Source organism: Marmota flaviventris, chromosome 3 (assembly GCF_047511675.1).
Source record: "Marmota flaviventris isolate mMarFla1 chromosome 3, mMarFla1.hap1, whole genome shotgun sequence".
Lineage (NCBI taxonomy): Eukaryota > Metazoa > Chordata > Mammalia > Rodentia > Sciuridae > Marmota > Marmota flaviventris.
In genome coordinates, this window is record NC_092500.1 from 2,847,929 (window position 1) to 3,286,889 (window position 438,961).

The 438,961-nt window shown below is 51.9% G+C and overlaps 1 protein-coding gene and 1 long non-coding RNA gene across 7 annotated transcripts; both read right to left on the reverse strand.

The window, feature by feature from the left end:
- Positions 1-16,973: 16,973 nt before the first annotated feature.
- On the reverse strand, positions 16,974-24,701 carry LOC139704974 (uncharacterized). The gene is made up of 3 exons (XR_011706902.1): positions 24,572-24,701; positions 22,222-22,353; positions 16,974-17,053 (listed from the first exon to the last, which is right to left on the reverse strand). It is a non-coding gene; the product is annotated as an uncharacterized lncRNA (long non-coding RNA).
- Positions 24,702-109,825: 85,124 nt separating this feature from the next.
- On the reverse strand, positions 109,826-425,654 carry Tbc1d22a (TBC1 domain family member 22A). Of its 6 annotated transcripts, none has more exons than XM_027954560.2 (13): positions 425,442-425,654; positions 402,168-402,224; positions 400,883-401,223; positions 397,461-397,637; positions 321,874-321,944; positions 313,057-313,185; positions 309,921-309,983; positions 294,932-295,046; positions 257,287-257,393; positions 233,465-233,540; positions 201,025-201,152; positions 147,085-147,180; positions 109,826-110,392 (listed from the first exon to the last, which is right to left on the reverse strand). In XM_027954560.2, exons 1-13 carry the CDS (start codon positions 425,501-425,503, stop codon positions 110,264-110,266), a joined length of 1,551 nt encoding a protein of 516 aa, XP_027810361.1. In that variant the 5' UTR covers positions 425,504-425,654; the 3' UTR covers positions 109,826-110,263. The 6 variants fall into 6 exon arrangements, with proteins under 6 accessions (XP_027810361.1, XP_027810360.1, XP_027810362.1 ...); XM_027954559.2 differs by having other exon boundaries at positions 257,287-257,396; XM_027954561.2 differs by lacking the exon at positions 147,085-147,180 and having other exon boundaries at positions 257,287-257,396.
- Positions 425,655-438,961: the final 13,307 nt, after the last annotated feature.

The window sequence follows — 438,961 nt, forward strand, 5'->3', positions numbered from 1 at the left end:
ACAGGCTCACAGAGCTGTTGGGAGAGTAAAGGTCAGGAGCGCGGGAAGCACTCAGAATCCAAACAGCGTGGGCACGGGGGAACCCCCCTGCCGACCTGCGTTGCGTCTCTCGTGGCAGTCTTGACCTCGGGTTGCGTGTGCAGGGAAGTCGAGCTGTCCCACGTTTGTATGACCGTGACTTCACAGTGACCTGAGGCAGCTGGGCCTGAAGGCCCCCAGTGGAACCCACCCGGCCTTCCCTGAAGGGCAGCATTATCTCCAGCATCATCACAAGTTGGCATCTCTTTCGATGGGTGTCCAGATATCACGCCTCACCGGGCCCCCACTGGCCGAAGCCAACAAGATCCCTGGTGACAGCGGAGGCAGGCGGAAGTCGTCTGGGGGCCCTGATCCTGGGAAGCCGAGGGGTGCACCCACAGGGGGAGGAACAGCAGATACGTAGGGGAAAATGGTCACCCGGTACAACCCTGTGGGTGGCACCACCATCGATTCCCCTCCCAGCAGGAAGGCAGGAAGTTATCCTACAGGACCTTAGCACAGGGCCAAGGACTCGAGGGAATGCTGTTCCCGGCACTGTTCGCGCTGTCCAAAGACTGGGAATGCCACAAGTGCCCCCAGGTAGGACGGGTAGGCTCGGTTATGATCCATGTCCCCAAAGGCACCAAGATAAAGCATCGAGTCGCTCAGTCCATTCCACGTGTCACATTTGTCTGAAAAGCAGACTCTTGTATAAAAATGAAATCAACCCTTTATCAATGAGCCTGCTCTCTCCCTCGGTAGGGAGGAGGGACGGCGGTGGGAAGAGGGAGGCAGAAGGAGCAAAGCCCACAAGGACAGACGGACCAGGAGCCACTGGCTGCCCTGGCCCTGGTGGCCAGGTGCTCTGCAGGCCAGGCCTTCCCCCCGCCCCCCGCCCAGGCTCAAACCCACACACTCGCGCCCGAAACCTGGAGAAGCCGACGGAGGACCCAGGGGAACAAGGGGTGCTTATGCCTGGCCCTGCCCCATGTTCCAGAGACAGGCCAGCAGGAGGACAGCTCACACACTGCCGGTGGCTGCTGCCTACTGCTGTCCTGTCACCCAGGCGGGCAGCCCCGTGGCCACTAGAGAGGAAGCACACAGGAAGAGTAAAGGTCAGGAGCTTTGGAAGCACTCGGAATCCAGACTCTGCCTGGCCGAGCCGACTCAGGACCACTTTCTGAAAAGAAGGATGTGGTCCCATTTTATATCCACGTTAGAAATATCGAGAGATGGTTCCTCGTCCAGGTGAGAATCCAGTCATCCAGGCAGCCTCGCGTTGCAGGGGACAGGAGAAATGGGCACCGAGTTCTCAACAGCCATTTGGACGGAGGAGTCAGCACCGTGGGGGTTCACAGCACCTCTGGGAATCGGAGCAGAAGACCATCATCACCAAAACACTGGCGGGGGGGGGGGGGGGCTCTTGCCCCTCCCAGAGTTATTCTAACAACAAAAAGCAGAAGAAAACTAAATTTCCAAAAATCGCCCAACGCGCCGTCTCACGGTTCTCGGTCATCACGCGTTTTGGTTACGCAGGCTCCAGCAGCGTGAAAACACTCGCAGAACAAAGTGGAACAAAGCAGGTCACCAACAGCCCTGTGTGCTCTGAGCACAGTCTGTGCCAGTCACCGGAGCCCCGGGGCCGGGGCAGCACCCAGGGAGGTGCCCTGCTTCTGGGGAAGCTGGCCACGGGTCCCTGCAGCTCTCCACACAGCAGACCGGTCCCAGGGAGCAGGGGCCTGCAGCCCCTGGATGTGGGATGCGCCCCGCCACCCAGCAAGGCAGCACTGCACCCTGCTGCAGCCCAGGAAACCCACTGGCAGCAGGCGTCGCAGGCAAAACTCCCTCAACTATTGAGTGTCGGCCCAGGACTTGAAGCCAGGTCTGCTGGGCTCTGAACCGTCTCTCCACCACCCCACGCAGGGTCTCAGCAGCTCCCAGCCCCCATGGGTCTCCAGCCGTGAGTAGCACCTGCTGACCGCTGTTTTCAGATCCATCTGATCTCCATCCTATTCCAGGTCGGGATTTGACGAGATTCCGATGCCTTGCCAGGTCCGTTTGTATTGCCTGAAGACATTTCCTCACGGATCCAAGAGCCCCACCCCCATGGTGGGTCCAGCCTGGCTTCTGAGCGACTCCGATTTATTTTCGCGTGGCACACTGACCACAGGACAAGTCTGGTGGCACAGCCTGGGCCAAGATGTGCCACAGAAGGAGGGGCCAGCGGGCTGCGCAGGGAGGGCCCGGCAGGCTCCCCCTCAGGGAAACGATGCCCAGAACATCGTTCTGGGGAAGGAGGGGACACAGAGAGCCCCCCACTCTTGTCCCGGCTGCCTCTCTGCTCACTCTTTCCTCCCACGAAGGACTGGACAAGTCCAGGGGCAGAAGAGCAGCACCGGCCTCCTCCACAGACCCTCGGGCTCCTTCTCAGCGTGCAGTGGCGGCTGCAGCGCCGTCTTAGTCTGCTTCCTGCTGCTGTGACAGAAAAGCCACCAATTGGGCAATTCATGGAGTAATTTATTCCTCACGATTCTGGAGGCCGGGAAGGTCCATCCTGAGCGCCAGCCTCTGGCAAGGTCCTTCCTGCTAGTCGTCTCTGTGGCGGACGGCATCTAGTGTGGCCCAGAGCAGGAGGGAGAGAGCTCACTGCTGGATGACCACCCACAGCAACCCACCCACTTCCTCACGGCTGCCCCAGTCCCTTCCCCGGGAGAAGCCCTCGTGACCTCATTGCCTGTCATAGGCCCCAGCTCCTAAGTCACCATGCTCTTACATGTCAATGTGAATGTGAAGGGGACCTCCAAGAACCCCTCTCCACCAGAGGTGGAGGGTGTCCACCCCTTAATCTGGGCTGGACTCAGACTTGCATTTTTCTGATAGAATGCGGTGGAAATGAGGACACGGTTCCTGTTCTGAGCCTGCCCCTCGGGAGGCTGTGTTCTCTTGGAACCTGCCTCCCACGGGGACAGCAAGGCTGGGGCAGCTGAGGAGAGGCCCCATGCTCTGACAGCCACAGACCCGGACTAGAGCTGCCTACCTAAGGCTAAACCCCAATACTCGTATGAGCATAACGGTGGGGACACTCAGAAATGTGCCTGGCATCTGGCAGCCCACGCTGGCTCCTCGGGGAGGCTGGCCCCCTTCCCCGTCCCTCCCTCTCCTTCTGCAGTGCCCACCTGCAGGGCGAGGGTCTTGGGGTTTTCACAGTCTCATCCTTCCCTAGAGGGCAGGCCGGGGCCTCAAGCTCATCTGCCCTCCAGCAACCACCAGGGATAGGGCCCAAGACCCAAAAGTGGCCGAGGGGAGACAGCAGCCCTGACTGAGCCTCTGGCCCAGGCTTCGTGGTCCAGCCCAGGTGGTGGAGCAGGCCTTGGGCTGGGGCGGGGCTCCCACCAGCTGTGAAATGACACGTCCCACCTGGCTGGTGCTTCTGAGTCACCTCCCCAAAGCCGAGGCGTGAGGGCAGGAGAGGCTGCCAAGCACTCTCAGAACCCGGGCTCGACCCCTTCAGAGACGGAGTCCCGCCACAGGTGCCGGGGTCTGACACTCAGGCGATGTTCAGGGGAGAGCGTGGGGACGCATGTCCAAGGGCCACGGCTGGAGAGCAGGGCTGGGCAGCTGTGAAAGAGCAGGGCCAGGCCGAGGCGGGAGCTTCCTGGCTGGGCCCCTGCAGGGCTGTCGGGACGGGGACGGGGGACAGACATACAGGGGCTGGTGAAATCACTTCCAATCATCCGAGGACAGTGAAGGTACAAGAGAGCTTCACTTCAGTGTGAAATCCTTACTTTCAAGTCTCACACTGAAAAAGCCTTCATTTTCAAGTTGAATGTGGGATTTGTTGAAAAATAATCGAGAGCATCTTCCTCCCAGGACTTCTCTTTAAAGCCGATCAATAAATCACTCGGATGCGTTAACATAGATTAACCAACGCAGCGAGCCAAGCCGGGTGAGCTCCGAAGCCCAAGGAGGAACCCGAGGTCTGCAGTCCCAAGGTCTGGGGTGACCGGAGGCTGGTTGCTGCAGCAGCCTGAGTCAAGGGGAATGTGTGACACCCACCTCAGGACCGCCGCTTTCCGGAGAGTTCCTTCCTGCAGACCTCTGCTCCTCAGCCTGCGCTTGGAGTGAGGAGGAGGCAGGGGGGGAGGGAAGGACAGGGAGGGAAGGAGACAGCAAGGTGCCCAGCAGGGCGGCCACTCCAGGATGGTCTTCCAGAGTCTGCTGGGCTCCCTCGGCAACAGAGAAGGGCACAGGGCCACCAGACAGCTGCATCCTGTCCTCAGGCTCCAGCTCCACAGGTCCCATCAGAGGACCCACACACTCCATCACACACACTCACACACTCACACACACACTCACAATGCTCACATGCTCTCATACACACAGAGCACCATGCACACACATACGCACACACAGCCAGACACCCACACAATCTGACACACATTCACATGCACTCACACACACGCATACACACTCACAATGCTCATTCACACGTACTCACACACACATGAGAGTACCACACACAAATACGCACACACAGCCAGACACCCACACACTCTAACTCATACTCACACAGACTCACACACACGCGCACACACACACACACACACAATGCTCACACTCTCACACACTGACACGCACTCACACGCACATACTCACACACACACAACCCAGCCCGTGCACCCCTGAGGCCTCAGTGGCTCTGCTCAACCTGCCCCTGAAGAACGGGCTTGGACCTGCAGAGCAGCCATGAACACAGGACCAAGACGCTGACTCGAGGCCCTAGGACTGGGCTGAGGACCAGGCTCGCCAGGCTGGATGGACTTCAGTCAGACAGCAGACTGAACCGTCCCCATGGAAGTTCTTTTCTCCAAGCCCAGGCCCAGGGAAACATCTAGGAGGAGCCTGGGAACACCAGCTTCAGTGCCGTCCCACCACATGACCACCAGCCACCAAACCAGGCAGGTCCCAGCAGAAGAGACCGGGGTGCGGGCACAAGTGTCTGAGCCCGGGGCAGGCGGCCTGTTGAGCAACCCCAGCCCTGGCGCCCCACTCTAGATGAGAGAAAGGCAAGCAGGTGCCCCACCATCCTCCTCTGCTGCGGGGACTCGGAGTTCAAGGTGAAGGGAGCACAGACGGCCCCCGAGGGAAGCAGCCGCCTGACCCACCGCTCCACAGCTGACCAAGGGCGTCCTGACGGCTGCGTCAGACCACGGGGAGCGTGGTGATCACAGTAGAACCGGCAGAAAGCAAAATGTGCCATTTGGACCACCCCAAGGGCACGTTCCTGTGGCAGTAAGTCCATCCACCTGGCTGTGCAGCCGTCCCAGCACCCCTCACGGAGCTTTGTCTTCCCAAACTTGAACTCGGCCCCATGGAACACAGACCCCCTCCCCTGCCCAGCCCCGGCACCCCCACTCCACCTCCCACCTCCATGAACACGGCTGCTCTAGGGACCTGGGGCTGGTGGACTCACGTCATCAGCACAGTGTCCTCAAGGCCAGCCACATTGAGGCCTCTGCCAGAACTTCCCTCCTTTTAACGGCTGCATAGTGATCCACTACAGATAGACCACACTTTGTCACGGACACACCGTGGCCTCCTTCTCTAGGCGATTGTTGATACTGCTGCTTTAGACGTGGTGCAGAAATGCCTGCTGACAATCTGCCTCCAATCCTCTGCACGTGCCATTGGCCGACTTCACGCTCTGCTCGACAAGGAGGCCCAGATGGCAGGTTGAGCATTATTTTCGGGTACATTTGTGTCTCTGGATGAGACTGGCATGGGAACCTGTGGGTGGGGAAGGACGGAGGGCCCTTCCCACTCTGCAGCATCACCCAATCTGCAGCCTTCAGGAACAGAGTGGGGAGGGTGAATTGGCCTCCGCCTGCAGAGCCTGGGCCCTGAGTGGAGCACACCTGGGCCAGGAGCTCCACCTTCAGCCTCCCCAGGCCCAGCCCCAGCCCCGCCCACTCTCCTGGGTCTCCCACCTGCAAACAGAGAAGGTAGAGGTCCTCAGCCTCCGTTACGTGTGAGCTGACTCCTTACCATGGACCTCATTCCAGAACCTCCACCTACACAGACACTCACACTCACACACACACACACTCACACTCACACACACTCACACTCACTCACACTCACTCACACTCTCACACACTCTCACACACACACCCACACACTCTCACACACTCTCACACACACTCACACACACTCACACACACTCACACACACACTCTCACACACACACACTCACACTCACACACACTCACACACACACTCTCACACACACTCACACACACACTCACACTCACACTCACACACTCACACACACACTCTCACACACACTCACACACTCACACTCACACACACTCTCACACACACTCTCACACACTCACACTCACACACTCTCACACACACTCACACACACACTCACACACACTCACACACACACTCACACACACTCACACACACACACTCACACACTCACACACACTCACACACACACTCTCACACACACTCACACACACTCACACTCACACTCACACACACACTCACACACACTCTCACACACACTCACACACACACTCACACACACTCACACACTCTCACACACACTCACACACACACTCACACTCACACACACACTCACACACACTCACACACACACTCTCACACACTCACACACACTCACACTCACACTCACACTCACACACACTCACACACACACACACCCTAGGAGGCCGTTTCTCTAGAAACCCTGACAGGGCACACATGTTACCTACGTAATGCTGTGTGTGCCAGGTGCCATCTCCACACCCGTCCACTGGGGAAACTCTTCGCCTCCCCGGGGAACCTGAGAGGAAACCTGTGTCCCCTGCAGACAAGGGATGAAGCAGACAGAGGTCAAGGAGCACACCAAGGTCAACGGTGCGAAGGTGAGCCCCGGAAGGTGACCCCGGCACCATCATCTGTCCACAGCCCTAAGCAGGCCTGGTGACATCATATGGCTTAAACACCATCTCCTTGGATCCCCTGGAGTGGGTGGGGAGAAACCATGCCCCAAACAGCCAGGTTGGGGTCACCCGTTGGCAACGCCCAGGACCAACATGGGGGACCCAGCCCACCCTGTGGCACAGGCTGACCCTCGCCAGGCAGGTGACCACCGACGCTGGAAACTGAAATGGGTACTTGAGTCATCCTGAGGAACAGCCCTCGGAAGCCCCCCAGCTGCAAATCAGAAGCGGTGCTACCAGAGAATCAGGCTGAGTCCCCCGGCCCGCGTTGAAGACTGACCCCTGGGACACACCCGCAGGAGAGCAGAGAGCTTTATTAAAGGTTAGAACAGGCAGAGAGAGAAAGGGACAGAGGCCCTGGGCAGAGGCAGAGGAGGGGCCCAAGGTAGTGCCAGGAGTGGCGTGTCCCGCCCCCTTTACACATTTTAGATCCCCCCACCCCGCCCCGGCCTCTTCCTGCTCTGGCCTACTGTGACCAGAGGGTGGGCCCAGGCGGAAAGGCGTCGTCCAGGAGCAGAGGTGGGGAAGGAGAGGCCCAGTGGTGCTCATTAACAAGCCCTGGCAGAAGGACGGTCCCCTGGAGGCTGGTAGCCTTGGCAACAGACGAGGAGGGTGTCCTGAGGGCATTAGCTCTGTCTCCAGCAGCTGCTGACCGAGTCCTGGCCCACCCTGTGGCCTTCTGAACTTGACCTCTGCCCTTGCAGCCTTCCCACTCCCAGAGCTCAGGAGCCTCAGCCCCTCTCCACGGCCTCCACCCACTCGGTTTTCCCTGAGACGTCACAGACTCTGTCTCTTTTCTTTCCAAGTGACGTGTCCTGTGCTGATTCCCTCTGCCTGTTTCTCCATTGCTGGGAACTTTGACTCAGTATCGGTGGAGACACTTCACTCTAGTACCAACACCGCCAACTTCCTGACCCGTCTCTGCCCTGTCCCCAGTCAGGACGGGGTCGCCCCTCCCCGTGCATGCTCCTCCCGGTCGGTCCTCTTGGCTCAGCCCATCCCGGCTCTTCACCCCGACCCCCTGCCCTGGGAGGCTGATGCTGGGGGTCACTGTGGGCAACAAATAACTGGGTCTGATCCGAAAGACGGGCCGATTCAGGAGGAAGGAAGATAAAATGCTAACGTCTCCAGAGCCCTTGCCCCTCCTCCTCCACCTGTTGCCAAGGCTACGGGCTCCAGGGAACCCTTCTCCCACAGAGAGCTGTGGGAGTAGTTAATGCTCCTTTCCTGCCCATTTGGGCAGCACAGAGGGCACCCCCGGAAGGCTTCTTTCCCAGATTCTACTTCCTTGGACGCCCAACTCTGGGGCCCCTTCAATTTGGACAAGTCTGTCTCTGTTCTAGCCTTTAAATAAAACTGGCTTTCTACGTTGGCCTCGGCGTTTAGTCTCAGGTGTTCAGTCTTCATCATCTGGGGAAACAGGACTCGGCCCGGACTCTCGTCACCAGCATCACCGTCTCCCTGCCTCCTGGCACCCGCAGGACCTGTTCCTTCCTCCTGTCCAGACCCCCAGGTTCCCAGGACAGTGTGCACTTATTTGCTCAGTGAATAACTATGGGCACCTGCCCAGAGACAGGTGCCGCAGTCTGGCTGGGCACAAAATAACCGGGACGTCACGAGCCACTTGTAGGTTCAAACAGGAACTACTTTATTGCCCGAACCCCACAGGAACTCTCTAGAACTCCACGGAAAACCCGCAAGAACCAACGGGAACTCCGCAAGAACTCAAAAGTAGCAGGCACCCGAGGCAGCAGGAGCCGCCCCACTGCCGGACAGCAGAGGTCCACATACACAGCTGAATACACAGCTTGCCCCAATCCAGGATCACCCAGTTACAGCAATCAGTCACCATCCCAGAGCCCTGAGCTCTCCAGGGATGCACCGTCACTCAGAGTAAAAGAACATCTGGGGTGGAGTGAGCCTTCTCGCCTCCAGCCACCAGGAACCATCCAAACACACAAAACAACCGCTCAGTGTGCTGCAGCCAAGGGCCACGCAGGGCAGATCCCGAGACCCAGGGAGGAGATGGGGCCGAGTCAAAACCACCCGGCTCTCCAGGACAGGGTGGCTGTGCTGATGGGTGGGGACAGGGTCTGGGGGCTGCACAGGCACTCAGACCCTCCCATGAGGACAGGGAGCACAGATCTCCCCAGTGGAAGTTCTACCAGTGTCAGTGGAGAAAGCCTTACAGCTACACCAGCTCTTCCAAAGGAAAGAGAGAAAGGGATATTTCCAAGTTGTGTGTAGGGCTGTGGCTCCTCTGATGCCTTTGACAAAAGAAAATGGAAGGCAAGAAAATCCTATAAAACGAAGTTAAATAAACACTTTCTCAGATAACTAAAAACTGGGAGAATCTGTTGCCAGGAGACCTGTCCTGAAAACAATTATAAAAAGTTCTTTAGGTAAAATAATGATACCAGGAAAAGACAGTTCACAAGGGAATGAAGAACAGCAAAATGGTAAATATGCAAATAGAATCAAAAAACCTTTTTCTGATTTTTAAACTTTCTTTTGAAAACTTACTCTACAGCAAAAATACATATTTGTAGACTGATAACAGACGTAGAGGTAAAATACATAGCACGACTTGCACAACAGAGAGAGAAGGAGGCAAATGCATAAACTGCAAACTCCAAGGCAACCACCAAGTATTGAAAACAAATGTCACAGGCAGAATGCCAATAATGCAGGTAAAGTAGAATCATAAAGAAAAATCCAAAATAAGGCAGGAAGAGAGAGAATCAGTGGGACAAATAAGAAGCAGGGTAGATTTAAACCAACCATGTTGATACTCACATTAAGTGTAAATGCCATTTAGGACGTGATTCATCCACAACAATCTTCTTTGAATTTAAAGTCATGTAATGTAAAATGATTAAAATTAAAAGGATGGAAAATGTATGCCATGAGCAACACCAAGCATCAGTGTGATTTTTAGCAGGGATAAGAGGACCGTCCCTGATGATGAGTGGGTCAGTCCCATAAGTGGGAACAAACCTAAAATCAGAGCTTCAAAGTGCACAGAGCAAAAACTGACAGACCTGTCATCACTGGAGGCCGCAGGACTCTTCACACAGTGATTGTCACAACTGTGGGCACAGCACCAGTGAGCACAGAGAAGACGCAGTTAAACACTGTCATCAACCAGGTGACAGTGGACCTGGGTGACACTCACAGAACCCTCCACCAAGGGCAGGAGAAGCACCTTCTGTCCAAACACACAGAGAGGCCTCAGCAGGACACAGCACACACTGGGCTGCACACCTCCAAACGCCTTAAAGAAATCAAAATGGCATTAAAACACAAATTTCACAAAAACAATTAAATTGGAAATCAATACAAAGAGACTTGGGGAAATCTCTCAAATATTTTAAAATTAAGCAAGATACATCCATATAATCCTTGGGTCAAAGGCGAAATCCCAAAAGATATTGGAAAATGAATTTTGCAGAATTTAAAAAAAAAAAAAAGGAAATTATCCAAATTGGGATGCAGTTAATGCCCTACACAGAGGAAAATTCAGGGCTGTCAATGTTGTTATTGGAAAATTTAAGAGGTTCAAAATTGGTGAGCTTATGTTTCACTTTAAGATGTTAGAGAAAAAGAATGTTAAATATAAAGTAATTAGAAAGAAAGTATAAAGTTTGCAGCAGAAATAAAGTAGACAAAAAAGGAAGATAGAGAAAATCAATAAAATCAAAAAGAAAAATGGAAAATCAATAAAACCAAAATCTGAGATAGATGCAGTCTATCTCAGCGGATGTAGACCACAGAGAGAAGACCCAGCCGCTGGGTCGGGAAGGAAGGATGCCCCATCACTACAGATCGCCACTGTCAGGAGACTCACATGGAAGAGTAGGAAAAACTATGCCAATAAATCCTTCTGCTTTGATGAAATCGACAAACTCCTTGACCCACTCAAGCTACAAAAACTGACTAAAAAAGAAATGGAAAATCTGAACTGCCCTAGAACTATTATAGAAATTAAATCACAATGAAATATCTTGCCACAAAGATCACTCTAAGCTCAGGCAGCCTCACTGAAAAATTTGTTTTACACATTAGGAAAAAGTAAAACCAATTCTCCTGGATTCCTTTCTAGTTGGAGAGAAAAACTACATCTCAATTCATTTTGAAAATCCAGCCTTAACCATTGCTAAAACCTGGCAGACACATCTAACCTGAGTAAAATGTCACACAGTGTCTACAACTATTGAAACACCACATGGCACCCCATCCACATGTACAATTTCTATTTTTATGTATCAATCAAAAATACATTTAAACGTTTTTAAACTTCATAAAGACATTATTTGATATGTACCAACCAATATTTTCCATGAATATAGATGCAAAAACCTTTAGCAAAATCTTAGCAAGTCAAATTCATCAATATGTTAAAATTGGATTCCAGGAATATAAGATTAATTTAACATTTAAAGAGGAAGGTATTCAGTATGTTAATGGGATACAGGGAAAACTCCGCCCTTCTCAACAGATGTAGAAAACCCTATAACACCGTTTAACACCCGTTTCAGATACAATTTTCTGCAAAGTAGGAAGAGAAAAGAACTCCACCAAATAATACAGAGCCTCTGCCAAAAACATGCTGCTGACACAGTGTCAGTGATAAGAACCTACATCCTGGGAGCAAATCTTTACCCCTCCCACATCAGATAGAGCACTAACCTCTAGGGTTTAAAAAGAACTCAAAAAGCTTAAAAAAATAAAAATAATAATAAAAAAATAACCCAATTGATAAATGGGCCAAGGAACTGAACAGACACTCCTCAGAAGAGGACATACAATCAATCAACAAATATATGAAAAATGTTCATCATCGCTAGCAATTACAGAAATGCAAATCAAAACTACTCTAAGGTTTCATCTCACTCCAGTCAGAATGGCAGCTGTTAAGAATTCAAACAACAATAAGTGTTGGCGAGGATGTGGGGAAAAGGCCACTCATACATTGCTGGTGGGACTGCAAATTGGTGCAGCCAACATGGAAAGCAGTATGGAGATTCCTTGAAAATCTGGGAATGGAACCACCATTTGACCCAGCTATCCCACACCTCAGTCTACACCCAAAGGACTTAAAAACAGCCTACTACAGGGACACAGCCACATCCATGTTTATAGCAGCACAATTCACAATAGCTAACCTGTGGAACCAACCTAGATGCCCTTCAGTAGATGAGTGAATAAAAAAAAATGTGGTGTATATACACAATGGAATATTACTCAGCAATAAAAGAGAATAAAATCATGGCATTTGCAGGTAAATGGATGGCGTTAGAGAGGATAATGCTAAGTGAAGTTAGCCAATCCCAAAAACCAAATGCCGAATGTTTTCTCTGATGTAAGGAGGCTGATTCATAGTGGGGTAGGGAGAGGAGCATGGGAAGAATAGAGGAACTCTAGATAGGGCAGAGGGGTGGGAGGGGAAGGGAGGGGGCATGGGGTTCTTAATGATGGTGGAATGTGATGGACATGATTATCCAAATATGAAGACACGAATTGGTGTGAATATACTTTGTGTACAACCAGAGATAGGAAAAATTGTGCTCTATATGTTTAATAAGAATCATAATGCATTCGGCTGTCCTACGTAAATAAAACATAATAATTAAAAAAAAAAAAAAGGAGCACAGACGCCATCCCCGGAGGAGACCAAGGCTAGCCACCTCCATCGCTCCAGCTCAACGTGGGCTGCGGGTCTGGCCGCTGCCCGCAGGTGAGGGACAAAGAAGGAAGGATCCAGGCTGCCAAACCAACTACCCTCCCTCAGACCCCAGCTCCTGCTGCTGGGAGGCGCTCCAGGGTGTGTGCGACGGCGCCAGGGACCGCAGGGAAGAGTAGGCGCCCGCGTGGCAGCGGCGCTCCTGGTGTGCATCTACGCAGACGGGTGCCTCGGTGCGCGGTGCATGGCAGCCACGTTCAGGGCCAGCCTCAGCGCAGCTCGGAGGGCTCCCAGGTGAGCGACGGGCACAGGGGTGCGAACCCACAAGGGAGGGCTGCTCCCCCAGGGGCACAGCAGGCGGCGGGCAGGCAGCGGGCAGGCAGCAGGCAGGCAGCGGCACGCGGGGCCCAGATGCCCCAGGGAAGGATCCAGATTTAGCACCTGCCACCCGCTCCCCAAACACAGAAGTCTAGACAGAGTGGCCCTCCAGTGCCAGCGAGCAGGTGGGGACTGCGCAGGGCTGAGGTCAGCACAGAGACTGGCCCGAGGGCGGGGGACGTTCGGGTGATGGAGACACTCTACATTCTGCTGGTGGTGGCCGCACTCAGAGACGGCTGTCAAAACCCATCCACCGCACCTCAGAAAGGATGGCGTTGCTGTGTGTATAGTAACCCTTAAGGGAGTGGCTTTCAGAGTGACCGAAAGAAGATATGAGAAAGCACAGGAAGAGATGCTCAGCCTCACTGGGCCCAGAGAGTACGTGTCAGAGTGACAAAGAACATCAGTCCACACACACTTAGGAGGCCAGACCCAGGGGGCCAGACCCAGGAGGCTGACAGCACAGTTGGGGGTATCCCGACCCCGTGGTGGTGTGAGACTTCCTAACCTTTCCTTACGAAGCTCAGCAAAACCAGGACTAGGGTGTCCATTTCCAGATCTGTATCCAAGGAAATGAAGACGCACATCCCCACAAAGCCTTTCCCAGAGTGTTTACGCAGCGTCATTCCTAATTGCCGAAAGCTAAAAACGACCCAATACCCATCAACAGGCGGATAAAGAATCACCCGCCTGTATTCACAGCAGCAGAAGCCAGCCGCGAAAGGGTCTGACGAGGAGCACGGGGCACACAGGTCGTGCCCAGCAGAAGCCAGACGCCATGGGGCAGGTGGCACCGGATTCCATTTGTGCAGAACAAAGACCCACCAGCCATCATCTCGGCAAGGAGGATGACGCAACTGCCCAGAAGGAGGCCTCTGGGGACATTCCTGGACTGAGATCCTGCTACTGTGCGTGTGGCATGTGTCAGAACTCGCTGGTCTGTATTCTGCATCCTGTTTAATTTATTGTATGCAAATTGTATCTCAGGGATAAAGGACCAGGAAAAATGACAATCTGAAAATGTGAGGAAGAAATAAATCTAACAAAATGTAAGACGTTTTTATTCAGGAAACCATAAAACATTATTGAGAAATGTGGAAACTCTCAGAAATGGAGAACGCACGCTTGCTTGGGTTGCAGGGCACAACGGTGCACGGATGTTGTCCCTCCACCCTGAAGGACTCTGCACAGCACCAACCAAAATCCCCCCAAAACTTCCTGTGGAAGTTGGCATGCTGGTTCTGAATTTTATGTGGAAACTCAAAAGGCAAGAAGAAACGAGACCCTGTTGACCAGTCAGAGAGGCAGGGGGGTTCCTCTGCCTGCCGCCCACCACTGACCACACAGCCCAGGAGCAAAGTCAGGGCAGGGCTTACCGCCACGGAAGGGAAGGGAGCCAGACGCAGACCCAGCGTGGGCACTCCTGCTCTGCAAAATAACCGGGAGATGAGGCTCTGCGTCCATCGGTCACAGGCACGGGAAATCAAATGACCCCAATCTCCCTCAGACACAAAAATTAACTCCAGACTGAAATCCCAGCGAAAGTCAAAACACTTAAGAAAGCCTTTAAAAGATGTAGAGAACATCTTTGTGACCTTTGGATAGGAAAAGATCTTCCAACAAGATTGAAAATGCAATAACCATAAAGGAGAAGTTGGATACATTTGGCCACATAAAATCTAAGCATTTCTGTTTGTCCAAAAACACCAGCCAGAGAGCCAAGAGGCAAAACAAGCATTCGCAGGAAATATTTGCAGCACATATAACCGACAAAGACCCCATATATAATATAAAGAAGGCACTCCTGCAAGTTCAGGAGGAAAGTGCGTCGGACACTTGAGCAAGGACATCCTGAAGCACATCAGCCCCCAGCCCGGACCTGCAGGTCACCAGGAAAGCACAAGTTAGACCTTCAGAGGGGAGTCACAACAAACCCCTCAAAAGAGCTGACTGCCAAGACCGGGGGACGCTCACACAGCACCTCTACAGGGAACCATCGGGAAGAGTTCGGGATGTCCCAGAAAGTCAAGGGCGTACTTCGTACTCCATCGCCAACAAGTGTGCTCCCAGGTTTCCATTTAGAGGGAAAATCTGCAGGAACATGGCAAAACCCAAATGTTCTTCAACAGCAAAACAGATAAATAAATCTTGATACACAGCAATGAAAAGCAGCGCATTCCAGATGCACACAGCATAATGGATCCATCTTCAAAACAGCGCGTTGAGTCAAACAAGCCAAACGCAAATATACGGACCGCTTCGTTTCATCTACATAAATATTTAGGTCGTGCAAAACGGAGCCGTAGTATTTAAGGATACCGACCCATGTGGCAATGCTATGACATGCTATAAAACAAAATCAGCTCCATAATCAGGAAGCGACTGCAATAAAAAGGTGGGGTACATAGAACACGGCCCTCCGCCTCTGCAGGCCTGCATCTGTGGACGGAGCCAAACTCCCCTCCAGATGCTTGGGGGGAAAATCCTGCTCTTCTTGAACATCACACAGACAGTATTTTTCTCGTCATTGTTCCCTAAACGGTACCTTACACCTTCGGTCCACACTGCGATTCCCGACGGCATTCCCAGGGTGTCGGACTTGCTCTAGAGAAGCCGACGTAGGCAGTAGGACCGCCCCACCCCACAGCCACAGGCTGTGCCACAGACTTCAGCACCCACCGGCCTGGCATCTGCAGGGGTCCCCAAATCAAGTTTCCCTTGTGTTTTCTTTGGTGGCAGAAGGGGAGGCAGGCCAGGGGTGGTCCTGGTGGCCGGCCGGGAGTAGAAGGCAGGCCCCAGCTGGAGACCCTTCAAGGTCAAGGGAGGCTTCTTTCCTGGGAGGGGACTTGTGTAGCCCACCTGCAGCTCCCTCTCATGCTCCAGCCGAGCAAGAAGACAGAGAGCCAGGAGGCGGGAGGGAGGCAGGGGAGTCGCCCTGGAGGAATGGAAGCCAGGGCACACAGTGGACTTAGGCCAGCTCAGGTGACTTCGGCAAGCTGGGGTGGACTTAGCTGGATCTTAGTTTCTGGGCAGTTTGTCAGAATATGGGTTCAGGGCAGAAGCTGATAAGCACCGGGAGGGGAGGGGTTTCCTGCCTGGTCCCTTCCCCTTTCTAAGGGTAAGGAGGAAGCAGCCACGGGCTCCACCCTACCAGGGCTTTTGGAGCACTGAGGCTTCTCCACACCCTGGGGCAGGCCCAAGAGCAGGTCTCCCAGGCCCACCCCAGCCGTCTGGGAAGCCCTGCCCAGAGCTACCAGGGCAGTCGAGGTTCCCCAAGCCTGGGAGACCATGAGCGCCAACAGCGCCCACCAGGGTCTAGAGGAGACCACCTGTGCTGGCGGCATCGCGTCCCTGAGGAGAGGCGTATGAAGGAACAGCGTCCCTGTCACCAAAGGGAACCTGGACCCCCTCCCAAGAGTGAAACGCTAGTGGCCAGGCTCAGATGGAGATGTGCAGACAGTGCGGCTGCAGGGAGGGAAAGAAGGAAGGATTTATTCTGAAAACTCCAAGTTCAAGTTCTCATATGCAAAATACGCCTACAGATCTGAAATGGTGAAATCAGGGAACTCGGTAAACACCAGCTGCTCTGCACCCAGCTGTCTTCAGCTTGCTCAGAGAAACAGGGTCAGACGCCCAGCACCGCTCCTCACAGCCGAGCACCCGCCACCCCAGGAGCGCTGGGCTTCGGCACTGCGTCCACAGAGCTCCCGCTTTGCAAATGTCCTGAGACAGTCACTGGCTTCAGAAAGAGCTGACTTCCCGGACATCTTTGAGCGCCAAGATGAACTTATTCGAAAATTGCAAGAAACACAAGAAAATATGAAGATGTTTAATGATAAAGTTTATGGACTCAAAGCAAAAATGTCATCTTTGGAAAAAATACAATACAGCTCATGATGGTGTTCAGTGGGGGTTCTCATTCGAATCCTAGGAAGAGTTATGAACGTTCTGGAAGCACCATCTGTGGACGGCAAGGAAAACGTCATCGTTATTTTGAAATATTTGATATAAAAAGTTCAATTAAATTCAAAATCCATTTTCATCATCACAAAAAATTTCAACATTATATTTGTTAATGAAAGGAAAGGATGAGTCGTACCCTGGGAGACTGAGGGCCTCCAAGTTCAACTCCGAGAGACTCGGCTGTCTCAATTCGGGTCCGTGGTAGGAGAGATTCTGCCACGGCCATCAGGGGTCTAGGGCCACTTGTCCCAGCCACTTGCTGGAGTTTCCTAACAGCCATGGGGGTGGGGAGGTCTACCCAGAAATTCCCTGGGGCCATTTCAAATGCCTCCAGCCCCAGCACTGTCCCCAGGGAAGACAGGACACAGCAGCGACCGCTGTGTCCCAAGGCCCATTCCAGGGACCCTGAGCCTCCTGAGCCCTGAGGAGACCTGGAGCACCCCACAGAGGGCGTCCCCTGTGTGTCTCTGGTGGTGTCTCGTGGAGCCCAGGGGTCTCACCTTCGCCACTAGTGCTTAGGGCCCCCCTGCAGGCGGGGAAGCTGAGGCCCCGAGAGTCGGCCTCACAGTGAGGGCTGGGGCTGGGTAGCCTCGAGTTAGTGTGATTGCTGAGCCCCCAGGGTGGGGCCAGTCTGGGCCATGACCTGCCGTGCCAGGCCCTCAGCCCCACCCTGCTGCCCGCAGCACCTCGACATCCATCGGGCGGGAGGCCACGGCTTTTGCAGGAGCAGCTGAGGGTCAGGCAGGGCCAGCAACGTGCCTGCGTCACAGCAAAGCAGACGTCTGGCCTGGGAAGGGAGCTGGGGAGCCCGGGCCACACGCCCAGCTCTGGCACACAGCCACCGACTCCTGAGGCCTCAGCAGAGCGAGGGAGGCAGCCATCACCAAGCCCAGGCTCAGAGAGGGCGGGCCCATCGCACAGCCAGCATGCCCCCAGGGAGCTGGGACAGACGCAGTGACAACACAGTGCGGCAAGGGCTGCAGCGCCCAGGGGACACGGGGCCCGACCCTGGGGAAGAGACGCTTGATGGGCAGCCACGGAGCAACCAGGTGTGGCCGGGTCATCGGTCAGCCTTGCTGCCTGACAAATGGGTGCAGAACCCAGACACCTCCAGCCAGAGACCCCGGTCCCCACACCCTGGGTCCTCAGGCCCCGCAGCCCGGCTGACCAGGCTGGCTCAGTAGGACAGTTCTGCAGCAGCAGCAGGTGTCCAGGCTGGGTCTTCGTGAGGGCCGGGGGCAGGGTGCTCCCTGAGGGCGCCTCCTGGGCCCAGGCTGAGGGCACAGAGCCCACCCTGCTGTGGAGTAATGAGCAGAGGGGCCAGGGCAAGCTGGACCTTCAGAATGCAGGTGCCAGGGCCCCCATTCCCGGGGTGGGAGGAGGGGCAGGGACTGGGAAGAGATTCCCAGCATGTTCCAGAGTGTTCCAGAGACAAGAGGAAAGAGGAGGGCAGGAGGAAGTGAGCCCCCTGGAGAGCCAGGCCTTCGGGGGGCTCCCAGTCCACAGCAGGGAGAGTTTGGAAGGAGGATTTGGGGGCACAGGGACCAACGGCTTGTTCCATGTGGTCTTGGGGCCAGAGAGAGCCAAAGGCAGAAAGAGCCCGGCTGCTCCCCGTGAGCCTTGTCCCCCTGCCACCTTGGGCTGCAAGGACAGGACAGGGGCCTCCCCCTGAGCCCTGGTCTCCAGGAGAACACGGGCAGTGGCCTTGCTGACAACTGAGAAGCCCGCGGTCTCTCCTCTCACCCCTAGATGCCCAGCGGTGGAGCGACGCAGAGCAGGGCTCCACGCGCAGCCTCACTGGGTCTCCGGGCAGACCCCACCCCCAGCTCGGTGTCTCCAGCACACCTATCACGGCACCAGACGGTAATTAACTCCCCAAACCTCCAGAGGAGGCCAGTCTCCTCTGATTCTCGTCAAATCCCCTTAATTATGAGCTTGCAATTGGCCTGCTCACCGACTCGGCCAGGGAGGTGGCCGGCTTCTGCTGCTCCAGGTGAAAATAAGTGAAATGAGCCCAGGGTGTCCAAAAAGAAGTGGGCTTCGTGAAACAGACTCTTGCTCAGAGATCAACGAGGGCCTGAGCCCGGCTCCGGGTGGAGCCCCTGACCACCAGGCCCCGCCCACCCCCTGACCCACTCCCGGGAGATCCTACCCCTGGCACCACCCCCACGGGAGCACCAAGGGCCGCAGAGCCCTGCGCCTCACCTGGGCCTGGCAGCTCCCCGGGGATGAAGTGGAAACTCTCAGAGGGGTGGCCCTGTGACTGGCTCCCCCTGTCACACCCGGCCCAGTGCTTTGTCCATGTGAAGACTGGCCTTTTGGAGGACCCGAGGCCAGAGGCAGCAGAAGCAAGCTGGATTCCTGCTCCCACCACCAGGAGGCCCAAACAGCCCAGCCAGGGTCAGCCAGGCCTGGCCCAGACCAAGGGCTGATAATGGTGGCCTCTCTGAGGTAGGAAGGGGAGGCTGGTGTCCACACAGGCCAGCGGGTGCAGAAGCCACTCACTCGGCCTCTCACCATGGAGTGGGCTCAGGACCCCACCCAGGCCTGGACACCCAGCAGCTCCCTGTAACTGGAGGGTCCGTCATGAGAGCTGGTGCTCAGTGAAGCTGGTGCCCAGGCAGTGTCCCCGCCAGGCCACCTGTGCTCACCTCCACTCCAAGAAGTGCCAGGAATAGCGGCCCAAAGCCCACCCTAGAAGGACCCCAGCCATGCCCCAAGTGACCCCAGGGCTCTCGGGCCCAGAGCGAGGCTGCCTCTCCACAGGACAGGGGTCCTTCTGATCTGGCCCCACTCTACCTTCCATACCATGGAAACCCTCCTGGACTCACCACTGCTTTTGGCACCCCAGGCACACACAGCCTGCTCCCCGCCAACCCCGCCAGCTCCCGCCAAGCTCCCAACAAGCACCCGCCCACCTCTAGCAGCCAGCCCCAAGCGCCCCTCCCCACGTCCTTCCCTGACGACCACTGGCCATTGCCAATGCCCTGCCATGTCCCCAGAGGATGTCAGTGCTGCTCAGGGTCTCAAGTCGGAGCTCCGAGCCTCAGTGTCCCCACCTCTAACATGGACGTGAGTTTGGAACCTTCCTCGCTGCACTGTCACAGGATAAAGGCCATCTTGGGAGGGACGGTGCTCGTGTACATGCTGCAGGTGATGAAGGACAGGCAGGACGGGCCCTCAGAGGCTGTGCAGCCCCCACAGGGGGGCCAGGGCCCAGGCAGCCCCGCTCTGCCAAACCAGTGCCCCGCGCCGGGTTTTCCACCTTCCACCTGGACACTCTGAGCTGCCTGGATGCAGCCTCCCAGCCGGTCCCTGTGAGATAATTAGCCCGTGGCCCGCAATCTCTGCATTTTGAAATTCATCCTGAACTCTCGCAACCCGCTGGGCTTCATTTCAAATGCCCGTGCTCCTCCGTCTTCCAAGCTGCCTTCATTAATTCTCACACCAGCCCGGGCACAGCGCCCGCCTCTCCTCCCAGGGCCGCCGCCGCTCAGCCCTGCAAATTGATCGGTGCCCCCTCCTCCCCGGTGTTTGCACAACGGGAGATGGCCCATGTGTCCACGACCCAACGATTCCTCCTTTCCCGTCAATTTGCAGAAAGCTCGGCTCTGCGGCGGAGGAAGGTGAGGTGGGATTAATTGGCAGAGCTGAAGAGGACCGTCTTGCCCCAGAGTGGGCGAGAGGCCGCGGACACGTCGCCGTTTAATTGGTTACATGTGACCCCATCCTCTTTTTTTTTACTTAATTCTAACTTTTAACATTTGAAGCCGCATCAATATTAATTACTGCTGACTGTCTCTGAGTCACCTCTCACCCGGGAAAGGCCACGTCCATTTCTCAAAGGGAGGAAGATAGACTTGCTGAGCGCCAGGGCCGGGAGCGACCTTGGAGCGCCCGACAGTCTGCAGGTGTAGCCTCGTCCCCACAGTGGGATTCGAGCCTCAGCCTCCACCAGGCACCACGGTGCCATCTCCTGTCCCACGTCTATCGTCACCTCTTCATTTCAAAGGGAGGAGGGACAAAGCCACCCGTTTTGTCCTCGATCCTCTGGCGTTTCTCAGGGGCTCTGGAAGGATCATTTCTTGACTCTCCCGAGGGGCGGAGTCCAGGACTGCCACAGGGGATAGCCCACCCTCGGGCTGCTCCTGAAGGAGGTGCTGAATTGGCTCCTGGACCCTGGAGCCGTCTGGGCGGGGCACCGGGAGAGGAGTCCTGCTCCACCGCAGCTCACCATGGGTCAGGACCCCACCCAGACCCTGGACACCCAGCTGCTCCCTCTAACTGGAGAGTCCACCATGAGAGCTGGTGCCCAGGCAGTGTCCCCGCCAGGCCACCTGTGCCCACCTCCACTCGCCCACCATCAGGCACAGGCACTGAAGACCCCGTTGACTCTCAAGGCCCAGAGGAGCCCGTGTGCTCATGAGTGGGACAGGGCCCCTGCAGCCACTACCTACAGGGACTGCACTGCCACCTCGCAGGGTGCCCCCAGGTCCCTCTGACTCATGCGCCTCTGTGGGCACAATACAGAGAGACACAGAAAAGACCCTGAAGTATGGCTGAAGCGCAGGCGTAGAGCCACGGGCACCGCAGCCTGGGGACTTCCAGGCCACGGCAAAGCCTGGCCCAGTCCCCATCTTCAAGTACACGGGCAGGCAGGGTCCTCACTCCCCAGAGCCACTGGGGACTGAGCCAAAAGGAAGAGCTTTGCTGAAGGTTGGGGCTGCAGGAAGGAGACAGGGGAGGGGCCGTGTGGGCCCCGAGGCTCCAGGAGGGACCCCCAGCCAGAGCATTCACCCACCTCCCCAGGACCACCGCAGGAACTAGCCGCTCTCTCACCCAGGGCATGACACTGCGTCCCACCCTGCACCCAGACCCCTGCATGTGACCTTATTTGGAAAGAGGGTCATGGCCGTGACGTCATTAGTTGAGATCAGGCCACCATGGAGTAGGTGGGCTCAACGTCCAGGGTGCCTGGTGCCCTTACAGGAGAGACTGAGGCTCAGCCAGAGTCAGAACGTGGTGACAGAGGAGGCCGTGGTGATGCAGCCACAAGCCACAGAGCCTCGAGACGGCCACCAGCTGGAAACCGAGAGGAAGGCCCAGGCCAGGGGCTCCCCCAGCCCTCGGGGAGGGGCACACAGCCCCATCGCACTTTGAAGTCACCTCCAGAGCAAGGGGAAGGCCATCTACAGTTTTCAGCCACAGACTGGGGTTTGACAGCATCCTGAGAAAATTAATATAGTGTCCACGGTAGGAGCTCTGCTGACCACAGGAACAGCTCATGTGAAGTCCATCCTGAGGATAAGCAAACAGAGGACGGAGGTCGACAGGCTGCCCGGCGTGACCAGCTAGCAAGCAGCCTGACCAGACCTGGAACCCAAGCTACCAGCCCTGCTCTGTCCCACACCCCAGCCGGGGCCTCCACGCCATCTGGGGGCGGAGGGCACCATCACACGGCCAGAGGCCCCATGCCCGTGCTCAGGTCACAACGCAGAGGCTCCTCAGGCCCAGAGACACGCTGGGCAAGAGAGCCGTTGGCTGTTCCCAGACAGGCAGGAGGGTCGGGATGGGGTCACCCAGGGTCACCCAGACCAAGTACCTACGAGAGCCAGGCCACTGGTGACACAGGACTGACCCGGCCGTGGGACCAGGGCCTCTGGCCAGACGTGGGAGCCTGATCCACAGCGGGCTCCTCGGCACCTGCCTCAGGTTTCAGGCCTGAGTCTTCCAGAAACTTCCCTCCCTGGCTACCAAACGCGGTCCTTGGAGCCGCCTGCTCTAATTGCGGGCAGCGATCACTCCCACAGTTTCAGGGCCAACAGCTGGGCTAAGTGGCCGTCCCCAAAAGCCATTTCCTGCCTGGCTGGGTACAGAATGTTCTTTTCCTCTAAGTAAAATAAACAGGTCTGAACTCATCGGGCTTTTCTGTTTGCCTCCTCTGAAGCCTTCTAGCTCCTGGGTTTTTATACAACCAAGATTTATCGTGTCGATTCTCCCCAGCGCGGAGTCCCACGATAATGTTAATAGATGGCTAGTTTTGTCGATAAATCCCTCCGGCAGGGGAGAGGAATATCTATTTCAGATGAGTTCTCCAGAGCTGAATCCAGGCTCCGGGCGGTGAGGGCACTCAGGCCGGACGTCTGCACTCCACAGGCAAGGGCACTTCCGCAGAGCCTGGCCCAGGCCCACCCCCGCACCCGCTACCCAGGCACCAAGGCCCACGCTGGGGCAGAGGCGGCCCGGGCACATGCCCCAAGGTGGTGGATCAGAAGGCCGCTCCCAAGTCAGGGGCCGGAGGCCAGAGGGCACTCAGTCCCCAGCCGCTGGGTGAAGGGTCAGTCCTGTGGCCTCTCCTCCGTCCTCACGTCCCCACAGCCCAGGCCACCAGGCATGCTCTCAGGAACAGCACTGACCACACCCTCCCCGATGCTGGAGGCCATGGGGCTGTCCTTGCACCCAACCCCCCTGGGGCCGCTGTGTCCCCTTGGCCTCCGGCTTCCCCCGTCCGTCAGCCCCGAGGCCAAGCACTCGTCCTGGAGACTGCTCTCCCTGAGCCACAGCCCGGGAGCAGGGACAGCCCAGGTCTCCTGTCTAAAGCAACAGGTCGGACAGGGAGCCCTGGCCACCTCTCTCCAGTCCTAGCATCTCCCCTGCTGAGGACACCTGCTGAGGACACCTGGGTTCCTGAGCCTGGCCCAGGGGCCGTCTGCCCAGCATGTTCACGGTCTTCTGTTCCTTGAGGGCCGACCTCACACCATGCAGCCATCCCTGCCGGGAAGACGGCAGCAAAACTGCTGTCCCCAGGGCCTCGTGGGGACATGTGCCCCAGCCAGCCCTGGCCAGCTGTCGGCACCTGGGTTTTGTCCAGCCAGGGGGGCCCCCTGTGCTCTGCCCCTTGCCTGCCTGGCCGCTCCCTGGACAGGGCTGCCACAGAGTCCGGGGAAGGAGGCAGAGAAAAGCAGTCACGGCATCTTTTCTTTGAGAAAAAATAAACCATTGCATCAAAATTCTTTGCTCAGTATGACTCAGGGGGGAGAGACAGGAACACAGAGGTCACCCTGAAAGGGAACCTCTGCTGGCCAGGCCCTGGGCAAGGCCCTCGCAGCCACGCTCACTCTGTGATCCTGCGGCACCCCGGGAAGTGGTTCCCAGCATGGACCGCGCTCGACAGTGCAGCCCAGGGGCAGAGGAGACGGAGCCCCCACGCCCGCCAGGTCCCACCCAGCGCTGGTGCCAGGTGAGTAAAGACGGGGACAGAACGGAGCCAGTGACCCCAGGAGCAGCGCGGCTGGCGCGTCCCCTCCACACTCCAGTCGGGGTTCAGCCCCGAGTGGGCACTGGGTCCACCAGCACCAACAGAATCTGCAGCCCTGGACACGGCACCGAGTCCCTCGGAACCTTACTCTTTCCCCTGGATCTGGGTGGCGCCGCCATCACACGCTCCGCACGGCCTCCCCCAGTTCCCGTTCTGCTCGGCGTCACTTGGCAAGCTCGTCTGTAAGGAAGGACTCACTCTGACAGCTGGGACGGGCCCTCGGGAAGATGGCCGCTGGCCTTCCTCAGGGAGCTGGAGCCGGACTCCCCGTGATCAGTAATGAGAGTTCATGGGCCCGCAGCGCCTGGCGAGGGCCTCGGCAGCTGTGTTCACCCGTCCTTCTGCGTCACCATCAACATCTGGCAGCCTGCTCCTCCTCATCCTGGACGGTGAGGCCCGGGCCACCCTGTGGACACAGCTTGCTTCCCTCACCTCCTGACCCCAGGCCCTGCCTCCCACCCGCCCCACCCGCCCAGCCTCCCCAGGGCGCCCGGACTCCTGGGGCCCGGTCACTCCCTCTCCTGAGTGGCACCTGCCTCCCCACTGACCCCAAGCTCTGTCAGCAGAGTCCTCCGGGAACGAGCCAGGAAACACGGTCAGCAGCTGCGAAGCCCGCTAGCCTGGCTGGGGGAGAAGGGGCTTGTGGGGGGATGCAGGAAGGGTCACCGGGGCAAAGCAAGCCTGGGCAGCCCAGGGGAGGAGGACCAGAGCTGCCCTGGGGCTGGGCAGCAGGGCACCCACTTCCCTGTGGTCACTGCCACCACAGAGCCCAGCACAGTTGTCCTGCCTCTCCACACTCCCTGGAGGTGCTGGCTGACCTGGCTCGCAGCCCAGGCCACCCTGGTCAGGAAGGTACACAAGCACAGGGCAGGGGTAGGTGAGAAGTCGGACAGACAGACAGAACAACAACGGTTAGTCAGGGGTACACCCAGAATCCTGATCCTAGTCAGCTGCTCCCAGGCCTGGGTTCTTCCCATGTGGTGGGGGGATTGAGAGATAGTGGAGGGTGGATGGATGCATGGATGGATGGACGGACTGACTGGGGAACAGGTTGTGTCTTAGTCCACTTTCTGTTGCTATAACAAAATGCCTGAGGCTAGGTACTGTATAAAGAAAAGAGCTCACACTTTCAAAGGAGACTGAAAATCCAAGATCAGGTAGCCCTACCAGTTTGGTCTCTGGCGAGGGCTTCATGGTGGACAGCATCCTGCTGGCAGGAGCACCTCTGAAAGGCATCCTGGGTGAGACAGGAAGCCAGAGAGACTCAGAGTTCAGGCCCGAGGGTTCTAAAATCCACTCTCTCAGGAACTAGCCAGGGTCCCACCCCCCCAGTGACCTATCACCTTCCATAGGCCCCTCCTCTCAGAGTCCCCCCATCCCTCCCGACCGCCCCACGGGGGACCAGGTCTCCAGCTGGTGAACCATATCCATACCAGTGCAGGCTGACTGCGGGAGGGAGGGAAGGCCCTGAGCCGCCGGTGGGAAGGGGCACCGGTGAGACCCTGGGTGAGTGGTGGGCAGCGCTGAGCTACTGGGCCTGATGCCCTTGTGGACCTGGGAGCCTGGCCACGCGGCCAAGCGAGGACCTGCCGGGGCAGGGGCCTGGCCAAGGGCGGTGCCGGGGGCCAGCTGCACTCCCTGCTCACCAGCTCTCCCAGGCGTAGCTGGGCGCCAGCACACAGAGCAGCACCCCAGACCCTCGGCTTCTGGTTGGAGAACCCAGGCCTGAGCGGGGAGGAAGCACCCCGCTCCCCCGCCTCGCACTCCCCTGCCCGGGGGGCAGGAGTGGGCGCCCACGGCCGGGCAGGGAGCAGATCAGACCTCCAAGGCCGGGGCATCCGCTGGCTACAGAGAAGGCCCAGCTGGAGGGAGCTGGGTGAAGCCGGGGTCTCTGCAGAACAAGCCCAGGCCAGCGGGAGGCCAGAGCCCCGGTCCCCGGCCCACCTGCTGCAGCCCAGCTGCCTCGTCACCTGCAGTGGGCTGGGTGTTCCAAAGGTGTGAACCCAGACACCCAGAGCCCTGGGGGTGCCAGGGGTGACCGCCAGGGTGTGGTTCCAGCTGCCCTGCTGACGGGGTCACGGTGCCTGTCTGAGCCCCGGGGACTCTCTCTAATGGGGTGGTTCATCGCTGCCCTGCAGGACCCCGGAATCATGGGAGGGTGCAGGTCCCAGGGGGCAGAGTCCTGTCCCCACCGCTGCAGGCCTCGCCCATCTCCCCTCCCTTTCCTGTACCCACTGGGCACCTTCTGCGCATTGTCCCCTGCCGGGACGCCTGCCCACAGTGTGGCTGGTGAAAACCCTCTCTCACAAAGCCCTCCCCGAAGCCACTCTGCCCGGACCCCCCACCCCCCCACCTGCCTGCAGCGCCCCTCGCGCTCCCACAGAGGCCCTGGAGCACGTTCCCGGGATCACAGATCATCACCCGGGCCCAGCACCCGCAGCCTGCAGAGCCCAGCCCTGGGGTTCCTCACACACACCCCGCAGGGTCCAGCAGGGGCTAGTGGGTCCAGCGTGGGGTCTTGCCTCCCCCTCAGGACAGGGAGCTCTGGGCTAAAGCAGCCTGGGGCCTGGGGACCCAGGGGCCAGGGGCATGGTCCTCAGGTACCCACAGGTTCCTCAGGCCAGAGGACCAGCGGGGAGGCTCAGCCTCCAGCCTGAGCCTGGGAAGGTCACAGACCCCACACACTGAGGGGACCTTCTCTACAGGCTCGTCCCTCTGATGGATGGGCTGCCGGTGACAGGGGAGACAAATGCTCCCCGTGACTATTCCTTGGGGGCCTGCGGATGCTGAGACAGGCTCCATCCATTACGCGCCTCCGGAGCAGAGATGGAGGGGACCACTTCCCCCTCCTCTTCCTTTCTCATCCATCATCCCCTAAATGCCACCATATCTGCTCTTTGCCAGCCACGCGTGGGGCTGCCCCGGGGGCCCGAGGGGAGCCCCGCCATCCAGCCAACCCACTCCTTCCCTGACAGGTCTCCACGCCCCGGGAAGGACCCCGTCCACCCCAGGCCCTGCTCTCGCAGGAGAATTTGCCGCAGTCTGGCTGGGCACAAATCAGGAGCCACTCAAGCAGGAACAAACTTTATTTCCGAACTCCACCAGCACACTCCACACACGCTCCCCGGGAACCTCTCCCGAACGCCACACACGCGGCTCCTCCAGGCACACCCCTCACCAACTGGAAATCCCTCCTCCGGACCTTCCCCAACCAACTGCAAACCCTCCAGGAATCCCCACGAGAACTCCAAAGCAGCGGGCGCCCGAGGCAGCAAGAGCCGCCCCATGGCCCGACAGTAAAGGTCAAATATACAATATCATCAATCCAGCATCACAGCAATTATATACAGCTTAACTCAAATCATCTCAATGGTTCGCTGGCGTCACCTTTCAAACATTCCCTCTGGCAAATGCCAGGTGTCATACCAACCGGGCTGTAGATCTCAACATCTCCCCCGCCCTGTTTAATTAAACACCAAGCATGTGGTTTAGGGACCATGCCTGTCTTAGGTTGTCCAATACCACATATGGTCCTCAAGGCGTCAGCCTCCTGTCTTAGGTTGGTACCATTGCAATTGGATCATACCCGTCACTGACTACCGGTCCAGCATACAGCCATACTTGCGGATAGGCCTTGCACCAGTGGGGGGATGAGGTTCTTTGCCTCACCTCTGTTGGCCCCCAAATTTGGCCTTTGCACCAGGGAGGGGGTGAGGTTCTTTGCCTCACCTCTGTTGGCGCCCAAATTTGGCCTTGGTGCCAGTGGGGGGGGGTGAGGTTCTTTGCCTCACCTCTGTTGGTGTGGAAACACACAAACAGATCCCCAACTCCAGACAATCACTGGGTCAGGACCTTTCCATTGTCCTGTTGGAATATCCTTCCAAAGTACCTTGGGCTTATGCACATTTTTTGGACACATATGCCTTTCTGCAGCACTAAGCCCTGATGAATCCAAATTTTAAAAGTTTAGAGTAAAAAGGGTTATTTTAAGTTTATCTTTGGGGGATATATACCCCTTTCCAATTCCCTCTTTTTGCTTTAATAAGTACGTTTTAATAGTTTGATGAGCTCTTTCAACTATGCCTTGTCCCTGTGGATTGTATGGGATTCCTGTTATATGAGTAATGCCAAATGATGAGCAAAATTGTTTAAAAGAGGTAGAAGTATAACCAGGGGCATTATCTGTTTTTAACTGTTTTGGAACGCCCACAGTGGCAAAATTTTGTAAGCAATGAGCTATAACATCTTTAGTTTTTTCTCCGGCATGAAGGGAGCCCATCAAAAATCCGGAAGAAGTATCAACTGTAACATGCAAATATTTTAATTTTCCAAATTCTGGCAAGGGTGTGACGTCCATCTGCCAAATATGGTTAGGTATCAGTCCTCTAGGATGGACTCCAAGATTAACTTATGGTAAAAAGGTCACACAATTTTGACATTGTTTTATTATTTGTCTAGCTTGTTCCTTAGTTATTTTAAAACACTTTTGTAAACTATTAGCATTGACATGGAACCTTTTATGAATGTTTGTAGCTTCTTCTAGTGTAGAGAAAATATGTATGTCATGTGTAGTTCTATCTGCTAAATCATTACCCAAACTAAGGGCTCCAGGCAATCCCGTATGTGCCCTGATATGTCCTATAAAGAATGGATCTTTTCTGTCCCAGATTAGACTTTGTATAGTGGAAAGCAAAGAGAAAACAGTAGAGGAAGGGGAAATCCTACCAGCAACTTGAAGGGATACTATAGCATTAACTATATACCGACTATCAGAAAATAAATTAAATACAGAATCTTTAAACATCACAAAAGCTTATAAAACTGCATTAAGCTCTACCTTTTGAGCTGATTGTTTGGGTACTAAAAATGTAAAAGTTTGATCAGGTGTAACTACTGCAGCTGTACCATTATTTGACCCATCAGTGAATATATTTGGAGCATTCATGATAGGGGTTTTTCTTGTCATTTTTGGAAAAACTACAGGATGCGAAGACCAAAAAGACAACAAAGGATTAGATGGTAAGTGGTTATCAAATGAAACATTAGATTTGCACATGATTATTGCCCAAGTATTTAACTCATTAGCTAACTCATCAATTTGATCCATAGAGTATGGAGTAATGATTTTATTGGGAGAAATTCCAAACATTCCCTTCACTGCTTTTATTCCTTTGAGTATCAATTGTCCTACAGCCTCAGGATACCTAGTAAGAATAGTGTTAGGAGAATAAGATAAATGTATCCACAATAATGGACCTTCTTGCCAAAATACTCCTGTAGGAATATTTTTTGTTGGTAGTACAATAAATAATAAAGGCAAACATATCAATTGTATCCAAATGCATATTTTCCATATATGTTTCAATGATTTTTAATGCCTTTCTTGCTTCAGACATTAATATTCGGGGTGAATTTGGATCTGATGGACCTTTTAGGATATCAAATAAAGGTCCCAACTCTCCTGTTGGTATGCCTAGATAAGGCCTTATCCAATTTATGTCTCCTAATAACTTTTGAAAGTCGTTAAGTGATTTGAGTTGATCTACTCGTATTTGAATTTTTGGTGGACGGACCATGGTTGAGAATAATAGAACTCCTAAATAATTAATTGGAAAATTTAATTGTACTTTATCTATTGCTATCTCTAGATTATAATTTTTTAATAAGTTTGTAAGTGTGGCATAACATTCTAGCAATGTGTTTTTATCTTTGTGTGCTAACAATACATCATCCATATAGTGAAATATTTGTAGTTCAGGATTTTGATTTCTAAGTGGCTGGATTGCTTTGTTAACATAAATTTGACACATAGTTGGGCTGTTAGCCATCCCTTGAGGGAGTACTTTCCATTCATATCTCTGATCAGGACCTTCATGATTCAGTGCAGGGATAGTAAATGCAAAACGTGGACTATCCTCAGGATGAATTGGAATTGAAAAAAAAACAATCTTTAATATCTATAGCTAAAACATACCAGATTTTTGGCAAAGCAGACAATTGGGGAATCCCCGATTGAGCAGGTCCCATAATAACCATCTCATTATTAATGGCTCTTAAATCTTGCAATAATCTCCATTTACCAGATTTCTTTTTGATGACAAAAATGGGAGTATTATGGGGAGATACGGAAGGTTGTCTATGTCCCTCTGCTAATTGTTGTTCGACCAGGTCATGGGCTGCTTGTATCTTTTCTTTAGTCAGGGGCCACTGAGGAACCCATACTGGTCTTTCTGATTTCCAAGTAATTTTTATTGTCTCAGTGACCCCTTCTGAAAACCCAATCCATGTCTATCTGTTTCTTGATCTATTTGTATTGGTGCTGCTATACCTTGTTCTTGTTCTCCTAATCTTTTTCCTTCCCTAAAACCTTGTCTAGCCATAATAGCCAAATAGCATTTGAATTGATGTTATTTGTTAATGTCAAACCTAATTGATCTAGGACATCTCGTCCCCATAAATTTATAGGAAGATGATCCAATACATATGGCTGTATAGTTCCTTCACATCCTTTAGGATCCTTCCAATCTAATACCATCGCACTTCTATGGGGATTAGTTGCCACTCCTAGGCCTCGAAGGGTTTGAGTGGCCTGTTGTAATGGCCAATGTTTCGGCCATTCTTGACGAGAGATGATGCTAAGGTCTGCACCTGTATCCAGTAGCCAATTAAGTTCATGTCCTTGAATATTTAGTTTTAGCATTGGGTGAGAGTCTAAATTTAAAGACAGCATAGCCCAATCTACACCTGTGGAGCCTAATCCCCTGGAACCTCTTTATATAGTACGGCTGGAAAATTTATCATGCAGGCTGGTATTATTAGTAACTGTGCTATTCTATCTCCTGGAGAAATTACTGATAAACCCTTTGGAGAACTGGCTATAATTTTTATTTCACCTTCATAATCGGGATCAATTACCCCAGGACTTATCATAAGTCCTTTTAGCATAGAAGAACTGCATCCCAATAATAAGCCTACTGTTCCTTGGGGAAGAGGTCCTTTTACCCCTGTGGGAATGATTTGAACTCCCATCTCTGGAGTTAGTGCTGCTCTGGCGGAGGCACAGATGTCCAACCCTGGGCTCCCTCTGGTTTGTCTGATGAGGGGTCTAATGGATAATGTGTCCTGGGCACTACCCTGATGGTGTTGCTGGGTTCCTCCTGTGCTCCGTATATTTGTGGTCATGGGCCCTGGAGCATTGGGCCCCCCTGATTGTTTTTTGGCAATGGAGCCCGATGCTTTTCTCCATGATATCGTGGGTAAACACCTGGTCCTTGTCTGTTTTTTGATAACGGAGTACCCCCTATGGTGGTTTGAGAACAGCATTCATTAGCCCAATGTCTCCCTCTACGGCATCGTGGGCAAATACCTGGTATTCTATCCCTTTGATACCTAGTTTTGTTAAACCCTCCTCCTATGGGGCAACTCCTTTTAAAATGTCCTGTTTGTTCACAATTGTAGCATGTTCTTGGCCTGGCATCTAAAGCCTGTTGTACTGCAGCTGCCAAGACTTGCCCTTGTTCATTAATGTCTCTGGCATCTAAAGCCTGATGTACTGCATCTGCCAAGACTTGCCCTTGTTCATTAATGTCTCTACATAATTTAATATATGTGTTTAAATCTCCATGTTTCCATGGTCTAATGACCTCTCTGCACCAACGATTTGCTTGTTCAAAGGCTAGCTGTTTAATTAATGGCATTGCTTGCTCTGTATTCCCCAAAACTCTGGTAGCTGTTTGAATAAGCCTATCTACAGATTCAGCATAAGGTTCATTAGCTCCTTGTATTACCTTAGATAATTAACCTTGTAAACCTCCATGTCCTTGTAAAGTCTTCCATGCCCTAACTGCATCTGCAGCAATTTGTGAGTATATAGCAGGATCATATGCAATTTGTTGCAGCTGACCTTCATAAGGTCCTCTTCCTAACAACATATCTAGATTTCTCGGAGGATAACCAGCTGCTGCATTTCGCCTAGCTGTCTCTGTGCAAAATTCCTCATTGGCAACCTTCCATAACAGGTATTGTCCTCCATTTAGCACAGCTTTACACATACTAGTCCAATCTGCTGGCGTCATATCAAGTTGGTAATGGATTCGACCAAGCTTATAGTAAAGGGTGCTTGAGGACTATAGGTTGTTACAGCCTCTTTTAGCTGCTTCACTGTTTTGAAATCTAAACCATGGTGATTTCACTGCCCTTCTGCCTCCTCAAATACGGGACATGCTAATCTTTGAGGTCCTGTCTCAGGATCCCATCTATCAACTACGGGGGTTGAGGGCCACTCAGCATATGTTGTCTCCATAGGTGGAGCTGTTGGTTGGACACTTACGCCCTCTGGTGATAGAAAGGTGTTAGTAGCAACCTCCCATTGTAACTTCTCTCTGGATAGCCCCTCCTTCTCTAAACATTTTTTCCCTGTCTGACTAACTCGAGAGGCTTCCTCTTTTACTTCATTTAAAATGTCTTCTCCTAGACTAGGCAAACAAGATTGTACCAATGTCCATAATGGTAATGTGCCAACTGGCAGAGTTCCTGGGCTTTCCTTTTGTATCTTTTTTAAATCTTCACCATGATGGTTCCATTGTGATATATTTAACCACCCCTCTTTAATGAACCATGGGCTACACCTTTGTATCGTCTTAACGTATGCCCTAACTGTTCTTGATTGTACAGAGATGCTTCCTTCCTCTAGCACTTTACTTAACGCCCTTTCGGTTTGGTTCTTATTAATTTTTAATTCCATATTTCCGTGACAAAGATACCCCTCACTAAGATAATGCAAAACAAAACCGAGACAAAATGGAACAAAAAATCATTATATCAGCCTTTCTATCCTCCTGAAATGTCCATCCGTCCTTTCTCCCTATCTGTTCCTCAGACGCAAATAGTTTTTCCTCAGATGTGAGCGGTTTTTCTTCCATCCCACCCATCTCCAGGGACTGGCAACTTACAACAAAAGCGAAACAAAAGGAAAGAAGAATCTTGAAATGGTTACCCATCCTCTAGCACTGCCCTCAGGAGCGAGCAGTTTACCTTGTCACTTACCCTCAGGCGTTTCCCGCACGGGTCACCAAATGCTGCAGTCTGGCTGGGCACAAATCAGGAGCCACTCAAGCAGGAACAAACTTTATTTCCGAACTCCACCAGCACACTCCACACGCTCCCCGGGAACCTCTCCCGAACGCCACACACGTGGCTCCTCCAGGCACACCCCTCACCAACCGGAAATCCCTCCTCCGGACCTTCCCCAACCAACGCAAACCCTCCAGGAATCCCCACAAGAACTCCAAAGCAGCGGGCGCCCGAGGCAGCAAGAGCCGCCCCATGGCCCGACAGTAAAGGTCAAATATACAATACCATCAATCCAGCATCACAGCAATTACATACAGCTTAACTCAAATCATCTCAATGGTTCGCTGGCGTCTCCTTTCAAACATTCCCTCTGGCAAATGCCAGGCATCATACCGACCAGGCCGTGGCTCCCAACAAGAATCGCCGTGGAGGAGCGCAGCGGGCAGCGCTGCCCTGGTCACTCGCTTCCTGATCTCAGTGCCGGGTTCACAGGTAAAACCCCGACAGAACGTCCCGCAGAGCTCAGCGTCCACACTGGAGAAGCAGCACAGCCGTGGCCAGGCTCTCAGGGCCAGAAGTGGGGAAGGCCTTGCTGGGTCCATGTGAAGGCCAGGGGCCTGGAGGGCAGAGGGCGCTGGGCAGGCATGGTCAAGGCCGTCGCCGACTCTCCTGGTAACAAGAAGAGAAGAGAAAGGGGAAGACAGACAGGAGAGGGGAGGAGGGATGGCCGCGGGGGGGGGGGGGGGGGGGCGGTGGAAGGACAGGACGAGGGCCGTCAGCGGGCCCAGGCAGGGCTGCCTCCCTCCCCAGGGGCTGGGCCCCAACTGCTGCCAGTCCAGCAGGTCCCCAGGTCCTGCCATCCCAGGGCTCAGAGCGGACGTGATGTGCCCTGCAGTGTGATTTGAAGGGCCCTGGAGACCCCTCCCCACTGAAACAATGACCCCTCCGTCACTCCGGCACAAGGTCCCTCCTTCCCTCCTGGGGGTCTGTGGTCCCTGGGACCTCAGAGAAGCTGCCCAGTCACCTAGCAGAGCCCCCTGCTGCATGTCCACTCTGCCTCCTGTAGCACACTCACGGGGGATGGGCACGGGCACCCTGTCCACCCCACACCATCGGCCGGCCTTGTCCTCTGAGCTGGGAACCCACAGACCCACCAGACAGGGCTCGGCCTGGTCATGTGGTCTGGGGAGAGCAGAGGTCACGTGAACTCCTGCAGGTCGGTGGTCGGACTGCGGTCAGGCCCGAGCTGTCCCAGCGAGCAGAGGGGCTCTGCCTACGAGGGAAGGGCTGCCTCCCACAGCAAGGCGTCTGCGGATGGGCTGTCCAGGAAGGAGTGGGGACCCAAGCCAGCTGCCACCGCCCATGTGCCGGAGACCGGCAGGCCCTCAGGCATGTCCCCAGGAGGCAGAGGCCCAAGTCCGCCCCCGGGAAGTTCAGGCAGAGGGAGGGAGGGAGGCAGTCCCTTGGCCTCAGAGACCATCTGGTCAACAGCATCCCGATGCTCAGAGTGCTCAGCCAAGGTCCCCGGGGCAGCGTGGGGACAGGGATCCCCAGTACAGGTCAGCCCACTACCTGTTGGCAAGCTGCCCTCCAAAGGGCCACTCCTCCCTCGATCATGACCCCAGAGGCCAGGGCCCCTGCCCAGAGCACGTCCACTCCAGGCAGAGAACCAGCCAACTGCTCTCTCCAGGGGTTGGAGGGATGCCCCAGTCTCCCCGAGGCCCGTGACCTCTTTGTCACCTCCCCAGCTACGTGCTTCCTGCCAGGGATTCTGCTGGGTGGGGTCACAGACAGCCCTCCCATCAAGGGCTCGGGCTTGGAGTGTCCCTTCTCAGGCTTCCAGCCGCAGCCCCCCAGGCCCGACGTCAGAATGAGACCCCTGATGGCACCGCCTGGCTGTGTGGGGAAAGGCCCTGCCTGTCCCCAGCTGAGCAGGCCTTGGAGGGGCAGGAAGGAGAGTGTGTCCAAGCTGACAGGACGACAGCTGCCCATGGTCACAAGAGAGGCCCTGGACACTGGCAAGGTGACAAGGTGATCGAGGGCCCCAGATGGGAAAGGGGCAGGTCAGCCTCAGAGAATCCACTCCACCCGCCCAGTGACGGCCCCGCAGCCACCGGCCCGCGGTGGGCACCCCTCTCCAGGAAGCGGGTCTGAGTCCACCTGGAAGTCCTGGATGAGACAGGCCAGGAGCCACCGTGGGGGTGAGCCTCGGGCCCATGACGGGCCTCGTGGAGCCAGCAGGACGCGGGGAGCCCAGCGGGACGCAGGTTCTGGTCTCTGCTGTCAGGGGACAGTGGGGTCAGGGGCTTTCAGGTGGAGCTCTGGAGTTCTGAGAAGGGGGACGGACGGGGACAACTGGAAGCCTCCACCCAGGGGGCGGCTCTGCTCTCTCTGAGCCCCGGACCACACCACGCCCAGGAGGTGCGGCCAAGGCCCTGGGAGCCCGGGAGCCCGGCAGGCCCAGCAGGGGGACCTGCCCACCACCCCTCCCCACCCCAGCTCTGCCTCTGGGCTGTCCTAGAGTGGCCACCAGCTGGGAACCCCAGGCTCCACTCACAGAGGACACAAGTTAAACGGGGACTCTCTGGGTTACGATCAAGGTGCCACAGGGCTGCGCCCTCTGGGGGCCTGGGGAGAACGAGGCTGCAGGTGACAGCAGCTAATCCCCACACTGGGGGGTTCTGGGGGGCAGGGCCGCCCGTGGTTAGGGGCGTGAGCGCCGGGATCAGCCCAAGCGGGAGTTCACACACCCCGAGTGACGAATGATTGACAGGCCACGAACAGCCCTGCAGCAGACCCCAGGGTCCCGGGGAGAGGGCGGCACAGCTGTGGGCAGACCCCACCACACGGCCTGCTCTGGGCTTCTGATGACCCTCCCTCTTCCTGAGAGTACCTCTGCCTGGTGCCCGGTGCCTGGTGCCTGGTCCCCGTGGAGAGGACACGCCCCCACCATGACCCTGGGCCAGACCATGTGGCACCCTTTGTCCTATGAATGTGAAGGAAAGTGACAGGCGTCACCCCCAGCAGCAGCTCCAGGGACACTGGTCCACCCACCTCCGCCACCTCGCCGTCAGGGCCCAGCGTGGTGAGGAACAAGGGGCACATGGAGCAGACCCACAGCAGGAGGGCCTCAGCCTTGGGTTCAGAAGCCATTGAGACCCGGGGTGTCTGCAGCACAGCCATCCAGGAGCCAGCGCAGGCAGCCAGCGCCCACACAGGACGCTCCGGACCAGGCTGGGCACAGCTGCCTCCGCGGAGGAGACAGGGAGGCCTCGCTGGCTGGAGTCCTGCGGACGCTCGTCTTGACAACGTTTGCCCAGAAACAACCACTTGTGAGTGGGTCTCTGAGGACAGGGATGATGAGTCTGGGAACGTCCCACCCAAGCTATGGCTGCGAGGCCCTGGTGGCCACCAGGGAAACACGAGAGGCAGCCAGCTCCTCGGTCAGTGTCCCTCTGCACAGGAGGCTGGCCCAGGGGATGGACAGTAGGCAGAGCCCACCCTACACAGGGCAGGGGCACACGTAGGAGCTCACCTCCTGTGAGTGGGAGCAGACCCAGCTGGAACGGGGCCCCCCAGGGCCAGGCCCTGACCTGTCCATCCAGCACGGGCTCCTGGCTCTGCTCACTGCGGATGCCCTCAGTCCCTGCCACTCCCTCAGCCACTCAGCTGTGGTTCTCTGTCCACTTTCCCAGCCTAGCAATCGCTCATGTTCTCCCAGTTACTCAGGAGTCGCCCACCGTGACACAGCACAGCCGGAAGGGCTTCCGGATAAACTGACCGTTTCTAAGAACTGCCCAGAGCCCCAGACTCCAGCCCCTGGGGTCCCAGGGGCCGAGGGCCGGTGCAGCCCCCAAGGGAGCATGACAGGCGCATCTCTCCTCCCTCAGGCCAAGTCTCCCGCCCTCCCTGACCCGGTGGGAGTAGCGTTAAATGCTGTTTTATCAACTTTCCCTCGGAGCGGATCTCCCTGATCCAGGAGCTAATTGTATTGACATTAACCTGTTTGAACAGGGCTAACGTGTCAATAAATCATTTTTTAGTAGCTCCTCTTATTACAGCACTTTGTTAATGTATTGCACTTGGAGTGACGAATAGCCTGAGAAATCACAGCTTTCTGTAATGCACTTTGTCTTTTAAGACTTTTCTTCCCTCCTCCTAGTTCAGAGGCTTCTCAAGTTGATTTAGAGGTGAATTAAGACGAAGGCCAGCCGGGTGCTTTGCGTTGGCCATAATCTTCTGTCCCCTTCCGGGGCTCGGCCACTTGCCTGAACCCCCACCGCTACACAGGGCAAGAATTTGAATAATTGCAGTTTCTACATGAGAGCCATCTGGGACATGGATGATCAGGGACTTATGAGAAGGGCTTGAAGCTCAGTATCATGAAGAACAGATTTTACTCAGGTGTTTGAAAATATCCAATCCATAGATGGGTGTAAAGAAATTAAAATCCCAAAACTTTCAGCTAAGACGTTGCCAAAATCGAGCTCTGAGCTTACTGGCAGCCAGAGCAAAAAGAGAAATGCTTTCTGTATTTCATTTGTGTTGGAATGACAAGGGAAGCAGGCTCTGGGGGCAAAGCTCTTTCAGGGTTCTGAATTCTCAGAAGATCCGTGGCTCTGGGTGAGGCAGAGCACTCACAGATGGACGTCAGAGCAACACCCTACCTCCCCCCACCAGGCCCGGGAGCAGCCACAGCCACAGTTCCTGGTGATCCGATGGTCACAGCCTCCCACAAGCCCCGTGTCTTCCCACTTTTCTTGATATTCTCTCTTCGAAAAAATCCCCCTTTCCCTAAATAAGCCACATGAAGAAACATCTCCAAACTGCCTCGGAAGCCCTGCTCAGAGGGGCCAGTCCCACTGCAGGCCAGCACTCCTGGGACCGCAGTCCCCGTGCCTCCCGCCCAGGCCAAGGCAGCTCCAACGGCCTGGGACCCAGGATCTGGGTGTGTGGCAGAGCCCAGTGTGGGCAGGCTCTGCCGGCCACCACCCCTCCAAGTGCCTGCACCCGTGGGACCCAGGCTGGGGACGGGAGGGACCCTCCTCGGGCAGATTGGACAGGACACACCCTCACCCGGAGCTCTGAGCTTACTGGCAGCCAGGAGGAACAGGAACAGGAGGAACAGGAGGCAGCCTCTTTGTTTACCTGGTGAAAGGTGGCCGGCGTGGACTCTGGGTGGACCTGGTTGTTGGAGTGCTGCGTCAGGACAGCGTTTACCTTGACGACGGGGCGCTGAGGCTGCTCAGGTTGGGGTGCGTGGCCACCTCTCTGTATGGCCATTTTGCTGCCCAGGTCGAGGCTGGGTTGTCTGCCCAGGTGGCGAGGACCCCCGAACCCAAGCAGCCGACAGGTGAGCCGGAGACTGGCCTGGGCTGTGTGGCCCTGAGCGGGAGCCATGCCGCTCCTGGGCCAAGGCCTGTTAAAGCCCTGCTTCTCCCCTGCAGGGAGCTAAGGAGGCGCATCCCTCGGGCTCCCATTCACGGCTTTGGCCCAGGGAGAATAATCCATCCTGTTGATCCCTGATTGACTTCAGGTGGCTGCGACACCAGACACCGCCGCGGCCCCTTAATGAGCGATTTCTTCACGCAACCTGGTCCCAGCCGCGCTTGGAAGAAAAGAAGGAAGTCACAGCCACGGGGAGAGGAGAGCGGGAAGAGCTGCGCTGATTGGCGCAGGCGACCGGCGGCCCTGCGAGGGGGCCCAGGAGCCTGAGCGGGACCTCCTTGTCCCCAAGACACTCGGGGAGGGGCCGCGGGCAAGAGGATCCTGCACTGTGAGGAGGGACGGGCAGTTGGACAACCGGCCTGGCCTGGCCAGGGCAGGCAGCAGAGAATTAGAGCAGAGTCTGAGGCCACGAGAGCGCCCGGTTGTGATCTGCGTAAGCGGCCGGGGAAGGCCTCCCGAGGAGGTGCTGCTGGGATTGCCCTAGAGGGGAGGAAGGCTCCTGCCAACTTGACAGAACTGGCAGAGAACCCCCAAGATTTAAAGTTACAGCAAGAACCGGCCAGGGCCCCTTCGACTGCAGGGTTCACAGGCAAGCTAGACTGAACCCCAAAACTAGACAACGAAAGCAGGATTTGCGAGCTCATGTCTCTGGGATACTGAAGACGTGGGTTGGCTTCAGGAACAGCTGAATCCAGCAGTTTGTCAGAAATCTGCCTCCATCCTCCATCTCCTGACTCCCCTTCCCCTTCCCACAGTGACGTCAGCCACTGAAGCTCCCAACCTGCCTCTCCTACTCAGGAGACCCCACGACCCTTGTCCACTCGGGTTTAGAAGGTGGAGGACGCATTTCACTCCTTCCCAGCCCTCCACCAAAGCAGCAGTAAGACTGTGTGGAGGCCCAGGAGGGCCAGGAAGAGGACACCACCGCACGGCGCTGGGAACCGCAAAGCAACGCTGAGCGGCCCTTGCTCCCGCGCCTGAGGCAGCTCCAGACCTGCAGCTTGAAACCCCCAGATCCACCCACCGACAGTTTGGGCCAGAAACCGAGAAGCAGGCAGCTGTGGGACCAGGTGAGGTGACAGGTGACGAACCAGGGGGACCGGGTGGAGATGGAGTGGGAAATCACAAAATGCCCCTCCCCACCCGAGGCCACGGGCCGCCTCCCCATCCTGGCAGAGGTGGCTTTGTTCTCTGGGGAGGTCAGTGGACCCGCTCGGCGCTGGGCCCTGAAGGAGGGCGGAGCTCGGGGTCCCCAAGGCTGCGTCCTTCGCTGCTCCCAGACAGGAGCCTGGGGAACCGAACAGGGGTACCAGCCAGCCCGGGGAGCCCAAGGCTTCTGCAGCCCAGTCCCCCTTGGCCACCCGAGGCCCAGCGCAGGCTTACCCTGCCGGCCCTGCCCAAGCCAAGAGCCTCCGGCTGGCTTTTCCCGGCACCCAGTGACCAGCAGCGGGCATCTGTCCCCAGCTTAGAGCACACGAATCAGACCCCAGACAACCAGCCGAGCTCCGCAGGGAGGGACAGGGAATCCAATAAGCCCCGAGTCTTGAGAGAGAGGACGGCACGTCCAGGAAGAAAGCCCGCGTCCCGGGAAAACGGGGGAGGGGCCTTTGAGAAAGCAGTTTCCAGGAGGGAGAGGGACAGCTGACCAACCAAAGGCCAGCAGGTGCCCAGCCCCGCAGGTGAGAGCAGCCAAGGCCCTCGCGGGGAGGGCGGAGCCCAGGGCTTGAGGAGGATCCCGCAGCCTCCCAGATGGGGGAACCAAAGAAACGGGTCACGGAGACTCAGAAGCAAAAGCACTCGGACGTCTCGGCGACAGCCCTGAAGTCTAGAGCATGGGAAGGGACACTTCCCAGAGCCCAGGGAAGATGAATCCCAGCTGGGCCCTCCGCCTGGGAGAGCTGTCAATCAAGTGCAGCCTGGGAGAGCTGTCAATCAAGTGCCGTGGATGATGATCTAGGGACAGAGGGCCTCAGAGTCCAACTCCCACGCTGCTCTCCAACCCGCTCCTGGTGGGGCAGCAGGAGAGACCAGGCTGGGACGGGGCGCGGCCCCCCAGGACGGCGGCACAGCAGGCTGGAGTGGCCAGAGCCACAGCCGTGGCCCTGGAGGCACCCCGCTGACATCACGGGATGTCACTTCACCCACACACAGGAAGCCCAGGCGCCACACCCAGCTGTGAGGGGGGAGGGAGCCCTGATTCCCCTCCCCCCCTGCTCCCACAGGAGTCCTGCGGTGTCCTGCTGGGACCGCACTCACAATCAGGACCCCGACACTCAGGGCCACCGCAGCACTTCCGGATGCAGGACGTGGGGCACCCGGGTGGCCCGCCGGTCTTGCCCACGGTCTGCCCCGAGGCTGTGGCCCTGTCTCCCGGGTCTCTCCCCTGCCCTTCCTTCCCCGAGCCCCACTGGTCCCGGGTCCTTCTTGCCACCACCCACACACCTGCCTGGATGGTGACAGCAAAGGAAGGGCTGGGACAGTCAGGTCCCCTCTGAGGAGCGGGCCCTGCGCTGCCCTGGCGCGTTGGGTCTGGGTTTGCAGACTGTCCTGGTCAGCCTTTCGCTGCTGTGACTGAAGGATCTGACCAGCACACTGTAGGGGGGAAAGGTCTATTCGAGGGGTCGCGGTTTCAGAGGTCTTAGTCCAGAGAAGGCCGGCTCCAGTCCTCGGGGCTCGAGGTGAGGCTGGACATCATGGCGGGAGAGGGTGGCGGAGGACAGCAGCTCACATCACGGTGCTCAGGAAGCAGAGACTCCAGCGCCAGGTGCAAAATATCACCCCACAGCCACGCCCCCAGTGACCACTTCTTCCAGCCACAGCCCCTGCCTCCAGAGACCACCCAGGTCATCCCACCAGGGGTCAGTTCACTGATTGGGTTGAGACTCTCACAATCCAATCATTTCTCCTCTGAACCTTCCTGCATGTCTCCCACGTGAGCTTTTGGGGGACACCAGACCATAACACAGAGACACACCCCAAAAGAACCACCCAGTGCAGTGCCCCCCCCCCCATGCCATCAGGAACTCAGCCCTGGCCCTACAAGGTTGGGCCTAAACACACAGGGCAGAGCTTCCCCACCTGACCTTGAAACCCGGTGCCAAGGTGAGGGCACATCAGCAGGTCCTCACAGGCAGACCCCACCCTGGAGGAACAGGGGTTTGGAAGGAGGAAGCCCTGGGGAAGTTCTGGGCAGGTCAGTTCTGCAGAGGCGAAGCCCACACACCCCTGTCCCTGCTCCCCTCCCATCCCCTGCTTCTCCCCAGTGCCAGTGCCCGTGCTGAGGGCCCTCGGGTGGGGGGCACAGGGACCCAAGCCCACGAGGCTGAGAAACCCCACCAGGCTGGAGCCCTCCCACCCTCAGGCTGGGGTCCGTGTGGAAGTCGTCGCAGCACAAAGGGGCGCAACCCCCACCTGCTCACCGCGGGTCTTGAACCAGCTAAGGAAGCACCACGGAAATCGGACCTGAGCCACATGGTTCTTTACCAAGAAATTTAAATGATTTGTGATTTTTTTTCTGTGCTAATGATAATGTGAAATACGCAACTGCATTGCAATGATTAAACACCATAAAAATTTTCAAAGAGACGTGGCTAATTTCCAGGTCAATATACTCCTCTAAGAATTTCATTGACGATCCGGCTGCGACGGCTTCGGCAGACAGAGCCTCCCCGAGCGGGAGTTAAGTTTTGAAAACTGAGCCCTACGATGGCTGCCGAGAGGGTGTCCAATTTGTCATTACTGTCAATAAAAGGCAACTATGTGAAAATTTTAATTATAAGAACATAATTAGCGATACTGCAAAATGAAGGCAAGAAAAATAAATCTTATAGGATGTGCATACGTTCATTTATAAATCATGCATATTTTTGTTTTATCATTCATCCAAGTGTTCCTGGTCCATCAACAGAACACCCAGGCAATCAGCATTCAATTCAGTTTGCTTTGATATTTTGCCAGTGTTATCAGAAAATAACCCATAATTTTTTAGCCATGTTTCCCCGTCTTGTTGTGATGAAGGTGTGTTTGTCAAGGCAGGAGGCTGGGACATTACTTAACAGTTCGTTAACTTGATTTATCATTTGTAAATGGTTAGCCCTGCAGCCCTGGGCCTGCGGTTACGCGCTGCCCTGAGCCCCCACCTTAGCATGGGCCCAGGCGGGGGCAGGAAGGAGGGAGGTAGAATTAGGAAGGGGCGTGAAGGTTCCAGAAAATTCCATTCCCACGCCGAGTGTGGGTGTTGGCCTTGTTCCTTCTGTAGACTGTTCTATATTTCCCATCCTTGTGAATGAGTGGTGCAGAGGACAGTAACCATAACGTAAAATGAAAGTACAGCTGGAAAAGAGCCTCTGTTCACCCAGAGAGGCCGGGAGGCCTGGGCGGGGGTGCAGGGAGCCCACTGGCCCGGATCGCTCTGCTCTGGGCCGCCTGCTGCTGTTGTCTGCAGTCTCCAGACGGGGGTAGGAGGTCATCAGCTCTGCTGGAATGAAATCCTGTGGACAGTTTCCTTACCAGAATTTTTTTTGGGGGGTGGTGCCAGGGATTGAACTGGGGGCACTTAACCACTAAGCCACATCCCCAGCCCTGTTTTTATTTTTTATTTTGATACAGGTCTCATTAAGTTGCTTGGGGCCTCACTAAGTTGAGGCTGGCTTGAACTTACAACCTTCCTGCCTCAGCCTCCAGAGTCGCTGGGATTACTGGCAGGTGCCCCATACCCAGCATCTTACCAGAATTGTTAATAACATGTTTTATACTGATTCGAAACACAACACTGGCCCATTCTGAAAAACTTGGAAACTAAGAACAAAAAGCAAGTGTGTGTCTCAGCACCAGAGAAAACTGCTACAGAAACGTTGGCATATTTCAGTCTCCTACGAAACTCGTCTTTCAATCTATAGTTTTCCATGATTGAGATCAGCCTCCAAATGCAGCTTTTAAACCTGGTTTCCTCGTGCAGTGTGCTGGGTGCTTCCTCGGTGTGATTACAAACGCCCGGTGAGCATCTGTGGCCACATGACGTGCTCAGTTGTCTCCTGATTAGGGAACACTGGGGCGGTTCTACTTTCTCACTGTCACAATCACAAATCTTGCCGTGATGAAGGCAGGACTCTGAGCCTGGTGTCAGCTCCGACTCACTTCTGAGGCTGGGCATCTAGAACGGCGGGGGCGAGTGCGAGGATTCCAGACGTGGCCACTGAAGACGCACACACATCACTTGCCTTTCATTAATTACTGAGTGATAAAAGCCACTTGGACAGACTGGAAGTTGCCTCCCAGGATTGCAAACCTTGCCCCGATGATCTCAAGCGACTCAGCCTCTCAGTGCCTCAAGTTTGTCATCTGCAACAGCCGTGGCACAGCCCCAGGGGTCGTGAAGATGTAAAACAGGGTAGGCACACCTGCTGAGGCCTGGCACAATAAGGGATGACCGACACTAGGGCTTTTCAAAGCGCCTCTTTCCAAAATATTTCACAGAAAAAATAAAAAGCTCCAGGGCAGACTCTGATTGGCCAGTCCCAGAGTCACGTGTCCATCTCTGAGCCAATCACTGTGCTTTCTGGCTGCCTGCCCGGCGTCAGGTGCTCCCCTCTGAGCCAGTTCTGGGCATCGCTCGTCCTGAGCTGCAGACGCGCCTGGGCCCAGCCCGACCTGGACTGTAGGAGGGTGGAGTTGTAGGTCCCCAGGACAGCAGCTCTGTTCCAGAAGCAGGTGAGCAGCTCAACCAGCAGGAGCAGCAGATGCGTCCTGGGCTGCCTTCTGGGAACGAGTTGGGGTCCCCGAGAAGTCCCGGGGACCAGGTGGACGTGGAGGATGACCCCTGCAGTGTGGGTCTGTGGGCAGGAGGAACCAGCAAAGCAGAGCAAGGGTGGGGGCAGGCGGCCCCTCGGTGGCTGCCCAGGAAGGGGCAGGGCCTCATGTCAAGGAGGCGGAGGCCCTCCCAGACCCTGAGGTTACTGGCAGACCTGGGAAGGGGGAGCGCGGCCCCTGAGGAGGCCAGGGCGCCCTGCCCGTGGAATGCCAGGCCTCCGTAGGGAGTCATGGGCACAGCCCGGCTCGCAGGACGCGAATTTGCTGTCCACCTCCAGCCCAGAGCCCTCCAAAGCCCACTCCCTGAGCCCTTCAGAGACAAGCCACGCTGGGCACATGCATGAGAGCCCATGTGCCCGGTCACAGGGAGCGTGCAGGGGACACTAGTTCATCCTCCACCGTGCAGCAGTGACTGGGACCTTTGAAAGGAGACCGAGGACTGTCGGGGGACAAGTGGGCCCTGGTGGGTCGGGGAGCAGAGAGTCACCCAGTGGAGAGGGCGTGGCTGTGAGGACCACCGGGTCTGCTGAGCAGCACCATCCACACCAGGCTGGGCCAGCTCGGCAAAGCCAGGTCCCTGTCCCCAGCATTGGCTAGAACTGCTGGTGGCCTTGGGGTTCCCAGGCCAGAGCTAAGGAGCAGCTGGAGGCGTCATCCTTGGGAAGCTGATGGACTTGTGTGGCTGGGGACGGTGCTGGCACCTGGTCAAGGCTCTACAGGGGCCTCTGTGCTGAGTCCTGCAGCTCCACAGCCAAAGTCCCAGGCCACACAGGGAGGAGCCTGGGCCACAGAGGGGGGAGCCTGGGCCACAGAGGGTGGAGCCTGGGCCACACAGGGAGGAGCCTGGGCCACACAGGGAGGAGCCTGGGCCACACAGGGAGGAGCCTGGGCCACAGAGGGTGGAGCCTGGGCCACACAGGGAGGAGCCTGGGCCACACAGGGAGGAGCCTGGGCCACAGAGGGGGGAGCCTGGGCCACAGAGAGGGGAGCCTGGGCCACAGAGGGAGGAGCCTGGGCCACAGGGGGAGGAGCCTGGGCCACACAGGGAGGAGCCTGGGCCACACAGGGAGGAGCCTGGGCCACACAGGGAGGAGCCTGGGCCACAGAGGGTGGAGCCTGGGCCACACAGGGAGGAGCCTGGGCCACAGAGGGAGGAGCCTGGGCCACAGAGAGGGGAGCCTGGGCCACAGAGGGGGGAGCCTGGGCCACACAGGGAGGAGCCTGGGCCACAGAGGGAGGAGCCTGGGCCACAGAGGGAGGAGCCTGGGCCACACAGGGAGGAGCCTGGGCCACAGAAGGAGGAGCCTGGGCCACAGAGGGAGGAGCCTGGGCCACAGAGGGAGGAGCCTGGGCCACACAGGGAGGAGCCTGGGCCACACAGGGAGGAGCCTGGGCCACACAGGGAGGAGCCTGGGCCACAGAGGGAGGAGCCTGGGCCACACAGGGAGGAGCCTGGGCCACACAGGGAGGAGCCTGGGCCACACAGGGAGGAGCCTGGGCCTGTGGAGGAGGGTCCTCGCCAGCCCTAGGAACCCACCTCCGCACTCCTCCGTCAGGCCTCTGGCTGCTCCACGGTCACTCCTCAGGTCACTGGGGGATGCCCTAGGGTTAGTGATCTGTGGAGTGACCCCCACCTATGACACGGGGACCCTGAGGCCCTGTGACGCTGACCTCCCCGGGGCTCCATCCAGGAGGAGGGTCCTCCTGCAGTCGCCAGGCCTCTTCCCTTGCTTTCAGGGCCCTGTGGACCCTCGTGCCACCCAGTCGGGCATGACTGCACGGTGGTTCTCCTTGGGGACAGTGTTCTGCCGCCTGAGGAGAGCGGGAGCTGGCACTGCCCCTCCAGGCCTGGCCTGGCAGAGCTGCAGACAGAGGGCGGGGACCTGCCTGCTCTGCCCATTCGGGGCAGCCCCCAGAGTCTGATTAAAATGCAACTTTCAGACAGAAGGGTGTGCGTCAAGGAGGGGAGGGGCGGGCTCTGCAGCTTTTATAGGTGGCAGCCGCCCCCTGGGACGGTCCTGGTGGGGCGGAGGCCACACGCCAGGAGAGGCCCAGCTGCTGCCACATGGCCAGCAGCCACGCCGTCCCACTAGAGAAGGGGCCGGAGCGCAGGCATCTCCCCAGGTCCCCTCTGTGTCCAGCTCCGGGGGCAGCCCCGGTGGGAGGCAGGCATTCACCAGGCAGCGAGATGAAGATGAATCCCCTGCTGGACCCCCGAGCGCCAACTGCAGGCCAGCCTGGCCTCCGCAGTGGACACGCAACAGTGGGCAAAGCAGACCCTGCCCTGCAGGCAGCGGGTGACCCCCAGACAGCACAGGAGGAGAGGGGATCTGAGGAAGTCAAGGAGGGCTTCCCGGAGACAGTGAGCCTGGCCTCGAAGAACAAGCAGTTTACAGGTAAAGAGAGAGGAAGGGGACCCAGGCACAGGGACACACGCTCTCCACACCTCCCGCAGGCATGTTGGGCCCCGTTTGGTCAGGAAACAGGAGAGCGAGCTGCCCACACAGAACAGGCTCCTCTGAGACTCCCACAGCAGCACAGCAGGACAGCCGGGGGCGGGCCGCCAGGGAGGTCCCAGCGCCCTGAGGAAGGCCAGCCCTGACTGGGCCCTGTCCCCGCCCCACGTCACACAGTCACGGAGTGACCTCTTCTGTACCATCAAAATCAAACAGGCGCCAACTGGACTCTCAACCCCTCACGTCAACCAGGATCAAAGGCGTCTTCAGAGCTGCCTCGCCCCTCAGCCAGCTGCAGTCTGTGGGCGGACAAGATCCACACCGACCCTAACAAGAGGGACGGCAGGGGGGCTGGAGGCAGCTGCGGGGCGCTCACTCTGTGAGGCAGACTGTCCCTGCTGGTGTGCACCGCCCCTCCCACTGGGTGACATCTCTGATGAGGGGCTTGGCCAATGAGTGGCAGTGGCAGGTCCTGCTTCCTGAAGAGGACTTAAGGCCACAGCAGGCTATTTTTTTCCATCTGCTTTGACAGCAACCATGTCCAGAGAGTGGCCACCCCACTGCCTGGGTCCCACAGTGAGGAGCTGGAGACACTCGGGAAGAAGGTGTCATGTGAGCAAGGGCTTTGGGGGTGCTTGTTACTGCAGCAGAACTTAGCCTTTGCTGACTAACAGCCAGAAGCCAGGGCTCAGAGGGTTGAGGGACCTGCCCAAGATCACCTCAGGAGTTGGTGGCAGAGCCAACACTGGAATCCATGTCTCCCAACTTTGCCCCTTTCTGCTTCTGCAGGTGACTTCCCAACAGCAAACAGTGGGACTGCCGAGATGCCCCCATTCTGCAAGGAGCCTTCATGCAGGCCGACGTCTCTGACCTCTTGATAAAGGACCAGTGACATAAGGGGCAGAATCTACTTACCCATCAATGTCCTTAAGTCAGGCACTGGACCGAGTGCTTAGAGGCAGGAGAGCCCCACACTTTGTTGAACAGGTGAGATGATGGGGTTCACGTTACGTCATTCCAACATAATCCAGCCATTCTTTTTCACATGTGCACAGTGTCCCACAGTGGTGGCACCTGTGTGCACCCATCCCCCCGTCAGCACGGAGCAGTCACTTGAGGACTTTGGAATGACAAACAGCGCTGCACTTCCTGGCCTTTACATGGCCGTAGACTTCATCAGAGACCCCGGGATAGACATGCGCGTCCAGCTCGGGCGGAAACCCAACATCTGCATCCATGTGACGATGTCCGTCTCACCACAGGGAAGGGCAGCTCTCTCCAGCACTGTTCCCAGTCCTGGATGCTGGCAGGGTTGGAAGCACTCGACCCAGGGGCTAGGACCTGGGCTCTTAGCCACTGGCGAGGGCACCTCTTCACGTAACTCTCAGCCGTCTGTCGTCTTCTGAGGAGCTGGTGCCCCTAGCGGGCTCTTCCTCCTGGTGGGGCAGTTCATCCTGTCCTTGGCCTTTACTCCACCACACCTTGAGCTCTGGAGCATGAGGTCTGTCCCTCAGCTCTCACAGGGCCGGTAGGGCGTCCACCCTGTGGGGGAGGCCTCGCTCTGCACTGGACTCAGAGGGAGGGGGAGTGAAGCGGCGACTTACTGAACATGTACTATGTGCCTGGCACGTGCTTGTCCATCTGCCATGGGGCCTGCTTCAACCCTCACCAGAGCTACTCCAGAACCCGCAGGCCCTAGTGGGCACGTGCCCAAAGGAAAGGAGATCCGTATGTGGAAGAGATCAACCCAAGGGGCCGCTGACCCTTGCCTCAACACCAGCACTGTCCCACAGAGGGGCCTCCATCTGGGTCCCAGAGTGAGGAGCTGAAGCCACTTGTGACTAATGTGTGTACGAACAGAAAATGGTCTATTTCACAAGGAACATTATTCAGCTCTTAAAAAGATGAAATCCGGCCTCTTGCAGCAACGTGGGCCAGCCTGGAAGGCTCCGTGCTAAGGAAAGGCCCGGGAGGCCGAGGCTGGGCACGAAGGAGCTGCTCTGGCAGAGTAGGGAGGCTGGGGGCCAGGACAGGAGGGCGGGGCTCAGCGATGGTGCAAAGTGACAGTAGCGGGGGTTGGGCTCCTGGTGGGGTCTAGAGCAGGGAGTGACAGAGCCCACGGTGACTCATGATCTAGTCCCCGGCAGTTCTTGGAGTCTTCACTGCTCTCACCACAGACGTTAGAAGGGGTGGAGATGCTGGCCACCCTGACGCGGCCGATCCGTAGTCCACACCCATCAGACTCCCACACCCCACAGTGACCGCGTCAATTAAAAATAAGAGTTAAAAATGCCCAAGTCTCAAGAGCTCCAAAATCCGAGAGATTCGTCAAAGTTCACTGGGCAACAGGCCTGCTGCGCGTCTCAGGAGACACAGTGGCCTTTGTTGACGTCCTTGGTTTGAATAGTCATGCTCTGCTGCTAAAATAAATTTGACTTGGGCATTTACCCTGGACCCACTGGCAAGGTTGGTCACTGTAATGCACCCTGGGTCACCTTTCCCAAATCATTCAGCTGAGAGAAAACAAGGAGAACAGGAATGGGGCGGAGCCATTAGTACCCTAGTGAAACAAACCACCCCCAACTCAGTGGGCGTTAGCAATCAGCACTGGCTTCCCAGGGCTCTGCCGGGGGCTGGGTGTCCCCTGAGATCAGCCAGGCTGCCACAGCACCTGCAGGTCCACTGGGCTTCTCCAGCCAGGGCTGGGCTCAGCAGGGAGGTTCTTCTTCAAGTGGCCAGGGTCGGGGTAGCCAGGCGGTTCATGCCACCTCCTCCTGATTCTCCACCAGGGAGGGCTGCTCTGAGGTGACCTCAGAGACCGGACGAGGGCCAGCAGGCCCGAGGAGGTCCTCAGTGTGGGCCTGGCACACTGTCTTCTGTAAACTTACCTCTCACTAGGCTGAGCAAGCCACCTGGACGAGGACCCAGCCAAGGTGGGGAGAGAGCTGGCCTGGCGGGCGAGGGCACAGGGAAGATGAGAAAGGGAGGTGGGGTTCAAGTTTCTGCAGGAGATGCGCATGTTTGGGGTACCCACTGTGTGCCACTTACAAGCACTACCTCAAGGAATCTGATAATCAGCCTTCAAATCTGCATTATTGTCCCACCGTAGAGATCAGAAACTAAGACTCTCGGAAGTAGCCTGGCCAAGGTCAGCTCGTGAATGAGTGGCTGGACATGGGCCAGGCTGCTTCTAGCACCTTCCACACCCCACCTGCCCTCATGCTGGCCTGGGAGGCTGGGCAGGTGGGGACCAGGGTCAAGGCCCTCCCACTCTGGCTGGTCTTCATCTGTGAACAGGAAGCTGCCTGGGCCTCAAGGCGCCTGGAGGCTCTGAGGGTCTGGGTCCTAGGGTGCAGGATGGTTGACCCAGCAGTTTCAGTGACACTGAATGAACCTGGACAAGTCACACACAGAGGCCTGCTGACTGTCTGCCTTGGCTCTAGCCACACAGTCTGCAGCCACAGAAGCTCTGGGCTTGAGAGGACTTTCAGGGTCATCAAGACCAGTGGCTTCCAAACATTTTTTACTACGACTCTGATGTACTGCACAATAGTCCCCAAAGGTATCCACATCTTAGTCCCCAAAACCTGTGTGTTGCATTCTGTGGGAAAGGGACTTCACATCAGTGACAAAGGCTTCAGACCTTGTGCTGGAGTGGGGCTCCTGGATCACACCAGTGGCCAAGGAAGTGCAAGGTCCTTATGGGAGAGTGCAGGAGGTCAGAGGGGACAGAATGTGCTTCGTCGCTTGCTTCAAAGATGGAGTGGCCATGAGCTGGGAAACACGATGCCCTCTAAGAGCTGGAAAGGCAGGGACATGGCTGCCCCAGCGCCCAGACAGGATGCAGCCCTGCTGGCCCTTGGGAGGACCCTTCAGACTCCTGACCTCTGGGACTGAAAGATAGTAAATCTGTGTTGTTCTAAGTCACTGAATCTGTGTGTTTACAGCAGTCACAGGAAACTAACACAATGAAATTCAGTACAAAATACACTTTGTCTCACAACCCAGTGTAACCCCCCCCACACCCCCCACACACAAAGAGACCTACTTCCACTGTAGTCCACTCTAACGGAACACCACAGACTCGGTGGCTTGTAAACAACTGAATGTCCCTCACAGTTCTGGAGTCTGGAAGTCCAAGGTGGAGGAGCCAGTGACTTAGGGTGGGGAGAGGACCACTTCCTGGTTCACAGAGAGCTCTCTTGTAGGTGTGTCCTCACACGATGGTCAGTGCACTCAAACCCTCTGGCTCTCCTTTAAGGGGCATTAATCCCCTTCATGAGGCCCCACCCTCCTGACCTAAACACCTCCCAAGGGTCCCTCCCAGTGCCATCACTTTAGAGCTGGGGTTTCAACACACACGTCGGGGGGAGACACACTGAGTTGTGGCACACGCACACAGACACACACGTGCACCTACACATATCCATACAGATGGAATGAAAGTTCCACCTAAAAACACTGTGAGAGGCATATTCTCACAATGTATATTCAGTTTCATTAAAAAATAAATGGTCAACCTGATTGTGACTGGATTGATTTCACCACCCCAACCTGCAGTTTAAAATGCTGTAGTGCGCTGGGGAGACCGCTGGCCGCCTCTAACCTCCCAGCTCAGAGAACGGTTGCTCTGGGAAACTTCAAACCCTGATTTCCTCCACCGGCACCACGGATCAGTCCTCTCCAGCCTCCTTTGTCCCTCGCTGTGACTGTGAGCTCTTCTCCTTAAGAAAACATCCTTGACTTCTCTCTTCTCTAAAGACGTCACCCCTTACACCAAGAAGAGCATTCCTGTAGGTGTTAACAGACACACCTGCCACCTGCTTCAGGCGGGGTACAAAGCATCCAAGTGAAACAGATCAAGTCACCAGGATTCCCCTGGTTTATTCAAAAGAGGTTTCAGGGGCAGAGGCTGAGTTAGGGCTCTAAGAATGGGCGGAACTACTCTGTTCCAGGTGAGGGGAAGAATTTCCAAGTTGCACCAGAAGGAAGCCAGGAAGGGAGGCCACAGTGAGCAAGATGGCCGACACTGTCACTCTGCTATGGGATGGCTCCCACACTGGCCAAACCTTTAAATCCTCCACAAAACACTTGAGTGTGGGGAAGTTTCTGGAAACTGGGGAAGGACTTGGACTTGGTGCCCAAACTACCTCTGGTAGTTTCACTGAGATGTGGCTGGCTCAGGGCGGGGGCAAGATGAAATGCCTCCTCTGCAGGCCTCCAGGGTCTGGGTTTGGCTCTGTCCTCTCCAGAGCAGGAATGGCGCTCGCAGGATGTGCCCGGGCCACACTCCTTCAACGCCTCGCCTTCAATGCCCACAGGTGGGCACGAGGGCAGGGTGGGCTGGGCGGCTCTTGCACCCTCTGCTTGCCCAGGGCCCTGGGGAAGTGTGGGCAAGTTCCCTGGTCGCTGAGGACAGGGGCTGGGCTGTGCAGGGCATTTCTGCCCATGTATCCACCATCCCCTCCTCCATTCTCGCGCCATCCCCTCTCCCTGCACTTCGCTGTCCCCAGCGCAGCTGGTAGAGTCCTATCAAAGTCACCTGCTCATTCAGCTCTGCCAGGTCTGAGATCTGCTGCTCCAGGTGAATGTGAGGGGGCGGTGCACATCTCACCAGCGTCCGAGTGGCCAAGATGGAAGGAGGGTCTGAGCATCGCCCAGCACCAGCTGCTGGAGCCTGCTCAGGAGGCATCAGGGGACAGCCATGAGCAAGAGGACAGTCCCCCTGTTCCCCAGGATGACCAAGCTGGGGAGCCAGTGGGGAGGGCAGAGCAGAGAGCCTGGGAGGCGGGGAGCACAGCCATGTGACTCCAGCCCCTGAGCAGGACCTCCGGGTGCCACTGGACACTGATGCTGGAGGGCACTGGCCCAGGTGGCTTCTGTCTGTGAGCTGCAGCTACAAGGCCAGTGGTCATGCAGAGCCTCAGCCCCTTCCTCGCACGACTACAGAGTCAGGGCGACACAGGAGGAGGGGTCCCCTGCAATCCCCCAGGGGCTGCCTGGGGACAAGGATGAATCAAAAGGGCCCTGCCCCAGAGAGCTCAGCCCAGAGTGGAGGGACTGGACACTGCACTAGGGTCCAAGAAATGAGTGGGGAGGCCCCCAGAGGGGCCTCTGGAAGACCAACAGCACAGGCAGAGGCTGGGAGAGAGGATGGCCGTGAGCCGAGGCCAGCGACTTGTCCCCTGCCCCTGGGCAGCATGGGCAGGAGAGGCCCTCGCTGCCCAGGGTGAGCTGTGAGCCAACAGGAGCCTTGGGGGTTCTGGGCAGGGAGAAGGAGCAGCTCCCACGTGCTCTGGGACTCCTCAGAATCAACAAGAAGAGAACGGTCTTCACTAAGAAGGAGGAGGACACCAGCAGAAGCAAGGGCCAGGTGGCTTCCACCCCAGCTAGACGAGAAGGTGGCGGGTCTGGTGACACCCAGGGCCACATGGGACTCGGAACAGCAGCCATCTGCCAGCGGGAGTCTTGAGGGCATGGTCTTGGGCAGCAGGTGGGCTGATCCGGGACACGAGGGCACGCAGGGTCACACGGCACCGGTACACTCAGGGTGTGTCCTAAGCCACAGGTGCCAGATGGTCACAGTCTCCAGAGATCCAGCAGGAAACCCATCATCAGCCCAAGTGTCCATTGACAGGGAAGGGCATCTGTGCCCCTGTTATCACACCGGGATCAGCGAGGGCGGAAATGCACGCACCAGCATGTCCCTCGGGCCAGCGCTCAGAGCAGCTGCAGGCTCCCCCCACGGAGCCCAGCACTGCAGATGCGTCCAGGGCACCCAGAGCAGGTGGCCACAGACCAGTGCACAAATGTGGCCCAACCTCAGAGCCAAGGGAGGGGCACTGAGGACTTGGGGCAGGAGAGACAGGTGGGGGGGAGGGAAACCTGGGGCTGCAGAGGGGACCACACGCCCCTGAGGTTGTGGCCAGCAAAGGGCTCGCTCCGTCCTCCACAGATGGCTTATTAATATCATATTGAATCTCTCAATATTTAACTACAAGCAACAAAGAAAAAGAAATACTGTTTAAATAACAGAAAATCGGAGGCAATAGAGAAGGAACAAAGGACTTTAGCTACATTAGTAAAACTGTAGTCATAATATTTTTAAAAGATTTGATAGCACCAAAAGATTCAAGAAAACACCAAAAGACTCCAGCAATTCCACTCACCCGGCCTTGGACGCGGTGCTCAACTCCTGGGCCCCGTGGCCTTATTACACGGCAGAGAGGCCTTGGGGACACTACGGTGATTCAAACTGTGTGTACATAGATTAAATATTTTATATACACATACATATTTATAGAATTTAAATTATATATGCATTTATTGACCAATAAATTGGTTTTATTATGTTGGTGGCCCTAAAATCGTTTTATTCAAAAGCCATTTAAAAAAATGAATTTTTAATAGAAAAATGAAAACACAGCATATCTATGTCCATAAAAGCAAAATTTCAAAATTCTTCATATGATGTGTGAACATTAAAAATGAGAAGCAGACAAATGTTCTTGGTGCGCGTTTGCTACTGCCACCATGTCCTCCAGGCAGGCATCTGGATTCGGCGTCGGGGCAGTTCCAGAATACGACATTGTACATCATTTTAAGGTTCTCATGAAGTGCAGCAGCCCCCTCCGTGCACTTTGGGATTTCAAATCTCTGGCTGTTGACACTCCAGCTGACCCGTCTCCACAGGGCATGGCATTTTAATTTAGAAACACCTCTCCACAGGGGCCAAGGCACCCGGTGAGCTCAGGCTGACAGGTGAGCGGGGAGCACTTGGGTTCTGGAAGGACTTCCCTGGGAGGAGGATGCACCACAGGAGCACTGTCACAGCCCTGCTCAGGGTGCCTGCGGTCAGCTTGTGCCAAGCTCGTCACCTCCACTCATGACTCCTCCAACTGCCGCATCACACTCGGCTGTGAAGGTCCAGGGCTTCCCCCCGCCTCCCAGGGCACCCGCACGTCACCCCAGGAACAGCTGGAGTGCATTCAGAGACTCCCCTGGGAGCAGGGACCTGGGCTCAGCCCGTGACGCCTCCTTCCTCACCTCCAAGGGACGAACCTCCGTGTCCCTCTGTTTCTCAGCTTTGTTTCCAATCTTCACAATTTGCTAAAAACGTTGATAACTGACATTTGTGGATTCTACTCATTGACGGCTTCGATTAAAGATTCCCACCTGGTCTCGCACAACTGCTTCCAAAACCCAAAGGCTTGGTTTACAGAAAGTTGAGCGCCATTATTGGATACTTGAATGGATTTACCAAGTAACTGTTCACGGGCTCAAATATTCATGAAATCTAGTTGATGTTAAGAAAAATGAGGTGGAGTGAGTGCTGACACTCTCGGAAAGAACAAAACCTGTAGGATTCTCATTTTTTACACCGACTTCATCACTAATTTCTTGACTATGAGTTCTTCTGCGCACACACAGGAGTTGGAAGTTCTGACCATGCTGGCTTCGCTGGGCAGGTTCCTACAGTGTGTTCAAATGGACCATCAGCAACCCACGTACCCTTCTGCACTTGCTCTGGAAAGAATGTTGCTTTTAACCAAGGCACTAGCTTTGCTGAAATTTGTTTTCCTAAGGAAACTACAAGAAAAGATGATTCAGTCTTCATGCAGAGCTTTCCAAATGAATTTACAGTGACGTTTTTGCTTTCCCAGCAACAGAAGAGCCCCAACCTTCATCCCAGCAATTAGAGGGAGGTAATCAAGCTAGTGTCGAATAACTGGTTTTCTCTTCCAAGCGCCTGTGACAATGACACAGCACTGTGCAGCTCAGCTGTTCCCAGAGCTCTCCTACTGGGCCCACTTGTCCAGGGCAGTCAGCACATTTCCACGAGGGGTGAGATACTCGGAATTGGGACCAGCAAGGGTGATTCTCAGGCCCTGTCCTGGACCTGAGAGGACCCCCGTGGCCCACAGCCATGGCCAAGTGCAGCTCCTGCGGCCCGCGAGCCCGCACAGGTCCCAGGGTGCTGAAAGGTGGGGTAACGGCTTCCCCTGCAGGTCTCCCTCCGCGGTCCCGCACTGCATGTGGCTCAACTCCCCCACCACGGAAAGTCAGGGCTCACTGGACGTGCGTCTTGTCCCTCGGGCTCAGTGCTGCAGGGAGGGCTCACTGCAGGCTCCCGACACGTGTGCCCCACAGGGCAGGGGCAGAGAGCCGCAGGGTGCCCAGCCTGCAGCACACCGCTGCAGCCAGGGCGTGGCACCCTCCCAGGGCTCTGGGCCAAGGGTGCCCTCTCTGCCCACAGACACTATGGGCACAGCCCATCGGCTCCAGGATTCCTGCTGTGACATCATGCCTCAAAAGGCCAGCGCACAGTAGCCACAGCTGGCCTCCCAGTGGCCACCAGGGCGGCAGGGCCCCAGCTGCCCATGGCTGTTGCCGGCTGGGTTCCTGGAAGCAGACCTGGGACAGGCGTCTCGGTGGACAGCTGGGGAAGGGAGGGGAGGCAGCAGGAGCCGCCAAGGAGACACCAACCGTGACGGGCCTGACGCCCAGCCAGCCAGGGGGCGCTGAAGCGGGCCCTTGACCCCCGTGATGACCAGGCCTTTGTACACCGCCTAGCGCAGGCTGCCCTCTGCAGCTGGGCAGACCCTGAAGCGTGTCCAGCAGGAGAGTCCCCTCCGGGACAGTACTGCCCATGTCCTCCTTGCACTCTGGCTGGGGCACTGCCTGCTCGGTCAGGAGCCCTGGCAGGTGGTCATCAGGAGGGGTGACAGCTGTGCTCCACCCGACAGGGTCAGGAGAAGAGGGCTCTGGGGTGGGCTCTGGTCTCTGCACCCTGTCACACCTCTGCAGGCCCATGACACCCGCCCTCTTCAGGACTTGAGCTGGCAGAGGCTATTTTGAGTTGAGCCAGGTGCCCCCACCGTGGGACAGGACAGGCCCCAGGGCTCTCCTCTGGCACTATTGGCACCATGTCCAAGGGGGGCTAGGCTGAGTAGCTCCCCCAGAATTCACGTCCACTGGCACCTCAGAATGTGGCCTTGCTTGGAGATGGGGACCCTGCAGATGTGCCTAGTTCTGATGCGGTCACACTGACACTCAGGGAGGCCCTGAGTGTCAAGCCAGAGTCCTGAGAAGTCAGGTGAAGACCCAGGGCACCTCAAAGACAGGGAGGAGGCAGAGGTGGCACTGCAGGCCAAGGACACCACAGGCTGTGGGTCAGCAGCTGGGGCTGGACGGACGGCAGGAAGGAGCTCGTGCGGAGCCTCCGGAGGGAGCGGGCACCTTGAGCTTGCAGAACCGTGGGGGGCAGCTTCCATGGAGTCAAGCCCTCAGCCTGTGTCCTTTGTCCCAGCCGCCCTGGGACATTATAGCAGAGATGCAGTGACACTGCAGGTGACCCTAGGCCCTGCGGGGGACCCTAGGCCTGCAGCAAGCACCTGTACATAAGGAAGATCACAGGCAGGGAGCCGGGGCAGGCATGGGCCCTGGGGACAGCCGGGGCCCAGCGCTGCTTGGGTTTCCCGAGTGGGGCTCCCTGGTCCCCCTGTGGGAGGCACCGAGGGCGAGCTTCAGTGTGGTGTGGACAGAGGCCAGAGCTCCAGCTGCAGCGTGGAGCTGGATGTGCAGTCAGCCTTGTGACGTGGGCCCACCAGGAGGGGCAGGGAGCCTCCCCAGTGGACACATGTCCACCCTGCCCAGTCCTCAGCCCTCCCAGATCCCTGTCACTCTGTCCCCCTCCGAGGGAAGCCCCGGAGATGGCAATCTGAGAAGCTCCTCCCCTTCACGTTGGGGAGGAGTCAGAAGGTCCACTGGGGAAGACCCCAGCAGGTCAGGGAGGGGACCGAGCCCGGGGATGCAGGCCAGCCGCCGTGCACAGCCGTCCCTGGAGACCTGCTGCAGGCTCCAGGGCTGCCACCCACACCTAGGGACCCACGTCCTGTGGGCCTGGCATGGAGCGCTCCTGCCCGGAAGTCACCGTGCCTGGGCTGCAGGACGACTCCAGAGCTGCCAGGCCGCGAGCGCTCGCCAGCTGACCCGCGAGGGGCCTGGCGAGGTGTCCGGGGAGGAGCGGGGCTTCTCTTCTCCTCAGCCCTGGGTCAGTCCTCCCAGCTGCGTCGCGTTGGGAGTTGAGTTTCCGCTGTCTTCTCCCTCCTCTTGAGCAAAACGGAGCAGGTGATGCTGCAGGAAACCTGGGGAGTTGGGGATTAAAGATCAGGTGCCCCGATTGCCTGGCGCCTCATAAAGAGCAATCGCTCAACAAACACCATGGCCTCCCTCGCGTCTGCGGAGAGGACGGCAGCGGGGGCTGGCCATCCTGGGCGCTCACTGTCTGCAACATCCTGATTTTACTTTCTTCTTTTCTTCAGTTGTAGGTGGACACAAGACCTTTATTTCATTTGTTTATTTTTAGGTGCTGCCAGGGATCGAACCCAGTGCCTAGGCACGCGCTCGGCCACTGAGCCCCAGCCCCGGCCCCGACGAGACTCTCAACACTTACCCACGTATTTCTCTCTGTTGGCGCGGGGAGGCTTGTCCACAGAACACAGCTTTTCAAAGTCCACCTTCCTTGAGACATAGAGTGGCCACGTGGAGACGCGGTGTGGTCACCCAGCCCTGGGCTGCGTGTGAGGACGTGACCTGGGGGTCGGCCTCTCACAGGGTCACGTCCACGGTCGGGCGTGAGCTCCTCCCTTGCTTCTTTACAAAGCCGTGATGAACTCCCCGGAACCGTCGTCGCTGGGCCGCCCGCCACCCTGGGCAGCCCTGGACCTCCCCCAGGTCTCTGTGCCTCTGCACCCACCCTCCAACCTGCCTCGGCCCCTCCTCCCGCCTTCCCAGGCTCCCGGGACCCGCCCTCCCCTCCTCCCCTGGGCCACCAGCTTCCCAGCGTCCACTCTCCGCAGGTGAGAGCAGTGGTGTCCGTCTTTCTGCCCGGCTCTCTCGGCCTCCTCTTCCCCGCAGGTCGCCACACACAACGGGCTCCACCTCCTGCGCCCACCCTCCACCCGCCAGCCAGGGGCAGAGGTCCTCCGTGGGCGGCTGTGGTGACAGTGCTGCCGTGATCGTGGGCGCGGGGTCCCTCTGGCTGCGCCCAGAGGTGGGTGTGGGCCACAGGGAGGTTCTGCTTCAGGCTCTGTGGGGACCGTCCTGTCCCCACAGTGGTGCTGACTGCATCTCCACCAGCAGTGAGTGGCCTCCCTCAGTGTGCTCCAGCGTCTGCTCTCGTCTTTCTGAGGAGGGTGACGTCACATCTCGCTCTAGCTTCAACCTGCCTTTTCCTGTGGCCGCCGGGGGTCGGCTCTGTGTGAGGACCCGTGGGGAGGGTTTGCTGTGGCTCCATTCCCGGGGCTTCCTGTCCGTGGTCAGCTGTGTCGGCCCTCGCCTCAGGGCCTGTGTGAAAGACAGAAGGGGAGGACAGCGGCCCCCGGTCCCCCGGAACACGCACTTGGTGTCCTCTGCCTCCACGGTCCCACCTCCCAAAGGCCACCAGATCCCCAGGGCCACCGCTGGGGACCAAGCCTGCCACAGCGGGGCCTTTGGGGACACTCCAGACACACACTACAGCAGGTCGCTGTTGAATACTTTGTCCTACACTTGGCCATTTGTACAGTGTTGGGGGAGTCTGTTGGGACCATTTGCCTGTTTTTTACTCAGACGACTTGGGCCTTTGTTGTTGAAGGGGTTTGGGGTTTCCGGGTGTTTGCCCCTCGTTGGGTGACCAGCTCTGCCGTCGGCCAGGTCTCTCTCGCTCCGTGGCTTCCGTGCTGGGCAGAGGCCTTTGAGCTGGGGGCGTCCCGTCTGCCCTCCTGCTCCCCTGGCCGTGACTTGGTCTTCTCAGAAGCCCCTGCTGCGCCACGTCCTGAGGGGCTTCTCCTCTGCTTTCCTCTCCTGGACTTGAACCCATGACATCTTCACAGAACAGAAAAAAACAATCCTAAAATGCAGACGGACTGACCCAGAGGCCAAAGTGACCTCCAGCAGGAAGAGGAGAGGCTTTGCCCGGCCTCGGAGCTCAGCTCGGAGTACGGTGACCAAGGCCACACGGTACAACTAAACGCCAGCCCCAGGCCAGCGGACAGAGCAGGAGGCCAGAACACGCAGGCGTCCACGCCTCTGACCTTCAGCACGGGGCCAGAGCACGCGCTGGAGGAGGTCAGTGCCCAGCAAGGGGAGACAGAACTGGACCTCTGTGTGGAGAAGGGAGCGACCCCCTCAGCCCGCCAGCCACCCAGGATGGATCAAGACCCAGGTGAGACCTCTCACCGCACAGCGTTTAAGCCCCTTGCTGGCGTGGGCCAACAGTGACGCCACACACCTGCGGACACCACGTCCCCTGCACAGATGAGGCCGCCTGGGGTGCAGGTCCCTCGCTGGCGGCAGGACAGAGCCAGGGTTCCCTCCCCGGGCCCCACTGTGCACTGTGTCACTGTCCTCGGAGGGCTGCTGCCGGGGCCGGTGGAGGGCAGGAGACTGAGGCCCCGGCTGCTGTGGAACCCCCCTGGGCCTGGCTGCAGGCCTGGGTCCTGAGGGCGTGTGCCCCAAAGCACAAGAGGGGCCAGTCCGCCACGGAGGCCTTGGTAGCCGAGACCTGAACCGAGTTCACCTGCCTGTGCCCACCCCACCGATGCGCACGGCCGTCGGGTCCGAGTCCGCAGGGCTGTAGCCTGTGGCCTGACCCCCGCGGGTGGCTGAACAACCCAGGGCCAGGTGGGTGCCCCTCCTGCAGGAAGCCCTCCCACCACCCCCTCCCCAGGCACCCCTGGGCCCCACCCGATCTGACGGGAGCTGGGTGCCAGCCAAGGAGAGCAGTTAGGCATGGCTCTGCCCCCGGGGAGTCCCAGCTAGGGCACAGACACACACAAGGACCCTGCCACGGGGGCCAGATGGCACAGAGCTGGACGCCAAATCCAGGGGAGCCTCAGAGAAGGAGCCACTGGGGGAGCTGGAGGGTGGGGAGGTAAAGGACAGGGAGGAGCAGAGAGGGGAGGAAGGGGGCCGGGGGACGGGAATGGGAGGGGCACTGAGCATCGGCCGAGCTGCACCCGCTGGTGGCCGTCTCAGAGGGCACAGCAGGGCTTGGCCATCCCCTCCCTCATGAACTCACCAGGACAGCAACACCCAGGGGCCCAGATGCTGTCTGAGGTGCAGAAGCCCCCAGGGCCAGCGAACGTCCCCACCCACCCAGAGCCTGCCCTCCACCCGGGCGAGAATGCAAGTCTGTTCAGAGCCCGTGTAGACGCCCCGTGATGCCGGGAGGAGGATCCGACTCCGCTTCAGAGCATGACCCTGACAGGCCACCGTCGCCGACTTAGCTGGAGTGGAGGCCCGGGAGGGAGTGCCCCGTGAGCCGCCCCTGGCCAGGCAGAGCTCCTGCAGTGCATTGCCCAGCCCACCCCCTGGTCACAGGCGGGGAAATGGCTCAAAGGGGGAAGCTCCATCCAGAGCCAAAGGTTCCACAGGAACCAGGGCCCTGCTCAGGACAGCTGGCCACACCCCACCCCCGAGCTGCAGTCCTCCTGGGCACTGCCTGAAGGGCCACAGGTGCTTGAGGCCCACGGGGCTCTCTGCCCGGGCCGCCCTGGCCAGCTCCGCAGGCTCTCAGCTCCGCCCGCTCCCAGATCCTGGAGCTGGAGGGGGGCTGTTTGTGTGAGGGAAGCCCCCCCTCCCTCAGTCGGGGGTCACGTTTTGAAGTTTAAACAACCATGCTTTCTCTACACGCCTTTGTTGTCCAAGAAGATGGCTATCCATTCACGGGGCATTAATGATCTCTTAATATGGAGAGACGAGAGAGGAAGCCAGATTGTGAAAGAACACACATTTTTATTCAAATAAATTACATAGATTTTTCGATTAAAATGCGCCACTTACAATGGACATGCAGTCACAGCCCTTTCTGGGCATCTGCTTCCAACTCCCTCCTTCATCGCGGCACAGAACAAAGGGTCTATTCAGAGCGCAGGCCGCTTGCAGGCCCAGGATGGGGCTCACGTGGCCCGTCTGCCCCCTGGAAAACATTTCTGCAGAAATAAATCAGACTCCAGGGCTGGTGCCAGAGGAAGACGCACTGCCCGCTCCAGCCCTGACTCCCCAGCACCTTCTCCCTGGGGCCCAGGGACATTGTCGTCCACTCTGCCGGGGCCTCCTGCCTCTTGCCACTGCCTGCACCCAGCAGAAGGTTGAGCCGAGCCCCAGCTTCCCCTCCTGCAGGGACCTGGCCCTGCATCTACTCCACCAGAAAGCAGTGTCCCTCCTAGTGTCCTCCCATCCCATCCCCTGTCACGATGGCTGTGAAGCTGGCCACGACCCCATCTTCCCCGCGCGGATCACCAAGTCCAACCAGAACCGGAGGCCTCTGGCACCGGCTGCCTGCCCGCCCTGGGGTGCCCCTCTGAGCCCGGTCTTCTCATCTGTGCAGCGGAGCTGGCGCAGACTGCTGTGCTCTCCTGACGTGGGACCACGAAGTCAGACTGTGTCGTCACCACACTTGTGACAGTGTTAGGAGGTGACAACGTCGGGCCAGACGTGGTGCAGGCTGCCTGGAGACCTGGCTTCCCACGTGGAATGGTGCTAAGGTGCCATCAACCCACTTCACCAGAGACACTAGGGGCCAGGAGAATTCCTGGTTTCACAAGACAATGCCGTAAGCACCACAGAGCCGGCACCCAGTCCACCCCACACCGGGAAGTGTCCTGAGGCCTCTGGGTGGGGACCATCTCACTCCCTTCTGCAGCCACCATGCCCTGAGGTCTGGGGGGCTCTGGCTCAGCCACACTCCCCTGCTCAGATCTGAGACCAGAACCCAGTCTGGCAACCTCAAAAGAAGTGACTGTTCCACAGGGCTGTGGATGCCTGTCAGAGATGGGGCAGGGGCTGGACCCCAGGGGCTGGACCCCAGGGACTCAGAGGGAGCCGTGAGCCACAGCCTGAGGTCCACTCACCACAGTGGGAACAGAGCTAAGGCCATCCTGAAGAAGGTTCCCCAACCCTCTGCACCACCACGACCTGGCAGCACGTGTCCTGGAAGGCCACCTCCTACAGATGTCCCAGCCCCAGTCCCCAGCCATGGAGGAAGTGCTCCCGCCAAGGTGACCTCCTCTCCTAGGTGACCTCCTTCTAAGGGATCTTCTCTTCCCAGGTGATCTCCTCCCAGGGGACCTCTTCCTCCTAAGGGTCTTCTCCTCCTAAGTGATCTCCTTCTTCAGGTGACGTGCTCCTCGGGTGGCCTTCTCCTGGGTGAACTCCCTCTTCCTCCTAAGTGGTCTTCTCCTCCTAGGTGACCTCCTCCTCCTCCCAGGTGACCTCCTCCTTTCAGGTGACGTCCCCCCAGATCACCCAGGACTGCCTCACGTGCAGGATCCCAGGCCTGACTGTGCCGACCCCCTCATCTGGGCCTGGCCCTCCGCAGGGTCCCAGCCTCCATGTTCCTCTGACAACGTCTGAAAACTCCCTCAGGGAATCCCGGGGCCAAACCTGTTGCTTTGGCGGTTTCTCCCTGGGTCTGTAGGTGAGTGTCCGTTCCGAGGGCATGACCATTTGCCCTTGTCCACGGGCATCCTGAGGCTCACACGGGGCCCATTCCTCCAGAGGCTTGGGGTTGGTTCTGATCCAGGGTCACAGTGTCCCCGGAGTCTGGGCGCAGCTCGACCCCCCGCTGGCTCACTCTCAAACTGCAGCTGGTAGGGGCACAGCCCTCGCCCTGCTGCCCGCTCGCTGGGACTCCAGGTCAACATCCACCAACGTCAGCTGCCTTCTTTGCCCCAATTCTCCTTCAGAAATGCACCAAAAATTAGGTTAGAAGTAGATTTCTCTTCTACCACGGATGTCAACCTAGGTGACCTCCCTCCTCCTAAATGACCTCCCTCCTCCCAGGTGACATCCTCCCAGCAGAAAGTGACTCACCATAAGAGCAAGAAAATAGCATATCAACCACATCACATTGGTCAGCCTTCAAAGAGGCGTAGAGCAAAGGAGTCTCAAGGAACCCAATTCTGGGTAGAGAGCAGCCCTCCCAGGTGAGAAGACGCCCGGCTGTCATCATACCTGGCTGGTTACCAGGCTGGGAGGCGGGTGTGTCTCGGTCAGATCTTCATCACTGTCACAAGATACCTGATAGAACCAACTTGTGGGGAGAGAAGGGCTGTTCGTCTCAGAGTTTCGGACGTTAGGTCCATGCTCGGTGACCCCATAGCTCTGGGCCTGGGACACGGCAGAACTGGTGTGGGCATGTGGTGGAGCAGAAGGAGCCGGGGTCCACGGTCCTCGTGAGGACAGTACCCACAGGGGCCTCAGTCCCTCTCGCTAGGCCCCACTTTGGAGACCCCACCCCCTCCCACAGCACACTCTGGGACCTCCCAGTGGCCTCCTCCTCCTCGTGGCTCTCAACTCGGGGCCTCTGGGTGCGGTCCCCGCTCGCTGGGACTGCAGTCCACCTCCCCAGAGCTCGGCTGCCTCCTTTGCCCTAATTCTCCTTCGGGTGATAGCTCCCATTCTTCAGAAACTGGACCTTGGGGAACATTCAACATCCAAACTGTAGCAGGGAACAAGGGAGCTTGCCGCGGCAGAGAGGCTTCAAGGTCACAGAGAATCCAGCCAAAAGGTTAACGGTGGGCCCGAGTGACAGCTGGATCTGAGGAAGCCAGGACATAACAAGACCCCTGACCAGGCCTCCTAGGAGGCCCTGGGAGAGGCTGGGAGCACAGAGGGATCCTAAAGTCTCATGACGTTTAGATCCAGATTCCAGGACCCTCCCGAGGTCAGGGGGTGGGGGTGGGGGACTTCATTCTCAAAACAGCAGAACCCACAAGTGAACTAAAGTCAAGGAAAACCGCAGCCGAATCCCCAGGGAGCTCAACTCCTGGTGAGACTCAGACCATCCGCCTCCACGAGGACCAGAGGACTGGAGCTGGGGTGGAGGCCAGGGAGACCGCTCTCATCATGGACTCCCGAGGCTCGCCTCCTGCCCCCACCTGCCCTCAACACCACGGAGGACAACCTCAACTAAAATTGCTTGAGGCAGTGACCCCAGCCCAGACAGAATTTTGGTTAAAAATGTGAGAAACAGGGCTGGGTTGTGGCTCCACGGTAGAGCACTCGCCTGTCACGTGCAAGGCCCTGGGTTCCATCCTCAGCACCACATAAAAACAAATGAAATCCAGGTATTGTGTCCCACTGCAACTAAAAAATGAACATTTTTTTATAATGTGAGAAACAATCAGGAAAACAGATACTAATGGCAGAAACATGTGACCCAGATGTTTGAATTAGCACACAACCACCAAAAATTTGTATTGTAAATTTGTTAACTAATTTAGAGTGAAATGTGGTCAAAATGGGAGAGGAGAATTTGGGCAGCAAAAAGGGATTCCACATGGAAGCCCTACATTTCATGGACAGTAAAAATGGGATTACAAACTAAAAAACATCATCAGTGAGACACAGGATTCATTGAATGGATGAGATGGCAGAGTGTCAGGAAGCCCCAGCAGGGGACCCAGAGGAAACCCCACCTTGGCACCAGCTGGTCAAACTAATGGAACCAGAGATAAAAAGAACATTGGTAAAGCAGGACGAGGAGGAGGAGAAGGAGGAGCAGGAGAGGGGAGGAGAGGGGGGAGGAGGGGGAGGGAGGAGGAAGAGGAAGAAGAGGAGAATGGGAAGGAGAGGGGAGGAGAGGGGCAGGGGAGGGGGAGGGAAGAGGAGGAGGAGAGGGAGGAGGAGGAGGAGAAGGAGAGGGGAGGAGAGGGGGCAGGAGGGGAAGGGAGGAGGAGGGGAGAGGGGGAGGAGGAGGGGGGAGGGGGAGAAGGAGGGGGAGGAGGGGGGAGGAGGAGGAGGAGGAGGGGGAGGGAGGGGGAGGAGGGGGGAGGGGAGAAGGAGGGGGAGGGAGGGGAGGAGTAAGGGAGGAGGAAGAGGGGGAGGAGGGAGGAGGAGGAGGGGGAGAAAGGGGGAGGAGGGGGGAGGAGGAGGAGGAGGAGGGGGAGGGACATGGAGGAGGAGGAGTGGGAGGGACGTGGAGGAAGGGGAGGGAGGGGGAGGGGAGGAGGAGTGGGAGAGGGGGAGGAGGGGAGGAGGAGGAGGAGGAGGGGGAGGAGGAGGGGAGGAGGAGGAGGAGGGGTGAGGGGAGGGGAGGAGGAGGAGGGGAGGAGGAGGAGTTTGGGAGAGGAGGAGGGGGAGGAGGAAGAGGGGAGGATGAGGGGGAGGAGGAAGGGGGGTTGGAGGGGGGAGGAGGAGGAGTAGGGGAGGAGGAGGAGGAGGGGAGGAGGAGGGGGAGAAGGAGGAGGAGGGGAGGAGGGACGTGGAGGAGGAGGAGGGTAGGGAGGGGGAGGGGAGGAGGAGTGGGAGAGGGGAGGAGTTGAGGAGTAGGAGAGGAGGAGGAGGGGGAGGAGGAGGAGGAGGGGCAAGGGGAGGAAGAGGAGGAGGGGGAGGAAGGGGAGGAAGCGGAGGAGGGGGAGGGGGGAGGAGGAGGAGGAGGAGAAGTAACTCACACTAGTTTCATGAAAAGGTACAAGAGTGATGGCTGACTTCTCAGCAGAAACAGTGGAAGTGAGAAGACAATGAGTGACACTTTCAAAATACTGAAAGAAAAAAGTTATGAACCAAAAATTCCAAGTCAGTCAAAACCGTCATTTAATGTTGAAACAAAACAAAGATATGATAAAACAGACAAAGGTTGCGAGCGTGGGTTGGCAGGAGCAGGAGGCCTGTGAAGAAGGACACCCACTCCGTTCTGCAGAGGACAAGGTGTCACGGCTTTGCCACCTCTGTCGTGGATTCCCGTGGAAGGACCCGTGGCTCCTTCCCCAAGTGTCCTCAGGAGGACTGGAGATCTCCATACAGAGCCTGGAGGTGGGTGCAGCGTCAGAGGCTGCGGGCGGCAGGAGGGCAGGTACCCAGAGCCCAGCAGGGCCCACGCTGCGGAGGCTCCAAGGCCTGCTTCTAAAGCCTGCCCAGCCTCAGTCCTTTCCCTGTAGACCTGGCACGTCCCTCCTGGGAGTCCTTCTCCTCGACCACGTAAGATGGCACTGTGGACAGCTGGTGGCCTCTCCACTCAGGGTCCAGGCACACGGAAACATTGGTGCTGGGCTTCACAGCACTGTGGGGCTCACCAGCTCACTGGGGTTCAGACACGTGATCCATCTGTCACCCTAAGCAAGTGACTGGCCCCTGCTAGTGACCACACCTGGAACAGGAGCTGAGGAGGGTGAACCTGTGCCTGGAGCATGGAAAGGCGACCTGACCCTGTCCAGAGGCTGGATGTGGCTCCGGGTCAACAGCAGCTCTTGGCTCTCGATGGGAAACTTGACCTCAGCTTCCTCGTGGCTGGAACACGAGGGGAAACGTGAGCCGAGATGCGTCCCTATGACCCCTCGCAGAAAAGCAGCGTCCCCTGTCAGTGCCTGGCCTGGAACTCAGACACCTAAGATTGTCATAGGACCCTGAGACATACCATGGACCCCGACCTTAACACAGCCAAAGGCCACAGTGTAACCTGTGCCTCCTTTGGTGACCACCACCGCACAGGTACATTCCCCAGGGTTCCAGGGAGCTGCCCGCACACACCCTGGGGTTTGTGGGCACCTGGGTGGTTCACCCCACCCCGCCTCACACCCACCCCCACGTCCTGGTGCTCCCTCCTGTCCGGGGCACGCCCAGCCCTGGGCCTGGGATAATTCTCTTCCTTAGAGAAAATGGATTTACATTTAATTGCTGCTTGAAAGAGAAGGTTGGGGGGCATCTGGCGGGGAGGGCAGAACAAAAGGGAGAGCAAAGGACTGATCAATGGTTTCGATTTAAGGAGGCTGCAGTAAAATGGTTAGAAGACAGAGCTATGTGCCTCCCGAAAATGTGGCAATAAATAAGGGAAATCACCCAGAACAAATAGCACCAGCTGTTTAGATGGACCGAGCAGCCAGGAGACGTGAAGGATGGCGCCGGAGCTGAAAACGGAAGGGCACGTGCCTGGCTCCCAGGAGGAACCGGGGTGCTCTGTGGAGGGAGCACCAAGGACCTCCTGAGCCCTCAGCCCGAGCTGCCCTGGGAGGACCAGGGACCAGGGACCAGGGACCTTGGGGGAAATCCCCAGCCTCACTGTGGTGTGGACGCATCTCCAAGGCCTCATTTATCCATTCGACAAAGGTTCAGGGGGTCTTTGCCTGTGCTGAGGTCAGGTATGCACCAGACGGGGCCCCACCCGCCGGGGGAGCCGGTACTCGATGACCTCACACAGGGAGACACCCAGAGACGATGTGCTGGGAGCCCATGAGCCTCAAAGAGAATCCTGAGAACACGGCCCTTGAGTCACATTCGCAGGTGAAGGATGAACATCCTCCAATGGCCAACAGGCCACGGGAGGAGGCGTGGCCCTGCCGAGTGTGCTGGCCGCAGGGTGAAGGGTGCACATGTGGAGGCGGAGCTGGGGGTGGTCGGCTCCATTCAGAAAGCTTTGTCCTCATGCCAAGATTCAAAGAACCCTCCTCCCTTCACCTCCTGTGGTCCTCGAGGACGGTGAGGAACCTGCCCAGAACAGGTAACTGGCTGCCCCCAGCATCGGACTCCGAAAGATGCTGCCCTGTGACCAATCTGGGTTCCCAAGCTGGACACCACCTAGATGACCACCAGGTCACTGAGATTTGAGTAGGTCCTCCAGAACCAGTGGGTGGGGTTTGCAGAATGACCACCAGTTCCCCACCTGGGCCCAGGAGTGTTTCACAAAATGTTGTCCTCCCAGTGGACACTTGAGTGGGGGGACAGAGTCTTGCCTTCTCCCAGACTGTCACCAGAGGGAAAGGTCTGCCTCTGTCTGCCGCTGTATTGTGTATTGTGTGGCAGCATGGCTTTCCCACCCCTAAAGTGGGGATGATGATGATGACGTCTCTACTAGACTTCTGTGAGAATTAAATGAATCCATTTAGGTCACATGTTTAGAATAGTATTTAGCAAGAAGTAAGCAAAATTTCATCATCACCATCATTATCACTGTCACCATCACCATCATTGTCACCATCACCACCATTATCACCATCATCACCACCATCACCATCACCCTCATCACCATCATCACCATCAGTATCACTGTCACCATCAACATCATTGTCATCATCACCACCAACATCATCACCCTCATCACCATCATCACCATCATTATCACTGTCACCATTACTGTCACATCATTGTCACCATCACCATCACCATCATCACCGTCATCACCCTCAGCACCACTACTGTTATCCTGGGTTGTTTTCACTGTTCTTTTCCCCCTTTGAGTGAGCGTATTGCACTAGGTACTTCAAAGGGATCCTTCTGTGCTAGAATTGAGTGATGCTTCTCTCAACCCCCGTCACACGTTTCTGCTGCCAAATGACTGCGGCAATGCAAAATTATGAGAGGCCATTTGTCTCATTGGTGTAATTGACCCAAACGGCCCTAATGAACTCAATGCCTTTCCACCCGCCCTCGGGAGGGAAGGGGCCGCCTCATCTCTGCTCATCCCTGACTCAATGGCCTTTTCTGGGCAAAGTGTCACTTGGAGGAAAGCGGTGACACATATCTCATTGGCAATATGCATTTGGGGCTTCCCAGCAACGTTTATGTCTATAAAACCGAAGGCAATTCTGGTGCCCGCCATGCCGGCCCTGCTAGCAAGCACGGATGTTGCCATGGTAACCACCAGAGCCAGGTGTTCAGGCTGTGCCAGGTGCATCTTCTGAACACGCTGAGGACTTGGGACACTCACTGCCAGGCCCTGACCAAAGCACCACCGCGTCTTATCTGCAGCTTGGCAGCCACCTCCTGTGTGGCTGCTGGGCCCCTGTTTGCCTCCTGCAGCCATCCTCCACACTGCCAATGTCCCAGTTAGACGGCCACTCCTGTATTAGAGACTTCAGACTCCCCCGCCACCAGGGGAAACCCAAACTGCTAGTCCTGAAACACCGTGATCCTCGAGATCTCGCTCCCAGCCTCTGCCTCTGCAGACTTCCTGTCAGCCTCCTGGGCCCTTGCATGTCCTGCCGCAGCCATGCTGACAGTGAGTGTGTGCACGCTTCCTCTGATCGGGGGCCCGCCCCTCCCCTTGCCCCACACAGACCAGCAGTCAGTCATTTCTTAGGTCCCAGCTTACACCAGGTCCCTTCTTCCAGGAAGCCTTCCTGATTCCCTAGCAGACCCACCTTCCATTGGGCCCCCACTACCACTGTATTTTGCTAATACATCTGTTTAGGTCTCCAAAAGTAGTATCTGAAAGACTCAAGGAGAACCACCATCATGGGTGGTGCTAAACTTTGGACTTTGCATCTGGGAATTGAGGCCCCGTGTGTGCGAGGCAGTGCTGTCAGGTTGACCCACACCTCCAGCCTATTGTTTTGATCTTAAGTGTCCCTGGAAGACCTGTGTGTTAGAGACGTGGTCCCCAGTCGTGGCGCTAGGGGTGAAAACTTCAAAAGGTGGAGCTTAGTGGAGGTCTTGAGGTCATGGGAACCCAAGACCCTTCTCTAAATTCCTGGATTTGTGGGCGGATACATCAATAGCCAAGTAATGGGTAGACATATTGGTGAATTTTTAAAACTCAACTGAGAATGTGTTTTCTAGCAAATAAATTGAGCCTGTTTACTTATTCATGGCCTAAATGGATGTGTTTGGTCTTCTAAACCTCTGCTTTATGCTTTGGGGGGTTTGTGTTGATTTCTTGTGTTCCTTTTTTCTTAAAAAAAAATTGGTTTGTAAGAGTGTGAATACGGTCACGTGAAGGTTTCATTCTTAACCAGTGATGTTGAAAGTACAAATCCTGAGGTCCAGTCACGCCGCGGCCAGTCTTTATGACCCTGAAAGGGGTCCTCGGTCTCGGGTCTCTGTAGGTGGAAGACAGAAGTGAACCGCTGTCTGGGGCTCCTCCTTTTCAGGAGAAGGGTGAAGTCCACCCCACTCTGCTCTGCCGCCCCCCCCAGCAGGGACAGTGGAGAGGTCCAGGCAGGACCAGTGCCCTCAGGGAGGACCAAGGCCCAGGGCCACCTCCCGGGAAGCAGCTGGGGGGGCGCCAACACCTCGGGCTCCCTCTTGACCCAGCCTCCAAACGTGCCTGCCCTGGCGGGAGCAGCTCCAGAGATCCATCCTGGCAGAGGCTGCTGCAGCCTGAGGCCCGGCTCCGGGTCGATGGCTTTGCTATAGCCACCACCCCTTCAGACGGCAGTGCGTGCTGAGCCGCTGAAGGCGCTCTTTCTCGCTGGTGAAGCAGAGGCTTGCCAGGTGTGGCTGTGCCTGCCGGGTGCTCAGTCCCTGCCGAGGAAGACCCTGTCTGAGGGAGGCCCCTGTGCAGCCCACCTGCTCCTGCTGGGGGGCTGACTCCTGCTCACACACGGTGCCATCTAGGCCACAGCCACCCTGGAGGCGGGGACAGCGAGCCCACTCCATAGGTGACAGACACAGAGACACACTCACCCCAAATGGACAGCAGTGAGATGGCAGGGAGCCCACTGCCCCAAGGAGTGACTCCCAGTCCCCTCTTTCCCGTGTCCCGGGGCAGCTCCTCAGTGTCCCTTCACCCCCACCAGCCCCAGGCTCTCCTGGCGCCGCCGCACCGCGGCCCCTCTACCCCACTGGGCTCCGTGGCTCAGCCCTGGCTGACGGCTCCTGGGCCTGCCTCAACTGGCCTGCCTGCGCCCAGCACTGCCCGCCCAAGGTGCCTCTCCCTCCTAGAGGGAGGATGCTGCCACCCGGACACCCAAAGGTCAAAGGCACCAGCCTCCAGGTGACGTCCAGGCTTTGCCGCCTCCAGCTGGGGTCTGGGGACAGACGCCACAGCGGCCCGGAACCTGCTTCCCAGGTAGTGGTCCAGCACTCACACCTCCCAGGGTGTCAGGAGGATCACTGAGGGACAGTCCTAGCACGCAGCTGGCACAGGCTGGCATTTGGGAGGTGGTTGATGGTCCAGCCCCAGTCCCTCTGGGCAGTAGGTCGGGCTCCAGAGGGTCCCTCATCTCTCCAGGCAACTTTAATCTCCCAGTTGGGCTTCCGAGTCCTCAAAGGCAAAGACAGGCCTTCCCATCAGAGGGCAGCCGCGGGCGGGCCAGAGCCCAGGACAGCGTGGGAAAGGAGGAAGGGCCGAGGGCCAGGCCAGGGCTGGGACAGGCCGGAGGTGGTGGCTGGGCGGGGGAAGGTGGGTGGGTATCACAGTGTTCACCAAAGCCAGGGCAGGGGGCTTCAACGGGAGCACGTGACCCAGAGCGTAAAGCGCGGGAGACCTGGGTCGGAAGGGCTGCCACCAGGGGGGACCTCACAGGAGCAGCAGGGCAAGGGCACACGACAAGATGGCCACCCAGGCTCCAGGGGCCCCAGTGTCCCAGCTCTTGGCCGTCTCGGTGACAGGACGCTCCCTCCTCCCAGCTCAGCCTTCCTGTCTCAGACGTCACCACCCAGTTCCTGGGGTTTCTTTTCCCTTGTGCAAACCTCTCCTCTCCACCGTCTTGTTTGGCAACAATGTTCTAGTCTTTAAACACTTTCCAAATTTTTGCATTTTATAAGACTTATTCCAGAACCTAATGACACCCGTCCTGACATTGACATTTGTGCATAACATAGCTTTCTTGGACTTCAGGAGGAGTCCGTGGCTTACAAAGATCAGAAGACGCATTCTCAACACCCCTCTGCACCATCGATGTGTAAGAATGAGAAAAAAATAAGGGGGAGGAGACGCCCGGTGACGGGGCCACTCCTCGGCTGTGGGGTGTGTGTCGGCCCCGCCGTGGTCGGCAGCAGAGCGTTCACAGATGGCACCATGGAATCAGCTGGGCAGCGGCGCCGGAGACCAGCCATTCAGAGTTCCAAGAAAGAGGAGTGGGGCATTTGAAACTCAGGGGGATGAAAGCTGTGAACAAAGTCATCTGTGGGAGCTCTTCAAGGTAGAAATGGAAAAGCCACTGAGCATCTTGCAGAGCTGGCCGGAGGCCCCAGCGGCAGACGCACGCGCAACAGGGCAGGTGGATGCAGCCGGGTGACCACTGGGTGAGGGCCAGCAAAGGGGGTCCCAGCGGCGCTGCTTCCCCACCACAGGGCGACTCTCCGTGGACTGCCTGCAACCAAGACCAGGTCAACACGTGGCCACAGATGCTGCTCACGCCCCACAGAGGGGACGCCAGGCAGGGTAGGGGGACCAGGCAGAGCTGGGGGGGAGGCCAGGCAGGGCTGGGGGCCAGGCAGGGTGGGGAGGACAGGCAGGGCGGGGGGCCAGGCAGGATGGGGGGGCCAGGCAGGGCAGGGAGGACAGGCAGGGTGAGGGGGGCCAGGCAGGGCTGGGGGGGAGGACAGGCAGGGCGGGGTGGGGGGAGGACAGGCAGGGCTGGGGGGAGGACAGGCAGGGCGGGGTGGGGGGAGGACAGGCAGGGCTGGGGGGGAGGACAGGCAGGGCGGGGGGCCAGGCAGGATGGGGGGGCCAGGCAGGGCAGGGAGGACAGGCAGGGTGAGGGGGGCCAGGCAGGGCTGGGGGGGGAGGACAGGCAGGGCGGGGTGGGGGGAGGACAGGCAGGGCTGGGGGGGAGGACAGGCAGGGCGGGGTGGGGGGAGGACAGGCAGGGCTGGGGGGGAGGACAGGCAGGGCGGGGTGGGGGGAGGACAGGCAGGGCTGGGGGGGAGGACAGGCAGGGCGGGGGGCCAGGCAGGATGGGGGGGCCAGGCAGGGCAGGGAGGACAGGCAGGGTGAGGGGGGCCAGGCAGGGCTGGGGGGGGAGGACAGGCAGGGCGGGGTGGGGGGAGGACAGGCAGGGCTGGGGGGGAGGACAGGCAGGGCGGGGTGGGGGGAGGACAGGCAGGGCTGGGGGGGAGGACAGGCAGGGCGGGGGGCCAGGCAGGATGGGGGGGCCAGGCAGGGCAGGGAGGACAGGCAGGGCTGGGGGGGAGGACAGGCAGGGTTGGGGGCCAGGCAGGGTGGGGAGGCCAGGCAGGGCGGGGGGGCCAGGCAGGGCTGTGCCCTCGAGGTCTCTCTGTGAGGTGGGGACAGTACAGGAGGTGCCGCTCCTGAAATGGCTCCTCTGCCTCCTCAGGTGCCATGGACACCTGCACTGATGTCACACTGAGGTCATGAAAGCGCTGGTGGGTAGAGCCGGCCCTGTCCACAGCAGGACCGTGGCCAGGCTGCACCAGAGGACAGAAAACCAGCCCTTGAGGAGCAGAAGAGCTCTGCCTCCTCAGGAGGCGGACGTCGGGGGCGCTCTGGGCCTCCTCCTGGAAGGCCGCGGGGACACGGGGAGCCCTTGGTGGCTCTCAGCTCTTCAGACCTGGTACGGGGCCGGTGTTTCCTTTATCAGAATCCAACACAGCCTGCCTGCCGCCTCGAGGGAAATAGCCAACGGCAGTTGTTTCTAATAATAAAATTCGAGTTTCTTGTGAGAATTAGAATTTTGGGAAAATCGTGGCCACCATTGTGTAGCAGTTTCTCAGTCCTTAAAGATCATTCTGATGAGGTCTGCGGATGGTGACAGACGCAAGATGTTTCACAGTTAGGCAGCTTTTTAAAATTAAACATGTACTAATCACAAGGCCCAGTAATTGCACTCGTACTTATCTACCCAAGAGAGACAAAGAAAACATGTTCAACCCAAAACTTGTACATAAACATTCACAGTGTCGTTATTTTTAATAGCCCTAAAGGAGAAATAATTCAAATGGATGAGCAGAATGTGGTACTGCTACGCCACGGAATCCAACTCACCAGTAAAGATGTGTCAAACAATGTGGCTGAACCTGAGTACATTCCTACCACCAGGCACAGTGGCGCAGACCTGTGACCCCTGGGACCCAGAAGGCTGAGGTAGGAGGATCACAAGTTCAAGGCCAGCCTGGGCAGCTTAGCAAGGCCCTCAACAACTAGTGAGACCCTGTCCTCAAAGTAAAAAATTCAAAAGGCTGGGATGTGGCTCAGTGGTAAAGCACCCTGGGTGCAACCTCTAGTGCCAAAAAAACAAACAAAAAAAGAGATTTTGGTAAGTAAAAGAAGCCCATCCCAGAAGACCACCTCTTTTCTTTCTTCCCCTGGTTTTATGGTTCCACTGTGGCACACAGTGGTGGAACTGCGGTTACACACACACTCACGCACACAATGTGAGCGCTTCTTCTGGCCAGTATCACACCTGCATTTCCCTGGCTCCCCTCCATCCCACCCCCCGGGTCCCCCTCCTCTGCTCTCCTGATCACTGACCAATTTTCATGAGATTCCCCACCTTTTAATTTTTCCTTTTTCCCCTCTAGCTTGCCCATATGAGAGAAAACTCATGGACCTTCACCTTCTAAGTTGAGCTTATTCCACTTAAGATCATGGTCTCTGCTTCCACCCATTTTTCTGCAAATGACATGATCTCCTTCTTCTTTATGGCCCGATTAGGCTCCATTGTGCACACGGACCACATTTCCTTCATCCATTCACCCACTGATGGACACCTAGGCTGGTCCACAGTTTGGCTGTTGTGAATTGGGCTGCTGTAAACACGGTGTGCCCGTGTCACCAGGGTACACTGACTTCAGTTCCTCAGAGTAGATACCAAGAGGCTCTATGCTGACTTCCATGTGGTTGTGTTGATTTACAACCCCACCAACCGTGCAGAAGTGCCCCTTTCTCACCACGTCCCCTCCGGCATTTATTATCATCTGTATTCTTGATAACTGCCATTGGGTTGTTTTGTTCTGTCTGGTTTTGTTTTGGGGTGCTGGGGATTGGACCCAGGGCCCTGCGCATGCAAGGCAAGCACTCCACCAACTGAGCTGTGTCCCCCACCCATAACTGACGGAGTGAGGTGAAATCTTAGTGTGGTTTTAATTTGCATGTCCCTAGTTGTGAAAAATCTTGGACATCTTTTCATATATTTGTTGACCACTTTTATTTCTTAACAAGTGTCTGTTTAGTTTATTTGTCCATTTATTAATTGGGATATGGGGGGAGTTGGGGTTAAGGCTTTTGAGTTCTTTATATTCTGGATATTAATCCTCCATCAGAAGAGAAGCAGGCAGAGATGTCGCCCATTCAGTGGGTCCCCGATTCACAATCCTAATTGTTTCCTTTGCTGTGCAGAAGCTGATTGATTTGATGTTGTCACGTTCATTAACTCTTGGCACTATTTCCTCATTAATGGTTCTAAATTTTGTCAAAGGCTTTCTCTGCATCTGTCAAGATGATTAAGTGATTTCTGTCCTTAATATTATTTACGTGGTGAGTTATATTTTATGATCTGCACATATTAAACCATCCTTGCATCCCTGAAATAAAACCAATGTGGTCATGATGTCTAATCTTAATATGTTGTTGAATATGATTTATTTATATTTAATTAAGGATTTTTGCATCTAAATTTATCAGGGATGTTTATCTGTAGTTTTCTTTCCTTGATTTACCCTTATCTGTTTGGGTACAAGTGAGATATTGGCTTCATAGAATGAATTTGTAAGGGTTCCACTCCTAACTATTTAATAAAATAATTTGAGGAGAATTGGCACTGGTTCTTCTTGAAAGTTCTGGTAGAATTCAGCTGAGAATCCATCTGGCTCTGGGTTTTGGGTTGTTGTTGTTGAAAGGCTTTTGATTTCTGTCTGTCTCATCACCAGTTATCAGTCTGTTTCAGTTTTCTATGTCCTATTGATTTGATTATGGTGGTCCTATGTATCTAGAAATCCATTTATTCCAATTTTCCAATTTATTGGCATGTAAGTTTTCAAATTTCTTTGTGATATGCTGGATTTCTATGATGTCTGTGGTGATTTCTGCTTTTTTCATCTCTAATTTTATTAATTTGGGTCTTCTCTCTTTTTCTTTTGGTTAGTTTGACTAAAAGTTTATCAATCTTCCTTATCTTTTCCAAGAACCAACTCTTCATTTCATTGATTCTTTGCATTTTTTATTCCCAATTTTATTTGACTGGTTCTATCTTAATTATTTCCATTCTTCTACTGGTTTGGGAATTAATTTGTTCTTTTTCAAAGGACTTGAGACATATCATTATGTTGTTTGGGGTGGGTCTTTCTGATTTTCTTATGTAGACAATTACAGTTATAAACTTTCTTTATAGAATTGCCTTCATAATGTCCCAGAAGTTATGGTATATTGTATCTCCATTCTTGTTTGTGTCTAAAATTTTTAAATTTCTCCCCTAATTTCTTCTATCTCTCATAATCCCAAATTTTATTATTCGATCTCCATGAGTTTTTATAGTTTTTTCAGGGTTTTTGGTGTTGATTTCTAGTTTCATTCCTTTATGATCTGATAAATGCAAGAAATTGTATCAATTATTTTGTATTCACTAAGAGTTACTTCATGGCATAAAATATTTTCTGTTTTGGAGAAGTTTCCATAAGCCACTGGGGGGGGGGAAGTACATTCAGCTGTTGTTGGATGAAATATTTTATAGATGTCTGCTAAGTCCATTTGATGTATAATATTTTTCAGGTACGAGGAGTCTTTACTGAGTTTACGTCTAGATGACCTATTGTTTATGAAATATCAGATAAAGAATTCAAAATAATGTTGATAGAGGTGTGTTGAAATCACTCCATGATATTGTAGTGCAGTCTGAGTCTTTGAGTCTTTGAGTAACGACTGTTCTATGTTATGAGGTTCTCCCGTGTTTAGGGCTTAAATATTTACTGTCATTATATCTTCTTGTTGGATTGCTTCCTTTATCAATATGAAATGGTCTTCTTCTGATTAATTTTGGCTTGAAGTTTGCTTTGTCAGATATAAAAATAGCTACTTCTGCTTGTTTTGAGGCTCTGTTTGCATGGTATGTCAATTTCCATTTTTTCACTTTCACCCTGTGGCTCAGCCTGTAAAAGTGAATCTCTTGTGAACAACATACAGTTGGGTCTTGTGTTTAATCCATTCTGGTAGCCTATGTCTTTTAATTGGAGAGTTGAGACCATTTACATTCCATGTTATTATAGAGAAATGTTTATTAACTCCTGCCATTTTGATTTATATCTAATGTTTAGTTTCATCCTGTTTTTCATTTGCTTAGATACTCTCCAAATGATATTTGTTTGTGAGCTCTAGGGTTTGTTTGTTGGTTGGTTGGTTTTTTATTTCTTCTGGGTGGAGTATTTCTTTAAATACTTTCTATAGTAGCAGCAAAGTAGCTATGAATTCTTTCCGTTTCTGCTTATCTAAGAAGGTTTTATTTCTTCTTAAATTCTGAAGGATAGCTTTGCTGTAGGTATCAATCTTAGTTGACAATTATTTTCTTTCAGGACTTGGGAACATATCATCTGAGCCCTCCTGACTTTTAGAATTTGTAATAAGAAATCATAAGTAATTCTGATTGGTTTGTTTCTAACTGTAACCTGATGTTTTTCTCTTGAGGTTTTTAAAATTCTACCATGTGCTGTATTAGGTATTTTAATCATACTGTGTCCTAGAGAGGTTCCTCTTTGATCTTGTCTATTTGGGGTTCTGAATGCATTGTACATCTCTATTCCCTTATCGAATTTCTCATTCATATCAAGTACTGACTTCCTTAGTTCATTCAATTGTTTTTCTATTCTCTTGAAATTTATTGATCATTTTTGTAATCATTATTTTGAATTCTTTATCTGATATTTCATAAACTCTGATATCTTTGGAGTTGGTTGCTTGTGAATTATGAACTTGATGAGGTGTTGTCTTACCTTGATTTTTCATAGTTTTTGTATTCCTGTGTTAAGTTTTATGCTTCAGTTGAAATGACTTTCCCTTCCACTCTCATGTGGGGACCTTTTTAGGGCATAGCTTTCTCTTCCTAATGTGTTCTACAGTGACCTAGACTGAGAATCCCTCACAGGTATGGTGCCCACAGGCTCTGTGTTAATTCTGTTTTTGCTGTACAGGTGGAGGTTTGTGAGTGAGCCCTGAGTGCTCACCTCTAGCCATCTCTACCTGGGGTCTTAGTCTGGGTTTTATTCCTTATATTCTTTTATTAAAGAACAGCTGAAATTTGAGTGCTATTAATTTGTTTGTGGAGCAGGGTGAGCCATCTTTGGGCTGAGTTTTGTTCAGCCACAGAGTTTCTACCATGTGGACTTCTCTTCCCTATGGTTTCCCTGCACCTCACAGAGAAGGAGGAAAATAACAGTATAAACAACTGAAGCAACAATAAAAAGCATTAAAATCCATCCCTGGTGCCTGCTGTCATGTCTGCACACTAATTGCCACAAAAACAGGAATGGTGGAGTCAGCTACTGCCAACTGCAAAAACAATAAATAACCAGGAACTAGATCTGGCGTTAAAGTACACAGCAGGTGCCAACTATGTCATCCACAGCACTGAGAGCTGGAACAGCAGAAATGGCGGGGGCAGGAGTCATAATAACCAAATAGTTCTAAAAGATGGTGAGAATACAGGTCAGTGAAAGAAAACAAAATGTGGTAGGAAGGTATAAGAGAGTCCAGAATGTTCAAAAGGTGAACAGAGAGAATCCGGAGGAGATGCAGGAAGCGATGGCTTAAGAAAGGAGGGAAAAGTACAAGGTGATGGGGGAAGGAAAGAACAGGAGGATCTGGCTGTTGGCAGGAGAAGAAGAGAAAAAGAAAGAGCAAACACAGAACAAAGAGCCAAAAACCAGACCCTCTGAACACAAGGCAAGGAAGATAATCATCACTTTAAAAGGCTAAAAAATGAGGAAAAGAAACAAATATGTGCCTGTAGACATGTCCATGACGGTCACGTGTGCTGTGACCTCCAGTGAGCACCCAAGAACCCGGGGGCGGGGAGCTTCTAGATGGAAAATGGAGGAGTGTCTCACGGAGGGTCCCAACAGTCGATGAGAACGACGGTCACTGCCGGGGCCCAGCTGTCCTTTCCATCTCGGCTCCATGCCAGGAGAGCAAGGCCTGCGGCTGTTCCCCCTTCTTCCCCTTTCCTCTCCTTGTGCCGGTCACCAAGCTGCCAGCGGCGGTGGCCTGAGACCGAGGCTGGTTGCAGTGGCCCCGCTCCCTTCTCACGGGCAGGAGCAGGAGGAGTTGAAGCTGGAGTTTTGTCTGCACAGACCAGACCGATGCGCTCTGGGCTGGGGCTCCGCCGAGCAGAGCGGGGTTCCTGTCTATCGGGTTTGCTGGGTGGCGTCTGCTCTGGGGACAGCAGGGCTACACCCCCCCGGGGGCCTAGCCGTCTCCATTCTCTGCTGAGGGTCTGGATCTCCTGAACCTCCAAGAATTCTCCCCAGGGCAGGGAGCCAAGGAGCACGGCCTTCGTGGCTCAGAGTGACTCAGAGTCCCCACCCGCCTCAGCGGGTCACGTGGGCCACCAAGCTGAGTGACCTGTGCTTCCTCCTAGCTCTGCCTCAAACCCTCTGGCACAGTCTTCTCTGTGCTGGGCTCAGCCGTGTTCTGTGGGCACACCTGGGCCACCCTGCAGGCACGGACCGGGACAGTGTGGTGACGTGTGCTGTGACCTCCTCAGGATGGCTCTGCCTGGTCTCCAGGGCCAGCTGAGGACACAGGGCGCTTCTCAGACACCAGCTTGCCGCGCAGCTCAGTTCAGGCTGCTTTTCCTATCTGCAGGTTTCCTGTTGCGTTTCTCTCTGTGTCATCGTCCACTCTGTGGTGAACGGGTGCCGCTGTCCCCAGTGTGGCCCCATGCACTCCTGTCCTTTGTTCAGTGTACCCAGATTTCTGAGTCCCTAAGAGTCTCTGAGTGTCCAACACGGAATCTCAGTGAATCCCCTTTGACCCCTCGGTGAAGGCAGAGCTCCTGCTGCTGAGTCCTGAGCGGCTGGAAGGCCGCTTCCTCTAATCCGCCACCGTCCACCTCTTCCCAGGTGGGATTTTTTAAAATTGTGGTAAAAACAACATATCACACACCGTCTCACCATTTTTAAGCACAAGGTCTATTGCTGTGAGTATGTTCAGATGGTTGGAAATAGACCCCCAGTCGTCCACCCTGCCAAGACCCTGTTAGGCACCTTGATCCCACTCCTCCTGCAGGCCTGGCAGCCCCCATTCTTCTTCCTGTGTCTGTGAATTTAACCTCTTCATGTCCCTCTTCTAGTGCAACCAGGCCACATTTCTGCATTTTTTTTTTTTTGCAGTAGGTTAGTCTCTAATTATAGTGACCTCAAGATTCATCCATGTAGCATGTGACAGGATTTCCTTCTCTTTTTGGGGGGGAGCGGGTAGCAGGGATTGTACCCAGAGTTGCTTAACCACAAAGTCACGTCCCCAGCCCTCATGTGTGTTGTATTTTGAGACAGGGTCTCACTACTTTCTTAGGGCCTTGCTAAGTTGATGAGGCTAGCCTCAAACTATGGATCCTCCAGCCTCAGCCTCCTGAGTCACTGGGATTACAGGTGTGACCATTGGGACCCCTGGATTTCCTTCCTTTTAAAGATGGAAACATGTTCTACTGTGTCCACAAATACGTTTGGTCCATCCACTGACCCGTTGATGAATGGCTAGGCTGCTCCTCCTCTTGGCTGGTGTGAATACTGCCGCCCTGAACATGGGTACAGATATCTGTTCCAGACCCTGGGTTCGGTTCCCCTGGCCTGCACCCAGGAAGGGGCTGGCTACTGACCGTGGTGCTGCTGTTCAGGTGTGGATGAACCCACGTGCCATCTGGCAGCGTGGCACGCTCCCCGCCCCCCCCAACAACACACGCGGCTGCAACGTCTCCCCCCCTCCAACACGGTGGCTGTCAGCACCAGCCTTCCTGTGGTGGGAGGAGGCACCCTGGGGTTCTGACCTCCGCCTCCCTGGTGACCACTGGCCTGGAGCACTTCCCAGGAGCCTGCCGGCCATTCCTACTGTGTCTTTGGAGAAACATCTATTCAGGTCCCTTGTCAATTTTTAGAATTAGGCGATCTGCTCCTTTTGCTGAGCCGCAGGAGCGCTTTCCGCGTTCGGGATCTCAGCCCTCATCAGACGTGCAATTCACAAGTATCCCCCCACCCACAGTCCGGCTCCACTCAGCTAACTGTGTCCTCTGGCTGGTGGCGGGGGTGGGGCGGGGGGTGTGAAAGCAGGAGAGAGTCTCTTCCTATTCTTGTCTCGCTGCTTGTGCTGTTGGTGTCACCTCCAAGAAATCACCGCCAAGCCCCGCGTCTTGAAGCCCTTCCCTGGTTTCTCTGGTGTCCCAGAGTTTGGGTCTTACATTGGAAGCTCTGACCGTTCTGGACGTGATTGTTGTAGGTGGAACAAGAAGGATCCTCCTGCGTTCTTTGTCATGTGACTCCCCCCCTTCCCAGTACCATCTGTGGACGAGGCTGTCCTTCCCCGGGTGGCCTTGGCCACTGTGGAAGGACATTTGCCCGTACACACGGGCACTTATCCTGAGTCCCACAGTGGGGACTGCTGTAGCTTTGAAGCATGTTTTACTTCAGAGCAAGAGAGTCTTACGACTTTGTTCTTTCACAAAACTGTTTTGGCTACTCAGGGTCTCTGGAGAGTCCACATGAATGGACAATTTTGAATGAATTGTTCTATTTCTGAAAAAATAATGCCATCGAGGTATGTGTGTGTGTGTGTGTGTGTGTGAGAGAGAGAGAGAGAGAGAGAGAGATCGGGGTTGAACAGGGCCTTCCACATGCTCAGCAGGAACTGAGTGACATCCCCAGTTGTTGTTTTTTTTTTTATTATTTGTTTGTTTTGAGAAAAGATCTTGCAAATTTCCCAGGCTGGCCTCAGACTCACCATCCTCCTGCCTCAGCCTCCCTAGTCTCTGGGACTGGAGGCCTGCACTACTGCACCTGGCTCACGCTGGTACTTTAATAGGGTTGTGTTGAAGCTGTAGACTCTTTAGGCAGCACGGACATCTAGATAATATTGAGCCTTCAGTCCGCGAAGCGGGATATCTCCCATCCTTTCAGCAACATCTTGTAGCTCTCAGCAGGTGAGCCGTTTTCCTCCTTGGTTAGGTTTAGGAAATGTAGACACTATTTGGAAGTCTGCATAAACTGAGGGTTAGTTTCCAAATGACCAATACATTATGTTACAGAATCCTACAGGGATAAAAGATCCTTTTAAAATGCAAAACAACAAATAGATTTTAACGTAACCAAGTGCAGAAAGTTAATTGATATAGTTTCAGATTCCACAATGCAACCAACCTTTAAAAATAAACACTACTTGTCAAAGAAAAATGCCCATAATTATCTGAAAAGACTTCTAAAATGCTCTTTCCTTTTCCAAACACACATCTGTGTTAAGCTGGGTTTTCTCCAAAATTCAAACAGCACCGTGCCGCAGGTCGAGGACAGAGACACAGGACAGAGGTGGTCGTTGGAGCCAGCCTCTAGCAGATGGGCTGAAGTGCAGTGCCCTCCGCCTGCGAAGTCTGTCTCTGTTTTGGAGATAGAGTTGTTCTTCATAAAATACATTGCCTAGTTAAATACATAATGAGTTTATTATCATAACTTTAAATGGCCTATCATTAAAATGGAATGACCCATTTTCAGAATCTTGCAGTTTTTGTTTCCAATATGGTCTCACTGGGCATAATCCCCACTAGCAAACCTGCTTGGGATCCTCCATGACTTTTAAGAGTGTGAGGGAGACCAAGACTTTTCAGAACTGGTGGTCTAAAGCCAATGGAAAATGATCATGAATAACCTGTAGATGTGCACTTTAAAACCACGCCATCTCCAAAGTAGATCCTTTTAAATGGTGAATGGCAGATTTCATGTTATGTGACTTTACCTTCATAAAGATGGAACCACCCAGGTGAAAAACATACATTCCAAATTACCAAACGCGCGCAGAACGAAACAGACTGTGAAAGACTTTTAGCTTTTGAGCAGAAATCACACTAAAACGTGACGGAATGAAACCGCACCCTTATTAACATGCCTTCATACTGAGACTCCCGTGGGCTCAGCTTACCTGTTAAGAGAAAATGACTGAGAAATCATTGGTGGACACCAACAAGTGAGAGCCCTAGAGAGTCGCCCACCGGCGGTGCCATGGCGCCAGGTTCCCCTGCCGCGGGCTGGGGCTCTCCTCAAAGGAGGTGCTCCTCACTCCCACGAAGAAAAGGAAACGGTGCCAAGATCAGATCCCAAACCAAGACCTGAGAAACCACAGGTAGAGAAATGTACCCAGAACAGGTGATTCAGAGAGGCTGGGTCCAGGTAAAGCTACGGGGTCTCAGTTTTAAAATCTTAACACAAGGCGAAGTTGGCTCCAGCCCCCGACGCACTAACCGTGTCACCACAGAGACCACACAACGGGGAAGACGTCGTCCGTGATGAAGGCCTTTCCTCTGCAGTGTCCACGCTCCAAACAACAAATCCTCGACATTCCATGAAAAATATCCACTGGCTGCTTGAGAATCCAGATGAGTCGATTCTACAGTCCCATGATGAGGATCAGGGATGACTAGCTCTACCCAACGAAAAAGACGTCAAGACCATAACAATTTTTAAATTGTGGCACAGGTGCATCCACACACCTTGTCAGTGTCGTGGGGGTAGAAATTCCAAGTGTGCAGAAATCTACTACATGGTAAAGGGGGAACGTCTAACTGATAATGGAGAAGATGAATATCCAAGAAATGGTGTCTGGGAAAAAGTTGAATCTCACTTTAATCTTGCAGAAAAATGTTTTCCAGGTGGATCAATGATTTAATGTGAAAAACAGACCATAAAAGTACTAGGGGGAAAAAGAGAATTATTTAAATCTCTAGATGGCCAGACCTTCTGAGTATATGAAAACACACACACACCAAAAAAACCTTGAAATTTTTGACTACATAACTGTTTTTTAAGTCTGCACTACAAAAAACACACAAAGTTGAAAGACATGAAAGAGCAGGAAGATACCCAGAAGGCACTAGTTACTTAAATATATAAAGAGCTTCTATAATTCAATAAGGTCAACAGACAGAAAGAAAAAAGGGTTATGAACCAACAATTCACATAAATGGAAAAATATTTCTTAAACATTTGAAGAAACGGCTTAGCTCTAGTCAGAGTAAAGAAATTGTGAACTAAAACTAAAATAAGATCCTCTTTTTTCAAACTACCAGATTGACAAAGATCAAAATATTTGTCAGTTGCCAAGTTGATGAAGATGTGATAAAAATTGGCTCTGTATCTGGCTGAGAGCAGGGACTCTGAGGCCAGCACTTCTGCACTGGGCTTCAGTGTCCTCGCCTGACGGACTCGGGTCCACGGCCCCCTCTCTCCACCCCTCCGCTTCCCCCTGTGTAGAAGCTGTTCTGAGGACTGAGCTGAAAGGTGATAGGTGCCCAGAACAGACATGTCCTGTGTGATGTCAAACAAAATGGTTGAGCATTGTTGCTGACAGGCGTGTAAATTGGCACAAAATCTGGGTAGAGAAAAGCTGATGTGTTAAAATTAGAGACGCACAGTCCCCGCTCAGCAGTTCACTTCCAGACCCTTGTGCCACGGGTGCTCTTGAACACGCGAGATGCACGTGAGACACAGTCATCCCAGCAGAGTTAGACTGTGACAGGCTGGAGACCTGGCATCCCGCGGGGCTGTTCATCACCCACAGACCACAGAAAACCTGATGGAGAAACGGGCGGGGACAGGCCGAGGCTCCTGGTTAGAAAATCAGGAAAGTCGCCCGCACTTGACTCGAACGCAGGGCCTGCTGCTGCTTTTGTTTTATGTAAGAGAATAGATACATTTCTGGAAACTGTAGTTCAAAATGTAAGGGGAAACATGGAAAGGCCTACATTATAATAGCTCTATGTTTAGTCTCAGGTTATGTAATAAGTTTTGAACCAAATGAAATGGGACAATTTCCTGGGAAAGCAAAAATCATAAAAAAAAAAAAAAAACTCTAGAAAGTCTCAATGTATAAAAATAATGTGAGGAATTTTAAAAAACCTCTACGTTCTCCCAGGCTCAGCTGGTGTCAAGCCACAGATCCTCCAGAGCCAGATAAATAGCTCCAGACCACTAAAGCAGATCCCTCATTGGTTTGATCACAACATTAACCTTGAGTCAAACCGAGACATCCGAGAGGACCACAGGCCAACCTCGCGCACCGTGGACCAGCCAGGCCTCTCCTCATGGGACCAGGGCAGGACTCTGGGGGCTGGGCGACGCGGGGACACTGCAGGAGCAAGGCTGCCGGAAGCAGGGCCCACACCCGGGAAAGTGCCAGGGCACAGGGACAGGTGCCTGAGGACCGTGAGGGACTCCAGACTGGCCCAGGGGTCACAAGCGCTGCCCCAGGAAGTGACAGCCCCACCCAAAGACGGAGTGGAGGCGTCAGCGAGAGGAGAAGGTGTGGGCGCCAGGCAGAGAGGGACAGGCGAGGAGCTCTGCCACGAGAGCTGAGTGTCGGCCACCAGGGACGCTGTGACAAAGGGCTGGCTCACGTTCTGAAGCCACAGGCCGCTGTCTGGCTCCACCTCTGCCGCCGTCACCCCTGCCTTCCCCCGCCTGTCCGTCCAGGTCGCCCTTTCTCAGCAAGCATGGTCACGGACCAGCGCCTCAGCTGGACTTCACCAGCAAACAGCCGGTGGCCAAAGAAGGCCGCGTCCTCAGGTGTTGGGGCTTGTGACTTAGCATGCATTTAGAGGGGACACAATTCAGCCATAACAGAGGGGACAGGGCAGATCTGCAGAGCCCCAGCTCAGGCTGCTAAGGAGGGCTGTGGGTGTGCACGTGTGTGCGCCTGTGTGTTGGGTGTGCACTTGTGCGTCACAGAGGCGTGTGTTTGTGGGTGCGTGTGCACATGGGTGTGGGGTGTTTGTGAGAACCCAGGTGTGGTGTGTGCATGGCAGAAGGTCGGATCTGACTTCCTGGCAACTGCTGGCGCACGCAGAGGTGGAGGGCAGGGCAGCAGACCTCACGGTGGAGCGTCACTGCGCCCACCTGGAGGTGCCCCGGCAGGTCTGCACACGGCACAGAGGCTTGGAGGAGCCGTGTTGCTCGAGAGCCAACCCTGGGCCCCGGGGTACGACAGGGTGTCACTGGGGCACTGGGTGGAGACTGGAGTGGGGAGAGGGGAGGAAGGGCTGGCAGGGCCTGGGGACGCCAAGGTGATCCAGGTGGGCGAGGGGCCAGGTCTGCACAGGGGGGTGGAGACACACAAGGCAGGAGGAGGACAGGGAGGGCCTGGGCAGCAGAAGAGGTCCCAGCACTGGACAGTGCCGTGTTCCTGGGGCTTTGGAGACACCAGGTCACTGAGGACAGTGGAGAGACAGTCTCTAAGGAGAGACTGTGTGGACAGAGCAGGTCTGTGGTGTCAGGGGTGGAGTCAGGGTCGGGGCCATGGGGACACGTAGGAGCAGACTGAGGACAGCAGGTCAAAGATGTGACAGTGGAGGAAGAACTAACAGCGGTGCCAAGAAGGAGAAGCCTCCCGTGCGAGGGGACGGAGGGCAGGGACACACCACCTAGGTAGGGCAGGCGCAGGAGGTTCTAGAACAGGCAACCTCTGCGTCTACCCTCATGCCAAGGTCGGAAAAGGACCTCTTCAGGCCTTCCTGCCCTGTGGGCACCAGACGGCAAGTGCTACAAGACAGAGAAAGTCCCCTGGCACAGGACCCTGGGAAAGTGACCCCACACACATCTATGTCCAGTGAGAGGCGTCAGAGGCACCCAGGAAGGGCAGGGCAAGCCGAGGACCCGTCCACCTCCACGGATACGCCCCACATTCTGGGGTCTTAGCATGAGAGGGCCTGGTAGGGAAATCGGTGGGAAGGAAGAGAAACAGTGTCACTCAGAAAACCAGGGGAGGGCTCAGGGACCACACGCCTGAGGGCAGCTGGCGACCTGGCTGGATTCTAAGTGAACAGTGAAAGTCCAGCTTCCCATGGAACAGCGATGGCCAGTCAGTGCCCACAGGAGCTCAGGAATAGGAAAAGGGAAAAGTCCACTCCAGACGGCAGTGGACAACTAAGCCTGTAAGACCTGGAAATGACTGCGACAGAAAATGCCAGCACATGTGTGAGCAAAATCACAAGCCTTCCTAGAAAATAGGGAAGCTTACAGGAAAATGCACTCTCCTGATGGGAAGTCTGAACACCGTAAGTTCCGGAATTCTCCCCAAATATATCAAGTATTTGTCCAATCCCAGGGGAAGATCAGATTTGAAACAGCAAAATGTCACAGTACTGTGACATGTACCCCGACGTGCCAGCACAAAACAGCTACTGGGAGATTTCTTGGAATGGAAGGGGTGCACAGGACCCCGTCCCCACCAGCTATCCGCACCCTCGTTGGAGGCAACGGCCCCAGACACTGTGGTGCAGTCAGGACCATGGGCACGAGGAGCCACGACCTGCAGACCTGGAGCAGGCCTGAGCGCACCTACGGATTCAGCCCACAAAGGAAGAAACACCAAGACGGTTTCAGGAGGTGAGAAAATGTCCTCAAAGGGAAGTCTGGCAATGCGGGGGGAGGGGGAACAGCGCACCCTGGAAATCAGGGAGTCCGCGGGCAGCAGACGGCTCTTCAACAAAGAGGCCTTGTTGAGGGAGGGAAGAAGAGTGCTCCAGGAACATTCCAGATCACAGGCAGGAAAGGCCTCTGCCACACCTTTCCACCACCATGTTCCGCCTTGTGTCAGTTGGCTTTTCACACCGTGACCAAAATACCCTACGATTCAGTGGGTGAGAAAGAAGACTGTTTGGCTCTGGTTTCAGAGGTCCACTCCATGGTCGGCCGTCTCCACTGCTCTGGCCTGAGGGCGTGGTGTAGGAAGCTGTCAGCTCATGGCCACCAGGAAGCAGAGAGAGCTGAGTGCAAGGAGCCAGAGTAACATAATCCCAAGGGCATAACCCCAGTGGCCTACTTCCCCCAGCTGCCTCACCTGCCTCGTTACCACCAATTATCAATCCGTCAAATGGATTAATCCACCTATGAGGTCATGGCTCTCACCACCACCTAAAGCCCTGCCTCTGAACCTGGCTGCACTGGGGACCACGCTTCCCACACATGAGCTTTTGGTTCAAACTGAACATTAAAGGTCCAGACCACAATAGGCCTCAACTCGTGGGCTTAGCTCTCCTTGCTCCATCCCCGCCTAAGTCAGTTACGAGTATAGACATCAGCACCTGCCCTGGGAAGCAGGGTGAGCTAGTGAGTCGGAAATTCTGGGACTATTCTGAAATGAGCAACACAGTTAGACGGACTGATGCAGAACCAAGGGTGCCCTGGGAAGCCTGAGAAGATGCTGCCCTGGACCTGGAATGTTCCCACAGCCTCGTGGGTTGGAGGTTGGTCCCCCTGCAGCCACGTCCAGAGGTTGGACTTTGAGGAAATTGTTGGATCCTCAGGGTGCTAGCTTCACCAGTGGATCAATCCACTTGGTGGATTAATCATTTGAGTGGACTACTAGGATGAGGTGGAAGCTGTAGGCTGTTGGGGCGTGACTGGAGGAATTAGGTCAGGGGTCTGCCCATGGGACTATACCTTGTCCCCAGCCCTTGTCCCTCTCTCTCCTTCTTGGCAGCCATGAGCTGAGCAGCCTCCCTCTGCCACACCTTTCCACCATGATGCTCTGCCTCACTCAGACTCAAAGCAATGGAGTTGGGGGACCATGGACTGAATAACCATCTCCCCTTTGGTCAGGAAGCCCCTGAAGATGCAGGTTCAGACTCCCCAACAGGCAATTCCCAGGACCCAACGAGCTGTTGGATAAACGCTGTGGAAGAACGTGCCGTGGGACTTGAGAGGCAGGCAGAGGGTGGCGGGAGCCTGGCTGTGGCTTCACAGCCAGGGAGGACATTCAGCAACCAGGGCAGAGGTCGGCCACGTCTCTCGCCAGGTTCTGTGAAGTTCGCTGTCACCCAGCCAGGCCCACTGCTGCCACTGGAGGGAGGACTGAGTGGCTGTGACAGGGTAGATGGCCACAGCTGCAGGTAGCTGCCCCACGGCACTACACAGAGACAGTCGCCCAACCCAGGTTAAAGAGAAAAGTGCCCGCCACTTCCTCGTCGGGTGAAAGTGCTCTTAGCTGTGGAGAGGGGTTCCCCCAATAGCTCATCCAAAGACCCTGCTGGTCAGCTACTCCACAGCAAAACAGGATCAACACAGGGGATGCAGAGATCCCAAACTTCTAACTAGCATCCACAGAGAGATGCGAAGGGACATTTCATCCATAAATACAAACTGGCCACAGTTTTTTAAATGGAGGATTAAAGAACAGGAAGCAGATCTTCGATATTGAAAACACGGTACTGAAATAGTAGGAGCTGGGAATGACCTGACTGACCCAGGCAGGTGGATCTCACGGAGCCATCAATGAGGAACGAAGACAATGGAGTCAGGAGTGCTGGGGAGAGACCCACCGACAGGTTCTGGAGAAGTGATATCATTCCAGGGGACCAAGGGGAGTGGAGGAAAGACGGAATTAAAGAACCAAGAGAAGAAAATCTCCTCTGAGAGGAAGTGGGTGTGAGCCTTGCAGTCAGGGTGTCCTGACCAGGATCAGGGGAAATGGATGCACTCCTACATGAGCTCTGGAGAACTTCTGACTCAAGCATCAGAACGTCCTTCAAGCTTCCAGAGTAAAGACATCTTTAAAAGTAGGTTGCTTAAAAAAAAAAAAGGATACAAGTCCCACTTCCGTGGGTCATTCTGGTCCAGACAAAGTGCCTGGAGACACCTGTGTGCACTTGCTAAGGGGCCCTGAGGAAGCAGGACTTCAGAACAGATTCTGTCCCCAAAGTGCAGAGCCCGGGGGTGGGGGCAAAGGGATGTGGACCAGGAAGAACGCTGGATGTGTCTCTTTTAGTGAATAAAAAAAATAACCCTGGGGTACAATTCAGTGGAATGAAGAAAAAATAAGAAAAGGGATGGAATTGGCATAAAAAACAATGGTGAGAAAATAGATCATTAAAAGTTACAGTTAAGTCCAAGTAATTACTGAGAAAATGAGCTTTAATGCCGTTGTTAGGAAATAATTCCCCAAATAGACAAGACATAATGTTCTTAAAGTAATTGACATAATGTGGAAGAAAGTTAGTAATATTCTGGAACAAAAATTCCAAATGATTGCAATAAAATTGTGCCAAATGTCTTGTCATGTTCAGTGGTAATTTGTGGGTACTGAGCGATTCTTGAAGTTGACGGGGTACGTGCTTTAATATTTTATGGGTTAGGACTATTTTGGTCGCATGTACAGAGACCCACATCAACCCAGCGTAGGCAAAACTGTGCGTATGTTGAAAGGTGCTGCGATGGCTCCCAGAGCCCAGGGAGACCACTGGGAGCAGGGGCTCAGGACCAAGGCCATCTCTGTTCTCGCCCATCCTCTGCCCCGTGTCCCCCACTCTGAGTATATCGGCTTCCTCTGCTTCTGAGGTCACCTGTGCAGGACCACCCTGGACAGGTTCCCTTCTTCTCCCTGTTGACCCTTCCTGCTCAGTCCAGCTCTGAAACCTCACAGAAAGACTCTGATTGGCAGAGCCTGGCCAAGTGCCCGCCCCAGAATCACCTGCTGGAGATGGGCAGAATGGTGGTGTTCAACAGTGGAGGCTGACGCACAGTGTGGGCCAAGAGGCACGTGGTGCTGGGCCAGCCACCCCGGGTGCCTCCAGAGGAAATGGAGTCAGCACACGAGAGACACCCGCTCGCCTGTGTCCACTACAGCACTGTTCCCAACAGCCAAGACCCAGAAGCAGCCAAGGTGTCCACTGACCGAGGAGTGGATAAAGAAAATGAGGCCCATACACAAGGGCTACCATTCAGCTATAAAATTACCGAATCCTGCCATTTGCAGCATCGTGACAGAGCCTGGAGGACGTGGTGCTGAGTGAAATACTCCAGGCACAGAGGACCACCACAGGACCTCTCACTTGGGGATGTTTAAAACGTGGGTCTCAGTGGGAGAGAGCAGAATGGGCATCAGCAGAGGCTCAGCAAGGTTGGGGAGAGGGAGAGGGCGGTTGGATGACAGTACCCGGCAGACAGGAGCAAGTCCCCGGCTCCGCAGCACAGGGGCGAGCAGGTGCCCGGGACCTGACGGACATTTCCCGAAGAGCTGGAAGAGAGGCCTGAAGACAAGAAGTGAGGAGATGGGAGGCGGTCAACCTGACCTGACCAGTACCTTCCCCACACACGTACTGAAATGCCGTGCTGCGGCCCGTAATAGGTGCAATTCTGTGTTGATTAAAAAGAAAAAAAGTGAAGTTTAAAAACAAAGAAAAATTTTAAGGAAAGGAAATGTGTGCTGAGGTCTTCAGCCCATCAGAACCATGGCAGTCCACGCTGGGCTGCCCTGACCATGATGGGCCAGGTGCTTCTGAGTGGGCTTCTCAAATCTCTCCTCCGCTGGCTTGGGTTCTCTCCCCCTCCTCCTCTGCCTTTTCAGAGTCAGTGCCTTGCTGTGCTGCTCGCGGACCTCCTCCTGCCGCAGCTCCCAAGCAGCTGGGCCCCAGGGCTCACCACCGGGCAGGCGCCCTGCGTTTCCCGCAGGCCCTCACAGTCTGCTTGCAAAGCCATCGGCCCAGGGTGGGAGGGCCTCTGGGACACTCGCTTCCGCAGCAGCCCAGCCGAGGGCCTGCCCCCTCGCCTGGTGGCACGTGTGGCTGTACCCAGAACACGGTGCTAGCAGATGAGGTCCGGAGTCAAAGGCATGAAACAAGAGGCAGAGGGCAGCCAAAGAGTCAGCTCCAGATCCATGTGGCCATGTGGGTCGTGGGCAGCACAGAGGCCACTTCCTGCCACAGCAGAAAGCTGGGGTCTGAGAAGTGAGGGCCAAGAGTGATGTGAGGAGCCCTTGCCTTAGGCACCTGGAACCTTTGCTCACTTGTCCCCAAGCCCTCTGCCCCGTGTGTCAGCGTGTGGGGACCAGCTCTCGTCCACCTCCCCCTCTCACACCTGACGCCCCAGCTGGAAGCCCCACCCACACCCTGACGCCCTGCCTCCAGGCCTCGCGGCTCCTCCTCCAGGAAGCCTTCACCCACCACGTCACCCACGACTGGTGCCCAGCTCCAGAGGCCCCTCCCCAAGGTCACCTCCTTGATGCCCTCTCTTCCCCGGCCCCCCGCCCTCTGCGTGTGCAGATCCCACACACCTGAGGCAGCCCTTACGCCGTGTCCATGTCCCCCTCTCCTGACCATGAGCCAGGGATAGACAGCAGCCCCTGGCGCCTCCCAGGCCTGCCAGGAGGATGCTGACCACACTCCAGGAGGCAAGGACAGGGCAGCTGCAGGGGCCACTGAGGGAGAGCCACTCGCCAGCCTCATCCCTGGCTCAGAAATCGAACCTGAGGACGGCTGTTGACTGCCTGGTGGGGCTGCGTGTCCAGCCTTGGGCACTGCACTGCTGAAGGCTAATGCAAGAGGACTCTGGAGAGGTAGGGCTGGGCGGCCTCATGATGGCTCAGGACCAGGGAGGCCCAGCTCATCCCATAGCTGGACACACACCCCAAGGCCCTTGGAAGCACGGCTCCTGAAATGGCCTCAGCGGGGCCTGGTGACATGGCCTGGCGTTTCCCTGGGTTGTGGAGGCCCTTGTGCCTCATCCCAGCCTGCGATGACAGGGTGCACATGGCTCTTCCAAGGAACTGCTAGGTGTGGCCTCAGTGCCAGGCAGGCACAGGGCAGCCTCATCCTGCCTGTGGGCAGGGGATGGCACCCCAAGTGTCCCCTAGGAAGACCCTGATCACATAAAGCCATTGCCCTCAGCACAGCACTGCGAACAATGGGCCACTCTGATGACGCAAGACAAGGGGACAGGAAGGTCTGCCCGTGGCCCAGGGTGCTGTGAGGGGAGCTCAGTCCAGCGCAGGACGCCAGCGCCCAGGGAACAGCCAGGCCTGGCGCGGTGGGAGACCGACGAGTCCGGCACGGGCTCCACACCTTGGACTGTGCCCCATTCCTACATGCCAACCACGGTGCCCATCTCCCAGAGGGGGAGGGAGCTCCCGGAAGGCTGCCAGCGCCCCAGGCCACAGCCCAGGCCACGGCCCCGTCCATGGGAGCTGCGGCCCCCTGCCGGAGGCTCAGGCTCGCTGTCAGGAGGCTGCCACTCGGCCCGTGGGGCCCTCCCTGAGCAGATGGTCCCAGAGCGGAGCAGGGCCTGCCAACAGCCATGCACGGGGCGGCCACTCTGTCCTGTGGCCCCAGGGCCTTTCCGACCCACCCACTCCTCACTACTGCAGGTCACCCTTCACCCACGGACACCACTGCAGAGACCTGTCCCTGCCCAGGGAGGGTTCCCTCGATGACATCTAGACCTTGGGCACACTGACACGTCCAGATATGCCCACACCACAGCTGGCTGGGGGCCAGAGTGCCCTTCTCAGGAAAGGATAGGGCATATCTTTCTTCCAGAAGGGAGGACCCAGGGGACAGCCCCAGCAGGGAGCGGGGAGGCTGTCCTGGAGAAGGAGGAGACCCAGGCAGGAAGGAAGGGGCAGACCACATGGGGTCTGGCAGGGAGTGGAGGGGAGAGGTCAGTGGCCTATTCCTGCCCCCATCCCAGTGCCAAGCAGGGTCTCCTAAGAGGGCCTTGAGGGGTGCACGGGGAAGGGGAGACGGGGAACATTTGCGGACGTTGAGGTTTAATGACAGAACACAAGCTTTCCTGGTGTTAAATGACCACCAGACCCCTGGCCCTTGGTCAGAGAGTCCCGTCCCAGGCCACGACACCACTGGGCAGGGCGCTTTTGTGGCAGTGGGGCTGCCCTTGGAAGGACAGCAGCTAATGTGGGCTGTGTGGACTCCGCTGTTTCCAACTAAATTCAGACAAACTGGACAGGGGTCAAAGTGATCCCGAGAAAAGGGAAACTACAGAGAAAAGGCACACTGCGGCAAGGCCGGGAGGCGGGGGCACCCCGATCCTCAGGGGCCCAGGAGCAGAATCCTCATGGCCAGGAGTCCACAGGGCCAGGCAGACCCGCGGGACACGGCCCCACCCAGCTGCGGTGTCCCTCCGTGGGCCCCTGGGCTGACACAATGTGAGTCCAGAGACAGGACAGCGCCAGCACCTCACGTCCAGCGTCCCAGCTGTGCGCCCACCCGTGGAAACCACGGAAGAGCCACATCCTAAATCCTCCTTTGAGATTGTGTGTCCAAAGGCCCAAACCTCGGCCCTGGGGAGAAGGCCTGGCTCCTGTGGAGGCCACAGAGACAGAGGAGGCTGCAACTGTGGGTGAACACTTCATCCTCGGAAAGCTGCGTCCTGTCACCAAGCAGAGGAAGGCAGACATGCCCAGACCGCAGGACAACAAACGGAGAAGGCGGGGGAGTCCTGGCGCTCTGCAGTTAGAGGACAGCCACAGAAGCTTCGCAGGCCTCACAGAGCATGGCCACTCTTGCCTGGCCCTGCCACCAATGGGCAGGCTGGCCCAATGGGCTCTGGTTTTGTCCTCAGAGGCAACACGCTGATCCCCCAGGAGGCAGGAGGCTGTTCCCACTCGTGGCTCAGCAGCGTCTTTCATAAGTCACCCACAAGTCCCTTTGGAGTAAGGGGGCGGTTCCCCTAGTGCAGGAGAGACGAGGGACGGGGAGGCCACACCTTGATGACAGTGCTGGACCTTGGCAGTGTGTGCGGGGCAGTGTGCCTGTGCCTCACGGGGTGGCCCACAGAACTCCCATCTGTACCCTTGAGAAACGCGCGGAAATGACCTCTAGCCTGTGAAATCGTTCCCGCGCAACGTCTCGGGGCTTGAACTCCTTTGTAGAGCTGGGGGTGACGGATGACGGATGGTGGGGGACAGAGAATACCTATGAGTCCCCGATGGGATTCACAGGTGACATCCTAGAGGAAGACGGGACATTTATCTGCCATGGCCCTACACATGCTTGGGCAGGTGGTGGTCATGTGGGATGGTCACATGTGGACCTTGCTGCGGGCTCCAGCGTCCTCACCACATGTGTAGTGGGCACTACAGTCGCATCCAGAACTGGCCAAGCCTGGAACCTGACCTTCCACTCGCTCCGTCTCAGAAGAGAGAAGCACGGACCCGAGAGCCTGCTCAGGAGAAAGAGGTGCCCAGCCCTGCCTTCCCATCCACACCAGGAGGGCCCCGAGGACGGGGGAGACCCAGGCTCAGGGGCACTAGCAGCATCACCCAGGAAATGTGCCCAGCCCACCCCCAGGAACCTGGTCAATGCAAAGGGGAGGAGCGTAGGAGGGGCTCCTGGCCTCCAGGGTTGCAGCCAAGCTGGACGTGTGTCCCTTCCAGGAAGGTGCCCAGCGGGCTCCAGGGAGCTGAGGGGAGAGGAGTGAGCGTCGCTCCCTGGGGGATGGCACGGTGGGAAGCCCAGAGCAAATGCACCCGTGGACTTTGAGCTGCTACCTCCAAAGCAGAGGCCAGTTACCCACTCACAGAAAGCCTTGGTGGGCAGCGCACATGAGGTGCCATGGGAAGGGAGGGGAACAAAGGCCATCAGGTTGATTCCAGTGACCTGGGTCAAGAGGAGGGCCAGGCACCTCTTGGAGGGGGCACCTGGGAATTCAGGGCCCAGAGACTCAGGGTCCTGGGGCTCTCAGGTGTCAGCAAGGGTCCACAGGAGACCACAGCTCTCCTCCCCTTCCTGCAACCTGTGGCGCTGGAGCCGAGCGCCAGGCCCGCCTTTCCAACCCAGAGGGGAGCAGCCTGCGCCTCACCCAGCCCCTAGGTGTACGGCCTCAGCTCCCTGGTGGAGCAGCTGCTGCCCGCGGTGGGAGGCCCGGGCCTCAGCACAACTCCCCTGCCTGGAAGCAGGATGGAGCCGGCGCCTTCTCCCAGCCGAGCAGATATTTATGGTTTGTTAATGTTACTGCGAACCCCTCTCTGATGGAGCCGCTCGGGTTGTATAAATTAATGACCTCAGGTGGAGCACCAGGACCATCACTCGGGCCCCGCCAGAACTGCTGCTCGTCAGCAGAAACACTGTCACCGCCGCCTCGCTGGGGAAATAACTCACTGGCTGGTGGGGGGAGCGAACCTCAGGCTGCCTGCACTGTCCCCGAAGCCCTGTGCTGTTCCGGCCCCTGCACAGGCCGGGCTCAAAGAGGGGCACTCAGCTACCGAGTGCTCAGGAGAGTATCCCAAACCTCCCAGTCACCCCACAGGTCCTGAGGAAGTCCCACCTGCTCCTTCTCTGAGACACCTAAGTTCAGGGTCTCCGGTCTTGGGACACCAGGGCTAGATCCAATCTACTCTTCCAGAACTTTCTCCTTCCTGACCACCTCACATTCCCTCACCCTGGGTTCAGACTGGAGCTACAGCCAGTACCTCCTTCACTTTTGTTCTTTTCTTTTCACAATGTTCCCCTCTACCCAACGCACTCCTGTTCATCCTTCAGTGCCCAGCTGCAATGACCCCTTCTATGTGCAGACCTTGACCCAAGTGCCCATGTGCAGGGCCATGCCCATCACACTGGCTCATGCTCGCTGTAGCAGGCCTGGGCACAGGGTATGCAGGAGCGTGAACGAATCCATCTCCCTGCTCAAGAGACCTGGGGAAGCTGTGGCTCAGGAACCAAGGGTGGACTCCACCCAGCCCTGCACCCCCTCTGCACCGAGTCATGGGCCCCTTTGGAGCAGGGGGGTGAGTGGTGTGGAGCAGGAAGGGGGAAGCTGGCCTTCCAGAGTGACTGTCACACCCAGAAACTCCAGTTCATGCCTCCATAAGGTCACTGATAAATTATCACATATTACATTTTAGGTTGATAAGCAAATCTTATCATCAAAGTGTAATGGCACTGTAAAAGACAGCGTGTCCCTTTGTCCCATCCTTTAGTTCACACTGACACCTCATTCCAGCTCCTATGACGTAGGGAAGAAAAATTTTAACTTGGAAAATCAACGGGAATCTCCCAGGAGCCACCACTTCCAAGCTCTGCCCTCCCCTGAGCCCTGTGACCACCTGGGGCCAGGGTCAGCTCCCCCATAAGGTGGTGCCTTCTGCCCCCTATACCACCCCTGAAGTGCCCTGAGGGTTGGCCCCAGAGGATCCCACCAGGTCCCACCAGCCCACTCCCACCTGCCTATCTGGGAGCCCTGGGCAGTGCTGGGCACCTGGCCTTGAGTGTGGTGGGATGCTCTCCCTCCACCTTCAAGACAGATATGCTAGTGGCCCAGGGCTACTGCAAGCAGAGGTGAGGGGTTTGCCGTGTGCGGGAGCCTCGACAGGGTTCAGACATCACTGCACCCAGACTTGCACCGTGAGCCTCATTTCCTCGTCTGTAAAGTAGGTGTTGTGTGGAGCAGAGGCGCTAGCACGAGGCAGTGAGCCGCGGGGACCCTGCACGGCCTTGATCCCTGGAAAGACCTAACCTGATGTCCAGACAGCCATGCCAGACCGGGAAGCTCAGCTCAGGGGCTAGGGACATGTTGCGAGGACCCAGAGGACCTGGAGGGCTGAAGCTCAGTGACAACACTCTGCAGCAGCAGGACCCTGGGGACAGCTTGGGAGACATGCCTGCCTCCTCCCCTTTCCTTATTGTCCGACTCTTCGATGGTCTCTGCTGCTCTTATTATGGAGAAGCACAGGTAGATCCACAAGCGCAGGTATGCTCCAGGAGAAGCGCAAATCTCACCCATCTCGGTGCTTCTCAGCCCGCCAGGCTCAGGTGACAGCGCCCTGCCCCTCCTCGGAGACAGCTCTGCGGGGCCCAGGCCCCTGAAAGTCAGTGATGGATGTGTTTTTGATATCTTCTAAATTGCCTCTAATTTGGAAATTGTGCTCCTTAAACAGCTCAATTTAAAGTTGTGATTTTTAAGGTTGATCATTTTTCCCTCTTTCTACCACTATTAGCAGAATGCCAGAAACATTTCTAGCAAATTATTTGAAATTGGAATAAAAGCAGTAAATGGTCTCCAGGGGTCTGTGAGAGAGAACAGGGAGGGCCTGGAGTGGTGGTGAGGGAGACGCAGTGTGCCAGCCAGGCCACCACGCCCACCGGCTGTGCCCCGCCCACCCCACCTCTCCCCTCGCCCGCCAGGCCCACCCCACCACCTCCTTCCTTCATTCCCCTTGATGCCAAGCCAAGCTCACTGGACCTGGACCCTTGGCCATCCCTCTTCACAGACCTGAGTGTGCCTACTCAAGTGTGACCCAGAAGGCACCTCAGGCTGCAGCTCCCCCCCTTGTCACCACAGAACTTCAGGACCCCGAGTCCCACTGATGTCTCTCTGGGAAGCCTGTCCTGGCTGGGGTGGCCTCACTGCAATGTGCTTGTGCTGCTGGTCCCAGCTCCCAAGGCAAGCCAGCAGGGGCTGCATGGCCAGGGCTGGAGCCGGGTCCCTGCCAGGAGGAGGGCAGCTGGCTGCAGTGCATCCCTTAACCCAGGAGGAGGGCGGGGACAGGGCGGGTGCAGGTCCAGAGGAGAGCGGCAGGCTCGCCGGGCAGCAGGGGCCCAGGCAGGGAGCACCCTGCAGAGTGGACTTTAAGGACAGAGAATTGCCAAATAGAGACATTCTGGGCAGAAGGAGCAGAGGGGGCTAAGGCAGAGGTGGGGACAGCTGCTATGGCCTGACAACTAGAAAGCAGGAGCCGTGCTACAGAGGAACCTACAGGAGAGGGTGGCACAATGCTCAGAGGCCTCGGGGGCTTGGCAAAGGCAGAGGTTCTGTGGATGGGGTCCCTGCAGGTGAGACAGGTCCTGCAAGCCCAGATCTCCATGTTCATCTGGGACCCCTGGGGAATGACTGTTGGGTGCAGCTCAGGCCTAGCACAAGTGGCCACCCAGAAGGCACTGGGGGACAAGGACAACGGGGGCAGGCTCACATGGCACAATGCCACCCGCTGACCCCACCCTCAAGCAGCACTGGGGGAGACCTGAGACAGGCTGAGTGGGGACACTGGGCCCTGGGAGGTGGTGCCCATTCAGGAGCAGAGGGAGGGGCGTGCATGCACCAGAGAGCAGCAGACCCGGACCCTTCCTCCTCCAGATGCTGATGGGCAGAGACAAGCACACAGCCCAGGCCTCAAAGGGGGTGAGCCTGGACGGAGGAAGCAGAGCAAGGCCAAGCACCCTCAGGGAACGTGTGGGGACAGAACTGGTGTCCACTCAGCCTGGACACTGCAGGGGTAGGTCCCTGAGGACTCTGCTTGTTCCCTGGGTCCTCCTCGCTCTCCCTGTCCTTCCCCTGCCGGCCCCTTCCTCCCCACCCTCTCTCTGGAGTGCACAGCGGTCACCTCTGGACTTAGAGAATTAAATTTCTGGAGGACTGAGAACTTACCTTGGTTTCCAAGGCAACACGAGAACAATTCACGCTTCCCAGCCAAACCCAAGACAAGCCCAGCTTTCCTCTACGTTATGGGTGGCCAATTATTTTTAATAGCCGGGTCAGCAGGAGCTGTCCCTGGGTCCCCTGTTCTCATAGCAATCCCAGATGGGGGCTGCAAGGGCAGTGGTCACTAAGAGGCTTTAGGAGGTGCTGACCTGGAAAGGGGAGAGGAGATGCCCTTCCACCACTGTCGCCAGGAGGACGAGGTCTGATGCTGAGATGGGTCTCACTGGACAGATAACAGAGTGCAGGGCTGAGCAGGGCAGGCGGTCAGGGGGCGTGCTGCAGAATGCTGCTCAGGAGGGAGCACAAGGCCCAGAAGGCACGAGGCCATGGGCGGCTTAGCTGGACACAGAGGTTCTCCAGATCTGTGGCATGGGAGAGCCTGGTGGGAAGGGTGTGGGCTCTGACCTGGAGCAGTGTCCTCACTGCTCCTTGGCCTCTAGAGGGGAATCCTAACGCCACACACAGGACATCGCCACTCCACGAGTCAGGGCCTGGGAGACAACAGCTGCTCAACAAAGGCCTGCAGTCAATGACCAACAAACCACCCTCCCTGCCCCCAGGCTAGCCCCTCCCCTCCTACTGGCAAAATATCTGCTCCCAATGGATCACTGAGGCAAAAGCTGGCCAAGCATCCCTGGGCTTTAGCCTCGACAAAATGGGGACCATGTGAGGTGCCCCAGGGTCACCATGTGACAGAACAGCACTGGACTGAAGAGCAGAGCTCAGCCCAGGTCAACCCGGGCTCCCTCCATCCCAACACAGGGCCCTCGGCCAAGTTGTTGGCTTCTTGGGCTTTACTCGTTCAGCAAGGACCAGCCACCTGCCTGGCCCTGTTCCTGAAGCTGGGGACAGGAGCACGTAAGATGCAGCCTGCTTCTTATGTCTGTGTGTCGGGGGGCGGGCAGCTTGGTGGGAGAAGGCCATAAACTAAAAAAATGTGTCCATGACTGTGTTCTGCAGAAAGGAAAACCAGGTGAGAGGGAGGGGTGCGGGTTGCCTGGGAGGGTAGGGTGGGCACCTCCCCAGGACCAGGCCCTCCCTCCTCAAGCTGGCTGCTCTTCTGAGCTGAGCCCAGCTGCCCAGGGTGGGTGTGGCCCTCTGACACATGTCCGTCCCCACGTCAGAGACAGACGGCCAAGGAGATGTGAGCTCAGGAACACAGTGGCAGAGGAGGGTCTGCCTCCACCTCCCCACCTCTCCCAGAACAGCCCTCGGACATCGGCCCTCCACAGCCACAGCTGAAGGCTCCAGGGTGGGACTGGCTTTTTAATTTTGAAAATTACAGAAAAGAAGATGAATAATTTAACACACACCCTCATATCCACAGCCCAGGATTAACTCCTGTTAACATCTGGGTGCAACTGAATCACCATGTAATAAGAAATAAGATATTTATATAGATGTAAGTCAAGCAAATACCATTAAAAGACATACAGATATACAAATATGCACATCATGTTCATTAACATGTAAATGCAACACAATTGCATCAATGTCTAAAAACAAATGTGGCTGGTGCCCACTGGTCCCCACCACTGCCTCCCACGATCGATCGATCGCTCTGGAGGGACAAGCATCCTCCAGCTCCCTGCCTTTGTTCACACCTCCACAAGGATGCACGTGGGCAGCTGGGTGTGCTCTGGCCTCTGCAGGGAGGGCGGGGAGCCCCACCGGGTGCCCACCCACGCCCTGCAGTGTAAGCGAGTCTCTAGACGCTTGGTGGCTCCTCTGAGCCTCTCATCTTCTGCAAAGGGGACAGGAATAGCGCCTCCCTGCTGGGCAGGCACTAGGGGCTGAGATGGCCGTGGTGAGATCCCCAGAGACACCTGGCCAGGGTGCACCTGCCCCCAGGGCCGGCTGGCTGAGCACTGCTCTCGAACCCTGTGCAGGCTTCCCTTTTCCTCAGCGCCGTCAGGCCTCTCGCATCCCACAGGAGCCCCTGCAGTTCCTGTGGCCCCATCCCACCACCTTGCCATTCCACTCCACAGTGCTCTCCCAGGAACGGTCCAGCCTGCTGCCAGTCCCCTGCCTCCGTCCTGCAGCACGCACCCTGCAGAGTGACTCACATGCGAGATTTGGGGGCTCAGACTTGCTTGATTTGCTTCTCTGTGGGGCTTCAAGGTGGCTCTGGGGTGCATGCCTATCTGGCCCTCTGAGGGAAGAGTTCCTGCATCCCTCCTGCCCCTGCCCCTGCCCCGTGGCCTCCTGGCTGAGGTGCATGCCCACTGCACTCCCTGTGAGATCCCTGTTGCCCGCCGCAGCCAGGCTCACCTGGCCTCCTGAGCTTCTCAGTCCCAGTTCTCCTCAGCAGGCTTCCTGGCGGGTGGCTTGTGACGTGTATGCTGGACTGCCTCTGCCTCTGTCTGAGATGTCATATTCTGTTGACAAGCCCCGCCCCCACTTCTTTTTGTTTTAAAATAGAATCCACCCCAGTCAGGGTCACTAAGCCCCGAGCCGTGCCGGGACACAGGTCCTAATGAACTGGAAAGTCTATGCTGGAGGACTGCTCCCCGGAGCTCCCATCCAGCCCCAAAGGGCAGGTGGCGGCCCGGCGGCCCTCCCACCCGCCGGCTTCACCTGCCTGACAACATAGGCAGAGGCTGCACCACAGCCCCGTGACAGCCAGCCTGGGAGCCTTGTAGATAGATGCTCAGCCTACAGACTTGATGGGAAAAATGAAGAGAACCAAAAGGGCAGCAACCCCCCACTCCCCGCCCAGGCTGGGCAAGGGCCAAGGTCGCAGGGGACATGGGGGTCTCCCCTGGTGTTGCATGGCGTGGGTTAGACAAGTGCACTGTGGCAGCCATCGCGCGTCCTTGGTGCTCTGTCTGTCCTGCCCATCCCAGCCCCTGGCAACCGCTGGTCTTTGACTACCGTTTTGCTTTTTCCAGAATGTCACTTAGGGAATCCCAAGTGGAGCCCTCCAGACTGCCCTCTCTCGCTCAGCAACATGCCTGTGACTTTCCTCTGTGCCTGTTGGTGGCTTCATGGCCATCTCCTCTTAATGCTGAAAAGGATTCCCACGCATGGCTGTGCCACCGTTTGTTTACCCACTTACCGCAGGTCGGCTGGTGGTGTCCGAGCGGGGGCCATTGTGAATAAACATTAATCGGCAGGCTTCTGTGGGTTCAGAAGCCTTCAGATCAGCTGGGTCGAGTATCCAGGAGCAGGACGGAGCCCCCTAAACCTGGGAGAAGCTCCAAGCCGTCTCCCAGGGTGGCCGCACCATGTGCCTGCTGCTCCGCGTCCCCGCCAGTGCTCGGGCGCTCAGTATCCTGGACCTGTCACCCTAACAAGGCGTAGGGCATCTCACTGCTGCTCCAATTACCATTCTCCAAAGACACCTGTCACCGAGCAGCTCTTGATGTGCTCCTTCCCCATCCCTACAACCACTTCCATGAGGTGTCTGTTCGGGTCTCATGCCCATTTTTAAATGGGGCTTCTCGTTTTCTTACTGTTGGGATTGAACGTTCTTGGTATAGTTTACGTAGCGGTTCTCTATTGCTCAAGCCTTTTGCAGTTATTTCCTCCCAGTCCTTGGCTACTTCTTGTTTTCTTGCTGCTTTGGTTTTTATGATCTCTGCATTATCTGTAGTTTTGCCTTCCTCTTTTTAATTTTTTCCCCTTGGGAACTGTCTGTTGTTCAGCAAACATAGTTATCTGACTCCAGCTGTAGATGGGTGCTGGTTCTGAGCGCCAGAGGCAGCCAACCTGAGGAACGGGCCCAGTTTCCTGCCCACCTGAGGGTTACGCTGCTGGTCTTTTCCATTATTTGTGTTTCCTTTACAATCCAATGGCATCTGTTTCTGTATCGTTATTTGAATCAAATCATCTTATTTTTTAACCTATTCCTCAGGGGTCCACCGCTTTCTGCAGAAGCCCTGATGCGGCTACACTTGTGGACAGGCCAGCACTTCCTGGTGGCTCGGGGGTTTGCTCACCTGTGCACGCTGTGCCACACCTAGGCAGGCCACGCCAGGGAGGTTCTCTGAGCATCAGAAGCACTTTCCCTGTCCTGGCTGATGCTTTTCAAGTGGGGTTTGGAGGATGCGTGTGTTTTCAGTCACACTGTCTTCTGGTCAGAGTCCCTTATATTTCTTTTCCTTCAAAAATCTTTTGTTGTGTCTCTTTTCAACAGTATGCCCTATTTTATTGGTTTTCAAAACTATATAACGTACTCTTTTGAACAGGTAATCAACATTTCCTATGTGACCATACTTTTCCTTGCTCTTTTCTACTTCCTGTCCTCTCAGTTTTGACCATTCTCTTCTCTTGGCAGTAATACACCGTTTCTGTCATTTAAAAAGTCATCTTTAAATTATTGTATCATTTCTTAAACTTCTACTAAGACTTTCCACAGTGAACCAGAGGAGTAGGTCTTCCTCTCTCTGTGAGCCACTATGGGCTGGAGACAGGGGTAAGTTATCTGGTAGCAGTGACTGAAAAATTCCACTTCCAAAAATCCATAAGAGAAAGTATTCAAATGTAGCTATTTGTCACAGTCACATTTGCAACAGTAAAAAAAAAAATCCACTTGATGCATAAGGGAATAAATAAATTATGCTAATCCATGCAGCTGAATATCATGCAGTCATTAAAATCATGTTTTTGAGGAATTTTAATGATAGAAGGAGATGCGTCTGATGTTAACATAACAAGGTGTCCTGCAAGATTTCTGTCTGGGCTACAGCAAGAGGAAAGGAGGAAGGAGAGGTGATGCCTCAAGGTGGCTGCAAGAGGCCAGGCGTGCGTCTGAGCAGGAGGAGGGCGGAGAACCAACCTGCCCACAGATTGACCAAGTCCAACCACTGCAAGTGCTGGAGAGGCGAGAGGCCCCCAGATCCTACCCTGCTGTTGGAACCTGACCAGGAGAAACTGCTTTGCCAGAGGGTCTCCATCCCCGAGTACGGCGGGTCCCTCCACATGGTTCGGCAGTCCCACTTCTGGTTGAAGAGTAACCAGACCCTGGCACATGCCTGCCTGCAGGAGATGTGCACACCAATGTTCAGAGCAGCATTATTTAGTTGCCACAACCAGAAACAGCCTGTGTCCTCTGACAGCAAAATGCATAAACCATCCCACACTCACATGATGCAGAACCTCGCAGCAATCGCAAAGAAAATACAATGTCACAAGAAGGGTTGGGCAGAAAAGGTGTTCATGAAACAGCTTGTGCTGTGCGATTCCCCTGGCACTACATTTAAAGGCAGGAAACACTGAATGTGGTTGGAAGTCAGGCTGGTGCTTTGGGGAAAAGAGCAGGGACTATGCGATCTGAGGTGTTCTATGTCTTATGTGGGGGTGTGCCTTGGGATAATCCACAAAGTGCTGAATCTGAGTCATGTTCTCTTCTGATATATTTGCAACAACAAATTTTTGGGGAAAAAAAACACACCTAAAGGAGGGTATATTGGATTTTTATTGCTACATAACAAATGATCACAAACACAGTCCTGGACCTCACAGTTGCTAATTGATGGAGCTGGACATCTTGTCATGTGTTTTTCCCGTTTAACTGTTAATATTGTGAACATGCTATTCATCACTTGGTTTTGTTTTGTTGTTGTTGTTGTTTTGTAAACCGCCTATTTTCTGTGCCCATTTTTATTCATTTCCAATAGCTGTACCTACTAAGGAATTCAAAGGTCTCACCTCAGTTGCAAATGTCTGTCCAGACCGTTGTTTACCATGAACCTCTGTTTATGGAGGTTCTCTGGTGTCCTTGCAGTTGCTCCCATAGTGCACCTACAGATATTTATTGGCAATGTTATACACTGTTTGTGCCACTGGCATCATGTTTAGAGAGCCTTTGCCATGCCCAGTTATAATTGTTGCCTACTTTGACGATTTTGGGGGGGACTTAGATTTTATACTTAAATCACTTTGTATAGAATTTACTAGGGGGTGTGATTAATTTTCCCTAAAACAATAACCAGTGTACGTGCACAGGTTCACTGCTGGGCTCTCCCTTCTGTCCCATGAGGCGATGTGGGACTCTTGTGTCATGTTGTGTGGTACCCTGCTATTTAAACTGCAACAGCTCTCTAGTACAGTTTGGAATCAGGCAGTGTGACCTTTCCGGCTCTGTTCTTTTGTTCATGACTGCCTTGACTACCTGGGGTTTTCTGTTCTGCATGAATTTTGGGATTTTTTTTCTATCTCAATGAAAAACAAAATTGGCATTTTGATTGTGTTGATTCTACAGATCACTTTGAGTGGAATGGATATCTTAACAATTGTCATTTGTCCAATCCATGAACATGGGATGTCTTTCCATTTATTTTTTTCTTCTTCAATTTCTTTCAGCAATGCTTTATAGTTTTCAGTTAACAGATCCTTTACCTCTTTGGTTAGATCTATTGCAATTTTATTTTTGCAGCTGGTGTAAATGGGATCGTTTTCTTAATTTCTTTTTCAATAGTTTGTTGTTAGTGTATGGAAAATGTTACTGATTTTTCAGTATGATTTTGTATTCTATGACTGAATTCATTTGTCAGTTTTAATTCTGTGTGTGTGTGTAGTTTGTATAACCTGTCATGTTGTTGGCAAACAGGGACAATTTAACTTCTGCCTTCCCCATGTGGATGCCTTTCAAGTTTTCTCTTGCTTGATTGCTCTAGAGAGAACTTGCAGTGCCACGTCAAGTACAGTGGTCAAAGTGGGCATCCTGACCTGTTCCTGGCCTCAGAGAAAAGGGGTCCAACTTTCCACGCTGAGCACACTTTTGGCTGTGGGCGTCTCCCAGGGCCTTTGCTGCGCTGAGGTACATTCATTCAATAGAATGTACTTTGATTCAATTTTTCATCATATAGTGAATTTCGTCAAATGACATGTCCATTGATCAGTGGGGTGCACATTCACTGACATGCCTGTGGTGGATCAGCCTCACATCCCAGGAAGAGATCCTGCTTGATCACGAGCCTTTGAATGTGCTGTGCATTTGTCTTGCTTGTATTTTGTTGAGGATTTTTGCATTTTTGCTCATCAAGGATACTGGCTTGTGATTTATTCTCTTGTAATGTCCTTATCCAGTTTTGGTATCAGGGTAATTTAAAATTGGCCTGGTTAAAAAAAAAAAAGCTTGGAAGCCGCCTTCCCTCTTCTTTGACTTTTTGGAAGAGTTTGAGGATTGGTGTTAGTGTTAGTTCTTTTTGGCAGAATTCAGCGGTGAAGCCACCTAGTTCTGGACTTTCCTTTGATGGGAGACTTTCTAATCAGCCTTAATTGCCAGTGGCCTGGACTTGGAGGTTCAGTCATGTACTCACTCTGCCATCTCTTGCTGAGGACCTCCCAACCAGGGGCTGCAGGATGGGTCTGAAGAGGCCTCCAAGCTGAATAGGGCAGATCTGAGCAAATGGCCCTCTGGGGCTCAGTGCTTCCCTGGAGGGAGTCCAGAGCTGGGGATGAGAGGGCAGCCTGTGTGGGCAGCAGAGGCCCGAGGGAAGGGTACACCTCAGTTGCCTGCCTCAAGGAAGCTCCCCTGAACCCCAGGCTGAGAGCAGACCTGCTGGGGCGAGGGACTGGCACACAGCTGCAGCCCAGGGTGGGCGGCACTGGAGGCTTGACTCTGAGCAGCCTGAGATGGCCTTTCTGCAGCTCGGCCCCATGTCCTAAAGGGAGTCGGTCTGCTCAGCTCAATCAACTTGCACACAAGCCCTCTACCCATCGTCCTTTCTGTAACCCATATCACTCAGACACCTTAGGACTCTCCCCTCCCAACAAGGCTGCCCTGGCCAGGGTCTGGCTGCCCCAGGGTTACCTCTGGCTCTTCACAAACAACAGCAGAGCCAGCAGGCCAGGTCTCATCTGTGGGTCAGTCTCTGTTCTGTAGACCACGTGGGCCCCACCGAGTCTAGGCCTGTGGCCCACCCTCAGCTTGGCCCACTTGGTCACAGGGTGAAGGAGTAAGAAATCACCAGCCCATCCATGAGGGCAGGACCACAGCCCATGCCCAGGCAGCAAGCAGCAAGAGATGGCAGAAAGCCAAGTGCTTCTGTGGGAGGATCCCAAATGTGGGGGTGCAGACATGGGTACCCAGAGAGGCATGGGGGCCTCAAGGACTCCTAAGAAGCCGGGGTTCATCAGGGCTGTTTCAATGATGCGGAGAGGGGCAGGGTGTGTGTGTATGCCTAGGGAGTTCCAAGGTTGGGAGGAATGGCCAGATCCTGTAGTGCCCACTAGCAGACCTTTCACAAAGCCCAAGGGGCTGGCCTGGACCCTGACACTGTACCAGCTCCTGTCCCCCAGCAGTGCAGAGAGTCCTGCTACACCACCTTTCAAGTGTTCGTTCCTCTCCCAAGGCCTCATGGGTGTCACTGAGTTCACAGAGCTAATGGGCCCAACACGGGTCCTGGCATCAAAGCATAGTGCTAGGTCAGGGCCCCTACTGGAAAAGTGAGTCCTCAAATCCCAGGCTGTGCTATAGGCTGAGCTTGGCATCTTTATTCCTTGTTTCAAGCACAGCACATTCCAGACACCCTGGAACAGTTCAGGACACCTGCTCAGCATCAGGACTATCAGCAGGCCCCTCACACCCAGCATTTGCATACATGAAATACAGACAGGACAGAATTTGACTTCAAGGACCCTTCCCCTTTGAAAAATAACCTGCCACGAAAGGCAGGTTTGTGTGTGTGTGTGTGCCCAGCTTTCTGGTTGTGCAGAGCTCTCTGTGCTACAGAAGGGGAAAGTGCAGGGTGGGTTCTGGCTGAGTAAGATGGGCTCCCCACAGCCACAGGGATGGTTCTTCCTGTAACTGGACAGCCCTCCCCTGCCCCTGCAAGAGGAGCAGGTAGAAGAGGCCCCTTGAAGGTGGCCTGGGAGGACCCTGATCCTGTGGAAATGGCCTCCATCAGGTCCAGGACTAACTGGCCCCTCTGCACAGTACTGTGTGCTAATTTCCAAGATGATTTTAACAGAAGCAAGAAGACACGCACATCACACGTCTGGATTCCCACAGCCTCTAGGCAGTGGCCAGGCACATAGGCAGGGGCACTGCTGCCCCTAAAGGAGGGACAGATCTGAGAAGCAAGCAATCATGGGTTGCTGAGGGTAGGGCCCTGTCCTGGCTCAGGGTGAGGGAGGCTGAGGTTGCCTCCTCCCCGTGGCTCAGTGCCCCAGGGGGTGTCCTTGTCACCTGGAGGATGTGTGGAGGCAAGTCCTGAGAGCGTGGTGCAGAGCCCAGGAGCGGTCAGCACAGCGAGCAGTCAAGCCCACTCACGGCAGACCAGGGCTGCTGGGAGCCGAGGAGACCCTGAGAAGCTCCGCCCACTAAGCCCAGGCAGCTTGGAAGAGCGCCCCACGCAAGGCCTGGGTTACAGGCCAGTTTGTCCAGCTCTGAGAAGAGACCCCACCCCCAGGGGCTACTGGACAGGGACATCACAGGATCAGGTACGGGGGGCAGGGGGCGGCATCTCTTTTGAAGATTAAACACGAAAAGTAAGGCAATTGAGAGAGGCCTCACTCTGCCCCATGGCCTCCCTGGGATCCAATGCCTGACATCAGCTTCTAGCCAAGCTCAAACCAAGAAAGGAAACACCCCAGGGTGAGGGGCTGCAGCCCAGACACGGCTGGCTGTCAGAGGCTCTGTGCACGCAGAGATCCAGCGGACGCAAGGTCCTGCTCAGCATCTTGTCCATATTTTATTCTCTTTCACTCAACAGAATAGAACTTTTGCATCATGAAGCAGGTCTGAGATGGCTGCCCCTTCCTCCGCCTGGCTCCTGGACAGCAGGCCTGAGAGGGTGCCTCTTGGCTGCCAGGTTAGGGTTCCAGGGTGGACGTTTGGCAAGGACACTCCAGGGACAGGGTGAGGGGGACTCCTGACCCATCTTTGGCCCCTAAAGCTGGGACCCTCCCTTAGCTCTCTTTGGTATCTCATAAAACTGGGGCTGCCCCACCCCTCAGCCCTAGACGCCTGGGCCCACCCTGGCAAGTCGCCTGTAGGAGGGGTGCTCCCCAAGGCAGTGCTTGGCCAGCGCCCGCTCAAAGGGGCCTTCAGCTGGCCGGGCAAGGAGAGGACGCTGCCCGCACAGTGAGGCCACAGTCACTGGCGCCAGGCTCACTTCTTGTAGTGATTGGGGGCATCTGCAAAGACGAACTTGAGGCGGTAGGCCTCAGCCAGCAGTAGGCTGATGTCCTCGTCACCCCAGCGGGCGGTGGGCAGGTTCTGGAGGAAGAGAAGCAGCTCCTGTGGGGAGAGAAACAGGCAGGTCAGAGGAGGGCGGCAGGGGCTGCAGGTCAGGGCCCGAGCAAGGGCAGCCACCAGTGGCTGCGAGGTGGGCACAGGGAACTGCAGAAGCCTCCCATCCACACCCACCCTCCACGCCAGCAGTCCTCTCCTGCTCACTCGCAGCTTGTCCTGCAAGGGGCTGCTGAGCTGCACCTGCCCACTCTTCATACAGCGGGCCACCGACCTAATCCCACAATGTCCCAGGGAGGCAGACATCGGCACGCCCAGGGCCACACTGTGTTCCAGAGGCCCGGGGGCAGGTGAGCGTCTGAGAGGTACCGCTCAGGCAGAACTGAAGCACACATGCGCAGGGACCACAGGGTGGAGCCAGGAGCATGACAGGACCACCCGGCCCTCCCCTCCACAGCTGCCCTGTGCAAAAGAAAGTGAATCAGGTGTGTGGAGGCACCGGGTGTCAGCAAGGCCAGCTGCATCCCCAGGTCCAGCTGAGCCGCTTAGACAGTGCCACCTCTGAGCCCTGCTAGCTCCTCTGTGCAGACAGGGACCACATGTACGGGCCACAGTAGCACCTCAGCACCAGGCACGCACATGCCGGGCACACACATGGGCACTCGCGGGGCACACACGGGGTACACACCTGGGCACACACATCAGACACATGGGCACCCACACGGGCACACTGCACACTCAGCAGGGCCTGTCACTGCCCCTCATTTGGTCCTTCTGGCTTCCGGGAAGCAGGAGCTCTGCTCTGAGTCCCCCATATCGGAGCCCCTTCTGCTAGCCTCACACTCCAGGCCAGCAGTGAGCCATGTCTCAGCCTGGACAAGCTGTGGAGATAGTTACACAACCACAGGACACAAAGGAAATGTCTCCAGAGCTCGGAGTTTAGAGGCCAGGATGCAGACACTGGTGACAGACACGGTGACCTCCTAACCGGAACTGTGGCAGAGACTCAGCCCACCCCCACCGTGCACCCACAGCACAGCCCCTTCTGCAGCCCAAAGCCCACATCCAGAGCATCTGTGACCTCACTAAGGACATGCTGGATTTCAAGGGACTGTGATACCTAGTGTGGCTTGGCAGGAGTGGGGCTCCGAGGGCTGTGTAGCCAGGACAGCTTCCTGGACTGGGGTCTCAAAAGAGGTCCAGGCCAGGCGGACTTCCAGAGGGAGGTACTCAACTGTCTGATGGCCCTGCTGAACCCGGTCCTACAGAGTGACCACTTGAGGCCCTCAGGGGCCACCTGCTCCTCCCCAGCCCATCCAGAAGCAGGAAGGAAGTGAGGAAGGCAGTGAGGCGCCAGGGTGCTGGCACAGCCCCTTCCCAGCTCCTGGCAGGTGACAAATGACAAAGGGGGCAGCTGGCTCAGGCTGCCAACACCATCTGTCAATAAAAGGTTCAGCCCAGTGAGGCTCATGCCCAACCTGAGGTAGCCTCTGGGACCCTGCAAGGTTGGCACAAGGCAGGTGCTGCAGCCACTGGCTGACCCGGAAGTGCACTCCCTCCCTTCTGTGTGGTCCCCATCAACGGCATGTGCCCCTAACCCTTGTTCTCCTTTAGAAGTGAGGCTGGCGCTATCTCCTCATGGGCAAGATCAAGACAAGCCGAGCTGTCCTGGTGCAGGGGCCTGGCACAGTCCCAGCTGCCCTTGTGACCAGCCACCACTGGCCCCACCCTGGGTGAAGTAGGGCCCTGGCTATCCCTGAGCAGTCACACACCATGAGGACTATGTGCTAGGACGCTCTTCTAATTGTCGTTTTGCTATGGCTGGGTGCCAATTCCCCCCATTTCCTTTGCATTTTGGATACTTTCTATGGGCCTTTAAATTGAATTCACAGAGCAAATTTCACCGGCAATATGTCCTCAGGGACACATCAACATCAATCTGCTGTCTTTCACCATTAGATGCAACTTACACGGATGCCAATCCGATTCCGAGCAGGTCATAAATAAATACCTTTGGTTTTATTTTTAATCCACTTCGCTCCGTATTATCATGACCTCGCTACTCGCAAGGTGAGAAGTAGTGCCCTCCCATCACGGCGGCTTACCCACTCCACTGCACACTCAATTTCAGAATCTAATTTAGTCCCCCAGGTTCGCTGGATGGAGGGAGAATAGAAACGCCCGGTTCCTCACGGCCTGTGATGCTAAGGAAGGAAAAATCTATCCAGGTGACCTTTACAGCAGGCAGAGAACACAGACAAACACATCCTTAAATACAGATCTCTTTTAAAAGGCTTGTCTTATTTATGCGCCAAGCAGCAGCACCTCCAATCTGGGTAACATGGCACATTTATTAGCCCTGCGCTATTCTGCATTACCCACCTCATGCAGGTAGCGGGTCCATAACTCACAGAGCCACTGCCTGTGCATGTGACGAGGGTGCAGCTCGCCTGGACCACCCCGCACTGCGTGGCCAGGGACAGGACTGCAGGGAATCCTCTAGGGGCCTGGTCCAAAGACTGCAGGTGGCACTTTCCCGTCAATTCTTCTCCATAATCAACACCGACCCCCTTGGTGGCTGTCAATGTTCAGGGAAGGCTTTGCTCCCACCTGTGATGCTGAAGGAAAACAAGGCAGGCCAGCCTGCAGCCGCTTCCCAGCCTCTGTGTCCGAGGGACTTGGTAAAGAGCAAATGATGTTCACGGCTTCGGCTCTTTGCTGCCAAAAGGATTTTATTTTTCCAGAGTCAAACTCGTCACAGCGCCATCTACACCATGTGATCACCTCGGCACACAGGCCCTTTCAGGAAGGACAACGTGGTGACGCGGGTTCTGTAATCACGGGCAGTGGCAGGATGGGCAGAGATCACAGATGAGACACCAGTGGGCACCACCCAAGCCCCAGCTCCACACCAGACAGCTCCTCACAGACACGGCCCCCATGAGCTCACCTGTTGCAGAGGACACGCTTCCTCCACTGTATCGGCAGGCCCCTGTGTCCCTATGCCGCCCAAGTGGCATGAGGCACTCAGTGGAGGTCAGCGAACATCACAGAAAGGTGAACATCGTGCCCCAGGAACCACCAAGGGCCAACTGGGCACCCACTGGCTGGTGCACAAGGACCAGGATGCAAACCCACCCTGCACAAGCCACACGCCCTGGGCAGGTCTCTCACTGGCTGTGCCTCAGTTACCTGTAAAAGGGGCGACGAGAGCCCCCCTTGGGCTGCGCATTGGGGCTCCTATCGTGAAATCAGCACGTGACCACTAGTGATGGATGAGCCACCGTGGCAGGAGCCATGGCAGCCGCAAGCTTCCAACCAACTACTGTCCACAGAGGATGCCGAGCCACCCAGCAAACAGGCTTACCATGAAATCACGGTCTCACGGAGCAGAGCACTGAGGAGGCAGGGACAGCATCCTGCTCTCCCACAGAAGCGCCTGGTCATGGCAGGGAGGAGGCAAATGTCTGGGGGAGGAGACGCCATTACAGGTGGTGACTGGGCTGGGGCTGCCACACTGCCCATGCACCCACCCTGCACCTGTAACTCCTGGGAGGATACACTAAGAGATGTGGAGGACAGTGTCCTTTAACCCCTTTGGACTAGACCTTCAAATTCCAACCTCAGACGCTAAATAAGCCATATTAACTTTAAAATATTCCCGAATAACTGACTTGGGCATCAATTGCTGAGCACATAAAACAAGAGGCCCACCCTCATCCTCCCCGCCCAGCGCGGGGATAACCCATGCCAGCTATCAGGGCAGGGTGTGCATGGCCCAGGGGCACAGGATCAGTCCATGGGAGGCCTGATACCCCCACAGCCTGTGATGTGCCTTTGTGTGCAACAACCCCCACAACCCTTCCGTGTGGATGACTGACCTGGGCCACCTGGAGGGGGACACTGCCCACTAGGCCTATAGGTCTAGGCACATGACCCTTCCTACACTGAAGTTAAAAGGTCCCCTTCCTGTAAAAACTATGACCATGTGGCCCTGGGCCTAGAGGAAGCTGACCTTCTCACTGAAGGAGAGGTGTTCTAAGGACACCCAGTCACCATGACTGAGACCTGCTGGGACTCCAGGTAAGACACATGGGAACAGCAACAGAAAAGGGGATCAGAGGGTAGAGATTCAGTCCCTGGGGCATGCCCAGGCCTCATTGTGGTTGAGTGCAGGAGGCCAAAGGCCAGTGCCAGTCCTCAGGTGGGACCTAGGCAGGGCCCAGCACTGCACCTTCCAGAGGGACCCCACATGTGAGGGCTGAACAGACACCACTCCAAGCTTTGGCAGCTATGAGACCCTCCAGGGACAGGTACTGGCACAACACAGAGCTACCGGACAGCCAGCCGTGCCGGTCACAAAGGGGCTTCCAGTGCCACAGCCTGCCAGGCTCCGCACAGGCTCTCAGGCACAGGAAGCAACCCTGGCTCTGCTCCCCAGAGAGCACCTGTGGACAGGAGCATGCCATGGACACCGCAGCACGCTGCCTCTCCCGTGGCCACACAGACCCACAGGCCTGCACCTGCACAAAACACTTGAAATCACCAAGAGCTGAAGGGTAGTTGAGCATCATGGCTGAGGGAGCGTGGGGATTTTCTTTCATGAGCCCACCTTCTGATCTTTTAAAAGTACACACACATCTGTTCATTAGAAGTGATTCAAGAGAGAAGCAGAGGGCCCGCGCTGAGTCAGAGGTGGCCTGGCTCTCGTGCGGCCAGGGGTGTCCAGCCCAGGAAACTCCTGCAATAGTCTCCGCCCAGTCACGGGGCACTAACAGTGGAACAGAGAGGAAGTCGTGGCATGGGAGTCGCTGCTGGGCAGGTGGACTGGCTCCACTCCAGCCCAGCCCCATCCTTCAGCAAACAGGGTGCAAGGCCCAGGCCCTCTGTGCCAGACCTTCTTCATACAGAGTGTGGGTTTGCGACTCACTGGGTGGCCGCTCAGGTGGAGGCCATCTGTGTCCAGCACATGGTGTAGCAGTTAGGCAGCGCTGCCTGCAGGAGAAATCGACAGGAAGAACAGACAATTCCTAGTGCTTGAGGCAAAACCAAGTGTGGGGCTGGCTGGCCACAGGGTGCTCGGCCTCCAGGTCTCTGGCCATGGCCATGGGGGCTGGTGAGCATCTCCAACAGGCGGGGGAAGAGATGAGATGCAGGGTCCGTGCAGCCCCACCCGATGTTGAACATTTAATGTGAATGAAAGAGGGTGGAGATTCTCTTCAGTGACTTTATGTCGACTATAGGGTCAGATGATGGCACTGGATGTGCTGGGTCCAAGCAAGTATTTTGTTGGAGTCAATTACACCTGCTTTTCGTTTTGTTTCCGCATTTCTAAGTGGCTCCCGTGATACTCTGCACTTTCAAAGTGATGCTGCTCTCAGTGACGCTGACACGCACAGCCTGCACGCCCCGGTCCTTGTGCAGGGGGAAAGCCCGCAGGCGCCCGGACAGGGAAGGGCCAGGCAGCAGAGGCCCCGCTGGCCATCCCGCTCCTTGCACACAGCAGAAAACACCCAGAGGTCTGCTCAAAGGCCACTCGAGTCAGATTACAAATCGCCTGCACCCAGGGATAAATCAGCTAACCATGACGGGCGTCAGGGCTCCTTGCTTGTGGGCAGGCATGAGCTTAATTCACTCTGCGCCCTATGCCCTGCGCCCCGCACCCCTGTGCAGCCCCCACAGGTAGGCTGCACAGGTCTCCTGTGTTCCTCTGAGGTGGCCACTTGACAGGGGGGGTGGAGTCTCCAGCTCCAGGACCCTTCCCTGGGACTCAGTAACCAGCAGAGCAACCTCAGTGCCCAGGACGCATGTCTTGTGCCATGAACAGCATCTTACGGGAGGAGCTGTGGCACCCCTTACCTTAGACTGGGCCAGGATCCACCGAGGCCAGCAGTCCTGAGGCCACTTCCTGTACCCCTCCCTCCTGTCCCTCTGGGTTCCCCGCAGGAGTCAAGAGTGTAACTCTGACAGTTGATTTCTTTGACAATCCAGTTATTAGTTTGAAACCTTGTCAAGTTCTGGACCAAACCAGGGCTAAAAATAGCAACACAGTGACAGGCAGCCAGGGCTGGATAGCACAGCCAGAGCTGGCCATCCCGTGGGCTGACGGCCCTTGGAGGGTGAAAACAGGTGACCTCTCGACAGAGCAGTCTTCCCATGAGGGCCTGATGGCACAAGGACACGCTGTCCTTGTGATTAATTTTGTATTTTTGCCAAAAGAAGACCTTTGGAGCTCAAAACCAGCTCGGCACGCAGCGGCCCACAAGCTGGCGCGGCTGAGGGCCTTTGATCAACACAGTGCTGCCGATCCTCGCTCTGCGATTAGCGTCTGTTTCATCCTGAGCAGGCGGCCTGCGTTGTGGACCCAGGCCAGGGATGCTGTGGCCATGTTGTCCCCAGGCACCAATCAGGAGGGTGGTGAGGCTGCAGGGAAGGAGAGCTCGGCGCTTATCTATAAAGTAGCAGGCTCTGCAGCCCTGGCACCTGAACCTGGGCACATGGCTCACACAGTAGCCACCACTCCCCAGGCTGAACCAGACACGCTGGCCACACTGCCTGCAGGCAGCGCAGGGGCAGGACCAGGCTTCCCAAGGGCTCAGGGGGGTCAGCCCCACACCCTGCTGGACCTGTGTAGGGACCTACAGCATCTGTCCTGGGAGCCTCACCTGGCAGCCTGTGGCCTCACTCGGGTCCTCCCACGACCTAGGGGCCCCTGCACCACCCTCTGGTGGACCTGGAACCCTGGCCCTGCAGCCACTCCTCTCTGGCTCACCTTCATCACTCTGGCCACCTTTCCCGGCCTCCTTGGCAGCCCCGCCCTGTGAGGCCCCGGGTGCTGAGGTACCCAGGCCCTCCCTTCTCCTCTGTACCTCTGGGACACTGCTGGTGTCCCCACTTCCACATCTCCGCCCAGCAACCAGCTCCCCAAACCCCAGCCCTGCATGTCCTGTGGCTGCCTCTGGCCTGCGTCCTACCCATGGCCTCGTCTGAGGCATCTCAAACTGAACGTGCGCCCCCTCAGTGACTCCTCCCTCAGCCGTCCCTGCAGTGCCGGGCACCACTGTGGTGGGGGAATGGCACTGAGGCGCCCACCCACATCCAGCCCCCGTGGCCCCTGCCAGTGCATCTCCACATGCACCTCCACCTGGTCACACTGCCTTCCCACACTCACACAGCCCCAGCCCATGTCATCCTGCAGGACGACCCTGCCGTCCCACTGGCCTTCCTGCTCCCACCCTACCCCAGCCCCAGTGACCCACAGCCCGCACAAGCAGGGACGCTCTTCCTTCTTGAGGCACAAGTGCAGGCACGTGGCTCTGCTTTCTAAAAAGTTCTGAGGGCTCCTGCTGCACGAGGAATGGGCCCCACAGTGCACTGACGCGCTGACCGTCCTCTGCCACTCCGCCCTTGTTAGGAATTAAGTTAGGGCTGGGGGCGCAGCTCATGGCAGAGCACTTAGCCAGCAAGCCTGAGGCCCTGGCTTTAATGCTCAGCACCCCCAGAACAAAAGCAAACAAACTCAGGGGTAGTTCCTCTCTCCTGCCTCAGGCCTGGGAAGCTTCTGTTGGCGTTCGCAGGAACAATTCTGGTTCCCGCAGGTCTGCAACGCGACTCAGAGAATCTACTCCCAGCCACCCAGCTCAGGCAAGCTCCCGGCTCAGCACCCAGATGCTCTGTGACTGCCCCGGGAGGTCTCCTTCCTTCAGGCGACAATGGAAAGCAAGTCACGGATTATAAATCAGATAAATGCACACTGAGCTGCTGGAACAGACTCATCTGCAGAGCATAACAGACCCAGGAGTGGTGACAGCACCACCCGTGACACCCAGCACACACAAGAGCTTGTCAGCTTCTCAGATAAACAGAAAGGCCACCAGTCAAGAGGGAAGGCTGCCAGGAGGCACCAGCCAGGAAATGGCCCTCGGGGTACTGGGCAGGTGTCACAAGTCATGTGGATCCGTAAGGACTCGAGGGAACTGCGGCCTTGTGGCTGAAGAGCTGGGGTGATAGCAGAGATGGAAGCCCTAACAAAAGACAGACTCTTCTGAACTGGAAGCTGTAAAGCCTGGGATTAAGGAGCTCAAGGACTCTCAGGAGCAGGCAGGGGCACACAGGGAGCCTCCCAGGGCCCCTCGCCCTCCTGGTGACTTGGGCAGCACTGGCCGTCCCCTGCCTGTGACTACTCTCCACTTCCCCACTGCAAGCTGCTCTGTGGGCAGGTGCCCTCTGCCTGGTAGCTCCAGGACCGGAGCAGTGCAGGGCAGTTGTGGGCAGGGTCGTGAGTTTAGAGGGGTGCCTCTGCACGTGACAACTGAATGCTGCAGCTGAGGACACCTGGAGAGACGAAGCCAGTTTAAGATAAGGACGTCCAGAAACAGTTCCGAGGGCCACTTGGCAGGGCCTGAGTGGGAACTGAGAGCAGCTCTTGGCTGGCAGAGAGCACTGGGGTGGCTGGAGAAGAGTGCCCAGAGGGAACACTGGTCAGTAAGACCAAGCAGGCCTGGGGCACCACCTGCTCCCACCAGCCATGTGCCCCTCTGTTCCCACGGCACCTTCTCCCCGCCCTCCTAACGTGCTCACACTCACTCATGTCCATGCACACCTGCCTGCAGATGCACCTTCCGGTCCAGCCTCCTGGCCAGCAGCTGACTGGGAGAAACTTCTGAGGAACCCAACTGAGGTACCAATGACCGCTGATCTCAGAATGCGGCAGAGCACTCAACAGAAGAGACACCTCCTGAGTACAAAGGGACAATGGACAGAACAGCAGCTTCCTGTCAAAGTAGGAGCAGGCAAGGGCCAACCTGTCGTGGCTCAAGGAATCCTAAAGTGGGGCTGCCACCCAGTTTGTAGGAAGACCCAGACCCACAGCTGTAATATGCACCTCTGTACCATGTGGCACACCTGTGGCAGGAACTACTGTCACCACCATGGTACTGTTAGGAAGCCGGGTCCCAGCAGGGTCACTACTGACCAGGGTCACTACTGGCCAAAAAGCCTAACAATCAAGGAGCAGGAACAGAGCCGCAGGCTGTGGTGACTCTGCACAGATCAACACACTGAGACACCCAGCACAGGCCCTTTCCCAGTGCAGGGCCTGAGGACAGAGCCAGCTAAGAAGTGACACTGCTCTCCACTTCTGCAAGTGCCTGAGGTCCACAATGACCACTCGACAGGCCTATGTGGGGTCTATGCCCCTCACTCACTCGGGTCCTCCTTAATCACAGGGCAGGAGGGGTCCTCCTAGGTGAGAAAGGCCACCTTTGACCATGGAGGCTTGAAAAGACCTTTAGAAGTACCACCTCCCAGAATCTCCCCAAAGCTCCAAGGAAGACCTGGGTGGCCAGCTCTGCTTGTTGTGGACCTCAGAGGCCCTCGTCCCACTGAGGTGGAGCCCCCACCCCTCAGAAGGGCCACGAGAGAGTGCCAGGGGGCAGCTGCTGGTCTGGGGTGCCACCTTTGTCCCAGTGACTCTAAAGACAGGCTTCCAAAAACGCATCTCATCTGCCCTCCCACTCCATGCACAGGCCCTGCTCTCTCCGCCCCAGAGAGGACAACTGTGGGTCTGTTGCTGCGTGCCTCCTGAGACGGGGGCCACATCCCAGTGGTCCATGTGAGGGCACAGAGGGGATCGACACACAGAGGGGCCAGAGATGGGGTGAAGAGCCACAGCGCCCTTTAACTTAGAGAAGACCAGCCACTGTAAGTAAGCTCCAGGATCAGGAAACCCAGCTAGGAGGTCATTAAGTCCTCAAAAAAGCAAACCTCTGAAAGCCCAAGAGCCACTGTAGCCACACAGACTTCCTGAGCTGCTTCCGTTCAGTGTTGCCCCTTCTGGAATCTTCCTCCTGCACTCTCCACCATGGACATCAGCCTGTGAGCTCCTGGGGCAGGGCTGGCCAGCTCCACTGTGCCTCCTTCGCTACCCAGCCCACCAGGGTGGCAGGGCAGCCCCGGGCCGACCACACGCTGCTGAGCCAGCCTGACCCATGTGGGTGGGCAACGCTCCTGAAGAAGGGACACTGAGGCCCAGTGCGGGGATGAATGTCGCGAGGAGTTTTGCTAAATGTCTAATTAAGTTCCTAATTTTAGAACTTTTGGAAAATCATCTGAGGAAACAACAGAAGCTGCAGGCCATGCCGCTGAGCAGATGTCTGCTCACACAGACTGCACTGATGAGGCCTGGGCCATGGCAGACCACCCTAGGCTCCAGAACCTTCTAGGTTTCCTGTCACAAGGGCATGTTCCCCACCAGGCCACCAACAGGTCACTGGACAGGGCTACCAACATCAGCCCTGCCTGCAGCTTCCCCAGAGAGAGGGGTCCCTAGTGCCTGGTGACCTCAAGTTCTCAGGCAACTGGACAAGTAGTGGACACTGACCCTGGGCTGGCCAGGGACAAGTGAGACCTTCAGTCCTCTGCCTCACTCCCCTGCTGGCTGCCCAAGAACCTGAACCAAAGCTGCACAGGAAGCTGCAACTGGCCAGGGTGACAGCGGGAGGGGTGGTGCTGGGTCAGGGACTAGTTCCTGCAGCACCAGAGGCTGGCTGCGAAGCACGGCAGGCAGAGGAGCCTCAGGGAGGTCCTGGAGGGAGGGCTCCGCACAGCCAGCTCCAGGTCCCGGGTTTCCTCCAGGCCCCCAGGCCCAGGACATGGTACTCACCTGGGATGAGCTCCCTGGGGCCCAGCTCCAGCAGAGCCTGGAGCTACTGAGGGGCAGCTGTCTCCCAGCCAGGACCACCACTGCCTCAAGCATCTTCCTGTTGAGAATTTCTGTTTTTTAACCCTACTGCTCTCTTCTCATGCCAGATGGTCTCCCTTCCTGCCCGTGTTTGTTTTAAATGTCTCCTCAATTGTTCTATGAAGGTCCCCTGGTTGGGAGCTCCCTTTCCACAGCAGGTATGCAGCAGATGATAGTCACATGGGGACAGGAGTTTGTCTTCAGGGAGGAGCCTCCTGAGAGACTCCCACTTCCCAAGGGTGAGGAGGCTCCCAGGGCTGGTGTTGGTCTGTTTCTGTGAAGACACTTGGTGTTTCACTGTTTTCCTTTCTGGCTTTGACACTGGTCCCCTGCCTGCTGGAAGCCTCCCCTGGGATCAAGGTCCTTCAGGTCCTCTTTCCCGGCATAGCCCAAGGAGGAAGTAGGGGCTTTCCTGGCCCTTTCAGGATTGGCGGAGTGGGGGAGGGACCTGGCTCACACAAGCTCCTTGGACACTTGCTCTCCTCTCTCAATCAGCCCAGCCTGGTCCTTAGGCTGAGAGCCAAGTCCCCGTCATCATGGACCAGACCCCAGTGCAGCCTGCCCCTGCCGCTGGGTGGCATTCTTGTTCATGGCCCTGGCCCAACTCCCTGCCAGCAGGTTTGGAGCTGGCCAGGCTGTCTGTGCCTGCAGCTCAGGCCATCCCCACAATTAAGGAGAAGCATGGAGTCCGGCACGGCCATCCTGCGCAGTGTAGCTGCTGACAGCAGAGAACACTCGTGGTGCTTGAAGACAGACTGGAAGGCAGCATGTGTGGCACAGCCTTGCAAGGCCTCTCTGAGGACACCGTGTGACCTGGGGACCTAAATCAACACTGGGAGCTGGTGCTGAGGGTGCGCACACTGCAGGCCAGCAGTTCCAGGGTCCCCTGACAGGTGGTGCAACACCCAGGAAGGCTGGGGGAAGACAAGCGCTGGCTGGAGGCTCCCAGACACAGCACTGACAGGCGACCCGACAGGGCTTAGAACAAAGCACTCTGGGGGTGGTTTCACCCCGGCCATTGTTTGCAACTGGCAGCTCCTGGTTATAATAAAAGCAGGTGGATCACCAGCTGGACTCAGGGAGCCTGCTCATCTGCTCCACAGGCCTGAGCCCCACCCATCAGGTACAGTGGCTACTGGAGTCCTGGCTGCTGGGCCCGTCCCTCCGACTGGGCCTCCAACCAGCTGCTCCCCTGGCTCACCTCAGTGGTTTTCCTCTCACAGACACTCACTCTTTCAACTGGTTTGCCCCTGTCACTCAGCTCAGGGCACAGTCAGGCAGGGTGACTTTAATAGGTGCCTGGGGTTCGTGGTGTCCTCTAAATGAAAAAATGAATGAGTAAATGTGTGCCCTCCCAACAGCCATCATGGGCCTCCAAGCTCCATGGCCTTACCCAGCACTCAGCCTGTAGCCAGAGCCCCCTGTGCAGCTGGGGACAGCAGTGGAAACAAGAACCATAGAAAGACCCCCCCCCCCCAGCTCCGCACCCCCACAAGCGAGGACACCTCCTGTTCCCAGGGGGCAAAGCCCTCCTGGCCAGATGTAAAATGGGCCAATGAGTCATGGCCCAAGTATCAGAAGAAACATCTCACAGCCGTTCCTCAGTGCAGTCCAAATCAATTCCTGGGTAATCCGATTTGGTTCTCTCTCAATGATAGTAGAAAGACAGAGGTGTGGCTGCCTTAGGGGGAGATTAAGAGGGGCTACTGGTGGGGGACACATTAAAGACAACAGCTAACTGTGCTGTAATGGCCTGGCCCAAAGAAGCCCTGGGCCTGGGCTTGTGTGTCTGCAGGAATGAGTCTTATGGATTTTTCCTAATGTCACTTAAGCACCATTCATCAATCCTACCTAGCAACTGTAATCAAAAGGCTTCGACTTGATTGCAGGAATCTGCTCTGGGAGGACGGCTAATCGATCCTTCTTGCTAGTCTACCCCATGGATGAGTGAGCCACCAAGCCATAAGTAACATCAGAATGTCTGGACACCTGGGGAAGAGTCACACCATGCAAGAGCGTCTCAAAGCCCTCTGGGAAGCTCCCTGCTGGGCCACCTGGTGTAAGCTGGCTGCTCTTCTGGGGCCCAGTAGCTGTCACCCTGTCCTGAGGCTGTGGCAGGTCCCAAGGGTGGGACTGGTAGCTTCTAGGGGTAAAGTAGAGGAGGCCTCACTCTTCTTCACCCAGTGCCTCAGTCTGTGCCAAAAATGAGGCCCTTTCCCAAGGGAGATGGACCCATGGGCTCCAAACACAGTGCCTCTGGAGAGGAGCCATGGGAAGGCAATGAATGTCCAGTTCCACAGAGGGCCTTGGGCAGCCCAAGTGCACAGCTCCACGGTGTCAAAAGCAGAGTGGAAGGCCTGGTTTAGGAGCTGGGTGGATGCCGGGCACTGGTCTTCTCTAAAGAAGCCAAGGGCCTCGGTATCTGAGAAACCCTGGCCAGGAGGAAGTAGCCCCTATCTCTACACACCCAGAATGCCATGAGGCCATCCACCCAGGACCTCTGTGAAGAGGAGTGCACAGGGAAGGGCTGATTCACCAGGTGGCTTGGCATCACCCACAGCAGGGGCAGAAGACGGGTGCAGCCAGGACTGAGAGCACAAGAGGGAAGGCTGCTCATGGACTGTGCACTCCTGGGAGTTCCCAGGCCTTCCCTGTCGGTGCAGGGGAGGGGGGCTGCTCCAGACCTCATCCCCGGGCCCACAGAGTCCCTCCTGTGTCTCTGACAGGGCTCCAGGGACCAATCCTTCTCAATAGCTCAGCTGGCCCTTGCTGCACATGCAGGTCCACTGGGTGCCTGCCAGAGAGCACGGGGCCACAGGGGACAGTAGGCTGGCCCACCTGCTGGGAGACGCTCTCATCCCTGGGCTCAGCATCCTCACTGGTAGGCTGCCATTCCTCGGAAGATGTGGGGCATGGACCGTGATGCTTCAGATGCAAGCCTACTCCCGGACACTGGCCAAGAATAACTAACCAACCCCTGCTGCAGGGCTTCTTACCACCTTTCCAGTAAAACCCAGGCTGAAAGTCCTCTGCTGGTGGGACACTTCCCTTTTGTTTTGAGGAATGTTAAAGAGTCACTGCCAATACTTCACACAAGAGATTCATGGACTTGGAAGGGCCAAAGCTGCTTTTAGGGCTCTGCTCCACCAAGGCAGAGAGGGTTGGCGATGGGGGCAGGTGGCTCCATCCTGATCCATCTAGATGGTTCCCTTCCCTTGGGAGAGAGTCAGAGCTTCTAGGGGAAAAAGTCTCCTCAGGGCCAAGGCTTGGGTAGGGCAGCATCCTTGCCAATACCATCCATCCACCCACCCATTCATCTATCCACCCAACACTGGGGAGTTGTGTGGCTCTCAACATCTCCACGGTGCAGTCACCCTCAGGGCCTGTGCATTACCCTTGGCCCTCGCCACCAGTGAGTCCCCGAGGACAAAGGTTAAAACATCATAGTGCCTGGCTGAGAGCAGCAGGATAATGTCCAAATGAATGATGAATGATGGGTGGTAGACGAGTGCGTGTATCAGTGGGAGGGTAGATAGGTAGATGGATGGATGGGTAGATGGATGGTTGGGTATATATGGATGGTTGGATGGGGGGTGAATAGGTGAATGGGTGGGTAGATGGGTAGATGGATGGTGGGTGAGTGGGTGGATACATAGGTGAATGGATGGATGGATAGATGGATGGTAGATGGGTAGATGAGTAGGTAGATGGATGCATAGATGGAAGGATGGGTAAATATATGAATGGCTAGGTGGGTGGGTGGTGGGTGGATGGATGGTGGGTGGGTGGATGGGAAGATGAGTAGATAGGTAAACGGGTAAATGAATAGGTACATGGGTGGGTAGACGAGAAGGTAGATAGCTAGGCATGAGGGTGGCTGGGTGGGGATGGGCCTTCAAACAGGCTCATGGTGCTAATCTTCCCACTGGGAACCTGGAGGACAGCCAATGCCATGAGGCCTCCAGGGCCCAGTGGTGGCAGATACAGGCGCATACTCCCCATCCAGAAGAAGTCTGAGCACACAGGAGGCTAATGTTGCTTATGATCCATTAGCACCATGACTGCCAAAACCAATGCATAAAAAGCCAAATATATTCCATGCCAGATCACCATTTGGAAGAACAGTTTCAGTCACAACTCAAAATATTATCCAGCTAAGCTCTATTTTGGAACTAGTGGAATTTGCTATAGGAAACTGTAGTCTTTAAGGTATTAGCCAAGCCACTTCCTTCCTCCCTCCCTGTATGGCTCCCTTATTCTCTCCTCTTCTTTCTTCCTCCTAGGAAAAAAGCTACCCCCGGAAGCAGGTATTAGTAAAAATTTCATATCCTGTAAAATGGTGGTGCCCTACTTCAGAATGGGGTGCTAGGAGGGTTTCCCCAGGCATTTAGAGGAGTTGGGCTACCCTGGGTTCAGCTCGCCAAGCCTCATGCTAGCTGTGGCCAAGTCATGGTGCCTGGACCTCCTTCTTGGTGGGTGGGCATGAGGGAAGGCGAGTAGGGTAGACAGAAGATTAAAGGCAGATACCCACTGGAGCACGGGAGCTCCCTGGAGACAGTGGAGCGGTGTCAGGATGGCTGGGGGTAAGCTGTGTGCTCTGGGGCCTGAGAAAGGAGGGTGGAGCAATCTGCTCAAGGAAGATGACGTGGAACACCAGCACTGCCCTGAAGGCAAGGGGTCCCGGGCCAAGACCCAGGTCTCCTTCAGTTCCAGAGCTAGATCCAAGCACGCTGTGACTGGGGCTGGGGCGCCGAGTTGTCACTTCACAGACAAGCCCCAGAAGCATGGGGAGCCTTTTGGGGAAGGTGGGGGCAAGGCTGGGCTCCCCCACAGGCCCTGCTGGTGGCCAAGCAGAATAGCTTCCGGGTGAACAAGCCCTGTTTCCTGAAACGGGCTCTATGGCAACACTCTGCACCCCGAGGAGCTCCATCTAAAATAAGTAGAGCAAACTGAGCCGCCCCAGGGAGAATGGAGAGATTCAGCGCATACATTCAGAGTGGTGAGACCTTTTCAATTGATTTCTAAACACATACAGCTCAATTTCTACTCAGAATTATGTCCACAGCGCCAAACGAGGAGGAACTGCTTTAAAATTGCTGGGCTTCATTTTGGACGTCACTGCCGTTCCTAGCGACCGTCTCCAAAGTGACAGATAATGATTATAAAAGATGTTAATGTGACGGGGAGTGCAGACAGAATCACAGATTGGTATTTAGAGTGAGATTCTGATCAAGAGTGATAATGTGAGAGGAGACGTCACATCACTTGACGCCATGACAGGTTCACAGGCTGGTTTTCATGTACTGGCAGGAATTAGGTTTTATCACAATAGGATTATTTGAAGACATAAAACATGGCCCTGAGAACGGGACTTCTGCAGCGACTCTGAATACAAATATGCACCTTAGGAAGGCAGGATGGGTGTGGGGATGCTGGCAGGCCAACCTCCTCTGAGCCAGGAGGCCAGCCTCCTAAATGGCAGGGGAGGTGGGGCTCCTGTAGATCCGGGCTGGCCCCTGGGAGAGGGGAGGACTGTGCTCCACAGACAAGGGGGCAGTGGGCCCCCGCATGGGGAGTGCAGCACATAATTCTGAGCAGAAGTTGAGCTGCACGTATTTAGAAATCAATTGAAAAGATCTCATCACTCAGCTCTGACTGTGTGTGCCCGATTTATCCATTCTTCCTGGGGAGGCTCAGTTTGCTCCACTGATTTTTAGATGGAGCTCAACGCTATAAAAAGTGCTCCATGGAGAGCAGGGCTTGTGGGCCCCGCCACGGGGCCCTCCCCTGCAGCTCACCACCCAGAACAAGGATCCCAGTGCCAGCCCCACGGGGTGGGGGGGCTCTCCATAGCTCACGTTTGGGTAAACTCCTGGCTCAAGGTCCATACCCTGAGCAGGACAGGGGAAGGCGTGACCACACTGGTGCTTATGGCCTGGTACCTGTGGACTGAGCCGGTGGCATCCTCCAAGGTGTTAGCCTTGGCAAACTTTGCCCCAGATGCTCAATGACATGGGACCATTCTTAAGAAGCATCAGGCCTTTGTACGTGAGCCTTATGGTGACAGACAAGTATAAACGAAGCAACCAGACATGTTAAGTCAACTTCTGGCAAAGGCTCAGCAAAGGTCTCTCAAGGGCGTTGGCCGAGCGGGGCCCACATCTAGGTGAGGCCATCAGGTGGAATGGCTGGAAGCCCAGCAGCTGCCAAGCTGTGCTGGGAGCGTCTGAAGGACCAGATGCTATGGTCCCCAAGCTCGTTTCCCCAAGATTGACCTGTTCAGGTCTAACCTGCAATCATGGCATTGATGGGGCCTGAGGTCATGAGGGAGGGCCCTTCACGAATGGCATTAGGGCCTCTATAAAGGAGGCCTGAGAGAGACCCCTATCCCTTCTGCCTAGTTAGGACCCAGCCCCGCATTGCACCTATTTGTGACTTGCTGTGGCTTCTGGCCTCAGCACAGGGAGCGACAGGTGCTCCCTGTTTATTGGCCACCCAGTCTAGACCCAGTCCCCAGCATCTGGAAGCCCACAGGTATCACTGAACACCCTGAGGACAAAGCAACAAGGATCTCCCGGGTCGTGCCTCCACCCCAACCTGCCCCCCAGCTCCTATGGAAGGAAGCAGCAGGTGACTCGGCAGGGCCAGAAAACACAGTGCATTCAGCTTCTCCAGGAACCTGCTGTTGGCCAGTCCCAAGCTGCCAGTGACCACTGTCCACTGCCTCGCCTGCTCCCCCAGAGGCCGAGCGTGCTGTAGAACAGGGACTGGTGTCCTCAGCTGGGAGTACACAGCAGCCAGGCTTAGGCAGTCACCTGACCAGCAGGGCAAGGACCCAAGACATAGCTGAAGCGCTTCCCCTGGGTACCCACCAGGACCAGGGCTAATGCATGGAATTTCAGGGGCACTAGGAACCCCTACTGGATGGCAGTCGTGACACTAAGGACAACAGTCCACGCAGCAGCTGTGTTTCCAGGGTACTTATCTATCACAGGGGAAACAATCTGGCCTAGTCCAGGGCGGCTGTCAGTGGCAGGACCAGACCCCAGCTGGGAGAGGTGAACCTGGTGGTTACTCCTCTGAGTCTGGGCTCTACCCACTGTAAGACCTCCCTTCCCCACCTGCCACGCCACTTCAGGCAGGCTGGTGACCACGCTTCCATGTCTCTCTCTTCCCCACTGAGAGAGCTCAGGGGCTCTCAGGAATATGCAGTGGTCCCAGGACCCGGGCCTGAATGGGGTCCTGCATGGCTGTTACCTTTGCTCACTGGTCCTGTGACTGTGGCAGGGAAGCCCCCAAGGGGAGACAGAGGCCCAGCTCCAGGACACTGAGGGGCACAGCATGCAGCTGTGTGCAGAGACATCTCAGCACCCCAATGCCAGGGTCCCCGGAGCCCAGAGAGCTGCCCCATGAGGAAAGGATGCCCTTGGCCCCCTGCTGAGGGGCAGTGACGGGATACCCAGGCTCCGTAGTGGCCAACCCAGGCCCAGATGTCCCTAGTCTCTAGTGTCCAGCCTGACTGGACCCTGCCACCCCTGCCAGCCATGCTGAGAATCAGACACACTAAATAAGAGAAGAGCAAATATTTTTTCTTTGCAGGAGGAATTAAAAGATCAATGCAACTTCTTCTGTGTGCTTTATCTCAAAAAACAAACACCCCACAGTTGAATTGAGAAATCCTGTCACGTTTGCCCTGAGAATCCTCAAAGTGATCACAGTAACAAAGGAATGCACAGGCCCTGGGCTTCGCGGAGGGGAAGGGGTTCCTAGGACAGCCCAAGTTCTCCTTAAGCTCTCTCACGCCACCTCGTCGTTACTGTCTTATTCTTTTGTGCCAGCACACGGGTGGGGACTCAGAAAGGACCTGTGGCCTACTGTGTTTAGTTCTTGCTCCACTGCTCTGGGTAGGGCTGCGACACAGGCCAGCAGGGCACCTGTGGGCTATGGCGGCCAAGGGCCTGGGCACTGGCAGCTCCCACCACTGAGGGCCCGAGTGTGCCAGAGTCAGAGCACCTTCCACAGAGGCCACTCTTGCTCTGGAGGTCCAGGGCCCTGGGGTCACCCGGGACGAGGGTCCCCAAGGCTCTGGTCTGAAGAGGTGTGTTCACAGCCTGATGTCTCAGGTCTCCCTGCCACAGCAGAGCAGTGAGGCTGGGAAAGCTCCAACCTCACCCTGTTAATCAACAGAAACTGAGGACCACCCCCCTCACCTTCCCCATTTCCTGGTTCTCGTCAGAGCTGAGCTGGGTGAGAAGCATGGCCCAAGGAGGCGGGCAGTGGGACCACCAGGCTACGGGGAGTAGAAAAGGCAGGAGCCAAGGCCCAGCGGCCAGATCCACGAGGGGTGTGGAGCCTGGGGGGACCAGGGCCCCAGACCTCCTGGCAGCTAAGAGGGGAGGGTGGAGCAGTGGGAGAGGAGGCCCAGGAACTTGGTGGAAGGACCTCAGCCCTGCATGTCACCGAGCCCCACTTCCCTCTGTAAGTACAGATCGGGGACTCCAAAGGCACTCACTACCTTTTCCACCACCCTCACCCAGTCTGCCAGCTTGCACTGGGCAGTTAGTGTGGCCTCCTAAATTGCTTCCCTGCCAATCTACTCAGCCAGAGCGGCTGCCCCATGGGAGCCCAGGACAGGCGTGGGACAGGGCCGGTGTTTGGTGACGTGCCCCAGCAGAGGAATCAAGCACGCACTGCCCCTCCAGCCACCAGTCCCTTTCTGAGTTGCCACTCCTGCCACCACCTAAGCCCTGCTCTGGGCACTGGGAGATCTCAGAGAGAAAGGTCCAATCTCCGAGCGCCAGGCTCAGCCTTCACCCTACCTCCTCCTTGGCCCGCGAGAGTGGCTCTGTGCCTGCCCACCTCATCCTAGACGCCGCCCCCCCCCACACCCCTGGTTTCCAGCCCTCACAGCCTCCGTGCCCTCTGCCAGGGACATGTCTTTGGGTGGAAGCCAGCCTGTGTGGCCAGAGCCCACCCTTCCCCAGCCCCAAGGCCACCTGCATGCGCTTCTACCCTGTCCAATCTTGCTGTCCTCCCTGTCAGAACCAAGGCTTCCCGAGCACCTGCCCTTCAGCCGTCCTACCACCAGGTCCTCAATCCCTGGTGACACCTGGCACATGCACTCCGTATGCCCACTACATGTAGAGCCAGGGAGGGGGAAATGAAATGGATCCAATTTGAGGGGCACTGGGACATCAGGATGACAGAAAGAAGTGCCCGGCCCAGCCCTGGCCCACCACAGGTACTCAGAGGAGGTAGTGCCAGGAAGGTGGCCCTAGATGGCTTCCTTCACCCTCCCAGGTTGGGGGTAGGAGGCTGAACCTCACAGGGTCTGGTAACCATGGGGAGAAGGTGGGGATGATCCCCACAACACGGGCTCAGGGAATGTGCAGCAAAGCCACAGGCCATGGCCCTTCCTCGGGTGGGGGTCAGGGTTGGGGTCGGGATCAGGCCATGAACGTAGTGGCCTGATTGCTGAGGCCAGTGTGGGTGCATGGGGTGAAGGGCAGTGTGGCTGGAAGGGAACAGGGTAGACAGCAATGGGTTCCCGGCACCAGCCTCCCCTCTGGGCTGCATGTCCTGCCCAGCACACAGCACCATGATCTCGGAGTGGAGTTGCTCCACTGTCACCTCAGAAACTCAGGACACTGTCACATGAGCAGAAAGGACACTAGCTGCACAGCACAAGGGGGCTCTCCGTGAAGAAAACCAGGAGCTGAGTGATCCAGCTAGTCCAAAGCTCAGGGACACGGCCTCCTGCAGCAGCCTCCTCCTGGCCAGAGGTGAGCACACATCAGGTACGCTCCACCTCAGCCTCCTGGGGCCGACTGCGAAGCCTGCGGGCTGGTGGCGACCCTCTACGCTTTGCTGTGAAAGACTTGCAGGTCGGCCCCGCTGAGGTGGTTTGGGCAGGAGGCCTGCGAAGAGCATGTTCCTGTAGACCACGTGGGCTAGTGCCACTACTGCCCTGTGCTAGACTTGTGGGGCAGCCACAAAGGGCTGAGAGATGGGACCTGGGACAGCTGCGAGGGGAACATTTTATTTTATTTTACTGTTCTGGGGATTTAACTCAGGGACACTTAACCATTGAGCCACATCCCCAGCCCTTTTTTGTATTTTATTTAGAGACAGGGTCTCACTGAGTTGCTTAGGGCCACAACAAGTTGCTAAGGCTGCTTTGAACTTGCAATCCTCCTGCCTCAGCCTCTGGAGCCGCTGAATTACAGGCGAGTGCCACCGTGCTCGGCTGAGGGGAACATTTTAATAAGGCCCAAGATGTAATCACATTTCTTCAGGGAATGAACAGATGAGCTTCCCTAAGTTTATCTGCCTCAGATAGCAAACCCCATTAATGAGATAATAAGCGCTTTTCAATTAATGATTTGAGTGGTGGATGTAATTTTTTCTTTAATGGCAAGATTAATTCAGAAGCAGAAATGAGCAAAGTGGGGGGGAAATGCTGGCAAGTTCTTCTGCCCCCCCCCCCCCAATTCACCTGCAGGCAGGTTCTGCAGGAAGCTTGGGCCAGGCCCCCAGGACAGCTGGAGCAGACCCAGGGGAAGGCACTAAGTCCTGGGGTCCAGGTACCACCCTCTTCTCAGGGAAAAGAAATTCTCTGAAGAAATGGCAGTAGAAAGGGAAGTCTCCTTAGCCTGAGGATACCACCCAGGGAAGGGCAGGCACCTGACATGAACACACAGGGGTGACCTCACAGTGCAGCCAGTCCTGGGCTGGCTCCCTGCAAAGCCAAGGACAGGCACACGAACCAGAGGACCAACCCCGTCCTGTCCCCTGCCAACCAGCAGGCACGCTACGCTGCTGCAGGTGGAGTCCCCGACACCAAGGGGCCTGCCATGTGGCTGCAGGACAGGGAAGTGTGTCCTAGAAAGCCACTGCTAACCAGCCACTGGCCACCAGTTCTGCAGCTCTGCTGCCAGCTGGAGTCACGGCTCGCAGTCAAGGAGGGACCAGGGGGCCCCACACGCCTCTGTCACCCATTGACATCACAGGAATCCTTGTTTGTGCAGGTATAGTCTGTGATATTCGTGGTGTTTGCACAACAACAAAACCGCCTGTGGGTGGGGACCCGTCATGAAGCAGTGACAGCAGTGTCTGGAACGTCAGAGTCATCTAGGCATGGAACCCAAAGCCAGGCCCCGGCAGCCGGGTCACAGCCAGGCGGGCCTCCTACCACCCCATTCCGTCCTTGCCCCAACACCATGCCCAAAGCATGGCAGGACACAGCTGCGCCACTGGACGCCTGCCTGCTCGTGAGGCCGCAGCAGGGTCTCCGCCATTCTACTCTGAGGTTACTACCTGCGGATGATCTGGCCAGGACTCCTCCTGCGCAGGTGGGAACGTGACAGTGTGACCCACCCTGACTTGCACCCGTGCTCCAGGGCCATCCGTCAAGGAGGCACAGGCAGCTGAACCCCACATGAGCGTTCCTAAACACGTCACCAAGAACGCGAGTCTCCACTTCCCAGCACCCTCCTTCCACGTCTCCAGAGCCCACGGAGCTTCCCGAGGTCGGAGTGGCCCTGCCGCAAGCTCACACTACACTGGGCTGAACTCCCTGAAGGAACGTGAGTTCAAGGCCTTGGGTGAAACTGAACCACGATCATCAGTCCAAGTTGACATTAAGATGCCACTGAGGTCCTGGGTTCCACACTCCGAGGCGCTCCGTGTCCCTTCAGACCGCACAGAACTTGGGTCCAACTGAGGGTGGAGTTGAGCCTCACATCCTCCTGCTGCCCGTGGTGGGAGCAGCAAAGAGGAGGAAGGCCACCTGGTGGGAGAGGAGCTAGAGACAGAGGAGCGGCTGCCCTGTACCCAGAAGGCAGCGAGCCCCATCCTGCGGCGAGCAGGGTCCCGCGCTCAGGAAACTCCCTGCCACCACATGGCAGGTGGGCTGGAGGGGGGCTGGAGGGAGGCTGGAGGGAGGCTGGGGGGAGGCTGGAGAGGGGGCTGGGGGGAGGCTGGAGGGAGGCAGGAGGGAGGCAGGAGGAGCAGGTCCTTTGACAGAACAGGGATGGTGTTAGCTGCTCGGTGGGGTAGCCTTCCAGGCAGAGGAGGGACAAGGCTGGGGCTACCACGCCACCAACCTGCTGTGGGGGACATGCCGGGAGTGTGCAGGCCCCACTCTGGCCTCTACCCAGGCCGTAGAAGGGCTAGGGCAGAGCTGTCTCACAACTTGTTAGTGGCCCTTTAGAATGTCAGTGCAGAAGGGCTTGGAAGCTTCTAGAACCCATGCCACTGTGGTGACTCCTTACTGCCCTTTATAAAGACTGCAGCAGAGGGCCACAGGGAGGTGGTGCAGGGCAGAGAGGGGACATCCAGGCCATAGTGTCTTCTGCCATAGTGTCTGCCTCCCCTGGGGCCAGAGAAATGGAGCCTCAGGCTGTGGACCGAGACCTCTGAGACCATGAGCTACACGTAAGCTTTTCCTCCCCTGACGGTTCTTGTCTGGTCTTTTGTCACAGCAGTGGAAAAGCTGCCTAAAGCAGGCAGGATGGTGAAGACACCTCAGCATGGTGACTCTGGGCAAGGGGACAGGACTGCAGCAGGGGACAGGAATGTAGACAGGGAGGGACAGGAAGTCAGATGGCACCCTCTCCCTCAGAAGAACAGCAAAGGCTGGGAAAGAGCAGAGCAGCAGCACCTTGCAAGCCTGCCAGTCCCCTTCACCCTCGGGAGAGGCGGGCATCAGTCCAGACATACGGAAGCCCCCTTCCCTTGAGGGGCCAGGGCTGTGTCTGACCAGAGGAGGAAGAAGCAAGAGATGAGCAGTGGTCACTCAGGCAGTGGGGGTGGCAAACGGCCACAGGGTCATGGAGGGCAGGTTGTGAAGGACGCAGGGGTCATGTGCCTACAGTGCACGACTTCCAGCATGAGGACAATGACATGCGCAGGAGAGCCACACCAGGCCCATGGCACGCGAACAGCTCCAGGGAAGGACCATGTCACAGCGATCCTGAGCACGTGCCCGCCGTGGGTGCTGAGAACCTACGTTCTCACCTTCCCTCTCCCGCTGTGGAAATTCACCACCTGAGGCTGAAAAACTCGGCAATGGCTACTCGGAAAAACAGAGACAAATACAAAAACGGAACAGAGACGTGAATGGCTGCCAGCCGTGGGCAGGGCTGGGAAGAGGGTGGGACGCTGTCCTTGAAAAACGTGACACACATGCAGCTTGGACAGCGTGGGCACTGGGCATGCTTAAAGTGTGGGCGTGGGACACAGGTCTCTGGGAACAGCCCGCCCCTTCTCCTAGCTCTGTGATCTTGAGGAAATGCTGTGTGAGGGAAGCCACCAGGTTGGCAGACCTTGGCATCTCCGTAGGCCAGCAAAGGTCGTGAAACCAAAGGTCAATGGCCTCTCAACCATGCTGTCATTCGAGAAAAATCACAATGGCACCGCACCCGCTTCCTAGCAGGCACGTTGAGACCACTTGGTGGTGGGCCTAGCAGCTCCAGCAAGACCAGGCCACTGCCTAAGAGATGGTGGCATTCGCTGTGGCACAGTCAAGACAAAAAAGAGAGGGGAACAAATGACCCTGAGACCTGGATGCACAGTGAACAGGTACACAGATGCCAGCCCAGCCCAATCAGGCAGGTGGCCAGCACAGAGGTCCTCAGGCGGGGCGACCTTGGGCTCACTGGGCCCCCAGTCACACAGCCTCAACCGATATGTGAACACTGGGGTTTGGATGGCCTCTGAAGGTGGGCAACACCCTGAAGGCCTTGAGCACAGAGTGGACATCACCTCAAGCCCTGGGGGTCTGAGGTGACTGCTAGGGTGCCAGCATGGCCCCAGGCCACACAGGCTGAAGTCTCAGCTGCTTGTCCTCAGAGGAAGTGGCATTCATCTCAGAGGGATGACTGAATACACAGGTGTGTCTGCAACCCCAGGCAGATGCCACTTGTTTCAAACCTGCCCTTTGAGTCAGTTGTTAAAGGTAAAGTGAGCAAGCTCATCTGGAATCAATGAGGCACCCACAGCACTCCCTGGAAGTCACCACTCAGGAAGGCAGGGCAAGCACGTCCTCCCTACTGCAGGGTTCTGCATCAGGGTGGGCAGGACCCCGGGACTGGCTGAGTGGACCAGTTCCTCTTGCCTCCCCCAGCTACCTTGCTGAGTCTCTAAGGGGACATCTCTGGAGGAAGCAGTGAGGACCAGAGGGAAGTGTGGAGAGGAGGACCAGAGGGAGGGACGGGCCGGGGGTGAGGACTGTGTCCATGCCTCAGGGGCTCCTGCAGGCTGGGCAGGAGCGGCTTAGGGGCCTAGGTGAAGACTGGGCCCAAGAGAAGGAGCGCCAGGCACTCTCCATGAGAACAGGCACCTGGACGCTCTTTGGCAAGCCTGGGTCTGAGGACAGTGTGCTCTCTGTGCCCAGAGCCTCCTGCCACTTGGAAAACACTCACTGTTCAGACAAGGACCCTGAAGCAGAGGTCCGCTCTCCCTGCTCACTAGGGCAGAGACAGCGGCTGGCCAAGCACGAAAGCAAATGCCACTGGACAGGAACTCTGCTTGCAGTAACAGAAGCACAAGGGTCATTGTGCCAAAGGAAATCCAAACACTCCTAGATGAGGCAAAGCAGTTTTCTTCAGGACTATTTAGGCAAGAATTCCCCATTTGCAAATAGAGAAAGGGTTTGTTTTTCAGAGATTAAAAAAACAGTCAATTCTTTCCTGCCTTGCTTCCTAAGAGATTCCAACGTTGTGTGCAGGCACGACGTGAGTACATGTCTGTGTGCATAAGCAAGAGCACAGTGTGCCTGTGTACTGTGTGTGCCCAAGTGCATGTGTGTGCGTGTCCCTGTGAGCCTGTGTGTGAAAAACCATCAGCTCAGGCGCCTGCCCTGTCTGGTGGAGAGGTACAGAGACATTCCGGAATGCCTCTCCTCACTGTCCCACCCCTCCTGGGGACAATGACCCCCCACCCCAGTCTAGGCAGGGCAAAGGGCCTTTGCCTCCGTGCCCCTGCCTAGAGTCAAGGGCCCCTGGGCTGCCCTACTGGAAAGGGGCTCCACTAGTGGGACTCCACATCTCCTGCACCCCTTCAGCTGGGAGAACACTGCCGGCCTTGACCACAGCCACACCACTGCAGCCCAGAGCATCTTCACAGAACTTCCACCTCTCAAGTGACCCCTCCCTGCCGCCCTCACAGATGGCACCAAACCCCTCCTAGGAGGCTCTGTCTCCTCAGTTGGCCACTCTGGCCCTCGTTCTAGGGAATACCACGGCTCTCCTGGCCTCCTGCATCCTCCCTCCTACATGGTCCTGGGCCCTGGTAACACAATGCTCTGCAGGGCAGGTGGGGTATGGAGGAGCAGAGGCCCTGTGGGAAGGGCCTAGGTGGCTTGCACAGGGTCTGCTGCCCACTGCCCGATGGGCACCCACAAGGCTGGATATGCTCTCCTGTGCTGTTCTGCCCAAGGGAAGCGCTGCTGTCTGCCCCCTTGCCTCCCTGTAAATTCCTTCCTCCTGACCCTCAGCACCATACCCCATCTCACTCTTGCCACTGGCCCCGCCTGTCCCCGCCTGACCCCTCTGGCAGACCAAGGCCAACTTGGCTGCTCCACAGGATCTGGACCTCCAGTTAGCCCGCCTGCTCTGTGGTGAAGTCCCCACCACCCACTGCAGCTCCCCACAAGGACTCCTTCCAGCTGTGAGTGCATCTGCCACCAACCTACTACGTGCAGACACCATGGAGAGTGTCCTCCCCCCGGGCTTCCCAAAGCCACCCAGCATGGGAGGCCAGGTCTGGGCCCCTGGAGGCCTGCTCCACAGCCCTGCTGCGCCTCCCAGTGGCGTGGACCATGCTGCAACGCAGTCGCCTCCAGTGGCCCAGAGGCAGAGTCCACTGAGAGACTTGGTTTCCACTCACCCAATGTTGTCTTAAAACATATGGAAATGGTAGGAAGGAGGCAACTGATCTTTGCTTTGGCATTTCATGACATTTGCTGCTTCAAGTGAACATTGGGTGAAACAAACCCACGCAAGCCAGATGGAAGGACACGCCGAATCAGGGCCATCTGCCAACCAGCAGGCAGGACGATGTCCCCAAAATAAGTAACTGGGCCCGGGGTGTATGTAACTCAGGACAGCGGTGGACATTCCCGGAGGAAGCTGGACTTCCAAGCAAAGCATACAGAGACACAAGCCTGTCAGGACCACGGGCAGGAAGGCCACCTGCCAGTTGGCACACAGCACAACGCTAGGGAGAGGTCTGGCTGGAGGACGTGCAGTCAAGGTCACAGGGGCCAGAGACACCAGGGACTTCAGGATAAGGGTCTTGAGTGGCCTCTAACAGAAGTCCATGCTGCCCCAAGCAGGAGGAGGAAACAACATCCAGAAAGCATCCAGGTTCTCTGGCTTCATGCCTGACTGAAGGCTGGGGAGGCCAGGGGAGGCCGAGGCCCTCCCACCACCAGCCTTCCTGAGGACAGAAGAGCAGGGGATGCCCTTCGGCTTCCGAGTAGGGTTGGAGCTGGTGGACCTAAGGAGACATTATTCCAGGGAAAAGAAACTCCAGATAGACGCCCCCCCTCCCCAAGTAGGTGCTGTCTCCTACCCCTCCTCCAGGTGTAATTCCAGAGCAGAAAGTGACCTTGAGAACAACCTTCCTACGCAGCCTGGGAATTCCAAGCAGGCAGGGAAGCAGGGCCCGTGGCCACCTGGGCACCATCATATGAGGCCAGGGGCAGGTGAGAAGAAGGGCCACTCGCGCCTCCCTGCACACCCTCCGCGCACAGAAGCTCAGCTGGGTGTCTGTAAAGCCTGGGGCCGGGGTTCTTGCTGTCTTCCGGTTCTTTGTGCCTACAGACGTCTGAGACTCTGCTGTCTTTCCTAGTTGTTTCTTTACCAGAGATCCCTGAAGTCTGAGACCAGGGCATTTGGCTTCCACAGTGCTTAGAATGCATTCTGGGAGCAAACTGCCATGTTCTTCGGGAGGAGTGCTCCTGATTTGGACAGGCTGTCCCCAGCACCTTCCTGAACACCTACCTGGGCCTCTGGTCACTGTAAGCCACCTTTTAGTGTGAGTTTACCAGCCACAGAAGTAACATCACTTCTAGTTCCAGTCAGTGGAGGTGACTGTGGCTAGGCGTGTCCAGCACAGACTCTTATTCCTGCTCCATTCAGAGCGAAGCCTCAGAGGAGACGGAAGACAGGATCCCAGTGCTGTCCGTGTGTCTGTCGTGAGTTCACTAGCTTGGGCTCTTCCTCCGTGCCCCATGGCTGTGTGCAGCACGGCTGGACCAGAGCCTGGGAAGCGGGTGCCTTTGCACAAACATCAACTCTGGTGCCGCCTGCTCCTGTTCTGAAGAACCCAGGCACCCTGTGCGAGGACAGCCAGCGGGCTCCACTTGGACCTCCTCATGATAAAAAAGCAGGCACCTCCTGATCTGGACAGGCTGACCCAGGCACTCCCCAGGTGCTAGTGGCTATGGGTCTGAGATAGTCTTCAGTGTGCTAGAAGACTTTCTCTTATTTCTATTTAATTAAGAGTAGTTTTTCTTCCTACGACACTCAGGAAAAGCTACTGGGTCTCCTCAGATATGCCGGGGCCTGTGCCTGGGTGGACTGACAGTGTGCAGAATGCTCAGCACAGCAGGCAGGGCTTGGCTGTCACCCTGCACTCACCCCTGCTGTGAGTGGGAGTGGGTGGTGAGGGCGTGCCTCGTGCCAGCCCGCCCGGCTGCTCAGGGGGATGCCGTTGATGGTAAACAGCAGCATTTCTCCTGGGATCTGGGTTTCCAGTTAGAGGGGGATAACGCTGGACCAGCCCCACCACAAACCTGGGTCTCTAGGCTTCAGTGGGCTTTCCTGGTGTGGCGCCTCGCGGCTGCTGCAGGGAGAGCTTCCTTCCCGTGGCCCCTCAGGAGGAGCCTGAGGAGCCTGCCCCTGCTCCCCACACCACCTGCAGGCTTTCCCTCTGGACCTGGCAGTGTCACAGTGACAAGTCTTGGCCATTGAGACTTGTGAGTCCTAAGAAGCCCAGGCGGTGATGGTGGGACCCCAACACAGGAGATTTGCCAACACCAACCAATTCAAAATTCCTAGTGTAAAAAGATTTTATGGAGTATTTTTTAGTTAATATATTGATTAATTAAATTTGTTGGCATATCATTAAGAATAATTTTATTTATACTGCAATAAAAATTAGATCCTAATTTTTAATCTGATTTGTATGTGTGTCTTCTTTCATATTAGCAATAGCTCTGTTCAATGCATGTTTATATGTGCACCTTCCTGGGCATGGCATGATGGGGGCAGAGGTACCCAGTGAGCAGGGCCTGGAGTCTCCCTGAGCAGTGCTCCTGACGTTCATGTACACACGTGACCCTACTGGGCACACACAAGGCTTTAGAGCGTACCTGACGTACGCACGCACACGTGACTCTAGGCTACAGTCCAAACCGGGTTTTAGTCAGTTTGCATGACTGTGGCCAAAGCACCTGGACAACCCAGAGGAGGCACCGTGTATTCTGGTTCAAGTTTCAGAGGTTCAGGCCTTGGCTGGCTGCCTCCACAGCCTCGGGCTTAAGGTGAGGCAGAATGTGAACTGGGAAGGTGGGGCGCTACACCAGGAAGCAGAGAGAGAGGCTCCCCTCACCTGGGACAAAATATAAACCCCCGAGGCTCCCGCAGGGGCCACCCCCTCTAGCCACACCCACCTGCCTACAGTTATCCCCCAGTGGATCCATATGGGTGGATCCACCCTCTGACGAAGTTACAACTCTGAGTCTCGTCCTTTCACCTCTGAACATTCCTGCACCGTCTCACACATGGGCCTTTGGGGACACCTCCTACCTCCCATAACAGCCCCCACATTCTTATGGGAACAACTAACTGCCTTACGAGTCCTGAGGCGGGGCCTCTGGGAGCAGGTCAGGCCTCTTGCACAGCAGGCGTGACCTGGCCACTCTGCAGTCTACCTGCATGCCACGTGAGCCCCCAGCAACCAGGCACCACCCTAGAAGGAGAAGGCAGTGTCGCCAGACCCCTCTCCCCCTCTCCCCCTCTCCCCAGCCTCTAGAGCTCGAGACAAGAACGCCTGCTGCTTATGAATCACCCAGCAACAGAAGCAGACGAAGGCCCCCCACACTGAAGGAGAGACAGGTGGACAGACACAGCCACTGCCCCAAAGTCACCAATACCAACATGGAGATAGGCCGCGGGCCCCAGCTGCCTTGCTCTGTGAGGTGGAGTGCCAGGTTCCATTTCTTTGAGATTGTGGACGAAGCCACTGGAAGCACACCTGCTGGCATTCAAGGTAGTAAGGCTTTGGCAATATTGGAATTTATTCCCAAATTAGGGGTCCAACAGGCTGTTGAACCTTTTTAAATCTTATCTTCAGGCAGTTTTAGCATTTTATATTCTCCCCAAATACAAAAACTTCTCTTTCCTGGCACAGAGGATGGCGCCCGTGCCCCACTGCTGGGCTCGGCCTCTGCAGCCCTTTCTTATGCCCCTTTCTTATGCCCCGGCTGCGCCTGGCGCTCTGCTCTCGGCCTCCGCCCAGCCCACGTCTTCACTCAATTCCTTTGTCAGCTTGACTAGAGCATGGCTTTATTTTTCTCCTTTAACTTTCTGAGTTAAAGGCTTAGCTTGTTTCTTTAAAAGATGTTTTTAGATAATAAAAGCACTGTGGCTTTGAATGTGATTATGGGATCCGCACTGGCCACGCCACTTATGTTTAATTATCTTTCTGTGACCACAGGATCGTTTTCCTCTCAACCCGTGCCATCCTGAAGAGGGTTCTTTCTTCAGCAGCCGAGGTCTGACCACCTACTGTCCATCTCACTGCTGTCTGGTGTAAAGGACGCTCAGGGCACACAGCTAGCTTGCTTCTTGACTGCTTTCTGATTTTGAAAGATCTAGGGCTTCAGTTAGACAACCAATTTCTGAGTGCCACAAGGGCCCTCAGAAAAAGACGTGCTCTGTAGCACCTGCCTCTGCAGGCTCAGCACCCCTGGCACCAGGCTCAGCACCCCCGGCACCTGCCTCAGACCCAGCAACGCCCTCCGTCCCCCACACAGTGCAGGCTCCTCCCACTTCTGTCAGTCACACACGGCTTAAATCCAGGTCTACCAGGAAAGTACACAGACCCTAGTTCCAAAAATGGCATGGCCCAGGGCCGCCACCTAGCCCCAGAGCAGACGGCATGGTCCCCTGCCTGACCACTGGCCCGGAGGCACTGCTGTGGCCTCTGTACCATGCCACGTTCTCGGGATGTGCACCCGGCTGCTGCTATGGCACAGAGTGAGCATCTCCTCCTCTGCACCCAAGAAGGTGCCATCTGGCTTCCTCACAGCCCAGTGTCCCTGCCCCTCTGCCTGTCCTTTTACTTGTGGCTAGAGGGCTCCTGCTAGTCTGGCTGTTAGCTGACCCTCTGGCTCTGTAGCTCCTTCGGTCAGTTCCGATCCTACCTCCTCCCAACAGCTATTCCTCAGCCTCAGTCACCGCTTCCCACTTCCCTCCCCTGGACTGTGTCCTGGGTCCTCTTTCCAAGGCACCTCCCTGGTCACCCCTCCCACTGCTGAGCCTGACGCTCCCCACCCTGGTGGTAGGGTCTGCTCTCCCCTCCTGCCCAGGGCCTCTCCCCACCCACCACCCAGCACTCCCCATGCTGGGCACCAAATGACTTCCCTCTGTAGTACAGGCACTTGCCAGGTCTACTCTGCGAGGGAAATGCCATCCTGCGCTCTCTTTGGTCCTCTGCCCAACTGGCTCCCAGCACCTTGACCTGCTCCTTCTATTCCCTGGTAACTGCACCAGGTGCCCATAACAAAGCGTTGTGCTGACCCTGAGGAGCAGTCCTTCACTTTTGTCCCTGGAGTCCAGCTGGCCCCGCCCTCGAGGCAGAAATGGCACAGGGAGTTCACTGAATGAACAAGAAAAATCCACAGGCCGTAAGGACAGGCTGTGAGGACAGGCCCTGAGGATGCAGAAAGCAAACCAGATGGGGCTGGGTATGGTCGAAGCCCTCACCTGTTCTTATCTGGTTTCCCTGCCAGGTGGCGACAGATGCCACAGACCCCCACCTGAGACTCAAAGAAGGAGAAGAGGGGGCTCCTGGGCCAAGCCCTGCAGACCACACCTGTGGGGCTACTTCCTGTACACCCAGGAGCTCGCACCTGGACGTGGGGCCCATGGCCAGGCAGAGCTCAACAGAAACTTGTGTCCAGAACCAGGGCCTTGCCCCCGCCGCCTCCTTCACAGGCCTACGGGGTAGGCATTTCCCATGGACACAGAGAGGCTGTCTCCAAATGAGGCAGGGCCCAGCCACCCTTCAATCAGGTGTGCACAGACGCTCAGGTACAGGGCTCCTGGGAGAAGCCCAAGGTTTCAGGACATGCCGTACCCTGCCCACAGAAGTTACCCGAGCACAACTCCGCAAAGGGCCCCTTCAATCTTGTCAAATGCCACTGTCTTTAGACCAAAACCAAACATGCCAGGTCCTTGCACATGCAGAGTATTCCCAACCTCACAGTGCCCCTCCGGACCCAGGCACTTCTGGGCCAGTTCTGGTAGCTAGCAGGGCAAGACGGAGCCTGCCTGGGTGCGTCTCTCATCAAGAGCACAGCCATGGAGTGGCTCCAGTGGGAACTGCTAGCAGGGAGGGCTGCCAGGGAGGAGAACCACAGCAGGTGGCCAGAAAGGGCTGCAGCGGGTCCCCAGTGAAGCCAGAGCAGGAGGCTGAGACCCCTGGAGATGAGGTGGGCATGACGCAAAGGTTCTAGGGTGAATCATTTTCAAACTTTCTAAGAGTCAGAAAAGCCAGCATTTAAGCTTAACGTACACCCCACAGGGGTCAAAGCCAGCACACAATGGCCTCGCAAGAAATATGCCTGTGTCCTGCTTAGGGCTTGTGCTGCAGTGACGGAGCCCTTTCTCTGAGCACAGGGACATGTAGCAGCCGGCAATTTGCAGGCTTACAGGGAGGTGTGTAGGCCCAAACTGGCCAGAAGAACCAGCAGGCCCCAACGGATGGCACGGGCCTTGGAGGTCTCACCACACAAGGACGGTGGAGAGTGCCCAGCAGACCCCAGGGACACTAGAAACTCCACACAAAGGATCTCCTTTCACCCCAAGGACCCTACAAGATCTGATTGGGAAAAGTAGCCAGGAGGGCGGAGCCCAAGCTGTGGGAAGTGAGGGTGGAACCCAGCAGCCCCTCAGCAAGAGACGCCAGCTTGACGGCCACTCTGCAGTTTGTGTGCTTGGTGGGTGGACACCCAGAGGGAGTGCCCAGGGCTACTCAGTCAGAGCCAGGCTGCAGAAACAGATGCCAAGGTAGGTAAGCGCCCGCGGGAAAGCCTTCCCAAGGACAGGCAGCTCTGGCAGGGACAGAGTGCAACCACCGAACCCCAGTGCCGGGGGAGAAGGCTCCTCCTCTCCAGAGGGTACCCCTGCCCAGGGACCAGCAGACCACCTAGCCCGAGTCCCTGCCCTAAGACACTCGCCCAATGGCCCCGAGTAGCCCCTCCACATTCACAGAATGGCTATAACCATCCAGAATTCCAGCTGCAACAGTCTCAAAAGCTAAGGGGCACCGGAAGGGGTGGCACCTCAGCCCTCACCCTCCCTCCTCAACCCCATGCCTGGCCTACCATCTAGTACCAACAGAGCCCCAGGAATACCACCCTCAGAATAAGATTCCTCCTATGACAATGTCTTAAAACAACCCAGGATTTCCCAATGGGCAAATCACAATGCCACAGGTTGAGTGCTTTGAGACATCTGTAATGAAGATTCTCTTGCTGGAGACTTCACGTCCTGGGTCTCACCCACCCAGCCTGCCCTCCACAGCGTACCACGTTTCCTGAAATGTCATGATCATAAATGCCAATTCCCCCATGCTCACCAGGACTCCTTGGGTTCTTGCTTCAATTTGTATTTCCTCTTCCTATCTCCTTTCCTGTTTAGTTCAACTCTCCACAGCACATGCTGGGTTCACATGGTGCTCTCTATCCACTCCCCGTGATACCCAAGCACCAGTCTGTTCTGAGCTTAGAGGGGGAAACTTCATCCCGTGGCTCCTGTGCCAGGCCCTGCCAGGCCCACCAGGCTGCAGGGCTGCGCAGGCTCTGGTCTGTGCTCTGGTGGTCACCACACCTATGCCTGATTCTGGGCAGCATCCCCCACCCTGCTTTAGACTCAGGGTGAGCAAACGAAGCTCAGAGGAGGAGGGCTGGACATTCGCACCAGCTGCCCTGAGTGCCTCTGACCAGCACAGCACTGTCTGCGGCCCAACAGCAAGCAGACTGCACTTCTGAAGTGTGATGGAAAGGGCAGCTGGCAACAGCAGCCACCCTGCCCTTCAGAGCCTCAGATGGGCTGTCCATGGCCCCTTGTGCCCAGAGGCTGTTCCTACATTTGGCCCTCCACCATGAGGGGCTCTCATGATGAATTTGGCCCCCAGGGCACATATATAACACGTCTCTGCAAGAATAAAGAATAAGCAAGAACAAAGGTGCCTGGAAATGCCCACGGCCAGTGTGCACCTGGTTTGCCTTGAGCCACCTTGTGGGATGGGCCAGAGCAGCACTGGCCCTGCTGGGGAGCAACCAGAGAACCTAACCTCTCACTCTTCACTAGAACGAGAACATCATTCCAGGCTGCGGCACGTCTCACACACGTGCAGCCCAGGGCCAGTCCAGAGTGGGCTCCAGAGGCTCTGGGTGCCGCAGCACGCAGCCCGGCTCCAGACAGTGCACCGCAGGCGTCTCCTACCATCCCCAACCCCAGTGTGGTCAGTCCCTCGAGGTGGCTTCTGGGAATGCTATTTCCCACCTGGTGAAGCCACACACTGATGGCAGGAACACTAAGTGGCCAGGTCAGTCCTGAACCCTGACTCTTGGGGGCAGGAGGCAACTGGATCTGGAACAAGTTCTCCAGGAGACCTCTGGGAGCCAGCTGGGGCACAGGAATGCACGTCTCCCACACTGGCCACGGTCACACTGAGAGCAGCCACTGTGCCCAGGGAGGCTGGGCCCCTCGCCCTTCAATAAGCAGGCCAGCTGGTCAGTGGCCTTCACAGGCAGCCCTGCTCGCCAGTACCCCTGGAGATCAGAGTGCTTTCTGCAGGAGAAGGAAGCAGTGGGCATATGAGGAGACGGGGGTACATTACCAGCATTTATTCTGCCTTCTTTGGTGGCAGGGAAGTCACAGCCTCTCTTAGGCTTCTGGGCTCTGGAGTGTAGAGATAGGAGAGGAGCAGGTGGCCCAGAGGCCCTGACCCAGCAGCCCTGCACACCCGATGCGGCAGGCATGCTGGCCTGTGCGCGCGTTCACACCTCTACGTGCTGGAGGCCGCATGGGGCAACGCAGGAGCAGTGGCTGGCTGAGGCTGGCTCCAGTGCCCCCAGTGACACAACTGAGCCCACGCTAACAAGAGGGAAGCAGCTGGGCTGGAGATAACCTTACTCCTCCTCCCCCCAGGGAGCATTTGGGACTCGTGGGCAGGCTGGGCCCGATCTGCCTGGCTGGGGCCCTGTTGGCAACTTCTGGCCCCACAGAGGCCTCGCCTGTCTAGCCCCTCCTGGCGTCTGGCCTAGAAGCAGGAGGCAGTGCAGGGGAATGTCCATGACTCACCACAGCCCTCAGAGGGCAGCGGGCGGCAGGGATGCTTGGAGCTGTCTCACAAGCACAGGGCTGCAGAACAAGCAGGCCAGGAAGCTGTCTCAAGTCACCATAGTGGGGCAAGAGGACTGTGGGGTAACCTAGCCTGTCCTACCACCTATGAGATGGGGGGCTCAGAGTGAGGTGGAGAGTGAACCTGGCACATCAGTGTGGGGTTCAGTCCCAATACTGGCAGTGTCCTCTTTGCTGCACCCCTGGTCCCACCCCTGTCCAGGATACGGGCACTGGGCCTGCTCTGGGTAGGTAATGGGCAGACTTCTGTCTATACCTCAGGTATTGGTGGCTGTCAACCCCCAGTGGCCAACCACCCCCATGCTTTTTGGACCACCATTTAGAAGAGTTATTGGGGGTGCACCAGGGGCTGGGGACTCAGTCCATGTGACATGCCCTGGGTGGGGCACAGTGCCTGGCAGATGCACAGTGTTATGGTCTGGATATGAGGTGTCCCCCAAAAGCTCACGTGGGAGACATGCAAGAAGGTTCAGAGGAGAAATGATTGGATTGTGAGAGTCTTAACCCAATCAGTAAATTAATCCCGGATGGGATGACCTGGGTGGTCTCTGGAGGCAGGGGCTGTGGCTGGAAGAAGTGGTCACTGGGGGCGTGGCTGTGGGGTGATATTTTGCACCTGGCGCTGGAGTCTCTCTGCTTCCTGAGCACCGTGATGTGAGCTGCTGTCCTCCGCCACCCTCTCCCGCCATGATGTCCAGCCTCACCTCGAGCCCCGAGGACTGGAGCCGGCCTTCTCTGGACTAAGACCTCTGAAACCGCGACCCCGCGAATAGACCTTTCCCCCCTACAGTGTGCTGGTCAGATCCTTCAGTCACAGCAGCGAAAAAGCTGAATGAGACACATGCTCAACGAATCCCCTGATAAGTGGGTTAGAGTACAGCTCTCCTGCTAAATCACAAAGGAGCTGGCTCAGAGAGACTCAGACCTGTCCCAAGGTGCACAGCTACCAGGAGGTCTGGCCCGACAGAAACCCAGGCACTTGGCTTCTCATCAGGCACCACCCCTTAGGCACCACAGTCCAGGCACAGTGAGGAGAGTTCTTCCAGGGTCACACTGCCACCGTCCAGGGTCACACTGCTGAGGGCATGTGCTGGCTCTGTGGGGGCTTATTACACTCTTTACAACTCAGGGAGCTGGCGAGTTTACCTGCCATGGCCCGCACTGTGCCACCAACTCTGTGCCCTCCCCAGAACGAGCTTCCCGGCAGCAGGAGGCCAGCGGGGACATGACCAGCACTCCTCACGGCTCCTCCACAGATCACCCCAGAACCAAAACTAATAAAACTCTCTCCCTGCAGAAAATCAAACGTGGGCACTTCTAAAAAAATGTTTACTTACTTGAAAATCTCTTTCTTCTAGTATTTCTTTCCTCCATCTCACGAGAAAAGCAGCACAAACGTACAAGTGGAAATGAGAAAAGCCCTCGGGTTCAGACTAAAAGAAAAAACAAGCGGGAGAGAGATTTAATGTGTGAGCCATCAGCCCAGCCGCGGCACTGTCTTCGTGATGGGGCTCATCCAGTCAGGTTCAAGGAAAACCAAAGTGGGCGTCAACCTGCTCACTTTTACTTAATGACTTAATTTCAAAATTTGTGACTCATTAAAATAAATACCATTTTCTCTTTACGTACCAGCAGCCTGATAAATAGGATGGGACGAGCAGACCAGGCTGTAGGCAACGTCAGAAACAGCTGCTCATCTTCTCCCAGCACAGATGACAGCCAGCGAGGATCAAAGGCACACCCAGCCAGCGCTCACTCCAACCAGGCGCGGAATCCGCTCCTGCGACGACTGAGAGGAAGGCATCTTCCATCTCACGGAGGAAACCAGCCGAGAAGCTGAGAAGCTGGCCAGGTGGGCCCGGGGATTTGCAGGGCAAGCACACCAAGAGCCTGGCCCAGGGCCTGGTTCTACTGGGTGCTAACAGAGCAAGGAGCTGGGATAAGGCTGGGCCAGGAGGGTGCCTCACACCCCCTCTCTGTGCCAGGCCCACCCTCCCCTCTGCCTTCTTTCTCTACTCGCCTCCTGAAACCAGGACCACTGGCCTCCTGGAGACCCACCCAGAGCCCCAGCTGCCCTCCCAGCAGGATGCCCCCATCCCTTACCCAGTGCTACCACAAAGTGCCCTCTGCTGACTGCTGAGGCTGGGGTGCCCGAGACACCAGTCCCCAGGGTGCCGCCGTCACCATTCTGCCATGCCACCTGGTTCCTACACAAATGTTCTCACCAGTTCATTAAGTTAATATAAACAAAACACATGGCACTTAAGATGGGGACATGCTTTGGAACAAGATAGGGGATAGAAAATAGCAGGTGTCTGTGTGCGTTTGGGGGCTGTGATTCCAACATGGTGGTCAGACACTTAGGTGAAGACCAGAGAGGGTAAGTCCTACAGACGCGGGGCAGGGTGTTCCAGGTAGATGTAACAAAGACCCTGGGGCCAGAGATCACCTGAGACTCCAGAAACCAACAGGGCACAGGGCGCAGGTGTGAAGCAGAAGCTGAGGCTGGCTGGGAAGGGAGACTAGGCTAGGTTCCCCAGGACTCTGGCCACTGCCTGCTCCTGGGAGCCTGGGAGCTCTGGGCAGGGCAAGGATCCCACTGGGTCTCCCACTGGGAACAGACAGGGCAGAGGGCAGGGTGAGGAAAGGCACAGTCAAGGGATGGGTAGAGGCATGGCCATTAAGAAACCGACTGGTGTTAGAGATGTGGGCCAAGCAGGGCAAGAGGCTTGTGGGAAGAGGTCAGACTCCAGATGTGGGCTGAAGGCTGAGCCAACAGGAGGCATGTATGGGTGCAAGGGAAAGAGGATCAAGGACAACACTCCCTGAGATGAAGAAACGTTGCGGGAGTTTGCAGGCAGCAATTGGTTGAGAAGGTCATGACTTCTTCTGTGACATGCCAAGTTCAAGATACCTGCTGGATCTATAAGTGGAGGTGCCTAGGACATGAGTGAGACTGGCCACTGGTCCTGGCCAGAAATAAATGCTGATGACTAAAAGTCCTAAGGAGTAGCCAGGGAGCAAAGGGACAGTCGATGGAGTGGTCCATGCTGCAGAAGGGCTGATGAGGATGGACACTGGGAGGTGACGTGGAGGTGAGTGACGTGGAGGTGGTGGGAGGCAGGAGAGCTGACCAGTGTTGGCCACTAAGGCAGGAGTGGAGTGTTTGCCTCTCGGCGCACTGAACAGACACACTGGGCAACACTCCTGCCTCCACTTCCTGATCCTGGAAGGAGCCGGAAGCCGCTCTCCACAGACAGTGCATTCCCAGGACTTTGTAGGTCAGAAAGCCCCCTCCCATTCCTCACTCCCTAGAGCTCATGGGACAGTTACGGAACAGGGTCCAGTGACTCCCAGCAACCTGTGCTCCTACCACAGTATCCTGCTCTCCTCCAAGCTGTGCCCACCTCGTCTGCCTGCAAGAACCTGACTTGGGCTCAGTGTGCGGCGCTTTCATGACTAGGCCCAGCGTGCTGCGCACCACGCAGGAGTCCTATGTTCCTATGTGCAAGACTGGCCTCCACTTGCATTTCCGAGGCTGTTCTCAGGTTGAAGAGCAGGGTAAGCCTGCCTTCCTCTTCCATTCCTGGGCAGGCACAGTCTGCACGGACATGGGTCCTCTGAGTGCTGGCTGGATGCTCCGGCAAAACAGGCAGGGCCTGCTGCTTTGTGGAAAGTCTTTCACTCCTGATTTCATTTCTCATTTTTACTGGATGTTTTCTAGTGCATTACACTTACAGACAGTGGGGCTCATCCTGACGTGATTGTACACGGAATCTACACACGGAAGCCACTCAGCCAGCACCTCCTTATTCCTCCCCTCGCCCTGCCCCCTCCCCATCATCTACTCTCCGGGTATTACCTCAATTTATCTGTTTCCTATAATTATAAAACAATTCAGACTTTCTCAGAGCTGGGGGCAAATTTATTTTTTCCAGGAATTTGTCATCCAAATTTTCAATTTTTTTCATAAAAATCTATTTTTCTTTAAATCCCCTGCTTCATTTGCAACATCATCCTACTTGCAATTCTTAATACCACTTTTTTGTGCCAAAGTACTTTCTTCCTCATAGTTATTAATCACCTAGAGGTTTGACTTCATCAGTCTTTTAAAATAATCAACTTTTGATTCTGAGGAGCAGCTTCAGTTTTTCATTAGTTTTTGCTGCTATCTTTATTGTTTCTTTGCTGCTACTGATTTTCTCTTTTCTTTATTATGGATACTTTAAACACACAAAAGTGAGTCGTTTCTGTTGTTTTATCAGTTCTTGTTCTTAGAACATTAGTGTTTGCCTTTCCTTGTGGTGTAAATGGCAAACAAGCCCGCCTTTTTGCTTTTTTTTTTTTTTGTACTAGGGATGGAACCCGCCGGGGCCTTCACATGTGCTCTATCCTCAGCTCTTTCTTAAGTTTTGAGACGGGTTTTGCTTGGCTACAGGGGGTGGGCTTGGTTCACCCCTCCTGCCTCAGCCTCCTTGTGGTGGGACCGCAGGCCTCCGCCTCCTTCTGAGGTCCCCCTGGGGCTGCCCTCCACGGTCTCCAGGAGTCCAGTCTGCCTGACCTCTAGGGAGGTTCTGAACTCTGTGACTGCCTTGTTGGGACCACAGCTTACTCTACCACTGTGTTTTTACAAATCTACACACAGAATCAGCTGGTTCTGTTTTGTCCTTCAGCTTCGGCTGGGTGGGGGTTTGTAACTTTGAGTGGTTCTGTCCCTTCAGGGGGATGAGCCTGGGTTTCTGGAGTAGAATGTGACTGAGTTCACAAACGCCCAGGAGGGAGCATCTTTGGAGACCAAGAACACAAACCCTGGCGCCCAGGTCCTGGCTGTCACTTACTGTCACCTGTGACACCATGCCTGGCCTGTGTCTCAGTTTCCTCATTTGTAATATTGAGAAGATTAAACAGACAGTGAAAGCACTCAGGATAATGCCTGGGACACAGCAGTGGCCCACACCTGCCTGCTGCCCCCTGGGTGTGTCACAGTGTGCATTCTGGGATTCGTGGAGACATTCCAACAGCCTTTTGTTCAACCAGCCAGCACCAAGGCATCAGAGCAGGTTCACAGAGTTAAACTCTCCTGTGAATCCTCACTGGTTCTTCAACTGCTTTGATCCATCAGTAACTGAGAGGCGGGTCAGAGACACTCTACTCACCTATGTGGAAGCTATGTCACTGGGTACATACACATGCAACACTATTTTACCTTCCTGGTGTTCTGAACAACACCAATGTCAATAAATATGACCACCTTTATCTCAAACAACACTTCTGCTTTGAAGTCTTTGGGGTGTGGGGGACACCGAGCAGGTGTCTAGTGTGACCGAAATTACATATAAGTTTTTGTTGGCTAACTTGTTTTAAACAGATTTACTGAAGTGTGGCATACAACAAACTTCACACATTTAGAGTCTATAAGTGACAAGTTTTGCCATATGTAAAAGACTATCACAACTGAGATGGTTAGTGTCTCCCTCACCAGAAGAGTGACCCGTGCTCCTATCTCACGGCACCACTGCCTTTTAGATGAAGGAGGAACTCCCTCCTGGGATGGAATGTCTGGGCATCCTGGCTTCCGCTGTGTCCCGCCAGCCTCCCGCCCTCTCATGCTGCCATATGCCAGCTCCTTTCCAGCCACCACTGGCCCTGATAGGGCTGCGGCCCCACAGGGAAGAGCCCCTGAGCTTCTGGGCCAGCCAAGTCCCCTCTCTGCCCTCAGTGGCTGTCCTGCCACTTCTGTCCAAGGGCCCTGGCAGTCTCTGCTGCTGTATCCATGACTCCCTCAGTGTCACTGTCAATGGTCTCATGTCCAATCTCCCACTGGTCTCTGTGACCCCTCCTTTGCAATCCCTGCCCCAAGTCCAATGGCAGGATTAGAGATGGAATAAAATCACATGCTTCCCCAAATCCACTCATTCACAGCCTGCGTCTGGGGACTGGCAGGCAGCAGTAATGGATGCTGGACAGGGAGAACCTGAACACATCTAAAGAAACACGTTTTTCCTTTTAAATATTGAAGGTGACTTGAATAGCACAAAGACCCTTAAGGCCCCGGGGAGCCAGCCCTAAGAAACACAAGAGCAGTAACGAGCATCTCAGACTCTGAGAGGGAAAGGTCTCCAGGGCACCAGGTGTTCCACAACCCTTCTCTGCAGAATCCAGCTTCCACTCTTGGTTTGCTTAGCAGCCTTTTGTTTAACCAGCCAGTGCCCAGGCCAGCCCCGGGCCAGCCCTCTGCCAACCTCGCTGGATGCAGCTGGGCCTTAGATTCTTTAGCCCACAGATGCCATGGGGAGGGGGGATTGAGTTTAAGTGGATTATTTGTCTTCAGTGGCTTAGGAAGTTACATTCTAATAGCAATTTGATAAAGAAAAAAAAAAAATCCCAGCATAGATGGAAAGGGGGCTTCTGCTTTAATGGAGCTCAACTCAGACAATTCATGTCATATCCCAGGCAAGATATATGAACAGGGGGCAGGGGGTGGGCAGCAGCTATATACCAAAGGCCAGTCCTTGCCACCCTACTCAGCCCAGGGCCTGTGATCGCTCAGGACAAGTCAACTCACTTCCAAGTCCCGCCAGAGCCCTTCTCTCCCCTAGAATAGGCTTTGACTCTGTGAGGCCCCTGGGGGCTGCCGGAAGGACACTGTCAAGCCCAGTTCCAACCTGCAGAAAAGCACAGCCCAGGGCCACTCCAGCACAGCACCCAGCTGGGAGGGCAGGCTCTGGGAAGCTCTGGACCTGGCAGGCCTTCTGCTCCTGGCTCCCTGCTCCTTTGGAAGCACCCCCATGCCAGCAGGCCTGACCTGCAAATCAACTTCTTCCCGGTTCCCAAGACTCCAGACTAGATGGGGAGGGCAAGGAGGGAGCCAGAGAGCTGGAAAGGCCACTTAGAAAAACTCTCTGGCTGACCTGGGGTCTGTCAAGCAGGGCAAGTTCCCAGCCGATGTGGGGAGCAGGGCGAGCTTCCTCCTCCAAGCTCCGGACAAGCTTTGAGCTCATCACCTGCAAAACCGAACCCTCTCCCTTCTTCCAGCAGAAATCCAAGGAGACCCAATGGGAAAACACCATCCCGTACGTAGAACTTTCCAGATTGGGGTGGGGTGCTCAGCTGCTTCACCAGCTGGTTTTCAGGACATCACTGGAGAAAGGATGGCTGCGGGACCGCAGTGGTCACGGTGCAGCAAACTGGGCAGTACAGAGCTGCCACGGTCCAGGCTTCTCTGGCCCTGGGGTCGGCCCCCAGGAAAGGTCAGCCCTCAGTTACCCTCAGGGCATTCAAGGCTCATCCTGACTAATCAGCTCTCCCAAGCTGCCCCAGGGCACCGCCATCTGCACCCATAGCTGGAAAAGCCCCAAGGACACGGCCAAACCCCAAAGTCTAAGGGCTTCAGAACCAGGCTTGCCCCTATCCTGGAGGACCCTGGTCCTATCACCCTTTCCCTAGGGACTCTGGCCACCTCATTCCACAGGCCAGGACTGGAGCATTTGGGCCCTGAGGCCCGAAGGCTCCCCTGGGCTGGCACTGGGCAGAGGTGTGGAGAGGAGAGTAAAGGCCAGGCCTAGTCAGGACCGGGCAGACAGGCTCTGGAGGCCCAGGGTCCACCAGCCCAAGGGAGGCAATCCCCCATGCCTGTCCTCTGCCCTGGTTTTGGCCTGCAGGCTGCGGGGGTGGGGCGCAGCTCCAGGCTCCCTGCTCTGCCAGGCTGCAGAGGAAGCAACTCCTCAGCCAGCAGTTCGAGAGCATCTTCTTCAAGACAGTGATGGGTGATGAATGTGGTTCTGATTAATACAACAAAAGAGAACATTTTGGCAAGTTTTGTTCCAGGTTATTTCAGAACCACCCTGCCTTAGTCACTAATTAAGAAAAAGCAGCTCAGACAGACTCCGTGACAGTAAGTCTGCTGGGCCAGACCGCATCACAAGGCCCAGGCACTCCCGAGAGCACTGGCCAAATCCGGGTGATGTTTTCTGAGCTTCGGGAAAGAAGACAAATAGGACTCTTTTAAGCAGATCCTGGCAGGCTCATACGCTGTCTTACAGAAGCCCAGAGCTAATTTAGCTAATGCTCCTGCTGTCTACCCAGAGACGAAGCCATCATCCTGCACCCGCCTTGAAGAGGTCTGCTCTGGCAGAGGCACAGCAACGTGCAAATCAGGGAAGGGCGCCGGCTCCGAGGCTGGAGCATAGGGGGCACACAGGCCAGCCAAGGCCAGCCTACAACAGCAGGGAGGGGCCAGGAGTGAGCCTCGGAGCCACCAGCTGGGTTCCAGCCCCTCTGCTGTGTGGTCCCACCCACCATCCTTCTGCTGCCCTCCATCCCAGGGCTTGCGCCCCTGCCCCCTCAGCCCCAAGCGTCCCCTCCAGCTCCGCAGCGCTCACTGTCCTCTTGATTCACAGCCCATTCCAAATGCCCCGCGGGAAAGGCCCTGGGGTGGGGGTCTCAAGTTGCTTCTTCCTACAGATGAGAACACAGGTGCAGAGCCCATGGTGGCTCACGGGGTCCCACTTCAGGTCTCTGTGAAGGCAGACCCCGGGGTGCAGTGCACAACTGAGCCACTTGAGCAGTTGCCCTGGAGCAGAGACCCACAGGACAACTTGCCGTCTTGCGTCCGTCTTCCCATTTCTATGAAGCAGAGGTGATGCTGCATCTTGCTCCTCTGCCCTGCTCGGGGTCACTCTACTACCACACTCTCGTCCCCTCCGCTGCCTCCCTGCCTCCTCCACCCATGGACCTCTGCGCTGTCCTGCTCCTCCAACACCTCCCAATACCCTCAGAAATGAGACCATGAGACCTGGTGCAGTCCCTTCCCTCTCTGCAAGGCTCTTCTTCCCAGCCGTCCTCTGAAGTCCCAAGAGGCCAGGGCCACACCCTGCACAGTACCAAGCAGGCATCAGGACTCCTGACTTCCTGAGGGCTCAACTTTCTCCTCTGCATCCACCTGGGCACTGTAACTCCCTGAGAGAGGAGCAGGAATTTGCTTTAGAACATTCTTACCTGCTGGTAAGAATTTTCAGGTAGAATAAAATAGCCAAGAGACAGATTCACAATGTAAGTGTATTTATAAGATTTTCCTTTAAAAGACAGTTCCTATAATTCTAGTAACATGTTCTCCTTAAATTTGAGTTTTTCTGTACTTTTCAACCTCACAGGGGTATTACTGGAAAGTAGAAACCACACATTCAAAGTGCACAATGGGGTGTTTTGAGCACATGTGTGTGGTAAGCAGGCCCCACAGTCAAGTTCATTAGAACCTCCACACCTCACATAGTTACCTGCATGTGTGACCAAAACACCTAAGATTCATGAAATTCATCTTAGCAATTTCCACCCTACCACACAGAATTTTAACTACAGTCCCAGGGCTGTCCCATCTCTAGAGCTTAGTCACCCTGTGTAAACAAAACTTTGTCCCCCTCGACTAACATCTCTCCATCCCCTAATCCACAGCCCCCGACAACCACCATGCCAAAAGTTCTGTGAGTTCAACTCGGATTTCCACATATAAGTGAAACCCTGCAGTAACGGTCCTCTGTGCCTGGCTTATTTCACCTGGTACAATATCCTCCAGATTCATCCATGTTGTGGCCAATGACAGAATTTCATTCTTTTTTAAGGTCAATTAATATTCATACCTAAACATCATATATCATAAATACTGCATAATGCATATATTGTTAGATATTACATAATTAATATAGATGAGTACTTATCACATTTCTCCATGCATTTACACATCAACAGGCACGTAGGTTTTGTATGTATCTCAGCTCTCATAAATAATGTCACAGTGAACAAGGGAGTGCAGGTACCTCTTATAGATATTGAATCCACTTCTCTCAGAGATTGCTAGATCATGCGGCAGTTCTAATTTTTAATTTTTGAGAAACAACCTACAGACTGTTTTTCATAATAGCTGTGCCAGTTTACACTTGCCCCAACAGTGTACAAGCAGAAAAGCCACTTTAACACACCCCACACTGCAGCACAGGGAGACGTGCACAAAGCACACTGAGCACTGTGTGTAACTGCAAAATAGTCGGGAGCAACATGAATGCCTTTCAACAGGAGAATGGATAAAGTACAGCAGGTTCAGACAGTATAACTAACAGTGTGCAGATAAACGAAACACAGCTCTAGTCATCAACTGAATATGAAAAATATAAAGTTGAATTAAATAAAGCATTGCAAAAGAGAATATTTAAGTATGATGTAATTTTTAAAAAGTTTTAGAATGTGGATCCATTATGATACTACATTTGCTTATGGATATGTATATGGCAAATACACTAATCCATGTTTAAAAATAATATAAACCAAATTCAACATATTTATCTCTGAAGAGGAAAGAAAAGCTTTCAATGGTATATGTAAAATTTAATTTCTAAATAAGAAATAAACCAAAGACCTGAAGCAACACTGATAAAAGTTTTCAGACGTGCCAGTGCTGGGTAGTCAGTAGGCAGGTTCTCATTACATTGTTATCTACACTTTTCTGTGTACTTAAAATTTTTCATAATTAACAGAAAAGACAAAGGACTAATTTGAAATGGTCTTTTCTAGTCACCATCAGATCTTCCATTTGAAGGGCCCACTAATCTATGTGGTCCAGGCTCTCGGGCCACAGGACAAGGCTCCAGAGCAGGGCAGGTCCACCTGCCCCCTGATATCATGAGAGCTGGCCGCCATGCCCTCAGGCCAGCCCTGCCCAGCCCTTCTGCCTGGCACCCAGCATGGTGGGCAGACATTCCTCCTTCAGTTCTGTACCGGGGGACTGTGGGTCTGCCCTCTGAGGAACTGCCAGCATCTGTCGGGTTTTTGAGAGAAGCACAAAAGAATGACCATCCGGGGAAAGAGCTATTCCTCCCCTTCAGTGACTGGCCAACCCTAAGGCCTCACGGCACACTGGGTTCTGCAGTGGACCTAGTTTTCCCTATGACAAAGCACAAATTAAAAATGACCACAGATTTACTAAACGCAAGTCACTTACATATGACATGTGCTCTGTAAAAACAGGACATCAGCAAAGAAACAAGTTTCCTTCTATTTTTTATGGTAGAGAAATTATGGTAAAAGGAACAATTTTTAATTACATCATTAAATTTCCCAAATAAATTTTGGCACCTACAATAAAAAAAACCAAGACGAACTGCCTTGTGGCATTGGATTTCCCCGTGTATATGTATTTATGTAGATGGATTCAAGTGACGGGAATTGTTTCTTATCCTTTGCTCAGATTCAAGAACATTGACTTCAGCTGTGCAAGCAAAATCTTTGCTTGATTTTCTCTGAAATATTCACCACCAGGCCATTGCATGATACAATTACCCACCAGTAATGCAGAGCACGGTGCTTTTACAATTCACACCAACGTGCCCACGGCTGGGCATGGGCTAGTAATGAGGACTGTAAATCACATGTCATTACGCAGCCAGATTCCAAAGCCTAAGTGGGCCTGGTGCTCATCCAGCCAGCATCAAAGTGACTGATCTATTATCTCTGTGCCCATCTAGATTATCTTCTGCCAGACAGTTATTGGCATGTGTCCATCCATGTCTGAGAACATCCCAGCTGGTTAAATGACAAAGGTCACATCCAATAAAATTCAGTGAGTCACAGGGCTGACTCTGGCCTCTGCAGCCTTGGGAAGAGAACGGGAAAGAAGACGGCTGCCGAGGTCTGCCGCCTGCTCCCAGGGTTCTCTGCCTACTGCTCTCAAAGCATCACCACTGCCCAACTGAAGCCAGTCTCTTAAAACCACATGGCCCAAGAGAAAAAACATGAAATTATGAAATAATTTTTTAAATTCTTAATGGATATTTATTATTCAGTTAATGTATCAGTCAGAGTTCTCCGAAGAAATAGGATAGGACATACAGGTGTGCGTGCATGTGTGCATGGGTGTACATGTGCATGTGTACAAGACAGACAGAGTGAGACTGGTCTTGAGGAAGTGGAGGCTTGGTGAGAACGAAATCTGGTGGAACAGGCTGTAGGCTAGAGCCCCGGAAGAGCAGCGGTCGAGTTCCACAGCAGACTCCCTTTTTCTTCTGAAGGCGAGTCTCTGGCCTACACAGGCCGTGAGTGACAGGATAAGGCCTACCTACACTAAGGAGGGCCATGTGCTTTGTGCAAAGTCCCTGGTTTCATTGTTCATCTTATCCCCAAAACACCCTCATCAAAACTTCCAGAATAATGTTTACTCAAATACCTGGGCACGGTGGCAAAACTGCGTTGACATGATGATGCACCATCACAGTTGATGGCTCAGATCAAGGTCCCTCTGCCATTCCAAAGAACACTGTCTGCAATGCTTGTTTTTAGATCCTTTAAATATCCAATTAATTAATAAGAAATCAACACTGCCTGAGAAGCTACAAATCCCTATGGCTCTAAAATGGGAAGTGGCCCCCAAGTTCCTCCAGTGGACACTCTGGGAGCCCGGAGAATCTGAAGTAAGGGCTCCGCCAGGCCTCTCTGTACACCTGCTCTGGGATCTACTTCTGGCCCTGCCAGGAAAGGCTGACCCTGAAATGCAAAAAAGCCATTTTTTGCATGGACTCAACCATGAAGGGTGATCTTCATTTACATGTCAGTTTCCACAGGGGTCTCAGGACAGCTGTGTGGTCCCCCAGGCAGGCAATCCAAGCCAACCGCCTGTGGCCCAGCAAGGATCCCAGGGCTGTCACCAAGACGCATGGCGGAGGCAGCTCCTATCACAAGTGCACATCACATGGCCACACTGCCTCCAAATGCCTGTCTCCTTTGCAGATGAAACCAGAGATGCCCTTAACGCTGCTCAGTCGCAACCTTCACGCGCCGAGCAAGCTCTGCTGGACTACGGGCCAGCACAGGTGCCGGGAGAGGGAGCAATCTGCTGAGCTCAGCTCAGTTGCCCTTGTGACACACCCTCCCTGTCCCTAAGCTGCACATCACCCACCCATGACTGGCACGTCTAAAAGACACTGCACCACCCCTGGGCCTCTGGGCAGTGTGAGAGGTACTTTCACTGCCCTGTCAAAACTAATAAACCTATTTTTAAAAATTCTGCCAAGGACACTCCTGGCAAGTTCAAAGGGAAAAGATCTTGCTGTGGGCCCTGATTATTTTTCCTTTGAAGCAAGAATGACACCACACCAATTAAAGACTCAAAGCCTCGGTTCCCCCGTGGAGGCAACTCAGCTGAAAGGGCAGCAGGTCAGGGAGGGGGCAGGCAAGCTGCTGCTCTGGGGGAAGGGCTGCGGCGCCTCAGGCAGCCCTCCTGGGAGGCCTACAGGTAGGCGCCACAGTGGGCCACCCGCCTACTCCCTCCCAGGACAGTTCCTGCCCTCCTGGCAGGGAAGCTGCCCCACCTGTCGCTGTGTCTGTGAGGTTGCCAGGACGCTCAAGGCTGCTGCAGTGCCCCGTGCTGCTCCCACGCTGGGCTCTGGGGCTGTGTCTCCCCAGGGCGCAGCAGGACACAAATGCACAGCACACCCTTATTTGTTGGCCTCTCCAGGACTCCTGAGGGACCCTTCTCTGGGCCCTGCTCCTGTGTCCATGCAATGCCTCACCCAGACCTGGCACCCAGTCAAGCCCTTCTGCTCCTGTGGGAAGGGCAGCTGCTGTAGCCAGACAGGCTGGGCCACGGCTCCTACCCTGACCGCCCCCCTACAGAGCAGCACCCTCCTTCCAGTATCAGTCCCAGAAAGAATCAGAGGTGAGGCTGTGCAAGCTCTCAGCAGAAGGTCCTGCACATAAAGCAGGTGGTTGAAGGAAGGTGAAGTGATGATGTGCCCATGCTTCACAGGAGCACCCATCTGAAAATTGTCCCCGACGCACAGATCAGCCCAAGTGAACTTCAGTCTCCTCCACCAGGAAATGGCAGAGCTGAGCTGAAGAGACTAGGCCCCGGGGTCTGCGCTGCCAGGCGCCACTCTGCAAAGGCTACAGCAGCCTGCCAAGCACCTGGACCACTGCAAAGAGCCGCAGGGAGTCCACTGCCCCCAGGACGCCTTCCAGATCCCTGCGCTGCTCACTCCCATGCACCGCCGCCTGCCTCTGGCATGGCATCTGCAAATGATCCCTGCAGAAACCACCAAGGTGGTTGCCAAGGGAGCAGAGGCTTCTAGCTGCTGGCACCAGGTGAGCTTCTCAGGTAGTGTCCACCCAGAGAGGGGACAGAGCCACTCATTCCTTAAACAAAACAACAAAGGGCATTTGCCTGGGCCAGCGTGTTGGGTTTTCAACATCACTGACTGGGATCTCCCAAAGTTATTCAGCTACAGAACATGTGGGAGGGACAGCAGTGGCAGAAATAAACAGACACGCCACCCTGGAAAGACGCCGAGATAGAAAAACCCAAGCATCTCAAACGCTCACTGACTGCAAGCTTCTTGGGACAGGGGCTGAGCCTCCTGTGGCTGGAGTCCTCCACACCTGGCTCTGTGCGTGGAGGCTGGCAGGGTGACCAGATGTCTTTTGTACAGCACACCCTTATTTGTTGGCCTCTTGGAGGCCCCGACCACCCTTGGAGCCTCTTGGGGGTGTGCCCAGGAATCTTCGCTTTTCACAAGCTCCTTGGAGGGTACTCTCAGGAGGCAAAGTTGGAGAGCTACTTGCTGGCCTAAGCTCCAGAAGTGAGGCCCTGACCACCCTCCTCCTGGGTCCCTCTGGGTGCAGCGCAGCACTTCTACAAACAGCAGGGAATCAAAAATGACAAAGGTCACGAGACAGTGAATTCATTAATGCGCTGCCAAAGTTCCAAGTGATGTCCACAACTGGTGCTTCACACTGACTGTCCTGACTGCTAAGACTCACTGAGGACTGAGCGTTGAGGGCCTCAGACCACCAGCCTCAAACACTCTGACCTGTCCCCTTATAAATTAGGCTGTTAATGGGACTTGTATGGCTTCGAAACCAATTTGAACAAAAGGAATCCACGTTCACCTAATAGTCATTCTCTGGGGAATTCCCAGATTTAGAGAAAATAGAACAACAGCGAGCAGAATTTCTTATGAGCTAAATTTACACTGTGCTGTAGCCCAATACCTGGAACAAGAGGACTTAGAACACTCAGCCTGCCCGTGGGCTCCAGGTCCTGTCCCCCGACTGCTGTGACCACCACATATTGTGTAGGCCTCGCTCCTTCCAAAACACTCCTCAAGCGGGCTTCCGGGCACGAGTGTTCGTACCTGCCTATGGCGTCCAGTTTAGACCTCTTAGAACCCCCAGTGCAGACAGCACAGGAGGAAGACGCCCACACCCACCCAGCATCCTGAAGGACTGACGTCTGGCTGAAGCAGTTTCGTTCATTACCACGTTGCCCTCTGCCCACATGCTGCTGCATCGTTCTGCAGCAAACCCAGCATCACCTCACACACAGAGACTGCTTCATCTAGAGCTAAAGATGCTTCCCAGGCACGCCAGCACACGACCACGATCCCATCTAAAAGGTCAACCATGCTCCCTTCAGACGATCTAGGGTGCCTCCGAATCGAAACTGCTCCCCATTGCCCCATCTAGCTCAGGCTCCAGGTGAAGCACACACCGCAGTCACCTCTCAGGCCTTTCCGTGTCCCGGCCTCCCTTTCCCCTTGTTTCCTGTTTGGTTTTTGTAGAGAACTGGTCTTTTGCCTTGAAGGAGGTTTGCACTCCAAGCTGGCTGCCATCCTTGCCACAGTGAGTTCCACCTGCTTCCCGGTTTCTGGCACTTGCTGGAAACTGGTTCTGGATTTGGGCTGGTCAGATTCAGATTGACTGGTGTGTATCTGAGACTAATGCTTTCATAGGACGGAGTTCTCCATATTTCACTATGTTAGGAGGCAGGACATCTATGATCTCCTTGTGAGGCTATGATGGATTGGTGGGTCCAGCTGTTGCCAGGCAGGGCCATCCATTAAAACACCAGGCCCAGGTGTTGCCAGCAGGGCCACCCACTTCGAGGTTCCCTCTGCTGGCTCCCACCCTGTCTGGGAGCACTGCCCCACCCATTCCTTCCTTCCTTAGAGCAACACAGCACGCACTCATTCTCTCTGCGTTTACAACTGCATTTTTTCTCAAAGGAGTTACATGTCTTCAAAATCCAGCTATCTAATGCAAGGAAAGCAAAAGGCTGCCAGAGTCTTTCCTTTCATTCATCAGTTGGTGCTTTAGCAACCTTCCAAGGTGGACGAGTAAGGGTTTTACTACCCATGGCTCAGGATGCAGTGGCTGGCTGGTGTCAACCTGTGCCAGCCCTGTCCACGAGGCCCAATCCTTCCAAGGGAAGCTCGATGCTAAACTGCTGTGGATGGTTTTCCTGAATTTCTGACTGTGCCTGTGGTTTTCTTCTGGTTTTGAGTTGAAATAAGGCAAGCATAACATATGTATTAAGGAAGGGTCTTTAATCTGCATTATGTTGCTGAAATCCACTCACATTGCTCCACGTGGCTACAGACTACTGCTCTTACTTTTCCTTGCTTCAACCATGCCCCATGACTTATCTGTCCATGCTACCTCTGTCCACACTACCTAGGACTAAAGAACTGTATTCAATTCCAACTGCTATTCATTCACATGGCTGCAAGTGGTGTCCAGAGTGGACCAGGGCAGTGCTGAGGACATGTCGGCATGGAGTGAACACCTGTGTCATAGGGAACGACCTGCCCAGCTTTCCCAATCAAAGCTCAGCTCCTTTCCAAAGCTGATGCACAGATTTACACTCCCACCCCTCTGCCTCCCTAAAATGTGGTGGTAGTTTGCTTTTCACTCTGATGCAGTGTCCTTCCTTACCTGCAGACACACTCGGAGTTCCTTGCAGTCCACCAAGCATCCCCCGCAGGGGCCTTGGGGCCAATGGCTTTGTTCAGAGGGTCTCCTCTGAGCCTCACTATCTGGGAAAAACTTGGCATCTTATCTGTCTCGAGTACTTGGAAGGGTCTCAAACATGGAAGCTCAAGTTCACTGGATTTGAAAAATATGACGTCAGGGTTCCACTAACTGGGTTTTCGCTTTGATTCCCCCCCCCACCCCCCCCACCCCGGGCATCTAAGGATTTCCAGCCAACACTTTAAAGGATTTTTATTACCTTTTTGTTTTTTGATGTATAATTTAAAATAGAGTGAAGTGTGCTGTTTGATGAGTCTGGTCAGAAGAACACCAGGGCAATCCACATCCCTATCCTGCCAGGGGCTCCTGCCACCACTGCGGGGGGCGCGGCTCCTGCTCTGACTCCACCACAGGGCACTGGGCCTGCGGTTCCCGAGTGCCACGCGCATGAAGTGTGCAGCGCGCTTCCCACTGTGCTCTGCTCTGCTCTGCTCTGCTCTGGGGGGTCGACATGCTGCTCTGGGATTCCCCATGTGGTTTCTAAGCAGTGCTGCAGTTTGCCCACCCATCCTTCTGCTGTTAAAGACGTTTCTGAGTGCCAGCTGACACAGATGATGCAGCCCGACTCTGTGTGTGTGTGTGTGTGTGTAAACATTCATTTCCTGTTTGAGTACCAAGGCAAGGAGCTGTGAAGCCACAGAGGAGTGAGGTCCTGTCCTCGGGAACAGCCAGTTTTCCAATGTAGTGGCACCACCTAAGGCTGTGCCTGGATTCTGGCGAACACTCGGTGCTGCCCTCTTATCAGTCATCCTGACAGGCATGTGGCTGCACTGAGGTCCACTCTGAACCTCCTGCTGGGGAGCACACTGGGCACTTTCTCAAGAGCTCCCCAGCCACTTACCGCCTGGGGCTGGGAAGCATTAACCTGGACCCAGTTTTGAATGGGGCACTGAACCATAGGAGGCTTCATATGGCCTGGCGGTCCCTGGTCACAGAGGTACTATGATCCTCTCCCCCTGTGAGTCTCCTGCTTATTCTGGAGTCACTTTGCCTCATTATTCCATTATCACCCTTCTGCTGATACCACTCTTGTTCTGGCAGCTCCACAGAAAGCCTTGACATCAGAAGGTCATGTTCTCCAGTTGATGTCCTTCACAAAATGTCATCTCCACATAAATTTTGGAATAAATTTGCCAGTTTCTACAAAACGGCGCCTCACCGCTGATCAGGTCTGCTTCAACCTCTCCCAGCCACGGTCCCGACACCTTCCTGGAGTAGCCTCAGTTAAATTTCTCCCTACGTAATTTTATGGTTTTTGAAGTTATTAATGGTATTAGTTTCTAGTGTTCATTGCTAATATGCAGAAATACCACTGAGTTTGGTGTATTAACCTTGGATCCTGCATTGTTGTTGGTTTTTTTGTGGGGTGGGGCTTCTTTAAGATTTTCTAACTGGGCAATCAACTAGACAGGTTAACTTTCCCCTTATTTTATTTCATTCTCATGCCCAATTGCCCGAGTATGCCTTCCAGGACAGCCCGAGTCCAGGTGAGGAGAGTGAACATTCCCACCTCCTCCTCACCTTGGAGGAAGCGGTGACAACACCACCACTGTGACGCAGGTTGGAAGGCTTCCGGGTGATGTTTCAACCGTGGAACTGCTGTCTATCCTTGTTTACTGAGAGTTTTTATCATGGGTGGGGACTGAATCTTGTCAAATTCCTTTTCCGCATCTATTGATGTGATAGCCTGGTTTTCTCCTTCGCTCTATTAATGTGGTCAATTATACTGATTGATTTTTTAATGCTAACTCAACCTGTGTGGGGTAAATCCAGCTTGTGGCAATGTTCTGTCGTTTTACATGTTAGTTGATTCAAGTTGCTAATGTTTTCAAGGATTTTTGCAGCAGATATTGGTTTCTAATTGTCCTACAATGTCCTGTCTCCTTTTGGGATCTGAACTATGGAGACTCCTAGAAAGAGCTGGAAAATGTCCCTTCCTCCTGTGTGTCCTGAAGGAGATGTGTAGCGGAGGTGTTCCTCCTCAGAGTCTGAGTGCTCCAGGACAGTCCCTGGGCCCGCGGCTGCGTTTGTCAGAGGTTCTTAACGAGGAGTCTCTTTTCAGACGTGCTGCTCCTCGGGCAGGGTCGCCTGCTGCATCCTTCATGCCACCTGCCATCTCATCAAGTTGTTTAGTCTGCTCTTATGAAGCTGCTAATGATATTATCTTTTTAATTTCTGCAGGATGTCTAGAGATGTCCCTTTTGTGTGTGGTGTTAGGACCCCATGGACAGACACACACATTTTCATTTTCGCTCACCAGCCTAGGCTGGAGTTCTTGAGGATTATTAATCTTTTGATCTTACTGATTTCCTCTATTGCTTGCCCAGGTTCTATTTTACTGGTTCTACCCACTTCATTTTTATTTTCTTCCTTCTACTTCCTTGAAGTTGAATTGCCTTCCCTCATCCCCATTGTCTGAAGGCAGAGACTAAAATTACTGATCTTAAATATTTTTTTCCTTCCCACAGATGGGCTTTTAAAGGCATGCCCTCGCTCTCCAGGCACTGCCCTAGCTGCACCTCACAAACTCAAGTGTGCTGTATTTTATTATCCAATCAGTTAAAGATATTAGCTGTATTTCTGATTTCCAACTTAATTATGTTATGGTTCAATAACACATTCTGTATGAATTCAACCCTTCAAATTTTTATTTATGGTCCAGAAAATAGACAACCTTGGTGGCTGATCACTGTGCACTCCGAATGTTAACAGATATTTGCCACTGATGAATGTATTATTTTATAAATGTTGACAATATCGAGGAAGCTATATAATAATTTCATTTAAATCGTATGTATCTTTACTGATTTTTTTTTTTTTTTTTTTTTTTTTTTTTGTCTATTCAACCCAGTAATGTCTGAGACTGAAAAATAAAAATCTCTAGTTTGGTTTGACTATGATTTCTCCACTCCTTTCAAGCCTGCCCATCACTGTGTGTGTGTCACATCACTGAAGTGTTCACATTCAGGTAGTCATGTCTTCTGGGTCAACAGAACCTTTTTCATTAAAAATAGTCCTTATTCCATGCTGGTAGAAAGGCAAAATGTGTCCTGAACTCTCTTCCATCTGATACTGACGCAGCGAGCCCTCCTTTGATTGGTATTTGCATGGTACATCTCTCCTCTATCCTTTTCTCTACCCAGGTCACTATATGTAAAGAGGTCACTAATAAACACCAGAGAGTTGGGTCCTTCTAGCTCACTCAGTCTGATAATCTCTGTTATTCAACTGAAGAGTTTAGCCGTTCACATTTAACATCACTGAATGTGATCGGACTTAGTCTATCATGTTCCTTTCGGTTTCTGATGATCACGTCCTGTGTTCTGTCTCCCCTACACTTTCTGCCTTCTTTTGGATTAAAACAATATTTTGCAGTACTCCATTTTATCTTATATTACAACTATGTGTTATTTTGCTAGTGGTCATTCCAGGGTTTATAAATAGTATCTCTTTGACTGACCTCAGTTTATCTTTAAAGTCATAGTTATATTACGCCACTCCACATAAAAGAACTTTATAAAAGCATACTTCCACTTACCCCATCCTTTCCCTTGAGATATCATAAAAATGTTTATAAATATTTTTCTAGGATTTTTACTTGTTTTTAACGGAAAGTTGCCTATTTCATTAACATTCTAGGATGAAACTACAGTCTTTCTTTATGACAATGGCTGCTCACCCCTCACCTGCCCACTCAGCAGTAACAGGCCCAAGCCAAAGCAAGTCCTGCTCTCCTGTCTGTGTGGTAAGGAGTCTGCAGGGTCTCTGCACAGCTGCACGCACACTCCCCAGCAGCAGTCATCCACGCTCCTGCAAGCCCCTGCAGCCCCAATCCCCTCTACCCTGCTCAGCAGCTCCAGAGGGGAAGGCAAGCCCAAGGAGCACTCAACCACAAGGAAGACTGCGAGAGAAGACTCTCGACTAGAACTGATTAACCCGAAGAGGCTGCCTGTGAGGAGGATGGTCACTTCACCAAGGTGTTTCAGTGAAAGCCAAATGATCAACAAAAGGGGACGTGACCAAAAGGAGCCTTCCCTGGGAGGGAACCACAAGGCAGCTCCAAACTCCCAGGATAGCCACCGCAGAGAGCTGCGCACCACAACTGTGCCGCACGCCATCTCCCTGTCTGTTGGCCTCTCTGCATGACAATCCCAGGGTGAGTCATGATGTTTCTCAGCAGGGAAGCTGGAGCATGGGGCACGTGCACTCTCCCCAGCTCTCCAGGGAGGGCCCACACTAGGACACACCAGTGTGATCTTCATTCTTTGTTTACACTTATCTTAAAAGCGAAAGTCTCACAGTATGTATTAAAATATTCTCACGTCCCTCTGGGAAGGGCTTGGAGAGAGAGAGAGTACAAACACCATGGGCAGAGGAGAGGGGAGCAGGCTTGTGGCCAGGAGTGCAGGCTTCTCCCCTGGGCACTGCCCTGTACCTCTGCACAGCAGCCCACTCATCTGAACAGGTGGGAAACAGCCCCGTGCTCATGCTCTGTCCCCCTCAGGGGTGGCTGGAAGAATAAAAAACCACCCCCGTGGACAGTCCAGGAATAGAGCAGAGCCCCACAGCACTGCTGTGACAGGCAGCCATTCAGGGCAGAATTCCCTAAGATAGAAGGGACACTGGGCAGGGCAAGGTACGGCTCAGACAACCATTTCCAGGAAACAGTGCCAACAGGGGCAGCAGAAGAGGCCCAAGTGGTGCCCGGAGCACGTGCCATGGGCCAGGCCAGGCACACACCTGCTTTTACTGTCCACAGTCACAGCACACGGGTTTCTCCTCCTCACTTTAAAGAAACTTTGAAGATGGGTAGACTTGGGCACTAAGCCACACTGCCAGCTACTCTCCTACAGAACCATCTCTGACCCCTCCTAAGAAGCTGTCTAGTGCTCAATGCGCTTCTGCCAGCACCGTCTTCAGGCTCGGGGGTGCAGCTGCCGTGTTGCCTATCCAGCTCCCCCAACAGAGTGTGAGCTCCTTGCCCACACAGAGAAGGAGCACCCCCAAGAGTCCAAGAACAGCATCACCAGGCGTAGAGCTGGGCTGAGCAGGCCATGGAGCCCCCGCAGATCAGAGGCACAACTGCCATCACTGTCACATTCATTTATTTTGTATTAATCTCGTTCTGGTACTCGTGTCATTTCTTCCTCTCACAGAAGCACCCACTTCTCAGATGACTCTACAACCTGTTCTTTCCAAACCAGACTTTTACCACAGACCCCTGGACTGACCCAAAACATTCCTAAAAGGGAAATCCAAACTGCTCGCCATGTCACCTCCCTCATCCTGAAGCAGCCAGAGCGGTCATCATCCGTTTCCTCTACAGCAGTAAGGGTTCCCTTATCAGAGGGGGGAAAAGATAGCTGATTATCAAAGAAAGGGAAATGGATAGATACCACTCCCCATGGATCACCCTGTTGCTAACAGCCTCAGGGGAGGGGAGGACGGCCCACTGTGGCTCTCCTCCTGCCTTTGGCCATTAGGCCAGAAAAGAAAGGAAACCTAGACTCTATAAACGGGCAGGACACCCCCACTCCCTTGGGCACCAGCTCTGGACCCCCTGATCTCCAGAGGAGTGTGTCTGTCTGTCTCTGTTCTCTTAGATGAGACTTATTTTCTTGGAAGGAAAAAAAAAAAAAAGAGCAACAGTAGCCAAAGAGCACCCCCTGCAACAGGCAGGAGGGCTCTCCACAAGGCCCTGGGGAGGACCAAGCCATAGCAACCAGGCCACAGATGGCAGGCAAGCTATCCTTCATACCTTAGCCATAGGGACCACACCCAAGATCCAGACTCTGAGTCCCTAGGAGAAGTCCCCATCCACCAGGGACAGAGAAAGAAATGTCTAGGCAGAGGAGATGACATGTGTCCATGGAACCCAAATGGTGGACTGGGGCATGGCTAACAGAACAATGGGACCAAGTGTGCCGGCTTCCCTCACAAACTTACACCTTCTTTTTTGAAGAGAATCTGAATTTTTAGCTAGGCCAATGGGCCAATGGCCTCAGGAGTAAGTGGCCACATGTCCACTCTCCTCTGCAGCCAGGTATGGTCGTGTGATTCAGTTCTCCCACAAGATGTAAGTAGAGGTATGTGTGCAATGTTCAGGAAGAATCCTTCAGGGAGGGGACATGATATCCTTCACCAACTCCTCCTTCCTGCTGGCTGGGACAGTGACATGATACACAGAAGACTAGCTGCCCTTTTGTTCTGAGGTGGCACATTAAAACAGCCCAGCGGCAGGCCTGGGACTGGGGCTCAGCGGTAGAGCACTCGCCTGTCATGTGCGAGGCCCTGGGTCCGATCCTCAGCACCACATAGAAATAAATAAATAAAGGTACCGTGTCCAACTACGACTAAAAAATAAATATTAAAAAAAAAAAAAAAAAAGCAGAGCAGAGCAGCAAGACACTGTCTCTGAGTGCCATGGCCACTCACCTGCACACGGCAGCTTGGGAGAGGGAGATGTTTTTCTACTTTGTTCAAGCTGGTTTTTTAAAATTTTTTTCACTTGTCATATGTAGCCAAAATAACTGAATTGACACATACAGGGAGAGCAAGAATACAGCTGCAGGAGGAGCGGGACAGAAAGTGGGAGGAGGGCAGGTGAAAGAGGCCAGGAGCCCAGCCAGTCCTCATGGTTTTCCAGCATGCACCCACGTATGCTTTTAAATTTTCAGATGCAGAGGATTTCCTGTTGTTAGGTATTTCCTGTTGTATTACTGGCTACTGTTTTAAATGCGCCAAGGTGAAAAATCAGTATTAACTGATTGAGACTTGTTTTGTGGACTGGAAGGTCTTCAATTTGTGCAGTTTACACTACTCTCTAGCCTCAGGTGCAGGGTCTACCTTTAACCATTCAATTAAGCTTGTTTATTATACTGCTCTGGACTTCCATGCCTTCTAATTTAGTGGTGGACTTTAAAGCTACTGTGATTATAAATGTGTCTGTCTAGGTTGGTAATTCTGGTAACAGCTGCTTTACACATTGTAAGGCCAGGTTTCTTAGGTGAATCTATGTTCAGAACCATTATATATCTCTAGAAACATTCTTTCTATCATCATGTAGAGATTTCCAACACTCTAATACTCTTTGCTTTGAAAGCCATTTTGTCTGCCATCTATACAGACACGGCAACCTTCCTTAGTTGGGATCTTCTAATTATGAAATTTAAAGTCCTCTAGGCCCTTGTGAGTTCAAACCCTGGCGCAGGTCAACAGCACCTCCCTCCTACCTTGCCTGCTTTCCCTTGGCTTCTGGTGACTACTCTGCTTTCCTGAATTGGAGTCTGCCTGAGCACTCTACGGCTCTTGTGGGTCTTCCAGGATGGTAACACCCCATACCTAAAGCCCCCCACTCATCCCCAGAAGTGACCCAGCGATGCATCTCCAGCTCCAAGCTGAGCACGCTGGCTCTTCACTGCTCCCTTGGTTTGGTCTGATTTATCTGGGGGCGGGGGCTCACTCAAAGTTGAGATCAGCAACACAATGCATAGGCTAGATGAGCTAGATGGCCAGGACCCCTCACACCACAGGGAGGCCTCTAGGCATTATCTGGTGGGCAATGGGGGTGCCAGGAACGTAGCAGAACAGCTTCCAGATGGTGAAGCTTCTGGCCCTCAAGGACAAACAGCACTGTGACAGCACCATTCACAGGCCCTTGAGAAGTCACCTCAAAGAGCACACTAATGGAGTCCACCGTGCAAGGAGGGATGGGTGCTGGACACATTGTGGGCATCGATTTTTCTAAAACCTACACACGAAAGTGAATTATTCAGTTGAGTGGATGTAGCTTAGGAACAATGACAGACACATTTCACACATAAGCCTATTTTTCTCCAGAGAAAAGACCTAGGAGTTGCCTGGGAAGGGTTAAGACTTGGAATTAATGAAGTGCCTGCTTCCAGCATCTCCCAAGTTGTCATAGAGACACATCCAATTGGAAATCATTGACAATGGCCACAGCTTTCCCCTAAGTCCCCCTGACAGAGGTGGTCACACACAGTAAGGAGGAAATGGGGGAGTCCATGGGGTCTCAGGGCTCTTCTTGGCTAGTTGCTGGGCAGGTCTCCTATGCAGTGCAGGCCTAAGAGGCCAGGCAAGGTCTTCGACCTCTGCACTGTGCTGCTTGGAATGAGACCCACAGTCAGTATCAAATCTGAATCACGTTCTCTCAGTATTATGTGCTCTGAAAACCTAACATGGAAGAATGTCTTTGAGGCCTACCAAGGAACACAGGGCAGTCTGCCTCTGCACCAGGTGGACCCAGACTGCTCCAAGACTAGAGTGCCTGTGTCACCAATGCCTGCCCCATGGTCTAGTCTAGGTGGCCAGGTCTGGGGAGATTGTGCACTCTGAGGAAACCTGGCCTTACAAACACCAAGGACTCAGATGTCCCAGGCCCGGATACCTGAGTCCTTGTGGTTTGGGGGTTTTGACCCACAGTCTCAGGCTGTTCGCGGCCATGCTCCAGAGCTCTCTGGAAGACATGCAGAGATGGCAGAGGAGGCCTGCGTGAGTAGGGCACTGGCTTCCCCTAGGACCGCTCTGCTATAAACTGTGGGATGTGGTCTCTCTTACTCCTGCAGGACTGTCACGTTCTGAGTAGGCATGCTACAGAATGAACCCCAGAAAGGCATGGTGTTACCGTGTTAATAAAAACGCCAACAGCATAGAATAGACTTGGTACTTCAATAACTTGAATAAAAATAGCTGCTTTCCACAGCCTGCAACAACATTCGGGGATGTGGTTTCCTCAGAGTGCACAATCTCCCCATTTCCTGCTGAGTTTTCTGGGTCACACATATTTCTTCACCAAGTCTATACTTCCGCTTCAATAGTTAGAAGAGTCTTTCAGTATCATTTTTCCTGGAATAATTTGTTATCCATCATTTTTATGGAAGCATTAAATTTTAAGAGAGAATTGAGAGGGATAGAAAATCTCCTACATATTCCAGCCCCAAAAGAAAGCCTTTAATAAATTTAGAACTTCTCAGTTTTACATTCAAATCAAACCCAAGAACCAAAAGGTTGTCTGGAGCTGTCCATTCTTCACCTGGGAGTGTGGGGCCAGCTGCCCACCCTGTCTGCAACTGGGCAATGGCTCAGGAGGCCCTCCCCACTGTCAGGGAAGGCAGGTCTAGTGGCCCAGACAGTGGATGCATTGCCAAGAGGCCAGCCTCAATGGCTGGAGGACAGGGCCTCCCTGTCCTCCACTAAACACCTGGCAGGTGTCACGAGTGCTCCCTGTTAAATCAGGCTGGAGTGCCAGGACACACGGCACCCCCCGAGCTCACAGCAATGCCAGCATTGTCCCTGCCCTCAAGAACCTCTTGGTCTAGATAAAGGCAGGCCCAAGACGGTGGCACTGTGAAACCACAGGAGCTGACATTTGAAGGCCCAGGGCGAGGAGCTGCCCCAGGAATGCAACCATGGTATCCACAGGGCTGCTTGATTGTCTTCCTGGGCCCACCAGTTCCAGCCACAGGGAGGGCCAGCCCCCCACCGCTGGAAGCCAAGGAGGTTGTGACAAGAATACCCCAGGCTCCTTGTGAGAATCACAGTTCCTGGTGGGGAGCACAGTGAAGGAGGTAGAGGGGCCCAAAGGAGAAGCCGCCGCCTGGCCAGGGCAGCCTGAGCTGTAATCCCAGTGCCACACCAGCCAGCCAGGAAGGCATCCCCCAACCCACAGCCCTGGACCCCACAAGGGCAGCCTCTAGGCCGGGCCTCTGCTTTGGTGGGCCATCTGCAGGCACACTTTTCTGATCACGCTCAGACAGACCAAGGGAACAGAGGCCTGCTCCCAGCAGGAAGCCAGGCATGTAATTTGCAATACAAAAAGGCAGCCAGTCTCAGGAGAGGCTGCCACAGAGCCCATAGAGCAGCACACACTTTATCATGGCAACCAGGATGACGTACAGTGAGCAATGGCTCCTCTACTTCAAGAATGAGAAGATTGATGTCTGCATCAGATTGACTCTCTGGACTCAGAAATTCAAATGAGGAAATAACTTTTATTTATTAGGACTGGCTTGTTCTTTTCCTCTTTCCCAGAACTTCAACAAACCACAGCTATAAAGCATTAGCAAGTGTTTCTGGATTGATAGATCAAATCACAGGATGATTAATGGATGGCGGATCATTTGAAAGGAAAGAATGGAAAAGGTAGGGTTGATCCTTCCCTCCGCCCCTGAGCTACAGCTTCCCTTTCTAACTAGGACAGTAGAAGCCAGAAGTGTGGTGCAGCCTGCCCAGGAGCTGGCCAGCCAGGGACAGCACAAGCTCAGTCTAGTGTCCCAGGCAGAGAGTAGAAGGGGGCCACAGCCTAGGGCAACCTGCTGCCACCTGTCTCAAGCCTGGGAGCTGCGAGCCTTACTCCCTGGGCCCCAGCAGCACTGATCAGAAAAGGAGCTGTCTGTGGTGCTTCTAGTGCAGTTCCTGGGTGCGGAGCACATAAGCAGCTGCACGTACACGTGGCTCCCAATGAGGGGGATTATTATGGGTTTTACTATGTCCTTCAACTGTTTGGGAGATTAGTCACTAAAGAGATCTTTTAAGTTGCTCATTTTTTAAAAAAGGCCTAAGCATGGAGTTCAAATAGTTACATACAGGTCTGTCACTTTAACATCAGCCCCTTAGGAAGTGTTTATAATCCTGACTCCCAGAATCCACTCAGGCCATCTTAAGTGGATAACTCAGAACAGACATGGTGAGGTCAGCTCTGGCTCCCAGCTGCTGGGACGGTGACGTGGAATCAGCGCTTCCGCATCACACAGACTGCACCAGCAGCTGCTTGTGGTCGCAGGACACACTGAGAGGCTACAGCAGTGGGACAGTCTCCCTCAAGGGCAGCACTGCCAGAACCCTGGGTCAACTAGGGGCGACCGCGCATCTCTCCTGGACCCGGCTTTCCAAGTTCATTTTCAGGATCAGATTTGTAATAAAGACACACGTGAACCTGTAGGTTCTTAGCTGAAACTCTTTCAGTTTGAAATGCCCAAAGTTTCACTTGGGTAAGTTGGTCAAATTAACTCCTCTAAAAACTTGCTTTTGCAACTTTTGTTGTATTACTGGATTTTGCAATAGGAGTTATTTTAACAATGTATAATATAATTAGCCACTTAATGTTATTAAGAAAATTTATGAGCCTTTATGAGTTGAAAAACTGCACCAAATGGTATTTATTAACTATCTGGGACTAAAAATAGGGTCCTATTGCCTTGGTGAACCACGTTTAAAAAAATGTATAGTCACAAATAATATGTCTAATTATGTATTAAACTAATTCTTGCCTTCACCTTTGGATTTCTAAACTCCTTACCTCATGTATCATTTTAATTATTTTCCAGTTCATTCCCAAGGAAACTGGCTGATGGGGAATTAATTAATGGGTCCAATAACGAGGCTGCGGTATTGTTCACCACAACCTGCACCCAGACTCATTTGCATGTCTCCTTTTATTCTAAACAATAGCACTGCTGAGATTTCGGCATGAAATTGTGAGCTCATTAAAGAGGACACAATCATATCCATTTCTACAGATATTCATCAATTATCACACTTTACTGCAACAGGAACCCATGAATAGAGATTCCACTAGAGCTCCTGGCCCCAGGGTTTTGGGCATCCCTCAGGCACCTGAACACCACACATCCAATGGACAAGATGGGATCATCTGAGGCCCCGCAAAGGTCTTTTCCAAAAAGCAGCTGGCTGCATGTCACAGTAAGGTCTCAGCCACTCGGGATGAGCTGCCTCCACCATCTGATGCCTATACTCAATGCAGCCACAGGACACACTGCAGAGAAGAACGACAGCTTCCTTTGGTGACATCTGCTCCCCTGATGCCAATAGTAGAGTGCACACTTGCTCTGTCCTCAGTCATGTGGCAGAAGTGGTAGGCCACACAGTGGCCAGCAGAGCCCTGGTCAAGGGTCCTGCCAGAGCAAGCACCCACATGCCTGCCCATAAGGGCCTCCCCTGACAACCAACCCAGGTGCCCAGAAGCCTGACTGTTGCCAGGCAGCTTGCCCATTCCCCAACTGATCCTGCTTCTTGCTGTCACTAGCTAGGTGTCAGGTGACTCCTCCCTGGCGCTCACTCAACTGAAGGCTCTTCCAAGGTAAGGAACCATGCTCTTTTAATGTTCCACATGTAGCACGAGGACAAGCTGCGTCCAAAGGTCCAAACAGGTGCATAAGGCATCCAGCATAAATACAGACCCATGTCAGCAAGACCAGCAGATAAGGGTCTGCATTCCTAGTCAAATCCAGGAGAGGAGAGCCTTGGGGAGCCACTCACTGGTCAAGTCTGAGCAAGGTCCAGCTGTGAGAGTGCATGCATGCCCAGACTCAATCTGCCTCTTTCAGGTTACTACTTAAGTGACTGTGGTCCCTTTCCAGGGCTTTGGCATCCGGCCTGGAGTCTTTGCCTGGGTCCTGAAGTGCACACAGAACCCGGCCCCTACATGGCCAGCCCTGGGGCAGAGGCCTCCAGCACTCTGAGGTGGCGGACCCTCTGCACCAGCTGTGCACTGCTGCCCAGAATTCACTGTGACTCACAGAGGCACTTGCTCTTTGGAGAAGGAAGACCTCAGCTACCCTTCTGGGTGTAGGTGTGGTCTCTGTCTGTCCTGGTTTCCCTCGTGGGCAGCCATCTCTTAATGACTAGCATAAATAAAGGAGAGGACAAGATTTGTGAATATGATTCAAGGCTTTAAAAAAAAAAAAAGGTTTTCTTCTGCCTTGAAAGTCCTAGAAAAAGAGACAGTCATTAGACTGAAGTTTTCAGGAGGTTTAGAGTCAGGCAAAGCAAGCCAGGAACATGGACACCTGCTGGCAGGAGAGCCTATGGGAATCACGCTTTTTGATTAATAGTGCCAATCCCAATTCAAGAATTGGTTTGCAATTACCTATGCAGACAGAGCACTACAGCTAGATTCAAAAACAAAAACAAAAAACACCCAGATGAACCATGAAGTGAGCCAGACTGAGGGCAGAGGCTCTGGTGCATGCAGAGGTCAAGCACAGCCTGCCAAAGGCCAAGAAGTAACACCTGTCCCCCTGCTGGGATTCACAGGGTGGACAAGCTTCAAAGCAGCCACTGCCCTGGCAAGGCCAGCTCTCGGAGATGCCAACTACCAGTTCACACATAACTGTGTGGCAGAGATGATTAACGCTCTGCCCAAATCTACTCTACCCTTCCATGGCAATACCTGGAGGTTGGGCACGCGCTGGATGGCATGCTCCAGACTCCTCTGTAGGTGAGTCAGGCATCAACAGGCTGATCACTCACCAGGACCATGAATGGAGGGATGTAGCCACCTTTGCAGCTTCTCTCTGTCCAGTCCCCAACTTGCTCCTCCTGGTCCCTGGGCCTCCAGGTCCCAGCACACCATAAGCACTCCAAGGGACTCCACCTGGGGTGCCACATCCCTGCCTGCTACTGTCCAGCTAAGGACTCCAGAGGCACCACACCTTCCTAATGGTTGTCCAGTGTCTTTGCCATTGTTCTTGTGAATTCTGCATGCTTTTTCTTTGAGAAAGGACCATGAGTTTTCATAGGTATCTTGGTTTACTGAGGTGTCAATGGCTTAGTTCCCAAAATGTTCTTGGCATGCCACAATGGGAAATCTGATGACATCAACTACCTTCCTGGACTGTCCTCAAACAGCTGGGTCCTTGCTGAGGGCCTGCTCGCTGCAAGCCTCTGTCACCTCCAATAACACAGTGCACGATGGCTCACAGGGGCTCACTCTTCCTGGATCTGAAAGTCCAGCTGGCCCAGGGATGCGTCCAAGGTCCTCAGAATGTCTGCCCCTGTGAGATTCAGATTTCCTCCAAGTCTGCATGCCTACTAGCCCCCCACACAGCCAACAGCATGGGCTGGCCAAGGAATTCTAAACAGGCATTGGAAAGTGGCCAAGGAGACTGAGTTTCCTCACTTAAGAACCTAAAGTTATTTGCTCAGAATCAACAACCAAACACTAAAAACCAGCTGCCTCTTGGCACCAGAAAATGAAAGGGCAGGACGGGTCACAAAAGGCCTGGGTGCTGTGCAGGAAACTGACTCCTGGCAGCACCCTCGTGGTGACACCCTCACTGCCCTCCCTTGCCAGGTGGAGTCAGAGGAAGGGCAGAGGCAGGGACCAGGTGCTCTCCTAACTCGCAGCTCCTCAGACACAGCAATCCTGAGGCTGTGACACAGACCTCCTTCAGCAAATCCACCCAGCCACTCAATGCTCAGCTGGGTGACCTGGGGACATCTCCAGGGAGAGCCACAGAATAAGGCCTCTGAATCTTATTTCTAGACCCCCCCACCCCAGGAGGGACCCAGGTCCAGGAAGCCAGTGCGTCAGAAGGCGCCTGAGGAGGTCCATGTGCCGCTCTGTTAAGGGAGCCCACACGCACCTGAGCAGAGAGCACCTGCACTGTCGCAGCTCTGAGCCGGAAGCCACACTTTTCAGTGGTGTCAGTGCGGAGCAAACCAGACTCGAGAATAGCCAAACGCACAACTGCGGTTCCTCTCACTTAAAAAGCACAGATACCTCCTTTAGAAGCTGCCTCTGTGTGATGTTGGGAAAATTAATTTCATGTACATTTTTCAAAAAGACACTGTCGACTGCAGAGAAGAAATTAGGGCTTTTAGAGTTAACACTTATTCTTGTGAAATTTAATTAAAAGCAGCACAGCCCTGACCTCTAACAGCCTGCAGTCCTGAGAGTGACAGTGTATCAGGGGACACCTCGAGTTCCAGCTTGAGTTCCTGAGCACCTGGACACTCTTGTCCATTTGAAATTCCCTGTTGGGCTTTGTGGTGAAAGCAGTGGTAACTCCAGAGCCCTGCAAGCCCTGCAGAGGAAAGGGGACTGCACAGAGTGCTGCCCACTCCAGGACAGGTTGGCTTTGTTAGTGACAGTAACAAGGGCTTGCCCTAAAAATGTACTACCATTCCTGTACTTAAATAAAACACCATCAAAATGAATCAGACTGAAACATTTAATCCTCCCAATGTTAGCCATAATGAGCCAAACACCTCATTCTGCACAGGTGTTAACAGGGACTTCGGTTTTCCCAATTCTGTGTTTATTAAAGCACAGAGGTTCCTGTTGACAAACCTGGCCAGCAGGAGATAAGAGGCCACAGGCCCAGAAGCCCAGAGCCCAGCAGCACTCTGGGCCTGCTACCTGGGGCTGGGAGGCCAGCCTGGCCCCAACAAAGGGGCCATCTGCGGCAACCAACCTGTGTCCCTGCAGAGTTATATGCAGGGACACCTGTTTATGTGACCTTATTGGGAAACAGGCTCTTCGCAGGTGTACTGAGATGAAGCCATTCTGGACTGGGGTGGGCGCTACTCCAACCACTGATATCGTCGTAAAAGGAGATAAATCTAGATACAGACATTCAAGGGGACAAGGCCACATGCCACAGAAGCCAGGCATGGAGGGATGCTCCCATAAGCCACAGAGCCTGGAACAGATTCTCTATGGAGCCTCTGGAAGGCATCAGCCCTGTCCACACCTGGCTGCAGCCTTCTGGCTCTGGGCTATGAGAGAGTCAAAGTCTGCTGTTTCCATTGGTGTACTTGCCACAACGCAGCCCAGGAGACTGACCCATTGTGCATAACCACCCCTAACTTTGACTCCATCCTGGGGCATGGCTAGGAGGACTGCAAACCTGACTTCAGGACCATGCTCCTAGATATCCCTAGGCCTCAGGAAGTTTGGCACACAGGCCATGACACTGGTGCCCTAGAGCACAACCGCAGGTGGTCTGTTCCTGGCGCCCCCAGGGGGCTGTCCTCTCCTCTCTCAGATGAGTCCTCACTTCCATGCCCACAGGGCTCTGGGCCACCGTGAGCCTCCTTTACACTTCCACACACCCAGGGCTCCAAGACACAGTGGGCCTCCCTTACACCTCCCAGGAGCATTCTGCAGGCTGCCTCAGCCAAAAGCCCAGGGTCGGAGCCATTAGAAACTCATCATATGGAAGAGACTTCTCAAACCCAGACATTTGGGTCACCAGGAAGAGAGCAGAGCCCAGTGTGATATACACCCTGGGGGATCCTCACCAGCTCACAAGCTGGCACTATGATAAGCACTGCTTTATAGCCGGAACCCAGCAGGCAGAGAAGGCAAATCACTCAACCAAGACCAAAACCTTGGGAGGCATATGTGGCCACAAGGCTGCCCCTGACCATCCAAAGGAGATGTGATGCCCATGGTGCTGGCTCTGATGAGGTGAACACAACTGCCCCATCAGACATGGAGGAAAGCAAGGCTCACATGAGGTCCGGCCACTCTATCAGTAAGGTAGAGAAGTCAGGCTGAGCCAGGCTACGGGGATGGCTACCCCATCACTATTTCCGACATCACACTGTCTTTAGCCAGTGCCTAATGGAACTGAATCCAGAGAAAGGAGAAGATGGGAAATCTGAATAATGAGAAACTTCTGGCCGCTGGAGTCACTCTGGGCCAGGACAAAGCTGGCCGCAGGTCAAGTGCAGGATGGGGGCCTCAGCTCTGCCTCATGCCCTCCTCCCAGAGGAGGCCTCCCTCTGATCACAAAGCACTCGCCAGCTGAATGCTGAAAGGCCCACTGGAGCTGATTAAATTGCATTTGCATATGTATTCACATTCTTCAATATCCAAGGAATAAAAACTTGCAATACTTTTTTAATACCTTAGACTGAATTCATATTTAGGTATTTCTTTGTGTGCAGCTGCTTGCTTTGTTAACCATGATGAAACAGAGAGATGCTCTTTGGAAAGGGAGCTTCTGCTTCTTATGCAGATTACTCGGCCCGTGTTTGGGCCTGGACTCAGATAGGCAGCTAAGGGCCAGCACTGACCACGGTCACTGCAGCTCAGGTACAAGCTTGCTCAGACCCAGACTCCTAGGTACAAATTTCCCAGCCTCCAAAAAGGCCAGCTGCCGAATGTGAGGAGATCAAGGAGCAAATCCTGCTCCTCAGGGACTCTCAGAGGCTGCCATACCTGGCAAAGATGGGGTACTCAGATAGATGTGTGACCTGGACCAAACAGGACCAGTGAAGCAAGTTCACGAACTGGAAGGGAAACTCGGGTCTGCTTATCTCAAACTGATAATTCACTTTTACCCATCCTAAGGTGAACTCTCCCTTTAATGACGTCAGGTGGCCCACACATCCCTTGGGTTCACGTGGGAGGCCTTGGGACACAGCACTCTCAGGTGCTGCTGGATGTGGTGGCTCCTCCTATCATCTGCATCCACCACATCTTTATGTGGGGTACTGGTGACAAGAGTGTGTGGAATAGGCGGCAGAATCAAGGGACACACAAAGGCCCAATAACCACAAGGTCCAGAGCCCACATGGACACAGCAGGGCGCCTAGGAGGCAGCACAGAACGCTTCTCACAAAAGGTCCCATGGTGGCAGAAGCACCAGCCAAGGAAGTTGCAGGGAACATCAGCAGATCACAGCCTCTAGGGAACTCTGCAGGAAGGATCTTTCACTGGTTGATCCTGTGGTCATCAAGCTTTCTGGACAGGTTGTTGAGAGCCACAGCCGAAGGGGCCCCAGCAAACTTCCAGCTGCCAGCAATCCAGCTGCCGGCTGATGATTGGCTCACAGCGGCCCCAGCAACATTCTATAACCAGAATGACAGTGTTATTATAAGCCACTAAATACAGGGTGTTTTGTTTCACGGAAAATAACCTAATCCAGATAGGATGCGAGAGCTGCCTGACTGGGAGATCCTGGTGAGGTGAGTAGTGGCCAAGCGCAGCCACGTCAAGCAGAGAAGGAAGATCGTCTCTAAGACACACTACACAGCCCCAGTCCTGCTGTCAATCACAATCCAGAAAACTATAATCTCAGATGCCATAATCCTGAATGCCAAACCACAAAAGATCAAAATCCCTGAAGTCCAAAATCCCCAAAATCATAATCCCCAAAGATCAAAATCCAAAATGTTGAAATTCTGAAATCTAAAAATCCTAAAATCTGCAATTCCCACGGGGAAGAAAGCTGGGAAAAGGTCTGGCAATGCAACCAGGCAGCAATGCAAACTTCAGACTATAAAGGCCTCATTTGCTGGGCTGAGGGGCAGCTCAATGGTAGGGCATTTGCTGGGCATGTGCAAGACCCTGGGTTTGCTCCCCACTACCAAAAAAAAAAAAAAAATTAAAGCTATGATTTGTCTGTAGTGGCAGTCTTTCTAGCTGCTAAAATTCCATAATGGAATCTAATGAATTAGGGCTGCATCTGCCTTTCCATGAGAGCAAAGGTACTGATGAGCTGGAAAATACTTACTGCATAGTGGGATAAGAAGACAGGCATTTGGTCACCAGTGCGGTTTCTGCCAAATCCACAGTCTGCATGAGTGCATGCCAAATGGATTCCTGCACGCCCAGGACAACACAGAAACGTGACACAGAAGAGAGGACAATGTAATCAGGAGCGCTCCCGCTGGTGCACACTGAGTCACAGAAGGCCTTCAAAGACAGCAGAACCACGTAGAAAATGGATGTGAGCACGCTCTTGGAAGATAGGCACACAGCTGTTCATGGTGACACAAGGACAGGTCAATCGGCCAGCTCCCAGGACCATCTCAGGGCACATGCCCACAATCTGCCCCGTAATACACTTGCTCATGCGCCAAATTGTGTTTTTAGCTTCTTCTAGTTTTCTCTCTTTGTAATCCCCTCCCCCACTACTTTAAATTGGCAGGATTATTCTTTACAACCCACTTACTATCCATTGTTCTTCATCTATACATCATTTCCAATAAAATGCATAAATTGTGTGAAGATGCAGGAGAGTTCTGATTCATTTTATGCCTTTTTTTGGCGTTACTGGTAGGAGGGAGAACCTATGGTGTGGGGGGGTGCTCAGTGGAGGGAGGTGGGTCTCTGGGTGTGCCCTTGAAGGGGAGACTGGGCCACAGCCCATCCTCTTCTCCTCTTGTACATGCCATCTGCCATGAGGTCAGCAGCTGCTTCTGCCACAAACTCCCACCACGCTGTGCTGTCTCCTCACAGGGTCAGAAATAACAGCCCAACCGGCCATGGGCTGAACCTCCACAACAGAACCTTCTTTCTGAGTCACTTCCCTCCAGTGTCCCGTCATGGTGGAAGTGCCTACCAGCACATCGGCATCACAGTGGGGACTCTGGTCAGGACGAAGCCTGTGCACAAATGCTAGCGTCTTCTCAGTGAATGAAGAGATCCTTTCTGTACATCTGCATTTGTGAAAGCTGGGTTTCTCGAGATCGAGGCTCCCTGGGTGACAGCACCTGTGGTAGTCTCATGGGTCTCATCAAGAGCCTCAGGCCTCTGCTATGGTACTTCAGAAGACTGCAGTAATGAAGTCAGGTGTCCCCATCTGCCAACCTGTGACACGGGTTCACACATTTCACTTTGGGACCCATTTCTGTTCTCCCCCTGCCCTTTTTTTCTTTGCGTGCTGGCGAAGCCAGGGTCTCACCAGTGCGAGGCAAGCCCTCTGCCAGCAAGCTACGCCGAGCCCTGCCTATTTGTTCATGATTAAGTTCATCTGCTCAGAGCTTTGTACGCAAGTGACTGTCCACCTGAGTGTCTACGCTTGCAAAAAGATGTTGTCATTCCCTATTTTATTGTGTAAAGTGCCTGTGGAATCATGTTTTTATGTTTTTCAAATAACTCCCCTTTAAAAACAAAAATAAATGTCTTTTAAATTTTTAAATTATTTTTTCCAAAATTATATTTTTGGGATTTTAGACTTTTGGGATTTTGATCTTTCAGGGTCTCAACTTTGGGGATTATAGTGATAAGAACTGCGTCTTTTGGGATTATGGGCCAAACCCACTGGGTCTGGGCAGAAGGGTGAAGGGAGCCAGGTAGGAGGGGGCAGGGAGAAGGTACTGCAGTGCCTGGGGGTGGCGCACTGCGGGGAGCCTGGGGGAGGCAGGAGGTGGAGCAGTGCCTCTGTTCAGGTGGGAGGGAGAGGCAGGCTAAGGGCCAGCCCTGGCTGAGGTCTGGTGGCTGGGAGCTGTGAGTGCCTGGACTCCACCCCAGGGGTCCTGATCCAGCAGGCACTAGTGACACCAGTGTCCAGCCCCAGTGGAACACAATAGGTGGAGGACGAGGCTGGGCCTTCAGGCTGAGGGCTCTGATGCCTTCTGGGGGCTGTCACAAGGGCCACACAGCAGGGGTGGCCTAGGGCAGGTGAAGGGCCTTGAGAAGGCCCTAGGAGATCTCAGTGGCCTATCCTCGCCCATGCATAAGGGTGTTGAGGGACTGCCAACCTTTCCCGCTCCTGTCTGTCTCACATGGTCATCTGTGTCTCCAGCAACAGGAAGCACTAAGGCACCTGAGGTGGGGCCACCATGAACTGTGCTGGGAACAAAACAGAAAGAAACATGGAGGTGGGCCAGAACAAAAGAAGGACCCACACACACGGGACCTGGTGGCTGCGGAAGGCTGTGACTCAGGTGCACGGCAGCAGGACACCCCCAGGGCAGTGGTCCTCAGGCCTGAGTGGGTGTCTCAATCCCCCAGAGACCTGAAGCACAGGAATGGGGCTACCCAGAGCTCTGATCAGCTGGCCAAAGGCTCGAGGGTGGACCTTGTCACATTGTCTGACCTCAAGGTCGAGAGGAAATGTCTAATGATTCTGAGGAAAGGGCCTTAACAAGGCAGTGCCCTTAGTAGGAAAAGGCATCATGACCACGCAAATGCACAAGTCCCAAGACACGCAAGGAGTGACAGAGACAAAGAGAGTGCACCATGGGCTCAACCTGAACAAGATCCCAGGAAAGATCAAACCAAAGGCCAACAGATGGATTTCATCTTTGTTGAAAGGCTCCACAGGGAGGTACCATCCTCCTGCCTCAGTTCAGGGCTTCTGCAAGAGGTACAGGTGTGCAGAGCACCCTCTGAGTGCCCTGGGGCTGAGGGCAGTGGACAGAGCCCCCTAAAGGACTCCCAGGAACTCGCAGGCCATGGGCAAGGCAGCACCAGAGTAGGAGAGAGGGAAGGGGAGGGAGCAGAGGGGAGGAGGAGGGAGCAGGAAGGAGGCCCTGCATACCTGAACATCTTGGGGAGCTAGGGCCCTCTACCCTCGGTCCCCATCAGGCAGCTTCTGAGTGCCACCCAGAGGGCAAGTCCCCAGGTGGCATGAGAAGACCAGAAGCATGCCTTTTAGGGGCCCAGATGGCCAGAATCCAGGGGCTGTCTAAACGATCATGAGTGACATTTTGGGGGATGCAAATATATTTTCAGTGGGAAAGACAAGGCCTCTGGCAGCAAAATATAAATGGCAACCTGCTTCTGTGCCTGCCAGTGGGACGGAGGGGCGCGATGCTGGCAAGGCAGAGGCAGGACACCTCCCAAGGCCTCTGGCAGGCGGGAGAGCTGATTTCCACCAGATCACCTGCCCCTTTCTGACAGCATTTACCTGGAAGGTAGTTTGGCAATCGTTTTTCTATGAAACCATCACCAACTTTTCCCAAAAAAAGGAAGTCAGAAGCCCTGAACAGTGGCAGCAGAAGCTGCGGTGGCCTGCAACACTTGTGGGAAAAAAGGGAAGCTGGCCTCCAGCGTCTTGGTGCTAATGGTAAGTGGAGCTGACAGCGCATACACATGCAGCGACCATCAAAGCATCCACTGCCACACTCCTATCCAAACGAGGCTCCGTCCAGAATCTCCAAGCCCTCAGAGCCCACGTAGATGGGAGGACTGGGGCTTCCTGCCAGTCCCCTGGGGCTCAGGCAGCTCCACGATGCTCCCAGAAGACTGGTGCACCCGGAGCAGACAGCCCCTCCTATAGCTCGTCATTAACGAAATGCACCAACAACACAGCGCCCATTGCATGGCTGAAATCACATACCCACTAAGTCACAGAGGGTCCTCCAGACATGTCTTTAAAAATATTAAGCTCCCACCTGGTGCCATAAAGTACTGATGCCAGAAGAACGTGCAGGCTTGGCAGCTAAGGCCCTTCAGACCAGAAGGCACACGGGGCTCTGTCAGAGCTAGCAGAGAGTGGCCGCCTTCCATTCAAATTACGACACCAAGAGAAAAGACACCTTTGGTTCTTAGGCCTCAGGCAGCAAGGGTCTAGCCAATCTGTGACTGCCGACACATTCTTCAAAGCACATTGCCATCAAATCCCTCAATTACACAAGCATCTTGAGGTGACGGACACAGATGTGCCAACATTGGAGGTGGAAACACTCAGAGCTCAGCATTCAGGAGAAAATCTGAAAAACGTTATATGCCATTTGAATGATTCCAACAGAGAGCAGATGCGAAGCGACGATTTCTCACTGCTGAAGCTGAGCGTGTGCCTGTGTGGTGCGAGGCTGGGGGGACTCCACCTGGGAAGGGCCTGCTTGCTTCACCTTCCATTTCCTACTGAGCCCTCCCCACCACCCCATGCACAGCAGCAAGAAAGTGCTCAGTGCCCCAGTCACACTCACACAAGTGCACAAAGGGTACTTGCTCCCACTGGAAAGGGCCCAGGGGCAGCCCTGTGGGTGGCCACAATCCAAGTCCTGGTTCTGCCTTGCACCTGGGTGAGCACCTCTGGATGGAGAACCTAACCTGTCCTCCATCTCTTCCTCTGTAAGGGGGCTGCACATGGCTGTTACAGGGTGGTGGTGGAGAGAGAGTATGGGAAGACAGGCCTGGCATCTGCACATGATCACCCTGCCTGAAACGCCAGGCCTTGCTCTGAGCAGCCCCGCCCAGGAGGCCCAGGGCCCAGCAAGCCCCATTTGCTCCACACACTGTCCGGTTTCCTCTGGTCTGTTAAAAATGTGCACTGTGGTCCCAGGCAGAGGGTCACATCCTCTGGATCCCTGGGCAGCACTCAGAGGGACAGTGCCAGCTGCTAAGGGGCTGGAGGGTCCTTCAGTCTCTGGTAACCGCAGGGCCAACAGGAAATGAGGCTCTCATTAGGAGCACCACTGTCCTCCTCGCTTTTGTACAGGGAAAGGGGCTTCGCAAAAGGTCTGGCCTGTAGAGGGTTCTCGGCAGGTGAGTGAGGGAGGTGGTCAGGAACCCCCTGTCAACTGCGTGTGCACCTCCTCACTCAGCTGGCCATGGCAGGACCAGCCCCTGCAGCCCAACACTGCTGAAGAGGTGGGTCCATGGTCTGAAGGAGAGAGGCAGGTGGGCTGCAGGGGACCCCAGGCCAGGGACCAGCACAAGGATGATGGGCTTTGGGGTTCAAGGAGACAGGAGGGAAACTGCAGTGTGGGGCCAGACAGGAGCCAGGGCCTCATGGGCCCAAGGTAGGCTCTGGTCATCCTCAAGAGAAATGGAAGCACCTGAGGCCAGCCTCAATGGATGCAGGGCTGGCTAGCAGCAAGAAGGCTGACAAAGAGGCAAGGCAGCAGGGGACCAAGAGCAATGGAAACGGCCTCTGAGAGAGGACCTGGTAGCAGACGACACAGGCCGTGAGTGGAAGGCTCCTGCCTCACACCTGGGGGTCAGGAAGCCTGTGGTCTCACTGGCTGGAGACAGCAGGTGTACTCTGAAGGCTGCCGCCCAGGGCCCCACCACCAACCAGATCAGCTACCAGATCAAACTTCAAAGCCAACTCGAACTTAAACATGTTCTCAGTCACTGACAAGCACCCAGCCAGGGAAGATGCTTTAACGGCAAGGAGGATTGTAGGCAAGCAGTCCCAAGGGCACGCAGCAATGCTGAAGGAAGGTATCGGTCTACACAGCTGCCAGTGTAGACCATCTCCCCCCTCAGGCCCACCAGCCCCTTGAGTTCTCCCCAAGATGCTTCTCAGCCATAGACACCTGATCAGTCTCCTCAAACAGGCCAACAGCCAGAGCCACGCCTGTGTACACAGGAAGTACAGTGCAGCAAAGAAGCATGCCACGGGACGCAGTCCCTCAGGCCCCTTCCTCCTCACGTAATCCAGGGGCAAGGAAGCACTAAGGGGTCACCCATCTATTTCCAGGGCCTGAGCGCTCGGAACCAGCTATGGCTGAGTCCATGTTACACTGTCAGCAAGACAACACTGGGGGTGGCCACCTTACTCTCCCAGCCCCTGCCCAGGCAGGACTTCTACACAGCCTCTCCCAGGATCTGACATGGCCAGGCCATTGTGCCCCACCTCCTGGTAGCCCCAACCTGTCTTGTGCCTCTCTGGTGGCCCTTCAGCAAGAGTGGCGTCTCTCCCTCCCCATACTCCCTAGTTACACCTCAGCCCTCCATTACCCCAGATCTCCCATTACAGAGCTTTTCAAAATGTTGAAAAGATATATATCCCATCAGAGATATTTAATCAAAGTTCTCCTTCAGCCATGCCAGAGACTAAACCCAGAGCCTTGCGTGTGCCAGTCAGCGACATCCACAGCCCCCTAGTCCTTCATATCATCATTGACACTGGTGTGTGCTGCTGCAGTCACACATAATTTCCTCCTGTCCAGCCATCCTCTGTCCCTCTATCTAGCCAGCAGTCATGCTGCCAGACACCCTGGTGCAATCACCCCTCCAAGTAGCAGCTCTGGGATGGCTGCCAGAACACTCCTGTAACCCCTCTGCCCCAAGCTCACAATGCAGATGAAGTTGCGGGGTCCCTGGCCATCAGCAGAGGGTGCACAGGGACAGCCCTGGCACCTGCCGCCACCTGTTGGGAATGTCCCTGCACAGAGCCTAGCTGCCTTCAGAGACCTGCTCACCATCTCCATGTCACAGGTGAGCAGGATGAGGCTAAGCTCGGGGTATCTGCTGACAGCCACCCAGCTGCCCAGGCACAGTCAGGCAGTGGCCACACTGAGGTCTGAGCTGCAAGCCACTGCCATGCTTCAAGAAAGGTAAGGCTTGGACAGCGGAAAGACGTGGCCTCAACCTGAGAGCCCAGCAGCTACACGTGCACCCCAGGCCATGGACAGCCTGAAGGATTCCTGCAGGAGGCGGCAGGGGAGGAGGGGCTCAGAAGAAACTGGAGGAGTCCTGGCCCTTGCCAGACACCTCCTGTGCGTGAGCAGCTGTCAGTCTGGTCCCTCGCAACAGTCCTCATCAGCAATCTCCCAGGCGCCTGCCGCTGGCCCTGCTACTTGACTTCAATCAGAGGCAAAGCGCCTTTCTTCTGTTATCACATCAGCAAGGGGGAAATGAATGCCCAGGATGCAACGGGCCTGCCGAGGAAGTCAAGCCATACCAACGGAATAGCAATGAGCAGCGGCTGGAAAGGTGCTCGGCCGCACCAGCAGATGAGAACGGTGAGGTGCTCACAGAGCAGGTGCTAAGAGGCAGATCTGTGAGGTATAAATAATGTAGCCAAGGACATACCGTGCAGAGCGGCAGACTGGCCGGGGGCTGTGCCAACAATGGCGAGGAGCATCCTGTGCAGTTGGGGGTTCAGCAGGAGGGAGAAGAGAAGCCCACCATGGCTCTAGGCCACGTCAGCTCTGCTGGCGTGGCAGCCCACCTGGCCCAACACTGCAGGCAAGACTGCAGCCAGCCACACAGTGCCCTTCTCTTGCTGCAGCACAGCCTCCCGGACCTGTGGGTGTCTGCTCCTCTCCTCTCAGCCCAGTTGCTGCAGGTCCTGGGAATCAGCTGCTCCCCAGGAGTTCTGTGGAGCTGCAGCTGCTTGTAACCTCGGTGCTCACTCAAGTCCTAGAACTTCCAGCCAGGTGCCCAGGACAAGTCACCACCTCTCTGGGTTTCAGTTTCCTCTTCCTAAAATGGAGAATTCTGAGCTTCGTGGGAAGAGCTGCCCCTGGTGGGGCTTCCTCTGTGTCCTCTGCCTCTCCTGACAGCTGGGACGTGGCTCCTGGACCTCCCACAGCACTGAACACTCTGGAACACGTGGTAAGCTGGTGTGCCTGGGGCACAGAGGGCTACGGAGATGGCAGCAGAGCTGGGCATGCTGTTCCTCAGCCATGGCAAGCTTTCTCTGAGGCCATGACCTCACCCTGACCACTCTCCCTCTCCCCTGCAGAGGCCACCCTCCTGCCCTGCAAGTGGCAGCTCACCCTGGCTAAATCCCCAGCAGCCTGTCAAACTGCAGCCCTATGCAGGAGGGTGACACACTACCTAACAGTCATCTGAGGACCTCTGAGTGCTCCTGACAGGCCCCGAAACTGCGCCTGCTGGGCCTTTCCCAAGAATGGGCATCCAGGGCAGAGGGCGGGAGGGCCGTGCGTGCCCAGGGTCTGCCTCAGGAGAGGGAAGCAAGGCTGATGCTGAGTCTAGTCAGTGTGCTGGGAACTGGCTTCTGCCATCAGGAGCAAATAAACCCCAGCTCACCTGCAAGAGGGTAAGGAGGGCACCTGGCCAGACCCTCTGTGGAAACAGATCACTAGGAGCAAGATAAGTCAAAGGAGGCCCAGGGTGACACTCGGGTCCCTTCCCAGGGCCACAAGCGACACATGGGAAATAGCCAAGCCTCAGGCAGAGGGCAGACACTGTTCTAAGGAACTCTGGGATCAGTCAAGCTGCCAACATCAAGTCATGGAGAGAGACACAGTAAGCCAACCACTCACAGCAGAGGCAGGGCAGCCACGAGGCACAGGGAGGCCAGCCAACAGCCCAGCCAGGCAGGGACACATAGGCTCAAGAGTCACACCAGACCCAACGACTACACGCAGGAGGCTCAGCCATGCAGCACTGATGCACTAAACAGAGGGTGACCTGGCTCACGCTGTGGGAGGTCTGGTGTCACCCAGCTGAGGAGCAGGTGTCTCAACTGGATGAGCATTTGGGCAGAGGAAAGTGCAAGCGGCCACTCAGAGAAGGGCATGAGCCTGTGACCACCACAGGGTGCACAGCTATCCTGCACAAGTTTGTTACAAATACTGCCTACCTGTATGTCACTGGGCAACTCACCTCCCTCCTCTGGGTGGCCCTTGGGGTCCTCCCTATACACAGCTGACCTAAGTGGGCCCACTTGTTAGGCTTGTCTCATTCTAAATAGGTCAAGTCAATCCTACTCACTTCCCACACCTCATCATGAGGGTCCCCACGTCCTCGTGGGCAACTCCAGGGTCACCCACTCTGCCTACCCCTCCGAAAGGACCAAGAGGAGCTTCCTGCAGTGTACCGGGGGCAGCAGAGGTCACAGGCCAAGAACACCCTAATCAAGAGGGAACGCGGGTTGCTGGCCTGACCTCTGCACCACTGAGTCACTCAGTATTTCCTGAGGGACTTGGGTATTGCAGTGAATGCAGACTGCTCTAAGCCAACGTTCAGAGCAACACGAGACCACGATCCACACGCCCTGAAGGCAGCTGGCATATCTGCCACCGGAGCCCCACGAGCATGCTCCCAGCACACTAGAGGGCCTGCTGCGTCGGCCCTGACCGAGGGGACAGGAGCACGTTGGATACATTCCCCCAGGAAACGGGGCTTCTTCTTCTCTCATCTCTTCTGCAACGTGCTCTGGTGGTTCAATAAAGAACACAAGGCCTCATGCAGCGAGCAGGAGGGATGGCCTGTTGGCAGCTCAGCACAGCAGGCAGGTGGTTTGAACCCACAGGGTTCACGGGGCCACTCCTCGACAATGGGTCCAGAGGCTTTCCCAGGAGACGCAGGGTAATGCTAGGAAGTTTCAATGCTCAAACAGTGACAGGAAGCTGATGGCTGGCCCAGGCACTGTGGTAATGTCACAGAGCCTGGTCACAGTCAGGAAGAAGGGCTGAGCATTCAAGGCAGCGCAGTGTATGTGGCACAGAGGAGCCAGGCTGAGCGCTGGTCGCCTCCTCCTGGTCATTAACAAAAGGTCACAGGAAATTGGACTAGAAACCTTGAGAATTCCCTGTGCTGGGGACACATGAGGCCAAGGTCCTGGACGCAACTCTTAGGTTAACTTTTACTTCTTGATTTTATTCCAGAGCACATAAAGAAGGAGATAATTACCAGCCTATACTACACCGTAGGAGGGCCTATAAACCAAGGACCTAATGCTGCGCCCTGCATCAGGCCGTGATGCCCATCAGAGCAGAGCAGGAGCTTGCCCACCCCTGTGGAGGGTTCCCATTGCCAACTCTGATCCCAGTAACAGTGACCCCCACAAAATCCTGGCACCAGGAGACAGCAGGCTCTCTCCCCCAACGTGCCCTGCACATGGTGTCTGTCTTTAGGTCGAGCTTTAAGTCACCATGAGAGGAGAAGCAGATGCCATAGGAGCTGGGGAGGGTGGCGGAGAGGCCAAGTCCCTGGAGCACATTAGTCCTGTGCTCCACACAGGTCCCTGTGCTCCATTAGTCTGTCTGCCCCCTCTTCGAGGCTGGCAGTTGCCCTTAGGAAGAACTTGGATGCCAAGACCAGTCCGGCATTTGCCGTTTTCTCCTTGTCCTTTGCCAGGTAAGGAGACTAGGTAACCATGACACTGGCTGAGATGAGTAAGCACCATATCTGCAGGGGACAAAGTGACTGGAGGTGCTGGGACCAGCTCCCCCTTTCTGGCCCAGGGAGACACAGTGCTCCACTTCTGACCTATCACGGCTGCTAGCCCCCCACAGGCTACATCTGCACAGTGGTTAAAGCCAGCAGAGAGCCAATGCCACCCACCTTTCCCAATGTCACATGAAACAACTCGGCTGAGCTGACCTCAGAAGTGCTCAGGATGGTGTGGACACCTGCTGAGGTCACACAGGCCCTGAAGCCACCTTATACATGAGAAGAGTCCAAATGCCCCTTCTTGGCAACAGAACCTCCTGGGCCTCCTCCTCTGGCTGCGTTGGGGAGCCAGCCACGGAGGAATCACAGGACAGTCCGGGAGCAGGACTAGGTGCTGAGGGCAGGTGGGAGGCGGCCACGCCTGAGCTGGACCCTGTGTGGTTTTAGCCCATTACAGTTTCGTCTTCCAGGCTGAAAGTCATCTCCTTTCATTTAAGATCGGGTGGAGATGCCTTCCTTTTGCTCCTGGCCAACTTTCCAAGAGAAAGCCAAAGCCAGTGCCAAACAGTGGGGAGCAGGTGACCCTGGCACAACCTGAGTACAGCCCTGACCAACAGCCAGGCAAACTGTGTCCTGGAGAAATCCTCCCGGGGTGGGGGGCAAAGTAGGGTCAGAGGAGAGCAGCTAAGGGCAGCACCGCCCAGCAAAGACAAGGAGCAGAGGCAGAGGGCGCAGCCCCAGGGCACCATGAGGCCTGGGGGATAAGAGTGTGCCCGCTGGCATGCCAGCCTGAAGCGCCACGGCCTCGGAGGACCCTGCATCCACAGGAGGGACTGCCAACTCCCTTGCCCTGTTCGCTCTCGAAGCCCTGTGAAGCTGCCGGCCCCTCCTCTGATCACCAGCAGTGGCTCCTCCTATGTCCTGTCTGGCCCAGAGCATCTCTGCATCCATCCCAGCACCAAGTCCGTGCTGAGCAGGGGGCTCTAGAAGGCAAGCAGCCCACGTCCCCCTCGGCCCCTGGCACGCCGCCCCATGCTGGTGACCAGCTAGACTCTTCAGGACTAGGAATTAAACACCGGCACAAAGGCAGACTTCAACAACTTTCCTAACCATGCTGGATTCTTATTAAACACACAACCTTAGTTAGCATTCTCTGTATGTCCACTTCTAATACTGTCGGAAATCTTTCCAAGCCATGCGTTTTTAAGGAGTGGGTAGAAGAGCTTCCTGCAGGAAGGGAAATGCCCTGCCCCTCCTCTGCCCATTCCCACACTGAGGTGGAGCTGAGGTCAGGAGAAACACACGACCTCCCGTGCTGGGAGCCAGCCCTCCTCCGGGGCTCCAGTCAACAGCCCTGGTTTTATTTAACCTTTTGTCCAAAGGTCTAAAGACGTCAGACAAGTTGCCTAAGATCGTACTGAAGATAAAATATTCACCAATACATCATCTTAAAGCCTAGAAAAATGGAACATAGCTAGCAAACTCCATGTGACCCTGATGGGGCCACCAGCCTCCATGCCTCCTGTTCCTGCGGAACAAGCCCCCGGGACAGCCAGCAGAGCAGTGGAGCTCAGGTCCTGAGATCCTCAAAATAGGAGGCAGCGGCTGCTGCTCTAGCTGGAACTAGGGCTCGGGCAAGGCACTGGCTTTAGGGGCCGCGTCCAAGGAAGCCGTGGCACTGGTGTGTGGATACTTTCCCGCCATATCTGCTCTTTCTGTCCCACGCCCAGGGGACTTTCAGGAATTCTTCTCAGTGGTGGTGCCAGAGGTTGAACCAGGGGTGCCTGATGACAGAGCCATCCAAGCCCTTTTTATTTTTCATTCTGAGATAGGGTCTAAGTTGCCCAGGCTGGGCTTGGACTTGTGGTCCTCCTGCCTCAGCCTCCCAAGCTGCTAGGATCACAAACATGTGCCACTGCAACCAGCTAAAAAAACTTATCCTACCTTAGAAAATGCCATCATCATGAAACCCAACTCCAGAATTGTCTGAGAATTCTTGTCTCCTTTAAGCAAGCATTCACCCGAGGAAACCACCATCAATCGACTACAAGGTGCCACTCAGCACCTTGGAATGCAGCTACCGGGAAGAACCGGATGTCTGGGAAGACACCTGCCCTCTGGCTAGCCTGACCCCATCCAGGGAAGTCCAAGGTAGCCAGATCTTCCAGGTGACTGAGAACCTAGAGGAGGCTGCCACTCACCCATCACCCTTCCCACACAAGGAACTACTCTGTCTGGCCCACTACGAGGCAGTTGCAGTTTCTAATCACTCTTCAAATAACTTCTAGAAAAAAAGGTTTTGTCTGTTAAAAATTTAAAATCACAGCATGCTACAGTTTGAATCTGGGGAGTCCCCCACAGGCCCATGGGTTAAGGTCTAGTCCCCAGCGTGGCACTGCTGTGGGCAGTAGAGCTTGGTGGGAAGTCTTCATGTGTGCGGGGGCACCACCCTCCAAGGGACACTGGGGACCCCAGCCCCATCCTCTTCTCTTTAACTTCCTGGCTCTGAGGTGCAGAGCTTGGTTGGCTCCATCACGTCCTCTCACATGACATGCCGACTCACCACAGGGCTAACAGCAGCAGGGCCAATGGCCGGGGGCTGAGACCTCCAAAACAAGCCAAAATAAACCTTCCTCTTTATAAGCCGAGTACCTCAGCAACTTGTCAAGCAATGCAAACCCGACCAACACAGAAACCAAAGTGTTTCAAAGACAGCTCAAAGGCTCCTCTGCAAAGAGCTCCAGGGTGGCCCCACATCAGGACGACGGGAGTTGAGAGGGCACAGCCTCCACCTGCACAGTCTTTCTTCAATAGGACACACAGGGACCAGACCTCTGGGCCCTCACACACTTGCCCAAAGGTGCTGGGGTGAGCCAGAGCTGCAGAGGGAAGAAAACGCCTCCTCTGTAGTTCCCAAGCCCAGAAGGAGCTCTGCTAAAACCCAACGCGATGGGAGGATGAGGAAAGGCGGGCTCACAGTCCCACCCACGCTCCAGATGCTCTTTACACACCTCTCCAAACCCCAGGCACGGATGCACTGCCACTCCAAGTGCGGGTGCACCCTCTCCGGCTCCTCCCTGCAAACTTATCAGCAGTGAGTCAAGTCCTGCTGCATACTCTCATTTCTAAATCCCAGCCTCTGACAGTGATGTATGCCTGCTTCCCGCAGGAGGGCAGGCATGAAGAGCTCACGCCCTCAAATCCTAATGGGCTTATGAAAAAGTATGTTGTAAGAAGACCTGCTTCTCTGGGTTTATTAGATTAACCCAATCCATCAGTTCCCATGCAATCAGCACTGTGCTGCCAGGGGAAGGCCCAGAAGAGCCCGACAGCTGTCACCTAGGCACAGCAGGCAGAGAGTCCAGCAGGTCCTGGGCTCAAAGCCTATCTCCTGCTCTGACACCCAAATGACCCAACACAGCCACACCCAGGCCTGCCTCACGAGGACAGGCTGTGCCCATTTGCTTCTAGGCACCTTGGTATGCACTTCTCACCTGCTGCAAACCACCCTGCAGTCACTTCTTGGGTGGGCTCTGTGCCCAGCACGTGCTGACCTCTGGAGTATACCCCTGGCCCACCCTTCCACTACACCTCCTCCTGCTCAGCTGCCACCCAGCTACCATGCCTCCCCAGCACCCCAGGCAGGGTCCTCCTATGCCCTAGTGCCACCTGTCTCCAGCAGCACACAGGGCTACAACTATGTCCCCATCTACTCTGTTTTAGTCAGCTTTTTTAAAACTGTGACCAAAAGACCTGACAAGAACAAATATTTGGTGCTCATGGTTTCCGAGATCTCAAGTCCACAGACAGCCAACTCCACAGATCTGGGCCCAGGTGAGGCAGCATGTCATGCTGGAAGGGTGGGGAGGAACACAGCAGCTCAAGACATGGCAACAAGGAAGCAGAGGTCGCCCCACTCACCAGGGACACATATAAACACCAAAGCCACCAGGTGTGGTGGAGCACACCTGTAATCCCGGCGGCTCTGGAGGCTGAGACAGGAGGATTGCAAGTTCAAAGCCAGACTCAGCAACGGTGAGGTGCAAAGCAACTCAGTGAGACCCTGTCTCTAAATAAAATACAAAATAGGGCTGGGGATGTGGCTCGGTGGTTGAGTGCCCCTGAGTTCAATCCCCAGTATCAAAAAAAAAAAAAAAAAAGACACCAAAGGTCACCCCCAGTGACCCATCTCCTCCAGCCACACCCTACTGCCTATAGTTACCTCCCAGTTAATCCATATCAGTGTATTAACCACTAATTAGGCAATACCTCTCAAATCTAATCATCTCACCCCTAGAGTTTCCCTGAATTGTCTCCCACATGAGTTTTGGGGAGGACACCTCACATCTAAACCAGGACATCCTCCCAGGAGAGAGCAGGATACTTTCTGAGGCACAGTCAGGGGGTCCGGGACCCTCAGTCTCCCACAGAGCAGAAGGATGGCTGCTGGTAACAGTGGGGGGCGGATGTCATCAGCACGTGTGCCTCTTCTGAGCTCCATAAAGGGTTATCAGAACTGACCTGCATTTCCCATAACAATGTAAATGGAATTTCATGGCCTGATACTGACAGGTTGGGCCCATGTCGAAAAGAAGGTGCCCACTCACCACCTTGACCTCTGCCAAAAGAAGTTTTCATTTAAAAGTATTAATGGAGCCTACACTGTGCTCACAGGGTGCTGAGGACTGAGAGCAGTGCCCCAGCTCAGGGACCTGTCCAACCGAACCTCACAGCCCACATCTCATAGCCCAACAGCACCCACGCTTCCACTTCCTGCCTCAACTATGACCCAGAAGAAGCCACAACCAGGCCAAATGCCCTTGGGATGCACGCACAGGTGAGAAGCTTCCCCTTCCCCCTTCTACCGTGGGCAACTGTAAATGCTACTTAAACCACTGGTGATGATAAAACCTAGCATGTAACTACCAACTGCTGCAGGAGTCACGTAAACTCAGTGGCATAAGCAATGAAGACCTGGGTGTTTCTGGGAGTCAGCAATTGGAGCACAGCGGTGGACTCTGGTTCTGGGTCTCTCAGGCTATAATCAGGGTATCAGCAGGGATTCACCTCAAGGCTGGAGCTGGGGAAGCTCCATCTCACAGCTCGCTCACATGTCTGAGAGTGGCCTCAGGCCCTCAATGGCTGGTGGGTGGGAAGACCACTCCTCACCCTATGGGCCTCTCCCTGGAGCAGCTCACTAAAGAGTTAGGAGAAGAGTGAACGGGGAGGAGTCATCCATCAGGTCCAGCCCACACCACGGAGAGGGGCTGGCTGCTCCAGAAGCTTCCCAACACACCTAGGACTCATCTCCAGTCCTGCACACATCCTCTGAGGCCATCTTCAAGATACGAGGAGCACACGGAGTCTGGCCCACATCAGAGTGTCAGATGGACAAGGCTGCGGCAGAGCCCCATCCAGTCATCCTGTTTCTTCATGACTACTTAACCTTGGCCTTGATGTGGACTCAGGGCCACTCTCATGCAGGTTTCCTTGGTTTTCCCCTCATGTTCTTTTTCTGTCCCAGAACACCTTCCAGGGTCCCACACGACCTGCAATCATCATTTCTCCTTGGGCTCCTCTGGCCTGTGACAATTCCTCAAACTGCCCTTGGATGAACCTGACAGTTTTGAGGACTGCTGGCCAGCTATGTTCTAGAATATAACTCCCGGGGAGTTGTCCAGTGATTCCCTCTGGGCTGGTCTAGGGCTTTGGGGAGGAGAGGTCTCAGGGAGCAGTGTCCTTCTCCTCCGTCCCTGGCTGTGCAGCTGAAGGCATCTCCACTGCCGCATTCCTTTCCCCTATCTGTACTGAGCTCTCTGGGCAAGGTCACTCTGCACAGCACAAATCAAGAGGGGAAGTATCTACCTCCGCACCTATCTGCTCCCAGTTTATCAGTTTATTCAACCAGGGGTCACTTTCACTGTGGATTCGTGAATACTTTGTTTATATAGTTTATACTTGGGGTGACAGTGCAATTCTACTTTATTTACTTTGTTATGATTCTTCTGCTCTGCCACTGGGCCCCCTGGATGCCCGTTCACAGTGGATGGTTGAGCAGTTCTGTGCTCCCTGGCCCTACAAGGTGTTCCAAGCTGCTCCCCAAGGACCGGTCGCTTCTCCAGGGAGCCTGGGTTCTTTTGCTGGAGAACAGTATCAAAAGCCTATATCTGGGTGATGTGAGTTATCTCCCTAAAGCTCACATGTGAGGTGGTGCAAGGTAATTTATAGGTGAAATGATTGGGTTATGAGAGCCTTAACCTAACCAGTGCATTAACTCCCTGATAAGGATTAACTGTTAGGTGACTGTAGGCAGGTGGGGAGTGGCTGGAGGAAGGGGGTTCCTGAGGGTGTGTCTTTGGGGCTCATATCTTGTCCTTGTTGATCTGAGTTCTCTCTCTGCTTCCGGGTGGCCCTGTACTGGCCTTTCCTCCTCTGCACCCTTCTGCCAGGATATTCTGCCCCACCTCAGGCACAGAACAATGGAGTCGGCTGTCTGTGGATGGAGACCTCTGAAATATGGGCCCCAAGTTAACTTTTTCTTCTCTGTGTGTCCTTGTCAGGTATTTTGGTCACAACGGTGAAACAGCTGATTAAAACACTAGGAAAGGGTGTGTTCACTGCTACTTAGGTTTGGTGGCTTCTAGACCCTCAGCTGGCAGAGCAAGGAACAAAGGGGAACACTGAGCCCTGCATGCCTATTGGTGTCCACGGCCACTCCCTCATGTGACGGCCTATACCTGTGGGGAGGGAACATGAGCTCACATGACGCTGAGCTCTGATCACACCATGTGCATGGCCCTGACACATGAATTACTATAGGACAGGCCAACATGAGGATCCTTGACACCTGCTGCTCCCTCGGCCCAGGGTTTCCACTCCCTAGATATCTACCTGGCTCCCTCCCTCCCACTGGAACATGCACCAGGAGGCTGCCCAGTTCCCCAACCCAGTGGCAGTTCCCACGCCCTCTGTCCTGGATGCAGCCCTCCCACCACCACAGCCCCAGTCCCCACCACAGGAAACTGCAAGAGCGGCCAGCCGTGCTCCTGCCTCCAGGCCCTGCCTCTCCCAGCTGCCCTCAACTTCACAGCCTGGCTTTCCTCTGGCTCTGCACTCACAATGACTCTGCACCCTGCCTCCTTCCTTCTCCACACACGATCCCCTGCTCCCTGACCTTGGTCAGCAGTGTCCACAGGGTCATTCCACTACACATCTGCTCTCCTCCCACAAGGAGTATTCTGTGAGGATAGACTTCTCTGTCTTGTTCCTGTGCCCCAGGCCCAGCTCAGTGCTGGCACACAGGACACACTCAATGCCTATTTCTGGTACAGGTTTATGTAGAGGGAGGAACGAGGCTGGTGGCCACCACCCAAGACGGGCATCACACAAGCTGTGCATTTCTCGCTGGGGCTGTTCAGGGCCTGTCCTCCTGGCCAGGTCTTATTGGCCCACCTCTCAGCAGTTAAGGAGGCTCCTCTCACTCTGTTCCCCTAGTCCTGACCTTTAAAACAACAAGTTTATTTCGGAATTAACTAGAGTCAAAAAGAACACCTGCCAGTCAATATGCTGCTCCTCTGCAGACAGCAGTGCAGACCAGCTGCTGCGCTGTTGGAGTCACACCATCAGGGACAGTAACAGACACCATTCCCCCCTGCAGGGTACTTCCTTTCATGGCTGCTCTCTGGGACAAAAGAGTGAGGGCCACATGCTGGGATAGTCCCAGGTAGAAGGTTTCTCAGCTCTGATGCTAAGGAGAAGCTGGGGCATTCCTGACCTCTATGCACACTGATCCCAGGAAACAGGAGCTCTCAAAGGAGGCCATTCCACTCCACTGGCACCCAGAAGGTCACCATGTCAGCCAGCTCAAGGCCGTCCTCCCTCCATCCTGGCCATCCCACACAGTGGACACAAGCAAGCACCCCAAGCCAACACCTAGGCACTGGACCACAGTGAGGGCAGAAGAGAACTGAGCTGAGAGTGTCTGTGGGAAGCATGCCCAAGGCCTCCTGGGAGGCCTGCTGGCCAGCAGGGTTGCCAGCAGCAGGACCTGCGCTCAGAGTCCCCCGGAACAAGTACAGCTTTGTCCACAAGTACCCAGCACAACAGGCTCCCGTGGCTCAATGTGAAGCTCCATTCCATCAGGCTCTGCACCCCACACCTCCCCGAGTTCACTCCCTTTAAAACAAGCCCCCTTGCCTGCCCACGGGCATGTGCCCACTGCCTTAGAAAACACCCTCTGGGGCAGGGAGCCGGCATCATGTAAACCAGGAAAACAAGAGCGCCTGGCTGAGCTGGTGAGAGAAAGAAGCAGTTCACCCCACAACGCAGTCCAACCAGGGGAAGGAGCGAAAGGAACAACCTAAGGTCCCCTTCCCTGTGGAGGGCATGGCTGGAGGGGCCTCCGGCGAAGCTGCATCTGGCCTTTATGCAGCACCCCAGGGCTCTCAGGGACTCGGGCTCTTGGGGAGCTGGGGTCCTGGCCTACCCACAGCCACCACACCCATGCAGAGCCCCAGGGGAACGGGGCCTTCTCCGCTTATGTCCCCTTGGTGTCTTTCCATGCTTGTGATGACACTCCCCATTCATGTCAGACCACTTCTAGTTGGGATCCTGGGACAGGGTAGGGACTCAACAATAACCGTTCTTTGATATGTGTCCCGAGAGAATTTTAAGCTACCTCGTCAGGGGTTAAAGAGTTACTGAAAGCCATCATGGCCAGCCAACAAACACCCCAGCTTAGGGCAGAGTTATCACTCAGCTGGCCTCCCATGATTGCGATGTATCTTCATTGCCAAAAGATGCTATACAATTTCATGGTTACTTGGTCCTGTAAAATAGAAATACCCCCAATTTTTAAGAGATGAAAAGGTTTACGACTAGGTACTATCAGTTCATGAGTCCATGGGACAAATGAGTCAATTCATGACAAAATTTAATTTGAGGAAAATTAACTCAATGCAGAGGCCATAATCGTGCTCAAAGTTTTAATACCTACTAGGTGTCTCAGGGAAGTAGCAGAGGATGTGGGCGAGCTGATCCAGCTCCTGGTTCTTCAAGAAACAACTGAGTCACTATCATTTGTCGGTGATGGGGATGGCATTATAAGGAACTCTGCTTAAAGAGGGACCTGGGCTTGAATCGCCCAACCAACCACAGAAATGCAGAGCCTTTGCAATTCACAAGAAGTAAGGTTGTGTTTCCTAGAACCCTAAATGGCGGACAACAGCCCTAGACTGATGGCTGCTTTGGCTCAACAGCCCCAGGTAAGGTTGGAGGCACCCACTAGGGTTACTCATCAGAAATTCTGGCACTGCAAATGCCTAGAAGGGCAAAGCTACCCTGCAGAAATACTCTCTGCCACACACATCCATGTGCCAGGTTTCATTTCTGGATTCCAACCCATGTCTACTGCCTCATAAACACCTGTTCTCTGAAGCCCCTCTCCCAGACACCCCAACACCCACCCCCAGATGCCCCTGTGCACAGCCCAGCACACAACCCATGAAGGGTAAGTTCACAGCACAACCGCCTGCCTCCTCAAGCTGAGCACGCATACCAGCAGCAGGCTGGTTCCCAGCTCCCAGCCCAACATGATGGCGCCTACAGTCTGCACCAATGGTGAGCGATGGCACCCAACCCTGCAGCGGGTACGGCTTCAGCAGACAAGGCGAGCAAGCATAAAGGTGTGAGAACAAGCAACACACACAAGGGAGAGGAGACCCATCCCAGAGAGCACAATCCCCTAGAAAAACAATTTTCACCAAAGCAGGTAAAGAGCAGAAAATGTCATATTGTGCCAATCTGCCTAGGACTTTCTGGGTCTCCACCATATGTCACTGAGAACACACAGTGCACATCCTGGGTGAGAGCAGGACTCTGTGCTCCCAGGATTCAGCTCAAGGTGACTTGCTGGTGAGTATTGGGGTCACTGTCACCAAGTGGTCAAAGTAAAACCCAGTGACAAGTGGCTCAATGTGAAGTCCTTTTCCCTGTTCTACACCTGGTCAAAGAGCAGGAACACCAACAATCACCTCCTTCAAGACTCTTTCAGTTGAGAGGACCCTTAAGGTCAAATGCAGGGCTCATGCGGGCGGCGAGGGCTCACCTGGTACGTGTCCCACAAGCGCACGGTGCAGCGCAGGGGCACCTCCCGCATCAGCAGGTTGTTCATCCAGCGGAAGGCGAACTGCAGGTACCGCACCTCGTGCTGCTCCAGGTGCCGGTGCACTTGCTCTGCACAGAACAAACACAGGCCCCGAGGCCGTCAGGGGAGCCCTCTGCAGGCCACAACAGCTGCCATCTGACCCCCAAGGCCCTGTCCCTGAACCCCGTTCGGTCAACCAGCACATCCCCAGCAACAGCTCACACTGCACAAGCCTTCCCAGCCCACCCTTCTTGGGGGGATGGAGGATGGTGGCTGGGGGGTGGGGGGGTAGTGACAGGGATGGTGAAGACACCTGTGACCTGGGCAGACCTGAGTCCAGCACACAAGGGAAGCCTGCACATCTGGAGAGCCCACAAGTAGGCCCTCTTTCCCCAACCCGACAGCCCTGCCAGACCCAGGCTGCTGTCCAGGGTGACAGGGCTTCAAGAGTGCAGGACACTGGCCAACCTTCACCCTCCTCAGGTAAAATGCTCCTCTGTACCTAGGCCCACTGACATGTCCTTGGACATGGCCAGGTGGCTTCTGGATTCTAGTCTGGGGCACTCCTGAAGATAGCAGGGCCTCTGAAAGCAAAGTGTCGCCAAGCAGCGTCCCCAGAGCCAAGCCAGTTCAGCCACATGATCCTCCCTCTCACCAGGCCAAGCCTGAGACCCCGACGTCCTGCCCCAGCCCCTCTGAGAGCCACCATCCCCCTGACATGCTCCCAGGTCCACACACTGTCACCCTCCTCCCCAACTGCTGCCATCCTCAGCTGACCAGAGCCAGGGCAGCGGGACACCTGGTCAGGGGCTGTGCTACAGCTGGATGTGGTCTGTATCCACAGGGCTCCTGTGCTGGAGGTGAGGTCCTGGGCGTGGATCTCTCCCTCTCACAAGAGTTCCCAAGCTGGGATCACAGGCACGTGTCTGGCTGTGCTTTATTAAGAGATCTGGGCACACCCAGGCCAACATAAAAGACAGACTTCCGGGTTTCTACAAATGACTTCTCGGAGCCGAGCTGATGCCAGTGCTGTCCTTGAACTCCAGAAATGTGAGCTAAATAAAACTCTTTTCCTTATGATTGTCACGCCTCCAATATTTCACCGTAGTAATAAAAAACAGACTGATACAGGTAGGTGCGGAGAAGAGAAGGTGGTGGGAGGCTGGCTAGGCAGAAAGGATCCAGTGTTCAGGATCAATGCAAATGAGACAGGGAGAGACCACAGAAGGGGCCAACGAGAGGAGCAACAAGTCCTCTGAGCTCCTGCAGCAGCCCGGGAGCAAGGTGCTGGGGGCTGCACCAGCCGTGATACCCCAGAGGAGAGCATCAAGGAGGCTCCCTGGCCCAGGCCAACGGGGGGCCCAGAAGTACCCATATGCCCACCACGTACTGCCTCTGCAAGAACAAAGTTAGGGACCGAGAGATTCCAGGCCCAGCAGAGGGCCAGTCATGGACTGGTCAGGGAGCAGGTGGAATGGAGGCCAGGCAACAGGGCAGCTTACAGGGTGCAGTTCCTACTCATTTCCTACAGACAGGGTGGGATTCTTTTCTGTTGGTTTGTTTTTGTTTTTGTTTGGGTGATTGAACCAACCCAATAATGCCCTATGACTGAACTACATTATCAGTCCTTTTTTATTTTATTCTGAAATGGAATCTCACCAAGTTGCTGAGGCTAGCCTTGAACTTGTGATCCTCCAGCCTCAACCTCCTGAGTAGCTGGGATCATAGGCATGCCCTGGTTTGGCTTTAAGAGATCTAGAACACTTCCATGCAAACATGACAGATGACCCTGCGTGTTTCTATATAAGCAATTTTTTTTTAAAGAATATAAAGGGGCTAGGGAGTGTAGCTCAAAGGTATAGCACTTGCCTAGCATAGATGAGGCCCTGGATCCCCAGCACTGCCGAAAATATATTTATAAAAATTGTTTCTAGTTGAAATTATCTGCAGCTATAAAATGAACCTGAGCCCCCAAGGTGGCTCCTTGTCTAGCCCTGACCTTTGTCCATTCCCCAAGGATACAGCCCTCTAGAACTGACAGCCTCACCACAGCCCGGTGCACTGACGTGGGGCACAACAGCCCATGTGAAATTCAACTCTGACAATATCTGGAAACCAGCAGTTTGGAGACCAAGAGAACTTTCTGAACAAGGTCTTTTACTCAGACGACAGGAATGGGAAAGAACAGGCAGTTGGCTACTTGGGGAGGAACAGGCCACAGTGACAGGGACAGCTTCCCAGAGGAAACCGGGGCCTGGAGCCAGCAGGGATGATGGGGGGATTCAAAGTGGCATGCAGGGGTGTGGTGAAAGCACTGCTCCTGGGGCTCCCAGGGCTGGTGTGCCCAAGAGGTGGGCACTCCCATTCTGCAGCTCTGCCTTCCTGGGTCCTGTCTCCACTCAGCTGCTGTCACATACACACCTTTGGACAGACTGCCTTGCAGGTAAGGACTGAAGTCCCCTGGTCAGGGTGGGAGGCATACGGCCTTGCAGGGAGCTGTGGAGGGGAGCCTGGTGCAGAATGGCAGGGGACCACGCCCTGGCTGGTGTGCACTCCTTACCAATCCATCTTCACCGGGGAGGGCTAGGAGCAGGCCCATTTCTTGCCCTGATGCCTTTGAGGCTGCAAGTAGAGCATGGAGGCTTGATTTTCACTGTTTCATAAGGTTACTTCAATGACAGATGTTCCAGAAACACATTTAATTTTTCAGGGTTGTTTCTGGCCAGTTTGTCTTAGAAAGGTGCCGCCTGCCTCTGGGCGTGCGTCAGAGCTGTTTATTTTCCAGTTCTGGAGATGTCAACCTTCTCTGTGATGGGCCCGAGTGTGCAGCAGAGTGCCTGCCAGGCTTGGGGAACTGTGACTCCTGCCCGAGTCCTGTGACTCTTGAGAGAGGCTGGTGCAGGTGTCACATAGCTCTTGGTGGGCAGGCCTGGCTCAGTCTCCAAGAGATTCCCCACCTCCAGAAAGTCTCTATTTACTGGGTAAGACCTGACAGTGTCGTTCACCTGAGCCCTGTGCATGTGGAAGGGGTGCAGGTGAGTGCTTGCTTTAAGGCCTCTCTTATAAATTGGACTTGATTTCTCCCTAGCAGACCACGGTGTCTATGTGCAGGTAGAGAGAAAGAATGCATGAGAACCTATATCCCAAAGGTAGAATGCCAGAGGGCTGCTTAACACTGGTAGAAACTGCCTTGAGCTGCGCTAGTAAAAGTGGAGTCAGTGCAGGGTCCAGATTATTAAACACGCCTGTCACAACACTCTTTGACATAGTCAGGTCCTGCCATGGCAGTGGTGGCATGGTTAGTGGAGTGGCTGCTGACTTCTGCACTGCTCATCCGTAGGAGGCTGAAGAGCCGTCCGCCCATTCCCAGCCTTCCTCTGGTGATGATGAATTGGCAAGGAGTGCACGCCAGCCAGGGCACAGAGACCTACATACTGCACAATCTCCCTCACACAGCTCCCTGCAGGGTCACATGCCTCATACCCTGACCAGGGGACCCTTGGCCCTCACCTGCAAGGCAACCTGTCCAAAGTTGTGCATATGGCAGCACAGAGTGGAGACAGGACCCAGAACTACCCCCTCCAACAGTGGAACAGCCCCAACCTTGGGCCTCTGGGAACCAGCACCTAGACGTGGTCATCACCCTCCACAGAGCAAAGCCCAGTCGGCATGTGCAAGAGCGCCAGCCAAGGAGGGAAACCCAAACCCAGTGATGACCCGGGAGGACACAGCCAGGCCCTGGGGAAAGGAAGGCTCTCCACTCTTCAGCTCTCCCAGCAGAGATCCACTGGGCCCCACACCCAGGCAGCCTCTCAGGGCAGGCACAGGGAATGCAAGGCCTGCTTCCTGCCCTGGAGCTAGACACCACAGAGGCAGGGAGGACAAGAGAGTCGAGCCTCCGAGCTGTCTCCTTGACCAGACTCCCCCAGTACGAGCACCCAGTACCTGGCCTGCCCTCTCTCCTGAAAGGAGCTGAAAGGCTAGTGCCACGCCCATCGGGAACCTGAGTGAGGTGCAGCAAGGGGCACGGGCAGCGCAGCACAAGGCCAGGCTAGGACATACGACAGAACGCCCGTCCTAGAATGAGCTGCAGAGCGTCCTTGTTCACAGGCAGGGGCCCATTTTCCACTGGTTGCGAGCTTCTCTGGAAGCAGGTAAGGAAGAGTGACAAAGTGGACCAGCCCCATCTCCAGCCACCTTCTAATGTGCATAATGAATGTCTGGCAGGGCTGCCTCCTGTTTTGAACAGGGTGAAAAATGGACTGCTGAACTCCAGGCTTGACTTTCAATTTATATACATCAGAGCTGCGAATGTATATGCTGAAAAGATTCGTTTTTTTCCATTTTATAAGTAATTGTGAGCAGATGCTCTTTCACTGATAAAGGTAATTTGGTTAGCAATAGTTCTGAAACTGAAATTTCCATTTCACTGGAAATAAGGGTGTTGTATAATGAATGAGCAGGCAGATGTAATTACTGTCATCTTTCAAACTGAAAAGACGTCCCCACAATGCCCTGTGTGCCAGGGCAAGGTGTGCTGGGAAATCACCAGGAAGGGCCCGGTCCCATCAGAGCAGAAGAGGGGACCTTGGTGTCTGCTGAGCACCTTCCGTAGTGATGTCGACAGCAGACCTACAGATGAATCCTATGAAAACATCTCTTCTTGATTGAAAGAGCACTCTGTCCCAGGATTTATGCTAAAAAGGAAAAGACACGATCCCATCGACCTGGCATTAAAACCACTGCTGACGCAGAATCAGACACCACTCAGATTTATCCGCCCAAAGACCAGGCATAGCCACACACATTTAAGATACCCGAGAAACCTTCAGCCTCTGCAGGAGCAGAGAACCGAGTGCACCACACTTGCACTGGGCCAGGTATAAGCCCAGAATAATAGGCTTTCAATTGAGGGCACAACTTCTCCAGTAAGTTTTAAAAGACAAAAAGAAAAGAACAAGAGCCGGCTGGGGGGCAGTGAACACAGGGCCTCCTCCAACCCAGAGCCTCCTGGTCTGAGCTACCCCACCCCTCACAGCAGGTGTGGTACAGGTCAGCCTTCCACAGCTGAGAAAAGGCTGCCTCACCTGCCAGCTGGAGGACCCAGGGCCCTGAAGTGGCAAAGGCGGGCAGGATGAGAAACTAAAGTCTGGGCCACTTCACAGGGCACCCATCCCTACCCTGCTCTCCAGACTGAACCAGGAAACCACAGAGGCACACTGGAGCCCAGTCTAGGAATCCATGCTGGAGTGCTGAGTCAGCAGCCACCTCCTGTCAAGCCACCTGGTGAGCCTCCTCTCAGTCAGCACTCTTGGGACACCCCGCAGCCTGAGGCCCAGCAGTGCCTTTGTAGCTACCTGAGGACTCTGCTTCACAGCCATCAGTGAGTCAAACAACGGTGGGCTGAGGTGGGGAACACTCCAGGCCAAATGGTCTACAAGAGCAAGACAGGGGGCCCGACCTGGCTGTGCCAGGACCCCAGGCGGCAGGCTGCAGCTGCTGGCTCTCCAACCTCCCACACAGAGGGAGCACCTGCTACTGCAGGCCAGGCCAGGAGGCAGAGCAACCAAGGAAGGGGCACTGTGCCCCACGGACCAGAGGCTGATGGGTCAAGTCTAACAAGACTCACGGTGGCGTCTGGGCCAGTCGTGAAGGATGGCCACACTTGATGACGCTCCTGGAGTGTCACTTTGGCTCAGGAAACCGCACCTCCACTAAACCACCTGACCCATAATGCCCAAAGGAGGTCTTTCTCGTCATGAACACACACCGCTGCACTTCATAACGCTCACACAACCTCTTGTGAAAATAAGAAAATAATTTTTTTTCCTCAGGAATTTTAATGGAAATCAATAGGAAAGGAGATTTATTTAGAAAACTTAACACCATTTCAGGAATGTGCTGATGATGCAAAGACAGAACTCCCAACCCGCTTGCCCTCACTCCTGCAGCAAGAGCCCAGGAAGCCAGCTGACCCCACAGTGCTGGAAGGTGCAGAGACACTTCCACACCACAGGAGCAAGTACTGCATCTGTCACTGCAGCCCAGGAGGTATTCTGAGGACCCAGGAGCAGCTGCCGGAGGTGTGTCCATGACCCTGCACAATGTAGACATGCCTCTGCTTGACCCCAGGCCCAGGGACACCAACTACACAAGCAGCTCCTTGGTGCACAACTACGACCTTGACTGGCCTCAGTCACAGGAGGGTGTCTGCCCACTAGAGGGAGCAAGCCTGGCTGGAGTCCTGGAAAGTGGAGGGGAGCTGGAGATGGAACTCAGCCACACCCACCGCGCACTGTCCTGCCCACACCACAGAACCACGCCCCCCCCACCCTCCAGAACTGAGTGTGGAGCTCTGTGAAGCCTCCCGGCTGGCCAACATTGTGACAGGATGGGAAAGAGCTCGACGTCCCCAGGACCCTTCCAGACTCTGTCCCATGGACCTGCTCATTTGTCTGGTGATCCAGACCTGCCCCTTTAAAATAAAGCAGCATCCATGAGTACAATGCATTCCTGAGCTCTGTGAGCCTTTCCAACCGACCATCCAACCCCAGGGCTCTGAGATATGCCAGGTTTATCGCCAGTCACTCAGAAGTGTGGGTGACCTGGAGTCCCAGAGTGGTGCCAGAGGTGAGGGCAGTCTTGTGGTAACCTGAGTCCTGACATGGGGAGTCTGATGTTCAATCTAGGCAAGTAACATCAGGATCACACGGTGGTCACCAAGTGGGCACACCCAGAATGTTCCTGCCATCATTAAATGGCCCTGAGGTCTAAGGTCCTGACAGATGACAGGGGAGAAGCCACACTGTAAATGGATTCTTCCACAACAACTTCTCCAAGGCTCATTTTGACATGGGGTCATGCCACATGGCCGCTGCCCTCTTCATGCTCAACACAAGCTCGGGGCGAAGGTGGGGCAGACCCAAAAGGCATGGTCAGCTGCTCATGGCAGGCAAGACTGACGCAGCCAGGTAGCCCACGGAAGAGGCCACAGGGCATCCAAACCTAGGCCTTGCAGGACAGGGACGTCACCACTCACTCTGAAAGCCTCAGGAAACATGAGCTCAGCATAGAACTAACCCTCCTGGCAAGTTGTGGAGATCGGTGTGCGTCTGACATCACGGTACACAACCTTCTCATCTCTAGAGAGGAATCCAGGTAGATTTTTGACAGTACTATAATCTAAAATACAAGTTCCTCTGAAGCTACACGGAACTGAAGCAGTGAGGTATGGAATCATGATCACTTCACAGATGTGCCATGAACTTCTTGACAAAACCCTCCCGGAGAGGCCTGTTTTCATGAGGAAGCAGAGACAAATCTCATTTAGAAAAGAATGCAGATGCCAGGGCTGCTGGCGGGTGCCCAAAGCTCACGGGTGACTGGCTGTGCTCCAAGCACCATGGCAAAGACGACCCACTGTGGACATCTGCAGTCCACGCTGCCTGGACAGAGTGTGGGGCAGACCATGGGTGAGCTGGAGGAGAGGCTGCAAGGGGCTGGGCCTCGGTGCTGACGGAGCTCTTAAAGAGGATGGTCCTGGGAAAGACAAGAGCATCTGAAGAGATTCCTAACTGGATGATGAAGTCCAATTTATTTTTCGAAAATCACCTTTAATGTTCCCTGATTTTAGTGCCAGTCTAAGAAATCTTAAGTACCTAAGCCAAGCTCACAAAGACTTCCTATGTTTTTCTTACAAATTTATGACTTTAGATTTACATTACAGATCTTCGGTTCGTTTTGAGGTAATTTTTAACATGGTACAATATACAAATCCAAATTCCTTTGACCTACCAACATTGAATGGCAACTGCACAGTCTGTCATGTTCATATGAAGACAACATATAGAACTGCACTTCTCCCGAGCCTGCTGGATGTCACTGTCGCTCTATTTCTGAACATTCCTCCATCTCACTGACCTGTCAATGCCAAGGGCACACAGTTGTGAACTTCACGACTCTGATAAGGGGGCGGGGGGACTAATCCTCCAATGTTGTTCAGCCTCTTCACTGTTGTTTAACTATTCTAGGGACCTAGTGCTTGTGCACTTTAAAATTTTAAAATCAGCTTTAGATTTCTGTACAAAAACATGCTGGATTGTTAACTGGGATTGAGCCGAATGTGTGATCAGCTTAGGGGAAACATATTTAATGATCTTGAGCTTTCCAATCTGCAGACATCATCAGGTCATCTCTGATTTCTCAGCAATGTTTAATAACTTTCAGTGTATGGGCCTACATCATCTTTGGTCATACTTACCACAAATTCTTCACATTTTATGCTATTATAGATGGCACTGCTCATTTAACCTCAATTTCTAATTTCTCACTGGTAATATATAGAAACACAATTTATTTTTACATATCGATGATCCTCTATCCTGAAACCTTGCTAAGCTCTCATTTCTAGTAGGGTTTTGTAGATGCCATCAGATTTTCAAAAAAGATGCTCATGTGATCTGCAAATGAACCCACTCTTCCTTCTCGCCCTTCAGTCTGGATGCCATGTACGCTTGTCTGTTTTCATTTCTTTGTTTTCATGGCACAGGACTGGCTGGGATCCCCAGCACGCCTACTGAATGGCAGTGGGGAGGAGCATGGAGCCCTGTTCCTAATCTCAGGGGAGTGTGTCAGATGCACATCACTTTGTATGAGTTGGGCGGCAGGTTTGGCAGATGCCCCCATCAAGCTTAGGAAGTTCTGTTCTATTCCTGGTTTACTGAGAGCTTTTATTAGGAATGGGTGTTGAATTTTGTCAAAAGCTTTCTTTCTATATATACTGAGATGATTTTTGTGGGTTTGTTCTTTTTAATATGTTAATGTAATGAACTCCACTGATTGCTTTTTCAACAGTTAAATCAACCTTGCAGTCTGGGATAAACCACATGTCACAATGATATATTATTCACTTTACAAACTGTTGAATTTGATTTGCTAAAAAATTTCTGTTCAGGATTTTTACATCTATGTTCATGAAGGATAACAGTCTGTAGTTCTCTTTCTTGAAATGCCTTTGGTTTGCGTAACTGAAAAATGCTGGTCTTATAGAATGTTCTGGAAAGTATGCCCTTCTGTTTATTTTTAAATACTTCATGTATGGTTAGTATTGTTTGTTAAATGTGAGGTAACCCATGCCAAGAGCTTTCTTTGTAGGAAGGTTTTTAATTACTAATTTAATTTCTTTTAAAAATATGGGAATATTCAGATTATCTCTCTTCTTGGCCAACTTGGGTTTGTGTATTTTGAAAAATACACCTATTTCTTTAGATTATCAAATAAATGGGCAAAATATTTTGAATAACAGTCCCCTATCCTCTTAATATTGATTTAATTTATAATGATGTTAACTCTCTCAGTCTTAATCTTGGTAATTTGTGTCTTTTCCCATTTTTTCCTGATCAGTCTGACTACAGATTTATTGAATTTTATTTAATTAAAAAAAAAAAAAACTTGGTTTTATTCTCTCTCCCCTCTTAAGAAGCCAAAATCACTGATTTGACGACACCTTTGGTTTCTCAAATACACTCAGTACCATCAATTCCACATTATTGCTTTATTTGCATTTCACAAATTCTAAAATGCATTTCTCTTGTCCTTTAAAACACTAATTTCCTTCTTATTTTTTTCCTGTGATCAATGGGCTACTTAAAAGTATGTTAGTTTAGAATTACTTGGATATCTAGATAACTTGCTGATTCCTAATTTATTTCTACTGTGCTCAGAGAACAGATCTCCTATTTCTTGAATCCTTTAGATTCAAATATGGTAAAATATTTGGTCAATCTTGGAAAATGTTCTGTGTACAAAAATAATTACAAAGGAGCATACATGCTTAGAATTTTCCACAAAAGTCAACTAAATCAAGCTTGCTGGAAGTGCTCTTCAGGTTCCTGTACCCTTGCTGATTCTCTATTTGTTCCGTTGCTTATTGAAAAGAAGCTGAAAACTCCAACTAGAACTGTGGGTCCATCTCTGGTGGGAGCTTCACTAGGTCCTGCTCTGAGTGCTCTGAAGCTCCTCCGTCAGCACAGTTCACACTCAGGGTTGCTACTGCCCTCTGGTTAACCCTTTACCACGTGAAACAACACTTTTTCTATAATAATTTTTGTTCTGAAATCTACTCTGACATTACTCTAGCTTTACTCAGATAGGTGTTAGCAAGGAATAACTTTGCCCATCATTTGACTATCAAATTATTTGTGCCTTTATATTTAAAATGCATGAAGAACATAGTTGGGCCTGGCTTTGTAAGTCAATCTGACGAGACCTGCCTTTTGACTGGAGCTTACTCGTCCACCTGTCACACACTTAGTCACTTGGCAGAAGGAGCCTATGTGTTTGCATCTGGGCGCCACTCATCGCATCTGCTCCCGTCTCTGCCCTCCTGAAGGCGAGCGTCCTGGAAGACTCCACTTGGCCTCTGTTGGCTCTTGGCCTGCTGCTTGGTGGCTCCAGGGTTGGCAGCAGTGTCCCCCCACACACACACCATGCCCGCCATCAGCAGTGTCCCTCCAAGCACACCAGGAACCGGCAGTGCACTCCCCTCCAGCCTGCACCTGTGCTGCTGTCGGCTTCACTCAATCGTCTTAAAAACCCACAACAGAGCTGTTACTGTGTTATTTTTGCTTTGACCTTCCAATTATTTTTAAAAGAGATTTAAACAATAAGAAAGAGTATTTGAAAGTACTGCTGTGGCCGCAGGTTTGGGGGCTCTTGGTCTTTGTGCACAGACCCGAGTTTTCCCTGGGGTCAGCCTCCTGCTAACTCCAAGTTTCCCACTGGATTTCCGCTGGATGGACACCCTGGCCTCCTGTGGCTTCTTCTAGCTTCCTTAAGTCTACAGACGCATTTCTTTCACCCGCGTCTCTGAAGACACACTTGCTTGCTAACAAGCTCAGGTTTTCTCCTATAGCAGTTCACAGAGCTGCTCCACTGTCGCCTGAACCAGCCTGAACCGTCTGTGACAAGGAACCTGCTGCCAACCTTTTCTCCTCTGGTGCCCTCCGACCTTCCCGTCACTGGTGCCTTGAAGCAGCTTGATCACGACAGGCAGAGTTCTTCACACTGCAGGCCTGGCACTCATTCATGTTCTTGGTTCTATAAATTTATAGTTTCACCAATTTTCTCTAAAAAGTGAATGTCTCTCCCAGTGTTTTTTCTGTTTTTCCCTACAGGGGATACCAATTGCACACATGTGAGCCGCTTGAACTGCCCCGCAGTCTACAGACAGTGATCTTGTTGTTTTATCCTTTTTCTCTTTTATTTTGAATGGCTTTTATCGTGTGCCTGCAGGTTCGTGGATCTTTTCTTCTACAAAGTCTAATCTGCTGGTAATCCCATACAGTGTGTTTCTCATCTCTTTCATTGTAGTTTTATCGCTGTAAGTTCAATTTGGATCATTCTGACATCCTCCATGTCGACTTCACATGTTCACTGCTTCTCTAGATTTTGAACATACGAGATACAATTATAATAAGTGCTTTACTGTCTCTGTCTAACAAGTCTCACACCACGCCATTCCCAAGCCAGTCATGATTGAGGCTTTTTGTTATAATTTTCTGTACCTTTGCATGCCTGACAATGACTTTGGAAGGTAAATACTGTGGATTTTTCCTTGCTGGGTACTCAATATTTTTGTATTACTATAAATATTTTTTAACTTTTCACTAAGATGCAGTTAAGTCACGTGAAAATAATTTAATCATGTGGGGTCCTGCTTTCAAGCTCTGGGGCAGAGAGACATTTAGGTTTTCATATCCTAGTGATGAGCAAAGCTTTCTAAGTTCTCTAACCAATACCCACGACTTATAAAGTGTCCCCTGACCTTCAGGAAAGATGTGCTCCCCACCTGTGAGGGTCTCAGGGCTTGGCCCTGGTCAACTCAAATGGGTCTTCCCCACCTTGAGTGTGGATCAGTGCTCAGCTTGACCCTTGCAAAGACCTGCAGAGCACCTGAGCTGCTCTCCTCCATCAGCCTCTTCCCACAGACCCCAGGCCCTTGGCCTCCCCAGATGCCCAGCTCTGCTAAACAGGGTTCTTGCTCCTCCTGCCACAGGTGCTCTCCAGGCATTGACCTTGGCCACCACAGAGTTCACCTGAACTGTTCCTCTTTCAGGGGTCACTCTGCATCAGGCCTCAGATCTCAAAGACTAGGGTTCCACAGTTTCAGTGTTTTGGCTGAAACAGAGTGAATCTGGAACCTGAATATACCACCAACACCTTGGAAGTGCGGGCTCTCCCCAAACCAGAGCCTTCCCTGCTTAGGGAAGCTTACAATCAAGGCCAACAGGAAGCAGGCACAATTCCCAACACCTGCAGCTCATTTCCCTGATCAGGTCTAAATGAACTGCAGGCTCTAATTGTTGTTGTTGTTGTTGTTGTTGTTACTATGATAAATCATGATGGATACTATTCTCTGAGCAGTATGGGAGCAACATGGACAGGAGAATGCTGAAGTCTGGGGGGGAGCAGGGCACTCCACTGCTGGATGGAACCCAGAGCTGGATGGAAAGAGAAAAAGGGCTCTGTGCTATTATCCGTCCCTTGCACACCATGGTCCTCTGTTGCTTGTTACCACTTACCACACACATGGCAGCTGAAAACAACATGAAGGCCTTTCCTCGGTCTCTGCAGGCCCAGTCCAGGTGGGGCCAAGCTGGTTCCTCTGCCTGGTGCTGCACAAAGCTGCAGGTGAGGCTGAGTTCTCATATGGAGGACTGACTAGGGAACACTGGTTTCCACTCTCATTCCAGCTATGGGCAGAGTCCACCTCCCTGAAGCTGCATGGCAGAGGCCCCACTCCTCATGCTGGAGACTGAAGGCCACCCACAGGTCCTGGCCACGTGGGCCTCTCCAACTGACTGCTTATTTCAGGAGCGAGAGGAACCTATCCCATCCCAGCTTGCTAAGCCAGGGTTACTGGGTGTAATTACGGGAATGACACCCCACACCCACTCCTGAACTACACAGAGGCAGCCCACCAGGGGGTCTGCCCACCATGTTCCCTCGCTGCGTTTGGTGTGACAGCAGCAAAGCCTCACCCCTTTGCCTCGGTCTCCCTTTTACAGTGTGACCAGACAGAGAAAGAGGGCCCATGAACCAAGGAGTCCAGCCTGGAAACCAGGGAGAGCTGCCATCACAAAAGGAACAAGGACACTCTGCCTCCCTGACAGTGCTTCACCAACAGGTTTCCCTTTAGCAAACGAGAAAGGACACAGAAACAACTCCTAGCTGAATGGGCACACACGACTGAGAAGCCTTGACCACCTCACTGGGGTAAGAAAGCCCTGCCAGGCTCAGCATCGCACTCCTGTAAGAGGCCTAGGAGGCTGAGGCAGGAGGATCGTGAGTTCAAAGCCAGCCTCAGCAAAAGAAAGGCACTAAGCAACTCAGTGAGACCCTGTCTCTAAATAAAATGCAAAATAGGGCTGGGGATGTGACTCAGTGGTCGAGTGCCCCTGAGTTCAATCCCCGGTACCCCCTACCCCCCACAAAGAAAGAAAGTTCTTATATAGCCCAAGTCAACAATGAGCTAAAGGAGGGGGCTCTCCACAATTAGCCATAAAACTTAAAACAATGCATAAATTTTAAGTTGCTGCTCTGCATAGCACAATGATCTCATGCCCTCTTGCTCTTTGTCCAGTGTATCCATTTATACATATAAATTATGCTAATTTATAAATCAACTCTCCCATAAGTCTCATGTAGAGATAAAAGTACAGTGTATATAAGATTCAGTAACATCCAGTTTCAGGAACTGACTGAAGGGATCTACTGCAGAAAAGGAGGGACTTCGCATAACACAATATTCCACACATTCCTGACACAACCCTAATGACATCCTGTACCACTTATAAACCTTCCACGACTCTCCACAAAGGAAGACTCCTAAGGAAGACAGCCTGGGTACTACCTGCCATCTTCCCCAGCATCAGTAGTGAGCTGGCAAATGTTTAACAACCAGCACTCAGGAAAGAGGCCATGACTTGTAGCATTTGCAGATTTCTGTGGGACAAATACCCTCCGATGCTTCACAGTGATTTAATGTCACCAAAGATGATGACCCTGAAGGCAAAAGTCGGGAAGAAGTGCACACCACTGGCTCCACACACAGCCCGCACTGTTCCTCCCTCATAACCCAGGGTCAATCCCTGCACTAGGTGGTGAGCGGCAGGGACACAGAGTCCAGGTGGAATCACGAGGGCAATCCACAGGGCTGTCACCGGCCACAGTCCTTCAGCGCTCCTGCACCACCAGCCTGAAACCCCACAGGGCTGGATGTTATCTCATGAGCAGGTGCCCTACGAGATGGTGCTGAGACAGAGGAGGGAAAGAAGGATGGGTTCCGAGCGTGCCACCTCCTGGATGCTGCAGACACAACACAGACAGCAGCCCTGAGGATGGTGTCCGCGCACATGCTGCCTGTGCAATTGCGCTCCATTGATCTGCTCTCCCTCAGCACAGTCACCACCGGAGCCACTGCCAGTGATGAGTGGCGACACTGGGGGCAATGCAGGTCAAGTTCAGATCCCTTTAGAGCCCAGGCCTAACATCCCTGGTGTCCACCTGGGACTCAGCAGCCTGTGCCAAGTGGCCACTCACTCTTCACTGGCAGTGACTTATCCACACAAATATGTACCAGGTCCACAGGAGAAGGGGAGCTGGACAGGCAGATGGACCGTTCCAGGAGGTAGTAGAGAAGGACCAAAGGAAAAAGAGGCAGCGTACGCTACAAGTGGTCTAGTGACGCCGTTTCCACGGATTCAATTAAATGAACAGACCTGGACTCTGCATGCACTGACTGGAGTCACTGTAAGAAACGATCTGAAACATTGGACAGAGAAGTCTCAAGGCCGTGTGTGGAGGCTCCCCACAGACCCAACTGGTGTCACTCACCTGCTCTGTCACACCTCCTCCGGGACCAGAACTGACCATCAGCACCCACTGTCTGCAGTGGGATGTGCAAGCCGCGAGAGCTAGGCCCTCCTGCCAGCTATCTTAGTGGCCGAGGCCCCAACCACCATGCCCGTCAGACACCTGCCCTATCCCTGGAGAGTGACAAGTAAATGACAGGGACCCTGAGATGTAAATGCCACCTCTGCCCACAACAGACCAGAGCCCCTGGAAGGTGACTTCACCAAGAGAAGGTTCTGTTTCAGGGTCTACAAGAGGCCCCAAGTTGCTGAGCATCCAGAGGGGCTGCAGAGGGCCTGCAGTCAGGGGCGGCTGCAGCGCCAGCACCAGGCCACAGGATACCCAGCTTTCAGACTCTTTGTGAACAAACAGAAGGTGCCTTAATTTTAGAGTTACCCAAAGAAAATAACTTCAAGGAACGTTTTACTCCTCGTTGTCACAGTCATAGACCTGGGAGGCCCCTTGCCCTGCTCAGGCAGGAAAGAGGATTCCCTGCTACTTCAGCACCTTCCCAGGGCACAGGAAGTTCTTTCCCAAGGTGCCTGTCACTGAGTGCAAACAGCAGTGAGATCTGACTCCTTGTCTGTCATAGGAAGCTTGTGTGTCCCAACTCCACTGGCTCTGCACCCAGACACCCCAGGAGACACCCCCAGAAACTGAGCACAGCCAAGTGGCAGTGCCAGACAGCTGTGTGCCTCTCAGAAGATGAGAGCCTGCCCAGACTCCAGCACCAGGGCTCCTCAGCCCCAAATGTGGCCGAGCGCCACTCCTCATCCCTTCAACCGACAGGGCTGGGGGGTCTCGCCTGTCCTCACTCACGGACCCCATCCCCTCAGGCATCCCCACACCCCTTGCCTCACGGGACCTCACAGGAGCTGCTCTGCCATCCCCCTTAGTAGAAAATGGCCTTGGAAGGTGACCTGCCTATTCCAAGTCAGGGGAGACTCAAGCCTTGGAAGGCAGTACGCTGTGTGACCTGTTCTGAACAGGAACCCCACATTCAGACAGGGTGGTCCTGGAGGGAAGAAGTGCCTCCTCACAGCAGAAGGGCAGCTGCTGAGGACTCTGCAACCAGCAGTGCCACGGACCCTCCAGGAGAAACCAGCCTGGACAAGGGTCTGCTGCATACAGGTCTGTGGGGGACAGCAGGCTTTGCCTCAGAGTTTCCCACAGGACAATCACTGACACAGACACGGGGAGGCCAGAAAGGCCTCCTTCCAGTGACCCCAGGAGCCTCAGCAGGGGCTGGCAGGTGGGACATGTTCTCCTGCTGGCCAGCCAGCCTCCCACACTGGGCCACCTGCATCCCATCACCAGGAGGCAGCAGACAGACCCAAGTTAAGTGAGGCTCTGAAGAACACCCCTGGGGGTCACTTCTAATATGTCTGTATCGTGAAGCGCACAAGAGGCTGGGGCCCTGCTGCCGGCCAAGCCCAGGCAGCCTGCTGCAGGGCAGCCCTGGGACCACAGGGAAATCAGGCCAAGTCCACAGACCATCAGTTCCTTGCCTGTGGATAGATAGGTCCTGGTCATGGTGACAGTGCGCTGGTGCCACAGAGCACACTTCACCACACCCCTTCTCAGGACTTGTGGCCCCTTCTCCGCCACACCAGCAAGGCCCCCACACCCCAAGCGCTCTCTGCAGGCCAGGAGGCCAGTGCCAGGCCATGCCCTCTAGTCCCCTGTAGGCTGATCCAGTGCGCACCATGCTCTACCCCATCTAGAAACAAGCTACACAATCCATTTCCCATCCCCATCCCAGCCTCCTCTGGTGACACAAGCCTTTCTGGGTGCTCACGGGCCTCTTGGAGTAAAGAAAACCAAAAACAAAGCCCTCTTCTTTGTCCTACCTAAGAGCACAGTGTCCCAGGCTCCCACAGCTCAGGTCCTGCTCACTGCTGTTTTCTTGCACAGACTGCTACTCGGAGGCAGCTGAGACCCCAGGTACCGCCACAGGGATAGTGAAGGTGAAGTCAGCAGAACCGGTGAATCCAGAGGTGAGAACAGCCCAGATCAGGAGTGGGAAGAGAGGGCAGCGTGAGCCACACTCTGCACCATGGTCTGCAGGACAGCAGACAAGGTGGCCAGAGGCTGGCCCTGCAATGCCATGGTTCAGGCCACTCTGATGGCAAGGAGACCTCCTCTAGGCTTCCACAGGAGCAAATCCTAAGAAGAACCTCTTGGAATCCAAGTGGCTGCACCTGGGGGCAGAGCAGCCCCAGGGCAAGCAGCTGTGTGGGGGACAGAGAACCCTGGGGGGTGAGGGCGGCCAACGAACAAAGGACGGGAACTTGGACACTCCTGGATCCACGGAGGGGCTGTTCCCACTGTGCTCATGGAGATGCCCCAGGACAGCAGAGTTCCGGAACCCAGCAGAAAGGTGTGTCCCAGCAAAGCAGCCAGGCACTCTGAACATTCACTGCCCTTTCTGGCGCATCCCTGGTAGGAGGGCATGGTGGGGCTCCTCAGTCATCTCTGAGACAGACTGCAGCAGGAGCGCACTCAGAACACACAAGGGAGCATCCTGGGGTCAGCTGCTGAGGGAGCCTGAGCAGCTCCAAGACAGATGGGCCAGCCACAGGCCACCACAGTACAAGAGGGCAAACTAGGCAAGAGCATCAAGCATGTGCCCACCCACCAGAATGCCCACACCCACATCAGGTCTGGGCTGCTCTACAGGCCAGCAGGCACTAGGAGCCTGCCAGCAGCCCACCCAGGGCTCTCAGGGACAAGACGGTGCACATGCAGGACTTGAGGGCACTGTGCCCAGTATGAAAGTTCCTACATTCTAGCAACCCAGAGAAACCCTGTAGCAGTTGGAAGGGCTAGGCACATGGGTGGCAGCTAGAGACGGGGTCTCAGAAAAAAGTGGCTTTTCTGGAACCTCAAATGCAACCCTTTGCTGCTCTGCCAACACAAGGGGACACGTGAGTTTGGAGAGGACAGCAGAGAGGATTCAGGCAGCAGGAAGCAAAGCCTGCTGCTCCCCAGACAGGAAAGAGGAGGACGGTGGCATGGCTTGCTCGGGGCTTGGTCTGGCGGCCAGGCTACAAGGGCGGCATAAGGAGAAGAACCCAACATGCTGCAGAGGCCAGGCTGCTCCCAGCAACAGGGCTCTTGTTTTCCTGCCTGGCTAAGGCCACCCAAGCATGTCAGCATGGCCAGAGCTGCCGGGTTTCCTTTCACTGTAAGCCTTTCTATCTGGCGAGTCCTTTGCTTCTCGGACACATACCCCTGGTTGTCCTGCTGCTTCAGTCAGTGGGCAGATGACAGCAAAACATTCCACATCAATGGCACATGGTAAACTGTCCAACCACAATGACCCCACACATGGACACAAGACAGGATGCAGTTCCTTCCGAAGCTCTGTCTTCATACCCAGACACTGGGAGAGCAAAGGACAAGATCACCCTGCAGATTACAGATCCAAGCTGAGCTGCAAGGATCCTGGAAATCACAATCAGGAGGGCAGCACCAGAGTAACACGGGGTGGGACTGGGTGCTCTCCACATCTGCAATTCAAACATTTAAAGGGAGCTGAAGGCATTCCTTGTTCTGGAAATGCCCTGTGTAAATCAGGTGAGGAGAGCACCTCAGGCCCCGGAGCCAGCCACCCCGAGTGGCCCTTCCAGGCTTCCTGGGCACCAGAAACTGCAGCCTGACTCAAAGTCACCAGGCTCATGCACCCCGTGTCCAGTCACAGACTGTCACTTGCTGGGGACACATGGCACATGACTCAAACAGCAGCTCTGTGTCCACACCTCATCTCAACCTGAGACAACCCATGGGCCCATCTGTTCCCATGGACATAGCACCATGGATGCCAGAACCAAGCTAATGAGCGACGACACAAGTGCCCCTGAGCCTGCATTCCTCCTGCTTCCTGCCAGCTGTGTGCACACCAGGCTACTCTCACATGTCCTCAGCACAGAGCCTAGGCCACCCATGCAATGTGGAGCGAGAGGGCAGTTCTCTGCTTATGGCTGGAGTATGCTACAAGGAGGGTCATCGAGAGGCTCCTTAGCAGAGCTCAGAAGGGGGAAGGGGACCATGCAGCAGCAGGTAGTGGGATCTGACAGCCCTCAGCCCCACACATGCAAGCCCTCACCAACAGAGTCATATAGGAGCCCTGGATGAGAGGTTCAAATCCCTCCTGCGGCTTCCTCATGTGTACTCAGGCAAGTCTCAGCCAGTCATCACTTTTGACCTCAAAGTCACTGTGAGGATAACATATGGCAAAGGATATGAGTGACTCAGTCGAACATGGGAATGTGCGCAAGCTCATGCAGCAGTGTGCTCGGTGGGACCTGCACCCTTCCCAGGCACCCACATTTGGCTGGGTACAAGAACTGACTCCTGATAAATATATGAAGGGTGTCCACTATTCAGTGGAGACCACCAAGGTTCTCTGTCTGGGGCAGGATGGCTTAGGAAGTCATCAAAGGGATGAATGGTGTCATCCCAGCTCACTGATCCTTTCTATCCCCCTTAATAAACTCTGCAAGTCTGTGCTATCCAGACCCTACTGGCCTTCAGAACCACCAGGGGTGGTTTCCAGAATCCCTAGGCCTCAGGGAGGCAGTTCAGGGCTGCAAGCCCCTCGGTATGGTGAACTTCATGTCAGAACTGCAGCTCATCTTTGGAGGGCAGCAGTGCCCAGAACAGGAGCACAGGTGTCTGTTGCATGGTACTGGCTCAGGTCAAAGGCAGAGTCAGGCTGTGGCTTCACCAGGCTCAGGGTCCTAAAGGTCCTGGGCCCAACCCCACAGTACCCCTTAGTGCAGATCTGGCCAAGGCAGGTTATATGAAAACAGCACCTTTATTTGTCACAGTCCCAGTAGGATAAGGTCCAGGGGGCAGTGGTGGAAGGGAGGGTGTCCTTCTGGCCTCATCAGGGCCTGTTTATGGGGCGGCTCTGGGCCTTTCTCCTCACAGACTCCTAGGGCCTCAGGCCTGGCTGGAGAAGGTCAGGATCCAGGGAGGTCTCCCGTCTCTGCACCTACACCATCTCCTCCCGCCCCAGCACTATCATGCTTCCAGTCTGGATCTTGCTGCAGCATTGGACAGAATGTCCTGCCCCATGTCTGGCTGCAGCCCCTGCCCCAGCGCCTTCCTGTCACACCCCAAGGATCTTGGCAAAGAAGACCCGAGCACAGTGGAGAGGGAGGGCCAAACCTCGCAGTGATGAGGATGCATGGCTGCAACACAGGACTGGAACGTGAAGCCCAGAGTGCGGGCCAGCCCCACACGCTGAGGGCCACCAGACCTGCAGCTGAGGACATAAGGAACCCGGGGACTACCACAGGTGAACCTCTGAACAGGGGACAAAGTTGAGAAGATGTGGCCTCCAGTGCGTGGGACCAAAGCTTTTCCTAAAGAACCAATGGTGGTGAGATGGGAAGGTGAAGGACCTACGCAACAGTGGACTGCCTTTACCTGGACTACGCTGGCTGGGACATGCCCACCTGCAGGCACTACCTCCTGTGCGGTACTTCTCATGGTGAGGAAGGTAAAATGCTCACACCTTCTCTGCAACTCGGAGCCATGAGCAGAAACAATGTGGGAATCATTCCAAAATCAGACCACGGCCTCCATTAACAGAGACTATCTATCAAGGAGGATCACTCAATCTGGAAGCCTTCACTTACAGTTCAGCTACCTAGGCTCAGCTTGGAAATAAAGCCAAGTGCCACTGACAGCACGGAGGATCACAAATGTTCATCATCAAGAAGAGGAGGCTCAGCAAAGGAAACAATCAACCATGTGAGAGAGATCCCATGGAGGGGGAGAACATCTTTACCACACACACATCAGACAAAGCACTAATCTCCAGGATAGATAAAGAACTCAAAAAACTTAAAACCCAAAAAATAAATAACCCAATTAATAAATGGGCTAAAGAACTAAACACACTTCTCAGAAAAAAATATATAACTGGTCAACAAATATATGAAAAAATGTTCAACTTCTCTAGTAATTAGAGAAATGCAAATTAAAACTCTAAAATTTCATCTCACTCCAGTCAGAATGGCAATTATCAGGAATACAAGCAATAGTAAGTGTAGGAAAAGACACTCTGCTGGTGGCATTGCAAACTGGTGTGACCACTATGGAAAACAGTATAGAGATTCCTGAGAAAACTTTGAATGGAACCACCATTTGACCCAGCTAACCCACTCCTTGGTCTATACCCAAAGGACTTAAAATTAGCATACTACAGTGATACAGCCACATCAATGTTCACAGCAGCTCAATTCATAATAGCTAAACTATGGAACTAACCTAGACATCCTTTGACAGATGAATGGATAAAGAAACTATAGTATATGTACATAATGGAATATTACTCAGCTTTAAAAGAGAATAAAATCATGGCATTTGAAGGTAATGGATGGAGTTGGAGAATACCGTGCTAGGTGAAGTAAGTAAGCTGATAAGTGGATGCTGATCCATCATGGGGAAGGAGGCGTGGGGAGAATGGAGGAACTCCGATTGGGCAAAGGGAGGGAGGAGACGGGTGGAAGGGGAGGGGACATGGGGGCAGGAATGATGGTGGAATGAGACAAACACATTACCTTAGGTACGTGTATGACTGCAATACATGGTGCTACTCTACATTGTGTACAACCAGAGAAATGAAAAGCTGTACTCCATTTGTGTACAATGAATCAAAATGCATTCTGCTGTCATGTATAACTAATTAGAACAAATTTTAAAAATTTTCCCTATCTTGAATATAGTGGCATATTTCGACCTTAATGATTATTGAATAAATGACACATACTGCAAAATAAAAAATAAAAAATGAAGAAGAGGAGGAGGCTGAGTACTGAACCACCCAGCCTTGCATGTTTCAATTCAGAACACTCAGGTGGCCACAGGCCACGCTTGAGCACCAAGGGTAAGATGGCAATTGTGGTTCTGCCAACCCACTCCTGGCACCTCTCAGGGTTCCAGGGAGTTAAGTGTGGGGCAGTGATACCCAGTGGCCAGAGCCTGTGGGGCGAGCACTTCCCCTGCTGCACTCCCTGCAGGGCGTTGGCCAAGAGGGAAGCAGGGAGCCCGCTGGCCCCCAGTGCACTGTGACCAACGCCCTACACTTGCCAAAGGCCATGAAGTGAGCCCTGTGGGTGACTGATGGTTGCAGGCTGCCACTCTTCTAAGACTGCTGAGTGCAGGCTGGAGAAAGACCTCTTGGCATGACTGGCAGCATCCTGTCTTCTACTATAGGGCAGAATGCCCCTAGCAGTCACAGACCAATACCCATCAGCACAAGGTCTTAAAAATGTGTGATCCTTCTCTCCTGCAAAGGATTTAAGTGCGAGCTGACCTGAAGGCCACTTGCCCCAAGATCCTCCTGGGACACTGTCAGCCCAAAAGCAGGATAAAAGCTGTTCCTTGGCTTTTTAAAAAAGAATCCCTCTCACTTGCTCTAGAGGAACCACTGAAAATTAGCTTAACTGGGCTTCACTGGGAGGCATGAGAAAGAGCAGCAGGGAAATGCGATAGGGGTGAGGCCCAGGAAGGAGCCACAGACTTGTCCAGGCCCCACTGGGCATGGAGATGTGGCCTGATTCCCAGGTCCTAAGACAACAGCATGGGACCTGAAAATAAGGAACCAGGACGGGAATTTGCAGCAAAAGCTGGTGGAGCAGCAGGCAGGGAAAAAGCTCTGGCACTGGGTGGACCCCAGGCCCTCAGAGGTTGTCAGGCCAGCATCCCATAATCCTGTGGCTGTGTCATCTCCAAGTCAAGACTTAAGAGCCCATGTGGCTCAGAGGGACAGCAGTGCCTCCTTCAGTGTCTCTAACAACTCTGAGGTATGGGAAATATTCCAAGACTGTCTCTCTAGATCAAGGCTCAGCAAGCAGGAGACAGTCTCTATACTCAGAATGACATGTTTAGGGGCAGAAGTCAACAGATCAAGGGGCCACGGGAAGTGGGGCTGAAGAGGGACACAAACCATAAGATAAGACAATCTTCAGACACCATTATGGTTTATATTTGGAAAGTCCCCCAAAGTCTCAAGTACTCAGAGGCAGGGCTTTGGGAAGTGATTAGCTTGTGAGGGTTCCGACCTGATCAACAGATTAATCCATTTGGTGGAATAATCCATTGATAGCTGGTGAACTTCAGGGAGGAGGGACCTCATTGGAGGAAGCAGAAGGGCAGAGGCATAACCAGGTAGGATCCTCACCCACAGCCTTCCTGGGCCTCCCACGTAGGGGAAAGGGCTGGGGAGCACTCCCACGTTCAGACCATCCCAGGATGGACAGTGCTGGGCGCATCATGGAGATCATCTAGGTTACAGGGAAATGAAACCAGAGAGGCAGGACTCTTGAAGTGGGAACAGCACAGAACCACCTGATGGGCTTCATGAAAAGCCACCAGGGTGCACACAAAGACCTGAGAACAGCCTGATGGATGCTGGCTACTGTACCCATCATCCCCAGCAACAGCACAGCAACCCAAGTTCAGATGCAGGGGTGGACCTGCACGTACACCACATTTATTCTGAATACATGGAACCCAGGAACATATTCCTTATATATCATTTTGTGGGTTACACTGCTAAACTTCCTCTATTTCTTTGATTTTTTTTGTACCATAGAATGTACCCTTCTTCCCAAAGATGCAATAAGATGTCCGTTTAGATTTTCGATTGAGAGTGCATTATATCAACTTTACTTGAGGTGCTATGACATCCCATGCCACAGTGAGTGCTCATCTGGGTGCCACAGGCCTCAGACTATAGAGGGTCCGTTGAGCCAGGATTGCCATTTAATGAACACCAGTAGGCAGTCATCAGTCATAGCAGGGAATAGCCACATCCAATGGGGAAGGCCACAGGCAGATGGGCCTGGGGACAAGGCTGTGACGAAAGGAGCCCAGGATGTGGGCATTCAGCCCGAGCTGGCACAGGGGGCTTCCCAGAACATCAGCTGGGCTCCTTCCCAACAGGTCCTCAATTACATGTGTGCTTTGCCAATCATCATACTCAACTGTCTCAAATGAAATGCCACTATGGCTTCCAATGTTAGACCAGCCACCCTGGGGCCCAGTGAGGCTGCGTGCTGCGTGCTGCGTGCTGCGGGGAGGCGGCCACGCTGAGCGCTCCACCAGCCCAGGCTGCTGATGGACGCTCTGCTCTCCAACAGCTTACCTTGTAGGAGTAATAAAAATATTTTCACTTAGGCAGTAATAAAGCTGAATCTAGTTTACTAGCTATAACTGAATTCTATGTTGAAAGAATAAGTCAATTTTAACCTCACAATGTAGTCATGACAGCTTTCAGAAAAATTTCATTAAAATCACATTTAACCTGAATTAAAAGCCCAAGAAAGGGAAATTGTACAAGTAGATAAAGCCATTTTAGACACAGAGGTAAGAGTATTCTCCAGTAACAAATTCCGGAATTTTCTTCCTTGAGGGAGAAAGTATAAAATGTTAATAATAATGGCCACTGCGGTCCTTGGTCCCTAGGTTTGGCCAGGCATCCCTGCAGCTCAGAGAGGAGCCAGACCAGGGACCCCCGCAGCTCAACAAGGTCCCGCCTCGAATGAACCCCCACAACTCCCCCACAGCTGGCTGCCTGCCGTGGTTAGGCAACAAAGGGGGCCACGCCTGCACGAGGCTTAGAACACACCATCAGCACTGTCACCGGTCATGTGTACTGACTTGCCACTTCCCACTAGGCTAGCACACACATTAAGTGAAAACTTTTCTCCTTTTTTACAAAAATGCAAAAGTCAACAAAGCAAATCTATTGCAAATAAAATATGAACTTGAAAAAAAAAATGGAGATGCACCAGGCGGGCTACCCAGAGCCCAGGCTGTGACTGCCCCCTGCGAGCAGTGGACAAGGCAGGCCAGCGGTGCTCAAGGGCCATTCCAGTGAGGCCACACAGGCTCCACCCTCTCCTTTCCTGCTCTAGTCCTCAGACTACTTGTACTTACACTAAAATAAACAAGTAAAGCATCGTTATTTCTCTGAAATTCTAATTTAACTGGGCACTCTGCTTCATTTGCTAAGTCTGATATCCTGAACCCTTAGAGGCTGTGGGGATGCAACGATCAGGCAGGCAGGGAACATTACCCCTATTTTTCCTTAAGGCTTCAAGCACAAGCACAGTCTGAATAAGAAAAGTGAGAAAGTATATTCCTGCAGGTCCGTTCCCAGGGAGCCCAGGCGTCAGCTTCAATGCCATGGTAGAAACACCTTGGGGTGGGGGTGGGGGTGGGGGCTGTCACACCTACTGATGACCTTAGTTCAGACTGGTCATCTGGACAGCTGCTCCAGCCACCCCACCCACCACCACCAGGGCCTCTCAGCCTTGAGTGCCCTCGGAACAGCTTGAGGCAGCGCCACTAGAACTGGGCTCCGGGAGCACCATCCCAGCCCACCCCCTCCCTGAAGCCACCCCCACAGTCCCTGAGCCACCAAAAATAGTGCCCCAGGTTCCTCCATGGAGCCAGGGTCGCCCCCAGTGGGATCACTCTCAGGTGTGAAGCAGTACTCTAACTCATTTTAATCTTCTGAACAAGAAAACAAGAATGGACATGACCTGACACACCTGCTGAAGCCAAATGCTTTCAAATATTTTTTTAAATACTGAATTAAGTTCTCCTTGGTTTCACTCATCAAAACATGTGGCGAATACTTCATCTATGTAGACCTCATCAGTGCCACAAAAAATGCAAGGCCCTGAACACAGGTGGGGCTCCCAGGGTGGGCAGTGGCCCGGTCTTCCACACGGGGGCTCCAACTGCGCCATCAGCAAAGCCAGGCCTGGAAGCCAGTTCTTCTCTGGTTGTTCTACCTCAAGGACAAGAGGGATCACATGACCCAGGAGGTTCAGATTAGACATAATAGACATGATGACCACAAAATGTGTAGATACTTCATGAGGATTTCCTGCAAAAATGTAAAATTTCACATTCAAATATACATAAGCATTCCAGATGTCACCAGGAGGGGAAAATCTCATCATGTGCTTTACAAGTTGTGATTCTCCCAGTCAGCTGGAGTGTGGTTGGAGAGTTAACATGTATTTATCATTGCAGCAATGAATTACTAAGTAATCAGTGAAAAGTGTTGATTCTATGCAAAAAAAAAAATCCTTTAATAACCAGAGAACAGACTGACAGTTGATACAAACATTGTAGGCAGGTAACCTTAGAATGAACATCATATCTTCTCTGAGCTACAACTGCTGTCACAATTTAAATGACAGGGAGAGTGGGACAGAGCAGACGATACTCTAATTCTGCCTTCCATGGCGCTGTTGGACACATGCCCTGCCATAACATACAACAAAGCAAACTTTAAGACACATTTAATTTTTAATCATTAAATTCCACTTAGTCATGAGCCTTGATTCAGGAATTTTTCAGAAAAATTATTCTTCCTGAACAAGCATTAGGCCCTTAGAATTTCCCTACTTACATATTTGAAAAGATTATAAAAATGAATCAAATTTTGTATAAACTCCAGATTTATGCTGCTGTCTCTGAAGTCTTTTCTATGATGGTGACCACAGTGCTCACCAGCAGCACCCACCAACATTGGCCTCCTATGGAGGCACTTCTCTGTCCCCCACCTCACTGTCATGATGGGATTCAGGCTGGCCAATGACACCCAAATGGGCATCATGTGCCAGTCTCTGTGGGAAACACCTCCCTCCAGCACAGGCACTGGATGAGAATATTCTTGACAATAGCTCCCTCAGCCTGTATGCCACAGTGGGGGCAGGACAGAACCCAGGCCCAGCCAGGTCTCAACAGTCACACTGAGTGAGAAACAAATGCTGCTTCAAGCTGCTGAGATGGAGAAGCTGTCCACTCACAAAGCAAGCCTGGGCCTGGCCTGGTAACAGTGACTCAGACCCCTTACCCAGCCATTCCAAGTCTGACCAGTGTGCACACCCGATGCAGTCCTGGTGCCAGGTCATGTGCTCAAGCAAGGTATGAGCGTTCAGGTCTAACCTGCCATGCAGAAGCAGACACAGAATGCACAGGGTCTGGCAGGAATGAATGCGGGTCACCAGAGTGGAGGACGCCACTATTGGCAAGAAAAACAGGAGGACAGGAGGAGATGGGGCACTAGCAGGTGCAGGCACCAGAGGACAGGTGGACTTAAAACACACCCCCCATAAGGAAATGGCATGGCACCTCATGCCAACACCAGCACACCTGCTTCTTCCTAAGTGGCCTCCACCAGCTGTGGCCCACCCCTCTGCATGCCCGTTTCACGCAGGGCGCTGGAGTTCTACAGGCCCAGGAGCAGTCCAGAGGCAGACAACGGTACCAGCAGCACCCTGCTGCAGAAGCAACACATCTCCACACCACACGGCACTACCAGGAGCTATCTGACTTATCACAAGTGCCTTGGTACGTGCCCAGTCAACTCTGACAGCAGGTGGTGCTGAAGAGCCGAGGGGTGCTGGTATGCATTTCCCAAAACAACTGGTTCTAGGCATAGCCTTGACCCAAACATCTAACCCACCATGACCACCATGGAGGGACTGGGGAGTTCAAAAGCCAGGGAGGGAGGAGGGCTGGAACCACCCCCAATTATAAGAGCTGTTTCTACTCAGATATTACGTTTTTCTACTCAGATGCAAGGTGCCCCCCAAGAGCTCATGTGTAAGACCACGCAAGAGTTCAGAGGTGAGGTGACTGGGTCCTGACAGCCTTAACCTCATCCGTGGATTAACCTGCTGATACAAATCAACTGGGTGGTAATGAAGACTGGTAGGGTGTGGCTGGAGGAGGTGGTCTCAGAGGTGTGCCTTGGGGGTTCTATGTTGTGAGCTTCCTGGTGTGATGTTCTGAGGTGCTTTCCTCGCCATGCCCTTCCGCATGATGTCCTGCTCCACCCACGGCCTACAGCTCTGAAAGCAGCTCTCTATGGACTAAGACCTCTGACACTGTGAATGCCAAATAAACTTTTCCTTCTCTAAAGTTGTTCTCATCAGGTCACAACAGTGAAAAAGCTGACCAAATACCAAGTGATCCATTTCTTCTAAAAGAAGAAAAGAAAAAGTGTTTGATCAAGAACCCAAACAAACAGAAAACATGTTAGGTGAGGTTCTGACAGCACCATAAATGCCAGAACCCAGCCCCTCCCTCAACCCCACCCATGTTACTTTGTGAGTGCTGCTGGTTGGGATGCAAGTCCCAGTTCTCTGACCCCCGGCCTTGACCCCTGCCTGCATCCTGCCCTCCCACCAGCAATCAGAGTTGTCCCAGGAGAATCTGATCCTGAAGATGGGGCAGGAGGGGCCTGTGGGAAACAGCTGGACACAACAGTGTTCCTGTGCACCAGAAACCGCTCCTTGCATGCCCAGCCACAAGGAAGTACTACTCTGCAGAAATGAGACCCTGGCCCAGCTGATTCTAAAGTGACCTAAGAATCAGCTCCTGTGAGGCAACTGATGGTCAGACCCAGGGTTCTGCTATGGACACAGCTGCCATTCATCCAGGAAATCTCAATTCCTCTCAATGACCCACTAGCCAATGTCCTGACCTATGAGATATCAGACTTAATCTCAGTCTTTCCATACCCTGGAAAGGGCCTTGTCTCTCTTGTGATGATTTATCTGGATCTGTCCTTTCTTTGGCAAACTTAGGGTACTAGATGATGTGCCTCTCCCCACAGGCTGACCTGGGTGGGTGGTTTGCCTGCTCACAGGAATCTGAAGTTCACAAGGACCATTCCCTACTTATGCTGCAAGGGAAGTTCACATGTGGCTTTATTGCTTTCCTTCTTGATTTATACAGTTTCTTGGAGGCAGTGTAAAACAATTCAGATTCAGATGTAATCCTGGAATATCGAATTCACTTTTGAAGGATACCTTTGGTGGATATAGACTCCAGGGAAACAGTTACATTCTTTCTGGATATTGAAGATACCCTCAGGTACATTCTATTGAGAAGTCAATTCTCAATAAACAGCTATTTTTAGGGAAGCATTATTCTTCTCTGATTGATTTGAGAATTTCTGTGTTTAATTAAATTCACTTTGATGAATTTCCATTAATTCTCCCCAGGATTCACTGGCCTCTAGAATCTGTGAACTTCCATAATTTTGGAAAGAGGTCATTCATCATTTCATCACTCTTTCCTTAGTTCTAAAACCCCATAAATATATATATCAGACTTTCTAATTACATCCCTACACTGCTTACTTTCTGCATTCTCATGTTCTTAACTCTCCAAGTTTCACTGGGCTATTTTCCTCTAACCCATTTTCTAGTTCACCAATTTTCTCATTAGCTGTGTCTAATGTGTTAAGCTTGTCCATGGGATTTTTATTTTTGGTTACCATGTCTTTTAATCCCAGAAAGTGTTTTGGGTGATTTTTCAAATCTCTTATGCAAAAATCATATGGTCACCTAGTCCCTGCAGATACTTTCAAACTTCTTTCTTCATACATAGGAAGCACAGTGGTTTTATAGTATGTGCCTAAGGATTACAAAAGCTCAGGTGGACCTGGCTCTGTTATCTGTTTTCTCTCACTTAAGGAGTCTTGAATGTGCAATCAAGGTCATTTCATTTGAAAAGAAAATATTTGTAGGAACAATTTAAGTTCTGGGGACTCCCTCCTAAAAAGAGGTTGTTTTTACTTTTCACAAGCCTTCTGAGGAACTCCAGTCCAGAAACTCCACAACCCTGGTCCTACACTGCCTGAACTAGAGGCTATGGGAGTCCTGAGAGCTGAGTGGCTCGCACCACAACCCACATCTCACCTTTCCAGCTGTCAGGAAGTAAAGGGGCATTTGCTGATTCCCTATTCTAAGTAAGCCAGGTTTTACCAACTTGCCCCAGAAGACTGCCCAAACTACAACACCCTTTAGGGTTATTCTTTCAGCCTGGGTGCTGTGCTTCTCTCCTGAGGTTCAGGTACTGTGTGGTCCAAGAAGTGCTTGTTTCCTTCATAGCAGTTTGATGATTTTTAAGAAACTTCTTTTCTTTTGTTTCCCTTTTTGTTTGTTTGACAGCTCTTAGTTATTTTCAATGGGAAATTTGGTTGGAATTATCTAGTCTGCCTCTCTGAAAGTAGAAATTCCTCCTCTTACCTTCTCCTCTAATTCTAAATTACATGGCTCCAGTCACCATCTCTCATTATGTGGGAAACTCCAATTTCTGCCCCAAGATTACAGGGGAAATCCTGGACTTCTCACCAGCCAGCTGCCCCTCCTGCAATGGTCTCTGCTCCCCACCCAGTGCCAACAAAAGGCCCCTGCCCACTCCTACCACACGGCTTCCATGAGGAACAAAACTCTCTTCCTTCAGGCACCACACCTTCATGTGCACAGAGCCCTAGAGGTTAAGGGTGCAGAGCAGCGCTGCTCAAAATGGGAAACTCTTGAAAGTGCCTCTGGCTAATCGTTGGTCACTCATTCCCCACTTCTGTACCCTTCCCCCCCAGACAGGTGCCCACTCTCCTGTGGCTTCCTGCCTACATCTTCACAGTGCCATCACTGGAACACCAAGATTCCTTACTTTGACCCTGCAGAGCAACGTAGCTCCTTTTCTGAATGAGCCACACCTGGACCTATCCACAAACCCTCACCTTTCTTCACTTGCAAGTCCATGAAGAGTTTTCCCTCACCAAAGCGTCAAAATTTTCTGAAATAAATACTTACTTTCCCTGAAAATGCAGAAATGAGGCAGTGGACTTTTATAAAGCAAATTTTTTCTTCCTAAAATAGTCTGCCCTTAATAAAATCTTTGAGGTCCCCAAAAAAGTTCCAAGCCCACAGATTCTTTCTCCTAGTGCGATGGTACGCAGAGGAGTGATCTCCAGAGCCACGGCCCTGGTGCTTCTCCAGGTGCCTGCTGGAGGCAGAGGGTCCCCACCAGGGCCACTACAGCAGGTTCCAGACCCTTCCTTCCGGAAAGCTTGGGTGTCCTCGTGTTGAGGACAACACAGAAGTTCTTTAAGTTTCCACAAGAAGAATGGGAAGGTCAGACAGCTCAGCGTGTGGCAGAGGGAACCTCCTCACCGTGGAAACAGACCTTTAAGAGCACAGGGTGAAGATGCCACACTCAGAAGCGATGCAGATGCCGCTCTTTCAAAAACCACCCAACAAATCTGCATCCTGCTTCTTTCTGAACCACAGAACAAAAGAAAATCAATTCAGGTATTTCTCCAAATGCAGCACTGGAGCAGATGAGCACTGGCCACAGCTCTCCAACCTCCAGGAAAATATAAAGTAAGCCTTCTGAGGGGCACAGGAGGAAAAGAAGAGTCTCCTAAGAATGAGTAATTCACATCCACTACGAATTGTAATTCAAAGAACTAAACAGAACGGCAACACTCATAAAACTGCAGGTTGAAGGAACAAAATCCAAGCACAGTCAAGCGCGATCTTACTGTGTGTGTACAATGTATGAACATAATGTACTGACAGAGGCAAAAAAAAAAAAAAAGAGCAGTATTTTGAATAGATAGGTTGAAAAGTACCCAAATATAACACTGAATCAAATAAAGTATCATTGGAAGAACTGTATAAGACTTCATAATATGGAAATGAGGCAATAACCATCAGCCACAGAGCTAGAAATCAGACTCCATCAGGAAACAGAATGGAGTTTATAATTTGCATGGCTCCACTTTATAATGTCATTCAGGGGCTTCCCTCAGAAGCCTGTGATGACAGGTTTCTCTGCAGCAGGTCCAGCGAGGGCACTTGCACGTGCTCACAAGTCAAACTGCCAAGTCCAAGTTTCAAACAAAGTACAATTTCCCTACATCCAGGGAGATGATTTGCCAGGCTCACCTGGGATGCTCTGTGAAAGCACAAGTCTCCTGGGCCGCTCACCACGGCGGGCTGGTGTCACATGTACTCCTGGTTCTGCTTGGCATCACTTTGTTAATGCTCTGTTCATTAATTTAACAAACTATCAGGAGAATACGCCTGGAACGGGTAGCATTATCTCTCAACTTTCATTTAATTAAACTCTGCTAGTGCAATATGACAGTCAGCACATCAAGGGGGAATTATTTTAAGGATGAAGGTAAAAAGTATTCGAAGTCCCCACTTAAACATGGAAGCATAATCTAAAATTGCCAGAGAACACACTATAATTTTTCTATAATATTAAAAGATGTTATTTCCAGACTTGGTAATTAATTGGATTCCATAGAGAAATTATTCTAACTTCCTTGATACCAAAAGCATGCACAAAGCCAGGGAAGAGAGTGCCAAAGGACAGCCATAAACAGCCGTCCCCAGCTCAATGAGGAGCAAGGCTGCCTGCACAGAAGGCACTCATGGCATTCCTGCCACACTGCCTGAATCCTGATCACCACGCTGGGTGAAAGGGGCAGGGCAGGTTCCTGGAAGGATTCACAGGGATGAGCCCCAGCAGGCTGGGTGCCACTGTGTCCTGTCCCACCAATGTCCAAGGCCACCTCCCCGAGCCTTCAACCAGGCCTCTTCCCACCCTCAAAGAGGGGCGGCTCAGGAAGCCAACTCACCGTCGATCCGGCTCACGAGTTCTTCCAACATCTTCACTTTCATTTGAATCCCAGGTTGGGCAAAGGTGTAGTTGTCCTAAGGAAAAAAAATAATGTGTATCATGTGCATATAAAATAAAACTTGAGTTTCCAAAAAGGAAACAAGCAGTTGAAATAACTTGAGAGTAGTGAATGTTTCACAACCTCACCGATCCATAAGCCTCTAGATTTTAACCTGAGAAACGAGGACAGGAGTGCACACAGCAGCATGCCAGTGCCTCGAGGGAAAGCCCTCGCGCACACCTCAGGAATGTGGAATGGTGCACTGCTGTGTGTAAATGTAAGATATTTACATTTAAGTTGAACAAACAATTTAAATGTGTAGCTCATCCCTCTCCTGGACTGACCACCTCCCTGGTACCAGAACAGCACACACTCAGCCTGCCAGGGGCAACTTATGGATCTTCCCAAAAATTGAACTCTCAGAAGTGAGGGTGTCAGAGGCTCATGTCAATGTACAGGACTTCCAGGCCCTAAAGGGGCCTCATTCACTCCAGTGAGACCTCAGCATTCCACCAGCTGAGACAGAGTGGCAGCAAAAGGTAGGGGAAAATTATAAGCTTGAATGCATCTGAACCAAACAGGCATAAGAAATCTTGGTCCTGGACTTCAGTTCATTTGAACATATCATTTTTTGCTCTGAACTTAGAAAGGTTAGCCTATTCTCCTAGGCAACTAGGTAACAGACCAAGGTTTATTTTTAAATCTGCGACACATTTATACAGTGTCATTTAACCTCATGGAGGAATTTCTAATGAGCCGGGTTGAACAGCACAGCTGGTAGAATTAAGGATGAGAAATAAACTAGAGAGTGGTTTGTAGCCTCAGGTGTAGAGAGGCCCTGCAGATTATCTAATGTCCTGTTCTGACAAATTTCAGAGCCATCAGGAGCACACTCCAGCAGCCCACAACCTCCAGGGTTGTCCCAAGAGAACACCTGACGGAGCAGGTGCCTCACAGTAGACTACACTGAGCTAAAGCACTGTGCATCTCCTTGACTACCCAGCTAGCTGACCAGGGGCCTAATGGCTATGCAAACAGCAAGCTGAAGAAGCTGAGGGTGACTCTTCCCCCAGACCTGGGGTCTGCTTCCAATCGGAGGGAGCTTAGCTGGTAACTCTCCTGTCCTCTACCTCCAGAAGCACCTCTCCAAGGAGACAATCCACTACACCCAGGAACAAATGGCCTGGGTGCAGCCCCCCATTGAGTCTCAGAGTCAGCTACTCCCTGGAGGCTCTGCTGCACAGGAGGACAAAGGCCCAACTGGCTGGGAGGCGAGCCTGGACAGCTTTGGGACTCATTCAGCTGGATCACATTAAGATAGGTCAAGCCACCTCATTCAGCAGGAATAAAGTTATTCTTTGGTCTCTCTCTCTCTCTTTTTTTTTTTTTTTTTCAATTTGTTCAAACCCAGGGATGGAAAATGGGTTGTCGAAAATCCAAACAAAGAGAAAAGAACAACACCCAGAGTCTACAAAAAGAAAAAGGTTCCTATTTCAACAAGGCCTGCCAACACTACCAGGTACGCCCTGGCAATCTGACTGTAGGCTGCAGCAGGAAGACCACAGACGCGACCAGCTCCAAAAGCAAAGGCACATGCTTGGGAGAGCTGTACCTGGCAGGGTGAAGCACAGGCCCCTGGCTGGGCACTGGCTGGGCCTGCACTGGTGAGTGAGCCCAAGATGAAGACTGCCTTGCCCAAGGGCCAGGAAGCCTTTAAGGGACCCATCAAAGACAGAGAACTAGAGCTGCAGATGCCAGAGCTAGACAGCTGCGCGAGGAGAAGGGCCTCTCAGGGGAAGCACTGGCCACACTGGCCTCCACCAAGGCCTCCAGGCAGACCAGGGGCTCACCTGGGGCACTCTCTCCCAGCAGCCCTCCATCCACCAGCACCCCAGGCCAGAAAAATAGCACTCGGAAAACATCTGCTGTGCGAGTATATGCACAGACAGCCAACGGAGAAAACCCAGCAGCTGAACTCTGGCAGAAATGGCAAGGGTATAGACACTAATATCACTCCCTTCACAGAGGCAGCATGCATATTCTTTCAAACTGAGATCTCTATTTGGGGTCTTCTTTTAAAAGGGGGCAATTACAAAGCACTTCAGTTGGAGGGAAGGAAGCAGGTCTCTGGACTTGGCAGCCTTCTGCGCGATGCATTACAGAAACAACGCTGGCATCAGCAGACACAGCCCAAGGGGACCCCATGCACCTGCACCTGCTGCCCTCCAGTGAGCTGCCCTAGCCACAGCAATAGCACTTCCCGACTCTTCAGAAGAACAAACCTTCCCAAGAGAGCATTTTTTCCTATATATATATACACACACACATATATACATACACACACACACACATATATATTTTTTTTGTATTGTCCCAAGAGAGCATTTTTAGGAGAGTGGACATAAGCCTCCTGGTCAGCTCAGCTGGAAGGATCCAAAGCACCCCCTGCTAGACCTGCAGCTCATAGTCAACATCTCTGACAAAGCATCTCCCACCTGCACCAGAGAGCCACCTCCCCACAGCCTCCAATGCCCTTCCTGGCCAACCTCACCTGACGGCAATCTATTCACTGAACACTTACTGATGTCTCCTATGTGCCAGAAAATTAAGTCCCGAGTATCAATGCTTTGGAAAGTACTGGAATCACCAGGCCTGGGTGCTGCCCCTGCACAGTATGCAGCCAGCCGGTCCCTGTCTGGCATCTGGAAACCTGGACAGGGTGGGTCTCAGCACTCCCTAACCAAGAGTGGCTCCCTGTGCCTAACCACACAGTGTGGCAACAAACAGTGCCTGCTTGACTTCTGGGAGTCTGGAATTTGGGTGCACATCAGGCAGAGTCCCCAGTAATACTTGAGCCCTTCCTTTGTGTTGTCATGGCCCACAGATGGGGTAATTAAGCATGTCCTCTGTGGCTCCACAGGGAAGGACTTCAGAGGTCCTGGTTTCCACTGGACTCCACCCTACTCCCTCTCTTTCAGCTGTGAGTATAGCTCAGCTGATCCTGTGAGCCACCACACCAGGCTGGGTCTGGGGTCCTGACATAGCAGGGAGAAATATGGGCAAAGTAACTTCCATTCCCAGAGCTGGCAATCTGCGGCTAAGCAAACACCCATCACACACGTCACACAGCACACGTGTGGAACTAACTGTGCTCCGGGCACCTTGCTGTATGGTACAGAATTCGACTGACCTGGAAGACCACTCTGAGGATACGGGGCCTGGGCTGAGCTGAGAATGGTGGTTCTGAGTGAGCAGGCAAAGAAGGGAGCACCGTATGGCAGTACCACAAGGGCCCTTGGGAGCACAGCACATTCAGGGAGGGAGGAAGGCCCAGCAGCCAAGGGCCCATCCAGAAGCCAGGAAAGGCAAGAGAAAGCCACTCAGCTGGTAAGAAAGATGCAAAGCCATCAATGAGGTTAACGAGGTGGAAATGGGGGGCAAGCACCATGGTTACAGGATTTGTATCTGAAAAGACGCTCTGGCTGCACAGTATAGAAACTGCAGAAAAGGACCAAAGAAGATGGGGACATTGGTCATGAAACAACTGCTGTAACCTAGGTAGAAAGATGGTAAGAACACGGCACTGGCTGAAGGTGTACCCAAATTGTCCAAGCCATTTCCTTCTGACCTAGGCTAGAGGGGTTTCTGAACTTGAATGTAGGACTTCACATTTATTCCTATTAGGTGTTCAGTAGATTGGTTCTCGGCTGGCATTCTGGGTAGCTAAACTCAATCTGAATCCTGATCATGTCATCTATCACATTAGCTATCCCTCCAAGTGCGTTGGCTACACTGATACTGGCAATGTCTTCATTGTAGTCTCCGAGAAGAGGGAAGGACAAGGACGGGGCCCTGTAACACACCTCTCAGAGGCCACAAGCAGAGCAGAGATACAGTATACACACAGCCTGGTTTCACTCCTGGCTTTTCCTGCTAGCTTAATTTCTCAGATTTTCTGTTTCTCATCTGTATACTGGAAAGAGAAATGCTCTTCCCAAAGGCACTGGGGTATTAGATGAGTGACTGTTTCTAAAAGGACTTCCGACAGTGTCTGCCCCTAGTGTGCCCCAAGCTCCTGTCCTAACTCCCATGCTGGTGCTGGCCACGGCACAGCAGTTAGGACTGAGGGCTCCAGGGCCCATGACAGAGCAGCCAGTACTCCTGCTGCAGACGACCTCAGAGGCAGGCAGGCCACACACCTGTGTGCAGACCCAGGGTGACCGGGGCACAGAGTCGGCTAACAGTGCCCGAGGGCTGTCTGTCATGGAATGCATGTCCTGGTCCGTGCCTGCAGTGTGGCCCAGGGTGTGCCCACAGAACACGGCTGAGCCCAGCACAGAGAAGACTGTGCCAGAGGGTTTGAGGCAGAGCTAGGAGGAAGCACAGTTCACTCAGCTTGGTGGCCCACGTGACCCGCTGAGGCGGGTGGGGACTCTGAGCAGGCTGGTCAGGAGCTGCAGTGAGACCTGTAAGGCTGCCCACCTCCCCCGCCTTCTTGTCAGGCCCCAAAGACCTAGGCCCAGCAGAGGTGGGCACCGGCCCAGCCCCAGGGGCGTGCTGACCAAAGCTGCAGAGCAGATGCCACCCCACACAGCCCCAAATGCCCAACTCCGGCCTCCAGAACACCCCACTGAGAGCTCTGCAGCAGCCCCACCCCAACAGCACCGACCTGGTCTGTCTGGACCACAGCCCCATTGACACACTGGCCACTCAGTCCTGCCTCACACTGTGGCAGGGAAGCTGGGAGCTATGTCAGCCAACAGCCGCACCAGGCCACTCCAGCTGGCAGCTGGGCAGGCAGCAGGAGAGGAGTGTGGACAAGCCCGCCCCTGCTGGCAATGAGGGGTACTCAGCCCATGCGGTGAGGAAGGAGGGCAGTCTGGCAGACAGTGGCCCCCATCTCTGTCCGCGGCCCCGGCCTCCTGAGCAGAGGCAGCTCTTCCATAGTCTTCCTGTACTTTCATGCTCTGGCGGTACTGGCTGGCCTGTGGACAGACACACCTACACATACATGGGGCTTTTTTCTCATTTTCAACATTTTTATGTAATTTTTACTTGGTCTTTTGAGAGTTAAAACTTCTTGTTTATTGTGTTCTTTTGTTTGTTTCTCTTTCTCTCCTTTCTTCTCTAATAGCCCATCTCTCTTGTTCTCTTTATTTCTTTTGTTTTTTTTTAATTTATTTTTCTCCTCCTTCTTTAAAACCATCACTTACTATAAACGTTCTTTTATCCTCCTACCACATTTCCTTTTCCCTACATGAACTGGTATTTTACCGTCTTTTAGAACGGCTTGGTTTACATGATTCCTGCCTCACCATCAGCTATTAGTACTGTGTATGGCAAATGTCACTGGCTGTTGACCTAAATGCAGGCCTACTTTGTGGCTATTTATGGCAGTCACTGTGGCAAGTGCTGACCATGCCGTTCCTGCTTCGATGGCAATTAGTCTCACAGACGTAGCAGTAGAATCTGGTATTTAGTTCAGTGTCGTCTTCTGCCCTGCGGCTGCTTGCCTCCTTTCCTGTGAGTGCTGGAAATCCACTGGGACACGAGGAGTTCACAGGCACGGACTCTCTGCTGCTGAGCTGCATCTAAAACCCTGCCAAGAGACAGTGTGACTGGCTCCACAGACAAACTGACCAACTCAAACTTCAATAAGAGCTGTGGAGACAAAAAGCCCAAACCAGTGACAGGCCCCATGCAGAAAGAGCTGGAAGTGGGAGGACCTAAGGTCCACTCCTGGACATCCACTCCTACGGTAAAACAGAGGATGGCCACACCTACAAATGGTCTCCACCTGGCTGCTTGCACACCCAGAGAAAGAGCTGCTAGGGGAAGGAGAGCAACCACAGAGGCTCCCACAGACCCTACTGCACACAACACCACTGCTGGATGCCCAAGAAGGATCCCACTCTCATGTGACCTAGATGGAGAGTGGGATTCTCAAGCTGTGACACAATATACATTGTATCAGAATAGATTGATAATCACCAAAGAACTAGCAGGGAAACTATACTGCAAACCCCACTTGGAAATACACTGAAAACTGCACAATACCCCAATACACCTGAACCTATCAGAACTTCCTGGACACTGTGAAGGCAGTTCTAAGAGGAAAGATTATAACTAAGAAAGTCAGAAAGGGCCCAAATAAACATTTCATGATTCATCTCAAGGCCCAGAGAAACTAAAATAAGCCAATTTCAAAAGCAGCAGAAGGAAGGAAATATTTAAAATCACAACCAAAATAATGAAAAAATAATACTAGAAAGGATCAGTAAAACAAAGAGTTGATTTCTTAAAAAGATAAAAATTATGGTGGGTGGGTGCGGTGGCACATACCAGTGGCTCAAGAGGCTGACGCAGAAGGCTCATGAGTTTAAAGCCAGCCTCAGTAAAAAGCGACTCACTAAGCAACACCGTGAGACCCTGTCTTTAAATAAAATACAAAGAAGGGCTGGGACGTGGGTCAATGACTGAGTTCCCCAGAGTTCAACCCCCAGTACCCCACCTCAAAAAAAAAAAAAAAAAAGATAGGTAAACACATGACCAAATTAACTAAGAGAAAAAGAAAGAAGACCCCAAATCAATAAAATTAGAAATGAAAAAGGAAAAATCTCCAGAGATATCAAAGAAATCCAGGGAATCATTAGGGACTGACTACTTTGAAAACTTCCACTTGAATCAACTGGAGAACCTGCAAGAAATGAATATCTTTCTAGACACATTGACCTGCCAAAATTAAATCAAGAAGATATGGAAAACATAAGCAGACCAGTAACAAGCAATGACATAGAAGCAGTAATAAAAAGCCTTCCAACAAAGAAAAGTCCAGGGTCAGATGGATTCTCAGCTGAATTCTACCAGACTTTTAAAAAAGAACTAAGGCCAATGCTCTCAAATTATTCCATGAAATATAAAGGGATGGTACACTTCCAAATCCATTTTATGAAACCAGTATCACTTGTACAAAAATCAGAAAATGGACACATTGAGGAAAGAAAACTACAGACCAATATGCCTGATAAATTCAGATGCAAAAAAACAAACAAACAAAAAAAAAAAAACCACCTTAATACTAATAAATGATATTTACCAACACACTAAGAAAATTATACATCACAACCTAGTTGATTTCATTCCAGGAATGCAAGGATGGTTTAACATATGCAAATCAAAAAATTAAATACATCATGTAAACAGAATTGTATGTAAAAATCACAGTCATCTCAAGAGATGCTGGGAAGGCCTCCAACAAAATGCAGTACAACACCCATTCATGAATTTTTTTCAAAAGGCTATCTATAAAAAAACCTAAAGCCAATCTCATATTAAATGGGAAAAAATAAAGTATTTCCTTTAAAATCAAGAGCAAAGATTATGGCATTTTGCAGGTAGATGGATGGAGTTGGAGAATATCATGCTAAGGAAAACAGCCAATCCCAAAATACCAAAGGCCAAATATTTTCTCCAGTATGTGGATGCTGACCCATAAAGGGCAGGGGTTGGGGGGTTACCAAGGGAAGAATGGAGGAGCTTTGGATTGGGCAGAGGTGAGGGGAGGTGCCTGGGGGTGGGAAATATGGTGGAATGAGATGGACATCATTACCCTAGGTACATGTATGATTGCACAGGTGGTTTGACTCTACATTGTGTACAACCAGAGAAATTAAAAGTTGTGCTCCATTTGTGTACAATGAATCAAAACACATTCTGCTGTCATATATAACTAATAAGAACAAATAAAAATTTAAAAATAAATAAGTAAAAGCAACTGCAAAACAAGACAATGATGTCCACTACTCTTGTTTAATAAAGTACTAGAAATTCTAGCCATAGCAATTAGGTAAGAAAAGAAAACAAAGAGATAAAAATGAAGAAGGAGGAGGAGGAGGAGGAGGAGGAGGAGGAGTTAGTAGTAGTAGTAGTAGTTGTCGTCATCATCGTCGTCATTGTCATCAAAACATCACTGTTTGCATGCGATATAATCCTGTACTTAGATCCAAAATGCTCCATTAGGAGACTGCTAAAATTAAGAAATAAATTCAACAAAGTAGCAGTTACAAAATCAACATACAAAAATCGATAGCTTTCCTATATACCAATAATGAACCTGCTGAGAAAGAAATCAGGAAAACAATTCCATTCACAGTAGCGTCAAAAAAACAAAATACCTAATCTCTAATCTGACCAAGAAGATGAAAGATCTCTGGAGTGAAACCTACAAAATATCAAAGAAAGACACTGAAGAAGATATAAGATAGACCACCCATGTTCATAGATAGGCAGAATTAATATTGATAAAATGACCACAGCACCAAAAAGCTTCAAAGAAACCCCCTCAAAACACCAATGACATTCTTCACAAAACTTACAAAAAAAAAGAAAAGGACTTAAAATCATTTGGAAGAACTAAAGACCTAGAAGTACCACAGCAAATTCTAAAGCTAAAAAAGGTATGCTGGAAGCACCATCATACCGGACTTCAAACAGAGCTATAGTAACAAGCACTGTATGGTACTTGTCTAATAACAGACAAACAGACCAATGAAACAGGTAGAAGACAAAGAGACAAATATTTATAGTGATCTGATCCTGGACAAAGATTTCAGAACATTTGCTGGAAAAACGACAGCTTATTTAACAAATGGTGCTAGGAAAACTGGTTATCCATATGTATAAGAATGAAACTAGACCCTTACCACACACCCTGCATGAAATTTAACTCAAATTGTGCCAAAGACTTAGGAACTAGACAAGAAATCATGCAGCTCATAGAAGAAAATGTAGGGTTAATACTCCAACATATAGGTACAGGCAACTACTTTCTCAATAGGACCCCAAGGTTCAGGAAATAATGCCAAGAATTAATAAACAGGATGTCATCGAATTAAAAAGCTTCTGCACAGCAAAAGAAACAATAAAGAATGTTAAGAGAGACTCTAAAGAATGGGTGAAATTCTTTGCTAGCTACTCTGACAAGGGATTAATATGCAGAATAATCAAGAACTCAAACACACACACACACACACACACACACACCAAAAAACAAAAACAAAACCCCAATTGATAAATGGCCATTTGAACCCAATAGACATTTCTCAAAAGAAGAAATAGAAATGGCTAACAAATATATTTTAAAACATTCAACATCTTTAGCAACTAGGTAAATGGAAATCAAAACTATACTGAGATTTCCATCTCACTCCAGTCAGAATACCAACAATAATAGACGCTGGGGAGGATGCAGAACAAAAGGAACACTTTATACTGTTGTGGGATTATAAATTAGTACAACCACTATGGAAATCAGTATGGAAGTTCCATAAAAGACTAGGAATGGAACCACCATGAGCCAGCCATACTATTCCTTGGTATTTATCCTAAAGAATTAAGGTTATCATACTATCACAATACATGCATAACCATGTTTAGAGCTGCAAAATTCATAATAGCCAAATTACATCTTTCCATCAATGGATGAATGGATAAAGAAAGTGTGGTATATATACACAATGCAGTTTAATTCAATCATAAAGTATGAAATTAAGCCATTTGTAAAGAAATGGATGGAGAGCATTATGTTAAGCATAATATGTCAAACTCAGGAAGTCAAGGGTTGTATGTTTTCTCTCCTTTGAGGAGGCTAGGGAAGATAATGGAAAAGAAAGGTGGAACGGGGAAATTAGTGAAAACTAAAGGGAGACCAGTACAGTAGAGGAAAGGGGCCCGGGGAGGGAGGGAGAGAGAGAATGCTACTGACCAAACTATATTGCTGTATTACGTGCATGTATGAATTTATACCAATGAATGTGTACTTATAATGAACCAGGAAAAGAACATGAAAGAAAAGAATCTCTAATTATAAACTACGGGTTTCAATTGGTAGGAATATACCGTATTGGCTTAAAAATCATAACAAATGTGCTACACTAATGAGAGGTGTCCATAGGGGAAAAAGGATTGTTGAGGGAGATGAAGGAGTACATGGAAAACACCCGCTCTAAGAAACAGTGTATTAAATTTTCAAATATTCTTAGTTCATTGAAAATTGTTAGGGTCTGTAAACAAGTCAAGATGGCGCCTGGCATTTTGCCAGAGGGAGTGGTTTGTGAAGTAACACCAGCGAGCCATTAAGTGTGGAGATTCCTTATTGGTTGACTGCTGTATCTAGTTTATGTTAATTAAGATAAGCTGTGTGGAATGTATATATACCCCTCCTGTCCTACAATAAACGGCTCCCACTCCTGCTGTATCAATGTACACAAGTTCCTCGTCACCCCCCGGTTATTTTGCTGCAGCCAGACTGAGGCAGATGGTGGCCCATACGGAGCACGCCTAAAGCTCGGAAGTAAGTGAAATTGCTCGCCCCTGAGGGAAGGCGAGAGAATGGGTGAAATAAGAGTGGAAATAAGAAAAGTGAAGGCAACAGAAAATAAATAGCCAAATGACAACCTAAATCTCGTCTATACAATTACACCGTACACATTACATGAATGTACATTAACTAAAGACACAATAAATAATACAAGAAAACAAGCTTTCTATAAGAAACACTTTAAATAGGACAGAAGCAGATCAAGAGCAAAGAGAACAGCTCTAAATCACCAATGTTAAGGAGCATGGAAAGGCTTCGTTACATCAGATGAGCCAGACCTCAAGACAGACTTATGGCCAGAAGCAAAGACAAATGTGTCACTGTCAATAAATAACACACACACATACAAATTCATCAAGATAACACAATCATCCTATATGTGTACACACTTAATGACCAAGGTTCAAATATGTGACACAAACCTGACAAAAGTAAAGGAAGACATGCATCACCAGTTATACTAAGTAAGTTCAAAAGTCCTCACTCGGTAACTGACAAAAAAAAAAAAAAAAAAGTAGACAGAAAACCAAGAAGGGTAGAGAAGAGACACCATCGACCAGAATAACCTCACAGAGACCGAAATGTCCCCCCACAAACAGAAGACATGTCCTTATGAAGGACTCATGAAAACCAACACAGTCCATATGTCAAAAAAAGACTCAATTTAGTTACCAATATAAGAAATGAAAGACCTCATTGTAATAAGTTTCTGTCGTTTTTTAAAAAATATTTCTTAGTTGTAGTTGGACATAATACCTTTATTTTATTTATTTATTTATTTATTTTTATGTGGTGCTGAGGATCCAACCCAGTGCCTCACACATGCCATATGAGCACACTATCACTGAGCCACAACCCCAGCCCTCTACTGGTTTTAAAAGAATAATTTGATAAGCGGTAAATAGCAAGATATCAATAAATTAGACAACCTTTTAAAATGGCGACATTCTTTTAAAAAATTACAAGAGAGGAAACAGAAAAACTGGATAGCCCTAACCAGAGCAGAAATTGGATTTATATTTACTCACAAAAAAAAAAAAAAAAAAAATCCAGGCCAAAATGCCTTCACTATTGAATTTTACTTAATATTTTAAAAATAATTAATACTGATTTTAGCAGACTGTGGTGACATACCCTGTAATCCCAGAGATTCAGGAGCTTGAGGCAGAGAAACATAAACACAAGGCCAGCCTCAGCAACTTAGTGAGACCCTATCTCAAAATAAAGTTTAAAAAGGCTGGAAATCTAGATGTAGGAGATGTAGGTATAGCTCAGTGGTAGAGTGGCCCTGGGTTCAATATCTTGTACCCAACAAAGAAAAACCTGATCTTACATTAACTTATTCAGAAATTACAGAAGCACTTTATGAAGCCACCATTTCCCTAATGCCAAATAGAAAATGACATTAGGAAAAAAGAAAACTATAGACAATTATTTCTCCTGAACAGGAGGAAATCATGAAAATCATTAAAAATAAATTATCAGAAGAATCCAGAAATATATAAGAGGGCTGTATTTTTATGACAAAAATGACAAAGTGGGATTTACCTCAGGACAAAGTAGGTTTATATCAAGAGTGCAGGTTGGCTTAGCCTTCAAAAACTAATCCACACCCTTCACTACATTAACAGAATAAGGAAGATTACACCATTTCAATGGGTGCAGAAAAAGCATTTAATAAAACAAGAATTGTCGGTTTTCAAAAAAAAAAAAATCTCTGTAATCAATGATGTGTCTTCCTGTTCTTCATCTCCTATGTATCAATAATTCTATTATCATCCTTTACTTCCATTATATACCAAGCATTCTTCAAATATAAAAATCTACCACACCCACACCCCCCAAACACAGGGTGCCTATAAAATATACAGACCCTTTGTCGACAAAAAGACAACAGTTAACACTGAACTTAAAGGTAAGAGCCTGGACACTTTACCCTCTCCAACAGTATCTATAAGAAAGCATAAATGTCTTTTCCCGTTGTGTCTAACAACATTGCATTTGAGGTCCTTGACAATACAATACATCAAGACAAGAAATAAAAGCCAAATTTATTTGCAAGAAAGAAGAAATACCCTCCTTACTTGTTGATGACATCCCTATATACACAGAAAACTTGAAAAACTCCTAGAATAAGTGGGTTTATTATGAAAACTTACCTGGAAAAAAATGAAGTGTATATTATATTTCCCAAAAGTGGACACAACAATATTTCCTATTCCATGTGCTCTTTTAGGATGTGACCATGCCACTCCTACGTCAAGAGGTACAGTCTGATTGCCTTCTCCTGGAATCTTGGTAGGCTTGAGTAGAGTAGACATTACTTCTCAGTCACAATAGGAGCACAGTATGTGACTTATTAGGCTCATTCATGACAAATGAATCTTATATTTTGTTGGAAGATCTCACTGACAGCCTTGATCCATAGGGAAAAAGTCTGACTGTCCTAAGGCCATCATGCTTATAGGACAGCAAGCCACATGAAGAGGGTATGTGTGAAAATCATGTAAGATTAGGCACCAGATCTTTAAATGAACGAGAGTCTGGTGATTCCAGCCCCCAAGAATCATCTTGTGGTCAACCTTCAAGTCTTCCACCTGAGCCTCCAGACACTGTGGTGTACAGACAAGCAGTCCATATCCTCTCTGACTGAAACCCAGACCTACAGAATCTATGGGGAGGGAAGACAGAAGGAAGAGGAAGAAAAAGAGAGAGAGAAATGGAGACGTAAACTCAGCAAGTCTGGGAGCAATATGACATGAAATTATAATAGCTAGAAATCTATTCTAGTTTTTAAAAATAAGTTGTTTTTCATATACCCTATAGTAAAAATACCAACAAAGCCATCCTAAGTAAAGCAGTATAAAAACAAACAAAATATTTACAAATAAATTTTAAAAATATAAGCCAAACCCACATGTGGAGACTACAAAATATCTGTGAGCACACATTAAAGACTATCTAAGTAAACAAAATATCTTGGTATTTCAGGAGCAGGCAATGGATTTTTAGTCAGGACGTAGAAAACTGCTAACCACAAAAAAGAGTCAGATTTTATTAAAACTAAAATTTTCTGTTCCTCAGAAGGCACTGTCAAGAAATATACTGACAAGCCATGAATGCAAGAAAATATTCTCAAAATAAATATCTCAAAGAATTGCTATGCAGCCTAAATAAAGAATATGAGGGAAATGTAATGTTGGTAAAATTGTATGCTGATGTGGAAACCCTGAATTTACAGGCACAGCTGATGCGTATGTAACGTGGTACAATCAATCACTTTGGTGAAAAAAAAATCTGGCTCTGTTGGGTGGCAGGAGGGTACTGGGGTTAGAAGTCAGGTTCTCTATACTGAGCCACATCCCAGCCCTTTTTTATTTTTTAAGACAGGGTCATGTTAAGTGGCTGAGGGTCTTGTTAAGTTGTTGAAGTTGGCTTTGAACTTGCAATCCTCCTGCCTCAAGTCCCTGGGATTGCAGGCAAAAGCCAATGCACACCCTCCACACCACCACCACCCCCAGCCCCCGCATGGCTCTTTCTGATCAACTCCTTCTACACTGTGACCACCAAGTCCACTCCTAGATATTGACCCAAGAGAAATGAGGCATGGGAAAAAGATGACGCATACATGAATGCCCGTGGAAACTTGTTCGTGACACCCTGACTCCTACCAGCAGGAGGACGGATAAACTGCAATATATCCAGACAAAGGAGAGCTTGGTAATTAAAGGGAATAAACTATTCACTCAGGCAAAAACATGGATTTTTATGTTTTTCAATGCTATTTTAAATTAAATATTTTTAATTTTCATTTTTAAATTGCTTGCTGCTCAATGACTCATTGATAATGGATCTTCCTTTGCAGCCCAGTAACTAACACGTTCTTGTCTGTTTAATAAACCTTTCTAAATGTTGCCAAGAACCTTTGGTTTTATCAACCAGGCTCTAAAATCACCCTCAGACTCTTCCACACCCACAGCACGCCCTGTCTGGAACTGGGATGCCTTCGCCCTGTGTAAGCAGACAAGGTGCCTCCTCCATCCTCTCCCACCCACAGGCTCCACGTGAAGGCTGCCTGCTCCCTGCTCCTCGGGGTGAGGCCTGCTCTCCTTGACATGCACAGGCACCCAGAGCTGAGGGCCAAGCTGGTCCCCGCCTCTCTCCTAAACAACAACCAGCCCCATTTTGTTCCTCTGCCTTTGAACTAGGTGGCAAAAGAAGAAGAAAGCATCCCAGGACACAGACTGATCCAGTCCCAGCTGTTGGGAACTCACTCCTGAGGATCCCAAGCCACCCCTCTGGATTTCCTTTGGCTTCTCTCTGTGGAGCAACCACTTTAAGAACAGGAATTCTCCAAGGGTTCCCGCACAAGCTATCACCTCATCTGGCCCTTTGCACCTCCCTGGCCTCTTCTCAATTCACTCACTGAGCCCTGTTTGAGGGCAGGCCTTAGGCCAAGAAAAAGCCACTGCAGCCCTAACCCTAGGCCTGGAGGCTCCTGGCCTTCTCACTGGCAAGTTCCAAGATAACAGAGCCACTTCCCATATCCCACTGCAGGCCACCAACCAGTGCTGAGATTGAAGGATTCTTCCCCAGGGAAAAGAAATGTAAACGGCTAATTATAAAAGACAATGGTTCTTTTCTACTGAAAGAAGCTGTCCTGCTAAGTAATGAATCCAAGAGTAACAGAATGACTTCAGGGTAGGCAAAGACGGAAGCTGTAATTCAGGAAGTAATGGTGTGAGCGTTGTTAGAGAAATGAAAAGACTGGCGAAAGCACAAGAATAATCCCCTGAAAGCCTGAGAGGATATGGCCAGCCTGGAACTTCTAACTACCCCAGGGAGGGGGGCCAGGACCCCATGGCAGGCCTCCGCTTCCACCCCAGAAGGCAGACATTCAAAGCCAGCCTCAGCAGGCCCAGAACCAGCACCCTGTTTCAATACAACCCTTTTTAAAGAAATACCCAAGAAACAGAACTGGTTCAGATGTATTTCTGTGATCTACACCAAAAATCACCCCCCAAAAGTAGATCCTAATACCCATCAGCACAAAAAGGCACCATCCACGATGGCAAGGAGAAAAGGAAAGACCTGCCAAGTGATTCCCAAACTCACGCCACCTCCTGGCACCCTCTCAGCACACCTGGTGAGGCCCTAGGGACCCATCTGCTCCGCCAGAAGGTGGGGAGCCCTGGAAGCGCTGTGCCTCACAGGGAGAGGGAGCCCTAGAAACCCACATCCAGCCCACCTACACATGCTGAGCTCACAGGCAGCAGAGAACAAGACACATGACGATGCTCAGGGACATGGTCAGGAAGACCAACAGTGAAGGGAAGGGAGGAAGGAACAAGATGGGTTGTTTCTCAAATTAAACTTACATGAATTTCAAAAGGTGCTTACAATCAAAGCTACCCACAATTGAGAAAGCAAAGCGAGACATTCTGTCGCCAGCCATGACTGCTCACCACTGAAGTTTATTAGAGGGTTCCCAGGAAGCTCAAGATCATGACTCGAGCAACCCCTCACCACCACCTCAACACCACAGCCCTGCTGGCCACCAGCCAGCCTGGGGCCACCCGCCTGTACTGCATGCTAGAGACCTGTCTCACCCCAAGTAAAGTACTCTCCTCAGCAACTCCCGACTCTTGTCAGGACAAAGCACCCACCTGTGTACCTCAACAGTGTCCACGGGCTGAAAGCCCAGGCACAGATGTGCTGACTCCCAGTCCAGCATTCTTTCCACATTGCATTCCTTACTGGAAGATTCTTCCCAAGGCTGGACAGTCAGTGCACTGCTGGACACATAGTACCCTGATCTGTCAACTAAAAGCCAGAGTTATCTCTTGTCGGGGTTTTTAGCCCCCGGTCTCCTCCTGACCAGCGGGAGAAGCGGGGAAAAGCACACCCGGACCAGGACGAGCCAAGAAAGGTAAAGGTCGACTGGCCGCCCACCCAGCCCTCCCTCCCGGGAGGACAATCAGATGTGCCAGGGAGAACAGTCAAAGCAGGATCTCCTTTAAAAAGGAAGTACACACAGCTTATTTACTGCACAGGAGCCAATCAGAATAAAGGTCAGAGGGGTGGAGCAAGTTCACGTGTACACCCACCCCATAGTCTGTAAGGGAAGGCACAAGCTGTCCACGAGGGCGGAAGAGTCCTGGACATATCCTGAGGTGGTCCACCTCCTCCGTCACCACCCACAGCACCGCCTCCTGGCTGATAGCCAGGAGCCATCCCAGCCACATGTGTGGGCCCCAAGACCGGGAAGCAGGCAGCCACGCCCTACAATCTCTGATTACAGAAACCACAAGAAAGCACCCCAAAGAATTACCAGCAACCTGAGAAGGCAGCAGAGCACCTACCACTTCTGCCGTTGGAATGTTGCGGAATCGGGCAAGCAGCAGCAAAGGGCACTCAAAGAGTGGGAGAAACCAAAGTTTATTTTACGACAGTGGGCCCAGAGATCAGCACTCCAGATTCTGGGCACCCCTTTCTAGTTTTTCACAACATTTACAGGCTACCTAATATCATAAATTTTCTAGTCTAAAATGATACATGGTTGTGCACAAGGTTTCAGAAGAAATGATACATGATCATGTGTAAGGCTTTCCTGGGGGTTGTGTGTTTACAAAAGCCCAGTGCTCTAAGGGAGACTGGCTCCTCTTAAGAGGCCTCTAGCCTTGGGACCCCAGCCGTGACGGGTGGGGAGTGAATGGTGCTAATTACGTTCCCTGAAAACCAGCTGGCAGGAAAGAGGAGGAGAACTCTCCCTCTCCCAGGCACTAATTTTCGCAGACAGTGCCCTTAGTTTATTTGGTATTCAGGCCTAGGTGAGTTCCCCACTGCACCATGACGGGCATGTGTCTGCCATGGCCAACAAGGCCCACCGAGCCTGCCTGGTGCTCTCCCTTGTACCTGGCCCACCATGCCTGTCTCAGGTCACCTAGATTAAACTTGCGGAGGCCCTGGAGGACTCCCTTCTGGGCCAAACAGAGCTCGCGTGCCTCTGCAAGGCTGGACGGCCCTATAGGCGATGTCAATGACCTCATGTCCCTGTTCGAATGAGCCAGCAGTGGCTTCTAGCATCACTTTGTGAGTGAAGTCTCTCCCACAAGACCAAGTCGTGGAAAGGTGGCTGCTTCTCCTTTCCTCCCAATAGGAAATGAGCACAAAAAGAATGTTTCTGGAACAAATGCCCGTGGGGAGGGCACCAATGCATCACGAAGGACATATCAGGCTGAGTATCTGCAGAACGCCAGGATCCCAGCCATTTGCTCCTAGCTGCCAACTGTCAACCCAGCTTCCCAGTCACACTGAGAACCCACACACCTCTGCCTGTGCTATCTGGGCGGGCCACGCCAGAATGGTTCAGCACAGTCCAGAATGCACCTCTGCACTGCTCATCCCCTACCCAGACCATGGTCTGCAGGGCACCGTGGTGGCAGCCGGCACAGCCATTCTCATACAGGTCCTGTGCGTGCAGAAGAGAACAACCCTCCCCTGACACTGCATCCAAGGCTGTGGGTGTCCACTGGGTCCAGCTCACAAACTGCAGTACGCAGGCTCCTGATCTCACCAATTCTTCTTTGCTTGACCTACTAATTACTGACAGGCAGGAAAGCAGCAGTCAGACTGGATGGGTCCAAACCCCAGTTCCACGGGCTAACCACAAAAGGGTACCCATCGAACTCCTGGTTGGGAAGGAAAGCTCATGGTGCAACCAGCACCCATGGAGGGGCACCGGCTCTGGCCCTGCTTCCTGGCCACCCTGCTGCACTTGCCCTCCCTTCCCTCACCCTCCTTCCTCCCTTCCTTGTACTTCTGTAATGGACCCAACGTGCTGTCGAAATCACCTTGTGAGCTGTATCTTCCCCAGTAGGTTCACCCACTCCCCCCTGGGCAGTACCTATCCCTAACCATGCTTCTGCCCTACAGCCACCTCATCCAAGAGCCCACACTGCGCAGGCTCCTTGAGAGCTGCCCAGCCACCTGCCCGCACAGAGCCGAGCACTTACCTGGTGCACTTCTCCTAATCCTCCCGCTGCCCCTCCCAGCTGTTTTCCCTGGGTATCCTGAGCAGCACACAGGTGGCTCCTAGTCTCAAATCCACTGGCGAGACAGCTACTGTCTCAGAACGCCAACCACATCACGCCAGTGTCCCCCAGTGGGGGATCTTTCTGTTGCAGTTGGCTTCCCATCTATTTTCATCTCCAGCTGTAGGTCACTGGCCTTCCTGTCCTTGGAGACACTCTTGTCTTTCCTATTCATGACTCACTCTCATGTCTCTGTGCGATTTTGTTTTAACTCACCTTTCCTTGTTTTTGTTTGTTCTGTTTTTTGATATTGAACCCAGGGGCACCTAACACTAACCCTCATCCCCAGCTCCACGCCCTTTTGTTTTTTGAGCCAAAGTCTAAATTGCTTAGGGCCTCGACAAGTTGCTGAGGCTGGCCTCAAACTTGTGGTCCTCCTGCCTTAGCCTCCCGAGTCACTGGGATTAGAGCGGTGTACCACCGCACCTGGCTCAATTCATCTTTCTAGGGACTTGTTTATTGCACATAAGCAATAACTTAAAATTCTCAGCCATAATCTTATAAACACTGACTCTTCTCCAATACATTTTCTCTCTCTAGATCTGTTTGTCCATACTCTGTTTCAGGTCTTAATCTCTGTCTTATTTTCAGCATCTCGCTATGCTGCCTACTCAGTAATTTTCTCAGAACTACATTTGAGGTCAATTAATTCTCTCTGTGTCTAATGGGTTGTAAATTTCAATGACTATTATTTTCATTACCAGAAATTCTTTCTACTTCTTTTGAAAATCTCCCATCTCATTCTTGATTCTGAACTGCTCCTTTACCCTCACCACTTGAACCTCCCACCCCAGGCCCTTCCATCTCTGTTGGGGCACTCCAAGCCCCTGACGACAGCGCAAAACGGCAGCCAGGTCTTCTCCTCGGGCACTCCTCGTCAGCTTGCTTGGCACTCTCTCATGAGCTGCATCTGTGATAGGGACCAAGCTTTTTTCAGGGAAAAGTTCTCAAAGGCTGGCCAGTCACCTACCAGTGTCCCCAAGACCTTCTCTAGTAGTGTGTGAGAACAAAACCATTTCCATGACAAAACTAGGATGTTGGCATTGTTAGCACCTGCTCTGTGGACACAAGCCGTGTGAGTCAGCTGGCAGGAATGCATGCAGCACCACAAACTCATGCCAGGCCACAATCATTCCTAATGCCACATGCCACAGTTTAAGACAAAAGGCAGCTTCCTTTAAGAATGTCCTTGATGAAGTAGGAACTTAAACACTACAGTCAAATCCAGTCTAATCATGCTATTAAGATGAGCTTAGTCCCACTCTTGAGGAGACAGCTGTCCGACACTCCATGGGGCAGGGCAGGAAGGCTATGTGACACCCTGTGGTGCCTGCTGAGCAATGCTACTACCTCCCAAGGCAGATCTCAGTGTGGCGGTTTCTGTGTGAGCCAGACTGAACACCTTCTTCAAAAAACACCATTTTTACTTAAAGGACAAGCACGTGAGACAAATTGGTTATTAAAATTTGAGTCTCCAGCAGACATTTCCTCAAAAATGAACTCAGCCTGTTGTTTCAAGAAAACAATGGGTAGTAACTGTTGTCCACTATGGTATTTGAGCTTTTAAGACAGAACCTGAATTGTGGAAGACTTTCATTCCCCACTGTGGCCTGGTGGCTTCAGCTTCTCCATGAGAATGCTGGGAATGTCGTAATGCCAGTGAACGTGAAGCTCTGACACTGTAGGGCAACACAACCAAGTTTGGATACCAACCCATGACAGCCTTGAGCAACCCTGCATTAGCGCACCGCCCAGCGTTTCCCATATGACTGTGTGTGAGGTTCCAGAGCCACACGTGAGTAAAAGCCACAAAGTGCAACAGCCGCCAACCAGACATGTGTGTGAGGTGCAGCGGACTTCAGAAACCTCAAATATTGAGTTATGATAGAGTATTAAAAAAAAAGTCCACAATTACCTGGAAAAGATATTAAACGCTCCCTTTTCCAACCACATACCTGTGTATGGCTGAATTTTGTTCATGTCCTTCAAGCCCCCCCCCCCCCCAAATTACAATATATTGACTACACCAACATAAATGGTTGTTTTGTCTTCTATTAAGTTAGATACTAAGGAAATTTACAAAATGGTGAGGGGGAGCCTTTCTCACCACTAAATATTTTTGTTATAGAAAATATTAATTCATTATAGAAATAATATCATAAAATAATAGCATACCCTGGGTTAGCCATAATTAGTTTCAAACAAGTTACTAAATACTTTTAAATTGTTTGTATTCAGGAGAACTGGTGGGTAGCTCTTTGGTTCTTCTTTTTTTAAGGATGTCAAGGGGTCCTGAAACAATGACCTGGTTTGCCCACTGCAGGACCATCTGCTTTGGCTCTGGACAGCATCTCAACTTCCCTGGGCAGGGCCAGCTTGTCCCGTATTCCACACGCTGCCAGCACGGGAGACCTAACCCTGCATCTGATGCCTCCAATGCACCAGCCACCAGGGAGGCTCCCCACTCTTTCTTTCTCAGGGATTGGCCCTGGTGGCTGAGGAGTCCATTTCTTCCTGGAGGGCCTGCCCTGGTGGCTGAAGAGTCCATTTCTTCATGGACAGCCTCCCCTGGTTGCAAGGAGTCCAGCAATGCATTTAAACACCTTCTGTTCACTGTGGCCCAGCGTCACAGGGCCTTTGCTGCAGAGTGGTGTGGGCCTCCCAGGCTGCATGTGGGTGTTCATCTGCCAGCCATCTCTCCCAGCCCATCCCAGTGGTGCTGGGCTCCCCAGGACAGCAAGGCAGTGCTGTCACACTCACCAAACGAGCCCAGATCCTCTACAGGAAGATGCTCACCACACTCTGGCCAAGTCAACAGAGTTAACTGGTCAATTACCATAACCTCGTGGAATACAGCGTGAAAGACTGAGACTCCCAGGTGAATCACAAGCATAGCGACCACTGTCCAGTATGTCAGAAGGTAAAATAGACAGGTGGTTTGTGACTCTGGAACCCACTCTGCAAAATGGAACGCATGCAACCTACTTCAACTTAGAAAGGCCCCGGTCAGAGTAGAACACAGACCCCTGGCTGAAGGGTCAGAACGTGGGCTCTCACACAAGCCCGACCACCTTGGGCTGGTGATTCCAGCTCCCTTGGCATTGGTGTGCAGGTGTCACCTCAGATCTGTCATGAGGTTCAGCACCAACTCCAGGAAGCACCATCATGCAGGAGGCACAATCAGTTGGCACTCCACACCCACTGTTACTGCCCACCACTCACAACACCTGTGGCCCCAGACATGCATGTGCAGTTCTCACTCCTCAGGAGGAAGAGCCCAGCACCCAGTTTCAGTGCAGTGGCTCCACTGCAGTCTCTTTGCAATGGTATAGATGGTTGGCACACCTTGACCAGGAGCCTGACCTTGGCAAGCAGCTGGGAACACTGGTGAGGGGTCAGCTGGGAGTCAGCACCAAACAGAACCAAGACAGAGTTTTCCCCTCATACTTCTAATCAGAGTGATGATGAGCAGAGACGCATGCTTAAGCAGCTCTAAGAAGCAGCAGCTGAGGCCCAGGAGGCTGGAAGCAGGAAAAAGAAAAGGGACAAGAGTGGGCCAGGACCATGGACAGAGGCACTGGGCCCTCAGGGGCTGACACTCCGGTTAGCACAAGCGGGAATTGTAACTAGCTCTTGTTCTCACACATACCTAACCCTAAAATAATGCCAGCCTTTGCCTGCAACCCCAACAGTGCCTGGGAGGGGCTGACTCTGGCCACAGGGCAACCTCAGCCCTAAGAATCAAAGCAGTGCCCCCGTCCCTGGACAGTGTCACTGACATCACTCAACTGCAGCTCAGGGGAGGCTCACAGGAATCAAGTGTGACCACGAAAAAGAGAGACGACAGCTCCCCTGGGCTGCCTCGGGGTGAGTGTGCACCGAGAAGCGCCAGCCTGTCCATAAGCCCTGTCCTCAGCAACAAGCTCAGAGGAAAAGGAAAACCAGCATCGACCGACCGTGTTGTACAGCTGATCTTATTTACAAACAGCAGCCAGATAATCTTGTTTTTAAATGGCACGAGTTCCATCACTCACAACCAGAGAAGAGACAGTGGGAATTGATAGTCTTACATCATGATTCAATCCCTCTTCTAAGGGGAGAGCCTTAAGTTCTAGAAGGAAAGATAAAAAATAAGAAAACCCTAACAAAGGACAGACATGAAAAATTGACACTTGGGCCAAAATACATCTCTAGCGGGCACATTTTTCTTTACAAGAAACAGAATAAGTCACGATCACATCCCGATTAGCGGGAGATGCGGGGCTTCCACTCTTCACTTACAGGAGGAATTCGAATTTCTCTCGCCGTTTCCTCAGTTATCAAAAGCAATACAGACCCGGTTTTCCTCCACGCAACCAACGTGGCTCATTTTTTAAAATTAACCTTCATACTGAACTTCATAAAGTCTTGTTTTAACCCTGGCAGATCCAGCAGCAGAGCTGAGACCTCTTTAACAAGGGGTACCAGGCACGGCTATGGTGACAACAGTACAGGAAAAGCAAAATGAGCGCAGCCAGGCCCCGCCTCCCACCTGCTGGAGGAAGGCCGCCCTGCAGCTGGGAGGAACCCTTGCAGGGACCTGGGCATGAGGGCTCCCACAGTGACCCTTGGGACGAACGTCTAGTCCTGCAAAAGCTTCCGTCCACCACACCCTGCCGAGGCTTGCCCTCCTGTCTGACAAGTCCTTGGAGTCCCTTCCCCCCACATTCAGTCCTCAGTTGCCATGCTTGCCACCTCCCGGTGCTGCAGCCCAGGGGGAGCTCTGCGGCCTCACACCTCACACCCCTGGCCTCCTGGGTTTACAGAACAACACCCAGCACACGGCAGGGGTGCAGGAGACAACACCTCCACACGGCATGCTGGACCAGAGGCAGCCACAGTCCCCAACACTGGAGCCTGGCACCCAGCTGGTAGAACTAAGATGTGCTCGTGGGCCCAGGTACTACAGACATGAGCAGCACTGACCTTGACGCCCTTTAAAGGGCAATATCCTCCAAGCACTCTTGGCCACATGTGGTCCATGGCTCCTGGACCAATCCACATGCAGCTGGAGGCTGGCCTCTGTGGGCACAGGGTGAAAAACCAGAAGCCACAGGGAGCAGACTGTACCACCTTCCCGCTGAAACCCTGAACAGGACATCATGACCACCCAGGGACACAAAGACAAGGCTCACACCCGTCACCTTGAGGAGGGCGGGCTGCTGCTCCAGATGCAGAAACGGAGGCTTCTAAAGCTAGTAAGAGTAGGCTCAGGTCGGGGAGCAGGCCTGTGGGCTGGACCCAACGCCCGCGGCCCTTGCCAGGCTCACCTGGATGCCGTCCAGCAGCTTGCTCATGCACCAGTAGGTGTCAGCCTCAATGTTGCGCAGCACTTCCTCAGGCACGCTGGAGACGTCCACCGCATCCACGTCTTCCTCTTCTAGGCAGCACCAGCAGGGAAAGACAAGGTGCAATTAGCCACAGAAGTAAACAACACCAGGAAGTGGCGACGAGAGACCCCAGGCGCTGTCGACCCCCACCCACTCTTTCCTACCACCAACCAGCTTGTGGCGTCTCACATCTCATCACTTAATGCCTCCATTTTAATACCTAATTAGTGGCAGAAAATTATACTCTGAATCCTCTCCAATTAATTAACATAATTAATATATTGTATATTATTACTTCTCAGGCACTTCACATTCTGACCAGAATGAACCTAGAATATATTACTTACTCCTAACAGATCTGTAAGTTTCTCCATCAAATTTTTTGAACTCTGTAATATATTTACATATTCCTTGAGCAGTAATTCCTCTAAATATCTGTTTCTAAGGTTAGAGTTTCCAAACTACACTGTGTAAATACTCCTGTAAGATCAAACACCCGAGAAAGCAGTAACACAGATGTGCTTCAAAGAAATAACTGACAACATGCACTCAGAAATCTCCTGAAAGTATAACACACCTAATGAGGAAACATAACTTAAAAGTTTTTAAAATGCAAAACAGATGCCTAATTGAAATGACTTATCAGATATTTGAACAATGTAATTTCAGATCCTTACAAAAACTGCTATCATCCAGCATAGCACTCGCAAATGTTTAAAATTGATGGATCCTATTATTTAATTTTCTTTCTTCTATTTTATTTGAAAATGTGCATGCATCTTTGCAAGGAACATGTTCTTTAAGAAGGAAGGCAGGTTAGTCCAGATACATTCAGAAAGTCCTGAGCAGAGCAGACGTGCAGTCACAGCATGGACAACAGCAGCACCTGCTACATTCACATTCGTCATAGCCAGGCCCCCTTCCCTGTGTTTCAAATATGATCACCCTTTACCTCTGTCACATCCCCACTTCCACCACACTACGGACAGGGAGGGAGTGGAGACAAAACAGCCCTGTGCCAGCAGCCTGTTTTTTTGCATCATGGCTCCCAGGAAGGACCAGAGCTTCAACTCCTGTTCACCTGCTATCCACCCTTGACACCAACCTTCTTAATAGCAGCCTGCACAGTCCTAGCTCCCACCAGAAGCAAGTGAGCACACCACCTCCCTGCAAGGTCCTAGCTCACACCAGCAGTAATTACACTGCCTCCCTGGTTCTTGGTTCACAGCAGAGACCAGAAAGCTACAAGGGAAGAGTGTTTCTGCAGCACCATCCAGTGGTGGGGGCTGACCTTGAGAGCTGGGACAAGACAATGACAGTCCTGGACACACAGTCAGTGTGGGTCCGTGCCTACAATCCCACCATGCCTCTTTCTGAGGCAGTAAGAGGGTGTTTCTATATGGGTTATGGGGCTTTTAAAACTGAAACATAATCCATATCCCATAAAGGTCAATCTTGGTAAGTTTACAAGCTAGGGGTCTCTAGCATATGCACAAAGTCACACAGTCACCACCAACAATTACAGAGCCCTTTGATCACCCCAGTGAGAAGTATTTGTCCCTCCCACAGTCCTGGAAGCCACCACCCAAATTCCAGCTCTCTCTATGTGGGTGCAGCCACACTCTGGGTGGCCATGGGCACCTGGCTTCCCTCTCTCAGGACATGGTGCTCGCAGTACACCATACAGCAGAGCAGACTCACAGCACGGACAACAGCAGCACATGCTGTATTCACTGAGTTTTGAGATCCTCAAGAAGCCCACACACAAGGGGCAAAGCTAGCCTGGGACACCTGCGGCTCCAGCACCTCTATCCACCCTGGGCCATGCAGGGTTTCAGGCTCTTGCTCCAGCACGTGGGGACCGCTCTATCCACTGAGCTCCAGTCCTGCAGAGTCTGGCCTTGGAAGCCTGTGGGCCCAGGAGCCCAGCATCAGACCTGAGAACCCCCCATAATAAACTCCCCAGAGACTTTCAGAAGGCACTGCCTCCTGAACTCCTCAGGCTGCCAGGGTGGGGGTGGTCACCTCCACCTGATTAAACACAGAATCTGGGGCTCAGGAGCTCACCAACGGGCATAGTCCAACAGCGACAGTAGGAACAAGCCGGCTCCACCGTGGGCCATCCTGCTGAGAGAACCAAGAAGCCAAGGACACCCACAACAGGCACAGCCTCCTCACACTGTAATTCGCCTGCTGGGAAAACAGCTTCAGCAGAATCAATTCCACATCCCGCAGGTTCAGAGAGGATCTGACTTTATCTCCCAGTCTCAGGGAACTGGATCAGCACCATCATCAGAGGACTTTTTTTGAGATGTTTTCCACCAACATGCTCTCACTTTCCAGGGCTTTACCAGCATAGGGGTGCTTTCCCGGCTACAAAAAAAAGAGTGAACAAACAGGCCCCCCACCCCCACCCCCCACCCCGGCCTCAGAAGCCTCTCCTTGGTTCACAGGAGCAGCAGGGCTGGTGCTGCAAGAGATGGGCAAAAGCCCCGATTCCTCTGTTCAGCCAACTTAGTACTTTACCCAAGGAAATGGGCAGCAGCCTGCTCTAGGTGTCGATTCTCACAATGGGCCCTTCATTCCTCTTTGATGCAATGAGGTAATGGCACTGAACTCAGAGAGCTCTTACGATGCTCTGTCTTCTAAACACCAAGAGAATCAGAACTGCCCTGTTAGAATGAGATCAACCTCCCCTGGCCCAGGTCCAACAGGGCAGCCCCCCCCCCTCACTAGCCCACGGCATTAAGAGCAGGCTAGGTCACTGTGGAAGCCCAGGCTATCATGGCCACTTCAGAGCACAGGGGTGGGGTGCAGAAATACCCCTGGGCTGGCAAGACCATCCAGGGCCCCCATACATGGCCCCACAGAGGACAGGACACTGGCAGTCCTGGGAGCATGGTTGGACAGAACCACAGGTGGGATTGGCGGGCTTGGGTCCCTTCCACCTCTTGGAAGCTGATATCAACCCACTTTCCACAAGGACCAGGGAAATGGCAGGGGGAATGTGTCCTCAAAATCAAGACACCAAAAAAGCCTAACAGTCAGAATAGATTTCCTAACTCAAGGCCACCTGACTCCAAAGATACACACTTTCCACCAGGCATGTGCAGCCCAGGGGCAGGGAGAGGAGATGGGAGGAACTGGAGCATGGAACACCAGGGAGGCCCCACGGTCAGGGGCCAGAGGCAACTGGGTCAGGACATTTGTAGCTGGGCAGACACAACAATGTGGCTGGGTTCAGCTCCCAAATATGTCACACAAACAGGAAAGACAACACCATCAACATCAATGGAAAGACTTTACTCAGATCACAAATAACAGAGAGAAACACAGACACTGAGGAATTCCAAGCCATCCCAGGTTCAAAGAAAGAAACGTGACCCACAGGGGAAACTTATGAATACACAAGTAAAAAGGGCGAATGGGCCTGGTGGCCAGTGATGGAAAGTGGTGACCATGTGCTCTGGGGCAGCACTGCCCTTGGCTCCTGGAGAACTGGGCTTACCTGTTTCTCACCTGAGCCATAAAGACACTCTGCTCCACAAGCTGCCTCGAGGCGGCGGGTGGGACAGAAGGTGGATAAGCACATGCACTCCTGAGGGGGCTGGGGGGACACCCATAATCTCAACCTCCTCCCAGTCATTTTGACTGCCTGGCCCGGGGATGGGCTACCTCTGGGATGCTCTAGTTGACACATTTATGCAAAATACATTGCTAAAAATGACAGAATTTCCTGACTCCATCCTAGTTTTTATGTTAATCGTTTCATCACAGATGAACATTAACACCGGTGTGTTTGGTGCTGTTCTGGAGTGGACCAGCCCCCCTTCTCCCTTGTTACCATGGCAGCACCTCCCTGCACAGGGCAGGCCCTGTGGCCTGGGAACACCAAGGTGAAGAGGCTTAAGCCATGACCCCAAGGAGATCAAAAGTACACCAGCTAACCCTCAAGAACCTGGAGGAGGCAGAGGAGCCCTCCTGCAGCCCGGGAAGACAGCAGTCCCAAGTGGACCACCACAGAATGTAAAGTCCCAGGATATAAAGACAGATATTTAATTAAAAATAATTTTACCTGTCATCTTACATTGTAGAAAGGCTTAGGAGGGCAGGGGTTAAATAGCCTTCTTAGAAAATGCTGCCCTGCTATATTTTTAAGTCACAAAGTCAATTTATAAAATACCCCACCTTGATCACCAACTCCCTTCACATGGAAAGCTCTACACTGCCCCTCCATAAACACAAGCAGAGTGTGCAGGAGCCCTGGACACCCTCAGCATGGCGGGAGCAGAAGGCAGGCTCACCTTCTGTGCAGAACGCAGGAGCAGTGCGTTCTCACAATGCACAGTTACTACCTTTGCAAAAGGAAAGATGGCGCCTCCTGAGCCACTTGAGTGTCTGACGAGGGTCTGTCCTTTCCCAGATGAACATCCCCACAGCAAAGCGGCGGCGACACTGCCCCTGCATATGATCTGAGATGATGCCAAATGACAAGGGCCAGTGCAGCGCTACGGGGTGAAGGGCAGCATTTGCACGACAGCCGCATCCACAGTCTGCTTGGACAGGTGGGTGGACAGACAGACCAATAGGGGGTGGTGAGTGGTGGCAAATGCAGGGAACAACGCAAGTGGGGAGGAGCTCGACCTAGTGTGGAAAAAGCCACACGGGAACCTAACTGCTGCTCTGGAATACCTCTTCTAGGGAAACAAAGAGCAGTTACTTTCTATCCATCTTTCCATGTCCAGCAAACAAGAGGCACAGGGAGGGTGATGGTGGTGAGCACTGCTCACCAGGGACAGCTGACGGGCAGCCAGGACTTCTCCCTGCCACCTCTCCCCCAGGGAGCCTGTCTTCCAGGTCCACAGCCAGGTCTGCTGGTGCTGCCTGTGTGCACAGGACCTGTCCTGGGGAAAGCCCGAGGGAGGGCACAGGTAAGGGGCCTGCCGGCAGGGGGACACAGCACAAACTGGAAGGGCCTGGCCATGAACCAGGGTCCATGGCACAGCAAAGACTGTGTGGCTCCTTCTGCCCCTCTGACAATAGCCCTGCATGGAGCCCTCTGGCTGGGACAGAGGAGGAGGGACTCCACAGTCACTGTGCCTGCCTCATGCAGCTTCCACTCTAGAAGGTGAGACTCCATGAACAAAGAGCGCCCACACCCCCCAGCCACGCATGCCCATGGCCTCTTCTGCCATTCAGCAAAGAGCCACACAACAAGGTCAGCCCAGGCCCAGGGATCCTTCCTCTCACAGGCCTTCCTGCCTCCTGTGAAGGTCACATGCAAAACAGCCATGAGACCCGAGCAGTGGACCCCTTCAGAGAGGACAAGAGAGCACAAAGGTCTGATCCAAGTTCAGGTCTCTCGTCGTAACCCACAGGGAAGAGCTGATGTTTAGCAAAGAATCAAATCCCTCATTTAAACACGTGGAAGGGTGCCATGCATCAGGAGAGAGCCCTGGAGCACAGAGCACAGGTAAGACCCAGCACACCTGGGAGCGTCAGCCATGGGCAGGGAACGAGCAGCACTGGTCATGACTACACCACTCACCCACGTGACACAAACCTGCACTAAACCTCTTCATGTAGTTAGGAGCTTAACTGGTAAACAAAATGCTCCATTCTTCATAAGGAAGCCAGAGCTGCTCTGTGGATCTAATCTCTGCATTTCCCAGCTTGGGCACTTTACATCTGAAGCCCTGACACTTGGCTGGTGGAGATTTTAGCACTTAATTACACAGATTTGGGTTCCACTGCAGAGAAAATAAGTCCTGCTTTGGTGACAATAGCATCACAACTCAGGACTATGAATTCACAAAATTCTTTGGTTCAGCAAAAACAACTCATGCTATGATGAAATTGGTTTAGCACTGGGAATGGTAAATTCTAATACAAATGACAATCAACTCAAGGTCACACACTAAACTAGGACCATGGATCTGAACAGTTCTGCTCCATGGCTGCATGCTTCAGTCACCTGCTTGCAGCCACAGACCAGCATACGGTTAAGGATGAGTGTCAACAGTCAATGACCCCAGAATAACACAACATGCACAACACGGGCCAGGCCATGCCCAAGAGCATCTTCCCAGCCCAAAGAGGCCTCTAAGCAGCCAAAGACATACTGGTCTGGAGAACACTGGGAAGCAGTGTGCCCACTCTGTTTAAGTAAACTGGTATCAGATTCCATACAGGAAAATGAGGACAGGACACTGGGGAGCAGAGTGAAAGACACTCCTGGACTTTTGGCCATAACCATGCCATTGTTGAGAGAAAAAGTTAACCTTATAATATTCTCTGAATTTGTCTGGAACTCTGTTTTCAATGATGCTATGAGTAGAAGTTTCCGACCAGCACTGTAGAGGAATGTGGCCTGCCCGAGGTCCCCCAGGATGCGTGCCACCAGCTCTACTGTGTCTTCACTGTCTATTGCTGTTCCCCACAATACTAGCAGCTCCTCAAGGTACAGACCATTCCCCTTGTTCTCCAGGGTGCACACAGCAGGGGCTCAATGAGCCTACCACAGGAAGGAGCAGGCCACTGCGTTTGCGACCCAGGAGAAGGAGTGAGGACATGCACAACTGGAAGAGAACGCAGAAGCCCACACCAAGGTGTTCTATGAAGAATGGGAAAAAGCGATCTCTTGATAAAAGAGGCATTCAAGTTGTTGCTGAATCTGAGACAACAGCCTTGGGGAACAGCACTGCCCCTACACCACTGTCTCGCCTCTACCCCCTTGCCCACAAGCTCAGGCTCCCTCAAGAGAGGGCAGGGTGGTTTTGCTATTTTGAGACCCTTAAACAGCTGCAGCCATTGCAAAGCTGAGCTCTGGGAATTACGGGTGAAGTTTCTCAGGAAAACAGGATCCCAACCTGCCTGGTGAAGCAGGCTTTCACCCCAGTCCTGCCCTCTTCTCACAATCTGTAAGTCAAAAGCAAGGTACACATCACCCTACCGGGCACTTGGGCCCAGGGATGTGCTCCTGCTCCCACGATGCAGGGGCCTGGCATGCTCCTCACCCAGAACAAAAGCTGGCCTTTTGCATGTGCACTGAATTAAAGCACTGAGCCCTGTCATTTGTCAAGGGGAAAGGAGCCCAGAGCCTTCTGCTAGGACCTCCTCTATGCCTCTGTGTTTCCAATTAGAAAATTCTGTAGTCACCCGCCTTCCACAAGGCAATAGCAGGATTTCACATAGAGAATAAGCTTTCTTCAGTCATGATAATGTGAAAACGCAAACTAATCATAAATCAATCCACTAAATTGATGCACTCACTTTATCTAATTAAGTCAGAAATAATCCCTCGATGGATGAACAAGTCTTTAAATCAAACAGCAAAATGTTCCCTCCTGCAGATCGTAAACAAAGGGGCCAAATGGAAAGAAAGAAAGACTAAGAGAGGCTCTGCTCATTCCGAAGATCTTGGTAGCCACATTGGGAAGGCAACTGACATTCACACCCACGTGGAATGCTCCACTGTGACAAACAGTCACACCAAGAGCTCTGTGCAAAGACACTTCCCCATTTTCAGCCTGTGGTGGCAAAGTACAGCGTCACCTCAGAGAACCCCCTTTGGAAAGCTTAAATCTCAGGTCTGAGGGTCAGGAAGAAACTTTCTAGGCCACAGCCCAGAGCATAAGAAAACTGGACTCTTATCAGATAAGAATTTGAAAGTGGTTGTAGGTGAAAAACCAAATTGGAAAAACATTTATAATTCATTACAGGCTAAGCATTCATATCAATAAGCTCTAATGAATGACTTCTCAATAAGAGGCCTATCTGTATTCTATATCCTATTCTGTAGCCCAACAGAAATGAAAAAAAAAAAAAAATCCAGATAAAGTGATTTACCAAAAAAAAAGTCAGTTAAAATCAAGAAGTAATGGCCATCATTAGTTATTAAATCAACATAATAGGACACACTCAGTTCACCAATAAAAATAGCCAAGATATCAAATTCCAGAATGGATCCTAGTGATACAAGTGACAAGAAACAGGTCCTCAGAACCACCAGGGCCCTCAGAACACTTCTGCCCATGACTGCAAGGCAGCATCAAAGCTCTTGAAAACCCAGAATGCAGCTAAGCCCAGGTGATGCACCATACCAAGACGGGCTCCTGGGGAACTGGGAGGAGGCAGCCCCCCACCATGCCCTTATTGCAGCTCATGCTCTGGCCAGGCTTGGGCAACAAGATGGAAATGCACACACCAAATGAGAGTGGGCAGGACACATCCCTCCACCAGACCAGACAATGAACCAGGCCCCCTTCTCCTTCCCTGGGAACAGCACCCAGATTGCCAAGACCACCTTGGCAGATGGGCATGCTGCTGGAACTCTTGTAAGCTAAGGCTACAAGAGCTGCTGTTCCAGCCTGAAGACTTACAGCCCTCTCCTGGCTATGCCCGATGACCCTGGCTGGGCCATGTACCAAAGGGGGAGCCCCTTCACTCCTCGAATCTTGGTCTTCCATGAAATCACTCAGACACATGGATTCCAAAGTTCTGTTCATGCATGGTGGTGCACACACCCCAGCTAGGATTCCTCACATGACATTTACAGGGAGGCTGGAAGTGCCAACGGCTGGGACCCAGCAACGATTTTCCTGTACTAAGACCAACGCGAGGTACATGGCTGGGGCCTCCACAGCAACTCTTGCAAGTCAACAGCTGTCTGTGAGCACTCCCTGGCATGGCTTCTCCACCCACAGGGCAGGCAGCCCAGCCCCTGGGCTAGACATTTGTAGCCTGCACCATTCCTGGATGCCATCCATCAGAAATTGATACATTTCAAAAAAATCAGACCCCTCTATTACTTCCAGGAGATGGACCATGAAAATGAAGTAAGGGCTGGGGGTGTGGCTCAGTGGTAGAGAACTTGCCCAGCATGTGGGAGGCACTGGGTTCCATCCTCAGCACCACATAAAAATTAATAAAATAAAGGTACTGTGTCCATCTACAACTTGAAGGAAGGAAGGAAGGAAGGAAGGAAGGGAGGGAGGGAGGGAGGAAAGAAATGAAGTAAAACACTGCTCACCCTGCAGTATCCCGGGTGGGTGGGACAGAACGGCAGAAAAGCCCTGAGACTACTCTATGGAAACAAGCACTGGACAGATCCACGTGTTACCTTGTTACGGCTCAAAGCAAAACAGGACTGCTTCCTATCAGCTCTTTTATTTTAAATCATACCTCTATTAGAAATAATTTACTCAATTTATGGCTCTTTGGCCTTTTTTAATAAGAAATTTGTTCCCTTAAAAAGAACACATGGACCACCCTGTAAAAACATGGGCCTGTCCCTTCCTGCTGGGCAGAACATGCCCTGACTTGTGGCTACTGCACATCCTGCAGGTCACCATGGCTGGGGAGAGCTCTGCTGCATACTCAAAAGGCAAGACCGAGGAACAGCCCCACAAACACCTCTTCCTCAGTGACAGACAGCTCAATTCACTCCACCAGCTACCTGTTCCTGCCCTAACAACACTCCCACAAGAACACTTCAGCTTCCCAAATCAGCCTTCCTAGCCTTGCACCAAAGAACAAGGGTCCGCCCAAGTCCATGGCAACCACTCTGCACCTGCCAGAGCCCACCCCCACACTCACCCCCCCGAGTGTCACCCACACTCCTATCCTGGCACGCAGCATCATGAGTGAACATCTCAACAGACTGGCATCCCCCTGCTAGGCCCAGGGCTGGAGAGCAGAGAAGGGCACCCCAGTCCAGCTTACAACTGTATGAAGAACCAGTGGCATCTGAGCTTGCTTGTCCACAGCCTCACTCTGGGATACAATGTCATTCAAATGTTTCACTGCTGCAAGGAGCACCCCACCAGGCACCTCTTCTAGTAATGGTACTGGAGGGCACAGTGCTCATCACCTCTTGAAGGCCTGACCTCCAACATGTGAACGTGGGGGCACACCCTCAAATCATAGCCCCCAAGGACAGATCTCGTGTACAGCACCAGTGAAGAAGCAGGTCCCAGGGCTGGGGAGGGTCCCAGTGCTTGGCACAAAGCTGGACACCCTGCTATCAAGGGCTGATGCAAGAGCTCAGCCCGGAACCAAGTGGAGACCTGGACAAGTAGCTGAATGAGGGCAGGGGCAGGCCGCATGCAGCTTCATCTGAATTCAACCTTTCAATAGGTGGAAACGCCCAGAAATCACAGCTTCCTGCAGCACGAACCACCACCAAATGGACAAGGAAGGGGAAACAGAAAGAGGTCCCCTCTACATAACATGCTAAGAGACCCCAGTCCACTCCAGCAAGATGAGAGGATGGCTATGCAACCAGGGGATAGGCAAGATTGAGAAGCTGGCTGCAGTGGGACCATGGGGACTGGGACTAAAAGGGGCTGAGTGGCAAAAAAAACCTGCGCCTCGGAACTTGTGCCCAGCTCTCCAGGCACACAGACGTGGCCTTCCTAGCAAGGTTCCTTAGGACACTGACTCCGCAGTAAGTTGGAGAAACAGAGAAGTCTAAAACAAAGAAAATCAAAGCACCTACAAACACGCTCTGCAGAGGGAAGGGATGCCGGTCTTACAGGCTGCAGAATTAGCTGGTCCAAGCGCCATCAAAAAGCACAGACAGCCGCCCAACGACAAAGGCCCTAGCGGAGGTCACTCCCACTTGTGTACAGGTGGTGTCCCCTTCCTGGGTCCTCTCAGTTCACCTGTTGAGCTTCACTCACACACTGGGTCAGGGCGACTACAGTGGCCTCATTTTACCTTCACTACCGTTTTTTTTGTCATTACTTTTATCATATCAGCTCATAACAGTTACACATAACAGTAGGATTCATTGTGGAATAATTATAGATGCAAGGAATATAATTTGCCTCAATTCAGTCTCTCCCTATACATTTCTGGGTACTAGGAGTCAAGACTTCAACATATGAATTTCGGGAAAAACAACTTAGCAGTAACATTCATACACATGTTACATGTTACATTCATACACATTTTCTGATAAACCAGAATTGACATTATATATCATTTCACTGACTTCCTGTTGTTTCATTTATACTCAAATTGGTATTACAATTAGAAAAGAATTAGAAAGAAAAGAACTAGAAAGGAATTTTTTCCTGAAAACATGTTTAAGGTTACATGGAAATCAAGGTCTCGCCATGGCTTTAGCCTCCTACTGGCGGGCACGGGGCAGGTTTGGAGGAGCCACACTGCACAGAACCCTGGTGTCTTCCTGCGCCTCCCCTCCGCCTCTCAGCCCTTCAGCAACCCCTCTGCTTGCTGTCTCGCCACACCCCACAGGAGTGTGGTCCTCACCTGGAGAGCCCTGGGCTGTGCTCTCCACCTGTGTTGCTTCATGGACTAGCACAGACTCTCCTGTTCCATTTACCAGGAAGCTGCACTTTTACTGCAAGGGGCCTCTGTACTTCCTACTTTGTCTCTCCTTATTTTTGTAACTATGTATTTTTCTAAGCCTAAGGAGTAGCTCTAAGGACACTCACCAGCAAAACCACCCATGGTGAGCCTCAGGGAGCTGCAGTCCGAGCCTCCTCACAGCATGGGCACCATCTTCCCACAAAAACACACAAGACAACCAAAATGATGACGTCTTTCTGGGGCCACTGGAAAAAAACTTATTTTGTTTGGCCTCAACTCACATGAGTGTACTTTTAATCAAATATATCAATATGTACTAATTAACCCTGGTTAGGGTAAGTCAAAATTAACACACCATTTCAATAATAAATCGAAAAACCATAATTGGTATTTTAATGTTTTATAAGTAACATACCATGTAACACCAGACTGAATATTATATTAGCACTGGATAATTACACAACATATTATACAGCCCACCCTTCCCACTGTTATTAGACTCATAAAATATGCTTCCAGAAGGAGAAAAAATAGCTGTCAAGAACTGCATCTTATTATTCAACTATTAAACTTTTTTAATCATCAATCAGTTTAATTGCTCCTGACATGAGTTATAAATAACATTTTGTGGTTCAATAAAATACCACAAGGATAACCCCTTCACTCCCAAAGCTGATCAGAAGCCCCTCCTTGGGTGTTCCAGCAAGATCTACTTATCCTTCACTGGGATCCAATCACTTCCACCTCAAGTACATTTAACATTCTGAAACATTTTGCTAATTTAAGCAAAAACTGTTAAAAAAAAAAATCACCATATTAAATTGCATAGCATTATTTCTATCACATCCCTGCTGGCGAATGACCCATCACACTGTGGCCCAAATCAGGCTGAATGAAGACATCAGTGCCTAGCCACGCTCAGCAGCTGCTGATTCTGTCCCCTCCTCCAGTTCAGCGAGCCTGTCCTGAGCTCCAGCTTGCCACCCAGGATGCAGAGGGCAGGGTATCGGCTCCCTCCAGGGACCTTACAGGTGGGCAGGGAAGACCAACACATAGCACAGGACTGAGGCCACACTCTCCCGTGGCAAAGGCTGCATGCACTATCAGCCAGCACCAGGCGCCAGGCAAACAGGCCGTGCACGACACAGGGCGCACCCATCCTTCCCACAACCCGCCCCAGTGACCCTTAAGCACACCCACAAGGTCCTTTTCTTCTCCTCTGCCATTAAGTGCCTGGAGGCAGCAGCAGCCCACACAGTCACAGTGCCCGGCATGCCGCAGGCACAAAACAGACCACAGCCTCCTGGGCCTGATGGAGAGGGGAAGAGGGCATGTAGCCTCCAGGTTAGGAGAAAGCCCAACCTGATTGAAGGAAGAAGGATTTCGGAAGCTTCACAGGACGGGAAGCCAACTGACTAGTACCCAGGATAAGCCAGCCTACAGTTCTAAAGCTGCACATATCTAACCACCTGGCGCCCCAGTGCCATCACCTTACAGGGCTCCCCTTGGTAGTCACAGGGCTCAGCCTGGCCCACAGACTCTCCACAAAGAGGCTCCCTCGGGCTTCTCTGGAACTTCCAATCCTCCCTGCAGTCACCAGCCTAATCCCCTGAGGTCACTGCCAGGTCTGGGCCCCTACAATGCCAGATCTTCCCCTCCCCCCACAGCCCCCCACCCCATACCCCCACCCACCCCACCCTGCTTCCAGCAAGGCCCTCCTGGGCCTGAGGCCTGCGCTCCACACCCCCTCCTCTGGCCTGCCTCCACACCCAGTCCCCAAGCACAACCACAGCGCAGCTCCCATAGTGCAGTGCCGCCCTGTCAGCTCTTTCTTGGCCTCCCAGACAGTGAGTCACTAGGGGCTCTCCAGGCACCCAAGACCCATCTCCTAGCACAATACTCTGCCCAGAAAGAGCAGTTAAAAAAATTCATGGCCCAAACAATCAAACTATATAATGCTTTACAGGTGGCAGTGTCCTCTGTCACCTGACACCTGTGGGGGGCAGTTCTTCTTGTTGGTACAGATGGGCCTAGGAAATGGGACTCTGGTACAGGAAGGGATGCTGGAGGAGTCGGGCAGGATGAAAGGGCACAGGCCAGAGCAAGCCCGAGCACACAGAACCCAGGCACTGGCAGACACACAGTGGCAGAGACATGGGAGATGACACTGACGAAGGGACAAGTGACAAGGCCAGAAGGGTGCGCAGAGCCAGTGGAGGAAGATGCTTTCCGGCAAAGAGACAGGCTGAAGGGGGCACGATGGCTGCAGAGTGCCAATAGTACAAGGGGCAAGTGGTCACAGTAACCTCAGGAACAGGCTGCTCCTGAAACATGCCAAGCCACATCTGTCCCAGGGCATGATCCCCGGCCGTGGGCCAGGGTCTCAGCAGGACACATCTTGTTCACAGCACTAGTGATAAGCAGGCTGGTTATTTTGGACCTGGAGGGACCCCAAAAGCTCACGTGTTCAGAGGTGGGACTCGGGGAGAGTCGGTCATGTCCTGAGGGCTCTGAAAGGTTCACAGCCACATGCGCTATGAGCGGTCACACTGAGGGAGCAGGCCTGTCCCTGGGCTCTCTCCCCCACCAGCTCCCACCATGAAGTCCTGCCTCACCTCAGGCCCAGAAACAAAGGATCCAGCTGACCATGGACTGAAACTTATGAAACTAGGAGCCAACACTGAACTTGCCCTCCAAGTCGGTTATCTCAGGCACTCTGTCCCAGGGATAGGAAGCTGTGGCTGACACAAGCCTCCTCTGGCTGGCTGCACGACTATAACAGCAACTGTGACTTTCAGGGAGTCTCGAGAAGACAGCACCATCATTTCCTCACCTCCCCCAGGGTTTCTACTACCTGGACAAGTGTGGGGCTAAAGACCAGGCACCTAGACAAAGATTTTCCTACAAAACAAAGTTCTGTTCTGAGCCACTGGCTTCAAGCAGCACAAATTCCAGTGGTTATAAATCAGGTTTATGAATTTTGTATAGACCTAAAAGAAAAAATCAATCGATCATCACAGAATGCTTGTCCAGGTTCTGAGTCTCTGTAGCTGGGCATGAGGATGCATCCCTAATGACACATTATCACAAAGTTAAGCTCCAAGGACTCAAGGACAGTAGTGACACCCTGCCTGGCCTGAAACAGTCCTGTCAACTTCTCCTTCTGTACCACTGGACCCACTGTGTTTTCAACACTCAGCACTCTGGGCAAAGCCACACCCTTCCTTGTTCTCTGAAAACACATAATACATGAACCACATAACTAACCACGAAGGCCTGTTGAGAGCCACAGCCCAAGGGGCCCCAGCAAACTTCCAGCTGCCAGCACCAGCTGCCAGCTGATGATTGGCTCACAGCGGCCCCAGCAAACTTCTAGCTGCCAGCTGATTGGCTCCTCTGCGGTGATGCTCATTGGGTTGTTTCCCCGCCCTTTCAGACCACGGAGCTGCTCATTGGGGGACTTTTTTTGGCTCTGCCCACGCAACCCAGCCAATCGGCCTCAAGAGCAGGAGGAGTGGGGGAGGTTGAAAGGCTTGTGGGAAGCCGGTGGTGGCAGTTGGGCTCTGAGGGTTTTCCTGAAGAGCTGGGTAGTGTGGTGTGTGTGTTCTAAAAATAAAGTTCGTTTCTTTTGACAAGTGGCTCCTGAATTGTGCCCAGCCAGAATGCAGCAAAGGCCCCAAATTAGACACCATGGCCCAGCTTCAGAAAATGCTATCAGCTTAGAATGTCCATCTGAAGTGACTTTCAAACTAGCATATTATTATTGCAATAATAATGATTTAAATATAAACACCATTAGGGCTATAATAATAACAATAATGCACACGTACTTTGTGATTTTCTTTCAAAAACTTTGCAGGACCACATTCAACCATTAACCTCCCAGGGAGAGGAAAAGCTGGAAGATACAAAACTATCTGTTTTGTAGGTTTTGCTTCCACAGCAGAGGACGTGGGAGGTGGGTCAAGGCTGTGCATAGGAACAGATGGAAGCTGGTCACCCACAAACGGGCAGAGATATGAGACACACACGTACCTGCCTGCACACATAACTCTGGACAAGCTCACATCTGGATCTTATAAGGAAGTGAGGGGAAGAGCCCTGCAAGGAATTTCTGTAAATAAAAAGAGCCAGAGAATGAAGAGCATCACAAACTAGAGAGAAGTAAAACAGACATGCCACATGTGTCTTGGGGTGGCTGTCCTGGCTCTCCCATGACTGAACTTCTGGATGATGTGGAGCTCCACGTGAGTGTCTCGGTGGTGGCTGTCCCCTAATTTTTGCACATGTGAGTTTCTAAAAGGTGCAGGGCTCCATGAAAGACCACGCTCTGCCAGTGCCCCTGGCCTCTCCCAGCACCTGCACACACCCCACAGCTATGCTCCCGGGTAAGCCATCACTCTCCTCATGGGTCCTTGAGACGCCTTAGGGATGAGATGTCACTGCACCCATACGGAAAGGAGGAAGAGAATGATCTGACAGTGACAGTTGGCTCTGACCACGCAGGAAGGGGAGGCAGGGGGCCACAGTCCATAACTTCTGCCCTAGTAAAGGGTCCTGCACTCCTTGATGGACACCCAGACCTGAAAGGGTTGGGGATCAACAGCCCCTTCACTGCCTTCAACACGGGGAGAGCACCTATCTAAGACTGAGCTCCCCAAGGCCTTCCCAAGCTGTAATCCCTTCCTCTCTGCCATAGGGCAAAACACGGGGGTCTGCCCTGACTTGGCTCTCACCCTCTCCAGTCCATCGGCTCTACCTTCAGACCCAGCCAGCAGGACCACACACCACCACCTCCACAGTGACCACCTCCAGGCAACACCTTTGCCCAAAGTACCACTGGTTACTCCCACCAGATTCATACAAGAACCAACCTGGCCTTGAGTCCAGCCAGCTTCTCCTTCTAACCCACTCTTGGTACATTCCCAAAGTCATCCTTTACCTGTGAGGCCACCTGACCAAAGTCCTTCTGCTGGCTCCCATGGCTTGCCCGATGGGCCACTGCCACCACAAAGCCTCAGGCCAGCATCCCCTGCAGGTCTGCTCCAGACCCACTGTCTCAGCTGTAGGCCTGGGCTGACTTCTCCACAGCTGTGCCCTGGGCTGGCCCACCACTGCCTTCCCATTCCTGCTCGGAGGCCCAGCCAGGCTGCACACGTGGGGACTGCGACTCCTCCTTTCCTTTGGTTCTGCCCTATCTTCCTTCTTGGCACTTCCCACCTCTACCTTGCTGTCCACGTTAATGACTTCTTTGGTTTGTCTCCCCAACATCAAAAGATTAAAATGGCTTGGTAGGTAGATGGAAGGCGCAGGACAAAATGCTGACCAGAGGCCAATCCTGACACATTGAAGAATCCTGTGCTCTATCACCCGATAAATCACGTAACTGCTGAGCTTCCCAGATCCCCGAAGGCATCAGGTCTGGCGCCCCTCACGAACACCAGGCAGAGGTGGGCTGGGGAGGGTGGGCAGTGCCCGGGAGAAGCATAGTCCCACCACCCTCTGGCAGTGTGGCCTTGGGAAATCAGCTTCTTCCTCTGGGGCAGGTCCCCTCATGTGGAAATGAGAGGATGGCTTGGCCAATTGTCAGGTTTCTTCAAGAGCTCACAGCCTGGACACCCTGAGTGAAAGAGAGCGGCCTGCCATGTAAGTCGCTCTCCCCTAAGTACCAGATTGCACCTGGAGTTGCATCTTCTTTGAGGGTCAGGTCTAAAGCCAGCACATAAAAGCGAAAGACCATCAAAACAAGCTCCTACACAGAGTCCAATGAAGCCAATTCACCTTCCTTCCTCACATTCCATCAGGACATCAGTGAAAGGCGGACGCTCTGAGGACATGCCTCGCCCTCTGAAACTCTCACTAGGGTTTAAGGACAGGCACAGAATCCTGGCTCATTGCCTGATCCCTCCAGGACATCGGCTCCTTCAGAGAAGGGTGGGCAGAATACCCACACGTCTTATGCCAGGTGAAGTGCCCTGTGTCCCTTCTGCCACTCAGTGACCCCAGCATAGAGTTGAATCCAGGCACAGGTGTGGTACACCTTGCCTGTGGACTCCCAGCTGCAGAAACAGGAGCCTGTGTGTTTGTGCTCCATGGTGCCTGCAAGAGGAAGCTGACTCCCGGGAGAAGCACACAGCCTATACCTGAATCCCAGGGCTCTTGAGGGCAAGAGACTGGCTTTGAATTACTACTATTTTCTCTTCTTCTTAAGTTGCAACTTCTGCCCCTCAGGGCCAAAGACCCCTGTGCCTGCATGGAAGGTTTTACAAGCTGAGCCGAGCAAAAACCACCACCACGGAGAGCAAGAAGACCAGCACCAAAGATGCACAGGAGGACAGTGGGCTACGGCCCAACAAGATTCAGAAACTCCCAAAGGAGGACGGAACAAAGCCCCTGCCCAGCACCAGGGCTCTGGTTAGAGGAGGCCTGGCCCACAGAAGCCCAGCCCATGGGAAAACCTTGAGAAGCACTGCCAAGAACGTAGACTCCTGCGTACAAGCCACGTGCATGCATAGACACGAGGCTTCACCAGTAAGTCCTCGAGAGCTCACGAGAAACGCCTGCTGTTATTTCCTGACAAAGGATCACCCTGGAACAGAAAGAGTAGGTTGCCATTTTACTAGTCGGTCCAAGAACCTGAATGAAAACTGAATTGTCTAAGCAGCTTTGATTTCTCTTTTTCTCTCTCACCCAAGATGTTGTATTTGAAGGTATGCAGGTTTGTGCTTTATTTGTTTTGTCAATCTCTCTCTTTCACTTCTAACATTCAAGTCCTTCGTTCTTGCAGCCCTCCAAAGGCATGTTTCCTAGACAACACACTGTGGCTCAGAACACCTCATTTATGCAAGTGTACAAAGAGCATCCTTCTCTCATTCACAGCTGGCCTTAAAAGTCGAGTTTATCAGGTGAGAGGAGGATTCTAAAAGCCCTGACAATTTTTCTACATCTCTCTTGAGAAGAAAGAACCAAAGTTAGCAACACAATGGAAGGGCAGTGGATTCTCCAGGTGACCAGGCTTTGAGTAGGTGGACACAACGGACCAGGTGTCTCTCCCCATCCAGCCAGTCTCCTTAGGCTGACCCCAAGTCTACTACCCATGCCTGGCCTGACAGAGAGAAAGGGAGAGTACTCACAGAGCCAAAGACAACACTGGAAAGAAACCAGGGCATGCACCACAGGCAGGCAGGAGGCAGTAAACAGCAGACGTGGCCTCTGGAAGGCCCTCAAATACGCTTAGATTTAAAGCTCCACCACAGGATGGCCACACTTGGCCAAGGCCCCCGCAAACCTGGGCCAGTCTCTACCCTGAATACAGGGACCAGGGCACATCAGCCAGATCGCCCGTTCTTGCTTCCCCACTGTAAGATGAGGGCAGAGGATTGAACGATCTCGGATGCCTAACCATCTACTTTTTTTTTTTTTTTTTTTTTTTTCAGTACTGGGGGTGGAACCCAGGAGCACTGTACCACGGAGCTATATCCACAGCCCTTTATTAAATTTCATTTTTGAAATAGGGTCTAAGTTGTCCAGCTTGGCCTTGAACTTACAATCCTCCGCCTCGGTCTCCCCAACAGCTGGGCTTACAGGTGTGCACCTCCATGCCCAGCCTGATCATCCACCTTTAATACACAAAAATAGGCTGCTGAGGGTCACAGGGCCTGGACCTTTTCAGCTGGGAACAATAAGGGAACCCTGAGGACCAATGATTTCAACTAGCCTGCCCCATTCAAGTTGACCTGTGTGGGCCTGGACAGAGTGACTATGAAGGACCCAAGAACCACTTCTAAATAATAATGCCAATCTAAGCACATGAGCAATATGGTGACCATCAGCTCTGTGGCAAAGAGACCTCTGCAACCTGGGGGTCTGTTGGCATTTCACTGCAGGAGATCAAATCCCTCAAAGCACAGAGCGGTGATGCCCTGGCTGGAAGGCCAGTGGGGTCACTAAAGCCACATGTCTGTTCCTCAACCTCACAGGCTTTCCACCACCTCATCTGCGCAGCAGGGAATAGGGCAGAGAGGCTGGACCCCACAGGCTCCCTGTGGCCTTAAATTCCATGACAAAGACTGGCTCCACCCGGGGGAGGCCACTGTTCAAGTGCAGGCCAAGGACAGTGACCACAGGACTGCAGTGGATACATTATATTATTATATTAAATATGTTATATTTGAAGGTATGCAGACTCCTCCAGAGACCAGCGAGAGGACAACAATCCCTACCATGACATAACGTGCTGCACAGAAGCAGGAGCTGCAGCCACACTGCAGAGTCCCCCGCAATGCTCTCAGCCCACTCCCGACAGTGGAACACACTGATCTCAACAGTGGCCCAGAGGAAGGGGTGCGTGGCTCATTCACGGGGTCCAGACTCGCCCAGGAAGCCAATGGGAGGCACGAAACTGTCCCCAAATGAGAACCACCTGGGAAATTCCTAAGCACCAGGGGGCCCACATGCTTCCTAGGGCTACAGCCTCCTGCACAGGTCTCCATGGCCCCGGCTGCTCCTGCTGAGTGCTCTCCTGGACAGAACCCAACTGTGCACAGATCCCCTTGGCTACCTGACTGTGTCATTTCCTCAGCAAGCAGGCGGCTGCCTGGGTTGGACTCTGACTCCAGAGCCTTCGAAGCTGAACAACTACATGCGATCTCTTTGCACCCCACTGCTGATCTATAAGGTGTGGTGATATAGCTTCTCCCTCAGGAGTGATGAGATGCTGAGAGGAAAGTCCTTCCAACGCTGCAGCAGAAGCCCGAGCTGACGAAGAATCAGCAGCTGTCTCTGCCACCCTGGCTGCTGTCACAGCTGTCTTGGTTCTGTCCCTCCAGTTCCCAGGAGTAACTGAGAACCTGAGTGCTTCAGAACCTAAGAAGGGCCCCTTGGTTCACCAGAGTTTAGACGACCCAAGAGCCGTACTCATGTCCTACACAGCCTGGGATTCCAGAACTCCTCCACCACACAGGCTCCTCAGGCATGTGGGGATGAACTTCAGCTACAGTGACCGGAGGCAGCCATTCCATCTGGACCCAGAACCAAGGCCAGGACGGATCGTGGTTGAGAGGCGGCCAAGCCAGGAAAGGGAGCTTCCCATTCCAAACTGTATTTCAGCCTCTCAGGCACAGAGACAGAAAGTGAATTATCTACTCTACACCAACCTAGTGTACTCTGCTCAGAGTGTGGTCACCAAGAACACAAGCAGAGAGGAGTGTGGGTGAGGACATGGGGAAAGGGCTCCACCTTAGGCAGCCACTCAGGAAAGCAGTCTGGAGACTCCTCCAGAGACCGGAAGTGGAACCATGTGTGACCAGTTCCCCTACTCCTGGGTATGCATCCAAAAGGACTTAACCAGCACAAGAGCGATACACGCACACCCATATTTACAGCAGCACAGTCAAAAGAGCCCAGTTATGGAACCAGCCCAGATGCCACCAACGGATGAACAGATCAAGAAAAGCAGTACATGTACACAGTGGAGCTGTACTCAGCAACAAAGAAAAGTGAAATCGTGGCATTTGCTGGCAAATGAATGAAAATGGAAAACAACCTGCCAAGTGAAATGAGCCAGACTCAGAAAGTCAAGGGTCGAATGTTTCCTTTCATTTGCAGAAGCTAAACAGAAACAGAAATTTTTTAGGGCAGGGGGGATCCTATGAAAACAGAAGGGAGATTAGTGGAGTAGAAGATGGAGATGGAGGGGGAAGGGGGAGGTACAGAAAAGGGAAGACACTGAGGAACTGAGGAATCCCCCATCCAGGCAACACACAGCTCCCTGGGCCCCAGCACGCCGTGGAGTATCCTCCAAGAACACAGGAAGCATGCCCACACACAAGTAGCACTGTTCCCAGAAGCCTCAACACTGTGACAGCCCAATGCCCGCCACCCAGGAGCAGAAAGACACATGGTGCACAGGCTGCATCACACAGCCACGGAGAGGAACCATGTGCAGGTGCACACATAGCACCCAGGTCACCAAACACAGGATGGACCAAAGCAGCCCACCAGGAAAGGCCACAGTCATGAGTCCACCTAATGACATGCACAGAGTAGGCAGGAAAGTAGAGAAAAATGAGCGGCTGCAAGGGGCTGGGAGCAGGGCGATGGGGGGCGGGGGGTGCTAGAGGGTGGGGTCTCATGCGAAGAGATGACAATGTTCTGGAATAAGTCAGTAGCAATTGTGCACACTTCTGTGGCCACTCTAAAAGCCACAGGAGGACACACTGAAGAGCCAGCGGAGGTGGGGCTGACTTGATGCCCCTCGGCCTGATAACCAGCAACTGTGCCAAGGTCCCCTACGTACACCCCCACCAGACCAGGAGACTGGAAAACCGGGTTGAGAGACCCTTTCTTCTTCTGCCGCCTTACAGAATTCAAGTCCCACTAAAGTCCACATACTCTCAAGTCGCCCGTATGGAGAGGGCCAGGTTCCAGAGAAGCCCACCAGCCCAGAGCTCACCAGGAGAGGGGGCTCAGTGATGACACTGCGATGGGCACCAGGGAAGCTTGGCGGAGAGTGCCCTCCGGAGCCCACCTGCTCCCCGTGGTCATGTCAGCTGCAACCTGCTCAGGTCTCCTTCACAGTTCTACTCCGACACCTGAACCTGAGAAGGCCTCGGGCATCTGTGCAGTGCCACTGGTCCTGGAGCTGCTCCCCTGTGGTCCAGCCGCAGAACACTCCCACCTACGTTCTGGGTGGACACGCCTTCCTGGCTCTCGCCAAACACCTGACACCTTATCTTCAGAGTGAGTTAATGTCTCTTGGCATAGGCCCCAAAATAAAGCTCCTGATGACAGACAGATACTTCATTTTTTCCTCATAATTCTTTCACCCTTAAGGAAAATTTCGTAAGTAATTTAATTTATTTTCCTTTCTATTTGGGACACAGATCCACTTAGAACAGAAAGGAACAGAAAGCCGGATTTCTCAGCAAGGATCCCCTTGGGAGGTTGGCAGCTGGCGTGTTCCAGCAGATGCACTTCCAGGGACGAATCGGAGGAAGCCTCTGTGGACAGGGGGCTGAGCACTCATCACCCTCTTCCTAATTGACATGTGGTGCATATATTATGTTCAGAAGGCTTCCACAGGCAATTTCTGGATCCAAAAAGGCTCTTAAATATTAATGTCGTCTGAATCCTTTTTGAATACTGTTCAGTTCTCATTACTGAAGCACAGACCTAGACGTCTGACATCAACGGCGTAGCTAAGCAGCTCAGAGAGTGTGGCCAGACCAGCCTCTTCTGATCACCCACGAAGGAGTCACTGAGATCCCCCAAAGGAACAAATGGCCATGCTGAGGGCCAGGGCCTATGGGAGTCGGGAAGATGTCTTCATAAAGCTGAGCTTTTCACCCAAGTACGGAACATCTTTTCCTATCTGTCGCTCAGAATGAGTAAGTACCTAAGACTAAGATAAAACAAAAACCAGAAGATAGCTCCCTTACTGACATCCGACGTGAGCAGCATAGGGGTGGCCTGCTGAGCCTGGCAGAGGAAGATTTCTAAATGAACAAGGAAAGAACTAAAGGACCACAGTGCTACTGTCTTCTCCCACGCCTGAGGCAGAGCTGCTGAAAGGCCCATGGCCTCGACCATGATCCTCCCTTTTTAGAGCATTGATTCCTGCTGTGGTGTGCAGCTGCCTTTGGAGATGACCTAGGGGTATGTGTGACTGACACACGGGAGAAGGTGGCCCTCTGAAGGTCAGTAACACAGAGGCCTCAATTTTCTTTCCAAGACTGGGCAGAAGAGGGAGAAGGTCCCTGCCACTCAGATCCAGGCTTCACAAGTTCATTTACCAAACATCAATCTTCAAATGTGAAAAACCAGCTGGCAACCTGCCCAGCCCAGACATGCCCCAGGACTGCAGTGCTGTGGCCATCAGGAAGGCCAGCCTCCACCCCAGAGCCCGAGGCCAGCCGCTCTGGGGGATCCCCCTCCACCAGGCTCTCCAGCTGTGCCTGGAATTCAGGAAGGCAAATCCAGCCTGTGCCACTCACAGTCCTGGAAGCAGAAATCCCAGGCTCGTCAAGGGTCTCATGGGCCTTGCCACAACCTGAGGCAGTGCCCAAAAGCCCACCCTTCATCAACCACAGTGACCGAGACCCACTTCTCCAGATGCTCAGATACACAGGCACCAGGTGACCATTGAGATATCCTCACAAGCAACTCCAGGAACCCACCAGGAAAAGAACCACCACTAATCATTTGGGTCCAACAGTCCCCTTTATTTTTACATACTTTAAGTCATTTTACAAACAATTTACACAACTACAAATAAAGCAAGGGGGAAAAAACAACTTTGTTAGAAAGTTTAATGTGATATTAAATGTGGTCAACTCAAGTTCCCCGTATGTAGATCTGAAATGGGCGACATCCTTTGAATGCAAATATGATTTGCCCTCCACAGTCAGAGGCTACTCATCCACACAGTCTAAAAACCAGAGATCAAAAATATGTGCCTGTATTCAACAAGCCCAGACTTTCTTCTTGTCGCCGTTCCCTAGAAAACACAGTACCACAACCACGTACACAGCGTTAACACTGGGTTAGGTAGGACAGTCACCTAGAGAAGAAGCATGCAGAAGAATGTGTGAGGTTGTCTGCAAATTCAATGTTGTCTTACGTAAGTGTCTTGAGCACCGCAGACCAAAGACAACTGCAGGTCCTGAAGCCATTCCCCATGTACACTGAGATGATGACTGTCCTCTACCATCACACTGTGCCTGCAGCACATGGCACTGTGAATACCGATGCCAGGTTCCACTTCACCTCTGAAAGGCCCTGCCTGTCACCCCTCTGGGCTCTTCTTGTACTTGTACAGTTGAGATGCAACCAGAACTCTAAATTTCAAGGGCATCCCTAATAGGTTTCAGCTTCTCATTACTTCTAGCTCAACCAAAACACAGGAGCTTTGAAATTTCTGGTGGCTTTCAATTGTGTTGGAGACAACTATCCCCTTCCTCCATGCTTGCAAAGGATTTTCACTTTGGATTTCTGAAAACAAATCAGAAAGACCAAGCCTATTGGTGCTTTCACATCTACAACTACTTCCTCCCACCACCAATGTCAGCAGTACCCTCAGCGTCTGGAGAGCTGTCCCACCTGTGTGCATGCTCTGATCCATTTAACCATGGGTAACATCTTCCTCTGCCAATTTTCCTCTCATTGCCATTATGGGTGGAAAATAAAAATTCTAGATTCTCTACAGTGGTTCAACAAAAGCTTTTTTTAAAAAAAAAAAAAAAAAAAAGCTTCAAAAATGGAATCTACAGAATTCTCTTCTATCTTCTCGGAAGATAATGCAGCTGTTTGGCAGCACAAGAAACTGCAGGCTCTCACAGAAGGGCGGACGTACTTCTGACCACCTGGGTCCCTGGCCCTACTTCCTCTTCCTCCCCTGCTATCCTAGGCTCCTTCACGAGCTCTGAGTGACAGACAAGCAATGGTGAAATAACACTGGGAGGACAAAATGGCAAAACGTCTCCAGGCACAGGGAAAAATCAACAGCATTAAGATCTATCAGGTACTCTAGGCTTACTGTCTTTGAAAGTCCAATGAATCTATACAGTGACTATAAGTGTGAATGGATTCTGTTCTACTCCTCAAAAACAAATGTCCTTTATCTTTGTTCTTTGAAAAACAGAATACAAATCATGAAGCAGCTGGGCATAGGGTCATATACCAAGAGCCAGAAATCAAAACCAGGCTGGGCAACAAAGATAGATTAAAACAACACAGAGTGAGTCATGCGACAGCAGCCTTATAAGCGCATGGGACATCCAAGTGGAAACCCCCAGAGCAGCCCTGAGTGAAACAGACCCCAAGTTACCCAGGGAGTGGGCGCCAGCCTCAAAACAAAGCAACCACAAAGGCCTCTACCCTGAATGAAGTCCCCACACCTCCTGTGAGCCCAGCCCAGAGCCCTGGGCGCACCTACAAAGCAGCCAGCACCAGCTTTGAGCTGCCAAACATCACTCTTGAGAGCAACCCAACATTCACTGAATTCGGACAGACTGAGCGTGCCCCAGGACCAGCCTAGTTCAGGAAGGACGTTGCGTTTTGCACTAGTGCTTCGTTCCGAGTCTCAGGGTGGCTGTGAGCAGCAGGGCAAGTCGCCCTTCTCCTGTCGGGTCGTAAGCACTCAGACCAGCTTCCTGCTCGGCTGGGTCAGGAGTCCAAGCTCACTCGCGCCTTGGGAGCCAGACTCCCTGCCACAATTTATTCTTTTGTTCAGGGATCCATTGCAGAGCCCGAGCAGCTAACTGACAGCCCTTGTCAGGACCCCGACAGAAAGATCCATAATTACCACGAGCCCATCTCGCGCTCCGCTGGTCTGGCTGTCCACAGTGCCTGGTAACGGAGGTCATCCATGGAGGCTCTGAACGCCTGCCCTGGCCCCAGGGCTAAGCAGTCATTAAAAAGATACACTCTGCACTGTTTGAAGTGAGACCCATTTATTTGAGTTGCTTCTGGAGAACTTCTGGTTTGGGAGGAGAGCCACCCTGGGCAAGGATGTGCATGACACAGCACGGGGCGAGGAGATCTGGGCAGAGTCCCGGTCCAGTGCAATCCTGGGCACACCAACCAAACACACTGAGCCTCCTCGGCCTGACCTGACCACAGTGCAAAGGCAAAAAGCCACAACAGGGGAAGGAGCATCATGGAAAGAGCAGTGCATGTGAAATGACTAGCCAATGTCCAGCACCTCTGGCACTTGACACATGCAGCGACCACAGGGCAGGTTCTCCACCAAGGCAGGACAGTGCCTGCACCGAGCTGCTCAACGGGCATTTGCAAAGATGAAATTTTACTTTGTTCTTAAAAAACACAAATCTGCACTGAGATCATAAGAACAGAAAGTCTGATCATCCAGTTTACGGTCCCCCCACAGCCACGAGCACCATTCTCAACCCTAAAAGCACAACCACTGCTGGTGTTCACTTTTCATCACTGTATCAAAATGCTTGAGAAAATCAACTTAAAAGCAAAAAAGGTTTATTTTAGCTCACCATGTCAGGGGTTTCAGTCGACAGTTACCTGGCTCCATTATTTCTGGGCCCGTGGTAAGGTCGAACACAACATTATAGAGCAAGTGGTAGAACACAGCTGCTCTCCTCATGGCGGCCAGGAAGAAAGAGAAAGGAAGGAGTTGGGGCTCCCATGCACCCTTCAGGGGCATACCACCATGACCCACTTCCTCCCACTACACCCGCCTCCTGAAGTCTCACCACCTGGCAACAGCCTGGGTTCCACATCCATCAGTGGACTGATCCATTTATGAAGAGGGGGCCCTCGTGATGCAGCCACCTCCCAAGGCCCCCCTGAGCACTGCTGCACTGAGGACTTTTTCAAGCCCCAACATGTGACCAAACATAACAGATGGCAAGAGAAACAGACGGAAAAAGGAAAGAAAAGAAGCTGTGAAGGAGCACTTGGCCCCACGGCCCCGGCTCAGCATGGTGTGTGCGAGCCAACATCCACACTGGCCGCGGGCTTTCCCCTGTGCATCCTGTTGATGGCGGGAGCCACACAACCTGTGCCTGAATTAAAAGAAAACGACTGAAAACTCAGCTCCTTGATCACATGGTCATATCTCCACACTCAGGAGTCACATGGCTGACAGTCAACTCATGTGCCAGGCGCACAGGCAGAGAACCCCCAGTGCTAGGGCTCAAACCCAGGGACTCATGCATACTAGGCAAGTGTTCTACCTCTAAGCCACACCCTGGCCCAAATTCAACGTTGTCAGATCACAGCTGACCACAGTCCTCTGTGGCTTTAACTAGCACCAAGAGCTCTTCATTTAGGACCAGGAAACAGGATCCAAGAAATTCCGAAACCCTGAAGTCAAGTCTGGGGCCGGGCATCTTTCTGGAGGAGGATGCACAGCCTTCATGACATGGTCAGTCAGAAAGCCCCGAGCCAGAGTTCACCTCCAGGCTAGGATCCAGATTACTTAATGAACAGGCTCCTGAAGTCTGAAGAGGCCCTAGATGGCCCTAGTGATGTTTCTGGATGTTAAAATATGTGGCACTCATATTAGGAGGGTAAAAGTGGGGGCACCACTAATGTGTCTGCTTGCTGTTTTCCTCACAAAGCCAGAACCACCTCAGCCACGCTGCAGTTCAAACCAGCAAAGGGACTCATTTAAAGACAGGAATAGAGGCTGGGGCTGAGTCACGGGGAGAGGAGGGGGGACTGGGGAGAATGTGAAACTGGCAATGGGAGGGGGAACTGGGGAGAACGGGAAACCGGCAATGGAACACAACTTGTTCTCCAAAGAAGGGACTTTGAAAGGCTGCCCGAGGGGTCCAAGTTAACAAGGACCAAACCCAGCACCTCAGCCTGGAGGCGCACTCTCAGCATGAGCCCCCACACGCTGACCTGGAGAGGGGTCCTCCCAGGCGGCCACCAGCTACAAGCTGAACACCACATGTCCAGGTTACTCCACTGCAGCTCCAAGGGAGAAGCTGATGAGATTCACACAGGGACCAGGGGTGACAAGGGAACAACTGGCCTTCTGTGTGTGCATCTGCAGGCCCATGGCAGGCACTCAAGCCCCACACCTTCCTCCTCCCCAGGGTGGCACCTTCCTCAGCAGCAGAAACTCAAAGCCATGCAGCGGAGCCCAGCTGGCCCAGGGGAACCGTGGAGGAGGAAGGCAGCTAGCCCCTCCACCCAGGGTGGCTCAAACTCAATACCGGTTTTTACTCCAGAAAAAAAAAAAAGAGAGAGAGAGAGAGAAGCCATAATTTGAAGTATCAGAGGCCCCACGACCCCATGACTTGAGACTCTGAAGACAGTTCTGACTGCACACAACTTCACTTTAAATCCAAAGCCCACCCACACATCACTGTGTGAGGATGCAAGGAATGCTAAGAACACCAACACGCAGACTCCACGTGTGTCTCCACCTGGGAGACAGGCGAGGGAGCCAGTGGCCAAGAGCATAACATACAGCCCCAGGAACAGGTCCTAAGACAGAGGAAGGGCAGGTGTTCCTTGGGGGACTCAGGATAACACAGGCCTCAGTTCACTCTCAGGCAGGCAAGGCCACCAGGCTCGTGTGACACAAATCACAGGCTGCATCTCCACAAAACTACCTACACTGACCGCTCGGCCAGCACCTCCAGACCCACGGTCTGGGAAGCAGTACTGGTCCCATGGGCAGAGCACTGTGGACGGTGCCTGGAGGGACTGGGCACTTACTTCTGCCACACCAGCATCCCAGAGGGGCTCCAGTCAGCAGTTGCAAGCCAACTGTGGTTCTGCTGCACACATGGGCACGCACACCTGTCTCTGCTGAGCTCCTCATTAGGCCAGCGAATAAGGTACCTTTAGGCTGAAAGCCCAAACACTAATACTAGAGAGTAACTGACTGCTCCTCACGGAGCTCTGGGCCACACTGGACAGCCCCACACATACACACTTAGCACCCACCGATTCGCCCCATGAGTACACACAGAGGCAGGTCCTGTCACGAGCTGATGGAGCACAGGCTAACTCATGTTGGAACATTCCAGACTGAAGGAGGCAGTAGTTGTAAATACATCCAACTGCTTTATGGAAAATGACCTACACATGTTGTCAGCACTTACCCATACACATAGCAGTTGATCCAGCAACGTCTCCCCTAAGAAGACACCAAAAGAAAATCCAAAATGCAATCAAGGATGTTACTTACTGAGATACTGCATGTTGTATCAGTCACAGTGGAAAAGCAAAAGCTACAAAGCTGTGTCAATAGGAAACTAGGACTCTCCTCACAAAGAATGACAGGCCTTGACCTTCTTTCTGGAACAACCCTGAGATACAATTCACATACCACACAACTGAGTCATTTAAAGTGATTTTTACTATATTCACTAAGTTGGGCGACCACCACTGCAATCTAATTCTAGAACATTTTGTTTCCTCCAAAGAAAGCGATCCTTTCTCTCCTATGTTGAGAAGAATCTGTTGGCGAGCAGAGTTAATTCCTTGTTCGATATCTAGCAGAACTCTCCAGCGGAGTCATGGCCAGCTCAATCTCACACACAGGATGGGCAGGTGGGAGGCAGAGAGAGGGGCACTGATTTCAAGGCCTTTGCTCACGTAACCGCAGGAAGCCCAGAAAGGGTTTCCACACAGCAGTCTTGAGGAAAAGCCTGCTTCTTCAGAAGGCCAGTCAACTTCGGCCGTGGACTTTTGAGTGGTCAGAGCCGAGGCCCACTGTGGGGGGATTTGGATCTGTGGAGGTTCCCAAAGGCTCGCCCGTTGAAAGCTTGGTCCCAGTGCAGCCAGCTTCGGGGTGGGGCTTTGGGGAGGGGCTTGGTCACAAGGGCTCTGGCATCACCAGTGGATTAATAATTTGATGGCTTTTGGGGAGGTGGGTGGTGAAACTGTAGACGTGGGAGGAGGCTGGAGGAGTGACTCCATGGGGCATAGCCTCGGGGACAACATCTTGTCCCTGGCTCCTTCAGCCACTTCCTCCCTGAACCAGCTGCTTCGCACTGGCTACAAGAGGAACAGCTCTGCTCCTCCACACCCTCTCCTGCCATGAGGCCCTGCCTCACCACAGGCCAAAGGCCACGAAGCCAGCCCATGGGGGATGAGAACCTCTAAAGACATGAGCCAAAATAAACCTCTCCTCTCCACTGCCTTCACTATCCTGTCACAGAGTCGCTGTCCTCACGTCTGCAGTCCAACTGCTCACACACAGGGACCTCACCTGCACAGACAACCTGCACGGGGCGGGGCCTTTCCTCCAGCCTCCACCTTCCTTCCCTCCCTGAGGCACCAGTCCAAAGTACCCCAGGAAACAGCTTCACATTTAAGTAACCCAGAGACATCAGAGGGAAACCACAGTGATTCTTTGTTTCTCACTATGCTGAAAATATTTATTTAAACTAAAATACCATTCTCACTTAAATTATGTAATTAAAGGTGATAGAATAATGTTCCTTGATTTTAAACCAAATTTAAAACTCTCAAAAGGAATGTGCTAGTCACTGCTTGAAAAGTACAGTCTTTTACTCAAAAATCACACCCCACCTGGGATGGGGACCAAAATGCCCAATAGCAGTAGGACAGATTCATGAATTATGTGAGTTATTTCAACAAAACATACTGTTCAGGAGGTAGAAATGGTCTCGCAGAATCTTCATAACACAGGAGAGAGCTGGTGTTACAAGGGTCGAGGCAAAAGAAGCCTAGAATAAAATGTCACATATCATATGCCCACAACTATGGGAATATGACACACAGGACAGGCTCAGGGAACATCACGACAGTGTCAGCCATAGGTGCTGTGGGCTGCAGATGTCCCGTCAGAGCCTGCCAAGGGTGCACACAGCCCAGGGACCCGAGTGACTTCTCAAGAAACTGTGCCTGGGCCCCAATGCAAGGGACAGGCCACAAAGCAGAGTTTGGCTCTAGGTGACATGATCCTCCTTCCTCCCAGCCCAGATCTAGAGGCTGCCCCAACCCCAGCCCAGAGAGGAAGAAACTGTAGATAATTCTGCTTCCAGTCAGCTTGGGACCTAGACAGCAGGAGGGAGCAGGAGGGCCTCACCTGCTTACCACTCAGAGACCCACGGGCTGAGCAGGCCCAGGACTGAGCGGGTGCAAGCTGGCCCCCAGCAGAGTGGGGAGGGCGGCAACCATGATGAGTGGCGACAGAGGCAAAGGCCAGGGCTTCCCAGCAGTGTGGCCAGCCAGGCCTCGACTCTGTCCCCCACGCCACTCTGTGGTTTGCACAAGCTCTACACTCAGTATTTCTCTGAAATGGACTTAAAGGCTCTGTTTTTAAATTGCACAAGTAGAAACTTTTAGTAGGAATTCAATTAATATCAAGTGTACTCAGCTTCAGTTCTGTACAAAGAACGACACACACACAAGACAGTCCTAAGCCTCCGAGTCCATCAGAGAGGGCTGTCAGGGAAGAGAAACCAAACACACTTCAGTGGTAAGCCAGGGCCGAATCCTGGCAGGAGCGCAGTGAGGGTGTGTACAGGTTTCCCCGACCTAGAGAGAGGCACAGGCACGGCAGAGCTGCGGCTGCAGGGTTACGTTCCTCCTGAAGCAGGGCTCTCATAGCACTGGGCCCTGCTCTGGGAACAGGTGGTCAGCACAGTGGTGCTCGCCACCAGGCATAATATGATTTCCACAGTTAGCCCAAGGAAATGCAAACACATCTGCACAAAATGACATGAGATATTCAGGACAGCATCATCCCCTTAGATGAGAAGAAGAGCGATGCACATGTCCACCAGGAGGAAGGGAAAAACAGAATATATTCTGTTTGTAGGTCCACACAAGGGAATGCTATTCAACCACAAAAAGGAATGAAATAGTGACCCACACTACGCCTCGGCCGAACCCTGAAACAGGCTGCTTACTCACAGAGCCAGACACAAAAGGACACACGGACAGGAAATGTCCAGCAGAAGCAAATGCACAGACACACAGCAGTTTTCCAGGCAGAGGTGCCGGGGCTGGTGGCAGGGATAAGGAAGAATGGCAGCTGTGCCTCCTGTGGAGTGTTTCTTCCTGGGATAACGAGACTACCCTAAAATCAACGTGTTGGTAGTGAGATCCTCTCTTACTGTTCCAAAAGCCACTGACCTTGACACTCTGAGTGGGTGATGAAGCTATTCTGAAAGTAGTAACAGTCCCGTCTGGGTGGGCTGGGTGGCGTCGGCCAGAACGCAGGCGCAGATGGCATAAAGACTCTGGCTACTGCTGCTGAGTGCACGTGTCTGGAACCTTCCATAATCAAAAGCACTTTAAAGCTGAAAGAAGTCTCTGGTCCATGTCGCCCAACCCTGCCCAGTGCGGAAGCCCCATGTCACCACTTCTAGTGAGGGCACTCCATGAGCACACAAGTGACTGCCACCATGCTTCAGCCCATTTCTGGAAGGTCACAGTGGAGTTCTCACCGTCGAGCCTTTGGGTCAATTTTCAGTCTGCACCTCCAGGGCACTGCACTGGGCGCCACTGAACAACTCCTTGAAACTGTCCCTCCTTAATTACCATGACACCCCTCACCTGGTCTTTGTCTGCCTCTGGAACCACTCTTCCCCGTTCTCTTCCCTGGGCACGCATGGTGCTGGCTGCCTGAGCACACGCACGCTTCCTCCTCTCTCCTGCCTCTCGCTGTCTTTTCCAGGCCCCAGGTGGTTGGCAGAGTGGGGAGGGCAGGGGCCAAGAAGGGAGGTCACTGGGTGGGCTCTAGACAATCCTAGCTTTCTGCCCCTATGGCCACGGGCCCTTTGCCCCTCACCACCTCCTCTACATTTGGAACTTGAGTGCAAAGGAGGTGCAGGTCCTGTTTTAGTGGAGGAAAACCAGAGGCCAGGAAACCACAGGAAGACTGTGGCATCAGGAACAACACTTACGGACACACTCTGTGCTCCACACAGGCCTCTAGGCTGTGCTTCTGTGGGGTCCTCCTTCAGCAATCCCAGCAGCCAGGAGGCCGGCGCCATGACAAATTCCACTTCACACACCCATGCAGGGAGCACTGGCATGCCTGAGGCTGCCTGCAGCTGGCAAGGTGCAGGGAGATATCTGAACCCAGGCACCTCAGAGCTGCAACCTTAGCCCAGTTTCCTTGGTGAGGACAGTAACACCAGCCAGGACTGTCCACACCCAGACCCCTGCACAGGAAAGTACACACAACTCCCACAGGAGGGTCACCCTTCCAGTTTCCTGCAGCCAAATGCAACTATCCTGGAGACCTTACCCCGGAGATCCCCAGGGTTCTGCACTCACCACTCTCTCTCAGGATGGGTACATCACAGCCGTCACTCCAGGAACCCTCCTATTTCCAATCTAACCTCTGGCAGAGCTCTCTCACAGGCTCTGAATGTCAGGCCATGCTCCTACCTAATTCACCATGGATAAAGCAAGCTCAGGGCTGGGCTCCAGCTCAGTGGTACAGCACTTGCCTACTGTGCTCTGGGCTTTGGGTTCCATTGCCTGCATGAAGAAAGAAAATGGGGTGGGGTGGGGTGGGGTGGGGTGGGAGGGGCACAGGAAGGAGGAGGAGAAGCTGACCTGCCTCCCCTTCCCGCACCGGCCTGAGGGTGGTGCCACAACACCCCAAGGCCAGGCTCTGGGAAGCACACTGGGCGTCACCTGCAATCCAGCCTCTGCTCCAGTGTACCCTCCAGGCCTCCTCCAGAGGCCTCCCTGCAGTCTGCTCCTCCAGGTCTGGGCCTGCTACCCTGGTCCAAGATCCCTTCTTATGAAGATGGCACAGTTCCTGCCTCATCTCTCCCAGTGTCCTGCTTCATCCAAAGCAGTGGTCATCGCAGTGCCCCCCTCACTTCCACAGACAAAGCATGAAGCCCCACCTCAAGCCTTTTCCGGCAGCAGGTGGTGCCAGCTGCCAGGGCCTCCCACGCACTGACCAGCCTGTGGCTCCAGAAGCTTCTGCGAGAACAAGCATCCATGCCAGGTTCTGTCTGATCTGGAATGTGTGTTTAAGCATCTACAAACTTATCGCGTATGTGCCTGGAGTTTCCTACTCACTCCCTAAGGCGTCAGTCAACCCCTGAAACTCAAGAATTCCTGCACCCTCCTGGCATATGGAACTGTTCCACGATGAATTCCTCCAAGTAAGTAATGCCCCCATCATGACACTGTACTCAGGGACTTTCTCCCCAGGCTCAGCCTGGCCTCAGTGACTGTGTTTACCACTCTGTCATCTCCACGTGCCTCCCATACTCCTACCCCTGCCTCTGAGGTCACCAGCAGTCTCCTGACCTCCTTCCCAATTGCAAGCTCCTCTAAAACCCACCTAGACTGGTGAGTGCCACTGCACAAAGTTTAGTTACTGACCTGCTCCACAGTTGCTCAGAATTTGTGGCCAGCACCAATGAGAAGCACGTGTGTACAGGTGTGTCTGTGTGGCTAGGTGTGGATGTGCATGCACGCATGTGTATTAACTTTCATTTGCAGACCAAATCTCATTCACGTGCAGGACCAAATCTCCCGTCCCCAGTGGTGGAGGCCCACAAGGAGCCCAGGGTTACTTGACTCACGCTCCTGAGTCAGTCCTACTACGCTCCCGAGCGCAGGTCCTGACATACCTCTAGAACATTCCCACACGGCTCCAGCTCCATCTCTGGTTCCAAAATGTCCTATGCCTTCCCTCATTTCCCATGCTGCCTTCGCTGAACACTGCCCCGGCGCTCTCCTGATTTCTGCTCTGACTGGTCATCCTGGCCAGCCTCCAGCCAAAGATGATGAGCACCCCCTCCCTGTGGGGAAGCAGTTAATCTAGTTTGAGAAGTCATGGTCCTCCTCGAATGACTGTCCACTGCCTCGGTCCCTTCTCAAGTCAGAGAGCATGGCATTGAGGGGCCTTCCAGGGCTAGCACGTGGAGTCAGGGCCACTCACAAAGGGACAGGCAGAGCTGCTTCCCACCCGGCACATCACACGCAGGGCACTGCGCTCCAGGCACCACCCTCCCACGGGGACCAGCAGCACTGCACAGCAGGCCAGGGGCTGCAGGGTCGTTGGTGCCTGGGCCACAGCCAGCATGTACCTCACGAGAAGCCAACTCCTGCTCAGGTTTCACATGTGTCTGAGGTCCGTCACCCGAAGACCCCGGCAGAATTCCACACCCAGAGGCCAACAACCACACCAGCTCCCCTCTATTTCGGAGGCCACATACACTAGGCACAGTCCAACAACCTTGCTCCAAGCATCAGAGCACCTGAGTAAGAGTATGGGTGCTAATGCTGAGGCACGCGGGCAGCAGCACCTTGGCAAACTTCGCTAGGTTTCTCTCTGTAGGAAAGGTCCCATCCAAAGCCTCTGAAGACAGCAGCCCAGTCAGCCTTCAGGAGCACTGATCACAGCTCCCAGACACCCTCATCTCCATGCCACAGCCAGTGCGAATGTGTGAAGACCCGGACCTGAGCCCACATTTCCCAGCCTGCATCCACCCCTGAAGACTCCTCTCTGTTCTCAACATGGTTCACCAGCCCCGGGCACAGCTGCCCCCAGCCTCCAGCCCACTCATCAGGGCCCCTGAGGGTACCTCTGGCTCCAGGCCAGCTCTCTGCTGTCCCCACCACCCTGGTTCCCTCTCACTCCAGAAAGCTTCCTCCGACTGCCTAGGCTAGGACAGCTTCTCATAGCACCCTATGCTTCCTCTTGATAACATAGAGACTAACTGTTTGATCAAACTTTCCAATCATGCAGGTAAAACCTGGGTTTCCTGCTGCAACTGCAGGCTCCACAGGGACAGGAGCCACACGGCACTTGTAGAGTCGGACAGAAAGTCACCCACACGCAAGGCCCAGTGGGAGAGCCCGCTCCACACAGTGCTCCAGGAAGGTCTGCAGAGCAGCAGAATCACACCCCAGAGGGAAGCAAAGTGGGACGCCAAGCAATTTAACAAGAGTCAGCTGAACAGCATGACAAATGATGGACCCAGACCACAAAAATGAACATTTCTAAGCCCAGGAAGCAAGTTCTTAGAGGACTACAAATCCACCCATCACATTTGAAATCCAGGACCAAAAATTTAAAATGTTCACTTAACGGAAGAGTCAACCACCAGAAATATAAATGGTATGGTCTACGCATATTTTCCAAAGCCAGAGAGCATATCCACTCAACACATGGTGTCCTTGTGTGTGTGTGAGCATGTGTGTGTGACAGCATGCACAGGTGGTGTGAGCACATTCGTTTGAGTGTGCACGTGTGGTGTGTGCACTTCCATGTGTATGTATGAGAATGGGCACGTGTGGTGCATGCACATTTACATATGTGTGAGTATGAGAACATGCACGTGTGATGTGTGCACATTTCTGCGTGTGAGTATGAGAGTATGCACGTGTGTGAGTATGTATGTGTAGTGTGTGCACATTTCCATGTGTGTGGCCGGGACTGCAGGAAGGCAGGAAGAGTACGAGTCCATGTGAAGAGTCCACTTGTATAGCAAAATTCCACTTCCTCCAGTTATTCCTTCTGGACAATTAACACCAGGGTCATGTCCTTCGTCCCGTCTCACTAATAATCAGGCAAGGCATTAAGAACCACTTGGGTTGGTGGTAAAGTAGTTAAGACAAACTTATTTACCACGTTAATTAAATGGTCTATTTAACATGGAATATCAATTCTCTAATCACATCTCAGTTGAACTTCTCCTTTCAATTAACAACTCTGAGGGCCACTGACAGAGGTCCTGCTGTTCCAGGATCATTACGAACATTTTCATTATCTGTCAAATGAGGGAGTGGAGGCAGAGTGTGAGCACTCTCAGGAGCAGCCTCTCCCCACTTAAGAGATGATTAGGGGGTGAGGAGCGGCGCTCATTAGTTGCTTAGCAATGAAGAGACCGCCTGTGAAATCACGAGCGGAAGCCAAGTGCAAGGGGCTGTGACACACGGCTCTGTGGGCCTGTCCCCCTCTTGGAGAAGAACCTGCTCAGGGAAACCCAGTCTCTCAGATCTCCACGAGGGGATCTGGAGCAGAACGAAGCCATCCTGGCCAAAGCCTCTGCCTCCAAAACCCCGCCAAGACATGCCAAGAGGGCTCAGGGAGGACACACGGAAGCCAGTTTAAATTAAAATGCTCCAACTGAGGGGCACAGCCCCTCCTGTGTATTTAGGTTTTAGTCATAAATGAATCCAAAAGAACATACCCAGAACTTACCAAATTTTCTAAAAAAACTTTAAACATGTTCAAAACAGGTAAAGAGATATTACAGTTTGCTATTCTCTCAAGAGAAGTACTCAAGAGAAAAGGCACAGGCCAAACTAAATATCTGTGAACCATTATTTTGCATGTAATTAATATTCCAATAAAAGGAAATGCTACTAGTATATCAGAGACAGAAAACTGATGAACTGCTGCAGAATGCAACTGAAGATCTGGTCTTCAGCTCGTAAGCACATCTTCAACTAATACCTTGGCCTTATCCATTTAAATCCAAACCACTAAGCCGGAGTTCCGATGGCCACTGAAAGTAAACCCACTGGCAAACACATTCGTCTCTCTTCCACTACTGCAGACGCAGGGCAGCAACCATCGTGGCTGCCCCTGGATGTCTCGGTAGCTGAGCATGCGGGTGTGAGGCACTTCTGAGAATTGGAATCCACGGCAGAGCTGCCATTCTCCACTGCTGCCCAGCACTGGAAACACTAAACTTGGTGCCAATTTTCAATATTGGTATAATTGTGCACAGTTACATGTCAAGTCTTATAAAGTTCATATTTCATATTCGTGACAGAAACCATCAAGTGACCTTACCTATGTATTCGCAAATGAAGACCACAAAGAAAGGAGTGACAAGGTCGTTTATCCCCTGGACATATCCACTGGCAGGGTGACGGATTGCCCATATAAACAAGATCCTTTCAAAAATCTGAAAGAAAATGGAGCAGGTGGTGAAGCAAAAGTAAACACAGGGAGCTTACACTGATCCACTCTTACATACAACACATAGTATGGATGTCTTTCCCACTGGCCATTAAAATGCAAATATAAACAAATAGCAATCCCAGTTTAAGTCTATCTTCTTACTGACTCCCCAACATTGTGAAGTATTTCCCAAGCCCTGAGCTCACCCTGAGGCCCTTGCTGGCTCTCACAAGAGGCCCCGCTGCACTCCCATGCGCCAGGACTGCACAGGGGCGCCCAAGGGCTCCGTTGGGCAGTACCGCAGTGCTTCAGCAGTGGACAGGTGAACAGTGGCTGGGTAAGTGGATAAATAAACGAACACTGTACTGGGGCACTTGACACATGGTGAGGGACTCGGCCCAGCCTGTTCAGTCTGCCTATGTGTTTGTATTTGTGTGTGTGTGTGTGTGTGTGTGTGTGTGTGCATGCACGCATATACAACCATGGCTTAAAGACCTTTACCTGTTCCACATCTCTGTCCACCGCCCCCCACCCCGAGCCCTGGGGCCAAAGCACAGCACCTGGGCCTCAGTCCAACCCTGGTGCAGGTGAACCCTGGCTCCCCAGTCACACATCCTGGCCACGCTGGGCTGCCACTCTGGGCTCAGGTCCCACTGCCCAGAGGCCTTTGAGACTCACTTCAAGCCCTATTTCCTGTGGCCATCTGCTGCTTCCCCAGCCTCCTTCTGGAAGAGGCAATCACTTCCTGCACTAGGACACTAGCAATTGGTGAGGCCAGGCTGTTGCCTGGTCCACTCTCACATGTCCAGCCTCGTATGAGGGGCACAGTGAAGCCTCCGTGAGCTTCCAACCGATGAACGAGCAACAGCACTGCTGAGCACACCAAACCCTAAGAACCAACCGCATCTGTCCTGGAGTCAGTCCCCTCCACACTGCGCACACCCTACACTTCACTGGGCTTGGGGTCCAGATCCCCCAAGTCACCACTGACCCCGCCGGAGATTTAGGGAGAAGAACCTGGAACCCACACAGGTGAGGTCTCCACCCAGGGTGAGCCACCTACTATTGGCGAAACCAGCCTCAGAACCCAGCCTCCTCCTCACACACTCTGGTCCATCAGCCACTGGCCACTGTGGCCACTCAATAGCTAACAAGGAAACCTCCACCTGTGACGCAGCACACCTAACAAATATTTGCTGAGTGATGCATCCGTGCACCAAGAGCTGAAGTGCTTTCCATTTTAAGTCAACCGCTCTGGCGAGAAGTGAATATTTAAAAACCTTCAAGACCAACATCACTTAATAACACTGCACCCTTTAAGGATTCCTCACATGTGAAAACTTGGCAGCTGCTGCAGAGGCTCCAGGGTGACCAAGATGGACGAGGACCCAGACAAGCCATTCCCAGCAGCAGCACCTCAGGTGACCCGAGAGAGAGACAGGGGCCCCTGGACCACAGTACATCAGCCATGGTTTGCAAATGCATCGGACATGCCATGCCCAGCCACCAGGCCACCAAGCAAGCCACATGATAACATGCAGCTCCATCAGACAGGGGTGGCAGGATACAGGACATGTTCTTGTACCCACAGGCACACATGGGCCTCACTGGGCCCTGGACCCCTCCCCAGCAAGCCTCCCAGGGCCCAAGTCCAGAGAAGGGCAGAAGCAGGGACTATTCGGCGACAAGCAGTCACAGTTACAAGGAGAGAAAGGCAAGAGCTGGTGGCTCCATGGAGGCACCCCTCAGAGAGAAGAGGAGATGGGCTACGACACCAAGTTCTCCTCCCAAAGAAGCCCCAAAGGGAGACAGAGCCCAGGAGGCCTCCCACCCACAATGAGGTGCTGCCCACAGACACCAGCTGTGCAGGAAGCTCACCTGCACCAGCCCTTTGGTCATGGTCACAGCAGGGTCCAGGACAGTGGGCCACCCTCCCTGAAAGTGTCCTGCAAGTCATCAATGCCTCCGCGTGCCCTCTGCATGTGAGTGTTTAAGCCACAGCTGCCAGGCAGTCTCCAGGAGGGGCTCAGCTGTGCTCAGAGCCTGGAGGCAGACAGGAGAGGATTCCACGGGGACACCTTGCACCCTCTGGGACGGGACAGGGTGACGGCTTGTCTTGAGAGGAGACGGATGCTGAGGAGTGCCAGGATAGGAGGGCTTCTGGTGGGTAGTCTACATGGAGACACAGTCAGGAAGCAGCGCAGGCTGCTCTAAGGCACTGAGGTGAGGGGTGGGGCAGGAGGGCACAGAGGGAAAGCAAGCCAGATGGCATCGCTAGGGACAGCCTTGAGAACCACTGTGAAGAGCAGGGGGCTTCCCACCTGCCAGAGTGTTGCCAAGGACAATGACAATGGTGTCCAGCTACGACAGCTGACTCTTACTGCATGCTCCCATGTCCTGAACACCTGCACCAACTCACCTCATCCTCTCACACTGAGGAGGGGCTGCCATCATGCCACAGTCACATGGCACCATGCGCAGACTCCAGGAGTGGAGACCCCCCCATCTGGGGCCACACCCTGCTGCGTCCCCCATTCATGGCCTGGACCAGTTCTGCGACTTGTATCCAACCAACTAAGACAGAAAGGCAATAGAACAACACAATATCGTCACGTGAGCTTTCCACCTACCCTGCCAAGAGGTACCCTCCCTTACTGGCATACTGTCCTCAGCCACCCAGAAGGGCCCACGTGGCAAGGAGCTAAGGAGAGCCAACAGCCAGCCCGAAACCCAGGAGGCTGCTGCCTCAGGGAACCCAATCTGCCAATGACCACCAGGGTCTGGCAACAGATCCTTCCCCAGTGGAGCTTCGATGAGGCTGTGACCCTCGCCAACCTCACTGTACAGACCTTGAGGCAGAGGACTCGGCAGAGCCAGGCCCCCCCCAGCTACCTCTGACCACAGAAACTGCGTAAAACAGTTTGAGTAAATAGGTGTTGCTTGAAGTCACTGGGTGTGGAAATGCTGTTGTGCAGCATTAAATATCTAACACAGAAGGGGAAATAAGACACAGAGAAGGCAGGCAAAGTCACAGATCTGGAGCAGCAAAGCCCAACTGCAGCCCAGTGGCTGGACTACACAAGGGCCTGAAAGGACTCATGCACTCCTGCCCTGCAGCAGGACAAAGAGCATTTCCCAAGATGAGACATAGAGCAGAGCAAGAAAGAGGCAGAAGGATTAGGATCTCTCAGGGAGCCAAAATCTACACCTGATTTGTATCTGCCACAGCCCAGGAGGGAGCAGTCACCCAGCAGGGACTGGGGTGTGTGTACAGAGCACAGGACCCTAAGACAGACTATGTGCTATGGCCCCCAGGCCACCTACCACACAGGAGAGGGCTGATAAGGTCAGGGGCGGAGACCTGAGCGAGCCTGACCTTCAGACTCAGTTCTCAAGCACCAGCCCCCGTGAGCCCCACTCGAGCACATGACCCCAGGCAAGCTGGTCCTACCTGCACAGCACCTGGGGAGAAGACATGGCACTGCAGGAGTGGCACTGGGGCTGGGCCAGCTCAGCAAGTGGAGCACACCAGCAGTCACCGGGCAATGATGCTCTCTTCCTCCCGGGGCCCATGAAGGGCTCTGCTCTGGAAGCACAGCGCCCAAAGAGCCAGCACTGCACCCAGGAAGAGTGCGTCTGCGTTCTTTGGGGAAGAATTTAGAAATCATATTTCTTACTAACTAAGGAAAGCTATCAGTCAGTTCAAATCATTTGGATCTAACTCTACTTGATCGCTCATGACAACCTGAAAGGCACATTTTTAAGACTTTAATCCCCGTACCATGAAAATGGAGACAAGCAGCTCAAGTCTAAGACAGAGTGGCGTGTAAGGGGGCAGGCCACCAGACACAGAGGACGAGGGCCTTCCAGGAGGGTGACACTGGTATAAACGCTGGTTCTACCACTAAAGAGGCATGGGTTCTGGCCACACTGAGCCCTCACAGAGCCATGAGAGACCTGTGGCCCCTCGTGCTATCACCACTGGAGCAACCTCCAAAGGATACCAACTCCAAATCCTCTGTCCACATCCACTCCCCAGCCTGGCTCCGGTCATCGTACACCTGGTCCAGTCTCACCATGCCCCCTGAGCATCTGACCTAGAACACATCAGGCACCATGTGCCCCCTGAGGCTTCTCAAGCCCCTGAAGACAAAACACAAACCCCTGACTGTGACTCCAGGCACCTGGGCTGCTGCTTCCTGGCTCTGACTTCATCGCCACCACAGGGTTCCCTCCCAGACACCTCTGTCCCAATCTCTGTGTTTGCTGGTCTTACTGCCAGGAGCCCTCTTCTCCTGAACTTCCTAGGCCCCCAGGACTTCCAGCAAGAGATCCCAGTTCAAAGCCTTAGAGAAAACCGCAGGTACCACCCTACCCAAAAGAGCAGCCCCTCTCCTATGCCCGCCCAGCACCACTTACAGCCTCACTGTGTCGAGGATCCTTGGGGAGGCATCTCCTTCCTGGCTGGCTGCTGTGTCCCCAGCCCCACTTGGTGGGTACAGGGGCTCTTGAGATCTCCACTGGCTGCATGCAGGTGCAGATGGCCCCCGCTCTCCTCACCACCCTGCATCTGAGCTCATGTTCCTGTGCTCTGGACAGGACACAGAATGCTCACCGGGATTCCCATTGGTTCTCCCAGTCTGCTTTCTCCTTTGAATATGCCCCAGACCTGGCTCCCTACCTCCAGCTAGTGGGAAAGGGGTGTGTGTGTGTGTGTGTGTGTGTGAGAGAGAGAGAGAGAGTGTGTGTGTGTGTGCGCGTGCATGCGCATGTGTGTGTAGTCTGGCTCGTGGGAGAACAAGGCCTGTGAAGACTTCATGGTTTTTCTCATCTCACCCCCACCATGCAAAGCAAGAAGACGTGCCTGGGTGTCGTCCTGCAGCCACCTCACCATGTGACTTTCATGGAGACAAATTCTCCCTAATCTTTAGCACTAAACAGCACGGTGAGAAAGAGGTCCTACCCCCAACAGAGGGACACGTGCTTTGCCTCACATAGAATTTTTTGGTTTTTATTTTTAATGTATGGACCTTTATTTTATTCGTTTATTTATATGTGGTGCTGAGCATCGAACCCAGTGCCTCCCACATGCTAGGCCAGCGCTCTGCCACTGAGCCCCAGCCTCAGCCCCTTGCATAGAGCTATTTTTTAAGGAACGCAGTGAGTCATTTCTAAGCTTTTGCTTTCAGGCCAGTTTTAAAAAATTGTAAATGACAGATTTCATATCACTTCTTTCCAATGAGCATCTTTAAAGTATACCAAGGTGTCACTTGAAAGGGGCACAAATTAAGCCCATCAGTCTCCAGAGGGCACGTCCACTCATGCGCAGGGCCTTTGCATGCATCCTGAGCAGGCGCTCCCCCTTCACATCCTGCACAAGCACCCACGGCACAATAGGACTGCATCCAGCACCATCACTGCCACTGAAGCGGTGCCACCTGAAACACTTCCAGGAAGAAGGCTGAAAAGCAAAGAGCCCTCGCTCCTCCACTGAGGCCCCTCAACATGCTTCTCCAGCAGGAGGAGTCTGGCTCTTCCTCTTGCTGCACAGGACGGCTCCAGGAGACACAGGCAGCTTCAGCTGATGGCAAAGACCTCAGGATTTCCCCAGGCCCCCAAGACCAGATCCCAAAAAGGGATGTTCAAAGCCAGCACATGCACATGGCACAGGCTCTACTCCCCTTGGCTGGCTCAGGGCACACAGGCCTGCTGGATGGCTCAATGGTCAGGAAAGTGCCTGGTCCAGAGCTTTCCCAATAGCTGGCCCTCCAAGCTGAAAACCCACCCTGCTCCTGCCTGCAGCTTCTGTACCAAGACAAGTCCCTCCGCTAGACGGGGCCTCGCCACAGTGCCTCCCCTGGCAGTCACCCGGGGGGCACCCACCAGATTGAGCCTTGCACAACCTGTGGGGCATGTTCACAACAGTGGTTAAGATACCAGAATACCAGGGAGACAAAGACCACTCTTCTTTTTTATAGGCCATGGACAAACAGCCCCTTAGGCACCAGGCAAGGAAAGACAAGGATTCACATAACTGTGGAAGCAGGCATCAGCAACTTGGTATGCCCTTCCAAGTTCAAGTGTCGCCCCCAAGCCTCCCCTAGATGTCTTAATGGAGTAGGCAGGGGAACTTTATATGATTTCCCTGGTTTTGTGAACATTTCTCTGCAAGACACTTCAGCTGTGCACTGTTGAAAAAAAGAGACCACATTTGGGTCTTGGTGTCACCCATATGCCTACCTGGTATTCACTAGCATTCTTCAAGAGGTCACATCCCCACAATTTCATATGTCAAAAGTGCAGGTAATTTACCAGAAGCCTATGCAGGGAAGGAGAAACACTGCTCTCCCCTGCATGGGGCTATCAGTGGAAGCAGGGTCAGTTTAGAAAGAGCACAGAGGGAGGGAGATCTGTCACAACACATTAGTCCACAGTTAAGTGAAGGAGCCATTGGGGAAGCAGTGCCTGACCTACCGAGGAACCATAAGGAAGGATGCCCTAAGTCCGGGGATGTGTTTAACAGACTGGTCTGGAGCAGCTCTGACAATGAACACTCGCTGGGCAGCATCAGCTATTAAAGTTCTATTCACATTCTTGATATTCAAGTCTTTGTTGGAGTGGGAATTCATTAAAAGTAGTACAAACCTTAAACTCTTCCTAAAGTATCTCTTCTGCAAATCAATCTACACTCAACAGCAGTAATCAAAATAGTTGCTGCTGCTGCTGCTGCTGCTGCTGCTTGATACCGGCAGGACCAAGGAAGTGAGGAGGCAGTCCCAGCTCTCCTGCTTGCTGATTCAAAAAGCAAAAGGTTCCTCCTAAACACTGCAACAGATTTTCCCTGGGAAGCTGGGAGGGGCTCGAGAGGTGCCCAGATCAGGGCACTTTCTGCCCGCATTTTGTACTTTTACCAAACACCCTCTACAGGCCTCCACAGCTGAACTGAACTCTAGCCATTCAGTGCCCACAAGGGAGCTAAGACATGCTGCATACTAAAAGTGAAATAAACTGAAATCAAAAATGCCACTGTGCTCACAATTACTCACTAAAAAAAAAAAAAAAAACTGATTTCAGAAATTTGAAAACATGCTAATTCTACCATATGAATCAGTAATACCACTTCACAGCATATAAAGTACCATGGAGATAATTCTTTGAGAGAAGTAACAAAATACAGTTACACTGAGAAGACCTGGGGGACATATACTTCTTAAACTCCAAATGCACTGCAGGCTCAGAAAGAAGACGTTATTTATAACTCGAGATTTTGCAACATGATCCATGAATTACAACATTTAATGAAAGAAAACAAAGCAAAAATCTGAAACGAATCTAGAATGTGGATTCAAAAATCAACCACCTTTCAGATTAAACACACAGAAAGCCCAAGACCTCTACCCACCGCATGTTCACACCACTGAGCAGAGAACTCTTCAAACAGGCAATAACCCTGCACTGGGGTGGGGATGATCCACACCCACCTCATTCAAATATGCCCATCTGCATCCATACCCGGTGCTCACAGCAGGCTTCCTGGTAGGTAGTGAAACACAGAGGTTCCATTATGTTCAAAATTAAGCACTGAAAGGAAACTGTACTTTCAAAGAAAACATTAGGGTGTCACCATCCTGAGAACAAATATTCAGCACATCTGATTACATGCCAGAGAATAACCAAACAATCGATAAATGGTCAGAAAAAGCATGTTTCAAATTAAAGAGAAATCTGACTTCCCCTTCTGGCAGTTATAGCTCATTAGACATTTTCAAACTTGATCTCATAATGCAAAGAACAATATATCCTTCATGACCGATTTCCATTTACTTCAGGTATGCACGCTTGGTTCAATACTAGGAAATCCATTAATAAAACTCATCACAGAACAGATTAAAGAAGCAAAAGCATATAATTTCAGAAGATGGGAGGAAAGGGGATCTAGCAGACCTCTCCAGCACCTTCCCCGGCACCTCAAGGGCAGGAAGTTCAAGGCTGCCTCTCGGCACACCAGACACCTGCTTTCCCCACTAGCTCAACCCCGCAGTGGGTGTCTTAGCCAGCAAATGCAAACAAGAAAGACACACAGAACAGAGAGGAAAAAAACAATACTGCCATTATTCACCAATGCCAATGACTGATTCCTTAGAAATCTCAAATCTACACAAATTGTGAGACTGACAAAAGAGGTTTGCAAGTTTCCCAAATACATGATTAACTACAAACAACAACTGCATTTATATATATGGCCAACAAAAAAGACAAATTGAAATTTTAAAGGATACTTTCTTAAAAATATATCTATGAGTTGTAAGAGTTGTACAATACATTTAAGATGGAACATTTGTTTAAAAATAAAACAGAACTAAATAATTCAAAACAAAACATTACTCTCTGTAAACGGATCAATAGATCCACCTTAATTTCTGAGATTTCTGGAAACCTAACAAGCTGACGTTAACATATAAAAGCACAGAAGTGCAGAGAAACTAGAACCCAGGAGAGTGGCCCGTCCCACCCAACTCAAGGCACAGGTGAAGGTGGAACGGGAGTGGAGACAGAGCCAGAACTGGTGTGAGTGCCCAAAAGGGGCCCCAGAGAGTGTGAGATCCTGGGGAGAACAGCAGTGCCCCGGGAGCTGTGGTGTCAAATACCATGCCAAGTTCATTCTGCACTAAAGGTCAAAGGCAGAATTAAAACCTTTAGAAGAAATGTAAGAAGTCCTCTTTGAAAGAATGCGCTACAACACAGAAAGGCCCAGAACCTCCCAGTGAGAGTGGAAAGCTGGCCCACTAACGTGAAGCAGACGCGTCCCTAACCCACAGACACAGGCATAGCAGAGTGTGCTGAGTGTATACCAGCAGGACAGCAAACAGACACCACAGTGGCACTGGCAGAAGCTCTCACAGACAGGGGACAGCGAGAACTAAGAAGCCTCTAAAACCCTAACCACATAGGCAATCAGGCAATGAGACACCACAGGGTGTCTGACCATCCCAAGTGCAGACACAAGTGCGGGCAAGGCCACCGCGGGCACCACACAACACAGCACCTCTGACCCCGCAGCTCCGCTCCTGGAACAAGGTCTAGGGGCACCCTCCAGGTCAAGACGAGGCCACTCAGGGGTCTGGAGAAGCCCTAGAGCAGAAGGACGGGACCTCAAAGTCACCAGCACTCCACTTCCCAAGGTGGCGGCACAGGTTCGGAAAGGACACTGAGAATTTTTCTTTGAATCAGAGGGTGGGTACCACACAGGCTTCTGTGCTGATGTTGCTCACAGCGAGAGCAGAGAGAAACGGAAGGGAAGACTTGTCCATCAAACCCCAAAATATTTACAGAAGAGTTAATGAATCGCTTACAAGGCAAGTTCCAGTTCCTGGGCTCTCACAAACATACCATCAATTCTGAAGAAAAAACAAAGATAATCATGACACCAAACAGTGACCAGACATCACAAGAGGGACCCAGCCTCCACTTACCAGCTGTGGGGCTCTCGATTGCACCTCACCCCAGCATAACTACAGGACTCCCACAAGGAAAGGACAATGCCTGGGGGCCTATCGGGCACCGCAGTGGGCACCAGGGAGATGCTGGTAAGGAGAAGGGACCAACTCTGGCTCCTGGAGATGGCAGGCTACAGGGGAGAGACCCAAGCTCTCAGGGAAGGTCAGAGGCACAGCAGGTCATCCATACTCATAGACTGATCCATTGCTTAGTGCTCAGGTGGAGAACCCCGGACAAGGGTCCTACCCTCACAGAGCTCAAGGTCTGGCGGGAAAAGACTCAAAAATAAGCAACCGCCCTGCACAGTGAGGTGTTGGAATAGGGAACAGGATGCTGTCGGGTCAGCAGCCATGGCAGAACAGGTGGGATGACAAGGTTAGGAAGATCTGCCACGCAGGGATCGGAAGGCAGTTCGTGCAAACACAAAAAACACACATGGACTCAGACCCAGGTCCTTGGTCCATAGAACCAGCCCACTCCCCTCTCCAAGCACACAGGGACCAGGACCCATATAGTCTGCCCCACTCCACGGAAAAGAAATCAGCTTATTATAGGTTCCCAGCCTGAGGGAGTAGTCCAGGCTGAACAGGGCTGGGCTCCATCCACGTCCGCAACCTTGACAGTGCCCCTTCCTTCACAGTGGGGACAGTGCACGACACCAGTGCTTAAGTCTGCCTGTAAACAGACCTCATGCTTCATTATCCTCCACGTCTGCTCAAACACAATGAGACGGCACTGCCCAGTGACTTGACTGGAAAAAGCACTTTATCTCTGTGGTTTATAAAATGGCTCTAAGAAGCAGCTAGCCAGAGAGCAGATGATAGGTTCAACACAGAGGAAAAGTCACTGAGCAAATGATTAACTCATCAGCTGCAAAGGCCCAGCTGCCATGTTTGAATGTGGTTCTAACAAACTCCTTGTGCTGACCGCAATAGCTCAATGTCACACGTTGGAATCTTGGAATCGTGCTTCTCAATGTCAGACAGAGTTTGTTCAACACTAAACAGGGAACAAAAACCACGAGTTGGCCAGAAAGTAACCAATTTTACTTTCAAGTAACAATATTAGCTGAAAAGACTACTCACTAATTTATATAAAATCCCTGAGTCCCCCTCAAGGTGCTCCTGATGCTCTGCACTCAGGACACATGAGGGTGGAGACCTGCAGGCCCTGCACCCTGGAGCCACACACAGGAGGAGGAGACACCAGCTGAACAAGGCAGCGCACTGGCACCATGATGAGCACGTGCCATAGACAGAAGTGGGGCTGCAGTGGCTCCAGCTGGCAGGGCAGGCAGTGTCCCCGACAAGGCCACGCCTCAGGCAGAGACCAAAGGGCAGAGAAAGGGAACCGACTGGCACAAGACCCAGCAAGTCCACTCCCAGGTAAGAGGCAGGGGTGAGAGGTGACAGGGACGTAGACTTCCTCACTGAGATTTGTACATGAAGGGTTACGGCAGATTTATTTTGTAACGGACAAAAGTCGAAACAAACCCAAGTGCCACCAACTGGTGAACGGATGCACACACTGAAAGGGAAAGGAACTCTACTTAGCAATGAAAGGAAGCGAACCATGGACGCACCCCGTGGACTGAGAATGCCACCCTAGGTTAGCGAAGTCCTCAGCGTGTGTGAGTCCACTCACGTGAAATCCGTGCCTCAAGCCAGGCTCCGGTGGCACATGCCTGTCATCCCGGCAACTCAGGAGGCTAAGGCAGTAGAATCACATGTTCAAAGCCAGCCTCAGCAATTTAGCAAGGCCCTAGGCAACTCGGCAAGACCCTGTCTCTAAAAAATAAAAAAGTGCTGGGGATGTGGCTTGGTGGTTAAGTACCCCCGGAGTTCACTCCCCAGCACCAAAAAAAAAAAAGTGAAATTCCATGTCAGCAAAGCTCTGGAGACAGAAAGCGGATCAGCAGCTGCCAGGGCAGTGGGTGGAGAGAGACCTAGAGCAGAGGAACAGGAAGAAACTGTCAGGGCAGTGCAATCACCCTTCGGTGTGAGCTGGGGGTGGTTACACTCCTGCTCACAGAGGGCAACAGAACTCACTGCGCACCAACTGGCAAGTTTCACTGTGTGTAAATCAGACTTCATTAAAGCTGAAAGGAGGAAAAAGAGGAGAGGGGAAGGGGAAAGGAGGGGAGAGAGGAGAAAGGAGAAGTGGAAGAAAAGAAGAGGAGGAGAAAAAGAAGGCCAAGCAAACAACCAAATGGATGGGCAGGCTGGGAGGAATGCCCAGGCCAGAAATCCTCCTTGACCAGGTAGGGCCCAAGCTCAAGTGTGCCCATGACAACTAGAGCCAAACTTACATTTCCCTGGTTCCTGTACAGCTGAGGATCACTGTGTCACTACAAGAAGCCAGTAAGGATACTGAGCAGAAGCCCCAGGAGCAACGTATATGATTGCAAAGGGAGGCAGATGCCCTTCTCCACCCGTGTCTTACCGGACTTCCCTGCCAATAGAGTGAAATGTGATGAAGAGCACTAGGCAGCCAACTTGGACCCTGAGGTTAAAGCCAAGCAGAGAGAAAGAACCAAATCGCTGGCGAAGGGCCAGTACCGGAGACAGCGATAAACCTCTGTCTTGTGAAGCCACTCTTGTTATGGATTTGCTATCATTTTGCCGACCCGTCTAAACCTTACCATTACCATGCCAGAAATCATGATTCGACTTTGCCTACTGCCAACACAAGACCAGCATTTCAATACTTTTCCTAAAGCCTCTTGCTCACCATCCTATCTCCCCACACAAGACTGCGCTCAAGTCGCCTGGCCAGCACATCGGCCAGCACATCCACCCTGGGCCTGCCTCCCCACTAGAACCCACCTGCCCAGCTTACGTGGCCCTGCTCAGTCCTGCAGCCTGGCTGAGCACAAACCTAGGGCACTTCCATACCCCCAGAGGAGGGCACAGGAGCTGAGACCACTGCCAGGGGAGGCCTTCCAAACCTATAGGGTCGAGGCCCCAAGAGTCATGACAAGAAGCCCAGCTGACACCAAGGGGCAGTGAGGCTGGATCAACACTCAGGACAAGAAGCCTGCAAGGGAGGCACCGAGGAAGGAAGAGATACTCACAGACAATCCACGCTGTCTACTTTCATTAAAACACTTAAGCAGCAAAGCGGTCACGATCCATTCTCAGACACCAGGAGCACGCTGGGGCAAAGGACGCAGTGCTCCTGGGGAAACCCCTCTGCTCTGCGTCCTGCACTCCTGCCCTGACAACCCTGGAATTTCCTCTGACAGGCGCACCACGCCAAAGGGCCACCAACATCAAAAGTGTATTTATTAGCAAAGTCGAGATGCAAAACAAAGTATTTAAAACAATGAAAAATTCTAATTTTATTATAGAGATACCACTTAGTTTAGCAGCAAAAAATATATGATAATGTGGAATAAATCTAATAAAGCTGATGAGACTATTGAAAAAAATTTTAAACTGCATTGAAAGGCATTAAAATGGCCTAAAAGGAAACTAATATGCTCATAAAAAAGGGAAACTAAACCTCATAAAGATGCCAACTCTTCCAAACAAATCCAGAGAATCCATGCAATGCCAACCACAAATCAAAGAGACCTCAAACACAGGCACACCTTGGCAATCTGACTCCAAGGCTTGAGTGGAAGAGCAAAGAGCGAGCTGCCCCATCCCCGCCAAGGAGGAGGAAGAGGCATGTGCACCCCACCAATGCCAAGACGTCCCAAAGCCATGTCAGCTAACGGGGTGGGGCATGCAGACCTAAAGCCAGCTGAGTATAGGACAAAACAGAGGCCACAGAAGAAATCTATGTGAATGTGACAAGGACATACAGCAGAAACCATCAACACAGAGAGACAAGCTGGAGTCCACATCTGGTGCTGGAATTGACTCGTCTCATGCACACAGCTGTCGACTACAGATCAATGAAACACAGAGCTGCGAAAGGCAGAACTCCTAGATGGAAAAAAACGGGATGACATCTTTATGACGTATGTGCAGGAAAAGGCTTAGCAAAGCAGGTCAGTGACAGGTTCAACCCCAGGGAAAGTAAGAGCTTCCCAGCATCATCTGCCCACAAGAACAAAGTGAGACATGGCCAACACGGAGGAAGGTATCTGCAATAGAAACCTGCAATGAGGGGTCCAGACACACAAAGATCAACTGCCAGCAACAAATTAGGCCAACAACCCAGAAGAAAAATAGGCAAAAACAGAACAATCATTTCCCAGAATAAGAGAACACTTGGAAACATATGGGGAGATGCCTGGCACAATTAGTAACCAGAGAAGAGAAAACCAGGAGCATGATAAGATTATCCAATAGAGAAACACATACTGAGAGGCCTGGCCACATCAAGAGTCATCAAGGGAGCCGGGCACCGTGGCACACACCTGTCATCCCAGCAGCTCAGGAAGCTGAGGCAGGAGGATAACAAGTTCAAAGCCGGCCTCAGCCACTTAATGAAAACCTGTCTCAAAATAAAATTTTTTTAAAAAAAATTGGCTGGGGATGTGCTCCATGGTTAAACACCTCTAGGATCAATCCCTGGTATCAAACAACAAACAAAAGGTCATCCAGGACCTAGAATTCCAGGAACTCCAACACTCTGCAGGTGACTCTGGTGGCAGAGGGCCCCCCCCCACCCTGCCAGGAACCATGCTGACACTCTCTTCAAAGTGTAACCGACACACACCCAACCTCACAACTGTGTGCCTCTCAAACGCCTTAGAAAAATCCTTGCCTGTGCACATTTGCATGATGGACAGGAAGGTGCCAGCAATGCTGTTCTAAAAGCACACAATTATAAACAACCACTATGTCTATCAAAAGGAAAAAGGCAAAAGAAAGTGTGGGATGTTCAAACAGCAAACATTACCCAACTAGGTACCACAGGTGGGCTGCATCCTACAAACCACCAGAGAAGGGAGCAAGCTGCAGAGCCAGGGCTGCAAAAAGAACACCAAACTCCAAAGGACACCACACTCAGTGACACGCCGCTCTCCTAGGTTGCACCTGTGAAGGAGAACGGATGTCAAGGCCAGGAGAGGGAAGAGCACGAAGAAGCAGCCCAACACCTGCAGTCAGAGGCAAGAGTGCAGACACAGTGGTCAACAGCAGCAGGCTCCAGCTCCTAGATTCAGGAGGGGTAAAGAGTTCATACCCATACAGGCATGCCTGTCACACACGTCCTTTTGTATGTGTCACTATTACACAAGAAAGACATCTTAGGAACAATGAGCCATTCCTATCAACAATTGTGCCCACCAGGCCAAATCCCCAGAAACTGGCTGCCCACACGTGCTGATGGGCTGAAGCCCCCCACATGTACCCACTGTCCTGCAAGCAGAGTGAGCATCAAGTCACAGATAGCACAGAGAAACACCCAGCCAGGCTCCTCTTACCTCCGTCACCTTGGGCTGCAGGATCAGTGCTTCTGGGCTCATCCGTGGGATGTCTATGTGGATCTGGAGGTGCAGGAGAAAGACAGGCTTACTTTGGAGGACCACAGACATCACCATCAACATTATATCATGATTAAAGGTGCCGTGCTCAGAGACTCAGCCACCTGGCCTCTTCATCTGCCCTCTGCAAGGGTGTTAGCTCGGCACTGCCGAGTCTTCCCTCTAAGGGTGCTATCCAGAGTTGCTGAGTCCTCCAGAGGGGAGGAAGTCAAAAGCTCATTCCACCTGACCAGGGCACATCCAGTCCAGAGGATGGACTTGCCCGACTCCTGCCCAACTCACATCAGAAGCTGCGTGAGCAGGAACAGAGCAGGCCTCAGCTCTTAAGTAACATGATCCATAGCAATTAGTAAACATTGATTTTCAGTGTCTGACACAGAGTGATTCAAGTGTATCAATAGTGTGCAGACTTCAGCTGCGATAGCCCTTTTCTGGAACCTAGGCCACATTTTCCTCCTCTTCACAAGGTCCTTGGGGAATCTAGGACATTTTCAAGGGAAGCATTTGGAAGTCTCTGCCAGTGTCGGAGTCCTGCCTGGTCACCATCTGACCAAAGTCGCAGCAACATGCCTGACACTGAAGAGAAGGATGCTGCGGGTTCAAGAAGCCACCAGACAGGAACACTTAGCAGAGCTGGTGTCATCGACTGGCTCCAGCATCCCACATCAGCCTCCAGCCATCACTCCTGTCTCGCCAGGGTAAAAGAGGGAAGGCGCGCACGTCCTACACAGAGCGATCCCACTGCTGAGCTGCACTCCAGCCTTCCTGCCCAGGCCCGCAGAGGGTGCCAGCATGCTGGAGCCTGGGCATCACTGACTGGCCTGTGCCCTGCATACACCATTCAGGCTCTAGGTTCTGCCTCTTCCGGTGGGCTGGCTCCACGCCCTTCAGGAGGTGACTGGTAAAGATCAACATCGAGCTGAGAGGCCATGAGTCAGTGACACACAGGAAGAGACGTGTAGACAGCAGCACCGGGAGGGGACAGTCCACACAGAGGAGCAGCTGGCCACACACAGGGCCCAGGTGTGGGCAGAGACAAGGGCCACTAGGCCTGCTGGCGGGGCAGCCCAAGGGCCATCCTCAGTGCATTGCTCCTGGCATGGCAGTCCTGTGGTCATCCCTGGAAGGAGCTCCACAGGCTCCTACGGGACAGAAACCAGGTCTGGCCTGCCTCTGCGTGCCCAGGGCCAGCAAGGCCCACCTTCCTGTGGGCCACCAGCAGCAGTGCATACATCAGACCCCATACCCTGCCCATGCTAGAGGAGGGAACCCCACAAAGCAGGTGGACGGGCTGCGTGCGCCCTTCCATCCCCCGCCCACTCCCCACAAGCAAAGGCTGGGCAAGCGGTGGGGGCTGCAGAGCTGAGCAGGGAGGGAGAGGCACACAGGTGGACTTTTCAGTCTGACCAGTGCCAGGTGGCCGTGACACACACTAGCAGACCTTGGACGTGCCAGGCCACCACTTCCTGCTGCCCTGCTGAAGCAGGAAGGCAGGCCATGGCACCCACAGGCTGCAGCACCAAGAGTCACCCGTCATCCGGGCAACAGAGAAGACAGGACAACCTGCCACACCACACAGTGCTGCTCCCTGTCTATTAATGGGGAAAAGTTTGGGGAATTCAAAATAATAAGGGGTCTTTCATTATCTAACACAGCAAATAAGCAACGATGCGTGCGACCAACATTCCCTTCCATGCTCACAACAAACCCGCCTGGTAAGTCCTGCAAGGACAGGCCACTGGCACTCTTTATGATTCTTTTTCTTGAATAAAAATACAATGAAAACATGATCAGAACAATACCAACTTTATCCATTTCCTAAAACCAGGGAAGCTGAAAAATGAACCAGGAATCCCCTGCCCAACACAATCTGTATTCAGTCAGCAACTCAAGAGTCACTGAGTAGAAGCCCAGAGTGGCCAAGAGCGACTAGAATGAGCAGGCAGTGCGGGTGCACAGGAGGGGCTGGTAGTGACTCCCTGCTCGGCCTCCAGGGCCTCACTCTTCAGCCATAGCCCCTCCCCGGCCTCCACCATCCTGTTCATGTGGGGATGCTCCCCAAGAATCCACTCAGCCTTAGAACCTTGACTGAGGCCAGGCCTGTCTTCAAATGGTTCTGATGATCCACACCACACTGGTGAGAGACATAGGTATCACTCTTGTGCCAGGAGAGACACAGCCCAGCTCCACCAGCCAGGAGTGGCCTCAGGGAGACCAGGCCTTGACCACAGGCTCAGACAATGGAACCAACTGAGGACTGCCATTCTGAACTTCCACATTTTACAAAAAGAGTAAGAATTATAAAGTCCTCAAACAGCCATTCTGACAGCAAATTCCAGATGTGCTGTGAATTATAAATCAATGTTAAATGTTTTCCCATGATGCATATCATCCAAGAACTGACTGCACAAAAAAAAATGTAATTATACCCATTTTTTTATCAAACTAAATAGCAAAATGATAAACTGGCTACACTTTTGGATGTGCACTAAACTGTGCACCCCAGCCCCTGCAATTAATATACCTGATTATTTAATATGGCTGATTAATATCTCTCTCATCTGCCCATATCTCACCCTCCAGTACCACAGACAAGGGCCACTAGGCCTACTGGCGGGGCAGTAGCTCCACCCCTGACAGTGGGGTCCCTGTCTGGGCGCCACCTGGATCAGGGCCCAGTATGGCCCTTCAGGAGCAGTCTTACCTCTCAGGCAGCAGCCCACCGAGACACAAAACACCCACCATCACCCTAGGGCAGAGCTGGCAGGCACCACTATCTGGATCAAAGACTCTATTTTATGACTCCAATTAAAAACACCCTTTTTAAAAGGGCTGGGGTGTGGCTCAGAAGCAGACCACCTGCCCAGCATGCAAAGGCCCCAGTGGGTTCAATCCCCAGCACCTTTTTACTTTTGTAGCCAGAGCTGGAGCAAGCAACCCTGCCATCAGAGGAAACTGGCCATTACTGTTTTCAAGAGGCATCTGCTTATTAGAAAACAAACAAACATTTCCCCAGACAGAACGTCACCAGATCCAATGCTTCGAGGGATATGGGGAAGAAGAAAGGAGCTCCCACCTGTCTGTACGTGTCCTGGTGAGCTTCGTCATTCCTGGAGTCATAATAGTGCTCGATGAAAGCAAAATATTCTTTCTGTTTTCTCTGGAGAGTGGCAGGTCTTCGGTCCACATTGGCAGGAAGGTAACCCTGGGTGAGGAAAAGACAAACGTATACAGAAGGTTGCTATCATTGAGGGTCTCGATTAAGTGTGAGTAAAAAGACTCACATCTCAAATGGCCTTGCGCTCTGAACCTGACGCAAAAGGGAGGGACTGTGTGAAGAGCCACAGGCAGAGAGGAAGGCAATACCCTCTGTCCCTGTGAGCCCCAGCCAGTCCGCTAGCCAGGGCCGTGGCCCTGATTCATCCCCAGAGCCAGGGAAGCTCCACACCAGGATGGGCCTGAGCTCTCCTAAAGCAGGGCTGGAGGAGCCATGAGCCCTTCTCCAATGCCTCCGACACCTTGAGGAGCTAGGAGCCTGTGGGGTCTCACGCCCATATCACGCCACACCCGTGCACACACACCCGAGTGTGTGAGGAGCTGGCGCTGCGCAAATTGCACCTACTTTCCAGACTCCTGGGCTCTCAGCAGCTGCAGTCATGATACAAAAATTAGGCTGAACTCAAAATCAGCAAATGCCACGCGGTCCAAGTGGTCACAAGAGCCCTGACTCCAGGGCCAGACTGCTTGGGGTTTGATGTTCTTGGTAGCCTTTTTTCTACATCTTGGATTAACATCATTGACATACAATTTATGAAGTTAAAATGTGCCACATTTTAAATACAGTTCTGTGACTCCTCCTCCGGGCCCTGAGGGTCCCTCGGAGAGCAGCTGGGCCTGTGCGGGGCCTCCCCGGGACCTGGGCCCTGGCTCCTGCTTTCCTCTGAGGCGGGCCTGATGCAGCAGCCTCTTCCTCTGCTGTGCTGAGCGGTGCTCCACTCAGTGGCTATGCCGTGTGCCAGGACAGGTGCCTGCTGACAAGCCTTCAGCCGTTCCCTTCAGGTGCTCCTAGGAGTGAGGTCAGTCCAGGCGTCCTGGACAAGATGACTCACACCACGTTCGTAGATTTCTCATGGCTGAATACCCAGGAGTGGAGGGACTGAGCCATAATGAGATGCATGTTTAGTTTTCTGAGAAGGTGCCAGATCCCTCTCCAAAGAAGCCACACCATTGTAGCTTCTGACCAGCGAAACATGAGAATCCCAAGCGTGCCTCTCGCTGCCGTGCTTGGTGGTGATGGGTGCAGTTCTAACTTCACCTCCTTGGCGACCACCCATAGTGAACCACCTTACCAAAGTCCACTGCTGCCCCCCATGTTTGTCTCCCCGCTGACTCTCATGAGTTCTGTACTCGTTCTATACACCAGTCACCCTTCACATACATGTGTTATGAGAACACTGCCCCAGTCTGTGGCTCATCCTGTCAGATCTCAAACAGCAGAAGCTTTAAATTTTCGTGAAGTCCAGTTGACGATCTTCTCCCGTACAATCTGTGTTCCCTGTATTCTGTAAGAGGAAGATTTTCCTCTTAATTTTAAACCTTGGCCACCTCCTCTTCTTCGTTCACCGTGACCGGGCTATCGCAGTGAAACTGCTCACTCAGAGCTCATCCGCACCAGCACAAAGCATCCTCAGAGCCAATGCCAGGCTGCACCAGCCCCAAGGAAAACACACCAGCCTTCACAGCATGACTTCACAGAGAAACAGCCACAGAGTGCATGCCACTCTGCACAGACAGCTCATATTACCTGCTGAACATCTCCTGGTGCCTTATTCACACAGTGTGACAATGCTCTAGGAACCACATTTCCCTGTTTACCACCCGCACGTTCGGGTGGGAATCCAGTTCCATCAAGATAGGTCTGGGCTGGAATGAACTACACAGCTTCACCAATCCACTGGCCATAGTGACAGAGAGACTCAGAGGTAGAGAGGTGACCTAACACAGGTATAATAGCCAATCCCAGGCTATTTACTGCTACTCTGAGTCCAAGTGAATGTGCACAGTCTGGAGCTGTGGCAGCCTCCCTGCGATCACAAGGAAAACCATGAGCTGTGGGTCCACCAAGAAAAGCTGACCTGAAGGACAACAGAACACAGAATTGCCAGGCTTTGATGATAATAAGGCCAGAGCTAGAATCCAGCCACATCTCTTGGATTATGTAAGGTCACATTCCTTTCAGGTTCCTTAGGCCTTTCCCCCAGCATCTTTTCTGTATCATGAACTAGATACTCACACACACTTGTTTTAACAACAGCTGGGTCACACCACTCAAACTTGTTTCTATTAAAATACAACCGTGCGGTGCTTAACAGAGATACTCCACACAAGGTGTTTTTCAAATATGTATCTCATGGAAAGTGCGTTGTTAGGTGATTTGTCCCAGTGCACACATCACAGCATGTGCCTGCACAAACTGACATGCTTCCATGGCTCCAGGGAACTTGAGTTCACAAAACCACTGTCCTCTACATAGTCCACTGTGGGCCAGAACACTGTTCCCTGACCCAGGAGTATACCACACACAATTACAAACATGCACAAATCACCACCACTAAGTGCACCTGCGCGATGCCCCCAGGTAAAAGCCAGGCCGCTGCCCTGCCAGCACCCCAGAGCCTCCCACTCGCTGCCTGTCTGCTCCTCACATGGAGAACACTGTTTCTGCCTGGCTGTTTCTTCTCAGTTAGGTTTAAAAGCCTGAGGCAGCTGTGAGAGGAACCAGTGCACATCTTCGCACTACTGTTGCCACCACCCTGGGGACTAAACCCAGTGACGTTAGCGAACGCTGGAGGATTTCCAGTTCTTGCTGGCACAGGCTCATGCCCGTCTTTCACGGCGCAGACCATGCACTTTTATTGAGTACGCAGCTGGGAGCAGAACTATGAGGTTTGCACACCTCTGAAGGGTCACACTCCCCTCAGAAATGTGGGATTTCCCACTGTCCCATGTCCCTGCCAGCGCCTGGGGTTGCCCAGCTTTCTCACATGAGCCGCTGTGGCGGTCTGCAGCCATCTCTATTAGCAGGCAGAGTGAACCTGCACTTCCCAGAGGACTGGTGTGGCTGGCCTGTGCAGTGCATGGACAGGTGCAGTCCCCTTCCTGCTGGGCCACCGCTTCTTTTGGCTCTCTAGGCCCTGGTCCCAGTCTGCAGGCGAGCCCTGCAGAAAGCGTCCTCTCCCCCTCCCTGTGGTGTGCCTTTCACCCTGTCCTCAGTGACGTCTTCTGATGAAGAAAGTTCCTCGGGCTAACGACGCTCAATTTATTAATCTTTACGATTAGTCCTTTTCATGTCCACTGCAGGAAAATTTCCTTTTACCAAACCAACACTCCTGGCTCACAGAGTTCACTTTAAAATCAGGGTGGCTTTTCCACAACAGGGCCGGCCACCACAGCCCACTACTTCTATACATGAGACACTAAAGGGACACTGTGCATGGCAGCTATTCTGCTGCAGTGACAGTGATGCAAGCTGTGGGCGGGCCCCCTGACCCAGGCTGAGACAGCAAGACCACCCTGCTCCAAGACAGTAACCCCACAGCCCGGCCCAGGCCAGGCTCAAATCTCGCTCATTACTTCCAGCAGTCCAGTGTCCACATCAGCAACGCTGTCTCCTGAGAACACTCCTGCAAGCAAATTGGCACTCAAAGGGCTATGGGTGCCCTCAAGGTTCTTGATGCACTGTTCCCACGGAGCCCTGCTGCAGGTTGTGGTGATGGCACAGCAGGACAGCCCGGCACCAAGGAAGCTCCCCTAGGCCATAGAGGGGAGTGCTCTATACCCTCACCTGGGGAGGCGCAAGCCTTCCCACCTGGCAGCTCTGTGCTGACAGAGAGGGGTCAGCAGCACCACAAAGAGTGCAGTGCGTCACAACAGCGCCAGGACAGCATCTACACCAGCCGCCCAAGTATCACCCACTGGTCCCCACAGTCCTGGGCATGCAGAGCCCCTGGGCAGTGCCCTGACCTGCCCAGCACAGCCCTGCCCCATGGAAGGGCCCCAAATGGTGAGGGTGGGGCATTGGCAGAGCTGGTGGCAGATGCTCCTTTGTAATGTCACAGATGGCAGTCCTGGGCCTCAGCCTTCACCCACAGCCATCTTCCCCTCACGCTATTTCAGGTCTGCAGCCTCTCTCTGAGAGCAACAGTTACCTAAGACCCCTGCTCCCTGCCTGTACCACAAGGCCACAGCTAACTAAGGGGCGCCTGGCCACATGGCGCGACTCAGTCCTCCTTCAGTCCTTCTCAGGTAGAAGGTCATCCCCACTCCTCTCAGCTTAGGAGGCCACATGAACAGGCCAGAGCCCAGCCCCTGTGCTCAGCTAGGGTCGCCTGTGGGGCAAGTCATAGGCCACCGGGTAGTTATGGGGAGTGGGGTGCAGATGATCCACAGAGGATGTGAGCAAACACTCTGAGAACCACTTCCTGTGCCCCAAATTCTAACTTGACTTCGAAAACACAGATTCTGAAAGGCAAGTGCATTATCATGAGAGCACAGGCAACAAACTCCACATCCTCCTGACAGCCCATTCCTGAAGGAACATACATGAGCAAGTTGAGCCTCTCCATAATTAAGGCAGACTAGAAATTATGCAAATGAAATATATTTGAGTATGCAATGAATTCTAAATGACAGAACTACAGAAAACTTAATTGCTGTATTACCATGCTATAAAAACACTAATCATAAATGTAAAACAATGCATGCACACACTTATATCCTAAATTGTTCCAGGGACACAAAAATCCACTTGTCCCCTCCCACCATGTCCATGTGCAAACCTGCCTCAACATACAGAAAGGAGGTAAGATGACATGGAGCTGCACTTGTCATTTATAACTATCACACTCAATAGTATAAATGTTAAATGCTTAATTACTTTTCTGTTAAATGTTTCTGAAACATTTAAAAAGAGAAAAAATATGATTCTCTACAGCACTAGTGTGTGAAAAGGTGCTACACTGCTTGCATGGGATTCAAACACTAAACAGCATGACTGAAGCTTTGGAGATTCAGTGGCATGCTCCAGACAGAGCACACCTGTGACTTCCTTAAAAATACAGAAGCCATGCATTCTCTGCTGAAGCCACATTTCCATTGATTCAATAAAACTGCGCTCCTCCATGAATACCAGGATGGTGCTAATGACCAAGGCAGACATGATGAGCAAAGGTCATTCGTATGTCAGGCCTCGAAGGAGGTCATAGTCCAATACAGCTTTGGTCCCCTACCTTTCTGAAGTGGACATATGTAACTTCTTCATGATTCTTCTTGACTCCATGTGCCCCTTCAGCTCTAAGTCCTGGCAGGACTGAGTGCTTGGGGTTGACCGCTGCCACCTGGGCATGCAGAGCCTCTGGCCAGTGCCCTGGCCCTCCCAGCACAGCCCTGTCCCATGGAAGGGCCCCATGGAAGAGCAGGACTGAGTGCTTGGGATTGACCGATGCCACCCCACCCACTCAATGGCCATCCAGACAACCTGCGCAGGGCTCCCAGCCAGTCTCACTCACCTACCCCTGCTCCCCCAAACACTCCTGCACCGCCCAGCCTGGCCCTCAGCCAGGCATCACAGACCTAGTGTATGCTGTCCTCAGTGGGGCCACGTGGCTGACAGAGCCCAGCTCTCAGCCAGCTCATGCGCTCTGGTCCTGTCTTCCTCGGTGGAGTCTGGGTGCCTGGAACAGTGGTCTCTAACCCTGGACACGTGAGCAGCCCTGGGAGCCTAGGTATCAGTGTTTCCTATGCTCCTAGGTAATACTGACATGCAAACAGAATAGAAGAACCACAGGTCAAGAACCTACCAAGTTCTCCCAGACCTGACGCTTGCCCACTCTGGGGCAGGTGCACTGCAGACACCTAGCTCACAGCACGCAGGAGTTGGTGCATACCTGACACCTGGACCTAACCCAGATTCCACTGTTTCATAACCCAGATGACAGGGTCTATGACAGCTCCCAGGGAAACAGGAAGCTAGGCTGAATCCTTGGGATTCAGGGAATGACCAAGAGACAGATTGCCTGGGAAAGACCCATTCTCTAGACTTCTACAGATTCGATTTGTTTGCTAGGTTCTCCCCCCAGAACTCTCCAAAATATCCTTGTGATCCCAAATCTGCAAGAGCCCTTTCAGGCAGATATGTGAGAGCCGCTTGCTAAATCAGGAGTAACTAACATCGTTCACAGGCCCCAAATGGTGCTTAGTCTGACTGTGCCTATGGGAAGGTCAGAGGAGGTTCCTGATCAACACTGCAACAGTTCTGATCCCCTCCACCTGCCCACTGCCACAGCTAACAAGCACCCCTCAGCCACAGGGTGGGCTCCCTTCCAGGGCACCTGAATCCAGGCAGCACACTGCACCTGGGACTCATTCTCAGCAGAGGCACAACCAACACACTGGGCCTCTTGTTCCATTCTGTTAAGACCACAACTGAGGCCTTCAGCTACTCGACTCCCTTCTCAGCCCTCCTCAGTGGACCTGTCCGAACTCTAACCCCTCCCAAGACCCAGTAGGGAGCAGCCTCCCCTTGCCCCCAACACAGCTCCCCGCTGCCACACACTAGTCCAGACTGCGTGGTGAGGGCATCACCTGCTCAGGGCCCAGGGGACTGTATTCTGTTTCTGTGGGAGCCCATGTGTGTCTAGTCTGGCATGCATTGAGCACTCAATAAAGGAATAAAGGAGCAGATGCAGGTCGAGCAGTGTGCTACGGACACAGAAATAGGTCCTGCAGGAAGGGACACCCTTCTGTGCAGGAAGACTTTGGGCCAGCCTGAGGAACAAAATGGTGGCACTCCTGCTCTGCTCTACAGGCCCCAGGGCAGCCAGGACTTGATCTTTTTCCCTCCTGATATTCCCCAGCACCCAACCCAGTTCCCGGACATCCAGACCTCAGCAAATCTCCATCAAACGACTGGATGAATCAATGAAAGGACATTCCAAGGCTTCACCTTCCAGAAACAGCCTCATTACTCCGGGCTCAAATCCTTCAGGATGAAGCCCAGGCAACCTTCAGGATTTGGGGGACAATGATGCACTTCGCCTCCTCTAAGTTCCACTATCCTGGATCCCATCACCTTGCCTCCTGCTGGTACCTGAACTGGGCAGCTTGCCTCAGCCTTCGCTGTCCACCTAACCACACCCCTAAGTCTCATGAGCTCCCTGTCTCCCTCACCCAAGCCACACTGGCATGCCTCTGAGATGCCACATAGGCACCCCACTGTCCCAGAAGCCTTGCCTACATTCTTGAGAGCCTGTGCTCCTCTAGAACCATGCCCCTTCCCAACCTGACACCTACCTTGTTCTCAGCTGTCACTTCAGGCCCAAAAGAGGCCTGAGAACTATCCTGTCCATCTCTGTCCCTTCTGCCAATGAGTCTTCCCTCCCTGCACATTTCTGCAAACCTGCAGTGGCCTCAGAGCTTGCGCTGTGATGTCTCCTTGCCCAGGAGGCTGGCCCTACGCACTCACACTGACCCACCACCGGATCCCCTGCTCTTGACAGTCACTTGAGTCCTACACATCCAACAACCCGTCACCCCAGGCTGCACTGGATCTGCCCCACCACGAGGGTGCACCCCGACTTTCTCCTAGTGGAAGCTGTGTCCGAATCAGTGACAGTTAAGTAGCTGTGCCTACGAAAACCTAGGTTTTCTTTGGTCTACACTGCCCAGATTTCCGTGGACAGACCCCCACATCTACTGCCCTCCCACACCTACTGACAGGGTGCGACCACCGACATCTGCTGCTGCTGCTCCTCTGCCGACTGATGCCCAGTGCACAGCTCAAAGTATCAGGGAATCAAACCACAACCCGCACAGAGCTAAAGGACAATGCAGTATACAACAACTCCCATGACACCCCCCAGGGAGCATGTCCTTGATAAACACTAAGTGGCAATAAGGATGTTCAAGGTGGTTTCATAAGAACTTGCCACAAACTAATCTGAAGAGCTGATAACCTCTCTTGGAAGGTATTTGGAAAACTGGATATACACCTTCAAATAAAAAAGACAAAACAAAAATATAAGCAATCACAGCAGGTCTAATTTTAATTGCAAGAGAATATTTAATCAATAAATATTCACTGTTCAGAGCTGCATCTGCATTTAGGATTATGAGGTACTAAGCTGCAAATTTATTAAGACTCATTAGCAAGAAAGAGTCTTTTAAACACTGAAAGTCAGACCCAATTTAGAGTAGACACTTAGAGTTCCCTACTGACTTATCTCCAAAAACAATAAAAAAGGAAAACAGAAGGAAGCTGATTGGAAACTGCTCTGAAGCTCTGGGCAGGGCCCCGCACACACCGACTTGCTGCCTTGAGCCGGAGAAGGACGAGCAGTCCGACTGTTGCAGAAGGGCCTCAGCTCGGGCACCATGGAGCCAGCTGAGGGTGGGACACCAGTCTTCGCTCCAGAACATGAACTCCTCCTAACATCGGCTTGGAGTTGGGGTGGGGTGGGGGGGCTAATAGCATTACTAACACTTAAAAGGAAACACTCGGGGAAACCCACTGCTGTTTAGAGTTCTCAGAGCTGAATCATCTGCACCACAGATGATTCGCCACATCGCATGATGGAGCAGATGATGATGAATTTTTACAAAATGAAAATCAGAGAAAAGACATACTGCCATTCCCTCCTCGCGTCCTGCCAGCCTGGTCAACTCAACCTTCAGATTGGGCAAGGGCTGGACAATACCACCTAGCAGAGCAAAGCCCTATGCCATGTACAGCTGCAGCAGGCCTGTGGTGGACACGTGAGGGCCATGCTTCGGCCAGCTGGGCAGTGTGCCTCGGGAGGAGACGAAGTGGCTGAGCAGGCGGGCGGCAGAGACTTACTGAGAGAAGCTTCCACGTAATTGGACGAACTGGCTTAGGGATTCCGGACCAGCTCAGCTTCCGTAATTCCTCTGTTGACAAAAAAAAAGGAACAAGGAAAAACAGGGTTTACAAAGGGTCAAGACCTCCCCGTGCTTAACTATCCCACCTGTGTGCACAGGGCAGGGAGCCCGGAACCGGAGCAGGAGCAGCCCTGGGAGGGAGGAGCTCAGGGCACTGCTGTTCTCGACATGCCAGAGCAAGGGTGTCACCACTGTTCTTGGTCACACACACACGCCACTTTTATGCACTCATGTCCTGAAGAGGATGTGTTTGCAAGTCACACCTGAGCATCCCTGGAGCTGCCCTGGACAGGACAGGCCCGTCCTCCCACTGTATGGTCATTGAAGACCTGCACACCAGCCTCCTACCTCTCCTCGCCCCCTTCCCCAGCCCCACCTCACCCCAAGCTGATCCCCTTAGAGGGCTCCCTGTCTCCTCTCCCTGCCCTGTAGCACCCCACCTCTCACTTTTAGGCACCTGCACACAGTGGCTTTCTTAGTATGGTTTTGATAGAATTTGCTTCTTGGAGATAAGCTTGTTTTCGCATAGCATTAAAAAGGCATAGCCATACTGTACACAGCCAGAACAGACTGACCCTCACCAGAGACGCTTCTACAACACTCACAGATGAGGAGAGTCAGGAGCAGGAGTGGGGCCAGAGTCAGGCCAGAAACAGGGGCCTCAGCCAGGACAGAGCACTCAGGGCCACAGGTGAGGGCAACAGACATGCCAGTTCTGCATCCACATGATGCCCCTTTCACATGCCCTGAACAGCCAGAGCAGGGGGTCAATGTGCAGGTGATTCACACCTGTCCAACTCCACAGAGTCCAACACAATTGCTTCCTCCATTTAAGTTAGCAATATTCCATTAAGGTCTTCTCCTAACAGCTCAGAGCTAGGGATTAACACTAGTAATAAAAGAATCGATTACAGAAGATTTGGGCAATATAATCAACAAAATACAACGTCCTGGCATCTCATCTTTTCCCAATTACTAAAGTCTAAGTAAAGTAGGTACCAAATAATTGGGTGGCAGTTCCAGCAATGATGTGCATTCAGAGCAATCTCAGAAAATACCAAATCTTCCCCTATTCACTAAGGACACTATGAAAAACAGGAGCCTAATATCTGAACACCAATAACATAGTGTTTACCAATCATGTTCCCAGTGCCTCTCCCTTTGCACAGCCCTGGTTGTCTGATTGTGGATTATGAAGAAAGCACAGAGAACTCATTTATTAATGTTCTCTGAATCTGTCGCCTCATTAGAAGCAACTCTCAAGAAGCCAAAATCTTGAATATACAGCATGAAACGAAGTTCTAACTTGGTTGAAGCTTTAATGTTTAAAGAGAGGTGTCACATATATTATCTTATTCAATCCTAGAGCAGCCTGAGTTACCTAGCGCTGTGCACCACTGTAGTAGCCTCAGAGAGGTTAAGTGACTTGACCAAGGGCACACAGGAACTAAGTCACCTTCAATACCAGGATCTTTCCACTGCTTTAACTCCCATTCTTAAAAAGACTTTGTAACACAGACAAACCTCACTTGTGAATACGGATAAAAAGATCAAAATAAAAATCTTAGCAGATCAAAACACAGCAGGCTATCCAAAGAATAATACACATAGGCAGGATTTACTCTAAGAATGAAGGTGGTTCAACATAAGAAGTCCTGCTGCTTCACCTGGGAGCTGAAGCTGCCTGATGGGGAAAGTCGTCATTTCTAACTGGATACCCGTGACTTCCAGCCAGGGGCCACTCACCACCTTCCTAGAAGAACACCAGCTGTGCAGTGACCACTACTCCCCCCACCCAGGACAAGCTGAGCCCACCCAACCCTGCTCCAAAGGTGCCCCTGATTAGCACCTGCTGTGGCGCCAAGCCACCCTCAGCAGGGGCAGATTCCACGATGGCCTGGCACCCCATCCAAGCCCTGGGCAGAAGGTATTTTCACCAGGGGCTTCCAAGGAAGCTTCCCTTGCCCTTGGCAAGTCTCTGGAAGCAACCCCTCTGCCTTCCTCTGAAAGCTGCTGGGCTCAGACTAAGGCCCAGGACTGCTGCAACAGCTAGGACCTGATCAGCCTGAGGACAAGGCCAACAAAGAGAAGGAGGCAGAACCTCGAGAAGCCAAGATGTAGAAGTCTGAGTTCAGTAGGTGCCAGACACAAGGAATTTCCCAAGTTGACAGCTTTCCTCTGTGGGCAGCAGGAGAAATGGAAGTGTCATGGGCATGAGCTTGACAGAACCACACAGGCCCTTGTGAAAAAACAGGAGTTAGGGAAGCTGGCACCGACACCCATGAGAGACACAGCTCTGAGTCAAGCAAAGGTTTTTGACACAGAATATCTGCCAGACTGCCCTCTGCAAGGTGCAGCAGCCTAAGACCTAACAACACCAGGCCTCACGCAGAGTCACACACGGGGACATCGCCAGGCTCAGGGAGATGGAGCATTTGCAGCACACAGGCCCTGGGCCAGAGGAGCACCAGGTGACACCTAACTCGGCCCGCAGCCTGGGAGGCCTTATGCTGGGCAGCCTGTGCTCAGAGCTCACCTTCTTCCCCAGGACGGAGCAAGTGTGAGCTCAGAACCACACGACTGCCAGAAGAACGGGCAGAGGAGGTGGTACGTGGGCCATTGCACATGGTCAGGAAGGTCAGGAGGTCTCTCTGCAGAAACGGCAACTAGACAAGACCTGCAGTCCACAGCGGTCTCCTTGAGAAGCCCAATGTAGAGGGCAGCAGTACAAGAAAGACGGAGGCCAAGACATTCAGGGCAAAAAGCAAGACAACTCACAGGAGGCCGGACAGGCAGGCGGCTCGAAGGCTACAAACCAGAACGTAACCAACGGTCTGTGCCAAGCCAGTTCACACTCCAGTGGGACTCGCTGCACGTATTCTGAAACTTGACAAGTGTATCCCAAGTTCACCAAGCAGAATAGGGACATGAAAACATCCAATAAAGTTCCCAAAAAGAGGAAAGAGAGCAGCCTTGAGTAGCAGATAAAGGACTCTGTGGCAGAGCTACAGCAACTATAACTACAGGACTCTGGGAGAAGCCAAGGAAGCTGCATGAACGTTCAAAACCATACCTACACATGCAGGAGCACCGGATGCCATTCAGCCCCATCTGCCTGCTGGGCCACGAGGCAGATGTATGTTCTTTCATCTTTGTACCTTTTAGAAAGAGGAGAGGAGGCCACAGGAAGGTTCTCCAGAGTGGCTATTCCACTTCACGCTACCCACGAGTCAGGGGGCACCGACCAATGGTCTTCCACCAAGATGGATTTGTTTTCAGAAACGATACTGGGTCACTAATCCTACCAAACAAAAACTGATTTCTAAATGATTACTGTATTCCACTGCATAATTGCTGCATATTTGATGCTAAATATTTTTGCAAAAGAGGTGGGGTGCAACCATTATGCGAAGCATACTTTCTTTTTAATGTTTATTTATTTATTTTTAGTTCTCAGCGGACACAACATCTTTGTTGGTATGTGGTGCTGAGTATCGAACCCGGGCCGCACGCATGCCAGGCGAGCGCGCTACCGCTTGAGCCACATCCCCAGCCCAAGCATATTTTTTTTTAAAGTGCCAGTATTACTTAAAAATCACGAAATACTAACCTGTCTTTTGAGCAAGGCTAGGATGCGTGCAATACCTGTGACTACACATTAATGAATGGCAATGATGATGTGGGGCAACAGGGTAAAACCCTAAATAGGCCCATGTGGAGGGCCACGTCTGTGTAAAGGAAGATAACAATACTAGAAGAAAATGTGAGTGATCTTGCCACCCCCAGGCAGGAAACGCACTCCCAGGCAAGACACAAATCTCACAATCTATGAAGAGATTCTCAAACTAAGGATATAAAAGTTCAAAAGTGACTGTACAGCAAGACACTACAGTGTTAAAACAACAAATGACAAGTTTGAAACATTCAAGCAGCGTATAAAAAGTCAAAAAGCACTTACAAAGAGCACATGTTAAATAAAAAAAAAAAGCCCCTACAAAAAGGAAAGGAAATGGAAATGACGAAAGAGCATAACAAGAAAAAGACACTGTCCTTGATGGTGACCAAAGAACCACAAATTCAAACAAGAAATCTGTCAGACATAAATTGGTAAGACTGTAAGTGACAACACCCATCACCGACAGCACCCTGGGTCAACAGCCACTCTTTTACAGGCAGTGTCTACACTGGTAGGCCAGTTGTGTTGGTCAACTCTTGAAGGTCTATAATCTTTGAGCAGCACCTTTACTCCAAGACGCCTACTCTACAGGGACATTTCCTAGAGTATGCAAGGACTATACCCAAGGATGTCACTTGAGCAATGTCATGCTGACAGCATTAGAAGCAGCATTAGCAGGGATGCGACTGAAATCCTATTATATCCAAAGCCTGGAATACAGTATTGCCATAGAAAAGAAAGGTATTTTTCGCATGGGTATAGAATAAATGCATCTAATTACAAAGTAAAAGGAGAATAATTGAGAAAAGTGAGCAGAAGCACTGAGAGTTTCTGCAGCACCACTCGCCTCAGAGAGGATCAAGGAAGGGAGTCAAGGCCAGGAAGACTCCCCTGCACCGGGCGCTCTCCCCTATCTCTACAAAACTATGAACTTCCCACAGCAGGGAAGTTCAGGGAAGTTCTACCCCTCTTCACCAGGTTCTCAGTCTCCAGCGTTCTGGGCCCAGGCTCAATCCTAGCTGATCTACGGCACTGATGGTTCCTGCCCTCCCCCCTCTCCCATGGAACTGACCCCTGCCACCTGCAGGGCTGTGTCCTGAGCGGGGGCTCGTCTCCTGAGGCACAGCAGGAGCTCCTGGAGATCAGAGTCCATGCTTCTGCTGCCCTCCACCCTGACAAGCTCCCTTGGGACTGCTCCATAGTAGGAGCCAGGAGAGAAAGGCCAATGGTCCCCTGCCTGTGGGAGGCAGGTGGGCTGTGGCTGGCTGGGGGAGCTGTTGACATGTTAAACTGAAGTATAATCTGCATACAATAGAAATACTAAAGTCACCCTGTCCACTGGAATATTCCTAACTGCCTTTCTAGTGACCCCTGCTCCCACCCTGAGCTAACCACTTTCTGGCCCCCGTTGACACAAGTCAGCTTGCCTGCTCTCCTGACTCATGCAGGGTAAGTCCTACTCACTGCTCAAAATGTGTCTGCCAAAGCCACACGTGTTGCAGGTTATCAGTGGTTCATTCTTTGAAGCAGACTCGGCACTCTACCCTACACACGTACCACAGTATGGCCACACATTCGCCTATTCCTAACATCTGAGTTAGCTACAGGTTTTCAGCCTGAAGATGATGCTGTGAACATTCGGCTGATGGGACCACTTTCATTTCTCTCAGGCAAACACGAGGGGTATAGCTGCTGGGCCACGAGGCAGATGTATGTTCTTTCATCTTTGTACCTTTTAGAAAGAGGAGAGGAGGCCACAGGAAGGTTCTCCAGAGTGGCTATTCCACTTCACGCTACCCACCAGCAATGTCCCCAAGTTTCAGTTACTCCATAACTCGGTCAAAACAGCACCGCCCCTCTGTTTCCTTGCAGCCATTTTAGTCAGTGTTAATGGTATCACACTGTGGCTTTAACAGGCAATTCTGGGATGACTACCAATCACTGAACAGATTCTCCTGCACGCTTTTTGGCAACTTCTATAACTTTTGTGTAGTGCGGGTTGAGATCTTTATCTGCCCCTTCCTGTGCTGTTCGGTTTTATTGTGGTGACGGATTCTTCTCTTGACGTGACCATGCTCTCCTGTTCTGCAGCTGAATGCCAGATGTGCCAGGTACCACCTTTATCACCTCTACCATAACAGGACGGGCCTGTGACTGCTTCTCCCTTGCCAGCCAACCTGCTCTCACCTTGCAGGACAGTGCTGGAGGCACTGGAGGGGAGGGCGGAGTGGGGGGGGGGGGGGTTCCCGGCTCCCACGTGTGCTCTCCAGCACTCAGTTTCTGCAGCTCTGGAAACTGTCCCCGGAGGACATTATGGTGGCTTCCCCAGCTCATGGACAGCCTTGCTGCTGAGCAGATCAGCACTCAGGCAAGGATCGAGGGCACCCTCTGAGCGCGCCCGGGCTCTTCCTACGTTTGATTCCCTCCTGCACAGGACCCTGCTCCAGGCGGCTCAGCCTCCCAAACTCCCCTTCCCAGTTCCTCAACTCAGGAAGGTGCCAGGTTCACTCAGGTGCCCCTTCATGCACAGCAGCCTGGGTAACCACAAAGTTCACTGAGTTCACTGCCCTTGTCTCAGATCAGTCTGCACTGCCTACTGGCCAATGTCTGAGAATATTTATTTCAGGTGTTTGGTCCAGTTTTCTGTCTATAACAAGAAAGCTACTCTTTAGCCAGTAGATCATCCATGGGGTGAAATGAAAATCAATTATGTGACATTTCTAAAGAACTCTTTGTTCACAGTTGCTGGCCCCTGGCTCCCTTCCCTCATAATGTCTCACAAGATTTCGCTAACAGGGTTATAGAACCTTAAAATATGAGTGAAGCAGCACTGACTCCTCCCCCTATCTCCAAGAGTTGTTCTTCTTCTTTTTTTTAATATTTATTTTTTAGTGGTAGTTGGACACAATATCTTTGCTTTATTTATTTATTTTTATGTGGTGCTGAGGATCGAACTCGGGCCCACACCTGTGCTAGGCAAGTGCTCTACCACTGACCACAACCCAGCCCTCTCCAAGAGTTCTTGGAGGTCTGGCACTGCTCCTTCTTTAAAGGAAATTTTACTATGTACACATATGAGTACGTACCAACAGGTTAGCCCAGTACTATGTACAATTACAATGCATCAATTTAAAGAGTCTGCTAAAGTTCACTAGCACAGAAAGCCATCTGGCCCCAATATTTTCATGTGTGACAGCTTTTTTTATTGCAAATTAATATTTTAAACCAACAAGGGACACCATAGCTTTCTGTTTCCTTGAATTGGTTTTATTAGGCTGCATCTTTCAAGGAATATTCTGGCATGTATAGGCACACACTTGCACATATGCCCCTTGCTATCTGTCTACTATCTGCAAGCTCTGTAGTGACAGCCCCTCTCCCAAGACACTTTCCTCTGCTTTTCATAAAACTAGCGTTAAGCTTTCAAGACTCCTGTCTTGCTCAGTCACGCTCTAGTTTGTTTCGCCCTCACGAGAGGGCTGTCCTTCTCCTACTGTGCTCTGGAGCCTGCATGTGTGTGAGGCTGACATGCGAGGCCAACCTCTGCTGCCCAGCTGCACCCCAGAACCTGGCTCAAGCTCTCCTGCTAGTTTCTTAAGGTAGGGCTTCCCTCACTGCTTTGACACCTTTTCACTTTCTAATACACGCATTTAAAGCTCTGAATTTTCCCCCAAGTACTATTTTACCTGTATCACACAATTTTGATACGAACTGTCATTACCACTGAGTTCAAAATATTTTCTGATTTTGCTTATGATTTTTCTGATCCATAAGTCACTGAGAAGTACACACATACATTTCTAAATATTTGAGGATTTCTGGACATCTTATGCTACTGAGTTCTTAAAGCATTCCATCAGATGAACTTTGGGCTTTTTCAACACTGTGGTCTCTGCTGTGACTTCTCTGGGCCTAGCACATGGTCCACGTGGTGCCTGTGTCGTGTATCCTGAGAGGAACGAACATTTTCAGTTGGTGGAGACAGCAATCTATAAAGCAGTCAGATCCAGACAGTTGATAGTGCTAATCAAATCTTCATATCTTTATAATCTATGATATCAATTGCTCCGGGAGGGGTGTTAAAATCTCAGTGATCATGAACTTGTCCTTTTCTCTCTGTCTGTGAATGTTTACTCTGTGTGTAATAAAGCACATTTGGATACACATTTGGGGCTTGTCTACCCATTTAATAAATCGACCCTCTTATGAAGCATCCCTCTTGGTCTCCGTACAGCTCTCTGTCTTGCGGTCTACACTTTCTGATGAATTATGGGCAAGCTAGTTTCCTTGCATTAGGTTCACATGGCCTAAGGCCTTCTCTCCTTTTATTTCAACCCCAATTCTTAGTGTCTAAAGCTCTGTCTGGCTTTCACTGTGGTTTGAGTTTTCCTGTGGCCTCCAGAAAGTCACGTGCTGGGACTCAATTCTAACGCAGCAGGTGGAGGTGGGCCTGGGGTGGTGTGCAGACCACCAGGCTCCACTCTCTGAGAGGATGGGAGCCCCTGGAAAGGCCCTCTACTGCCCAGGCTTCCTTCTCCTGTCCTCTGCCATGGGAGGGCACAGCGTGTCTCCTCTTGCCCTTCCACCTCCCATGTGCCCTGCGAGGACACAGTGGGAACCCTCACTACAAGCTGGCACCCAGACCCTGCACTTCCCAGCCTGCACAGCTGCCCTCTCCTTCATGATCACCGTGTCTGAGCTCTTCTGTGATAACAGTGCCAGCCTTCCTGTCAGCTTGCTGCCCCTGCATCCGGAGTCAGCCAATAATATCACTACAGCTCTAAGAGAACTAACGAAAGAAAGTTAAATATGCAGAAAATGAATGAGAAATACATTTTCTTTTTACTCTCTACAACAGATTTGCTGTCTGAAAAATAAACTTTGAAGTATTTTTATGAAAAAACACCAAAACCACAATTCCATGCTGGCCTGCATCAACCGGGAAGGCTTTACTTCTCAACAGGACCCTCACACTTGGGTCATCACCAGAAAGGACACTCTTCCAGAAGCAGCAGAGTGGCAGCACAGTTCAAAGGTCCTGGTCACAGTCCAGCCTGGCCAAAGCCCCTGCAGGCAATGCTCAGCCCCTCCACTCTCTGAGCTTCAACTACCAGAGGCACGGAATTGTCTCAAGGAATAGCATTTGTGAAATGTGCCATGCTCTACACAAATGAAGGGCACGGTCTGTTATGCTAACAGAGGTGGTTACTCAGCACACTCTGAATCCAGACCAGAGAGCGACTAGGACTCATTTGTTCTAATTGGATGTAAACAACCAGATCTAAGACTGAACCAGGAATCTGTCACAAAATGGTGTACGCAAAGAACTCACAATTACAAGCACCTTTTTTCTGGAAAGCCAAAAATAACTGAAAAATCAACACACAATTTAAGCTGTTTCTTTACTACCACTCGTCCTTTCTTAAGTGGTTTTGATTCTGACTTTTGGAACTCATGCAGCAGTGGCTGGGAGACACGAGGAGCACAGGCAAACAGTCCAAGAGAGCAGGGGAGTGCGGCTTCCTTGGGCACAGAGCTGGGCACCCAGCACAAGACCATGTTTCCCTCCCAGAGCCACGCAGGATGGCCTGGAATGCAGCCCTGCCCACCAGCAGCTGCATCCACACATGGGCCTTTCAGTCACACACACTGACCACTGGTCAGCCCATGTTCCCCGCATTAAGTAGGACTACTGGCCAATGTGCACCAGAGTCACAAAAATAAAGAAGTCCCAGGAGAGATGTGGACTCTCCTATGAAGCAGGGTCATCAGGAAAGGTACCCACGGGCTGCTACTGAGGGTCCACTCCCCACCCAAACCCATCAGCAGGACAGTAAAGGAAATGGGTTACCAATGAGGACAGGGGCATAAGGCAGGAGATGCCCAGAAAAGCACACAAGATGGAAAGCAGAGAAGGCAGAGCCTCCCTGCCTGCCAGGGGCTGGCAAAAGACCCTGGGAAAGGGCTATATGGAGGTCCATGGCAGAGCGGCACTCCCAGGCAGCAGGGCATGCCCCCACATACAGCATCACCCACCTCACTGGCAGACTGCCTGGGTTAACCACTGCGGCAGAACAAGTTACACAGGACAAGTGCTGGTGGCTCATTCCCCCACCAGAGATACCATCACAACAGCACAATGAATCCCAACTTCACCAAAAACATGCCATGGTAATACTGAGCAGGTGCACAAAAGAAGAGGACAGTGTACCCTTCTTCCAAAGTAGAAAGTCAATAAATAGGTGAATCTATGACGATCTGCTCTGGGGGTGCAGCATTTACAAACACAAAAGGAAGGCCATCTGCAGATGGGCTCCAGGAGAGGGATCATGACCTAGTACTTCCTCAGCCAACCTCATATTACTACCTCATTCTGCAAACCAGTGCAAGGACTACATAAGATCAAAGTTAAAATGTGACCCAAAATAATCAAGTACGGTACATGGCAAGGGGCCAAGGGCACAGTGTGCAGGACACAACACACAGAAACATGAGCTACTTCTCCTGCTTCTGGGCCAGCTCCGCAAGATGTGGATTTCAGTAAGAAAAAAAAAAATAGCAGTACCAACAATAAAAAATTTAAAAAAAAAAATAGCAGTATTTGGATAGAGGTCTGCCATATTTGCTGAGCACTGACCCATCTACCTACGAGGCTCAAAGCAACCACAAATGACAGGGACACAATGGGACCCACACCAGGCAGCCCCTGCACTGCTAGTCACTCAAACTTGTTGTACAAGGAAGGCTTTCTGCAGGCCTGGCCCTGTCCTTGAGCTGCGGAAGATTCCCCCCAGCTTGGGGCTGCCCACAACAGTGCTCTGGAATACCACCAGCACCCAAGGTCCCCAAAGCATGACAGGTGCACCTTAAAGCAGATCACTGCCACCCCATCACTCTCAGGCTTTCTAGAGAAGGTTGCTTTCCTTTCTCAGGTGAAAACAGGAGGAAATAGAGGCGACTGACCCATAGGTGCTACCATTTACGTGGGGTCTTTGGTTCCTTACCAGTCTGTTGACATGGAAGGCTAGCTGGCTGTCACAGGGAGCAGAAGAGCCCAAGAAAAGCACCTGCTCTCGCCTCTCCAGCCCTGGGAATCTCAGTCAAGCTTCACCTCCACAGAGCGAGCAGAGGGAAGCCGTTTCTCCTCCGCCACATGAGGTGGTTAAATCATCCTTTTGGAAGGTATTTCCTTCTGCAGGACCCAGAGGCCAAGCTGCAGCAAGGGAGAACAGCCGCACACGTCTCCCAGCTCAGAATAGGCTGGCCTCTGTTCTGGAGAAGACTGGACGGCAGGCAGAGGCTCCATCCCCTGGCCGCTTTTCTCAATAATCGGGAACTCCAAGCTTGACGAGTCTTAATTGCTACAATTAACAATAAAGTTTTTCAAAATTTTCTCAATCTCTCACTTTTTCTTTTACCTAAGTCTTTTTGTTTCCTTCAAGCAGCTTCTGGGTAATGGGAAGAAACTCCATTTGGAAGTGACACAGAGTTTAAGAAAGGCCTTAGCAAGCGTCCCTGGCTGGGGTGCTACGATGGCCTAGAGGGAGGACAGGGCAGGAAGGCAGAGGGTGAGCCGCTGTCTCCTACAGGAGGGGCAGTGCAAGTGGACACACAGACTGGTGCCCGGGAGCACGCCTCCTGTGCTGCACACGGCTTACTGCACAGGTGTGCCAGGAAATTCTCTTGTCACTTGTTTTTGCTGTTTCGTTTTGCTAGTTTTAATAGTCCCATTTACCACAAGTAGAGTTCTCTTTTATTTTTTGTTTAACTTACTGAGTGAACACACCCAATTCATTCACAGCAGGGAAAAGGAATCCTGTTAAAACACAAGCTGCTCTGCATAGGGCAGGGACTCACTCTTCCGTGCTCTGCATGGGGAGCGCCCAGCTGCTCCTTAACCCCTCCACGGTGAAGTTCGAGGCGCCCTCCCAAGAAGCCTGGAAGTGTGCCCCTCCACCACAACAGCTCAGAACCTCCCCTCTGCACAATAGTCTTCTGCAGTAGCAGCTTCTCCGACCGACCAACCGTCAGAGGGGAAGCTCTGGAATGTCTCCATCATGCCTGCCCCTGGCTACCTCCATGCAAGTCTATGACATGGTGCTCAGGCCCAGCTCAGCTCTGAGATGCACACGGATGGCAGCTGAGGAAAGGGGGAGCAGAAGGCACAGGAAGTGAAACTTGCCGACTCAAAGCCAAGTCCTTGCTGCCCCTTAACTCCAGCCAGGTCCCCATAGCAACCAACCAGAAAAACAGTTTTAAGCCTCAAGAGTCCTGGATAAGAACAGAAGCGGCTCAACAGGAGAGCATCTGCTAGTCATGCTCAAGGCCCAGGTTTGACCCCAGCACTGCACCCCAACAAGAAGTCTTGCATATCAATAAGAAAGTAAACCCGGGCTGGGGTTGTGGTAGAGCGCTCACCTAGCGCCTAGCACGTGCGAGACCCTGGGTTTGATCCTCAGCACCACGTAAAAATAAACAGATAAAATAAAGTTTGTTTTGTTTTGTTTTAAAGGAAGGAAAGAAAGAAAACCCAGCTTAAAACAAGCAGAGAATATGAACAGGCAATACTTCACAGAAGATATTCAGAGAGCCAACATGAGTGTGAAAGATGCCCAAAACCATCAGCCACCAAGGAAATCGCACCCACAAGGAGATGCCACACACATGGCACAGCTCTCAAATGCAGGAAAACCGAAGCCCTCATACACAACTAGTGAGAATGAAAAATGGTGCTGTCATTGTGGAAGTCTGACAGCTCCTTAAAAGGTTAAACAGCGCTGCCATGTGACCCACAATCCTCACTCCTGGACACATGCTCAAGAGAAGGAATACACACACCTATAAAGACCTCACACATGAACGTTCGCTGTGGCGTCACTCAGAACAGCCAAGAAGCAGAAACACCCTGACATCTGTCAGCCAGTGATGGATGAACGCATGCATGTCTACACGATGTATGTTCACTTTCTGAGAAAATCAGCTTAAAAAGAGAAAAGGTTTATTAAGGTTCATGATTCCAGAGGTCTCAGTCCATGACCAGGTGGATCTGCTGTTTGGGGCCTGTGGTGAGACAGCACTTCATGGCAGAACCGTGAAGCAAACCCACTCACCTCCCGAGAGGGAGTCAGGGTCCTGATACCCACATGAGGGCACACTCCCAGTGTCCAGGAGACCTCCCACGAGGCTCCACCTCTGAAAACTTCCACTGCCTCCCAGCAGTGGCGCTGGGGACCAAGCCTTGGACACATGGCCTTTGGGGAACCCAAACCCCAGTGCTATGGAATATTTGAACAAGAAAAAAGAGTGAGTGCCGTAACAAGGACAAGCCTCAAAAACACATCTGGGGATGACCTGATTCCACCCACAAGGAAAGTCCCCAGGCAAATCCAGGAAGGCAAAAAGCCGAGCTGTGGCTGCCCAGGGCTGGGAAAGGCGGACTGCCAAGGCACATGGTTTCTCCCTGAGGCAGTAAAAATGTTAACTGCGGGCTGGGGCTGGGGCTGGGGCTGGGGCTCAGGGGCAGCGAGCTCACCTAGCACGTGTGAGGCACTGGGTTCGCGATCCTCAGCACCACATAAAAGATAAAATTTTAAAAAATCTTCTTTTAAAAATGTTAACTGCACACTCTGCAAACACTAAAAGCCACTGAGTCGTAGACCTTAACTGGGGGGTTGTAAGGTATGTGGATTACAGCTCTCTGAAGATGTTTCTAAGGGGCTGGGGGTATAGCTTAGTCGGTAGAGCGTTTACCTTGTATGTGTGGGACACTGGATTCAGTCCTCAGCACCACATAAAAACAAATAAATAAAATAAAGGTACTGTGTCCATCTACAACTAAAACAATACTTTAAAAAAAAAAAAAAAAAAGGTGTTTCCAGATGACTTGAATAAGGAATTTTCAGCTGGAATTTGAACCTATGGCCTTTCACATGCTAAGCACACACTCGACACTCGACCACTAAGCTACATCCCCAGCCCCAAATCAGGAATGTTTAAAATGATATCTACAGCCCACCCACCTTCCCAGGAAGGGGTGGAAACAGAGGCCCTTAGTAGGGGTGGTGACAACAACAGGCTCTGGCATGCAGCCTGTGTATCAGACCCGAGGCAAGCAAATGGCCCTGCACAGGAAGGAGAGGTCTGAGTCTGGACAGGGCTGGTCCCTAGAGGGAACAATGGTGCAGAGCTCCGGAACCCACCCAGCAACATCCCAGTCCTCACTACACTAACCACAAACCTCCCGAAGGACTCGTACAAGTGGACGTGTTGCTCAGTTGGATTTTGGTTTTGGTTGCTAAGTGGTAAGGGCTTTAGGCTGGTACAGGCAAACCAAACCCACTCATGAAGAGGCCACAATCCAGCAATGCCAACGGCACCCTCACATAGGGACCTCGCACACACAGGAGCTCAGGGAACATACCACCTTCACCAAGCAAGAGATAGGGCTGGAGGCTGTCCTACAGCTAGACCTCACCCAGACAGCTTCTCCAGAACACAGCCCAGCCTCCTCTAAACTGCCCACAGCTCTTGAGCCAGTGACACCACTCCTGGGCTCTGTCCCTAAGGAATCACCTACATGCAAACAGACACTCATGCACATAGATGGTCACGGAAGCATCATTTACAGTTTAAAAAGATGTGACCTAAATGTCTAGTGACAGGGAACTGATTAAATTAGGTGCATGCGCACTTGTGGCTGTAGCAAATTCTTATAACCTCACGTTGCACTGGCGTCCATTTTGAATGCAAGTGGACTTTCTTAAGCCAGCAGGGCTATCGCCCTGGGCAGTTTCCAGTTCTCTGCCTCCCCCTAGCTCCTTGATGTGTCCATCAAGATCTCTGCCTTATACAACCACCTTCAGTGACCACCTTCCTATAGGACAGCAACCTGCATCCTCTCTGACCATCCCCACTCACCCCGCACCCTGAATGGACTATGTAGACCTTCCCCAGTGACCACCTCTCCATCACAAAGTGACCCACGGAACTCATGCCTGCTCATTCTAGACGCCCCAACTATAATACTGGACCCCAGTATTGAAGGCAATGAGCCAAGATCACCCATGTCACTTTCTCCCCTTCTCCCTGTGTCACTATTAAACCCCCTACATATATACATACACACACACACACACACACACACACACACACCTCTGCATAGGACGTTTAGGTGATAAACTCTCATGTCCACCTAATGTCCCTCCTCAACGACAGAAGGGTGCTCTCTATCTTTAAGATCCTAAATTAAAACAGTTACCAACAGGAGATCTAAGTGTTTAAAGGAAAACAAGTATTTTGGAGACCCAAAATGTTTAAAGGAAATCTTTAGTCTTTCAAAGTCTACAGCTGAGAAAACAAAGTGCAACTAGTCTGCACCTCCGGAAACCAGCTCCCCCACCACTGGGAGAGCCCTGATGGTCTGCTAGTCACTTCACAAGGCCTAATTACACTGGTTTTCCCTTCAATACATTGATCCCATGGCCAATGTTGCATGGCATTTAATTAAAGGAAAGACTACTGCTACTTCATGTTAAAAAGCTAAATCCCTTCAAACAAATTGGAAGCTACAGGCTGACATTTTTCCTTTCCAATAGGAACCATTGAAGACAGGCCCAGAGCCTCAAAAATTTCAACATTAAAATATCCTGTATTTATACACCTGTCACTTGAGGGGCAAAGAGCATGAGAGTGGGTGTGCACACCCAGGATCCAGTGCACCCGCAGGTCAGCAATCCACTAACAGTACCCGGCAGCAGGGCGCTCTAGTCCCTGACAGACAGGGTCCAGGAGAGAGAGTGGTTGCAACCAGCACTCGCACTCAGCTGCCAGGACTCTCCAGGGATAGATCTCACCATGGGCACTAGGACCCTGGGGCCATCACCACCCCTTCCACTAGCTCTCCTGCATCTGCCTGCTCCAGGTTCCCCGACACCACATCCTCAGGAGAGGCCCCCAAGACCAGGACCCTGTGGAAGTATGGAAGACAGGGGCTGTTCCCAGCTCTGCTGAAGGGTTCTCTGGCTGCACCTGCGTTCCTCCTGTGGCTCCAGGGGGCAGCGAACACACCCCCAGATGCCACACATGACTGGGAGCTGGAAACTGAGAGGCCAGAGAGTCTTGTGCATCATCAGCTCAATCAACATTGGGTAAATGTGAGGTAATTCCAAAGGCAAAGCCACTTGGTCCCACAGCCCCCACGTGCCTCAAAGGTAATACACTGAGCGAAGCTTGGCTGGCATGCAATGCCCTGGGATGCCAAGGACCCACCCGGACCCCACCTGCGGGCCCACAACCCACGCACAGTCAGGCTCTCTTTACAGCACACCCCAGGGTGCTTCCATCCAGAGTCCCATCTGTCTTTGGTATCCACTCACCAGCACACTGCCGATCCCACCATGGTGCTCGGGAGGCACCCACGCCACTCTTACCCCACAGTGGCGCAACCACTCCCTCCCTTCTCTGGGGGACCCTATGCCTTCTGCACACTTCCTGTGTACCAGTATCAGCTGTACTTGTCCCCAGGCCCACCTGTGCCTGATCACAAGCTCCACAAGGACACAAACTGTGTCTGGCCCACCCTGAAGACTAATCCCCGGCATTATCACTGCAGCACTAGGTGCTGAGGAATGTTCACTACTCGAAATACAAAAAGGTGAGGAGACTCGCTCGAGATGCTTGCCCGCCCACGAGGGCTAAGAACAAGGGTTCTGGGAAGGTGGCCATCCCACCTGCAGCACACACAGGCTGGGGCCACCCAGCATGCTCTTCAAAGCAGCCCTGCAGGGCACAACACTCAGGCCAGCACTTCCACGATGGACCTGTGCTCAGGCTGTGTTCAGGGCACACCCATGCGCTCTAAACAGCGAGAGGATGAGAAGGCTTCCTGGTGGCACTGAGAACACAGGAAATGGGCAGAAAGACACAGACTGGCAAGGACAGAGTACTAACTCCTGCTGCTGTCACTAACAACAGAGCAGTGCTGTCTGCTGCATCATCAGCACTATCTATTTCAGCACATGTCTGAATAGTTACTATTCCCGAGTATCCAGCAGATACTTACAACAAACACCCAGAAATCAGCAGGTTCCCACATCCAGATGGACAGAAGGACAAGTAGGTCCTGAGAGCCAAATTATGAAGGGCACTGAACACTAACAGAAGACACAGGGGCTTCTAAAGCAGAGGGGAAAGCAGAGTTTCAATGTGACTTACCTCCTGCTGGTGTAGGGAAGGCATCATAAGGGAGAGGGAAATAAGGAGACTGGCTGGAAAGCTGCTTCCAGGTGTGGGCAGATATGATCAAGGACAGGCCATAGGCAGAAGGAAAGATTGCAGGGGCCAACACAGAGGCACCGAGAAAAGACAAGAACAGAGAGGCCTGCATAGTGACTAGACTTGGGGACAAAGAGAGACAAGATTTGACAATGACCTCCAAGTTTTACCCTGGATAAGAGAGATCAGTGACATCTATGACTCACGAGAAGTTAGAAGGCAGGCGATTTAGTGCAAGAGGAGAGAAATGGGAGAGGACAGACAAGAGGAAGGCCCATGGAAAACTACTAATGCCAGAGAGCAGCCTGGGCACAGGGGTGGTTTCCACAGGGGTCTGTTGCCCTGAAGGACAGCTCCCATCTGCTGTAAACACAAGGGAAAGAGACCGAGCACCCTGAGTCTCAGTGAAGTCCATGATCATCTACCACACTCGACATGGCGAGCTGGGAGACAAGGCAGAGGGCCCTTCCAGAAGACATGCAGACTGGGGGACAAGTGTGGAGTGTGCAATACAGAGGACTCCGAGGCAAACAAAAGCATATTTTTAAAGAGAAGTTGAGAAATTCACTTTGGCAAACACAGGTGTGAAGGTAGAAGGGAGTGGACCAGGCACAGGACACACCAGAAGGCCACTGAAGTTCCAGGGAGGAAGACCTTCCAGGATGTGCTGGTGCAGAATGCCTCAAAGGCAAACCCAGCAACTGAGAAAAGCTACCCATAGGCAGAAAAGGGTCAGCACATCTTACCCATGCCAAGCCCGGAAGCCCTGGGCACCCATGCATTCCAGGCTAGGTCTCCCAGCCTGGCTCGAGGCCCTGTCTCCAGGGAGTGCTCAGTACATCAGCTGAGTCAGTGAACCCCTGGAATAACAGTTTCCTCATCTATAAAACAAGAGGCTCAACTAACTGCTTGGCTCCTGTTCAGCTTGAGTGCAGCCAGGAGAATGCAATGCCTTTGGGGGCCTCCAGCAGACCTGTTTACACAAAGGAAGGAGTAAAACCCAGATTTGTGGGAAACAGCACAGCACAGTTATGTGTCTCACTCCATCCTTCAAAGCAGCTGCAGGTGAAACCCTAAAACTCTCAGGGGGATCCTCTGTTCCTGACTGGAGGAAAAGCCTGAGAGGCGGCAGCCAACCTAAAGGGCACAGCACCAGCAGGCGGAGGCTGCACACACCAGCACCTGCACCCCACACACAGGAGCACTCTCCCCACTCCTCAGGCCCACCCTCCGGTGATAAGAAACAGCACACTCTGGAAGAAGGCATCTCCTTGCCCCTCTCAGCTGCTTTTGACATTCCTGCAGGTTAGAAAGTGAAGAGAGCTAGCTAGAGCAAGTACAGAAGGGGAAGGAAAGGCTCACGGGGTTGAGAGAGAGATCAGAACAAGAAAGGGCAGGGCGGGCTGGGGCCATGGCTCAGGAGTAGAGCACTTGCCCAGCACATGCAAGGCCCTAGGTTCGATCCTCGAACCTTGAACCCAGGAGGGTGTCTCCAGCAGCAGACTCACCTGGATGACTGAGACTCGGATAAATGTAAGGATCCCAACTACACAAAGAGAATTCCAGAAGCATCATAACTTCTGCTGAAGTTCAAAACAATGAGTAAGGGCTCAGCATCACTAAAAATGCACCAAAGATATGGGTATAGATACCGGTGCTTCCCTGGGGTCTGCGGAAAGACTGCTAAAGTTCTCAGGGGGGTGACAGGAAAGGATGGAGAATCCGTAGTGCTCAGGCACCGTCTCTGTATTCCTCCTCCTGCTTTGAGCGGGACAAGCCCAGCAACAGACAGCAGAGCTCTCACTCCCACAGCATCCCAGGAAACAGCCAAGCACATGCATCGCACAAGGGAAGCCCAGTTGACTCCTGGACAACCCTCAGGGCTGCAGAGCTGAGTGTCACCTCTGAGAGTGAAAGAGAGGCTGAGGTGGCCTGCGCCACGCCCTAGAGTCCCACCACAGTGCCACACACTCTAGGACTATTCATTCAAGCAGGAGACTCTTTATCTCCAGAGAATGTCCAATGCACAAAGGGAGGGGCTCTGAGAAGAGCCCGCCAGCTCACTGCCACAGCTTCTCGCTGCCACACGTCTGTTATCAGCTTCACATTTCTGACAGGAGGAGCTAAAGAATGCGCACCAATGAGGCCTAAACCCAGCTACTGCCTTGTGCTGAACCCGGAACCCCACCACCTAGTCCCTCCCTCACCAACCACCATCAAGGAAGAGCTAGGGAGGCCACCAAGATGTCAGAAACCCACTTCTAATTCCTCCCCGGCAGGCAGCTCCTCCCCTCTGAAGACAAGCTGTAGACTTCTGATCACTGCACTAAATCCCTGGGTCTCTGGCACTCAGCCTAAGCAAGGTGCAGCCCCCCATGCTGAGTGGGTCTCTACAGATGAGAGGGGCATGGAAGGTGCTCTGGGACCTGCACAGTGGCTCAGGAGAGACACCCACCCCACCTATCATCAGTGGGAAGGCCTGAAATCACTGCCTGCTTGACCCAAAGGACAGGAACCTCTCTGAGGGCGAAGCCTTTGCTGAATCCCTCCAGATGCCCGCAGAAAGGGCTAGAAGGCATGCCTTCAACTCTTTCATTGAGCCGTGACTCACATGCCAGGAAGTCTGAAGTGTGCCATTCCATGACATTACGACATTCCCAGAGCTATTTGAGCATCACTGTCTAATTCCAGAACATGCTGTCCATCACCCAGGCCAGAAACCAAGTGCCTCTTAGCAGCCACTTCCCTGGCCTCCTCTGCCATGGCAAGGCCTCGTCTGCTTCCAGTTGCCCAGGATTTGCCTGTGTGTTCCGTATGAACAAGAGTCACACGTCTGAGACAGGTGGAAGTTCACGGGGATGCCCTAACCCCACCAGCATGCCTTTATTATATCTGTTTGTTTGTTTGTTTTTATGCAGTGCTAAGGGTAGAACCCAGTGCCTCACAAGAGCCAGGCAAACTCTACCACTGAGCCACATCCCAGCCTCCTGCCCTTTTTGTTAGGGTCTCTCTCCACCCTGTGAGCCTTCCCTGCCCTTCTGCACTGGCTCCTGCATTCTTCACATTTCTGACCTGCAGGTGGGGGGGGGGCGGGGACTTTCTAAAGGTACCTCAAGCATGGGAGAACAATCCCAGGTGTGGACACACCTTTGCATTTTTCTTGGGTCCAGTCCTGAGAGTGCAACTCCTGCACCAGTAGCAGCCCTGATTCCACTGTTCCGGGACTCAGTCACTGTTTCCCAGCGGCTGCACCTCTCCCGCTGCCATGTGGGGCGGGAGTAAGGCACCCTCACCAGGCCTGAGGTGTCTTCTCTGCTATACTGCAGCCATCCTCTGGGGGCAATAGGTGTGGGTGTTTAAATGGGATAAGAGTTAGATCCCAAAATGCTGGGTCCAGTTTTATCTCATCTCAAAACAGTTCTGCACATGTGCTTGCCCATAAGAAGAATTTCTCAGCTCACAAGCATAGGCACACACACACACACACACCCCCAGTCAGCACGCCAGCTTCAACTGAGAACACTGAGGCCTCGGGGATGCCCACGGGCAAGGAGCTCCACAGTGTCCCACCCCATGGCCCCTGCTTCATCAGAACAACATCTCCTCAGGGGACAGAGACACCGCAGGCAGGGGCTCTCCTAAGCCCTCCTCGTCACTGCACTCACCTTCCCATGCTCCACTGCCTCGATTCATCTCTGGCCACTGGTCAGGGACAGGGAGGTCTGCCAAGGAGATCAGGGAAAGTGCCCACCATGTATTGTGCCCTCTACAAAATAGCTCCATGGCGAGCAACCTCCTCCAGATGTTCCCCAGACAGCATCCACATCTACAGCACTTACCCAAGTTCATCCAAACCAACCAGCTAAACATGTGATTAACAAGAATAACTTTGACGAAGACAAAGGCCATGTTTAGCAATCCGTGGACACATGGCACGAGAGAGTGCTTATGACCAAATGCAAGACACCAAGGTCCAAGAGGCAACTACAGAGCCTGGCAGAATTGGCACCTGTACACAGGTAAGTCTCTGCAAGTCTTTTATGAGGAAGTGGGAACCACCCAAAAAAGTTGCAAAGCCAATCCAAGATGGCTCCAGGTTGGGTGACACACACTGCTGGTTTTCTCTCTGCCTATCACCACTGCCCAGACTCTCCCAACACTCCTCGCAGGCCGGGATGAGGGTAAGAAGATGGCAGAATCTGGTCAACTGACTATCTGAAGACAGGTGACCTGACTAGGTCACGCTCTAACAGAAGTGACAGAGACTGAGTCTCACCCACATCAGGTTGGAATGACTGAAAGTACATGGCAGTGTTCTAGGAGGTGATGGGACTAACGCCATAAGCCCAGCAGCCCGGAGCGGGCCCACTGACTCCACGAGGCGGCTCTAGAATTCCAGGACAGTGACCAACATCAGCATGTCCAGAGGAGAAAGACTGCAGGCAGAGGGCCATGATGTCAGGCCCAGTCACCTGCAAAGTAGGGTGACAGAGCACCAACAGCACAATCTGCCATGTGGATACCCACCACATGAAAAGAAAATCAGCTCCAGGGGCCAGAGCCAGGCCAGCAAGGACAACCTGCAGGCAGACAGCATCTCCAGAGAAAAAGAAGTTTTTCACTGTGGAAAAATCTGAGCCACAACCAGGTCCTCTGCCCACAGAGCTCCATAAACCACAGCATTTGGTCCTTGTAGACACCTGTGAGAGGGCCCAGGGCCCACCCAACGCACCCACAGGTAAGGGTAAGGAATGTGTCCATTAGACAGAGAAGGTTGAGAGCAAAACTGGGGGGCAAGCCAGGCAGGCAGCGCATGCCCGTAATCCCAGCAGCTCCGGAGGCTGAGACAGGAGGATCACAAGTCCAAAACCAGCCTCAGCAATGGTGAGGTGCTAAGCAACTCAGTGAGACCCCGTCTCTAAATAAAATACAAAATAGAGCTGGGACGTGGCTCAGGGGTCGAGTGCCTATGAGCTCAATTCCCAGTACCAAAAAAAGAGAGAGAGAGAGAGAGAGAGAGAGAGAGAGAGAGAGAGAGAGAGAATGGGGGTAAGGCAACTGTCCTGTCAAGCATCCCAGTCCCACAAGGTCCCTCCCAACAATGCAGTGTCCCAGGAGCCACCCAGTGAGGGTCTGGCAATCTGCAAAGACTGTGCTGGGCCTTATGGAGGGCTAACACACACGGAAGAAACACCCCAGGGAGAATGGGAACTGCTCAGCCCTGCCACCCTGTGTGACTGTGTGAACGTGGCACTCTCAGAGCAGCACGTCATGATGCAGTCAGAACTGTGACCGTATTTATGACTATTTGCAGCAGAAATAGTATGCAATAAAAAGCAATATACAGTAACAGCATAAACATCGCCACACAACTTCAGCAGGGCCAACCAAAAGCCTCGTTCCTGAGAAAGGCGATAAACATTTGTAACAGAGAACCCAGCTGGGTTTGTCTGAGATGCTGACAGAGAGGCTGTGAGCCGGTGGGCCGAACCCTGCTGTCCTGAGTCCCCACTCGGTTCAGAGAAGCCCGCTGTCCAGTCTGAAGTAGCTGCCTTGATGAGCCATCACTTAAGATCCACACGCAACCTGCTGTAAAAACTCACTGCAGTTATTCTCAGACCAATTTATCAGCCTAGAACCCACTCCAGCTGGCTCTGCACGCAGCCCTCCTCCTCCAGCCTCCCTCCCCATTCTCCAGGCCCCTGACGGAAGCTTCTGGCATGAGGTTTCACTCGCAGGGCCAGAGGCAGACTCTAGGTTCCACTGGAGCACTTCAGATCTTCTGAACCCCTCCACTGTTCTGTGGGGGTGAACATAACAGCAGGACTGAATGCAAATGTTTCCACACGGCTCTTAATGAGGAACACATCCCACTACAACGCCATTCTCCTGTAACAGATTTAATTCAGTCTTCCAAACACTTGTTCCTCTATTTGGATGGGACTGTCACCTAAAAGGAATGTGTGCTACTCAGAAGCACTTGGGACCCTCCCCTTGGCTGTTGACTATAGGGACCCCATCATACACATGCATACACACACATACTCACTCACTCAGAGTCAGTCTCTCTCTCTCTCTCTCTATCTCTCTCTCTTCCCCTTCCCATTCTATCCCTTATAGCATTTGACTATTTTGTTAGACACCATCAGACTGGCCCTCTACCTACTTTTCACCCATCTGGAACTGTAACTTTTTTCCCCTCAAACCCCATCTTCCCTCTTGGAAGGAATGGGGCTCCTGCCTTTGAACAAAGAAGCACCCAATCTGGCAGATGTAACGAAAGATTCAAAAGCTCTAACCCGAGGAAAAGACAGATCTTGGACGCTATCAGAAAACCTGCACGCATGACCTAAGATCAAGAGAAAAAGAATGAAGCATGCTCATCCCCTGTAGCCATGGGCCCCTGGGGCAGGTCAAGGGACGAGGTCAAGGGAGCATAAAGAAAGTGCAATGGGGAAAGTGACAAGATGAACCAAGCCCACCACATGTGCCCACCAGAGCCCAACAAGCAAACGACACTGTCATCTCTTCTCCAGTGCCCCTCACATGTGTTAACCAAAGCAGCAAAGGAAAACCACAGAATACCAAACGCCTCCAGATCAGGACACCCAACCCAGAGTCTTCAACATTGAGAAAAGATGCCTACAGGAACAGCTTTCTCTGAGTGCCAAGTCCTCGGCACAGTCCCATTAGCCCAAGACTATGTGAGCCACTGGCTGCCCGGAAAGCCCAGCCACCAAGGTGCAGTCACGGTGCAACTTCCGCACATAGCTACACTGAGGGCAGTGCCCACCTCAGGCCCCTTGCCAGCCCATGTTCTGAAGGTAGCAGGCACTTGGGCGGGGGGGAAGGGTTGGAATGCATCCTGAAGTACAGAAAGGCAAAAATGACATGATGTCTGGGATTTGCTTTGAAATAATCCAACAAAGGAAAAGGAAAAGAAAAAAGGGGCAGATGAGACAACCGTGGTGCAATCCTGATAACTGTGAATTCCAAGGACAGGTGTCCTGGCTTCACTGCACCGTTCTCCCGGCCTTGGTGTGTGTGTGTGTGTGTATGTGTGTGTGTGTGTGTGAGAGTGTTGTGTGTGTTTGTGTGTGTGTGTGTATGTGAAATTCTTCTTAGCAGTTTTTTAAAGCAGAGAAGGTGAAGGTGGCGCAGATCAGATGATGACTAATGCACTCCCATTCCAGAAAACTCTCTTCTGAGAAGCAGAGCTTCCCCCTCTAGGTGAGGAGCTCTTTTATTTGAAAGTGATAGAATGATGCTCATGTAGTAGTTGCAGGCTGGGGACCTCCCCCTCACACCTAGAACCCCAGGTTCCCTGAACTGTCTCCTGGGACCTCCACATTCCTGCAGGTGGCCATGCAAAGACCCAGCATTCAGGCAAGTAAGCCAAGGCACCACACCCAAGGCACACGGCACACCAGGCCGCGTCCTGCCCAGGGCATGGCTCACTGCAGAACAATCCCAGCAGCTACTGTCCACTGACCTCGTTGTTTAAAAACCACATCATGGCACACGTGTGCTGCTGAGACAGCGGAGCAACTGGGAAGGCAGGGGAGCTCCCAGCACACTGCTGCCTCCACATTCACTGACCACAGCCATGGTTCTGCCCGCCACAACACTGATGGCAGGGTACCCACTCCTCGTTCCCGAGAGCGGAGGTTGAAAAGCATCTCAGCCTCTCAAGACAGATGCTCCTCTAGCCCAGCACCCCAGCCCTTGCACAGCCCTGGCAGGGACCACTCCAGCAGGCCACTGACTCAGAGAACTGCAGTGAGCGGCACAGCGCTCCCCAGACGTTGCGCCGCCACTTCCCTCCCAAGAGCCCCTCCCGAGAGCGGGCAGCCAACGCAAACAAGAGCGCCGCCTCCGAGGTCCCCAGCCTGCAACTACTACATGATCATCATTCTATCACTTTCAAATAAAAGAGCCTAATATTTTGAGCATAATGATTTTAAGGAGCTCAACAATTTCTTTGCATGCATTATTCATTTTGTGACACAAAACTGTTATTTCACTGAGATTACTGTAAATCGCTACATGAAGAGCTGGCTTGCATGAACAATTAAATGATAGATATGATAAACTAGATTTATAAGCTTTATGTTCCTATAACATAAATTCCTTGAATGATTTAACTCAACAGAGCTAGAAAATTCTTTCCAGATGCCAAGTCCATGGATCTGTAGCTCCCCCATCAGTATTTCACAAAAACTTACTGAAGACTAAAAGGAAAAATATTTAATAAAAGGCTTAATATCACTATGGTAACCAGTGCAACTTGTTTCAAAAATGAATAATAGCTCTGTTAGGTGCTTCATTAAAATTTTTCCAACCAAATACTGCCCTTAATCTTCTCAATGGAACAAAAGGCTTATTCAGAATACATGTACAGGCTGAAAATAACGTCAGACACAACCGTGTGTCTGCACAGATGTCCTTAAGTCTGAAGCACAGAGAAAGATGGGATCTAATCAGCTGAGATGAGAGAAAATTGAGTATTTACCCGGAAGCAATTAATTAAAAACCTCAATATCTCATTGTTAGGTTCTTTTCTCCACTAATCAACAAATTAAGGACGCTTCTCATTTTAGCAAAAAGACTCCTGGCACAGGTAACCACCTGCAGATGGTGAGGAAATAAGGACTGGAACCCTGGAGATGGGACCCGTCAGACAGCAGCTCCAGGCTTCAGGCCCAGAGCTCCAGAGATGCAGCACAAGCAGAGCTGAGACCTGCAAGCAGGAAGGGATCTTCCAGAGCAGCTGGGCCAGCCTCCCGGGGATGGGGGAGCACACAGCACCTCCAACCCCACGTGCTCTTATCACCCGCCTCCCCTCAGGAGCTGCACGAGGGACACAAGCCTGCGGAACTTCTCAGACTCGATGCAGCTGCACCATGCTTGGGCCATCAAGTGACACAATGCCCAGGAGAGGATGTAGAGGCTCTGCTGTGAGCAGGCATGGGTTCTCCACACACAGAAACACCAGCCCAGCCCAGCCCTGTGCTAGCACAAAAGAGCTGCTTGTTCATGGCCAGCAGTGTGTATAGTGGGCAAGGGAGTGCCCAGATGCTTCAAGGAGAGACACTATTGCCTCAACAAACCTTATCAACTTCTCCAATTCAGGGAGTGAGGAGACAGAAGCAGCAAGCTGGTAGCTGCTTCGTGGTCTACACTGCCTGCCAGTGAACGTGCTGGTGAGCACTGCTGACGTGGAAGCCAGGGCAGTGAGGCCTGCACAGGGCTGCTTCTCAGCAACATTCCTGTTCAGAAGACCAAGAATGTCTGAAGGAAGGAACTGCTTGGACCTGGGAGTCCAGGCCCATGTCTACCACACCTTCCCCACAAGTCCAGGCCGGCGAGGCTGGCCGGCAAGCCCTGCCCATTCCTATAGTCATTTGCAAGTGATAACCAAAAACAAGAGTGTGTAAGGCCACATCAGACTGAACAACTCCACAGACATCTGGCCTGAGATTTGTTGACACCAGCCCACATGTTTCTGGCCCCAACAACATGTGAATGGCATGATAAACAGAAGGCAGCTGTCCTAACTGATTACATGAGAACACAGGGTGCTATTGGTGCCACCCACCATGGTACTTTTCTCACAGGTGCAGTGGCTGCAAATGACACGCACTTCACCTCCATCAATAAAGCTGCCCTGAGCATCCCAGAGGACGCAATGCTTCCCCGTCTGCCTCTCTCCACTGCCCATTTACCCTCAGAAAGATGGCAAACACCTCAGAAGCCCTAAGAGCCAAGCCTGGACCAAGTGATTCCTGCCCCCCCCCCCAGCTGGCTTTACCCGCAGCGTGCTGAGTGCACGTGCTCTTATGCACAGATCACCATGGGGCACTGTAGTGGCTCTAGGCCAACAGACATCAACAGGGAAGCTGCTATGCAGCAAAGACTAGGGTCTCTCCACCTCTCGGCACCAGGAGCCCAGCCTAGAGAACTCCAGGGAAGGTCGGGCTATGGTTCTGCCTGTTCATTTCTACAAGGGTGTCACTGTTCTCATAAAAACACATACAATGGCAAACAGAGCCACAGGTGAGAGCTGATGGGCTCACACCCAGCAAGGTGTGAGTGCCACCCTGAGACCTTTCATATGCACTGGCACACTGAAGGCTCCCAGTGCAACAGGCAAGGGGGCATCTTATCCCAACGTGACAGAAAACGACACCAAGACACAAAGAAATCAACAGACTTGCCCCCCCATCACCACTGGGAAGTAGCAGAACAGACTCAGCAGCTGCCCTTGGTCACCACCCTACAACAGACATTTCACCAACAAGGAAATCAAAACTTAGAGTAGTTAAGAGCTTACTTGAAGGTGCAGAACCAGGATCACAGAGATTTTTAAATCCAAGGCACCTGACTGAACATGTGGACATAAATGCATTTCTCACCAACTACCTCGGTAAACACAGCAGGAGCCACCAATCCCAGTCCCACTGCCTCTGCATTAGCAAGTGTCCTAGACATCCATCATCCAAGCTGCACACTATCATCAACCTTCCAACACCCAATCCTGCAGAGGCACCCTGTCCCTCTTCCCACACCCATCTACCAAGGCCGCCCACTGGGTATGGTTATACAGTCTGTGCACTGCAAAAGGGCAGCTGAGAACTTCCTTCCGTATAGCCGATCTCTACAGTTTGGTAGGAGTTTGTGCAGCACAGGTCATAAGTTTGTCGAAACCCATATAACTGAATTTTCTGTTGGAGACCTGTGCATTTTATAGGGTAAATTTCACCTCCCCAAAAAATTCAAATCTAGTTAATGACATGCACACTTAAGTGCTTAGTGATGAACTGATGTCCATAACTCTGAAATGCAGTCAAAAATTAAAAAAAAAAAAAAAAAAACAGATCAACGGTTGGTTAAAGAAGGACATGTGGAGAGAGACATAACTTACTCTATACTTGGCTGGGCACAGACAAGCCTCTCAACTTCTTTCTCAGTTTAAAATATTTCAAAACTGGCATTCAATAAATGCTAAAAGTAAATCACAAGTCTTGGATCCCTCAGAGGCCTAAATCCAGTGACTAGTCCACCTACCTGGATTTTGGCCAATGACACCACACTGTAGTGGTCCCTATCACCAAGTGGCCAAGGACAAGGAGCTTGGAGTCCAGGCTTGTGTTGGTTGTGAATGCCTTTGCCTGGAAACGCAAAGCTGGTGCTTTAAATCAGGGAAAAGTTTAAGAGTCACAGTGAAAACATCTGTACTTGAACATCTGTGCTTGTAACTTGTAACCTGCACACATTTTTTCCCTCAAAGTTCTAGATTATGGAAGTCCAAGATTTGAGACAGGTCCCAGCAGGTTCAGTGTCTGGAGAGACTCTTGCCACATTTCACCTTGGTTACTTGGAATCCAAGTAACCAAGTATCCCAGCAAGTGTGTCTCTTCCCTCCACTCACCTGCCAAGAGACACTCAGGTTGTTCCACATCCCAGCTGTGGAGCATGATTCTGCAATGAGCGTGGGGTGCCGCTGTCTATAGGGGTGCTCCTCTCATTTCCTTTGGATATACACTCAGAGGAAAGATTACTAGATCCAATGAGTTCTATTTTCAATTTGATTTGTTTTTGTTTTGTTTTGTTTTTTGTACTGAGGATTAAACCCAGGGGCACTTTACCACTTAGTCACATCCTTTTTTTAATTCTTTTTCTTTTTTTAAACGGGTATCACTAAATTGCTGAGACTAACCTCAAACTTGCAATCCTCCTGCCGCGGCCTCCTGACGCACTGGTATTAGGAACCACCATACTGTTTCTCAACTGATATTCCTACCAACAGTACCAAAGTTCCTTTTTCTCTACAGCCTCACCAATAGGGTTATCTTTTGTCTTTTTGATAAAAGCCACCCTGTGTAGATGGTATCTCATTATGGTTTTCTTTACATTCCTCTGATGATTAGTATTTTAAGTCAGCTTTTCCACTGCTGTGACCAAAAGACCTGGCAAGAACAACTAGAGGAGAAAAAGCTTAAAGCTTATTCTGGGGCTCAGGGTTTCAGAGGTCTCAGTCCATAGACGGCCAGCCATTCTTCATGACCCAAGGTGAGGCAGAACACCGTGGCGAAGAGTGTGGCGGAGGAAAGCAGCTGGGAACATGGCACCAGAAAGCCAAGAGCTCCCCTCACTATGGACAAAATATAAACCCAAAGACTCATCCCCAACAACCTAGCTCCTCCAAACACCCACCTGCCCACAGTCACCACCAGTTAGTTCCTACCAAGGGATGAATACGCTGGTTGGGTTAAGACGCTCATAACTAGCAGGTAAACTTCCTTGTGTTGCCTCACACGTGAGCTTTGGGGAGACACCTCGTCTAAACCATAACAATTAGTGATCTGAACACCTTTCCTTGCCTTTTGTACGTCTGCTTTGGACAAATGTCCACACAGGTTGTTTGCTCATTTTTTAATTGGATTACTTAGATTGTTGGGTTCTAGGTTTGTTTTTTTCTTTTTTGATATTGAGTTGAGTTCTTCATGTATTTTAAATATAGGGTTTGCAAATATTTTCTCTCATTCTGTAGGTTGTCTCTTCACTTTATGGATGGACTCCATCGTTTTTAAATTTGATGCAATTCGATCTTTTTTTGATTTTGTTTGAACCTCTGGGTCATAACCAAAAAACCACTGCCCAAACCAATGTGAAGAAGCCTTAGACATGTTTTCTTCCAGCAGTTTTACAGTTCTATGTCTCATATCTAAGTCTATAATACATTCTAAGTTGAATTTTTATTTGGTATGAAATATTCCCTATTGTGTGTTATTTGGCACTCTTGTCAAAGATTGGTTGACCATAAATGCATAGATTTATCTCTGAGCTCTATTCTATTCTCTTGGTCTATATGTCTGTTCTGATGTCAGTGCCATATTGTTTTGATCATAGCAACTTCTTAATATATTTTGAAATAAAGAACTGTGATACCTCCAGCTTTATTCTTCTTGCCCACTACTTTGGTCATTTATGGTCTTTTGTGGTTCCATATGATTTTTAAGATTTTATTTCCATAAAAGTTGTCATAGGAACTTTATTCGGGATTCCACTGAATCTCTAGATCACTTTAGGTAGTGAGGTTGTTTTAACAATATTACTTTTCTCAATCCATTAACACGGGATGCCTTTCCACCTGTGTATTCTTCAACATCTTTCATCAATGTGTACAGCTTTCAGTGTTTGAATCTTTCACCTCCTTGGTTAAATTCAAAATGTGTTTCACTTTTTTGTTGTTGTTCTATGTAAACGGGAATTTCTTAATTTGTTTTTCAGATAGGGCAGTTAGTGTACAGAACTGCAAATAAGTTTTGCATGCTAGGCTTTTATCTTCACTTTGCAACTGTACTGAATTTGTTTATTGGTCCTAATGGATTTTTGGTAGAGTCTTGTTAATATTTTGGATGTTGAATGTCCCCCAAAGCTCCTGTGTGGAAGGTTCAGTCCCTGCTGGTCACGGCTATTGGGAAGAGGTGGAACCATGAGGAGGTGGGCCTAAGAGAAGGAAGTCAGGTCACTAGGGTATGTCTAGTCTCCTAGTGATATTGGGGTCCCAGCCCCTCCTGTCTCCACTGCCTGGCTGCAGTGGGCTGACAGCATCACACACTCCTGAACATGATGTCTTCCCTGTCACAGGCCCAAAAACAACAGGGCCAAGTGACCATGCACTGAAACCTCTGACAAACCAGCCTAAATAACCTCTTCCCTCTGGAAGGATTATCTTCTCCCTCTCTGTTCCCTGCCTCCTTCTCTCCTTCCTTCTCAGCTGCCATGTGCTCTGTCACAGCACTGGAAAGCAGATCAACAGAAATCCTCAGAGTTATCTACAAATGAGAGCATACCATCTGCAAACAGAGACCATTTTACTTCTTGCCGTAATTTGGGTACTTTGTTTCTCCTTCTTACCATAATAGTTCTGGCTAGGGCTTCCAGCCTTCTGCTGAGTAAAAGTGGCCAAAGTAGGCATCTTGTCCGGTTTCCGATCTCAGAGGAAGGGCTTTCAGGTTTTCACCACTAACTGTGAGCTAGCAGCTGACCTGTCATATGTCGTCACTGTTTGTACTGCTACACTCCTATCCCTAATTTGTTGAGGCTTTTTTTCCACGCAAAGACATATTCTGTCAAATGCCTTTTCTGTATCTATTGAGATAATACTAGAGGTTTTCTCCCTGATTCTACTAAAGAGGTTTACTGCATTTATTGATCTGCGTATGTTGAACCAACCTTGCTCCTCGAAGCAAATCCCACTGATCACGATGTATGTGTGATCAATCCTCTCCTGTGCTACTGAGATCGGTCTGCTAGTAGCCTGTTGAAGATGTACACGTCTATGTCCATTAGCAATGTTGATTTGTTAACTTTCTTTTCTTGCAGTGTCTTTGGCTTTTTTTTTTTTTTTAAGCGGTGTGGTATTTCTTTGTAATAGGTATCTGGAAATGTTATCTCCACTTCTATCTTTGGAAGAATTTGGAGATTTAAGTATTTGGTAAAAATTCACCAGCGAAGTCCTGGGCTCTTCTTTGTTGAGAGGTATTTGATGACTTACTCAATCTCCTTCTCAATATAAAGGAGAGAAGTTGTGTATTAGTTCGTCTTTCCATTTCTTCATGATTTAATATGTTTCTAGGAACTTATTCACTTCTTCTACATTATCCAATTTATTGGTGTATAATTGTTTATAGTATCCTTTTATCATCGTTGTTATTTGTATGGTATGAGTAAAAGTGGCCAAAGTAGGCATCTTGTCCGGTTTCTGATTTCAGAGGAAGGGCTTTCAGGGGTTTTTTCCCCTCACTTATTTATAATTTGGGGGGTGGTACCAGGGATTTGCACCTAGGGGTGCTCAACCACTGAGCCACAACCCCAGCTCTTTTTATTTTTTATTTTGAGACAGGATCTCACAAATTTTCTTATGCCCTACACGAAATTTATTTATATTCCTCTCAATTTTTCTTAGCTAATGCTTTGTAAATGTTATCATCATTCGTTTAACTGAACTGTTCCTGCCGTTTTTCAAGTCTCCATTTCGTTTCTCCTGCTCTCTGAGTTATGCTATATTGTGTCTGGGATCTGGAATGTCCCGCAAGTCTCATGTTGACAGCATGGTCCCCAGGGTAGCAAGGCCAAGGGTGAAGGGTGGGTCTTAGGGAATGAGTGGATAGGGAGGGCTCTGACCTCATCAGTGGATTGATCTGTTTGATGAATGAGCCTGTAACAGCTGAATGGACCACTAGGCAGTGGGACCTGGCTGGAGGAAGAGCACGGGGCGAGCCCTGGGAGGGTTTATCTTCTCCCTCTCTGTCCCTGCCTCCTTCTCTCCTTCCTTCTCAGCTGCCATGAGCTCAGCACCTTTCCTCTGCTCTGCACTTCCACAGTGACGTTCGGCTCACCTCAGGCCACAGCAGTGAAGCCGGTCAGCCATGGAATGACCTCTCTGAAGCAGTGAGCCAAAATGAAACTCCCCTCATCTAAGGTGTTCTTGTCAGGTATTTTGGCCACAAGGACAAAAAATAGATTAACACAGTTTTTCTTTCTTTTTCTAGTTCCTTGAAGAATAAAATTAGGTTGTTTGAGATCTTTCTTTTTTTCAATATAGACATAAATGACTACAAACTGCCTCTCAGAACTGCTTTGGCTGAATCATTTAAGTGTTGATAACTTGAATTTCCATTTTTAATTTGTCTCAATAAATATTTTAATTTTCATTTGAAGAAGAAATCATCTTATTTAACTCAAGGGTTGTTCAAGACAAGAATGTTATTTAATTTTCACATATTCGTTTCATTTTTTATTTATATATGCCAGTGGAATGCATTATAATTCTTATTGTACACATTACATAATTTTTCATATCTCTGGTTGTATACAGTTTTCACATATTTGTAAATTTTCCTCCTATTGTTGATTCCGGTTTTATATCACTGTGGTCAGAAAAGATATTTAATTTCACTTCTCTTAACCAGTTTTGGGGCCCAACACATATGATCTATCCTGGAGAAAGTTCCATGTACCCTTGAGAAGAATGTGTATTCTACTGAAGGATGAGATGGTCTATGGGTCTGGTAGGTTCCTTTGGTCTATAGTATTTTTCAAGTCCATAGTTTCCCTATTTTTGGTCCAGAAAATCTATTCATCATTGAAAATGGAGTATTAAAGTTCTTTAATATTACTATGTTTTAGTCTATTTCTCACTTAAGTTTTGTTAATATTTGCTTTATACATTTGAGTATCATGATGCTAGATATGAATTTACAATTATTATGTCTTCTAGAGGCACTGACCCCTTTATCATTACACAATGACTTTGTCTGTCTCTTGTGATAGTTTTTGTATTTTCTCTGACATAAGGATAAGCATCCCGTTTACATGGGACACTTCTCCCCATCCCTTCACTTTCAGCTTATACATATCCTTAAATCTAAATAAAGTGAGTGCCTACAAATAGCATATTGTGGAATTTTTTTCATCCAGTCAACATATGTCTTTTGATTGGCAAGTTTAAGTGATTCACCTTTAAAGTAATTACTGACACGTAGGAATTCACTATTGACATCACTGCTTTCTTACTGCCTCGTATCTCCTTTGTCCCTCTCCTCCTCTCTCGCTGTCTTTTGTTAGGGTTTGGGTTTTTGTAGTAATATGCTTTGACTCTTTTCTTTTCATCTTTTAGTATGAATTAAAGGTTTTCTTTGTGGTTACCATGAGGCTTACATAAAAATCTTACAATAATACTTTTTGAAGATGGTAAGAACTTGTTTTAGTAGGCCATCACAATAAAAACTACCTGAAAAAAATTTTATAAAAAGTCTATTTTGGAGGCTGGGGTTGTGGCTCGGTGGTAGAGCATTTGTCTACCATGTGTGCGGCACTAGTTTTGATCTCAGCACCACATAAAAATAAATAAATGAAACAAAGGTATTGTGTCCATCCACAACTAAAAAATAATTTTTTTAAAAAAGTCTATTTGGGCTCACAATTTTGGAGGTTCCAGTTTACAATCAATTGGCCCCTCTGCTTTGGGGCCCATAGCAAGGCAATACATCATGGCAGCAGCATGTAGCAGAGCACAACTGCACATCTCACGACCAGGGAGCAAAAGAGAGAATGAAGACAGGGCTAGCCTCCCACAATCCCCGTCAGAGCACACCCTAAATGACCTAAAGATTTCCCACCAGGCCCCACCTCCTTAAGATCCCCCACCTCCCAACAGTGCCACAGGCTCAGGACTAAGGCTTTACCATGTGACTACTTCTCATACACACAAAACATTATAACTGATATCACAATTTACATCTGCTCATGTATGTATCCATCAACAAATTAAGGTAGCTATGATTATTTTAATTATTTTGTCTTCTAGCTTTTATACTAGAGTTAAAAGTGATTTACACATCACCATATCCACTGCATTAACGTCTTTATGAATTTGACTACATGCCTACCTTTACCAATAAGCTATACCTTCATGTGTTTTCATGTTATCAATTAGCAACCTTTCATTTCAAGTTAAAGAACTTCCTTTAGGGGGCCGGGATTGTGGCTCAGTGGTAGAAAGCTTACCTAGCATGCATAAGGTACTGGGTTTGATCCCCGGCACCACATAAAAATAAACAACAAAATAAAGGTATTGTGTCCATCTAAAAGAAAAGAAAGAAAGAATTTCCTTTAACATTTCTTTTAAAGCAGGTCTAGTGGTGATGAACTTTCATCTCTGAAGGGTCACTTTGCCAGGATAGAGATTCTTGGTTAGTAGGGGTATTTTGTTTTGTTTTGTTTTGTTTTTGCTTTCAGTATTTTGAATATATCATTCCACCCACTAGAGGAAAACAAGATTTCCATTGAAAAAAAATCTGCTGGTGAGGCTTACAAAGTCCCCTTGTATGTGACAAGTCACTTTTATGTTGCTTTCAAAATCCTTTGCTTTGACTTTTGATGATTTAATTATAATGTATCTTAACATCGACTTCTTTGGGTAACTTATTTTAAGTCCAATGGGCTTCTTGAAGGAGGATGACTATTTCTTTCCACAGATTCTGAAAGTTTCTAGGGAGTATTTCTTTAAATAAGCTTTCTGCTACTTTCTCTTCTCCTTCTGAAACACACATAATGTGATGGCTCACTTAATGGGTCCCATAAATCAAATACACTTTCTTCACTCTTTATCATTAATTTTCCCCTCTCAATGGATAATTTCAAATGGCCTTTGTTAAGGTTGACTGATTCTTCTGATAAGTTGAGTCAGCGGTTGAAGCTCTCGATTGTGTTTTTTACTTCAGTCACTGCATTTTTCAGCTCCAGAATTATTTTGTTTCTCTCTCTTTATTAAAGTGTTCATATTGCTCATATATTATTTTCTGCACTTTGATGCTTGTGAACTCTTATAGTTCATTCAACTTCCATAAAACAATGATTTTGATTTCTTCATCAGGAAACTTGTAGATCTCCATTTCTTTGGGACTGACTGCTAGAAAATTACTGTGTCCCTTTAGTAATGTAATATTTCCAATTTTTGTTTGTTTGTTTGTTTTGTTTTCTTTGTTCATTTTCCTTAAGGTCTTACATTGCTATGCCTTTGAAACAACAGTCACCAAACCCCAGTCTTTTTCTTTTATAGTACTGAGGATTCAACTCAGGAGCACTTAATCACTGAGCTACATCTCCAGCCCTTTTTTGGTATTTTATTTAGAGAAAGAATCTCACTGAGTTTCTCAGGTCCTCGCTAATCTGGCTTTAATTCACAATCCTTCTGCCTCAGCCTCCTGAGCCGCTGGGATTACAGGCATGCACCACTGCACCTGGCCAAACCCCAGTCTTACTGACTGGCTTCATGAGAGAAAGATCTTCACCAGTCAGCCTAGCTAGGATTCTTGGGGTCTCTCCAGCTATTTCAATGGATGTACCCACTCCATTCCCCCTGGAGAGGAATTTTTTCTTGGGGGTTAAGTCTGAGAACTATATTATATGCATTATCTCAACCCAGCAAAGCAAACTCAGATGCTGAGAGGCTCCCATTTATTCTCCCTAGGCCATTGCTCAGAGTGTTCAAGGTTAAGCTCATTTTCCCAGCCCATCAGAGTCAAACTAGCTATCTGCATTCCCATGTAATCTGCAGAGGCTCAGATGCTGTCACTGGGGGCTAGGTGTAAGCACACAGGGTACTGGGTTCAGGGGTTGGTTGGAGGTATGTGTGGGCTCGATGGGAGTGTCTATAAGTGATGCATCCTATCAGGTTCATAAGAAGGCCTCTTGGCAAAGTCCATGAGGCAATTAGTAGAAACTGCAGTCCTTAGCTGAGTTCTATACCCCAAGTACTGTGAGCTCCTGCCCCTCTTCCCTACTCCTAACTGCCACCAGGCAGATTCCCTTATCGTTCTGGACAGATCCAAAAAGAAGTAAGCCTCTCAAGAAGCATCCTACATGGCTGGGGAAGTGGGGTGTTCACTACATTATCACCTTCACTTGTGTCAGAAATTGAAAACCAAGGGGAGTCTCTCTTGGTATTTAAGCTGTGCTGCCTTGGAGGAAGGGTATCATAAACAAAAATGTGTCCATTCTTGAATTATTTTAGTCCAAAGAGATGCTAAGACCTCTCTGCTGGATTCCCACAAAGACACTCATGTCTGTGGAGGTTTATCAAAATCAGTTAAGGTGGTGTTTCCTTACAACTCTGGGCCTCTCCCTGAATTTTGTTCAGCCCAGCAGTCTGTTTGGAACTTCTGCCTTGTACCTGCTCCTTTTGGCTGGGGCTGAGCCTAATTCTGAGGTTAGGGCTGTAGAGGGTCTAAATACAATTTAATAAAATGCTACTAAAGAGAAAACACTAAGGAACATGGCAGAGAGACTAAATGGGATGAAAACCCAATTCCTCTCTGGTGAAAGGTCCTTGTACCATGTCTCACGGATGCCATGAAACAAGTACCTAAATCTGGTTAGCACTCAGCACCAGTAAGCCAGCATGCAAATGCTCTTTCACTGTAAGCCCACCCTCCAGAGAAACTAGACCATTCACAACTCTGACCTCACCACTTCTTCTCAAATACTACTCTCTTAGACCCTCTACCTACTCAAACCCAAACTCTCTGCCCAGATGCTACCTTCTCCTTGAAAAATCCTCCTGATCACTCCAGCTAGAAGTATTCCTCCCTCCTTTGAACACTGTTTCTTCCCCAGTTACTGGTTTGAGTCCTATCACCCCCACAACCATAAAGTTCTTGGGGTAAGAACAGGTAGCACAAAGCACTCAGGCAAGGTAGCAAGGACCCAGTCTAGGAACGTAGAGAGAGAACACTGTACTTGTATGTAAGGAGCTGGTGTTGCATACTGATTTGTAGCTGCCGACCTTGAAAGGCCCTCAAGTGGTCAAAGGTAGTCCAGCAGTTGCTTTGACTCATCTTCAGGCCCTCCCAGGGTCGGTTGTGTCTAACTATGAGTCCACCACCTTTAAAATGGGGCCTCAGCTATGCCTTCAGCCTCAGCAACTTAAGCTTCCTACAGGTATGGTCAACTGAGTTAAAAAGTCATGAATGTTTTTGCACACAGTAGATGGGATGACTGCCTACTCACTATATACAGAAAAATTAGACATACAACAGAGAGAGACTAATTTCCTATTAACCTGAGAGTTTCAAATCACGGTTAGTTGAGGCTCAGCCTCCTGGTCAGGAGAAATCTAGCCTTCCCTTCTTCCTTGACCTATCCAAGCCCCTGGGACTCCTTCTCAGTTTGACTGGGTCTTAAAACACCTGCATGCTTTGTTCTCCTCAAGCTTCCACTTATACCCAAGCTCCTCCGAAAAAGGACTAGCCAAGGACAGCACCATTTGCCCTTCCCTGGACTTGTCTGTTCTTCTTCCTCAAGCCCCACAGAGTCCAGTGGGAACCAAATGACAGGAACCAGCATTAAAGAGCTTGCTTGTGGCAGTTCTGACCAATGAGACAGGAGACTTCCAATTCCATTAGCAGCTTGTTGGCAACAGACTTACAGAAATCAGTAAAAGTTAGAATCTATTCAGCAACATAAGAAGGAAAGAATTTTAAAAATTGACCTTTTATTAAAATGAACAATATATTTTTAAAGGAGAACTTAACTTTTTCCACAAATCGTAAGAATCAAGAGGTACACAACAAGACTCCTCAAAGTGACTCCTCTCTAAGAGGCCAAAGCTCCTTCTCTGGATCTGCTTTGGTAGCCAACTGGTCTCCAGTCCAGGCCATGGTGCCCAAGCCACCCCTCAATGGCATGATTTACTTCTGACTGAACATCCTGCCAAACCCCAGCTTCTCTCTGGGCCTTTACCATCTCCACAGCGTGAAGCCCAGGATTGAACTCGAGAGGAAAGGACAAATGCTCATTTGCCTCCCAAAACTCATGCAGCTTCCACTGATGACCTTTACCCCACAGCAAAGACACCGCAATAGCAACAGGTGAAAAGACCTTGCAAACAGCTAACACGAAACAGTGCGCTCCATGAAATCAGCTAATTCTTATGTTTAAAATATTCCAGCATGGTAGCCTGTCCTTCACTTTACTGATTCTTCCAGGGTGATCTACTGCCCCTGCTCTTTCAAATGGATTGCCAAACAGCATTTTATTGGGGATTTCCTCTAAAAGGCAATTGGAGGTTCCTGGAACAAAATTTATAGGTGCATTGTTTCCATTTATTTTAATTTTATTTATAGCTTTCTGCCCAGAGCCCGTTGGGCACAGGGAGCTGTAAATCAAAGATCACAGACAGTACTGCTTTGTTCCTCTGCTGATGCTCAAATACCAGGGAATTGTTTGGTAAGCTCTAATATGAATACTAATTACTTTTTCAATCAGACCATGGGTGTGAGCTCCCTTGAAAAACTGCATAAAACAAAATTTCATTATATAGTAGATATTATCTTGAGCCAAAGGACACTAGGAGTGGTCCTACTTGAGAAGGAATACAACCTGTGGGGGAGGCACATGCTCCACAAGGGAGGCCCAGAGGTTTAATTGCAGGCACAGCCTCATTCGCCAGATGACCTTGGGCAAGTTCCCCAACCTTGGCAAGCCTCCGTTCTCTCAACTATTAAATAACACAGGGCGAAAGAACGCATCCTAGAGAGCTGCCACTGACCAGATGAGCCCCTAGAGCAGACCCTCAATGCCAGGGCCCCACCTCCCATCAACTGTGGTTGGCTCTGTCAGTCTTCACTGCTCCTCCCCACACGTGCCCACTGCACCATCTTCTCCTGCCGCTCACCATGGCATTACAAACCCATGTCCAATACAGAATGCCTTGGGCCTGCCGGATCTGTTCCTCCTTCATGGCCTCTTCTCAGAGGGGGTCATGGCCACCTACCCTGATGCCAAACCAACAGCGTGGGCTCACTACTGACCCTGAAGCGCCCTCACACCACAGCTGCCAAATCCTGCTGGCTCCACGCCATGGAGACACCCCTCAAAGCCCTTTTGCAAATATGACAGGCCACCCCTCCACAGCCAGGCCCCCAGCACTGCCCGGCCAGCTCACCTTCCCACTGCACCAGAATGGACTTTTTAACAACCATCACTTCCTGACCACAGTACTCCCTGGATGGGAGGCAGGATCACTGCTCCTGAGGATGCACTTCACTGTCAAGGATTATGTACTCTGTCCAATGGTGCTGGTCTTGGCCAGGGCCATCAGCTGGCCAGAGGACTGTGAATGGATATGGCAGACACAGTGTCCTGGCAAAGCTTTGAGAGACAGGCACAGGGTGCTTCCACCAGTCCCTTGCTTCTGCCCTCTGCCAGGAGAACAGTCCCAGGCAGGCTGCAAGTTCAAACAAGGGCTTGGCAGAGGTGATACACAGAGCTACCTATGCCCTGGGGCAGAGTTCAGCCCCCTTGCAGCTCACGCATATCACAGAAGACTGTTACTTCTACTTTGAAGATGAGAGAGCTGTTTATAAACCTGCAGTGTCCACATGGTGATTTATGAAGACAGGACCTTGCCCCCACTGGAGGCTCATGGCCCAAATGGAAATCAGCTACAAGGAGAAAGGAAATCACATGTGATGAGCAATAAGAGCCAACCCTTGGGGCTGGCAACCAAGGATCCTCATAAAGATGCCGTCCATCATGCTGGCCTGCCCCCAGCCACACGCCAGGACCCACAAGTGTTCCTGATTGGCAGGCTGCACCTGACACCTGAAATGCCCATGCAGCCCTCCTGCTCCATCAACTCCAGAGGACCACCTCTGCTCAGGCCCTCCTCATGGGCCTGCTTCACACTAGCAGATGAGCAGCCTGTCTTGCAGTCAACTGGAATATAGGCCTGCCTTATTTTCCTTGGTACCTCCTGCTCCTTTCATGGTGCCTAGGCCTGAATTGACCCTGAGTCTGTTGGGTTTTTTCTTTTTTAAGATTTCCATTGTTTAGAAATACTAACACACAGTGGGGCATGGTGGTACACACCTATAATCCCAGCTACTCAGGAGGCTAAGGTAGGAGGATCACAAGTTCAAGGCCAGCCTGTCTCAAAATAAAAAACAGAAAGGACTGGAGGTGTGGCTCAGTGATAGAGCTTCCCTGATAAATTCAATCCCCAGTGCTGACAAAGGGGGTGGGGGGGCGGATGCACACTCAGTTTTCATGGAATCATTTCACATTAAACACTAAATTTCCAAGCTCTAGTCCCCAAATGGGAAGAGAGCCAATGTGGAAAGAGAGGCCAGAGACAGCATTAGAAGCCTGCTGAAGAGAATACGAGCCAGAGGCCTCCTGGCGCACAGGCGCCACTGCCCATAGGTGAATAATGGCTGCATTACCATCCCTACCTTGGGCAAGCAGGCCATCAGAAATGCTTATTTTATGACTCAGTCTTTCATAAATTATGCAGTAAGATTCTCTTAACTGAGCCTTTCTCAGGCCTTCCAGATGCAGTACTAATTTGGCAGCAATATTAAGTAGACAAATTCTCTTTATGCTGGTAAGTCTTAGAAGAGGTTTGTCTCTCAACAGCAGCAAAACCAGAGATGGCTTCACAGAGCACAGCAAGAGAAAAACTGCGACAGGACCTCCTGCAGAATTCGCTGGTCAGGCAACTGAGAGGGGTGAGCTTCAAGACATGCTTTTTCACAAAACTCCAAATTCCCTAAGCATGCTAAGTACCTGCTCACCATGTGCAGCTGATTACGGAACGTGAAGACAGCAAGATGCACCCTGTCCTCAGGGGCTCACAGCCCAGACCACAAATAACTCTGTGACATTTGCTAGATGACAGCACAAGACTGGAGAGAAGTGAAAACTAAATTAATGAATTAAATAAAGGCCAGGAAGAGGGTGCCAAGGTGGCAATTCAGGGGACCCAGGCAGCATGGGAAGAAATAAGGAGACTGGGGGCATGGAGACGCCATACAAGGGCAGGAGCCCCCAGGTTGACTGGCCTCTAATCCTGGTCCTGTGACCTTGGTGGGAACATGACCTTAGGGAATTGCTTACCACATCAGTGTCTCCAGCTCCTCATCTGAAATGGAGACCGTAATACCCACCACACAGGTTGCTTCAAGTAGGAAATAAGACAAGAAGAACAGCACCTGGCACGGAGATGTGCACTCAGCCCACATGCAGGTACAGCTCATTCAAAGAGTGGAGATGAGCCCATCATGCCACAGCAAAGCCGAGTGGCAGGGAGCTGCCCAAAATGAGCAAAAGGGTGGGTGAAGGCTAGAAAACAAGAGGTGCAGCTGCTGCCCCAGGCTGAGGAGTCTGAAGGTCACTCTGCACTCAGGGAGAGCCTGGAGGCGCTCCAGCAGGGGGTAATGTAAGCAGCCTGGCATTGTGACAGACCCCTAGGGGAGATGGAGGAAGGGAAACTACCCACTCTGAAGACCAGGCCAGAGATGGCAGGAACATGAACAGAGGGGCAGCTGTGGGGCAGAGAGTGAAGAGCAGGTGAAATACATGATTGTCACAATGGCCCAAGGAGTTTAAAGTAGAGATGCTTAAAAACAGAACACAAATGACAAGGAGACCAACGGGCCAATTAAAGGCCTCCTGCCTTCTTCATCTTTCATTCCTGTGTTGTTCTTCCTAGAGAACTGCAATGCTTCCATTTTTTTTTTTTTAACTTCATCACATTTCCATATATCACAGCCCATGGGGAGGAACCATGCTAATGCAATGCATCCCATCTCCAGGCCTTCTCTCCAACATGACCGCAAGACAGAGTGCAGTGCTGCCAGGAGCTCAGAGAGCCACTGGCCTAGGGGGCTGCTCCCTCGGCAAGCAGCCCACAAAGCCCCTTAGAAGTGAAAGTCACAAAGTCTGCAGGGGCCTCTTCTAGGGCAAGTACACTGGGCAGGCGGGGCGGGGGGGGGGGCTGACACTACCCAGTGGGCATAGGGAACTGCAAGGCACTTTGACTATTGTCCTGCTTTAGTCTGACCTTCCTGCAGATAAGACACCCTATGTGAAGCCTTGGCCACTCCCCAGCAATAGGCTGTCATCCTGGGCACCCAGGGCACTTCATCCAGGCACTCCTAGAGAAACCACTCTAGTGTTGCTGAGAGACCCACTTACACACCAGGTGGCACAGGATGACCAGGCTGACAAGTGTCTGCAGGGAGAAAAGACAGTGACGCCACCTGTGCTGGTCAGGTGTTGGCAGCCAGGCCTCTCTTTAATTCAAAACAACAGTCACTTACAAAATGCCATTGGTGCATGCCCATTTAAAATGGGGATCCAGTCACTTACAAAATGCCATTGGTGCATGCCCATTAAAAATGGGGATCCAGTCACTTACAAAATGCCATTGGTGGAGCCGCCCCCTCCCCCTGTGCCGGCATAGTAGAGGGAACTGGGACCAAAGACAGAGCAGGCCCAGCGGCCTGCTGAGGGGCAGAGCCGCCCCCCACCCCCCTCGCCTGCCAGGTAGGGGAAGGGTGACCACCGACAGAAAAGGCCCAGTGGCCCGCGTCGGACAGAGCTTCCAACCACTCCTGCAAGGTAGGCGGGCCTGCGACCCACTGGCAGAAGAGGAGCAGCCGCCTGCTGAGAGGCTGAGCCGCCCCCTCCCCCTGCGCCAGCATAGTAGAGGGAACTGGGACCAAAGACAGAGCAGGCCCAGCGGCCTGCTGAGGGGCAGAGCCGCCCCCCACCCCCCTCGCCTGCCAGGTAGGGGAAGGGTGACCACCGACAGAAAAGGCCCAGTGGCCCAGGGCGGGACAGAGCTTCCAATCACTCCTGCAAGGTAGGCGGGCCTGCGACCCACCGGCAGAAGAGGAGCAGTCGCCTGCTGAGAGGCTGAGCCGCCCCCTCCCCCTGCGCCGGCATAGTAGAGGGAACTGGGAACAAAGACAGAGCAGGCCCAGCGGCCTGCTGAGGGGCAGAGCCGCCCCCCACCCCCCTCGCCTGCCAGGTAGGGGAAGGGTGACCACCGACAGAAAAGGCCCAGTGGCCCAGGGCGGGACAGAGCTTCCAATCACTCCTGCAAGGTAGGCGGGCCTGCGACCCACCGGCAGAAGAGGAGCAGTCGCCTGCTGAGAGGTTGAGCCGCCACCTCCCCCTGCGCCGGCATAGTAGAGGGAACTGGGACCAAAGACAGAGCAGGCCCAGCGGCCTGCTGAGGGGCAGAGCCGCCCCCCACCCCTCTCGCCTGCCAGGTAGGGGAAGGGTGACCACCGACAGAAAAGGCCCAGTGGCCCAGGGCGGGACAGAGCTTCCAATCACTCCTGCAAGGTAGGCGGGCCTGCGACCCACTGGCAGAAGAGGAGCAGCCGCCTGCTGAGAGGCTGAGCCGCCCCCTCCCCCTGCGCCGGCATAGTAGAGGGAACTGGGACCAAACACAGAGCAGGCCCAGCGGCCTGCTGAGGGGCAGAGCCGCCCCCCACCCCCCTCGCCTGCCAGGTAGGGGAAGGGTGACCACCGACAGAAAAGGCCCAGTGGCCCGCGGCGGGACAGAGCTTCCAATCACTCCTGCAAGGTAGGCGGGCCTGCGACCCACCGGCAGAAGAGGAGCAGCGGCCTGCTGGGAGGCAGAGCCGCCCCCTCCCCCCCGCGCCTGCAAGGTAGTCGGAACTGAGACCACCATCAGAACAGGTCAGACCTGCAACCGAGAGACAGAACAGGCCCAGTGGCCTGAGGAAGGGTAGAGCCGCCCCCCCCCACACACGCCTGCAAAGTAGGCGGACCTGCGACCCACTGGCAGTACAGCCCCAGAGGCCTGCAGAGGGGCAGTGCCGCTGCCTGCGCCTGCAAAGTAGGCAGAACTGCGACCACCGACAGAACAAGCCTAGCGGCCTGCAGAGGGACAGAGCCGCCGCCCGCGCCTGCAAGGACGGCGGACCTGCTACCGACTGGCAGAGCAGGCCCAGCGGCCTGCCGGCGTGGTAGGCACATTGCCCCAATTGGCGGAGGGGCAGAGCCGCCGCCCGTGCCTGCGAGGGAGACTTTGCAACTATACAAGACCAATATAAATATATAGGGGGAAAATTCAATAGCACAACAGTTTCACCAAGAAGAAAGGAACGCGAACAGTATGAAGAGACAAGGAAAGAAAGGACCACAAGCATTGCAGGTCAACTCAACTTTAGAAGAGGTAATAGCTGCAGCTGATGGAATGTCAGATAAAGAATTCAGGATATACATGCTTCAGATGATCTGGAGTCTCAAGGAAGACATCAGACAGCAAAATCAGACAATGAAAGATCACTTCAACAATGAATTACATAAACAAATCCAAGAAGCAAAAGATCAACTATACAGGGAAATAGAGGTTATAAAAAACAAACAAACAGAAATCCTAGAAATGCAGGAAGCAATAAGCCAACTTAAAAACTCAATTGAGAATACTACCAGCAGAGTAGAACACTTAGAAGACAGAACATCAGACAATGAAGATAAAGTATATCAACTTGAAAAGAACATAGACAGCTCAGCAAGACTGTTAAGAAACCATGAGCAGAACATCCAAGAAATATGGGATAACATCAAGAGACCAAATTTAAGAGTCATTGGGATACAGGAAGGAACAGAGTTTCAAACCAAAGGAATGAGCAATCTATTCAATGAAATAATTCGAGAAAACTTCCCAGATTTGAAGAATGAGACAGAACCCCAAATCCTAGAAGCCTACAGGACGCCGAATGTGCAAAATCATAAGAGACCCACACCTAGACACATTATAATGAAGATGCCCAACATACAGAACAAGGAGAGAATTTTAAAAGCTACAAGAGAAAGGAAGCAGATCACATTTAGGGGTAAGCCAATCAGGATAACAGCTGATCTTTCAACACAGACTCTGAAAGCTAGAAGATCCTGGAATAACATATTTCAAACACTGAAAGAAAATGGGTTCCAACCAAGAATTGTGTTTCCAGCGAAATTAAGCTTCAGGATGGAAGATGAAATTAAAACCTTCCACGATAAACAAAAGTTAAAAGAATTTGCAGCTAGAAAACCATCTCTTCAAAACATCCTTGGCAAAACATTACAGGAAGAGGAAATGGAAAATAACAATGAAAACCAACAGTGGGAGGTAGGACACTAAAGGGGGGAAAATAATCAAAGTGGAAAACAAACCATGTTTAGTAACATAAATAAACAAATATGGCTGGAAGAACAACCCATATCTCAATAATAACCCTAAATGTTAATGGCTTAAACTCACCAATTAAGAGACACAGGCTAGTAGAATGGATCACAAAACAAGACCCAACAATATGCTGCCTACAGGAGACGCATTTGATAGGAAAAGACATACATAGGCTGAAGGTGAAAGGTTGGGAAAAATCATATCACTCATATGGACTTCGGAAACAAGCAGGAGTATCCATACTCATATCAAATAAAATAGATTTTAAGCCAAAGTTAATCAAAAGGGATAAAGAGGGACACTACATACTGCTCAAGGGAACCATACACCAACAAGACATAACAATCATAAATATATATGCCCCAAACAATGGTGCAGCTATGTTCATCAAACAAACTCTTCTCAAGTTCAAGAGTCTAATAGACCACCATACAATAATCATGGGAGACTTCAACACACCTCTCTCACCACTGGACAGATCTTCCAAACAAAAGTTGAATAAGGAAACCATAGAACTCAATAACACAATTAATAACCTAGACTTAATTGACATATATAGAATATACCACCCAACATCAAGCAGTTACACTTTTTTCTCAGCAGCACATGGATCCTTCTCAAAAATAGATCATATATTATGTCACAGGGAAACTCTTAGACAATACAAAGGAGTAGAGATAATACCATGCATCCTATCTGATCATAATGGAATGGAACTGAAAATCAACGATAAAAGAAGGAAGGAAAAAGAATATATCACTTGGAGAATGAACAATAGGTTACTGAATGATCAATGGGTTATAGAAGACATCAAGGAGGAAATTAAAAAATTCTTAGAGATTAATGAAAACACAGACACAACATATCGGAATCTATGGGACACATTGAAAGCAGTTCTAAGAGGAAAATTCATTGCTTGGAGTTCATTCCTTAAAAAAAGAAAAAACCAACAAATAAATGATCTCATACTTCATCTCAAAATCCTAGAAAAAGAAGAGCAAAACAACAGCAAAAGAAGTAGAAGGCAAGAAATAATTAAAATCAGAGCTGAAATCAATGAAATCGAAACAAAAGAAACAATTGAAAAAATTGACAAAACTAAAAGTTGGTTCTTTGAAAAAATAAACAAAATCGACAGACCCTTAGCCATGCTAGCGAAGAGAAGAAGAGAGAGAACTCAAATCACTAACATACGGGATGAAAGAGGCAATATCACAACAGACACTTCAGAAATACAGAAGATAATCAAAAATTATTTTGAATCCTTATACTCCAATAAATTAGAAGATAGTGAAGGCATAGATAAATTTCTTAAGTCATATGATCTGCCCAGATTGAGTCAGGAGGATATAGACAACCTAAACAGACCAATATCAATTGAGGAAATAGAAGAAACCATCAAAAGACTACCAACTAAGAAAAGCCCAGGACCGGATGGGTATACAGCAGAGTTTTACAAAACCTTTAAAGAGGAACTAATACCAATACTTTTCAAGCTACTTCGGGAAATAGAAAAAGAGGGAGAACTTCCAAATTCATTCTACGAGGCCAACATCACCCTGATACCTAAACCAGACAAAGACACTTCAAAGAAAGAAAACTACAGACCAATATCTCTAATGAACCTAGATGCAAAAATCCTCAATAAAATTCTGGCCACTCGGATACAAAGGCACATCAAAAAAATTGTGCACCATGATCAAGTAGGATTCATCCCTGGGATGCAAGGCTGGTTCAATATAAGGAAATCAATAAATGTTATTCACCACATCAATAGACTTAAAAATAAGAACCATATGATCATCTCGATAGATGCGGAAAAAGCATTCGACAAAGTACAGCATCCCTTTATGTTCAAAACTCTAGAAAAACTAGGGATAACAGGAACATACCTCAATATTGTAAAAGCAATCTATGCTAAGCCTCAGGCTAGCATCATTCTGAATGGAGAAAAATTGAAGGCATTCCCTCTAAAATCTGGAACAAGACAGGGATGCCCTCTCTCACCACTTCTGTTCAACATAGTTCTCGAAACACTGGCCAGAGCAATTAGACAGACGAAAGAAATTAAAGGCATCAAAATAGGAAAAGAAGAACTTAAATTATCACTATTTGCAGATGACATGATTCTATACCTAGCAGACCCAAAAGGGTCTACAAAGAAACTATTAGAGCTAATAAATGAATTCAGCAAAGTGGCAGGATATAAAATCAACACGCATAAATCAAAGGCATTCCTGTATATCAGCGACAAATCCTCTGAAATGGAAATGAGGACAACCACTCCATTCACAATATCTTCAAAAAAAATAAAATACTTGGGAATCAACCTAACAAAAGAGGTGAAAGACTTATACAATGAAAACTACAGAACCCTAAAGAGAGAAATAGAAGAAGATCTTAGAAGATGGAAAAATATACCCTGTTCATGGATAGGCAGAACTAACATCATCAAAATGGCGATATTACCAAAAGTTCTCTATAGGTTTAATGCAATGCCAATCAAAATCCCAACGGCATTTCTTGTAGAAATAGAGAAAGCAATCATGAAATTCATATGGAAAAATAAAAGACCCAGAATAGCAAAAACAATGCTAAGCAGGAAGTGTGAATCAGGCGGTATAGCGATACCAGACTTCAAACTATATTACAGAGCAATAGTAACAAAAACAGCATGGTACTGGTACCAAAACAGGCGGGTGGACCAATGGTACAGAATAGAGGACACAGAAACCAATCCACAAAACTACAACTATCTTATATTTGATAAAGGGTCTAAAAGCATGCATTGGAGGAAGGATAGCATCTTCAACAAATGGTGCTGGGAAAACTGGAAATCCATATGCAACAAAATGAAACTGAATCCCTTTCTCTCGCCATGCACAAAAGTTAATTCAAAATGGATCAAGGAGCTTGATATCAAATCAGAGACGCGCCGTCTGATAGAAGAAAAAGTTGGCTACGATCTACAGTCGGTGGGGTCGGGCTCCAAATTCCTCAATAGGACACCCATAGCACAAAAGTTAATAACTAGAATCAACAAATGGGACTTACTCAAACTAAAAAGTTTTTTCTCAGCAAAAGATACAATAAGAGAGGTAAATAGAGAGCCTACATCCTGGGAACAAATCTTTACTCCTCACACTTCAGATAGAGCCCTAATATCCAGAGTATACAAAGAGCTCAAAAAATTAGACAATAAGAGAACAAACAACCCAATCAACAAATGGGCCAAGGACCTGAACAGACACTTCTCAGAGGAGGACATACAGTCAATCAACAAGTACATGAAAAAATGCTCACCATCTCTAGCAGTCAGAGAAATGCAAATCAAAACCACCCTAAGATACCATCTCACTCCAGTTAGATTGGCAGCCATTATGAAGTCAAACAACAACAAGTGCTGGCGAGGATGTGGGGAAAAGGGTACACTTGTACATTGCTGGTGGGACTGCAAATTGGTGCAGCCAATTTGGAAAGCAGTATGGAGATTTCTTGGAAAGCTGGGAATGGAGCCACCATTTGACCCAGCTATTCCCCTTCTCGGTCTATTCCCTAAAGACCTAAAAAGAGCATGCTACAGGGACACTGCTACATCGATGTTCATAGCAGCACAATTCACAATAGCTAGACTGTGGAACCAACCTAGATGCCCTTCAATGGATGAATGGATAAAAAAAAATGTGGCATTTATACACAATGGAGTATTACTCTGCATTAAAAAATGACAAAATCATAGAATTTACAGGGAAATGGATGGCATTAGAGCAGATTATGCTAAGTGAAGCTAGCCAATCCCTAATAAACAAATGTCAAATGTCTTCTTTGATATAAGGAGAGTAGCTAAGAACAGAGTAGGGTCGAAGAGCATGAGAAGAAGATTAACATTAAACAGGGAGGAGAGGTGGGAGGGAAAGGGAGAGAGAAGGGAAAATGCATGGAAATGGAAGGAGACCCTCAGAGGTATACAAAAGTACATACAAGAGGAAGTGAGGGGAAGGGGAAAAATAATACAAGGGGGACAAACGAATGTCAGTAAAGGGGGCAGAGAGAGAAGAGGGGAGGGGAGGGGAGGGGAGGGGAGGGGGGATAGTAGAGGATAGGAAAGACAGCAGAATACAACAGACACTAGTATGGCAATACGTAAATCAATGGATGTGTAACTGACGTGATTCTGCAATCTGTATATGGGGTAAAAATGGGAGCTCATAACCCACTTGAATCAAATTGTGAAATATGATATATCAAGAACTATGTAATGTTTTGAACAGCCAACAATAAAAAATTAAAAAAAAAAAAAAAAAACAAAATGCCATTGGTGCATGCCCATTTAAAATGTGGATCCATGAGAAAGGAAGCAGGAGACTTTCAAAGGTCTTCAGGATGGGCAATTCTGGTGAGGCAGAGTCACATTTAGACACACAATCTACGCCAACAGTAAGAAGCCAACACCTCTAAGGGGCAGAACACTGTACTCCTTTGTCCTGAGCCATACACTGTGGCTCCTGTGTGAATGGAGTGTCCAGCAAGTGAGGCAAGGAGATGGGTCTTTCCACACCCTGAAATGAGAAGCCCAACCTGAGTCGGGGAAGGTCACTGAGACCTGCGACCCACAGCCATAGGAGTGACAATGCCCATACGTCAGAAACATCACAGGATAGATTATAACCAAATAGTGCCACTGAACTATGCAACTTAAAAATAGATCGTAAAGAACATTTTAACATAATTTGCTCTTCAGGCACAAAAAACCATGTCAATCAACTACACCCTAACAGAGAAAAGAGTCTCTGGTGATGGCTTTCTGGCAAAGATAGAAACACAGATCTTACAGTGGGCTAAACTGTCTTTCTAAACACATGGAAGCCGAAACTGGATTTAAATTTTCACTTATTCATTCATTCAATAACTAAGTGCTAAGCATGAACTAAGAATTGTCCTGGACATGGTGACCTTGAGTTATACTTTGGAATTAGCAAATGTAGGGTCACACCCCAGCCCACCATCCACAGCTGTGCAGCTCTGTAATGGTTTACACAGCCTCCTGTGATCATAAAGGGCAGTCCCCAGGATTAGAGACAACAGCATCTGTGATTGTGATGCACCTGCCACGGGTTCTTGGTAACAACAACCATCAGGGCAGCCTCCCTCGGAAGCATCCTGACAAGCCCATGCCAAGGGAAGCCCAGCCACAGAGCTGGGGACTGGAGATGCCACTGCCTCTCCAACATGGCCACAGCACCAGGATCAGCCTACAGGGCAAAAGGTTCCTGTCTTAGAAACTGCTCCAAGCAGTTTGGCAAGCGATAACAAAGGAAAATCTAATGATCTGAGGAAGCCCCTTGGGACAGAACCTCCAACTCCAGTGACAAGCTTCATTTCAGAGTGGTTTGGTATTTTAATAACTCCATGGAGCATCCAGCATGCTAGAGAAATCAGCCAAGCAGGCAACCACGAGCTGAGACCTCCCTGTGAATCCCATTACTATAGATGCTTCCACTGCAAAAGGACACTGTAATTTTAATTTTTCAAAAATCAAAATGTATACATCTTATAATCAATGTGTGCTGCATGTTTCCAGTATCTTGAGAACAAAGAAAATGCAGCACTTGGCTCACTTAAGCTTCCCAGCAACTCTGCAAGGTACCTGTCATTAACCCCCCACAGAAAACAACACCTCGAAAGGCCAGTGCACTAGGATGGCACAGTCAGGACCCACGCCAACCCTTTTGCCCCAGAAAGGACAACTGAGCGCCAGCATGACTCAGGCCAAGTGCTACACATAGGTGTGGTCTGCAGCTGCCCCTCTCTCTCTCTCTTACATGGAGCAGCATCACACCAGAAACAAGGCTGGGCTCTGGAGCGCTGCGGAAGCACAGACCACATGCAACACGCAGACCTCGCCAAGAAAGAGAGCAGCAGCCTTGTTCCCATACGGTGGGAAATAGAGAAGTAGCCATAGGAGAGGCAGGAAGCACAGTACAGGGTTTTCCATAACAGAGGGACAACAAAGGGGTGACCCTCCCTGAGATCACACGGTGCCGAAGAGGGAGGACCCTGCGCCAGCCTGCGGGTTCAAGTTCTGATTCTGTAACTCAGGCACTCTGTGACCTTGGACAGCAAACTGCTGAGCCTCATTTTGTCATCTGTATAGTGGTCGTAATGATACCTACTTCCAGGGACCCTGAAGGACTGAAGGCCAAGTGCTCTAACCATACAGGCACACAGCAGGTGCGGACAGCAGTCTACTCTCAGGCCCACTCTCCCCAGCCCAGGTGCCCACCTTGCAGAGCACTCACCAGGTGTACAGGTGCTCAAGCCTCACCTGCATGATGTCCACCTTCCAGCACAGCAAGGCTAGGCTTCTACTAGGCAGAACCTCCTAGAGATACATGTCGATGAGACAGCAATATCAGACAAAAATTAGCCCAGAAAACAGCACAAAGGCCCATAATAAGTGGGGGAAGGGGCTGGGGCTGGGGCTCGGTGGTAGAGCGCTCGCCTAGCACGTGCAAGGCCCTGGGTTGGATCCTCAGCACCACATAAAAATAAATGAATAAAGTTAAAAAAATAATAATAATAAGTGGGGGGGCGGAATTTGATCAAGTCTTGAAGATAGGCTATCTTTCGAACCTAGTAATTATCCCAAGAAGATAACCAGAGATGAGAGCAAAGGTGTGAATACAAGGATGTGTAAGGTGGCATGTAGTGAGGAACCTGGGAAAACAGCAAATGTGTGACAACAGGGGAGCAGATGGCTATGGTGTCCAGGAAATGGTCACGTGGTGATGAGACAGAGCGCGGCTGAGGGACACTCGACCTTGGGAAGCCACAGCTTACTGCTGAGAAGAAAACACGCCTCCTATCTCGGAGCTCAGGCAACCTCTGTTCAAAAGTGTTGTTTCGTGCCACATATTGGACATGTAAGGCCATTTTGTTTGCAATGACTCACTGTGAAGCCTGCAGTGAGGGAAGACTGACACGACCATGTAACAGCAGGAGCAAAGCTCTCCACACCTCCATTTGACTCCCAGCACTCAGAGGGACGGGATGGATACTGCGGTCACTCCCAGCTTCACAGGCACGGCATGGGCCTGGGGCAGGGACTGATCTGCTCTGAGCGAGTCAAGGAGGAGGAGCTAGATTCCCAGGACTCCCATCATGAGACAGGTGTGATGAGACCCTGAGGGAAATCCCTGGGGCTAAAGGGGATGTTTCCAACTTTAACATAAATGTTTAGCAGTCACCTATAAACTATTTCATAATTGTTACATCACTGACCCCAAGAAACCCCAAAACTTCAACACACCCTGTGCACACACAAATCCCTGGGCTGGGGGATGTAGAATTCCCAGCATCTCCCACACTGAGCTACACCTCAGCCCTTCTTTTACTTTTATTTTGAGACAGGATCTCACTACGTTGCCCAATCTGGCCTTACACCTGTGATTCTCTGATCTCAGCCTTCTGAGTAACTACGATCACAGCTGTGCACCACTGTGCCCAGCTACAAATGCCTCATCTTAGGGAAAAACATAGGCACCTTTTTTGTAGCACGAGAAATGTGCTGATCAAAGGAAATCAGCATAAGGAAGAGAGATGCCATGGAAGAGTCACGGGGAGATGGTGGCCGTGCATCACCCCTCACCACAGACCCACCACCATGTCCCCCAGCTAGCTCCCCCAGACCTCAGAAGGCCCACTGGCACCCAAAGCTCTACATGCCTCCATCCAGTTCTCTCTCCAAATCTGCTCCTTCCCAAGGACCCCATCTCAACAGATGTCCGCCGTCCCTCGAGAGGCTCAGGGACAACCTGATAGTCACCCTTGAAGGCCCTGCCACCCTTAACCCTCATTCCCGGCCATCAAAGTCCCCTCTCTGTAGCTTTAAAATACACCTCAATTAGCCCCATGCTTCCATGACCCCCACACCACAGCCCAGTCCTGGGACCTCACTCCACCCAGCCGTCAGGTTTGCACCAATTCCACCAGGTCACCTTGCTTACCACCTGCCACCAGCTCCCCACAACAATGGCCTTCTTGGCACGGTACCATCATCAGGCCAAGCTCTCCACAGCCCCCCAGCCCACAGCTCTGACCAACCTACCCATGCTGACACCTCCTCATCTTTCAGATTGCAGTTTAAATGCCACTTTGTGAGAAGGACCCCCTCATCACCTTAGCAAGCAGCATCTGGTCCCACCCTACTCTAGCCCTGACTCTCCGACATGCCCCCATCCAGTTCTCTCACCAGTTCAGGTGCCACGGCACCTGAAACGCAGCGAAGGGACGTGAGCTACCTGTGACATACACTGAAACCTTGGTAGACTTGGCCCAAAAGGTGAGTGGGAGCTAGCTCAAAAACAGTATCTACACTGATTACACACTAAATTCATGTTTTTATAGGTTGGATTAATAATAAAGCACAGTAGGGGCTGAGGTTGTGGCTCAGCGGTAGAGTGCTTGCCTAGCATGCATAAAGCACTGTGTTCGATCCTCGGCACCATATAAAAATAAAATAAAGATATAGTGTCCATCTAAAACTAGAAAATAAATATTTAAAAATAAATAAACAAATAAAGTTACATTAAAACTAATTCCACCTGCTCTGTACATGCCCAGCTAGCCATTCGTGTCCCTGGCTGCTGACAATCCAGGTGGCAAGTGCGTGTCCTAGAGCTCAGGCCTACCCAGTTGGCCCTGGTCACTAGTGTTCTCCCAGCCCCTGGAGACACACCTGGACCTCCAGAAGTGCTGGAAGTTGACTGAACTAAGCCACAAGCTCAGAAACAGGAGAGCAGGGCCAAGAGTGGCCACAGAGAACACTGGCAGCACTGCTGGTGTTCACGGATTCCAAGCCCTGCTTTAATCCTCGCCACAAGCCTGCGCCACCCGGCGATGAGATGTGGAGCTGGCTGGCGCTCAGGCACGCTGACTGGCCGTCTGCATCCTGGCCAGCAGGCAGCCAACTCAGGGCCCCTGTGGCGTAGCTTCCCATACCAGTCTGTGGGATCCCACTTTCCCTGGTGACTTTCAGCGCAGGATTTCGAGGTCACTGGTGTGGGGATCTCCCCGTAGAGAGGTGATCTCCCATGTGCCTGGGTTAACACAGCTCTAAGTCTCAGGGTCCCTGTTCAATAAAAGCAGGCCCCACCAGCCTTCCAGGGCTAGTCCAAGCCCTACCTTATCTGCCAAGCCCACCTGGACCAGTTCATCCTCCTCCTCAGCTCATCTGCAGCCAATGGTAGCCAGTCCTGGGTAGCTCAAGAATTATTACCTCCTCGTCACCCACCACCTGGCAACACACCTGCACACTCGAGACCAGGTACCAACTACTACCCCCTCACTGTGCTGCCCACAGTCAAGTGACCAGCACACTATAGGCCTGATGAACGCTGCTGGCCTGAGGCACTGACTTGGGTCACTCGTCAGGGGCTGCTTTTCCTTCAAGTCCTCCACAGAAGTTTCCTGATCACACTGGAAAACAGTGAGCTCACTCTGCGCTAAAGTCATTAGTAGTGAGATTCTTAAACTGCATTTCTGATTGAGGTTAAGGAAAAATCAACTCAAGGCACAGTTATTGTCCATTCATCAAATAATCAGAGAGCAGGACCAGTCCCTCCTAAGTGCAGGGGAAGAGCGCCCAGGCCGCCTGGAGAGGGAGAAGGAGCCAGACAGCCTGAGAGTCAGAACAGCAGCAAAGCACAGCACAGGCGCAGGAGCAGCAGACACAGGGAGCAGGGCTGGTCCCCTGATGCTGTAGGAGCATAAGGTACCAAGAGCCCAGAAGGGGAGTCACAAGAGAGGTGCCAGAGAGGCGGGTGGGACCACCCAGACCTTGGTCTTCAGCCCAAGAGGGAGGGAGCCATTTTTAAAGAACTGTCAGCAGGTAAATGCCACCACCTGCAGGATGAAGTCCAAACTGCTCCCTGCCCACAGACCTCCCCCATCTCCAGCGAACCCCGTCTGTCACCTCTAGCTCCCACAGGTGCCTGCATGGGCACACAGTATACACTAGAGCCATGGTGCGCACACACGTGTGCACCATGGCTCTAGTACAGGCTACAGCAGCTCGTCTCGCGCAGCCCCAGCCCTCAGCAGGATTCCCTGTCTTCACTCCAAAACCCTCACCCCTGAGCACTACAGAACCCATGCCTCCCTTCCCTCTCCTTCCATGCAGCTGGAACTCTGCAGTCGGCTCTCATTTCTCAAGGAGGTAAACTCCTCCAGGCCAGGAGTGTAACTAGTAAATACATCTCTGTACCTCAGCACCCAGCACCAGGGCAGATGTGTAAGAAATGTTTTCCAGAAAAATGAATGGTCAATGAGCAAATGGCTGAAATAATTAGTGAAAGAGTGAATACATTAATCAGAATAAGAAATGGTTGCAACCTTATTAAAACTATCCACAAACCTTTTAGGAATCCAGAAAATCTTGTTCAGAAAAACACTGGCAGACAACACATGGGCAAAGCAGTAGAGCATTCTCCGAGTGAGACAGCAGCAGAGGGTACAAATAACTCGCCATGTGCCCAGGGCGCTTCAGTTCTCACGCTCTGATATGGACGAAATGAGAGGGTGAAGACAACCACGTCAACAGCTGTGATTAAAGGGCACAGGCCAACGAGGAAGCTGCAGGACCGAGCAAGAGGACAAGAGTTCAGGACGGGCCAGCGATGTGCCTCCATTTAGCACCAAGTCCTTACTCATGGCCAATCAAAGGCTATTCCAGGGACGTGCCTCACAGAGTAGTAATCACACCAAACAGAAAGCACGAACAGAACTGCCAAAGACCTACATGCCCAAATTAACAGAACAGCCTAAGAAATGTTTCCTCTATGAGTAAATGAAAGAAATGACAGCATTTTAAAGATACTGCAAATCATGTTCTCAAAGAAAATCAGTGCCATGGAAAATGCCAGTGTTTATACAAGCAAAACAAGACAGATGTGGCTTGACACGTTGCTTAGCCCAAGTATGCACACAGGGGAGATGCACTCACCTCTAAAGGCCTCCAGGACACAGTGCTGCCCGCTCTCCTCCAGACCACGGTCCGGGACACCAGGCAGCGTGTGTGCCAACAGCCTCGGACACACTAACGTCTGAGCCGTGGCTTTTCATCATCCTCATGAGGTAACCTTGGACCCCTCTGAGCCTCAGTTTCCCATCTGCCAGGCAAAGATAATAACTGTCTGCCTCACAAGGTGCTGTGAGATGTGACAGAAGACGCCCAGAGACACAGCCCATAGTGGGTACCTGGAGCACAGCAGACACATGAGGTGCTGCAGCTCCTGCTGACTACTCCAGTACTGCTCGACCTCAAACACTGACCATGAAACACTTCAAGATAAGTTTAGGAAGAGTAAAGATGAACCCAGTACGAGGGAGGATGAGGCAGAAGGACTTCTGGCACCCAGAGTTCATGGCCAGCCTGGGTAAACACAGCAAGACCCCATCCCACTAAAAAAAAAAAAAAAAAAGCAGCCAAGAGGAACCAATGTAAATGTTCCACAAGTGAGGCCTGCGCTCCAAACACACCAGACCTTGATGACAGGGGACAAGCTGACAAGCCGGGCAGCCACAGAGAACCCAAACCACTGCACGGGTGCAGGCCCCACCTCCCACACAGCCTTCCAACCAATCCCTGTACTCTTAGGTCTCACGTCATGTCTGTGAAGAACCCCCGCCTGGCAGTGCCACACAAGAGTCCTGGTGGTAGCTCAACCCAGATCAAGGCGGAGGCTCCACGGAGGTCAGGGTGAAACTCACCTAGGTCAGGGGAAGCTCAGCTCGACCTGGATCAAGGTGGAAGCTCAATCTGGTCAGGGTGAAGCTCAGCCCAGACCAAGGGGGATGTTCAACCTGGGTCACAATAGGCAGGACACAGACGTGACAGCACAGGTGCGACACTCCCTCTGCAGCATCCTGGCGCGAGGACCCTCCCCCCAGCCGAGGCCCGGGAACAGGGCTTGCTTCCAAGCTTCCCAGGTCCTCACACCACATACTCAAGTGCCCTCGTCCTCTCCAGCTCTGATGTACTGCCCTGCAACAGGTCTGCCTTCCTGTCCCAGGACAAATTCTGGAAGAAGCCCTGCACCCCCCATGCCTAGCCTCATGGCAGCTCACTAACTAAAGTATCAGAAATAATGTTCACTATTAATAAAGTGTTTTTCTTCCACCCCAGAAAAAAATGGAGGAGTCAAGAAAAGTTAAAAGGAAAATAATATTTCTCTCTCCCAAAAAGTCAGTCATACTGGCCAAAGCAAATTTAAAATCTCACTAAAAACAACTGTAAATCAAATGCTGCATATTACAGACCAAAAATGACTCTGCTAAATAGCTGTTACCCTCTAGCAGTTGGTTTAGGCAAAGAAGATAGCATTTTCAGGCACAAAGGACCCAAACCTAGAAGTTGTAATGACTCCTGATAGAACTGGCATACACAAGGAAACCCACGTCTAACTAATTCAACAGGCATTTTACAGAGGAAATAACCATGAAAAGATGGAAAAGAAGAGTGTGCTTTAGTGCAGATTTAATGGTCCAATCTAGAAGGTCAGGAACAAGCAAATGTCTTCGTTCATAAAGGCCTCTGGGACCACCAGGGAGATGAATGGTGACCAGTCGGCAGGGGCAGCCCCACGAATGGCCACGCAGACAGCCTGGACACAACAGAGTTATCAGTAAGAGGGACCGCATGGGCCAGGAACATGGACTACAGACTGGTAAGGGCTGAAAGAAGTGGGAACAGCTGGGAAGACTGAAGCACAGGAGGACGCCGAGATCCAGACCAACGGGCGAATGTGGGTTCATAATAATCAGAAAACGTTTTCACAGAAATTGAATGGAAGTTCCTAAATTTGACAAGTATCATACTAACACAAAGTTCAACAAATCCATCCCAAAGTTGGAGTTCCTTGGTCGCACCTTTAACAACAATCCACTTTAGTTAAACCTTCTATCAATTCCTCAGGTTGACAACCCTTTTCTCAGTGGCCCCAGAGAACCAGACAAAGCCATGCTGCCACCAGAAAGGCAGCAAGCAGGCAATTCCAAGCAGCAGGAGCTGGCCTGTGGGCCAGCGCAGAAGCCAAGCAGCTCCCTCAGCAGCAAGCGCCTGTGCAGCACAGGGCCTGCGCTCTCCAAATGCCAGCGTCCTGCTTGGCTGCTTGTAATCCTTGTGAATCACACACAGCTTCTGTGCCTACTCACCACCACAAGCCAGCACTAAACAGCCTCATTATCCTGAAGCCTGCTGTGACCACAGGGTGTGCAGAGAAGAAAGGCCGGTGCCAGGGAGAGAGCAGGCAGGAGGAGCAGCAGCAGGGGAGCCCAAGTTTCCACCAGACCCAGAAATGGCATGAGGTAGTTCCAAACGGCTACAGTTCAGAGCACAGATAATTCACTTCCGCTGAACTTCAAGGTGTCACCCACACACTGTCACTTCCAACCCCACAGCAGGATTATCACAAAGGAACAGCAGCCTGATTAACCTCCCCAAAGCACTGTTCTGATCATTCCATGGCTCCCAACTACCCACCAAACAGAGTCCAGGTGCTGGAGACTCTCCAACCCCAACCACCACCTGCACCAACCCTTGGATCTTACGGACAAGGAGACCGAGGCCAGGGATGGCAAGGAGGCCTAAGGCCAGCAGAGGCAGGACTGGACCAGGGCTCAGCCCCCTCCTCCCCACCTCCAGGATCCGTTTCACAGCTCCATGTCTTGTCACGTAACCTGACAGACATCAGCATTCTCGGCTTTGCCCCCTGCCTTCCATGCAGAGCCACCATTCCTGAAGGGTAGCAGGTTGAAAGCCAGCCAAGTGATCTGAAACCGCCCCTACTCTGTGCCTCTGGAGGAGGCCTGGCGCTGCACACACTGTGCTGCACACCTCCGAGTGCTGCGGGGCCTCCTCCTGCACTTTGCAATCTCTGCCTGGGCTGTCCCCCAACCTAGAATGGCCCTGCCCTGTTGCCAACTATGGGAATCACAACGTGAAACAAGACGCACCCACAAAGGCTAGACCTCCACATACCCAAGGGCACGTCACCCTGTAGCATGGGGCAGGGTACTGAGCACACACCTGGTTCATGTTGAAGGATGACCAAGGGAGGAGTGAAGCCTGCTGTCCTGCCCCCATGTCCCTCTGCTTGGTGCACGGACCTCACATTCTGCTGCTGACAGCACCTCACCACTTCTCCCAATCAGCTTTCCTCACCACCTTTATGACAGGCACTGAAGTCCATCCACAGTGGCCAGTCCCCACCCAGTGCCTGCACCTGGCCAAAACAAGCTCACAAACATCAGATATCCACTCTCCACCCACCCACAGGGGTCTGAGGTCAGTGTGCTGCTTGGATCCAGAATGCTTGGTAGTAAGTCCTGTCCTGACACAGGCCAGTGAGTGCATCCTGACACAGCAAGGCTGGCTGCAAGTCCCACCACAGCACAGGCACCAGCATCCCCACCCACCACTCGGGCTGCAGATTCCAGATAAAAGGCTTCCCTCCTTAAGGGCCGGCCCTTGTCTGCCATAGGACCACTAAGGAGCTCCAGGGGACAGCCACGGTGCACACACACACAGGAGGCAGCAGGCAAGCGAAGGACCCAGGTATGCCCTGCATCTGAAACACACCTCAGGGCAGGTCGGCCTTCACCCAACAAACACCTGCAAGCACGTGCAGAGCCAGATCTCACGTGACGGGCTTTCAGCTGGACAAAACACAGGAGAAAGCAAGCAGCCCAGGAAGAAGAGGAGCTGAGTCACACTACATCCTGAGAGCACCGAGGATGGGGAGCAATGCCTGGAGGCGTCTGACACATGAGCGTCCTCCTCCATAGCACAAACTTCCTAAACAACTAGTATGCTACAACAAGGGCAAGAAAACAAGGGATGTCACAGTATCACATAAGAGATCCCCCCCAAAGAAGTCATTTAACTCCTAAGGGCTTACTGGATACTCTGGTATATGAAAAGATTCTAAGTGTACAGTTGCCACATGAACCACACTGCTGTGGCCTGTGTGGCTTTACTCACGCACAGGCCTTGGCTCTCAGCAATGAGAGCACCATTCACAACCCTGACGTGGGGTGCCATGGCCAGGGGAGGGTTCAGGAAGGACCCTGCTCTCACCACGATGCTGAGTAGCCCTGTGAGGAGGGGAGAGCCTCGCTTCTCTGTCCCTCAGTGCCACCTCAACAGCAGACCAAGACTGCTCTCAACTTCCATTTTATTGAAACTAAAAGGACTTACTTGGTGATATCACACCTCTATGACAATGGGAACAGGCTGTTTCCAAACTCTCCCAGAACACTGGCATACTTGACCCCCCAAGACCTGAGCCAGTACAGGAGGAGGTCTGATAGAGCAGGCAGCCTCAGGACCCCACAGCAGAGAGCTGTGGTTCAGCTCCACTCTGTGACCCTACCAGGATGGGACCCCAAACACGAATAGCAGCACCTGCCTCAGACAGTTCCCATCTCACTGGACTTGGCCGACACCAGTCTCAGTGCAGGTGCTCCAGAAACATGTGCCTGGTACAGAATCTCCGCCTCCTGCGACCCCAGAGGGATGAGCAGGCGCCCAGCTGGACCACACCATCCCACTTCACATCACTGTGCTGCCCACAAGTTACACACGCAGCCTCTCAGCCGCCTCCTGAAAGCCAGTGGCACATGTCCCAGGCATCTTGGCTGCCCCCAGTTCCCACAGGAGTGTGAAAGGCAGACCTGAGGTAACTGGATCCTCAACTGGAGAGCATGTGCCTGAACAGGGGCACCCCGGAAGGGGCACCCGCGGGAAGGGGTCACTCTCCATCTGACTGTAGGACTAAAAAGCCCCAATTATGTAATTATTGTGATAAAAAACCTCTCCCAAGGGCTGCACTTCTGCAGACACCCCTTCTGGAAGGCCATCTGAGGTGGCACTGGCTGCTCAGCAGGGCAGAGGTACTAAGTGCACTCCAGTTCACCCCAAAATGTTTTACTATACTATTTGAATTCCACCTCCTTTTATTTTATATATATTCTGTTTTAGTTGTAGTTGGACACAATACCTTAATCTTATTTTTATGTGGTGCTGAGGATTGAACCCAGCGCCCCGCCCATGCTAGGCGAGCACTCTACTGCTGAGCCACAACCCAGCCCCTCACCTCCTTTTTTTCATAATAATATTTCAATTGAACATTCCACGGTGCATGCCATCTGACACTTGTGGGTGGAATGAAGGACAGCTGTCCACAAGTGCTGGCCGGCTCCTGGCCTCTGGCTCTTCTGTACTCAGGTTGTAATTTTTAGTGAGAAAAAGGGTACATATACTAATACACTCCCATTTGTATTTTTTAAAGAATGGGGAAGGGTGAGAAACATATTTACACAAACCCACATGTACTATTTGAAAATGTGCAGAATACTTCTGAAAAAAGATAAATGGCAGGGCTGCTGCTGGGTCATGGAGGAAAGGAGATCTGTCATGGTGTAAGTTCTCAGGGACCGACCATTTCAGTTCTTTACCTCGGTGTTGAGGTACAGCTTTTTCAATTTAAAAATTAGTAAATAAAATAAGAATCAACACTCCCAGTCCCCAGACTCCATGACAAGCCTTGAGAATCCCCAGCCCTCCAGCCCTCCTCCCCCTCCTCTGGAACACCAAGGAACAGTACCCCTGCTACTGAAGTTTATGTTACAAATTCTCAATACTGTAAAACGTATCTAGGTCTTGATTATGCACATAAATAAATGTTGATTTAGACACGTAAACAATTTTAATAACAATTTTAAGTAAAGATCGTTTCAAAACATTATACGAACATTAGAAATGATGATTATGAAGATGTGGCAACATGGGAAAGGCTTGTGGCATAATATCAACTGGAAGAAAAGGGTGACAAAGCGCATCATCATTCCCACACCTTCTGTGGAAAGACAGGATGGGAGAATGGTAAGAAAACTGTGATGTGCAGCTGCCGCAGGCCACCCTGTGCTGGCTCCCAGCCAACCAGCCCCGCGGGGCCTCTTTGCATCTATAAGCAAGGTGCAGGTGAGTGCCATGCCCTGCTTTAGAGGTAAGCAAGGCTCCAAGGCCTGACTACAGGCACCCACCCAGAGCACTCTGTGGTAAGACCCCACTGTGACCCCACCCCAAGCCCATGGTCGTGTTCCTATACTACCCTGACCCCCAGGAAGCGAAGAGTCAAGGCAGCAAATGCCTGAAAGTTAAGGCCTCTTACTTTTCTACAACATGGTTACTCTACTTCCACAACCTAAAAGAAACACATGGTGACACCTCAGGTCTAAAAATGGGTTTAAAAGGATCCTAACTACTCCTGACTGAGTTGGGTCCCTCGAAATTCACATGTGCTCAGTATTAGTTGTAGGGCCCATAAAAAAGGACAGGATTAGTGTCCTATGAGAAGACACATCAGAGCCTCAGCATACCTGGACCCAAGCACTCATGTGTGCACTCTTGCCCACCCACGCCCACACATCGGGGCACAGGAAGGACTGGCATCTACAAGCAAGAGGCGGCTTCTTCCCAGAGACAGCATCAGCTGGCACCTGGATCCTGGACTTCCAGCCATCAAAGCTGTGAAGGAGAAGCGAGGATTGTGCAGCAGCCCACCTGCGGTGGTACTACTGCTGCCCAGCAGATGGGCACACAGACCTAGTTGTTCAGATTCTTACTGAAAACCAATGACATTCTGTCTTTAAGCATTTTATGCAGACTTGAACTTTTCCCTCTAAGACCATTTTGAACACAGTCTAAGACGAGGGCAGAGAACCTCCAAAGTTGTATTAACATCTCGAGTTGTCTAAAAACCAAAACCAAAGCCTCACCCCAACCTGACATTCATAGGAAATGTGACATTCTTTACCTTCCTGTACAAAACCCAGACTCAGGCAGCTGGGGTGTGGCTCCGCAGTAGAGCACTTGCCTCCCACGTGTGAGGCACTGGGTTTAATCCTCAGCACCACATAAAAGTAAGTAAACAAAATAAAGATACTGCATTCACATATAACTAAAAAATATTTAAAAAAAGAAAAACCCAAACTATTCTTCATTCTCAGCACCTGCTTTGAAGCTGAACTTCCTAGATTAGATCCAGGGATAATAGCCACTGGCTCAGCCATGTCTCCTACTTCTGCGTTTCTATCATTAGGAATTCCTCCTGCTTTTTTAATCATTGATGATTTAATCCTGTATCAAACTTCTAAAAATGAACTCCTCGCGCCCTATTAAACAAAATACAGTGCAACACAAACCAGGTCCTACAGCAATCTGCTGGCTCCTACAGTGGCCAGCCCCTGGGCCTGTCTCCTCATCTGAAAAATGGGGACCACAAGCTCCTGCACCCTAATTACATAGGGTCAATGCCAAACAAACGAGCACTTTTGAAGGAAGGGATTTATCAATACCAGCCTTCATCCCTGCAGAGCACAGAAGGCACAGTGCGTTGACCAAGTGGAGCCAGTGTATCACCAGGCAACAGGGTTCTATCACGCAAAAACAAGGCTGCATTCTTCCTTTTAATATTCTGAAACATAAACACAGCACCTCAGAAACAGCTCCCCATGAGACAGCTCTGGTGACAACAGCCACAATATTGTACCCACTTGCACACAGCAGAAGCCCTCAGCAAGGGTACAAGGAGTCCATGATCACCAGTAAGCCCCTGTGTAAATCAGGTTAAGGGTTCAGCACAGACAGCAACGAGGTCACCAGCCACCTCACGGCCTCGCGCATTCATGGGCTCCATCAACACTCAACACAGGCAAGCGTAGGCTGCTGCGGGGCAGGGTCAACAGGACCCCGCCATTCTCTGCAGCCTTCTATCCATCTGGGCAGTAGCCGAGTGGTAGCCAGTCGGTAACTAGGACCTGCCCTGGGACACACGACCCCTGCTCTTGCTGGTTAGTTAAAGGCTGACTGACCTTCAGTGACCAGAGGCCCTAGGCCCAAAGGACTAGGTCTGTTTACCACCATGACAGGTCAAGAGTTGGGGCCAGGCTGGGAGAACACCAGGGTACCCAGGAGTTGGGCCTCGCCTGCTCCACCACCACCTTGATGGTGACTTGACCCTCCTGGGATGACAAATAACTCTTTCAGGCCCTCAAGGACCACAGAGGGCCCACAACAACAAAATCCAGAACAAAAACCCACCAGCCTCTCTTCCTTCACCTTCCTGCTTGATGTCTTTAACATACACCACTCCCTTCAAGCTACCTGTAAGTTCCCAGACAGCACAAGAAAGTAGCTGCAACAAGGGGAATCGGCTGGCCTTGGCCCCCAGTGCCTTCCCTGGGAAAGCAGGGTAATCGACGAAGCATCCAGAAGAAAGTCCCATAGTGACAGGGCCTCCAGCCCCTGGAATAGAGAACAGTCTCAGACAAGGCCCCAAGGGGACAAAAGTAGAAGCAGACAGCCACTGAGCTTCAGGCCCTCTCTGGGCTCCTCCTCGGGTCACTCTCTCTTCCCCAGCCACCCACCACCACTTTATTTTCCCATGACCTGTGGAGAAGTGTCAGCTCCTGCCCAAGTGGCAGAAGCACAGAGACCACTGGTCAAGGTTCTGCCAGCAAGGACAGCAGAACAAAGGAAAGAGAAGCCATGGCGAGCAGATGGCTCAGGAGCCAACTCATGGAGGGCCAGTAGAGCCGGTCAATGATCCAGGGGTAGGGTTGAGGACAGGCAGAGCTGGGGACAGGCAGGACACTGCCATGGAAATAGGCTCATTAGCAAGGCTGAGACACCACCCTTGGCTCACACTCACACACCATTCCCAGGAGTGTGCACAAAGCTTAAAACTGAGGGGAAGATGAGGTAGGAGTCTGGTTCAAATCTAGTCTGACACTTACTGGCTATATGCCCTTCGACAAAATATGTAACTTGTACATTCTGTTAGTAAAACAAACTGATAACAGCACCAATCTGGTGAAGGAAACAAAATGCAGGAAGCCCCTAGAACAACACCTGATACAGAGTAAACACTAAATAATTGTATCACCAACACCACCACCATTATCACCATTACCACCACCACCACCACCACCACCACCACCATCATCATCATCACCATCACTACCACCACCATCAAAACTATCATTGTTATCACTGTCATCATCATCACCCTCAATGTTATCATCATCACATCATGATCACAACCATATCACCCCCTGTAGCTAAGAGAAGCCACACACCTCTCAGCTCTGGTCTAAAGCCTGCTTTCCTGATAAGAAGACACAAACCCTGGTGGCTGCCCTTCACCCTGTGAAAAGCCGAGAGGACTGGAGCTTAGATTCTTGCTGGCATCACTAAGCCGACGCCAACAACTACCTACCTCCAGACATCTCACAAGGGGAGGAAAATAATAAAACTGTTTGTTTAAAGCCCCTTGAGTCTGGTTTTCTGTTACCTGCAGAAAAAGTTTATGTCCTGACACCCCTTGACACAAGGTACCTGTGTCAACTAGTAAACTAGCAATACGGATAACTGCTAAAGGGCACAGAGCAAGAGAGCAACTCTGACAGCTAGAGGCTCCATTAACCCCACTGGCATTCCCTGAGAATACTCCACATATGTCACAGGTCACTGGAATACAAGGACAAGTGATTTGTTGCCTCAGCCTACAAGAGATTCACAGTCTACACAGTAGAGGGTCAGACGGAACTCCAATAGCGGAAAAGAAGAAGAGGAGACAAAGAACAAATGCAAAGTGCTGCCCGGCACAGGAGCAGTGAACTCCCAGGGACTCTTCCACACTCTCTCCACTTTTCTTCTCTGATCCCTCAAACAGAGAAACATACCACAGTCTCATACTACTCATTTATTTGGCATCCTAGCCTGCAAAGAATATTAAGAGAAAAAATTTAATAGACTGACTTTTAAGACTCTTCCTTTGAACTGTAAAACAGCCAGGCACAGTGGTGCTCACGTGTAATCCTAGCATGTAATCCCTTCAGGCTGAGGCAGAGGAGCACCAAATTCAAGGCCAGCTGCAGCAACTTACCAAGGCCCTAAGCAACTTAGCAAGAACCTGTCTCTACATAAAAACGGCTGGGGATGTGACTCAGTATTTAAGTGCCCCTGGGTTCAATCTCTGATACCAAAAATAAAAATAATAAATAAATATATCTTACAAACTTATAAATATTTTTCTTAACATTTGTATACTGGGGGTGGGAGGGAAAAGGAGGGAGCAGGGGACTAGCAAGGATGGTGGAATGTGATAGACATCATCATCCAAATACATGTATGAAGACATAAATTGGTGTCAACATACTTCATATACAACCAGAGATACAAAAAATTGTGCTGTATACATGTAATAAGAATTGCAATGCATTCCACTGTCATTTATTTTTTTAAAAATTTGAAAAAAAAAAAAAAAAAAGAGTGCATACTGAAGGGCTGGGGTTGTGGCTCAGCAGTAGAGCGCTCGCCTAGCACATGCAAGGCGCCGAGTTCGATCCTCAGCACCACATAAAAATAAATAAATAAAAGTATTGTGTCCAAATAAAATATTTAAAGGAAAAAAAAGTGCATACTGAAAACCAGCACCCAATAGAAACAAGCATCTGAAAGAACCTTGAATGTTTCCCATGAAACTAAAAGTCTACCCTGGCTATTAAAAGGAATTTTTAACTTCCACCCAAGCATGTTCGGCTTGGCTGTTAAAGCCAACTAATGCTACATGAAGTTCAAGTGCCACATCTAGCAGTGAAAATGATACTCCAGAAGAGGATACTGGTGATGGGACAGAAGTCAGAAGGAGCCAGTGTGCTGCCTGAGGCTCTCCTGCTGCTTCCTGATGCCCAGAGACTGCGCTGATGAGCCACCATGGACAGCACTCCTCCTGGGAGTCTGCAGCCTGGGTGAGAACTGGTTAAGAGGTGACACAAAGGTGGAAAAAGAAAGCCCAGCTGTCATAGATAGGACACATGTAAACAGTGCAGTCTGGGTTCGCTGATTCCATTATGTTTCCATTCCCCTAACTTCCACTAACACTCCTGCTGATGATCACAGAAACCCCTCAGTGAGAGAAGGACACGGAGACCAGAAACAAGAGGGAGGGAGCCGTGCCAAATCCCTCCAGTGCCACAGGAGAAGGCTGGGAAGGACAGCAGGGCTCTGCACCACCAGGGAAACCACAGAATGAAAAAAACGCAAACTAAGAGCCACAGCTGCAAACTAGTCCCGGGCTGAGGAGAGAACACTCTGGCTGAGGAGCTGACACTGAATATGAGTAACAACCACTCACTGTGTGACTGTCCTTAAAGAAACAAAACCAGAAAGAGGACCGTGACCACCCCAAGGAAGGGAGGAAAGTGTGGACAGGTGACATCCAGTGGCAAGTGCCCACTACGTGGCACTCACTGAGCAAGGCACTGAGGTAAGAGCAGGCTCAAAGACAACAGCCAGCCCTGCTGGGGCACACAGAAGAGACATGGGGACAAAAGCAGGCAAGTACCACATGGGAGGCCAGGTGGCAAGGGGTGCTGCAGAGAGAAACAGAGCAGAAGGACACCAAAGGGGTGTGCTCGGGTGAGCAGGGTTGTGCTGTTGATACAGCAGTCAGGAAACCCTGCTGAAGAGGCAGGTAGCATCGAAGCAGAGAACTAGAGTAAGTAAGTCACACAAAAACCCAGGGACAAGGGAAGTGAGTGCAAAGGCCCTGGGATGCTCCCAGGAGAGGAGGCAGCAAATGAGGCCAAGAGGAACAGGAGCCAGATGGCAACGGCCCTGGAAGGCCACAGCAGGCCTATGGCTGGCTGCCCGGTAGCATGCCATCACTGATGGCTTTGAGAAGTACTGGATCTCACTTTGAAAGGTCACTAACTGCTCTGTGGAGGAACCTGGACATAGGGGACTCATAGGGGACAGAGGCACAGGTGCTACACAGCACTATGTGGGGTGAGGCAGGCAGGAGGAGAGTAGAACGACAATGACAGCCTGGAGCTGCACTGAGCAACTGCTGCTGCATCGACAGCTGGAGCCACTCAGGAGAGAAACCAGGGTTCCTGAATCAAACCCGGGCGACCACCTTGAACCCAGGAACTGCCTTAAATACAGATGAAATTACACAGGGTGTGAAGAGACCCTCTCCCACATTCCTCAAGAAACTCGCCTCAACAGTTTACTCTGGGCCATGGGAAGCTGCAGCAGGAAGCCAAAATGGGGACCAACAGAGGTGGGTGAAGGGCACAGTCAGCACACGAGAGAACTGAAGACCACAGGCGCCCAAGCCCACGAGCTCCAGCCAGCCGTCAAGGAAGGAAACAGGCTCCAGTCCCCTGCATACCACAGGGAGGCCTGGGAGAAGGATGGGTGTCCCCACCACTGGCCCCAAGCGCTTGCACCCCATGCCACCACCTCCCACTGTGCCTAGAGTTAGAATCGGCAGAAACATTATTTTCCTGGCCAAGTCCCAACGGGACCATGGCACCTGTCAGACTGAGAGGTGCTCCCTCATTCCCCAAATGTTCACCATGCACCAGTTATGTGCCAGGTTCAGTCTTACACTGCAGCAAAAGGACCAACTAACCCAAAGTCCAGCCCCAACCTGGATGCCCTTTCAGCCTGGCTCTAGATGACAAGCTGCAGGGGGGGGACCACAGATTGCTGGAGAGGCTCAAGCACCCCATCAACACTTCTATGGCTTCAGTGTATTCCCAAATCATATTTGGAGGTAGAGTATTTGAGAGGTCATTGGGGTTGGGCCCCCAGAACGGAAGAGATCTGAGCTGACATACACTTTCCCTCTGTCACCATGTCATGATGCATTAAGAAAGTTGCCACCATGCTCTTGGACCCAACCTTCATTCTTTGTAAGTCTCCTGGTCTCAGATATTTTGTTTTAGCAACAGAAAACCAACTAAGACAGACCTCTTTGAAGTACTTGCTCCTAAAACCACAAGAGCAAAGACAAAACCAGACCTTCAAAGGCATCCTGCCAGTCACTGGCTGCCACATCTCTCACACCTACATCCAGCAGCTGCTGGCACCCAGTTGTCCAGCTGGTGTAAGGAGCATCACTCTGGCTGAACTGGCACAGTAGACTCAGGCTCAGGGACCCAGCACTGCCCACACTCCCACAGCAAGAGGATGTAAACTAAACCCTGAGTCAGAACGCAAAGCACTGGGGAGGACAGGCAGCCAGCCAGCCACACAAAAGAGCAGGGGCAGGGGCAGGGGCAGGCTGGGAGGAAGCAGAGGGCCAGGGTGCAGCAGGGACGGGGTGGAGGCACTGAGGGCAAGCAGGTGAGTGCAGCCTGGGCACCAAATGCACAGAGGTATGGCTAGAAAAGGAACCAGGTATGGTCGCTAAGTGGGGATCCATTTCCTCTCCACAAGGTTCCTTGCTTTTTGGTAGCTCTATCCTGTCCTGTCTTCCCTGAGGAGATTCCAGGGCAAGTGTGAATGAAAGCCTTCTCTGTCCCTCACATTTTCCTCTCTTCTGAGCTTGCCCTCACCCTTCAGTAAACATGATAAATATGCACGAGCACACACATGTGCACAAAGACCCAAGGCAGTGTTGCCAGCTTGGGTCCTGTTGTGGCACAGGCTGCAGAGCCAGGGTATGGCCACTAGAGAGTAGCACTGGGCGGGCTGGCAGATTGCCAAGAAGGGAGGAGCAGCTCTTCAGAGCCCGCCTGCCAGGCCCAGGGCCAGCCTGCTGCTCCTAGCCCAGATGCTAAGTTCTCCAACAGAACCCACAGGAGACAAAACAACTTCCTCAGGCCTCTGAAGTGCACTAAGAATCCTGCTGCCTGCACTAACTAGAAACGTGAGACCAGGAGACAGGAAGCCTAGACCAGATCAACGCTGTCCCACCCTGCCCTGCCCCACAGCCAGGAGACTGAGCCTGCTGCTTACTTAACCTTAGAAGCAATCTCCCCCACAGCAAACCAGCAAACAGGAGCAGGCAGGTAGTGTCTGGGGCCCTGGGGTGGGGCGGTTGGTGGGGATTAGTAACACAACATACAAAGGCAGCAATTATGCAAACATTTAAATAGACTGCTTTCCCTGGTCTGTTTCCTCAGGCCATGACTTTGTTTCCCAGCTGAAGCGACATATTTCTTTCATCCCCGAGCTCCTAACATGTTCTGGTTTTTATCCCCTATTCCTGCAACCCCTAGGTTCCAAGTTCGGATGGTTTGGCTCCCTCCTTCTCCCAGTCTACCCAACATCATGTCCAACCAACAAGACCCAGTTCCGTCCAGCAGTGCCAGAAACTGACCACCCCACCTCACCCATCCCCAAGGCCTTCATCCTCCATCAACCACCCCTGGATCCCCTGCCCCTCCCTACCTCCATACCAACAAGGCTGCCCAAGGAATCTACCTAGTCCAGGGCCCCAGGCAATGCTCTGGTGAAATTCTTCAAGGTCCTTCCTTCCAAGCTTCACTAGTCCGGGTTCCAAACCTCCCCGAGGCTTCACACTGCGTCCAGAGGAAAGCAGAGAGCCTTCATCTGGCTTTCTCAATACTGGGACCTGGCCACTTCCCACCCGACTGGCTTTCTCCCTTTCTCCCCACCCCACCAAGGCCAGAGCTCCATAGCTGCTTGCCACTTCTCAAGCATTTCTGAAGCTCTCCCACCACAGGACCTTTGCACTCTTCTCCCTGGAAGGCCTTCCCCGTCTTCAAACACCTCCCTTCAAGGGTCTCAGCCAGAAAGCACCCTTTCAGGGTCTTGGCTGACCACCCAGAGCTACCTCTCGGCATAGCTGTGTCCTCCAGACATGCCTGTGGACTTCCGCTGGCATCTGGAGTGCTGAGTGTATCTGCCCCTGAACACTAAAAGGCTAGCTCCTTGAAGGAAGGCCCTCAGGGCCGGCTCCCAACTCCTCACAGTGACTATTGACACAGCAGAGGCGCGAAACATACTGGCTGAAGGAGTAGACCCTGCGAACACCAAGGACCTTGCAAGTAGACCTGCTTCCTCTTCACAGCTGAGGAGACCAGGAGGATGAATCACTTGTTGAGTCAGTCACATAGGGTGAGGGCAGAGCCAGCACGTGACTCCCCCTATCACAGCAGGCCCTGTACTGTCCTCCAGCCATGGACACTAAGGGCATCTGCCCACATCCAAACTGCCCAGGCACAGGGCTCCACACCTGGCCACCTTCCGCCCAGGGCCAGACAACCCTCCTGATCCAAGGCCAGACTAGATGCTCCCTCAGGGAAGCAGGAACATGACTGGACGCCGGTCCCACTCCTCCAAGAGCAGGGTGCCGCCTCTTCTACTGTCTGAATGCTCCACACAGTGCGCCCTCCAGGCCCTCCGCTACGAGGAGTCGCTCAGCAGCTCTCAGGAAACCGCGTGTTTTGCACATTGCCAAATCATACTCCCCTTCACCAGACACACGTGACAAACAGGACGCCTCTAAGTGTCATTTTCTCAGGTTTCAAACAGGCAGTCTCTGTGTGAGTAAATATTGAGTCAATGCTAAGAGGGGAATGAGCTGTTAAGTTCTATTTGCTACTTTCTTCCCCAGGCTCCTAGCAGCACAAGCTAAACAAAGCAGCACTCGCTGGACGGTGATATGCAGCAGGCACGATCGTTCTGTGGCACTTCGCACATCAGCAATTTGCTTCTCCGAAGTCGGCAAATATTTGCCACTTAAGTTTTTACGTAATGTGAAAGGAATATGTTCCACTCTTCTCGGAGCTACCTTACAGGCCTTAGGAAACAGGCAATTTACCCACTATGTTTTCTCTTACCACTAAATATAAATCCAGTACAGTTTAAGCTCTGACTTTAACTTTTGGCTTTAGATTGTACTATTTAAATAGAATTCTGAAGAAAGAAAAAATCCATAATTGAACCAACCTCACAAAGGAATCTGACTTCTACATGCTAACCTTTTGACTTACCCATACATATTCATTCTCTTACAACCCTGGAAGCTTCATTTATAAGTATGATTTTAATTTCCAAAAGTTGCTCCAATGACCAAATCCACAAGGAAATTCTAGCTGGTGAGCAGAGCCTGACTAGACCAGAACTCCCACCAAGCACATCTGTTTCCCTCGGACACCTCCTAACCTCTCGCCTTTTAGAAACCTCTGAGCACAACAGGAAGCTGTCTGAGAACAACCTCGATTTATCATTCAGCACTAAAGTTACCATACCATAATAATCAACATCAGAAAAATCAAGTTAGAGAGTAAGTAGGCCAGTGAAAATAAAATAACAATAATAAAAGTAAACGACATCTGTGAGCATACTATGTGCTAGGCCCTCTCACCTAAGCATGTTACATGCACCGTCCCACTCAATCTGCAAACTCAGTCCTGCCATCAGCACGTCTTCCAGATGCACAAGGACCCTGAGGCCCGGGACCTCTCCACGCGCTCAGGATCTCCACAGAGGCAGTCCAAATCTAGGGCCTGACCCACAAGCACCATGGGGTTCTGCCCCTCCCCTGCCTCAGCTGCTCCCAGACCCTGCAAAGAAGGCACACCGCACGCTTGCAAAGGAAGCATCTGAAATACAGATAAACCACAGCCCATGCTCCTGCAAGAACAGTCTGCCTTTATTTCCTATTTTGGTGGATAGGACCTCTAGCTGCCCAGTTCTTACGCCAAACTCACAGGAGCCATCCTGTACTATTCCCTCTCTCCCACCTACATCTAGGGCCATTCTGCAAATGTTATCATCAGAGGTTCAGATACTGAAGTTTTCAAGTTGTCTGTAAATAACAGAAAACAAGGAATAACCTAGGGAGCTGGAGAAATAAATTATGTGATATGCATCCAAGGGATGCCCCCTGACCTGTTATAGGAAAACATATAGTTAACTATTACCTTTCATGTGGCAAAAATATATATATTGTAAGGGGCAGGGGCTGTAGCTCAGTGGTAGAGTGCTTGCCTAATTCATGTGAGGTACCTCATGTACCTCAGCACCACATGTAAATAAAGGTTAAAATATACATACGTGTGTGTGTGTGTGTGTGTGTGTGTGTGTGTGGAGGCTCAAAAGTTTCTACAAATTGCTTTTTTTTTTTTTCCTGCAGTACTGGGGACTGAGCACAGTGCCTCCTACATGCCAGGCAAGCACTCTACTACTGAAGTACACCCAGCCCTTTTTATTTTTATATTGAATCAGGGTCTCACTAAGTAACTGAGGCCTCGGCCTCCTGAGCACCTGGGATTACAGATATGTACCACCATGTCTAGCTGTCACTTCTTAATTATCAAGGGAAAAAGAGTAACTTTTCAGTGTGCAGAGCTGGCAGCACCACCTCCATCAAGTGGCCAGAGTCAGTATGACCATGTTAGGACAAACCGACCTCACGCCTCCTGCTATGATGACCAAGAACACAAATCTCTTACATGATACTCCTGCCAAAAAACTTATCAACCTGGATCTCATCATGAGGAAACAGCAAACTCAGGGACATTCTACCAAATAACTGCCTGTACTCACTCTATAAAAATGTCAAGATCAAAAACCACAATGAAAAGCTAAGCATACGGGGACTGAAAGGAATGTACCAGCCAGCTTGGGTTCCGTACTAGGAACAAAGTGATGAAGAACGGCACAGTGTGACTATGGACGACAGATTATTACAGCAGTATTGTTAAAATAGAATGGTGCCCAGTGGTTCGGGAGGCTAAGATAGGAGGATCACAAGTTCAAAGCCAGCCTCAGCAAAAGTGAGGAGCTAAGCAACTCAGTGAGACCCTGTCTATAAATAAAATACAAAATTGGGCTGGGATGTGGCTCAGTGGTCGAGTGGCCCTGAGTTCAATCAATCTCCAGTACAAAAAAAAAAAAAAAAAACAGTACAATGTCTATGTTGAATTGCTTTACTTGAAAATTGCACTACGATTACTTGAGAAGATATCTTCACTCTTGGAAAATTCACAATAAAGTTTTCCAGAGTAGAAGAGGATATCTCCAACTGAGTTTCAAATGGCTCAGGAAAAAATACACACATACAAACACATGTAGAGAATGGTGAATCTGGGAGAGGGCAAACTGAGTGGCCACTTCTCTGCAACAATAAACGACATCAAAATACAATATTTAACACAATGTGCACACTGGCTCTCTCTGGAAGAAGACATCTGGAATAATGAAAAGGAGGGAAGTGGAGCCCGAGACAGGGCGAGAGGCTCTGGCTCACTCTCACTTACCCCTTCTGTGCTTTGTAATACTGTGACACATACGTGTGTCACTGAGTCAAAAAATAAATGAAACTAAGCAGAGGAAATCCCCTCAGAACTGGAGCTGTGTATCAGAAGCTTTTCAGACTTTTCCAGAGCTCCCCTCCTTCATGGCTCCGAACTACGTCCTGCCCTCTCTCTACCTTCTGCCTCACAGCCTCAGCCCCAGCCTCCTGAGCACAAGGGCTGGGTAAGCCCTCCCCGCATCCACATGCCCCAATCGCCACCTCCTGGCCCAGCCAAGCACTGCACCTTCCACCATCCAGCAAACACCCAGTGCAGAGTGGCACTCACAACAGAGCTTCCTGAGAGTGGGGTTCTGCCAGAGGAACCTGAGGGCGAGCACACACCTCAGGGTCTGGCCACAACGCTGCTCTGGGGAAGACCAGCACTGGTGACTGCCCTCCCCAACCCCCAGCCTGCACCCAGGACCCACAGGGGCCTAGCTGTCTGTCTCCCCACCCTCTGATCCCTCTGCTTTCTGGCGGGAAAGCAGTCAGCAGAGCAGGAGGGTGGTAACCAGCCAGCCCTCGCCCTGTGAGCCAGCCTTCAACCCATGCTTATGAAAACAAACACAGCCACCTAGCCAGCCTGAAGGAGCCGCAGAGGACAGCAGGAGAGGTCCATCCAGGCGCAGAGGAAGAAGAAGCTGGAAAGGCACTAACAGCCCCTCACAGGACGCTGTCAGCATCCCTGGTGTCCTAGCAGGCTCTGGCATGGGAATGGAGCACGGCAACCCCTATGAGGCACTCACACAGGGACATGAGCATTATGTACCATGCCCAGCGTCTCCTTTAGAATGGCCACTGGCGTCCTCCAGCCTGCAGGGACTCACCAAGGTCTGTGTGGGGGCCCGCGAGCAACTGCTTGAACTTGTCCAGACGATAAGCCTCTCTCTCGCTCAGAGCAGAGCCTCCAAGGGTGCTCACGTCAGACGTCCCACCCAGTGCAGCGGTGGCCGAGTGGGGAAGAGACTGAGACCTCTGTAGAGGGATCACGTTGCTGGCAGTTTCTGCAAGAGTGAGAACAGGGAAAGGTGAGGGTGAGCCTCCTGCCCACTGCTGCCCACATCCTCCTCCTGCATCAAGGTGGCCTCTCACTTGCAGTGCCACCGTCCCTTGGTGGCTTGCAGGGCTCACCCAGAACTATACGTGGGCAGAGAGCCTCCAGTAACATCTAACAAGAAAAGATGCAGCCTGCCAAGGCAGGAGAACAGTGAGGGAGGAACCAAGACACACCAAGAGCACCTCCTGCTATCTCCAGGGCACCTCTGACGCCACTGCCTCCAGACTCCCCTGGCCTGCCCACTTCCCAGACCTTGTCACAGCCCTGGGGAGGAAGGCTGGGAAGAGAACAGCATCTCAAGGAAGCCAAGGAAGCCAGGCAGGCAAGGGAGGGCTGCAGTGGCAGCAAAGTACAGGCCCCCACCCCCACCAGGGCATCTCCTGCTGCTACACCCCTGGGACCCTTGGGCTCTCTGGGACACTGGGGATGGCATAACAGTATGCTACATCCAGGAACCTGGGCCAGGGACAGCCACGAAAAGGAGCTCAGGGCTTCCAGGTCACACAGCAGTACTACCTCGGACCAACCGGCAAGAGGCTCTGTGGGCTCTGACTCCTAGTCTAAATCCCACCCAGCAACCTCATCTTCCAAAAAACAGAATACAAGAGGAAGCAAGAATGCACGCCAGGGAATGGCGCAAAGCTCAGCTCCGTGGAGCCAGCAGGTCCACTGGCAGCAGCTGCAGAGGGGCAGGGCACGAGTGCTACCCTGCAGCTCGTCCTGCCCAGCAGCCTCCTCCCCTCACAATCTGGCCAGGTGGCTGCTTGTACCTTTGCATTGGGACCTCTGCATCGCCCCACAGCGCAGGGCCGGTGAGCCCAAGGCTGGTGAGTCCAGGGCCTACCACTGCACCACACTGCATGTTCAATCCAGCTACCCTGCAGGGCTGAAGACCAAGGCTGACTACGGCAGGCAGGCCACAGGTACTCGCAGATGATGTTGAGGTCCCCAAGGCAGCACACAGGAAGGCAGAAGCACAGATGCCCGTGAACACAATCACTGGAACTGGACTGTGCCCCACAGGACAAAAGGGTTTAGGATGCTCAGAAGGGCAAAACACTGTTCCTATCAGCAGAAAAGTAAAATGGAACTTCAGGTTGATGGCCTGAGCAGCCTGCGTGAGGGCCCTGAGGGGCGATGCACAGGGCCCAAGCGAAGCACGCACAAGGAGCTGCACAGGATACCAAGAACACACAGCTGGGGCACCATCCTGCCTTCAGAGACCTGCAAAGTGCACAGAGGCAGGACGGTCAGACACAGCCCTGCCCAGAGAGACTGTTTCAGACCCTAAAGCCTTGACCTTCTGAGCCTGGACACCAACAGACATCCCCTCCTCCCTGAAGACTTCCATGACCTTACCCTGCACCCTCTACAACAAGACAAAATGGGGTCTCTGGCTCCTGGACACTCTACATTTCATCCACTCACAAATTTGCCTGACCCCACTAATACTCACCCAAGCTATGATCTTAAGTCCCTGAAAACAACAGAAGTGTGCCATCTTCATGCCACTGCTGAGGAAAATGTCCAGTGATCTCAGAGGCCAGGACCGGGGGATCGAGCACACCTACTCTCCCCCTACACTGCACAGCTTCTGCTCCCAGCCACCAATGCGACCAGTGTCCCCAGCAGGTGCCTCCGATTTCAGGGCTCCACAGGCTCACTGCTACAGATACAAGAGACTGATCAGTCTCTGTTGGGGGCAGAGGCTGCCCTGAGCAATGCGGGATGCTAAGTAGTATCTCCAGCCCTGTACCACACACAGTTACATACATATACACCTGATGTGTCCAGAGACAGTGCCCCAGGGCCCTGTGGGCAGGATCACCTTGATGAGAACCCCTTCTCTATGGGGTAGGGCCAGCAGCTAATAGCAGGGTTCCAAGCCAGGTGTCCTGGACCTGAACACCAGTCCCACCACTCAGGGAACAGCCCTAGGCCTCTCAATGCCTCATCCATGAAAGAGGACTAGACAACATGCCTTCCCTCCTAGAAGACATGAGGTTAAGGAGCTACTGCAAAGTTGTTTATTAAAGGGCTAGCGACAGCAAATGATCAATAAATACTATTATTATTTTGTTGTTGTTGTTGTTGTTGTTGTTGTATTGAAGTGCCGAAAAAAAAGCTTGCTCAGAAAGCAGACATGGGAGAGATGACCAACCCCATGGCAGGCGAAGGCCAAAGCAAGGAGTTCAAGAGCCCTCTCCCAGCCACACAGTTCCTTGGGCACCATCACTTTGCTTTTTTTGCAGGAGGTGGCATGCTGGGTGACATCCCATGGTTCCCCCAGCTGGATGGATGCATTCTGAGCTTGCATCTGCTCAGGATATCCCACCATACAACTCCTAGTCCTGCCCACTCTCAGCCCTGGCATCTGGAGTGTGGAAGACCATCACTAACAGAGGCAGCTATCACAAACTCAACCCAGACCCCCAGGGGCTTGAGAAGCGGCCCTCACAGCTTGTCAAGTTTCAACATCAGCACAGTCTGTGAGCAGGCAACACCGGGAGTGCCACAGCTGAAAGCACCCTGGCAGGACTAAGCATGGGAAGGTGGGAAGCGTGTACTTCCATCATCATCAGGACTTTCAATCAACTGCAAGAGCCACATCTGGCTGTCCATCCGTAAGCTTAAAGACTTTCAAATTTGCTACATTCCAATACTGAAAAATGATCATGTGAAATAACTCATACATTCTAGCTCAAGAGACATGGAACATTTTAGAAGTTCATTAATTCCCAGAAGGCGTTTTTGAAAACTAGACCAGGTACGAAGCGCAGGTCTGCATCCAAGGCTACCATGATGATTCTGGCTTTCTCATCTGTAAATGCGGAGACAGCACCCTAAACCTGAGGAAGGGATGCAAGACAGCCTTCGGCACAGCCAGCATCTTTCAGAGGAAGATGGGGATCCCACAAGACACCATGCTCCTCAGTGGCCCTCTTGGGAATCACCCCAAAAACCACCAGCCCTGTCACTTCCTCTGGAGGAAAGTGACAGCTCAGAGGAGCAAAGAAAAGCACATCAGGACCTGAAGGGAAAAGCGCAGACCACCTCCCCTGCCTGAGGACACTGCAGCCCTATGGAAGGTGACCTTCTGGCTGGGAGTCCTGCATAAGAACAACAGGCACCCTCTCATCTCCTGTCTCCCAGGACGAAAGGCATGTCACTACCTTGGTGTGCCCCGCCTACCTTCGGGACAGGATGTGTGGCTCTCGCTGACGGACTTCACCAGCCGGAGGTCCACGCTTGGAGCTGTGAGCGGCTCTGCTGCAGGTGCTGGTTCCTGCATGGGCACTGGCTCCTCCTGCAGCACAGGCCGGGCCTGCCGCTGGCTGTGGTTGCGCAGGACGCGGTGGGCTGTCTCCATGACCACCTCAGTGTTCAGGCTCTCGGCCGCCATGGCCAGGAGCTCGTCATCATCTTCCCCAGCATCCCAGGCATCACTAGTGTTGCTCTCGAACTCCTGGAAGGTGCTGACCCTCTTGGCCTTCACTGGGGTGGTTGGCACCTTGGGTGTGGACTTGAGCAAACTGCAAAGCAAAGGCAGCGTTACTGCACCCACTCAGAGGAGCGGCAGCACACGTCCTAAATCAGCAGGAAAGAGCCCCCACTCAGGAAGGCACTCAGTCTAGAGGAAGGTGCTGTGAGAACTCAAACACGAGTCACACAGAGAGCAAAATGAAACGAGGCAAAGTGCAGGAGGATCCAGCCACGGCAAGGAGAAGGTTTTTAGGGCAGCCAAGCTGAGCAGCCGCTGTCATCCCACCCACGGAACCCCACTAGGAAGCACAGGACTTTGGGGCAATGCTATTCAGACTCACAGCCTGAACTCATTTAGGTCTGGACCGCAAACACAGTTGCATGCTCCCAGCACCTCAGCAAAGCTCCCACAGCAGCGGCTGAGGGGCTGGGGCAGCAAGGACTGTGCAGAGAGCACAGCCTGTGGTGTGCATGTTTGGAAACAGTATCATTAAAGGAGACTCCCCAGAAATGTGACAACATACAACATCTGCCCTGCAGATGTCAGGAAGCGAGCACACAGGTGAGTGCTGCAGCCACACCAGAACCCTCCCACAAGTACCCACCAAGACCCACTCCCTCTGCTCCCACCTGCTGTGGTGTAGCAGCAAGGACCAGGGCAGCAGGCAAGAGAGGGGGAGTCAGATGAGCTTCCAGGAACGACCTGAAGCCAGGCTGCACCAGTTAACGGCATCAGCTCCCTGTCCTGCAAGGCTCCACCCCCAACCCACATGCAGCTGCAGCCTTCGTGTCGCCTGCCCCACTGCAGGATGAGCTAGGCAAGGACAGCGGTGTCTCGCAAGAAGCAGTTGCCTGGTCCACGTTTGCCAAATGAGAGGCTACTTTCCCTGCCCTTGGGAGTCTCAGTGAGCTGGAGGACAGCAGGAAGACTCTGGCTACCCCAGCCCTCCTCAAAGCAGCTGTGAAGCCAAAAGTGAAAGGAAACGTCACTTACGTGCCATGTAACAGTGGATCAAAAGGTGGGTGCTGGGCTCCATACACATGCTGGATGCTAACAAAAAGGAGAAAACAAATCAGCTTTTCTTTGGCGTTGCTGAGAGCCCACCACTGACTCAGGAGAAGGGCCAGCTCCTCATAAGCCACACCACTGTGGAAGCAGCAACTCACGGGCCACCACAACCCTCCTCCATGCAAGGTCCTAAGGGCAGGTCGAGGAGGAATGCGTGGCACCACAGAGGCCCACCCACCACACACAAGCAGGGCATTTAGGCCCTTCCTGAGAACGGGCCCACACAGGCACCACAGCCCTCCAGGTACCACCACAGAACTCAGGCACCCACTGAGAGACGAGGCCCTTGGGGGCACTGTCCGTCACACAAGCTGTTCACAAACACATACAAATGCCTGTCTGGGAATTCTCGTCACTTTGTCTGAATGTCAAACGCAGCACCACCAAAAGAACATAATGTTTCTAAAGAATTAATGGTTTTATATAACCCTTAGGTTTATCACGGTACACTGGAAAACAGATGGAAACAAAATACCCCTCACGGTAGACATGGTGGCCGGCTGAGCCTTCCCTTGGCTGACTTCAGCTGGGACAGCCTCATAATGCGGTCAGGTCAGGGAGAAAGAACAGAGGCCACTGTTTTTCTAACAAAAACAGACAAGCTAGAGGCTGGGGACATGGCTCAGTGGTAGAGCACTACCCTAGCACAAGCAAGGCCCTAGGTTCCATCCCCAGCACAGCCAAACAAAAAAAGCTGGCTTAGCCAGCACGCTCAGCCCTTGGCGCCCCACTCCACCCCTCCTCCTGGCCAGAGGAAAAGCCTGGGACCCCAGATACCCCACAAGAATGAGAAGTAAATATGAGACACAAATCCACCCAGGAAGAGTGGCAAGACAGGAGATGGAAACAGCAGGTCTGCCTGACCATCTCCCTTGACTCCAGGAACATGAAATAAACAAGTCCCTACTTGTTGAAGCCACCATCAGACACCCTAACTGACATGGTCCACAAAGGAGGGAAAAGGCACTGTGACCCAGTATAGTACCTTGTGGGCAATACGAGAAGATACTCACAGAGAGAAGTGAACATTGTCATTCTCTCAAAAAAAAAGAAACCCTTTGTTAGTCAGGAAAAGATCATGACTACTTCCTCCTATCATTACTTTATTCTTCCTCAGTTTTAACTACCTCATACGTATTGGATGCACAAAAAAATATATACAGCATAAGTAGATTCAAAAGAACAACACAGGGCAAAGAGTACTCTTCACCTCTGCAAGTCCTTGTGAATCTATAACTGTTCACAATAGAAAGTTTCTAGAACCATAGGAATAGAGGGAGGACCAGCTACCCCGTCACTGGCCTGACCACCCCTTAGACAATATGACTTCCAACTTCACATTTTGCCACCGTATGGCCACAATATAATGGATTCAACCAATGTCGACTGGGGAACACTCGAGCCACGTAAAACTGACTACAAAAATGCCAACACACCTCTGGAGACAAGAACTCACACACCACTCTGAGAGACTCTTGAGGATGTGGTCCTGGGGACATAGGCTCCCAAACAAGGGGGCTGTTGTCCACCCTGCCAACGAACAGTTCAGGGGTTGGCGGGCCACCAATTGTTGCTAAGTAGACAGGAGAGTGCCCTCAGTCTTGGCCATGTGCCTCCTAATGAGGAGTAGGGCTGGCAGCTTCTAGGCCTCTTGTTCACAGGCACCTCTTTTTTTTTTTTTTTTTTGTGAACTGTTCATACCCTTGTCCATTGCTAACAAGAGTTCACCTTCTTACCAATTTTTAAAAGCCCCTTAATAAAAAAGAATTGCTTCTTGATCATTCAGGCATTATAGCAGGCAAAACAGCAGACCCACAAAAGATGTCCATGTCCCAGTGCCCAGAAGCTGTGGATGTAAGTGAGATGGCAAAGGGGGCTTTGCAATTTTGATTAAAAATATACACAATGAGATAGGAGAGTATCCTGGGTTTTCCAGGTGGGCCAACTCTAATCCACTTGAAAGCAGAACCCTTTCTACCAACTATGGCCAAAGGGACTGGAGACAGACATAACTATGAAAGAGGCCAGAGAGAGATGGATCATTTCCGGCTTCAAAGACGGAGAAAGGCCTCACACACCAGGGCGCATGGGCACCTCCAGAAGCTGGGGAGGGAAAGAAAAGGGTTCTCCCTGGAGCCTCCAGAAGGAGATCCTATTGACAGCTTGATTTTGGCCCAGAGAGACCTTTGTCAGACTTCTGACATCCAGAGTCCTAAGATGACACATACATTGTTGTAAGGCAATAAGTTTTTGCCAATTTATTAGAGTAGCAAAGGAAAATGAACACCAGTGACAAATCTGTTTTCCTAGTCACCGGTGGCAAGGTCCACCACTCTTGTCTCCTTCACATAGGATCCACTTTGGTGACCACAAGGGGAAGACCCCCCCTTCTGAAACTGCATAAATTCCCAACTATGTGCTTTTTCACACTTCCATTTTTTTCACATCTTTAACCCTTATTTTAAAATCCATCTATAATTTGCTTTATTTCACTACATAGTGTTTATTAGGAAACTTTTTTTAAAATCAATTGTTCTAATACCACTTATTATAAGCTCTCCTCCCAACTGGCTTGAGGATGTCATCTTTCATATACATTAAAATATTACCTTGGGGCTAGGGTGGTAGCTCAGTGGTACAGTGCTTGTGTGGCACATCTCACTGGGTTCCAGCCTCAGACCCACATAAAAATAAATAAAATATAAGTACTATGTCCATCTACAATTAAAAATATTTTTAAAAAACATTACATTGGGTCATTTTGCAGTGTTTTACTTTCTATTCATTTCTATGCCTGTAGCAGAACATTTTTCAGTAAAATGTAACAAACATTGTTGGATATCAACTCTATGACAGGATGAAGGAAGCAAAAATAAGTACAATACAATCCAAATCATTAAGGATTTTATAACAGCTTCAGAAGCAAAAATTAAGGTGGCCTATGTCATGCTCTATGGTAGTTCCTGCGAGACACACCATGGGAACACTGACACCCAGTCTTGGGTTTTTCTTGACACCTAGACCTAGAAGAATGTACCAGGTAGAAAATTCTAGGTGAAGAGAGCAGATGCATGAGGTCTGAGGGCAAAGCAGAGGATGAACGAGGCGGGGAATAAAAGTGGCATCTAGGGGCCACCGCCACAGTGAGCAGGAACATGCTCATGTCAGGCTTCCCTGATCCTGAGCCCAGGAAGGCTTCACTTCACAGAGGATGGACACCAGGAAGTGAAGGGAATTCAAAGAGCCTGGTTACAACTCTTGACTTCCAAGTAAGTCAGTAAGAGAACAGAGTGATTTCAGAAGACAATTCTAAAGGAACTCCAAACACCACATTTACTTCTGCACATATCAGGATAAGATTTGCCCTCACGCTGAAAAAGAAACCAGAAAGCTCAGATCCATCTGCTCAGCCAATAAGGACCTGCCCTATGCCAGACACTGTCCTGAGTGCTGATGTCGTAGCCACCACAGGCCATGGACCAGGGCAGTGACAGGGGCTGGATCGATGCTTTTACAAAAGGAATGATGCATACCGAGAAGCAGAGGGACGGACCCATGACCACAACTCGGCTTCAGCCAGTCTCAACAGCCTGCATGTTTGCTCCAAGCTCCTGCAAGCCAGAAGACATCAAGAACAGTCGTCTCAAGCAGAGATTCCACTTACTCGGAATCCAACATGTCAGTTCCTTTGGTCCCCATAAACCAACAAGGCACAGATATGACTACTGCCATCCAAGACGGAAACCTGAGGTCTTCCCTGAGTCACAAGTCCCTGCAGGTGGCGAGGCCAGCTTAATGATACCTAAAATGTGAGAAACATCCACACAAGCATCACCCAGAGATTGAGTTCCACCAGATCCTAACACTCTGTCACCCAGAGCTGAAGTCCTCCTCAGTCCCACTCCCTTTCCTGCATCCTCAGAGGCAGCTGCCAAGTACTTAGCATGCATAATGCCCAGACAGGTGCTTCCGCCTTGGGGAACACTCCAGAGAGTGTGTGCAACAGGTCTCCGTGCCGCATGCTATGTTAATATCACCGTCACACGTGTACCTTTTGCAACCTGGCTTTCAGGCTTGTTTTTCATGCAGGAACGTCAACACGTGCAGCTTGGTTCTGTTCTGCAGGGTTTCACTGAGTACCAGTGAGAGGGGGCACTCCAGCAGTAAACCAACTCTTCAAATGAAATGTCACACAGAAACACTCAACGGGCGAAGCTGAGCTGCTCTGATACAGGCAGGAGCAGCAGGAGTCGGCCCACCCCACCCAAAGGAAGAGAGGAACCCAGCACCACGGCGGGACTGCAGGCGAGGGCAGCACTGGCTGGTTGTCTCCTCAAAATCTATGACTAACTAGAACAAATAATAAATTTGTACATAGTTTTTTAAAAAAGAGGAATAACAGCAAAACCAAAAGAACAAAGAGGACAATGTTACCAAGACTGACTGAAAGGAAGAGAAAGAAGACTCAAATTACTAAAACCAGAAGCAAAGAGGAGATTGTTAACCTGACAGAAATGTTTTTAAGAACTATACCAGAAGATAGTGGACCACTACACACCAACCCATTAGGTAACTGAGATGAAATGGACAAAGCCCAGGAAGACAAATCATCAAAATTTATCCACAGAGAAACATAAAAAATGATTAGACACACAGAATGCAAAGAAACTAAATTAGTAGCCAAAACACTCCCCACAGGACAAAGTCCAGGCCCACGGCTGCGCCGGAATGCAAGGTTGGCTTCACTACCCAACTCACTCAATGCCACACACCACGTGAAAAGAAAGGATAAAACCACATAATCACCTACATAAATATAGAAAACCATCTGACAAAAATGGCACCATTTCATGATAAAAATTCTCAACAAGCCAGGATGAGAAGGTATCATCTTCAAACTCCAAAGCTAACACTCCGCTGGTGAAGGACTAAAGATTGTCCTCCTAAGTGCAGGAAGGGGACAAGCCTAACTGCTCTTCTCACTCTCGCTTGGCACTGTACCAGAGGTCCCACTTAGGCAAATCATATGAGAAATAAAGGGTATCTATATGGCTAGAGTAATACTACCTGACAAGAAAAATAATCCTGTATTTAGGAGGTCCTAAGGAACTCACTAAAAATCTATTAGAACTAAAAAACAAGGTTTCAGGATACAAGATCAACACACAAAAGTCAACTACAATACTACACATGTGCAAAAAAAAAAAAAAAATCCAAAAATAAAATTAAGAAAATAATCCCAGGGCTGGGGTTGTGGCTCAGTGGTAGAGCGCTCGCCTCGCACATGCAAGACCCTGGATTCGATCCTCAGCACCACATAAAAAATAAATAAGTGAAATAAAGGTATTGTGTCCAACTACAACTAAAACATAAATATTTAAAAAGAAAAAATAATCCCACTAAGAGAGCAGTACAAAAAAAACAAAATATTTAGAAATAGATTTAAGTATAAACATTTACATTTTAAGAACTATAAAACATTGCTGAAAGAAACTGAAGACCTAAATAATCAGAAAGATACCCCATGTTCCTTATCAAATGTCCAAATCCTAGCCAGGAGCAATGGCATATGCCTGTAATCTCAGCGGCTTGGGAAGTGAGGCAGGAGAATCACGAGTTTAAAGCCAGCCTCAGCAAAAGTGAGGTGCTAAGCAACTCAGTGAGACTCTATCTCTAAATAAAATACAAAATAGGGCTGAGGGGCTGAGGTTGTGGCTCAGTAGTAGAGCATTTAGCCTTGGCACATGTGAGGCCCTGGGTTCGATCCTCAGCACCACATAAAAATAAATAAATAAAAATAAAGGTATAGTATCCATCTACAACTAAAAAAAAAAAAAAAAAAATTTTAAATAGGGCTGGGGATGTAGCTCAGTGGTCAAGTACCCTGAGTTCAATCCCTGGTACCCACCCCCCAAAAAATGGCTGGATCTTAAGAGGGCCAGATTCCCCAAACTCAATGCAGACTCAGCAGAATCCCTACCAAAATCCCAGCTGGCTTCTTTGCAGAAATTCACATGGTGAGCCTAAAACAGGCAAAATGCAAGGGACCAAGAACAGTCAAAACAGTCATGAAAAAGAGCAACAATTTCAGGTTTCAAAACTTACTACAAGAGTCAGCACCCATACACAGGATGTATGGGCCTGGCATAGAAACAGAGATGGATGGAAAGAATTAAGAGTGCAGAATCAAATCCTTGCCCTTACAGTCAACTGGACTTGACAAGGGCGCCAAAATGATTCAGTGAGGAAAAAATGGTCTTGTCAACAGTGGTGCTGGGACAATTCAATACCCACATACAAAACAATAAAGCTGCACCCTGCTCCTTACCACATGCAAAACCAAACTCAAAAATCAATGACCAGGCTCTTCCACAGGAGGCCTACACGCCGCCGCTCTGCTGCCGCCATGTCTCTAGTGATTCCTGAAAAGTCAGCACATTTTGGGAGTACTCAAAGGCGGAAAATAGCCTTTGCCATCACTGCCATTAAGGGAGTGGGGCCAAGGTATGTCATGTGGTGTTGAGGAAAGCAGACATTGACCTCACCAAGAGGGCTGGAGAACTCACTGAAGATGAGGTTGAACGTGTGATCACCATTATGCAGAATCCACGACAGTACAAGATCCCAGATTGGTTCTTGAACAGACAGAAGGAGGTAAAGGATGGAAAATAGAGTCAGGTTCTGGCCAATGGTCTAGACAATAAACTCCGGGAGGACCTGGAGTGACTGAAGAAGATTAGGGCCCACAGGGGACTGTGCCACTTCTGGGGCCTTCGTGTCCGAGGCCAGCACACTAAGACCACTGGGCGCCGCGGCCGCACCGTGGGTGTATCTAAGAAGAAATGAGTCTGTAGGCCATTTCTGTTAATAAATAGTTTATATACTGGGGGAAAAAAAAACAATGACCAATAGGGCGGGGTTGTAGCTCAGTGGCAGAAACCTTGCCTCCCATGGGCGAGGCACTGGGTTTAATTCTCAGCACCACATAAAAATAAATAAAAAAAATAAAGGTTAAATTCTTAAAAAAAAAAAAAATCAATGACCCAAACATAAGAGAACTAAAACTATGAACCTTAATCAGCAGAAAGCGCAATAGTGATATTCACTAGACAATCACTCCTTAGATATGACACCAAGAGCAACAAAAACAACAAATTAACTGTCATCAAAACTAAAAAGTGTCTGTGCTTCAAAGGCTCCCATCAGGAAAGCAGAAAGATGACCCAAACAACAGGAGAAATTCTTAGCAAATCACACATCTGATAAAGCTTTTGAATCTAGAACACATGAAGAATGTTAAAACAAACTAATAAGAAGTCAAAGCAATTTAAAAAGAGGCAAAGGACTGGGCTCAGTGGCACGTGTCTCTAATCCTAGTGACTCAGGAGGCTGAAACAGGAAGACTACAAAGCCAGGCTAGGCAACTTAGCAAAACCTTGTCTCAAAAAAAAAATTTTAAAAGGGCTGGAAGCGGGCTGGGGGTTGTTGCTCAGCGGAACAGGGCTAGCCTACCACGTGCAAAGCGCTGGGTTCAATCCTCAATACCACGTAAAAAATAAATAAAGTGACGGTATTGTGTCCAACTACAACTAAGTATAAAAAAGTGAAGGTATTGTGTCCAACTACAACTAAAATATAAAAAAGGGCTGGGAACATAGCTCAGTGGTAGAACACTCCTGGGTTCAATCCCCAGTACAAAAAAAAAAAGACAATGGCATGTTGGTGAGGTAGTAGAGAAAGAAACTTCAAAGGTTACTGATGGGAATGGAAAATGGTGCAGCTGCTTTGGAAAAGTCTGACAGTTCCTCAACCAATTAAATATAGTTTCCTTACAACCCAGTAATTCCACTCCCAATATTATATACCCAAGAGAAAGGAAAAGGTGTACCAAAAAAAGCAAATATTCACAAAAATATTCACAGAAATATTCACAGAAGCATTATTCATAATGACAAAAGGTAGAAACACCTCAAATGTCGACGGAGTTTTATTTTGCTGAAAAACACACATGCTACAAGAATGAACCCTTGTCGCAACACACAACTAAACAGGTCAAAGTCACTCCAGGTGAACTGGGCTGGCATGAAATAATGACACACAGAGAAATACCTTTTTCTTTGGGTTCTGTGACGGCCTGTCTGACCCAGCTCCCACAAAGGTAGCAAGGCAGCCAAGAAAGAGCACGCCTCGAACCCGGATTTTATTAACAAGGGGAGCTAATCCATGGAACATTCTATCCAAAAAAGGGCAAAAGGGTAGGATTACAGTGAACAGGTGGGTATAATTCACCCCATCGGGTGACGCCCACTCCCAGAGCTGCACCTTTCTTATCCAGGTGGAGGTGAAGTCCACTTGCATCGCAGGGTGCAATACCAGTCCAGGATCTCTTTACTCAGGACTTAAAGGTATGAGCATAGTTCCTGTTCAGGGCAGACCCCCAACAAAACTTGAAAACAAGAAGTACAAGAAGCCAATCAAAAAACACATACGGGGGCTGGGGCATGGCTCAGTGGCAAAGCGCTTGCAAGGAGACACTGGGTTCAATCCTCAGCACCACACAATAAATAAAATAAAGGCATGATATCCATCTACAACTACAAAAAAAAATTATAAAAACATGATTCCATTTACTAGAAATGTCTAGAAGAGGCAATTCTATAGAGTGTCTATTATTGGTTGTTCAGGGCTTAGGGTAAGGGAGACCAGGATGATTGTTTTTGTTTTGTTTTGTTGGAATTTTATTTCAGATGAAAAACATGTACTAAAACTGACTGTGGCTACAACTCTTTGAAAACACTAAAAATCACTCAATTACAAATTTAAACGGCAAATGCTATTGTGGGTGAATTTAAACAGGTGACCTGTGTTCCAGCTGAACCTCTCAATGAAGCCACTGTCACTTTTTAAAAGGCAATGCAAGCCAGGCACAGTGGCACACGCCTGTAATCCCAGCAGCTCAGGAGGCTGAGACAGGAGGATGGCAAGCTCAAAGCTACCCTCAACAAAAGCAAGGCACTAAGCAATTCAATGAGACCCTGTCTCTAAATAAAATACAAAATAGGGTCGGGGGTGTGGCTCAGGGATCTAGTGCCCCTGAGTTCAATCCCCAGGACCAAAAGAAAGAAAGAAAAAGGCAATGCAACTGCCCCTGGCTGCCTGGGTTCTCTCTCAGATACCAACCAGCATCATGAGGAAACCCCACCAGCTTGAGGAGCACCCAGAGGTGTCCAAGACCACTGACAGCACTAGCTGGGGCTCCTGCTGACAGCCCAATCCACCGCCAGACCAGTGACCCAGCCCCCTATCCAGCCCCCGGTTCAAGTGCTCCCAGTGATACCCAGGACACCATGGACAGAGCAGCAGTCCCCACTGTGCCCTATCAGACTTTCTGACCACAGAGTCTATGAGTAGAATCAAACATTTGCCATATTCCAAAAAATTACACATAGATTATTTTTTTTGAAGGCACATTGTCTGTTTAGATCAAATACAACACATCCATCGTGTCTTTTTCCTAAAATTCCTCGGAGGTCTCTGTAACATTGGCAGAGAGCTTCCAGGTTTAAGAATCAAAGGGCCCAGGTTCAAGTTCCAGCTCTAACACTAGCTGGTAGGTTTTGTTGTTGTTTATTAGTTTGCTTTCTTTTTTGTGGTCCTAGAGATTGAACCCAGGGCCTTGCACAGTTTAAGGCCAGCCTGGGCCACATAGTGAGACCCTCAGTAATTTAGTGAGAGCCTGTGTCAAAATAAAAATGAAAAGGGCTAGGGATCACACACACACAAAAGAAAACAACGGGTGTGAAATGAGATAACCAGGTAACACGCGGTGAACAGCAGGACGTGGCCTGTGAGGCGCATTTATCACGCTCCTCCTCATGCTCCTCCTGTTACTCCCAGTGCGTTCACAGGGTTCAAAACTAGCAGGCAGCCTGGCCCACAGGGCACTGTTTGCTTGTCATCTTCACAAAAGCCTCAGTGGTGGCAGAGACAGCAGGCTTTTCCTTCCAGCACAGCCAGGAACTCATTAACTCCTCATAGGCAGCCACCTGTGTTTACTGGGCAGAAAATGCTCCAACAAAGTTCAAGCTCAGACCAAAGGAACCTCAATTCATCTTATTAAAGTTGAATTTTTATTTGGTCTTGCATAGCTAAAAAGAAAAACAGACTTCCATCAAAGTTATTTGAAAAGAAGTGGCAAGTAAGCCACCTATTTCATTCAGATAATGAAATCTTTCTTCAAATCATTAACTAACAATATTTTTACATAAATCATACTGCTTTCCAATTCTGCAGCATCCTACAGTCTTAAAGAGAGCCTCAGCGATTCTTCATGAAAAGCAGATCCACATGATATAACACCACTTTCTGGTTCACAAGCCTAGAAAAATCCTCGTACGCGTACAGGAGACAGATTCAGCAAAGTATGCAATATTAAAAAGAAAAAAAATTTTTTTGAGAAAAATTCAGATGTCCATTACAAACTGAAGAATGAATAAACAAAATGGTATATCTACATATAATAGAATATTAGCTGCAACAAATATGAATCAGACCTAACAGAATAGATATTGATAAATTTATAAACACTGAAAAGCAACACACACACACACACACATATATATATGTGCATCTCCTCTCATCCTGACCACATTTCCACTTTCTCACAACTCAAACAAGGGTCTCCAGATGGAACCACTGCCAACTAAGAAAATGGAAACTTAAGGACTGATCTGTTCCAGCAAGCAACAGCAGGGGTCATTCCACCTGCTTTCTCATGATCACCACTGTGCTGCCAGGAAGGAGGCTTCTCAGGTGGAAGAGCAAATGAATGAAACCAAAGGAAGGTTCCAACCCTGTGACCTACCCAGGCACATCCAGGTGAAAGGGGATTGATCCAAACAAAGCACAGGCCAGGGAGGGCAGCAAAGAGACACCCAGGACACTGTGCCCTGAAGAGGACCTCCCCAGACAGTCCCTGGGGTTCATGACAAAGCTTATTTACCTTTCACACAAGGAAACTTAATTTAACAACACCAATAGTAAATGGAAGAAGTAGACCAAGAACGGGGTGGGAAGGCATCACACAGAAGTGGAGGGCACCTGCAGGGAGATGGGTCTGCAAGAGGACAGGCACTGCCAGTTGGGAAACGTCCATGAGGAAGAGAAAGGCCTCCAGAGCAATACCACACAGGGCTCTGAATCTCAGACAGGGACATTTTAAAAGGAAAAAAAAATCAAAACCCAATCCTTTCTGAGAAGTTCCTGTGGGCAGCCAAGTTCCCGGGGATGGGCTTCCCTTGCACAGCACCATGGAATACGTTTCCTATGACACCTTCACAGAGTCACTCAGCAGGCACTGCACCCTGCCGCGCCCAGTGTTGGTGCCAGAAGGAAGACAGCATACGAGTGACAGCCTGGCCTCGGGGTGCTTCCAGGAACCAGGAGCCACTGAGCTGGCAACAGCAGGAGGAACCCCTCGCTTCTCGAGGGGTTGAATTTGGAGCCCTGCACCATGGTGCTGCCCTGGAGAACAATACTGGAGGTGCAGTCTAGACAGCTTATGTTTGCAAATTCCACAGCAGCCGGTAAAGACGGAGGTGAGTCAAACAGTGAAGACTAAGAGAAAAAAGGTATGGAGTGTTCTGGGCATGACCAAATGAAAGAAAACTGACATCCCACATACGATAAAACGCCTTCATGTTTCAGGTACATGAAACAAACAAGCAAATCATCCAACCAACTGCAGTTCAGGCTCTGCAACATCTCAGCCCCAAGCATGGTCACTACTCACTGCCCCCTCTGGGTTCAACAGCAATTTTCTGAATTATGAACTATATTAGCAACTGATTTTCCATCTGGCTCATTCTAACACATAGTGAGGCTTCCCAGATTTATAAGAAGTAACTTTTCCAAGGAAATTAACTTGGGAGGGCTTTGGGGGGAAAATGTACAAAAAAAAACATCATTCCAACATTACACAATCCCACTGCTGCCTCTACCCACAGCATGATCTGAAAATCAAGTGTGCCTCAAGGAGTAAATTGCAGTATAGATGTGGCCCCAGGACCGTCCCTCCACTAACACCCATACCACTCTACCTGGCAATAACACTTCCCCTGTCCTCAGGCTCCCAGTAATCTGGAGTCCCCCTGGGCCAGGAGCTCCAGAGCACTCAGAGTCCACAGAGACCTGGATAATTAATGAGCCAAGCCTGTCAGGGTTACCTACAGGCTCTACCCCTAAAGCCCAGTCCCCAGTCTCCTGACCACTGACCAGCTGCAGGAAAATGATTCTCAAACAAGGGTCTCCAGATGGAACCACTGCCAACTCAGCCACCGACTCACCAGCCCACATTAACAGGTCCCCACGAGTGTTATCTCTTCCTCCTGTTCACAGAAGCCCACCTCAGACAACGTCAGCACTGTCCACCAGCCCTCCAGCAGCAAGACAGTGCTCATCCTGCCTAACACCTTCCCCCGGCACCACTTTCACCCAGTGGCCTCCTAGCTCTCCCTGGGCCAGGGTCTGACAACCAGAACTCCGACAGTCTCACTGCCCTGGACCATCGTTCCATCTCCTCTCATCCTGACCACATTTCCACTTTCTCCCAACTCAAGCTCTGTGCACAGCAATGCACAAGCCTAAGGGCCACAGTGTCCGGAGAGGAAGTACCCCACCACAGTCAGGGAGCATGTCTTTCAAGACCACCCAGAACTTCCTCCATCAGCCCAAACCCAGGCTCACCTTCCCCCCACAAGAGAACTGCAATAGCCCCCAGCTGCTCCAGCTGTGGCTTCAGCCCTGACCTCCGGTGCCAGTCAGGAAAAAGTCACTTGCTGGCCTACAATCCTTCGAGGCCTCCCCATGGCCATTAGGAAAGAACTCGAAACTTCTCAGGTTCCCTGCCAGGCCTGCACATGCTCTGCTGTCCTGCTCTAGGTGACGTGCACACACCCAGCCCCATCACATCACCATCTTCACTGTAGGACACACAGTCAATCTAGAATACCACTGCTGGGTAACCTGAACTGCCCACTAAACGTCCCTGCTCTCCCTCGTGCCCTCTGCAGCAGGGCCATGGCCTCACTCTCTTCCACTGTACCATGGTCCTCACCTCCTCTAACCACTCTCTTCTCCTCAGCCATGGCCCTCACCTCCTCTGCCCCTCTCTTCTCTTCGACCATAGCCCTCACCTCCTCTGCCCCTTTCCTCCCCTCAATCGTGGCCCTCACTTCCACCCACTGTCTTCCCCTCCACCACAGCCCTCACCTCCTCTACCCATTCTCATCCCCTTTTGGCCCTCTTCCCCTCAGCCATGGCCCTCACCTCCTCTCACTCTGGTCTTCCACATGGCCATGGCCATGGCTCTCATCCTGGATCCCAGTTTGGCCTTGTCCTCCCTGGGCCACATGAGTCTGGCCTGTCCCCTTGACTGAGTGAGCCTGGTCTGGCACACAGCAAGAGCATAAGAGATGGAAGTAAGAGGTCTAATCAGACTGTCCCTGCTCAGAATCTTCTCCAGCTGCAAACATAAAACAGCTTCCGCTCTAAACTCCCAAGCACACCACTCTCAGCAACTGACCCCTCCCTGCCTGCCAGCCATACAGCCTGTCCTTGTCACTGACTCCAGGCTCCTCCATTCTCGGGGAGCTATCGCAACATGCTACTGACTTTTCCACAACCTCACCTGGGTTCACACCCTTCCAAGGCCAAGAAGGCCCTGCCCAGCCAATATTCCCACCCCCAATAAAAGGGCCCAAAGGGAAAGACCATGTCACCTCATCCATAATATTTCCCACCCACCCTGCCATGAGTTCCTAGTCCCCCCACTGCCATGCTGACCACAAACTCCCCTGGGGCAGAAGTCCCAGCTGGCATCTCTGCCTCCTCAGCAAGGGGACCCATCCCCTCTGCACACCCCAGGGCCTGCTGTGCACAGAGGGCATCCAGAGACTGCTTGGTGTAGTCTTTTTTTTTTTTTTTTTTAATAATGTAAACATTTGAATGACTAGGGATTTTTTTTCTTTGAAGAAATTTTTCTAAAAACATAGCACATCCCTCATAATAAATATTACCAGATAACATCTCTTAAGAGTTCCTGTGCTTTTGTGCTTGATCAGTCCTAATAGAGCCAGGTCATGATGGGTTAGGAAAGCCCATCTGGCTGACACACAAAACACTACCAAGGCTCTGGTGACTGCTTTGCTATGGAAAATTAACCAAGACAGGGATTAATTCAAAAAGAAAACAAAACAGGGACCACACCAACATTTCTTTAATTTTTTTTAAGAGAGAGAGAGAATTTTTAATATTTATTTTGTAGTTTTTGGTGGACACAACATCTTTATTTTATTTTTATGTGGTGCTGAGGATCGAACCCAGCGCCCGCACATGCCAGGCGAGCCCGCTACCGCTTGAGCCACATCCCCAGCTCACACCAACATTTCTTTAAGAACCACTACATCAAGCAGCAGTCACTGTACAAGGATTATCATGCGCCTGAGGACACTGAGTGTCAGACATACTCTCAGAAGGGGGGCACGTGTTATTCCCGACCCCAAAAGCAAGTCCCGAGGTCCCAACAGGAGGAGGAAACTATGGCCAAACCTATAAAACTATGGTTAATGCTCCTCATCACTCTTCCTCCCAGATTCCACGTCAATTCTGAAAGAAGCAAAGCAGCAGCTCCCTTTTCCTGCCCCCAGGGCCGATCTGTAGGGAGTCCCACCCCCTTCCGGCTGGCCACCTGCCAACACATTCCATGAAGACAACAGAAGCCATGGGTCAAGCAGCCTCTGAAGTCCACAATGACACTGAGGGACTTGTCCCCTCTCCAAGACCTAGTCCTTTGCTCTGCCTCTCCACCTGTGCCATGCCCAAACCCACTCTGCTGAGGGCTCATCGCTCATCCAGAGGACAGGGACTAGCATGTTTGTCTCTCCAGGTATAAGTCCATTTCCCATCAATGCAGCAAGAAAAGCACACCAGGGAGAAGCAACTGCGGCTGGTGGCACATTGAGGAGCTCTACCACGGGTCTGGTACAGTGTGCTTGAGGAAAAAGATGGAATCCTACTCACATGCCAGGCCAAAATATCCCTCTATAATCCAACCCTGGAGGGTAAACCCTGAGACAAGCAAGAACATCTGGGAAGAAACACGCAGAACAGAGAAACTGCTTTCAGGTGCCCAGGCACACTAGGGGCCAGGGAGCCAGAAAGGCCTCTGCCTCAGATAGGCAGACCAGCATAGGCAGGCCCCAATCTCCAAGGAGCATGGGCCTTGGGCAGAGGCTCAGCTTCCTCACTGCTGCCCAAGCAGGGAGGCAGGCAGTCATGGAAGAGAACCCCCATAATGCCAGGCCCCGCCTGCACCCGGGCCCCGCCCACACCCAGGCCCCGCCCCAACAGCATCCTCAGCTCTGGCTCTGACTGCAGTAAGGGAATCCACAGCTTCTCTAACCAGCTGAGCACATCAAATTTTATGTGCCTCGTCATGACCCTCAGCACTTGGGGGTGGAACCTCCACACATTTCCCCAGGAAAGAGGAAATGACATTTCAGAAAGAGAGAACAAGAAGGCTGGGCATACTCAAAACAGAAGTCTCCCTTAACAGGGCACCCCCAAAATGGGAAGAACGCAGCAGCCCCATTCCCTCCTCAGTCCCTCAGGGCCCAGACACCTCTACCTCCTCTCTGCAAAGGGCACCAGACTGAACCTAGAAGCAGCTGCTCACCTTGCCCCAGAAGAACCCCAGAGAGGTCTCCAGGCCCTGAGAAGCCAGGCCTCTGGCTAAGCTCAGCAGGCTCCAAGGACAGCGGGCCCAGCAAGTCCTAAGGGAGTTCTCCCCACCCTTGGACGCCCTCAGAGATGTGCAAAAAAGGGCTGCAGGGTACAGACACAAGGCACGTGCTAAGACATCAAGAGCACAAACTGTGGACACTGATTCCTTAGGTTCAAGCCCAGGCTCTCTCCCAAACTGAGTGACTCTGAGCAAGTGATTCAGCTTTCAAGTCTGCTTCCTCATCTGTAAGCCCCTTCCCCACTGCAGCAGCTATAAAGACTGGCCCAAGGCAAGCACTGAACAATCACTAGAACGAGGTATCCTCCACAGCCTGGTCCTTCTGGGCTTCCATCTCCACACCATGAGCACAGCACAGAACACCTGCCCTGGGACTGCTCTGCACAGACCTCTCCCTGGAGTCTTCAAGAGTGAACCCTGTGCTAGGTCATTCCTGTTCCCAAACACAGTGACGATCAGGTCCTCTACCCCTCACTCTCCCCACAGCAGGAACACCAGCAACTGTTCCAGGACCCCGCGGCACCAAAAGGGGCTGCACAGAGCAGACCAGCACATTGCTGAAGCTGGTCTTGAACTCGTGATCCTCCTGTCTCTACCTCCCGAGTTGCTGGGATTATAAGCGGCATCACCACACTGAGCTCTTTAATTTTAAATGAAGACAAAAATTACTTAACAAATCCTGACTAATAAATGCTGACTAGTGTGAGAAACAGAAAGTGTGCTGCTCCATTTTCAGAATACAGTGTTAGCCTTAACTGATAAGGTCCAACTGTAACCATTTTAAGTACAGCCCTTCCCTTTGCCAGGCCCAAATTTTAAAATCAGTCAATCATGTAGACTGTAACCCAAGCTCCTTCTCTGGATCAGGGCAAGAGGCAGTGCTGCCTTAGGGATAAAACTAGGTGGACTGCTTGCCCACATGAGCAAGCTAGCCAGATTCCCTAGAGCCCTTCTGGCAGAAGTCAAGTTTGCCTTACCCATCCATCTTCAAGCACGCATTTGATTTCTCGTGGCTCCTAGGAATTTCTAATATAAAGTAAGCCAGAAAGCAGAAGACTGAACCTGTCGGAAGGTAGGGAGGGGTGTCACTTTCTGGCCCCACAAGAGCCAAGACAGCCCTATCCACTTTCCACTGCCCTCATCCTGGCTGCACGTGGGCCAGGCTAGACCACAGTGGTCTGGGAAAAAGGAAAAGAAACAAGTCATACTCTGTATCTTCTTTGCTTCCACCTTGCCCTCCTCTTTCCTTAACAATTTGCAGGTATAAGACACCACTTTCTACTCTCATGATTTAATAAATCATTAAGGATTTATTATTTTAAGTCATTCTTGTCTGCATTTAAAATTAACAAGAGCCCAGTATGGTGACACCCACTTACAATCCCGGCAACTGGGGAGGTTGAGTCAGGAGGATCATATATTCAAGGCGGTCTCAGCAACTTAGCAAGACCCTGCCTCAAAATTTGGGGGAAAAAAAAAATGTGCTCAGTGTAACTCAGTGGTAAAGCACCACTGGGTTTCAAAAAAATAAAATTAACAAGAGTACAGAGTTGCTGTATTAAACAAATATGTAAGAGGAAAAATAAGATTCACCTTAAATTTGTCTTTAAAATGTCTCTGAGAGGGCTGGGGTTATGGCTCATTGGCAGAGCACTTGCCTAGCATGTGTGAGGCACTGCGTTCCCCAGCACATTAAAAAAATAATAATAAAAATAAATAAATAAAGGTATTGTGTCCATCTATAACTAAAAAAATTTTTTTAAAAGTGTCTCAGAGACATTAAGTTACATGAAAAGTGACTACTGGAGAGAAAAACAAGTAAAAGGGACTGGGACCATGGTGACAACTCACCCACCAGTGCTCCCAAGGCCTGCATCACACAGAGGGACGAGGGGAAAAACCCGACTCCCCGCCCAATACACAATCCCTGCCAGGACATAAACTCCAGGGCTCCTGGGCTTTGAAACAGGGAAAATCGGGAGTGAGGGTTCTTCCCAGAAAACAGCCACTTCAAACCCACAAGCAAGGACATAAAGAGCTGTAAGAACACAGGACAGAGACCTAGTGCCAGGGCGCAGCTAAGCATTTGACAAGAGCCTCTACCTGGTTCCTGGGCCCTGCCCTCCAACCACCTCCTGTCACCTGAGACCAACTGCACTTTGCAGAGCTCCTCCTGCAGTTACAAGGCCGCTAACCAAGGTACCCCTGCCCGTGTCCAAGAGCAGGATTCTGCTGAGGGAAATGCTGGAGGCAACCTGCAATTCCTTCCCCTCAGATACCCTTTAGCACATTCCCCAAGACGTGCGCGCATGCACACATATTATCTTAAAGTTGTAGAGGTCAGAAGTCCAAAGGGATGTCACCAGCTAAAGTCTGGGAGTCAGTCAGGTATCTTCCTTCCTGGAAGCTCAAAGGAAGAAGCCCTTTCCTGCACATTCTGGATGTGGGCAGAATTAAGTTTCTTACAGTTGCAGGACTAAGATCCCCATTCTCCTGTCAGTGGAAGGCCATTCCCAGTTTCTAAAGGCACTCACATTCTAAAGGGAGGACACGACCATTCTATCCACATAGGACCCTGTTATTCTGCCAACGTGCCCATAGTGCTGCCTCCCAGGGCACACCAGCCAGCATTTGTACCTCTGTGCTGGCTGCCCCTGCTCCTCTAGCCTCCTTGGGCCATGTCTGCTTGCCTACATTCAACATAGCCGCTGGGACCTCAGAGGCGTTCACCACATCTGAATGACTTCATTATCCCCCAGCAACACCTCTCCTTCAGCTGGTGACAGACGCTGGCCTACTGAGCTGACTATCCCATTTGCTCAGATTCCTCCAGGGTCCAACAGTGGAAGCTGGAAGCTGACAGAACCAGGCACTCAGACCTGCCTCTGCTCCAGCTGCGTCCCAAGCACCATGACTTGCCGTAGTCAAGCTGGCCTTTCTTGACACATCGCCTTACAAATGTCATGCCACACATGCCAGGCTCAAGCCTAGCTCCTGTCAGCAGAGTTGTGCTAAAACAGCAAACACCACACCCCTGCTGAAAGGCTGCCTGTGTTCCTGAACCCAGCGCACAGGGTTTGCCTTGCGGTGGAATTCCAAATGCAACTGTGGAAAGCAACAGCCTTCGAGCGCCAAGCGAGTCCACAGCCCAAGAAAGAGCAGGCCTCAGAGAGTCAGAGACCACAGTTCCAGACTCTGACCACATGCCTCTGCCTCTCCCCACCACCGAGACTGAGGTTTGCTAGAGCCTCCTACCTGGTCCCAGGGCTTCTGCCCTTGCTCCCCTCATACCTCCAGCCTCAACGGAGCAGCCAAAGCCATCCTGTTACACCAAGGCAGCCCATGCCACACCTCTGCTCAAGCCTCCACAGGCCCCTCACCCCTTCAGAATGAATGCATAACAATCTATCCTTCACTGTGACCACACGACTGGCTGTAGTCACACTGGCCACTTGCTCCTCTCCTCAAGTATCCCAGCCCCACTGCTGGGTCAGCACCTTGGTGCCTGCTCATCCCTCTGCCTGAACTGCTCTTCTCTCAGCTGCCCAGGGGGCTTTCCCTCACCTCCTGCAAATCTTTACTCAAATGGCATCTTCTCAGTGAGGAGGTCCCCAAGCACCTTATCACCATGAAACCTTCCCTCTTGCACCTGCCTCTGAGCTACCTACCCGCCTTTCCCACCTAAAGTTTTGACAGTAGTTATCACCTCCCAACAGTGAAACTCTCTCTTGATGGTTACTGATCCTCTGCTCTTCCACATCGTTGAGCTCCGTGAAAACATAGATCTTATTTTGTTCACTGATGTAACCATCACACCTGGAGCCAGTCCAGGCATAAAGCATGGGTCAAATAAACACTGGATAAATGACTTATCAAACTCTCAAAACTAGTCCTAGAGGCCTCTCCTTTTCTAATCAAAGAGAATCCACCTAGACCAAACAAACCTTCCCCTGGACACCACAGCCACACAGGTCTAATACAATCCCCTCACATTTTGGATGCAGAAACCAATGGCTTCAGAGTGACAAGACATGGTGAATGTCAAACAGATAACAGAAAGAGAAGGCTAGAACCCACTCAACTCCTACTCAGAGGTCTTTCTACCAGACCACATTTGGCTGCCTCATCCAGAAAGGCAATTTCTAAAAAAAAAAAAGATGAAAAGAAATTTAACATGAAAAAGAAAGTCTCAAATACACAACCAAAGACCAGGGGGTGCACAGAACAGAGGGTTTACCAATAAGACCAACTCTCATGCAGCACATGACCTTGACCTCTTCAGACCAACGTGAAAGAGTCTGGATGAACCACCATTTCTCAGTACTAACAATGTAAGATGAGGCACACTCCCTAACCTTGCAGAATTCACTGCCTAGTGAAAAAGGTAACTCATAAAAGAATACCAAAGTTCAAGCTGCACATCTACAGGCAAAGCTTTAAAAAGAGGCATGCTGCAGGTGAATTCTGAAAAGTAAGAAAAGAAAGCCCAGCAAAGGGAGGGAAGGAACATTCAGGTAGACCACAAGAGCTCAAAAGCGAGAGGCACTAAACAGCATGGTACAAAGAAGAACCCAGAAGCCCATTAGCACTGCTGAGGGCAAATTTCAAAGAAAGGCTGGGTGGGAGATGTGGCTAAACATTTTGAGTAGTGATGAGGTTATAAAGCGCCTTAGATGTCATGCAAAAACATCCACTTGTGGGATGACATTGCAAGAGAACTGACCAACGGGTTTTAACCCAGTCTGCCTCAGTGAGTGTTGCCTAGAGGACAAAGCATGTGTTTTACAAACTACAAAATAACGGTAAACATAACACTTATGAAACACCAAGAACAGGACCAGTCAAACTGAGTGCTTGATAAACATAGCCACATGTCATAGCATCGTTAAGGGTTGTGCTGTACAGGTCCCTCCACAGTCAAGTACACTATGGTAGGTGTAGTCTCTCTCCTGGGTTTCCCTGCTGGAGGTTCATTATCATGGAAACCACTGGCAAAGCCACAGGAGCCTGGTTAACAGCTCTGCTAGAACGGCACTGGCATAGGTGAAGACCCAGAGTGTGGGCAGTGACCACCACCTACTGATAGAAAAAACACACCATAACAACTCTTCTTCATGGAGAGTTCCATTCTGTCACAGGTGAGGGCCACAGAATGGAAAGCAACCCAGAGGCTGGAGAGGCCTCTCTTTTGGGCCCAACTTCTTGAATTTGCCTTGCCCTCTTCAGTAACAGCCTCTGACAACTCTCAAAACTCCACTGCATCTCTGTAACTGTACCTGGAAGCTGCTCTCAAAAGGGCCTAAGACACAGCATGGCACCAAACTCCAAGGCTGGCTAATGCCACTTTCACAAAAGAAACTGGAGGCCATATTAGTTTCCTTTGGCTGCCACCACAAATATAGTGGCTTAAAATAACAGACATGTACTATCAGTTTTGGAGACCACAATCGTGAAACTGAAGTATCAGCAGGGCCATGCTCTCTAAGAAACTCTAAGGGAGGATCCTTCTCAGGCACTTCCAGCTTCTGGTGGCTGCCAGCCATCCCTGGCTCTCACTGGCTTGTAAACACGTGGCTCCAACCTCTATGTCCATCTTCACATGGCCGTCTTCCTTATGTCTCTGAGTCTGTGTTCAAATTTCCCTTTTTTATGAGGACTCTGGTCTTTGGATTAGGGCCGATCCAAATCCAAGACTTGTTAATTTTGCAAAGATCCCATTTCCAAAAAAAGTTCACACTCACAGGTTCCACACAGACATGAACTTAGAGAAGACACTACTCAACTCAGTACAAAGACAAACTACCAAGAGACACCGTCTTCAATCCAAAGGTTTATTCACTGTTTTAACTACACAACAGCTCTATTATTCTTCCTTCTCCTTTGATTGTTAAGAACTAATTAGAGGGCCCTGGATGTAGCCCAGTAGCAGAGAGCTTGCCTAGCATGCAGGAAGACTTGGGTTCTATCCCCAGCACCACTAATAATAATAATAATAACAGGGGCTGGGGTTGTGGCTCAGTGGTAGAGCACTGGCCTCGCATGTGTGAGACCCTGGGTTTGATCCTCAGCACCACATAAAAATAAATAAGTGAAATAAAGGTATTGTGTCCAACTACAACTTAAAAATAAATATTTTTTAAAAATAATGATAACAACAACAACAACTAGAATTTAGATGAAAAGGTCCAAAACCTCAAGCCCTAAAAGCAACATATAAAAGTTATACTGCCATGGGATCCTTTTCCCTGTCACCACTAGGACCTCCTATACCCTACTATTTCAGAATTTTCACTTTATCTTGGACCCTAACATTGGTTTTGATGAAAACTCATATTGTTCAGTCAAGCCTAACACTGGCAGATAAAACAGGGACTCTGGCCACCTTTGATGGCTCCCTTCAAGTCACTGTATCTGCACCATCAGTAACTCCTGGCTAACTCCCCAAGACGCTGAAAAACAACCTTTTCTGACTGGATGAAGTGAATGCCAAAGTTTACGATTCTAAAACTCACACGATGGGGTCTACTGTGAAACAAAGGCGCACAGATCACTTCACCGTGCTCATGAGGATTCTACTTATTTTACACAATTCTTAATTTTCAAGATCGCAGGCTTTCGCCTCTTGAAGCGCTCGCCTCCAACCAGTTCCCACCAATAGCTGACCTCACCCGAGGTATCTCCCAGGTAGCACCCTCCTTCCTCAGGGCCCCAGGTAGAACCCTCCTTCCTCAGGACCCCAGGTAGAACCCTCCTTCCCCAGGGTCCCAGGTAGCTCCCTCCTTCCCCAGAGTCCCAGGTAGCTCCCTCCTTCCCCAGGGTCCCAGGTAGCACCCTCCTTCCCCAGGGTCCCAGGTAGCTCCCTCCTTCCCCAGGGTCCCAGGTAGCACCCTCCTTCCCCAGGGTCCCAGGTAGCACCCTCCTTCCCCAGGGCCCAGGTAGCATGCTCCTTCCCCAGGGCCCAGCGACAGAGGACTTTGAAGCTGTACGACTTCCAAGGTGCACCCAGGTATTAACTTTTTTAACTGTAATTTGCTTCATGCGTTCGTTGACACAACTCTGGAGTTGGTTTTGGGGCCAGAAAGTGGGAAGATGGGAATTCTCAGGGCGCCTCCAACGCTCCTGCAGGCTCCAGGCCAGAGCCGCAGCCCAGCAGAGCTGGAGGCCCTTCGCGCCGGCCCAACGCCCGGCCCGGCTGCCCGGGAGCCTCCAAGTCCGCGCTCCGGACAGCCCTCGACGGCGCCTCCCCTCCTGGCCAGCCCGCTCTCCGGGCGGCCACTGGCACCGCCGGGACCCTACGGAATCCCCTCCCTAGACCCCGTCTCCACCCGCAGCCCGGCAGGTCAACTCAGCCACTTGACCTCTGACCCCTGACCCGACCCGGTCTTCCTTGTCACACCCACCTGCCCGGGACCTTGCTGTTGCTGCGCTTCCAGAACTGCTTCCTGGCCCCGTCGCTGGCCATGGTTCCTCCTCATCCCTCACGTCCGCGGCCCCGACACTCCGAGTGTGGCCGGCCCGCCCCCGGCAGCCCTTTCCCGTAACCCGGGCGGCCCCAGAGCACTCCCGGGACTCCTCAGCGTAGAGCCCAGAGGCTCTTCCGCCTCGCTCCGGAAGTTGTGGATCCGCGCGCCCGGAAGTCCCGCCTCCGTCCAGGCGGCGTGTGACGTCATTACAGCGCGACGCTGGGAGGTGAGCGCGTTCCTGGCGCGGAGGCGGAGGTGGAGGCGGAGGTGAGTTGGCTGTCTTCGTGGAGGCTCCGGCCCTCCGGAGGCCTGAGCGCAACATTACCACAGCCAAGTCGGCCCGGTGTCCGTCGCCGGTTCGTTTATTGAGCGCCTTCCAAAGACTGACCCTAGACCAAAGCGGCAAGGCCGGGTTCTGGACCTGGAGCCCGTTTGTCGCTTGGGAAGCAGACCCCGCAGAAGGTGCGCCCCGCACCGCTTCGCCGGACACGAGTGGGCTTCAGTAAATACTGAGGACGAGCACGTGTACCATGCGGCGGGGCGGGCGACACAACCACGAAGTGACGTGGAGCGAGTCCCAGGCCGCTGACCAGGCGTCAGGTGAAGTTTGAGCACCGACGGAGCTTGAAGCGTTGGCCTGGCCGGCGCTCGACCACTTGGACACACGCTGCTTGGAATGTGGCCGGTGCTCACTGGGGTGTGTTTGGGGGTGAAATGCATACGGGACTCCAGTGGCTTGGTGTGAAAATAATAACTTTTACGTTGATTGCATGTTGAATGATAATATTTGGATATACTGGAGGCGATAGAATGTGTTGTTAAAATCATTTTGGGTTGTTTTTTTTTTTTTTTTTTTCCCTGAAGATTGTGTCTAGGAACGCGCTACCACTGAGCTCGTCCTGAGCTCTCTTTGTTGCCAAAAGCTTGGACCTTTTCCTCGATGCCAATCCAATAAGGAGGACACAGTTTTGAGAAAAAAGAGAAACACAGGAAGATTCCTGTCCCAAAGGCTATGATTCTGCCTATCTGCAGGAACCAGGGGACTTTTATAGAGGTGATTCAGAGAAAATGAGACTAGGGAGGAGAGATCAGGAAGGAGAAGATGGGATGGGGGAAGAAGTTTAAGGAAAAGAAGATTGGGTAAAAGAAAAAAAAAAGTGTTTCAAAGCCACACGGGATATGGTCAAAGCATCTCATCAAGTGAACGTGTTACATCTTTATTTTTATTTTGACACAGTCTGGGTAGGATTACAGTCATGCATAATTTTTTTTTTTTAATGTCACTACCAGAAAAGTTGAAATTGCATATGGGTTTGCATTATGTTTATGTGGCCTTAAACCAAAGTTGGGGGTGGGGGAGACTGGCATTGCAGGCTGAAGTTTTGTTTGTTTTCCCATATAGATGAGTTTTAGTACAACATTTAGGAGCTTCTGGAAACACCATCAGTTTTATTTAGAAACTAATTACATTGTATTCTTTTCAGGCCAGCTGCTTGGTAGGAAAAAAACAATACCATTGAACTACACCCTCAGCTCCTGATTATATTTTCTGATTAATGAAAGCTGGAGAGGCTGAGGCAGGAGGATCTCAAGGTCAAAACCTGCCTCAGCAACTTCTGGAGGCCCTACTTAGTGAGATCCTGTCACAAAATAAAAAAGTAGAAAGGGCTAGGGATTTGGTACAGTGGTTAAGTGCCTCTGAGTTCAGTTTCTGGTGCCAAAAAAAAAAATTTTTTTCCATGCCTCTTCATATACTGATGAGTATAATCAATTTAGTACTTGTTCCATGCTAGGTGTCCCACTAAGGTACTTTATATGCATAACCTCAATCATTCCAACCATGTCCTCAGGGGTACACAGCAGCCTGAAAGGCTCTATTAACTCTCATAACACTCAACTTTTATACTTGCTAATAGCAAATCCTTCTACAATTCTGCATGCCCTGCAACATCTACCTGACCACATTTTTATTATATCTGTGTCCACTTTTAGCTTGTAGGATATTGCCAAGTATGGCCTGTGCCTTATCCACAGCAACAGCCTCAACACCTCACACAGGAGGCCTTCCATAAATGCTTGAAAAATGGATGACAACCGCAGGAACTCAAGGTATCCCCTTTTGCCATGGTGATAGAAACTCCCAGGAATCTCCATCCAGCAATCTCAATGGATCCTTGATGACCCCTTTCAAACAACTACTAGGTGCTCAGGGATCCTTTGTGGCATAGCTATAAGAACTCTCCTGGGCTTAATTTCTCTACACAACCTCAAGGAATTTCCAGAGATCTGTAAAATGATGACTTCTAAAAGACCCTTTACTTATAGCCTCAGGAACTCTCCTGGAATCCTCTGCTAGTGGAATTCAGGACAGCCCCAGAGATGAACTCCAAAAACCTGTTCTTTACAGCTCAGTCTGACTTATTGCAAGAATTAGTGAATGGAGCTGGGCAAAGTGATGCGTGTCTGTCATTCCAGCTACTGGGGAGGCTGAGACAAGGATCGCAAGTTTGAGGCCCATCTGGGCAAATTAGCAAGACCCTGTCTCAAAAATTTTTAAGAGGGCTAGGATGTAATTTAGAGGAAGAACATTCCTAGGTTCAATTCTTGGTATTGCAAAAAAGAAAAAAAAAAATCAGTAAGGACAGAAATTAAAATGATGGAAGCAGAAAGGAAGGGAAAACAAAGTTTGCCCGAAAAAATTGACAGTGACTAGTCAGATGCAGTCCTTCCCCATAGTTTACTGTAGGTGTCCTAACTGCTGTCTTGGAAGAAGTAGTAAAACATTGACTTGAAGGCTTCTAGACTGGCTTAAACGGTCTTAGAGGGGACACCAGAGCAGAGTGAGAAGACTGGTGATCAGAAGCAGGTCAAGGTCATCACAGTCAAAAAGACAAAGCCAGGATAGTTCATTTCCAGAGATGGATCTAAGCAAAGGGGACAGATGAAATTCAAAAGCGGAGCCTGGTAGAAGGCCAGGTTTGAAAGCCAAAGTGATAACAGATGTGGAATCTGGGAGTAGGGCCTATGCAGATATCAAACAGGACACATCCCCAAGTCCCAGAGCTACAAAATGAGCAGAACCCTTTTTATTCATTTTTCTTTTTTAAGGAACACATGGGGAAATGCTAATTGGAAGTGCATATAGGTGCACAGTGTTGGGGATGGAACCCAGGGCCTCATGCACACTAGGCAAGTGCTCTACCACTGAACTATATCCCCAGCTCTCTCTTTAAGACAAGATCTAAGAAATAACCCAGCTGATTTCAAATTTCTGGGTTCAAATGATCCTCTCAGCTCAACCTTCCAAGTAGCTAGAACTACAGATGTGGGAAGTAATTTTTGTACAACAAACTTACTAGGCTTATAATTGCTACTATTTAAGACAAATGCAAACTAATGTACCATTTCACACTTAACAGACTGGCAAAAATTTAAAATCTATCAATGTCAAAATTGATGAGAACAAGCTGGGTGCAGTGGCACACGCCTGTAATCTCAGCAACTCAGGAGGCTGAGGCAGGAGGATGGTGAATTCAAAACCAGTCTCAGCAAAAACAAAGCACTAAGCAACTCAGGGAGACCCTGTGTCTAAATAAAATACAAAATAGGGCTGGGGATGTGGCTCAGTAAGTAATTGAGAGCCCCCAAGTTCAATCCCCAGTACCCCCCCAAAAAAAAATGATGATCCCATGGGTTTTGTGAAAAGAGCTTTCATGCCTTGCTAGAAGAGGTATAAATGGTTTGATATCATTGAGTGACCATTTAGAAATTTCTAGTAAAGATACTCAGCAATTCCCACTGGGCATTTGCCATGGAGCAACTTGCCAAGATGTGCAGACAAGAATATTTGTTGTGCCATTGCTTCTAGTGATGGTGGGGGGTTAGAGGGAAAAGCATTCAAAGTGTGATCTGCAGGAGAATTGACAAATTGCAGTTATCCAATAAATACCATATGGTAGTAAAAAAGGAATAAATTGATTTTGCATACATCTGTGTTAATTTCACAAATCATTGAGAAAAGTTTCTTATGAATGCATATGATATAATACCAGCTAATTCTCTTGTTAATTTTTAGTTGTCAATGGATCTTTAACGGTGCTGAGGATCAAAATCAGGGCCTCACACATGCCAGGCTAGTGCTGTACCACTGAGCCACAACTCCAGCCCCCAGTACTATTGTTTTCTTAATCTGTAAATAACAAGTTTTCCAAAGCATGAGAATGTTAAGAGCTAAATGCAGAAGAGTAGTTGCCTCTGGGTGTTGCTGGAATGATCGGTATGGAGCTCACAGGAGGGTTAGTTGCACAATTGTGCCTTATTTCTTAAGGCAGATAGAATGTGTTCAGGTGTGTATGGTAGTTTTATGACTTTTCTATATATAAGATTTTCATAACACATAAAAATGTAGTTATTGAGCTCTTTGCACTGTACAAGGAGCTACTGCAAACTGCAGGAAAAGGCAAAGGCAGACAACAGTGACTGGACAGGAGTCTAGAGAGCTGATCGCATCTAGGACTCTTGTGGCCATTGTTGAAGATTGCTTAGGTGTTGATGGGACAAAATGCAAAAAACATTAGTGCTAACTCAAAGAGATAAGGAAACTGAACCTCTGGGTAACAGATAAGGTTTTCAGAATGGCTAGATTTATGATACAGGTTGAATTCCATAGGGAACAGGTAGTGAAACATACTTGCACATAGGTGGTTTATTGAGGAGAAGTTGAACTGTGATGAGCTACATCATAGGCATCAGGCAAACCCAAGAGATGGCCCTCCAGACAGATGTCAGTGGAGCCTTCGCAGCACTGCATACTGTCTTCGGGTGTGCCACCTCAGGGGGGCAGTGCATAATCCTAGGAGACAAAGTGGCCCTGGGCTGAGGGCATTTGCCAAGGAAGGTAACTTCCCTTCTTGTCTGCCAGGACCCATGGTTGCTGTGCCCTTCTCAGGCATGGCTATTGTACTGGTCCACCTGCCATTGGAGTTGGGCAGCAGAGCACCAAGAGACACCCAGTGAGTCACTCTACTAGACTGGCCATCTAGAACAGCAGAGGTGCTAGCCGGGTTGTGGGATCTGCGTACCTCCAAGAACGCTCCAGACTTCTTATCAGTTCCCCTAGGAAAGGGCATCAACCAGAGTCCTGGAGCTGCTCTTCCCAGATGGGTGGACATAAATGAAGCCAAGGGAAGCTTATCATGGGTGCAGCCCAGACCTCCCCTTTAGGACTGAGGCTTTCTCGCCCAGCTGCTGCTGATTTGTGGAGAAAGTTTCTACCTTGGCCTTGTCTTTGTGACTGTTGCTCATGACATCGACCTGTTCCTTACCATCAGTCTTCTGACTTGTACTGGCCTCCCTTCTAGCCCTTGTGTCATTTGTGGACAAAATATGTTTTCTAATCTAGAGCATGGCTAAGATCTAACATCTATGGCTTCACATTCATTTGTGTCCAAAATCAATCATAAATTTGTCCTGCAAACAGGCCTATTGCCTCCTTTTATGTTTTCATCACCTCCTTTGCAAAAAGATGGACCCTCAGTTTAATGCAGAAATTTTCAGTTTTATACCCAGCCACTCCCATGGGTGGACTAGACACTCTGAAGCCCACACAGACCCAGTGAATCACATCCTCCCTCACCATGCAAGTGCTGGGATGATGGGAAGGGAGTCTTCTACTGGGGGCCCATGTTTCGACCGAAGACTCCTGTTGCGTATTGGAAGGATGGATATTGGTAAGCAACAATGGTCTCTAACACCTATAAAATGCACTAGCTCCCATGACTTGAACTAAAGGGTGAATAGTATAAGGATGGGTGTACCCAAAGACACCAACCTTTGGAGTTGTTGACAAATGAACCAACTACCTGGCAAAATGAGACGAACCATATCACTCAGCAATTTCTATTTCCCAGACTTCTCCCTCTGCTGGCCCACCAATCCTATTTGCTCTTACCTGCTAACTATCTTTTCTGTGTCCGTAAGTGTCTAGTTGCTCTGACCAGGTTTTCAACTAAAAGTACAGAACACTTGACCAACATTGGTTTAAACAAATAATCTATTTCCTTTCCAGAAAAAATTCAGAGGCAGGCAGCTGTTGGCCGAACTGCTTGGCAGTGCTGCAGGGGATGCTGTGGTGTGCCCAGACCCCTCTTTCAAGACCACACACAGCAGAGCCCCTCCCAGGGGATCAGCCTTGCCCACAGAGCCTCCTCAGCACTAGGACAGTCCACATTCAATGACTGGTCAGTGTGGAAAGATGAAAGACAGCCTCCTGCCTCAGTTTGGTCATCTCTGGAGAGCTGTCCCAGTTGACAAGCTAGCCATCAGGACAGACCTGCTGAGGCCTTTGTGACTGCAGTGCAACTCAACTTCTCTTTGCTCAGGGCTCTGCTCCTCAGTCCTTACATGTCCAATTCTCAGGTGCATCCCTAGCAAACCTCCTGCAGGGGAACCACCCCACATTTACTGTCTCAGACAAGTTAGACATCAAATTCAAGACTGGTTGGCTCATGGTCACAAGGTGGTGTCATGGCTCTATCATGGGCTCACCAGGACCCAACCAAAAAGGGTTAGAAGAGGGCAGAAGAAGAAAACCTTTCTCACCTCTTGAGTTTTTTATCCCATAGGTTGTGTTTTATACCCAGCCAACTTTCTCATTGGCCAGAACTAACTCAGCAGCAAATGATAGACCAATCACTGTGGAGAGTAGACTTACATGACTAGTTTGGACCAATAAAAACCTCCCCTCTGGAACCAGAAGGGACCACTTTCCCTCAAAGGAATGAATCTTGGCACATTACAAAAGCAGTGCTCTGTTTGCAGAGGAGAGGATGGGGTTGGCTGGGGAAGTCACCAAAGTGACTCTCACAAGTAGGAGAAGCCAGAAGCCGCTGGTCAGGACTCTGAGAATTACCTGAAATTCAAGGAACAGAACCACCCAGCTCATTTTCTCACCTCTGCCCGACCATCCTCACAACTCTGCCATGGCATTCGAATCTGATCATAATGTGACATTAGTATCCCATCTGAGACCCTCCAGGGGTTCCCATTGCCTTCTGGGGAAAGTCAAGCTCCAGGGTGGGCTGTAAGGACCTTTGTGTTCAGCATGCTTTCTTGCTTACCACTCCACACTCTACTCTTGCTTTCCCCACAAGCCAAAATCAGGGTGGAGAAGGGATCCCAAAGTCCCCGTGGGCTAGGTGGCTTCTAGTCTTCCATGACCAGTGTCTTTCCTGGGTGAACAACAGTCCTGAGAAGGATCTGGGGGTCTGTGTCTTTTTCACCTGTTTATATGCTTTATTTACATGTACCAAGCGCCTTGGAGGGGCAGAAAAAAACTCTTAGCAAAGCTGCATTCTGCTTTCTCTGCCCTCAGATGGGCCGTTTCAGCTCAGGGCACATCTCTGAAGGCCTTTGTAACCAGCCAGCACCTCCCAAGGGGCTCATTCTCCCTGCTAGGTTTCCTGGAGCTGCAGCGCCCTTGGGAATTTATCTTGCACTTGGGGTGAACAGGTCCAGTGACACCTGCTGTGCTTCCTGTGGTTATCCAGTCGCCACAGAGCTGGAGACGGAGGGCTGCCCACGTTTATTCTCTCTCAGTTTTGGGGTGAGCCTCACAGGGCTGAGGCCAAGGACTGCAAGGCTGGGTCCTTCTGAAGGTTCCGACGGACAGTCTGTCTTTCTGGCTTCCTTTTGCTCCTGCATTTTTTTTTTTTTTGCTCCTTCCTCTGTTCTAAGAGAGTGTCCCCCATTCTTCACCATCAACACAGTATCTTCTCTCCTGACTGCAGCAGTCTGGCTGGGCACAATTCATGAGCCACTTATCAAGCAGAAATGAACTTTATTTTTAGAAAACACACACACACACACACACACACACACACACGCTGCACCACACAGCTCTTCAGGAATTCCCTCAGAGCCCAACTGCCACCACTGGCTTCCCACAAGCCTCTCTACCCCCCCCCCCACTCCTCCTGCTCTTGAGGCTGATTGGCTGGGTCGTTTGGGCGGAGCCAAAAAAGTTCCCCAATGAGCAGCTCCCTGGTCTGAAAGGGCGGGGAAACAGCCCAATGAGCATCACCTGAGAGGAGCCAATCAGCTGGAAGTTTGCTGAGGCAGCTGTGAGCCAATCATCAGCTGACAGCTGGAAGTTGGCTGGGACCCCTTCAGCTGTGGCTCTCAACACCTGATTCCTCTGGATCTCCCTTTAAAGGACACCTTGGGGCTGGGGTTGTGGACCAGCAGTAGAGTGCTTGCCTGGCACATGTGAGGCACTGGGTTCGAGCCTCAGTGCCACATAAAAATAAATTTAAAAATAAAGGTATTGTGTCCATCTACAACTAAAAAATTTTTTTAATTAAAAAAAAAGAGAACCCTGGGCCAGGACCAGATCCCTGGGACAAGCCAGGTTCCTACTTCATCACATTCATAAGCTTCCTGCTGGCCATTTAAAGCATTAACGGGCTCCAGGATTAGGATATGGTATCTTTGGGGGGGCCACAATTAATAATAAATGGCAAAGGTCCTCAATTCCTTACCTCAAGAAACAGGAGACAGTCCTCAATTCCCTCTCACTGCCCCCTCTCCAAATCTATCCAGTCACTTCTATATTATAGGGTTAGTTATGGGCAACATCCCACTTTCTGGCATGAAATTCTGCACGAGGTAGGGTGTTGTTCATTGCAAGAAAGACAAAGTCCAGCTCAGAATGGCTTACACTATAAAGGGAATTTATTGGTTATATGATTGGAAAAGTCCAGAGGTAACTCAGGGTTTGGAGAAGGGCCAGTAAAGCAGCTCTATAGTGATCCAGGGGCCATTTCTTTCTTTCTGTGCAGTCTGTGACCTTGAGGTTACAGGATGCCTCTGTTGGCTCCTGAGCTCACAGGATGCCTCTGAGCAACCTGTGGCCAAGAAAATGCCACACTGGCTTGGTCTGCTAGTAAGCAGAATTACTGTGCACTAGTGTCAGTCCCTGGAAGGGAGCACCCTGCACCAAGTGCCAGTCCCAGGGGAGGACTCTAAATACCTTACCAGTTTCTGCTCATGTTCCTAAGTGGGCCATGGGTCCTGGGTCAGAGAGGATGCCGTGCACAAGCCCAGCTGTCTGAGATCAGCAGGCCGTCTTGACTCTGAAGGGACTCACTGCAGATCCCACCACAGCCAGACCTTTACTACTTGCATTCTTGAGTCTGACCCTGTGAGGCAGGACACTTAAACGAGTCAGGCAAAGCTGCTTCGTCACTCACAGTGGCAGGAACCAACAGACACCTGGGAGGGCTGTCCAGCCAGTCTCCTAAGGCTCAGTACAGATGAAGCCCCGTCTGTGTATGTCACTTTTCCACTGCAGCTGAAGGACCCCGAGAGCTTACCAGCAGCGACTATGTACCAGATGTTACAGGGCCAAGGCTTTGCAGGATGTCCTGTACTAGGAGGACCAAGGACAAAGCCTAGGCTGTTGCAGACAGCTCTTGCTGATATCAGGACACTGCATTCTCTGTAAGTTCTGCCCAAGAATTGCAAGCAAGATGGAAAGGACTGTGTCACCAGAGTCACTCAGAGACTCATCCTACTACAGATGGCCTTTAGGAGCTGGGCAAATCTCGTGGCTACTACTCAGTGTGGGAGATGGAGAGTTGATGTTAGCGATCAATCCAGTGCCCACACAGCCAAAGCAGGAACCATGGGAGAAAACTGGTGGGGCACCTGACCACATTGTTGTTGGCCAAAGCGTTTTTTGTTGTTTTTGCCAAAACGATTTTGTTTTTCATTCTGTGTTTTAAGCTACCAATTCTTTAAAATGACACAATTTTATAGAGAGATGAGCAAATTGGGCTGAGGTTGTAGCTCACGCATGCCTTGCATGTGTGAGGCCCTGGATTCAATCCTCAGCATCACATAAAAATAAATAAATAATAAATAAAGATATTGTGTCCATATAGAACTAAAAAAAATTTAAAAAGATAAGCATATTAAAGCAATTAATATAAACATTGCACACAGGTCTAGTTTGAGAAAGTTAATATTAGTATATGGGTACACATTTATCTTATTCTTTAAGAACTTCTATCAAACCTAGGGCACGTATGTTGAAGTTAGATTTTCTGGGCAATACTGAACGTCTATGGCCAACGAATATTCACAGAAGAAACTACAAAATAAGAACTACTTGGTAGGGCACCAGCCAAGCCGCCTTCCAAGGTGCTCCGTGGAGGACCGATCCTGGCTGTCAGTCCCTTATGCCAGCTCTTTAATTTGCTGTATCCTGACATCCTAGCAAATCAACCAAAAACTCATCCTTCTCAGAGAGGAAATCTGTAATAAAATCTAGTTTAACAAAACATCCAAAAATGAATTAATTATTACAATTTCAAGTTTACATTAGAAACTTACTAAAAACAACAAAAGACTATCCAAATATCGGCCAGTTTAACTGATAGTCAATGTAGCTGAACTCAGTGGGGCAGGTCATAGTTAGTTAGATCTGGCTGGGCAGAGTTCTGAGAATGTGGTCCCTGTCCTCAGCTGACCTAGGGCAGTTTCATCCCGTGCTTCTCTACTGAGGACAAGAGGCCCTCCCTGAGCCCACCTGAGACCTGCTCCCTCCTGCTGGCCTGCCCCACCCCACATTAAACATTACAGGTTAGCTGTGCTTCCATGGACTCCTCAACTGAGTCCAGGAGTTTGAGCTGAGGGCTGGTGCAGCCCAGCACCCAAGGGGCCCTGGGTTCCCTCCCCGGCACCACCAAAAAAGTCAGGGAGTTGAACTGTTCAGAGTGAAGGTCGCAGTGACAAAAGAAGGACTCACTTCCACCCATGAATTGTGGTCTTTCCCCCCAGGCTTTAACTGAAAATGTTTTTATCCAATAAAAAATAGTATTTCCAGCATGCTTGGGTAGGCAGGGGGCTCACGGAGGACATAACTCCATAGTGGCAGTTCCCAAATCAGCTGCTGAGGTAGCCAGCAGATGCCATGGATGACTTTGTGGTTTCCAGGGTAAAATCTGAAGAAAACTCCAATTCTGAGATAGCCTAGCCGTTGCGTGGCTGTCTACCTGCTTAACACCCCCAACACTTCCACCACAGCCTTCTCCATGCGGGGAAGTCGAGGCTGTAGGCATCGCCCAGAGAGAAATTCTTTCCTCGTTTCTGTTCACAGCTCTCATGGCTGCAAGGCTCCTAGTGCAGACCTCAGGGTAGACGTTCAAGGATGGCCTCATATAGAGCCCAACCTGACAGACTCAAGACAGAGGCAGGAGGATCACAACTCAAGCCCAGCCTGGGAAATTTAGCAAGACCCTGATTCAAAATAAAAAATAAAAAGGTCTAGGGACGTGGCTCAGTCCTTAAGTCCCCCTGGGTTCAATTCCTAGTCCCCTAAAAAAAAGCATATGGATCCGGGGTCAATAGCAGAAGCCTATGATCCCAGCAGCTAGGGAGGCTGAGGCAGGAGGATCACAAGTTCAAAGTCCGGCTCAGCAACTTAGCAAGGCCCTAAGTAACTTAGGGAGACCCTGTCCCAAAATAAAATATTGAAAAGGGCTGGGGATGTGGCTCAGTGGTTAAGTGTCTCTGGGTTCAATTCTTGATATCAAAAAAAAAAAAGCTTATGGAAGGCTATGGCTCTGCGTAGGTTCTGTGCAGATAACATGCAGTTTCCATTTCCTGCCAAGGACCTGAGCACCCGAGGAGGTGTGTCCTGGAACCAATTTCCTGCAGATACCACGGTGGGGGTGGGGGGGGTCGCTGTACTTGCTGTCCTTGAAGTAATCACTGTGTGAGGAGGGCCAGCTCCGCCAGGATGGGCTTGGACCTGCTAAGGCTCACCCCAGACAGTCCCCCTCCACTCCCCACATCCTCTAAAAATGGGGTGGGGGGTGGTTGACCACAAATGTCCACCCTAAAATACTGGCAGTGGCTACTTCTGAGAGCAGCATCCTCAGAAAGGGTCCCAGGAGGTCCCCAGAGGGAGAAGGAGCTCTTGACTTAGCCACAGAAAGGAATTTCAGGGCGATGCATCAGAAGAGGGGCACAGCGAGGAAGCAGAGGGGTTTGCTGGAGCAGGACCCACCCCCAGGGAGGAGGGACAGTGCAAGAATGTGGGCAGCGCCTGGGGGTGACCCAGGGTGGGTCGGGGGATCTGGGTCCTTCAGGGTCGTCGTCCTGCAGTCACCCAGGCCCCAGCAGCGTCCACCCTGGGCCTCACCTCGTCCAAAGGAAGCCGTCGTGTGAACGAGCACAGGGGCACCCACACCCAGACTCACTCGCTGGGATTCAAAGGCTTTTTAAGAACTTGGGTCCGGAGGAAAACAGGCCCAGGGAACCAAAGTGGGGTGTTCTTGGGGCTTCTTGGGTTTAGAGTTTCTTTCCCTTTCCCATTGGCCCTCTCGACCTGTCCTTCCTTCTATCTACTTCATCAGGAGAGCAGGAAATTAGTTGGAAATACTTTGTATGTGGTGACGCTCAGAAACGTCTTCCAAGGTTCATCTTTTACATGAATTACTTGACCGATTTTACTACAACGAAGTCCACTGGTAGAACCGGCCATGCCTTTCCTGACCTTCAGCTGGGCTTATAGTTTCTTCAAATAGGCTGTCCCCATTCCTGGCAATATTTTTCCTAGGCATCTCCGCAAGCGGAACTTGAGTGCTTCCTCCTTGTATCCAGCCCCCAAATTAAATCATCCTGTGACTTCTGATAGTCTGTCATGTATTTTTAATCATAAATTTTTTAATTGTTTTAACATAAAAAGGTTAAGAGCACAGACTGAGAGCCCTGCCTGATATTACCAGTGAGCAGACAGGTGCCTTGAGGCCCTGTTGAAGCAGAAGTGTCCCCTGAGAGTGCCCACCCTGACTCTGGGCCCCTCCTCCCATGCACACATCTCCCTGGGAGTCCCCACGTGCTCCCCGAACCCTGCCCTGTGGCTGCAGTCACCAGGTAGAGCAGCGGGGCTCTGACAGAAGAGCTTCGAGCAAAGAAAGTGGCCACTAGCCCTGCCCCAGGGCAGAAGCTGTTAGGTTGGAGGCTTGGGACCTGTTAGGCGTGATGGTCCCTGCTGTGTGCAAGGAAAGGCCACATGCAAAAAGCACAAGGTGAGAAGAAAGAAAAGGAGTGGCTTTAAGACCCTGGATCCAGTTGTTCCTGAGCCCCAGATATCCCATCCCTCTCTTCCATTACACAGAAGTACACCACCCCCAAGACAGTGGCCTTGAGAGCAGTGACAGCCCAGTTCTGGGAGGAGAGCCAGGGTCAATTCTAGACAGTGCAGTGGAGCTCAGCTATGAGACCGGGACGTGTCCAGCTTACGGTAAACCAGCCCCAGTGATGTGCTCACCCTTCCCTAAAGAAGGAAAATTAAATTCTGCTACTGTTACCATCTAGGAGTGCTGGGTTCATTGTCTCCGTTTAGCATAGAATCAAAGAACAGGACACAGACAGCAAGCAACAGCAGGTTC

What these genes read in the sequence shown, in the direction of transcription:
- Tbc1d22a (XM_027954559.2), bottom strand. Translation starts at nt 425,503, where the DNA reads ATGGCCAGCGACGGGGCCAGGAAGCAGTTCTGGAAGCGCAGCAACAGC. An exon ending in GATCCACTGTTACATGGCAC is followed by an intron (nt 401,224 to 402,167) that starts GTAAGTGACGTT and finishes TTTGCTTTGCAG; the next exon opens with TTTGCTCAAGTCCACACCCA. An exon ending in CCACACATCCTGTCCCGAAG is followed by an intron (nt 397,638 to 400,882) that starts GTAGGCGGGGCA and finishes TCACTCTTGCAG; the next exon opens with AAACTGCCAGCAACGTGATC.